This window comes from Manis javanica, chromosome 8 (genome assembly GCF_040802235.1).
Source record: "Manis javanica isolate MJ-LG chromosome 8, MJ_LKY, whole genome shotgun sequence".
NCBI lineage: Eukaryota > Metazoa > Chordata > Mammalia > Pholidota > Manidae > Manis > Manis javanica.
This window is the reverse complement of record NC_133163.1, coordinates 106387185-106927430: the sequence shown is the minus strand read 5'-3', so window position 1 is coordinate 106927430 and position 540246 is coordinate 106387185. Positions and strand designations below refer to the sequence as shown.

Sequence of the window (540246 nt, the reverse complement as noted above, 5' to 3'; positions counted from 1 at the left end):
CTAAGAATAAAAGAATATTGAGAGAACTGTGTGACCTATCCAAACGGAACAATATTCGCATTATAGGGATACCAGAAGAAGAAGAGAAAGAGAAAGGGATAAAAAGTGTCTTTGAGGAGGTAGTTGCTGAAAACTTCCCCAGTCTGGGGAAGGAGATAGTCTCTCAGGCCATGGAGATCCACAGATCTCCCAACATAAGGGACCCAAGGAAGACAACACCAAGACATACAGTAATAAAATCGGCAAAGATCAAGGAAAAGGACAGACTATTAAAAGCAGCCAGAGAAAGAAATAAGATCACATACAAAGGAAAGCCCATCAGGCTAACATCAGACTTCTCAGCAGAAACCTTACAGGCCAGAAGGGAGTGGCATGATGTATTTAATGCCATGAAGCAGAAGGGCCTGGAACTAAGATTACTTTATCCAGCAAGATTATCATTTAAATTTGAAGGAGGGATTAAACAATTTCCAGATAAGCAAAGCTGAGAGAATTTACCTCCCACAAACCATCTCTACAGTCTATTTTGGAGGGACTGCTATAGACGGAGGTGTTCCTAAGGTTTAATAACTGTCACCAGAGGAAATAAAACCACAGTAAAGAAAGTAGAACAACTAATTACTAAGCAAATGTAAAATTAAATTAACTATCCCCAAAGTCAATCAAAGGATAGACAAAGAATACAGGATATGTCTAATATGTAAAGAATGGAGGAGGAAGAAAAGGGAGAAAAAGAAAAGAACCTTAAGATTGTGTTTGTAAGAGCATATTAAGTGAGTTAAGTTAGACTATTAGATAGTAAAGAAATTAACCTTGAACCTTTGGTAACCATGAATCTAAAGCCTGCAATGGCAATAAGTACATACCTATCAATAATCACCCTAAATGTAAATGGACTGAATGCACCAATCAAAACACATAGAGTCACTGAATGGATAAAAAACAACACCCATCTACATGCTGCCTACAAGAGACTCACTTTAAACCCAAAGACATACACAGATTAAAAGTGAAGGGATGGAAAAAGATATTTCATGCAACTAACAGATAGAAAAAAGCAGGAGTTGCAATACTTGTATCAGACAAAATAGACTTCAAAACACAGGAAGTAACAAGAGATAAAGAAGGGCATTACATAATGACAAAGGGGTCAATCCAACAAGAAGATATAACCATTATAAATATCTATGCTCCCAACACATGAACACCCACATATGTGAGACAAATACTAACAGAATTAAAAGAGGAAATAGAATGCAATGCATTCATTCTAGGAGACTTCAACACTCCACTCACTCTGAAGGACAGTTTAACCAAACAGAAGGTAAGGAAGGAGACAGAGGCACTGAACAACACAATAGAACAGATGGACCTAACAGACACCTACAGAACTCTACACCCAAAAGCAACAGAATACACATTCTTCTCAAGTGCACATGGAACATTTTCAAGAATAGATCATATACTAGGCCACAAAAAGAGCTTCAGTAAATTAAAAAATATTTAAATTGTACCATTTTCTCAGATCACAAAGCTATGAAACTAGAAATAAATTATGCAAAGAAAATGAAAAATCCCACAAACACATGGAAGCTTCACAACATGCTCCTAAATAACCAATGGATCAATGACCAAATAAAAACAGAGATCAAGCAATATATGGAGACAAATGACAACAATAATTCAACACCGCAAAATCTGTGGGACACAGCCAAGGCTGTGCTAAGAGGAAAGTATATTGCAATACAGGCCTACCTCAAGAAAGAAGAACAATCCAATATAAGCAGTCTAAACTCACAATTAATGAAACTAGAAAAAGAACAACAAATGAGGCCCAAAGTCAGTAGAAGGAGGGACATAATAAAGATCAGAGCAGAAATAAATAAAATTGAGAAGAATAAAACAATAGAAAGAATCAATGAATGCAAGAGCTGGTTCTTCAAGAAAATAAAGAAAATAGATAAACCCCTAGCCAGACTTATCAAGAAAAAAAGAGAGTCTACACACATAAACAGAATCAGAAATGAGAAAGGAAAAATCACTACGGACACCACAGATATACAAAGAATTATTAGAGAATACTATGAAAAATTATATGCTAACAAACTGGATAACCTAGAAGAAATGGACAACCTTCTAGAAAAATACAACCTTCCAAGGCTGACCAAGGAAGAAACAGAAAATCTGAACACACCAATTACCAGCAACAAAATTGAACTGGTAATCAAAAACCTACCTAAGAACAAAATTCCTGGACCAGATGTCTTCACCACTGAATTTCATCAAACATTTAGTGAAGACCTAATACCCATTCTCCTTAAAGTTTTCCAAAAAACAGAAGAGGAGGGAATATTTCCAAACTCATTCTATGAGGCCAGCATCACTGTAATACCAAAACCAGGCAAAGACACCACAAAAAAAGAAAATTACAGACCAATATCCCTGATGAACATAGATGCAAAAATACTCAACAAAATATTAACAAACCAAATTCACTTCCATTTATAGCAGTCCCTCCAAAATAGACTGTAGAAATGGTTTGTGGGAGGTAAATTCTCTCAGCTTTTGCTTATCTGGAAATTGTTTAATCCCTCCTTCAAATTTAAATGATAAGTTCCAGGCCCTTCTGCTTCATCATGATCAAGGTGGATTTATGCCAGGGATGCAAGGATGGTACAGCATTCAAAAATCCATCAGCATCATCTACCACATCAACAAAAAGAAGGACAAAAACCACGTGATCATCTCCATAGATGCTGAAAAAGCATTTGACAAAATTCAACATCCATTCATGATAAAAACTCTCAACAGAATGGGTATAGAGGGCAAGTACCTCAACATAATAAAGGCCATATATGACAAACCCACACACAACATTATATTGAACAGTGAGAAGCTGAAAGCTTTTCCTTTAAGATCAGGAACAAGACAAGGATGCCCACTCTCCCCACTTCTATTCAACATAGTACTGGAGGTCCTGGTGTTGGTAATCAGACAACACAAAGAAATAAAAGTCACCCAGATTGGCAAGGAAGAAGTTAAATTGTCCCTGTTTGCAGATGACATGATATTGTACATAAAAAACCCTAAAGAATCCACTCCAAAACTACCAGATCTAATATCTGAATTCAGCAAAGTTGCAGGATACAAAATTAATACACAGAAATCTGTGGCATTCATATACACTAACAATGAACTAGCAGAGAGAGAAATCAGGAAAACAATTCCATTCACAATTGCATCAAAAAGAATAAAATACCTAGGAATAAACCTAACCAAAGAAGTGAAAGACCTATTCTCTGAAAACTACAAGACACTCGTGAGAAATTAAAGAAGATACCAATAAGTGGAAACACATCCCATGATCATAGATAGGAAGAATTAATATTGTCAAAATGGCCATCCTGCTTAAAGCAATCTATAGATTCAATGCAATTCCTATCAAAATACCAACAGCATTCTTCAATGAACTAGAGAAAATCATCCTAAAATTCATATGGAACTACAAAAGACCTCAAATAGCCAAAGCAATCCTGAGAAGGAAGAATAAAGCAGGGGGAATTACGCTCCCCAACTTCAAGCTCTACTACAAAGCCACAGTAATCAAGACAATTTGGTACTGGCACAAGAACAGACCCATAGACCAGTGGAACAGACTAGAGAGCCCTGATATAAACCCAACCATATATGGTCAATTAATATATGATAAAGGAGCCATGGACATACAATGGGGAAATGACAGCCTCTTCAACAGCTGGTGTTGGCAAAACTGGACAGCTACATGCAAGAGAATGAAACTGGATTATTGTCTAACCCCATAAACAAAAGTAAACTCGAAATGGATTAAAGACTTGAATGTAAGTCACGAAACCATAAAACTCTTAGAAGACAACATAGGCAAACATCTTCTGAATATAACCATGAGTAACTTCTTCCTGAACCCATCTCCTAGAGAAAGGGAAACAAAAGCAAAAATGAACTCATGGGACTACATCAAACTAAAAAAGTTTTTGTACAGCAAAGGACATCATCAACAAAACAAAAAGGCATCCTATGGTATGGGAGAATATATTTGTACATGGCATATCCAACAAGGGGTTAACATCTAAAATATATAAAGAACTTACACACCTCAACACCCAAAAAGCAAATAACCTAATTAACAAATAGGCAGAAGATATGAAGAGACAGTTCTCCAAAGAAGAAATTCAGATGGCCAACAGACACCTAAACAGATGCTCCACATCACTAATCATCAGGGAAATGCAAATTAAAACCACAATGACATATCACCTCACACTAGTAAGGTTGGCCAGCATAGAAAAGACTAAGAACAATAAATGTTGATGAGGATGCGGAGAAATGGGAACCCTCCTACACTGCTGGTGGGAATGTAAGCTAGTTCAACCATTGTGGAAAGCAGTATGGAGGTTCCTCAAAAAACTAAAAATAGAAATACCATTTGGCCCTGCAATCCCACTTCTTGGAATATACCCAAAGAATACAACTTCTCAGATTCAAAAAGACATATGCACCCCTATGTTCATCGCAGCACTATTTACAATAGCCAAGATATGGAAGCAACCTAAGTGTCCATCTGTAGATGAATGGATAAAGAAGATGTGGTCCATATATACAATGGAATACTATTCAGCCATAAGAAGAAAACAAATCCTACCATTTGCAACAACATGGATAGAGATGGAGGACATTATGCTCAGTGAAATAAGCCAGGCAGAGAAAGACAAATGCCAAATGATTTCCCTCATTTGTGGAGTATAACAATGAAACAAAACTGAAGGAACAAAATAGCAGCTGACTCAGAGACTCCAAGAAGGAACTAGTGGCTCCAAAGGGGAGGGGTGTGGGAGGGTGGGTGGGGAGGGAGGGAGAAGGGGACTGAGGGGTATTATGTTTAGTACACATGGTGTGGGGGGTCACGGGGAGAACAGTGTAGCACAGAGAAGGGACATAGTGGATCTGTGGCAACTTGCTGCACTGATGGACCGTGACTGCATTAGGGTATGGGTGGGGACTTGATAATATGGGTAAATGTAGTAACCACATTGTTTTTTCATGTGAAACCTTCATAAGAGTGTATATCAATAATACCTTAATAAAACATTTTTTAAAAAATAAGTGGAGGGGCATTCTGCACTGCTTCTGGGTGTGTCAGAGCCAGAGCTTGGCTGGAGAACCAGAGGACATCAGACTGGAAGGCGTGCAGGGCTGATTCACTCAAGCCATCCTTCCCTATTTCAGGCCGGAGTTACCCTCTCCTCTCCACCTCCCTGCCCCTGCCGGAAGCCACGGGGCCCTCAGCACCACAGCAGCCAAGGGGAATTTTGCGATGGGTGGCCTGCAGCATGTTTCCCCCGCATGCGATAGCCCCACAGCCAGCACCCCCAGGGGACCAGCTCCCCTGATCCCCGCCCTGTGCCCAAGGAACCCAGCATCTGTCTCTCTATGCCTGACTCCTCAGCTCTCCCAGCCCTGAGTCCCTCCGTGAAATTCAAGAACACGGAGAATAATGTTCATAAGGCTTCCTCTTGCCATGAGCATTCTGGACTTTGTGCCAATGTGATGCAGATGGCTTTTAAACTTTGGATATGGGTTTGGAAGAAGGAAAAGGGGCGGCAGAGGTTTGTGTAATTCAGCCTTAGGAACTCTGCGCACGGATGAGCCGGCAAGAGCCAGGCTGGGCATCAGGGGCAGGTAGAGCCAGACAGAGAGCCCTGTGTCGGCGGGGGCAGAGTCACCTTGGGCCTCTCGCTCAGGGCCAATGCTTCTCTTTCTGTGAGGCCTCCAGTCTGCCATGTTTCTGAAACTACAGGGACCAGGTCAGAAGCTTCGAATCAAATGTTTCATTGGATGTTTAGATAGACCAGTCACTCAAAAACACCTCTGAGGCTATAGGCAAAACAGAAAAACTTACAAGTAGCTCACTGGCATGGGGTAGAGACCACCCTGAACCATCTGTAGAGGACAGCACACGATAAAAGGGAATGCAGGCATCGTTATTGCCAATGCAAGGTGCAGACATCACTGATGTATTTCCGTATGCTGCCTTAATGTGAACACAGTAATTACTTGGGGCTGTTCAAAGACGTACCCTTACACTGGTCCCTTTAATACAGGGCTGCATTATGACTTCTGTGGGCTCTAGACACTTTTGCCTAGTGGGTCTCTTCTTCAATTAAAAAAAATATTAAAAATTCTATTTTATGAATACATTGGCATAAAGAAAAATATGTTAACATTAAATAGTAAAACCTGTTTTTCCACCTAAATATTCATTCTTTTCTTCTAATTTTAAAAGAAATAAACAGGTTTGTGCACTCCTGGAAGTATCATGGGCCTAGGCACTGTGCATGCTGTGGCTAACGGATGAGTCAGTCCTACTGATGTATGAGGGTTTCCACCCTCCCCTGAATCCCTGGGGAACTTTAATAGCTTTGATTGGAAATCCATCCCAGGCCAATTAAAGTCTCTAGGGGTGGGCCCAGGTACCCTAATTTAGGCAGTTTTAAAAGTTCCCCCAAGTGATTCTAATGTGCAGCCAGGATTGATCCTGGCTCCAAAAATATTTTTCTTATAGGACCTTAAGTTTCACAGTAGCAATTACTTTTATTGCTTTAAAAAATTTTTTAAGAGACTGCCCTTTGAGGCAGGAGAGGGACCACTATTCTACTGGTCAGTTTTCCCAGCAGAGAGCATAACTGTATTTTATTTCTATCAGAGATAATCCACTTCTTTATTATCACAGTAGGACGATGTTTTCGAAATAATGAAAAAATCCCCCCTTTCTGCTCTTTGTAGCTCTGCCTTCCCTTTTCAAGCGCCTGTTGTTTGCCTAATGCCTTGAGGGTGAGGTGTGATAGGGTGGACAGCAGAAAAGATAGGAACCTCAGAGTGGTCATGTCAGAGACCTTTGGACCTGGATGTTTCTAGGTCTAGACTAAAGGTTGGGAAATATGGGGCTTAGTGTGGGCTTTGCTCTGGAGGACCAGAGAATATTATTCTAGACTCAGGGGAAAGGAGACAAATAGGTGGTGGAGGCAGGCAGGGGTGCATGTGTGAAGAAACCATTCAAACAGGAATGAGAGAAGCATAGGTGTAAGGGTCACTGTGAGGGCACTGAGGGAGCACCACGGGAGCCAGGCAACGTACCTGCCAGCTTGCCCCCAGACGGTGCCTCCCTGGACTCCCTTCCCCCAAACCAGACCTTTGCTAGGAGGAAGATGCCCACTAATGCCAGAGCTGTCACACACTCCTCTCCTCCTGATCCTGGGGGCTCCATTCCCACCTTACAATATTCTAGAACATTCTTAGGCCACAAGAAGGAGGACAGAGCTCTGGACACCACACTCTAATAAGATGACTTGGCATATCTTCATAGGATTACAAAATTTTCAAAAATATGGAAGTGAAATTTAACTCCCACAAACACAGTTCGATTTGTGTTTCAGTGCCTTAATAACTCACACTTAATACCAGAAAAAGATCTATCCAGTCAGCAGTAAAATTCAAACATCTCAGAATTATAACTTCCTTAATGGATATAACAAAGGTTGAAAAAATGAAGAAAAGTCACCTACATTTGATATGCAGACAGCTAAGAAGGCTGATACTAAGAGACATATATATAGTATAATGTAACAAACTGAATTTGGCCAGAACTTTCTCTGGTAAGGAAGTGCTTAGCATCACACGCTATCTATCTTAATTATACACCTGTCCAAAAGATAGAACACAACAGGAAGAATGTAGTTTTAACAAGCTTGGAGGGCTATAAACTTTGGTTGTTATACACCAACAGGGGACAAACTATTTGTTTTCTGTTTTAAGTTTTGTTTTCACAAAGCAACATTACTATTGATTTGGAAGGAATTATAAGATGGGAAGAGATTTTTCAAAAAAAACAACACTATTATTTCTGAGTTACAGCAGCTTAGAGTGTCGACATTGCCAAGTCTACATTTCTTTCTTCAGCTGTTACTATCTGAATGAGGCGTGCTTAACAAAATAGATAGTTTACAAAACATTGTGTTTTGGTGAAAACTTTCTGGATGGATGGTGGTAATGGTTGAAAAAGAAGGTGAATGTACTGTCTGCCACTGAATTATACACTTAAAAATAGTGTACATGGCAAATTTTATGTTTTGTAGATCTTACCACAGTATTTTTAAAAATAATAATAAAGAACTCTGGCCCAGATCATAGGGGGGAAAAACACAAAGACATTGTGTTTGTGGTTTGATTTTGTGTGTGTGTGTAGATATATATATATATATATATATATATATATATATATATATATATATATATATATATATATATATATATATGACAAAAGGAAAAGGTAAGATAACTGTTCCTTACCATTCAAAGCACCCACAGCAGGAGAAAAAATCCACACAAACATATAATAAATTCATCTTAACGAAATCTCTAAAGTTACCAACATGTTTTGAAAACTTTTCTTATTCGAATGAACTAGGGGGCGAGGGGTAGCAACAAAGCACTGTTTAGATGTATGTGGTGATAAAGTTTTAGACAGACTTGGATATTATAACACAATTTGTTGAAACAGTATTTGTGATGATATAAGGCATTATTTTTTGCAAAGATATCCATTACCTAGTATTCCTATTGTTCTCCAACAGTTCTACCAGTAATAAAAATGCCTGATTCTGATGGCTGTTTGGAAAGGGGAAAACCTGGGAAGGTGGGGGTGGGAGTGGGAGGAGCTCCCATTCGTCAGGCTGTGCCCGACTTCACGTGCATTGTCTCACTCAGTCCAAAAAGCAATATTGTTATTGTCACTGTGCAAGGAAGAAAGTGGTACACAGAGGTTATATAATTTGCTCAAGATGGCACAACAAGCAAGTGGCAGGGCTAAGATTCAAATCTTGGTCTGTCTGACTCCCAAACCTGCCGCTTGATCATTGTGATACATCACATGCTTATAGATACAGCTCTTTTATACATACTGTTTACTTCAGAATGCATTTTTTTTTCTCATTATATGAGTAACTCAGACCTTCCAAGTCAGATGGCTGAGTAAGCACAGACTGAAACCACCACCTTCTGCCACATACAGAAATAAATGAAAGATGAATGTCCCCAGTAGATTGGAGACATGAAGCTATAGGGGCTGCCACTGGGAACTTATGGAGAGTTAAGGTCAGATCTGAGCTGAGGGCCAAGGCTTCTGTGCCTGCTTGAGAGTGGGAGAAACATTCACCTTACTCTGGGTGGTGGCAGATTGAACTGAGAGTCCTGGGTATGAAGCCAGAGCTTCAGATCATGCTCTCTGCTCATGAATAGGGACTAAAATCAATTGCTTAAATTTAGAACAAGAAATAGATCACAGCAGAACAAAGGCAGAGGCACTTGCATGATAGGAAACTAACTCACATCCAAAATCCAGAATTTAGGCTCTGTCCAGAGCAGGAACATTAGATCACTAACCTAAGGTCAAATTTAAAGAATGTGCAACCAGGAAATCACCCAACACAAAAGAGGAAAACTCCCCCAAAAGAGGAGCTCTCAAATACCTAGGAATAAACGTAACCAAGGAAGTGAAAGACCTATACCCTGAAAACTATAAGACACCTTTAAGAGAAATTAAAGAGGACACTAACAAATGGAAACTTATCCCATGCTCTTGGCTAGGAAGAATGAATATAATCAAAATGGCTATCCTGCCCAAAGCAATGTACAGATTTGATGCAATCCCTATCAAGTTACCAACAGCATTCTTCAACTAACTGGAACAAACAGTTCAAAAATTCATATGGAAACACCAAAGATCCTGAATAGCCAAAGCAATCCTGAGAAGGAAGAATAAAGTGGGGAGGGGGGTGGAATCTCACTTCCCAACATCAAGCTCTACTACAAAGCCACAGTAATCAAGATAATTTGGTACTGGCACAAAAACAGAGCCACAGACCAGTGGAACAGAATAGAGACTCCAGATATTAACCCAAACATATATGGTCAATTAATATATGATAAAGGAGCCATGCACATACAATGGGGGAAATGACAGTCTATTCAACAGATGGTGCTGGCAAAACTGGACAGCTACATGTAAGAGAATGAAACTGGATCACTGTCTAACCCCATACACAAAAGTAAATTCAAAATGGATCAAAGACCTGAATGTAAGTCATGAAACCATAAACTCTTAGAAAAAAACATAGGCAAAAATCTCTTGGACATAAGCATGAGTGATTTCTTCATGAACATATCTCCCCAGGCAAGGGAAACAAAAGCAAAAATGAACAAGTGGGACTATATCAAACTGAAAAGCTTCTGTACAGCAAAGGACACCATCAATAGAACAAAAAGGCAGCCTACAGTATGGGAGAATATATTCCTAAATGACAGATCCGATAAAGGGCTGACATCCAAAATATATAAAGAGCTCACGCACCTCAACAAACAGAAATCAAATAATCCAATTAAAAAATGGGCAGAAGAGCTGAACAGGCAGTTCTCTGAAGAAGAAATTCAGATGGCCAACAGACACATGAAAAGATGCTCCACATAGCTAGTCATCAGAGAAATGCAAATTAAAACCACAATGAGATATCATTTCACACCAGTAAGGATCGCCACCATCCAAAACATAAACAAGAACAAATGTTGGCAAGGTTGTGGAAAAAGGGGAACCCTCCTACACTGCTGGTGGGAATGTAAATTAGTTCAACCACTATGGAAAGCAGTATGGAGGTTCCTCAAAAAGCTCAAAAAAGAAATACCATTTAACCCAGGAATTCCACTTTTAGGAATTTATCCTAAGAATGCAGCAGCCCAGTTTGAAAAAACAGATGCACCCCTATGTTTATTGCAGCACTATTTACAATAGCCAAGAAATGGAAGGAACCTAAGTGTCCATCAGTAGATGAATGGATAAAGAAGATGTGGTACATACACAGAATGGAATGTTATTCAGCCATAAGAAGAAAACAAATCCTACCATTTGCAACAACATGGATGGAGCTAGAGGGTATTATGCTCAGTGAAATAAGCCAGGCAGAGAAAGACAAGTACCAAATGATTTCACTCATATGTGGAGTATAAGAACAAAGAAAAACTGAAGGAACAAAATAGCAGCGGAATTACAGAACCCAAGAATGGACTAACAGTTACCAAAGGGAAAGGGACTGGGGGTGGGTGGGTGGGAAAGGAGGGATAAGGTGCGGGATAAGAAAGGGGGCATTACGATTAGCATGTATAATGTGGGGGGGTGGGCATGGGAAGCACTGTGCAACACAGAGAAGACAAGTAGTGATTCTACAGCATCTTACTACGCTGATGGACAGTGACTATAATGGGGTATGTGGGGGGGACTCGGTGAAGGGGGGAGCCTAGTAAACATAATGTTCTTTGTGTAATTGTAGATTAATGATAACAAAAAAAAAGTAAGCAGAAAAAAAAAGAAGAGCTCTCAGACAAAATGATAAAATATATGAGTCAATTCAGTGCTATGAAAAACAGTAAACATTTGGCAGGAACCCAACAAATAAGATGATGCATGCTGGTAGAATTTTAATTCAGGAAAGAACTAAAATACATATACATAAGAATATGTGTTCTTAAGATCCTCAGAGAGAAAAATAAAAGATGGTATTCCTAAATCAAGAAGAGGACGCCATGAAAAAAGAACAGGTAAATGTTGAAAAGAACTAACTGGAAATGTTGAAACTTTAAAATAATCACTTAAATAAAAAGTTAAATAGAAGGGATAATCAGCAGTTTGGACACAGCTAAAACTACAGTTGATGAATTATAAAATATAATGGAGGCAACTACCCAGTATTCAGCCTAAATAGGTAAAGATGGAAAATAAGTTGAGACCTCTAATTGTAAGGAATAAGAGTTCTAGAAATGAAGAACAGAGAAGATAAGGGAGATGCAGTATTTAAATGCCTGAAAATATCCCAGAATTAAAGAAAGACATGAGTCCTCAAGTTTGAGAACATCAAGGAAAAAGAGAAAACATTAAAAGGCGCTAGGAAGAAAAGACTACTCGGATTGACAATAGACTTTTCCTCAACAAAATTAGATACCAAAGGAGAGTGGAATAATAGTCATGAATGGGCTCAGAGTAAATCCAAGAAATTTTTATAGATGAGAATTCTATACCTAAAGAAACTATTATTCAAGAGCAAAGCTAAAATAAAGACATTTTGAGATATACAAGGGCTTAGAGATTTTACTTTCTGTAGATACCTGCTGGGAGAAATATGTACATTTAATGAAGAAATTGAATGCCAGATGAAACAGTAAACAAAGAAATTAGTAAACACATATTGGAAATTTAAATAAATATTGACTATACCAATGATAGCAATTTTAAAAATTGGGATCCAGAAAATAGAAGCAAAGAGAATACTTCTTAACTCATTCTATGAGACCAGCATACTCTAATACCAAAAGCAGATAAAGATATTTCAAGAAAGGAAAATGATAGAACAATAACTCTTGTGAATAGAGATGCAAAAATCCTCAACAAAATAGCAAATCAAATCCAGCAAAGGAAATGAAATCAAGATCTTAAAGAGATCTTTGTACTCCCCTGCTCATTACAGCATTATTCAGAATAATCAAACCATGGAAACAACCTAAGCATCCATGGGTGGGCAACTGGATACAGAACATATGTTATATATTTACAATGGCATATTATTCAGCCACAAGAAGGAAATCCTGCCACTTGTGAGAAAATGAATGGAACTTGAGGGTATATCCTAAGTGATTGATATAAGTTAGGCAGAGAAAGAAAAATACTGTATGATTTCACTTAAATGTGGACTCTCAAGAAAACATAACTCATAGAAACAAAAACTAGAATACTGGTGCCAGGAGCTAGAGAGTGGGGGAAACGGGGAGATATTGGCCAAAGGGTACAAACTTCCAGCTAGAAGATGAAGTTCTGGGAATCTAATGCACAGCATTGTGATTATAGATAACAATATTGGACTAAATACTTGAAAGTTATTAAGAGAGTAAATCTTAAATGTCTCACTACAAATGAACAAAGGTAGTTATGCGATATGATGGAGGTGTTGACTAACACTTGATGGTAATCATTTTGTAATATTTAAGTATATCAAATCAACACATTGTGTACCTTAAGCTTACACACTATTATACTTCAGTTAAATCTCAACAAATTTAGGAAGAAGAAAATAATTCCTATAATCCTTTACCCAAATCTTCCAAATGTTAGCAACTTACATCACCCATGGTACAATGATAAAAAATCAGGAAATTAATATGGATGCAATGATACTATATAATCTACAAACCATATTAAATTTTCACTATTGTCTGTCTAATTATTTAACATCCTTTTTCTTCTCCGGCACCTCAATGCGTTTAGTTATTGTGTTTTCTTGGCCTCTTCTGATCTATGACGGTTCTTCAGTCTTCCCTTGCCCTTCTGATCTTGTAACTTTTAAAGAGTATTGGTCAATTATTGTGAAAATGTCCTCCATTTTGGATTTCACGGGTGTTTTCTCATGATAGATTGAGGTTATGCATCTTTGCCTAAAACAGCACAAAGGTAACAAGCCCTCAGTGCATCATGTCAGGGGGATATGATGTTGCTGCATTTTACTACTGGTTATCACTTGGTTAACCTTTATCACTTGGTTAAGGCTGTGTCTGCTGGATTTCCCACTCTTAAGTTACTATTTTTCCTTTCCTAGTTAATAAGTATCCTGGGGGAGCTACTTGAAGGTTATGCAAATGATTCTGCGTCACCTAATATTTTGCCCACCAATTTTAATATCCATGGGTGAACTGTGCCTGCAATAACTTTTACTGTGATGTTTGTCTTTTGGTGTCCTTATATTCCCCTCATTGATTACTTACTTACTTATTATTTTTATGCAATTTCCTCATATGTTAATTATATAAATAATTGACATTTTCTGTAAAGAAAAGCTGTCCTTTCTCATCCATTTGCTTGTTTTTATGAGTATGAACTCATGGATATTTTATTTTATTCTGTGGGCTATAATCTAATTCTATCATTATTTATTTTCTTGCTCAAATTTGTTCCAGCTTTGGCCATTGGGAGCTCTTTCAGGTTGGTTCCTGTACCTTTGAACATGCTATTATCCTTTCTAGAGCCCTTCCTTGCTTCTGGCACCTGAAGATCCTCCAGGTCCTTCTCATATTTTCTCTGCCCAGGGCCAGGAATCAACCCCTCTCCAAGGAGCCCTGGTTCCTTTTACTAAGGAAAGAAGATCTGGGCACTAGGTGTCCTTACTGTCACTGGGTGTCCTTGCTCATAGGCCCTCTCAGAGGACAGAATATACGTATGTGTATGTGTGTGTGTGTGTGTGTGTGTGTGTGTGTGTGTGTGTGTATGAACATACCAACCCAGGCATGCACACACATCTGTATTTACCTGTTACATATGATATATATGACATGTGTGATGCACATATAAAAACATATTCATACTGATATCTCCAATTCCAGGCCAACACCACAGGGTTCATCCTAGCCTTCCCCTTTTCCTGTTTGAACTTGTTTCTTTGACAGTGAGAAACTTGGCTCTCAACATCAGCCGTATATTTACTTACCTGTTCAGCCCTAATCTGCACAGACAGGAGTTTCAGCACCGCTAACCCATATGCCTGTGAGAAGCAGGTTTACGGGGAGTACAGTATTGGCATACATTTTCTTTGTCTTTGGCTACCCAGCGTCTAGGAGAAATCCTATTTTCTGAAGGCACTTAGGTTAATTCCTCTCTTCCCCACCTGCTTCAGTGTGGCTCAGTTACTCATCTGTATTGGGTTCATCTATAACAAGTTGTGCTCTATTTGGGGACACACATCCTGGTGAATTTTTAAAAATTTACATACAATAAAGTCCACTCTTTGTGTTTGCAGTAAGTCACATGTACCACCACAAGCATGAAACTCACAGATGCATCACCCCAAAATTCCATTGTCCTGCCCCTCTGTGCTGACCCCTCCCCACAGCCCCTATTTCTGGCCACCACCGATCTGTTTCCCATCTCTGTGCTTTCGCCTTTTCCAGAACATCACGTAAGCGGATTTGTGCAACATTCAGCTCTGGGGATCTGGCTGCTTTCACTTACCAAATACATTCATTTTATTCTACGAATCATGACTTGCTGTTATAGATATCTATTTGCAGCTCACCTGCCCCGGGTTTGGCTGTTGAGAGCCCTTTCAAATTGGCTCCTGTGATCTTCTGACATGGCCCCCTCATGCTTTGAGTATTGCCTTACTTTTTTGGTACCACAAACTGGTACTGGCATATTTTGTACTTTCCCTTTCTTGGGTCCGAAATCCAAGTGCACTTTTCCAGGGAGACCCGTGTACCCGGAGAATCTACTCCAGTGGCCCAGACAGCCTCTGCTCCCAGAAGAGGGCCTGGGGGGAGACACACTCACCTCTGCGGTGCCCGAGAGAAGAGAGGATTTTTCTCTTCAGAAGGTACTGATGGGGCAGAACAGAGGGGCCAAGTGCCCACGTGGGTGTCTATGTAAGTCAGGGTGGAGGAGGCTCACACCAGTGTGGGCATCACCCTGCATCTTTGGCTTCTATGAGTCCTGGCAACATTTCCAAACAGCATCGTCCCTGGAGGTCTGTCCAAGGTTTTCAAATACTATTCGAAACCCGGGATGTTCCCCTTCGCCATGGAAAGCTGTCTGGCTGCCTTAATGTCAATGTCCTCTCCCGCCACTGACGGTCACATCAGAGTAGTTGTTCACTAAATGAGCCCATTACCTCAGCTGAGGAACCCGTTGATGTCTACCAAAAGACTATGTTTAAAACTTTTTTAAATGTTTGATTCTTTTGAAACCTCTCTCTAACGCAGTTTGTATGAGGAGCAGGCTGTGACCGTCCCCTCGAGTTGCTATGGGCACTGGTGTCTACGAATTCCAAGTGACACCTGCTTAGCAGCTGGCTGTTATTAGCTCTTTGGAAGGAGGTATGTTTCTCTCTTCTTTGAAGGTGGAACATTTCTTGCTTCTGGTTGTGAAAAATTAGCCACGTGGCTTTTTACTCAGGAAAGAGGGGACGCGGCGTGGCTGGACTCCTGCTCGCTTGCTGTGGCCGCCTGGAGGGGGGAGGGGAGCCGGTGGGAACTGGCTGGGACTTGCTTTTGGCTGCGGACATACCGGCTGAGGCTGCCCCTCACCACTGGAGGCTGAAGTGTCTGCTTGGGGCAGGGAGGCCATGTGCAGCCCGCAGGGTAAATGACCATTTGGGGGCGGGGGCAGTGAGGGGAAACTGTAGGTAGCAGCAACTACATTGGTGCAACAGTGCCTGTTGGGGTCCCCTCCCTGCCCTGGTGCCAGCACCAGAGACCCAGTCCTGACCCTCCCTCTTAGACCCTGGGCTGCAGCCCCAGTGCCTGTCCCTAGTGCCCCTGGGGGCATTAGTAATCACTTCCGACGAGCTGCATTGGTTGGCTCAGCTGATCCCAGCATGTTCTTACGTTCCAGGTGTGACCCTGAAGCCCTTGCTCCCGTGAGCCTAGTCCCAGGTGGTCAGAGCTGGTCCAGATGTGAGGCCCCGTGGCTCCGGTCCTGGCTGGCTGTGCCCCGCACACTGAGGCTGGAGCAGTGAGCCCACAGCCGCTTCTGCAGGTACCAGTGTCCCTCGTGAGGGGGGAGGAGCGCCCAGTGAGTTTAAGAGCAGCCCCAGGAGCTGGGCCAGGGGTGTGCTCCAAAGGTCACAGGGGAGTGAGGTCCCCGGGAGGAGGCGGGTAAAGATTAGATGAACCAGGGCTGAAAAGCTGTGAGAGACGCATAGGTGGGGGTGGGGGGTTCAAGGAGGAAGTGGGGAGAGGGGTCAGAGGAGGGACAGCATAGAGAGAGCCAGTTCCCTGGCCCAGGGCCTGAGAGGCGCCGGTGTTGGGATGCCCCTTTCGGCTCTTAGAAGAGACACAGGTGAAGGAGTCCATCCGTGTCTCGTCCGCACACTTCCAGAGGATTTGGGGGCCGAGCTGACCAGAAGGCCCGGGGCTTGGATCCAGGACTGCCTGGGAGTGTCATCAGGCACTGAAAGACGGGATTCAGGGTCAGTCAGGACAAAGCGTTTTCTAGTAGAATAATCACAGGTACCTGGATATTGTTGCTTTTTAGAGTCACTGTTAAGTAAATTTGTTTTTGTAAATAACAAAGGGAAGAGCAAGAATAATTACTGTCATCTAAGGCAGTGGTTCCCAGCCCTGACTACACATCAGAATCACCTGGAAAAGCGGAGCCACTTTTTAAACCAAATGATTTCTAACCCAATGATTCAGTGGCTCTGGGGTGCAGCCTGGGCTTGGATTTTTGAACATCCCCTCAGTGATTCTAATGAGCGGCCAGAATAGAGAACTCCTGTTGTAAAAATATCTCTGAAAAGAACAGAGTCCATGTAGTGTGACAATTATTCCCGCCACATGGAGAAAGCATGCCACCGTTTGGTTCCGTTCTTTACTAGATGAAAACATGTCCTGCATGTTGAATCTGCCCTTGGACATATCATCACCCTCTGGAAACAAAAGAGCAGTGAGAAAACAGGCGTCAGCACAAACACCTCCCAGGCTTGTGACATACCTCTCACAGCAGATAGAACAAGAGCTTCATCTTGTCTTCCCGTTGACGCAGTGGTGTCCCTGATTACTGCAAAGGAAAGACGGCTCCGAGGCAACATGCTACCCTGAAAAATGCAGGACTCAAGTTCAAAACTCTCCTGAAAGCAGCTTCACGGGGGCGGTGGGGGGGGGTTGTCCAGGCTCTGACTCTAAGCAAAGTGGTGAAGCAGGAGCCTCTGCCGCACACATGTGGCTGCAAACCAGCGGGGAGTTTCCCAGGGTTTGGAGCAGGGGGCTCTGGGCAGCAATCCTGACTGTGGCCCCTAAATTGAACCTGTGGGCAAGGGGCCCATGAGGGACAAGGAAGCCCAGAGGCCCCCAAAAGGTAGTGAAAACAGAGTTGGTGAAGGCCCCTGGCACTAATAACCTTGGCTTTGAGAACAATAGTGTTAGGCTTAATGCCTGAGACCAGTTGAAGGAAAGAGGTCATCCAGTGGTGGCTGCTGGGAGAGAAAAGGAAGTGAGGGGACACTCCCTGAGTCATTTCAAAAGTCATCTCAATGTTGGAGGCCATCAGGCCTGCCTTCCTTACTTAAAAGACATGGAAATTGAATCACTAGAAGATGAAGGGACTCACACCTGGTCACACAGCCAGACGAGGCCTGGGAAGATCAAATGCTCACTCTTTCATCTCACTCAGGCCTATGCATTCTGAAGACACTTTCTGAGCACTGGCATGTGCAACCCATGCTTGTGATGGAGATACCCTGTCCTCGAGGCCACTACTGGCCACCCATCATTTCCTGGATTCTTACTGTGCTGTAACAAATCATCACAAATCCAGTGGCTTAAAACAATACAAATTTATTTTCTTAGTTATCTTACTCTTCTTAAAGGTCAGCTGATCAGCAAACTTAATTCCCACATAAACACATTTGCAGGCCCTGGGGATCAGGGCATGGGCACCTCTGGGGGAATCGTCATACTGGCTGCCCCATTTCCCATGAGGCTGGGTGACAGTCTGGTTCGGGTGGTGGAAGGGCTGAACAAGATGTCAGGAGAACTCTCCCTGGGGATTGTCCCAGGGTGGAACCTTCGTGCAGCAAATGCAGGGCCACAGAAGCGAGGTTTGAGCCGTAAAGGATTTGTGCATGCCTCCCCCACCTAATCACTTACAGGGTGCATTTCCCAGAAAGTGGAATTGTTATGCAGGGTCAGGGAGGCCAAGTTCTCTCCCAGGGCCAGAGGCGTTATGTCTGGAATGAGCCAGAAGTTTAAAAGCTAACCTGCTATGAAGTTGGCCAAGAGCAGAGAAGGACAAAGCTTCCGGGCCTGCCCCCACCCACACCCTGGCTTGCATAATTCTGAACACACAACCAAGAGGGTACAGACACTCCAGGGAATCTCCCTCCCCCATCTCAGCTGGCAGGTGGATGGTGATAGAAACTTTAACCTGAAAAGAAGTATTTGGAATGGAAGTAGTCTCCCAGTCTTCAGCTCCCTCTCCACCTCCCAGCGGCCCCAGAGATCTTTCCAGAAGGCAAACCTGAGCACATGAACCCTGCTCAAGCCTCCAGTGGCCACTTGGATCCCCCAAAATGAAGTCCCCGCTCCACTGAAGGGCTGAGAAGGTTCTTCATGACGGGGGACCTGCCCTTCCCTTCAAGCAGCTCATATTCCTGAAAACATAACCATCTTTCATCCTCCAGGACTCTGGGATAAACACCCTTCCTTCTCCTAGAAACTCTAACTCACCTCTCAAGACCATATCACCTCCCCGGGGATTCCCGCAGGAGCCGAGTGGCCATCTCTTCTGCCTTGCCTCCCCCCTTGCAGCCTGATTCTCCTGCTGTGCTGAGCACCTGGAGGCCAGGAAAGTTGCCATTTTCCTATAATTCCCCAGGACCTACTGAGCAAGGGGCCTGGCCCAGTGGAAATATTTGTCACGTGAAGAAAGATTATGGAAGATTGGTATGCTCCGCTTTCCCAGTTCCCTGGGGGTTAGGAATTTGGAATAGAATCTGAGTAAATTTCATTAATGTATGAAATTGGACTAAGTCTACAATGAAAAGAAAAGTCATATTGGCAATTCTGATAGGTGGTATTCATGGCTCCCCTGCACCCCCACCCTTGGGTTTATGATTTGCAACTCCTGCTGTTGAGAGACAGGGTGTGTTTTTTCACCCCTTGAATCAGAGCTGGCCTTGTGACTTTCTTTGGCCAACAGAATCTAACAGAGGTGGTGGTATGCCATTTCAGGTCAAGGCCTCAGGAAGCCTTGAATGTTTCTGCTTTTCCTTAGGACCCCGCCTTGGCCATGGAGACAAGCCTTGCCCAGCCTGCTGGGGGAAGAGCAGACAAGCACGGGCCTGTCTGTGGGGTAGAGGAGATTCATCCCACCTGAGGCCCAGCTAGATCCCCCAGTCCCCAGCTCAGCCACCCACCGCCCATAGTCAGCCCAGCCGAACCCAGCCACACCCAGGCTAAACCACCAGAACTGCCCTTCCAACCTGTAGACACATGAATGATAATGAACAGTTGTTGTCTTAGCTACAGAATTGGGGCATGTTTTGTTACACAGCATGATTGTGGCATAGGTAACTGATACAGCACAGCTGATGGCTGAGGAACAAATGAGAAATGAGAGCTTGGCTGTTGTGGGAGTGGACAGGAGGTAGTTGAGGAGATCCTTCATCTGTGTTATTTGACTTACCAAGTTTCATTATAGGGAAAATGAGGTCCTTTCCTCCTTTGATCTTCATTCACTAAGACTGCTTTTCAATTGCTTCTCCCTGGAGTTCATTTGGGGACTAGGAGCAGGAATGGACTCCAACATAACACTTTCCTGAGTGGAAATAATTAATTCAATGGTTCCTGAAATGAGGAAGCCATCAGAGACCTATTTTCTGAACCTGCCTAATGGATCTGGTATTTGCTTTCTGGATGCTGGTTTCAGGAAAAGTTGAAGGCCTGGTGGAAAAGATCACTTGAGGAAGGCTGTGTTTGGAACATCAAAAATAAAAACAAAGATAAGAGTCAATCTGCCTCTGCAATTCTGACAACAGTGAACGTGAGAACTCAGGTCAGGTCTTGAGGGGCTGGAACCTGAAGGGACGTGGGGTGGTAACGGTCAGCTGGAGGCACCCAAAAGCTTGGAGGCATGGTTATCAACTCCCCACGTCCTGAGCACATTGTGTCATCTTGGAGGGGTTTGGCCTTGCTGCTAAAACTGCCTCATAAGCCACTGGACCTCACTCAGGGCTAATCAGGGAATCTCCCGGAAGCACCCTTCAGAAATTTTCCTAACAAAGACGGATGAGAAAGGAGGACTGTGAGGTCGCTCTGCCGCTGAAAAGGATTCACCACTCCAAGCCCAGCTCATATCTCACTGCTCCCCTGGCCGTCTAACTGGAAGGCCTCCCTCCCTCCTCTGAATCCCACTAACAATTCCTGAAGCCTTTGGGCACACATCTCAGTGTGCCTGACATAACGTAAATGTTAGCTGACTTACCAGACCCTTAAATTTGTCTTAGCTACTTCAGGTGCAAATGCCCAGCATTGAAAATTGCTAAATAAACTTTTAAGGAAGAACTTGGAAACCTCACACTGTGTATGACATGGTCTCTGTGGGAAAGATGTCCTCTGTTCTAAAACGGCCAGTCTACAAATGACCCTCTGCAGGTGCCAGCTGTTTCCAAGTTGGATCATCTTTGAGCAAGAGGGAAGTGCAGATCTCCCTGCAGAGCTTTCCAATTTTAATTAAGAAATGCCTTCAAAATGTTGTGCATGATTTATCTGTCACTCTAGCTCAGAATGTCCCCCAAGCTCTGATGCTGACATCACCTCCCCCTTTCCTAGGCTGCAGTGAGCTCCCCGCCAGGGCTTCCTCACCTCAACTCTTTGCTATGTACAGGGCTCTGGCTGTGGGGGGGCCGTAGTTTAGAATTCTTGTTTTGCAATGCGGTGGCCCCACATGATCATCCACTCCTGCTCCTTGGTCCACAGAAGCCAACCTTCTCCCTCTGGAAACCCCTGCGAGGCCAGGCCCAGCTGGCCACAGCCACTGAGCACAGTCCCTCCCAGAAGCACCCCTGGGCCAGGCAGGGAGGGGCAAGGGTGCAGCACGCCTGTGGGTCAGTACCAATGGGTGTTGGCTGATGCCCACCTCAACAATGATTTTGCCCATAATTTTTCTTTTCGATTCTTCTTTTCTTATTTATTTTTAAATTATAAAAAAGTATGGAAATATAGAACATTTCAAACATCCAAAAGTAGGAACATATAATGAACCTCCATGTACCTGTTACCCAGCTTCAGTAATTGTCTACTTACTGCCTGTCTCATTTTATCTATACTGCCACTCATTTCCTTCTCTTCTGATTACTTGGAAATAAAGTCCCAGGCATCATATAATTTTTTCTGTAAATATTACAGTAATTCTAAAAGAGAAGGACTCTTTGAAAAACATAATACTCTCAGTGCTGTATAAGGGTGCCATTTCTCCACATTCTTGCGGGACTTGTCATTGTCACCTTTCTGATTATAGCCCTCCTAGCAGGTGCGAGGTGCCCATGGGTTCTGAATCACCCGCTACCCAGGCTTGGACTGTGCACACCATGTAGCTCAGCTCAAACATACTGTATTTTCAAGGCGGGCAGGCGGCTCTGGCTCCCGAAACACACCACCGGCCATGTTCCTGTGGGCTGTGCTGCAGGGAACAAAAGCACAGCAGGGCGCAATCTCTGCCCTTGAGGCTCTCAAGGTCCAGCCAAGGAGAAGGGAGCCAGCTCTTCTCTTGGCCTGTGCCAGGAACCAAGGCCCCTGCCCTGGGCTTCAGTCAGGGGAAGGTTTGCTTCAAGGCCTCCCCGTGGGTCCTGGATGAGGACCAGACCCACATGTCCTCAGAACAGGGGCTCTCCGCCTCCCCCTCCTCCTTACCTTCCCTCCCTCTCTCTCTCTCTCTCTCTCTCTCTCTCTGCCCCCACTCATCCTCCTCACCCTCCCATCTCACAATGTGCAGCAACAAGTGGCTCCCGATCCACGTGGCCTTTCTGCCCCAGCACCAGCCACAGGCCCACGAGGGCACAGTATCTAGTCTCAGTCCACCTTCTCCAGCAGCCACATGCTTCTGCACCAGGCCATGGAGGGCCTGAGGAGAGCCCCCTGGTCCAGACCAGGGAGAGGAGCCAGGGCCTGCTGAATGGGAGGGAGCCCTCCGGCCCTGAGAGCCAGAGGACACAGGCCTCCCAGTCCAGACGCGGGGTGTTCTCAGGGCCCAGCGGGTGAGCAGGTTAGGAGAGAGGGAGAAAAGAGAAAAAGAGAGAGGCGGCCCTTGTTGCATCCATCTGGGTAGTGACTGTTAGGCTAGAAAGCACAGATCCTGTTGTTTCTAACTGATTTTTAGCCACAGAAACTTTTCCATATCAAATATTACCCAGAAGCTTCTTGCATGAATCAGAGGAAAGCAGGGCCACTCTGGTCAAAGCAAAGGGGAGAAGAAAGTGACCCCTGCATCCCCTCTGTCCACTCATCCTCACCTCCAAGGTCCCTTTGCCAATCCTTGGAGCTCTGCGAAAATGGGACAACCTGTGGTGGGTGCTGGAGAGCCACAGAAGAGTTTCGGAGAGCATGGCAGGGCCATTTGGAAAGAGAGTGGAGTGAGCAGGCTTAGGAGAGGGCTGGGGAGCCTTGGAGGCCGGCGCTGAGGAAGATGGAGGGGTGAGCACAGAGGCGGCGGCTCTGAGGAGGAGGTGGAGCAGGACTTGGCAGGGTTTGAGGATAAAGCGAGAAGCCTTTTTAAGGGCAGAGCTGAGCCTGGGAGCCTGACAGATGGATCCCATGAGGAAGGTGACAAGCTTTTTAGACATGTTGCAATAGCAGTAATGGCAAGTGAAAACAAACAAACAAACAGAAAAACAGGTTCCGCCATAAGCAGCTGAGCAAGAGCAGGGTCCCCACCGCTGTCCAGAGAGGCAGGTGAGGCAGGCCCTCCGAGGGGCCCCACCGGCTGGCCCGTGCCGGGGCCAAGCCATTTGCTGAGGGCTTCTTGACTGGGGCAGGGGTGAACCCCGACACAAAGTTAGAGTTAATTAAATCATACCAAATTACAGGAAAACCTCATACTTCAATGTTGGTTAATTAAAAATAGTGACTACTTCAAAGCCACTGCCAGTCCCCAACTAACATGTTGCCTTTATTACTGTTTAATAAAAGTGCTGAGATGAGCTGAACCTGGTAAATGCAAAGTCCAGTGGGGGTTGGAGGATTTTTCCTTTTGCTCTTTGGATTTCAAATTAATAAGGTTTTATTATAGAAAAAGTTCAGGTACCTGTATACAGCAGCGCCCCCAGAACACTTACAGCCAAGTAATAGAGCTCTAAAATAATTAATTTGTCTCTTTGGCCTGGCAAAGTAATACACCTAGAGCTATAGATTTTAGAGGGTTTTTTTTCCCAAAAAAGTTCCTTTGTGTGTTAGGAGAAGGTAGCCTATCTACACAAAACCAGTTTTTGAAAAAAAGCACTATTCAGTCCATCAACTATTTATTTTAAAAACAGTTAGTAGTTAGCTATTGTCTCTAAAATAGGGCACTGGCCGAGCTGGCCCAGCCCCTGGTCCAGTTCTGAGAGGGAGACCCTGGCAGGGAACAGGCCCTCCTGCACAGCCTGTCCTATTGACCGGCGTGGGCATTTGTTCTGCCCACAGGGGTCTCCCACCCAGCCCCTGCTCAGGGTCCTCGCCAGGGTTAGTGTGGCTGCCCTCAGGGCCCCAGACACGACCCTGCCAGCTTGGCCAGCCCTGCCCGAGTCCCAGGGCTACCCGGACTGGTCCCCACCGCCTGCATTAGAGCTCAGCTGCAGCCCAGGGACCCCGTGAGCCTGCTCATTTATCTTCCCCAACTGGAGTCTGTGCCTGGGCACAGCTCTGGTTAGCACAGGCCATTACTCTCTAGGGCACAGGAGACTCTCTCAGAAGGATGACTGTCACTTTTAGGCAACATAGAGTTGCATGGAAACAAATGGACGTGTTTGAAATTTGAAAAGTCATTATTTTCTCTTCTGGTGCAAATAGCTACTTTAAGAAGACAGGTACAAATTATTCTGGGAAAAGGGATTTATCATGGAAGGATGCTCTCTGAGGCCTCTTTCTTATTAGCATGTATAACTCAGTGCATTCATTTGCTAGATCTGTCAGAACAAAGGACCACAGGGTGGGTGGCTTAAGCAACAGAAATTAATTTTCTCACAGTTTGGAGGCTAGAAGTTGGAGATCAAGGAGTTGGTGGGCTCGGTTCCTCCTGAGGACTGTTTCCGTGGCTTACAGATGGTCCTTTGCTCCTTGTGTGCTCGCATGGTCCCCACTCTGTGTGACTGTCCAAATTCCCTCATTTTATAAGGACACCAGTCTTTTGGATTGGGGTCCACCCTAGGGACCTCATTTTAATTTAACTACCTCTTTAAAGAACCCTTCTCCAAATACAGTCACATTCGGAAGCCCTGGAGGTTAGGACTTCAACATATAAATTTGGGGTAGGGGACACTATTCAGCCCATAACACTTAGAAGCCTGCGTCATCTCTACACAGACTAGAATTTAGATTTAATAGCTTCAAAGACCTTCAAGTTTTGGTGATATGCAAAACTCATAAAAATATTCAAAACCCTTTCAATCTTAATCATTAATTTAAAAAATAAGTATTTTTATAGAGTATAAAGATTACGCTGCATTTATTAGTCTTATTTGTTGAAAATCCATGTTTTTATTTTCTCACAGAACTGTTTATGATATTTTACATTTCCACATAAGAGGTTGTACAGAAGGAAAATTTTTCTGAGTTACATAGCCATGAAGCTTGAATACAAAGGCTATTATGAACTTCCTTTATGACTATATTTAAGTAAGCCACAACAATTATTTTATATGACATTTTAAAATACTCATTGGTCATTTTTAACAGATTTTGTGCAGTAGTTAAAAAGTAATTGGATACCTGTCCTCTTAAGACAATAAGTTAGTGAAAAAAAAAAAAAAGCACCTTTATTACACAAAGTTTGTCACACACTTCATACTTTCTCCCAACACACCTTAGACTCTCTCCAGCATTCCTACTCCATTATTGACTATTCATTGTATGAAGACTACGCTAAAGTTTCAGAGAAAATAAAAGCTAGAAAACACTGTAGGAAAGCTCTCCCTTACTGAGGTGATTTCTTCTCAACGGGGCAGTCAGAGCTCAGCACTCGGAGCTCAGTACCCAGCACTCTAAGGTGGGGCCCGAGGTCCTGCCGGCCCCTCGCTAGGAAGCCATTCTCCATCTTGCCTTCTCTTCTCTTGGGTGACAGGCTGCCTGCACTGCCATACAGATGGTGCTTGGGGTCCTGAGAGGCTCTGCTCCTTTCCTGCCCCCTTGTCCTATTTCTGAGTTTCTCAGGTTACGGGAAGCAAGTGTCTAGGAGGTTGTTAAGCCAAGGAGCTCCTACTTCACCTGCTCTGTGAAGGTAATCCCGGGCATGTCACTCCCAGGGCTCTGTGTTCCTAGTGTGGGCATCACCAGCCCGGCTCTGGCTACCAGTTATTTCCCTCCATCAGGAAAGACCCATCTCTTCGTGTTTCAGTGCCTGGGGCCTCCACTTGGCCTCCCTGTCTCTCCTTCCCAGGGGAGGGTCCCTGCATTCGCAGAGTAACAGGCACCCTTAAGGCCAGGGCAGAGCCAGCCTCCTGAGTCCCGCCACGCCCTTCCTAGGAACTTCCCAAATCCAAGAATCAGTTTAGCAGTGGGAAGGACTCTGTCTGAAGACAGTGTGAGAAGTGTTGTGTAGTCCCTACTCTCTCCCGTCGCGTCTCTCCTATTCCAAAGCTTCCCAAATTCCGGACTCCACACAGAGGCAAAGGGTAGATTATGCAAAGCTGCTGCCTGGATATCCAAATGCAGGGTCAAACCCCACCACTGCCCTTGTAAGACCTCTGATCCCTTCACTTTCAACCCAAAGCACCCGTTCTGCCACACCCTCAGGCCAAGGAAGGACTTCACTAAAGAATTCCTCCTGCTCCCATACCTCCAGACAAGGGAAGCACATTTTCAGAGACAGGCCGGTTTTATTAAAAGATCTAACAAGGTCAAAATATTTTTAAATAGCTACTAGGCACAAAGGATATCTTTGCTAAATAGATGTATTCGTAAATGTGCAGGAACTTATTTAGACAGAAGCCCTTTCACCAGGGGAGCCTGAGCAATGGCCAGGCGTGGACACAGCTCCTTAGACGTACCAGAAATTCAGAACTACTTTAGAAGAGCAGGCCCTTCCCTGGGCAGCATTTTCCCCGCCAGGCCTCGCTCGAGCCACGGAATATGCAGCTGCTGTGCGACGGTGCCACCTGGTGGTCCTTTGTAGAATAACCACTACAGCAGCATCTATAGTTACTGAGGAGTTGGAAATTTCTGATTGCTTTTCCTGTTGTCTCTCGTCTGCCTGCGTATCACCACAAATGAAAGGAGCTGCCATCCGCCTCTCTTGCTTTTGTCTCTCTAAAACAACGAAATTGCCCAGTTATGCCCACTGATATATTAAGCACAGGAGACTTAAAAATAGGAGATTCAGGTTCAGATCTCACTTTGGCAACCTACTAGTTACAGCACTTGGGAAAATTACGCCCTTAGCACCCATTTCCTTATCTGGGAATGAAAATAAGAGCAGAATTCTTGTGAGGGTACGTGAGATAACATATGTACAACACCGCGAGCAGGGTGCCTGGTCCAGGAGAGGAGTTCCAAGTCACGCATGCGCGTTGTGGTATCCGAATCCACGGGAGGCAGTCCCTGAGGGATGGCTTGACCAGTCCTGCCTCTGGTGGCGGCGACGTACTGGTCATTTGGTCAAGTCCCACCCCTTCCCCAGCAGGGGCTAAGATCATGACAGAGGCCGGGTCTCAGCAGGCAGGTCCCTGCTTGGAGCTCTGTGGCCACAGCACCACTGCCATGCTCAGGACCGTGCCTGACCCTGGTCCCACTGAGTGGGTAACGGGGTTGGGCGGGGGTGGGGGCAGGATCTCAGCACGCTGGAACCCAGGGCCAAGTGGCAGCCCAAGGAACCTGTCTAAGCCTTGCTTTCTTTGTAAAATTAGGCTGGGGTTGGGGAAGGAAGTGAAGGGGAAAGTGTCATTCAGCCAAAGCTTTCGCTCTGGATTCCCAAAGAAGAAAGCATCATCTTCCCTGTCTGCTCTCCCCATTATGGGATCAGAGGCCACTCTCTGTTTCTCACCTACCACCCAACTCCACAAGTGAGCCTCTCTTAGGTTTAAGACCCATGGGGAGGGAGAGAGGGAGTAGGCTGGGTGGTCCCGGAGGGGAAGTGGTGTAAGATGGTTACTTTGAGTTGACAATGGGGAGTTGACCGTGTCAGAAGAGACTGGTGGCCAGGGTGGTGGCCCCAGCAAATAAGGAGAAGTAGGGCCGGGGGTGCTTGTAGGGATGGGGCATGAATACCCAGTGGCTGAGCCTGACTCAGTGGTATCACTGCCCCTGGGGCCAAGATGACAAAGAGCCAACCTCTCTGCAGTGCCTGTGGGGTCCTGAGGCCCAGAGCACCCTTCTCAGGTCCACAGGACCCCAGGGGGCAGAAAGTGCCCCAAACACAGCAGGTGGGGTTTTCTTCCAAGCCTGATAATGGGAGCTAGAAAACTAAAGGGAACGGGTGACTTCCATGTCTGAGTGTCACAGAGCAGATGCACACACAGTCCCCTGACACTCCAAGCTGGGAGGGCTGCAGGGGGACACGATGGCCCTGTACTGCTTCCATGCTGCTGGCCCGTCCCTTTCTGGCCATCATGATTCCTTCCTCTAGACTGAACAGAGAGGCCCCACGCAAGGAGAGAGGGGCTCGAAAAGGACTTTTATGCTCCACTTCCTAAGGCACCGCCTGCAGGAAATGCTTTTTCACACCAAGAAATTCTGGCTCCAGGGCCCACATCTTTAGTGGGAACATGGCCAGTGAACATGCATCCTCTGGGCCGGCTGTTTACCAGATGCTGAGGAGAAAACCATCCACTGAGCTGGCAGAGAAAGCTGGGGCCACCTTGGGCAGCTCAGCTCCTGACAGGGGTGCCTGATTTCAGATAGAAGGGCACTGGGACGCCTGCCCCTATAAGGCTTGAGGGAAGGGTGGAGATGGCCCCACCCCCGCTGCAGTCCCCACCTGTGCAGGAGGGCTGACTTGGCAGCTAGCTGGTGTTGCCAGCCAGCCCCCGTCCTTTTATTCTCAGACCCCAGTCCCCCCAGCCTGGCACTCTCTGAACCCCCCCACTTCAGTCATGTGTGCAGCATGGGGGAGGGGTGGAGCCCCTAACATCCCACCTAATGTCCCACTGAGTGGCTAGATGTCTCAGGAGGAAAATGGACTCTACCTCAGAAACACTGAAAAAATCACCGAAGAACATGAATCACCTTCATAATTTGGGGAACAAACAGTTCTGTTCTGAAGCACATTGTTCACAATGAGGAACTGAAAGCAAAGCAAAGCTCTGAGAATCACATTATGGTGACCCCAGGGATCTTGGTCAGCCTGGGCCTCATGTGCAGATCACCCCCAACACAGGCAGGTCTCCCCTCGGGCAGCTGAGCCTCCAGGAGGGGCGGCCTCACTCCTTGCTCTGAGCTACAGGAAGCGGCGGCCCTGGAGACCCGGCGGTCTCAGTCACTCAGGGCCCTGGAGCTGGTCACGCACGAGAAAGGCGTGGGCCTGGGCGGCCTGGGCGTCTGCCCTCCTCCAAGAAAGCGGGGTGGGGACAGGGCCTGGTGGCACAGGGCCTGTGCAGGGCCTTCTGCTCCCTCCCTCTGGTCTGGTGAGGGGAGGGCCAAGGTCCAAAGCCCTTTCTCACAGTGTCCCTCCCTGAGGGCTTCCGAGCTACTTCCCGTTACCTCCTGACTCACAGACCCCACCTGTGAAAGAGACCGTGAAAGAGATCTACCTTTTGAAGGTACTGAAGAACAGAGAGGTTATGGGACTTGAGCCAAATCACACAGCAAGTCAGCGGCAGAGCCAGGACTTCCTCTGCACCAAGGCCAGTGTTTGTGCTAGCTTTGGAGAGCCAGTTCTCACTCCTGCAGCCTGTTACAGTCAGCTGGGGAGGTTTGACTTCCCCTGCCCAGGCCCTGACAATTAAATCAGACACTCTGGGGGCGGCAACCAGAGGTTGGTAGTTGTAAAAGTTTCCCCCAGGGATTGATTCCCTGCGCAGCCAGAGTGAAGAACCCCTCTATAGTTAGGCATGGAGGCTCTGCCTGGTCCCCCTGTGGATCTTAAAAATGTCACTTAACCTTTCTGAGTTCCATTTGCCAGCTGCAGGCTAATGACGCCCGTCTTCCTGATAAAGAGTAAACAGAAGGTTCTGGACACTGGAGCTCCTCCAGAGATCAAAGAGCATCACAGATGCGCTCAAACATGGAAAGATTTTTATAAGCTTGGCGGACTGTGGTTATTACAGTCAAGAGAATGTTTTTCTGTTTCTACAAGTAATTATTTAAAAAATAGTGATGGCCCTTCTTTAGCAGAAGCCTCTTCCTGCAGGGACCACTTTCAAGCAGTCAGGCCGCAGCCCCCGGGGCTGCGCTGGAAAACCCTCAGGAGGTGCGGCTGCGGGATGGGGTGGGAGGCCCTCACTCCTTGAACGCATTCGCTGTGTTAAGAGGCCCCGTGCAGCTTGCCAGTTGGCCACTGGGCAGGCTGTTGAGTCCAGGCCAGACCAGTGAGCGTGGCTGCCACCAATAGGTTCAGCTGGTCTCTGAGCCCACAGCAGCCCGTAGGACTGTGTGGCACTCTCGAAGTGACAAGAAAGCCAAGGTAGAGAAAAGGGCAGAAGGGACATTTTCTTGGGGAAAATATTCAATAAAATAGGTCTTTCCCTTTTGGCAAAAAATAAGTAATTTCCTCCAGCAATCTTAGCCAAGCTTCTTTTGGCACATACCCACTGGACAGGGAGCCCTGAGGGGCATGAGAGCTCACTGTGGTGGAGGGTCAGCTGGAGAACAAAACAACAGGCCATAGGGAGCCACTGTGGGTTGCTGGGCAGAGGAGGGGCATGACAAGCCCGGGGCTGGAGGGCAGATGGGAGAGGACAGCAGGGCAGAACACCAGCCAGCTGCTGGGGTCTCAGCTCCCCAGTCGCAGGAAACGGCTGAGTCCTGTGGTCAGCTGGGCCTCCTGTCTCTCTGATAGCCCCAAACTCCCACCTCCAGAAACCACCCAGTCCGTGTGGCTCTCTGTACGACTGCTCTCAGGACTTCCCTCTCGGACTGATCAGCACAGGCACTGTGTGCCTCTCCAGCCTTGGACTGCCCCAAATTATCTCTCCCCAGGCCTTGAGGTCAGAGGCCCCTCCTTGGCGGATCCTGTGAATGGTGGCAGTGGCCATCTTTGGAGGAAAGCTGTGGTTTTCTGGAGCACCAGTGATGATAATGATGCCCGTGACTGCCTGTTGTGCAGATGCCTGTGTGACTGAATCCATCCGGGTCCTCACCCCAACACTGAGGCTCCCCGACCTCCCCCTCGGTCACCCTCCCCTCCTCATTCGACCCCAGCACACTGGCTTGATGCTGCCGTTGAACTGAGAGGTATACTCCCACCCCAGGACATTCGCACATGCTGTTGCAGCTCTCTGGGATGCTCTTCCCCTCCGTGGCTGCAGGGATGCCCCCTACCCTGACTTCATCAAGGCCCCTGCTGAAATGTCACCTTCTCTCTAACTCAGCTCCCATCCAAAAATCCCCGTAGATTTTTCTTTTCACCAATCACACATGGCATACAGATTTGTTTCTTTGCCTTTTGCCTGCTGTCTGTCTCCAGCCACCCGACTCTTGTTTACTTCTGGGTTTGTGTCATCACCACTATTTCACCAGAGCTTATAGCTGGCGAGACTATCACAGGCGCTCTGACAACCTTCTGTGGAGTAAACGCCCCCTAGGGGCCGCGCACAGGAGAGTCAGCCTGTCCACATCAGGACCCACGAACACCAGGCTTCTGACACCTGGAGGTGGAGCGGGTGACCAGGGGTCCTTGCAGCTCCAGGACTAACGGCTCACTCAGGAGTAAGGGCAGGAGCGCCTTCCTCATTCATGGCACGGCCTTGGCACCTCCCCACCGGGAGGACACCCCGTCCCTGACACCTGTGTCCGCCTCCTCAGTGCTCCACCTGCACTGCCTTCTTCCCAGCACTTTTCTCTATTTGCAATCACCCTTCTTCTGTATTTGTTTACTGGTTTTGAGTCTCTTTCCATCTAGAGCTGTGCTGTCCCTTAGAAATATAACTAGCCACATATATCATTTTGCATGTTTCAGAGGCCACATTAAAAAAAAACAGAAAATCATCATTTTTTATAACATTTTTTTCTTTAACTCAATATATACAAAAGATACATCATTTCAACATGTCTCAATAGAAAGGACAGGCGATTTTACATTCTTTTTCTCTTATTAAGTCTTGGAAATTCGGTGTATTTTACACTCTGAGTACATCTCAGTTGGGATTTAACTTTATTTCTGGTGCTCAGTGGCCACCGCACGGGGCAGTGTCCACCTGGAGGGCAGGGTCCCCAGGCCCCGAGAGGAGCATGCGGACCCAGAGCTCAGAACGCATCTGTGGTGGAGGAAGGTAACATGCCAGCGTGTGGGCAGTCACCGGTAGCCCGGAGCAGGGCCACAGTTCAGATGCGTGTGCCAGCGGTATGAGTGCCCATGGGAGTGTGCCTGTGAGAGACTCTGGAATCAGACCCACCTGTGTCAGCACCGCCTTCGCCACTTCCTTGGGCCTTAACTTTCTTTTCCGAGATGAGACGGAGGATGGAAGCACCTTCCTACCACATGCAGGCGGGAAGATTAAGTAGATAATGCATGCGAAGCAGAGGGCGTGGGCCAAATAGAAGCTTCCTTCCCTTCTTCCCTCCTTCTTTCTTTCTTTCCTGCCTTCCTAACTCCCTTCCCAGCACACGGGGCAGTTGTGAAATTCAAATGAGATAGTGCTGTGATAGAGCACAGAAAACAGCCGTGTGTGGCCGCTGTGTCACTCCCTCATTTGGTCATTGCCTGTGGACCGAGCACCCATGATGTGTCAGGCTCCGTGAGCGCGTGTTAACCGCTGCATGCCCTGCTCCTAGGTCGGTGCCGCTACAGACATGTAACAGGTGCTCTGTGTAAATACTAAGTGAAGGAATAAATGAACGGGTGGGTGTCAGGGAGACTGTAGCCTCTGCAGATATCAGCGCTTCCAGAAGCCACAGGAAGGCTTCCACCTGTGGGAGAAGCAGGGCAGGGAGAGGGAAGGGTCTGCCCTGCATGACTGCACCGCTCGAAGGCGTGGGCATCCCATCTGCGCTGCGCAGTTTGCAGCAGCGGCGGGTTGCTGGGGGCGGGGAACAGTCCCAAAGGGCTCACCCTCCCTGCTCAAAGGGGAGTGGGTTCCTCTGAAGGGCAGATCCCATTCCTTCATTCTCAGCACATTTTTGCCACAGAGAGAAGCCTCGGGCATCGGTTGTTTGTCTTTAGAAATGGGTAAAAGGTTCCACCCAGATTTGTTTCTGAAATGGGCCTGGAAAATGTTCAGGGAAAGGTTTATTTTTGCAAGTGGGCTTCTGCCAGACACAGATTGTATCTTCTGGGAAAATTCTAGGTCCTGGCTGAGGGGAGAGGGCCACGAAGCAAGGCTGGATGTTTAAGTCCAGGCCATTGCTAAGCAGGGCTGGGGTCTGTGAGAGCACCTCGGAGGCGCAGGAGGGGCTTTGAACTTCCGGTGGAGGCTGATCGTGGCTGCCAAGGGTGGGCCTGAGCACGAGGAGCCCCCGCCCCATCACCAGCTGCTCCCACAGGGGTCCCGACAGCTCCGCCAGGACGGCAGGTGGCAGGACGCCGAGTCCCATCCCAGCTCACCCAGAAAGTCGCTGTTGCAGGAGGTCACGGTCACCCACCATCTAAGGCCGAGCTCCGCGATGCCCCTGCTTTCCCAAGGGACGCCAATGGGGCCGCCCAGCCAAGAGAGACCCCTTGGGCAGACGTTCTTTCTTCAGGGTGGGCGTGAGCCACCCACAGAAGAGAAGGTGGATACCCCAGGGGCCCTCAAGCCTTCAAGGGCCCATCAGTACCCAAAACCCCAGTTCAACTCCCTCACCGCCCATTAGCCCCTGATGAAAACTATACCCGCGAGGTCTGGGGGAGGAGCCTGCCCTGCTCCCCTGCACCCTGTCCTCCTCCCCAGCTCTCCTCTGGGGGTGTGGGTGCAGGGGCTCCACAACGGGGAGACACCACTTCCAGGTTCTTGCCCATATTTGGGGAGCCGCATGCGTGTGCTGCTGGCCATGGCTTCGCATCTGTTCACCGGGACCGACTCCCTAATCCCCGGACCCTTGGGCTTCACGGGGGCTGTAGTGACTTAGCCCCTCACTGTTCACACCGAGTGTGGGACCCTCGATAGCCATTCCCCCACCTTCCTCCGACCACGGGGCCCTCCTTGAGTTTCCACACGCAGCCCTGCTCCCCACCCACCCTGCACTCTGTGAAGGCAGTGACGGGGGTCTGCAAGTTATTTTCAAGAGCTCAAAAAGCCCAAAGAAAATCAATGAAGTTCCCAGACTAAATAAAACATTATGTTTATTTGCTCTGGGCTGGAGTCATATCAGCTCAGTGCGGTGACAATGGTTATCTTGACGGATCAGAAGCCCTAATTGGCAGTTATGTGTCTTTGATGAATAAAAACTCAAAGAAACAAATTATTATTCAATAAAATGTAGTTGGTTGGGTAGATAAAAGCTTTCAAAACATGGAACCCCTTGAGGAAAGAACTAAAAAGGCTCGTTAGTGGTAAAAGGGGTGGGAGCCTCTGATCTACACAAATGTCCTATTTTCATTAAAGCAAAGCACACACATTTTTCCAGAGGCCTTTGAGGCCAAGTTGCTCATTAGTGAATCTGACTTCACAGCATTCCTGCAGAGAATGCACTGCTCACGCCAGCTTCTCCCAGAGTGGATTCACCAAGCCCTGCTCGTAGGCGTTCCTTGGAGTTTACAGGAAAAGCGCCCGTCATCAAAACAGTTTTGGAAAAAGCTAGCTAAGCAAAATTAAGCCATTTACTCTGAGATTTTTCAGAGCTTTAAATTCATGATATGAATCGAGATCTGCCAAGAAGGAGATGGAATGTGAGGCCCTTCTGCAGGTGGCCTCGGGACCCATTTTTGAGGTGTGTGATCAGGTGACAGAGCCCCGCAGAGTTCACTGTGGGGCACCGGAGCTCAGGATGACCACGGCAAGCTGACATTCCGACGGCGGCCACAGGCACAGACAGAACACAGAGGAGAAAGAGGGACGAAGGCGCAGCAGAGTGGCATGAGGTGGGGAGGCAGGCCGGGCAGTGGGCGCAGATGCCAGGCGAGCCAGCTCTCCCGGAGCTGGTGCTTGGTGCTCCTCCTGCTCCCGGGAGGTGAGGACAGGTGGAAAGTGGGGCCCTGTGATCCCCGAGATCTGGATTCAGAAGGAGCAGATCTGGGAAACCACTGCTTCATTTATTTCTAGCCCCTCGTCTGTGCCTCCTGGGACGACAGCAGGAAGTGGGGGTTTATGAGAAGTGTGTAAACAGCGTCTAGTGAAACCCACTTAATAAGATCTTCACTGACTCCGCACTCCTTCTGGTGCCCAGAGTACCCCCGCCTTCCTCTGGGGCCTCCCCCGCCCCCACAGCTCACAGCACACCCACCCGAGTCTTCCTTGTGGCGTGCCAGCAGCACGGACGAGACCATCCTCGGTGTGCATGTGCGGCTGTGGCATGTGACACGTCCAGAGGCAATGTGAAGAAGGGACACATCCAGATGTCTTCCCCACACAACTCTGAGTGTGAGGGCTCTGGAGGGCTGCACAGGCCAGTGGGGGGGGGGTCTTGTGAGGGCGTCTCCAGGCGGATGCACGGACATGTGGCTGAGCCTGCTTTCTGGGCCTCCTCTGCAAAGGGAGAAAATGGAGTGCTCAGCAGGAGAGAGGAGACAGCCTTGCAAGCAGCTGAGTTGGGGAGGGATGGGGAACGGAGGACGCGGGAGAAGGGCACATATTCAGCTCCTGCAGCATGCCAGGCCTGTCACCCGTATTCTTCCGTTTCACCCTCTTACACACCCGGTAAGGTAGATTTATTACCTCAATTTTACAGATGAGAAAACCAAGGCCCAGCAAGGCCCGCGGATGATCAGACTGTGATCTGTCTGGCCCTGAGTCCCAGAAGCTGCCCCCATGCTCTGCTGCATCTAGGAATTCAGGAGGCCTCACTTTCCGTGTAAGGGAAGTTGCTGCCCAGCCATGAATTCTGAGAGAAAAGCCCCCTCCCAAGGCTGAGCTGAGACGCTGATCATCTGGGGCGCGACCTTCGCACTAGCACAGGCTGGACAGCAAGGCCGTGTTTAACAAGTCCCTAAAACTGCGATCGGTAGTGTGTGAGAAGCTTCATCCGAAAGAACCTAGAAATGGCTTCCACTGGGACTTTCTATTTGTGTAGAACTTTGAACTTTGTATGGCAATTTCCTATCTATATTCTCATCTTATTCATGGTAGCTGTCCTGTGAAGTAATTAGTGTTTCCACCTGCTGGATAAGGGAACTAGGGCCTCAAGAAGCAGGGGGAAGAGGCCGTCCTTTATGCTTGACAACTGGTGATTGACAGAATTCCTTACTTTTCTACACTTCTCAGTACAGTACAATATCTTATCTAGAAACACTTCTAAGATGAGCCATCCAGGGACTTGAACTGTTAAGCCCAGTTACCACGTGCGGCAGAACTTGAGTCCCAGGGCACACAAGTCACGGTTTCTTCCTCCTATTGCTGTCCCCTTTCTAGACTTACAGACAAAGTCGTCTTCCATGATTTCAAAGGCTTTACATACCCGAACGGCGTCTCGTCTCTGGAAATAGCTTAGGGTGTACTGAGAGATGGTCACAAAAAGTGGCACTGACCACGATTCCGTGACTTCATGTGCAGGCTCCCTCCAGCCCAGCAGTCTCTGGGATTTACCCAGAGGTCTTCTGGAACCACAGACAGATCGACTGTTTAGTAAATTGGTCCTGGCATTGAAGGTAAATTTAATGCCAGCGCTTCTTCCCAGTGACCTCATTTGTTACACCAGACTTAATTCTATCCCAATCCCCTGAGCTCAAGGATCCAAGTCATTGGGTGGAGAGTCTCTGAGGCTCTCAGACTGGGCACTACACTTGATCGCCTTAAGGGATGGGAAAAAATTCTGTCAGTCAACAGTTGCTGGGTTTCAGTGATGTATCAGTTTGGCTGCCTTTCTTTTTTCAGTGAATTCAACCAAGTGGTTTGGAATGCAGACATTAATTCATCCTTAATTTTCAGTTAATGCAGTCATCAAATATTGGTAGCAGTGAGTGAAATTGAAATATTCTGAGAAAACCATTCTAAAATCTCTGCTAGGGACAAGCAGCCAATTTAGGGTTGTTGGACTAAGGGGCTCTGCACTGTCAGCCTGTTGTTGACACGGCTTCCATTCCGCAGGAATAGAAATGGGCTAATTATAAAGTTGGTTATTATGTTACCTCAGTGACAGAGACAAGAGCTTTTTAAGACAGCCGAACAGAGAGTTATAGAGTCCTCAAGTCACCCAGTAAGATAAGGAAAAATGAAGCAAGAAGGTAAGTTAAAATAAATAAGCACTTTGGAGCCGCATCAGGTAAACAATTCTTTTTAATTAAGGAAGAAATTTTAAGCACAACAGGAGAGAAAAAGGGCTTACAGACAATTTCAGTCAGTGTGAGAATTTCCAGGAAAGAATTAGGGCAACTGAGGATTATTATTTTCTTAAGCTTTGACTGCAATCTCTGACTTTCATCCATTCTGCAGTTAGAAAATCGAGACACAGTGCACAACCTCCAGAGAAGGGAAACTGAAGGCCAAAAATAACCTGGGGCTGTTGAAATTCCTGGGGGAAAGCCAGTGGGAAGGAGGTGGCTCTTCAGCCAATCCTTTGAATAACCCCACTTTTTCCCACTTAGCTTCCTGTCTTGGCCACACAGTATCAGATAATTTCTGACCTCCCTGCTTCTTCCCGGAGTTTTCCCCTCAGGGCTGCCCTCCCGATTTCCCTGGAGCCTTGCATCGGGCAGGCACACCTTCAGCCCTCCTTCCTACTGTGAACAGCCACATGGTCTCAGCTACTTGGCCGGAGAGCAGACGCCCTGGGGCAGATCATTGCTTTGTCTTTACCAAGAAACCCACGTCTTGAACCATTACAGGTAGTTTAGCTCCCTGCAGGTAGAAAGAATTCACTAAAACATAAAGCTTTAAAAAAAAATCTATTTCAATTTTGCCACCAGGAAAAAAAATCTCTTAGCTGGAAGTACTGGTGGGCAAGGAGCTGATGTCACGCAGGACCCCAAGTGGAACCTGTATCTCAGGCGCTCAGCTGGGACCCCCGCAGCCTCTTGGCCCTCCCACAGGTAGAGGCCACGGTGGGTGGGGAGCAGAGCTTGGCAGGTGGCCAGCGCCCCTCCCTGCCGCCTGGAGGGGGGATTGGAGGAAGGCCCAGAGGCAGCAAGAGAGGAGCCGATGGGCCCGAGCCCATCCAAGGGCCAGGACCCCCAGCAGGTGGTAGAGGCACAACACACGGCTGTTTAGAAAGAGCCACTTCTGAGGCACAGAGTAACAGCACCAAGTGGTCCCAGGGCGCTGGCAGGTGTGACGGGGCTCCTACCTGCCTCGGGGTCTGCGGGCACCTCAGAGCAGGAAAATGAACACGGGACCCGGCTGCAAGCGGCGCCAGACTGGCCCCAGGCAGTGTGCGCCTTCCCTGATGTGAGGCAAATAAACCCGGCAATCAACTCCCTCGGATCCCTCGGGGAGGGTTTGCAAAGTTTCGGAAAATCTGCCCGCGTTCCTTTCTTCCAGCCATCTGATGCAGGAGATACTGGGCTTGGAGTTGGGGGAATCAGGTCCTAGGCCTGTTTTTTTGGGGGGTGACAAATTTTGTGACCTCGTATTGCATTGCAGGAGGAAGCGGGAGGCCCTAGCCCTTGGGCCCCCACAGCGGTGGAAGGTTCTTGGCTGTGAGCCAGGTGGTGTGTAAGGCACATTTATTAAAGGTACAGCTTAGACAGCAAAACAGAGCCCGCTACTTCCACAGACAGAGAACAGTCACCCAGCCCTTCACTCTTTTGTTGGAAGTATATAACCAGTATGTGAAGCAGTGGGTGGAAGAGCCATGATTTCTCTGGGAAGATTCTCAGGAGGGGGAGTGAGGGGTGGGGGCGGGGCGCGGAGATGAGGAGGCGTGCTTTGCAGGTAGAGGGTATGAACAAAGGTGGAGAGGCTGAGGGGATGGAACAATATCCACAAGAAGCAGAAAATGGGGATCAGACTGAAAGATCAGCTGTCTGTAAGACAAATTCCAGCCGAAATAAGCAGGCAAAGAGGGGCAACAAAGGGCCAGGTAATTTATTTAAATACCCCCAGGTGAGGTTCTGCGGCCTTATTGCCAGAGGCCAGAGAAGTCACACCCGGTCAGGGAGGTGGGGAGCTTATAAGGGATTAGGAGGGGGAGGAGTGGGCAAGCTATCCTGGGGGGTGTTGAGAGGTATGATTGGCTAAAGGTGACATAATAGTCAACTAGAAACTTTTTTCTTTCCAAGAGGGAGGAGGCTGACATCCGGGTCTTAGTTGGCACATCAGGATGGAATTAAGGGAGAGCTGTCCCCTTTCCATATACGGCACGGACTTTGGGGTCTGGTCTGTTCTCCCCCTATGGCATCTCTCTGTTCTGTTCGCCTGTCCTTGTTGTTTCTTTCTCCAGCCTAACAGTGACCACATCACACAGAGCCTACTGTGGGCCACAGGGAATCCTCAAACACTAATTTTAGCATGGAGAGACCCTCCCTAGTATTTCCAGTGCTGGTGTGATATTCAAGCATGTCATGACTGGAAGGAATCAGAGCTTATTAGAGCTCAGCATGTTCATTTGGCAGGGAAGAGAGCTGAGGCCCAGAAACAGAGAGTGGCTTCCCAAGGTCACTTAGCTGACTTCTAGTAACAGTGCTCTTATCATAGGAAAGAAGGATCATCTCAATCAGCTGTTGATTTTAATTAATCTAAAAATTTTTAATAACAATAAAAATTAATCTAATTTTAATCCTTCATCATTTCTTTTTGTCGCTTCCACCAGCCAAATTCTTTTTTTTTTTTTGCCCATTATTAGAAAATATGTTTGCTTATGAAAGTATTACTCCTGACTTCTGCACTGCTGACCACAGCTGCTTAGAAGCCCTGGCTTCTGGACCCAGCTCTGGAACTTACATACCGTGGTGCTTTGGGTCAGTACCTCCCCTCTGTGGACCTGTTTCCAGTCTGTACTGCTAACCCCAGGCTTTCGAGAGAGTCAAAGTAGGGAAAACCCTCTACCCAGCCTGTCACAATGCACAAATGTGCAAAAGTCCTGTGGCACTCTCAGGCTAATAATTTCATCCAGCCACCTAGGTCCAGAAGTGGCCATAAAGACCCTTTCCGGGACTCTGACAGTGACTCTCTGAGTTGCCTAGCTATAAATTTCTAAAATTTTTAACACCTGCCTTCAGATGTTGCAAAGAGGCACAGGAGGTGTCAGGCATCAACTCTAACTGTGCAGAATGAGGCTCTGAGCTGCTGATGGGACCAAGCATGTGGAGGATTGAAGAGGAAAATATACAAGCTGAAGCCACTCACTGTTCCTTTTTTAAACCCTATTACATCATATCATCTCCAGGGATTGACTCCTCCTGAAAGAACTTGTGAATCACTCTCTTTTTTCTGGAAGTGTTACTCTACAAATGAAGGGATCCCCATAGCAACCGTTTTATGTCCCTGGAGCCTGAAGTACAGTCATAGCCCTCCACGTCTTCCTAGGATCTGAGGCCCTCGTTTACATTAAGTCTGAGAGACAAAGAAATTGGCCTAATAGTCTTCAGATTCCAGCTGAAGTGGAAAATAAATGGAGCATCTGAAAGGAAACAACAACAAGGGGTATCTGTTAGAGCCAAGTTTGTGCATCTTCTGCAGAAACACGCAGGAAGCGCAGGGGAGGACTGGGCCGCTATGGACTGCAGACGGCAGAAGGGCCGTCTGGTCTCCCCACGCAGCGGCTGGGCCTTGGCTGTGGCCCAGGCCATTTCCCAAACTGCTCTGGGGGGGCCTCTTTCCCTTCTCATTCCTCCTTTTTCTCTTATCCTTCCCTCTGTGACAGAATGGGTAAAGAATTTTTAAAAAACCTTCAGGTCAGTCTGGGCCTCAAACAGTCATTTCACAGCAGAGAAATCAGGCTGGGTGCCTGTGGGGGCCCGGCCTACAGCCGAGGCTGAGCCCCACTCTAGCTGAACAACGCCCTAAAGATGGCACCCATTTCCTGCTCACCACCCTTTCCCCTCTTCCCTGTTGGGGATTGGCCCAGCAGACTTCCGTACCCGTGCACAGCTCGTGCTGCCCCTTAGAGTGGCGCGTGACACCTATCCGCTTAAAGGTCACGCATGATACTGTCCCGGATTGGTTGGGTGACTGAATATAAGGGAGCCCGCTGGGAGGGAGAAGAGCTGCCCGACAACTGCTGTAACCGCCACGAGAGATTAGGCAATAAAGCCTAGAGAAGAATCAAGACCTTGGGCGTGTTGCCTCGGCCCCTGAAGGGTCGCGACAGGTGCCCCCTTCCAGGCAAGCAGGAATGCACGGGACTGCTGGGCCCAGCAGCAGAGTGGCACCCACGGTGTGTGTGTGTTCCCCGCACAGTGGTGCCTGCAAGCTCCCAGCTCTCTGGAGCGCAGTCTGTCTTCCTCACACCCGCAGTGCCGCTCCTCAGTTCCTCCCTGTCCGTCGGGGGTTCTGCAGGAATGAGCTTGGATAAGCACCTACTTATAGCTGCAGGGACTTCCATGGTGCCCCTGCCAAGCAGGTGGCCATGGTGGGGTCACCTCCTGACTCAGGGACTGTCAACACTTACCCCCACCCCCAGGCCCACAAGGCACACAGAGGTAAGAGTCCTGGGCAGTGGGAGAGCCAAGCACCCAGCTGGAAACCGTGGTGCTTCTCCAAGGGCAGCACCCTTCTCCTGCCTCCTAGTCCCTGGGATGCTTCCCTGCCTCCCTCTCTCTTGCTCTTTCCTGTTTGGCTCAGACCCTAGGGCTGCCCACTGTGTGCACACCCTCCACCTCAGTGTCTGTGTGGGCCTGCCCTGCTTACCACTGTCCAAGACTCCAGAGCATTCTCTGTCCTCGCCCCAGAACAGTCACAACCCCTTTACCTCAGAGCTTCTCATTAAGAACATGATGCAACAGAAAGGCATGGTGGCAGGCTGTTTGGGACATGGGCCGCCCCCCACAGTCATCTAAGCCTCCCTGTCACAGTGCAAGGGGCCACCCCTGCCACCTTAGCCAGGGCCAGCTTCCCCCTCTCCCCTCACCCAGCCAGATGGTACCCCTGGGGGGCTTCGTTTGTCCACCCCTGGGGTTTCTGGGGAGAGTGGGGAGGAGAGCAGGAGGGAGCAAGGGGAAGCACAACTATCCCCAGGGGAGGGATAAAGCCAGCAGCTCTGTTTCCTGCTGGGACCACGCAGCTCCATGGGGCTGGGGGCACTGTGAGCAGGTCAGCAGCTCAGCTGTGCACTGCTCCCAGGCGCTCGGTCTCTGGAGTTTGTTTCTGAGGCATGCAGTGTTCTCTGCTCACCATCCTAAAGAGAAATGAGGCACCCTGCACCCCATCCATACGTTAAGGAAAAATACCGTGTAAATGTCTTCTCCTGTGTCTCCATTTCAAGCGCTACGATCCCTGCCCTTCCTCCTCCCCGAACTGCAGCGTCCCTTTCAGAGCATTTATCTACCCCTCACTTCCGGGCACCCACTTTGTGCCAGGCCGTGTTTGTTCCTGGGAAAGAGACGGGGAAGCACAATCCTGTCCTCGGGTCTGAGTAAGGACTGCTGCAGGGAGCGTGGTGAGCCACTCCAGGAGGGCCTCGGGGTCCAGACGGGGTGGCATGCACTGCCCTCTGCTCCCTCCTGCAGCTGCCTGGCTTTGTTTTCCTGATGAGGGTTTCACCATAAGGATTTTCACCTGGTGAATGTCCTTTGGGTGATGTTTGCCTGGGTTATGACATAAATTGTTGTTCATATGTGTTCAAACTTCTGCAGAAACGGGGCTCTTCTCTCAGCCTGAGCATGAGATTAGCCCCAAGACTGACACAGAGTCAGCTCTCAGTAGAGCTGACCTGATGGGCAGAGGCAGCTCAGAGATGAGGGGCAGGGCTGGTCCCAGAGGTGCCCAGGAGCAGAGCCGGGCCTTCCACTTCCTGCTGGGCTGGGCTCAGTCCCGAGTGTCCTCATCCGCAGAACAGGAATAGCAATGCCCACTGTGACGCTGCAGGGAGGGCCGGTCACAGGATGTGCAGACACACTGGAACACTGAATGGCAAGGCGTCCGCTCAGAAATGGTTTTCTAAAGAACCTCTTAGGTATGGAGTTGACATTTCCAAGACAGGTTCTTCAGTCAACAAAGTTTTTGAGCACCTCAGTGCCAGGTTGGGGCACCTTGGAGTACCTGAGAGCAAGAAGCCATGGTAGGTGGGCAGGGAAGTAGGGGAGCAGAAATGGGCGGCCTGAGCCAGGCAGACCATCTCAAGGGGCCAGAAGACAGTCGGGGATGTGACCCCCCCAGCCAGGATTCGCCCCACCCAGGCCCGGAAGTCACAGAGGGCCGTCTTCTCTGGGCTGTCAGGTGGGAATGGAGCTGGGACAGAGGGCCTTGTGGAGAGTCACTGATGGGCTGAGGCTGGGAGGACATGGTTCAGCCAGGACATCCTGTGTCTGCTGGAAAGGTGGCTTTGGCTTCAAGCCAAGGAAGGCGGCTCTAGAGGGAAAAGACTACCATCGGCACCCCGGGAGGATGGTGGAAAGGGGAGCTGAACCAGGGCTTGGGGCAGCAAGAAGTCCCCATCCTCAAGCTGGTTCCCTGGAGCAGAGTCCCCCTGCTCCCTGTAGCAGCACGCAGCACCCCTGTCTCTCCGAAATGGGCCTGAGCAGGGAAAGGCTGTGCCAAGGCCACCCTGGCATGCAGATGGTGCAGGACGGTGAGGGACAAACTTGAAGTGCCACTCTCAGGTCCAGGAAGGCTGGTGGGCACTGGACTTCCAGTTGAGCAGGAGCCCCTCCTAGGATGAAAATTCATGGTATGTCCCACCCACACAGCGAGCCTGGAGGCTTTTCCTGCTTCCAATTGAGGGAAAGTCATCTTTTTGAAGATCAAGAACTTCCACTTTGAACCTGAGTTCTTTTTAGAAAAGATGACATGCAACAGTTCAAATATCTGTCAATAGATGGATGGATAAACCAAATGCAGTGTCTCCATCTGATGGGGCACCAGCCAGCCACTGAAAGGAGCGAAATATTGACACGTGCCACGACATGGATGAAGCGTGAAAGTCTTACACTAGTGAAGCCTGGCACAGAAGGACACAAAGTAAATGATTCCATATATACGAAATGCCCAAAATAGGTAAATCCAGAGAGCCAGAAAGCAGATCGGTGTTTGCCCGGGGCTGGGGGCATTGACTGATGAATAGGTAGGGGTTTCCTTCGGGATGATGAACATATTTGAAACTTGATAGAGTCGGTGGTTGCACACACTGAACGTACTAAATGCCACTGAGCTATATACTTTAAAATTGTTTTTTTTATGATTTTATGTTATATGAATCTCGTCTCAATTAAAAAATAAAATTGCAGACGCTGGAAGATGGAGCGCCGTCACCCGTGCGGGGATGCGGTCGGGTCCCACTCCGGGAAGGAAGGGCTCACGCCGCCAGCTGCTGGGATGCTGCCCGCAGACAGGCCTGGCTGTCAGCCCCCCACAGGGCGCCTCACCCCAGCCACACCCTCTCCCGGGGTGGCCACACCGAAGCCTGACTGAAGGGAGTAAGAGGCCAGACGCCCTTGTCCCCGAGCAGCAGAGGGACGCCCAGTAGAGACGGCAGCCTCCGCACACGCCTGCCCCCCGCTTCGCGGGGTCTTCCCTTCCCTCTCCTGGTCAGATCCCAAGACCTCCCTGCCCACCACCCTCGGCTTCAGGCTGCTCCCCCACCGCTGCCGTGGAATCCCGCATGGGGAAGCTCGGGGTACCCAGACAGGAAGTGGGGCGGAGGTGCTGACCACGTGGGGCGCCGAGGCCTGAGCTACAGTGTCGTTCGGTGGGTGGAGGGACAGACTTCAAAGTGCCTCTGGGGTCCCCACCAGCTGAGGGGCAGGTCTGCAGAGCGGGGCCTGTCCTGGCCTTTTGGCTTCACGGCTGCTTTAGGACGCCTGCCAGGACAGGGCCTTTTGCACGAAGAGCTCTGGAAACAATTCACCCCAACCACCCCGATCCCCCAGGTTACTCGTTTCCAAGGCTTTCAAAAATAGATGTGTGAAAACCACTGAATTGCCAAGAAGCCGTGGGTTTCTGTGCTTCTGTGGCCAGGTCAGGCTGGAATGCAGCCTTGGAGATGGGAGGAAAACAAGTCCCTGTTTTCCCCCCTGCCTGAGGGCAGACACACTCGGCGAACTCATCTCGTGCCAGGCCCGGAGTCACGCGCTGAGCGGCAATGACTGGACAGGCCAGTGCTTGTGCTATAATTACACGGGGCTGTGGAAGTTTCCGGAGCAGCTCCCCTTCCACCCTGGCCTTTCCTTCCAGCCCTGGGCTGTGATCAGAGGGGATTATTGCCCAGGAACCGAGGTTGAGATGGGAGGTGGGGAGCCTGGGAACTCGGGCAAGTAACGAATCACGGCATTTCTGCGACTTATCTTCAAAAAGAAAATATTAGAACCGCTTGTTTCCACAGGTCCCAGTAAGTTTCTTTATAAAGTGGTTTAAGAGTCTGGGATAAAGCAGGATAAGGTATCAAGAATTTACTTAAATGCAGCAATTTTTGAAATGGGTGAGAATCTGCAGAATCAGGGTTGATGTTTACTCTGGTGGAAATTATGAGGGCAGAGTCAGTTGAGCAAATGATGGTGTAAACAAGATGTCATTGCGGTGGAGAAAAAGCAGGCATTCCCAGAACTATAAAAATCTTCCATTTCCATATAGAAACTAATAAACTAATGATAAAACCATTTTCGGGTCCTTGTGAAAGATCCTTAAGTTTTCCTGCCTGAAATTTGTCTCACCTAATTTCTACATGTGCTGGAAGCAATAACACATGGTAAGTTTAAAAGATGTAATTCAGTTTTATTTTACTGATTTGGTGAGGCTTCCCCCACTTAAGTGATGTAGGAGTTGGTAAAACACTGTACCAATTATTGGAAACACTGAAACATTGATGATTTTGAAAAATAATATAAAATCTTATATATTATTTTAGATAAGGGGCATTTTGTCAGTAAATTCAGTCCCAACAGTGGGATTGGCCATATATTTGGAGAGTCACACTTCGTGGTGTCACCCGTGTCAGTATGTGAACACATGGCTATTGTGCCCAGCCCTTGCCAAAGAGAAATTACGGTTGTCTGCCAGGAGGATGATGGAGACCAACAAGCTATCTGCCTCCCTGACACCATCCATCTGGGGGGTTTGGACCTGAATCTCAAAGGAGTTGGACCCGGGAACTATTTGCTCTTTTTATAGGTTACCGTGGGTGTGTTTCCTGGACTTGTGATTTGGAGATAGCTGTTTTCTTCCTCTCTTCCCGGTTCCTACTGGAAGCCTCCAGGCTGAGCTGACATTTTCACACCTTGAAAATGCCTTTCACATGGCAGTATGGTTCTAATTAGGGACATGTACTCCAGTTTCTCATGTTTGGCTTTGAAAAATGCTAAAAAAAAAGAAAGAAAACAAAATCAACCTCTGATTTAAGGAAACAGGGAGCAGTTCTTCCTTGGTGACTCTGAAAAATAGCTTCTTCCACTCTTCTAGAGGAGTGACAGGCTGTGTGACCTGTGCAGCCCCTCGGGTCCTTGTGCGCAGAAGGGTCCCACACTTGGTTTGACACTCTGCTGTCACATAGACAAACCTGGAGGACATTCTGCTCAGTGGACTAAGCCAGACACGAAAGGACAAATGCTGTGTTGAGTCCGCTTCCACGAGGAACCTAAGGAGCCAAAACCATAGAGACAGGAAGGAGAACTGTGGTCGCCAGGCGCTGGGGCAACGGCAGTGGGGAGGTGTTGTTTAAGGGGTACAGAGCTTCAGTTTGGGAAGATGGAAAAGTTCTGGAGATGGATGAAGACAATGGTTGTGTGACAGTGTGAATGTACTTAGTGCCTCTGAATTGTACACTCAAAAAGGGTTAAAACGGCAAATTTGATGTTATGTATATTTTACCACACACACAAAAAGAACCCCAAACCAGAATTGTGCTGCTGCTGTTTTGAAATTGTTGATTTTTTAACGAGGGGACCCACCTTCTTGTTCTGCACTGGGCCCAGTAAATTATGTAGCTGGAACCGAATGGTGCTTCTCAGTAGCACTTCCATGAATACGAATCCCCCAGGCGTCAGAAGATACAGGGTCTGGGTCACTCTCTGGGGTAAGGCCTGAGAGGCTGCGCTCCTGAACGGCTCCCAGGAGCAGCGGATGCCCTGGAGTGCAGGCCACACTTCACAGCAAGGATGTGGAGCGGTGGGATCTGCCCTAGATCCTGGAGAAGTTGCAGGCTGTTTTGGAGAAAGTGTGGACTTTTGAGGTCCTTTGGGTGGCCCCAGGGTTCACTGAACTTGGAGCAAACCATTTTGCACCTTGCTCCACAATGAGCAGCAAACTCACCAAGTCTTTTTGTCCTCTGGGCCCTCTGCCTGCTTGGTCAATAGCACCCGTTACACTTGCATCTCAAATCCTGTTCTTTTGTCAATGCCCCTGACAAAACAGGGAACTGCCCCCAGAGGGTTAGGTGTGAGGGCTGCCTCAGCAAACTCTAGAAGCTCCTGGGTCTTTTGCAGCCCCTGTGTCCCCCCCGGAAACTAGGCCTCCAGAAACATCCGTAGCCCTGGAGCTTGGCTGGAACAGCACCTCTTGCCCAATGCTAATGCTCCCACCGGTCTTGTGGACACTGAAGCTCCTCCAGCACCTCTCCAGGCCGTGTTTCCTTGGAGCCGCCGACCAGCGCAGTCCACGCCTGGGCCCCTCAAGCCCTGAAGCCAGCGTGGTGAAGCTGAGGGTTCCTCCAGGTTTCCTTCAATGGTCTCTCTGTCCCCCAAGAGAGAGTATGTACACAAAACACTGCACATCAGTAAAAGAATAACAGCGTCTGTGACAGTTATTGACCTACTGCCTCTCAGCTTCAAATTCATCCCTTTTGCCTGCTCTGTGAGACTGGACCTGGCCCTTTAAATATCTTCCTCTGGCTGCAGGTGCCGGGCAGAGCAGAGGCACTGGAACACAGGGATGGGGAAGGGGCTGTTCTGGCTGGCTTACCGGGCCCTCCTGCCGCCAGGCCAGGTGTCTGCTCTTGCAGGCTGGTGGCTCCAGTGTAGGGCTCTCGCAGTGCACAGCTACCCACAGCACCCAGAAGCTCCCACAGACCCCTCCCCACGTGGGTGAGACGCCAACCTGAACAGCTTTCCCCAGCACCCCAGAGAGCACATTTCTGGCAAGTTCCGTAGGACAGATCTGCAGCAGGGTCCCCAGCTGTGATACCACAGTGACTGTTCTGCCATCAGCTAGCCTTGCCCTGGCTCTGCAACAAGGCCTGGCTCTCAGAGCTGGTGGGGGGGGCTCTTCCTGGGATCTAAGTGACTGGTCCTTTCGTCTGCTAGCCCTGTATTCTTTAGTGTTACTCCAGTCCTCTGTTACAGTTGCTAAGTTGGTAGTGTTAAATTTTCCCTGTTCAAATTATTGTGGGGTTTTTCTCTTCAAATTGGACCCAGACTGACCGACTAACATACTAACATTATTTTATGTAGCACTTACTATGTACCAGGCATGGTTTTAGGCAATATTTCATGAATTTAAGATATATAGCCATTTACTCCTCCAATGCAACAGGTACTCTTTTTTTTTTTTTGAGAGGGCATCTCTCATATTTATTGATCAAATGGTTGTTAACAACAATAAAATTCAGTATAGGGGGGTCAATGCTCAATGTACAATAATTAATCCATCTCAAGTCTAATTCTCATCAGTCTCCAATCTTCTGAAGCATAACGAACAAGTTCTTACATGGTGAACGAATTCTTACATAGTGAATAAATTCTTACATGGTGAACAGTACAAGGACAGTCATCACAGAAACTTTCAGTTTTGATCACGCATTATGACCTATAAACAATCAGGTCAAATATGAATATTCGTTTGATTTTTGTACTTGATTTATATGTTGATCCCACATTTCTCCCTTTATTATTATTATTATTTTTATTTTTAATAAAATGCTGAAGTAGGTAGATGCAAGATAAAGGTAGAAAACATAGTTTAGTGCTGTAAGAGGGCAAATGTAGATGATCAGGTGTGTGCCTATGGACTAAGTATTAATCCAGGCTAGACAAGGGCAGCAAAACATTCACGGATGCAGAAGATTTCTCTCAAAGCAGGGGGGGTGAGGTTCTGAGCCTCACCTCTGTTGATCCCCAATTTCTCACCTGATGGCCCCCCTGCGACTGTGCCTGTCTTAGGTTGTTCCTCCCTTGAGGAATCTTACCCGTCTCTGGCTAACCAGTCATCTTCCGGGGCCATACAGGGAAATGTAAAGTTGGTAAGTGAGAGAGAAGCCATATTGTTTGAAAAGGTTAGCTTTTTACTTCTTTGCAGATTTATGCCCTGCGGCTTCTATGCCCAGCACTTGTCTCGAGGTATCTTTACCACCTGGAGGAATTATGATACTCAGTAAATTCGATATGAGGCACGAATTCTATTTAAGGGTTGTAATTAGGAAGAAAGAATAAAAGCTACAGATGTAGCATATGGAAGGAAACATGGGAGGATTGATTATTTCTTTGACATATCTTCTTGTAGAGTACCTTAAGTATGTATAGGTTTTAAACTACTAACTAATTTGCACACACATATTAACATAATAGGAATACGGTGACATAAACAAAGCAAATCTATAATTACCATCCATCTCCAGTGGAGCCAAGAAAACCATTTAGGCACCCTAGGCATTTGTGAAAATTTGTCTATGATATGATGGATATTGTCCAACTGTACTTGAACAGTCTGAGAGAAATCAGACAAATTAAAGCAGCCCGTTTCTGGGATCTGTTCACATCCCATATGTTCTTTTAACCATAGATAGTCTATAGTCATAAGATTTTGGAGTGCTACACCTTGCACCCCTCCCAACTCCTGGTTGAGTTCCAACAGTACAGATCTGGTCAAATTCATTGTCTCACTGTATGCACATGCCAGCCTAGACATCTCCCTCCTTATTCCAATGGCAAGTCCAGGAGACGGTGGGCTGGATGCAGCCACAACCGCAGCATCGTCCGGATCTCTGTGGAGGCTTTTTGATGATCATCCCCCGGCACAAGTCCTCCAGAGAGTGCTGATGCCGGAAGCTCCTCCTCATATCGTATCTTAGTTCATTTTCTGGGTATCCAAGCTAGGCCTTGATCTTCTGCATAGAAACAAACAGACCCTTTGCCCACACTTTGACATGCCCTCTATACCACTGTGCAGAACTCATTGGAGGTCAGCACACAGGAACTGCTTTTTTTTTTTTTTTTAATTAAGAGAAAGGAATATTATCAGAAAAGAGTACCTCCATAGCTGATCATCTGACACCCTTTAAGTGATCAACATTAAGGATATTTAAAGCATGCGTTGATCTTTGATTTACCAATAGTTTTATCCTATCAAGGAGTAATCCCAATCCCCCTTTTCTTTCTTTCTTTCTTTCTTTTTTTTTTTTTTTAATTTTTAATCTATACTTACATGAAGAATACTATGTTTACTATGCTCTCCCCTATATCAGGTCCCCCCTAACAACCACATTATGGTTACTGTCCATCAGCTTAGCAAAATGTTGTAGAATCACTACTTGTCCTCTCTGTGTTGTGCAGCCCACCCTCCCCTTTCTCCCTCCCCCCCATGCATCCTAATCTTAATACCCCCCTTCTTCTTCCCCCACCCTTATCCCTCCCTGCCCACCCATCCTCCCCAGTTCCTTTCCCTTTGGTACCTGTTAGTCCATTTTTGGGTTCTGTAATTCCGCTGCTGTTTTGTTCCTTCAGTTTTTCCTTTGTTCCTATGTTCCTTTGTTCCTACTCCTCAGATGAGTGAAATCATTTGGTATTTCTCTTTCTCCGCTTGGCTTATTTCACTGAGCATAATACTCTCCAGCTCCATCCATGTTGCTGCAAATGGTTGGATTTTTCCACTTCTTATGGCCGAGTAGTATTCCATTGTGTATATGTACCACATCTTCTTTATCCATTCATCTACCGATGGACATTTAGGTTGCTTCCAATTCTTGGCTATTGTAAATAGTGCTGCGATAAACATAGGGGTGCATCTGTCTTTCTCAAACTTGATTGCTGCGTTCTTAGGGTAAATTCCTAGGAGTAGAATTCCTGGGTCAAATGGTAGGTCTGTTTTGAGCATTTTGATGCACCTCCATACTGCTTTCCACAATGGTTGAACTAATTTACATTCCCACCAGCAGTGTAGGAGGGTTCCCCTTTCTCCACAGCCTCGCCAACATTTGTTGTTGTTTGTCTTTTGGATGGCAGCTATCCTTACTGGTGTGAGGTGATACCTCATTGTAGTTTTAATTTGCATTTCTCTGATAATTAGCGATGTGGAGCATCTTTTCATGTGTCTCTTGGCCATCTGTATTTCTTTTTTAGAGAACTGTCTGTTCAGTTCCTCTGCCCATTTTTTAATTGGGTTATTTGTTTTTTGTTTGTTGAGGCGTGTGAGCTCTTTATATATTCTGGACATCAAGCCTTTATCGGATCTGTCATTTTCAAATATATTCTCCCATACTGTAGGGTTCCTTTTTGTTCTATTGATGGTGTCTTTCGCTGTACAGAAGCTTTTCAGCTTAATGTAGTCCCACTTGCTCATTTTTGCTGTTGTTTTCCTTGCCCGGGGAGATATGTTCAAGAAGAGGTCACTCATGTTTATGTCTAAGAGGTTTTTGCCTATGTTTTTTTCCAAGAGTTTAATGGTTTCATGACTTACATTCAGGTCTTTGATCCATTTTGAGTTTACCTTTGTATATGGGGTTAGACAATGGTCCAGTTTCATTCTCCTACATGTAGCTGTCCAGTTTTGCCAGCACCATCTGTTGAAGAGACTGTCATTTTGCCATTGTATGTCCATGGCTCCTTTATCAAATATTAATTGACCATATATGTTTGGGTTAATGTCTGGAGTCTCTAATCTGTTCCACTGGTCTGTGGCTCTGTTCTTGTGCCAGTACCAAATTGCAACAGGTACTCTTATCCCATTTTACATATGGAGAGACTGAGGCCCAGAGGGATGAAGGTTGGCAGTAAGCTGATCTTTCCAGGGTCTCTTCCTCCTGGTGTCAAACAAACCCACACCGTGTCTGGTTTCATTATATGAGGTATTGGCAAACCCTTTGTCATATGCCTGAGGGCCTGACATGGTGCCAGGCCCATCAGAGAGCTCCAGAATTATTCATTACTGTTAGCATCACTCCCTCTTTGGCGACCAAAGGCTCGGCTCGGCTACATCCTAAGCAGTCTCCCTCACTGGCTGCAAGCTGGCAGAGGTGAGGAGGACCTGGCGGAGGGTGCTGGCTCGGAGTCGGGCTGTCAGCTGCAAAGGTCCCTCCAGCTTCAAGATTTCCTGACTCACTGGGTTACAATAGGGCATTCTGGGGGCTCTCCATAGCAATCCCTGAGCTGTCAAACCATGAAAAACCCAGGCCAGTGTCAACTTACCACTAGGAGCCACGGTGTGGCACTGGACAGCAGGACCACCAGAGATGAGAAGGGCTGCAGGCAGAGACCCCAACTGCAGCCGGTGGAGCCCTGCTGAGCCTAGTCCCGGGTTCCAGGCATGGCTGCATCTGTGACTCTGTGGACTAGCAGCTTCCAGCCCTAGTAGCATTAGCCACCTTGCATGGGGAAGGAGGAAGCAAGAAGTGTGTTTCAGGTAAAGGTGGCTGGGAACGAAGATGGGAGATCGGGGGTGTGACAGCACAGTGTGGGGCCTGTTCCCCACCTCCTCCAGGAGCAAAGTCTGTCCCCTGTACAGATTTGCACACAGGGCTTTATGGGGCACAGAGCACCAGTAAAGGCTCCAGGGTCAGGGTGAGGCCGAGACACGGCCCAGGAGAGAGCCCAGGGCCCCCCACCATGCAGAGATGTGTGGCTCCAGCCTGGCACAGGGGGAGGCTCAGCACCATCTGGCTGCTCAAGGGTGCTGCTCTGAAGAAGTGCAGGCCCCCCAGTAGCGCCTCACTGAGGGTGGCCATGGGGTGGGGATGGCGCTTTCAGTGTTTCCCCATCAACACAGCACCCGGGGCCCCAGCAAGAGGACTGTGAGTGGGCCCAGGTGGGACAGCATCTGGAGGCTCCCAGACAGGCCTGGGAGATATTTATGGGGAGCCTCTGAGGTCCTGAGTTGGGCAGAGTAAGGTGAATGAGCACAGGAAATGCGAGCGTTTATGCCAATGCACCTGCAAGGATATGAAGGCCTGAACTGCCCTGGGTCTGGTGGGGAGGAGAAGGGCCCTTGAGCTTGGGGAGGTGAGCCTGTCAGGAGAGCGGCACAGAGGCAGCTCTTGGGAATCTCTTACAGAAGTTCCCAGAAAGGCTTCCTGTTTGTTCTAGGTGCTTCCCAGGAAGTGGACCGGCAGCAGCGGAGGCTGTGATTCATTTTGTTAGCACAGGCGGCAGCAAAGAGCGCAGCCCACTCTGAGTGGAAGCTCTGGCCAGGGTCGTTCAGGGGCTTTGTTTTTCTGCACAAGTGACCGCGGGCCGAGTGGCCATCGGGATGGGATTTAGTGTTCTTCCGGAGCCTGCTCAGCGTCTGGAGGCCTAAGCAGAGAGGTTTGCTTTGAAGGGGTGACACAGCTGTGTATCCTGGTCTTCCAGCCCCAGGAAAAATGTGGGCAGGGTTAAGGAAGGATCAGGGAGGATTCCTGCCCAAACGGGAAAGATTAAAAAGTGATCCTCCAGATCTTTCTTATTTTACTAGCAAGAGAATCAACTGGCTAAGAACAGAGACCTGGAACTGTGATGACGGAGAGCAACACTAGCGTGCAAAATGCCAAAGTGTTTAACCATTAAAATAGTTCTTAAAATTTGCATTTGACTTTGGAGTACAGGGAATAATTCTTTTTTGAAAAAACTAACCTTCCTCACTTTACTCCCGGCTTTCGGAATGAACTTGGCCCCTCTGAGCATGCAGCAGCCAGAGGGGCAGGGCAGGAAATTGGGAGGTGGGCATGGGGAGTCATCAGTGAGGCCCTTCAGACATTCGCATCTTTCCAAGAATGTTTTACCCAAGGACTGGATGATAAGCATAAACTAGGTTTGAGAAAGATTCTCCTATCATGAAGAATCCTCTGGGAGGACTTCATAAACTCAATTCATGAATCTGGAGCTGTAGCCATCAAATAATTATTGGAACAAGGATCAGACCTTTTGGTTGAAAAGGCGGGTAATGTCTGGGTGGGGGCACTGTGGGCTAGGCAGGCCTCGGGGAGGGTTGCTTTCTATTGTAAACCTGGAGTAGAAAGAGTACCACCAAGAGGCACTGCATGCTTCCCACTGATAAGAACTACATTACAAGGGGCAAGAGGCAGTCTTCTCAATGGCTGGGCTAGTGGGCCCATCCATGGAGACTCCCCCTGTCCCCTAGGCAAATGCCTGGCAGGCCTCAGTAGTACTTTGCCTGTGAGCAGCCCTGGTTCCTGTCATTCTGGCTTGAAACCCTCAAAGCTGTTTGTCTTGCTTGGTACCTACCAGATTGTCACCCTTCACAAACTTGCATTCTGTAGTTTTGGCAGCCATTTCTGTGCATGCAGATGGAGTGGTGGTGGATGTTATGGGATCAATTGTGTCCCCCCCCAAAATCCCTATTTTGAAGTGCTAACCCTCAGAACCACAGATTGTGTATTTGGAGATTGGGCCTTTAAAGACGTAATTCAGTTAAAATGAGGTCACTGGGGGTTTGACCAATGATTAATTAGACCAATGATTTGTGTCTAAGGAGAAATCAGTGCACAGATGCACAGAGGGAAGGCGTGTGAACACACGGGATGATGGCCACGGGATGATGAAGCCAGGAGAGATGCCTCAGAAGACTCCAACCCGCCAGCCCTTGATGTGGGATCTCGAGCCCCCAGAGTTGGGCAAGAATAAAGTTCTGTTGTTTAGCCAATCAGTCCGTAGTGCTTCGTTACCGCAGCCTGAGCAGACTAAGACGGTGAGGGAGGTTAACAAAAGCAAAGCAGAAGATGTTGCTAGAACCGCTGAGAAGGCCAGGGCTGAGGACACTTAGGGGGTGAGGGGTGTCCTGTAGAAAGAAGGCCGGCTGCTGGTGCGTGGAACTGGGAGTCCTCGGACTGCCTTGGGGCAGGTCTGGGAACCCGGGCAGGACCCGCTGGAAGGCAAAGCAGGGATTCCAGAGAGAGCAACTGAGGGGAGGGCAGGTGGAGGGGACTGCCTGCCGTCTCCACCCACCGCGGTCCTGACACACCGCCCCTCCATCCAAAGGGGGCTGAACCTCTCACTGCCAGGAACATGAAGAAACAGCCAAAAGTACATGAGACCCATTTCCTCACAAGCCAAGGTCTGTTTGTTCTCTGACAATGTAAACATTACGCATTTTTATTAAGAGAGAAAATACAAAGCAAAGAAACCACATGAGGCTCTCTAGAGAGAATCCTATCGCTGGCACATGCACAGAGTCTGGCCTCCACCAGCATGCAGCCCTGCCAGCCCTTGGATGGCTGCCCAGGAGGGTGGCCGCATCCAGGGGCCATTAGGACTGGGGGGCTCTGTACATTTGTGCCTTCATGGGGCCCTTTTATCCATCAAAATAATATTTAAGGTTATGTTTTACAACTCTGTTGGTATAAAGGTGAACATGTTAATATTAAAAACATTTTTCTTCAATGTAAAAGTTTATTTCTTCCTTCTGATTTTAAAAGAAATTGAAATATTATGGTGGTCCCCTGGGATGTGGTGGGTCTGGGCATGGAGCCCACTGGGCCTCACAGGGGAGTCAGCCCTGGTCCTGGGCAGGAGGGCTGGAGAGAGTGGGCTCTGGCCCTGTGGAGACAGAAGAGCAGCCCGGGTTCTCAGTGGGATGAGGGCAGAGAGTGGGGCACAAAGGCTCCAGCCAGCACCCAGTCACGGGAGAGCAAGTGGACGCTGGAAGGAAAGCCTAGTGATGCCAGGGTTCTTGTTCATGGGGTTGAGGAATGAACTTCGCAAGCATTTAAGGTAGGAGAGCAAGGCAGAGGCTTTTGTTTAGAGAGAGTGCGAGAGGACAGAGCTCCTGGCTCAAGCCAGGAAGGGACAAGGGAGCCCCAGGGGGTGCGTTGTCTGGGGGTTTTATAGGCAGTTGAGAGACAAGGGCTAGGGATGTACACCTGTTAAGTGGTCCCAAAATGTTTATCTTTGAAGAGACATTAAGTGTCTTATTAGTCTTCCTGGTTATTTATAAGAATTTTACTGCTCTGATTTCCTCCCAGGATAGCGGCTTCCTGGTTTGGGAGCATATCACTCAAGACTGCCTGCTTTGCTCCCAAGGTGGGGTGAGTTACTGTCTTTTTGTTAAGAAACTTACTTTTTAACTAATTGGGTTTTAAGATATAATCTTATTTTCAAGATGGAATCCTTCTTGTTTTTACTAGTTTACTAGGCTAAAGCAAATCCCACAATGGATTATCTTGCTTTGTTTTTTTCCAGAGGCCCTCACCCTACTCTGTCTAAGCCCAGGGTCCCTGTCTCACTAGCAGGACCTGCTGGGCAGGCACCTTGATGCTGCCTCCCCTACCCTTCTCCTAGGGACTTTTGAATTTCCCTTCAGAGGGGAAAGGCTGGCCCAGAGCCTGGGGGCTGGCTGGAAGGTGGTCAGGCAGTGGTGCGTGGCATGGAGCTTCCAGGCAGGGAGGCTACATGTGGCCCGGGGGTGGCATTGCTGTGTCCCCCTTGGCTGTTGCCTGGCAGAGCTGGTCTGTCTTACCCTGTTTTCTCTGCAGCACACAGCAGGTTGCTGGCCTGTGGTCAGCTGGAAGTTCTCTTTGATTCATTGCTTGTCGTGAAGTTTGTGCCCACACGATGATGTGAACCCACCCAAGCCCCCAAACTGATCCCTTTGCCCAGTGGTCATGACAATTCCAGGCAGCAGGGGGTGCCCCAGCGCTGTACATTACAGGTGGGCTGGGCCAGGTGTGCGAGCCTGGGGCTTGGGTGACGAGGAGGAGGGCGGTGCCCTGAAACTGGCGAGTGAGGGCAAAGTCAGAGGGCTCTGAAGCTGGGATGCACCAAGACGCTCAGGCAGGCAACAGAGGCAGCTAATGCCTAGAAAGAGCCCTCCTGGGAAGGAGAGGTCTAGTTTGAAAAATCAAGCAAATGTTAAAAATAATTCATCGGCCATCTCCCCTGAATCCCACCTCTGAAAAGCCCTTTCTTGTCTCATGGGCTCCGGGCCCAGATTCCACGCTTCCTTCCTGAAGGGCAGAGGGAACAGCTCTGCTCTGGTGTCCCGTGTGTGACACATTAAGGTCACTGAGCACTTGGGGTGAGAGCCTAAGCTGGCTGTCCCCTGAAGGGCATGATTCCAAGTGTCCTTCTGATCACTTGTCTTTGTCTAAAAATAAACACAAACTTAGGATCTGCCCTTCAGAGAGGCTGGCAGGCCACGTCTGGGGACTGCACCAGGTTGTCTCTACCTCACTCCAAGGAGTGCACTCAATGGTCTTACTTGTACTTAAAACAAATGTGGTCCTTTCAGCAGCAGAGGACAAACATGAGATGAGAACCATTAGGGTAGACAAGGAGCACATGCCAGAAGCCCGGAGCACACAGGCAGGGCAGGTATTACGACGGCCTTTGGTGCAAACTCTGGAAGGATGTGAGGTGCCCCGGTTCTTTGATAAGCCCCAAGATGGCCACATGTGCTTTGATAGCGTGCTGTCCCTATCAGAGCCCGTAACCACATGTAGAATGCCGGTTACGTCCGGCAGTCAGGCTGGGTCATGAGAAGTGGGGTGCCAGAGTGTGGGTAAAATCATAACATTTCCAGAGTATCTCGCCTGGCTTTGGTGCATTTGCATATCCTCAGGGGTGGAGAGAAGTTCATCTCCATGTCAATGGTAATTACCTGGGCAACCCAGGGCATGTCTGAATCTGAGAGTTTAAAGGGAGCCGCTTGCTTGCTTGCTTCTTCTGGAGCAGAGGAGAGAGAGACAGCCCTGGACTGCAGTTTGTAAGTAATAAATGGGTTTTAAACTTTATTTCTCCCTTTGACTTATTTCGATTTTTAGAGGGGTTTTGCCCTGGGATTTCCTTTCCCCGGACTTACATCTGGCGGCAGTTGGCAGGGTGCCTGTGAACCTAAAATCTGTCATAATGGGTGTGACCTTTGGGAGGGCTGCTCCTGTGGATGGTGGGGAGGCCCCAGTGAATGAAGCAGCAGAGGGTGCTGCTTCACCTGTTATTATCCCCCCAGCTGCGGGGCTTCCAAGTTGGCAACCCCTAGTGGGGAACTGGTCTAGGGTAATGTACCTCCTAGAGGGGTGGGGCCTTCCCCAGAAGTGGGGAAGGGTGGAAACACTGGGAACTTCAGAATTAGCCCTCCATAAGTTGGAAGACTGCTTGGAGACCTTTTGCGGGCCATGTAGCAGCTGGCATTGTAGGGTGTCTTTTCATCGAGACAGTGGAAAATGTTATACAGGAGAAAGAGGATTATTGAGAGGGTTATCAAGGAGAGAGAGGGGCTTAGGCAGGGGAGAGAGACACACTTCAGCATCGCTTGGAGGAGCTGGGTGATAACCTATGGGATACTATTAAAGAAGAGAGACAGTTACTGAAAAGACAGGTCACACTCCTAGAAGACTCCTTAGCGCAAGGGGGGAGGGGGCAGGAAAAGCTGCGGTGCAGGAGGCTGTGGGGGAGGGGGAGAAGGCGTAGTGCCTTCAGCCCCAGAAATGGAGAAGGAGCTGCTGGTGGAGGAGCCCAAGGGAGAAGAGGAGGAGGCGGAGCTATTGGCAGATCTGCTCCCCAGGCCACCACCAGAGGTACAATCTGCTCCTATATTATAGGCCCGCCCAGCTGTAATTAAGAAAATGAAAATGAAACAACTGCAGGCTCCTCCGGGGAGAAGCAGCTCCCTCCCCAAGTTGTGCAGCACTCCATGCTCCGCCCCTACACCCAGGATGAGCTGGTGGACATGAGCATCTGGTATAGGCAGAGGCCATCGGAATCTCTGCCTACATGGCGTTGACGTCTCTGGGATATGGGAGTGGAAAACATTGTTGTGTCGGGTACTGAGACCGAGTAGAATGGCTTCCCTGAGGACTCACTCTTCCCTCCAGCAGCAGTGGCAAGATGTTTGTCATGCCTCAGGGAATCAGACCCTCCTGGAATGGCTGACAGCTGCCATCAGGAGAGTTTGGCCTAATCAGGGTGATTTACCATATTTTCCCAGTAGTTGGAGAACGTATGCAGAGCTCCAACAGGTACTGTGGGAATTGGGCATGAAAAACATCATCTATAATATGGACCCCCAGGGCCCTGATAGGGAGGTGTTCACTGTAAGAATGAGAAACCTGGTGCTGCAATCTGCTCCCATGTCTTTCTTTGGGTCCCTAGTGAATACCCTTGCCCCACACCAAGGGTAACCCATAAGTGAGGCTACTCGTACTTTAGCACATCTGGGGGAGGTTGAAACAATAAGGGCACGGAGGGAAGTTCGGGCCACGACTGAAAGGAGAAGTGCAAAAGGCCCCGTGAAGGTCTCGAGGACCCAGATAAGGGTTGATTTGATAAAGGCTGGGGTAGTGAAAGAAAAACTCTATGGGCAGTGCAATAGAATCTTGTTAAAACTGTGGCACCAATTAAAGCCAGAGCAGCAGTTCCAGACATGGAGCTCCAGGACACGGAAATTGGAATCAAGGCCTCAGGCCCGGCCTGTGTCCCTGCAAAACTTCCTGGGAGACAGTGCTCAGGATTTGCCCGAGCCCTCACCCCCACAGGAGGATGATTGGGCATCACGCTTAGACTGAGGGGGTGTCAAAGTCCCCACCTTGGGGGACATGGTGGGGACCAGAGGCCACATGTAGAATTAGCAATTCATTGGTCCCCTGTGAATGTACAATGTGGTGGACACAGGAGCTGAGTGTTGTTTGATTCATGGCAACCCTGTGCGTTTTCCTGGGACCCCTGCTGTGATAGATAGCTATGGGGGTAAGGCAATTAGAGTAATGAAAGCCCAAATCCCATTGGTGATGGGGCGTTTACCCCCAAAGGGAGTATACTGTGTACATTTCACCCATCCCTGAATATATTTTGGGGGTAGATATCCTGCAGGGCCTGTGATTACAGACCACTGCAGGGGAGTGCAGACTAAGGGTATGTGTGGTGAAGGTAGTTCTGAGGGGACATGCTAAGCACCCACCTGTAGCTCTGCCTGTACCTTGGTGGGTGTCAAATACTAAGCAGTATAAATTGCCTGGGGGGCACAAGGAAATTGGAGAAACTCTACAGGAGTTGGAGAGGGTGGGCATCATAAAGCCCACTCATAGTCCTTTTAATTCCCCAGTGTGGCCAGTGAAAAGGCCAGACGGCTCCTGGCATATGACTATGGACTACAGAGAATTGAATAAAGTCACACCCCCTTTGCATGCTGCTGTCACCTCTACAGCAGACATTCTGGACACCCTCAGCCATGAACTGGGAATGTATCATTATGTTGCAGACCTTGCTAATGCTTTCTTCTCTGTTGACGTAGCACAGGAAAGCCAGGAACAGTTTGCCTTCACATGGGAAAGCCAGTAATGGACATTAGCCGTCCTTCCACAGGGATACCTCCACAGTCCTACCATCTGTCATGGACTTGTAGCCCAGGACTTGGCCACCTGGAAGAAACTGCAAACAGTGCGGTTGTATCACTACATTGATGATATTATGCTCACATCTGATTCTCTTTCAGATTTAGAAGGGGCTGTTCCTAGGACAAGGTCCAGGCTTTCCCCACCCCTACCACTGTGGCAGTATTATAAGAGTTTTTGGATCTTTTGGGCTACTGGAGAGTGTTTATCCCACACTTGGCACAAATTCTGAAGCCCTTATACCAGTTGGTATGAAAGAGCATCACGTGGGACTGGGATGAGATGTGCAGCTGCTTTTACTGCTGCCAAGCGGGCAGTCAAGTCCGTACAGGCCTTGAGTGTAATGGACTCATCAAGGCCCTGTGAGCTAGATGTTCATGTAACCGAAGATGGTTATGGATGGGGTCTTTGGCAGCGGCTTGAATGGACATGCCAACCTATTGGATTTTGGTCACAACCATGGAAAGGAGCAGTACGCTTTGATAGAGAAGTAATTGGCTGCTGTGTACCACACCTTGCTGGCTACGGAGCCCATTGCTGGAACACCTCCAACCAAGGTGATAACCACATGTCCCATTGTGGGATGGGTGCAAGACTGGACCCAAAGGCCACGAAGTGGCGTGGCATAGATGCCTACACTGGCCAAATGGGGCACATATTTACAGCAGCACAGCACCCTCTCAACTAGCCCCTTAAGTGGAGAACTCCAACACTTAGTGGGGCCAGTGACCTATACCAGTGGGAAGCAGGAAGAACTTGCTTTTCAGCCCTTGGTAGACGAGACTCCTTATCAGGAGGGAAAAGCCCATATACCTGAAGATGCTTGGTACACAGACAGCTCCAGTCGTGGGCAGCCCCCCAAGTGGAGGGCTGTGGCTTTCCATCTTAAGACTGCGACAATATGTATGAAGGATGGAGACGGGAAGAGCAGTCAATGGGCTGAGTTGTGGGCAATATGGCTCATTATCACCCAGGAGCTTTGCCCCCAGTTGTCTGCACTGACAGCTAAGCTGTCTATCAGGGCTTGACCCTGTGGCTACTGACGTGGTATCATGCCAACTGGATGGTTGGTCACCAGCCCCTTTGGGGGCAAGAGTTGTGGCAAGACGTATGGCATCTGGTCCGACTAAGACTGTTAACTGTATATCATGTGACTGGCCACTTGCCTTTGGCATCCCCAGGGAATAATGAAGCAGATGCATTGACCCAGGTGCCCTGACTAGAAGGAAAGCCTGCCTCTGATGTAGCCCAATGGCTGTACCATTGTTTGTTACACATGGGGCAAAAGACAATATAGGCTTAGCTCGTTGGTGGGGCTTGCCATTGACCTTTGAAGAAGTCAGCAGAGCTCAGAAGGAGTGCCTTGTGTGCTCTGGGAGGGACTTACGCCGAGTCCTGCAGCAACATGGGAAATTAGTAAGGGGGCCAATACCCCTTGTCAGGTGGCAAATAGACTATATTGGGCCTCTGCCCATGTCAGAAGGATATCGGTATGCCATGACTTATGTGGACACAGCTACTGGACTATTCATTTCTTTTCCTGCACGTTCTGCAGATCAGCAAACCACCAAGAGGGGCCTGGAGCTTCTCTTTGCAGCCTATGGCCGGACGCAAGTGATTGAGAGTGAAGAAGGCACCCACTTTACTAGACATGCATTACAAGAATGGGTGCGATTAGGAATAAAGTGGAAAAAATCATGTACCATATAATCCTACCAGGGCAGGCAAGATAGAGAGGTACAACGGTTTGTTGAAATCTGGCCTGAAGTCGGACATCAGTAGTTTAAGGGGGTGGTCAGTTCACCTATGGACAGTGCTGCAGTGTTTGAATGAGAAGCCACGTAAAGGAGCTTTGAGCCCCGTGGATATGCTCACACACCTTGCTGTCTCTCCTACATAACTGTACGTCCAAACCAAAGAAGGGCTATTGAAGCCAGGATATGGCCAGCAGAGCAACATCCTGCTGCCAGCCCCTACTGCATTAAGCCCTGGGGACACTGTTGAGTGGACCTGGCCCTGGACATTTCAACACATGGACCAGCAATGGCTGGCCCTTCTGGCACCTTTGGGGAAAGGTCTGGAAGCTGGCCTCCTGTGTATTCCTGGAATAACAACTGAGTGGTGCCCAAAGGTCACAGTAGTGTTCCCCAAACATCCAGGAGGTAAGAGCATCTTGTGGGGAAGTTTTGTTTAATCTTTATGGCCAGTGCATGTACCTCCCGTAGCCCTATATATTGACCCATCTGTAACTCCCACAAGGAGGTGGGTGAAAGTCTGGTATCCTAGACCAGGACGAGATCCCATTCCTGCCACTGTTCTATCACAGGACCATTCTCTTGCCTGTATCCTACCTGATGGACAAGATTTGCCTATGCTGGTGTCATTAAAACACGTATCTTACTGCCCTTAAGGTTATTTTCTCCTACAGCCCTTGCAGCCTCAATGCACCCCCTGGCTGCAGCTGCCGCATGATGATTACTCTGAACCCTCAGCCACTGCCTGCCTATGGAATGGACCAGCTCTGGACTTAATCTGCATAAGACTTTGAACCTAGCTGAATCTTCCGACTTGAGGATTGTCATAATTTTATTGCTGTTGCTATTGTTATGTCATTAGTCTGGTCACAATGCTCCAGTTTTCTAGCCCAGGGACCACTGCGGAAGAAAGGGAATAGGTAGATTGTAAGGAGAGATTTCTGGAGTGGTGGCCTGTGGGTAAAATTGTAACATTTCCAGAGTATCTCACCTGGCTTTAGTGCATTTGCATATCCTTGGGGGGTGGAGAGAAGTTCATCTCCATGTCAATGTGGCTTTCCAAGGGTGTGTCTGAACCTGAGAATTTAAGGGGAGGGAGCTGGCTTGCTTGCTTGCTTCCTTGCGGAGTAGGGGAGAGAGACGGTGCTGGACTGCAGTTTGTAAGCAATAAACGGGTTTTAAACTTAATTTCTCTCTTTGACTGATTTCAGTTTTTGGAGGTATTTTGCCATGGAATTTCCTTTCCCGGGACTTACACAGAGACAGAAGTGGGGCTCCAGGCCTTGCCTCCCAAGGTCAGGACCTGGTTCCCATCTCTCCTCAACTTACAATTTACATAGATGGATAATGAAGCCCCAACAAGTTAAGTAAGTTGCTCAGGGTCACAGTGAGTTGGCAGAAAAATCTGGAAGGCAAGACCCAAATAACTGGACTCCCTGTCCTGTGTTCTTTTTTGGGCTCATTAAGCCACTCAACCACTGAATAGCTAGTGGGAGCTCCTGGGGGCTGGGTGCCAGGCAGGCCCCTCAGGTGTTTGGCTCTCATAGCCTCTTTATCATCTTCCCAGAAAACCGACCCACACACCACACCTCAGCCCAGATCCTCTGTGGTTCTCCCCAACTTTGCTCTTTGCCTGCGGCGCTGGGCTTCAAGGCCTCCCTGGTAGTCTGTCTACAGGCCTCCCTGGTAGTCTGTCTACAGGCCTCCCTTGCAGTCTGCAGGGCTCACAGGAGGAGGAAAAAGCAGGCCAACCCAGCCTGGCCCCAGATGGCTCCTCTCAGGGGCCTTCACCTCTTGGGTCTGAGGAGACCAGCACCCACAGCTGCACAATTAATCATCATAAGGGATGAAATTCCCTTTTAAAACTGTTTGGGGTCTCTTGCTGCCTAAGTCACCTAATTCCTAAAGGGGCTTTGCCTCCCCACTGCTTCCACTGTGTCTCACTGAGCAGGTAGGAGGCGAGCTTGGCTGTGAGTTCTTCCTCATTCAGTGGGGGCTGCGATGGCTGCATCCCACTTTTTACAACATGGAGGGGCATACACAGACACCCCCTTCCTCAGTCCATGCACACCCCGAAGCTGGGACAATCAAAGGGCAGTCAGTCAAGGAATGTAAAGTCTCCGAGCATGACAACACCAGGGCGGTGTGCTTCCAGGAGGGGGTGTTGGTTGTGGTCTGGTTATTTATGCTCCACCTGCAGGCTCTACTGGCCCCTTTCCCTGCGTCCACCCAGCATGATGCTGAATGACTGAGAAGCTCTGATCTGGCGAGAAGAAGAGGCAGGACCCAGGGGAGGAGGAGGAGGTAGAGAAGAGTGAGTGGAAAAGGGGGCAGGTGTCCATTACCAGGCACCCTGGTAGACAAGTCATTGATCAGCTCTTCGGGCTGAGTTCACAGGACCTTAGGCATTGTGGAGCTGAGAAAGGGGTATGAGCGGCACATAGTGGGGGGCTCACCTCAATACACTCACCTTGCCCTGCACTGTGCAACCTGCATGCGCTGTAAGGTTTGATTTGAATTAGGAGTAAAGTACCAAACTACGTTCTCTGTAGTCTGTGTGTGCTTGGCTGGCGGACACAGGAGTATTATTTAGCAAAGCACCGTTTCATCTACTAGGAAGGAGTCACACCTGTGAAGGCTGCTGATTTGAAGATTTCTCATGTAGTGCAGTAGCTTTGTGTTAACCTCCCTGCCTCGCCAGCTAGACTGCGAGCTCCTCGAGGGTACGATGACCTCACCAGTGCCCTGTGGAACCAGCTGCTTGGCTGAGCACTTCTGGATTCCTGACCTCCAGAACTGTAAGAAATGAAAAATTAATTGTAGCTGAATGAATGAGGGAATGGACATGGAACTGAGGTCTGCCTGGGAGACTGATGTATGTCCACCGAGAGGACCCAGGCCAGCGGCTGCAGTGAACTCTTGTCCTGTCCATTCAGTGGATATCCAACTGTCTCAGGAGATGCTGAGTGGGCTAAATTAGAATTAGCAAGTGTAAGAATCCGTGGGTATTGTGGGCGGCGCCTCCAGCCCCATGTTTGCTGCTGTTATTACTCTGTCCCTGTGGCCCGTTCTCCCCAACACCCTGTCTCGTCCACGTCAGCTGCTTCCTCAAGTTCCAGGGGAGCACTTGTTGAATTGTGCTGGAATTTCTCATTAATTTCTTGGCCTCTCCTGCTGGTCTATGTTCTGGTCTCCTTTGTGTCTCCTTCAGATCCCTGCATGGTATCTGTCACTTCAGGAGACCCCAGACATTGGAGGGAGAGGCAGGAAGCCCCATCGCCTCAGCTTCAGCTCCACAAAGGCAGGGAACTGGAGCTACAAGACACTGAAATTTATTCTTGTGACTTTCATGTTTTATTATGAAAAATGTCAAGTAGACACACAAGTAGGGAAAAATATATGTGTATATATGTAATCATATATATTATAAGATAATAAATCTTCATGTATCTTCACCCAGTTTCAGGAGTTATCAATATTCTGACATTCTTCTTTCATCTACTCCATACATTTTTTTGCTAGAATATTCTAAAGCAAATCCCAGATATCACTTGATTATATGCATAGACACTTCAAAATGTGAGATTGAGATGTAGAATCACTGAATCTGGGGGTTAAACGAACCTTAGAAGTCTTCCTGTGTCCCAACAGGCCAGCCTGAGCTGGCAGGCTGTGCAGCAGAGGACCGGCCGACAGCCCTGGCCCAGGAGGGTGTAGCGTGTACAGGGACACTGTGAGCAGGTCTCCACCAGGGCCTATCCAGAGAATCCTCTTGCTTCCTTTACTCCAACTCCCCTCCCCACTGACACCGCACCTCTGTGATTTAGGTATTACCGTGTCCACTTTACAAGCAAGGGAGTGATGCTCAGAGAGGCTACGCGACTTGCCTGGGGTTACCCAGCCAGTGAAGGCAGAAGCAGGTTCTCACTCAGTCTCGTTGACCGCCAAAGCCCCTGCTTGCTCCCTGTGCCCGGCAGCCGCCTGGCATCCTCCTGTCGGTTTATCTGGAGGACGGAGCATCTGTGAACAGTCCTTCCCAGGGTGGGCCCCTGTGTTTCTCCCGGTTGGTGGTAAACACTGCTTTTGAAAAGCGGCTTTGGGAGGTTAAACCTTAATCTGAGAGTTAGGTTTTTAGGAAGTGTGTTACATGAATGGGAGAGAATTTTACTAGGGGGGCTTCACAGCAGTCCACTCTTAGGACCTCCCCGCACCCCCCCAGGCCTACTGGAGTCCCGCTCACCCTCGCTGCCCATGGGCTCACTCTGCATCCTATCTCCTGCCCTTTGATGTCAGATAAACCCAATCCATCTCTTTCATATCACTACAAAGGAGCTTCCTAATTACTCTGTTTAGACAGCTTCTTTTCCAAATATTAAACATTTGGTCTACCCAGGCCCCCAAGCACTTAACATCATCCAGGTTATTGCAAAATCCACTTTTCCCCAAATTAGTTGGCAGATCTGGACATGTCACCCCCACACATTTTTTTCCTCCCATGCAGGCTGTTCTAGGACGCTGTCCTTCTTCTGGGAGAGAGTAAATGCAGCAGGGGTCTCCCTCTGGAGAAGCTTCAGGGACCTGGGCCCGCTCCAGTCCCACAAGGCCTGGGGGCTGAGGGTGGTGGTCTGTCACCCGGGAGGCAGACATGTCCAGGAAGCTTTGCCCTGGCCAGTGGCATGCCCAGCACTCACACCAGGGCTACCTGCTGGCTGGTGGGGGAACAGACACTTCCACTTTCCAGACCATAAACTGCCTTGGGTGGCCTGTGTCTACCCAGATACCACCTGGTTGGTACCTGGGGGCACAGCAGGCCCTCTTTCTCCTTCAAAAAGAATACTCCTGGAGTGCCCTCCTGCTGCCACCCTTTCCTTAGGTAGGGAAGTCGGCTCACATTGCTTCCTCCTCACAGCTATCCACCGTGCCCCTCTATTGCCCCCTCCAGGTCCTATAATCCTTCAGCACCGAGGTTGTGTACCACAGCCTGTGCTAGGCCCCTCCACTGTCACCTGTTCTACCGTCTCTCCAAGCTGTGGGCTGGTTCCCAGAGGGACTTCACAACCTGGTTACCCCCTGGTCATCCCTCCCATCTCTCCCAGTGGGCCTCATTGTTCTGGCTGAGCAGAAAACAGCCAGCTTTTCCCCTGCCAAAGTGAGGATCAAGGAAGGTTTCAGGACACTTGAGCTGAATCTTTTTCCTTCTTTACTTCCCTCTCTTTCTCCCTCCCTCCCTTCCTTCCTGTCCTTCTTTCAACTTTTTACTATGAAAAATTTCGAACATCTACAAAAGTAAAGGCTTCGAGGCACCCTATCATTCCCTCTGTAAACACTTCAGTATGTACCTCTAAGAAATAAGGACTTTTAGTAAACTCGAAATGGATCAAAGACTTGAATGTAAGTCATGAAGCCATAAAACTCTTAGAAGAAAACATAGGCAAAACTCTCTTGAATATAAACATGAGCTACTTTTTCATGAACATATCTCCTCGGGCAAGGGAAACAAAAGCAAAAAATGAACAAGTGAAACTATATCAAACTAAAAAGCTTCTGTACAGCAAAGGGCACCATCAGTAGATCAAAAAGGCATCCTACAGAATGGGAGAATATATTCATAAATGACAGATCCGATAAAGGGTTGACATCCAAATTATATAAAGAGCTCATGCACCTCAACACACAAAAAATAAGCCAATTAAAAAATGGGCTTAGGAGCTGAACAAACACTTCTCCAAAGAAGAAATTCAGATGGCCAACAGACACATGAAAAGATGCTTCACATTGCTAATCATCAGAAAAATGCAAATTAAAACCACAATGAGATATCTCCTCACACCAGTTAGGATGGCCAACATCCAAAAGACAAACAACAAATGCTGGCGAGGATGTGGAGAAAGGAGAACCCTCTTACACTGCCGGTGGGAACGTAAATCAGTTCAACCATTGTGGAAAACAGTATGGAGGTTACTCAAAAAACTAAAAATAGAAATACCATTGACCCAGGAATTCACAAGATTGCAGATTAAAAAAGACATATGCACCTCTATGTTTATAGCAGCACTGTTTACAACAGCCAAAAAATGGAAGCGACCTAAGTGTCCATCAGTAGATGAATGGATAAAGAAGATGTGGTACATATACACCATGGAATATTTTTCAGCCATAAGAAGAAAACAAATCCTACCATTTGCAACAACATGGATGGAGCTAGAGGGTATTATGTTCAGTGAAATAAGCTGGGCAGAAAAAGACAAGTATCAAATGATTTCACTCATCTGTGGATTATAAGAACAATGAAAAAAACTGAAGGAACAAAACAGCAGCAGACTCACAGAACCCAAGAATGGACTAACAATTACCAAAGGGAAAGGGACTGGGGAGGATGGGTGGGAAGGGAGGGATAAGGGGAAAAAGGGGCACTACAATCAGCACATATAATGTAGGGGGTGGGGCACGGGAAGGCAGTGTAGCACAGAGAAGACAAGTAGTGCCTCTTTAGCATCGTACTACACTGATGGACAGTGACTGTAATGGGGTATGTGGTGGGGACTTGATAATAGGGGGAATGTAGTAACCACAATGTTGCTCATGTGAAACGTGAGCATAAGATTGTATATCAATGATACCTTAATAAAGAAAAAAGACAAGGACTTTTAGAAAAACAACCATAATATCAGTATCATATCTGAAAATATAAACAATTATTTTCTTAATAGCACCAAGTGTCCAGTCAACATCCAGATTTGCCCATGGGTCTCACTGCTGTTCTTTGGTAGTTGGTTTGGATTAGGATCCAAACAAAGGTCACGTGTAGAGAAACCTGAAGGGGCTGATGGGAACCATGTTTGGTGTGGATGTGGGCTGGGTGATGGGGACGAGGCAGGGCATTCTACCCCTTCCTGCTCTGTGGGTGGCAAAGACCCCTGTGTGTTACTAAGCCTCCTGAGCACATCGTTAGCTATCTATCAGACTCTCGTTTCCCAGGCAGGCTCAGGGCTGTGCCACTTCTTCCCGACAGCCTTCTTTGACTCCTCGCCCTGGCAGTCAACCCTGGCCAGGGTCCTTGTCTTTCTGTACCCGAGTCCGCTGCCTTTCCCTGGTTGCTCTCTGCAACCCCCCATTTCTCCTCTGTCTTCCATGCTCCTGTGATCTCGGTGATGGCAGGGTCAGTATATCTAATAAAGATGGCTTTTGAATGAAAATGAGGTGTGCGAGCAGTTTTTGATTTGCTGCCCCCTTGCCTTGTTTTCATTAAGGGAATTAGGTAACGCCTCTGTGCCATGTGCCTCTAAATTCAATTAATTTCCATAACCATCATGTGAGCTAGTATAATTTCAGTTTTCCCCACTTTACAGAAAAGGAAACTGAAGCTCAGAGTGTTTAAATTTAGTCAAATCTCATGGCTGCTAAGTCTCAGGTTCCTCCTACCTCCTGTGGCCCTCCCCATCATCACTGAAGTGCCATTTGTGCTGTGGGTCCTGGCTGGAAAGTTCTAAAAAATGCCAGTAAGAGTAAGATGGCTCCTGCTACCCAGCTGCAGGAAATAGTTCCTTTCTCTATTTCTGCTCAGGTCCCAGGGTGATTACCCTCTCCTCACCCAGCCTTTCCCCCCAGCCCAATGGAGCTGAAGTCTCTGCTGGCATTCTCAGCCCCCGGTGGCAGAGCAAGCCCAGAGCAGGTACTTCAAAGCCTCCTACTTAATTGCGCCTTTCTGTGCATCATTAGGCAGGGAGAGTAAAGAAATCAAACGCACGTTTTCATGTGAGATCCTTGCAGGAAGGCACCTCCTCCTCACGTCTGGGCTCCGGGCTGGTGGCCCTGGGTTCGGACCAGGCAGGAGCCACTCGGGTGCCAGGACTTGCTCACCTGCTTCTGCTGGGTTTCCTGCTCCTCTGCCTCCACCCCCGGACAGGAGGTGGTTCTTGGGGAAGAATAGTTCCTTTGTGTTCTTTCCTTTCTTCCTGAGCTTAATTAGGAATTATGCTTGGGAATCAAGCTAATTAATCTCTGGCAGTTGGGTGAGATCAAGATCCTCACACTATCAGTGTTGATCAGGAACTCCCTGCTGAAGGAGTCTGAAAAACAACCCTGCCCCTTTCAGCACTGGCTTTAATGAGGTTGAGGCGGGTGGCCTGGAATGAGTGGGTGTGGTGGCCCAGCCTGACAGGATGGAGGTGTGCGCCTGTGTGTGTGTGTTGGGGGGTGGGCGGGGGCAGGTGTGTGTGCGTGTGGATTCTCTAGCCAGCCTCTCCTGAGCCTGGTGGCCTCTCACAAGGCAGGGCTCTCAAATGCCCAAGGCCCCACGGGGCAAGGGCTGGAGTTCCATTCCTGTGCTGCTTTGGGCCACCATCTGCCTTCTCTGAGTGGAGGGCAGTCAGTGCTCCAGGAAGAGAAACCACCTCAGCAACTGACTGGGTTGTTTCAGGTCAAGGTGATCCCTCCTGTTTGCTGACCAGAGGCCTTGCCACAGCCTGCTGTCAGCATTGGGCTGCTTCCTAGGCCCAAAAAGAACAAACTGTCCAGGAGAAAAGACTCAGGCTTGCAGGGAAGTGGGAGAAAGCAAAATGTCTTACAGGGCTGCAAGGGGCTGAGGAAGGAAAGTGCTCACCCTGGAAGCAGGGGGAAAGTGGTCTGTTCAGAGCTTCTAAAAAATCCATGCTGTCTCTGGAGGGCCTCATGGCCTCGGCCATTTGATAAGATCTTCAGAGATACAGAGATAGTCCTTGCCTCCAGAGAGGAAGACACAGTTGTATTTCTTCAGGAAGAAAGCAGAGAGAAAAAAGTGGTAACTGGAAGAGACTGTGGAATTGAAGCAACCAGCTTTGGATGGTTTCAAGACCTTTGCAAATCCTAGCCTCCATCATATCAAATATATTAAGATGAGCTCAAATCCCACATTAAGTGGTCATTTTATTATGAAAATGAGATGAATTTTATAATTATTTTTGAAATAATTTCATTTTTGCAGTTTTTTGTCTTTTGGGACCATAGTATTTTTTTCAGGTTGCAAATATTTTCAGTCTTTGAAAGGCTCAGAGGCCTTGGGCATTGTGCTTACTGTCTGAAAGAATAAACGGCTCAGTGTGCCTGGAGACCAGCCAGAGACCCTGTCTAGGGGAGCACTGACCCTCGAGTGAGAAAGGAGAACCTGGTAGCGCATGACAGTACCCCTTATCAGTGTGGGAAAGACACTGAAGGCTTAGACCAAAGGGAATAGCAACACTCTTTCAGGTGGTCTTCTGGAATAGTTGATTGAACAGGCAAAGAAGACAAGAGATTCCTACTGGCATGCACATGCCCCTGGACAGGGCAGAGGTAAGCTCCTGGGGCTGGGAGCACTCGCAGGGAAAAAGCCCCAAATGGCCTTCCAAACTCAGGTGGCCACAAAGACTCGGTGGACTGTCCACTGACCTAGTAGGTAGGGGCTATCACAATGTCCTGTGTACACCAGAATACTACACACCTAAAGGACCTGGATCCAGATGGTACCAGGCCACATCATCTGAGATGGAGAAGGAATGGGACTCACCCTTCTCAGTAACGTCTGCAGGTTTACTTATCTGCGGGCCTGGGAAGAATTGCCATTTTTGAAATACTGACCATCCTGTTGAGGTCAGTTACGGTCTCTGTGACTGCAGAATATGCTCTGGTTTGTTCTCCCCTTTCATACCAGGTAGCAATGAGGTGTTGTAGAAGCCAAGGAGGTACACCTCCATCTCCCATCAAGGGATGTAACCTGTCGGAGGAGGGCCAGTTAGCTGTCAGCCTCCACGTACAGCACCTCTGCTGCAGTGTTCAGAGACCTGGCTCCCTAGCCAATGAGTGACTGTAGCAGGGATGTTACTATCTTACCATTTCTGCCAAAATCAAGACTTAGTGTACCATCTTCTTGGACCCCACTGTACTGCACAGGACTTGCTCAGCATTACAAGGCAGCCTGAGGCTCTTCCTACCTAATCCATTTTCCTTCTTCCCTTCTTTCACAGATGTCAGACATGCATCATGGTCTTAAGGAGATCTTGACTACTGATTCCTTTCCTTTTTGTTTTTATAGGTATTACCTCCAATAAATCCATCTTGGAATCTGCATCCTGAGGACTCAGACTGACACAGCTGCCAACCCAGTGTGACTGGGCAAAGCCTACTGGCTGACTCTGAGATATGAAGGTTTAAAAAAAAAGCCCTCATAAAATGGAGCCGTTGGCAGGCGCTGAGAATGTTTCATTGGATTGCCCCAAAGAACGCGACTCCTGCAAGATGGGCAGGATGCAACAACATCTTAGAGTTGATTCTACCATTTACCTCTCACAGGATGACTGAGGAGGAATCATCCTGGGAGCTGGTTACTAGGAAAGCTATTGTTTATTTAAAAATATTGACCATTTATTGAGTACTTATGTGACAGGAACCATGGTAAGAGCTTTCCATACATTGTTTCATTCAATACTTACACAATTCTAATATGTACCTCCACTTTTCAGAAAAGGAAATGGAGCTATTCAGGTGATGAGCTTGGATTTGAATCAAGGACTATTTGATGCCAACGTTAATACTCTTTAACCTTTAACACACACATACACACATGCAAATGTGATGTATGAGTTTCCATGGAAGCAAAAATATATGAATCAGAAAAAGAAAAAAATGTAGCAGAGGAGACAAAGAATAAAGTCACTGAATAGAATTGGTATAAAAACCTGTAAAAAGAAAATAAAGACAGGGAGAATTTGTAGGAAAAACTTTAAGTGTCTTGATCTGTTCTTAGTTATGTGTTCCTAAAAAGAGACCTACCACCTCTCTGGGCCACAGTTTTTATAAATCTATTAATGGGGTGGTTGACAAGATGCACTTGTAGATTTCATTTCAGCTCAACAATCTGTTTTCTTAGATGGAAATTTTCATTTACTTGATCATCTTGTATAAAGAGAAATCAAACTTTGTTTTCACCAAATCCTATAATTAGTAAAATGATCTATTGGGCCTCCAACATGAACAGTGAATTTTATAAGACAGGCAATTTTGTCCAGGATCCCAAGGTTTAATAATGACCATGGGTATCTCCCAGGCCTTATGGAAAGTTTGTCCATTTTTTTGTCAGGTCCTTGCTTGACAAGAAGTCCTCATGGATAATCACTGTACACATTTTTGGTGGTGGTGGTGGGTGGTGGGTGGTGGATTGGGTGAAGGTATATGCAACAACTAGGCTGAAAACAACTTTTTATCTGAAAACAGTAAATAATGCCATTTCCCTAATTATGACATAGGCATTTTTATCTCATAGAAAAGGGATACAAAAGATGGGAAAGTGCTTTGAAGAATGTTAATTTGCAAAGCCTTATTTGAGTCTTTTTCCATCTTCTTTATTTTTCTCCAGATATGCAAAGGAGTAGATTTGAACTACTAATCTACTGTGTATGTGGCTGAAAAGGTTTATCATCTGGTCAACCCTCTGGAAAAGGCTCACAGGCCACCATCAGTAGAGAGGGCAAGAGAAGAAATACACAAACCAGAGAAGCTACAGAGTAAGTAGATTACCAACTTAGTTCTAAAAGCCCGATTCAGTCCTGAGGGGTTTCCCAGATAGTGTCACAGGTAACATAGACATGAAAAGCAGTGTGGGCCTTAAAAATTATCACCACACAAAAAAGCAACTATGGGAGATGATGGGGGTGATAACTAATGATACTGTGGTAATCATTTTGCAATATATACATATATCAAATCATTATGTGGTACACCTCAAACTTACACAATGTTATATGGCTATTATATCTTAATAAAGCTGGGGGATAAAAAGAAAAGTATTTCTGGGATGGATGAGATGGAGGAAAGACAACAAAATGCATTATTCTTTGAAAGAGGAATGTAAAAAACTCACTAGTTTACTATGATAAAAAAAAAGATGGCACATTTATTGCTACATAAATGTTATATACATATTGTGTTTTCTGTTACAGTGACAGAAAAAATTTTGAACTTCTTGCTGCTGGTTGAAAAGGTTTATCAGTAATACCTTGAATTTGACACAGGATACAAATCTGCAATAAACCAACAATGGAAACTGGAGAACAAGATGAGAAGCAATTCATCTCGGACAATTAGCTCTTACAATACTCAACAGGTACTACACGGTATGCTAGAATCCTACTATGGTCTTAAAATGCTATTGTAAATTTCTGATATTAATGAACAGGTTATGGTAAATAACCCTACATTTTTACTACCTAATATAATAAAATAAAGTAAGAAACTTTTTACTGAAAACTTTTCGATTTCAAAAATCTAGAAAGAGTAATATTTAGAATTCAAGAAAATTTCTTACAAGATTATTGTATAAAAGACTAGCTACAGTGAAAAATAAGCCAAATGTTTTTTTTTTTCTATTTTATGAAGGAAAGCTTCTGGGCATACTGCAAAGTCTAACATAGCGAAAAAGACAACAAGCTCTGAAGAAAAAAGGCCAGGCAGTGGCGTATGTTCACTCACACATCATAAGCAACAACTTCTGTTTAGCTGATTAACACTGAAATGACGAACAAGGCCACGGAGTCTGATGTAACTGGAGAATATATGCGAATTAAAGTAACCAAAAAGTCCACTAAGTTCTTCACAAATTAACAGAAATCTGTAAATTACATAGTGATTTGGGTCCTTTCTTCTGTGTGCTGACTGCCTTTGTTGATACTGGCTATAAGGAATTATTAAGCCAAGACAACCTTGTTTAGCATATTTTTCTCTCCCAGGGTTGTTGTGGAAGACAGATTTCATGGAAGTTCAAAGTGATTATGATGTTAAATAATAAATCCTAAGGATTAGAGACAGAGGGGTGCCTGAATGCACAGCATTAAGACGGACAGACAGGTACTGGTTTAATGCTAATCTGGCTCATCTTCTTGGGACAGGGGCAGATGGTTTACAGTTGGTCAAATCACTCACTGAATTCCTCCCCACTGACCAGCCAACCAAATGACAGAGAAATAAAGGCTAGGATAAGGAAACACAGGTGACCATTGCTCTTGTATTCCATTAGGTGATTAGCCTCAGAGTGGTGTGTTCATTTATCACACTACCTGCCTTGGTGACTGCCAGGTTTTGTTATGTTCACCATAATCACAGCCTGAAAATCTTTGTATTTTAAATCCATTTTGTGCTTACTTATAGCTAACACTTTACAAGTACTATATGTAGTACTTACTGCTTAGAAAACAAAGCAATTTCTAAAAAGTAGATTCTTCCCTTGTAGTTTACATTTCTTGCTAATACAAGCTTTACTATGAAACCTAGAAGCTTGAAAAGTCCTGGTTATTCTCAGAAATAAAACAATGTTTACTTTGGGGAAAATCTAGGGGACAAAATTTCCCCTTTTAGAATCTAGGCTATGGTCACAGATGGTCTCTCCTTATCGTTGCAAGGTAAATATGCAAAGCACATAGGGCTATAGGATTCTGGATTGTGACCATAAACTATTCAGATTCAGAGACCAAATATAACACCCACAAAGAGAAAATAAAAATGAATTAAAAAATGAGAGTGAGAGAAATGCTATAAATATTTTCCTATTTCATGGAAAACACTATTAATATGGCAAAAGGGTAGGAGAGGGCAATAGAAGACTTTTCCCTTCCTTTTTAAGACACTAATAGGTATGCCGGGAATGCTAAGGGCCAATGGTTGTCATTGCTTTGTTCTCTGCACGTGAACAGCTTTTAACGAATGCTGGCATCAGCTGAGTGTAGATCAGCTTTCCACATGAACTTTTTCCCTTTATATGTAGACCTTACAGTTCCATAACAATAAATAAAATTTGTAGTTACAATGCATTTGTCAATTCAGTTTAGGCACAAGGCAACTTCCACGGTGAGTGGAGAGATCGAGACAGTCTCTGATTGTGCAGAAGCGACACACTCTTTGCAACAAAATAATAGGTTGCAAACATCTCATGGGCTGACGTTCTTTCTGATGAGCTTCCTGTCTTCACTTCTGACGGAAGCGTTGACCAGTTGCTTTGATCGCAGGATTACATTTGAGTTTCTTGCTTCAAGTGTTTTGTTTTCCTTCTCCCTATCAGGTTTGTGTCTTCAGATAATCTGAGTTGTCCAGGTCCTTCCGAGGAGAGGTCACCTTCTATCTAGCCTACTGGGAACTCTGGGAACTGCGGCAGGAAGAGCCACGGGAGAGAACAGACCCAATGAGGACATCATTGTTAAAAATAAACACCTTCCCACAAAACAAAACAAGATGGAATTCCTCATTTATACCCAGATTGTCACTAAATTTGCAGACTGCTAAAAAGACTTACAAAAGAGCTTCTTTCTAAGGTGTGACTGAAATGTTTTTTCTGGATGTATGTGGTAATTTTTTAAAAAGATAATCAAAAGATACAGGATTATACAACAGCTGTGGCAATTATTCAAACCTTAATTTCACCAACACTCAAGCTGGCAATACTTGAGCTCTGAAGTTCTACTCAGCCATTTCTCAGTGGACAACGTTAAAGCACACATTTACTGCTATATCCAGGCTACCACGCTGTGCTAAGTTTACATCGACTTCCTCTAACCTGCAAGTTTCTGAATCCAGGGACCACTTTGTATTCATTTTCACACTGGTCCCAGTTCCTGGTCCATTAGGAGGTCCTCAATATATGTTTGTTCAATGAATTTATTAAGAAAATTTTACTCCATTAGTACAAATTTCATACATATTAATTTTCTCAATATAATAATAAAAATGCTGAAATTTTCCATTTTAGTCATTTTTGATGGAAATAGCTATAGGAAGAATCATACCATTCACTTATTTATTAAACGATCACAGTATTGTAAACAGAGTGAGTGACAGGAATAGATAATTGAGATATTCAAAGCTACGTGGCCTTACATTACATGGTGGCAAATTCTCGTGCTTATTTATCAGCTGCCCACTCTCTTGCTGGCTTTAATCTGCTATCCAGTTCTATAAAGAACTGAAGGCTATCAGGTAAAACCAGATAACCACCTTTATGAAATTAGCTACCTTTAAGACATATTTTAAGGTAATAAACACTAGCCTATAAAATCTTATGGAACAATATGCATTTACTACATTTCTCATAACCTTTAAGTCTTTAAAAAAATATATTCTTGAGTTCTTTTTGATAGGTGCGAATGCTCAAAGATTAATTTTAAACCTAACAGGGGAACTTCCTTTTTACAGAGATAAGGGTAGAGATACGAAAGCTGCATGGATATAGAAGCAGTACAGGAACAGAAGGTAAACAGAAGGGAAGAAGGGAGGCAGTTGAAAGAGAAAGAGCTAGAAGAGAGATTGGAGAGAACATAGTAAGAGGAAATGGGTACAACAGACTAGAACAAGACAAAAAAATATGACAAGGGCTCTGAGATAAATGTGACAGGTAAATACAAAGTACTCTTTTCACAGCCTGGTGGTTACCTGGGACCTGAGCATAAGAAGTTACCTCTCATTACTCTTCGCCCAAATGATCTGCCAATTTAGAAAGTCACTTTTTCATTGAGAAACTGCAGGATGTTTTTATCTTAAAACCTCAAAGTTCATTTTTGAAGAAAAGTATTTATTTTTTCATGATATTCTGTATTTTGCACAAACATGAAACAATGGCTTGGGTTTTAGAGGACCTGTCAGTTAACTACCTCTTGCCTGGTCTCTGACATGTATATTCTGATGAACTGCTGGATATTTTTTATGGGGGAGATGGTTTAGTTTTCTGCAGTATATTAATGTCAATTATAATTGACACGTAAATACATTAGACCTTCCTCCTGTCCCCAAATGAAATTTCAGTTTCAGTTCAGTCTGATACTAGGAAGGCTATATGTTGAGATGGCAGGAACCAAATTCTTCAGGAAAAGGTGAGTTATTGACTGAAGTTTACAATTTATTCTATCAAATGTAGACTTTCAGCTTAGAATGAGAGGGCCACGAAGCTGACCAAATGGAGCTGCAGTTACCAGTTGTATTCCTAACCCATGCTGCTAGCTGGAAATGCTATTGCCCTAAATGTTTAATTTCTGCCACCTAAATATTAATTTTACCACTTAGACTGTAGAAAATGTGAATGTACAGTTAACAAAAAGATGATTCTCATTATCTAATACTTGGCCAACAATATTACTTAAATCACTTTGTTAGAAAAAAGATCAGAAGGAAGCGAATTGTGTTTAGCCCATGAAGAGGAAGACGAAAGGACAGTTTTTTAGCAAGTGCAATTCTAGAGAAGGACACTGTGTTCCTATTATGTACAATACCTTTACATCCATTAATTCCAGAAGATGTAACTGATATGCTTCCAAGGGGAAGGGAGATGCATATTAGAAACTTGCATTAATGATTCAAATGGAAGCAAGCAGTAACTCTTGTGTATAAAGATTTCATGACAAAGAAGGGGTAGGTGGTTCACAGAAGTAGTTGATGATACAGCCAAGTATTTCTGAATAGAGGAATGAGGGGTAAAGTGGGAGCAGAAGTACTTTCTGATGAGTCATTGCATTATATTTTTCTTGGATCAGGATGATATTCATGTAAGAGAATATCCATGATGACCCAGAACAGGAGAACCCAAAATTCTTTATGAAACACAGGATGTTATCATAGTTTGAAGAGAACAGTAAACTTGGTATAAAGTGACACTGGCTGTCTAAGTACAATTATATAACAGAATGGCAAACTGCTAAGGTTTCAAATTACAGATGATCTTTACCATGACCAGTGCCACCAGAGAATCCTGTTCCAAGATTCCACCTTAGTTGAAGATAAATCAGGAGATTTCCCTTTGCCTTCTTTTCATACCCATACTTACCTGGCTGATGTTTACATATGACCCATAGGGTTGGTAGTTTCACTAAGCCCAGGATGGGTTCCTGGCAGCGTGGATGGTGGCTCTGCCGATACGGCAGAAACTTTTTCTTCTTCCCTTCTCTTAAGGCAGGCTGCTTTGGGGTTAAGGTTCCTCTCTGCAACAGGGGAAAATAAATGTTACCATTACAGTTAAAAATTATGAATCAGAACTTCAGCTCTTAGGTCTTACGCTGAACAGCTGTCCTTCTGTGGGGATTATCAATCTCTGTGTATTTCATTTCCATACTGAATACCCATCACAAAGAGGCAACTGTGTTATGCTCACATAAAGCCTCAGTGTTACATGAGCCTCCAGATAACACTTTCTAGTGACCATTTGGGTTTTCTTCTGCTTTGATTTCGTCTTCCAGGATTTGATTTAATGTACATCAACGTCTCAAAGCAGTTCTTTTCTGCGTCAAACGTTCTGGCAAGCACTGTTGTCAGTCTACCAAGTCTCCTCAGTGTCCTCTTAGGACACAGTACACGAGGCCAATGTGAATGCTGACATTCTCTAGGTACCTGGATGGAGAGAGACATCTGTACTTTATCTAGAATTTTACTAGTTCAGAAAACGATAAAATAAGAGATAATCTCAGCCATTCCTCTAGGAAATATGCCAACTCATCGAGAGAGGTAGCTGGTGCATATCCTGATTTTGTACTTTGATGTGTATAGAGAACAACATGATTGACTTGTTCTTCCTATTGCTGGAGATGTGATTAAGAGAGTGATAAAAACTTTCTTTACTGCTTTGTATAGAAGACAGCAAAGAACACTGGATGGAACTTTTGATGGGCATTTTCAAAAGGTGTTAAAGTATGGGGTATTACCAAGTGAAATAGGCAGAAAGAAAATCCATTGGATTGAAGACCCACTAGTAGATCAATATCCACTTAGGAATTACTGTTCCTGTTATATTTTCTTTAAGTGAGGTTTAAACACAAGACATCCAATCCAAGATAGCTTCTGGCTAGTCTTTTGTTTCTGATTATAATATACAGTGTAAGTTACAACTTGTTACACATATTTTTGCAGACTGATTTAAAATGTTCTGATGAGTGTAATATAAAAGGATCACTTAAAATTAGTCTGTAATGAAGACAATATTCTGTAGAAGTTTTGATTTTTTACCTTAGATATTCTTGAAATGAAGGCCCAGCTGAATGCAAGAGCAAAGCTCTTCTTAAGCAAAGTAAAAATGTACTTGAATGTGCATATTTCAGTACACTTATAGTTCACTTTTGAGTTTAAAAATGTAGACAAAAGACTTTATAATAAATAGCCAAGTTTACCATAGCTCATGCATGCTCATGCATAATGATAAAATTTCATTTTAGAGTTCTAATTTTCTAAGCCCCTGCATTTAGGAAAAGACATGAAAGCCTATACAACTATGGGGAGACTCAATGAGGGAAGAACTCTACTTAATTTGTTAGGATAACTAGTAGCAGAAAATGATAGGCTAATTATTATGTAAAAATATCAGGACCTACTTCTTAACAAGTAATTGTGCACCTCTGACTAATAAAAGGAGTTTGTCTTTTATTACATGTCATGTCCCTTTACTGTGTAGGGAACAGTCTCATATAATGACCAGAGAGATGGAAAAGAGGGCATTATTAACATGTAAAATCTAAAGAGGAAAAAATGAGATTTGAAAGTTTTCCAACTGAAACAGGCTCACATTTCTCTTATAATGGAATAGTGTTCTTAGTAATCATGACTCTACATCACACCAGAATGTAGAAGCCATGATCACAATCTGCTAGAAAGGAGCAGAACCAAAAATTCAACTTAGCAAGATTTTGCAACATTCCTACAGTCAAAGACTATTCAGGGCTGGAAGAACCAAGAGAATATTATAGTAAACTCTAGGAAATGTGAAGTGAAATGAGTTTTAATTCAAAAAATACAAAGGCTAGTGCTACTGTTTTTAATACCTCTGTTTAATACCTCCTGGTGTGTGTGAGCAGCCTATGGCAAATGTGAAGTAGTCAGAAAGACATGTACAGGAAAGCAGAAGTCAGACATTACCTCCAGGGCATGAAAAGTGATTTTCTTTCCCACATTTTCATTAGGGGAATTCTATCTATGGGCTTCTGGTATGTAGCTCAGAACTTGGCTCTCTTATAATGCCACCTTCTCAACATGTTTATAGCGCATTTTTTGGCTAACTCAATAGTCACTTTATATATTATTAGGACTAGTTAAATGTTTCTTATTGCATATGTGGACATACTTGCTAGTCAAGAATTTTACATGGATTGTTTCCTTGGTCATATGACTGTTTTTTCTATAGTTAATAGTTGCCTTGCTTTTTTTCATTTGCTTACAATGCTAATTTTGCCCCCAGCCTGCAGTGTTCCAACAGATCTAGCAAATGCCTATCCACATTTTTTCCTAATTTCAAACATACCATCGTGTCATCTATTAACTCCATTTTCTTTTTGCAGAAACCTTTCTTCTGCAGCTAAAAGTCCTATTTTCAATGTGGACTGGTTGTTTTCTAGGCCTAGTAGTTCTTGTCATGGGATTTTCCTTTTTATGTTCTTCTGTGTTAGACCTTTTGTTTCTTGGATCCCATGCCTTTGTCTTTATTGATTATGTCCTTATTTAGCTAAAGTATATGCTCCAGATGCTTTCTGAGAAAGTATATACAGGAGGTAAAATTTTAAAGTCTTCACATATCTAAAATATCTTTATTTTATCTTCACCCTTTGATTAATGGCTTGGCTAGATATAAAATTCTAGGTGGAAAATTATTATTCTTCAGAGTTTTAAAGGTATTACTCTGCTGTCTGCTGGAATCAAGCATTAATTGTCCAGAACTCTCATGAAATTTTGTCTCTTGTTCCTTTGCCTATGACTATTTATATTTTATGTCTAGAAGCTTTAGGATATTCTTTTTAACCCTGATACTCTGATATTTCATGAGTATGCACTTCAGTTTGGGGTTATTTTTTAAATCCTTATTCTTAGCTCAAGATTAGATTCTACCAATCCTGAGATGTTTTCTTCAGTGCTGGTCAATTTCCTGTATTTTGTTATGATAATCTGCTTCTGTCCCTTCTGCTCTAACTCTACAAGTCCTTTTGATCAAATGTTGGACTTCTAGATTAATTATTTCTAATCTTATTAGTTCTCTCTTATTTTCCATCTCTGTATTCTTACAGACTTTTCACAGCTTCATCAGTTAATTTCTACATATTTTCTGCTACCATATTATCTGAATATTTCTTTTTCCTGGTTTCTTTCTCTTTTATACATCTATTTTCTCTTATTAGAAGATACTAATCTTAGCTTTTAAAAAGTTTTCTTTTTGCATGTTTCTGTTTTCCTGAGTGTCTTTTTTTGTTTGGTTTGATCTTAATTTCTTTCACAGAGGCTTTTAAATCTTTGGTTGCCCTTTCATACTTAAAGACAATCAATTGGTGCTCCACATATCATTGCCATTGCTAGCAACAAAATACATTGACCCTCCCTATTTTTAAGGAAATTGGAGAATTCTTCTCTAGAGCTACTAAATACTCCAGAGTAGCAATTCCTGAGTAATAATGTCTCACTTTTGGATTACCATAGAGTAAAACCCACCAATTGATTGTCTTACACCATACTGTATTAACTACTACTGTATGTTTTCCTGGAAGTGTATTCAAGTTCTCTAACTTTTTCTCATAAACTTCTGTGGTTTCTTAGAAAGAGTACTCTCTCTGCAATCATAGCTGAGGGTCCATGGTTATAGTTGTTAAGCATCTGTCCATGCCTATTCTTTTTTTCTTTTCCAACTTGCTTTAAATAAAACTGTATAAATATCCAATAAATAAAAAATAATTGTTCTTAATGAAGAGAGGTCTAGAACCCAAGGCCACATCTATAAATGATTTGCAAAAAGGCTTAGAATGAAACATTATAACTTTGGATAAAAAGATATATAGGCAAATGCAAAACAGCAAGTTTGATGATAAAACATCTCAAGGGTAGGAAGCTTGTATTAAGTGATAACCCAGGGTCTAGCACACAGCTGGTTGGGACAGAAGAGGTGTGCAATAAATGCTTGTCCAAAAATGAAATTTCAAAGCTTCTTCAAACCTCTTAAAAATTAAGTTTGGAGAGTTTTCTGAATTAGCAGATGAGCAGGTATAAACCACACTTTTGCCCTCAGAGGAACAAGCAAGCCGGTGCATATTAGCTTAAGAAGTTCATGCCATTCCTGAACAGGGATCAACAAAGAAGCCTTGAGCTTTATTGACAAGGGCATAAAAGACAAATATATGAAGCAAAGCCAGGAGGAGCCATGACCAGGCATCCTATCAACCAGCAGGGCCTAATAGATGCCCCAGGGTAAAGTAGACAAGAAACTGAGTACAGAGAAGCTAGAAGACAGAAAGGAACAGGCAGAAGGCCAGGTCTAGGCAGGTAAATTCAAATATGAGAGACAAGAATCAATAAGAACAAAGGGGCATAAAGCACTAATGCTGAAAAGCAGACAGAGGCTGGCTCTTCTCCGTGCTGTTTCACAGGATTGCTCTCTACTGGTTTGTGGGAAGCACTGAGCCAAAGATATTGACCAATACAGTGAGACAGAGGTGAGAGAACTGCAGAGAAAACCTGATTCAGACGACGCAGTGGCAGAACTAGCAGCTGACCCCATGAAAAACCTGCCCAAGCAGAAGAGCAAGTGGGAACAGAAATGTCTGCCCACCTGAGGCAAATAGCTGATTATCTCTGCTGAACCTACTTACCTCTGACTTGCTGTTCTAGACTAAGGATGACTGCCACGGCCTGATGAAGAATAAGGAGCTTTGTTTGGGGTTTTTCACTCTTTAAATGAAGCTGACACATTCGACCAAGCTCTTTGAAAGCCTCATTAATATCCCGCACACGTAAGCGTTCTCTGGCATTATTAGCCATCCGCCTTTCTTTCTCCCTTTCTATCTTCTGTTCTGGGTTCAAATCCTCATCTTCATTAGTACTGCTGGAAAACAAAATAACAATAAGGTCTATTAGGTTCCTTATAAAATAAGATATGATTATTGCACAAAATTATAAAGACAAATGAAAATTACCTATATTACCAAATCAGTTAACATGACTGTATCTCTTCAATGCACATATATAATTACACAGTTGAAATTATACCACATACCTTTTTTTTTTAAGGTATCATTGATATACAACCTTATGAAGGTTTCACATGAGCAACATTGTGGCTTCAACATTCACCTATATTTTCAAGTCCCTGCCCACAGCCCATTGCAATCACTGTCCATCAGCATATTAAGATGCTATAGAGCCATTACTTGTCTTCTCAGTGCTGTACTGCCTTCCCTGTGACCTACCTATAGTGTGCTAATTATAATGCCCCTTAATCCCCTTCTCCCTCCCTCCCTACACACCCCCTTCACCCTCTTCCCTTTGGTAACCGCTAGTCCCTTCTCGGAGTCTATGATTCTGTTGCTGTTTTGTTCCCTCAGTTTTGCTTCGTTGTTATACTCCACAAATGAGGGAAATCATTTGGTACTTGTCTTTCTCCGCCAGGCTTATTTCACTGAGCATAATACCCTCTAGCTCCATCCATGTTGTTGCAAATGGCAGGATTTCTTTTCTTCTTACGGCTGAATAATATTCCATTGTGTATATGTACCACATCTTTATCCATTCATCTACTGATGGACGCTTAGGTTGCTTCCATTTCTTGGCTATTGTAAATAGTGCTGTAATAAACATAGGAGTTTATATCTTTCTGAATTAGAGATCTTGTTTTCTTTCAGTAAATTTCGAGGAGTGGAATTCCTGGGTCAAATGGTATTTCTATTTTTAGTTTTTTGAGGAACCTCCATACTGCTTTCCACAATGGATGAACAAATTTACATTCCCACCAACAGTGAAGGAGGGTTTCCCTTTCTCTGCGATTATTGTTGTCCCTTGTTTTTTGGATTTTGGCCATCCTAATTAGTGTGAGGTGTTATCTCATTGTGGTTTTAATTTGCATTTCCCTGATAATTAGTGATGTGGAACATCCTTTCATGTGCCTGTTGGCCATCTGAATTTCTTCTTTATACCACATACATTTTTAAATTGCATTTTACATTGCACATTACAGCATAAAGACTTCTCCATGCTGGTGAAATGCTTCATAAATATAATGCAAATGACTACATAATATTCTAACACCTTGCTACTCAAAATGTGACGAGTAGCATCAGCATTACTGGATGCCCATTAAAAACATAAAATTTCAGGTTACTGCAAACCTACTGAATTGGAAGCAGCATTTTAACAAGATCTCCAGCTGATGCATATATACATTTAAGTTTGAGAGGCACTGTCCTAATACACTACTGTATTATAATTGCTTAACCTATGCCCTTAAACAGAGCAGTCACCCGGTGAAAAGGAGGAAGAAAAGCTTAAGGTACAGAGAGAGAAGTATCCTACAAAATGATTACTTTTCACTTCAGATAGAAATATTATCACTGGTGATGATTTTACAACATGGGTGAAGTGGAACAATTTTTTTTTTAAGAATATATTTTAATTTTATTATAAATTGTTGCTTATATTGATTTTTTTTGAGAGGGCATCTCTCATATTTATTGATCAAATGGTTGTTAACAACAATAAAATTCAGTATAGGGGGGTCAATGCTCAATGTACAATCATTAATCCATCTCAAGCCTAATTCTCGTCAGTCTCTAATCTTCTGAAGCATAACGAACAAGTTCTTACATGGTGAACGAATTCTTACATAGTGAATAAATTCTTACATGGTGAACAGTACAAGGGCATTCATCACAGAAACTTTCGGTTTTGATCACGCATTATGACCTATAAACAATCAGGTCAAATATGAATATTCGTTTAATTTTTGTACTTGATTTATATGTTGATCCCACATTTCTCCCTTTATTATTATTATTATTTTTATTTTTAATAAAATGCTGAAGTGGTAGGTAGATGCAAGATAAAGGTAGAAAACATAGTTTAGTGCTGTAAGAGGGCAAATGTAGATGATCAGATGATCAGGTGTGTGCCTATGTACTAAGTATTAATCCAGGCTAGACAAGGGCAGCAAGACATCCACGGATGCAGAAGATTTCTCTCAAAACAGAGGGGGTGAGGTTCTGAGCCTCACCTCTGTTGATCCCCAAATTCTCACCTGATGGCCCCCCTGCGACTGTGCCTGTCTTAGGTTGTTCCTCCCTTGAGGAATCTTACCCGTCTCTGGCTAACCAGTCATCTTCCGGGGCCATACAGGGAAATGTAAAGTTGGTAAGTGAGAGAGAAGCCATATTGTTTGAAAAGGTTAGCTCTTTACTTCTTTGCAGATTTATGCCCTGTGGCTTCTATGTCCAGCACTTGTCTCGAGGTATCTTTACCACCTGGAGGAATTATGATACTCGGTAAATTCGATATGAGTCACAGAACAATTTTTTTGAAGGACAATTTGGCAAATGAATCCAAAGCCTTAACATTTCATTACTTCTTGTTCAACAATTCCTACTTTAGAAATTCATCCTGAGGATACAATTAGAGATGTACACAGAAATTTATGTAAAGGAAGTTGACCACAGAATTGTTTACATTAGCAAGAAATCTGAGTCCAATAATAGGAGACAGGTTAAATAAATCAGTATATCGACAATGGTCTACTATGTAGTGTCTAAAAATCAAGCCTCAGATTATGCAACGTAAGATTGCATCAGTCACACACAGAAGACTACATACTGTGATTTACATGAATTTCTGTTGAAGACAAAACTATGGTAATAAAAAGATGAGTGGTTGCTAGGTAATGGGAGAGGGTACTGATTAGAAAGGGGCATGGAGAAACTTTCTGGGGTGGTAGAAATACTCTTCATAATTAGTGTGTACATTTGTCAAAGGACAAATGCTGTACACTTAAAATTGGTAATTTAATTATATGTGAATTAAACCTCAATAAGACTGACTAAAAACAAAAACAGAAAAAAAAATTTTTAGAGAACTCAGGGATAGATGAAAATGTTAAAAATAAATTGTTATAAGTGAAAAAAGCTAAAGTTCCCAAACTATCCAGTTTAATCCAAATGTAGTTCTGGAAAAAGAGGAATTCCTTGAAAAGTATAAATGGTTAATTCTGGATAGTGGAATTTCTTGTGATTTTGTGTGTACTCTTCTATAATTTTCCATATTTCTATAATGAAAACAGACTAAGAAATCAGAAAAAACCATTTGAGGGAGATGCCTTGGAATAACTTTTAGAAAATATTATACTTCAGAAATAAATTAGTGAACAGGGCCTCTAAAAACCTTGAAATAATGTGCAAAGATCAGATGTTTTTATCTCCTAATACTGAGTACTCACAATAGAGTCTTACTAGCTGATTGTCAAGAATTACATAAAAGTATTCTTTTAATGGGGAATCTCTAGCCCTTTGGCTTCAAAGGACCCTTTACAAACCATCTTGCCCAAAGGTTTCCAAATGTGGCCACTCATCAAAATCATCAGAAGCACTTGAAAAATTCAGCTTTTGAAGATCCCACTACCAGCAATGTTGATTTAGTGAGCCTGGGTTGAAGCCTAGGCAACTGTATTTCTAAAATGTTTCAGGAGACTGTTTCAGCAGGAGGCTTAAGAACTACTATAGGATCCAGAGAAATCAGTGACCTCTCTAGGATGGCAAAACTTATTAGTGGTAGTATAATGCCAAGAACCCAGGTTAGGGCCCAATGGAAGCAAATTTATACCACATACCTAAAATTACCATCATTGTAACGGTAACTATAGTACCTTTGTTGAGTGTTTAATGCATGTAAGACAGTGTGTGAAGGGCTTTATTTGCATCATTTTCAGTATACTCCCACAAGAATTGTATAATACAATAGTGACAATGTCAAGGGCAGGACACCTTTTTAAGTATGTGATAAACAGAAAGGACCATGCTGGCTCTTTTAGTTGTAACTACCATACTTGTAATTTTCTTTGCATCTTAATTTAATGTAAATAACAATGTTTTAAATATAAATATCTATATGATATATACATTATTGATAAATGGATACATATACCAAGAAATAGGATATACCACAAATAGACCAAACCATCTAATTTAAATGTAGAACTAGAAGAAAAATCTGATGTAAGAATCTGGAAATCATATGTACTATGTGTCAATATCCATACTTCAAAGTGAGGTCAAGTCCAATTTTGAGACAACCTTCCCGGACAACATCAGTCCATCTGGAGTACTTCCTTTTCCATACTCTTCTCAAATTATTGTTTAAACCAGGAGTGGGCAAACTTCTTCTATAAAGCGCCAGATAGTAAATATTTTCAGCTTTGTGGGCCATCCAGTCTCTGCTGCAGTTACTCAAATCTGCCATTGCATTGTGAAAGCAGCCACAGATGATATATAAATGAATGGGGCATGCCACAGTTCCAACAAAACTTTATAAAAACAGGTAGTGGGCTGGAATTGGCCCATGGGCTGCAATTTCCCAAACCCTGGTTTAAATCATACAGTAGAGTCTTACTATATATTAGCCTTAAAATAGTATATTCAAATAGTTATTGATGGATGTATCTGAATGTCTATACTGGACAATTTTAACTTATTTTAGCTATTTTGTCCTCTAATTATCTTATAGACTTGTAAGCACTGAAGCAAAAGATGAAATTCATTTTTATATGTAGACCCTAAAATAGTGTAGTATAATTGAAAATATAATTTTGGAGTCAGCTTCATATGCTTCCCTTTGAGGGATGCTGTGAGGATTAAATGAGGTAAGATACATAACAGTCCCAACAGTACCTAGAACATAGCTGATACTTAATACACGACATCCTTCAATTTTCCAAGTGTTTCCACCCATGGCAAATGAGTGAATTTAATACGTGGATGCTAACAAATACCTGGTTCTGCCTCTAGATGAAACCTTGATATCTTTTTGGGAGGATTCATCATCTGATTTCATGTCATCTGATGAAGGAGGTTCATGAAGGTTTTCATCTTTCTCTTTGTTTTCAGTCTTGATTTCTGCTGGAACAACAGTTCCAGACTGACTTTGCAAACCACCTAAAAAAGAGGCAAAGAAACAAAATAAATGTCCAGACTCATTTATGAAATAGAACTAAGACAGTAAAAAACTTTCTACATGGTGACTATCCTTAGTTGTTACAGGGCTATGATGTAAATATAAAGGTGTAGGAAAAGTATACTATTTAGAGCTGGAAAGAACCTGTCCACAAACCTTAGAGAAAATGATTTTTAAAGCAATTCTATTTAAAAGAAAAAGGCTGACCTTGGTAGTCAGTCTCACTTTAAGACACTATTTAGTAACTGCACAAAGGTGTGACAAACTTGGTATGTTTTAAGTCAGTTTTAGAAACTGACTTAAAAAACGCTGCCAAAGTAAAGGAAACAAACTTTAACATTCTCCTAGGTAAACACAAACAGGTGTCATGTTTAAACTCAACTGGGAAAACTTACGTTGGTGGTCTTCATATTAGCCATATATTTATAAGTTATTTAAGATCTCTATTATAACATTTATTGTACTTTGCTTTTTATCAGAATTACCTGTCTTCTCCAAATAAATTATAATCTAAAAAACAGCTACTATCATTCAGAGCCCTTAACATACCCAGAAGTATCTTTCTCACTGCCACTAGGGACCATGAAGACTCAGTCATGAAGGGAAGTGATTAAAGAAGAGAGACATAACAGAACAGAAGCAGCTAAGATGACCAGTAAATACCAGTAAACACCAGTTTCTGCGTGATTCCACCAATCAGTAAGTATCTATAATTGGCCCAGCCATACCGGCCATTTGGAACCCTAAATATCTGCCCTCTAACATTCATGCAGTAGTACTACTATGTGACAATCCCCCACCTAAGATGACTTTTGATTCACAGATGTCAATCTGCCTGTGAGAGAGGTGGTAATGCTCTAAATGATTCTGCTGCCTCCATTACTAAGAACCAACAACACAGTTACCTCTGTAATTCTCTTGTGTTTTATGGTTCAAGTCTGTGCTTGAAGCAGTGACTGTACTAGACAGAACTGAATGATTGCCATTGAGACTGACAGAATCTTCACGATGAGTTCCAACCTAAAAAAAAAAAGTCAGGATACTTCAGTGGCAATAATTGTGCAAATTCTTTTATTGGGTTTAATAGAGAAATACTCATCTGAACTTGGCCACTTTTTTTGGATGATACTTTTCTGCTTTTAGACTTTAAAACACTTGACAGTAGTAGTAGCTTTTGAATTAAAATATAAAAAAAACCCCAAATTCTAACTTTCAATTCTATATCCTACAGAAGGTTGTTGCGGAGGGCCATAAAGCACTTCACATTACAGGATGTATTAATGATCCTATTTCAATCAATCTGAAAACCTATTCCATATACTACCTAAATACATTCAAGTATGCATGAATTTGCATAACAAAATATTGCTACATTCCAAGTAAGCAGAGTATTATCAATACTTTGGTTTAGCCTTTCCTCACACACACATATATAGTGTCTTACTTTTTTCTTCCTCAACTGCCTCCTCTCAAAAATTTTCAAAGAGCTTATTTTGCTAAAGCAACACAAAATGGAAGTAACTTAAAATGAAAGTTCTTCATTGCCAGGCAACAAAAATGCCATTATATTTTTATTCTATTTTATATATAAATATATAGCATATAAATATATTTTATATTTGAATCAAACTTACACAAATCATAATTAACCTGAAATGGAAAATTAAGGCATGCTAACACCACTAAGTGTTTTAGCTATTGCAATATTTTTAGAAAAACTGGTTACAAATGAAGCTTTTTACTAGAACAGCACACTTCAATTACAAGATTAAGCCTTTAATTAAATAGGTTTATTGCCTGGAGCTATACATAAGAACCACTGTTTTTCAATAAATCCTTCAGCCCAGTAAACTGCTGTGCTTTGAATCCCTATTGAGTAATTAATACAGCTTTTATCTTTTCATGACTTTGTATGGATTTTACTCTATGAGGTATAAATACCCCTAAGCAAGTTCATGCTTTGTAGCTAAACAAAAGGAACCAAAGCAAAGTTTTAGGTAATGCAGGCTATTTGGCAGTGGACTTGATCAGTAGAATGTATCAGGTTTTCAACCACATTTTTTAAGAAATGTCTGTCTTCCACCCTTATTCTAATCTTCAATGCAGTTTTAAAAAATGCATTTGATGTATTCCACAGCTACTTTTGAAATCATTTGAGGATTAGTCATTGTTGAGGATTAGCTGTGTCACCACTCCCTTGGATCATCAGGCATTGACTATACCTTTTTCTTAAACCACACAATTTCACCATGCATTAGAATCATACATTCTTAAAGTTAGGACAGTACCACAGAAGCTACAGACTTCTATTCCCTTCTCACACCTAAAATCTGCCCTAAATCTTTAGGTCCTACCCCCAAAACTTGAGAAATTACTGAAGACTAAACTTAATAACCAGTGAAGAAATGGACTTAGAAAATTATACTCAGGAAAGAAAATTATTTAAAAAATGTTTCATGAAATCCTGTCTCCTGGGCATCCTGGTTATGTTTATTCTCGTCACATAGGATGGTGCTTTCTCAATGATCAAAAAGGAGGTTCAGTTCAAAAATCCTATTTTATAAAAACAGATATAAGTACAATATGTACTGGCAAATTCTTTGGGACCTTAGGCGCCTAGGCTTATTCTAAAATTAAAATATTACTAGAACAATTTTGACCAGATTGCAGGCTAAAGTAAAAGCCAAGATTCCTGTTTATGTTTATAATGGCGTGGATTTAAAACAAAATTTCCTGTGATCTTTGGTAATATGTACTAATTCTGCTCTTACCTTAGTATTCTGAGCTATCATGCCAGGTAATTAAAAGGAAACAGCCTTTTAAAATTTAATATGTATATTTACTATATATTATTTGTGTGAAACTCATAGCTCTGTAAGACAATACCATTGAACAATAACAAACTGAATTTTCACTCATTTTAAGTGGTGATGCATCTGCTAAATTCTTATTTCTTTAGTATAAATAGTTCTTTGATTTTCTAAATGTCAAAAATAAAAATGTTCTATTACCTCCTTTCTGATGAAAGGTATGGCAGACAATGTATTATCTAAACAGTAAATCAGGGATTTTGCCTTTCCTTTAAGGAAAATCAGAAAGGTTGCTCAATTTATTTTGATATAAATGCCAGCAAATATTTTTGTCTATGGAATACTACAAATGATGTATCTTATCACATCAACCTGTATCATTTTCTTCCAAAAGAAAAAAACTAAACCTCTTAATATATGGCTTCAGACTAGCAAAAAGCTTTTAGTCTGGAGTTTTTCATGCTAATGTAGTTAGTTGGAATTTTTTTTGGTAACTTGATTCCCGTTACAAATGGATCTCATATATTTTCTGGAGAATTTGACTTTCACAGTTCTTAGTTTCCTTTAACTCTTGCTCACACTGGCTCCCATGTCCTCCCTTTAATCTGCAGCTACCCATTCAAATGGCTCTATCCGAACACACAACAGGTGTATAAACAGTTCTTTGTCTGAGCTCCGAGCCTGTAGGCCAGCCAGATAGGGCCCTACGTTTAATTGTTCATCTCGTTAGCATACAGCTGACAGTCCGCTGCTATTGCAGGAGTAGCAGGGGAAGGCAAACCCCTAGGCCTGCTATGCTTTAAATTTCAATTATTATGAAGAGCTGCATTTCAGAATACAAGGCCCATCCCATTTAATCCCATCATCTTGCATTCTGAATCTTCACAATCTGTGTATAGCTTTACTTTTGTGGAAGCACCCAACAAGTGACCTGTTTTCATTTAATTGGGCCAATGGCTTTAGAACCCACAATGGAAAAATGTTAAATCGAATTAGCTGATGAATAAGGGGTCTTGTGAATTAAGGGACAGACTGAAAAGTATTCAGTATGAATTCTTCTCTGATTTTGAATTCTATTCTAATAATTTGTTCAATTTGTACTATTCACTGAATGCAAATGGTTTAAATTAATTAGTATTAATCTACAGACTGATTAAAGGATCTTATGCACTTGTATTTATTTTGTTTTACCTGAATAGGGGTTTTATGCTAGAAACTTAGTATAATTCCATTGCTACGGTTCCTCTTTAATGTTACTTCCATAAATACATAAGCTGTATGGGTTTCAAAGTTTTAAAAAATTGCCATTTTGGGGACTCTCTTGTCCCCTCCTGGTGCAAGCTGGGACCTCTGTCCTTTCACTTTACCTCTAAATAAAAGCCTGTATGTTGCTCTCCTAAAAAAAAAAAAAAATTGCCATTTTGAACAATTTTGAATTTAAAAAACAGTATCAAAACCCTTAAAAGGCACTATTATGTGGTCTTAAGGAAAACTAAACATTTTTTAATTGCCCATTTAGAAAGAAATTGGTTAGATAAAGCAAAATACAGTTGAAAATAAACTCTCAATTCAGCTGAAACCAAGACACAGAATTTCTACAGTATACAAACCTACACTAATGAAACTAAATATTGTCTAAATATAAGGTTAAAATGATCCCAAATTTATTTTGGTGACAAAAGTGCTAATTCTGAATAAAATAGTACCCTATTTGCCTGTTAGTTCTATAATAATTTAATCTTAAGTCTCTTAGAACTAAGAAAAATATAGCTTCTCCGCTATATGATTTATAAAACAGACATGATTTACATTTTTAAATCATTTTATAAGGTAGTTTAAAATTCTACAATTTAACATTATTTATTCTTCTTTCACACAAGAACATCAAACATCTCCAACTACAGCTTTAACAAAAGTCCAAGCAATACCATTAAAAAAATAAATAAAATACAAATGTCTGCATTAAATTTCCTCAGGACCTGTAACAAAGAAATGAAAAGACCTCATGGATGGAATTTCTTTCATCCTCTATCATAAATAAGGAACAATTTAAGATTTGCATCAAGCTTCCATTAATCTAAAAGCTTATAATCTTAGTTTGGTTTGAAGCTGGCATCACTGTCTAAGGAAAAACGGCAGTTTTTGTTAAAAGTGCTATCATGGAGCTATGTCAGTGGGCCTCTATTTTAGTTATTACAGCCATTATCAGATATGATGTATAATATTGTTGAGACCTCTTTGTAATGCCCAATGAAATTAATGATACTATTCCTTTTCAGTTTTCCACTTAATACCAGTAGTCTTCCCTGTCAGCAATTTATTCCAAAAGCTTATTCTTACACTAAATAAATGGGAGCAAAACTAAAGTCTAATGTTGACACTTCAATGATTCTAAAAACCCTGATTTTGTGTTTGAAAATTTAAATGATACATTAATCATATCCTAATGAGAATGTCTGACAAAAAGTCTTAAGTTTTATATTTGTATTAAACAATATGGGGAAATAGTAAAAAATACTGAAAGTAGGAAATTAAGTAAATGAAAATGTTAACCTCATTAAAAAATAAGAGCAAATATTAAAACTGTTCCAGGCAAGCTACCTTAATTATATAAAAAGAAATAGGAACTACCTATTTCTTAGTTTCTTTTTCCAATATAATAATCTTTCACAAAATGTAATTTTTTTGTGTGCTTATTAGGTAGCTAAAATATGTTAAAAACTTTCTGTGGTTGGAGCCTCACTTAGTTCTATGCTTTGATGCTAATCAAGCCTGTTCAATAGTCAAAAATTAAGTTTTTTGTATTGACTCCTATTAACATGTTTTTGACAGGTGGTAGGTAGTCTTATTCTCCTTGGTGTGAAACATAAAAATCTTTCTAGAACAACTAAAAAATACTAAGTTATTTATCTACAATACAAGATGGTTTTACAAGTCAATACTATCAGCTGTGGTTAACTTCACTGGCATCTGAAAGTAATGTAAAGACTCTCAGCAAAAAGTTCTTTCCTTGACCGAGGACACTATTTTGGCTAACCTGTTCATGAAGATAGTACATCACAAGTAATCGTGATAGTACTGCAGGCTGGGAGATGAGCTCTCTGTACCACTTTTATCCTGCCATCAACTTATAAATATATCTAACCAATTCAATTCAAAACTCTCAAACTACTCATTAAAACAAAATAAGCAAAAGTTATAGGCTCCAAGAAAAAGAAAAAAAAATTGCTAACCCTTGTTTCCTGCATTGGGAAGCTAATTTATGTCCTAAATCAGGGATTGGCCAAGTATGGCCTATGGGCCAAATCTAGTCCTTTTTTTTCCCCCAAATAAAGGGAGTCCTTTTTTGTAAATAAAGTTTTATTGGAACACAGCCACACCCATTTGTTTTTATAATGTCTATGGCTACTTTCATGTTACAATGCCAGAGTTAAGTAATTGTGACAGAGACCATATATAGCCTGCAAAGACTAAAAATATTTACTATCTGGCCTTTTACAGAAAAAGTATGCTGACCCCTCTTCTAAACGCTAGGAGAGAAAGCAGTATTACAATTAAAACCTGCAATTAGGATGGTAACATATACAGCAAATGCCTATTAGAAAAATGCATTACAACAAAAATTTTATTTGATGGTTCTGCAGAGTTCCTGAAATGGTATTTGTTTATCAGAATAATTCTACTCTGCAGAAATAAATGGAATGGTGAAAATTAAATACTTTTTGGGAGATGCTGACCTCACAAAATCAACATGGTGATACAGAATTGCTGATAACCTGGCATTTTCTGTGGTTACTTTGTAATTTTGGCCATATGACCTCTATTTTTAGGAGAGTGAAACAAACACCATTTAGGTGTTTTTTTTAGGAGAGTGAAACAAACACCATTTAAACACAGAGGAGAAGTGTATAAACTACCGCTCAGACTACGCCAGATTCACCTCACATTTTAGAAGATTCTTTTTTCTAGACTATGAATATTTTTCCTTTTTAAAAAGACTATCTCTGACAGCCCTTTTGTTGATGCTCTCAAGTAGGCAGCATATTTCTAGAGGATATAATGAGAGCTACTTTTTAAATTAAAAGCTTAAGGGCAGCATCTAATAAGACAATTTTTTCTTCTACAAATCCTTTCAAAATACACTGGATTTCTACATGGCTTTAGAGCATTTTATTTTGAAAAATCTCTTTTCTACATTCTACACTCTAAATATATTTGTAACAAATTTTATCTTATCATACATTAAAATTATTTTATTATTACTACTAATAGTGATGAAAATACTCCCTTAAATTTCTGTGAGCTTAATAATTTATAAATGTTTTCACATTTATTAGCTTATCAATAACATAAACTAATTTAAAAGGAGCCTGAATTTCAAGATTTTCTGACATTAAAAAAAACACTAAAAAATGGTTAAGATGTGCAAGCATCTATTATCACCCATGTTGGTGAAAACACTATTCTCAGGAAACCAGGCAGCCTGTCTGATGTTTACACTTCAGATGCTCCAAAATGAATATAAATGGCTGTCATACATGTGAATGCAAAAATCTGGAACCAATCCTATTTTATAGAACACAGGCTTCATTCAGCATTTGGGCATCTAATTATTTTGATGATAGGTGAGTTTTACCCTTGATCACCTGGCTCTGGCTTACAGCTAGAAATCTGTTTCATAGGAGAATATTTCACAACATGCAATCAATCTTAAAAACCATGCCATAAACATACAAACACATGGTATTAGTTAAATAGCAGGTACAAAAGAGCTTCATTCCTTTAAAAGACAATTTGGATAAAAAGTTATGTAAGACATTCAACACAGAATTTTTGATGTGCATGGCTGTAAAATTTTACTTTTTCCTCTCTAAAGAATTACTTTGTTTTTAAAAAGATGGATTGAATTATTTTATTCTCTTTGGGGATTAATCTAAAATTGTTTCCTTTCATTATTACTTAAATTACAGCCATTCTGAAAACTATTCCACATTTTTTCCTCATTTGGGAATCAAGCTTAAATTTGGACCTGTACAAATAATTTCACATTCTTCCTGCTATTAAAGGCAAGATGGTAATAAACAGCTTTTCTAGACCGGAAACCCTGGAAATTGAGTCTTGCTTTACTGCTTTTGCTATTCAGACTTCCTACACACTATTTTAAGGCAAAAACTGTTCTGGCAATTATTATACATCTGGAAAAAAATTACAAGTTTAAGCTAAAATGATCTATGTAGAAAGTTTAAGGGCAAAATTTTAAGGGCCAATGAATGCTCAGCTGGTTACTCTGCCCAATACTGGGCAGGTCTTTTCTCTGAAAAGGCCTGTTTCTCCCAAAGATTTCATGAAAAAAATTTAGGACAGTAGACTTTTTGTTACAAAAAAGTTGAGCATTATTTTACCATTGAGGCAGATCGACTGCTCGTTACAAGGCTTGATCCACCATAGTTTGAATTGAGGCTTCCAATTGGTGCATTATGGGATGGTCCCAATAAACTATGTATATCACTGTGACCAGCAGGCAAACTGGTAGAAGGTCCCACAGCATGGTTCCGCAGCACATGGATAGCATCATCCAGTCTGTCTAAACGATCCTCCATCCGAGATTGCTGTAGGGATTGAAAAAAGACATGAAGGTTACTGCGGTATCTGTTTAAGTCATTAAACTGCTCTACTCTTACTTTGGGATATATGGAAGATAGCAGGTGAAATGCAATATCAAGTAGCTTCAAATGCAGCTACCTGCACTACAGATCAACAATCAAAGAAAGGCTATCTGTAAGATTATGCTAAATTAATGAAGCTTCAGAAACAAATCCCTGCTTCATAAAATAAATTTATTTTAGCTTCTACAAAAGATGAAAGCTATTCTACTGTGTCTGGTACTCAAAGTATAAATGATAAAAAAAGATGACCTGTATTTTATACTGATCTTTGAAATGAGGGCAATGTGGGGAAGGGTCTCAAGTCCATCAAGTGTAAGTTGTAATTTCGTTTTAAGTGAATAAAGCATACCTATCTGAAGTGGTGAACACATCCAAATATGCTCTTTCACAAAACTGAGGAAATGACATTTGTCTGTGGATACACACATGCCCCATACACAAACATATTAGAATTTTTAAAATCAAAAGCACATGCCAGTAGAGCTCTTTTAAAAAGAATTATTCTCAACAACATAAGAGAACAGAAGTCTACCCTTACATAATCGTTACAAAAGCAGAAATGATCATTGTTTGATTGTAAAAACAAGACTGGAGTCTGTACAGGCTTGAAGATTTTAAATGGATAATAGGAAGTATAATTAACTGAAACACAAAAAGGCACCATCTAAAAGAAATAGTACCTCACAGACATCCTTTAAGAAGGACATTGCATCTTGCAAATGTTCGTGAAGTTGCTGCTCAACTCGATTTTTCTGGCAAAGTCAAGACAGAACAGGAGGCAAAGCACAGGTTAAGATTAACTCCAAAAGAAATGAGGAAATAGCTGATGTGCACGTCAGCACAATATGTTAGTAAAGTTAACGCGGAGACCTGCAAGATCTACTTGTATTAAGGTATGAGAAGACTGAGATTTAACAGCAAAGTTATAAGGTTAGCATCTAAATAGCACACAGTGCTTATATTTGCTGGCAAAATATGTGAGAAGAAATTTTCCTTTAATTTATAAAATGATCTGTCACAGAAAAAAGAACTTTTCTATTTGCAACCTGGAATTACTGCATGAGAGCATAATCTACCACTCTATTAATTCATCCTTACTTTGTTCTTATAATACTTTGTAATTCTGTGGTAAGCATTGAAAAGTAACAGTAGTCAACATTTCACCACAAATTCTTCACACGCAATACCTGTATACAACAGGCTCCTTTATTCTACTACTTTATTTGTTAAATAACATTTTTGCTGGTACAATTTACACAATACATTCTTTTATAAAAAGAAAACCTGGGAAATAACATTCTGCATGACAAAAATAGTTGATAGTACATTTTAAACTTTTAATGGAAATATAAGAAACTATACATGGTATCGTATGACACAGAGTAAAATGAATATAAATGGCTGTCATACATGTGAATGCAAAAATCTGGAACCAATCCTATTTTATAGAACACATTTTGCATTGCTGGACTAATTTCCTTGGTTTTATTTGGTCTTTGTGTTTAAAAAAAAATATTCTTATACATAAACATAAAAGTATAGGAAAATTAAGCTCTAGATTTATTAAAGAAACAAAAAAATTCCATAACACTACTTTAAAGCCAGCTGTCCTGAGACCAGAAGCCTGATGCCCCAAAGAACAGATGGTAAAAGGCACACCCAATGTGTTTTATATCATTCAACTGTATCAGGCCATGTGTTAGCAAAGAATGTGTGTAATGCTATCCTACTGTTTTTTTCATTATTACTCAAGATTAATTGGAGAAAAAAACCAAAAACGAACTCCACACTATCAGATAAAAACAACCTGTATGTTTCTAAAAGGCTCTTACCAGGGAGTGGAGCGAGTTTTCATAGCTTGGGGATGAAGGGGCTTGTCCTCCAGGTCTGGGCCACTGACTGGTACCTGTTAAAACCAAAAAGCAGTCCCACATACTTTGATTAGGTCAGAGATCCTGATTATGTTCTAAAGGGTAAAGATATTCAGTAAATGTACTTATATTTATGTGAACATTTTTGTTCAGCCTTCAGCATAGCACTGGCTACTTATATGCCCAAGACACTTAAAAAATATTTTTTTATTCGTAGTAGAACAGTATAGGGAGTTTAGAAAACAGACAGAAAAAAATATACTTTCATGTTTGCGTATTCTTCAGACTTTGTCCATATGCCCACATATTTTGAGAAAATGTACTTAAAATATACATAACTTAAAATTTTGTCCCTCTCTCATAGTTTTACATAGTCTTTATGATAATGCTGTTATGATTACATTAATATTCACCTGATTCTCTGGATGATAATTTGCTTAACCACCATTACTTCACTGCTGGACATTTTGGTTGCTTTCAATTGCTTTGATGAATGGTAACTGAATATTACTATTTTATGAATGTTGAATATTGTTATTTTTTTCTTTTTGGGAACATGTCTTGAGGATAACTAACATTTCTGAATTAAAAGGCATGAACATATTTATGATCCTTTATTTGTAAGGCCAAATTATTTTCTGAAGAGTCATATTAACTTGTCCCTTTAGTAATACACAAATACACCAATATTCAACTGCAAATGCATTTAGAATTATCTGTTAAAAATTGCTCCAACATAATTTATACCAAAACACATTATTTAATTTGGAAAATATCATTACAAAAATTTTGTTAAATGTTTATTCTTCAACTTAAAAAAAGTAGCAATAAAACAAAGATAGAAAAAGAAAGGATACGAGTTCAGAGTAGAATGGAATAAAAGAAAAGGATTAATTAATCCAAATTTTGGAGAGAATGCAGTTTTAATGGTCTTGCCAAAATAGCGTTAAAAGGAAAAAGTCAAAACAACTGATCAAAAATCTTTATTATTTCATGATGTGCATTTGAAAATAAGTTATTTACAGAAAATAACAAAGACCATTCAATTAAATATATTTTATTGTTCCTAATAAAGGCTTTAGTGCTAACCTGAGTTACATTTGAAATCTGAAGTTGCAGAAGTTGAAGGTTTACTTAATTTGTTTCATTTACTGCTGAATTATTTTAAACTATGTTTCATCAGAGCCTGTTATTGCAGGTTAATTTGCCACATTTAGGAAACTAAAAACGTACGGTAAGTTGGAACTATTTAGTCTACTTCAGCTCAATAACCTAGTAATTGTAAAGAAAGGCAGAACATGATTTTGCTTGTCTGCTTTCCAAGTTTCCTTAGTAAACACATTCTCTCTTAAATACTCAAGTCTTCTATCAAATGACAACTCTGTATTTCCATCAATCATACACATTTTGCAAACTGAAAAGTTGGATACTTAGATCCTTAATAATCTGATTATATTTTACAATGAATTATATGCATACTGTTGTGATTATATAGAAAAATTTTAATTACTAAAATTGTAAGGAAAAATGTTGTTCTTTATCAGCCAACAATTTTTTACTTGTAAGCAAATTATAATTTATTTCGAGGACTCCTAAGGCTTCCTGATAGACATAAGAATGTAATCATAATTCAACTACAAAACAAATTGTGGACAATCTAAAATTGCTCATTGAAAGGGAAACCTGTGGGCTAACTTATAATTAACAAGTGGAATTTAACAACCAGGAAAATCCAATAAATGACTATATAAAGAATATAAAAATAACCAGCTAACCCTTTACCACTGTGAACATCGTACAAATGCTGTTATATTTCATGGAGGGAGCTCCTTGACCCCACTTATTATTTTAAAAATTCAAGCTATTCATCACAGAAGAGATGGGTGGATAGTTCAAGTTAGTTCAGTAGAAGTCAATCTGATGGCTGATTAAAACCCAAAGGGAGGCATGGATATTCAGTGAATACTAGGAGTTACTGGACCTGCATTCTGGTTGATCTGCACTTTCAATTAATTTTGAGAGCCCTGACTATAAAACAGGCATACATAGATTTTGGTTTTAGTTTTTAATCTGCCTTATAAACCCAATCAGTGAGGTAAAAGATATGAAGTCTGTCCTGAGTACACTAGTTTAGAGTGCATTGTGATGGTTCTATTTTCATGTGTTTATATCTTTTCTCAACTAAATGGAAAATTTGTAGAATTCAGGTAATTGCTTTAACACCAGGTACACTGACAGATGATAAAAATAAGTATCTCACTGATTAAACCAGCCACAACTGAGGAATTCTTTCTTCTCTATTTTTATTGTAGATGTACTGAAGATTGACACTGAGTATTGCAATTATTAAACTTTTATTCATTTATATTCCAGAAAGAGGTAAAGAAAGGCAAAACATGATTTTGCTTGTCTGCTTTCCAAGTTTCCTTAGTAAACACATTCTCTCTTAAATACTCAAGTCTTCTATCAAATGACAACTCTATAATAGACACAGCCATTCTTTTCTTCTACCTTGCTGCCAGAGCTTTCCTTGATTTTGCTTAGAAGAGGGGTGTCTACATTTTCCTAGCGTGAACCAGAAAAGAGTAATCCTATTCTTAGCTCTTGGGATAACCCCAGAATAACATGGTGGTACCATTTCTGTTGTGAGCAACTGTGTCAGTCCTAGTGCTGGCCAATGAGTCAGGAGTTCAGGAGTGGAAATCTGTTACCAGGTTTCTGGAAAAAGATTCTTAAAAGACAAGGAAAAGATGGTTCCTTTTTTTCTTGTGGACATTGTTATGTAGTAACTTGAACTGCTCTCTGAGAAAGAATTGCAAAGAAGTAGAGTAGGATCCCTGACATACTGATCCAGGAACTTGCCCTGCTATGGGCTTCTTGTCATATCCAAGCAATTCCTTTATTATTTATGCCAGCTGAGACAAGAGTTTCTTCTTCTTTCAGCCAAAAGAATCCTAGCTGATACAGTATCCTCAATTCAGAAACTTCCTCATAAGCATGCTCTTGAGAAATGTACGTTCTTGGCCTTAAAAGTTCCCAAGGAAGACAAGCAGTATTTTAAAAAGAATGATGACTGTCTTAGAAGCTGCCTATGTGGCTCTGCACTGTGCACATATCCTTACACAAGGCCTGTGACTAATCTGACTGACACTCAGGTATAAAGAATAGGCAAGTGTAGAGACAGGGAACATATAGTGGGTAGGATTTCTTATTTTAGGTAACTGGCCACTGCCATGCAAGGAATAAAATAATTTTTACATATTACCCAGAGCTTTGGTTTGCTCCATCTTTTTCAGTTTTCCTTCAACTGTACATACTTTATCACATAGTGCTTTCTACTTTTCCTCCTCCCTTTACATCTCTGCCAATCTGGGGTGCAGGTGTGTGTGTGTGTGTGTATGTGATAAGAAGGGAATATTAGATACAGGAGATGGGAGAGAGATGCACTTGCAAAAAAATCAGTCATTGATGTGCTGTTTCAGCATAAGTGTATAAAAGTATATTTCCTTGATAATGACTGCTGAATTGAAAAAGAAGCCTATAGATACCTTCATTACACATTTAAAAGTCCACAGATTTTCATTAATCAGCTGAATTAAAGGGGAAAACATCAAAGACAGAAGAGGTAATGTGAGCTTTTCCTTTGGACAATGATGTTTTGAAAATGTGTAAGTCTCTGATTCTTTATTTTACTAATGTCCCTTCACAGACAGGAGCTGAGCTCCTCTGCCACCTGCCTTCCAACCCAGTGCTAATGAAAACCAAAGGATCCTTTTCTAGTTATCTTACTGGGTAGAGGAGGAGAGGCATTGGGGACATATAGAGAGGGCTGCTATATATACCTCAGATGAGAGAGTGAAACAGGCAAAATGACACTGATAATTTTAGTAAAACTGTGCCAAGAGGGTGCGTAGGGTTAAAGTTACATCATTCTTCCTGTAATTTCAGCTCTCTGTTAAACAACAACTTTAAGTCAATGGGTCTTTCATAGTCCTGTCTATGTGGGGAACAGCTGTTCGACTTTTACTAGACAGCTGAAGCCATGGTGTCTGAGAAAGTGGCAGAGAACCTACTAATAGTTGAAAGCAGCTGCCAGCAGTTCATCATCCCCACACCGGAATGCCTCTCAGCAGAATCACAAGGCTAATACACAAAGCACAGGTGAGAGCAAAGCCCCAAAAACACCAGAGCCCTGATTTTCAGAATCCCTGAACAATGCAAAAAGGCTTAAAAACAACAATACAAAGCCACAGGGACTTAACTAATTACTTGATCATGAAAAGAAAATAATTTCTGAGGCCAACTGTTAAGAGGAATATGGCAGTATTTGTCCGGATGCCTAATATTTTTTCCTCAGAACTAACACATTTCTTGTTTAGCCATGTTTTTTCTCCAAACATTGCTCAGAAAAATATAGTTCAAGTTTTAAAATTGTTTAACAGAAATTAAGCATTTTCCTATAATTTTACTTATTCCTAATTAATCTGAAAATAGTTACAGTATAACAACAATTGTATTTCAACAAATTCATATTGTAACAGTATCTGGAACTTGTTTAAGCTAATGTGAAAAAACAGGAAAAAGTAGAACAAATTTGAACACTTATTTAACTCCACTCACAATATTCAGCCACATCCAGAGTTCTTTTCCTTAGCAAAAAAAAAAAAACTACATTATCCTTAAGAACTTATTATATATGAAATAACTTAATAGACCTAAAAATAAACTATCTAACAGAAAGCTATTCATCTGAGCCCTACAGGGAAAATGCAGAGAACAAGGAAGAAAGAAGTTACAGGTACTTCTAAATAATTATTTCATTTATTTCCTATGCTATCTCATCAAAAATTTTGATTTATCTCCTTCTCTATATTTTACCTTCACCCCAACTGCCTAGCCTTATTTTGTCATAACAATTGTTCTTAGACATTATCACAAATTATTTCAAGAATTAGAGAACACATGAACAAATAATTTAAAACCAGAAAATTCAATACTCTCCAAAGTGAACTCAAGAGGAAGACTGTTTTACACGCTCTCTCAAAACTTAGATTTATTTCATGTATTTTTATTGGATTTTATTGAAAAATAAATAAACTTTAAGTGTCTTCAACTAGTCCCATACACGTTTTTAAATAGTTAAATAAAACAAAAGCTTACCTGTGAGGGGTGAGGGTGATCCAACTGGTGTTGACGGATTTGATGGAAAACTACTGCTGGTATGGTCAGGAGAATAAATCTAACCAGAAAGCAAAAGATATAAATGTATCAGTATGTGAGAACAACAAAAATATAAATCCACTAGCACAGAGTTATTTTTACAATCTAAGTTGCCACCCTAAGATTCAGAGTGAAAAATTTTTTCAGCAATTTTGGGACTATTCCATTACAGAAAGGCTATAGAAGCCTTAGTTTTAAAACACTAGGATCAAAAAGTATCATGTATATTCTATATATATGCAAGTGATATATTTGACAAGGGGTTAATATCCAAAATGTATGAAGAACTCATACAACTCAATAACAAAACCCCCACCAAATAATCTGATTAAAAAATGGGCAGAGGATGTGGACATTTTCCAAAGACGACATATGGATGGCCAATAGATACATGAAAGTCAGTATCACTAATCATCAGAGAAATGCAAATCAAAGCTGCATGAGATATCATCACACACCAGTCAGAATGGCTAGTATTAAAAAGACATTAAAAAGACAAGAAATGACAAGTGTTGGTGAGGATGCGGAGAAGTGGGAATCCTCCTACACTGTTGGTGTGAATGTAAATCGGTGCAGCCACTGTGGAAAGTAGTATGGAGGTTCCTCAAAAAATTAATAATAGGAATGCCATATGATCTATCAATTCCACTTATGGGAATTTGCCCAAAGAAAACAAAAACACTAATTCAAAAATATATATGCACCCCTATGTTTATTACAGCATTATTTACAATAGCCAAGATATGGAAGCAACCTAAATGTCCATCAATAAATGAATGGACACACACACACAAATAAGAATATTACTCAGCATAAAAAAGAATGAAATCCTGCCATTTTCAACAACACGGATAGTCCTGGAGGATATTATGCTAAGTAAAAAAAGTCAGCTAGAGAAAGACAAATATCTATGATTTTATTTATATGTGAAATCTAGAAAAATAAAAAAATGGACAAACAAAACAGGAATAGGCTCATAAATACAGAGAACTGGTGGTTCCCATAAGGCACTGGGGGGAGGGAGATAGGTGAAGGGGATAAAGAGGTACAAACTTGCAATTGTAAAATAAATAAGTGATGGGGATAGAAAGTACAGCATAGAGAATACAGTCAGTAATACTGCAATAACTTTGGTGACAGATGGTAACTACATTTATCACATTGAACATTTTGTAATATGCAGAACTGTTGAGTCACTGTTGCACATTTGAAACTGATATATTGCATGTCAATTATACTTCAATAAAAAGTATCATACATATTCTAGTATGAGAATAAAACAGATCATATCTGTTAGAACAAAAAAGAGAAGGGACTGTAAGTCTGACAACTTTTCTGTATAAAGAATCTATTCTTTAGAATATACTATCTGAATAAGTGATATCCATTAAAAATAATTATCTCAGGAAACGATTATCTTTTGAAGAGAACAGCTTTTAAAGTTTTAGATGTGAGACAAAGAATTAAAAAAAAGTTATCTCTTATTTATCATTTAAAAAGTTCTCAGTTTGATCAACTACATTTTTGCAAAACTGAACCCCCAAATGATGCAAGAGTGTTACATAAAAATCAAACTTGCCCTTAAAGGATATTTTGTCACCCTTGAGGAAAGTGAAAAAACCCAGAAAGTCCTTCAAAAAATGTTACCAAAATGATTTGTGGGCTTTACCTCCTAGGACTAAGGAGGATAACGTATCTGGATACATCAATTTTGGTATTTTGGTTAAAAGATTTTGTTTTAATACTTTATTTTGTATTTCTAAAAACAGTGACAGAGATTCACTCAAGTTTATCTAATTTACCATTAAATATTTAAAGTCTCCTTACTCCAGGCATGGTCCCTGGGAGTCTCCTCCAGGACAACCCTATTGCTATAACGGGCATAATAAATCATCTTCATATCTCAGCACTTAACTCAGGGCAGACAAATCAACTTACGTGGATAAACTATGGTCAAATATTTAAAAAAGGAAAACTACTTGTGGGTTCAAAGAGTCATCCCAATAGAAATAACCTTGCTCTGGATAAACTCAGAGCTCTAAATTTAAAGAGGCCCATATAATGGGTCTCAGCATTGGTTTTGAAGGCAGCATAATATGCTGAAAATGCCAGGTACTGGGACAGGCTCATGTAAATCAAAATTCCGCAAGTCATAATCACCGGTTTTCATTTTTTAGAAAGAATTCACTATTTGAATTGCAAGCAGTCAGAAAATCTATTTTCCCTTGACTACAAATGAATATATCTACCTTGAATAAGCTATACTACTTTGTATGGTGTTACAGTTAAATTTTAACTGTAAATGCCTTTAAACACCAACTCTTTTCAACTGGCCAAATCTGGAAGTTATATCTTCAAGTTAGAAAGCCATTTTGGAAAAGGAAAGCTACCAGAGACTGCATGGGAAGACTTAGTAACAGGGAAGTAGTGTGTTAGAAGATCAATACTGTTGGTCTTAAAGTTATTACCTTTTAGAAAATTCAGGCGACACATATGAAAATTAGCTAAAGGTCACATTTTGGTTGCCAGTGGTCCACATACATTCAGTAATTTACTTAAAAAATTTAAGTAAATTAGGTAAGGTTGCTAAACTTCAACAAAAACCTATCTCGACATACCCCTTTACTTTTGTAAATAACTATTTCTCATTCTTCAAATAGTTAATATTTCTTATGAACAAATGATGCTAGCTTTTATAAAATCTCTTGACCATAATACTTTTAAGGGCAGAAAGGGTTGACAACATTGATGGTGGGTGGATGAGGAGTGCAGAAAGTTTCAATTCTATCTAAAACTTTGATTCTCATAAAATTGACCAGCTCTCTGATTTTTGACTTACTCATTAACAGCATGAGAGCACTGGTGAAATAGCATTCCCTCTCTGTCACAGCTTCCTGCCTTTTTCTTGATTTAACATTCATTAATCCCTAGTTGTTTAAATCTGCTTATGTATTTATTATCTGTCTCTTACCCATTCCTCCTAAATGTATACTCTAGAAGAGCAAAGGTTTTGTCTTATTCAGACAAAATCTGAATTATACAGCATCTGCAATAACTTCTACAACAGTGCTGGTAAATATGTAGTTATTGGAAGAATGAATGATATCATCCTTGCGATAAGTTACCACGAGTTTTTCTTTTAAATCCTTGGATGTATTTACCTAGGCTCACTCTCTTTTTTACTCTTTCAGTTCCCTTAATGTAGGTTTCTCTACAACTCTAGTCTCAGTTTTCTTTTCTCTTTACCTGTGTTTTATATCTTGGTAATAACATTCTTTGCAAAGTATCAGTTATGACATCCCTGTAAATGACTCTTAAGTTGACATCTCTGTCATCATACTGGTTTGCTGCACTTTTTGATCTGGCCATATTCTTCTTTCATCTCATGCTCAGTTTGTCCAAACACAAACTCTGCATCACTGTGCCTTCCCATTTCTACTTCTCTGTTTTCTCTACCTCAATTAGAACCACTATTATCATGGTTACCAAAACCACTCTCTCCTCCTTTCCCTTTGTCCCTGCAGTCCCTCGACACCAATATCCACAATTATGTTTCTGGGATAGGTACATGTCATTCTTGCTGGCATGACACTACTTTAAACTTTTACTAGAACTTGTGGCTGGGCTATTTTAAGTCTTTACATATATTTCTAGTTACTCCCTGCTACTTCCATCCCATACATAATTGCTTGAGCTATTGACCTCAGCCAGTTTTGATGAGTCACATCCCATGCAGAACTTCCTGTTGTCTACTAACTAAAACAGACATCTGACATCTTCCATAAAGCTGGTCACAAACATATCTTTCTACCTTATAACCTATTTATAACACTATGTACCCTACTGTCCAAGTGGTTTTCTTTTTTCATTTTCTGAACATAGCTTGTCCTTTCAAGATGACTGTTTCTTATTCTCTCTGACAGCATTTTACACCACCTTAAACAGCCCAGCTCAAATGTCACTCCCCACTTTCACTCATTTTTACCTCCCTTATACTCTATATTTCTCTTAGGTCTTTTACTTCACACTATGCTCTACATTATCCTTTTTTTGTACACCTGCCTTATCTTTTCTCCTTGACATGTAAGCTCTTTGAAGCCAGGGGCCTTATATTGTTCAACATAGAATCCATTGTCTGCCATTTGTTCTGTATAACTAGGTGCTCAGTATTTTCCTTTAAAACTTGACATTTTCTATAAATACTTTTCAATAAAAAGCAGGAGTCAGTAAATGGTATTACCTTAGTATTTATGTAATGGGGTTTAGAAATACCAAAGGGGGGGAATATCTTATAGAAATGAATTCATTTACAAATCAGCTTATGGTATAAGCTTTGAGAACAATGACATAGTGAGGTTCCACTATTTCTGGGAACTACTGTTGATGCACTAAACTGTCCATAGCACATTGTTAGGCAGGTATGGGCTTTTCAGAGTGTAAGGAGACTATCAACCCTTTTATTCCCTGATAATGCTGCCTTTACAGTTAAACAATCCCCTAAGCACCAAGAACCCTGGCAGCTTCATCTCAAAGAATGCAGAGCCTGTGCTTTTAGAGTCACATCACTACCTTGAAATGACTCAGCAAAATGCTCTGATCCTATATAGAAAACAGGGAATTTTAAAAAATCACTGTGAATATAGAAGCAGTAGTACCAGAAATGTATCAAATATAAAAACATAACTTACGGTGTTTTCCAAAAGCAGCTTCTACATTTATATAATGCAAACCATTTATCCATACACCCAGCACATTCCCTAGTTTTACTTTGCCTTACATTAATGTGATGACAGACAGAATTGCAATTAACACTTTTCCTCAACTGACAGGTAGCCTGGCTTTTTCTTGTCCCTTTTACTTTTGTAAAAAGTGAGTGAGGAGAAGCAGCATAACATTAAACAAGCAGGGTTAAGAGAGCCTTTTAGATCACAGATCATTTAATTAAACTTCACCTCTGTATGTTTATTCTATTACCAAGTCACATAAAATTAGACTTATTCTATAGAAACTGTTATGCTACTTCAAGAAATTCTAAACATAAGGCTTTATTTGACAAAGAGCATTCTAAATCAGGACTCCACTACTTTTTGTACTTTTCACCTTAAAGAACTCCTACATTGATGTTTGAAAGAAGAAAAAAGTCACTTAAAAAAATGGAGATTGGAGTGATTTACGATCTAGAGCATAAACACAAAGTAAGAACTCATTCTGCATGCAGTGCATGGTCCTCATACTGTTAAATGACCAATGATGAATAACTCCCAATACCTTCTGCCAGGCCTTAACGGTAATATGCCTCATTTTACTGCAACAAATGAGGCTCCTCCTCCTATCAGTCATGGTCCATTCCAATCAGCAGGGTGCCAATAAGCCAGAGGCTAATGAAAAGAGCCTCGGACAAAAAAGAAACAATGGACAGCTCCCAAGCCCAACCTTGACACTGTGAGCCCAATTTTTTTAAACACTACAGTGCACATTTCGGTTAATCTTTATTATGCTAATGTTATTGAGTCTAAGGAACAAAGAAACCTATTTCATGAATTACTTTTAAACATCAACTTCCCTGGATTTTCTTTCCTTTTGTTAGAGACTACTGACCATTTAACTATCCAGATTAAAACACACAGGCACACATACACTCTCCCTCCCTCTCTCCCCTTTGCTCTGAGGTAGAAATCAAAACATAAATTATCACAAAGAAGTCTGATATAATCAACAAAGTTAAACAGTCCTCTTGTTTGATCTCCTCTAAATTAAAGACCAAGTGTTTTGATATGGTATTAGGCACTGAAATAAACCAGATGTTTCTTCCTCTATATAACTCTCCATGGGCACAATCTTAAAGGGTTATTGTCTGGCAAATGTTCAGGGAAACACATTAGAAACGGCATGAATACCCAGATTTCCCTTTCCTTCTATCTATCCTACTTTATTATCTAAACTAATGCATAATCCATAGGGCTTTGGGAACTTTGTGTAAATACTTTCATGTACAATTCTCTTTCTAGCTATCCTAAGATTAAGACCACAATTATCCAGGCTTAAACCTAAAATAAAGGAACCTTTTCAAATGTATTATCTGGCCTTACATGTTTAATCACACAATATTCTGTGTGCTCTTTAATACCTAAACTGAAGAACAAAGGTTGTACCCTCTGATTCTTTACACATGAAAGATCTTCTAAGACATACATCAGACAACTGGGTAACTAGAAATAACTTCTAATGACAGCAGCATGGTTTCTCCATCTAAAACTAGATGCTGTATGAAAAACGTCACATTCTAAAGAACTTCCATAATACTCATGGTTCTCATGATTACCGTTTTCAAATATCTGTAATACCTGACATAAAAATTCTGATATGTATGTCAGATTCTCAAAAGTACCCCTCTTAAAATTCCTTCTTATTTCTTCTAATCCTTCCTATAGCCAATGTAATGTTTTTGTGTTTTTGTAAATTCTGAAAGGGCTAAAGTGAATATGGGTCTGTAATGAAAGTCAGAGAAAGAGTGTGTCTGGGGGAGTTGTCTGCCGGGGAACAGCAGATGGATTGAAGGAAGGGACTGAAGTGTGCTGACTATGGCATGCAGTGACGGAGCAGATGGAATGCATCACCGTCAGCTATGACAGAAATGATTTATGGAATGACCTGGCTGCTCCTGCCTAGTAACAACATAGGATGACAGAACTGAAGGTTTCCATGACAACCAAAGCCCACCCACTAACTAGATTAAACATTCTTTCCCAACTTTCATTCACAGTGAATTTGGTTTTTCTTTTCCAAATGCCAACTGGTTTGGCTAGTATGTTGGTCATAATATGGGAAAACAGTCAAGGACTTGAAGGGTAACTGAAAAGAAGCTTGAAAGGCCACCAGAAAGTCACAAATTCTTGTCTACCTATTTGCCAAGGTTCCTTTAGAAAAATTTTCCTTGAATAAAATAAACAAAAGACTTTGGAGAAAAAAGCCCCTGAAATGTAGGTTATATTTTAAAAAGTTGCCCAGTAGTGAAAGTCCAAATGTTATTTCTCCTCTTAACATGTGAAATATCTGCTACTGGATTCTTTCAGAAGCAGCGGTGGAACACACCAAGTCCATCAAACACCTGGGAAGCACTTAGATTTAATATCATACCATAGTTTTCTTCCTAAGTAGGCAGGTTCTTATTAGGTGGAAATAAGACCAAAAAAACTAGGAGAGAGCTCGGCAGATCAGGGTTCTACTTCAATATATGTGGATTTTACCCTTCCTAGCTTGGTGATCTCTAGAGCAAGCTACTTAATCTTTCTGAACTGAAGTTGCTTGACCTTTTAAACCTTAGTTCCTCATCTGTAATATGGGGATAACAATACCAACCTCACAGGATCTTAAGGACGAAATGACACAAAGCATGTAAATGCTTAGTATAGAACCTAATACCTACTCAGCTTTCAAATTAAAGCTCATATTTTTGTGGATTTTATTATCATCACTGGTTTTGTCATATAATGCAAAACTGAATTCAACAAACATTTATTGAGCTCTATTTTGTGCAGGATTCTATGTGGTAGATGAATTTGACTTGGCTTCCTTTCTCAAGAAACTTGTACTCAGCTACAGAGAAAAGTTTATTTACAGAAACCATTACCAGGAGGTTTATCTCCTTAAATGTTTAACAGTTGCTTCCTACTACTCACACATTAAATGGTCTGCTTTCCCCATGAACAGCAGCAAATGTGTTTGACAGAGTTAACTGCACTTCACAGAAAATGTAGACAACTCTGTGGGGATTCTGAGAGGCATACCACTCAGGAGGAAAAAAAGAAAGAAAGAAAAAGCCTAAGGAGAAAATTCTAAAGTAAAAAGCAGAAGTGCCTCTTTTAAGTAATTAAATTTGGAATCTCTGTCATTACTACTGGTAAGTGTTTTTCCAAAAGAATTCCAAAAGAAGACATTTCAGTTTTAATGTTTTATGGATCAGTTATTAAAACACAATCATTGCTTTTATTAAAGCAAATCATGAGTTAGTTATTTTAAGGGCAGAATGAATCAGTACAAACCAAGAATAGCTCTAAATGAGTAAGTAATGAAGTCGATCCTGTTCTAACTATATATACCCTTTAACTATGACACATACTGCCCACAAAATCTACTCACTGCATTCAGCAGTGTAGGATGCATTCCCCAGAACATGGAAAGCCAGTACTCACAGATGCCAAAGCCTTTCCCAGTGCGTCGCCCGTCTGCGAGCTTCCAGCAGCATTCCCTCTGGTTCCTGAATATTTCACGTTGGAAAATAAATCAAGAATTTAGCAGGCAGGCATGCTTTTTTAAGCACTAAACCATTTCAAGGGTATTCTCTATTGTTATCTCACATCTGTCACAATAAAACAGCAAATACTCTGCATGTGCTGTACTTAATAAACTAAGGTAAAGATGGGTTCTTTACCAGTTTCTACATTAATGAAAATCAAGTTTCTTTTTTTTCCTTTCATTCATTTTTAAACTCAATATTGAAAAATATATTCACTGAAAATCCCCAAATTAGGTTTGATGGAATTTTGTCACCCTAAAAAAGCTCACCGAGAATGCTGTCTGATCCATTGATGGGAGGAGTGTGAGAAGCAGCAACGTAAGGTGAACTGCTGGTACTGCTGCGATGGAAGCTGGACATTGGTGGAAGACTTGTGTTTATGTCTGTTGGTGAAACTGAGTGTGGAGGATAACTCTAGAGAAAGGGGGAGAAGATATGCTCTATTAAATACACTTTCTGAATGATATGCACATATAACTGGACAATTACTATAACAGGTCAAAAAAGAGCATAAGTTGGCAGCGAGAAGTGTTAATACTGTCATTTACTTTTTTAAAAAAACATGCTAAGTCTAATAAGTCTGGAACTATTTCAGACTTTAGAAGTTTTGGCAGAATCAAATCATACACTTGTAACCCAAAAAGAAACACAAATGAGGACAAAGTATAGCTGCACCCCCACTGTGTGTTATAGCCTACCAAGCGGTCATGTGAATGAAGGCTGCCATAACTACTGGACTGAGACATGTGGGAAGTGGAGGTCCCCAGAATTCCACCAAAACCAGGCTGGCTCATCCCATTTGATGAACTCCAAAGGTCAGAAGAATTGTGGGTCCCATCTAAGATAAAAAGAAAAATATAAAATTTTCCTTAGCTAAATTTTATCTTATATTTTGATGATACTATAAAAATTCAAATGGTATCTTTTTCTACTCTTTCCAATCTAGTCTTCTGTCTAGTTTTCTTTCTTCTAAACTGTATAATTACTATTTTGAACAAGGCAATAAAGCTCTATAGTTAGAGGGGAAAGATAGTAATCCAAACTGTTGTAGGTAGATCATTATAAAAATCCTCAGAAGATCTAAATTCTTATCAAGGAAGATAATAAAATTTCCAGGTTTGGGAATATGTTGGATTTAATATTTGGTTAAATGGGGTTTCTACAAATACACAAAAAAAGTTCTTCATGTAAAACAAGCAATATACATTATTATCAAACATTCTGAAACTACAGAATAAAGTTGCTGTAATCGAAAGCGTAAGGAATTGATAATGCCTATCTACAGTCAGCCTTTAATTGAAATGTGTTAGCAATGATTTCACTCACAAATGTAAAGAAAGCATTTATGTAGTAATTTATTGCTCCCATAGTATATGCTCCCCAGAGTCCAAAACCACAGGAGACCAAATAAAAATGATTTGCAAGATAAAAATGAAAGGAAATGCAATACTTTTTCTCTTTTAACACCTCTTACTGTTCTACGATACTCATCTTCATTTATACTGATGTTTCTAGGAGTGATGTGAATCTGTAATTTAAGTAAGAACCCAGAATTGCTAATAGCTTTCATATATTTAAATTCTAAAATGAGAAAGAGCAGCTCTACTCATTTTTCTCAACTGCTAGATTGGCTGGATAATACTACTACACTGCAGTCAGCAACACTAAACACTTTAAATTTAAATTTACTTCAGGCAAAAATACCTCAATAAATAATGTTTGAATTCCTATTTAGGTATTCTCTTTCCTCACAACTTTACAACATTAGACAATATACTAAGTAACTGTTGTAGAATTTGACAACCATTTGGCAATACTTACCTTGCATAAAAAAAGTGCTAGCAAACATACTGGTTGGTGGCTTGGGAGATGGATAACTAGGAGATTCACGAGTGAAATCATCTGAATTGGGGGATGGTGCATATACCTTAAAATTAAACAGGAAATTTAATTAAAATACAAATGACTATCATAACACATAGAAAATGAGTGTTACATTTCATAAACAACCTACAAAGGCCTACCACAAATCCAACCCAGGAGCCTAAATCCATGTAAATAATGTCTAATTTGGTTACTATTAATGTGTTTGTTTAAGCTGATTACTAGAGAAAAATGCTACTCCAAATACCCCTGTAATGCACCTTTTGTGACAATTACACCACATGATTAAATAAAGTCATAAATGTTGATTTTGCTTATAAGACAAAATTTCATATAAAGCTCATGATTCAAAATGTGATGGTAGAAACATGTCTTTTGAATACAACATGAAATAAAATTTGAGTACATAAATTTCATTCTTTTCACTGTTACAAGATTCATCAAAATCAAAATGAGTTAGATTAAATGTTACTACTCTTTGATACTACTAAAAGATAATCAAGAAAGGCACAACACAATTTGTTCAGAAACTTCCTTCACTTAGTAGCATTAGAAAAATTAAAACCAAATTCTGCTGAGGGATTTTTAATTCTTTAATTTTAAGTAAACTTTCAAGTCTGGTACAGCTTTAAGAACAGTCTCATTTAATTTGTTACAGCATAATTAACTTCCTTTGGTAAACCTTTGCTTCAGATAAAGTATGAATATTTTGAATTTGCCAATAGTCCACATTATCATTTTTCTTGAAAACTAAATGGACAGCCAAGTAACTTCAATGATCAAAACATGATCAAACCATTCCTGTGATGACTATTGAAACCAAGAAGAAAAATGAAATTAAGGTGATGTGTGATCTGTAAAATTAAAAGTAAACCATGAGTCAGGAAGAATGGAAATATGTCCTATTGCGAGCAGCATATAAAACACTTAGTTTGATAAGGGGACATCCATTAAATTTCACCCCAATAAAAATGTTATGTGCTCACTTAAGTGGCAGAAAGTAATTACCTTATTAAAATTATGGGGGCATGTGTAAAAAAATCATACACATTTTTTTTGTATAAGCACAGAATATTTCTAGCATTACACAAAAACTTAATGGTTACACCTCTGGATTTAGAGTTGGGAAGCGAGATGTTTACTTTTTGTCTTTCCACAGTTTGATACTTTTACCATGAGCATGTATTTCTATCCACTAATAAAAAAGCTGAGGAAGCACACACTGAGATTAAAATGGGAGCCCAATTTTTTATTTACATAAACTATCATTTATATTCATTTATTCTTTCTCTGAGGCATCAACTAATTGTAAAGACTTCTGGCAAATTACCTAACCTTCCCCAGGCTTTTCTCATTTATAAGACAGTGCTAATAGTACCTACATCAGGGGGTTGATGGGAAGATCAGATAATGCGTATAAAATATTTAGCACATTGAACACTAAGTATTAGCTAATATTATCATCTTTCTATCCTCCTTAGAGCAGTTATATAGCTAAATATTGCCCGTGCCATTCTTGAATGCTGTTTCTTACAGTTTCTGTCTGCTATAATCCTACTTACATATACAATTTATCCTAAATAGAAGGTTATAAAGTCCATTTTTACTCCTCTTGCTAGTAGTCATGCTGACACTAGCACAGGTGTGTCTTTTAATGACTTGGCATTCAGGCTAGTTTCCGACCTCTCACACCCCAGAGGTAAAAACACACCTCTTGGTACCTGAGAAGTGTGGGACAAAACATATTCCTAAGAATTGTCTAGAAGGATCCTAGATAGAGAAATATGGCAGATAAAATCTTTTTTTTCATTATACATATTAAACCTGTTTTTCTAGGTTAGTGCTATTCCATACAGTGTAGAATGAAATAACTGGTATACACAAACGTGTTTGGAATAGTATTTATTATATAGGCTGATAGGTAGGAAAAAGTTTTCAGGGAAGGAATGTTGTGCTTTTTTCTTTTTATCAAGTTTCAGAGTCTAAGCTTACTAGCAGCTACATGTCCATTGTCTCCCTTACACAGAAATTTCCCCAAACTAGGCTGAAACCACAATGAAAAATAGAGTAAATTGACATAGCAAGAAATTACAAATGAGAATAAACTTTAGAAGATAAAACTTAGAACATATGCGTTTTGTCACAAAATACTTATTTACCATCACTGATCTGAATGTATGAAATATAAACTTCTCTAATTTCATCCAAATTAGAGACTGAAACAGTAAGCCTCACTCTGGTAGTGATGAAAAACTAATTTTGATGTGTCATTTTCTACAAAAAAATCTGCATAATTGTCAATTTGTATTTCTTTATCCTTATTTCAACTCACTGTATTCCATACATGATATATTTAATATTTAAAAATTTTTTTGAATGTTTGCAGTTACAAAAGCAAATAAAGGGATAAACCCAACTTTAGCTTTACAAATCGCTGTCAAATAAAGAAAATGCTGATCAGATAATGGTAATGGCTGTCAAAGATAACCAAGATAAACCACACAAAGCAGAATAGTCTTGTCCATTCTTATGTAAAAATTTTGAAGCTCTATGGAGAAAACAGGGCTCATTTTATAGGTAAAGTTGTTTTCAGTGTTAGTCTTTATAAGTAAATTTTGAAAAAATAAATGGACTTTTAAAGGATAGATCTTATAAATGAAAATGGTAAAAACTCCAAGCTACTCTAAGTTTAACATTTATTTACTAATGCAAGTTAAAAGTTTTCATCATAATAAAAACTGTTTTGAAAAACATAGTTCTCAAAGAGGACTATCTAACAGTTCTTTAAGCACAGGCCGAAAAACTTGACTTTTGGTATCTTAAGCATAGCTTGCAAAAACAGAGATACAACGTTATGAAGCAGCAGTTGTGCCAGTCTCGATTTTTCAGATCAAAGAGTTCTTGCGGCAAAGCACAACTGATGTGGTCTCAAAGACTTTTATTAACTCCAGATGTAGGGAAATAGTCAGCCAATTCCACAAAAAGAGCAAATCTCTTTTAGTTACAATCAGTGCTGGCCACAAATTAAAACCAGACTGCTTATGTCATCTGATCACCTGCACATAGATGCCAATTTTTTTTTAGTTAATGATCTAATCATATGTTTAAATCTTAAATATGATTTTGAATCACAACAAACAATCTTAACATTAAGAGAAAGGAATATGTATGCTTTAAGATGATTAAAATCTACCAGGAGTCAAACTATTTTAAAGAGAAACAGAAAAAGGCACAATTAAGTAATTTATGATGTTCTATTAAAATGTGGTAAATAATCAAGCAATTTTCCTTAGAATCCTAGCCTTCATTTCAGCTTGTCAGGTTCACAGTAGCTATCAAGGGACTGTCTTTCTTTCTTAAGTACTTTTATTTTCTCCTCCAGGAATGATGATGAGAGAAATTTTGAGTGTCTGGTGAATAGAACTGTAACATTTCTTCCAACTTGAATATAACTGAAAATCTAACAGATACCTTCCCTTCACTGTTAAGCCTGGATGAAAAGAACAAATCCACATTAGTATCTTTAATGTCCTCATACCATCCACCCAAACTTACTTTTAAGAGTGATAGAGTACTTCAGGGATGAATATATACAATTACTCTTTACAGTGATTACACAATTATCCTTGGAATGTTTTAGCTCATACAACCAGTTGAAGTCAAGTTAGCAAAAACAGATTCCTTTTTTCCTGCTTGAATGATTCAGTTTAGTCATATGAATAACTCCAAATTCAGGGCAGACCACTCTCTGTTTAGCTCTAGAGGCTGGGGCTGGGTACATTGTGCTTTTGATTTCAATGCATCCTTCCTGTAATTAATATTGGAAATAACCCCATGAGGCAGGGAGGCATAATGATTTTCTGATAGCTATTGAGAAAAGATGCAAAGTAGTAGAAGATTTTCCTGAAAAGATTTTTTCTTCAATCTTGTTATATCATGTGATGAGTCAAAAGATGATGTCAACTATGCTTATAAAAACAGATTCATAGCTTATGTAGTAGCTGGTCTTTAAATGTCCTGAATGATGAGAAGATGAGCTGGGAATTTCCTTTAGTATGTGAAAACAGCTATATACCTTAATTAAGATACCCTTCCACAGAAAATGAGAGAAATACTTTAGATGAGCCCGGTGTGACAGAGGTTTCTGTGAGATGGATACGCTTTATATCAGTGCTGTACAATACAGGAGCTACTAGTTACAGATGATGATTTAACACTTGAAATGTGGATAGTACAACTGAAGAACTGAATTTTTAATTTAATTTTAATTAATTTAAATAGTCATACATGACTAGTGGTTACTAACAACACAGGTTTAGATCGCTTTTACTTACCCCACAGTATACAATTACATAAATTACTTTGTAAGAAATATTCTAGGAGTCTCATAAGCTCCAAGGCCTATGAAAACCAAAGTCAGCCTGAACTGTCACTTTGGGAATACCTTCACCTAATTTAGAAACAAGAGAAGCTTATCCATTTTCCTGAACATGCTCTAACAGAAATTATTACCAAGAATTCATTATGTTTTAGGTTTCTAGTAAGCTCTTTTGTCAAGATGAAGAGCAATTCTCTTTAAGTTCCAGTATGTGAAGTATCATTAAACATGGACCTCCAATATGTGAAAAGTTTATGCTAATATCAGAAATCATCTTCAGCACAATCTTCATCAACCTATCAAAATAACAAACAAAACAAAATCACTTGGCTAATTTACCCTACCATCATCATTTTAAAATAAAAATGTGAAACTATATTCAGGCACACTCATTTGATTTACCTGATATCTACATTAAACAGTAAAAACTTTACAAGCTCTAGCTGAGCATCTAAAACCTGAAAAAAAAAAAGCCTGGGTCTCTGGAAAAAAAGAAAATCCCAACCCAAGTCAAATCCTATTTTAAAAACTGTAATTAAACCTCCTGGCCAATAATATAAAAAAACACGCACACTGAAGGGTCAACACTCAATAATTTAGAAAAACTAGGTGATTACTACAAGAACTTATTTTTTATTTATTAACCTATGTAAGTTCCACACCCTATAATACACATAAACAATAGTTTCTTACTATTTCTGAACTTTGTGGAATCTAAACTTGGTAAAAAGAGGCTAAATTAGTAGAAAGAAGTTTAAAAAGGAGTAAAAAGACATTTAAATATTACATTCATTCAGATAAGAGTGTTAGATGTCAGACGAAGTTCAAGAAATTTCCTGTAAACTATTACCTATTGATTTTTCAGATCATTTTGGACCCACTGTTGTCTATAAATACTGATCTTATGTATTCAAATAAATCGTATTTTTCATTCAAATAAAAATCATATTTTTGACCTAAATGGCAACATTTTAAACTTTCTGAAATTTAAGTTTCAGTTTTCTTGCTCCTTATCATAATTAAAACAAACATAACTTCCCAAAACAGACATTATAAAATTTAAGTTCATCTACGAGACAGCAATCTAATTTAAGAATTTCCCCATTTCTAAAAATACTTAGAACACAGGTTTGATAAATATCTCAATGCTTTCAGTATTTTAATATTACTTAAAAACAGCAAATTTTGCCATCAAGTCCAATCTACAACTGGAGTTTTTATTTTAATTCCAAGCCTAAGAGAAGATGTATTTAGATAGTTCCAGTACTAAATACCACAAGAACTGAAAACAAAAGACATCATAAAGCACAATGCTTGAAGTATAAAACTAACTAGGGACATAACAAGCCATCTCTATAGAAGATTCTTTTCACCTAATTAGCTTGCTAAGAACACTACTGAATTTCTGGAAAAGGGATAAATATATGTTTATATATTCAACAGTTTCACATATAAAAGGACCAAAATCTTTTCTCAAGAATTTTCAGAGACTTGTTTAGGGGTGAAATAAAGTGAAATTTTCTTCTAAGAACAGTAAGAATTCCAGCTTTCAGTACAGAGTAGCTTAAAATCAATGACTACTTCTGCTCACAGGCATAGTTGAATATTACTTTGGTTTTCAATTGTGAGACGTATTTTTTCTTAGGTACCAAGCACATTTTTATCACTCTTAAGTTCTTGTCACTGGGCATATTTCACCAGCTCCTTATTGTAACTGCCATTATTGTTATAAAAACCACAATTTTTTCCCCTGAGAGATAAACTATGGAATTTTTAAGGAACTGGGTTTGAAACTTGTATGCTAGGATAATATACTTAACAAATCAATGACTGTTACTTCTTAGTTACCTACATTTTAAGGTAATTTAGATCCAACAACACAGCACCCGATCTCTTTCTTCAACACATTCACGAACTAGTGCAAAGGCACATACATTTTTCTTCTAAAAATATGAATAAAGCTGACCAGTGACAACACATTCTTACGGCAGGGGCTACAGTTTTGACTCACTGGTATTTGTGCCCACTTGAAATAAAGAAAAAAAGATCGTGGATTCATAGTGGAATACAGTCTCAGATATTTTTGGTAAAGGGGAAAAAATCAAAGTAGATTTAAGCCTAAGTTCTTGTCCTTCAATGTCTTTAGTACTGTACCTTCAGAGAATTCTTAACTTCGTGTTTTCCTCATCATACAAATGTTAGACTTAACTCTATTGGGCCCAAAGACAGCCTGGAAATATGAATTAATTTACTTTTACTTTTCCTCCTCAAGTTAATTAACAATAAATCTCCAATGTAACAGAAATGTAGCTCTACACTCTAACAATGCTTTCTGTACCTTTTATTAACTGAAAATGTTTATATGAAAAATAAGTCTTAGAAGTATTTACAATGCAATTTTAGCTATCTGGTACTCTAATTCTTATGAAAACATATTTTGTGGGCAGGCAGGTAACAAAACCATGGCTAAACCAATTTCCAGTATTAATGAGTTCTATCAGAGGAGGGGATCATGCTAGTCTAATTTCCTGGGCTGTCTAACATATCTAAGACATTTTTTAAGTTCTTCATCTTAAATAGAAAGTAACAGAAATTTGCTTGACTGACCATATCAATTAGCATTCATAAAAGCTCAATCTGACCATAAAATTCTTAATCAGACTATACATGCAAAATATATTTATTTGTACAAATGGCCTAGTATTTTTCTTAATTACATTTTCTTTCCAATGTAATATATTTTGATACAAATAGTAGTAAGGATCAATTAAGTTTGGCTTTTTGCTATGGAGACATGCCCTCAGATAATATAAAAGAGAAAACCTACTCTTGGGAGAGAGACCTGGGTTCAATTCTGACTTTAGTACTAACCAGAGCAAGTTACTTCATTTCCTTAAACCTAAACCTCATTTTCCTTATTTATAAAAGGAGATGAGTGATAGCTAAATGACAGAATGGTTGTGAGAATTAAATTAGTAAACATATAGTACCCAGCATAGCTCCTGACAGAGTAATCCTGTCTCTTCTTTCCCAGATTCCATCCAAAGAAACTCAATATTAAAAATGTGTTTCTAAGCTTGAGTTTTAAAACTTGGATTACTGTGTTGTCTCTAATAAGATTAAAATATAATCCCCTGATACAATTAGAAGAGTATGTCTGTACTTGCTGCAATTTTTATACCTGGAACACTCTGTAGCATCTTCAGTTCAAGGCCTAGAAAATGGAGGCTGATCAGATCAGAGGAAGGCCGAAACTCCAGAATCCTCAAGGTGAAGAAAACAGGAATCCTCTCCTCCCAAAACTTTCCTTCCTTTACCTCTAAGACTTTCTACCTTTCTGCATAAAGGACACAATTTAGTCATATCAATGAGAAAACTGATGCAGGCCAAGTTCTTTTCTTTATACATAAGGAACCTCAGAAACCCATTATTCCTTGCTATTTTTTAAATCTCAAAAAAAAAAGATAATCTTCAAAATGGTTCTAAGTCCCCTATTCATCATAAACACATTCATATTCTACAGTATGGTCCAGAATATAGCTATACAAAACCTACATAATGATACAGAACATTAACCCCTTCTCTTTTCAAACAGTGGGAAAAGTAGGGTTAACATTTTTAGCTTTTCTTATCTGCATATAGATGTTGTATTTCCAAGCCTGTGATAGTTCCAATATTTCCAACAATATAATACGGCCACATAATCTTAAATAATAAAATATGAGAAGTTCTTTTCTGAGTAATTTGTTCTTTTTTAGAGTTCGTTCAGTCTTATTATTAGTACCCCCCAAATCCTCAAATATATGGTATTAACTTGCAAATTTAAAAATAAGACCTGGAAAAAAGGAAAGCATTTGTTTGAGACCAGTACCACTTAAGATTTCTCACTCTCATAATACTGTAATAGGGTCTTAAAAATGAAATCAATGTGAATTTATCAGCATTTCAAAATATTAATCTGCCCTACATCTAATTTAAATTGATAAAATGGGATTAAAGAGTGAGCTAAAATTTAACCTATTCACTATGAGAATTATATAAAAATTTCATAACTCAAGTGAGGAAGTATATTTCACCTAGAGCCTGGAAATATTAACTTAAATTGCTAATTTTTACTTTAAAAGATTGATGAGTATACATTTCCTAGTATATATTAAGATGTGGTACTTACATAGTCTTTGGATAATATAATTATATACTACATGATTTTCCTATTGAAGTGTTATAAAAGAATAATAATAAAAAACTAGAGGTGGTAAAAATGAAAACATACAAGAAAATACATGTAAGACTAGGGCCTTATGATACAGAGGACTAAGATATGTATCATCTCTTAATGCATTTTTTAAGAATACAGAAGTCACTTCTGACCTATATAAGGCACAGGCTATCAATTTTCAGGCTACACTTCTCTACCATACCAGCTATGCCATCTATGGTAAGCCTGGAAATACTTAATACGATGAGAGCCCCTCCACCTCAACCTAGAACAAAGAGAAATGTTGTAATAGAGTGATCTGTGCTCTCTAAAGAGTGAAATCTAAAGTCAATTTGAGTTATAGTCTCTGCTTCAGAGGCCTTATATAATTAATTTACTGAACTCATACCCACACAATCTTCACATAGACTAATTTACTTAGAATTGGACATAAAAGAGAAATATTTTCACAGTTTTAAAGACAGTTGTCAAGGAAATTATAGAGATCAAGTAATTGTCACTTATATTACCCATCCAAATCTACCTTTCACATTCTCCAAAGCTCTGCTTATATGGGTAGAATGAACACACACTTTTTAGTGAGTATAAGGACATGATGGCTTGATCATCGTGTATTAAGAAAGTTTACTCTAAAGTTAACAACTAAATGCTAACAGTGTCCAAGGAGGCCTTACCAAAGCAGTCAGAGAATGAGACAGTGCTTCCATTAGTTCTCATGTACCCTGGTTAGGGCCATCTACTACTTTAAAATTTCTGAGTGGTAAAAAGAGAAGGGGCAAATGTATCTGATTTTATATCTGTTTTAGGAAAATGTAAATTTTCTTTATAATTCATACCTAAACATTAAAAATGCCCCCAGCAAACTGACCAAAAAAAAAAATCACTTAAGTCATATATGTATTTGATAAGAAATCTGAGCAAAAATACTAAATTCCTGACATAAACCCGATTGTTATTCATTAGTATAACATTTTAATAATGGTTATCAAATATCTTAACAAAGATGACTCCTACCAAATCTTTCACAGAAGTTCATTTTCTTAAATATACAAAATCCTCTGACTTAAAAGATATTTTCACAGAAAAATACTAATTAATTAATACTAAATAATTCAAAGAATAGTAAAGTTTTACTTAGCAACACAGAAAGGTAACATCTAACCATGTGCCATAAATTGACCAGAAATACATTCTTTGGAAAATACATAAATGCATTCTTTGAAAAATAGTGATTTATTTTATGAATCTGTATAGGGTCAAAATTCTAGTTTGATTGGAAACAGATGGTATCCCAGTAAAGTCAGGCTCTGGACTTGAAACTCCAAACAGGAAATACGGCCCTCACTAGCTGACTGCTTCCCTAATCATTCCCAGAGCTTCATACTTGTTATTTTTATGAATACCCAAAATGACTTTCATCTTTCCTTTCTATCTACAAAGCACAAAATAATCCTCTCTATATGCATATTTTATATACAGATTATGTTTATAATATAAGAAAACATTAAAACAAATAAATACACTTTCAAGCACACAGCTAGTAAAGACATCAAGGCATTAAAAATAAAAACTCATAAATTTAAGCTTATTTTCTACTATTTAAAAAATAGAAACCAACCATAAAGTCGTGTCAAGATACAACTTTACTAACACTACTTACGAAGAAATACACAATTTAAATGTATTGCAGAAAATGATAAAACCTGACAGGTTTTAGTAAAAAGCAGTTAATCTACACTGCTTTCCATTAAACAAGCCAGTTAGAAACTATATGAACAAAGAAAAAGACTTACCGTTTTCCCATTGTAGTAATACATCAAAGAATTGCTGCCCATTCCAGGGACAGGATAAGCACAGTACATGTTGATTTTGAAAATATTACTGTTTGCAGCTAATGCAAACAGCTTCTCTTCAAGACACACATGAATACAGCCAAACAGAGTTAAGTCTTCAGCACTATGCATCCACACATGGATCTACTCAAACGGTACTTATGCAAAATAGGACTGAACCAACTCACAGGGTAGAGAGGGAGGGTTTATAGCTGTAAGTAATCTCTTTCAATTTCTATCAAGTCTTTGCACTGGTGGAGGATACCAATGAGAGGAACTCCGGGGTATTAAAAAAAATACAAGACACTTACAAATGCTAAATAATGAAGAGAGATATGCAGATGAATATCCCAAGGAATCATTGTTTTTATTATACATAGGATTTCTCTCTGTCTCAGAGAAAAGCAAACTTTACAGAGCTGTTAAGTTTTAATTAGAGCATTTGTGGCTGGGAAACCTAGCTTGTTATACACCTCTAGCTACATTACCATCTGGTGTGGTCTAAAGTTGCTTCTAACTTTGATAAACACATGATCAAGCAATCAGGAATTGGAAACACTGAATCATGTGCAACAAGAAGGATCTAGACAGTTAAACCTTGTACAAAATCACTTCCTGGAGAAAATGGATCTGACATGTAAGTACCTCTTAACTAACTAGAACAAACCATGATTTTTTTCTAAGTTATCAAATGATGTTTTTTCTAAGTTATAAAAATCTCATTGAAAAAATTTGGAAAGGAACACATTTTATGAAAAAGTTCAGTCCAAAAAATTAAAAAATGATCTTGAAAATGGATATTTTTTAAAAACAAAAAATAGGTTTTCACTTATAAATCTCCTTAAACTCCTCATGCACAACACCAATCAAAAGTTTATAATGGACTGCACTTTTCTAGAACATCTAGTATGTATTAAGCAATTAATTAAATAGAAAAACAAACAAGGTTTTGTTTTCCTTATATAAAAGTATGAAAGGCTGGTGTAACAGACAAGACGTGCACTATAGGTGATAAACTAAAAAAGGTTTCTTAAAAGTCTTTCCTCCCTCTAAGCTCATTATTTATACATACACACACACATACTTTATATATACCTATTTTTATGTATGTATACATATATACACACACATACATATTTTTATGTTAATAGTCAAATTTCTCAAAACAGAAAAATAACGGAATAGATGTCTTACAGATTTAAAAAATTCATTACACTTATAAGTCAAAAGGCTCTTAGACATTATCTACAAATAATGTTTTTTTTTTCCACACAAACACATTTTGTTATTTAGAAATATTTCGATTTGTCTTTTGGTAAGGATTCTAATCCAGAAAAACAGAACAGCAACTTTTCTATCATTTTCCCCCACCACTATCTCTTTTCCTATCTCTTGTTGGTTCTAACAGTATTGTGTCAATAGAGGAGAGCTCACAAGCTGCAAAAAGGGGCACACCACTTTTTTTAAAGGCACCTTCCATAAAGCAGAACTCCTCTAAAAAATATTGCAGGGTTATTTTATAAGGGACCACCCCCCATTCTTACAAAACACACTGATCAAATTATAGTAATAAAACCAATTAGACAATAAGGCCAGCTAACTTCACAATGTTTTAAAAGCTGATGGTATCACAGTAACAATAAAACCTCCCCACACTCTCCAGATAAAAAAAGGGCTCAGCAGCAGCTGCAAAAGAACATCACTGTACAGGAGACTATTAAAATGCCAGTCTGCAGAGTGGTTGTAACTTCCTCCCTCCTGAGAGACCACAAAGACCCATTTCAGTGCTCAGAGAACTGTGTAAAAAGCTTTGATTTACAATTAACAATGCTATGTCTTAAAAGTATTCAAGTAAATTTTTGTCTTTCATAGACACAGTCTTTCTCTGACAGAACAGCTACTCTTTAAAAAAAAAGGAAGGAATATCGACCACCTAAAATAAAATTTTCTTTTTCTCTTAATGATTAAAAATTTTAAGAAATTACTTTTGAGTAGAAATTGAGGAAGAATGGGAAGTGGGGAGCCATAAAAGCAATGACAGTATTTCAACATTTTCTTCCTACCATCGTTGCTGCAACCTGAGAAAACTTTTATATATTGGTTAAGAAAACAACACTCCACCTACAGTAGTTAGGCTCCTTTCTCTGGGGCTTGCCAGGAGAGAGAGTAATGTGTTGTCTGATAAAACAAGCAGCATGATGTAAATCCTACTATGCAATCTTGGCTATTAAAGCAAAACAAAAATTTTAATTCCTTAGTTCTTTATTTTAGAGGCAACTTATGAGATTCTGAATGGAATAAATAGGAGTAGAAAATAAGTTCAGTGTAAAGCCAGATAATATAATCTTTAACTGTCCTAAAGCAGTTTATTAAGCAAATGGGTAAGATTTGCTGTTAAACCTGAAACCTGAATGTGAAACATAATAGTTTCTAAAATAGAGCTGAGTAACTAAAAGCTTTTGCTTCTACTTTTCCTCTCAAAAACACAGATATAAAATCCATACATCTGTATTTAAGGGACACCTCCCACCCCTTCCACCCTACCCCACAACATACAATACATTCACTAGCTATACACTGCTTTCTAAACTGCTAGTGGATGGAGAGACACCTACACATATATGACATTAAATTCATCATTATATGATGAATTTGAAAACTGGTAATAATTATATATGAAATTATATATGAAAAGTGGTAATAATTATATAAACTGTTCCCATATTGCATATTCTACTTGTATGCTAAGGCAAGGTCTTTTAAGTTTGTTACTCCAAAATATCATCTTTTTAAAGTCAGCCTTACCCAAAAGAAACTACAGCTGATTGATGCAGGCATTTTCTTTATCATAATTACAAATTACCTTCCATGATAAAATCTTTTCTCTTCCTCAAAAATATTTTGAAAAAATCTATTAAATCTATGTAACAGCTGCAGCACAATTTTTTTTCTTAAGGAGAATCATATTACAAGGAAAAAATGCATATAGGTGGATCAAGTGCTGCTCTAGTCAATGCAGTTGTTTAATCTTTGCCTTTTTTTTAAAGGAACATGTCAAGGGTTAATCCTGTGACTCAGTATGACAAAACGAGTCAGCTGGAGACAGGGCCACTTTTTAAACCTGATTTCAGACAGACGTGCAGTTCTGCACAGGAGCTCTGACCCATCATTCACTTTTTATTCTGAATTGTTTCCCCCTACAATTCTATGTAATCACTTATGTGTTATTCTAAGATTATGTGATAGGACTTTAATATTCATGCTACCTATTACAACAATCTAAAAAAAGCACCAAGTTCTGTAACAAAATAAGCATTACTGTAAACACTGGCAATATGATTAATGAAAATGTCAGAGAACCCAGAAAAAAAAAACAAAAACTTGGAGCCATGTATCTCTACTAGCAAACTGATGATTTCTTGTTTGAATATTATTGCATTTCTCCGATTTTCAAATATGTTTCCCTTCCCCTCTGTAGTTCAGGATTTCATGTTTATTGCCGTCACAATAGTCATCAAACACAGAACTAAACTAGATAAGAAAAAGCTACTATGTGCTTTGCCTGAGCAATTCACTTCCTTATTGAAGACTTAGGAAAAGATGTTTTAAAAAGTCTAGTAGGTAGGGACTTCCTGGCAACTTCAGTTTAAATTTCAAGCCCCATGCAAAAATTTCCTTCTTCCCTCTTATTTTTTTGTTGATTGAGAAATAGAGCTTCCTTAGGGAGCTATGCAAAACTTTTTTGGATTACCCACGCTGTATTTTATTAGCTCTTCTTTATTTGGATCACTTTATTCTTATATCTGTCTTTTAAAGTATCCTTAAGTAAGCATGTTTCAAGAGCAACTGAAAATTCTAAAAATGTTTTTTCAAAAGAAAGTTTGAACTGAATTACCCACCTTGAATTAATTAATTAAGGCCAGTTAATGGCTAATCTTAATATAAATTTTTCTGAAACAAGCAGGCAATACTCCAGTGTCCTAAACGGCCAGAAGACCTGGCTGGAAAAGAAAATCTAAACCTTCTCACAGGATTCCTCATAAAAAGTTTCAACATTATTTTTAAGTGAATCAATTCCTGGAAAACAAGACTTTCAGAATAACAAACGAAGTCAAACAAAGTTCACATGTAAATAATTCCACAAATAAACTACACTTTCCTAAAGAATGAAACAGTAAATAACTAATAAATTATTGGTTGCAAGGAAGGTGGGGGTGAAAATAAATTTAAGAGGGACAGAAAGTAGAGAATTCACAAGTGGGTGGATTCAAAGCCAAAGACCCTCCTCGATGCCTCCTCTTCCTGATTTAGCTTTTAGAGATGGCTCGTGAGTGGGAGCTTGTCTGACTGTACAGGGGTTAACTACCCTGGCCGACTAAACCAGACACCGACTCAGACACCAAAATTCCAGATTTTATATCTGAACATTGTATGCCAGACTTTTCTAGTATATGCGGCTTTGTAAATGAAGTAATTCCTTAGTGTTCAGGAAGTTGGTTTTCTGGTCTTTTTCTACTGTTGTCACAATTTAGAAAATTTACTTTTGCAAAAGAAAATAGGAATATAAAACTCTAACAAAACAGTGTATCCCTCACAAACCAATCCCATAACATTCAGTGAGTAAAGATAACAATGCTATTGATGTGAAATCATACAGTGTATCTTCTAATTCAGTAATATCACTCTCATTTGCTAATAACAATCAATCAGTAACAAGGCTTCCAAATACTGTCTTTCCACTGTATGAAAATCTTAAAAAATCAAAGACCCGATTTCGTGATCTTTACTTAGGTGATAGATACTCTGAAAAAAAGGACTGTTACAATTACACCTTAATTGTGAGCACCTAACTCTCAGCCAAACCGATAATCAGACTTACAATGGATGATCGTATAGATTGGTTTGAGTAGTGGTACACAGTTTATTTGAATACTGGTTGGAAATGAGAAACATCAACACATACATAAACATACACTTCTAAGAGCAGAGTAAAAACACATGCTGAAGTTCACAGATCACATCATCAGTCTCAGGCACAGGACATCAGATTTCTTAGTGTCTACAAAATCTCAAGTCTTGAATTTTAGAAATATTAAAAAAAAATGCCTATCTGTATAAACAATGGAAACAGTCAGCTATATAAATTGCATTTATAGGGCAAAAGCACACGTGTCTAATTCCCCTTTTGACAACCATATGACTATGATAAGGATGTGTAAAAACAGCCATACCTCTTGAAGAAGAAAGCAAATAAATCTCTTTCTTAGGTAAATAAAATAATATCTCTCTGACATCAACACCAACAGAATTGACATGTCATACAAAGCTTTTAAAAGGCAATCATTAGACACCCCTCCAATTGAGATAGACCTATAATCACCGAGAATATGTAAAACCTGAAGCAAACTGCCTGTATCTTTTGGTCACAACTATGACAAAGTAGTTTTCTTTGAAAAATTAAAGCATGGGGGAGTCCCCCTTTCTAGTAATTCCTGCATGTCTTGGCCTTGTTTCTTTCCCCATATGAATTGCAGTTTGTCACTTCCCATTTACCACTTGAAATAACATGGTAAGAGAATCATTAACTATGCTGCAACTTAGTAATTTTCCTGCAGATGGCTCTGCAATCACAGGACATCCTGATGGTGTGTGCATGAAAAAAGAAAAACGAGGGCACCCATCTTTAAATTTCTCAATAAACTAGTACTTCTGAAGAACTGTCAATACTGGGACAAAGCTTTGCACTATTGACTTATGAGGCAACTGAACAACAAAACAAAACTGTAAGCAAACAAAGCTATCATTTTAAATCATCTGTAGAAGGGAAACAATTGGTCTTGGGTTGAGTTAGCTCTCATTTAAGGAAAGTACCACTCTTTTTGTTTGTTTCTTCTTCTGTGAAATCTTTTTCTTCTAAGCTGGAACTTGCCAAATCCCTTCCATTTATGAGAAATAGAACAGCACCAAGATATCCTATTCCATTTCAAATTTATTTTTAAAGAGACCAAAAGTAAACATCTGAATCTTAGCCCAGAACCAAGGATCTGCAATCCAAAACTCTAAATAACTTATACATTATAAGTTACACATTTCTGGCCCCAGTCTATGTTTTCTTTCAGTAAAAATTCTTGTTAGTGGTAGTAATTTTTTCATACTTCACACATCTAATTAATTAATAAGAGGCTACCAAATCATCCTGCCTCATATTTTACTGATCAAGTAACAAAGCAGAGTTAATTTTAGCTATACTCACTGAAACAAATCATTCAGATACTGTTTTTATGAAAATAACCTTTCTTAAAAAGAATAGTTTTTTACTACTAAATTCTGGTGGCCAATCTTGACAAAAGCCAAATACTACTTTATTTTGAAAACACATCTGAAGAGGCTATAATAAGTGGGGGAGGAGATGTGAGGTAGTCTGGTATCAGTTCAACACAGAACAAAGTTTGACTAAGGTTTAGCGTGCTTCATGGGTAAAGGCAATATGCCACTCGAGTAACAAGCCAGATAGACTGGGAAACAGACAGAAAATGTTGAAAGAGGAAATTTGTTAAGCTACTCATTCCATGTATCTATATCACATACAGTATGGCAGAAGTATCCTCCCTACCACTCATTATTATTCTGTAATGTGAGATAGACTGTGATGTTATGTAAGATCCAGACACTATGGAGTTGTATCATATAATGAAAAAGAGCACTGTACTCGGAGTCAGAGATAGGGATCCAGGTTTTACCTCTGCATCTTAGAGTTTAGACTAGGTCATTGATCTTCCCTAAGTCCAAGTTTCCAATTCTGCAAAATGCAGGCACTAAACTAAGCCAAAGATTTTCTAGCCATTTCATTACTAATAAAAACTTTTACTAGTTACTCTACCCCAAAACAATGAATTCCTATTTTGAAACATTTTGTCTCCCACATTCTTTTTTATTGAATTAAAATGAACATTTTTTCTTTTTTTAAGCCATGTGAGTTCCATTCAGAACTGTGGTTAACAGGGATATGAAGCATTGCCATGCCGAGCTGAAATAATTCTAGTGAAAGAAATGTGATGTTTTAGATAGCATGGATAATTTTATTTCCACAAACTGTACAATGTTAGGTTTTCTGAAATATTTTATATCTTGTCGTATTACTGTATTTGAAGACCCAGGACTGTAACTTACTGGCACAGATGATACCTAGTGTCCACACTAACCTTAAACTGTATTTAAAAAATTTTATCTCTAAGTGGCATAATTAAAAGCCTAAAGCCTCACATGAAATGAAAATTTGATCCAAAAGAGGATCCAAAAACATAATTACTACTTAATCAGTTTTAAGCTAAGTATGCAAATGCTTTGTATTCCAGTATTTGTTAGTAGAAGTATGTTTTTAAGGGTTTACTTGTATCTTTCCATTGCCTAGTAATATTTTCATTTAAAAGTAACATCTTTATAAAAATCTATGTAGTGTTGAGAACAAAATGATAAAAAAAAAAAGAAAAAACAACCAGGCTCACATCTTACCAATAGGAAACAACTCTTACCTGTGAGTGTTCAATTAGCTCTGTAACCATTTTGATTTCTTAAATCAAAGACCTCAACTAAATGCACTCCCCACAACCAGAGTAAAGGGGGACAAAACAGGCATAGGCAGCGGGCTGAGGGATGGGGTGGGGGATGAATGGCAGCCTGGCAAACCCTGCCTAGATGTGGGGGCTGTGGACTAAGCACAGGCTTAAAGGCTACCCACCCCTTCCCCACCAGATTGGCATAAGCTAAGGGTGTACTGGGGGTGTCTCAGCTCCTTTACTTGCTGTGAACCAGGCTCCACCATTATATTGGCCCTCCCTACAGTAAGTGTTGACAAAATAAGAATTCACACTGACAATGAAAATAAACTAAGACAGAGTGGTGGGGGCATTAAGGAAATAGGGTCTGTACACCTCCTCTTCTCTGAAACTGTTTTCAGAAGAATGTTGACTTTGTATTTGGTCAACCTTTAAACATCCTGGACAAACATCTACTGCCTGCAATATGGTGGACTTTTTGCCTAGTGAATAGCCTTAGCAACCAATTATGTACAGCCAAATGTAGGTTACGACAGCCAAAGCCTATGGTAATTCTTTCAAAATGACTCATGTAAGCCCCCTTGGAGTTCCCCTTTTTGCTTTTAAAAACCCTAAGCTCTTTCCCCTTTTGGAGAATTCATTAAGATTTCCTCTTGAATCCATGTTCCCAGATTGCAATTCCTAAGACCTCAACTAAATGCAACTGTTTCACAGCTTTGCTTTTTCTGGGGTTGACATTTTATGGTGTCAGAAATAGGATCCAGAGTGACTGACCTCTGATTCTGGAGCCACAGTGGACATGTGCAAAGTACCTGCAAGAGACCATTGTTCTCTACTGTCTCCTCCAGTTGCCCTGGCTCCTGGCAGTATGTTCTCCTGAACCTGAACTTCCTTCCTTGGTTGAGGCTTAGCCCTTTATTTGGGTGTCCTCTGTTGCTGGCTTCTGTCCTCCCTCATTTCTGAGGAGAAGACTTTATCTTCACTCATTTTTGAAAGGTTAGGCTTTCACAGTGTTACTTTTCTGGTGAGTCCTCAATTATGAGAAATAATTCTTCTAAGAGAACCTCTAATAACCAGGCCCCTACTGGTCCTCTTGATGGATTCATGTTTAAAGAATGTGGTCCTTACTGTTATAAATTCATTACCCAGAATGACCTAAGACTCCACTGGCCAAGATGGGGCTCATTTGAATTTCCTAAATTGGTATATTTGCATTTGGCAAAAAGGTGGCGTCCATAGAGGCAGCTGATTCATATTTAAGAGGCTTCTCCAAATTAGAAAAATCAACTGAAACTTCATAGATTCTTTCTCTTCACCTCTTCCCACTGTTTCGTCCACTTCTTTCTATCTCCTCCTATCCTTCTTTTTAAAAAATTTAATTAGTTTTATTAAGGTATTATTGATATACTATTATGAAGGTTTCATATGAGAAAACAATGTGGTAACGACATTAACCAGTTATCGTGTCCCCCCCATACCCCATTGCAGTCACTGCCCATCAGTGTAGTACAATGCCACACAGTCACTATTTAACTTCTCTGTGCTACACGGCCTTTCCTGATCCCCCCCCACATCATGTGTGCCAATCATAATATCCCTGAATCTTGTTATCCTTCCCTCCCCACCTGTCTTCCCCCATCCCTCCCCTTTGGTAACCACGAGTCCCTTCTCGGAGTCTGTGAGTCTGTTGCTGTTTTGTTCCTTCAATTTTGCTTTGTTGCTATACTCCACAAATGAGAGAAATCATTTGGTACTTGTCTTTCTCCACCTGGCTTATTTCACCAAGCACAATATCCTCCAGCTCCATCTATGATGTTACAAATTGCAGAATTTGTTTCTTTATTATGGCTGAGTAGTATTCCATTGTGTATATGTACCACTTCTTCTTTATCCATTCATCTATTGATTGACACTTAGGTCACTTCCATTTCTTAGCTATTGTAAATACTGCTGTGATAAACATAGGGGTGCATATGTTTTAAAATATGAGAAATTATATTCTTTGGGTAAATTCCTAGGAGTGGAATTCCCAGGTCAAATGGTATTTCTATTTTTACTTTTGTGAAGAACCTCCACATTGCTTTCCACAATGGTTGAACAAGCTTACATTCCCACCAGCAGTGTAGGAGGGTTCCCCTTTCTCCACATCCTCACCAGCATTTGTTGTTCCTAGTCTTATCGATACTGGCCATCCTAACTGGTGTGAGTTGATATCTCATTCTGGTTTATATTTGCATTTCCCTGATGATTAGTGATGTGGAGCACCTTTCCATGTGTCTGTGGGCCATCTGAATTTCTTCTTTGGAGAAATGTTTGTTCATATCCTCCACCCATTTTTTAACCAGATTATTGCTTTTTGGGTGTTGAGGCGTGTGAGTTCTTTATATATTTTGGATGTTAACCCCTTGTCAGATATGTCACTTACAAATATAAAAAATTATATTTACAAATATAAATCATTACAAATGGTGTACTTTGCTGTACAGAAGCTTTTAAGTTTGATGTAGTCCCATGTGTTCATTTTTGCTTTTGTTTCCTTTGCTCAAGGAGATGCATTTAGAAAAAAGTTGCTAATGTTTATATTCAGGAGATTTTTGCCTATGTTATCTTCTAAGAGTTTTATGGTTTCATGACTTACATTTAGGTCTTTAATCCATTTTGAGTTTACTTTTGTGTATGAGGTAGACAATAATTCAGTTTCATTCTCTTGCATGTAGCTGTCCAGTTTTGCCAACACCAGTTGTTGAAGAGGCTGTCATTTCTCCATTGCATATCCATAGCTTCTTTATTGTATATTAATTGACCATGTATACTTGGGTTTATATCTGGGTTATCTAGTCTGTTCCATTGGTCTATGGGTCTGTTCTTGTGACAGTACCAAATTGTCTTAATTACTGCAGGTTTGTAGTAGAGCTTGAAGTCAGGGAGCATAAACCCTCAGCTTTGTTCTTCCTTCTCAGGATTACTTTGGTCATTTGGGGTTTTTTCTCGTTCCATATGAATTTTAGAATTATTTGCTATAGTTCATTGAAGAATGCTGTTGGTATTTTGATAGGGATTGCATAGAATCTGTAGATTGCTTTAGGCAGGATGGCCATTTTGACAATATTAATTCTTCCTATCCATGAACACGGAATGTGTTTCCATTTATTGGTTTCTTCTTTTATTTCTCTCATGAGTGTCTTGTAGTTTTCAGTGTATAGGTCTTTCACTTCCTTTGTTAGGTTTATTTCTGGGTATTTTATTCTTTTTGATGCAACTGTGAATGGAATTATTATCTTGATTCCTTTCTGTTAGTTCATCATTAGTGTATAGGAATGCAACAGAATGCAACAGACTTCTGTGTATAAATTTTGTGTCCTCCAACATTGCTGAATTCAGATATTAGATCTAGTAGTTCTGGAGTGGATTGTTTGGCATTTTTATGTACAATATCATGTCATTTGCAAACAGGGACAGTTTAACTTCTTCTTTACCAATCTGGATGCCTTTTATTTCTTTGTGTTGTCTGATTGCCATGGCTAGGACCTACCTCCAGTACGATGTTGAATAGAAGTGGGGAGAGTGGGCACCCTTGTCTTGTTCCCGATCTTAAAGGAAAGGCTTTCAGCTTCTCGCTGTTAAGTAGAATGTTGACTGTGGGTTTCTCATATATGGCCTTTATTATGTTGAGGTACTTGCCCTCTATACCCATTTTGTTGAGAGTTTTTATTATGAATGGATATTTAATTTTGTCAAATGCTTTTTCAGCATCTATGGAGATTATCATGTGGTTTTTGTTATTCTTTTTGTTGATGTGGTAGATGATGTTGATGGATTTTCGAATGTTGTACCATCCTTACATCCCTGAGATGAATTCCACTTGATCATGGTGTATGACCCTCTTGATGTATTTTTGAACTCTGTTTGCTAATATATTGTTGAGTATTTTTGCATCTGTGTTCATCAGGGATATTGGTCTGTAATTTTCTTTTCTTGTGGTATCTGCCTGGTTTTGATATTAGGGTGATGTTGGCCTCATAGAATGAGTTTGGAAGTATTCCTTCCTCTTCTACTTTTTGAGAAACTTTAAGGACAATGGGTATTAAATCTTCACTAAATGTTTGATAAAATTCAGCGGTGAAGCCATCTGGTTCAGTGGTTTTATTCTTAGGTAGTTTTTTGATTACCAATTCAATTTCCTTGCTGATAATTGGTCTATTCAGATTTTCGGTTTCTTCCTGGGTCAGCCTTGGAAGGCTGTATTTTTCTAGAAAGTTGTCCATTTCCTCTAGGTTATCCAGTTTGTTAGCATATAATTTTTCATAGTATTCTCTAATAATTCTTTGTATTTCTGTGGTGTCCGTAGTGATTTATCCTTTCTCATTTCTGATTCTGTTTATGTGTGCAGACGCTCTTTTTCTTGATAAGTCTGGCTAGGGGTTTATGTATTTTTTTTATTTTCTCAAAGAACCAGCTCCTGCTTTCATTGATTCTTTCTATTGTTTCATTCTTCTCGATTTTATTTATTTATGCTCTAATCTTTAGTATGGCTCTCCTTCTACTGACTTTAAGTCTCATTTGTTGTTCTTTTTCTAGTTTTGTTAATTGTGAGTTTAGACTGTTCATATGGGATTGTTCTTTCCGGAGGTAGGCCTGTATTGCAATATACTTCCCTCTTAGCACTGCCTTCGCTGTATCCCACAGATTTTGCATTGTTGAATTACTGTTGTCATTTGTCTCCGTATATTGTTTAATCTCTGTTTTTATTTGGTCATTGATCCATTGGTTATTTAAGAGTATGTTGTGAAGCCTCCATGTGTTTGTAGGCTTTTTAGTTTCATACCTTTGTGGTCTGAGAAGCTTGTTGGTACAATTTCAATCTTTGTGAATTTTGTGGCCTAGTATACGATCTATTCTTGAAAATGTTCCATGTGCACTTGAGAAGAATGTGTATACTGCTGCTTTGGGGTGGAGAGTTCTGTAGATGTCTATTAGGTCCATCTGTTCTAATGTGTTGTTCAATGCCTCTGTCTCCTTACTTATTTTCTGTCTGGTTGATCGGTCCTTTGGAGTGAGTGGTGTGTTGAAATCTCCTAGAATAAATGCATTGCATTCTAATTCTCCTTTTAATTCTGTTAGTATTTGTTTCACATATGTAGGTGCTCCTGTGTTGGGTGCATAGATATTTATAATGGTTATATTGTCTTGTTGGAGTGACCCCTTTATCATTATATAATGTCCGTCTTTGTCTCTTGTGACTTTCTTTGTTTTAAAGTCTGTTTCGTCTGATACAAGTACTGCAACACCTGCTTTTTTCTCCTTATTAGTTGCATGAAATATCTTTATCCATCCCTTTACTTTTAGTCTATGTATGTCTTTGGGTTTGACGTCTCTTGTAGGCAGCATGTAGTTGTGTCGTTTTCTTATTTATTCAGTGACTCTATGTCTTTTGATTGGTGCATTCAGACCACTTACATTTAGGGTGATTATCGGTAGGTATTTACTTATTGCCATTGCAGGCTTTACATTCGTGGTTACCAAAGGTTCAAGGGCAACCTCCTCACCATTCAAGAGTCCAACTTAACTCACTTCAAATGCCATTACAAACACAATCTAAAGGTTCTTTTTTATTTCCCCTCCTTTTTTTCCTCCTCCATTCTTTATATATTAGGTATCATATTCTGTACTCTTTGTCTATCCCTTTTTATTATCTCTGGTGACAGCTGTTTAACCTGAGGAACACTTCCATCTATAGCAGTACCTCCAAAATACACTTTGGAGATGTGTTTGTGGGAGGAAAAATGGCAGACATGGAGGAAATCTTTCAATAATCAACCTAAATGTAAATGGACTGAATGCACCAATCAAAAGACACAGAGTAATAGAATGGATAAAAAAGCAAGATCCATCTATATGCTGCTTATAAGAAACTCACCTCAAACCCAAAGACATGCACAGACTAAAAGTCAAGGGATGGAAAAACATATTTCAGGCAAACAACAGCGAGAAGAAAGCAGGGGTTGCAGTACTAATATCAGACAAAATAGACTTCAAAACAAAGAAAGTAACAAGAGATAAAGAAGGACACTACATAATGATAAAGGGCTCAGTCCAACAAGAGGATATAACCATTCTAAATATATATGCACCCAACACAGGATCACCAGCATTTGTGAAACAGATACTAACAGAACTAAAGGGGGAAATAGACTGCAATGCATTCATTTTAGGAGAATTGAACACACCATTCACCCCAAAGGATAGATCCACTGGGCAGAAAATAAGTAAGAACACAGAGGCACTGAATAACAACAGTAGAACAGATGGACCTAATAGACATCTATAGAACTCTTCATCCAAAAGCAACAGGATATACATTCTTCTCAAGTGCACATGGATCATTCTCCAGAATAGACCACATACTAGCCCACAAAAAGAGCCTCAGTAAATTCCAAAACACTGAAATTCTACCAACTAATTTTTCAGACCACAAAGGTATAAAACTAGAAATAAATTCTACAAAGAAAACAAAAAGGCTCACAAACACATGGAGGCTTAACAACATGCTACTAAATAATCAATGGATCAATGAACAAATCAAAATAGAGATCAAGGAATATATAGAAACAAATGACAACAACAATACTAAGCCCCAACTTCTGTGGGATGCAGCAAAAGCAGTCTTAAGAGGTAAGTATATAGCGATCCAGGCACACTTGAAGAAGGAAGAACAATCCCAAATGAATAGTCTAACATCACAATTATTGAAACTGGAAAAAGAAGAACAAATGAGGCCTAAAGTCAGCAGAAGGAGGGACATAATAAAGATCAGAGAAGAAATAAACAAAATTGAGAAGAATAAAACAATAGCAAAAATCAATGAAACCAAGAGCTGGTTCTATGAGAAAATAAACAAAATAGATAAGCCTCTAGCCAAACTTATTAAGAGAAAAAACAGAATCAACACAAATCAACAGAATCAGAAACGAGAACGGAAAAATCATGACAGACTCCACAGAAATACAAAGAATTATTAAAGACTACTATGAAAACCTATATGCCAACAAGCTGGAAAACCTAGAAGAAACGGACAATTTCCTAGGAAAATACAACCTCCCAAGACTGACCAAAGAAGAAACACAAAAGTTAAACAAACCAATTACGAGCAAAGAAATTGAAACGGTAATCAAAAAACTACCCAAGAACAAAACCCGTGAGCTGGACGGATTTACCTTGGAATTTTATCAGACACACAGAGAAGACATAATAACCCATTCTCCTTAAAGTTTTCCAAAAAGTAGAAGAGGAGGGAATACTCCCAAACTCATTCTATGAAGCCAACATCACCCTAATAACAAAACCAGGCAAAGACCCCACCAAAAAAGAAAATTACAGACCAATATCCCTGATGAATGTAGATGCAAAAATACTCAATAAAATATCAGCAAACAGAATTCAACAGTATATCGAAAGGACCATACACCATGACCAAGTGGGATTCATCCCAGGGATGAAAGGATGGTACAACATTCGAAAATCCATCAACATCATCCACCACATCAACAAAAAGAAAGACAAAAACCACATGATCATCTCCATAGATGCTGAAAAAGCATTTGACAAATTCAATATCCATTCATGATAAAAACTCTCAGCAAAATGGGAATAGAGGGCAAATACCTCAACATAATAAAGGCCATATATGATAAACCCACAGCCAACATTATACTGAACAGAGAGAATCTGAAACCTTTTCCTCTGAGATCAGGAACTAGACAGGGATGCCCCCTCTCCCCACTGTGTTATTTAACATAGTACTGGAGGTCCTAGCCATGGCAATCAGGTAAAACAAAGAAATACAAGGAATCCAGATTGGTAAAGAAGAAGTTAAACTGTCACTATTTGCAGATGATATGATACTGTACATAAAACACCCTAAAGACTCCACTCCAAAACTACTAGAACTGATATCGGAATACAGCAAAGTTGCAGGATACAAAATTAACACACAGAAATCTGTAGCTTTCCTATACACTAACAATGAACCAATAGAAAGAGAAATCAGGAAAACAATTCCATTTACAATTACATCCAAAAGAATAAAATACCTAGGAATAAACCTAACCAAAGAAGTGTAAGACCTATACCCTGAAAACTACAAGTCACTCTTAAGAGAAATTAAAGGGAACACTAACAAATGGAAACTCATCCCATGCTCGTGGCTAGGAAGAATTAATATTGTCAAAATGGCCATCCTGCCCAAAGCAATATACAGATTTGATGCAATCCCTCTCAAATTACCAGCAACATTCTTCAATGAACTGGAGCAAATAATTCAAAAATTCATATGGAAACACCAAGACCCCCAATAGCCAAAGCAATCCTGGGAAAGAAGAATAAAGTATGGGGGATCTCACTCCCCAACTTCAAGCTCTACTACAAAGCCATAGTAATCAAGACAATTTGGTACTGGCACAAGAACAGAGCCACAGACCACTGGAACAGATTAGAGACTCCAGACATTAACCCAAACATATATGGTCAATTAATATTTGATAAAGGAGCCATGGACATACAATGGTGAAATGACAGTCTCTTCAACAGATGGTGCTGGCAAAACTGGACAGCTACATGTAGGAGAATGAAACTGGACCATTGTCTAACCCCATACACATAAGTAAATTCAAAATGGATCAGAGACCTGAATGTAAGTCATGAAACCATAGAACTCTTAGAAAAAAACATAGGCAAAACCTTTTAGACATAAACATGAGTGACCTCTTCTTGAACACATCTCCCCTGGTAAGGAAAACAACAGCAAAAATGAACAAGTGGGACTAATATTAAGCTGAAAAGCTTCTGTACAGCAAAAGACACCATCAATAGAACAAAAAGGAACCCTATAGTATGGGAGAATATATTTGAAAATGACAGATTCGATAAAGGCTTGATGTCCAAAATATATAAAGAGCTCACCCACCTCAACAAACAAAAAACAAACAATCCACTTAAAAAATGGGCAGAGGAACTGAGCAGTTCTCCAAAAAAGAAATACAGATGGCCAACAGACACATGAAAAGATGTTCCACATCATTAATTATCAGAGAAATGCAAATTAAAACTGCAATGAGATATCACCTCACACCAGTAAGGATGGCTATCATCCAAAAGACAAACAACAACAAATGTTGGCGAGGCTGTGGAGAAAGGGGAACCCTCCTACACTGCTGGTGGGAATGTAAGTTAGTTCAACCATTGTGGAAAGCAGTATGGAGGTGCCTCAAAATGCTCAAAATAAACTTACCATTTGACCCAGGAATTCTACTCATAGGAATTGACCCTAAGAACGCAGCACTCAAGTTTGAAAAAGACAGACGCACCCCTATGTTTATCGCAGCACTATTTACAATAGCCAAGAATTGGAAGCAACCTAAGTGTCCATCAGTAGATGATTGGATAAAGAAAATGTGGTACATATACACAGTGGAATATTATTCAGCCATAAGAAGAAAACAAATCCTACCATTTGCAGCAACATGGATGGAGCTAGAGGGTATTATGCTCAGTGAAATAAGCCAAGCGGAGAAAGAGAAATACCAAATGATTTCACTCATCTGCTGAGTATAAGAACAAAGAAAAAACTGAAAGAAGAAAACCGCAGCAGAATCACAGAACCCAAGAATGGACTAACAGGTACCAAAGGGAAAGGGACTGGGGAGGATGGGTGGGTAGGGAGGGATAAGGGGAGGAGACAAAGGGGGTATTAAGATTAGCATGCATAAAGGGGGGGTGGTGGGAGAAAGGGGAGGACTGTACAACACAGAGAAGACAAGTAGTGATTCTACAGCATTTTGCTATGCTGATGGACAGTGACTGTAAAGGGGTTTATAGGGGGGACCTGGTACAGGGGAGAGCCAGTAAACATAATGTTCTTCATGTAATTGTAGATTAATGATAACAAAAAAAAAAAAAAAGAAACGGGGATTACTCCCTGATAGGATAAAACTAACTGTAAATCAATGATTAATGCATGCTTTAAATATCCTCACTTTTGATCATTTAAAGGGTGTCAGATGATTAGGTATGTAAGTACATTTTTCTGATAATATTCCTTTCTTTTATTAAAAAAAAAAAAAAGCAGTTCCTGTGTGGTGACCTCCAATAAGTTCTTCACATGATGTGATAAAGGGCATATCAAAGTGTGGGCAAAGGGTCTGTCTGTGTTTATACAGAGGATCAAAGTCCAATTTGGCTACCCAGAAAACGAAATAAGATACGATATAAAGTAGTTCCAACGTCAACATACTCTGGAAGAGTCATTCCAGAAGATGATCATCAAAAAACTTCAACAAAGATCCTGGTGCTGTTGCAGTTGTATCTGCAGTCATCCCACTGGTTCGTGGACTTGCCATTGGAATGAAGAAGGAGATATGTAAGCTAGCCTGTGCATACAGTAAAACAACAAATTTGACTGGATCTATACTGTTGGAACTCAACCAAGAATTAGGAGAAGTGCAAGTTGCAGCGCTCCAAAATCTTGAGACTACAGACTATCTACTGTTAAAAGAACATATGGGATGTGAACAGTTTCCAGGAATGTGTTGTTTTAAATTGTCTGATTTTTCTCAAACCATTCAAATTCAGTTAGACAATATCCATCATATCGTAGATAAGTTTTCACAAATGCTTAGGGTGCCTAACTGGTTTTCTTGGTTTCACTGGAGATGGCTGGTAATTGTAGGTCTGCTTTGGTTATGTAGCTGTATTCCTATTATGTTAATGTGTGTGTGCAATTTAATTAGTAGTTTAAAACCTATACATGCTTAAGTTACTCTACAAGAAGATATGTCAAAGAAATAACCAATCTTCCCATGTTTTCTTCCGTCTGCTACTTCTATAGCTTTTCTTCTTCCTTCCTAATTACAACCCTTAAATAGAATTCATGCCTCATATCGAATTTACTGAGTATCATAATTCTTCCAAGTGGTAAAGATACCTCAAGACAAATGCTGGGCATAAAACCCACAGGGCATAAATCTGCAAAGAAGTAAAAAGCTATCCTTTTCAAACAATATGGCTCCTCTCTCACTTACCAACTTAACATTTCCCTGTATGGCCCCGGAAGATGACTGGTTAGCCAGAGATGGGTAAGATTCCTCAAGGGAGGAACAACCTAAGACAGGCACAGTCACAGGGGGGCCATCAGGTGAGAAATTGGGGATCAACAGAGGTGAGGCTTAGAACCTCACCCCCCCTGTTTTGAGAGAAATCTTCTGCATCCGTGGATGTTTTGTTGCCCTTGTCTAGCTTGGATTAATACTTAGCCTATAGGCACACACCTGATCATCTACATTTGCTTTCTTACAGCACTAAACTATGTTTTCTACCTTTATCTTGCATCTACCTACCACTTCAGCATTTTATTAAAAATAATAATAATAATAAGGGAGAAATGTGGGATTCACATATAAATCAAGTATAAAAATCAAACGAATATTCATATCTGACCTGATTGTTTATAGTTCATAATGCGTGATGAAAACCGAAAGTTTCTGTGATGACTGCCCTTGTACCATTCACTATGTAAGAACTTACTCAGTATGCAAGAATTTGTTCACCATGTAAGAACTTGTTCGCTGTGCTTCAGAAGATCGGAGACTGATGAGAATTAGGCTTGGGGTGGATTGATGATTGTGCATTGACTCCCCTGTACAGAATTTTATTGTTGTTAACTGTTAACAACCATTTGATCAATAAATATGAGAGATGTCCTCTCAAAAAAAAAAAAAAAAAAAAAAAGGCTCCAACATCCAATCAGACTATTAAATCAATTGGAGACCTCAAACCAACCATATCACAGAAAATAGAAGCAGACAATATGAATAGATTGTTTTCTCAAGAGTCAGGACCAGGCCAGTATAATTCCTTTGTAACTGTCAAAACTTAATGGAAACTCTAAAGCTTACTGAAATCTTTGGATAATTATTTCTCTGTGTAGAAATCCTTAGTATTTGTTTTACACTGTAGAATTTCTTTGTTCATGATAAGCAAGATCTACAGATTTCCTAGGAAGAGTAGTCCTTGATAACAGAATAGCTTTAGATTAGTTGCTTGCAGCCCAAGGAGGAGCTTGTGCCATAGGTAACACCTCTTAACAATACTTGGATAAACACCTCACAGCAAGTAGAATTAGAAACCATCAAGTTATTTAAATTAGCCAAATCTTCAAAAGGGCAGTCAAATTTTACCCCAGGTTGGTTAATTTTCAAATTTTCTGTTATTTTCAGCTGGCTTCCTTCTGGGCTTGGGCACTTTTTATGTTCAGGCCTACAAATAATTCTAATTATCATACTAATTTGTTCACTATTCATTATATTCAAAACTACTGATGTTTTGTGTGTCTTGCTGTTGCATGCAGATTTAGAATGTGAAAATTATGACAGCTGAAAGGATCGAAACAATCTACCAGACCTATCTACTGATGACTTTGAAAATTCAAATACAGACCTTATTCATTCCCCAAATACCTCTTTTGTTGGCTCAAATGCAGGTCACATAAAATACATTTGCCTGATGCTAAATAGCAATACTTTTTCTCCCCTTCCAAGGGACGTGATGGACCTGGAACAGACCACAGGTCACTCTGGTACTATGATGGATCTATGATCATAAAAGATTGATCACTGATGCTTTCCAGAAAGAAAGATCTCTATCAAAAGGGGGAAATGTAAATGTAGACAACATGGAGTTAGTATTGACAAAATAAAATAAAATACAATCGGGGCTTATTAAGGAAATAGGGTCTATGCCCTTCCTATTCTCTGAAACTGTTCTCAGAAGAATGTTAAACTTTGTATTTGGTCAACCTTTAAATATCCTGGACAAACATCTGCTGCCTGCAACACGGTGAAATTTTTGCCTAGTGAATAGCCTTACAAGTTATGTACAGCCGAATGTAGGTTATGATAGCTAAAGCCTATGGTAATTCTTTCAAAATGACTCATGAAAGCCCCCTTGGAGTTCCCCTTTTTTGCCTTTAAAAACCCTAAGCTCTTTCCCCTTTTTGGAGCATACATTTATATTCCCTTTTAAATCCACGTTCCCAGATTGCAATCCCTAAGACCCCAAATAAATTCAATTAACTGTTTTACAGCTTTGCTGGTTTTGGTTGACACCACTCAGGATTCCTTGCAGACCCTTGACAGAGGACAAGCAGCTAGTGTCTGGGGCCCTGGCCAGGATGGCAGGGTGGAAGTGGTGCCTATGAGGGAACAGCTTGAAGCCTTGGTAACCCTAGGTCCCGGGGTAAGTCCCCAAGGAACAACTAAGATTCCCATGGAAGTCCCTGGGCCAGCTAATTTGATCTACAAGTCTGATGGTTTTATGTTCAATATAGCATCATTTGGATAATAAAAGATTCTTGGCCATGTCCTTCAAATTAACATATATGCTTCTACAAAGATGGCTTTGTTATCATTTTAATTTCATAATTACAGCAAGCAACAAAGAGTTAAGGAGTCAATAGGGAACCATCTTAAAACTAAGGAGGCTGTGGCTCCTTCACTATTCTGTAATGAAGAAGTGGGGCCTATGATTTGCTTCTTTGTGCCTTTTGGTTGATAAATTCAGTAGATTAGTAAAATAGATTATTTTGTGGATTATAAACAAAAGTGGGTATAATGACTATAATGGTTGGAAAGCTTACAGGGTACATTAGGAGAATGAAGGGTAGAAAGCAGATAGTAATACCACAGTACCTTTACAGGTACTTGAGGATCTTGTACCTGTTTGTCTGCCCTAACAGTGGTTATTTCAGATTAAAATGACTCATATATAAGAAAGGTTCAAACTGTGTTACTACTGTTAAAATTGGAATAAAGATCATATGAACATAAGAATACAACCATCAAATGTAATATCTCACATGGAAAACCAAGCGCAGATCTTCCTAGTTCTAACCTAACAGAAAGACTATGTCTTTGTAGTGGGAAGAATTTTAGTGATCTTCGCCACTTTTGCTTTTCTAATGAAAAACTGGAGCTTTTCCCCCTTCCTGAAAAGCTTTTATTAAGTGTAAGCATGTTAAACGTTTTATTATATAGATGATTAAGATATACTTGTAGTTCTCTGTGAAGGATATGTTAATTTCAGACTATCCAGTATGTGGTTTACTCCTTCTCCGAGTCAAATGAGCATGGTCCACAAAGAAGAGCTATGGCTCTACTGCTAGTCATTTGAGTTTGTTCAGTTATTCAACAATTATTCACCAAACATCTGCTAGGCACCTACATTCTGCAGATAAAGCAATAAACAACATAAAGAAAACCCCTGACTTCTCAAATTTCTCCAGGGTAACTTAAAGACAGATAAAGAATAAGCAAGTTATAATATATCAGATAGTAATGTGTCACAGAGAAAAATACAGCAGGTTAAGGAGCAGGGGAGATGGAGACATGCTGGTATTTTATATAGGATGGTCACAAATGATCCCCAGTGCTAAAGTGGTAAGTAACCAAAGAGAAAAGTACATGAGAAAACTAGCATGTGGATACTAAGGAAGAAGAGAAAATTCAGGTCCTGAGGCAGGACAATGTTTGATATTTTTAAGGAGCAGTAAAGGGATCTGGCTAGAGGGGTAAATTATTAGAAGATAGAGACTAGGAGGTAGCAGGGACAGCAGGTCTTCAAAGCCATTTTAAGGACTTCGGTTTTACAGTTGTAAGAGATGCTGTTGGAGGATTCTGAGAAGAAGTACAGTATCATCTGACTGAGATTTTAAAAGGATATTCCTGTTTTTTTTTTTTTTAAAGAAGGGAAGGCAAACTGGAAGACCAGTTGGGAAGATGTTACCGTAACTGGGAAACAGCTAATGGGGCTTGGATAATGATGATAGAAATAGGTGGTGACAAATGGTCAAACACTTATTAAAGATAATTTTAGTATGGTAAGGTAACTACTATTTCACTTCTATGTCAATGAAAGTACAACATTTTTCCATTATGGAAAGGTTTACTGTATTCTAGTTTTCCATACTCTTTTGTCTTGGGACAAGCAGGACCCTACATTGTGAAACAGGTCAATCCTACTACACTGTAGAGTAATGGCTAAACTACCTGTAACTTACCATTTTTTGTAAATTTACTCTTATTATTGTGTGTATCTAGGAGTTAACTGCATAACTGAGGGGGGAAAATGGACAAGTAATTCAGTTTCTTATATAAAGAAATCAAGTTAACATATTTTTGATGATCTAACAGCAAGGTAGGAGGAAACTGAAGAGTGCTGCATGAAGCAGGGACTCATCAACAGATGATGTTCCCTATTATAGATAATATAAAATAATGGCTTCATGGTACTTACTTTTATAGTTTTAATTCAAAAAACATTTCCTGGATACTCTCCACTATGTGTCCAGAGGGCAACAATTACTCAACAGAAAAACATTTTAAAGTTATTTCTTTCCAAAGGTCTAAGTTATCTTTTAACTAGTAGCATCTTGAAGAGCGGGTACAAGTGTCCATGCTTTATTCATACTTAAAATCCCTAAAGCCTAAAAACTATCTTCATTCACAATAAGCACTTAATATATATTTACTTAATTTTAACAGAATGGATTCATATTTCTCTCACTAGAGATCTACTAGATGGAGCTCATTCTAGTAGGAAGGAGTTTCTAATTTTAATTCAAATTATTGGTTTTGAAATTTATAAATATCTTTGGTGATGTTGGAAAAGATAGTGATAACTTGATTTTAAATAATGTCAAGTTTTATGGTTTAAAAAATTTTTGAGCACAAGTCAGAAAACTTGGTAAGAGTTTTACTATTATTTCTTATTAAACAGATACCATAAAGCTAAAAAACAACTAAATAAGAACTATATTCACTTATATTTATATAGAGATGAACATTAAAAAAAACAATTTTCTAATCATGTGATGTAAGATTCTCTTAAATTTTATATGAGGCTTTTGTGTTTAGAGAGAGACAAGTCACATGTTTCAACATAATCTATTTCACAAGTCAGACTTGGGTGGGAACTGACTCTCAAACTGCTAGGAACTACCCTTTGCTTTGGGTTCTATGTGAAAAGTTGGACCAGAACAAAGGATAATGACTGGGTAAAAATTTACAAGTAAAAAATTATAGTAGGGCTGTTTATATTAAAGCCAGATTATTTAAATACTTTAAACCCACCTATTTCAAATAAACATCTATTCATGGGCTTACTTATGACATCATAAACTATACTACAGATTATTACCCAATGTGACATTAAATCCTAGAAAAATTATGACTCTGTAGCACCCACTTTAGATACTGAAGCTCTTCTGCTATTATAACTGGAACAAATCAAATAACAGTCCTGTTAAGTTTCTGTAAATATGATAAACTCTCGCCGTGCCTGGGCCTTAAGGAAATGATGAAGGAACTAATGAATATCATGAATATCAGGTAATGAATCTTAAAAAAAAAAACAGCAGGTAACAGGCCTGAAAATATTTCTTTCTCTGTTTTTCATAGGAAATACATTTATAAAGAAGGGGTAAGTGTAGTTTATCTCCTATAGGCATATACTTTTTTATTTTTTAAGCCTAATGTAGTGGTTGGCAAATTATGGCTGTGGGCCAAATCTGACCCACCACCTGATGTTACAAATAAAGTTTTATTGGAACACAGCCATGCTCATTCACTCTTTATCATCTGTACAGAAGTGACTGCTTTCACAATCCAATAGAGTTGAGTAATTGTGTGCTGAGTAGTTTTATGTCCCACAAAGCTGAACATATTTACTATATAACCCTTTACACCAAAGTTTGCTGACTCCTGGTCTAGCACATTGAGGAAGAACAGAAATCTAGGCTACAACAAAATAAGCAGGCTCTAGCAAATTTCCCAGAACTTAATTTCTAGAACCAAATCATTTTTTAGAACAAGTAGGATATTATAAATACATGAGATTATATATTTAAACAGTCACAGACAATGAAAAGACAAAAACTTTGAATGGTCAACACTTTAAACTTTATTTAAAATCTATTCAATGAATATAACATTGAATGTAAACATTGGAGAGAAAGAAATTATCCTGGGACTATCCTGGGACTAAATGCTTAGAAGTCTAACTATGAACTTATCTATATAGCCTTCATTATAGTCTTTGAAAAGTAGACATTATACAAGTACAATAAATGGCTTTTCAAATAAAATCATTACTAGTAAAAACAAAGGGAGTATCAGTGATGGCATATCTCATGTCAGCAAATTACTTAGGATGTCAATGCCTTCCCTAACTTAGAATGAAATTGAGTGCCCCAAATATCCTCATTGATAAATTTTGAATTTCTTGATTTATTTCTTCTTTCCTATAGTAGAAAAAATAATCCTCAATTGTATTAGAGAAAAAACAAAACAAAAAACCTTCACGGTTCTACTGATGCTGAATACCCTGTCAGTGGACTCGCACACAGTCTTTTACATCTGATTTGTAAAGCCCCCCAAACCTGAAATACCAGCAGCTGAAGAGCTGAGTTAAACCTTAAAAGTCAGCTCTGAAATTCAGCCAGGTTCTTTCTTCTTTAAAAAGAAAGAAAAGTCAGAAAATAACAAATATCACTATTGGTTGTATAACCATATCAGTACAAACAGTTGGATACACAGGACTCACTGGTTACTTTTCCTTCTGCTTTGTGACTTGAAATAAGACCAAAGACATTACTGGCTTGTCACAAAAATGAACATTTTAGAACTATGCATTAAAAAGTTTATTATCTACACTGATACAATTCTGACAGTGTTCTGAACAGTATTTACTGTCAGCAGAAACACAGTGGCTATTTATTCTTTTTAATGTATGAAGAAAATCTTTTATTTAATGACCAAACTGCTTATAAGTATGGAATGGATTATAGAACCACTCCCTTTATATACTAATATATTTCTGCTAATCTGACCTATACAAGGTCAGAGAAAGTATCCACCACTTTGGAAAATTTTATGGATGTAGCCTTCAAATAGGTACAGCTTATCTAATAGCCAGAAATAAGGAACTCTTTTAAGTACCTAGAGTTGTTGTGTGCCTTCTATGCTTGTCTGACAAAGGAGTTAAGCAAATAACCTATTCCAACTCATGTCTAAGAACAGGAGAGTTCATACATGAAGTTCAGCTGAAGGTGGTACTGTGTGTAAATACTGTTTCTTCCAGAATCACTAGGATTCTTGCTAGTCTTAAAGGCCTTGGATAATTGTCTATACACTCTGTTACCTTAGTTTCCTAGTGACTTCTGAAGGACACTTGGAGAGTTTTTTATTTGTTGCTAATCTTGCTATATTCATGGATAAACTGGAGGTAACAGTTTCTCTGTAGTTTTAACACTGGACCTTTTTCTCACTGGTTCAGACAGCCAGTAATCTTTTAAATGGGAGTTTTCCAAGTTAATTCATTTCTACCAGTCCCAGAAAGTTGTATTTGTCCTTTCCTATTAAAAAAAAATCTTCAGTTCATGCACCTCAGGATTTAGTATTCTGACTTCTTCTATTTAATATTCTAACTAATTCTTAGTGTGTACATAAAAATGCTAGATCACTGAAGATGGTTTAGTGGTCTTTGTGGTTTGGGAATACCTCAGAATATTTCCAATCACCTCGAGGTGACCCTCAAATTTCAAATTTAGTAGTAAAAATAATTTGAAAAAAATTCACATTAATTTAAAAAGGGACATTCCCAACAAACTAAAATCCCATAAAATTTTGGGGAGAAAGTGAAGCACCATTTCCTAGTCAATTACCAATTCAAAGGCTAGAAAACATTTCACCTGTTTGTATCAAAGCAAGAAAAGGTGGAATCTAAGCTGCTTTGGTTCACATCAGAAACTGTAGAGTTCTTTATGGGAGGAAGAGTTAGAAAAAAAATTTTCCTTGATGGCTGGGGTGGTAAAATACACTTTGAGAGTTTAACTAAAAAACAAACAAATTATCTGACAAACTGTAATAGCTTTTGTACTTAAATATATATATATATATATATATATATATATATATACTCAAAACAGAGGACAAAGTATAACAAGGTATTTGATTAAGAAATAAGTATATTGTCACCACCCTATATACAGAACTGTAAATCTGTTATATTCAAAACAAGTAAGATATACCATTTTGATACCATATAAAGAACTGATGTTCAGAAGATGTTTTCAAATGCTGCTGAACAAGAACATAACTAGGAATTTAAGTCGAAAGGGTATCTGGAATTTGTCTAGGTGGTTGGTTTCTGGTGATAAAAATCTTTATAAAGTGTCTTATGGGCTCAAAATTTCATGACTCAACTGTTCTTCTCTATTAATCAGTGATGTGTGCCTTGAGGAATGTGACGTGTTCCTTAAATGAATGTTGTGTCTTAACCAAGGCCAGTTCCCGCAACATAGTTATCTCCCCTATTGTGTTGTGCTGGGGAACGTTGCAGAAAGAGTTGTGCACTGAGATCACAATGAGCCAATGGTTGTATGCGTGAGATCACCAACTGTCCTTGGATGTATTTGTGTGACTAATAAACACAAGAGGTGCCCTCTCAGCACCACTCTTGAGCTGGTTATGCCTTGAGTCCCCTGGCCGGCCTACTAAGATCTTGGCAACTCATCGCGTCGCCTCCTCTATCTGTGGGTCGGAGACAGGGAGGAGGCCGACTGTGTTTTACTTCAGAATTCTGCATCTCTGTCATATTAAAAAAAAGGATCTATGTTTGAAAATACTAACACCAAGTTAAGAAATAAAGAATAAGAAAAAATAAACTTCCCTCCATATGAGATATACTTCAGAGGACCATAAAGATGTTCAATTGATGAAATTAAAAAAAAAAAGCATAGACTCTTGATAGTTTAAAAGACAAAAATAATTAGTATGAATTCTAGGCAGCAGAATTTGATTCAACAAAATTTCCTTCCTTTTTTTGGTAGGTTCATTTTCTGAAAAGGAGGCTTTCTGAACAGTAGCAGCTATCATTAATCACTATGACATTATACACCCAAGTGTATGAAACACAACTTTTTCTTTGATTATATTTGTCCTTATGTTTTCAAACTTTTCTTTGTTTTTCAGTGAAATTTGATGAAAATGAAACGCTTAAGTTCCTTTAAATTTCAGGCTGTAATGGTAGGAACTAAAAAAAAAAAAGCACGAAGATTTACTGAGTGTCTGTTATACACCAGGCACAGATGCCCTTACACTACTGACATTTGAGATAGGCATTATCATCTCCTTTAACAAATAGAAACTTGGCATTTAGAAAACTTAAAAGCAGTTTTTTCAAGGTTATAAATAAAAAGCAGCTGAGGCCAGATAAAAACCATCATCTGCTTGACTGGGAAGTCTGTGCTTTTCTACATCATCCTTTCAGATGGTCGTCGCCCCATGAAAAACAAAGCCATTTAAAAATAAACTTGATTAACAGAGATATAACATCCAGAATATATTGTTTTAAATTTAATATACTAAGTAAGATATTTTATGAGTAAACCAACATACATAACATGTTTTAACATTCAAAATAAATAGGTTGTAATCTTGCCTCTATGTGTGATTTTGGGTAAGTTACTTAGTATCTCTGAGTCTCAATTTCCTTAGTTGTAAGTAGAGGATATTAGTTATCTTACAGAGTTGTGTGGCAAATATTAAGATGATACAGATAATGGTTAATGCAGATTCTCACACATTCAAGTCCTGTGTCTCTAACAGAGTGACATTTAAGCTGTAAAGGATGTTAATAAATATACTGCAAATGTTTCCATTTTTTTCACAAATTACCAGGAAAAAAACTGCCCCTGATCCCTATCTAGTTCTTCAAACTTTCCTTTAATGTTGTATCTTAGTAAAAATCTCATATAGATGAAAAACAGCTGGTGTACATTCAAAGAACAAAAACTAAAGTTGGTAATTAGAGAAGGGAAAGGGAGGTTCAGGAACCCTAAAAAGGAATGAAAACACCTCGCAAAGTCAACGTATACCACCCATGCCTTGACAAAGACTCCAAGATAACCTTAACAATTAAATGCCTCCTATTACCTACTGGCCAGGATAATTTAGACCTTTTTCCTGGGTAGACCACTACGACAGTTTATCCCTTTTTATATCTGGACTGGTCTTATGTGTTTCCTAACCTTCCTCTGGAGTGGAAGAATGGGTCTGCTATAGGAAAAGTACAAAGGTTGTATTTGGCAAAGAATTGAGTAACGCTGTATTTTCTAGATGTGGCCTGAGCACATGTTTATTTTTTCACACGTCTATGCTTTTTACCTATCTGGTCTATTCTCTCTCTGCTCTAACAGAAGAACTGTTAGTCATCTTTCCAGACACAGCCCAGATGTAAACTTCTGAGGACACTACTATTTCCCAATGCAGGGTTATTAGTTCTACCTACCCTGTTTCCAGAGCACTTGGTATATACACCTTTAGTTGCCTTACTGCAATGTAATTAATTCATTGAATCCATGTTCATCTAAGTTCCCTGAGGCAATGATAGTGTGTATGTATGTCTGGATTCTCTCAGTGTTCATGCATCACTCTATTGTTGTTGCTATGTTTTGTCCAATATTTCAACTTGTCTAGAGAAGCAAGTGGAAAATTAAATGTACTTAAGAATACTACTTCTTCATCAGCAGGAAGAAAACTATGTCAACTATGCTTTCTGGTTATATATTGAGCACATCCGTTTTAAAACCATAGTATTTAGCATTGTAGACCCAAAAGGAACTTCAGATTTCCTACTCAAAAATTCTGAGGGGCTAACGGTCAAGTCTGGGGCAGTACAACCAACCAACCAATCAGTAAGTGAATCCAGGAGATATGAGCAGATCATTCTCAGGCCATCCTGGCCATACTGCTTTAATGATGTCAACACACCCATACTGGATCCACATCCACAGACAGACAAGTTAGCATTCATTTCCTGCATAGAGTACCAGTCTCTATTTCTGAGGAACAGAGGAGCTGAGGTTTGTAGTTATGATACCTAAATATGTATTATGCAAAAACCACATGATCATCTCCATAGATGTGGAAAAATCATTCGACAAAATTCAACATCCATTCATGATAAAAACTCTCAACAAAATGGGTATAGAGGCAAGTACTTCAACATAATAAAGGCCATATATGATAAACCCACAGCCAACATCATACTGAACAGCGAGAAGCTAAAAGCTTTTCCGCTAATATTGGGAACAAGACAAGGATACCCATTCTCCCCACTTTTATTCAACATAGTTCTGGAGGTCCTAGCCACGGCAATCAGACAACACAAAGAAATACAAGGCATCCAGATTGATAAGGAAGAAGCCAAACTGTCACTGTTTGCAGATGACATGATATTGTACATAAAAAACCCTAAAGAATCCACTCCAAAACTACTAGAACTAATATCTGAATTCAGCAATGTTGCAGGATACAAAATTAATACACAGAAATCTGTTGCATTCCTATACACTAATGACGAACTAGCAGAAAGAGAAATCAGGAAAACAATTCCATTCACAATTGCATCAAAAAGAATAAAATACCTAGGAATAAACCTAACCAAGGAAGTGAAAGACCTATACCCTGAAAACTACAGACTCTTAAGAGAAATTAAAGAAGACACTAATAAATGGATATTCATCCCATGCTCTTGGGTAGGAAGAATAAATATTGTCAAAATGGCCATCCTGCCTAAAGCAATCTATAGATTCAATGCAATCCCTATCAAAATACCAACAGCATTCTTCAACAAACTGGAACAAATAGTTCTAAAATTCATTTTGAACCAGAAAAGACCCTGAATAGCCAAAGCAATCCTGAAAAGGAAGAATAAAGCAGGGGGGATCTTGCTCCCCAACTTCAAGCTCTACTACAAAGCTACAGTAATTAAGACAATTTGGTACTGGCACAAGAACAGACCAACAGACCAGTGGAACAGAATAGAGTCCAGATGTTAACCCAAGCATATATAGTCAATTAATATATGATAAAGGAGCCATGGGTATACAAAGGGGAAATGACAACTGGTGTTGGCAAAACTGGACAGCTACATGTAAGAGAATGAAACTGGATTATTGTCTAACCCCATACACAAAAGTAAACTCAGAATGGATCAAAGACCTGAATGTAAGTCATGAAACCATAAAACTCTCAGAAAAAAACATAGGCAAAAATCTCTTGGACATAAACATGAGCAACTTCTTCATGAACATATCTCCCAGGCAAGGGAAACAAAAGCAAAAATGAACAAGTGGGATATATCAAACGAAAAAGCTTCTGTACAGCAAAGGACACCACCAATAGAACAAAAATGCATCCTACAGTATGGGAGAATATATTCATAAATTACATATCCAATAAGGGGTTGACATCCAAAATATATAAAGAACTCATGCACCTCAACAAACAAAAAGCACAGAAACAAAATGGGCAGAGGATCTGAACAGACACTTCTCAAAGAAGAAATTCAGATGGCCAACAGACACATGAAAAGATGCTCCACATCGCTAATCATCAGACAAATGCAAATTAAAACCACAATGAGATATCACCTCACACCAGTTAGGATGGCTACCATCCAAAAGACAAACAACAACAAATGTTGGTGAGGATGTGGAGAAAGGGGAACCCTCCTACACTGCTGGTGGGAATGTAAATTAGTTCAACCACTGTGGAAAGCAGTATGGACTTCCTCAAAAAACTAAAAATAGAAATACCATTTGACCCAGGAATTCCGTCCTAGGAATTTACTCTAAGAATGCAGGAGCCCAGTTTTAAAAAGACATATGCACCCCTATGTTTATGCACCAATATGTTTAGCACTATTTACAATAGCCAAGAAATGGAAGAATGTAAGTGTCTATTAGTAGATGAATGGATAAAGAAGATGTGGTACATATGCACAATGGAATATTATTCGGCCATAAGAAGAAAACAAATCCTACCATTTGCAACAACATGGATGGAGCTAGAGGGTTTTATGCTCAGTGAAACAAGCCAGGCGAAGAAAGACAAGTATCAAATGATTTCACTCATCTGCAGAGTCTAATAAGAAAGCAAAAACTGAAGGAACAAAACAGCAGCAGACTCACAGAACCCAAGAATGGACTAACAAGGGAAAGGGACTGGGGAGGATTGGTGGGAAGGGAGGGATAAGGGGGTAAAAGGAGCATTATGATTAGCACATATAATGTGTGTGTGGGGGGCACAGGGAAGACAGTATAACACAGAGAAGACAAGTAGTGATTCTATAGCATCTAACTATGCTGATGGACAGTGATGGGGTATGTGGTGGGGACTTGATAATGGGCAGAGTCTGGTAACCATAATGTTGGTCATGTAATTATACGTTAATGGTAGCAAAAAATAATTATCATAATAATGACTTTCAAAAAATATGTATTACGGTTCACAAAAAGAAAAGGCCTCTAAACAATGCTCTCTGGTCAGATTATGTAAACTACCAATGCTCTGCATGTTAAGTAATTCTGCCGCTTTGTTTTTGGTGGTGGTAGGATACTGGCATACTCTGTATTTCTGAATACAGGTAGGAAACCTAGCTTTCACTGTTGATTTAGTAAAGGTAACATGTATTTTATAGGTGATTAAAGACAGGTTGGACTAAGCAGCAAACTGAAATCTGAGATGTTACCATCAAGTTTCTACTTTAGTTTGACAAGTGTGATATTCAAGTGATCGTGAAATAAAATATAGTCCATTTTCATTCTTATACCATTAAAAAAAATTCACATTTTTAAGGGTCTATAAATTACATATATTTTATTAAGTAAAAGCATTCAAATAGAAAAACATAACTTTAAATTTCCATTTGTTTTAGACACTAAAAACATAAATGGTCTAACCCAGAAGTGTTCTTGGAAGTTTATTATTTTGGCATTATTTATCAAAGTATCTGTTTTTAAAGGTAAAAAATTTTTTCTTTAAAAAACTTGATATTTCAAAATAGCATTTCATCTAAAACATAATTAAACTGCATTATTTACATCTTTAATATACAGTATGTTTAAATACTATTTTCAGCACAGTTTCAAAGTAATACAATCATGTTTGATGCTGAAATACAGAATTGAAAATACTGAATTCCACTCTGTTCTGTACAAAAATCTAATAAATCTCAAATTAGACAGCTGGTAATATAATATATAAGTGGGGTTGGCTTGTGAAATTTCCTAAAGGTTCTCAAAGAATTCGGTGGCTTTCCCATGCTGTGAGTCTTGTGCTAAACAACTGAGCCGATAGAGAACTACCTCCAAGCAGGGAATGCTGTTATGCCTAGGACTGTAAGGGGCACTGGTGACCTTCAGTGTCTATTCTTTTTCCAGGTTCTTCTGTCCACTTTGCCCTTTTGTTTTAAAAAATCAAAGAACTATGAAGCACTGAAAATACATTATTAAAATTAATGTCAGTCTAAGAAGAAATGACATGAATTTTTCATTTACTAATGTGTTTTTTTCCACCTGTGTAGTTGTGCTAAGTATTAATATGTAATTTAACTTCTATTACACTTATAGAATTAGAGCAATAAATTAAAAGAAATTTGCTGTTACATGTTTTAGCAGTTCTGTCAGTTTTAAATATGATTTCTGTTAATCTAGCAAAAATCATCTGATATACTGAACCACCTACCCTTGCACAGCACACAACTGTTAAAATGTAAATTGCCCAACTATTTTTAGCTGCTGCTGAAAAAAAATTCCTGTCTTCGGGAATAATGATTTGTGGCATTGTGTTCATTTTGTTTATCAAGCAGCTATTCAGCCTCCAGTGGGTCCAAGTGCTTATGCAAGCAAAAGCTTTTAAGAATGCCTGCAGCTGCAATCCAACCTTCCAGGTAGGTAGGCTGCAGGTTCCGAGCACAGCTGCCCTAGGCTGCATAAAATTGAGACCCATCTGGAACTGCGTGTCACAGAGGATTTCAGATGTGAGTTTTCATGTATCACATGGAAGAGAAGGCAGGGGAAGAACATAGGAAAGAAGGCAGGCAAACAACCAAAAAGATGGTATCTCTTCTTCAGCCTTAACAAGAAATAAAAGCCCAGAACATGCTGCTCCTTCTGGATTACGACTTGCCAAACAGGATATTCCATTCAGTGTATACTTCGATGAGCTGTGACTCACCCGGCAGCACCTGCGCCCCTGTGTTAAGTACTGCCAAATAAAAGCCCAACATTCATTTACACAACAAAGAGATGTACCCTACAAGGGGCCTCAATCCAAAAGCCCCACTCCCCATTTGTTCTAAGGAAAGGGAAGAGGAAAAGTTTTCCCTTCTCACACCAAGGATTTTTAAATTGCAGGTGGATTTATGATGTAGGTTCATGTATAAATACTTTTACTGTTTTAAAGAATAAAGTATGTTTAACAGCACAAACACCCCTACAGCATTAGATTATCATGGCTCTTAATGACTATTCACCAAACCCTTCCAACCTCCTTCATGAGAGCTCTATTCTCAAAGGATACATTTTTGAGCAAAGAGGGATCAACAAACTAGTTGCTTGAAAGCTTTCCTGATGCTAGGCTGAAGTTAGGAAAAGCTTAATGAAGGCTTTAAAATCCCCAAGGGCTTTACAATGAACATCTGACTTGGTGATTTATGCATATTAATAACCTCAGACCTACTGAGGCAAGCTGAGCTGAACATGTCCTTCGAATCTTAATGTCTTTAGCTCCACTGGGATTATTACAAATGTAAATTTCTAAGATTCTCAGCTATTAATCTCTGTCTGTCCTCCTGCTCAGGAACATAATGACTAATTAAACATCAAAAGACCTGTACAGGAGATCTTTTTTGACAGCTACTGGCCTACTCTTCTTCCCAAGAGGGGAATTCAAATGACAGGGACAGGGAGTAAGAGCATATGAGTAAGCTACAAATCACTGCAGAGAAATCTAAAAACCTAACATTAAATGAGGATTTATCTCAATCAATGACTCCATTAAGCAGTGAACAGTTACTATGTGAAGTGAGCCTACTGACACCAATCGAATATATCCTTTTAGCCAGCAAATACTGAATACTTGAAATGGGTTTATTTACCACGAAGACAAAAAAAATGGGTACTTACAGAAGAAGGCAAACCAGGGGGCACCTTCCTGACTTTCTTTGCTTGCAAAGTATCTGCACATAGAAAATGTGTATTTCATCAGCATTTAAATTAGAAAAGACCAGACTTCAAATGAACAATGAAGAATTTTTTCCTCCTATGCCTTTCTCATTTTCCAGTATTTAGGAGTAAGGGAATATAGGAATAGGGGTCTCATTCTTTCTAAATGGTTCCAGTACAAAACATGTTCTCCTAATGAAGTGATACATCCTGAAATACATTTTTCAGAAGCAATGTTTATGGAGAGTAAAACGAATAAAAAGTAAGGAAAACAAGAAAGAAAATAACACAGCAATAAGCATGTGTGAAGAAAGGGAATTAACATTTTCAAGTAACTATTATGGGCGAAGCTCCCGTTGAGGCATTTTATATCATTTATCTCGGTTTCATTTGCGAAGGGGCAACAGGTGCAACACGTCATTTAAATAACAGGACTCCTTAGAGACTCAAATTTAGTGTCCACATCAGATGAAGAGTTGGACTTAAAAGTATGGTAAAAACTAATGCCATGCTACAACTCAGTGTATTAAAAACTTAAAATAAAACTTAACAAATGAAAAGTTAAGATTATAATGTCAGACAGATGCTACATTAACTATTATATATAGGCACTGTCATATACAATGTCATCCAATATTCTACAAGGACATTTACTTTAAAAACATGGATAAAACTCTAACGTTAGCACTAATTATTGTACGATTTATCTTTGGATGTTAATATTTATTTCCAAGAAATAACTAGATGAAGTCTATTTCTTCTTAAGATAAGTTTTTTATTATTGTATAGAACATGAGGATTTTCATATGCCTATACAGCCTCACTTGGTAATTTAACTTTACTTATCTGTAAAATTTAAAATTTAAAGCTCTTTGACTTATTTATTGTGAAAAAAAAAAAGGTAGTAGGTGCACCTTTCCAATCTTACACTAACCATGGATCAAATTCAGGTTTTTTCAGAGTTCACTAGTAAGAAGAAAGAACAGGTAAGGTGATGTAAAGTACAATATTTTAAACTGTAAAAATGACAAGTATGGTATTCTCCTGGGTCACAAATGATACAACATAGTAAGACATGCAGTTTAAGAAAAAATTTAGATTTCCCCCCCCCATTTAGATTGGGGTTGGGAATCTTTACAGTGAATATCACAGAAGGCTGTAAAACTAAAAAAGCAACTTTCTAAGTACCAAGTGGAAAAATTTCATACAATGAAAAGGGGAAAAACATTCATTAGTACAAGTCCCTACCCCAATAGGCACACTATATTTCCTTAAAACAAAAGTGCCAGAGATAATAATATATATATTTCCTTAAAACAAAAGTGCCAGCATCTGGCACATTGTATTTCTGAAACTTAGAGGCAAAATTTTTGTTCTTTGTGAAGCTTTTCTAGAACCCAGCTCTTCACAACTAGTAACAGTATCCCTTAGCAAAAGCTACATACATGCTATGCCAAGAGAGTCGATTAAATTGCCTATCAGTTTGGAGTCCATCACTATTCTGTGACAATACTCATAGAAGATGTTGCTATTTAGAGTTTAGGACAGCTCTTCCCTGCCATGTGAATAGAAATTTTTCTTTTTTCTTTTTAGCTCAACATTAGCTGCCAGTATACAATTACAAGGTAATGTCAGATTTAAAATCATGATTTTAGAAGTCACAGTTCACTTTTGGGATAAAGCGTAATAGTTATCCTGAGTAAGCTGGCTGGATTAAAATTTCAGCTCATCATACAGCAGTTGTGTGAGCTTAGGCAAGTTACTTAACCTCTTTGAGCTTCAGTTACCTAAGATGTAAAATGGGAATAATACCTCCTGGAGTTACTGCAATAAAGATAATACATGAAAGATGCTCAGGGTAGTGCCTAACACAGAGTGACACTTAATAAATTTTAGCCATCATTATTAGGTTTACATTAAAATCTGTGACAAATTGATTTTAAATTGATAGATACTGTTTTGCAGAATGTTGATTTCCTAAAGCATCTAAATAGCTTGAGAAGATGCTGAGACTGGCACACATGATATCTGAAGTCCTTCAACTCGAAGATTTTATGAATAATTACAATGTCAAGAAACAATGGCCATGACTGAAAAATAACAATGAGAAATGGAATAATAATCCACTAAATGGTATTTAACCAGGATACTGCCCAGATACTAAGCTTCGGCTAAGTTACTTAGCTTCTGGGTTCTTGATTCCTCAGTTGTAACATGAGGTTAATATTACAACCTCAAGAAGTTTTTGTAAAGATGCAGTATGTACAGCACACTACCTGGCATGGAGGAGATAGTTAATATCATCTATCATTACAATCAAAATAAAAATGAAGATATAAGCTTTAATTTTTTAGAAAACTTGAGTTTTTATCAAATCTATCTCTACCTTCTGTAGTTATTTCAATAGCTCATTTTCTCCTTGAACTTAACAGTATATTGTATATTAGTAATAGTACATTGGTCTACATTAGTGCTTTTTATCACAGTAAGTGCACATACACTAACAATATTTTTCTAGAGTGACACTGATACATCTAGACTCAAATGAATCTTCCTATTCTGATCAACTCATTTGGTGGGAAAGTGGAGATGGAGAAAAGACACTTTACAATTTATCATTTCTTAAATAACAAAAAGTATACTGGTCTAAATCACCTGGGCTCTAACACTATATATACTACATCACCCATTATAATGAGAGGTGAGCACATCTAATCAGAGCTCTTTATGCTAACTAAATGTGAACATTCATTGTTGTGTCATTTTATACCTTCAAGCATACTCTAGATCGAGAGACTAGGGCTATTTCACCAAAATAGTAGTTTGACAGAAGGTAGATATATAAATTGCAGACAGTCAACAAATATTTGTGAAGTAAGTAACTATGAAATATTTTCTTTTGGTGGACTGTATTTATTTTAGAAGCTGGCCTATTGTTAATATAAACATGCTACAACTTTGATTTTCTTGTGCAAAAGATTCTTTGGTAGGAATCACCAAAAATCCCCACATTTACACACTGATTGGGTAAGGTGTCAGAGTACACCTGAAGGTTGCTGTAAGCAGCAATAACAATATGGACTGACCTGGTTAGGCTATGTATGAGACATAAAAGAAGGAAGATAAAGAAAATAAGGGTTGAGTGCTTAATAGGCAATGAATTTCCTTCTAAGGCAATGTTTTGGAATAGATAGAGATGATGGTTGCAGAGCACTGTGAATGTAGTAAATGTCACTGAATTGTACTGTAATATGGTTAATTTTATTAGTTATATTAATTTTACCTGTTTTTTAAAAAGTGGGGAGTAGAAGCAATTAATATGCAAATATTGACCTTGGGAGTCAACAAGTCTTTCATCTTTTCCTAGGTAAACTACCTACTAATTATATGAATGCATCCTCTTTTGAGCCTCAGTTTTATGTTAAATCTAGTATTAAGCCACAGACTAGCAGGGCTGCTATACTGATGAGGTAAGAATGTATACAAAACCCCTCTGTAAACCATTAAGCATCATATAGACTTCAGTAAAAAGTTAGATGTTAGTATTAGCACACCACATTTTAACTTTGAGAGGAAGAACTGGTCCCATTTCCCATTATTTAATTCTTCTTATACTGATGACTAGAGTATTAAATTATTTATTAACTATCCAATAGATATATTTTATGCATATGCTAAAAAATCAACATGACACCAAAGAAAGCAAATTTCTTCTAATTAAAAGAACAGTCAGAAGTATAGACTAAGAGGAAGAAAAAGAAACATTTGCAGGATGGGACTGGTTGTGCAATAAACTTACCAAGTGCTGCAGAGTCATGGAGTGGCCTTCGTCGGGAACTGCTGGCAGAGAATGAGTAGTATGGTGTCCCGGGTTTTCCTGAAGATGATAGCTGTGCTGGGCTTCCAAGCCCTAGATCTTGCCTCAGAAGACTAGACTGTAAACCAAGGCCAAAGAAACAAGTTATCTTCCCACTGATACCAATCAAACCTGAGAATGTCATCACTTCTGAGTTATAATACCTTCACCAATGCCTTGAATTTAGGGAGTATCCAAAAAGTATTTATTTGATTTCTATGTTCTCTTTTTCCTCACCCTCGTGTTCCTGGCTTCCTAGTAATCATGTAAATCCATATAATTTAAGGGTTGAAAAGACACTTTAATTACTATATGGTTCCATTCTTTAATCATCAAGAATACTTCTACAAAATGGCTTGAATGCTTTCATACCACACAATTCTGTTTTTCTTCTTTCTTTTTTTGGATAGCTCTCACTGTTTGAAGAATGCCAATATTTTCAAGACTAGCCATTCCTGTTTTCTTCAACTGTGTCTCATGACATGGGTTTCAATGTCCTCCTCCTCATCCCTGACATAGAACTCTGGATTTATTTTCAGTTTTGTCAAAGTTTCTTGTAAAATGGAATGGAAGACAATGTCCCAGATGTGGCCTGATTAGTGCAGTTGTTTTCAACAGTACATTTAAACAACCCATTTGTGCTAGCTTAGACTAAAAGGATCAGAGTGAACACACCCTGTTACTCTACTGCATATGCGCCAGTGTACTGTATATTTTACACTTATGCATAAGAGTCACTTATGCATGACTCTACTGCATAAGTCATGGCCCTCCAGAGGTGCCCTTGTTCAGTTTGTGTTTTTTGGTCACAAGTATACAAGTTAATTACCATTTATCTCTGATAAAATTAATATTGTTATTTTGATCCATAATGATTACCCTATTCCTATTTTTTATAGATTCTGTCAACAAATGCATTTTGCTAGCCTTTCTAGTATCTGGGCATTTAAAGTGTGATTTTAAAAAACAAAACCTCAGAATGACATGGCTGAGAGCCAAAGGTATGCTATTTACAAGATTGTGTCAATTGTTTTCACTGAAATCCAGTGTTTCAGCAGGCCTAACCTACCAACCCAGTGACCTCATCGTAAAACACATGACATTATTTTGTTTCCAAACTTTCTGGTAGCTGAGGGAAAAAAGATCTGAACTGGAAAGGGTGTTGGATACACTTGAGAGGATGCTCTCAAGTGAAAAGAGCTGTGACTGTCCTGATACATTAACATCTTCCTAATCAGTATTTAATACCATTTTTGCCATCCACCTACTCTTAGTTGTTCTTTCAGCCACTTACTATCATAAAGGTGCTGAGAAATAAACTTCAGCTCTGGTCAGAAAGAATCAGTAAAACTTTGTAACAGTAGTCTTGCCTCCATTCTAATAATCAAGAAAAACTGACTCAGTTTATTATGCTATTTACTGATTTTTGAATAATTTTTGTTATGTCTCAGGTTAAACAAAAAATGAGGTAGAATTCACATAAACCATTTAAAGTTTCCTATTAGTGACATTTAGTACATTCATAATAGTATGTAATAATCACCATCTAATTCCAGAAACTGTTCATCACTTCAAAAGGAAATCCTGAACCCATTAAAAAGCCACTTCCAGTCCTCCCCTACTCCAGCATCTGACAACCGCTAGTTTGCTTTTGTCTCTACAGATTTACCTATTCTGAATATTTCATATAAATGGAATCATACAATATGTGACCTTTTGTGTCTGGTTTCTTTCACTTAGCATGATGTTTTATGATGAACTTAGCATAAAGTTCATCTGCATTGTCACATGTATCAGTACTTTATTCCTTTTTCAGGCTAATAATTTTCCCTTATATGGCTATATACTTGACCCTTGAACAGAAACAGGTTTGAGTCACATGGGTCCACTTAAATTTGAAATTTTTTCAATAAATATATTGGAAACTATTTCAGAGATTTACAACAATTTGAAAAAACATTTTCCTCTCTCAGGCTTAGTTTATTGTAAGAATACAGTATATAATACATATACAAAATAAATGTAATCAATTGTTTATATTATTGGTAAGGCTTCTGGCCAATAGTAGGCTATCAGTTGCTAAGTTTTTGGGGAGTCAAAAGTTATATGATTTTCAACCGTATGGGGGGTTGGACCTCTAACCCCCTCCATTGTTTGAAGGTCAAATGTTCTATTAATTTGTTTATCCATTCATTCATTGATGGCGCACTTTGGTTGTTCCCAGCTTTGAACTAATGTGAACAGTGTTGCTATGGACATTCACATACAAGTATGTGTGTAGTTGTTTTAAAGTCTTCGGGGTATATACTTAGAGGTAGAATTACTGGGCTACGTGGTAATTCTGTGTTTAACTTTTTGAGGAACTGCCGAACTGTATTCCACACATGCTGCAACATTTTACATTCTGACCAGCAAATTATGAGAAATACAATTTCTCTGCATCCGTGTCAACACTTGTTACTTTCTGTTCAGTTAGAGCCTCATGGGTATGAAGTGGTATCTTATTGTGGTTTTGATTTACATTTCCCTAATGACAAATGATGTTGAGTACTTTTCAAAGGCTTGATGGCCTTTTGTAAATCTTCTTTGGAAAAATGTCTACTCAAGTCTTTGCCCATTTTTGAATTGGGTTATCATTCTGCAGTTGTATTTTAAAGAATTCTTATATGTTGTGTGTTGGATAACAGACTATTATGTACTGTATATTTTACATATATATATAAATATACACACACTATATATGATACATCTGATTTACAAATATTTTCTCCCATTTTAAAGGTTGTATTTTCACTCCTTGACAATGCCCTGAGTCACAGTTTTTTGATGAAATCTAATTTTTATATATTTTTCTTTTGTTTCTCATGCTTTTATGGTCATATCTAAGAATCCATTGCCAAATCCAAGGTAATGAAGATTTAATCCTACATTTTCTTCTACAAGTTTACAGTTTTAGCTCTTATACTTAGATCACAGATCCACTCTGAGTTAACTATTCTATATGGTTTAAGAATGGGTCCAACTTCATTCTTTTGAAGGTGGATATTCAGTTGCCCTAGAACTGTTTGTTGAGAATAGTATTTCTTTATTCAGTAGTGTTGGCACCCTTACTGAAAAGCAACTTGTCATAGATGTTTGGGTTCATTTCTGGACTCTTAATTCTATCTTACTGGTCTGCATATCTACCTTATGTCAGTTTCATACTATGATTATTATAGCTTTATAGTAAATTTTGAAATTAGAAAGTGCTTACTCTAACTTTATTCTTCTTTTTCAATATCGTTTTGGCTATTTGGGGTACCTTGACATTACATTTAAATTTGAGGATCAGCTTTTCCATTCTGCAAAAAATATGCCATTGGAATTTTGACACATTGCACTGAATCTGTAGACTGCTTTGGGGAGTATTGCCATCTTGACAGCATTAAGTCCTCTGGGTTGATGAACACTGAATATTTTCCCATTTATGTAGGTCTTCTTTAATTTCTTTCAGCGGTGCTTTGTAGCTTCCAGTGTACAGGTCTTATGCCTGGTAGTTAAGTTTATTACTGGGTTCTTTTTTGAATGCTACTGTAAATGAAGTTTTCTTAATTTTATTTTTGGTTTGCTCACTGTTATTATATAAAAATACAACTAACTTTTGTGTGTTAATCTTCAATCTTTGCTAAATTTCATTCATTTTACTAGCTCTAACAGTTTTATTTTGGATTCCCTTTATATATGTAAGTATATATCATCTACAAATAAGGATAGTTTTCCTTTCTCCTTTCCAATTTCGATGCCTTTTATTTCTCTTTCTTGCCTAACTGCTCTTAGAACTTCCAGTAAAATGATGAATATAAGTGGTGAATGTGGATATCCTTGTGTTGTTCTGGATCTTAGCAGGGAAGGTTTTCGAACTTTTACTATCAAGCATAATATTAGGGATAGGTTTTTCTTAAATGATCTTCATTAAGTTGAGGAAATTCCATTCTGTTCCTAGTTTGTTAAGTTTATTTTGTGTGTGTCATTAATCTACAATTACATGAGTAGCATTATGTTTACTAGACTCCTCCCATCATCAAGCCTCCCCACATACCCCATTACAGTCACTGTCCATCAGCGTAGTAAGATGCTATAGAATCACTACATGTCTTCTCTGTGTTACACAGCCCTCCCGGTGCCCACCCCCTACATTATGTCTGCTAATAGTAATGCCCCTTTTTTCCCCCCTATTCCTCCCTTCCCAACCATCCTCCCCAGTCCATTTCCCTTTGGTAACTGTTAGTCCATTCTTAGGTTTTGTAAGTCTGCTGCCGTTTTATTCCTTCAGTTTTTTTTCTTTGTTCTTATACTCCACAGATGAATGAAATCACTTGATTCTTGTCTTTTTCCACCTGGCTTACTTCACTGAGCATAATACCCTCTAGCTCCATCCATGTTGTTGCAAATAGTTGGATTTGTTTTCTTCTTACAGCTGAATAATATTCCATTGTGTATATGTACCACATCTTTATCCATTCATCTACTGATGGACACAGGTTGCTTCCATTTCTTGGCTATTGTAAATAGTGCTGCGATAAACATAGAGGTGCATATGTCTTTTTCAAACTGGGCTGCTGTGTTCTTAGGGTAAATTCCTAGGAGTGGAATTTCTGGTCAAATGATACTTCTATTTTGACTTTTTTGAGGAACCTCCATACTGCTTTCCACCATGGTTGAACTAATTTACGTTCCCACCAGCAGTGGAGGAGGGTTCCTCTTTCTCCACATCCTCGCCAACATTTGTTGTTGTCTGTCTTTTGGGTGGTGGCGATCCTTACTGGTGTGAGGTGATATCTCATTGTTCTTTTAATTTGAATTTCTCTGATGATTAACGATGAGGAGCATCTTTTCATGTGCCTCTTGGCCATCTGAATTTCTTCTTTGAGAAGTGTCTGTTCAGTTCCTCTGCCCATTATTTAATTGGATTATTTGCTTTTTGTTTGTTGAGGTGTGCAAGCTCTTTATATATTTTGGATGTCAACCCTTTATCAGATATGTCATTTATGAATATATTCTCCCATAATGTAGGATGTCTCTTTGCTCTATTGATGGTGTCCTTTGCTGTACAGAAGCTTTTTAGTTTGATATAGTCCCACCTGTTCATTTTTGCTTTTGTTTCCCTTGCCCGGGGAGATATGTTCATGAAGAAGTCACTCATGCTTATGTCCAAGAGATTTTTGCCTATGCTTTTTTCTAAGAGTTTTATGGTTTCATGACTTACATTCAGGTCTTTGATCCATTTCGAATTTACTTTTGTATATGGGGTTAGGCAATGATCCAGTTTCATTCTCTTACATGTAGCTGTCCAATTTTGCCAACACCAGCTGTAGAGGAGGCTGTCATTTCCCCATTATATATCCATGGCTTCTTAATCATATATTAATTGACTGTATATGTTTGGGTTAGTATCTGGACTCTCTATTCTGTTCCACTGGTCTGTCGGTCTGTTCTTGTGCCAGTACCAAATTGTCTTGATTACTGTGGCTTTGTAGTAGAGCTGGAAGTTGGGAAGTGAGATCCCCCTGCTTTATTCTTCCTTCTCAGGACTGCTATGGCTATTTGGGGTCTTTTGTGGTTCCATATGAATTTTAGAACTATTTGTTCCAGTTTGTTGAACAATGCTGTTGGTATTTTTATAGGAATTGCATAAAATCTGTAGATTGCTTTACGCAGGAAGGCCATTTTGACAATATTAATTCTTCTTAGCCAAGAGCATGGGATGAGATTCCATTTGTTCGTGTCCTCTTCAATTTCTTTTATGAGTGTAGTATAGTTTTCAGGGTATAGGTCCTTCATTTTCTTGGTTAGGTTTATTCCTAGATATTTTATTCTTTTTGATGCAATTGTGAATGGAATTGTTTTCCTGATTTGTCTTTCTGCTAGTTCATCATTAGTGTATAGGAATGCAACAGATTTCTGTGTATTAATTTTGTATCCTGAAACATTGCTGAATTCAGGTATTAGTTCTGGTATTTTTGGAGTGGAGTCTTTAAGGTTTTTATGTACAGTATTATATCATCTGCATACAGTGACAGTTTGGCTTCTTCCTTACCAATCTGGATGCCTTGTATTTCTTTGTTTTGTCTGACTGCTGTACTATGGACTTCCAGTACTATGTTGAATAACAGTGTGAAGAGTTGGCATACCTGTCTTGTTCCCGATCTTAAGTGAAATGCTTTCAGCTTTTTGCTGTTCAGTATGATGTTGGCTGTGGGTTTATCATATATGGCCTTTATTATGTTAAGGTACTTGCCCTCTATACCCATTTTGTTGAGAGATTTTATCATGAATGGATGTTGAATTTTGTCAAATGCTTTTTCAGCATCTATGGAGATTATCATGTGGTTTTAGTCCTTGTTTTTGTTGAAGTGGTGGATGATGCTGATGGATTTTTGAATGTTGTACCATTCTTGCATCCCTGAAATGAATTCCACTTGATCATGGTATATGATTCTCTTGATGTATTTTTGAATTTGGTTTGCTAATATGTTGTTGAGTATTTTTGCATCTGTGTTTATCAGGGATATTGGTCTGTAATTTTTTTGTGTGTGTGGGGTCTTTGCCTGGTTTTGGTATTAGAGTGATGCTGGCTTCATAGAATGAGTTTGGAAATATTCCCTCCTCTTCTACTTTTTTGGAAAACTTTAAGGAGAACGGGTATTATTCAACGGTTAATCCATCTGGACTGGGGGTTTTTTCTTGGGTAGTTTTTTGATTACCGATTCAATTTCATTGCTGGCAATTGGTCTGTTTAGATTTTCTGTTTGTTCCTGGGTCAGTCTTGGAAGATTGTATTTTTCTAGGAAGTTGTCCATCTCTTCTTGGTTATCCAGTTTGTTAGCATATAGATTTTCATAGTATTCTCTCATAATTCTTTGTATTTCTGTGGTGTCTGTGGTGATTTTTCCTTTCTCATTTCTGATTCTGTTTATGTGTGTTGATTCTTTTTTTCTTAGTAAGTCTGGCTAGGGGTTTATCGATTTTGTTTATTTTCTCAAAGAACCAGCTCTTGGTTTTGTTGATATTTTCTGTTGTTTTATTCTTCTCAGTTTTATTTATTACTTCTCTGATCTTTATTTATTATGTCCCTCCTTCTACTGACTTTGGGCCTCATTTGTTCTTCTTTTCCAGTTTCAATAACTGTGACTTTAGACTATTCATCTGGGATTGTTTTTCCTTCTTTAAAATACTGGATTGGTATATATTTTCCTCTTAGAACTGCCTTCGCTGCATCCCACAGAAGTTGGGGCGTTGTGCTTTAGTTGTCATCTGTCTCCAGATATTGCTTCATCTGTTTTAATCTGGTCATTGATCCACTGATTAATTTAGGAGCATGTTCTTAAGCGTCCATGTGTTTGTGAGCCTTTTTTTTTCTTTGTACATTTTATTTCCAGTTTTATACCTCTGTGATCTGAGAAGCTGGTGGATACAATTTCAATCTTTTTATATTTATTGAGGCTGTTTTTGTGGCCTAGTATGTGGTCTATTCTGGAAAATGTTCCATGTGCACTTGAGAAGAATGTGTATCCTGCTGCTTTTGGGTGTAGAGTTCTGTAGATGTCTGTTAGGTCCATCTTATCTAGTGTGTTGTTCAGTGCCTGTGTGTCTTTACTTATTTTGTTTGGTGGATCTGTCCTTTGTTGTGACTGGTGTGTTAAAGTCTCCTAGAATGAATGCATTGCATTCTATTTTGTCCATTAATTCTGTTAGTATTTGTTTCACATATGTCGGTGCTCCTGTGTTGGGTGCTTATATAGTTATAATGGTTATATCCTCTTGTTGGACTGCCCCTTGTTAAGTGTTTTTATCATGAAAGGGTATTAGACTTTGTCAGATGGTTTTTCTGCATTGATTGAGATAATCAAATTGTTTCTCCCTGTGTCATTTTATTAATGAATTATCATGATTTTCACATGTTGAACTATCTTTGCATTTCTGAGATAAAACCCACTTGGTCATGGTGTATAATCCTTTTAATATGCTGCTTAAATTAAGCTTACTTGTATTTTGTTGAGGATTTTTATGCTAGTATGTAGAAAGGATATTGCTCTGTAGTTGCCTTTTTCCTATGATCTCTCTGTTAGGCTTTGTGTTACTGTAAATGCTAGCCTCATAGAATGAGTGAATAAGTGAGAAGGATTGGTGTTAATTCTTTAAATGACTGGTAGAATTCATTAGTGAACCCATTTAGTCAGTCTAAGGCTTTTCTCTTTTCAGTGGACTTTTTTTTTTTTTGAGAGGGCATCTCTCATATTTATTGATCATATGGTTGTTAACAACAATAAAATTCTGTATAGGGGACTCAATGCACAATCATTAATCAACCCCAAGCCTAATTCTCAACAGTCTCCAATCTTCTGAAGCATAACAAACAAGTTCCTACATGGTGAACGGTGCAAGGGCAGTCATCACAGAAACTTTTGGTTTTCATCACGCATCATGAACTATAAAGTCAGGTCAAATATGATTATTCATTTGATTTTTATACTTGATTTATATGTGAATCCCACATTTCTCCCTTATTATTATTATTATTATTATTATTATTATTATTATTATTAATAAAATGCTGAAGTGGTAGGTAGATGCAAGATAAAGGTAGAAAACATAGTTTAGTTGTGTAAGAGGACAAATGTTGATGATCAGGTGTGTGTCAGTGGACTTTTATTACTGATTCTCCCTCTATTTGTTTTAGCTCTGTTCAGAATTTCTATTTCTTCTTGAGTCAGTTTTGGTAGTCTATGTATTTCAAAGAATTTGTCCATTTCATAAAGACCAATTTGTTAGTCTACAATTCGTCATAATATTGTTTCATAGCCCTTTTTGTTTTTCTAAGGTCAGTAGTAATGGTCCCTCTTTTCATTTCTGATTTTAGGAATTAGACTTTGCTTTTTTCTTAGTCTAGTCAAAGCTCTGTCAATTTTCTTGATATTTTCAAAGAACTGACTTTTGTTTTTATTAATTCTGTAGTTTTTACCCCTCTCTATTTAAAAAATTTCTACTCTAATTTTATCACATTCTTCTGGCTTTGGGTTTGGCTTGCTCTTCTTTTTCAAGGTTATTATGGTATAAAGTCAGGTATTGATTGGAGCTCTTACTTCTTTTTTAATGTAGGCATAACATTTAAATTTCCCTCTAATCACTGTGTTCATTGCATCTCATGTGTTTTGCTATATTGTCTTTTCATTTTCACTTGATATTTCATTTTTTTTAAAGCCTCTTCAATAATGCTGGAGCATCATTATTGAATAGGATTGAGTGATCAATATATGAAATCAGCCAAGGATCATTACATTTTTCTGAAATGCTTGTTATTAAAACAAGTTCCTCAGACTCCTCAAAACATAAATCCTTCTTTGCGCAGAGTTGATTTCTTCCTTTATAAAGGAGAAAAGTGAGAAGAGGACTTCAATCACCAGACAATATGATCCGTAAATGAAAAGACTGTAATATCAATGTAATTATTTAGCCTTAATTGCACAAATTCCAACAGACACAAGGTTTAACAGATTGGGAAAGGGAAGTGTGATTATCAGACAGAAGGGGGAACCAGTCCTCCTTAAGATTAATGATCTCCAGGAGAAATTAGAAAATTGAGAAAACAATGATTCTAAATAACACATGTATTCTTTTTATGTCTACAAATCATTAGTGACGGATCTCCTGATTGTGTGATTTGTGTGAAAGTAGTATGACCTAGGAATCATCAAGTCTCCCACGTACTTATACTGAAATTTCTATTTTCACATCTTCTCCTCCCTTCCTTCCTTTCTTTCTTTGCCCATGCTAGGCACATTGAGCATTCCTCAAATAGTGATCAGAATATGGGTTACAGTATGGTAGATGGAACATATTACCACCACATGTTTGAGGGCATGGTCATACCTTGAACCTTTCCTTTAAACATCAGTGATCTTTTAATAGGATGTTCCTACTCAGCACAAAAACTGACTTTCATGATACCACATTTTGAGGCACCTGTTGTACTTATTATCCTCATCTGTGTTTTCTTGTGCGAAAGCACATATGAAACTGGTCATTGTACACAAACACATGAGAGACAGGCATTCACATGTTTTTTAACAATGCTCCTTAAAACATCTCCATAGCATATAAATTGTCATGGACATATAAGATGATGATTTATACTATAGGTCAACAAACCGTGGCCTGCAGGTCAAATTAGGCCTATTTTTGAAAATACTTTTATGGAAACCCAGTCTCAACCATTCATTTATATATTGGCTGTGGCTGTTTTCGTGCTACAATGGAAGAGTTGAGTAGCTGCAACAGATAATGTATAATCTACAAAGCCTAAAAGATTTACTATGTAGCCCTTTTAGAAAATGTTTATTGCAGCTTTGATGGAGGGACAAAGGACTGAGTTTAGAGGATGGTGAAGAAGTCTGCTTATATAAGATAAATCTTCAGATGAGTAAAATGCAGCCAATGAGTTATTTCTTCAAATAAGCCAAATAATAGTCGTAATAGACTAACAGAAACATAAAATCATCTAAAATGGTGAATAGGAAAGGGCATTTCTTATATTCTTAAAAGCAGGTGGAATGTCTACAAAACTTTTGATGTCCTGCAAACAGGATGGGCTTTGGAGTTAGTAAACCTGAGTTCAAATCCTGACTGATCCTAGGCAAACATTAATACATCTGTTTCCTCTTCTAAAACAGATGTATTACTAATTAGCTCACAGAGTTACTGGGAGAAAGTAAAAAAGGCTAAGTAAAAGTGAATAGTATGGTTGTAGGCAAATTTCACTGTTTCTTTCTTCATAGACTACCATATTCTAAGTATCACAAAAGAATGAAAGTATGATGAATGACATTTTTAAATTGTTTCCTGGGCACAAACTCTTTGTCTAAAATAAGGAGACCTCACAAACTGGTTGAGTTCAGTTCCCAATGGCTCTGGTAAGATAGGATGTTGGAAATAGAAAAGAGTATAGACCCCTAGAGAAAGGGTCAACAGTTAGTGGCTAAATCCTAAGAGAAGTATGACAGACTCAAACTGTATTAATCTAGGTTAAGAAAAAATATGAAAATGTCAACTTATTCTTAAAATGATTCAGATGTATATAAACCCACATACAGCCTACAGACAAACATACATACACTTACATATAGTGGAAGAGAAAGGAGTGTCTGTGCACAAATGTGAAATGATAACTGCTGGAATTTAAAAGCACATGGATGCTCATACTGCTCAACTTTCTGGTGAGTTTCTAACTTTTAATAATGAAAAGTTGGAGAAAATGAGTATGAACAGACAGGATCCACCAGCATACTTTCAGATGTAGCCTATCTGTAATATTTACTGCCATCTTATTATTGTATAGATTTTATATTATACCAGAAGTAGAACCCTTATTTGAATACAGGTCTGTTTAAGAGGCTCTTTCCTCAAAGAATAAGGCTTCTACAATAGTCTAGGAACTTAATTACCATTTACAAGATTTTTAACTTGAAAAAATGTATGACCTATAAGTGAATTTCTGGATTACATTTCTAAAGCTGAGTTACCTTTACAAAACATATTGGCAGATTTTGCACAAATACATGCAATAACGAAGAAAAAGAAAGAAAACAAATTCTTTTCAGAAAAAAAAAATTCACCTGTTACTACTAATTTTAGTGTTGCTAAACCTTTCTCCTTACAATAGACAAATATGGAAATGTGGTTAGGAAATACGCTGTCTTCTTGTTTTACAGTGAATATTAATGCCAAAAAGGATATAGAAGGTATTCTTCACTTAGCTGTCTTAATCACAGGAATAATCACTTCCCCTTTTAAACCTGCATCATGATTGATACAATTAGGCAAAGTAAATGTAGGAAAAATTGTTTCTTTTTAAAAACACAAGGTGACATTTTATCCTGTTAACTAAAATGAATTGTTTAATACTGTAAGAAATACAAAAGAAATTTAAGAAAAGGTTTTCTCCAAAAGGACTTGATAATCATCTTAATACCCATGAAATTAATAGAAAATATGACTAAAAAAATCAAGGGCTAAACTATATAAGCCTAACATTTTGATGATCTACCATTAACAAAATCATTTATTTTTCCTTTATTTGATTCTTCAAACATTTTGGTAACACTAAAGCACACATAATGAACTAATTTTTTCCCTATTATTATATATCATTTTATTGATTTTTTTGCCTGCTGAAACAAATAAGAAGCATTATTGATTACCACTGATCTTGTCCTGGAGGTATCTCAAGCAAAAAGAAATCACAAGTATCCCGGAGGATACAGAACTAGGCAAAGCAGTTTTATTCTGCCAATCTGTCTTCTCCAAGACAGAATTAGTATTCCAAAATGACACAGCACTAAACTTAGTACATACTCAGAAAAGAATACTTTTAATAGTCATCTAGAACTTCATCTGTGAAAAATATATCTAATTAATGAAGAATAATCAATGAAGTTATCTGTGAAACACTAATATAGCCTAGATTATTATTAAAACCTACAGTATCACTTTGAATTACATATGATGAACCTCAAGCCTATAAAAATCCCCATTTATTTGTATGAAATTTTAATAGCCTATGTAATAAACTTAAGTTCTCTCTCCCTCCATGTGCTTGAGAACCCTCGCTTTAAAAAGTGAATTCAGAAAGGCTATTCAGAATTCAAGACGGCAGCGTGAGACAGAGAATTCCTCCCCAAACCACAAATACTATGCAAATATAGTTAACTGCTACAACTAACACTAAAACAGCAACAAGAAAGAAGGCTGAACCAGACTGCATGCAGACCTCATGAACAGATCAGACCTCATGAACACAGGGTAATGTAAGAAAGCCTTAATCTGGAGGGATCCAAGCCCTTTCCCCACCCCAGCTCACCAGCGGGAGGAAGAGAAACTGAGCAGGAGAGGGGGTGGAGGCCTGGGGCTGCTGAATACCCGGCCCTGGAGCTTTGCTTTGGGAGCAGAAACCTACACTGTGTGGTGCTCTGGATGTTGGGGAGCTCAGACAGGCGGAGTGCTTGAGAGACAGACTGCAGCCATTTGTGGAGGAGGGGATGCACAGCCGGCCGCTCTGGAACAAAGGAAAGGCAGGTGGTTTGGGAGGCTTTCTAGCAGCGAGAGGGTGCTGAAGGAATGGGGTTTGTACAGAGCTTACTGCGCTGGGGAGGGGAGAGCTGGACAAGGTTGTCTGGGCGCTCTCGGCCCAGCTGGTTGGGAACTTTGAGGGGTTTCAGGTGCCCCAACCCCCGGCTGACTACTCAGCTGCAAGGCCCCGCACTGTGACACGCAGCCTGCTGTGTCCTCCTCCAAGCCTGCCGGCACCAGTTCACAAACCAGCAATCACTGCGCTGGCATCAGGCCAGCCAGAAGGAGGCTCAGCCTACAACAGCTATAAAAGCAAAGCACAGAGGCTTACACCTGGTTGCTTGGCCCACTGGCTCTGACACTTGAGAAGGTACTGCAGATGGGAATCAGGAAACAGATCTTTCCTCCCACTAGGGATCATCTCCACTCCCCTATGACCCCCATCATCACTCTAGGGGCTGAGCACCTCCAGAGATTGGAGCTTCTGGGCACTAGTGGGCAAAACACAGAAATATGAAATGTCAAAAGAACATAGCTCAGACCAAAATCTCACAAAACCCAGAAAAAGGGCCTAATGAAACTGAACTCACCAATCTGCCTGAGAGCTCAAAATGAAACTCAAAAACATGCTATGGAGGTACAGAAAAATATTCAAGAACTCAGGAATGAATTTAAGTTGGTGACTCAATCATTAAGAGATTCCATATTTGAAATGAAACATACAATGAAGGGATTTAAAAGCAGATTAGATGTAGTAGAATAGATGGTAAATGGAATAGAAATTAGAGAAGAGGAATACAAAGAAGCTGAGGAACAAAGAGAAAAAAGAATCTCTAAGAATGAAAGAATATTGAGAGAACTGTGTGACTAATCCAAACAGAACAATATTCATATAATAGGGGTACCAGAAAAAGAAGAGAGAAAAAAAGGGTAGAAAGTGTCATTGAGGAGGTAATTACTGAAAACTTCCCCAATCTGGGGAAGGAGACAGTCTTTCAGGCCATGGAGGTGCACAGACCTCTCAACAGAAGGGACACAAGGAAGACAACATCAAGACATAATTAAAATGGCAAAGATCAAGGATAAGACAGACTTTTAAAAGCAGCTAGAGAGAGAAAAAAGATCACATACAAAGGAAAACCCATCAAGCTATCATGAGACTTCTCAACAGAAACCTTACAGGACAGAAGGGAGTGGCATGATGTATTTAATGCAATGAAGCAGAAGGGCCTTAAACCAAGAATACTATCCCCAGCAACGTTATCATTTAAATTTGAAGGAGAGATTAAACAATTTTCAGATAAGAAAAAGTTGAGAGAGTTTACCTCCCACAAACCACCTCTACAGTGCACTTTGGAGGGACTCCTACGGATGGAAGTATTCCTAAGGCTAAATAGATGTCACCCAAGGGATGGACAAAGAGTACAGAATATGATTCAGAACATACAAAGAATGGAGGAGGAATAAAAAAGAGAGAGAAAAAAAAGAACTTTTAAGTTGTGTTTGTAATAGCACATGAAGTGAGTTTAATTTAAATTAGACTGTTAGATAGTAAGGAAATTACCTTTGAACCTATGGTAACCACGAATCTAAAGCCTGCAATGGCAATAAGTACATACCTGTTGATAACCACCCTAAATGTAAATGGTCTGAATGCACCAATCAAAAGACAGAGAGTCACTGAATGGATTAAAAAACAAGACCCTTCTATATGCTGCCTACAAGAGACTCACTTCAAACTGAAAGACATACACAGACTGAAAGTAAAGGAATGAAAAAAAGATATTTCATGCAACTAACAGGGAGAAAAAAGCAGGTGTTGCAGTACTAGTACCAGACAAAATAGACTTCAAAACAAAGAAAGTCATAAGAGACAAACAAGGACATTACATAATGATAAAGGGGTCAGTCCAACAAGAGGATATAACTATTATAAATATCTATGCACCCAACACAGGATCACTGACATATGTGAAACAGATACTAATAGAATTAAAGGGGGAAATAGAATGCAATGCATTCATTTTAGGAGACTTCACCAGACCACTCACTCCAAAGGACAGATCAACTAGACAGAAAATAAGTAAAGAGACAGAGACACTGAACAATGTATTAGAAGAGATGGACCTAACCGACACATACAGAACACTCGATCCAAAAGCAACAGGATACATATTGTTCTCAAGTGCACATGGAATATTTTCAAGAATAGATCACATACAAGGCCACAAAAAGAGCCTCAGTAAATTCAAAAAGATTGAAATTGTACCAGCCAGCTTCTCAGATCACAAAGGTATGAAACTAGAAATAAATTGCACAATGAAAATGAAAAAGCCCACGAACACATGGAGGCTTAATAACATGCTCCTAAATAATCAATGGATCAATGACCAAATAAAAACAGAGATCAAGCAATATATGGAGACAAATGACATCAATAATTCAAGAACAAAATCTGTAGGACGCAGCTAAGGCCGTGCTAAGAGGGGAATATACTGACATACAGGCGTACCTCAGGAAAGAAGAACAATCCGTATGAACAGTCTAAACTTACAATTAATGAAACTAGAAAAGGAAGAAGAAATGAGACCCAAAGTCAGCAGAAGGAGAGACATAATAAATATTACAGCAGAAATAAATAAAATTGAGAAGAATAAAACAATAGAATCATTGAAAATAGGAACTGGTTCTTTGAGAAAATAAACAAAATAGATAAACTGCTAGCCAGACTAATCAAGAAAAAAAGAGAGTCTACACACATAAACAGAATCAGAAATGAGAAAGGAAAAATCACCCTGGACACCACAGAAATACAAAGAATTATTAGAGAATACTATGAAAATATATGGTAACAAACTGGATAACCTAGAAGAGATGGACAACTTTCCAGAAAAATACAAGCTTCCAAAGCTGACCCAAGAAGAAACAGAAAATCTGAATAGACCAATAACCAGCAAAGAAATTGAATTGGTAATCAAAAAACCACCTAAGAACAAAACTCCTGGACGAGGTGGTTTCACTGCTGAATTTCAGCAAACATTTAGTGAGGACGTAATACCCATGCTCCTTAAAGTTTTCCAAAAAGTAGAAGAGGAAGGAATACTAACAAACTTATTCTATGAGGCCAACATCACTCTAATACCAAAACCAGGCAAAGAAACCAGAAAAAAAGAAAATTATAGACCAATATCCCTGATGAATATAGATGCAAAAATACTCAATAACATATCAGCAAACCAAATTCAAAAATACATCAAAAAGATCATCCATCATGATCAAGTGGGATTCATCCCAGGGATGCAAGGATGGTACAACATTAAAAAAAAATCCATCAACATCATCCACCACATCAACAAAAAGAAGGACAAAAACCACATGATCATCTCCATAGATGCTGAACAAGCATTTGACAAAATTCCACATCCATTCATGATAAAAACTCTCAACAAAATGGGTATAGAGGGCAAGTACCTCAACATAATAAAGGCCATATATAACAAACCCATAGCCAACATTATACTTAACAGTGACAAGCCGAAAGCTTTTCCTTTAAGATCGGGAACAAGACGGGGATGCCCACTCTCCCCACTTTTATTCAACATAGTTCTGGAGGTCCTAGCCATGGCAATCAGACAACACAAAGAAATACAAGGCATCCAGATTGGCAAGGAAGAAGTCAAACTGTCCCTGTTTGCAGATGACATGATATTGTACATAAAAAAAACCTTAAAGAATCCACACCAAAACTACTAGATCCAATATCTGAACTCAGCAAAGTTGCGGGATACAAAATTAATACACAGAAATCTGTTGCATTCCTATACACTAATGACGAACTAGCAGAAAGAGAAATCAGGAAAACAATTCCATTCACAATTGCATCAAAAAGAATACAATACCTAGGAATAAACCTAACCAAGGAAGTGAAAGACCTATACCCTGAAAACTATAGGACACTCTTAAAAGAAATTGAAGAGGGCACCAGTAAATGGAAATTCGTCCCACGCTCTTGGCTAGGAAGAATTAATATTGTCAAATTGGCCATCCTGCCTAAAGCATTCTACAGATTCAATGCAATCCCTATCAAAATACCTACAGCATTCTTCAGTGAACTAGAGCAAATAGTTCTAAAATTCATATGGAACCACAAAAGACCCTGAATAGTCAAAGCAATCCTGAGAAGGAAAAACAAAGCAGGGGGAATTACGCTCCCTGACTTCAAGCCCTACTACAAAGCGACAGTAATCAAGACTATTTGGTATTGGCACAAGAACAGACCCATAACCAGTGGAACAGACTACGGAGTCCAGATATAAACCCAAGTATATATGGTCAATTAATATACGACAAAGGAGCCATGGATATAGAATGGGGAAATGACAGCCTCTTCAACAGCTGTGTTGGCAAAACTGGACAGCTACATGTAAGAGAATGAAACAGGATTATTGTCTAACCCCGTACACAAAAGTAAACTCAGAATGGATCAAAGACCTGAATGTAAGTCATGAAACCATAAAACTCTTAGAAAAAAATACAGGCAAAAATCTATTGGACATAAACATGAGCAACTTCTTCATGAACATATCTCCCCGGGCAAGGGAAACAAAAGCAAAAATGAACAAGTGGGACTATATCAAACTAAAAAGCTTCTGTACAGCAAAGGACACCATCAGTAGATCAAAAAGACATCCTACGGTATGGGAGAACATATTCATGAAAGACAGATCCAAAATATATAAAGAGCTCACACACCTCAACAAACAAAAAGCAAGTACTCCAATTAAAAAATGGGCACAGTATCTGAACAGACACTTCTCCAAAGAAGAAATTCAGATGGCCAACAGACACATGAAAAGATGCTCCATATCCCTAATCTTCAGTGAAATGCAAATCAAAACCACTATGAGATATCACCTCACACCAGTTAGGATGGCCAACATCCAAAAGACAAAAAACAACAAATGTTGGCATTGATGTGGAGAAAGGGGTACCCTCTTACACTGATGGTGGGAATGTAAACTAGTTCAACCATTGTGGAAAGCAGTATGGAGGTTCCTCAAAAAACTCAAAATAGAAATACCATTTGACCCAGGAATTCCACTTCTAAGAATTTATCCTAAGAATGCAGCAGCCCAGTTTGAAGAAGACATATGCACTCCTATGTTTATCGCAGCACTATTTACAATAGCCAAGAAATGGAAGCAACCTAAGTGTCCATCAGTAGATGAATGGATAAAGAAGATCTGGTACATATACACAATGGAATATTATTCAGCCATAAGAAGAAAACATATCCTACAATTTGCAACAACATGGATGGAGCTAGAGGGTATTATGCTCAGTAAAATAAGCCAGGCAGAGAAAGACAAGTATCAAATGATTTCACTCATCTGTGGAGTATAACAACAAAGAAAAAACTGAAGGAACAAAACAGCAGCAGACTCACAGAACCCAAGAATGGACTAACAGTTACCGAAGGGAAAGGGACTGGGGAGGATAGGTGGGAAGGGAGGGATAAGGGGAATATGGGGCATTATGATTAGCATACATAATGTAGGGGGATGGATACACGGGGAAGGCAGTATATACAGAGAAGACAAGTAATGATTCTATATCATCTTACTAAGCTGATGGACAGTGACTGTAATGGGGCATGTGGAGGGGACTTGATAAGAGGGGGAGTCTAGTCACCATAATGTTGTTCAAGTAATTGTACATTAACGGTATGAAAAAAAAAAAGGCTATTCCATATAACTCTTCATGGTGATATGACCAAAAAGTAAAGGAGAGGATTAAAGCAGTGGCTTAGCCAACATCATTTATTAATGCAACTTCTTATTAGTTATATTGAAAGATAGTCTAAGTGTGATTTTATAGAAATGCAGAAGAATATCCTAAGTAAAAGCAGGGATGCTCAGCAGCCAGGAGGATTCAGAATCACAATGCAGTAATTTGGATATTCTTTATCCTTACAAGAGAAAGTGTTTGAAATCCTCATAAACATATGCTTGCTTCCTTAGAACTGCTTTTTACTATTAAATGGCTTGGCCCAAACAGTGTACTAAATATATTTTGATATCCATTCATAACTTAAGATTAAGTTAAGGACCAAATTAACCCTATGTTAAAAATTACTGGCCTCATTCTATGATTAAAATTTTGAAGCACTAACTCATCATTAATTTGTTCTCTAGAAAAGTAAGATGGAAAGCACCTAATATTATACTCCTATATCTCAAAAATTTTAAATATTTAAAATGGACTCAAGGAAGCTCTGCTCTGTGTACAGTCTATAGAATTCCTTAATTTTATGCCTGTATTATACCCCCAAAATGATATGCAGTTTAAAATACAAAGAAAGCAGCTGTTCCCAGATCTGCCTTTTTGAGTGAGGAATGTACAAATTAGACATAAAGGTATACAAGTCAATCATGATAAAATATAGGACACGAATTGTTATGATTCCTCAGTTGAATTCTTCATACTGTACCAAGTGTTTGTCACTGAGAGATGAAGAAAAAAATTGTCCGAAGAGCAAAATTAGTATAGTATTATATTAGTTGCTATTTTTCTTTTAAATTTAGAAACATCACTACTGTACTGTTTAGCTGTGAGTCCATTTGAAGTTTCAGTGTTTATGACAGGGGAACTTAAAAAGTGACAGAGAAGCCTCTTACTCCAAATTACAATCAAATAAAAACCTTGGAGGGTGAAGGAGAACTCAGGGCAAAACATAAATGCTGGGACTTACTAATATACCCATCTTCTGTTAAATTTTCTACAAATGATTAAAAAACAAGAGTTTAATAAATTTGAACATGGAAAACACTGACATTTGTGAAATAATTGTATTATGATTCAAATTCATTTACACTGAAATTTCAGGGATATGTTAGCAATTATCAGCAAGTTGTTAAAGTATTCTATCCTGGGCATCTCATTAGATAGTGATGCAAACTACAGTTGTTATGATTCTGAGAACAAAGGGATCTTGAATGAGTAATCAATAGCAACTGGCAGAAAATGAGACATTAATTATGATCCTCTCTTGTGTTTTGTCTAAGACAAGATTTCATTAAATGCTTTGTGCAACCTGAACAGTTCCAAGCCATTACCAACACTTTGGACAATATATTAATTGGGGGGCAGAGGTGATGTACGGGGAAACAAAGTAAAAGAAAACCTGAGATGTGTCTATTCCTTTCTGGAGTCAATAAAAACATACCAGCCACCACTAGCCAACTGTTATGCTTGTTCTTTTACAAGTCCCAAATCTTATAATCTCAACATGGTCTCTTGAAAATTTAATTATCATTTTCTATACTTAAAGTGTCATGCAGGTTTGAGAAGATAATGACAGTCATCCATCAAATGCATCCTGCCAACTCAATCAGCCCAATCTTTCTGGCTTAAAAAAGAAAAGAGAAAGGACAGAGAAGAAACTACCTATGTACTATTAAATTACAAAAACATGGTAATCTTGTCAGTTTAAGCTTCCCAATCTTCTTTATTAGTAGCAGAGGAAAATTTACCATCTTAATATTCATTTCCACTAATTTTTTTTCTCTGAATGTTTATCCTGAATCTTGCATCACTTCTTGGGTGGGGGGGGGACGACGACACACTATCAAGAGAATCAGCAGAAAGCCATTTTAATATATCCAGTATTTTAATAATTACAAATAGATATTAAGAATGACTTTCTTTCAGGATTTTATAGGCTTCCATAAAGAGAGTCCCCACTTCCAAAAATGTTAGAAGGGATTTCTTAAAGGCAGATTCTCATGAGGTCGGCATGAGCATACTCTAAGTATGATTCTAAGCGAGCAGCTTTTTTGAATGTCTGAATTTAGAACCTTCCTAGTTAAACAGGGCCCTCTGAAAGTTTTTCCTACAAAGTTACCAGTATACCTTTGAGCCTTTTCTTTTATGAACACAAAGGAGCCAGCTATGTAAGGTGCTAACCAACATTAGAAGAAGAGCAGGAGATAAAGAATGTCACTTTTCTTTTGCTTTTGTGGAAATGGTGTTATGTAGTCCTAAGATTTTTCAGTAGAGTTCTAATACTTTGAAACCATTCCCTTTCCCTTTAATGCTAGCTTTTGCATCTAGTAAATGAGTACCTTCTCTTCCCAATACCTTGCATTCTCAAGAATACAACTGAGAGTTAACAAAAAAACCCAATGAAGTACTGTTTATGACTAGGCATTCAGTACTTGAACTGAAAATTTCTATACTGGATAACTTTAAAAAATTAACCATTTTATTTTGGGTACATATAAAAACAGTAAAATGAACTTCCATGTACCTTTCACCCAGCTTCAACAAGCATCAGCATTCTGTTACCCCTGCTTCATTTATTCTGCCATCTCTCAGCTCTTGTTATACTCTCCTCAAATGACAACAATCCCTTATTGTCATGTTTTAGTCGATGGTCACCTCTTTTTCATTATTTTTTCTGAGACAATGTCTAATCTCTATTATTTATAGACTCTTTTCTCCTGAAATAAGTTTGCAAAAGGATAAGCTTTGAAAAAAATGTTCCTAAAGGACACTGAGTATCATCAGAAGTATAATTAACAAGTTTTATAGAAAACAGAAACAAAGAAACAATGAAGTTTTTTCCCTGCCAAGAACCCTGCCTAATCTAACTATCCTTGGCCTTTTAACAGATGCAGGAAATTAAAATTGCCTATTGCCTGATACTTCAAGATGAGGCTTTCCTCCTGCAAAACAATTTATTTTACTTATGTTTCAAACAGCTCCCAAAGCCTAGATGCTCACTCTGTAGGCAGCTGAGAGCTTGTTGTTTTCTTTCCTAGATCACAGGACTCAGATTTAAACATTTTCTGAATGCCCTCTGTGTGCCAGCAACTGTGCATAGATGGCCCTTTACGCATTATACTTCATGAATGAATCATCTCTTAGCTTCAACACTCACCAACAGCCAGATTTATGTCTTCTTTACATTCCTGATTCCAACAGTCCTCTAATCACCATCAAATAACTTACTCTTAAAAGGATGTTGTTAGTACTGGTGCAACTGGACTCCTGGAATTTTGAAGTCAGATACTCAGCTCTGACATACTATTCTTAGAGCATGATTGTGCCCTTACTTACTGCACTTTTTCTTCTGTCTCAAGACAGCCGATGTCTTGACCTTTTTTCTTTTAGTCCCAAAGCTGCATCATGGCTTTGTTTGCTTCCTTCGAAAACTAGAACACATAGTCTTATTTTTAGGTAGAGAGAAAAACTTGAGCAGCCGGGGGAAAGGGAAGATGAAGTTCAAAGAAAAAACTGCCCAAACTGCCCAGGTCTCAGGTGAAGATGAAAAGCTTTGCAGGGTGAGAACTTCTTTGCCTGTTGGGACCAGGCCAAACCGGTCCCACCCTGATCCCAACATGGGTGCCATGGAACAAAACTAAGAACTGCCCAAAACATGCCTCATTATAGGAGAGGACATGTGCACTGAGAGGGATGGCTATGTAGATGGACCTGTCAATCAAAGAGGTGCCTCCTAACCAGAAAGTAACATACAGGCTCCGTCTAACAATCGGGGGCCTTTGTCTACCTTGGCTCTGGCCTGGCCCTACCCTGGAGGGCATTCAAATAAAGATTCCACTCTGCTTTAATATTGTGTCTTGGCCTTTCAGTTCTTTGTTGCGGTGGGGATGAGAACTGAAGAGAACAAACTCAACCCGTAACATTATCATTTTAACTGTTACCTCATCACTACCTCAATTTTATCCTCTGCCACTTGTCAAGCTATGAAACCTTGGATATATTACATAATCCTTGAGGCTTTAGGCTCCTCAGTTGTCAAACAGAAGGAAAAATAGTAAGAGCAACAGCAGGGGAGGCAGCACGTCCCTCAGAATAACGCGGGGACCAAAGAATGTGCCTGGTGCCAGCCAGCAGCCATGCATTATAATCAGCCTATCAGAGTGGCCTGTAGAGCTGGTCACAGGCCATCAATTACATTTGTTGTATAGGCTTCTACATTTAGTCCGCTGAGTACTATTGGAATAAAAATTTAAACAGATATAAAACCATATAGGTTAATGTCAAAAGTAATTCCAGGTCTCCAACCTCAGATGGATCATCAATGCCTCTTGGAAAGCCTTCTACTTGTCACTAGGGAGCTTGTGGAACTGAGGAACATCTGATTATCTTTTCATTTCAGTCAAAGAACAGATGCTCTAATCCTTCTATTATAAAAATCCCAGTAAAGTGCATGCCTAGCCTCTACTTGAATACATCCAATGAGAAGGAAGGCACTATCTACAAAGGTTGAATATTCAATCCTCTCTACTATGAAACATCCCTTCATATATAAGATCAGGATTAATTCCAACTCACTGTCCAAAGTTTTAACTTTAAAAGTTACTGCACAAGCCAAATTATGGCTCAAATATTTGAAGAAGCTTCTCATATTACAGGAGTCCTCTCTTCTGAAAACTGAACAGCTCTTAGTCCTTTAACCATTCTCCATATGCTAGAGTTGAAAGTTACTTTACTATTTGCAAGTTCTCCAAATGAATTTTAGGTTATTTATGCCTGTTTTTAAATGTATTTGCTCAGAATGGCATAAAATATAAACTTCTAGGTTCTAAATATTATGTTTCTAACAATTCAGCCTAATAATGTCCCTACTATTAGGACTATTGTTATGTAGAAAAATATCAAATTGCTCTTTAAAACAACTGGCTTTAATTAACCCCGTTGGGGAAACAGTAGGCCAGTCTAGGATTGTCTACATATGAAAGCCCGATACGCTTAACTGTCAGAAACATATGCCTGTAAGAAAAAATTGTGCTTCAATAGAAAATTATACATTATCTGTAGAGTAAGGGTGGTTCTGTTAACGGGGAAGGTAGGAAACAATGAAGCCTTGTGGGTCATACTGTCTCTGTTGTTAACTACTCAACTCCATCTTTGAACAAGAAAGGAGTCACTTCAATATGCAAATGAATGGACTTGGCTATGTTCTAATTAAACCATTTACCAAAAAAAGGAAAGAGGTTGAGGTATTTGGCTGGTAAATATAGTTTGCTGACCTCCAGTCTACAGCACATTTTTCCAGGTTATGTGACCCTCATTCTATGGGACCTATTTTACAACTCTGTAAGTTGTACATAACCAACAGCAAAGCAAAATATCCTTATCTATTCATCTGCAAAAAAATGTCAGGTGAAGAGATGAACAACCCTCCCCCACTGTCAATACCTCTACTACCCTTCTCCAAAGGAAAAATAAAATAGTTTTCTTCCATTTGAACATTAGTATCCAAAATTTTGATCATGAATGTGTCTGTACTTGGATTCTCCTTTGAACTATTCTAACACCTTATAAATTCCTTCACTAATGAGATATAATCTATACACATGTCCATTTTTGTATCTGTAGTGAAGTCCTGATTTTACTTGGTTTTCTTTTAACACCTGCAATGTACTGTTTTATGATATCTAAGATCTGTCTGAACTACCTCCATGGTTCTTCATATGTAGCCTAGAGCAATACGATCTCAAATAATTTCCTTGTTTCCATCATGCTGTATGTCCAATCCCAAACCCTTTCAAGATAAAATACAAATTCTTTGGTGAGGCATTAAAGCATCATTCTTACAATTCAAACAGCTCACACTGTTCCCTTAAATATTAATTCAAGCCAAACTAAAATGCTACTATTCTTAGAATACACATTCACTTCTCTTTTTCATTGTGGGTAAAATTGCAGTATTTCCAGAATCTCCCGCCTGGCTTTAGTGCATCTCCATACATTAGGTATTTCCAGGGGTTGGAGAGTAGTGGTCCACTTTCATATGAATAGGTAATTACAAGGGGGAGTGAGGGCTTATCTGTACCAGAGAGGTTGGGTGGGGTCTCTTCTTCTGCAGCCTGGTTGCAAGAGACATGGGGAAGAAGTGGACAACTGCTTGTAAGAAATAAACTTTATTTCTCCTTTTGACTGATTTCGGTTTCAAAGGTATTTGCCCGGGATTTCTCCCTGAGTTACATCTGGCAGTAGTTGGGAGGATCTCTGAACCAGAAATCCATCTACATGGGTGTGACCCTTGGGCATGCTGCCTTTAGAGATGGTGGGGAGATGCCTGGAACCCCCACTGTGGAGCTTCCAATTGGGGAGCTCTTAGTGGGGAACTGGGCTAGGGTAAAGCACCTCCTAGAGGGGTGGGGCCTTCCCCAGAATTGGGGAAGGGTGGAGACAACGGAAGCTGCAGAATTAGCCCTCCATGAGATAGAAGACTGCTTAGAGGTCCTTAGTGGCCAACTAGCAGCTGGGATTGTAAGAACTCTTTTCCTTGAGATAGTGGAAAATGTTATTGAGAACAGAGAGGGACTAGGGCAGAGAGAGACACACTTTAGCATCACTGGGAGGAGCTGGGTGATGACCTATGTGATGCCCTTAAGGAAGAAAGACAGTTATTGAGAAGATGGGTCACACTTCTGGAAGATTCCTTAGCATCAGTGAGGGAGGAGACGGCTGGGGAATCCACGTGGGGGAAGGGGAGAAAAGAGCAGTGCCTTAAGCCCCAGAGAAGGTAGAGGAGGTGTCAGTAGAGAATGAGGGGGTGGGACCAATGGCAGATCTATTGCTGAGGCCAGTGCCTGAGGCACCAGACTCTTCTGTATTAAAGGCCGACCTGGTTGTAATTAAAAAATAAAAACATAAAAACCGCGGGGTGCTCAGGGGGAGGAGTCACTCCCTTTCCAGGTTGTGGAGCACTCCACGCCCCGCCCCTAAACCCGGGATGAGATGGTGGACATGAGCATCCAGTATAGGCAGAAGCCATTGGAATCTCTGCCTATATGGCTTTTACATCTTGGGAATATGGGGTGGAAAACGTTGTTATGTCAGGTTCTGAAATGAGGAGACTGGCTTCCCTGACGACTACTCACCCTTCACTCTCGCAGCAGATGCAAAGTGCACGTTATACCTCAGGGAATCAGGTGCTTCTGGACTGGCTGACAGCAGCCATCAGGGCAGTTTGGCCTAAACAGGGTGATTTACCATTCTTACCCACTGCTAGAAAATGTATGCAGAGCTCCAGCAGGTATTATGGGAATTGGGCTTGAAAAATATCTCTACTACGGACCCCTAAGGCCCCAATTGAGAAGCTGTTCACCGTAGGAATGAGAAATCTGGTGCACCATACAACAACCCCATCTCTCTTTGGGTCCCTAGTGACTATTCTTACCTCCTTCATAGGGCAACCCATAAGTGAGGTTACTGGTACTTTAGTAGATCCAAGGGAGGTTCAAACAGTAAGAGCACAGAAGGAAGTACGGGCTACAACTGAAAGGAGAGGTGGCAAAGGGCCCCATGAAGGTCTTGAGGACCCAGAAGTGGGTTCATTTGAGAAAGACCAGGGTGGTAAAAAAAAAACTGATGGGAAGCCCAACAGGATCTTGTTAGAACTGTGGCACCAACTAAAGCTAGAGCAGTAGTTTCAGCTGCTCGGGTCCCAGACACAGAAGCCAGAGTTAAATACCATGTCCGGACTGTGTCTCTGCAAGACTTCCTGTGGGACAGTACTCAGCCTCTGTCTGAGCCTTCACCCCTACAGGATGGTCATTGGACACCCCAGTTCAATTAGGGGGGTGGGGGAGTCAAGGTCTTCACCTTGGGGGACATGGTGGGGACTGGAGACCACATGTAGAATTAACAATTCATTGGTCCCCTGTGAATGTACAACATGTCCTGGCGCTGGTGGACACAGGAGCTTTATGTTCTCTGATTTATGACAATCCTGAATGTTTTCCCAGTACCCCTGCTGTGTAAGATGGCCATGGGGGTAAGGCAATTAGAGTGAAGAAAGCCCAAATCCCACTGGGGATAGGGCATTTATCCCCAAAGGAGTATACTGTGTACATTTCTCCCATCCCTGAATATATTTTGGGGGTAGATAACCTGCAGGGCCTGTGATTACAGACCACTGCAGGGGAGTGCAGACTGAGGGTATATGTAGTAAAGGCAGTAGTGCAGCTCTGCCTGTACCTAGGCGAGTGACAAATACTAAGCAGTATAAATTGCCTGGGGGGCACATGGAAATTGGAGAAATGCTATAGGAGTTGGAGAAAGTGGGCATCATAAAGCCCACTCATAGTCCTTTTAATTCCCCACTGTGGTGAGTGAGAAAGCCAGATGGCTCCTGGCATATGACTGTAGACTACAGGGAATTGAATAAAGTCCCACCCTCTTTGCATGCTGCTGTTGCCTCTATAGTAACCATTCTGGACTCCCGCAGGCACGAACTGGAAATGTATCATTATGTTGTAGACCTTCCTAATGCTTTCTTCCTACTGACATAGCACAGGAAAGTCAGGAACAGTTTGCCTTCACATGGGAAAGCCAGCAATGGACATTAGCTGTCCTTACACAGGGATACCTCCACAGTCCTACAATCTGTCACAGCTTGTAGCCCAGGACTTGGCTACCTGGAAGAAACTGCAAACAGTGCGGTTGTATCACTACATTGATGATGTTTTGCTCACATCTGATTCTCTTTCAGATTTAGAAGGGGCAGTTCCTAGGATGCTCCAACATCTACAGGAGAAAGGATGTGCTGTGAACAGCACCAAGGTTCAGGGACCAGGTTTGTCTGTAAAATTCTTAGGAGCTGTCTGGCTGGTTAAAACTAAAGTTATTCTTGAAGCAGTCATAGACAAGGTCCAGGTTTTCCCTACTCCTACTACTGTGGAAATATTTCAAGAGTTTTGGGTCTTTTGGGCTACTGGAGAGTGTTTATCCCACACTGGGCACAAATTCTGAAGCCCTTATACAGGTTGGTACAAAAGGGCATCAGGTGGCACTGGGATGAGACATGTACAGCTGCTTTTACTGCTGCTAAGCAAGCAGTCAAGGCCGTACAGGCCGTGAGTGTAATGGACTCATCAAGGCTCTGTGAGCTAGATGTTTATGTAACTGAAAATGCTTATGGATGGGGTCTTTGGCAGTGGCTTGAATGGACATGCCAAACTATTGGATTCTGGTCACAACTACGGAAAGGAGCAGAGGTCCAGTACACATTGATAGAGAAGCAACTGGCTGCTGTGTACTATGCCTCGCTAGGTAGGGAGCCCATCGCCAGAACAGCTCTGACCAAGGTAATAACCACCTATCCCATCACAGGGTGGGTGCGAGACTGGCCCCAAAGGCCATGGAGTGGCGTGGCACAGATGCCTAGACTGGCCAAATGGGGCACATTTTTACAGCACCATAGTGTCCTCTCTATCAGCCCCTTAAGTGGAGAACTCCACGCTTATTGGGGCCAGTGACCTATACCAGTGGAAAGCAGGAAGAACTTGCTTTAGAGCCATCGGTACCAAGAGTCTTTATCAGGAGGGAAAAGCCCCTATACCTTAAGATGCTTGTATACAGACGGCTCCAGTAGTGAGCAGCCCCCAAGTGGAGGGCTGTGGCTTTCCATCTTAAGACTGAGACAACATGGATGGAGGATGGAGAAGGGAAGAGCAGCCAATGGGCTGAGTTGCGAGCAGTATGGCTCAGGACCTCCCACAGTTGTCTGCACTGACAGCTGGGCTGTCTATTGGGACTTGACCCTGTGGCTATGAACGTGGTACCATGCCTACTGGATGGTTGGCCCTTTGGGGGCAAGAGTTGTGGCAAGATCTATGGGCCTCTGGTCAGACTAAGACTATTATGTATATCATGTGACTGGCCATTTGCCATCATTCCCAGGGAATGATGAAGCAGACACATTGGCTAGAAGGAAAGCCTGCCTCTGATGTAGGCCAATGGTTAGAGCAGCATTTGTTGTATGCAGGGCAAAGGACAATGTGGGCTGTAGCTCTTCAGTGGGGCTTGCTGTTGACCTTTGAAGAAGTCAGCAGAGCCCAGAAGGAGTGCCTTGTGTGCTCTGGGAGGAACTTACACTGAGTTCCACAGCAACATGAGACGATAGCAAATGGGCCGATACCCCTTATCTGATACCAGATAGACTATATTGAGCCTCTGCTCATATCAGAAGGGTATTGGTATGCTATGACTTGTAAGGACATAGCTACTGGCCTGTTGGTTGCTTTTCCTGCACATCATGCAGATCAGCAAACTACCAAAAGGGGCTTAGAGTGTCTCTGCAGCATATGGCTGGCTGCAGGTAATGGAGAGCGATCAAGTCACCCACTTTACTGGATATGTGTTACAAGGCTGGGTGCAGCAATTAGGAATAAAGTGGAAGTTTCATGTACCATATAACCCTACTGGGGTGGCATCATAGAGAGATACAATGATTTGTTGAAATCTGGCCTGAAGTTGGACACCAATAGTCTATGGGGCTGGTCAGTTTGCTTATGGACAGTGCTACGGTGTTTGAATGAGAAGCCCCAAAAAGGAGCCTTGAGCCCAGTGGATATGCTAACACACATTGCTGCCTCTCCTATACAACTTTAAGTGCAAACCAAAGATGAGTTATTGAAGCCACAATATGGCCAGCAGAGCAACATCCTGCTGCCAGGCCCAACTGCATTAAACCCTGGAGACACTGTTGAATGGATGTGGCCCTGGATATTTCAACACTTGGACCAGCGATGGCTGGCCCTTCTGTCACCTTGGGGAAAAGGCCTGGAAGCTGGCCTTATGTATATTTCTGCAGTTAAGAGCAGAGTGGCCCCAAAGATCATGGTAGTGTACCCAAAATGTCCAGGAAGGAAGAGTGTCTTACAGGGAAGTTTTGTTTTATCTTCATGGCCAGTGCATGTACCTCCCATAGCACTATATATTGACCCATCTGTAACTCCCACAGGGCGGGGTGTGAAAAGTCTGGTATCCTAGACCAGAACGAGATCCCATTACTACCACTGACCTATCACAGGACCGTTCTCTTGCATGTATCCTACCTGATGGACAAGATTTGCCTATGCTGGTGTCATTAAAACATATATCTTACCTTCCTTAAGATTATTTTCTTCTACAGTCCCTATGGCCTGGAAGTGCCCCCTGGCTGTAGCTGCTGTGTGATGATTGCTCTGAACTTCCTACCTATTCAGCTACTGACTGCCTGTGGAATGGGTGAGCTATGGACTGAATCTGCAAAGGACTTTGAACCTAGGTGAATCCTCTGGCTTGAGGAGTATCATGATTTTATGTTATTAGTCTGGTTACAGTGCTCCAGTTTTCTCACACAGGGACCACTGTGGAAGATAGGGAATGAGTAGATCGTGAGGCAAGCTTTCTGGAGGGATGGCCTGTTAGTAAAACTGCAATATTTCCAGAATCGTTTGCCTGGCTTTAGTGCACATACTATAGGTATTTCCAGGGGTTGGAGAGGAGTAGTCCATCTTCATATGACCAGGTAATTATAAGGGCTAGTCAGACTTTATCTGGACCAGAGATGTTGGGTGGGTGGTGGTCTCTTCTTCTGCAGCCTGGTTGCTAGAGACACTGGGGAGCAGAAGTGGATGACTGCTTGTAAGAAATAAACTTTATCCTTCCCTTTGACTGATTTTGGTTTCAAAGGTATTTGCCTGGGATTCTTCCCCCCAAGTTACAGCCATTCAAATACATCCATTTAAAAGATATTCATTGATACCATGTATTTGTCAGGCAGAGAGTGAGGTGTTCGAAATATAACAAATAAGCAGCCACTGACCCTGCCCTCCAAAGTTTATAGTTTTGGTGGGAGAAAATTAAGGAAGCAGCTCCAAAATATGTTGAATATTACTGCTTCTATTTCACTAGTCATATGTTCTCTCTCCCCAAGATGTCCTCCTCTCACTCTGTCAAACTTTACCCATTCTCTTAGATCTTAGTCTTCTATAGTTCTTTTCAAAATCTCTGTATCAAATCACATTCATTTCTCCTACATTCTAATTTACATCTGTGCTACTTGAGATTTATTATGTATCATCTTCCCATTTTATTTAATTTTCTGTATGTACAGAGCTGGTTTCCTCCAGCTATATAATGTAAGCCTCTTGAGGACTGATACTAATTCTTTTATTCTGCTGCCTGGCCCATTTCCTTTACAGAGTAAAACAAGCAAATACTTGTTGATTTGATTCTCTATCTTTTAAGCAAGTCCTGTAATGTGTGAAGTTTGTTTTCTTTACGTTTTTCACCCAGTAAAAAGCATGAAAGAAAAGATGAAGCATTTAAATTGTGAATGAATTTAGCTTAAAATGGAAGTTGTAACAAATTTTTGTGAATTGGGTATGCTATAATTATTAAGGACACAATAGTCCTTCAGGAATAAGGGATTCTTTTTATTAAAAATAACACTAAAATTGCTAAAATCTGGCCCACAAAGTGTTAAAATATACTGAACACATTATGCTGTCGGTACAGATATGTGTAATTAATCCTATGAAACCAGCGCACAATTCTCTTATATAAAGTTGTAAAAGAACAACCTCAAACTAAACTATATCTAAGACTAAACAATTTGAGTTACTGAAATAATCTAAAATTCATGAACAATTCTGTCTTAATAACTTAAAACCTTACTTTTAAGAGTAAAAGCAATGATGTGGTTCAGGATATACCACCCCAAAATAATGGTACTTTGGCACACTGAGTTTTTGAAACTGAGGATTTTGAAAAACCAGCAGAAGCAGGAAGGTCACTCTGACCACAACCCCCAGTCCTCACCCCAAGCCCTTCTCGCCTGAAGCAGGCTTTCAACATCCTCCTGTGAGAGATGCACTTCCTGTATACAGAGGAAAGGAGCATCCTTACTTCCAAAGACAAAGCATGAACAAGAATCCTACGAAAACAGGTCTTACTAAGTTTCTTCCCGTTTACTACAATTACCTCATATTCCTTAATCTATTCATATTCCTCCATAAGTGTCCACTCTTCATCAAACCTAGCATAGACATACATAGGTCTAAACCCTTTCTTTAGGTCATTTCCTTATTCCTGTGTCATGTAATATTTGTATTAAATACATTTTTATGTTTTTTCTCCCTGTTAATCTGTCTATGACAGTTTGCATTTCAGACCCAGCCAAGAACCCTAAGAGGTTGAGGAAAAATTTCCTCCCCTATAGTAATAAGACTCTATTATATTCTTATGGGTATCTTAGGATTGATATTTATTCCTTCCATTAATTTCATCTTTTAGAGTTTTCCCTAAATATACTGTTAGAAATCACTCCCATCAAGTAAAAAGTTTAAACTCTAAAACTGTCAATTCTCACTGGCTAAGGAAAAATGACCTCCTTACAAAAAAAGCCTTATTGGGGGAGGAAGAAGGAGAAGAAGGAAAAAGAGAAGTAGCTACACTACAGGTTATCTTTTATGTAGCAGCTTTTAATCATTTAACCAAATAGTAATGATTCTGTCCTTGAAATTAACAAGAGAATCATGCCTAGAAGGGAATGGAAATTTGTTCATCCACTGCATTTAAACTTCCTGTCATGAAGACAAAAACCATGGAAGCCTTAGGTAACCTTATTACACAACGGTAGGACTTTCTTTATCTATCTCGGACAACAGTCCTCTGTCAGATGTTTTGCAAATATTGATTCCCAAATTACAGCTTGTCTAGTCATTCTTTTTTAACCTATGCCTTTGGATAAACAGAAGCCTTTAATTTTGATGGAGTCTTATTTATCACTTTTTTCTTTTGGGGGTTTTTCTCTCTGTATGCTCTAAGAAAGCTTTGCTTACCTCCAAACTGGAGAGGTATTCTCCTGTTTTCTTCTTAAAGCTTTGTTGTTTTAGCTTTTACATTTAGGCCTAGTATCCACCTTGTCTTTAGTGTGAGAGGACTGACATTCTTATTTGTCCATATGAATATCCTTTTGTTACTCTGCATCTTTTAGTAAAAACGACTTCCTCTTTTGGACTACTCTGGCAAGCACTCTTAAAAATAAAATGAACTACATAAGTGGGGGTGTACTTCTGGGCTCTATTCTGTTCCAAAGTCATATTGCTTGATCATGCCCATTCTGTGCTGCTTTATTACTACTAGAGCTTTATATGGTGTCTTAAGAGTCAGGTGGCAAAATTCTCCAATTTTGTGCTTCACTTTTTAAGACTGCTTTGGATTTCCAAAGAAAATTTGAAATGAACTTGTAAATTTCTACTCACACAAAAAAATCCAAGTGGGGTTATAACAGATTGCATTTAATCTACAGATCAATTTGGGAAGAACTGACATTTAAAAAATATTCTGATAGAAGGTTGAAGGAGAGAGAATTCAGTTTCATAAAAAACTTTCTAACCGTCAGAACTACCCAAGACTTTCTGCTTTGGTCAACAGGGCAGAGCCAGGATGGCGGCGTGAGTAGAGCATTGGAAATCTCCTCCCCAAAACACATAGAGCTATGAAAATATAACAAAGAAAACTCTTCCTAAAATAGAGACCAGAGGACACAGGACAACATTCAGACCACATCCACACCTGCAAAAACCCAGCGCCTTGTGAAGGGGGTAAGATACAAGCCCTGGCCCGGCGGGACCCGAGCACCCCTCCCCCCGGCTCCCGGCGGGTGGAAAGAAACCGGAGCGGTATTTTTTTTTGGCGAGTGCTTTTTGGAAGCCTTAAAGGGAGAGGGACCCCGTTGCTAGGGAGGCAGGGCGGTGGGACCGGTGAGCGGGTGCCTGGGACCGGCGCCTGAGGACAAAGAATATCGCGCGTTTTTCCCTATGGGACGGTGGGCGGGTGCCTGGGACTGGCGCCTGAGGATGGAGGAAATCGCGCGTTTTTCCCCTTTTTTTTTCTCTTTTTGGTGAGTGCTTTTTGGAAGCCTTAAAGGGACAAGGACCCCAGTGCTAGGGAGGCAGAGCAGCAGGACCGGTGAGCAGGTGCCTGGGACCGGCACCTGAGGACAAAGAATATCGCGCGTTTTTCCCTGTGGGAACGGTGGGCGGGTGCCTGAGACTGGCGCCTGAGGACGGAGGAAATCGCGCATTTTTCCCCTTTTTTTTACCTCTTTTTGGCGAGTGCTTTTTGGAAGCCTTAAAGGGACAAGGACCCCGGTGCTAGGGAGGCAGGGCGGCGGGACCGGTGAGCGGGTGCCTGGGACTGGCGCCTGAGGACAAAGAATATCCCGCGTTTCTTCCTGCAGGACCGGAGGGCGGGTGCCTGAGACCGGCGCCTGAGGATGGAGGAAATCGCGCGTTTTTCCCCTTTTTTTCTCTTTTTGGCGAGTGCTTTTTGGAAGCCTTAAAGGGACAGGGACCCTGGTGCTAGGGAGGCAGAGCAGCAGGACCGGTGAGCAGGTGCCTGGGACCGGCACCTGAGGACAAAGAATATCGCGCGTTTTTCCCTGTGGGAACGGTGGGCGGGTGCCTGAGACTGGCGCCTGAGGACGGAGGAAATCGCGCATTTTTCCCCTTTTTTTTACCTCTTTTTGGCGAGTGCTTTTTGGAAGCCTTAAAGGGACAAGGACCCCAGTGCTAGGGAGGCAGAGCAGCAGGACCGGTGAGCGGGTGCCTGGGACCGGCACCTGAGGACAAAGAATACTGCGCGTTTTTCCCTGCGGGACCGGTGGGTGGGGTCATTTTGGAAGTCTTGAAGGAACAGGGACCCTGGTGCTAGGGAGGCAGGGCAGCAGGACCAGTGAGCAGGTGCCTGGGACCGGCGCCTGAGGACAAAAAAAATCGCGTGGTTTTTCTTTTTCTTTTTTTTTTCTTTTCCCTCTCTCATTGTTGCTGTTGTTGTTTTGGTTTGGAGAGTGCTTTTTGAAAATCTTAAAGGGGCAGAACAGGACACTTAGACCAGAGGCAGGGAATCTGGGGATCTCTGGGCACTCTAACCCCCTGGGCAACAGGGAGCACAGAGGCCGCTTACGGAGATAAATAGCCTCCTGGCCGCCAACCTCTCCAACGGGGCTCCACCACTTTGGAGAAGCAGCCCCAGCCAGGCCACACCCACAGAACAGTGGAGATAAACTCCATACCAAATGGGCAGGTAGCAGAAGCCCTGTCTGCGCACCGCTGACAAGCAAAAGCCACTAGAGGTCGCTATTCTCCCAGGAGAGGAAGGCCACAAACCAACAAGAAGGGAAGCTCTTCCAGCGGTCACTCGTACCAGCTCTGCAAACTATTTCTATCACCATGAAAAGGCAAAACTACAGGCAGACAAAGATCACAGAGACAACACCTGAGAAAGAGACAGACCTAACCAGTCCTCCTGAAAAAGAATTCAAAATAAAAATCATGAACATGCTGACAGAGATGCAGAGAAAAATGCAAGAGCAATGGGATGAGATGCAGAGAAAAATGCAAGAGCAATGGGATAAAGTCCGGAGGGAGATCACAGATGTCAGGAAGGAGATCACAGAAGTGAAACATTCCCTGGAAGGATTTATAAGCAGAATGGATGAGATGTAAGAGGCCATTGAAGGAATAGAAGCCAGAAAACAGGAACGTATAGAAGCTGACATAGAGAGAGATAAAAGGATCTCCAGGAATGAAACAACACTAAGAGAACTATGTGACCAAACCAAAAGGAGTAATATTCATATTATAGGAGTACCAGAAGAAGAGGAAAAGGGATAGAAAGTCTCTTTGAAGAAATAATTGCTGAAAACTTCCCCAAACTGGGGGAGGAAATAATCGAACAGACCATGGAATTACACAGAACCCCCAACAGAAAGGATCCAAGGAGGACAACACTAAGACACATAGGAATTAAAATGGCAAGGATCAAGGACAAGGAAAGAGTTTTAAAGGCAGCTAGAGGAGAAAAAGGTCACCTATAAAGGAAAACCCATCACGCTAACATCAGACTTCGACAGAAACCTTACAGGCCAGAAGAGAAAGGCATGATATACGTAATGCAATGAAATAGAAGGGCCTTGAACCAAGGATACTGTATCCAGCACGACTATCATTTAAATGTGATGGCGGGATGAAACAATTCCCAGACAAGCAAAAGCTGAGGGAATTTGCATCCCACAAACCACCTCTACAGGGCATCTTACAGGGAATGCTCTAGATGGGAGCACTCCTAAAAAGAGCACAGAACAAAACACACATATGAAGAATGGAGGAGGACGAATAAGAAGGGAGAGAAGACAAGAATCTCCAGACAGTGTATATAACAGCTCAATAAATGAGCTAAGTTAGGCAGTAAGATACTAAAGAAGCTAACCTTGAACCTTTCGTAACCACGAATCTAAAGCCTGCAATGGCAATAAGTACATATCTCTCAATAGTCACCCTAAATGTAAATGGACTTAATGCACCAATCAAAAGACACAGAGTAATAGAATGGATAAAAAAGCAAGACCCATCTATATGCTGCTTACAAGAAACTCACCTTAAACCCAAAGACAAGCATAGACAAAAAGTCAAGGGATGGAAAAACATATTTCAGGCAAACAACAGTGAGAAGAAAGCAGGGGTTGCAGTACTAATATCAGACAAAATAGACTTCAAAACAAAGTAAGTAACAAGAGATAAAGAAGGACACTACATAATGATAAAGGGCTCAGTCCAACAAGAGGATATAACCCTTCTAAATATATATGCACCCAACACAGGAGCACCAGCATATGTGAAGCAAATACTAACAGAACTAAAGAGGGAAATAGACTGCAATGCATTCATTTTAGGAGACTTCAACACACCACTCACCCCAAAGGATAGATCCACCAGGCAGAAACTAAGTAAGGACACACAGGCACTGAACAACACACTAGAACAGATGGACCTAATAGACATCTATAGAACTCTACATCCAAAAGCAACAGGATGTACATTCTTCTCAAGTGCACATGGAACATTCCCCAGAATAGACCACATAATAGCTCACAAAAAGAGCCTCAGTAAATTCCAAAATATTGAAATTCTACCAACCAATTTTTCAGACCACAAAGGTATAAAACTAGAAATAAATTCTACAAAGAAAACAAAAAGGCTCACAAACACATGGAGGCTTAACAACATGCTCCTAAATAATCAATGGATCAATAAACAAATCAAAATAGAGATCAAGGAATATATAGAAACAAATGACAACAACGACACTAAGCCCCAACTTCTGTGGGATGCAGCGAAAGCAGTCTTAAGAGGAAAGTATATAGAAATCCAGGCACACTTGAAGAAGTAAGAACAATCCCAAATGAATAGTCTAACATCACAATTATCGAAACTGGAAAAAGAAGAACAAATGAGGCCTAAAGTCAGCAGAAGGAGGGACATAATAAAGATCAGAGAAGAAATAAACAAAATTGAGAAGAACAAAACAATAGCAAAAATCAATGAAACCAAGAGCTGGTTCTTTGAGAAAATAAACAAAATAGATAAGCCTCTGGCCAAACTTATTAAGAGAAAAAGAGAATCAACACAAATCAACAGAATCAGAAACGAGAAGGGAAAAATCACGACAGACTCCACAGAAACACAAAGAATTATTAAAGACTACTATGAAAACCTATATGCCAACAAGCTGGAAAACCTCGAAGAAATGGACAACTTCCTAGAAAAATACAACCTCCCTAGACTGACCAAGGAAGAAACACAAAAGTTAAATCAACCAACTACGAGCAAAGAAATTGAAACGGTAATCAAAAAACTACCCAAGAACAAAACCCCGGGGCCGGACAGATTTACCATGGAATTTTATGAGGCACACAGAGAAGACATAATACCCATTCTCCTTAAAGTGTTCCAAAAAAATAGAAGAAGAGGGAATACTCCCAAACTCATTCTATGAAGCCAACATCACCCTAATACCAAAACCAGGCAAAGACCACATCAAAAAAGAAAATTACAGACCAATATCCCTGATGAATGTAGATGCAAAAATACTCAATAAAATATTAGCAAACAGAATCCAACAGTATATCAAAAGGATCATACACCATGACCAAGTGGGATTCATCCCAGGGATGCAAGGACGGTACAACATTCGAAAATCCATCAACATCATCCAGCACATCAACAAAAAGAAAGACAAAAACCACATGATCATCTCCATAGATGCTGAAAAAGCATTTGACAAAATTCAACATCCATTCATGATAAAAACTAAGCAAAATGGGAATAGAGGGCAAGTACCTCAACATAATAAAGGCCATATATGATAAACCCACAGCCAGCATTATACTGAACAGCGAGAAGCTGAAAGCATTTCCTCTGAGATCGGGAACAAGACAGGGATGCCCACTCTCCCCACTGTTATTTAACAAAGTACTGGAGGTCCTAGCCACGGCAATCAGACAAAACAAAGAAACACAAGGAATCCAGATTGGTAAAGAAGAAGTTAAACTGTCACTATTTGCAGATGATATGATACTGTACATAAAACACCCTAAAGACTCCACTCCAAAACTACTAGAACTGATATCGGAATACAGCAAAGTTGCAGGATACAAAATTAACACACAGAAATCTGTAGCCTTCCTATAAACTAACAATGAATCAATAGAAAGAGAAATCAGGAAAACAATTCCATTCACCATTGCATCAAAAAGAATAAAATACCTAGGAATAAACCTAACCAAAGAAGTGAAAGACTTATACTCTGAAAACTACAAGTCACTCTTAAGAGAAATTAAAGGGGACACTAATAAATGGAAACTCATCCCATGCTCATGGCTAGGAAGAATTAATATCATCAAAATGGCCATCCTGCCCAAAGCAATATACAGATTTCATGCAATCCCTCTCAAATTACCAGCAACATTCTTCACTGAATTGGAACAAATAATTCAAAAATTCATATGCAAACACCAAAGACCCCGAATAGCCAAAGCGATCCTGAAAAAGAAGAATAAAGTAGGGGGGACCTCACTCCCCAACTTCAAGCTCTACTACAAAGCCATAGTAATCAAGACAATTTGGTACTGGCACAAGAACAGAGCCACAGACCAGTGGAACAGATTAGAAACTCCAGAAATTAACCCTAATAAATGTAGTCAATTAATATTTGATAAAAGAGCCATGGACATACAATGGCAAAATGACAGTCTCTTCAACAGATGGTGCTGGAGAATGAAACTGGACCATTGTCTAACCCCATATACAAAGGTAAACTCAAAATGGATCAAAGACCTGAATGTAAGTCATGAAACCATTAAACTCTTGGAAAAAAACATAGGCAAAAACCTCTTAGACATAAACATGAGTGACCTCTTCTTGAACATATCTCCCCGGGCAAGGAAAACAACAGCAAAAATGAGCAAGTGGGACTACATTAAGCTGAAAAGCTTCTGCACAGCGAAAGACACCATCAATAGAACAAAAAGGAACCCTACAGTATGGGAGAATATATTTGAAAATGACAGATCCGATAAAGGCTTGACGTCCAGAATATATAAAGAGCTCACACGCCTCAACAAACAAAAAACAAATCCAATTAAAAAATGGGCAGAGAAACTGAACAGACAGTTCTCTAAAAAAGAAATAGAGATGGCCAACAGACACATGAAAAGATGCTCCACATTGCTAATTATCAGAGAAATGCAAATTAAAACTACAATGAGGTATCACCTCACACCAGTAAGGATGGCTGCCATCCAAAAGGCAAACAACAACAAATGTTGGTGAGGCTGTGGACAAAGGGGAACCCTCCTACACTGCTGGTGGGAATGTAAGTTAGTTCAACCATTGTGGAAAGCAGTATGGAGGTTCATCAAAATGCTCAAAAGAGACCTACCATTTGACCCAGGAATTCCTCTCCTAGGAATTTACCCTAAGAATGCAGCAATCAAGTTTGAGAAAGACAGATGCACCCCTATGTTTATCGCATCACTATTTACAATAGCCAAGAATTGGAAGCAACCTAAATGTCCATCGGTAGATGAATGGATAAAGAAGATGTGGTACATATACACAATGGAATACTACTCAGCCATAAGAAGTGGAAAAATCCAACCATTTGCAGCAACATGGATGGAGCTGGAGAGTATTATGCTCAGTGAAATAAGCCAAGTGGAGAAAGAGAAATACCAAATGATTTCACTCATCTGAGGAGTATAAGAACAAAGGAAAAACTGAAGGAACTAAACAGCAGCGGAATAACAGAACCCAAAAATGGGCTAACAGGTCCCAAAGGGAAAGGAACTTGGGAGGACGGGTGGGCAGGGAAGGATAAGGGGTGGGGGAGAAGGGAGGTATTAAAATTAGCATGCATGGCGGGGGATGGAGAAAGGGGAGGGTGGGCTGCACAACACAGAGAGGACAAGTAGTGATTCTACAACATTTTGCTAAGCTGATGGATAGTAACCGTAATGTGGTTGTTAGGGGGGACCTGATATAGGGGAGAGCATAGTAAACATAGTATTCTTCATGTAAGTGTAGATTAAAGATTAAAAAAAAGAAAGAAGAAAGAAAAGGGGGATTACTCCTTGATAGGATAAAACTATCGGTAAATCAAAGATCAACGCATGCTTTAAATATCCTTAATGTTGATCACTTAAAGGGTGTCAGATGACCAGCTATGGAGGTACTGTTTTCTGATAATATTCCTTTCTCTGAATAAAAAAAAAAAAAGCAGTTCCTGTGTGCTGACTTCCAATGAGTCCTGCACAGTGGTACACAGGGCATGTCAAAGTGTGGGCAAAGGGTCTGTTTGTTTCTATGCAGAAGATCAAGGCCTAGCTTGGATACCCAGAAAATGAACTAAGATACGATATGAGGAGGAGCTTCCGGCATCAGCACTATCTGGAGGACTTGTGCCGGGGGATGATCATCAAAAAGCCTCCACAGAGATCCGGACGATGCTGCGGTTGTGGCTGCATCCACCCCACTGTTTCCTGGACTTGCCATTGGAATGAGGAGGGAGATGTCTAGGCTGGCATGTGCATACAGTGAGACAACGAATTTGACCGGATCTGTACTGTTGGAACTCAACCAGGAGTTGGGAGGGGTGCAAGTTGTAGCACTCTAAAATCTTATGACTATAGACTATCTACAGTTAAAAGAACATATGGGATGTGAACAGATCCCAGAAATGGGCTGCTTTAATTTGTCTGATTTCTCTCAGACTGTTCAAGTACAGTTGGACAATATCCATCATATCATAGACAAATTTTCACAAATGCCTAGGGTGCCTAAATGGTTTTCTTGGCTTCACTGGAGATGGCTGGTAATTATAGATTTGCTTTGTTTATGTCACCGTATTCCTATTATGTTAATATGTGTGTGCAAATTAGTTAGTAGTTTAAAACCTATACATACTTAAGGTACTCTACAAGAAGATATGTCAAAGAAATAATCAATCCTCCCATGTTTCCTTCCATATGCTACATCTGTAGCTTTTCTTCTTTCTTCCTAATTACAACCCTTAAATAGAATTCGTGCCTCATATCGAATTTACCGAGTATCATAATTCCTCCAGGTGGTAAAGATACCTCGAGACAAGTGCTGGGCATAGAAGCCACAGGGCATAAATCTGCAAAGAAGTAAAAAGCTAACCTTTTCAAACAATATGGCTTCTCTCTCACTTACCAACTTTACATTTCCCTGTATGGCCCCGGAAGATGACTGGTTAGCCAGAGACGGGTAAGATTCCTCAAGGGAGGAACAACCTAAGACAGGCACAGTTGCAGGGGGGGCCATCAGGTGAGAAATTGGGGATCAACAGAGGTGAGGCTCAGAACCTCACCCCCCCTGCTTTGAGAGAAATCTTCTGCATCCGTGGATATTTTGCTGCCCTTGTCTAGCTTGGATTAATACTTAGTCCATAGGCACACACCTGATCATCTACATTTGCCCTCTTACAGCACTAAACTATGTTTTCTACCTTTATATTGCATCTACCTACCACTTCAGCATTTTATTAAAAATAAAAATAATAATAATAATAAAGGGAGAAATGTGGGATCAACATATAAATCAAGTATAAAAATCAAACGAATATTCATATTTGACCTGATTGTTTATAGTTCATAATGCGTGATCAAAACCGAAAGTTTCTGTGATGACTGCCCCTGTACTGTTCACCATGTAAGAATTTATTCACTATGTAAGAATTCATTCACCATGTAAGAACTTGTTCGTTATGCTTCAGAAGATTGGAGACTGACGAGAATTAGGCTTGAGATGGATTAATGATTGTACATTGAGCATTGACCCCCCTATACTGAATTTTATTGTTGTTAACAACCATTTGATCAATAAATATGAGAGATGGTCTCTCAAAAAAAAAAATAGGTCAACATAAAGATGAAACAGAATCTAAATAGGAATATAATTTGAAACAAGATTTAGAGAACCATGAGTGTGCCTTGGTGAGCACACCAAAGCATTACCTATTTTTTCAGATTTGGGCATTTGGCTCTCATGGAATCTGGTTCACTTTTATTTTTGTTTGTATTCAACATTTGAATCCTTGTTTTTTGTCCTTTTAGTATATGTTCTGTTCTCCCAGCTTTGTTGCTTGCCTTTTCAGGATATAGATCTGTTTCATCTCTGCTTACATGTCCTTCCTTGCCTGACACACACATTACTCAATAAATGTTAATTATGATGGTAATTAATCACCAAAAAAAATAATCTTTCTATTCATAAACATGGTACATATTTACATTTGCTGAGATCTTTTTAAATTCCTCTAAGCAATGTTTGTAGCTTAGTAGTTTTCACTGTTGGAAGTCTTGCATTGTCTTTTGTGAAAACTTATTCCTAAGTATTTTAAGTTTTCTTAGATGCTACTGTAATGGCATTTTTTTTTGTTTCATTAAAAAAAAATCAAGCTGTTCTTTACATCAATGTTCAGATCTTAAGTGTACTCCCAGTCAGGTCTGATGAATGCATACAAGACAAAGGACATTTCTATCACCTCAAAAATGGGGTCCCGTCACAGGAGAACTCATCTTCCTTTTGGCCATTGATTTGATTTTTATCAACACAGTATAGTTTTGCCTGTTACAGATGTTCATATAAATGGAGCTATACAGTATTTTTGAGATCTGGCCTCTCTCACTCAACATAAAATTACTGCGATCATTAGATCATTCCATTTTACTGCTGAAGAGCATTTGATGTAAGAACATGACACAGGTCATTTATCTACTCTCCTGTTGATGAATTTATGGGTTATTTCCAGTTTTAGGCAATAATGAATAAAGCTGCTACGAACACCTGGTGAAAGCTTTTTGTGAACGTTTTCACTTCTCTTGGATAAAACCTGGGAGTAAAACTGCTGCATCATGGGATAGACACATATTTAATTTAATAAGAAATGGCCAGTTTTGTAAAGTCCCTGTACCATTTTACAGTCCCATTAAAAATGTTATCTTCTTTTTATTTTTAGCTATTGTCATAGTCCTGTACTGGTATGTCACTGTGGTTTTAGTTTTCATGTGCCTGATAACTAATGGCATGGGGTATTTTTTTACGTGCTGATTGTTCATTTGTCTATTTTCTTTTATGAAGTGTCTGTTCAAGTGTTTTGCCATTTAAAAAATTGGGTTGCTTGTTTAGTATTATTGAGTTGTCAGGGATCATTACATATTCTACATAGAAGTCCTTTGTCAATACATGTGTTGCAAATACCTTCTCCAAGTCTGTGACTTCTTTCGTTTTCTTGATGATGTTTTCTGATGAACACAAGTTTTTAATTTTGACTTAAGCTCAATTCATTAATTTTTCATTCATGTTTTATGCTTTGTTTTCCCTAAGAAATTTTTGTTTATCTTGGAGTGGCAAAGACAGTCTTCTATTTTTTCCTTAGCACCTTTATTATTTTAGCTTCCATATTTACGTCCATGTTCCATGTAGAATGTTTGTATATAGTGTAAGGTAAGGGTTGAAGTTCTGTTCTTTTCATACTGATATACAGTTTTTCCAGCAGTATATATTAAAGAGTTGTTTCTTTTCTCACTGAACTGCTGGGGTTCCCTTACCAAACATCATTTGCCTTATAGGTATGGGTCACTTTCTCAACTATATTTTGTTTCATGATCTGTTTGTCAACCTTTATATGAATACGACACACTGTCTTGATTAGTATTGCTTTACAGTACGTTTTGAAGTCAGGTAAACTAAGTCCTTCCTCTTTTATTCCTTTTTAAGATTGTTTTGACTCTTAATCCTGGGCCTTTTCAAAAGAACTTCTAAATAATTAGTCAATGTCTATAAAAAGCCTGCTGGAATTCTGATTGGGACTATATTAAATCTATAGCCCAACAGAACAAGGCATATCTATTTATTTAGATCTTCTTTGATTGCTCTCAGCAGTATTTTATAGTTTTCATTGTTAAATCTTACAATCTTTTGTTAAATTTACCCCTTGGTATTTTATGCTTTTTTGATGTGACAATGAACAGTACTGTTTTATTAATTTCATTTCTAATTGATCATGGCTAGTGTACAGAAATACAATTGATTTTTTAGATTGGCTTTGTATTATCCTGTGACATAGCTAAAAGTATTTTCTAGCTCTATAAGTTTTCTAGATGATTCCTTAGGATTTCCCATGTACACAAAAATGTTATCTCCAAATTCAGCTTAATTTATTCCTTTCTAATTTTTATGCCTTTTTTCTTGCCTTATTACACTGGCAAGGACATAACATTCAAGTGATAAGAATGGAAATTCTTGCCTGTTTCCTAATATTAGGAGGAAAACACTTAGTCTTTCACCATTAAGGATGCTGTTAGCTATAGATCTTTCATGCAAGTCTTTAATCAAACTGAGGAAAATGCTTTCTATGTTTAGTTTAAGAGGTTTTATAATGAATATTTAGTTTTGACAAATACCTTTTCTACACCTATGGAAATGACCGTAGTGTTTTTCTCCTTAATTTTGTTAATGTGTTGAACTAAACTGATTTGATTTTGAAATGTTACCCTTTCGTTTTTGGTACAAACCATACATGCAGCTTGAGTAGCAGGGTGTCTATCACTTCATAAAAAGAACTGAAATGTGTTCCCTCCTTTTCCATTTTCTAAAATAGTTTGTGTAGGATTGGAGATACTTTTTACCCAAGCATTTGAAATAATTCACCAATGAATCCATATGACCCTTCAGCTTTCTTTGTGGGAAAACTGTTTTGATAAAGTTACTTTTAGTAGATACAGGGCTATTCAGACTTCCTGTCTCATCTTTCCCCTTTTGGTAAGTATTTTTCAAGATGTATTTCACCTCAGTTGTCAAATTTACTGAATTTATTCACAACATTTCCTTGTTATCTTTTTAATGTATATGTGATGTATAATAACTTCCATTCCAGATATTAGTGATTTGTGTTCTTTCCCTTCCTTCTGTCTCCTTCTTTGTCTTAAATCAGTCTAGCAAGGAGTTATTAATTTTATGGGACTTTTTAAGCAGCTAAATCTTGGCTTTGTTAGTTTTTCCTATTATTTGTTCTTATTTTTAATATTTCTTCCCCACTACTTTTTTGTGCTGCTATTTCTAGATTCATAGGGCAGAACCTCAGGTCATGCACTATAGATCTTATTTTTTGAATACAAGCATTTAAAGCTCTACCTTTTCTTCTCAGCACAGCTTTAGCTGCACCAACAAGTTTTGTTGTATCAGATTTCATCATAATTCATCTTGAAATACTTTCTAAATTCCCCTAGGACTTCTTAAAACCATGGATTGTTTAGACGTGGATTAATTTCCAAATATTTAATGTTTTTCTAGGTACCTTACTGACTTCTAATTTAACTCTTTTGTGGTCAGAGAATATACTCTGTATGATTTCAAATGTTTCAACTTATTGACACTAGTTTTAAGGATCAACTTTTGATCGTGACATGTGTCCTTGCAAGGAATTTATATTCTTCATTTGTTCAGAATAGGGTTTTTTAAATAATAGGTCAAAGTAATTGACAGTTCATTAGTTCTGAGTCTTCACTAAGTTTTTGTCTAGTTATTTTGTCAATTTCTAGGAGGTATTTGAATTTTCAACTATGACTGTAAATTTATTTCTTTAATTCTATAAGTTTTTGTTTCATATATTTTGAAGCTCTGCTATTAGGTATATATATACATTTATCATTGCTCTATACCTTCTTGATGTATAGTGACAATTTTATCACTTTATCATTATCAAAATATCTGTATATAATGAGATTGGTTATAATGGAAAATGAAGCAAATGGTAAGGGTAAATTTCCAAACAACTAAGTGCTAACTTAGCTTTTAAAGTTAATCATTTTCTAAAGGTTATAATATCTGAATTCTGATAAAACTTAAATCACTTTGGAAAACACTAGCTACCACTTCTAGGTCTGAACACCTGAGAAAAACACAAACTATTTGAATAAATGGTTTTTTAAAGAGGCATCAATAGAAAATGTTGTAATGATAAAAGGATTTTTCACATCATGGTAGCAGTTTTTAAAGTATTATATCTATTGTTAATAAAGATGCTAGGTTCTATGCTCTGTGTTGAATCAATTAAAAAACATTCAATTACAGAATGATGTACCAATGTTTCCAGTAATACTGCTACACCATTTCCTTTAAATGGCTCATCAGTTATGCGGCTGCCATGAAGGTAATATGAGGAGACTCATTTAGCAACATATTATTATATCATCTTAACATGAAATAGGGCCCATCAGGCATTATTAAATTAGCCTGAATTTTGCAGTATGTCAGCAGCATTTTATGTACATTAATAGCAGAGTTAATGTTCCTTGGGAGATTCTGCTGAAGACAAATGATTTCAAAGTGGCATTTGGATTATGATTTTGTAGTCACTATTTACATTTCCTTCTAATATTATTGTGGTTAAGATTTTTATGTTGCCTGTGAATAGGTAAAATGAAATGTCAACCAATTAGTTATTTTACTGTATTTTTTCTTCTCCAATCCATTATAATAAATACTGTTCGGAATACAGGTTTTTCTTTGAATGGAAGTAATACTTTTTTTTTAAACTCTTGAATTTCCTGAGTTTCCTACTTGGGCCTCAGATCAGCTATTGCCATCCATCATAATTCTCCTAACATAGTCAGAGCTAAGTAACAATAAAAATAGCAAAGCCATTGTTCCTTTCACAGTGAAGAATTCTTTTACTTGTTTTAAGAGCCCTCCTGTTTTTATTGATGCTATTGTCTTTGCCACAGTATAATCTTCTCTCCTCTGAGCTCAATTTTGGGTTTTCTATTAGGGGCCCATGCACTGATTCTGTGAATTCTTCACAGAAACAAATATTTGTCTCACTTAATACCTTTAAGTCTTCTTGTATATAGCAATAGTGTTATTTCACATTTCATACATTCCAGTAACCTTGTTCTTTTCCATAGGCCTGCCTGATCTCTTCAAGAAGTTATAGATACTTATTCAACAGTGATCTTATAGGTTCTTCTTTTATATTCTATATATGCTTATATTTGGTGTATAACAGAAGAAAGAACTGAGTTTCCCAAAGCATAATTCTCAGTCCACGTGAATTAAAATCACCCGGGGCATTAGTTAGAAATATAAATTCCTAGGCCCATCCTCAACCAAATTAAAGTGGGAGGGAGGCAAGGGTGTACACTAGGAATCTGAGGGAGTCTTATGATGCAGTACAGTTCTCATAGTTCAGAACATCAAGCATGAGTTTGGAAGGTTTACCACTTGCTAAGATGTACATGCTAGAGTAGATTACCTAATACCCCTGGAGAACATCCATTTTCTAATCTGAAAAATGGGTACTGGTTAAAAGAATTAAATGTGATCATGTTTAATTCAATGCCTGGCTCAGTTAGTGCTCAGTAAATGGTAGCAACTACGCTATCTAAATTTTTAAAAATGAGTTTTGATATGAGAATTGAGTCTGGTATAAATACATACTAATCCTTGGCAAAAATCTTTTAAGATTCATCTTTGCAATATTGGAGCATTATATAAAAAGAGCTTACCACTGATTCTAACTAAATAGCAATACCTTTGTCAAGGGAGTATTAAAAAAGTAAGTGAAAATTCATTACTATAAGCATTAACTATGATTTATTAGATGTAGCTGTAGTTTCAAAGAGCTTATAATAGTTTTCTTCCTCAAGTTTAGCAGTGGTGTTAACATTAGATCAGTGGCTCTCAGACCTTTTGGTCTCTTAAAAATAACATTAAGGAATCAAAAGAGCTTTTGCTTTGTGAGCTATATAAATTAAAACATTTTTAAGAATATGGATGGATGTCTGTTGCAAAATGCTTCCTCAGTAAATGGAGTTTAACCTTCAGAGACCTATAAAGCAGGTGGAAGCAATATGGTGAATTCTATTTTTGAAATGAGGAAATCATTGCAGAAATGGGATTTAAGGTTAAGTGACTTGTTTTAATATCACAGGTCAGTAACTTGTAGAGGTGGGATTTGAACCTATGTCTTCTGACTCTGGATAGTACAATTATGGAATATGCATTAAATGGAGTACTACTGTTAGTATGACAGAACTGGCTCACATGTCTGAAATTAGGGTGGATCTCATGAAACGGATGCAGACAGCAGAAAACAAGTTTAATATATGCTCCCTGTCTATTCTTTTTGGCTTAATTCTGATGGGAATCTGCAGGTTAACTGAGTGTTCAGAATTCTATCTATCCATATATTTATGGGGAAAAAAGCAGAGAAAATGACCATTAGTACAAATGTAGTATGCTTAGAAATATGGAAGAATTGAAACAAAGTTTCCAAGTCAAAGATACCATAGGATGCCTAAAAATTGGTTGGATGTAGGACTGAAATGAAAATTATTTCCAACTTTCGTAAGTTTAACATAAAAGGACAGTCAAACACAGAGCAACTGAATGTTAACTCTTCAACTGAATGTATCAGCAACTCTGTTCTTTTTATAATGAAATATGCAAAAATCATTTTCAGAAATAAGCATTTTAGAAGGGGGTAGAAAGATAACTGCTACTTTGCTTCTAGCTAAAATGGAGGTGTTATGAAAATCTTTGATGACAGAGAAAGGTGAACTGGGGAAGGGAAACCATTTTAAGCAGAGGAAGTTAGAGAAAAGAAAGTTATGTTTAACTGCTAAAATCCTACTACATTTAGTCACAAATAATGGTGAGATCAATTGGACACATTTCTACCTCTTCTATTAAAACCTTTACTTATGTGTTTTAAATGGTCTCACTTTTGTATTTATTAAACTTACCTGACAGCCTGGTAATCCACTGTCTCTGCTGTACAGGGAAAATGAGCCTCTTTCTGATGTTTTCCCTATAAAACAAAGAAAATAACTTCATGTAGAAATTTTCATTGGTTGACAATCAGTTCAACTTCTAAACCATTCATGGTGATTTTAATAGAGTTTGGAAGTATAGGAAAAATTAGATATAAGATGATAAAACCCAATAAATAAAATCTGAAAAGCTTAGATCATTGCAGTCAGTTTAACAGTCAAATTCTGACTTTCTACATAAAATAGCATGTATTTTATTATTTTCTCTTTTCATTGTAAAACAATGGAAAAATTTCAAAAGCATGTAAAAGAATGGACCATCCATATAGCCAACAGTATGATCCATGTTCCCACTTGTGAGAATGACATTTTCCTATATTTGCTTCAAACTGGGTATTTCTCCCTCTCTCATTCTCTCTCTCAGAAATTAAAATAGTGTAGACAGAGTTCAAATGTCACCGCAGGCCCCAAGATAACCATTATCATAAAGTCTGTGTATGATTCCCATGTATATTTTGAATCTTTTAATATATATTCATACTTAAATACACACTACTTTTAATATATTTGTATTCAATACACACTACCGACTGTTTAATAATTGAAGCAAATGGGATTACATGGTACTTATCCTTGTGAAATTTGCATTATCACACAATATTGTTTTTGAGATATATGTTGACAATAGACAACTAGTTCATTCATTTTTACTGTTATAAAATATCCCATTAAACAAATAAAACCACAGTTGATCTGTTCCCCTTCTGAAAAAAAAGGTATATTATTTCTATTTTTTTTGTTATTAAGATTACTGAAATAAATATCCTTGCACATGTCTTATACACAGTTTTCCCAGGATAGACGCAAAGAATTGCAACTGCTTGATTAAAGGATAAGGATGCACACTTTTAACTTTATAGGTTATTACCTTACTATTCTGTGAAGTCAACATGCCAATTTATACTCTTTTCAGAAATGTTTAAGTATTCCTGTTGGGACTATAACTGCAGTTCAAAAGTTGGATTTCTAAATGTTAGGAATGGTACTGGCCAGACCTAGAAGGAGAGCAGATGTCCCACAGTGCTGATAATTGACAGCAGTGTTCTTATTCATTTGCTTTTCAATACACTAGAGTTTATGTTCAGTAAAGTGAATTTACAAATGTTATATAGTTTTTAACTAAACGACCCCTCTTAAAGAGACACGTTGCTTAAAAAGATTTCTGTGAAGATCAAAATTTGATGTTATTATCAAAGATGGAGACACCAATAAATGACAATGGCAGAGCTAATTCTTTTTCTCCATGCCAAGATAAAACAATAATAAAATCTGACAAGTTACCCCGAATATTTAAAATTGTTGAGGCAATGTAACTTCACCATAACTATATGCCATATATTGAGTTATTAGCTTGTGATTGTATAAAAATGTATAGTTCAATAATTTTAAAAACTCCACACATAGATGGGATGCTCAAAATTATTAATAAAGTGCACAATTTTTTTTTAAACTTGGAGACATTATGTACTAATATTTTATCATTTCCACTGATGCATATATGCCACACTGGCCAACTGATGTAGAAATTTGACAACTCTAAATCTGGCATTTACAGACACCTTACACAAAATAATCCTTGTAATAACAAAGCTAGTTATAATAATAATTAGGGGTATAATTTCTGTGCACATTAGGACATTATAGCAGTCTTAAGAAGCACATACTGGCTACTACTGATGAAACATATTTCAGGTTAAGTAATGTCAACACATAAAAATTCAGATTTATGACAACAGGTTAATTACGTGGTATATTTGCCTCACATTCTTACCCTAACATAGTATGTTCTGCATAAAGAACTTTAATTTGCAAAATATATGTAAAAACTAAAAAGAAGTAATTATAACTCTTTAAGGATGTATCTTTTACACATAAGACTGCTTCTAAGAGTCATAATGGTATCTTGGGGTTTTGGATGTTACTTTTCACTCTTGGAATCTGACCTCATAAAACCATGAAAAGGTTTGTACATTTGTAATTCTGACACATGCCTCATCAAAATGGATCAGAAACCCAGCTGGAACAAGAGGATGGCAGAGTCTGAAGGGAAATGCCAACTCAGACTGACTGGCAGAGAGATACTTTGAAAAAATAATTAACAGTCCAACACCTATGGTGTGGAGGTATCATTTTATTAATCAAATACACAAGTTTATGAAATATTAAAAGTCATTCTCAATACATGTTTTTAATTTTAAGAAAATGCTGCCTTTAAAAACAAACCATGTCTCATATACTTGGCAGGACAGAACTAGGAGACAATGTTAACATTTTAAACAAATACCATAAAAAAAAAAAGACTGTACCAATGGCTTGTCATGCACGATACACTATCAACTTCTTATTGGTTGAAATATTCACTAAGTCTTCTTCCTACCTTGTGAATTACTCTTCCAGAAACATTTCAAACAATTAGTAAAGACTTAAAGCTAAGCAACAACTTAAGGTTCACTCAAATGTACTAGAAAATAATTCTCTTTTTTTATTGTTTATGTGGAAAAGGCAACAAAGTAAGAGATCCATAGTAGCTCTGCTCTGTTTTTAGTGAAGTACAACTTTCAAATATAATCTTAGCTTCGTTATCTGTGTGGATGCTACCAATTGGGTAGATTAAGAAATGTAAAGTTTTTAAACTTACTTTCTTGTGCCTCTTAAAAGTTCTAAACTTCTCCTTTAACAAAGGATATTCAAAGCAGAGAAATGGAAACCTAATTTCACATAAGCTAAAAACCTAACAAAATAAGAGTTTCTTTTAAATTGGAAAGTTGGTATCTTGTTTTAAAATAATACCTTATTCAAATGAGATGTTGAAATGTAAATACATGTTAATTTCCACCTTTCATTACTTAGGAAATAAGTTATTTTTTAGGGACCTAGAGGTTTGGGTACTCCTGAAATATAGTAATGCATATACCATCTGAAATTTATAAGATATTCACCTTCAATGTTTCAAAACTACTTTTCACATGAACTATTTTCATTTATTAAAATAAATTATGTAAGTATTTTATCTCACGTATTTGACAAATACCTTCTAGCTACTGTAATTATGGGTTTCTGCTAAATTTTATATAAATATTACATATAGATGTAGTATGTGGACAATTTTAACAGTAAATCACCTGGACAGAGTTTAAGAACTATTAATAATAACATATATCTAATTTCCCTTGAAACAGCTATGAAAAATTATTACAAAAAATATACTGGGATATTCTAGTAGAAGGGTTTTATTTGTGTGTGGGTGTGTGTGCACTGTGGACTTCTTTGGCAGTCTTTTCAGAATGATGTTTTTAAGTGTACAAAATACACAGTGCTATAAAATAAACCAACATGTTACATCAAAATGTTAAAAGACAAATGTGCTGCATGGTAGTACATATGCTTTTATTAACACATAAATAAGTAAGATCTAAAAGCAGACCTATTAACAATGGTAATTTCAAATCATAAAGTTTAAGGTATCTGCAACAACTATATTGTACTATGAAAATAAAATACCAGTTCCGTTGTTGCCAAAATCATAGATACTTACTGTTAGGACTGTTTTGCTATCCTCATATAAAACGAAGGGCATGCTAAGTTTCACTCAGAGGTTCGTAAAAAAATTAAGTCACATCTTCCCTGTCCATGTTCACTGATTCTCATTCTGTTCTGGCAGTCTGTGGATGGAGTTCAGACTGAGAACCTCAACTACAACAGAATATGAATGTATTTTTGGAGATATACATTCATATACAGATATGGATATCAAGATACCAGACACATATTTTATAGGTGTTATGTGTGCAAAAGTATTGTAAGTAGTTAGACTTACATAGTTTATATTAACCTGAGAACTGCTCAAGAAATGACAGATGACTTTGACAGATTTGGACAATGTTTAAAACAATTGTTCAAAAAACAGCAAATTTCTGAAGTTCAAGAAATTATTTAATTCAGTTGTTTGTGTGTAAGATGCATAAACTATTAGAGGCAATTAGAGTAACAAATTTTCTCAGACTTAAAAAAAAAAATTCCAAGTCATCTTGTTTGCTACCAGTAACATACATGCTGCAACAAGAAGTTGTAACTTTCCAATGCTTGCCTAAGCTCCTAAAATACAAACTAATGTTAATATTAGTCTATAAAGAACTCCTTAAAAAGTAATTCCTACATTATTTTGGCATAGGACATAGTCAGCAGCCAACTTGAGGCTGGGAGTGGAGACACAGTTCTACATTCCCATTCCTCCCCAACCCAATTACAAATATTCAGAAGTTGACCAACTAGACACAAGAATCTGAGTTCAAAACATTTCATCTAACATGTATAGGCTAGTCATTCTGACAGATGGTATAGGGTTCTAAGATGAAGACTCAAGCCTCTGCCCTCAATAGGTGCCAACTAGTGGAAAAGCTTACAGCCTACTTGGATGAAAAACAAGTTTCACAATTAAGGTCAGGTGCCTTGAGGTCCAGATCCAAAATGAATTGTGGGTGGTTCTAGAGGAGTGGACAGGGAATAGCCAGGGGCTTGGGCAATCCATAAGGCCCACTGAATCAGGAAGGCACCTTTTGGTCATATTAAATGTGGAGATTAAACTACCCACCATTCACAGAAGAAGGGTCTTCTAAGTAGGTGGCCTATGTGAGAACAGTTACGTATGGCCTTTCAGGAAACTGATTTTCCAACAAAACTGGTCATGCACATAAGTGGTACTGTGCCATACAGAGAGTTTTAGAATTATCAAAGTGTTTTTCAGTTAGGCCTAGGTCATGCTGTCCCGAGGCAAGAAAAACAGTCTGTTTCTGGGATAAAAACGATATGTACAGACTGAGACAAGGTGATCAACACCAGAGTAAATAGTGGTAAGGGCAAAGCTGAATATTCTTCCTTTGCCTGAGGATGAGGATCTAGCTAGTCTTGGGAGTTTCTAGTGTGGTGAGAATCAAATACAAAAGCGATCCCATCTCACACCCTAAGAGAGATAAAATTTTTTTTCCTCAAAAGCATTAAATGTTTTTTTTTCTGATCAGCATAAGAAAAAGAAGGGAATAGAAAGATATGGACTGAAACAGAACAGCAAAGAGAAAAGGAAATGTAAAAAACACAAAAGAAGAGAAATATGAAAACCTGCCTTTGTCTGCAACTGTTTGAATTTTATTACTCCATAAATACAGTAAAAAATACACTGGCTTTTTAAACAGTCATATATACTACCTTGAAGGCACAAGTTAGACTTTTTTTTAAACTTAAACCAATGTTAAACCAAGTAACCCTATCCTATATGTATGCAAGTGGTTTTTCTAAACATAAATGCAGGACTTCATGTCTTTAAAAAAATTATTTTAAATTTCATCTTTGATTCCTATCTGAGTTTACGCTGAATACTTGGAAGCCCCAGAAAAGACAGGTATGAAGAACATGACTAGAAATTGCTAACATTTATTTCACGCTAAGAACTGAAGGCATGCCGACCCCCAAGAGAGTGGAACAAAGAGTTGCAATGAGAGGAATCCTCTTGGCAGGTTATTTAAGAGGATGGAATGTGCCACACCCAATTTTGGGAATCCTGGTTTTAAGGATTCAGATTTTAAACAGGGTAAAAATAAAGCCCAATTTTGGCAACTCCTTGTGAGTGAAACCAGCTTAACTATGTTCTCTATTCAGAGCCACACTTTGGGATAGTTAGATTTTGTTGCTAATCATTTTGAGGAAGGGCAGGTGAATTAATGAACTCCTGTATCATTTCTGAATAATCAGAATTGCCAGTGAAAACAAATGACCTTCCCCAGGATCACAGATTATTTTCACTGGGACTTCAGAGGCTACCTAGTCCAACTCCCACCAGTGAAGTACTACTACTCCGAACATGAACAGTCACACCAAAAAAAGTCAACTGATGATTACTTTCCCCTTTGTATTATCCACATTTTAAGAATAACAATAAAAAACCAAAGGACATGGATAGTGAGGGATCTGGAAACAAGATCAGCTAAAAGAACTGAGATGTTAGTCTAAGAAGAGAAGATCTAGGAGAACTTGGCTTTCTGTACTTTTTAATACTTGCAGAGCTATCATGCCAAGGGAGGAATCAGACTATACTCTTTGGTCCCAGGGAAAAGACCTATGATTAAATAAAGGATAAAAGTAAAGAAGTGCATTATTTTAGCTTATTATGAGGAAAAACTCTCAGAATTTCCAATGGTAAAATTAACTGTGCAGAAAATGATGTAATATTCCAGTTACTCTTTTGTTGTGAATTTATTTATTAATGAAGTGGAAGACAGATTTTTTTAACAGCCAAGTTACTACTGGTAAATCATACTGAGTTCATGTTTATTGGACATTCAGGTATAGTGAAATGTCCAAGTTTTTGCCTACTTTTATCCTATTGGATCAGCTGTCATTCACTTGCTGATTTGTAGGAATTCTTCACATATTTTTGATACAAATACCTTTCACTGTTTCTACTGGAATTTTCTATAGGTTGCCTTTTCATTTTCATAATGCTACCTTTTGATAAACAGAAATTCTTCATTTTATCATAGGCCAACTTGTCCATTTTTTTCTCTACAGTTAGCATTTTTTGGTGTGTGTACTGTTTAAGAAATCTTTGCTTATTCTAAGGTTACAAATCTATTTTAATATGTTTGCTTTTGAGAGCTTTACTATACGTCTTTCACATTTAAATCTGAATTTCATTTTTGTGTATATTGGTAGGGGATTAAGGTACATGTTTTTTTCCATAGGGATATTCAATTGACTTCAATACTGTTTATTAGAAGAATAACCTACGTCTTAAAAGCATCATTGTGGCTGCTGTGCAGAGAATAAATATAGGGGAACAAGGATGGAAGCAGGCAGACCAATTAAAAGACTACTGAAATAATCTAGATGAAAGCTAATGGTGGCTTTAATTCTTTCAACTGAAGAGGCAGGTACTATTAAATCTCTACTTTACTAATGAGGAGAAATAATTTGCCCAAGGTCATGGAATTAATAAGTAGTTGAAAGAACTAGAATGCAGGCTTGACACCAAATGCTTAATAGTACACTATACTGCATTGTTTTCCAATGGAGGTTTAAGACACATTCCCACAGTCTGATCATATATGTAGACATTTGGTGGACCCCAAACAGCCTAAGAATTTTTCTCAAGCAGATGACCAATCAACTGTTTGGGCACTGTACAATAAACCTATTCCTGCTGAAAAGAGGGACTGATAACAAATCATCCTCAAAATGATTAGCAACAAAATCTAACTATCCCAAAGTGTGGCTCTGAATAGAGAACATAGTTAAGCTGGTTTCACTCACAAGTAATTGCTACTCTTTTCAGTTCTCACAAAGGGCACGTGATGATGTTACTCTTCCTTCAAGTGCCTGATAGAAAAATATTTATTCTAATCTTGTCAGTTTAACCTGTAAAAATGAACAAATTTTGGACAGATCAGAGGTTGTATAATAGCATCCTGAGAGATTGTTTTGTGTGGCTGATGCAGGGACTTGTTTGTGTAAATTTACAATTAAAAAAAAATGCTGTCACAGCAATGATAATGCATCTTGCAGAAGACCTACTTCAGAGAACATACCGACTGAGAGCTCCAGCTGCTGTGCTCAGAAATCCATGACTGCTTTTGCCCTGAGGCCCACTTGCTTCCAACAAACTTCAACAGAGAATGGTGGGAAAATGAAAGTGCACCCCTTCCTAGGAGACATGGCATTCCTTGTTGACCAGCTAGACTCCAGAACTCCCCAACTTACTTGCTGAGCCTTCCTTAGAGTGCACAGCAGTCTAGGACTCTTCCATTCTCAAAGTCTTAAGATAACTTGGGCCATAGTTACAGTAACTAGCATTTGAAGACTAGCCATTATGTGCAAGGCACTATGAAATGTGCTTTACTTAGCTTGCTCGTACCACTACTAGTTGTATTCTTTTTCCTACTAGAAATCCTGTTAATACCAAGGAATAATCGAAGGAATGGGGTAACATCTGAGATATAACAGTAAATTTTCAAGATCCCTTGTAGATCTCAACCTACTGGCTAGAAAAACCAATCTGGTAATACTCTCCTGACTGTACATGTTCTTTTCCTACCAATTCAAAATAATTTTATGAGGAAATGGACAGAGACAAAGATATTATAGAGGGTACAGTTGGCTCAACATTTATTTCTACAGCAGTCTTGTGATTACCTGAACTAAGGTAATCACAAGTGATTTTCAGCCAACTAAGGTTTACTAATGTCAATGAATAGATACTACTCAGTGAATAGTTATTGACCTCCCAAGTAACAGCATAAATTAGAGCAAGGGGTTTTCTTATTTGTCCAAAAGCCATATTATTTCAATGTTCATCTTTGTAAGGCATACTGCATTCATAAATTAAAATTCTCCATTAAGTAGAAAACTCCATGTGCTATATTTTAAATTGGTAGCATTAGATTTGTTTTTCATAAAAGATAAAGGCTTAACCTAGAAAAACATTTCCCAGATGTTTCAGAAAAGTTACCTAGATCAACATTAATGATTCAAAATAAGATATTTCAATATATAAATCGTAGGAGCTTTTCCACATTAAGCTTTCAGAGAAACAGTACAAAATCCTTACACAGGCAAATTAAATATTTGGGCACAAATCTAAATTTGATCACAGTTTTATGAGCAGACCATTCTCCTCCCCCTTGAGTAATCTCTGAAAACTCATTATTTACCTCTTTTCTCATGGAAAAGCTTTTCCCTTCCCTTTTGCATGTGAACACTATCAAAAGTTTCACACAACCTGAAGCGCATTAACCACCTAGAAAAATAAAAACATACTATGCTACAGAACGGGTAAATCTTTAATGCTGTTGTGTAGAGCAGAGCAGACACCTAGGAATCCTGATCACTCGATTCATCTCTTGGTACTTGCTTCTCTCTCGCTGAGTGAACGGGGCATTACAAGTCACTTAACATCAATGGCCCCACTTACTCTTTTAGGAAAATCAGTTCAGTAACATGAACCTCATACAGGCTTGCACAGTTTAATTAATGCTTATAAAGTACTTGGAAATTCTTGTCTGAAAGAATTTACACTAATACTGTTAGAACTAGAGACTTCATTTTGATAGCATTGGCTCAAACTGATAGGAAAAAATATAAAAGATCTCAAACCAACAGATTTTTTTTTTAAAGAAAGAAAAGAGAAAGAGGGTTTCAACATAAATGCCTATTTTCTTCACAACAATTTGTTTAAGTATTACTGGCTAACGTTTGTGCCAAGCACACTACTGACTACATTGAAGATATTTAAATATCTAGTGCCAACAAGCACAGCTGCCGGACTCTCTAGCCCTCCTCTTGCTCACTCCATGCCAAATTACTCACACAGCTATGAATGATGAGGCAGCAGCACAGAAAAATGCCAAGTACGAATGAGATTAGTGATAAACCGGAGGATCCCTACAGAGGTTAGTGATTAGTAAGTGTCCAGTGTAATCACTTTTCCAACCTAGCCTTTATCTTATCAATTACTCCATCTTAACTGCACCAACTTCCTGTGATAGGCATCAACTGTAAGCAACTTCCCTATCAGTAATTCTTGCAGAACTGCTAAGGCACCAATACAGTATCTCATTATCCTTGACAAGAGCACAAAGTCAGACCTGGGCAATTCTTGAAACTAAAATCTAAGATGAACTAGTCCAGGATTCAGATATTCACCAATCCATCTACCCTTCCCCGGAAACTCACACATTAAACTTAAACAAATAGATGAGGATGAAAAGGTTTATACAAAACAGTTTGCCATCAGAATGTCCAGAGAGAACATTAAAATGTTAAGATTCAATATTGAGGGAATGAGATGAGTAGGGAGTTAGAAATTAGAAATGAATGACAGAATAGAATAAGATAAATACATTATGATCCACTTTAGTCATTTACCAAACATTTCTGGACTATGGTCCTGTTGTACCATATATAGAATACATAATAAGGTATTCATTATTGGTAGCTCAATCTAAACTCCACTTCCCCGAGACGTTTTACTTAGTAGTTGCATTTTCTAAATTGTCCCTGAAAACATATTTACACCTATATTGCACTTTTGCTTTTCCTAAGGTTCAGTATTTGTGTTTTCTCACTTCATGTCTGCATACTTTCCCAACCATGTTTAGAACTTAGAAACAAAGACATTTCATTTTTATAGCAATACAACAAATTATAGAACTAGAAGTTCTCTCTTCATCTTTGGCTGCATTTCAGGAGAAAATATGGTGAATGGGGATATTCTCTAAAATAATCAAGTAATTTTTGTATCTTAATGTTTATCCTATTCCCAAATAAAGGATCTGAAATAATTCAATTGATACAACTTCCTAGGGACTAAGTAAACTAAGCCAAACCTTCAACACCTTAATTTTGTTTACTCCCCTTGACCCAAAAGAAAAAAGAAAATCAGATAAAAGTCACACTGTCAAATATTTGGCTGGGGGAAAAGAGGGAGCATTATTTTCAAGTTACCCTGGTAATCACAAACATAATAACCTACATGTTCTGACATACAGACTCTTTTTCCACCAATTTTTGTATGAATGCTTCTCTCAGAAATTTTTCACATACATACATGAAAAACAGAACATGAAGCTCATTATTGTTAATTCCCATAATTGTCTCACATATTTTGGTATTTGGCTGTTTAATTTAAACCATGACCTTACCAGGCAAGGTCAGTGTTTGAGTTGTTTTTTATGGCACCCAGGGACCAGGAGGCAGATGCCACTTGTTCAAGGAACACTGGTCTGGAATCCTAGACTTGTTTTGTTTGCATGCCAGGGACAGATTCTATTCCAAGACTCTATCTATGGCATACAGCCATGTGGAAGCAGAGTAACAGTTTAGAGGCCTGTGCTCTAAAATAGTGTATAATAAATGATTGTTAAATAGCTAGTTTCCTTTGACAGCAAGAACTGGAATAGAAATAACAGAACTGGCCAATGGATCTGCTACCATTCACTAACTATGTGGTCAGAAACAAGAGCAGTGGAGTAAAACAGGCCTGGAAATGAGTCAGAGGGTCTATTCCTGTCTCTGCTGTGGACTAGCTGAGTGACATGGGTAAGCTCTTAAACCTCCCCAGACCTGAGTTCCTTTACCTAGAATATGGGTTGGGGTGGGGCAACTTTGGACTGGATGACATCTTTAAGTCTATGAAATAAACATCCTCATCTATTTAGCTATTAAATCAGGCATCCCCTTCTGACAGAAAGCAAATTTTGACATTGCCAGTGGTAAAAGGAAGATAAGCTGCTAAAATATACAGGGACTTTTACAATGATGGTGATGTACAGTTATAAAAATGAAGTGTATAAGTAGTTTATCATATATTTAATACATTTTGAGATACTTAACCACTAATATGATATGTTGAATATAACAAATTGAAGTCAATATACTTAGAGTTACCAAGACTTCATTCTACTCAGATTAAGAAAAATCTGAAATGTTAATGTAGTCTACCACCTATGTAATGCTGAAAGGTAGTACTTCATACACCACAAAAAATATACAAACACAGAGCAACTGAAAGGAAACTATTCTATGTTGTTGAACCAGAAAGAGTAAACCCAATAGTCTTAAATCCCCTCTGTGGTCTTCTGGGATTTAAATAAGGTTCTTGCTACATGATGGGTACTCTAAAGGTAAAATATGAGACATGCAATTTTCACTGAGTGGCCTCCAGTATTGCAATTTACTGCCATCCTATCGCTACAGTTTGAAAATAGGTAAAGGCTAGCCTCAAGTGCTCAATGGGTTATAATCCAAAGTTCATTTGTGAGTTAGACATAACTCAAAGTAAGTTTCTTACACACCAACTCATTATTAATGACTATACAAATCAATTTAAGCCACAGTACATCTGTGTAAAATCTTTATTGAAGGAAGGAATGAAGGAAGAAAAAAATATAATAAAATAGGGAGGAGCCATGGGAGAGTGGTTATAAACAGACTCTGGATATCGAATAAACAGGTGTGAACTCCCACTCTGCTTCTTACAAACATTACTTTTTAACCTCTCTGTCTCTTAGTTGCCTCAACTGTGAAATGGGTAACCATTTCACCTCATTGGTTTTTTGTAAGGATGAAAACTATCAACGGATAAAGTGCATAGAACAGTGAAAAACACAAACACTAGTTAAATATCAGTAATTATTTAAGAACAAATACATTGATTAGAAAATCCAGACATGTGGATTTTGAATATGAGTGCTTGAGGAAAAAGTCCTTAAACAGAGGAGAAAAATGGTAGATTCCAGGGAAACAGTTTAATGGGAACTTTTGAATACTTTTATAGGTTTTAAAATTCTTTATGCCTTTCATTTAATTAAATGTCACTAAAAGCTAATGGCTTCACTCTTAGCATTACTGAATGGGTATATCTTATACTTAGCACACTGCTTGTATACTTAGCCACAATCAATTCAGTTTCTGTTCACAACTGAAATAAAGAGAGAAAAGATTTACCAAAGAAAGCATGCAATATCTGTACAAGGTGGTGAGGGATTTGAGGAGAAATGAAGGTATAAAAGGACAATCTAAAGTGAATTTTAACAGAATTGTAGGCTCTGTAACAGAGAAGAAACAGAATAGATTGGTTTGGATGTAATTCTTAACCTGCTTATTCCCTTCTTCCCAGGAGTTAGGGTGATGATTAATGTTGGGTCTGACAGTTCTAAGCTACTGGTTCAAGATAGCTTGGTTGTTGTCTGAAGCTCATGGTGGGGTAGACTATCCTTATTAGGTAAAAGGAGGGGTTAGCAATGTTATACTGTGAGGTGGTGTTACATAGTGTTAGCATGAAAACGGATGTGTGATGTTCATTATTTAAACGTTATCTAGGGAAAAAGCAATTCTTAAAAATATGTGCAAAACCACTACTTACAATAGCCAAGAAATGGAAGCAACCTAAGTGTCCATCAGTAGATGAATGGATAAAGAAGATGTGGTACATATACACAATGGAATACTACTCAGCCATAAGAAGAAAACAAATCCTACCATTTGCAACAACATGGATGGAGCTAAAGGGTATTATGCTCAGTGAAATAAGCCAGACGGAGAAAGACAAATACCAAATGATTTCACTCATATGTGGAGTATAAGAACAAAGAAAAACTGAAGGAACAAAACAGCAGCAGAATCACAGAACCCAAGAATGGACTAACAGTTACCAAAGGGAAAGGGACTGTGGAGGGAAGGGAAGGGAGGGAGAAGGGCAGGGGAAAAAGAAGGGGTATTACAATTAGGATGTATAATATGGGGGGGGCATGGGGAGGGCTGTGCAACACAGAGAAGACAAGTAGTGATTCTACAACAACATCTTACTACACTGATGGACAGTGACTGTAATGGGGTTTGTGGGGGGGACTTGGTGAAGGGGGGTCCCTAGTAAACATAATGTTCTTCATGTACTTGTAGATTAATGATAACAACAACAAAAAAGAGTGAAAAAAACCCACACATAATTAATTTGACATTAAAACTATACTATACACACACAAAAAATGTGCAAAATCCAATGGAAAATAGAGAATAAAAAATAAAAAACTTTCTTCCCCTGATATTGTTTCTTTGTGTGCTTCATTTTGACTAATAACATTAAATGTGATCACTAATACGGCTGGATTTAAATCTATCATTGTCTTAGATGTTATCAATTTGTCTCATTTGTTACTTCTTTTTCAGTCTACTTTTGGATTATTTCATTTAGTCTTTACTACTGGCTTTGAGTGTTTGTTCTCAATTTATAATATATGTATCTTTAGTTAACAGGGTCTACTTTCAAGTGACAAATAGTGTGAGAACTTTGTAACACCAGACTTCCAAAATCCTTTCTCCCATCCTTTGGGTTATTGTTGTCAAACACATTTTACTTACATTTTACATACCCACATGCAGCGTTATTATTTTTGCTTAAACATTTATTTTATAGTGTAATTAAAAATGAGGAAAAATGTCTTTTATATTTATTCTGACTTTCACCATTTCTGGAGGTCTTATTTCTTTGTATAGATCAGGGATTGGTAATACCATAAATCATGAACCAAAGCTGGCCTCTCCCTCTCTTTTTGTAGATAAAGTTTCTCTGCAACACAGTCACACCAATTTGTTTACGTATGGTCTATGGTTTATTTTATGCTACAATGGCAGAGTCAAGTAGTTGTGACAGAGACTGAACCACAGAGCCTAAAATATATACCTGGCACAGTACAGAGAAAAAGTTGCTGGGTCCTGGAGTAGATCCAAGCTTCTATCTGGTATTACATTCCCTCTGCCTAAATAAATTTAACAGTTACTATAGCTCAAGTCTGCTGGGAATTGATTCTTTCAGCTCTTCATGTATCTGAATAAGTCTACTTTGCCCTCATTAAAGAAATTTTTTTCAATGGATATATAATTCTGGGTTGACAGTTTCTTATTTTAATACTTAAAGATATCACTCCATCATCCTCTTGCTTAAAAGTTTTTTTTTTTTTGAGAGGGCATCTCTCATATTTATTGATCAAATGGTTGTTAACAACAATAAAATTCTGTATACGGGAGTCAATGCTCAATGCACAATCATTAATCCATCTCAAGCCTAATTCTCATCAGTCTCCAATCTTCTGAAGCATAACGAACAAGTTCTTATATGGTGAACAAATTCTTACATAGTGAATAAGTTCTTACATGGTGAACAGTGCAAGGGCAGTCATCAAAGAAACTTTCAGTTTTGATCACACATTATGAACTATAAACAATCAGGTCAAATATGAATATTCATTTGATTTTTATACTTGATTTATATGTGGATCCCACATTTATCCCTTTATTATTATTATTATTTTTATTTTTAATAAAATGCTGAAGTGGTAGGTAGATGCAAGATACAGGTAGAAAACATAGTTTAGTGTTGTAAGAGTGCAATTGTAGGTGTGTGCCTGTAGACTATGTGTTAATCCAAGCTAGACAAGGGCAGCAAAACATCCATGGATGCAGAAGATTTCTTTCAAAACAGGGGGGGGGTGAGGTTCTAAGATTCACCACTGTTGATCCCCAATTTCTCACCTGATGGTCCCCCTGCGACTGTGCCTGTCTTAGGTTGTTCCTCCCTTGAGGAATCTTACCTGTCTCTGGCAAACCAGTCATCTTCCGGGGCCATACAGGGAGATGTAAAGTTGGTAAGTGAGAGAGAGGCCATATTGTTTGAAAAGGTTAGCTTTTTACTTCTTTGCAGATTTATGCCCTGTGGCTTCTATGCCCAGCATTTGCCTTGAGGTATCTTTACCACTTGGAGGAATTATGATACTCGGTAAATTAGATATGAGGCACGAATTCTATTTAAGGGTTGTAATTAGGAAGGAAGAAGAAAAGCTATAGAGGTAGCAGATTGAAGAAAACATGGGAGGATTGATTATTTCTTTGACATATCTTCTTGTAGAGTAACTTAAGCATGTATAGGTTTTAAACTACTAACTAAATTGCACAGAAACATTAACATAATACAAATACAGTTACATAACCAAAGCAGATCTATAATTACCAGCCATCTCCAGTGAAGCCAAGAAAACCAGTTAGGCACCCTAGGCATTTGTGAAAATTTGCCTATGATATGATGGATATTGTCCAACTGTACTTGAACAGTCTGAGAGAAATCAGACAAATTAAAACAACCCATTCCTGGGAACTGTTCACATCCCAAATGTTCTTTTAACCATAGATAGTTTGTAGTCATAAGATTTTGGAGTGCTAAAACTTGCACTTCTCCTAATTCTTGGTTGAGTTCCCACAGTATGGATCCAGTCAAATTTGTTTTACTGTATGCACAGGCCAGCTTAGATATCTCCTTCTTCATTCCAATGGCAAGTCCAGGAAATGGTGGGATGGATACAGCTACAACTGCAGCATCGCCTAGATCTTTGTGGAGGTTTTTTGATGATCATCTTCTGTTATGAGTCTTCCAGAGAGTGCTGATGTTGGAAGTTCTTCTTCATATCGTATCTTAGTGCATTTTCTGGGTAGCCAAATTAGGCTTTGATCTTCTGTGTAAACACAAACAGACGCTTTGCCCACACTTTGAAATGCCCTTTATACCATTGTGTAGAACTCCTTGGAGGTCACCACACAGGAACTGCTTTTTTTCTTTTTTTAAGAGAAAGGAATATTATCAGAAAAGTGTACCTCCATAGCCGATCATCTGACACATTTTAAGTGATCAAAATTAAGGATATCTAAAGCATGCGTTAATTGTTGATTTACCATAAGTTTTATCCTATCAAGGAGTAATCCCCATTTTCTTTCTTTCTTTCTTTTTTTTAATCTTTAATCTACACTTACATGAAGAATATTATGTTTACTGGGCACTCCCCTATACCAGGTGCCCCCTATAAACCACTTTACAGTCACTGTCCATCAGCTTAGCAAAATGTTGTAGAATCACTACTTGTCTTCTCTGTGTTGTACAGCCTTCCCCTTTCTCCCCCCATAAATACTAATCTTAATAGCCCCTTTCTTCTTCCCCCCCCCTTATTCCTCCCTACCCACCCATCCTCCCCAGTTCTTTTCCCTTTGGGACCTGTTAGCCCATTTTTGGGTTCTGTTATTCCGCTGCTGTTTTGTTCCTTCAGTTTTTCCTTTGTTCTTATACTCCACAGATGAGTGAAATCATTTGGTATTTCTCTTTCTCCACTTGGCTTATTTCACTGAGCATAATACCCTCTAGCTCCATCCATGTTGCTGCAAATGGTAGGATTTTCCCTCTTCTTATGGCTGAGTAGTATTCCGTTGTGTATATGTACCACATCTTCTTTATCCATTCATCTACTCATGGACATATAGGTTGCTTCCAATTCTTGGCTATTGTAAATAGTGATGCGATAAACATAGGGGTGCATCTGTCTTTCTCAAACTTGATTGCTGCGTTCTTAGGGTAAATTCCTAGGAATGGAATTCCTGGGTCAAACGGTAGGTCTGTTTTGAGCATTTTGATGAACCTCCATACTGCTTTCCACAATGGCTGAACTAATTTACATTCCCACCAGCAGTGTAGGAGGGTTCCCTTTTCTCCACAGCCTCGCCAACATTTGTTGTTGTTTGTCTTTTGGATGGCAGCCATCCTTACTGGTGTGAGGTGATACCTCATTGTAGTCTTAATTTGCATTTCTCCGATAATTAGCGATGTGGAGCATCTTTTCATGTGTCTGTTGGCCATCTATATTTCTTTTTGGAGAACTGTCTGTTCAGTTCCTCTGCCCATTTTTTAATTGGATTGTTTTTTGTTTGTTGAGGTGTGTGAGCTCTTTATATATTTTGGATGTCAAGCCTTTATCGGATCTGTCATTTACAAATATATTCTCCCATACTGTAGAGTTCCTTGTTGTTCTGCTGATGGTGTCTTTTGCTGTACAGAAGCTTTCCAGCTTCGTATAGTCCCACTTCTTCATTTTTGCTGTTCTTTTCCTTGCCCGGGGAGATATGTTCAAGAAGAGGTCACTCATGTTTATGTTTAAAAGGTTTTTGCCCAGGTTTTTTTCTAAGAGTTTTATGCTTTCATGACTTACATTCAGGACTTTGATCCACTTTGAATTTACTTTTGTGTATGGGGTTAGACAATGTTCCAGTTTCATTCTCCTACATGTAACTGTCCAGTTTTGCCAGCACCATCTGTTGAAGAGACTGTCATTTTGCCATTGTATGTCCATGGCTCCTTTATCAAATATTAATTGACTATATATGTTTGGGTTAATTTCTGGAGTCTCTAATCTGTTCCACTGGTCTGTGGCTCTGTTCTTGTGCCAGTACCAAATTGTCTTGATTACTATGACTTTATAGTAGAGCTTGAAGTTGGGGAGTGAGATCCCTCTTACTTTATTCTTCTTTTTTAGGACCGCTTTGGCTATTCGGGGTCTTTGGTGTTTCCATATGAATGTTTGAATTATTTGTTCCAGTTCATTAAAGAATGTTGCTGGTAATTTGACAGGTATTGCATCAAATCTGTATATTGCTTTGGGCGGAATCGCCATTTTGACGATATTAATTCTTCCTAGTCACGAGCATGGGATGAGTTTCCATTTGTTAGTGTCCCCTTTAATTTCTCTTAAGAGTGACTTGTAGTTTTCAGGGTATAGGTCTTTCACTTCTTTGGTTAGGTTTATTCCTAGGTATTTTATTCTTTTGGATGTAATTGTGAATGGAATTGTTTTCCTGATTTCTCTTTCTATTGGTTCATTGTTAGTGTATAGGAAAGCTACAGATTTCTGTGTGTTAATTTTGTATCCTGCAACTTTGCTGTATTCCGATATCAGTTCTAGTAGTTTTGGAGTGGAGTCTTTAGGGTTTTTTATGTACAATATCATATCATCTGCAAATAGTGACAGTTTAACCTCTTCTTTACCAATCTGGATTCCTTGTATTTCTATGTTTTGTCTGATTGCCGTGGCTAGGACCTCTAGTACTATGTTAAATAACAGTGGGGAGAGTGGGCATCCCTGTCTAGTTCCCGATCTCAGAGGAAAAGCTTTCAGCTTCTTGCTGTTCAGTATAATGTTGGCTGTGGGTTTATCATATATGGCCTTTATTATGTTGAGGTACTTGCCCTCTATTCCCATTTTGCTGAGAGTTTTTATCATGAATGGATGTTGAATTTTGTCAAATGCTTTTTCAGCATCTATGGAGATGATCATGTGGTTTTTGTCTTTCTTTTTGTTGATGTGCTGGATGATGTTGATGGATTTTCGAATGTTGTACCATCCTTTCATCCCTGAGACGAATCCCACTTGGTCATGGTGTATGGTCCTTTCGATATACTGTTGAATTCTGTTTGCTAATATTTTATTGAGTATCTTTGCATCTACATTCATCAGGGATATTGGTCTGTAATTTTCTTTTTTGGTGGGGTCTTTGCCTGGTTTTGGTATTAGGGTGATGTTGGCTTCATAGAATGAGGTTGGGAGTATTTCCTCCTCTTCTATTTTTTGGAACACTTTAAGGAGAATGGGTATTATGTCTTCTCTGTGTGTCTGATAAAATTCCATGGTAAACCCATCGGGCCCGGGGGTTTTGTTTTTGGGTAGCTTTTTGATTACCGTTTCAATTTCTTTGCTCGTAATTGGTTTGTTTAACTTTTGTGTTTCTTCCTTGGTCAGTCTTGGATGGTTGTATTTTTCTAGGAGGTTGTCCATTTCTTCTAGGTTTTCCAGCTTGTTGGCATATAGGTTTTCATAGTAGTCTTTAATAATTGTTTGTATTTCTGTGGAGTCTGTCGTGATTTTTCCATTCTCATTTCTGATTCTGTTGATTTGTGTTGATTCTCTTTTTCTCTTAATAAGTTCAGCTAGAGGTGTATCTATTTTGTTTATTTTCTCAAAGAACCAGCTCTTGGTTTCGTTGATTTTTGCTATTGTTTTATTCTCCTCAATTTTGTTTATTTCTTCTCTGATCTTTATTATGTCCCTCCTTCTGCTGACTTTAGGCCTCATTTGTTCTTCTTTTTCCAGTTTCGATAATTGTGATGTTAGACTATTCATTTGGGATTGGTCTTCCTTCTTCAAGTGTGCCTGGATCGCTGTATACTTTCCTCTTAAGACGGCTTTCGCTGTGTCCCATAGAAGTTGGGGCTTTGTGTTGTTGTTGTCATTTGTTTCTACGTATTCCTTGATCTCTATTTTGATTTGTTCATTGATCCATTGATTATTTAGAAGCATATTGTTAAGCCTCCATGTGTTTGTGAGCCTTTTTGTTTTCTTTGTAGAATTTATTTCTAGTTTTATACCTTTGTGGTCTGAAAAATTGGTTGGTAGAATTTCAATATTTTGGAATTTACTGAGGCTCTAGTATGTGGTCTATTCTGGAGAATGCTCCATGTGCACTTGCGAAGAATGTACATCCTGTTGCTTTTGGATGTAGAGTTCTATAGATAACTATTAGGTCCATCTGTTCTACTGTGTTGTTCAGTGCCTATGTGTCATTACTTATTTTCTGCCCGGTGGATCTATCCTTTGGGGTGAGTGGTGTGTTGAAGTCTCCTAAAATGAATGCATTGCAGTCTGTTTCCCCCTTTAGTTCTGTTAGTATTTGTTTCACATATGCTGGTGCTCCTGTGTTGGGTGCATATATATTTAGAATGGTTATATCCTCTTGTTGGACTGAGCCCTTTATCATTATGTAGTGGCCTTCTTTATCTCGTTACTTACTTTGTTTTGAAGTCTATTTTGTCTGATATTAGTACTGCAACCCCTGCTTTCTTCTCACTGTTGTTTGCCTGAAATATGTTTTTCCATCCCTTGACTTTTAGTCTGTGCATGTCTTTGGGTTTGAGGTGAGTTTCTTATAAGCAGCATATAGATAGGTCTTGCTTTTTTATCCATTCTATTACTCTGTGTCTTTTGATTGGTGCATTAAGTCCATTTACATTTAGGGTGACTATTGAGAGATATGTACTTATTGCCATTGCAGGCTTTAGATTCGTGGTTACCAAAGGTTCAAGGTTAGCCTCTTTAGTATCTTACTGCCTAACTTAGCTCGCTTATTGAGCTGTTATATACACTGTCTGGAGATTCTTTTCTTCTCTCCCTTCTTATTCGTCCTCCTCCATTCTTCATATGTTGTGTGTTTTGTTCTGTGCTCTTTTTAGGAGTGCTCCCATCTAGAGCATTCCCTGTAAGATGCCCTGTAGAGGTGGTTTGTGGGATGCAAATTCCCTCAGCTTTTGCTTGTCTGGGAATTGTTTAATCCCGCCATCATATTTAAATGATAGTCGTGCTGGATACAGTATCCTTGGTTCATGGCCCTTCTGCTTCATTGCATTAAATATATCATGCCATTCTCTTCTGGCCTGTAGGGTTTCTGTTGAGAAGTCTGATGTTAGCCTGATGGGTTTTCCTTTATAGGTGACCTTTTTCTCTCTAGCTGCCTTTAAAACTCTTTCTTTGTCCTTGATCTTTGCCATTTTAATTATTATGTGTTTTGGTGTTGTCCTCCTTGGATCCTTTCTGTTGGGGGTTCTGTGAATTTCTGTGGTCTGTTCGATTATTTCCTCCCCCAGTTTGGGGAAGTTTTCAGCAATTATTACTTCAAAGAGACTTTCTATCCCTTTTCCTCTCTCTTCTTCTTCTGGTACACCTATAATCCGGATATTGTACCTTTTGGATTGGTCACATAGTTCTCTTAGTATTGTTTCGTTCCTGGAGATCCTTTTTCTCTGTGTCAGCTTCTATATGTTCCTGTTCTCTGGTTTCTATTCCTTCAATGGCCTCTTGCTTCTTATCCATTCTGCTTATAAATCCTTCCAGGGATTGTTTCACTTCTGTGATCTCCTTCCTGACATCTGTGATCTCCCTCTGGACTTCATCCCATTGCTCTTGCATTTTTCTCTGCATCTCATCCCATTGCTCTTGCATTTTCTCTGCATCTCCGTCAGCATGTTCATAATTTTTATTTTGAATTCTTTTTCAGGAAGACTTGTTAGGTTTGTCTCCTTCTCAGGTGTTGTCTCTGTGATCTTTGTCTGCCTGTAGTTTTGCCTTTTCATGGTGATAGAGATAGTTTACAGAGCTGGTACGAGTGACAGCTGGAAGAGCTTTCCTTCTTGCTGGTTTGTGGCCTTCATCTCCTGGGAGAAGAGCGACTTCTAGTGGCTTGTGCTGGGCAGCTGTGCTCAGACAGGGCTTCTGCTTCCTGCCAGGCTGCTATGGAGTTTATCTCTGCTGTTGCTGTGGGCGTGGCCTGGCTTGGGCTGCTCCTCCAAAATGGTGGAACCCTGTTGGAGGGGAAGCAGCTGGGAGGCTATTTATCTCCGTACGGGGTCTCTGTGCTCCCTGCTGCCCAGGGGGTTAGAGTGCACAGAGATCCCCAGATTCCCTGCCTCTGGACTAAGTGTCCTGCCCTGCCCCTTTAAGACTTCCAAAAAGCCCTCTCCAAACCAAAAGAACAACAGCAACAACAAAAGAAATTTAAAAAAAAAATAAATAATTTAAAAAGAAAAAGAAAAGAAAAACACACGATTTTCTTTGTCCTCAGGCGCTGGTCTCAGGCATCCGCTCACTGGTCTTGCTTCCCTGTTTCCCTAGTATTAGGATCCCTGTCCCTTTAAGACTTCCAAAAAGCACTCACCAAAAAAAAAAAAAGGCCGCTGCCATTTCTTTGTTCTCCGGCGTCGGCCTCAGGCACCCGCTCACCAGTCCTTCCACCCTGTTTTCCTAGTATCCAGGACCCCACGCATGCACTGTGTCTGTGCTCTGGTCCGGATTCCTGGGACTGGGTGTTCAGCAGTCCTGGGCTCCCTCTCCCTCCTTGCTGACTCCTGTCCACCCACCGGGAGCTGGGGGGAGGGGCGCTCAGGTCCCGCTGGGCCAGGGCTTGTATCTTACCCCCTTCGTGAGGCGCTGGGTTCTCGCACGTGTGGATGTGGTCTGGACGTTGTCCTGTGTCCTCTGGTCTCTATTTTAGGGAGAGTTGTCTTTGTTATATTTTCATAGATAAATGTGGTTTGGGAGGAGATTTCTGCTGCTCTACTCACGCCGCCATCTTGGCCTTGCCTCCTCGAAAAGTTTTTAATGAGAAGTCTGCGGTAGTTTATTTTTATTACTCCATACATACGTTTTCTTTGCCTCTGGCTACCTTCAAGATTTTTCTCTTTATTGCTGGTTTTCAGTAGTCTGACTATGTCTTTTGTGTGTGTGTGTGTGTTTTGTTTTAAAATCTTGAATCTAGGATTTTTTCTCTCTCCCTCTCTGAGACTTCAGTCACACATATATTAGACTGACATTGTCCCACAGTTCTTTTATCACTTCTTTTTCTCTGTGTTTTAAGTTTGGACTTCTACTGACCTACAATTTATATGTATTGAGTTCTTCTGCAACTGTGTTGTCCACTGATGATCCCAAGGGAATTCTTCATCTCTGATACCATGTATTTTACTTCTAGCATTTCAATATGACTCTTACTATTTCCATCTGCTAAGAATTTCCCATCTATCTGTGCATGTAGTCCTCTGTTTCCACTAGATCCTTTAATATGTTACTTTAAAATTCCAGTCTGATAGTGCCAATCTGAGTCATCTTTGAGTCTTGTTCTTTTGATTATTTTGCCTCCTGACATTATTCTTTCTTACTTAGGTGTGAGCTTGGATGTTGTGTATAGAAGAGTAGAGACTGAGGTAAACAGTATTTAGGTCTGGAAATGAGCATGCCTCTTCCTGTATAAGGCCCTTTAGTGTGGGTGGGGAAATGAGTTCATCTAATCAGGAGTTCAACTGGGTGTGACTTTGTTGCTGTGGTTACCTTTAGTTGAGCAGAGACTTCAACTCCCTCTAGGACTGGCAGCTTTTGCCTAGTGATTAGCATATGGATGGGGTGCTATAGGATTTTTCTCAGTGTACGTTTTTCATCCTCTGCTTTCAACAGATCCTATAAACCTGTGTCCTAGAGTGGGTCTCTCTCCATGCTCTTGCCTTCCCAAGTGGTAGACTGCTGTTGCTTTACTTTACCATGTCATTTCCTCTCTTTAAGAGTGAAACTTGCTTTTCATATCTAAAGTTGATCTTGGTTTGGAGTTTTCACTCCTCCTTGACACATAGGAGACTTGCACTTAGCATCAGCATAGGATCTAAGGTTGAAGATGACTTTCCTGTCCTCCTCCAGTCACAATGTGTTCTAGTTTGTGTCCTTTGAGCAAGAGGCTTTGCTGCCCCTCCTAAAGCAGTTTAAGTCTTTCATTACCAAGATCCAGGGAAGTTGGCATGCTTTTCTGAAGCCTTTCCCACAATGACAGATCAGCTCTTGCATGCTTGCACCATCAACAGGAATCCTCTTCACTCCCTGCTCTACTCCTAATGTTTCCTGTGAGTACGTAGTGGAAGTTTGAGGGGAAAACTTGAGAATGAGTGTTAAATTCCATTCTGAACTGTTCTTTTCCTAGATGCCCCCAGCTATTTCACACTGATGTGCTGCTGGCCCACAATTGGCCTTCTGTTTAAAGTTTTAACTAATTTCTTTTACCTGTTTGTATTGTAGCTGGTGCAATACCTTATTCTCCAATGGTCTGCCATAGGTAAGACAGTTCATGTGTCCAATTTCTCCTTGGACTTCAGGCCACATTGATTGCCTTGAGATGTGAGCTCTTTGATGGGTTCAAAAAAATTTTGTACTTTTTCAGGCAAAAAAAGACATTGTTTGCAGCTTTTTACACCCTAAATAGAAGCTAGCTGTCCTCTGATCTTCATTTTTGATAATTTGTTTCCAGGTCTGAATATTCACTGATTTTTAATTTTGGAGTGAATAATCTCCTATTAATCTCATCAAGAGTATTTTGCATTTCAGATATTATACTTTTCATCCCTAGAAATTTCATTTGGTTTTTCTTTTTTATGTCTTTCATTTCTCCTCTCATCATATTCATGTTTTCCTCTACATTTTTCTGCTATAGTGCATATTTATAACAACCATTCTAATACCCTTGTTTGCTAATTCCCCCATATCTGTAATTTATTGCTCTATCGTTTCTACTGATAACTTTTACCCCTAGGTACAGAGTAGTTTCCTGCTTCTATCATGCTTATTAATAATTTTTGATTTGGTGCTGGACATTATGAAGTTCACATTTTTGGATGCTAGATTTTGTTGTATTCCCTTAACAAATATTGGAATTTATTCAGGTAAGCAATTAAGTTACTTGGAATCAATCTGATCCTTTTTCAGGATTGCCTTTGAACTTTCTTAAACAGGTCCAGAACAGCCTTTATTTAGTCCAGAGCTAAATCAGTCTCACCAACACAGTACCATTCTGAGGACTCTACATAATGCCACTTATTATGAGATATTTTCACTTGGTTGTTTGGAAGAACCATTCCCAGTTTTATGTACTTTGGTTGGCTTCAAGAACTATTAGCAGCTTTGTCTTAGTTTCAGGAATTTTTCATATTATTCCTTTCAAGTGATTCTTTCCTGAATTCAAGTTAAATTTCCTCTCATGCATGCATCGATCAATATTCAGTCAAAGATTTAAGAGAATATCTCAACAGATCTCAAGCTCTTTCTCTGTGCTCCTTTCTTTTTGCCTAGAAAATTTTACCTACCTTGGCTTCTCTGAATTTTCTTCCTTGTCTCCTTAACTTGGTAAGACTGTTGCACTCTGTCTGATTTCCTCTTCCATTGCTGTGGCCCAGAATCTTCCTCCGGGCAGTAAGTCGGAGAATTGCAGGACTCACCTTGTTTATTTCCCTTCTCTCATGTACCACCTATTTTCCAATGTCTGAAAATTTATGGTTTATTAGGACTCCCATGAAACTTCCTGAACTTTTTACACTTCTTGGAAACTTGATCTTTCCCAGCAAAAAGAAAAAAAAAGCATTTTCTAAGTCTCTCTCTAGTAAACCCAATTTTATAGGTCAGGAAGCTAGAATATAACAAAACTTGATTCCTATCAATAATCAGACATTTTGACAAAAAAAAAACTCCTCAGAGGAGTGAACATGGTAGAATACAAGATAACACAACAGATTCCAAATTTGATTCTATTTTTACATTTTGGAGTATCCTAAATTAAATACACCCTACTTAGCTAGACTTTACCATAATAGAAAATGGGCTTGAAAACCTCTTGGGAGATCTAAAAACTTTTGTTCAATTACTTTTGTTTTTATGACATTGTAAAGAGGTTCTCTTATGTCTAACCTCAGAGGTTTTATTTCTAAAATACTCTGAATTCCATTAAATATGCTGACATATTTGAGTTTGGAACAAACTGCTCTAAGAATATGATCTCCTGAATTAATTACACACACTGTTATTTCTAAAAGGTTAAAAACTTGGCAGTTTTCCAGTTCTTTCTCATCATTTCCGTTATGGAATACAATGTCCAGTTCACAGCTTTTCTCCTAGTTTTTTTTGGCTTGTTGACTAGCTGTCTAAATCCAGTCTCATGTATTTGTTATGAAGGTCTTCAATTCCTGGTCCCACTGTATATAATACGATACATTATACATATACACACACATGTATATGCTCTAAATAATAGAGCACTAAAAACATTTGTGAAAATCAGTTATTAAACTATACTGTTAGAGTCATTCAGTATCTGTTTCTGACTACGTAAGTGAAATCATATTTACATTTAGTTTTGACACTTTTTTTGGAATTGCTTCTTGCCTTCATTAGACTATATTCAATAATAAAAACCACTGGTTCATTAAAATATTTTAAAAAACAGTACTAAAAAAACACTAAAACACACACTTAAAATTTTTATTTTGAAATAATCCTATTCTTCCTATGAGAGATCGCTACATCTGGCAACCTAAACTCTGATTTCAAACTCTAACCCTGGACATGTCTCACGTAAGAAAACTGACCTTGTTCTAGTTAATCATATTGCTTTCAAGTTCATTTACGCATTGTTTATTTCACCCTTGTTCATAAACTTGTATTTTGTTATTTTCCTTAAACATTCCAAGTTTAATTCCACTGAAGGCTACTGGAGTTGTTAGCCTCTCTACATGAAATGTTTTTTTGCCAGGGCACTCAGGTCTCTGCTCACATGTTACTTCCTCAGAGAAGCTTTCTCTGACTATCCTATCTAAAAGGGTCCACTCTAACCTTTCTTTCTCTATCATCTTTTATGAAGACATAAAAATTTGTCTTGTTTTCCTTGAAGATATGTAGCTGGTAACCTTTGGTAAAACCATATCATTTCTCCCTTTTCTTAATATAAAGTTGAGAAACTCTAATTTGTTTACCATTTTATCTGTATTTTCTTATAATTTCCTATATTTATATTTGGTTCAGTCACATTTGCTATAATTGAAACCAAAATTCTTTTGCATTTTCTATTCCTGTGATGTCATTTTCCACTCACAACATGTGTAAGGATTCACTCGAATCTTTACGGTAGTTTTTAAATTTTTGTATTTTCTGTGCCCTCCCACCAACTATTCAATCATCTTTGTGTTTCAGTAAGTTTCTTATTCAGGGGAAAGTTTTTTTTCTCCCAAATATAAAATGCTTTAAAACATTCCAAATGAAAGATTACAGCAGATAAGTAGTATGTATGAAAAAAAAAAAACTGCAGGGATAAGAAGCAACTGTTCAATAGGATTAAATTTAGAGTTCCTAATAGATAAGATTAAGGAGGAAGTATAAAAAGAGCTCTTAAAGGGTTGAAAACTATCATATTGATGTTAAACAAATACAATACTCACTGGAATTCAACTTTCTACAACAAATAATAAGCTTAATAACTGAATATGCAGTTATAGCCTTAGTATTGAGAATAGAAGTGACCCAGAAATGATGGTATTTATTCCACATTTACTTCAAATTTTGGAATATATTCAGCCTATATCTATTTTAGGAACTGCTTTGGAAGGTTCTTATGTTTTATGCAAGAAACTGCTATTTTCCCAGATGAACAGAATATCCATTCTCTGGCTCTAAGTTTCCATGACAATAAAAACAAAACATTCATCAGCACCAACTTAGTATTTGATGGCAAATGCAGCTGCAGCTTGTAACAGTTCAATCTTTATCCCAAATCTTTTCTGCAGAACAGAGGCACTGTATTTCTCCAAAGAAACTGAACTGTTTTTACAGTGAATTCCCCCCACCACAGACCTAAACACTAACAATTAAATGTGTTATACCATCTCCAATCTTAACATCATCCACTCTTCTCAAACTCATGCCAAATACAATGAAAAGTTTCTGAATTTTGCTAAAAGCACATTTGATTTGTTTCTCTGAAAACTTAGTGGGTCTAAGTATTATAGCTTTAGGGGAACGTGTGATATTTATGCTTTCATGATTACTAGCGAGAAGAAGGAATTTTTAGAAGAGATTCACTTACAGTAAACAAAAGCTGTTAAATTCAACTGGATTATGGTAAAACAGCGCCCCCTTGTGTTTGGTATTTCTGCTTTACTAAATCCCACATTAATTTCCTTGGAGTACTATGGTATAGACTTGAATAATTTTTGTATCACAGAAATAAACAAGGATTGATAACAACCAGTTCTCCTAAGATAAAATTCTTAATTTATCAGAATGTAAATACATTTGCTATTCAATATCAGTGGTTTTAACATGCATAATCTGCAATATGAGGAAAGCTTAATGAATTTGGATGGATTTAATGTTATTTTTATTTTAAATTTCGTATTTAATTTACTATTAGTAAGAGAATTTGGCAAAGTTTTAAAAATGAAAAGAAAAAATTCACCATCATCAGTTACATTTTCCTCTGATGGCGGTTCTCCTCCACTTTATGCTAGTATTGGTTACCTTCATTATCACCTAGGACACCAAGTGAATTCCAAGCTTTACTCAGCAGTTTGTACGAAATGGAGGAAACTAATATGAAAGTTTAAAAGGTATCTGTAATGACGACATGAACAATTCTCTAAGTTACATACACTTTTTGAAATGAAACATACAGAAAAACATCATCCATGTTTTAACCCCCCTCAAAATGTAATACTCACATAGAGGCCTACGCATTACATTTTTATAAATCAGATCCTCAGGTTCCATCCCAGATGATCTGAATAGAACTTGCATTTTATTTTAGTGAGATGATTCTTATGAGCATTAAAGCTTGAGAAACACCTCCCTGAATTCCCTGACCTTCTTTTCCCAACTATCACAGGGGGGAAAGGGGAGAAAGAGAGATTGATTGACTGACTAGAGACCAGGCAGTTTCAAATGGAGGAAGAGAATCAGAAACACCTTTAGGAAAATAACCCCAAGTATATTACTAGGTCGGCCTGCTTCCCAAAGTGACTCCTACTACTTGTTTTTCTACTGTCTGATATCACTTAAAAACAAAACAAAACAAAACAAAAGTGCCAATGAAGAGTTGAATTTGGATGATCAAGAAATAAACTTTTCAAAATTCAAGTAATCATGTAAGAATTATAAGTCATTATCACTCATCAGTGATGCCTATATATTTTTTACATGTTACAACCTACACTTATATATTATCTCATTTGACACCACAACCCTAATAAGTGAGTGTTGTTATTCTCATTTTACGAGGTGACTGAGAATCACTGAGATCAACTAAACTACCCAAGACCACATAACTTGTGAAGGTTGCTAAAATACAGGTTCTGATTTGAAATCCTAGGTTCTTTGCACTGTACCACGCTACCACTACTCACTAAGGTGAATGAGTTTAATTAGATTGCCCTTCTCTCAGTAGTACCTGTGGTTAATGTACTGATGATCTGGCAAAGCACTGGAGAAAAAAGGAGGTAACTCTGGACAGAGCTCTCAGAAACTTACAGCTGAAGACTAATGCAGTGTAACAGCACTAGGCATGTGGAAACTTGGAGTAAGGGACTCTGGAAGGGGGTAGCAGGCAAGAAGGTGGGAATATTCTAAAGATACTTTATATCAAGGAAACAGGTATATATTTATGCCTGACACTGTGAGGGATAAAAAAGGGAAGAACTCTTTTTTTTTTTTTTTTTAGGAACTCCTTTTGTTCTTTGTCCTGTACAGTAACAATCCTCTTTCTGGATACAAACTCAGCCAGATTATGTGTCACTTTCTTGTAGAACAATTTGAATACCGACTTCTATTACTTCTAACACTGTATTTATGTGAAAAGATGTACAAGTTTCAAACAACTAGTAAACTAGCTTTTAGAATATATAACATATTTATGTGTCAATAAAGAATCGTATCTTCTAGCCAGTCAGGAGATACCTAGCAGTAAAAGGAACTTTATCCCTGTTGAACCATTTTTTGAGAGTAAGTTACAGACACAATGCCTCCTCATCCCCCAATACTTCAATATATCTTACTGTGTATTGAACAAGTAATTACAATATAACCACCAAAAATCATCAAATTAACATTTATATATTACTACTTTCTAATCTTCTGATCCCATTTGAATTTTGCCAAACATCTCAATAATGCCTCAGCAAAATGATCAAGCTCAGGAATCATGACTGCCTTTATTTGTCTCGTCTTTTCTTAACCTTCATGTCCTTCACATCATTATAGGTCAGCTTGTCCCTCATTCTGAATTTTTTGTTTGTTGTTTTCTCAAGATTAGATTCACATCATGCATCTTTGGCAGGAATATCACAGAATTGAAGCTGTGTTCTTCCCAATGCATCCTATCAGGTGGCACATGAATTAAATTATTCCATTACTGATACTGTTTACTCTGATTGCTCATTAAGGTGGTATCTATCCAGGCTTCTCAACTGAGAAGTTACTTGTTCCCACTGTAATTACTAAGTATTTTGTGGGAAAGTACTTTGAGAATAGGCAAAAATCCTGTTCTTCACAAAACTTTCTATTTATATCAGCACAGACTCATGGTTTCTTATTTTATTCAATGGGTTACAATTCAATACTATCATGATTTATTTTGTTCAAATTGTCCCAGATTTGGCCAGAGTGAGCTTCTTCAAACTGGTTTCTGTGACCTTCTGATAAGCCCTCATCATTCTTTAAGTACATCCTTACTTTCTGGCATAGTAAGATGTTCCAGGCTCATCTTGTACTTTCCTTGCCCTAACACTACAGTCAGTCATTTATTCAAGGAGTCCTGGCTTCTTTTGGTGGAGAATAATATTTAGATACCAAATTTTGGACACTAGGGATGGTCACTGGTACTAGGGTTCTGCTACTCCCAGGCTCTCTTAGTGGACAAAGAAGAGGGAATATACGCATACATACACACACACATATACTTAACACACATATATTTCTCTTATTATATATATTGAAAATTATGAGTTCACACTAATATCTCCAATTCCCATCCAATATCACAGAATTCATTCTAGTTTTCTACCTTTCCTTATTTGTAACTTCCTTCTCCAGCAGTGACAAATCTCCTTATCTATATTTACGTATTTAATCAATCCCCCTGTATACAAGCAATTTCCAGTTGCTGCTGCTTCAAGCAAGCATACTCTACACTTCTGTGTGGAAGTCCTCCTGCACAGAAATTCCTCTCTCCTCTGTTTGCTGTGACCACTGGCTTCCAGAAGGGCTACTATACAAAACCAAGTAGGACCATGCCTGTGTCCTCTCTGCTTCAAACTATCACACCCAAACTATCTCTCTGGTCTGTGCTTCTTCCCTTTATGATTTTCAATCATGAGTTCCAAAATCTTTTCCCAAAGTTTCCATACCTATCAATCTTCCCATTCCCTGCAATTAGAGATGTACCTACTTTGATTAATTTCTGGTATTTGAGTACAGAATTATAAGGCCCATACAGTATAAAAGAAAGATGGTTCTTTCCTGACCTATAAATATCTCAGATTTTTTAAATAAAATAATTACTAAATAAATAGAGGATCTCTAAGAAAAAGGAGTGAGGAATGGCGAGCTAATGCCTGCTTTTACCACTTTAGTTGGGAGGGTTTGCTATCTTTTCTCTACATCTGGAGATAATGCAACAAATTTTGGGTCCACAGTGAGAAAATTCCAAGCAATCTAAAACTTGTTCATAGACAGTGATTGTTACAGTAATGACATCTGAAATCATGGGATGTGAATGGAGAAATAATTCTGGAGAAGAAAAGGTGATAGTTTGCTTTAAGTATCTGAAAGGCTGTCATGGTTTGGTATGATCCCAAGAACATATCTAAGGCCAGAATAGGAAAATTCTAGGGAGACAGATTTTGATTTTTAAGTATATCATGAAGCAGACCTTTCTAATAGAGATATCCAAAGATTAGATAGCTATCTTGGGGGAGTCTAAGTACTACATTATTGAAGATATTCAAAGCAGAGGTTGGACAACAGCTTGATGGAGATGTAAAGACAGGCAAAAGAATAAAAAAGGAGAGTACTGGACTTGGAGTCAGAAATCATGATATACTGGTTAAAAAAGACAGACCAGTGTTTGCAATGTAAGTTGTCGATACTGTGCAAGTTAATTACCTCAGTTTCCTCATATGTAAAATGAGTTGTATCTATCACATGGAATTGTGTGAACTTAATGCAAACTAATATATATGAAAGGCTTAGCTTAGTGTCAGTCACAAATAAATGCTTAATAAATGTTTTGTTATAAATATATAGGACTTTGTAATCAACAAACCCTAAGTTATGGAAGGCTTTATTATTAGGCACTAGATCTATGAATGCAGACACTTTATTAATCTTGTTCCCTGTTTACCTAGTCTTTAGCACAATGCCTGACATTAGCGCATGATCTACAAATACCTGTTGAATAAAAGGATATTAGAATACTGACAAGTTGTTGGATTATGAACCTTTTAAGATCCCTTCCAATGTTGATAATCTATGACTCAGCCAGGTGGTATTAGTAAAAGACTATCCTTATATTAATATCCATAATCTTTGGCAATCTTCTCTTTGGTCCATCTAGAGTGATCAACTCAATGAGTATCTTTTGTGGGCTTAACACATTTGCCTCCAACCAAGTTGATACAACAAAACACACACATTTGGCATAAAGCATTTAACACTAGAGTGTAAGCTCCACGAAGGTGGGACCAAAGAGTTTTGCTCATTGCTGTTTTCTCAGCACCTAGTACTGCTGATTGACTTCATTTCAAAAAGCTGGAAAAGAGAGAGCTGGGTACATGAAGACTGTTATATAAGATTTCACAGAACAGGTCAATTAAATTTGGGAAGAGTAGTAAAGAATAGGGGGTGAGAGGAGCAAATAGCATTGCATGAGTAAGAGAGATTACCCAAAGCAATTACAAAAAAGGAAATGAACATTGTGTGTGTATATGGACCTGCCTATCTAAAAAGAAAAGGAAAAGCCTGCTAAGATCTAGTGGAAAAGAGCATCGTGTACATTCAACACATCTACTTAGGACTCACTGCATAAATTACACAGTAGGTTCTCTCCAATAATGGTGACTGAATATACATTTATACATTTTATCCTCATTTTAATAAACTGTGTGTTTTAAATTTTGGTAAAACACACAAAACATAATATTTATCATTTTAAGTGTACAATTCAGTAATGTTAAATATATTTACAATGTTGTACAACCAATCTCTAGAGTTTATTTTATCTTGTAAGAAAAAAATTCCATAGCCATTAAATAATTCTCCATTTTCTGCTTCTTCCAAATGCTAGCAACGCCAATTTTTTGTCTCTATGAATTTTACTATTCAAGATACTTCATGTAAGTGGAATTATACAGCATTTGTCTTTTTGTGACTGTCTCAATTCATTTAGCATGATGTCAAGGTTCATCTATGTTGTAACAAGTGTCAGAATTTCCTAAGACTTAATATTACACTGTATGTATAATGCAACAATTTTTTATCCATTCATTAGTCAATGGATTGTGGATTACTTCTACTTTTTGATTATTGTGCATAATACTACCATGAACATGGATGTACAATATCTCTTTGGAACTCTGACTTTAATTTTGTGAGGTATATACCCAGAAGTGGAACTGCTGGATCATATGGTAATTTTTTTAAATTGTTTGAGAAATGAACTGTTTTTAATTAAATGACAAACTACCTGTTGAATTCCTGCATGAAAGAAGACTTCTATATTCCAAATGTTAACAGTCATTGATTAGATGATGCATTATGAGTGAATGAAGTTTACTATCTCTCTTTTGGCTAGCTATAATTTCCAAATTTTCTGTAGTGAGATTATGGTACCTAAACAATGAAAACAATGTTTTTTACTGCTATTACTTTTTCTTCTGAGTATATCACAAGACAGACCTGAAAATTCCTGGTTCCTAAATATTAGGGCAAGTGCTGTAGTCTGAATGTCTGTGTCACCCCATTTATCTGTTGAAATCCAACCATCAAGATCATGGTATTGGAGGTTGGGCCTTTGGGAGATGATTAGGTCATAAGGTCAGAGTCCTCATAAATGGGAGTGATGCCCTTATAAAGAGGCCAAACACAGCTCCAGAGCTCCCCTTCACCACATGCAAATACAATGAAAAGTCTGCAACCTGGAAGAGGATCCTCATTTGACCAGACTTGTAGCCTGATCACCTAGCTTCCAGAACTGTAAGGAATAAATGTTTATAAGCCAACCACTTTGTGGTATTTTGTTATGGCAGCTCATATGGACTAAGACAGCAAGTATGCTTTCCTCTATAAGTACAGGCCAAAGCTGTAATCTACTAACCTGTTTTTGGTTTTAATTTTAAAGATATAAACATAATAGATTTCTTAGTGATTACAAAAAAAGATGATGGCTAGGTACACAGAAGATTTCTCTAGTGGTTTGGCTATGATACAGGAGGCAAACCTCTGTATGATGAGTAATACCACTAATTTTTCCAGGGAAAAGTACTCAGATTAACAAAAGTATGTCTGCCTAGTTCAGAGAATCTATCTTATACCCCTGATTATCAGAATCACTGCTAATACCCTTTAACTATATGAGGACTCATAAAGATAGACAGTTAAAATTTAGTTATATTTATTAAGATTTCCAAAAATATCCATATGATAGGACATTAGGCTCTGCTTTTGATATTTAGTATATGTAATTAATGGCCATAAAATGGTATATCCAAAATGATTCTTTGTGGTGCATATAAATAAGACATTTGAAAGCAGAAGGGAGTACCCAAGGGAAGAAAATACTAAAGCAAGAGGAAACGATATTGGGGAGGCAGGGGTAGCTAAAGAGAGGGGAAGGAAGAGATGGGAAAGGATAGAAAGATGTATTGAGACAGACAGAGAGAGAAAGACCGACAGGCTAAACATGATCTTAGCTACAGGCCCTCTCAAGGTCCTAATGGAAACTGGAGTTCTGTATAAAACTTGTATTTCAAGTCAAGTTCTCAACTGAAATGGGGTAAATGACCCCAGGTACTGGTTAGTATTATCATAAATTCACTTACTTAAAACTTCCCAAATTTCAGAAATATTAGTTACAATACTCTAAATCTAAAACTTTCATTATTTAATAATGGCAGATGTCTTAGTAATCTAATAGATCAACTTGTAGCAGGCACATGAAAAAGGAACTATTATAATGGCTTGTAATTTGTTTATACATAATTATAACAGTCACTTTCTTTTTCTCTTTTAACCCAAATACAGTTAGGTTTCTTCTAATTCCATCCCTTCTTGTCTATTCCTATGTCCCAATTCTAATTTATTCCTTTAATTTTAAGTCATTTCTCAAATAAACAGCTGCCTTTTTCTTAGAACTCCTAGAATGGTTTGTAAGGTAGCACACGAGTATAACCCCCACAAAGTTTTACCGTTTTGGCACGGTTTAAGTGTGAAATAGATCTGGTTATTTGTGCTGTACATGTTGTCTGGGTAACAGCTGCAGTTGTCTGAACTTCCACTAGGGCGGCAGACTCCCCAAGCAATCCCTAGTGCACCAGACTTTACAAAGAATTTTTTAAGCCAGGAATGGTTAAGACAGTATAAGAGAAAAAGGCTTTAAATTAAGGCCCATTCCAAGCTTAGGGAAAGACTCTTCCTAAATCTGATTTAAGTACTGAGAGCCAGTTTCAACTGCAGAGAAAGTGTTAAAAGAAAAAGCATGAAAAAAGAAATCCTCAGATAGTGCTCAAGTATTTAGATATAAGCATCACTGTTGAATCTTGTGAAATATTTAGCTATCCAGTGATGCTAATAAGAAAAATGAAAATGGAAGAATTTTAAGTCCTTTTCCTTTTTCTGTCTCTCTTCTCTTTGATATAGTGCTACCAAGGACAGAGAGAAGTTGAAACAGAGGCTGTTGAAAAGAGAAAAAAACTAGAATTGATGTTAATCTTTAAATCATCTTTATGATGAATACTTTACTGTCACTGGAGAAAAGCACAGTGCCTTAGAACTGTAACCTCCACCAATATAGAAACAAAAACTTTTGCAGAACTATTGCATTCTACAAGTTATATCTACACAGTAGTTTGCAGTGCTGCTGTTATTACAGAGGCACCGTGTCACCACTGAATATCAATGGTTGGAATGTATAAATTCTACAACTGTCCCAATGTTCCCAGTTGATCCTACAGTATTTTTATAAATAGTATTTTTAGACAGATAATTTGATCAGCAACGTTAAAAAGAATTATTTTCTTTGACTACTGGGGACTATATTTTCAAAGTAATGTAATAATAGTTCTTCATATCTATCTGTTAAACTTTTACCAAAGTGGAAAAAAGAACATTTTTTCACTTCATTCACATACCCTTTGTAAAGCACATTTAAAAATTATTAGGAAGATGTGTTTTATTTATAAGCATATGCTAAGCATCACATTAAGAAAATGCTACCATACAATGGAAGAAGGGGAGCCCTTAAATCTAAAATTATTTTGACATCCCTGAAAATTTTAGTATTTTTTAAGGTAAAGTTCACATATTTCTTCTCTATGTATGCTTTAGTGTGAGATAATAATGCACTAGAAACTGATATCCATTTTTTGTACTTTGGAATGCAGAGGTAAGAAATACCTATTGATCTCTTAAAAGATGTGACATAATTATACCATGAGGATATTGTTTTATGTTCAAATATTCAACTCATGGTTCTGATAGACCGCTATGACTTCATAAAGGTCATAAAGAGAAAATGTTTCCACAAAGCAAAAAACAAACCCTCCCCCCACCCTACATACTATACTATCAACATGATCTCCCAGCTTAGCTTCCTTCCAACTTCTAGTGTTTTCTGAGAGCAAAATGGTTAAAATCTCAGCCTTTGATGTTTATGTATGTCTCAGGTACTCAAAGTAAACTTTCAAAAAAGCAGAGCTCTTACTTGAACAATACAGATTTGAACTGTGTGGGTCCACTTAGGCTTGTGTTTTTTTCAATACATATATTGGAAACATTTTTGAGATTTGTGACAATTTGAAAAACACTTTTTCTCTAGCTTACTTTAAGAATATAGTAAGTAATACATATACAAAATATCCATTAACTGACTTTTATGTTATTGGTAAGATTTCTAATCAACAGTGGACTATCAGTATTTAAGTTTAAGGGCAGTCAAAAGTTGTATGTGGATTTTTTACTACATGGGGGGTGTCAGCATACCTAACTCCCATGTTGTTCAAGGGTCACCTCTAATTTGAGGCCTAGAGTTTAGAGTGTGCAAGAAATAAATTTCTTTACCCTCTGTGCTCAGAGAGGGCACATAACCTAATGTATCAAGATGACTATAGTTCAAAATTACATAATCATTGATTTTATTTAGACAGAAAAATGTAGAACTCCACATAATTTAATTGATGACATTGGTTCTACCTTTCACCTGAACACAGAGTGGAAAATAAAAAAAAGATCTGAATGGTTTCAAAAGAAACTGAAAATAAGCAAGCCAGTTTCTTAGCACAGGACTATTTCATGAAAAATGTTCTAAATTTTTTTCTCTCTGAGCATCACTCGGTAAATGTCGCTTAAAAAAACTGCATTTAAATATTCTATAGGTAAATAACCATTGGTTACACTGATCATTTTGCCAAAGTGGCTTTCAGATTTCCTATTCTAACCAGATAAACTGAAGTATTACAGGGATACATATAGAACCAAGGAGCCTGAAGTCAGCAATTTTGTTTTATTACTGTTTAACAAAACAAACATTATCCTCTATTACATATATTTCAGTTAAAAAACAAGATGCATTTTAAAAGAGGTTTTCCTATCATAAATCTCACAAATCCAATTCATCTCAGAGAGGAAGGCTGCTTAAGCATTACTAAAATAATTTCAGAAATGACACTGCTTGCTCCTTTAGGTTTACAAGGTAAAATACTGGGATATAAGAAGGTTGGTATAATTTTCTAATCTTAAGGAAAATTCATTTTAGACATTGCTCTAAAAAGAATAAATGATAGAAGCTTATGTAAACCATGATTTTAAAGTAATGTGCTTTATATATAGAAAAGTCTCTTCTACAGCATTTTGCAAAAAGACTGCACAGAACGTATTTTTCTTTTTTGAACAATCTTTCCTTCTTTGTTTACCTCTTTATATTTTGCTTCTTATAAAAAAATGTTCTTTTTCCAATTACAGAGAGGAAATAAAAAGAAATGCAACTCTTTTATGTAAAGTAAATCCATCTGGATGTTTGCTGCATCCCATACTATAAACCTGTGATCCCCAACCAGAATGAGTTATAGTAAAGCTGCAGGCAAAATTGTCTCCATATACCACAATCCATTATCCCTGTCAAGTTAATGTTCCATGTTGAGCCATATGGCACGGGTACACATTCAACAAAGGAAATTCCTTAAACTTGTTATAATCAGCACTTGCAGTCATCCAAAAAACTGACATAAACAGCTTTATTGTGTTTAGTGCATTTCAGTTACTATCCATGAGAAAAACAGGAAACAGTACAGGAAAAGGAGGAGGAATGTGGGGGCGTAGTTATTAAAAAAAAAAACAACTACATTTTATAATTAGTTTTTTTCCTAAGCAAGTGATTTTCAATTACAGTAAGCTCCAATCTCTTGACAGTGATCCACTGGGCCATATTTAAGAAAAAACAGAATTTCATGATATATTTTCCACTGTATGAACAAACCTAAATCTTAAAGTCTTACAGTATCTGATTCATAAAAGGAAGTTTTGGCAAAATAATGAATGATTTAAATTTTCATGTTTGTTTTCTTTCTACAGTTGTCTCATAATTGCTAAAATCTAACAGTGCTTCATTAAAAAATAAGGCAATTTAAATGAAGTATCTTTATATGCATTAAGTGTAGGTCACAGACAAATCAAGGGCTCCCAGAAGCCTTTGGTACCTGGCACAGCCCAGCACATCAAACTGTAGTCAAGGTACAAGTAGAGCATAACTTCATTTCAGCCTCCACAGTGACAACAATAAAACGCTGAGAAAACACACTATCAAATACTGAACTCAGCATCAATTTCTGTTAATTACAGCCTTGTCAGCAACGTGATTATTCAAACAACTCATGCAAATGTTAATGAGGCCTTATTTGCATATTTATTTTTTCCTTTGTTGAAATGTCATTGATTATTACATTCTACTATGATGAATGTGGCTGATGATGTGCTCTGATATGTAATTAGTCATTAGGTAGAATGAATAGATCAATTATGAAAAAAGGCTAAGATTAAGAAATATCAAACAAGACCGCCCAATATAACTATAGAATCTATTTAAAAAAAGAACCTAATAAATAATTTCTTGACATTTAAACTGCAACATCAGTAGTTTTCAATAAATAAACCACTACTTTTGGGAGGTTAAATGAAGGCTTAAAAATACATCGGTACTGTGGTAATCCAATTATGATCACAGAAACCACCTTTTATAAAATGGCAAACTAACTCAAGTGGCATGTCAGAACAAACAGCAAAGAACAAATTCTGCTTTAGACCTGCACAAATTGGAAATAAAGTAAATTTTAATCTACTATGAGGAGAAAAAGGTGGAAACAGGTTAAAAAAGAAAGGAGTATAACATCCTGGAGAGAAGGGGTAGGAACCTGATGGAGAAATGACAATCTTCATAAAAATAAGGTGACCAAAAACAAACTCGTTCGAATCCTAGTTTGTTCTTAGAGGAAAAGGATTCTTTAGCCTCTGAAACTGTTTGCTGTAACTATCCAGCCAGCACTTGCTATTCACAAATGAAGAAAAAAAATCCCACATTACTGCAGACCAGATGGGAACATTCCACATGACCACACCAATCAATCACCTCGGTGGGGCGCAGGTGCAGCACAGCCGTGTGGTAACACACCATTTCACAGTCTATTGGGCACAAACACATGGCCACCAATCAACGGCACCCCGAGGACCCCAGAGGGCGCAGGCTCTCTGGAGTCCTACTGGTCCATGCCTGATGACTTCATAATCACACATCATTTCATTCACTAGAGGATACAAACTAGCATTCTAATAACCTTCCACAGAAAATGGTCATGTTGTGCATATTAATACAGTGCTGTTTGGAATGAAGCAACTGACTTTACATGGCAGGCTAGGCAAGGCATGCAGGGCTGAAACAACCTGAAGCTAAAACTTCCTAGTTGAAGATGGCTGTTCTGTTCAGGCTGAGATCAATGGCAACATGATTCATTCTGCCACATCAGAGTTGGCATGAGAGGCTCGTATCTTATACAAAGCAACTGTTAAACAATAGAATGCTTGAAGAGATAAAGGCCAAAGGAAGATGAACAAAAAAGGGAAGTTGGAATTCGTGTATGAAGGACAAAAGGCTCTACATCTTTATAAAATAAGCTAACTAAAAGTGAACTGCAGATAAAAATTAAGTGACCACGAATAAAACTTAAATGCAATGGCTTTATTTTCCTCTTTTTCCCAGCGCTTGAGGGGTGACTCTGTATAGTGCATAATTACAGAAGAAGATAAGAGTCATTTCCAGAAAACATTGCTATAATTCCACCACGACAGAGCTCCATGCTCTGTTAAGTAGCATTCACAAAGCTCCTGTTGGCTACTTTTCAGAGAGATTGTAGGCAGGGATATCCGGGATAACTAAGTATTCTGAATAACTGATTCACCATATACCACATAGAAATGACCTAATTTAAAAAGAAAAACCAGGAAAAATTTGTTTCATCCTAAAAAAGCAAACCAGTCAATTCAAATTCTTAGTGGAACAAGGCCAGGCGTACATCTGTTTTTAAACAGAAGATTTCGTTGATTATATAAGAGGGCAGTTTGGGAACTTACAGGTCCTTAGATCTCATTAAGAACATCAATCATCAGAGCCAGAGTTCATGTGGAAGCCACTTCAAGACATGTAACAGAGTCTAAAATAACCCTTTGACAACACTAAAAGTTGGCTTGGGTGATTAATTTTTGACGCTAATATTCTTATTATTTTGGCTCTCATAAAAACAACATACAGAAAATCTACTTACATTTCTGATTTGTTGGATACTTGATACATAGTTGTTTACTTATTTATAGACATTATTATCATCCTTTACCCACATAAGGCTAATAGTGATTATTATCTTCTACAGTCTCAAGAAAGAATGTACTAATCTATGAAAATACACCCTCCCTTATAGGAGTCCCTTTGGGAAAGAAATCTAGTGATTAGTCAAAGGAAGATACTAATAGTCCACAAAGAGATAACTGGCAAGATAATCTCACTAGTGGTTTATTACATATCATTTACTTAAAAAAGCATGCCTAACTTCTTTCTAAGTGGAAATACCATAAACAAGAAGAGGATACAAGATTCAAGTCAGAAGAGTAGCATTCTGGTTCAAGCTCTTACTGACTAGTTGTGCAGCCTTCATCAAATAACACTGATAACTTCAACTTTTTCATTTGAATTATGACTGGGGTAGAGAAGATCTTGAAGTTTCTGGTAGTTTATGAAATCCTTTTGTGGCCTGACATCGTTAAAGTTTCTCTCTAGTAGTTTTCAGAGTATCACATAGGATGAACAGATAATCAGGTGTGCCAATTCCAAAAGGCTAGGAGAGAATAAAACATGCTTAGTGTTGGGATTAGGAGCCAAGATGGCGGCGTGAGTAGAGCAGCGGAAATCTCCTCCCAAAACCATGTATATTTTTGAAAATACAACAAATACAACTATTCCAAAAAGAGAGACCAGAAGATACAGGAAAACAGCCAGACAACATCCACACCCGCAAGAACCCAGCGCCTCGTGAAGGGGGTAAGATACAAGCCATGGCTCAGTGGGACCCGAGTGCCCCATACCTCAGCTCCCGGCAGGAGGAGAGGAGTCAGAGCGGGGAGGGAGAGGAGCCCAGGACTGCTAAACACCCAGCCCTAGCCATCCACACCAGAGCACAGACACAGTGCGTGCATGGGGTGCTGGAAACTAGGGAAAGAGGACAGTAAGACCTATGAGCAGGTCCCGCAGCCGGTGCCCCTGGGAAAAGAAAAGTGAGTGCTGTTTGAAAGTCTTAAAAGGACAGGGGCCCACAGCTGAACGGAAGTATCTCGGGACACTTGGCCCAGCAACTGGGAATCCCAGGGAACTCCGGGTGCCCTAGACCCCTGGGCAGCATTGCAGCTTGGAGGCCCCTCATGGAGATAAACAGCCTCCCGGCCGTTTACCCTCCAATGCGGCTCGCCATATAGGAGTAGCAGCCTGAGGCAGGCCACACCCATAGCAACCACAGAGCTCAACTCCACAGCAGCCGGGCAAGAATCAGAAGACCCATCTGGCACAGCTGCCCAGCACAAGCCGTTAGAGGTCGCTGTTCTCCCAGGAGAGGAAGGGCACAAACCAGCCAGAAGGGACGTTCTACCAGCTGTCACACATGCCAGCTCTGCAAACTATCTCTATCGCCATGACAAGGCAGAAGAATTTGATACAAACCAAAATCACAGAGCAAACCCCTGAGAAGGAAATAGACCTAACCAAGTCTTCCTGAAAAAGAATTCAAAATAAAGGTCATAACTATGCTGACAGAGCTGCAGAGAAATATACAAGAGCTAAGGGATAACATCCAGAGGGAGATTACAGAGATGAAACAGTCTCTAGAAGGATTTATAAGTAGAATGGATAAGATGCAAGAGGCCACTGATGGAACAGAAAACAGAGAACAGGAACACATAGAAGCTGACGCAGAGAGAGATAAAAGGATCTCCAGGAATGAAATAATATTGAGAGAACTGTGTGACCAATCCAAAAGGAACAATATCCACATTATAGGGGTACCAGAAAAGAAGAGAGATAAAAAGGGACAGAAAGTGTATTTGAAGAAATAATTGCTGAAAACTTCCTCAAACTGGGGGAGGAAACAATCGATCAGACCACAGAAGTTCACAGAACTCCCAACAGAAGGGACCCAAAGAGGACAACACCACGACACATAATAATTAAAATGGCAAAGAACAAGGATAAGGAAAGAGTTTTAAAGGCAGCTAGAGAGAGGACAAAGGTCACCTACAAAGGAAAACCCATCAGGCTATCATCAGAGTTCTCAACAGAAACCGTACAGGCCAGAAGTGAATGGCATGATATATTTAACGCAATGAAACAGAAGGGCCTTGAACCAAGAATACTGTATCCAGAACGATTATCATTTAAATATGAAGGAGGGATTAAACAATTCCCAGACAAGCAAAAGTTGAGGGAATTTGACTCTCACAAACCACCTCTACAGGGTATTTTAGAGGGACTGCTCTAGATAGGAGCACTCCTAAGGCTAAACAGATGTCACCAGAGAAAATAAAATCACAGCAAAGAAAGCAGACCAACCAAATACTAACTAAAGGCAAAAAATAAAATTAACTACCCACAAAAGCAGTTAAAGGAAACACAAAAGAGCACAGAATAAAACAACCAACATATAAAGAATGGAGGAGGAAGAATAAGAAGGGAGAGAAATAAAGAATCACCAGCCAGTGTTTATAACAGCTTAATAAGTAAGTTAAGTTAGACAGTAAGACACTAAAGAATCTAACCTTGAACCTTTCGTAACCACGAATCTAAAGCCTGCAAAGGCAATAAGTACATATCTTTCAGTAGTCACCCTAAATGTAAATGGACTGAAGGCACCAATCAAAAGACACAGAGTAATAGAATGGATAAAAAAGCAAGACGCATCCATATGCTGCTTACAAGAAACTCACCTCAAATCCAAAGATATGCAAAGACTAAAAGTCAAGGGATTGAAAAAGATATATCATGCAAACAACAGTGAGAAAAAAGCAGGTGTTGCAGTACTAGTATCAGACAAAATAGACTTCAAAACGAAGAAAGTAACAAGAAATAAAGAAGGACATTACATAATGATAAAGGGCTCAGTCCAACAAGAGGATATAACCATTCTAAATATATATGCACCCAACACAGGAGCACAAGCATATGTGAAACAAACACTAACAGAACTAAAGGAGGAAATAGAATGCAATGCATTCATTTTGGGAGACTTAAACATGCCACTCACTCCAATGGATAGATCCACCGGACAGAAAATAAGTAAGGACACGGAGGCCCTGAACAACACACTAGAACAGATGGACCTAATAGACATCTATAGAACTCTACATACAAAAGCAACAGGATACAAATTCTTCTCAAGTGCACATGGAACATTCTCCAGAATAGACCACATACAAGGCCACAAAAAGAGCCTCAGTAAATTCCAAAAGACTGAAATCCTACCAACCAACTTTTCAGACCACAAAGCTATAAAACTAGAAATAAATTGTACAAAGAAAACAAAAAGGCTCACAAACACATGGAGGCTCAACAACATGCTTCTAAATAATCAATGGATCAAAGAACAAATTAAAATAGAGATCAAGGAATATATGGAAACAAATGACAACAAAAACACAAAGCCCCAACTTCTGTGGAATGCAACAAAAGCAGTCTTAAGAAGAAAGTATATAACAATCCAGGCATACTTAAAGAAGGAAGAACAATCCCAAATGAATAGTCAAGCATTACAATTATCGAAACTGGAAAAAGAAGAATAAATGAGGCCTAAAGTCAGCAGAAGGAGGGACATAATAAAGATTAGAGAAGAATTAAACAAAATTGAGAAGAATAAAACAGTAGAAAAAATCAATGAAACCAAGAGCTGGTTCTTTGAGAAAATAAACAAAATAGATAAGTCTCTAGCCAGACTTATTAAGAGAAAAAGAGAATCAACACACATCAACAGAATCAGAAACGAGAATGGAAAAATCACGACAGACTCCACAGAAATACAAAGAATTATTAAAGACTACTATGAAAACATATATGCTAACAAGCTGGAAAACCTCGAAGAAATGGACAACTTCCTAGAAAAATACAACCTCCCAAGACTGACCAAGGAAGAAACACAAAAGTTAAACAAACCAATTTTGAGCAAAGAAATTGAAGCGGTAATAAAAAAACTACCCAAGAACAAAACCCCCGGGGCAGATGGATTTACTTTGGAATTTTATCAGACATACAGAGAAGACATAATACCCATTCTCCTTAAAGTTTTCCAAAAACAGAAGAGGAGGGAATACTCCCAAACTCATTCTATGAAGCCAGCATCACCCTAATACCAAAACCAGGCAAAAATCCCACCAAAAAAGAAAATTACAGACCAATATCCCTGATGAACATAGATGCAAAAATACTCAATAAAATATTAGCAAACCGAATTCAAAAATATATCAAAAGGATCATACACCAGGACCAAGTGGGATTCATCCCAGGGATGCAAGAATGGTACAACATTTGAAAATCCATCAACATCATGCACCACATAAACAAAAAGAAGAACAAAAACCACATGATCATCTCCATAGATGCTGAAAAAGCATTTGACAAAATTCAACATCCATTCATGATAAAAACTCTCAACAAAATGGGTATAGAGGGCAAATACCGCAACATAATAAAGGCCATATATGATAAACCCACAGCTAACATCATACTGAACAGCGAGAAGCTGAAAGCTTTTCCTCTGAGATCGGGAACAAGACAGGGATGCCCACTCTCCCCACTGTTATTTAACATAGTACTGGAGGACCTAGCCATGGCAATTAGACAAAACAAAGAAATACAAGGAATCCAGATTGGTAAAGAAGAAGTTAAACTGTCACTATTGCAGATGACATGATATTGTACATAAAAAACCCTAAAGACTCCACTCCGAAACTACTAGAAATGATATCTGAATATAGCAAAGTTGCAGGATACAAAATTAACACACAGAAATCTGTGGCTTTCCTATACACTAACAATGAACCAATAGCAAGAGAAATTAGGAAAACAATTCCATTCACAATTACATCAAAAAGAATAAAATACCTAAGAATAAACCTAACTAAGGAAGTGAAAGACCTATACCCTGAAAACTATAAGACACTCTTAAGAGAAATTAAAGAGGACACTAACAAATGGAAACTCATCCCATGCTCTTGGGAAGGAAGAATTAATATCGTCAAAATGGCCATCCTGCCTAAAGCAATATACAGATTTGATGCAATCCCTATCAAATTACCAGCAACATTCTTCAATGAACTGGAGCAAACAATTCAAAAATTCATATGGAAACACCAAAGACCCCAACTAGCCAAAGCAATCCTGAGAAAGAAGAATAAAGTGTGGGGGGGCGATCTCACTCCCCAACTTCAAGCTTCACTACAAAGCCATAGTAATCAAGACAATTTGGTACTGGCACAAGAACAGAGCCACAGATCAGTGGAACAGAATAGAGACTCCATACATTAACCCAAACATATATGGTCAATTAATATATGATAAAGGAGCCATGGACATACAATGGGGAAATGACAGTCTCTTCAACAGATGGTACTGGCAAAACTGGACAGCTACATGTAAGAGAATGAAACTGGATCTGTCTAACCCCATACACAAAAGTAAATTCAAAATGGATCAAAGACCTGAATGTAAGTCATGAAACCATAAAACTCTTAGAAAAAAACATAGGCAAAAATCTCTTGGACATAAACATTAGAGACTTCTTCATGAACATATCTCCCCAGGCAAGGAAAACAAAAGCAAAAATGAACAAGTGGGACTACATCAAGCTGAAAAGCTTCTGTACAGCAAAGGACACCATCAGTAGAACAAAAAGGTACCTTACAGTATGGGAGAATATATTCGTGAATAACAGATCTGATAAAGGATTGACATCCAAACTATACAGAGCTCACACACCTCAACAAACAAAAAGCAAATAATCCAGTTAAAAAATGGACAGAGGAGCTCAACAGATAGCTCTCCAAAGAAGAAATTCAGATGGCCAACAGACACATGAAAAGATGCTCCACATCGCTAATTATCAGAGAAATGCAAATTAAAACCACAATGAGATATCATCTCACACCAGTAAGGATGGGCCCTACCATCCAAAAGACAAACAACAACAAATGTTGGCGAGGTTGTGGAGAAAGGGGAACCCTCCTACACTGCTGGTGGGAATGTAAATTAGTTCAACCATTGTGGAAAGCAGTATGAAGGTTCCCCAAAATCCTCAAAATAGACTTATCATTTGACCCAGTAATTCCACTTCTAGGAATTTACCCTAAGAATGCAGCAGCCCAGTTTGAAAAAGACAGCTGCACCCCTATGTTTATCACAGCACTATTTACAATAGCCAAGAAATGGAAGTAACCTAAGTGTCCATCAGTAGATGAATGGATAAAGAAGATGTGGTACATATACACAATGGAATATTATTCAGCCATTAGAAGAAAACAAATCCTACAATTTGCAACAACATGGATGGAGCTAGAGGGTATTGTGCTCAGGGAAATAAGCCAAGCGGAGAAAGACAAGTACCAAATGATCTCACTCATCTGTGGAGTATAAGAACAAAGGAAAAACTGAAGGAACAAAATGGCAGCAGAATCACAGAACCCAAGAATGGACTAACAGTTACCAAAGGGAAAGGGACTGGGGAGAATGGGAGGGTAGGGAGTGATAAGGGAGGGGAAGAAGAAAGGGTGTATTATGATTAGCATGTATAATGTGGGGTGTGGGCGAAAGGGGAGGGCTGTGTAACACAGAGAAGACAAGTAGTGATTCTACAACATCTTACTACGCTGATGGACAGTGACTGTAATGGGGTTTGTGGAGGAGACTTGGTGAAGGGGTGAGCCTAGTAAACATAATGTTCTTCATGTAATTGTAGATTAATGATAACAAAAAAAAACATGCTTAGTGTTGTAACAGACAGGCTGTCATTTTAAAGGTATGATGTCACTCTTATAAAGAAACAAAGACAACTATTGCTTTGGTTTATAGAGGTATGAGTAAAAATAATCAGTATTTGAGTTGAAGTTTGCTTATGCCCTAACAGAATAACAAAACTAAAATTATATCATTACCACTTACCATCTATCCTAAACAATACAACTAAAAAGGAGCATGAAACCTCTCCAAATAATCTTTGTGTGAGAGTTTTCTGAAGTGATTCATACAGAGGGTGAACTTTCCTTGAAATAGCTCTGTTGAAGCTAAAGATTGTGTGGATTTTATAGGAAAAGAAAAGCATGAAGGTAAGTGGTGACTGCCTCAGTAAATCAGCAGGAAGGGCTGAACAATATCCAAAGCTGTTACCACCAGGTGTATCTTGGGTTACCACTAAAACATGTTTTCTCTCCTCGTGATTCCATGTTCAATTCTAAGTGAAAGCACCTAAGTTTGAACCTTTTCCCCTAAAGACACAGAAAATCTATTATGAAAAACATGCCTGGTGATAATGCTTTGAAAAGCAAAGTAGGAAACTGCACTTTCACTTTTAACCACTGTAAACACAAAATGGTATTTAAAGGCAATATAAAGGTTAGGAGAGCAACAATGGAGTCAAACAATATTAGGTTTGAAGGCAAGTTCCACAACTTGCTAATTTTGTGACTTTTGTATTAGTTACTGTCTCACCTGAGGATTTCCACCCTGCGCAAGTTCACTCTGGATTTGTGAAACTGAAAAATGGCAATGGAATGTTGTGGTAAAACCTAGTTTTCTTCTCGTGATGGCAGGTTGAGCACTAGAATTCTGTCCACCTCCAGGGCAGTCTACGTGCAGCAAGGTAGTCTCTGCCTCCGGGCCTCTCTGCTGCCTCACAGCCATAGAGCACTTGGCGGGGCTCTTTTATAGAGTCAATAGTAGCTCACTGCCCACACGTGTGCAAGCCTGTGCCTGTGAGCACTGCATGTGCACAGTGGGCAAGCAGACCAGGGTCAGGTGAGGATCCTGGCCATGGAAGTTCCATTGTCCCTATAGCTACCTAAACTCTCTAAATCTCAATTTCTTGATTTGAAAAAGATAAGTAATAATACAGTTAGTGCCTACATCTCAGGAGTTGTGAAGATTTATGAATTAATACAAGTAATACTTGGCAAAGTGACTAACACATAGCAAGCAATTTTTTATTAATTAATGTTAATAAAAACACTGACTTTAAAGTATCAAAAAAGTTAATCTCTCTCTAATGTTCTGTTCTCAGTTCATAAACAGTATTGACCCCAACTCTGTTGTTTAAAAATATAATACTTCACAAGAAAAACTGAAGGTTCCCTATGGTAACCAAAAATTAATTGCATGTGTTGATCACTGTATTCCTCAGCTGGCCCCCTGATAATACACACTAAAGAACCTGAATTGGGAAAATCTACTGAAAGAGTAGGGGCTTCTGCTTTTGTAAAGAAAAATCTCTCCCTTTTCTTTTTCTAGAGTTAGCTGCACATAAAAAAAAATAGTTGGTCAATTTGCACAAAACTGTAGATGTTGCTTCTCTAGAAAACAAAAAAATCAAAATAGTCAATAAAATGCCAGCTATCTTGCTCACTAGAAACCACACTTAAAAGCAGACTAGTTTAAGGTAACACCATCATCTGGAAACCAGAGTTCCTCAAATATTTTAGCAGAATTATCATTTTGTGGTCACACATCGGCATTCATCCAAAATTGAGTCTTTCACCTATTAGTGTCATGTTATCCTAGAGAAGACAAAGTGTAAGAAGAGAGTTCTAGTATTTACTTAGGTATGGCACATTTTAAATTGATCCAAAGAAAGAGTCGATTAAATTCCTTGAAAAGTTTTTTAAAAAAATCAGTTATATTTGCTTTTATAGTGAAGAGGAGTATGGTGTTGAATCAGAAAGACCCGGATCTGAACCCACTGTGTGCTGTCTGGACGCCAAGTGAACTCTGGGGACAGTTATTTGCTCTCTCTCTCTCTCTGCCTCAGTTTCTTTATCTGTGAGTTGGAGATAAAGTGGGAAAGGAAAAACGACATTTATAAAAAGGGTCTTTTAGTGGTTAGGCCTTGTGCTGGGAATTAGATACATCCTTCCATTATGTTATCCTCAAAGATACAATAAGGCAAGAATTACTATCTCCATTTCAGAGATTAAAGTACTAACCCTTAAATAGACATTTCTTCAAAGAAAATATACAAGTAGTCAATAAGCATATGAAATGATGCTCAATATCATTACTCATTAGGGAAATGAAAATCAAAACTTCAATGAGCTTTTCATATCCACTAGGGGGGGCTAAAAAAAGACAGACAAATGCTGGCAAGGATATGAAGAAACTGAAACCCTGTACATTGCTGTAGAATTGTAAAACGGTGCAGTGTTTGGCAATTCCTCAAATAATAAAACATAAAGATATATTACTCAGCAATTCCACTCCTAAGTATATACTTAAGAGAACTGAAAACATGTCCATACAACTTGAATACCACTGTTCAGGTCAACATTATTCTTAACAGCCAGAAAGTAGAAACATTCCAAATTTCAATTAGTTGATAAATGGATAAATAAATTATGGTATATCCATACAATAGAATATTATTCAGTATAAAAACAAATACTGATATATGCTACAACATGGGCAAACATTAAAAATATTATGCTAAGTGAAAAAAGCCAGTCTCAAAAGAACACATATTGTAATTATGTGCAATGTTCAGAATAGCAAATCCATAGTGACAAAAAGTAGATTAGTGGTTGCCAGGGGGTGGGTGATAGGAAGAATGAAAACTGAGTTCCAACAGGTATAGGGTTTCTTTATGGAGTGATGAAAATGTTCTAAAATTAGAGAGTGGTGATGGCTGCACAATGCTGGGAATATGCTAAAAACCACTACATTCTATACTTTTAAAAGGTGAACTTTTCATGGTGTGAATTTTTTTTCTTTTTTTAATTAAAGTATCATTGGTATAGAATCTTATGATGGTTTCGCATAAACACAGGGCTTCAACATTCACCTGTACTACCAAGTCCTCACCCCTCCTATTGCAGTCACTGTCTATCAGCACAGTAAGATGTTACAGAGTCACTAATTATCTTCTCCATGCTGTGCTGCCTTCCCCATGACTACCTATATTATGACTGCACATTATAGTGCCCCTCAATCCCCCTCTCCCTCCCCACCCACCCACCTCTAACCCCTCCCCTTTGGTAAACACTACTCCCTTCTCAGTCTCTGAGTCTACTGCTATTTTGTTGCTTCAGTTTTGCTTTGTTTTTATACTTCACAAATGAGTGAAATCATTTGGTATTTGTCTTTCTCTGCCCGGTTTACTTCACCCTCTAGATCCATCCATGCTGTTGCAAATGGAAGGATTTGTTTTCTTTTTATGACTTAATAATATTCCATTGTGTATATGTACCAAATCTTTATCCATTCAACTGTTGATGGACACTTCAGTTGCTTATCTTGGCTATTGTAAATAGTGCAGTGATAAACATAGGGGTGCGTATGTTTTTTCAAATCAGGGATCTTGTTTTCTTTGGGTAAGTTCCTATGAGTGGAATTACTTGGGTCAAATGGTATTTCTATTCTTAGTTTTTTGAGGAACCTCCATATTGCTTTCCACAATGGTTGAGCCAATTTACATTCCCACCAACAGTGTAGGAGGGTTTCCCTTTCTCTGCATCCTTGCCAGCATTTGTTGGTTTTTTTGTCTTTTGGATATTGGCCATCCTAACTGGTGTGATGTGATGTGACATGGTTTCAATTTGCATTTCCCTTATGATTAGCAAAATGGAGCATCTTTTCATGTGCCTGTTGGCCATCCACATTTCTTCTTTGGAGAAGTGTCTGTTCAGATCCTCCACCCATTTTTTAATCACATTATTTGTTTATTAGGTGTTGAGGTATATGGGCCCTTTATATATTTTGGATGTTAACTCCCTTATCACATAAACTGTTTACTGTAGGATACCTTTCTATTTTGCTGATGGTGTCCTTTGCTGTATAGAAGCTTTTTAGTTTGATGTAGCCCACTTACTCCTTTTGGTGTGTGAATTTTATCTCAACAAAGCTGTCATTAAAAAATACTGAGTTTCAAGGAACTAGTGGTTACCAAAGGAGAGGGTGGGTGGGTAGGGAGGGAGAAGGGGATTGACAGGTAGTACACATGGTGTGTGTGGGGGTCACGGGGAAGACAGTGTAGCACAGAGAAGACAAGTAGTGACTCTGGCATCTTATTAACGCTGATGGACAGTGACTGCAATGGGGTATGGGAAGAACTTGATAATATGGGTAAATGTAGTAACCACAATGTTTTTCATGTAAAACCTTCATAAGAGTGTGTATCAATGATACCTTAAAAAAATAAAAAAAAATACTGAGTTTCAAAGGTTTAAAAATAACAACAAAACCACTCTCACAGGTCTATGAATATTAAATAAACTAAGCCAAAGTACTCTGCATGATGCCTGGGACACACTGAAGGTACTTAATGAAACGCAACTTCCTTTACCCTTTGTCAAATGCATGATAGCTTAACTAAGTGACCCAATTCCTGTCATCTGATTAGTAAAGAAGGAGCACAACTACATGTTTATAGGGACACAGTACAATTAGGAAAATTGGTGCATATTTACTATTATTATAAAAGAAAATGGACTTACTAACTAGCCCACATCTAGGCTTCACCTCAGCATAATGAAAATATACTGAAGACAACCTAATTAGTTATATACAGCTCCAAAGAATCCCTCCCAAATCTTTCAGCAATCATGTCAGGAACAATGGAGTTGGAGCCATGAACCACTTCCTTTTTAAAAAAGAATACTATTGTTCAAATGAATTTGGTAAGCTCTACTTTAATCTAACTTCATAATTATGTACTCTGATGTTCAACTAAGTACTTATTTTTAAATCTCAAACAAGAAATTTGTGTCCCCTCCTATTAGGTGGCTCTCCTGAGAACTGGTAACGCTGATCAAAACAATACAACAGTTAGGTCCTTATCTGCCAATTAATTTCTCACTGCAGGTAATAGTAAAGAATAGATAGGGAGACCTCTCCCCATGGGGCACCATTACCTCTAGGAAGAGTTCTCCACATTTATTCTTATACCTTCACTGAGTGAGAGTGCCCTCCGAATTACTTGGCAAATAATTTTATTACTCATTACTACATTCTCACATTTACTCATTCAGGATTTCACAAATGCTTCTCCAACTCAGTAAGGGTTGCCACTTTTTTAAAATCAATGTCGGAAGCAAGGGGAAGATACCCGTAAGGAGTCTGGAACCAAAGGGAACCAAAAATTCTCTACACAAATGGTGATGGCATTTATGTAAGTGCAACTCTCCCCCGTTACAGCCTCCTTTTACTTGTGTGACTTGTGGATGACCAAAAACTACAAACACTGAATATGTTCCTTAATCATCTTGGTTTCCTCCAAGTTTGGCAGAACATTATAGGTGTTTTATAAATGTTTACAGAATGCATGGATAAAAAAAGAGAAGGGAGAGTAAAGATAAGAAATAATAAATTTATTGTGTGGATTTGTTTACATGAAAAGGACTCTACTCTCCCCTTTACCCCAACAAACAAAAGAGATCCATGCTGGACTGCTATAATTACAGCCAGTAACAAAGAATCCTGATGATCTACAGCTATCCTGTGCTGCCTTATCACAGGAAAGTTTCATTAAACATTAACTATGTGGAAGAAAGATTCCCACTGTGACCTTTTTGAATACACTGGAGGGACTAGATGATCAAATAATAAAGCAAATTTGGTAGATGCCGTCTGGTTTAGGGCACATTAATGAAAAAGACAAGATCTGACCAAGAAGCCAAGGACCAATATTATCAGAGAAACATTTTCACGCAACTGAGGTCTTTCCAATAAGTAGATATGGGGGCGGGTGAGGGGGACAGCTTTGGTTTTTTTTTTTTTACAGCACTGTACATGAGCAATGATTCTCCAATATTAGTGAGATAGAGCATATTACATTGAAGGAGAAGGAGACAGAGATATAAAATTTGCTAAAATATTTGAGCACAGTTTTTTGGTTTTACAAATGAGCAGAACAGAAAGCCCAACCAAATTTTTGTCAGTAAGATTATAAAATGATACCACAAGGAGGCATTTCTGGAAAAAAACTGCACTGAAGACAAATTACAATGGATCATTAAGGTCTCAGTTTTTAAAAATCATATTCTTTGTACATGAAATATAAGTATGATAAGCTTAAAAAGTATAAAGCTTTGTATAATTGTACTAACTGGAATTATTTGTTGCTTTTACATCTTTTCTCCAATTTTGGTTTTCCATATGTGAAGGAAACAAGCTAAGAATAGCTTCTATTTACAGCCATCCTATAAAGACATATATCTGCTACATAAAGGATTATAGAAGAATTTTAAACTATATAAACAATGAACAGAAAATAATTTTTTAAAGTATACCACAGCTCAAGTACTGAATTCCCAAAACATCACAAATATTAAATTCATCACTGTAAAGGGAGAATTTCTTGCTTTTGAGAAATGAGCTGAGTTTAAAAGTGATCAAGTAAAACTTAGTTTTACTTAACTAGTTGTGGAGCCACAGCTGCTCAGAAATTCACTGTTAATTAGTCTGGTATTTTTGAGTTAAAACACCAATGCATAATGATTTTCTATTACTTATTTCATGAGTACCACTGGTCATTCTACCTATGCGTTTGCCCAGTGAGATACTAATCAGTTTATAGCTTAAGTTAACCGGGTATATCATATTACTAATCACAGCAGTTATATGATTTTATTTAGGCTCATCAGCTGGATCCACTACACAAAATTTAAAGAATATTATAAAATGTATTTAGCTTCTGTTTTATTTTAGGGTCTTCCACTGGAGAAAGAAGAGCAAGACCAGTTACCTTCAGGCCTCAAATCTCACTTAGTATTCTCAGGTTTCCCTGCACACAAAGGCCCCAGATAATTTTCCACAGAGACCTGGCTAGGCACTGCCTGCTAGATCTTGGCATAGCGGCTGAACCTGGGCATGCAAGCTCAGTTATCTGTCCCTGCTGATATCTGCATCATTACCCCATTAGATTTTCCCATCAGGTTGGTGATTTCCTCCTGCTGAGGCAGTGTTTAGCCGTAAGAGAGAAAAAAAGAAGTATAACCAGGATGGTGTGGCTAATCTGAGAAAAAAATTAATAGTCTAACACCTAAGACATTGTCTCTGGTGAAAATGTCAGTGCACAGATATTAGCAGTGGGAGACCAGCACAGGGGACTTCCTGGCACATGGCCACTGGTGTTTCCTCAATTTTTGTGGAGGAAATGCAGCTGTCACCTGTAACACCTGGGAAGTCTGGGAACACCCATGTTATCAATCTGACCTGCTACATGAAGAGGACACCAATCATGCTAGCCAAGAGGAAGTCCGATGGGTCACCTGGATTACAGGAAGGATGACAATATGGTGGAAGACACCTAAACCACATTGGCGTCCATATTCCCCAGCCAGGCTCAGACCATGTTCAGTATTATTCGCCATAGCTTTACTAATTAGTAGTTTTTTCACAGCTAGTTCTTTTTGCTTAAGTCAACTCACTGAAAAAGAAATCAGTAAATCTTTGTGGAACAAAGTGTAAGTAGAAATATGGAAACTAAAGTATGGGAGATGCTCCAATAGAACATAATGAAAAATAGGCAGCACTTGAAATAAACAGAAACCCTTTCTGCCCTAGTCTTCCAGCATGAGGCCTGTTTCTCTTTCTTTGAAAGGGAAACTTACAGGAATTAGAGAGGTGATGTAGATATGCTAGCATCAAATAGAGACTGTCTACCTAATCATAAGAAATAAAAGATTGAAAGAAGATTTAAAAGAAATCTCATCACGGCATTCAAAGTTACGCAACTTTAACAGTATTCCAAATAAATGATTGAAAGAAATTTTAGAAAGAAGTATTTAGCAGTGGTTTCATCTTCAAAATAAAACTCATTATTAAAAATTATGCTTTATTTCAAAAGCCTCAGATTTTCACTCGAGACACCTCATTCATGTTAGCTGACTTCATTTACATTGTCCTGTAAATTTAAAAGCTTTCTGACACAGCAAAGATCTAAAATTTAAATTCAACAATAAAGAAATGCACATAAAGGCTGGTTTTAGAAATAATTTTATCTTTTATAGTTATAAATCACACCTTTTTTTTGCTTTAATACTCCTGGTTTCCATGTCATTTTTTGCTTTAAAATATCCTTTTTTGGCTTTAGTATCTGTTTGATATTCTTATCCATTCAACCTCACCTCCACAATAGTTTAAGATTCCTTTCCATTAAATCATTTAAAACAGATATTTCTTGAAGTCTGTCTTGCTTAACTTACACAATATAACAAAATTATCTCCTTTGTTCACCTGGAAATTCTTCCAAATAACCATTTTATATAGACAGAATAAATTGCCTTTAAGATATCTATGTTTTTCCTAGAGTTAATGAGTACATCCTCAAATTTATGAGCCAGACTTTCATGAGGTTTAGTTTATGACCAGTTATAAGAGATCACTGACTATACATTCTCCTGAAATTGCATACCAAATTTAATTTTACTTAAATGATACATTCCAAAGGTCCTAATGAAAATGAAAACAGGAAAAAATGATACAGTGAAACAGTTCTTTGGGTGGTTCTATTTGAAGCTGAGCAACTGTAGCAGCAGTTTAGCATTGTATTTAAGAGTAGGGATGTTAGAGTTATAAACAGCTGAGTTCTACTTACCAATTCACAATTGAATAGCTGTTGAGGAAAGTTTAGCTGATTTCTCAAATTTGTTCCTTTACCCATAAAACAACACTGTTGTAGGAATTATGAAATGATTACTCTTCTCACAATGTCTGGCCCACAAGTATGTCCTGAACAAATTATAATTACTGTTATAATAATCATTATTATGAGAAGTACATTTTTTTCCTTTGTTCTTGGTTTTTGGTATTGACACAAATATAACCAAAGCTCTGTTCAGGAAACCAAATATGTGCCTCTACTCTAACTGCTTAAGGTTTGATGAAGAAGACTGGAAAGTATAATGCAAGGCAAATTTCTCATTTCCTTAAAGGTGTCATGGGAAAGATAAAAATGAGGGAAAAAAATCAAGCAAGGCTTTTCAAAGGAAATGACATTTGAGTAGGACTAAGAAATACGTATAGGTTTTTTTTTTTTTGTAGAAGAGGGAAATGAGAAGCAGGACAAGTGTAAACATTTTAGATTGAGTAACATATCGTAGACAGTAAATGTTGGTTAAATATATAAGGTATGAATAAAAATATCTATTTTATTCCGAACTCACCCATAGACATATTGTGTTCACTCATCATAATGAAAATAAACTGATAACCAAATTAGTCATATGCACCTTCACAAAGCTCCAAAGTATCCCTTCCAAATCATTCTAGGCACAATGGAACTGTATCCATCAACATTACCCTTTTTAAGTAAAAATACTGTTCAAATGAATCTGGGAAGCTCAATTAGAAACTGTTCTAATTTCAGAATTTATATTTATCTACTTTTACCAGAAATGTATTCGTTCTGTTACATACAGACAAAGTATGGATCTACCCATCAGTAAAATCACACTTCATATTTTGTCCTCAACTAGCAGAAGGACATCAGTTTCTCTGTCATCATGTAACCTCACTGAAAGACATCATCATTTATACAGCCTCTGGACCTCATGTCAGTTCCAGATCACACGTTAAAGAACACCAAGAACGCCACTTCTTTCAGTTTCAAAAACTGACATCCTTAAAACTCCCATTCCAGATTACCTTTCAGTATCAGCTCATTTGTAGAGCAGAGACAATAGGTATTTTCTGAGACCACTTAAAAGCCATACTCTTCCAGTTTCTCACTGAAGAAGTTAACTGATGTCCAAAGACACTGATGACTCACTCAGGTGACTCTCACAGGAGTCAACCTTTAGCAAAAACATTCTTAAGGAAAAGGTCACTCTCTCAGCAACCATGTGTAGGCATTAGGTATGGTGGGGCATACCAATATCAATGTACTAGCACTGTATTCTTCAAGAAGCCAGCAATTTTTGTGGAAGAGATACATATGCATGCAAATAATCACAACACAAACCCAAACACAGAGCGCTACAGATGGTGAGAATTCATCAATGGCAAGGATCATGTAATTTATATACAATCTAAAAATAAGTCAACAAACAATTATTGAGCATCTGCTATATATCGGGTATTGGACAGGGCCAGAGAGTGAGCAAGATGAATCAATCAAAATATTCTATCCTCAAGAAACTTCCAGTCTAAAGCAAGTGCACACAAATAGCATATTTCAGTATAACATGTATAGGATACCACAGACAAACAGAAAAGGAGAACTGACTCCAAGATGGGAATTTAGGCAAGACTTCCTGGAAAGGCTGAAGTATAAGTTGAAAATTCCAGGAGGTAAGGGTCATAATTGATTTCCTTAAAAATGTATACCCAAGTAGCTATCATAGTACCCAACAAGTGGCAGAAATGCAATACATTTTAAAATGAAGTGGTGGAATTAGTCAAAGAGAAGAGCGGAGGGCATTTCATTTATAGGAAATAATGTTGACAAAAAGCATGTAAGCATGAAACAGTTCAAACCAAGTGGGTATAAGAAGGTAAGTAGTAGAACTTAAAACTCGAGGCAAAAAGTGACTAGAATTAAGGATGAGATACTGAATGGTCTAGATTTCACTGAGGTTTTGAAACGGAAACAAGGCTGGTAGTAAAAAAATACTTCTTTTTCAAGAGATTCCCTTTACCCATAAAGGAAAGGGGACGAGAAAGAGATTAACTCCTGTTTAATACTGCCAACGGAGCACATGGCATTTACTAAATGTTTTCTAAATCAATGACATTGCAATCACACTGCCCATTCCTCTATGAGTTAAAATATTCCCAAATCCAAAGTATAAAGACCCACATGGAGTGAGGGTTGTTGGATAAAGAGGAAGGAAGAAAAGGTAATCTATTTCTTGATTTTTTTGGTCAAAATAATACAAATAGGAACTTTAATTATGTTAGTTCACAATTATTTGACTACAGTCTCAAAAACACCTATATAATGCAGTGTCTAGTTTATAGAAGATACTAAAACAAATCTGTGAAGCTATGCGTGAACACCCCTCATTGACTACAAATTCATGAATAATCCATCACAATACAAACAGAACAAATCAGTTTTTCTAAGAAACTGGTAGGCAACAGTCCTATCTCCTAAAACAAGGAAAAATTAATAGCTTTGAAAATTGGATGATTTTTTTTAAGTATACCTTAAGGAAAAGTAAAATACTTTCAAGTAAGAATATACATACAGATATGCAAGACTATATATATAGATATGCAAATTCAACTTTTGGCTAGTTGAAGAAGTATTTTAAATGAATTTTTAAAAATTTAACAACTTTCAAGGCACATAAGGCTGCATTAGCACTACTAGTTAATGAGCAAGAGAAGAAAAACTGGAAAGGAAATGGAAAACCCATTAGACACAAAAATCGGAAAATACATTGGCTACTTAGCTGTCCGCCTGGTAAAACTGCTGTGATAGAATGACCAGTGGTTGACTCAGGGTGGGTCTGTGGTAGTAACGCACACACGTACACAACTCAACAACTAACTGAAAGATGCACACTGAAGACTCGAAGTTCAGAAGGTTTTGACAACTGCTCTGCAAATTAAGGTTTATATCACTGTCTGATGCTGATCAAACTGGCCAGATGTCAAAGTATAACTAAAAAAGAAAGGGAAATGTTTGAGACAAACAGCACATATGCCAGATCCAAAGCTAAAAGGAAGATAGGCCCTTCATCTGTGTGGTTTCTAGTTCAATGCCTCTAAAGACTCAAGAGACAGTGATTCTTTAACATGGGTTAGCAGAAAGATGAGTTAATTTCCTCAGACAAAATTCTTTCCTAATGATTCACTGCCCTTCAATTTACTCTTCTATTTAACATTTACAAAGGTTGTTATTGACGTTTTCTGTATGGCACTGCCAAGGGACCAATCTGTGTCTGTATTTAGAAAGAACACAATGGAGACGAGGAAGAGTTACAATCAACATTGAAGCTTTGCCTTCCTCATACTGCCAAATACATCCTGGCCTAGCAGCCTCATCCTAAATACTGCAAAGCCAATTAAATTGATCATTGTACTGAATACAAGATAAGCTTTCTGTATTGCAAGAACTGATTGAACAAAGATAACAGACAAAAATAAATCAATAAAATTATCAAAAGAACTTTATTTAATATGCCTCCCTGTTATTTTTCAGTGGACAGATTAGTGAATATGATCTATTAACAAAATAAAAACAATTTTTAAAAATATCTACAAGCTTTCCATTGCTTTTTACAAATCCATAAAACCACTTCTGAAATTATAATAGTTTTGGCAATATTCTCTCTCATATTAAGAGTGGCAGGATTCTAACTGAAATAAAATAATCTTCTTCTAAAATTGAGGGAAATGTTACCACAAATTCTAATATATCAGTAACACGGAATATTTATTACTGTCAATGTACCAGGTACTATGTTAAGTTATTTGCATTGAATATGTCCTTTAATTCTCAAACCAGTCCTATAACTTAAGTACAACTACTATCTTCAATTATATATAAAGAAACTAAAGAAACCAGAGCCAGAATTTGAAACCAGGTGGTCTGACATCAGACATGCTGCAGGAAAGTAGCTTTTACCTCCAGTAAAGAATAAGTTTTGCTCATTCAAGGTCTTAAAGTTACAGTCATGTGAGAGGTCATTGTCTATCACAGTCAATAATATCTAGTTACAGACCTGAGTTTTACTCTAAAGAAGTTCTTATGCTTTTTTCCCACCTTTTTTATTAGATTGCAAAGATGCTAGCAGTTGAATTTCAGCATAAGTTGTAATTAGAAGAATAAACTTACATGGTTAGTGGTTTGACACTGATGCCAAAGAATGATGAAATCTGGAAATTTAGTACTCAGATTAACTCACATGTGGGAAATGAGTCAATAAAAGTTCTTAGTCAATCACATCGTCACCCTCCTCAATTACTCTGTCACAGATAAACAGAATACCTACTTCCCAGCCATTAAATTATGCAGGAAAAATAAAATAATGTAGTAGTCTAAATGAGAATGCCAACTATTATATAAAGTATACTAAAGTGAAACCGCTCAGAGGGCAATATCTTATAGCTCTCATAAGTCATCTAAATAAAGAATTCTTAAAGGAAACCCCATATTTAGAAAATACTATGCAACAGTATCTACCAGAGTAAAAAATAATACATAACTTATGAAGTCCCATAATCTAACTTATTAGTCAGCTACATTGGCAACCCGGAATTTACTGGTACATGAGAAAATGTTCATATATCGAATTCAGGGTTAGTATAGTATGATGGTTAAAAAGCATAAGCTTTGGAGTTAAGTAGACCAATATCTCCTTATCACTACTAACAGTATTAAGTAAGAAAACACTTAAACTTGTGTATCAGTTTCCTCATCTGTAAAACGGGCATAATAATTATCTATCTCACATGTTTTTGCCAAGGATTAAATAAGACCATGTTGTAGAAACAATTAGAACAAAATCCAAAATAGTAAGGTCCTATGTAAATGGTAGTCTGGGAATTGGACAAAAGAGAGAAGGAAAATGGCACTTCTTTCCTTCTTTTCTGAGTCCTGGTGAGAGGAATGTATCTTTGTTTTCTTCTTTCCTCTCACTGTATAATCCTCTCCTACTGCCTCACACCCCTCTGCTCACCTGGTGCCCAGGATGCTCACCTTTACTGTAGAGCCTGTAGTGAGCTGTCACCCACAGTACATCACACTCCAAAATGACTGAATTACCTTCCTCTGCAATTAACACTTTTTTCTTGGGAATTATGAAATCTAATTTGACTAAGTTTTAATAACATATTAACATTCTGACAGATTATGCTAATTAACCCAAGCCAATCACTTGACAGAATATAAAGCACTGAAGCAAAATTAAAATTGAGGCAAAAATAGACCAGCCTTTCCTAAGAATATGCTTAGAGACCTGCATCTTTAAATCATTTCTACTAGTCACAGACCTGCCTCTTTAAATCACATCTACTATCCACATCTCCACCAGGTTCTCAATATTTTCAAAATAGATTTCATGGCAGTATATAGGTAAGAACAGCCAGTTTCCGATAGGCTGTCAATGCCACCAGTGTCACTAACAATTTCACAATAACTACAAAACCATATACTTTGATGATGAAATTTAAATTTAATTTACCTTGATCAGATGCTAAAATCTAGAATAAATATAATTCTCTTTCATTTATTTGTGTATGTAGCTCATTCCATAAATACCCAAATGAAATGCATTATAGTGAATATCAAGAGGGACAAAACTGTAATTTTTAATAAAACTTTGAAACTTTGACTGTCTTTAATTTTTCTAGTTAAAGAAAAAGTGGAAAACTTTCACCTACCCTATGAAATAAATGGATCCCCAAAGAATCTTTATTTTCTTAAACTACAGAAATAAAACATATCTGAAGGCTCAAAATATTCTCAGCCCAAACCAAAGCTGCAACAGACATTTAATTCTATTTGATAAGTGTTTTATTTCACTGTCATTTAACATAAACAGCACAAAAAGATGCTTTACGTTAATTCACAATTTTCTTTCCTCTTTGCATTAAAAACCCCCTCAAGTTAGTTTTCAGTTTGATAAGAAATCACTTTCATTCATTCATTTACTCAATAGTATTTATTAGTGCAAGGCATAAAGGTACCAAAATATGTAAAACAACTTACAAGTCAACGAACTATACTATGAAACCAAGGACATAAAGGATGGGTGGCAAGGATCAACCTTGAGATTTTTGTCAAACTAGAACCAATTTTGAGAGAAATTCATGCATCCTAAAAAGGCTTACAAAAGCCAACTCTCTATCCCACCCAATTCCACAACCTTCATTTAAAATACTAATTGTTTATGTAAACATTATAGTAAGTTAAACAGCCTGTAATTTTTCACTGACTGAAATGCACCTTCGAATGACTGCCAAACATAACCACTTCTCAATGTACCAAGCTCCTGATGGAGTAATAAATGAATCATCATGTAGTATGTTTATGTGTCAAGGAGCAAAAAATAATACTTATGTTACTGAGATAAACATGCTTTCAAAAGAGATCACCATAAATTTAGTTGTTAGGCTTAAATATGGTTCCCAAAATTTATCCCTACTGAGAAGGTTATTGTTAAAGCCCAAGACTCTATTTCAAGGTGAGGACCACAGCCAGGTTTCACGTCTAAATTTACTTTTCAAAGGTTGTTCTGTATCTTCTAACAGACGAGACCCTCAACTACAGTACTCCTTTCTTGAAAGGTAAGGGACAGCCACTCAAGAAATACAACCTTAATTATTTAGGTGGTATTATAATTATTCTAAGTCACATTATAGAAAATATAAACTATTCATTCCAGGAATATGAGTACCATTACGTTTCAGGAATATACTAAAAGATATGGATACAAGATAAACAATACAGAGACCTGCACTCAAGGAATTTACATTTCAGAAAAATACAGGTGTACAAACTATAACAAAAGGTGATAAAAAAATTATGCTATTCCACAAGTTGTACAAAACCTTAAGGAAGTACAGAAGAGGCAATGATTGCCTCTATCTCCTCTATCTGAAGTCACAGAAGTCAAATGTGAGTTGATTCTTGATTAATTTTTTAAAAATTGATCTCATTAAGCAAAGGCAAAAAACTATGAAAGTGAATAATAGTTCTAGAAATAAGAAGTCACTGGGATATGGCTGGAATGAACAGCATCTGAAAGAAATGAGGATCAAAAAATAAAGCTTGCACCAGAAAATTAAGGTCCTTAAGTGCCATGTTGAGGAACCTAAACTTTATCCTGTAGGTAGGGCACAAAGGACAGTGATATGGGAGAGATCTATGATAACTTATAAAAAAGTGAAGTTCATAATTGAAAAATTAAAAAGAAATTCAAACTGAAAATCATGTTTATGTTAATTGAGTCTGAATTTTATTTTTCTTTTCCCACATAAATCAAATGCATTCTGTTCCCATAGCTCATTTTGGAATTTAATGTAAAAACAAATTGTTTTTATATACCTTATAAAGCTTATTAAGAACAAAGTCTTATACTCTCACAAAGAAAGGACTCTTAGTTAAAAAAATGAGAAAAGAAAAGAACAAAGTCTGAGTCCTCAGTAGTTATTTTGAAGATAACATTGTCCTTCTTATCTTGGTATTTCCCATACTCTCAAGCACAGTGTTTAACAGAAGGCACTCAATAGCATATGAAGAACAGAAAATGTATTAAAACTCTTACAGGGAAAATGATTAAAATTTGTGCTATACCAAATCAGTTTCATGAAAATGAAGTACCTGTCCACTGGTTTTCTGCAGAAAGCCAAGGCCACCAATGCCTTGCTGAAGGATGGAACCTCATGTAGCACTCCAAGAACACAGCCATAAAGAGGCGCTAGTGCAGCTCCTCTGTATCTGAACACTTGTTGAGATAAAGTTGCAGCTTGGCCATGCACACTACTCACGGTTAGCAGATAGGTGAGGGCATTTCAAGAGGTAGTGTTCCTTTCTCCAGCTTATCTGCCAAAGTAGTCATCCATCTTCAGGCACAGAGTTAACTGAGCGCCTATCCCTGAAAACACTACCTGAGGCTTGGCTCCTTTGTGCTAATGGTGTCAGATCACTGGGAAGTCAGACTGCCTGAAAACTCAAGTGGGGTCAAGCCACAGGGCCAATCTGGCGTGGAAGATACTCCCAGCCCCAGGGCTTCCTACTCAAATCTAGGGAGCGAGAGTCCTCAGCTGTCAGAAGGCTCATGTTTCTGGACTGAAACATTTCCAGTACAATTCCTCATTTCCACCTTCTCAATATTTGAGGAGGGGCAAATGATTTCTCTTCTTTCTAAGTCACATTATAAAAAATACAAACTATATATTCCAGGAATACTCCTTTCATCATCCTGAAGGTTTTGTTCTTTCTTCTGGTATTTTAAAGAAGTTGGGGAGAAAGGGTCTTGGCAACTTGTTCATATGCCGCTGTTTGGTAGCTCTCCTCTTACAGCCCTTTCCCCACTTACAAAGTGTTTATTCTTTTCAAGATACATAAACCAAACCTACCATTTCTTTTACGCCACACAGGCAAACTATGAAATCTTACCAAGGTCTGCTCATCAGTTCTCTGTGTCATCTTCCCTCAATAAGCATACACCAAGGAACTCAGTTTAAATGACCTCTTCCCTTAGGTCTTAGGAAGGGATAAGCAATTGATACAGTAAATCCAAATTTTCTTTTTTACGCCTGCAACAAATCTCTAAGAAAAGCCATAGCTACTGTGTTTTCACAGTAGGATGAAGTAACAACCAAGACAACAACCAGACAAGTCAGTAAATTCAGCCCTAGCCAGTTCTGCCATAGGTGAGCTCATTGAAAAGGAAGAGAAGAGGGCTGGGGGAAGAGGGAAGAGAAAGATAAGGAGGAGAAAGGAGAGGAGTAAAATGGAAAAACCAGAATGGGATCAGAGCAAGCCAGTAAAGAAAGGGCATTCAACTACGCCTTCATCTCAAGACCTTATGCATGGGACTAACATCAGGCACAATGCATCTGGAACAGGATATAAATGTTCTTCACTCACTGCAATTCCACATTTCTGTTCACAATTGTAGCTCAGTAACCAACACACAGCAATGTGAATCTCCTATTATCACATCAACTCTTTTTTCCTCTTCTCTTAAAAACTCAATAAATGTTGCAAATATTCTGAAATTGAGGCTTTCAAGTACCTTAATTTTAACATCTCAGTTTCTTCATTTGTAAAAGATGAACCAAGTCCATTTTTAGCCTTCAACAGTCAATGCATTCATTCTGTCTGGGCCCAGCCCAACCATGTATAAAGAGAGACTGAGCCAATTAAAAGGGTCTTGTGGAACAGGACAGAAGGCAGCAACCTGCACTACTGCTCTTACGCCTTTTCTTTCCTATACACAAAGTCTCATTTTCCCTAATTAAAAACAAACATTAAAACAAATTCTTACGAGCCGAGTCACTGAAGAAATCAGTAACGGGCACTGGAAAGATAGCTTCAGTTCTCATGTGCATGGCATTGGTTTAGTTTCTGTGTTAAAATTTAAAATCTCATACCAATTGGATCAGAGACTATTAAAAAACCAAGATTCAGGGTCTTAAAAGTTTCACACTATCTGTGACACTATTCAGCTGGTGCTTTCAAAAGCAAAAGCATGGCCCTCTTCCTTATGATACACTTAAAATGTTTTAAAACATAATTCTTCAAAAAAAATCTTAACAATCAGATGAACATAAAATCTTGTTTTTTTAAACCAAGACTGATCATGTTAATTAAATCTTTCAGACTGTGTGCTTTATTGACCCTTGTGTAAGGATGGGGGTACCGGAGAGAGAAGGGTGAGGACAACGCAGGCAGAGCAGAGGCAGCACCAAGTAGCTCTGTGCCATATGGGGAAGGAACTGACAGCTCTTCCTGGATTCCAGTCCTATGACGTGGGGACAAACCCCAGATGCAGACCCCCTCCATCCGGAAGGAGAGACCTCTGGCTGTCCATCACCTGACCCTGAACCAATAAAAATTCCCCACATACCGGGGCCCACTTCTCCCTCCCTTCCCTGTTCTCTTAAAAACTCCCTGCCTCCCCTCCTGGGGGCGACTTTCCCAGCCTGCGTCCTCGCAGACTGGTGAACTTCGCCAGGGAATTGCGCTCAAATAAACTGCCTGGCCCTTTGTTGCCTCTCGTCGCCTGCTTATTTCGGCTAGAATTTATCTTACACCTTGGAACCACTATCTTTCAAGGCAATCACATTATTACACATTATTATGCTAGCATAGCTGCTGAGAAAGCTCTATTTTTATAATTTTCTGGGTAATTTTGGGGTCATTTTTATTTTTTCCAAATTTCCATAGTCTAGTTTCCAATGACACTAAATAATATACATATTTTCTCACAAGAAATATCAGGGGCCATTTGGATCTCGACTTAAAATATTATTTCATCCATTACATACTGCTTGATGGTCATTCTAACCTCTTTAATTTTGATCCTTCACAAATTACTGCTTTCTGATACATGTGCATTTGCACTAAGTAGGAATTCTTTTGGTTGACTTAAGTATAATTGTGATGTACAGTAATGTATAAATAACTTAAATAAGAATAATGACATTAAATGAATCTTACAATTTTGAACCAACATTTTTTAAGAAAGGTAGAAAGCCCAGTTAAGCTGCCTTTGATAATTTCTATTCATTTGTATAGTATATAATAGTATTCAGTATTCATTTCAAAAAACCTAAAACAAGTAACTACAATGTTGCTCATGTGATTGTATATTAATGATACCATAATAAAAAAATAAAAACTTAAAAAAAAATTTTAAAAACCCTAAAACACTATATATGATAACAGGTTAAGATAAATAATCTGAAATGATAAATAACTCTTAACTAATTAAGAATATAGGTCAGGTTCAAATTAATTAATTGTAGGAGTAAGTTAAAATATTTGATGTAAAGACAAGCAAAAGAGAAATTCTAATACTCTTAAAGGAAAGCATAAGCTAAGTACAAAGAATTACAGAATTATTATCTAAACACCAAAGAATTTAACAGGTTATTATATTCACAATACTAACTATTATAATTGTGTATGCTTCCAACTAACTGTTTCAGAGGAAATAAACTTTTTTTAAAGATCAGATGTCTCATTCTCTTCCTAAGATTAGGACCTCAGTACCTTGATAACAGCTGACATCTCAGCCCCAGCTGACCCCACACACTGAAGCACAGCTACAAATGCCGGAGAAAAGAAGACCCATGGGGAAAATTGTATTCTGTTCAGCTTTATATGCATCAGTGGCTTCACAGTAGATGAATATACCTCAACGTCAAATTAACTGACATACTAAAGTAAAAAGGGAAATTTGAGATTTAGCCATTTCGTCTTAAACCTCTTTTTAAGTAAGGGGTGCTTTGTTTTTACTTTAACTTTTGTACATGCAAAAAAATCTGCCTGTAAGGACTCGTTCACATTTCTAATATTAATCATTCAAAAGATATTTCTAACAAATTAACTTTATAAGGTACCATATTTATTGTGATTTTTAAAATATTCACAATTATAGCCTTTGTTTTTCACAAATCCAATGAAATTTTTGACAACACAGAGGCAAATACATTTTTATTTATTTTTGGCTCTTTGTACACATATTTAAAAGCAGGACTTTTTAAAAAAGCTTAGGAAACGTTTGGCATATTAGATAGAATCTTTCAAAATCCAAAGGGAAGTTATGAATTAGACTTTAGATGTTTTTCTCAACTCCATTTCCAAGAACCCTCTTACTCTCCCTTCAATTACTACAAAAGACTCCAAGCAGAACTCCCTCTGAGTTGTTTGCCTAAAATACCTACCACCAGGGACCCACGATAATAGCCTTACCTAGATTCTCAAACTCTTCCTCTACATCCAGCTTCCTATGACTGCTGAGAAACTGAAAAGTGCAGAAGAGTTACTCTAAGTAGGATTAGCATTTTAGGGAAGAGAAAGGAATTTTTCATATCTAATGGAGATGATAAATGGCAGTCAACCTGATCCTTAAACCTCATTTCTTGATCAAGTAAAAGGACAGGCCCAGACAAAAGTTGCTGTTGCATCTTTCTACTTTGCCTCTGTGAGGAAAGAAGGTGACAAGGATCAGCCCAAGGTAAAGTTTATCACTAGGGAATTAACATTGGAACCTCCCAATATTTTTCTCTGACACGGTTACTCTCCTTCCCTCACCCCAAGGTGTTTGCATGCTGCCCTCTTCCTATATTTTTCCACGTAAATATTCAATTCTGAAATACAGATTATCTTGCTTTCTGGATGTCCTCAAGAACACACAAAAGGCTTTTTCATCTTTGATATTTCCCACTACCTATTACCCAAAGATACAATAGTATACAAAGCAAAGGACAAATGTGACAAAACAATGATTCTTCTAACTTGCTAGTATCACTCATTAGAGTTGAATAGTTTCCTAAAAATAAAAGTACCAGAGTCATTCTTGCTGTAGAAATACATGGATTTTTCAGTGATTTAATAGGCCACAAGGGTGACTATTTTGGTCTAGATTTCCATTAGAAATGTTTCTAGAAAAACAATCTGCACATCACTAACTCTTCCCTCCTGTATTTCCTAACCTATATTCTCACAGCTTATTTCCTTCAATTAATTTACTTATATATTCAACTATCTAGCTGTATACATACTTTCTATTAAACTTTTCTTTTGAGATAACCATAGAATTACATACTCTTGTAAGAAATAATGGAGAGATTCTGTATAAACTTTACATAATTTCCCCCATCTTGCATTATCACAATCAGGAAACTGAAATGTATGCGATCTACTGATCTTATTCAGATTTCCCTAATTTTTTTGATTTGTGTGCATGAGCATGCATGTATTTAATTCTGTACTATTTTATCATGTGTAGGTTCATGTTTCCATCATCACAATCAAAACACAGCAGCAGTCTGATCAGTACAAGAATCTGTGGTATTGACCTTTTTTAACTATATCTACCTGAATGCTTACCCATGGTAACCAATCATCTTTCTTGATTCAAAAATTTTGCCATTACAAGAGTAGTAGATAGATTGAATCATATAGTATTTCATCTTTACAGAGTGGCTTTTTTTTCACTCAGCCTACTTCACTCAACATCAATCTAAATTGTTCCACTGATTAATAGTCTACTCCTTTTTATCACTGAGTAGTATTCCATGCTATCACAGTTTGGCCATTTACCTAGGGAAGGACATTTGGACTGTTTCCAGTTTTTGGCTCTTAGAAATACAGGTGCTATGAACCTTCATATTCAAGTTTAATGGGAATGTAACTTTTCCTTTACCTGAGATAAATATTCAAGAGAGCAACTGCATATTTAATTTTATAACAAACTGCCAAAATGTTTCCTATAATGGCTGTACCATTTTACATTCCTAATATACATTTTCAATTACTTCCTTAGGTTAAATTCCTTACTGATGGAGTTAAGTAAAGACAAAATGAATTTTTTTTAATGGGTATATAAATTCTTCTCTGGAAGTGTTTGGGGCACTGTTTTTCCTTCCAAGTGTACTATAGTAAACTGGAAAGTTAAAAGCGTATTATAAAGAAATCAGTTGGGAAGTTAACATGAGCTACAATGTCCTGAAACTGTTCTGCAAAAAGCAGACTCAAGGAATCAGGGATACATCAGTAGAAAGACATAAAAAGAAGAGGATATGTATAACAACATAAAAATTATGAATGCTTATATAAATGCATAGATCCCTCTAATATCTCTAGGGAGAAATCACAATCAGATTACCTGCTACTATGCCAGTATCTGAAGGTATGTTTCCTAGTAACTCTATAAAACACTTAAAGATAATACTTACAATTTGCTTAAAAAGACACCTGATTGAAATCTTACCACAGAATGAAATAAAACAAAAACCTATACTTAACATGCTATCATGTCTAAACACACACACACACACACACACACACACACACACACACACACACACACACACACACACACACACACACCCCAAGAGTAAAAATGCTCTTCTGCACTTATGTTCTTACTAGAGGACTGCATAATTTAATTTCCTTGAAATTCATTACCCTTTATGAAAGGAAAATAAAAAGCAGATGAAACTTCTTCAATGTGAGCATATTACATTCTCGTAAACCTCAGCAAAAATTTATAAATATTATCATATAGCAAATATAGCACTATATTTTCTCTTAAAATTTTTCAGATAGAATAGAGCCTTTAAGTTGAAGATGAATAGCATATCAAATCAGAAAATTTCTCAAATACAAAACCTTAAGCTCTAAATATGAAAAAATTTACATATATATTCTACGAACTTTAACAAATCTTGAGTTTATGTTTATCTTAGGCAACTATTCAAATACAAGCCTAGAAAATGTTATGTTTCCTGCATACACCCTTTGGGGAGATTCCCAAGATGGGCATGCAGACTCACATAAAGCAACAGTATATTTTACTGATGATTGTGCCATTCTCACACTGTCATCTCATCACTGATTCTTCTTAATGACTCTTGTCCACAGCAATTCTCTTAAGATTTTTCTCTGAAGAGTTGCCCCAATGCCACATCTCCACCTACTAGCTTAATTTTCACCTTCTCTCCTAATGTGGTAGTTCAACTTATTACAGATGTAATTTTATATTGCAATTTTGAGAAGCAGATTTTTAAAAAATTACAGATTATTCAATATTAAGGAAATAACAGGATTTCAGATAAAGGAGATCTGACATTTGCCTTAAAAACCATCTCCCAATATCATATTTAAACACAAAAACAACAGGAAAACAATTCATCTAATAAGTAACTTACCATTCTGTAGAGAGATAATTTAGCCCTGGAAATTTTAGAAATGATTCACCATCACTATAACCACCAATCACTATATCTGGATATTTAAAACACAATACACACAGAGAAAACAACATTGGTATATTCCACAGAATTTCACATATATGATTTATGACCTTTTCAACAAATTGACAGGGTTGCTATTGTTTAAACTATCTTTGTTCAATTATCTAGAGCAAGATTGGCAAACTACAGCCTGTAGAGCAAAATCCAGGCCACTAACTGTTATTATTTTGTAGCCCGCAAACTAATAGCTTTTTATACTTTTAACTGCTTATATAAATACCTACATAATATAAAAGATTTTGCCTCCTGGGCTGAAAACGATAAACTACTTACTATCTGGCTTTTTGCAAAAAAGTTTGCTACCCCCTGATTTTAGGGACCAGTGTAGAAAGTATGCAACAGAAATTATTAAAACTTTTAACTGTAAATAAACTAACTGATTTAATTTGCTGCAAAGTGTCCTTGTATTTTACTCCCATTTAATTGTCACTACCTAGAAATTTAATGTAATTTGAGGAGTCTGACAATCCTCCAGAGACATTCTCCAAGTGAAGAACAAGGACTTCACTTACATACTATGTAAGGATGACTGTCATGCACTTCACGACCATGCTGATCAGAAAACTCTTTTAAAAGGGAGGAATCATGTAAAAACTCAGACATATACATATATACAAACACACACACAGGCATCCTTGGGAGATATTGTAGGTTCAGTTCCAAACCACCACAATAAAGCACATGGTGCAATAAGGCGAGTTGTTTTATTTTTTGATTGAACTTGATTGAACTGAATTTTTTGGTTTCTCAGTGCCTACAGAAGTTACATTTACATTACTCTATACTCTGTTATACTCCATAGTCTGTTAATTGTGCAATAGCATTATGTCTAAAAAAAAAAACCAGCCAATGTACAAACTTTAATTAAGAAGTATTTTACTGCTAAAAAATGCTAACCCATCACTTATCTGAGTTTTCAGCGAGTCCGAATCTTTTTGCTAGTGGAGGGTCTTGCCTTCAGGTGATGGATGCTGATGGCTGAAGGCTGAGTTGGCTATGCAAGTTCTTAAAACAGGACAGCACTGAAGTTTGCCACATCAATTGTTTCACCAACAATTTCTCTGCAGCATGCGGTGATGTTTGGTAACATTTTACCCACAGCATAACTTCCTTTAAAATTAAAGTCAATCCCCTCAAACCCTGTCACTGCTGTTATCAACTGTTTATGCAGTATTCTCAATCCTCTTATGTAATTACATAATATTCTAAATAGTCATTTCAACAATCTTCACAGCATCATCAACAGGAGTAGATTCCATCGCAAGAAACCACTCCTGTAGCTCATCCATAAGAAGCAATTGTTAATTCAATCAAGTTTTCATGTGGTTGCAGCAATTCAGTCACATCTTCAGGCTCCACTTCTAATTTCAGTTCTCTTGCTATTTTCACCACATCTGCAGTTACTTCCTCCACTGAAGTCCTGAACTCCCCAAAGTCATCCATGAGGATTGGAACCAACTTCTTCCAAACTGCCGTTAATATTTTCACCTCTTCCCTTGAATCATGAATGGTCTTAATGGCATCTAGGATGGAGAATCCTTTCAAGAAGATTTTTGACTAATTTGCCCAGATCCATCAGAGGAATCATTATCTATGGCAGCTACATCCTTACAGAATGTTATTTCTTCAATAATAAGACTTGAAAGTCAAAATGACTCCTTGATCCATGGGCTATAGGGTGGGTACTGATTTAGCAGGCACGAAAACAACATTAATCTCATTGCCCATCTCCGTCAGAGCTCTTGGGTGACCACGTGCATTTTCAATGAGCAGGAATGTTTTGAAAGGAATCTTCTCTTCTGAGCAGTAGGTCTCAACAGTGGGTTTAAAATAGTCAGTAAACCATGTTATAAACAGAAGTGCTGCCATCCAGGTTTTGTTGTTCCATTTGTAGAGCATAGGCAGAGTAGATTTAGCATAATGCACAATGCTTAAGGGCCCTAGGATTTTCAGAATGGTCCGCGGTTAGTGAGTCCTGGAGACTTCAACTTAGAGTCTCCAGCTGCATTAGAGTCAGCCTGTCCTCTGAAGCTCTGAAGCCAGGCAGGCATTGACTTCTCTAGCTATGAAAGTCCTCGATGGCATCTTCTTCCAACAGAAGGCTGTTCTGTCTGCACTGAAAATCTGTTGTTTAGTGTAGTCACCTTTCTTAATTACCAGATCTTCTGGATAACATGTTGTAGCCTCTACATCAGCTCTTGCTGCTTCTCCTTGCAGTTTTGTATTATGGAGACAGCTTCTTTCCTTAAGCCTCATGAGCCAACCCCTGTCAGCTTCAAACCTTTCTTCTGTAGCTTCCTCACGGCTCTCAGCCTTCATAAAATTGAGGTGGAGTCCTATTGGGTGATACACTGGATTGGGCTTTGGTTTCAGAGAATGTTGTGGTTGTTTTGATCTTCTATCCAGACCACTGAACTTTCTCCTTATCAGCAATAAGGCTGTTTTGCTTTCTTATCATTTGTGTGTTTGCTGAGCAGCACTTTTACTTTCCTTCAAGAAGTTCCCCTTTCCATTCACAACCTGGCTAACTTTCTGGCGCCAGTGGCCTGGCTAGTTTTTCAGTCTCCGGCTTTCAACATGCCTTCCTCACTAAGTGTAATCATGTCTAGCTTTTGATTTAAGTGAGAGATGTGAGGCTCCTCCTTTCACCTGAACACGTAGAGGCCACTGTAGGGTTATTAATTGGCCTGATTTCAATATTGCTGTGTCTCAGGGAAGAGGGAGGCCTTAGGCAAAGGAGACAGATGTGAGAACGGCTGTTCTGTGGAGCAGTCAGAACACATATGACATTCATCCATTAAATTCACCATCCGTTTTATATGGGTAGAGTTTGTGGTGCCCCAAAACAATCTTCAAAGAGCACCGATCACGGATCACCATTAACAAATACAATAATGAATAGGTTGGAAAATTGTGAGAATTACCAAAATATGACACACAGACATGAGGTAAGCAAATGCTGTTCGAAAAATGGTGTTGATTAGACTTGGCCTGATACACACTTGCTACAAACCTTCAATTTGTAAAATGCAGTGTCTGCAAAGTGCAATAAAATGAGGTATGACTATAGATATAGATGTATCAGAAAGCCCTAAAATATAGGTGGGATGGTAAGTTCTACTGTTCATAAAAACCTGAAATCCCAAATAACAACTACACAAAATAAACTCAACTTTGAAGTCACAGAAAACATGAGTTATGAAAACCAAAAGCTGAATTTTGTAAGAATAAAAGAAACTGAGATGTGAAGGAGATTACAAAAATGGTCTGCTGATACTCAAAATAAGCAATAGTCTTTTGAGAGGCTTCCCTTAAAATGTGAAGCTTATTACGTAGTACAAAACCTATACAACTGAAGGGATCAGAATGCCATGAACACCCACAAACAAGAACATTTCTGCAATTTAAACCAAAGCAATTAAGGATATGCTTTCAAATTTTTAAAAATTCACTTTTATTTGGTGGCTAATTAAAATCTGCATAAACACTGACACTAACCACATTAATAGTAACTCTTCACTTGAAAGAGGTCACAGAGTTTCCAGGGTTTGGGAAAAAAGTTACACTTCTCCCTGCTTCCAGTCTTTATGACAGTCATAAATTTCTCAACATTCGCAATTGAGAACCACTGAGCTAGATAACCTGTATACATTCCAATTCATACATTCTGTGAGAATTTTGACAACGTAGGCAATGAAACACTCAGAAAACCTATAGCAAATGATAAAAGGTATCATTATGACTATAAGTAGCAAATCTAAAATGTTACCACAAAGAAGGCTTGATCTGATAGTGTTGCTTTAGGAGTTTTCTTAATCAAAACAGTGCCCCAAATTATCAACTATGTCTCATGGTATGGTTCTGAGATTGTACACAGGCAGGAGAACTATGAAATATACAAAAGTTCCTTAAAAATCTCATTCTTTGTTCTCTAGAAACCAATCAGGGAGAGTTCCTGTCATTCACCTCCACTAGAGGCATAAGTGAGAATATCTTTTTGTCCATGTTCACTTGGCTAGGATTAGATACAAACAATAGAAGATTCAAGGAAGAAACCATTTTTCAGACCTGTGCCCCTGATTCATTATAAAATTGTGCATATCAGTGAGGATTACTACTGATTACAGAGAATGTAAACACAAGTAGCGATGAGTAAGTAGACTGGGTAAGTAAACAAATAAAAATAAAGGTGGTCCTCCTCATGACTCCCTAGAGTTACGAGCTGGCAAGGTTGCAGAGTTAAGTGAATGTGTGACCTTGTAAAAATATTCACCAATGACAAGGTTAACTTAAAAAAATCCTTGTGGAATATCCTTTACAGATAGTGTGGCTATCTCAGGCCGGATCAATGGCATTGCTGGTCAATCCTTTGCTGAATATCCCACAATATAAAGCAAACACAAAAGAAATCCACTAAAATCTGAACATCATGCAACAGACTCAAAATATCATGCATTGAAAATGATGTTAAAGAACCATTTAATTAAACATAAAAGTCACTGGTAGATTAGGACCTAGCTTAGAGTCAGTTAATAACCAAAGAGGAAATCAACAAAGGAGGCAAAAGACTTTTCTTATTACCAATTCTCTGAAAAAAAAAAGACCACCAAAAAACTCAACAATTCATTCCTTGTTCACTCAAGACCTAGTGGATAATGTAAATTACTGTTCATATATTGCTAACTACTTTACAATTTTAGCTTTAGTTTTCAAAATAAAGCCTCAATCAAACTTCTTTTTCTATGTTCTGAAATTCTGGCATCTCTTTTAAGTAATTCTAAGAAATTTACTCCAAGATTAATTATTCTTGGATAAAAGGGACCTGAGTCTATATAGGAGTACCTCTGACTCTGGAACCTCTTTCAAAGGGAGGTGTTAGTACTAGTTTAGTCTCTCCCAGAATGAGTAGGAAAAAAGCCATTAGTTCATCTGTGGCTCCTAGGAATGGCTTTAGAAAAAGTGGCTATCAAAAGTCATTTAACTAGGAAATAGGCTGCTTTTCAGGCTGTGGAGGCGGTGTAGGAGCATGGAAAGAGATGTTGCCAACACAAGAGTATTATAAATAAAATGCATATTTGTATTGAAAGAAAAAAATTCCAAACAACTAAGGAATAAGGTATGCTGTAATATGGTCGCCAGAAAGAACAATTTAGAGCAATTTGGAAAAATCAGACTAAAAGATCTAGAAGTAGAGAGAAATAGGCAAGGACATTGCACCCCTATCCTTACCTACTTTTCAGATTTCCTCTCGGCCCAATTTGTTTCCTCAGTTTTATCTCATTCTCTAACCAAACACTTTGAGGGGAAAGAAGGAGAACTGATGACATTGTTTGGACCCCTGGATCTACTATACCTAAAATCAGTCTACTTCTAGCCATCTAGGATATGTGAGTCCATAAATACCAATTTTGAACACAGTTTAGATTGATTTCTGTTATTGGTAAGAGAAAGAGTCCTGAGTAATACACTGGATTAAATGCTACTTCACATAAAACTTTTCCTGATCACTTCTGGCTATGCTTTATCTTCATTTCTAGTGAGTTTCTGTAAAAATTTCTTCATATCCCTTACATTCTACCATATATAATTATTGAACTTACTTTCCATACCACACTAAAATAGACAGACTAGATTTTATTCACTTTTATATTCTGCCATACAATATATTTTCACATAGTTACAGGCAGAATAAAGAGATAAAGGGGTACATGATTGGGAATGAGAAAGGTATTCAATAATTCACAATGGTTAACAAGGGTCTAAGAGGAGAAAGAAAACATTTAAAAGCTATAATGTACAAAAAGGAGCAAAATGGACAAATGGTTGCACGCAAAAGGTTATAAAGAAAAAAAGGAGTGTAGTAGAAAGGGCTGTGAGCTAAATTAGAATCAAGAGGGTTGGGTCTATGTTTCCTAAAATTCACCCTTTCTTGAGACTTGGGGTTAATAAAACATTGGAGAAAGAAAGTCTCATCCATATGAAATACTGTCAAAACCAGATTCTAAATAAGCCATGTTGTTTTCCTGAAGCACAATTATAATCATTTTCATTATCTCATTTAATGAAGAAATTTCATGTACACCAAAGTTAGAGATCTTCTGAGGGTTGAGTTCTTTTGCAATATTCTGAAAATGATGATCCTACTTTTTTTGTAACTCTAAGAGACTTCTGGATTAATCATCAATTATAGTGCAGGCAGGATCAAGTATATAAAAGTTTTCTTTGAAATTTGGTTTTTTGATATCGAATATAGGAAAAAAGTGTACTTGGGTTTAAATTCCCCTATAAGCCTAATGAAACTTATTTAATTCATGATGAAATGAAAATAAAGCATAGTAACTGCTGCCAGAGCTTTGGGCCCTTTAAACTCTGAGATAGAGAAGGGTAGGGCTAGCACAAATAGACTCCAACAGCAATGAAAGTTTGGTTTGTTTATATGTAAATAAACAGAGGTTTAATAATAATGTACTTGAACAACTGGACCCAACTGGTTAAACTGGCTAAGATGCCTAAAATGAGTTATAAAAATATATATAGCAATAGTTAACACTGTTCTAGTTCACATTTCAGAGAACTTTCATGTATTATTTTTATTACCTGTATTATGTTCTATAATATGTAATAATTATATTATGATATATAGTATCTAATTATGTTCCCTTAAAACAACCTTCAAGCATTTCCCAGTATGTGCTCCATTGGAGACTAGTTCCTCAGAGGTTAAAGATGCTTTTTATAAAAAGGTTCCCATGTGTCATCTGAATCTAGGATGCAATGGGAAGAAAAAAGTTAAACAAGCTTTTTCCTCCCTTTCTTCCAGAGTCTTTAATATCCCTAATTACAATCTCAATTTCTAAGAGGACGATATGCAATGCTTTCAAAGTTATGTCTCTATGGAATCTTTTTTTCATGGCCATCTCTAAAAACCAGTGTCTATTTATTAGAGTTTAGGAAAATGCTAAGCTAGTAAAAACCTAGGAGCTTTATATACAAAGAACAAGTACCTTAGATGCCCAATGTGCATAATGGAAAGAACATTCTACTGGGAGTGAGGAGACATGGGTTCTACATTGTGTTGCCATTTATTGGCTCTGTGACCTAAGGAGAAAACACTTAATTTGCCTGTGCCTCAGTTTTATCATTTGCAAAACAGTAATTATAATTCTAGCTGCAGCCTTTTGGGGGGTTGAAAAAAAGATGAGATACATGAGATTAAAGAATTATAAAATTCTAGAGCTGCAGAAGACCTCTAAGACCACCTGCAAGTACCCTATCAGAAAGGTAATTTTCAGGACCTGGAGTAAAATCCAAATCTCCTAACTCTCAGCCTTGCATTTTTTCCTATATCATCACATGTTCCTTTTACTCTTTAGAAGATAAAATATCAACACAACTTCTCTAAAAGCAAAATAGGTCCCAAAAAAGAACACAATTGAAGGGCTCAGAAAAAAGAAAAACAGAAGATAATATCTCATCTTATTTCCTATAAACACATGCACTCAGACTAAAATAAATAAAACTTTTACATACATGGAGGGGTAGAATGATAAGAGTAGTTCATTCTATAACCATTTTGAATCAAAAGTAGGCAATTCTATGAAACAACTTGTTTCTGTCCATGGCCTACCATCATCAAAAATATATCTAATCAACAACAGATAAAGGAAAGCAAGTATTACTGAAATTAATAAAGAGACCAAGGGTGAAGAAAGACCAAAGCTGGAAGAGGCCAAAAATAAATAAGACTATTTAGAGATACTACTGTAATTCATTGCTACTGTCAAAGCTTTGGAGTTTCAGTATAATCAGAGTACAGAACTGTTTGATGCTAATTACTTAGTGATGTGCCAGAAGGATGTATTTATTTCACTTGAAACATAAGAAAACCCTTTTCTTCCATACTGACAAATCAACAGGATAATTCTGGAATTCATTAAAAAGAAATATTAACTGATCCAACATAATAGCTTTACTTCCTGTGTAAAACACTTCAAAATATCTAAATGAATATAGAAATGCATGTTTCTGTGGCAAATTGTTCATTACTGGATCATTATCAACCCTTGTTAGACAAAACTTATTTTTGCAATGTACAAAATCATTAAAGTGTTTGAGAGCTCTATTATGAAAGATAGTGGCATTTTATAATCCACCATTTCTTCAGGCAAATGTGCTTATGGCTAAACATAATATGAAAAATAACAACATTCCCTAAACATAAGATCCTCCCCCTTCATGGTGGTTTTACATGTTGACAGAAATGACGAAACACGTTAGTGCTTTCTTTCCTATTAGCTTTAAATGTTTCCAAGCATTTATCATTTACAGCACCATTCTGAAATAATACCTGTTGATGATCAGGTATCAACAGTTTCAAATGCTTCTAATTCTGCCATCACATATCAGTTGAACTTTAACAATGTAGATTTTTAACCTGAACTCCTTTGAACCATTAAATGGCTAGAAAAGTCAATCTATCCACTGTAACTCTAAAAAGTGCTATAAACCCACATATTTGGTATCTAACAGTTCAATTACTTCAACTCACATTAAGGGGGATTGCCTGTTGCTATACAGAACTACTCTACAATTTAAGAGATTCATTTCCAAAAGCAAGCTATTGTCATGCAGATTGCTTAGACTAAATTATTAGATACCTCATTTGATCATTTTTATTGAAAGGAAAAGGGAAGAAGTGTAGTAAATCAGATATAGCCAAAGACCAGTAAAATCCATTTGAACAACATCTGCCTAAGATTTTCAGGGTTATGTTCCCCGTTCTTATAGGCAAATTAACATTTTTTAAGATTAGGTAGTTAAAACTTTCAATGAAAATGTATAGCTGCACCTGATTAACTGTACAATGTAGTTCAGATGAACACAGATGTTTTCATTTGTACTGCGAAGGGATCAATCTACTTATAAATCTGAGTTTTTCATCTCAAGACTTATTTTAGATGCTGATTTTATACAGAGGGGATGGATGACTATTAAAAGTATTCTAATAATTATCTGTACACTGAAAAAATGAAAAAGCACATGCTCATAATTGTTCCAACCAAGAAAATGTTATGTCAAACTGAATTACAGAAATATTTTTATTCAACAACTGCTTGGAACAAGTGACTGACATGCATACTTCTTAGAATTCTTTAATTTCCACACTTACCCCCATAATTTTAAAAGTCACCTTGGCTCAAAACTGTGCTAATGATGCAATTCTACTGGGAGAAAGAGTCATTCCTATGAGCTAAGAGTAAAGCTTAGAACATAAATATAAAAAAGGGCAATTTCTGGTTTTTCACAATTCAGAGACATAGCTTCAATTAAGAAAGCTTAGTTTGATCTGAAATTACAAAAACATTGGCTACAGCTTGCACTACCACATTTACAATAAATGCTACTTGGGGAAAGGTATACTATGTAAGTAAATTATCTGGGGCATCACATCTATTTTACTTTGACAGTAAGCTCAATAGAAATTAAAAAGATAAATTAAGAAGTTTTCCCTGGCCAAATACAAAGATAATTATTTTGTTCTAAATTTAACTCTGACTTTTACCTATAATGATAATATATGAAATACCAGGACTTTCATTTGCATTTATGTTGAAACAAATTGTCATTTTAAACAAGTTTTATTGCTTATTAGATTTTTTACTCTATTATCTTAATGATTCTGGCTTTAAACTGGTAAATGCCTTAGGCAAAATCTACACTAGAATATTAGAGAATGTCTTTGTAACACTTTATAAAGGATAGGAAAATAAACTAAGAATGTGCAAAGCAAAACCATTTAAAAATGTATTGCAGACCACCAGGATTTTGGATTTGGGTAATCCACTTAGATTAGCACGGCTGTGTCTTACAAGGACAATTCTGAGATCACAATGTAGGTCAGCTCGTTAAAAGAGTAAGTAATGAAATCAATGTCAATTACACCAACCTTCCGTATTTACATGATGCCAACAATAACCAGTAAGACAGATTAAATAAAGCATTTGTAATGTGTTCAGCCCCAGAATAAGATAGAAGGAAAAAAAACGTCACAAAACAGATTCTTTTGACTCAGGTTCTGCAAAAAGGTAAATTTAGCATCACAAATAAAAAAAAGAGAAGCATCCAAACTAGGGGGAAAAAAAAGCTTGGGCTTATTTCAGATTGAACAGCTATACATTTTCATGTGAGAAAGAGGAAGGGGAGGTGGAGGGAAGGAGGGTGTTTTGCAGGGGGTAGGGCAGATATAGACAAGATACAGAAAATGGCTAACCTTAATAACCAGTTGTAAGTGGTAGGTAATAGCCCTCAAAGTACAATGTTAGTATTGCAGAACAAAATTAAAAATACCCAATATGAACCCAAGTGCTTAAAACAAATGCTGCAACATCGAATTGTACCAGTAAATTTTAATCAAATAGTGCTAAAAGAAAATACTGTGTGCAACATGAGTAAAATCTGCCTAAAATCACTGCTGTTATATTTTTAATTACCACATATATACAACTGTTAAGACAAACAGTAAATTGCAAATGTCTCTGAAATGCTTCTCTGCCCAGAAAGCAGAAAACATGTAATGTGTGATGTGATAAAGACACTGCTAAAACTGACAGTCAAAACACCAGTATTTCATTTTTTGGTATCAATGAAAATAATGCTCTAGGAGAAGGACCCACATTTCTCTTGTTCCTCAAACTGAGCGGAACATGGAAAGTCCCAATGACCCCAGAAACTCAAGAACTTTCTTCTAGATATTTATGTGTCCTTCATGGACAAGGAGATTAAAAATGCCTCTGACCAAAGAGGCTTTGTGAATCCTTCTTGCAGAGAATTACTAACTTACCCATCAGATTTGAGTTCATGAAAGGTGTTGGGGACAAGCCTTCATGGGCTCCTAATCGACTGTCATTCAAATGATCACTGTAATGAGGGCTGTCTGTAAAACCCTAGGAAAAAAAAAACCAGAGTATTAGAGAGATTATTTGTCAGTCCTGCTAACTGAGCATAATGACCCTTACCTAATTAATATACAGACTTACAAATGGTCATTCCTAACCAAGCTCCTTGTTTATTACTTGGAAAAACTAAACAGAAGTGCTCCTCTTATTCCTTCCTTAAAAGGTTTTAAAGTATTTTTAAAAAGTTTCTTTATTGATCTTAAAGAAAATTAGCCATACATCCAATCTCCGTTACCAAATCATCTACAATTTTTAGATCTAAAAGGGAAGTTCTACAAATCATTTTTTTAAAAGGTTGAACTAAGAAAATATATTTGAGTTGTAGTAAATAGGAAATACTCCATTCTCCACCTAGAAACCCTGCCAATAAAGGGTTAGGCAATTGAAAGTTTTACCTAAAATACTAAAAATAATCCACAACCAATATATTAGAAGTGAATTCTTTCCTAAATGGCAAACAAATATGTAGCAAAAAAGATCTGTTTATACCCCTTTTAATATTAGTATAACAGGATAGATTCCTACAGGAACTAAGCCATGTAAGAAGGAAGACACTTATTAAAAAGAGTTGATTTATTTCTGACTCTTAAGAGTCTGAAAAAACAAACTGTAAATACTATGAAAACAATAAAGCTGATGCTATTATTTCACAATAGCTAGTATTAATAAATTTCTCCTTATAACTTAAACATTTTTTTTAAAGCAAAGGAAGGAAAAAGATACCAAAGTTTACAAATAAAGTGTTACAAAAGTTCTGTGGGTTAAAAACTGTTCTGGTTCTCAGATTCTTATACACACTGAGTCATCATCTCTAAAATCATGTTGTTCTAAACAAGCCTTTGAACCCTACCTAATTAATTAAAACTGCAGGTGATACCTACCCTTCTGCCAACTTAAAACAATTTTAATAATTATCAGAAGAGCTTACAAAAGCCCAAACAAGAAAGAAAACTGCCCTGGCTCACAGAGACCAGAAATCACCCACAGTACCCTGGGACTACAAAAATCATCAATCACTGAACATTTATCATTACACAGACTGCAGGCTAACATTCAAGAAGACATTAATGGGGCTGAAACAGGCCTCACTATCTTTGCAGGCATGCTGTTAGTTCAACCAAAGGGCTAGGAATTGAGGGAAAAATAACTGTCAAATCGTTACAAGTGCTTATGGATTCATGCCACAACTCCTTCTGCTGTTCTGTTTTAAAACTGATCTTCTGGGAATGTTAACTCCCAAATGAATCTTTGTTTCATTTTAATCTACTTTAGAATCACTGATAAACATGTGATAGACATTCAAGGAAGAATCTTGGTGACATTTACAACTTGGTTATGACCACAAGGGTATCCTGTCATAGCCACATGCAGCAGAAGCTCTTTATGAAATAAAATGGCTCCTGGCTAAACTCACTCCTTGGAGTTTACTTTTGCTGCTTAAAACTTAACACTGCAAGTGCTAAAGTGACATCTCACATATACCTGGGTGCTTCTCTCTGCTACTCCATACTATCATTGTTAGGTATATATATATATATAGTCAATATGAGGCATTAAAATCTATAAAAGACTCACTGAAATATTTATCATTACTTAATTATTTATTCTAGAAACAGAATAAATATTTGTCATTATTAAACAATGACATTACTCTAGAAAAATGCCAAAAGATAATGCATTTGTAGATCAGTCACATTGCTGATACTTCATTTGTATGCTAGAGGATAATGAGGATTCTCTTCATTCTTGAAGTACAATAAAAAGAACATTTTTTCCTTCATGGTATAAAAATTAAAACAATGAAGTTTTTTTTTGAACTATCTCCTAAAGCACACATGTACGAATGAATCTAAGTTTTAGGTTATCATCAAATTACTATACACACATAGCATATTAACTTCAGAGATTACCCACTTACATGTGCTAAGAGAACACAATTACTTTATCATCAAGCATTCAAAAACAGTATTAAGTACTATCCCGTATCTATGTGCATCCACATACTACAGGCATAGTATAGAACTTCACACAGTATTTCCCAGTCCACTCATAAAATCTAGGATTGTCATACTGCACCCACAGAGGAGAATATAAGCTTTTTTAAATCACTGAAAACAAGATTTGAATATAGGCCCCAAATATTTGTCTATTTGTTATAAATTGCATATTTATACTTTTGAAACATACCAAATTTCAGTAAGGCATAATTTTGTTCATGTAAGATACAAACTAAAAAGAAATTTGAATATTTTCCCCTATACATCAAAGGCTCATCTTAATGCATACAATTTAATTGAAATGCTACAGTGCAAGAAGCAAAAGAGGACAGTTCTTCATCCACTGATACAAACTGATGCTGAAGGAAAGAATAAAGAAACTGGACTTATATAAATGTTTGCCATAATTTAAATCTAATATATACCAAAACCTCACTTACTAAGACTGGGACGGGCTAATGTTTGAGATTATTCCTTGATTGTTTACACATAGTAGTAGTGATATCCACCCAGAATGTAATTTTTGGTGAACAAAGAGGAATAATTAATGCAGGTCACATATTTAAGATCAGTTCTGTAAAAGTACATAGATGTCTATCAGTCAGCATGTTAATGTGTCAACTGGCTGGATGAAATCCTAACACAGTGCTTTGTAACTTCAATGTTCTTATCAATTGACTAGAGATGTTGCTAAAACATAGATTAAGAAATGTAAGGTCCTGAGTGAGGCCTGAGATTCTGCATTTCTAACAGATGATATTGATGTTATTGGTCCATGGACCACACTGCTAGTATCAAGAACTTAGAAAATCTGAATAATAAAAATATTTTTCATATGTAAAGAGGAAAAACTCAAGACTAGAAAGGTGACTAGTCAGGTACTCCCAGACCAGAACATTAAAACAGCTGAATTTTCCAGGTAAGTAGAAATTAGGGAGGAATCCCGCAGTTAAGTTCTACACACACACACGCACACGCACACGCACACGCACACGCACATGCACACACACACACACACACACACCTAAAATAATTAGAATAAAATATTTTTAGGTATGAAGGTATATATTAATCCATGTAGTTTTAAGCAGAAGATAGATATGAAGTAGAAAGGAAAGAGATGGGTTAGTTCACCCAAAGTTTAAGTAGGAGACTCCTTTAGTGCCACATAGTTAGGCAGATGAGTATGGATGCCCCTAAGTAGAAAAGGTGAAAGAAAAGAATGCCATAACTTAGTGCAGTGACCATACAGAATATCAAAGGGTTGGAGAAAATAAGGTGACTGGCCTGAGGGAGGGGTTGGAGTGACAAGAAAGGAATAAAACTTAAGCCACTGTTAATAAGGAGCCAAGATATGTGATACTAATAAATGAATGCTATCTCAATTATGGAATATAAAGGAATTAAACCAGTGAGATCATTAAATATAGAACTATTATGGTACATATTTTAAACTGGAAAGACTGTTACTATGCTAATAAAAGAATCAAACCTGACTCCCTGTGCTAAAATCTTAAATTCTCTAAAACTTTTAAAATAAAAATAACCATTAATAAAACCAGAACTGTTATACATGAAATGACAAACACTATGAAGAATAGAGCAAGACTACCAGAATCATCTATCATAGTTTTTTTTAGCAACAGTATCCTACTAACCACAAAAATATTTCTAAATACAACCTAAAAAACTGCTGTTCCTGTCTTATGATAAAATGGAACACATGCAAAAGATTTAATAATTGATAAGATCACTTGATAGACTACAAAACTGTTCTATACTTAAAATCTGTTGAAATTATGGTTTAATATGTGGAACTTAAATAATCTCAACACTTCATAGGAACTTTCATATTATGAAATGTGTTCTATAAAATGCATTTCATGCTTTCTTTCATGTTTATTTTACAGTACAAAACTCCGAAACATTAATCCCCTGCTACAATTGACAACAGATCCAAAGAAAATGATCAGAGCTGCTATCATTTTGAAACTAATCTGAACTGCACATAAGCAATTAAATATTTTGTTTTATGGAAAACAAAAGAAAAGCACCTAGTATTGTTTACATAATAGTACTCTCATTTGTCACCTCAAAAATACAACTTTCTTTTGCGATTTTTAAAATAGCACAAGTAAAAAGTTAGTTCACTCAACCAATAAATATGGTAAAAATCACCAGAGAACCTTCCCCAAGTTGAGGACAGACTCATGGTTTTTCTAACCTATGTTGCTATTTCTTTGTATCTAATTTTACTTTAAATGTTCTTTCCAATTCTTTTCAATAGTTAAAAAGAGAGGAAAGAAAAGGTTCTTCCAATGAAGATTTACTTTCTCAGAAAAGCTTTTCCTGACCCTAACAAGACTAAACTGGGTGAACTCATTTTGAGCTCTCACAGCAGCTAGCTTTTCCATATCACTATTCATACTTATTAAAATTACCTATTTAATTATCCATTTAAATTATACCATAATTATGTTATAATTACATAGTACAGTGTAGTGGATAAATGTGGAAATTTTGGAGCTAGACTGGCAGGTCTGAATTTGCTGCATACTAGCTGTGTGACATGGGGCAAAGTATTTTTTTTGCCTCAGTTTCCATATCTATAAAACAGAGATAATAATAATAATAATAATAGTAATAATAATAATAATAATAATAATAATAATACTATCTTCACCTCACAGGTTGTTGTAAGGATTAAATGAGTTAATGTATGAAGCTACTGAAAAGTACTGGCACATAGTAAGCACACAATAAATGTTAGCCATTATTATCATCTCAATTAGAGATGATTATGTCTTACACATACTGAGAAGGCAGTGACTGTGAATGTTCTTTTCATAATTACATCTTCAAAACAATGGTCAGCATATACATAACATGTGCTCAATAAATGACAGATGGGAAGATTCAGCTGCTAAATGTTTTTAAAATGCTGCAGGTCTTAAGATACTATCAAGGTTCATCAGTTTTTCCATAGAAACCCAATAACCAGCAGCAAGAAGAACAATAATACTAGCTTATCTAAATGGATTGAACAAGTAACCAGAGACTTTTGGTATTCAAAGAGCCACAGATTTCACACCAACTACTGAAATCCTATAACTTCTAAATAGTCAAAGCCAGCAGCATCAGCCAAGAGCCAGAAGCCACCAGAAAGCTCTGGATGAGGCTTGGATAGAAATGAGTACTCACTCCTCAAAAGAAAAGTAAAATGGAAGTAAAAATAAGTACAAACAAATGAAATTTTAAGAGGAAAAAAAGTGTCCTTATTATATTTCTTTATTTACTCCTATGACAAATTACCAAAATGTCTAGATAAATAAGGTTATACTCTTTAAACAAATCCTTGCATGTAATTGTCTCACTCAGTTATATACACCTATGAAAAAGACAAGTGGATTGACTTGATCAGTGTTATCTGAGAACACAGACTGGGTCTGTATCACTTGTTACTTTACCGATAGTGACGAGCACATTAATAGGCATACAGTATATGACTAATATAATTTGAAGACTTAGTAAAAGAATGAAAAAAGAACATAGAAAAAGTACTAACTCAATTATTACACTAATTACATTAATATAATTAATATATAATATTAATCAGACTATGTTATGATTCTGTTATCTTTAAACAGGATAGGTGCTAAAATATAATAAATTTTCTTGATACAGAAGTGGATTTTGTCATCCAGATCCATAAATTCGTAAAGGGTAAGAACACTTTATTCCTCTTTATGACCCCAAAAGAGACCATCACAGAACTTGGCATGTATTAAGTACGTGAAGTTTTTTTTTACAAGATGAATAATCCCTCCAGGTAACTTATTTATTAATGTTTAACAAATGTTTAAAAACTAGTTTCAGAGACATTGATTGAAGATGGCAGTGTGACAGGTGAGACAGAGAAATCCTCCCCAAACCACATATAATACGAAAATATACTTAATACAACTAATCCTAAAACAGCAACAGGAAAGAAGGCAGCACCAAACTGCATACACCTGGAGAACAGAGTAGAGCTCACCAAACAGGGTAATAACGTACAAAAGCCTTGATCCAACAGGACTGAAGCCCTTCCCCCACCCCAGCTCACTGGTGGGAGGAAGAGAAAGGGACCATGGAGGAGCTGGAAGCCTAGAACTGCTGAACACCCAGCCATGGATATCTGCTTTGGGAGGATAAACCTACATTAAATGGTGCTCTGGAGATTAGTAGGGTTGGAAAGCTAAGACAGGAGGAATACAGGGACAGACAGATCCCAGCACAGGGATCCACATCCTGCTGCTCTGGGACAAAGGAAAGGTTGACAGTCTGAGAGGCTTCCTAGTAGAGAAAGGGGCTGCTGAAGGGGCAGGGTTTGCACAGAACTTGCTGAGTGGGAAAAGGGATACGTGGACAAGGTTGTCTGGGAGCGCACTGCCCAGCAGGTTGGAAACTTGCAGTAGCTTCAGGCACTCAATCCGCCTGGCTGGGTACTCAGCTCCAAGGATCCCCACTGTGATACGCAGCCTGCTGTGCCTTCCTCCTGGCCAACCAGCTCTCGATCACAAACCAGGAGCCCCTGCCCTGGTGTCAGGCCAGCCAGACGGAGGCCCCACCTACAACAGCTACAGATGCAAAGCACAGAGGCTTACACCTTTGAGCTCAGCCCACTGGCTCTGACACTGGAGACAGACACTGCAGACACGAGGCAGGAAACAGCGTTTCCCCCCAGCAGGAACCAGCACTGCTCCCCTGAGACCTTCAACCTCATTCCAGGGGCTGAGCTGCTCCAGAGACTAAGGCTTCTGGGCACTAGAGGGCACCACATAGAAATATGAAATGTCAAAAGAACCTGGTTCAGACCAAAATTTCACAAAATCCAGAAAAATGGCCAAATGAAACTGAACTCACTAATCTTCCTGAGAGATTGAAATAAAAATCAAAAACATGCTCATGGAGGTACAGGAAAATATTCAAGAACTCAAGGATGAAAATAGGACAGAGATTCAATAAGTAAGAAATTCCGTATCTGAAATGCAACATACAATGGAGGGATTTAGAAGCAAATTAGATGTAGTAGAGGAGACAGAAAATGAAACAGAAATTAGAGAAGAGGAATACAAAGAAGCTGAGGAACAGAGAGAAAAAAGAATCTCTAAGAATGAAAGAATCCTGAGAGAACTGTGGGACAAATCCAAACAGAACAATATTTGCATTAGAGGGGTACCAGAAGAAGAAGAGAGAGGAAAAGGGATAGAAAGTGCACTGAGGAGCCAATTGCTGAAAAGGAGATAGTCTCTCAGGCCATGGATGTACACAAATCTCCCAACACAAGGGACCCAAGGAGGAAAACACCAAGACATATAATAATTAAAATGGCAATGATCAACAACAAGGAGAGACATTTAAAAGCAGCTAGCGAGAGAAAAAAGATCACTTACAAAGGAAAACACATCAGGCTGTCATCAGATTTCCCAAAAGAAACCTTTCAGGAAAGAAAAGGGAGTGGCATGATATATTTAATGCAATGAAGCAGAAGTGCCTCGAACCAAGAATACTCTATCCAGCAAGATTATCATTTAAATTTGAAGGAGAGATTAAACAATTTTTAGATAAGCAAAAGCTGAGAGAATTTATATCTCACAAACCACCTACACAGTACATTTTAGAGGGACTGCTATAGATGGAAATATTCCTAAGACTAAACAGCTGTCACTAGGGGAAATAAAATGATAGCAAAGTAGAACAGTTAATTACTAAGCAGATGCAAACTCAAATTAACAACCCCCAAAGTCAAACAAGGGATAGATAAAGAGTACAGAATATGATACCTAATATATAAAGAATGGAGAAGGAAGAAAAATAAGGAAAGAAAAAAAAAGAACCTGCAGGTTGTGTTTGAAATTGCATACTAACTGAGTTAAATTAGACTGTTAGATAGCAAGGGACTTGCCACTGAAGGTTTGGTAACCAAGAATCTAAAGCCTGCAATGGGACTAAGAATATATCTATTGATAACCACGCTAAATGTAGGTGGTCTGACTGCACCAATCAAAAGACACAGAGTCACTGAATGGAAAAAAAAACAAGACCCATCTATATGCTACTACAGGAGATTCACTGCAAACCCAAAGACATACACAGACTGAAAGTAAAGGTCTGGAAAAAGATGTTCATGCAACTAATGAGAAAAAAGCAGCAGTTACAGCACTTGTATCAGAGAAAATAGACTTCAAAACAAAGAAAGTAAGACGCAAAGAAGGATATTACATAATGATAAAGAGGTCAGTCAAACAAGAGGAAATAACTATTATAAATATCTATGCACCCAACACAGGATCACCTACATATGTCAACCAAACACTAACAGAATTAAAGGGGGAAATAGAATGCAATTCGTTCATTTTAGGAGACTTCAACACACCACTCATTCCAAAGGACAGATCACCCAGACAAAAATAAGTAAGGACACAGAGGCACTGAAAAACAGGAGAACAGATAAAACTAACCGACATCTACAGAATACTGAATCCAAAAAGCAACAGGATACACATTCTTCTCAAGTGCACATGGAATATTTTCAAGAATAGATCATATAGTAGGCCACAAAAAGAGCCTCAGTAAATTCAAAAAGATTGAAATTATACCAACCAGCTTCTGAGATCAATTATGCAAAGAAATTATGCAAAGAAAACCAAAAAGCCCACAAACACATGGAGGCTTAATAACATGCTACTAAATAATCAATGGATCAATGACAAATAAAAACAGAGATCAAGCAATATATAGAGACAAATGACAACAATAATTCAACACCGCAAAATCTGTCAGACGCAGCCAAGGCCATGCTAAGAGGAAAGTGTATTGAAATACAGGCCTACCTCAGGACAGAAGAACAATCCCATATAAGCATTCTAAATTCACAATTAATGAAACAAGAAAAAGAATAACAAATGAGGCCCAAAGACATAATATATATTAGAGCATAAATAAATAAAATCAAGAAGAATAAAACAATAGAAAGAATCAATGAAAGCTAGAGCTGGTTCTTCGAAAAAATAATTAGATAAACCCCCAGCCAGACTTTTCAAGAAACAAAGAGAGTCTACACACATAAACAGAATCAGAAATGAGAAAGGAAAAATCACTATGGACACCACAGAAATACAAAGAATTATTAGAGAATACTATGAAAAATTATATGCTAACAAACAGGATAACCTGGAAGAAATGGACAATTTTCTAGAAAAATACAACCTTCCAAGGTTGACCAAGGAAGAAACAGAAAATCTGAATAGACCAATTGCCAGCAAGGAAATTGAATTGGTAATCAAAAAACTATCTAAGAACGAAACGCATGGACCAGAAGGTTTCACTGCTGAATTTTATCAAACATTTAGTGAAGTTCTAATACCCATCCTCCTTAAAGTTTTTCAAAGAGTAGAAGAAAAGGGAATACTCCCAAAGTCATTCTACAAGACTAGCATCACTCTAACACCAAAACCAGGCAAACACACCACAAAAAAAGAAACTTATAGACCAATATCCCTGGTGAACATAGATGCAAAAATACTCAAGAAAATATTAGCAAACAGAATTGAAAGATACATCAAAAAGATCATCTATCATGTTCAAGTAGGATTTATTCCAGGGATGCAAGGATAGTACAATGGAAAACCCATCAACATCCACCACATCAACAAAAAGGACAAAAACCACATGACCATCTCTATAGATGCTAAAAAAAGCATTTGACAAATTTCAACATCCATTCATGATAAAAACTCTCAACAAAATAGATATAGAGGGCAAGTACCTCAACATAATAAAGGCCATATACGACAAACCTACAGCCAACATTATACTTAACAGCAAGAAGCTGAAAGCTTTTCCTTTAAGATTGGGAACAAGACAAGGATGCCCACTCTCCCCACTTTTATCAAACATAGTTCTGGAGGTCCTAGCCACGGCAATCAGACAACACAAAGAAATAAAAGGCATTCAGATTGGCAAGGAAGAAGTTAAACTGTCCCTGTTTGCAGATGACATGATACTGTACATAAAAAATCCTAAAGAATCCACTCCAAAATTACTACATCTAATACCTGAAATTCAGCAAAGTTGCAGGATACAAAATTAATACACAGAAATCTGTTGCATTCCTATACATTATCAATGATCTAGCAGAATTACATCAAAAGAAAAAAATACCTAGGAATAAACCTAACCAAGGAAGTGAAAGACCTATAATACACAAGACACTCATGAGAGAAATTAAAGAAGATACCAATAAATGGAAACACATCCCATGCTCACGGATAGGAAGAATTAATATTGTCAAAATGGCCATCCTGCCTAAAGCAATCTGCAGATTCAATGCAAGCCCTATCAAAACACCAACAGCATTCTTCAACGAACTAGAGAAAATAGTGCTAAAATTCATATGGAACCACAAAAGACCCCAAATAGCCAAAGCAATCCTGAGAAGGCAGAACAAAGCAGGGAGGATTATGCTCCCCAACTTCAAGCTCTACTACAAAGCCACAGTAATCAAGACAATTTGGTACTGGCACAAGAATACACCCATAGACCAATGGAACAGACTAGATAGCCCAGATATAAACCCAAACATATATGGTCCATTAATATACAATAAAGGAGCCATGGATATACAATGGGGAAATGACAGCCTCTCAACAGCTGGTGTTGGCAAAACTGTACAGCTACATGCAAGAGAATGAAACTGGATTACTGTCTAACCCCATACACAAAAGCAATCTCAAAATGGATCAAACACCTGAATGTAAGTCATGAGACCATAAAACTCTTAGAGGAAAACATAGGCAAAAATCTCTTGAATATAAACATGAGCTACTTTTTCCTGAACGCATCTCCTTGGGCAAGGGAAACAAAATAAAAAATGAACAAATGGGACTACATCATGCTAAAATGCTTATGTACAGCAAAGGACACCATCAGCAGAACAAAAAGGCATCCTACAGTATGGCAGAATATATTTGTAAATGACATATCCGACAAGAGGTTAACATCCAAAATATATAAAGAACTCACACACCTCAACACCCAAAAAACAAGTAACCTGATTAAAAAATGGGCAGAGGATACGAACAGACACTCTCCAAAGAAGAAATTCAGATGGCTAACAGACACATGAAAAGATGCTGCACCTCGCTAATTATCAGGGAAATGCAAATTAAAAACACAATGATATTACCTCACACCAGTTAGGATGGCCATCACAGAAAAGACTAGGAACAACAAATGCTGGCAAGGATGCGGAGAAAGGGGAACCCTCCTACACTGCTGGTGGGAATGTAAACTAGTTCAACCATTGTAGAAAGCAGTATGGAGGTTCCTCAAAAAACTCAAAATAGAAATACTATTTTGACCCAGGAATTCCACTCCTAGGAATTTACTCCAAGAATGCAGGATCCCAGTTTCAAAAAGACATATGCACCCCTATGCTTATCGCAGCACTATTTACAATAGCCAAGAATTGGAAGCAACATAAATGTCCATCAGTAGATGAATGGATAAAGAAGATGTGGTACATATACACAATGGAATATGACAAATCCTACCATTTGCAACAACATGGATTGAGCTAGAAGGTATTATGCTCAGTGAAATAAGGTATGCGGAGAACAACAAGTACCAAATGATTTCAGTCATCGGTGGAGCAAAACAAAGCAAAAACTGAAGGAAGAAAACAGCAGCAGACTCACAGAACACAAGAATGGACTAACCGTTGCCAAAGCAAAACGGACTGGTGGAGGGGTGGGTGTGAAGGGAGGGAGAAGGGGACTAACGGGCATTACAATGAGCACACATAACATGGAGTGGGGCACTGGGAAGGCAGTGTAGCACAGAGAATATTGACTGTGTAGCATCTTACTATGCTGATAGACAGTGATTGTAATTGGGTATGTGGTGGGGACTTGATAATGGGGGGGAGTCTAGTAACCACAATGTTACTCATGTGATTGTATATTAATGATACCAAAACAAAGGAAAAAAAATAAGTAGTAGTTTCATAGAATTACTATAACCCCAGGCTGAAGAGCAAGTCTTAAACTGTCATAGGTGGGAAGAGAGGGAGAATCAAATCTTTTAGAGGTAGAAAGAATCCTCAGAAAATATGATGGATCAGTATAAGTAAAATAGTGCACAGCACAAGGGCATGAAATAGGTTTTTGAACATGAAATCCCAGGGGATCACCTAAAAGTTCACAGAGGTTCAGTTCTAAGTTGAGCCCATTCATGTTGTCATATTTATCCAAGTAACTGCTAATGCCACCTATTAAAACGAATCAGAGCTGATGCTCTCTTGCTCTGGCCTGTAGCTTTAATGTATTTGAAAGTTTATAAGCAGAAAAATATGTATATTTTATATGTTTAAAGTTCATTATCTATGTGGAGATAACAAAACACCTCTAGGCATTACAGGAACAAGTATATTGAGATAGGAAACATAAAAATATGTTACTGAATCCAGATGTTACATAGCATTTTAGAACCCTGGACACCATATTGTTCACACTCATTTTACCTACCATACAGATAAAGAGACACTACTTAAGAGTCTTGCTAAAGATCTGGAAGTGAGGTATTGGCAGAGCTGCAGTTAATAATGCCATATACCTCATATCAATTCCCAGGGGATTCTACAACTAACACTATGAGGGAAATGTAAGAAAGACTGGTCTCATTTTACACATTAAAAAGTTAAAGCTCCCAGTGACCAAGATTACAAAAAAAAGTAAACTATCACCTGCTAGCAAGAAGCTTCCCACTATTCTACACCATTATGTTGATAAATAATTCTGGCTCCTAAACTTCTTGTTAGCTTCTTTGTTATTAAGTTCAATAAGGATAAACAAAGGTCTTTTTGGTGCTTCCAAGAGACTTATTCCTGACAAACGTTATCTGTATTGCAGGTCTCCATCTTCTTCTAGACTGTTCAATTGTAAATTATCTTTATGTTTAAATATCTGCAAGCAGAGTATGTCTTAGAGATTCAACTACCATCTTCCTTTCAGATTCTGAAAGTTAATTTCTCCAGTAATGACTACATCAAAATCATAAATCCATCAACACATTATACGGTGAAGAAGATTCTACTACATGTATACAAGGAATATCATTCAGTTATAAAAAGGAAATCTTGCCATTTCAACAACATGGATGGACCTTGAGGGCATTATGCCAAGTGAATTAAGCCATACAGAGAAAGACAAACTCCAGTATCAACACACTGGTATGTGGAATTGTAAAAAAAAAAAGATAAATAAAGTATCTTTGACATACAATCATATATTGGTTTCACAAGTACAACACAGTGGTTCAACAGTTATCCACCCATATTATTAAATCCTCACCACCTTTAGTGCAGTTGCTATCTGTCAACATAGAAAAATGTTACAGAATCATTGGCTATATTTTCCCCACTGAACTACCCTCGCTGTGACCAACTTATGTCTGAGAACTTCTGAGCACCTTTAACCCCATCACCCTCCCCACCTACCCACTCCAACTCCTACCCGCTGGTAATCAGTAATCACTTCTCAGTGTCTATGAGTCTACTGCTATTTTGTTCATTCTGCTTTGTTTTGTTTTTATATTCTACAAATAAGTGAAATCATACGGTATTTGTCTCCACCTGGCTTATTTCACTGAGCCTAATATCCTCAATGTTGGTTCAAATGGCAGGATTTCTTTTCTTTTTATTGCTGAATAATATTCAGTTGTATTTATGTACAACCTCTTTTTTATCCATTCATCTATTAATGGATGAATTATTCATCTATTAAGGGACCCTTAGGTTGCTTCCATATCTCAGCTACTGTAAATAATGTGTTGATAAACATAGTAGTGTATATATCTTTTTGAATCAGGGGTTTTGCTTTCTTCAAGTAAATTTCTAGAAGTGGAATTCCTGCATTGAATGCTATTTATTTCTCTTTTTAGTTTTTTGAGGAACCTCCATTCTGCTTTCCACAATATTGTAACCTACAATATGGGAGACTATATTCACAAATCACTCATCTGATAAGGAGTTAACATCCAAAATATATATAGAACTCATATGCCTCAACATCCAAAAAACAAGTAACCCATTAAAAAATGGATTGCACCAAGTGACATACCCACCAACACCACAGAAGGGTTCCCATTTTCCACATCCTCACCAACACTTTCTATTTCTTGTCTTTTGGATAGCGTCCGTTCTAACTGGTGTGAGGTGATACCTCATTTTTGTTTTGATTTGCATTTCCCTAATGATTAGTGATGTGGAGCATCTTTTCCTGTGCCTGTTGGACATCTGTATTTCTTTATTTGAGAAATGTCTGTTCAGATCCTCCACCCATTTTTTAATTGGGTTACTTGTTTTTTAGATGTTGAGGTGTATGAGTTCTATATATATTTTGGATGTTAACTCTTTATCAGATGAGTGATTTATGAATATATTCTCCCATATTGTAGGTTATTTTGTTCTGCTGATGGTGTCCTTTGCTGTACAGCTTTTCAGTTTGATGTAGTACCACTTGTTCATTTTTTGTTTCCCTTGCCCGAGGAGATACGTCTAGAAAAACATTGTTCATTTTTATCTTCAAGAGATTTTTGCCTATGTTTTCTTCTAAGAGTTTTATGATTTCATGACTTATACTCAGATCAAGAATATATCTATGGGTCTGTTCTTGTGCCAGTACCACATTGTTTTGATTACTGTAGCTTTGCAGTAGCACTTGAAGTCAGGGAGCATAATCCACCCCCCCACCCCGTTTTGTTCTTCCTCATAATTGCTTTGGGTATTTGGGACCTTTTGGTTCCATATGAATTTTAGAATGATTTGTTCTAGTTCATTGAAGAATGATACCGGCATTTTGATAGGGATTGATTAAATTGATTTAATTGCTTTGGGCAGGATGGTCATTTTTTTTTTTTTTTAGGAGAGCAAGGTACAGGCTTTTATTTAAAAATAAAGTGAGAGGACAGAGCTCCCAGCTCATGCCAGGAGGGGACGAGAGAGTCCCCAGATGGTCATTTTGACAATATTAATCCTTCCTACCCATGAGAACAGGATAGATTTCCATATATTGCTGTCTTCTTTAATTGTTCTCATGAGTGTCTTATAGTTTTCAGAGTAAAGGTCTTTCACCTCCTTGGTAGGTTTATTCCTAGATATTTTATTATTTTTGATGTAAGTGTAGATGGAGTTGTTTTCCTGATTTCTCTTTTGGCTAGTTCATTGTTAAGTCTATAGGAATGCAACAGATTTCTGTGTATTAATTTTGTATCCTGCAACTTTGCTGAATCCAGTTAAGAGTTCTAATAGTTTTTTGGTGGGATCTTTAGTGTTTTCTATGTATATCATGTCATCTGCAAATAGTGACAGTTTAACTTCCTCCTTTCCAATTTGGATGCCTTTTATCTCTGTTTTATCTGCTTGCCATGGCTAGGACTTCTAGTACTATGTTAAATACAAGTGGTGAGAATGGACACCTTGTCTTGTACCTGGTCTTAGAGAGAAAAGCTTATTAAATATAATGTTGGCTGTCGGTCTGTCATATATGGACTTTATTATATTGAGCTATGAACCCTCTACACCCATTTTGTTGAGAGATTTTATCATGAATGGATGTTGAATTTTATAAAATGCTTTTTCAACATCTATTGAGATGATCATGTGGTTTTTGTCTTCCTTTTTGTTAATGTGGTGTATGATATTGGTTCATTTATGAATACTGTAACATCCTTGCATCCATGTAATAAATGCCATCGTTGTGATGGACAATCTTTTTGATGTATGTTTTAATTCAATTTGCTAATATTTTGTTGATTTTTACATCTATGTTCATCAGAGATACTGGTCTACAATTTTCTTTTTTTGTGGTTCCTTTGTCTGGCTTTGATATTAGAGTGACGCTGGCCTTAAAGAGTGAGTTTGGAAGTATTCTTTCCTCTTCTACTTTTTAGAATACTTTAAGAAGGATGAGTATTAGCTCTTCTTTAAATGTTTGTTAGAATTAAGCTGTGAAGTCATCAAGCCCTGGTATTTTGCTTTTTGGGAGTTTTTTGATTACCAAATTGATTTCATTGCTGGTGACTGGTCTATTCAGATTTTCTGTTTCTTCCTGGGTTAATCTTAAAAAGGTTGTATTTTTCTAGCAATCTGTCCATTTCTTGTAGTTGTCCAATTTATTGGAATATAACTTTTCATAGCATTCTTTAGTAAATCTTTGTATTTCTGTGGTGTCCTTTCTGACTATTCTCTCTTCATTTCTGATTTTGTTTATGTGTGTACACTTTCTTTTTTTCTTGGTAAGTGTGGCTAGAGATTTATCTATTTTGTTTATTTTCTCAAAGAACCAGCTCCTGATTTCATTAATTTTTTTCTATTGTTTTATTTTTCTCTATTTTATTTATTTCTACTCTGATCTTTATTATCTCCCTCCTTCTACTAACTTTGGGTTTCATTTGTTCTTCTTTTTCAAGTTTCTTTAATTGTGAGTTTAGACTGTTTATTTGAGATTGTTCTTTTCTTGAGGTAGGCCTATATTGTTATGTAGTTTCCTTACAACTTCGTTTGTGGTGTCCCACAGATTTTGGGTTGTTGGATTTTTGTTTACATTTGTCTCTATATATTGCTTCATTTGTTTTAATTTGTTCACTGATTATTTAGAAGAATGGTGTTTAGCCTCCAGGTGTTAATAGGCTTTTGTTTTCCTTTGTAATTTATTTCTAGTTTCCTACCACTGTGGTCTGAGAAGTTGCTTGATACAATTTCAAACTTTCTGAATTTATTGAGGCTCTTTTTGTGGCCTATTATGTGATCTATTATGGAGAACGTTCCATGTACACTTCAAAAAAATGTGTATCCTGCTATTTTTGGGTGGAATGTTATGTAGGTATCTGTTAAGTCCATTTGATATGATGTATTGTTCAAAATGCCTGTTTCCTTATTTATTTTCTGTGTGGTTCATCTACTGATGTGCATGGGGTGTTAAAGTCTCCTAAAATGCAGGTGTTACAATCAATTTCCTGCTTTAATTCTGTTACTATTTGTTTTACATATTTAGGTGATCCTGTGTTTGGTGCATAGATATTTATAATGGTTACATCTTGTTGGACTGAGCCCTTTATCATTATGGAATGTCCTTCTTTGTCTCTGTTTCTTTCTTTTGAAATCTATTTTGTCTGATATAAATTCTGCTTCTCCTGCTTTTTTCTCCCCACTGTTTGCATGAAACATCTTAACCCTTCCCTTCACTTTTAGTATGTTTGTGTCTTTGGGTCTGAGTCTCCTGTAGGTAGCATATAGATGGGTCTTGTTTCTTTATCCATTTGCCACTCTATGTGTTTTGATTGGTGCATTCAGTCCATTTACATTTATGGTAATTATTGATAGGTATGTACTTACCATCATTTTACTAATTGTTTTCTGGTCATTTGTATAGTTCCTCTCTGTTCCGTTACTCTTTTATATTCTTCTCTTGTTATTTTGGTGTTCTTTAGTTTTGTGATTTGAATCCTCTTTTTAATTTTTTTCTGTATCATTACAGGAGTTTTCTAGTTACTAAAAGTTCAAGGATAGCTCCCTTACTATATAACAGTCTATATTAAGTTGCTAATTACTCTATTTCAAACACAATCTTAAAGTGCCTTTTACTTCTTCTTCCTCCATTTTATTTACTAGATGTCATAATCTGCACATTTTGTGTAATCCTTGATTAATTTTGTATAGAGTTGATTTTGCTTCTTTTGCTTTAATCTTGTACTTGCTTGGTAATTAATTGGTCTACTGAATTTATTGGGTTTACTTTCACTGGAGAAAGCTACTTTAGCCTTAGGAACATTTCTGTCTACAGCAGTCCCTTTGATGTCCTGAAATGCTGGTTTAGTTGTTATAAATTCTTTGAGCCTCCATTTATCCGGTAAATGTTTAATTCCTGCTTCAAATTTAAGTGATAATCTTTCTGGGTAGAGGATTCTTGGTTGAATATCCTTCTGTTTCAGTACATTGAATATTTCATGCCACTCCCTTCTGGCCTATAAAGTTTCTGCTGAGAAATCTGCTAATAACCTGATGGGGTTTCCTTTATAAGTAATCTCTCTGGCTGCTTTATGTACTCTCTCCTTATCCTTAATCTTTGCCATTTTAATTACTATTTACCTCAGTGTTGCCCTCCTGGGGTTAGGGGATCTCTGAGCTTCCATGACCTACCTGAGTGTCTATTTCCTTCCGCACACTGGGGAAGGAGGAAGAATTATTTTCTCAAAGAAACTTTTCTATCCATTTGTCTCTCTCTTCTCCTTCTAGTATCCCTATTATGTGAATACTATGTCATTTGGATTGATCACACAGCTCTCTTATCATTCTTTCATTTCTAGAGATATTTTTCTCTCTGTTTCTCAGCTTCATTGTGTTCCTGGTCTCTAATTTCCATCTCATTGACTGTTTCCTCTACTTGCAGCAATCTACTATTCATTCCCTCCATTGCATGTTTCATTTGTTACTGTATTCTTCAGCTCTGAGTGACTCTTTTTCAGTGCTTGTGTCTTTTCTGAAGTTGTCCCTGAGATCTTCAACACTTTTCTGCAAATCAGTGAGCATATTTATGACTTTTACTTGAAACAATGTTCTTTTGATAACTGATTCATGTGGGTACTGAATGCCTGGCCTGGATATATTTCCTTGAAGGTAAAAGTAAATCAGCCATGGTTGAAGGATTGGTGATTCCTTCTACGAATACACACCAAGTGTTCATTCTATCTAACTTTAGGTTATCTATGCCAACATCAAAAAGAGTAGCATCATATATTTGGTGATAAGTTTTGCCAGAAGTTGAGGGGTTTACTCACTTTATTCCTAAAATCCCATGAAGTCAATGAACCCTCACAACCCCATATATTCTCAAAATCCCATGAAATATTATTCTCATTCCATTCATATGGTAATAGACTCAGATAATTCATATCTAACTTATATCTAACAGTAACTAGCAGGACAGGTATTTGAACTCAGGCAGCCTGACTCCAAAGCCTACCATGAAATGTTCCTTCTCTAATAATAACTGTTCCTCCCTGGAATTACTGTGAATTAAATGGCTCAATGGCAAGCTGGAGTCACACAAAATAAAGGGCATATTTCTTCAAACAGTAATTCACAAGTGACAAAGGAATAAAGCCAGGAAAATGCAACAACATAATAAAAAAAATTTGAACGACCCAACCTTGCAAATGGTACCCAAAATAGTGGAGGCAGTGGAACTTTGATAAAATGTTTTTGAAACTGTGGATTCTGACGGGCAAAAAGGAAACAAAAATGGGAAATGAAAAAATCTCCTTTGGTAAGTAGATATTAAGTACAGACATTCATTCCTATTGCAGAACATTCCCCTTGCCGAAGGTAAGAACAAACTGTAGCAAGCTTCTGTGACGGAAATGCAAACAGAAGCCCCAACAAACCTAGAATCAAATTTGTATACCATTAGGATTAGTAGTTAACTGCTTCCCTGTGACACAGAGCTCATGATACCTTCACAATTATAGTTGAGAATATTCATTCTCACAAAATGGGTGAAAACACTCTAGAGAAAGGCTTTGTAACTCCATTTCAATGAATTAAAGGAGGCACATCTGAAGAGCTTATTGGTAATGAACTGAACACTGCAAAAAACTTTTATTCTCACAGAAATATAAATATTTATGGTCAAAGCACGAAACCCACACATTCAACTTGAGTCTCAAAAAAGAGAAACATGATCAGAGGAGGGAGGCCTCTAGTTTTCCTTAGGGAATCCATGATTTGTTCTGCAGCACTGAAACTACCCAAAGCCACTGAAAGCAAAAGGACTTGTAGGAGACACACCCACCATTTATTCAGTTCCTGTATCTCTGAAACCTCATGAAATCATCTGGCTACAGGATCACAGGTTGCCATACAGACATTCCAACAAAATAAGGGCAGAGAAAGCAATCGCCATTTCTATCCAATGACCACATTACCTGTGTTTTCTGTTACATAGAGTTTGTCTTGCACAATCTCAGAAGTTGAAATGTTAGGACTTCTTTTGAAAGGTGGAAAGGTATCAACACCAGATATGAGAGGTGCAAGTAACTACTCTGTAAATAAATTTGACATTTAAAACCTAACTTTCACAAATCACATTTTCATGATAAACAGACTTCTGAAAACTAATAGTCTTTCAGCAGAGACTTCTACACTAAACTGGGAGCTCAGTGAAAGAAGTCATCAAGTTTTTCTTGAATTTTGAACAATTCCTCATTTTCATTTTTGTAATTTCTCTTGACAAAGCATTTAAGATACTTTTAAGAAAGCTTCCACTTACGTTTTTTAGTTCAAGAAAGCTTTTTTAAAAAAGTTGTATTTAACTTTAAGTATTCCCACAACTGCAACTATACAACCAGTTTACAATCAATACGTCACTATTTCAAAGGTATATTTAAGGAACCTTTTCTCTTCTAGGTTAGCCTTTATTCCTATGAAGATCAAATGAACTAAATTCTAAATACAATATTCTCCCATTTTTATGGCACTTTTGTACCTAAAACCATTACTCAATTTTGAATGTTTGCCAGCCTTCTTTTTTTTAACTATCAGTAAGAAAAACTATCTTCTTCTCCATCAGTTGCCTAACCATGAAGGCCTCTAAGGAACTCCAACATACTGCTGAGGAGCCCCCCTGGGAGGAGTACTCATTCACCAGTCTGACAAACATACATAGGCATATCTTATTTAATGGTGCACAGCAGATACTGAATCTTTTTTCTTAACCAATTGAAGGTTTGTAGCAACCGTGCATCAGGCCAAGTCTAATCAGCACCACTTTTCGAACAGCATTTGCTCACCTCATGTCTGTGTGTCATATTTTGGTAATTCTCACAAATTTCCAACCTTTTCATTATTATTATATTTGTTAATGGTGATCCATGATCGGTGCTCTTTGAAGATTGTTTTGGGGCACCACAAACTCTGCCCATATAAAACGGATGGTGAATTTAATGGATGAATGTCGTGTGTGTTCTGACTGCTCCACAGAACAGCCGTTCTCGCATCTGTCTCCCTTGCCTAAGGCCTCCCTCTTCCCTGAGACACAACAATATTGAAATCAGGCCAATTAATAACCCTACAGCGGCCTCTACGTGTTCAGGTGAAAGGAGGAGCCTCACATCTCTCACTTAAATCAAAAGCTAGACATGATTACACTTAGTGAGGAAGGCATGTTGAAAGCCGGAGACTGAAAAGCTAGCCAGGCCACTGGCGCCAGAAAGTTAGCCAGGTTGTGAATGGAAAGGGGAACTTCTTGAAGGAAAGTAAAAGTGCTGCTCAGCAAACACACAAATGATAAGAAAGCAAAACAGCCTTATTGCTGATAAGGAGAAAGTTCAGTGGTCTGGATAGAAGATCAAAACAACCACAACATTCTCTGAAACCAAAGCCCAATCCAGTGTATCACCCAATAGGACTCCACCTCAATTTTATGAAGGCTGAGAGCCGTGAGGAAGCTACAGAAGAAAGGTTTGAAGCTGACAGGGGTTGGCTCATGAGGCTTAAGGAAAGAAGCTGTCTCCATAATACAAAACTGCAAGGAGAAGCAGCAAGAGCTGATGTAGAGGCTACAACATGTTATCCAGAAGATCTGGTAATTAAGAAAGGCGACTACACTAAACAACAGATTTTTAGTGCAGACAGAACAGCCTTCTGTTGGAAGAAGATGCCATCGAGGACTTTCATAGCTAGAGAAGTCAATGCCTGCCTGGCTTCAGAGCTTCAGAGGACAGGCTGACTCTAATGCAGCTGGAGACTCTAAGTTGAAGTCTCCAGGACTCACTAACCGCGGACCATTCTGAAAATCCTAGGGCCCTTAAGCATTGTGCATTATGCTAAATCTACTCTGCCTATGCTCTACAAATGGAACAACAAAACCTGGATGGCAGCACTTCTGTTTATAACATGGTTTACTGACTATTTTAAACCCACTGTTGAGACCTATTGCTCAGAAGAAAAGATTCCTTTCAAAACATTCCTGCTCACTGACAATGCACGTGGTCACCCAAGAGCTCTGACGGAGATGGGCAATGAGATTAATGTTGTTTTCGTGCCTGCTAAATCAGTACCCACCCTATAGCCCATGGATCAAGGAGTCATTTTGACTTTCAAGTCTTATTATTGAAGAAATAACATTCTGTAAGGATGTAGCTGGATCTGGGCAAATTAGTCAAAAATCTTCTTGAAAGGATTCTCCATCCTAGATACCATTAAGATCATTCATGATTCAAGGGAAAACGTGAAAATATTAACGGCAGTTTGGAAGAACTTGGTTCCAACCCTCATGGATGACTTTGGAGTGTTCAAGACTTCGGTGACATGAAAACAGTTTTACCTTGCAAACCCTAGAACTGGGTCTCAGGAATAACAAGAGGTCTCTGAAACACACTAGATAAACTGCTGGATTAGATTATTTAGTATATTTTCAAATCAATTTGAACCTTCATTTCCATTATCTTGTCAGAATCTGGAAACCCTGGTTGAAAACTATTTAATTTATACAGAGGCATCTTTAACAGAGAAAGTAGAAAGATTCAAGGAAGTAAACGTGCATACCTAAGTTCACAAAGCTTGTCAGTGTAAGATATCTAATCATATTGCTATATTAAAGAACAGATTTTTTGTCTTCTGATTACAGAATATTAGTAGATACATGTCTATGGACAGCTAGTAATAAAGAAAGCAACTGCACAATACTGAATACGGTAGGAAAATTCTAAGGATCTCTTGAATAAGCCAGTACTTTCAGTCTTGTGCGAATAAGGTAATAGAGCAGGCTTCACTTCTCCATTCACTCATATGCTGCTCCTACGGTTTCTACTGATGAAGCAATCCTAGGTCCTATCCGATTAGCCTAACTAAAACAGAATAGATTAATCAATAGCTCTAAGACACTGGACGTGGGTGGTACAGGACATTGATCCCTGAGAGAGTGAAAACAAAGTAAATTTTTTAACTGCTGGGAGAAGGAGAGAGAGATATCTCGACTGAGAACTTTTTCCTAATTTAAAATAGTAATAATAATAATAATAATATTATTTAAAACACATGGAGGATGAAAAACTTCATCAGCAACTGGCCTACACAATGAAGAATATTAAAGGAGTCCTTCAATCAAAAGGAAAATAATATCAGATAGAAATATGGATCTAGAGGGAGAAGCCAAGATGGCGGCATGAGTAGAGCAGTGGAAATCTCCTCCCAAATCCATGTATATTTATGAAAATACAACAAATACAACTATTCCTAAAAGAGAGACCAGAAGATACAGGACAACAGCCAGACTACATATACACCTGCGAGAACCCTGCACCTCATGAAGTGGGTAAGATACAAGCCAAGGCCGGGCGGGACCCAAGCAACACCCCTATCCCAGCTCCCTCGTGGGAGGAGAGGAGTCAGAACGGGGAGGGAGAGGGAGCCAAGGACTGCTAAATAACCAGCCCTACCCATCTGCACCAGAGTGCAGACACACAGTGCGTGGGGTGCTGGATACTAGGGAAAATGGGACAGTAAGACCTGTGAGCAGGACCCCGCAGCCGGCGCCCCTGGGACAAAGTAAAGCGAGTGCTTTTAAAAAGTCTTAAAGGGATGGGGACCCCACAGCTGGATGGAGGCGTCCTGGCACACTCAGCCCAGCAACTAGGAATCCCGGGGAACTCCAGGCGCCCTAATCCCGTGAGCAGCAGCGCAGCTCTGAGGCTCCTCACAGTGATAAACAGCCTCCCGCCTGTTCCCCCTTCGGTGCGGCCCTGCCATAGTGGAGCAGCAGCCTGAGGCCAGCCACGCCCACAGCAACCATACACGGAGCTTCCTTCACAGCAGTGGGGCAAGAATCAGAGACCCTGTCTGCACACAGCTGCCCAGCACAAGTCGCTAGGAGTTGCCGTTCTCCCAGGAGAGAAAGGCCACAAACTAGCAAGAAGGGATGTTCTCCCAGTGGAAACATGTGCCAACTCCCCACAACTACCTCTATTGCCATGAAAAGGCAGAAGAATTTGATCCAGACCAGAATCACACAGACATCTTCCTCTGACAAGGAATCTGTGGAGATAGACCTGATCAATCTTCCCGAAAAAGAATTCAAAATAAAGGTCATAACCATGCTGATAGAGCTGCAGAGAAATATGCAAGAGCTAAATGACACTGTAGGGAGGGAGACTACAGAAATAAAACAATCTCTGGAAGGACGTAAAAGCAGAATGGACGAGATGTGAGAGGCCACTAATGGAACAGAAAACAGAGAACAGAAACGCAGAGAAGCTGACGCAGAGAGAGATAAAAGGTTCTCCAGAAATAAAACAGTATTAAGAGAACTGTGTGACCAATCCAAAAGGAACAATATCCACATTACAGGGGTAACAGAAGAAAAAGAGAGAAAAAGGGAAAGTGTATTTGAAGAAATAATTACTGAAAACTTCCCCAAACTGGGGGAGAAAATAGTTACTCAGATCACGGAAGCACACAGAACTCCAAACAGAAGGAACCCAAGGAGGACAACACCAAGGCACATAATAATTAAAATGGAAAAGATCAAGGACAAGAACAGAGTATTAAAGGTACCTAGAGAGGAAAAAGGTCACCTACAAAGGAAATCATCAGACTTCTCAACAGAAACCTTAAAGGCCAGAAGAGAATGGCATGATATGTTCAATGCAATGAAACAGAAGGGCCTTGAACCAAGGTTACTGTATCCAGCATAATTATCATTTAAATATGAAGGACAGATTAAACAATTCCCAGACAAGCAAAAGTTGAGGGAATTTGCCCCCCACAAACCACCTCTACAGGGTATTTTAAGGGACTGCTCTAAATGGAAGTACTTTTTAGGCTAAATAGATCTTACCAGAGAAAATAATATCACAACAAAGAAAGCAGACCAACCAAATACTAACTAAAGGCAAAAAATGAAATCAACTACTCACAAAAGCAGTCAAAGGAAACACAAAAGAGCACAGAATAAAACAGCCAATATATAAAGAATGGAGGAGGAGGAATAAGAAGGGAGAGAAATACAGAAACATCAGACAGTGTTTATAATAACTAAATAGGCGAGTTAAGTTAGTAAATAAGTTAACCTTGAACCTTTGGTAACCACAAATCTAAAGCCTGCAATGGCAATAAGTACATATCTTTCAATAATCACGCTAAATGTAAATGGACTGAATGCACCAACCAAAAGACACAGAGTAATAGAATGGATAAAAAAGCAAGACCTATTTACATGCTGCTTACAAGAAACTCACCTCAAACTCAAAGACATGCACACACTAAAAGTCAAGGATGGAAAAAGATACTTCATGGAAACAACAGTGAGAAAAAAGCAGGTGTTGCAGTACTAGTATCAGACAAAACAGACTTCAAGGAAAGTAACAAGAAATAAAGAAGAATATTACATAATGATAAAGGGCTCACTCCAACAAGAGGATATAACCATTATAAATATATATGCACCCAATACAAGAGCACCGACATATGCGAAACAAATACTAACAGAATTAAAGGAGGAAACAGAATGCAATGCATTCATTTTAGGAGACTTCAACACACCACTCACTCCAAAGAATAGATCCACCAGTAAGTAAGGACAGAGGCACTGAACAACACACACTAGAACAGATGGACCTAATAGACATCTACAGAACTCTACATCCAAAAGCAACAGGATGCACATTCTTCTCAAGTGCACATGGAACATTCTCCAGAATAGACCACATACTAGGCCACAAAAAGAGCCTCAGTAAATTCCAAAATATTGAAATTCTACCAACCAACTTTTCAGACTACAAAGGTATAAAACTAGAAATAAACTGTACAAAGAAAACAAAAAGGCTCACAAACACATGGAGGCTTAACAATATGCTTCTAAATGGATCAATGAACAAATCAAAGTAGAGATCAAGGAACATATAGAAACAAATGACAACAACAACACAAAGCCCCAACTTCTGTGGGATGCAGTGAAAGCAGTCTTAAGAGGAAAGTATATAGCAATCCAGGCACACTTGAAGAAGGAAGAACAATCCCAATAGTCTAACATCACAATTATCGAGTTTGGAAAAAGAAGAGCAAGGGAGGCCTAAAGTCAGCAGAAGGAGGGACATAATAAAGATCAGAGAAGAAATAAATAAAAGTGAGAAGAATAAACAATAGAAAAAATCAATGAAACCAAGAGCTGGTTCTTTGAGAAAATAAACAAAATAGATAAGCCTCTAGCCAGACTTAATAAGAGAAAAAGAGAATGAACACACATAAAGAGAATCAAAATTGAGAAAGGAAAAATCATAACAGACCCCACAGAAATACAAAGAATTATTAGAGACTACTATGAAAACCTATAAGCTGGAAAACCTAGAAGAAATGGACAACTTCCTAGAAAAATACAACCTTCCAAGACGGACCAAGGAAGAAACAGAAAATCTAAACAAACCAGTTATCAGCAATGAAATTGAAGCAGTAATCAAAAAACTACCCAAGAACAAAAACCCTATATCAGATGGAGTTACCTTGGAATTTTATCAGAAATACAGAGAAGACATAATACCCATTGTCCTTAAAGTTTTCCAGAAAATAGAATAGGGCGGAATACTCCCAAACTCATTCTATGAAGCCAACATCACCCTAATAACAAAACCAGGCAAAGACCCCACCAAAAAAGAAAATTACAGACCAATATCCCTGATGAATGTGGATGCACAGATACTCAACAAAATATTAGCAAACCGTATTGAAAAATACATCAAAAGGGTCATACACCATGACCAAGTGGTATTCATCTCAGGGATGCAAGGATGGTACGACATTCGAAAATCCGTCAACATCATCCACCACATCAACAAAGAAAGGACAAAAACCATATGATCATCTCCACTGATGCTGAAAAGGCATTCGACAAATTCAACATCCATCATGATAACAACTCTCAACAAAATGGGTATAGAGGGCATATACCTCAACATAATAAAGGCCACATATGATGAACCCACAGCCAACATCATACTGAATAGCGAGAAGCTGAAAGCTTTTCCTCTGAGATCGGGAACAAGACAGGGATGCCCACTCTCCCCACTGTTATTCAACATAGTACTGGAGGTCCTAGCCACAGTAATTAGGCAAAACAAAGAAATACAAGGAATCCAGATTGGTAAGAAGTTAAACTGTCACTATTTGCAGATGACATGATATTGCATATAAAAAACCCTAAAGATTCCACTCTAAAACTACTAGAACTAATATCTGAATTCAGCAAAATTGCAGGATACAAAATTAATACACAGAAATCTGTGGCTTTCCTATACACTAACAATGAACTAATAGAGAAATCAGGAAAACAATTCCATTCACAATGGCATCAAAAAGAATAAAATACCTGGGAATAAACCTAACCAAGGAAATGAAAGACCTATACCCTGAAAACTATGGGACACTCTTAAGAGAAATTAAAGAAGACAATAACAAATGGAAACTCATCCCATGCTCTTGGCCTGGAAGAATTAATAATCAAAATGGCCACCTTGCCCAAAGCAATATACAGATTCAATGCAATCCCTATCAAATTACCAACAGCTTTCTTCAACAAACTGGAATAGTTCAAAAATTCATACGGAAACACCAAAGACCATGAATAGCCAAAGCAATCCTTAGAAGGAAGAATAAAGTTGGGGGGATCTCGCTCCCCTACTTCAAGCTCTACTACAAAGCCACAGTAATCAAGACAATTTGGTACTGGCACAAGAACAGAGCCACAGACCAGTGGAAAAGAATAGAGACTCCAGATATTAACCCAAACATATGTGGTCAATTAATATATGATAAAGGATCCATGCACATACAATGGGGAAATGGCAGCCTCTTCAACAGTTGGTGTTGGCAAAACTGGACAGCTACATGTAAGAGAATGAAACTGAATCACTGTCTAACCCCATACACAAAAGTAAATTCAAAATGGATCAAAGACCTGAATGTAAGTCATGAAACCATAAAACTCTTAGAAAAAAACAAAGGCAAAAATCTCTTGGACATAAACATGATTGACTTCTTCATGAACATATCTCCCGGGCAAGGGAAACAAAAACAAAAATGAACAAGTGGGACTATATCAAGTTGAAAAGCTTCTGTACAGCAAAGGACACCATCAATAGAACAAAAAGGTACCCTACAGTATGGGAGAATATATTTATAAATGACAGATCTGATAAAGGGTTGACATTCAAAATATATAAAGAGCTCCAGCACCTCAACAAATTGAAAGCAAATAATCCAATTAAGAAATGGGCAGAGTAGCTGAACAGACAGTTCTCTGAAGAAGAAATTCAGATGGCCAAAGACACATGAGAAGATGCTCCACATCGCTTGTTATCAGAGAAATGCAAATTAAAACCACAATGAGATATCACCTCACACCAGTAAGGATGGCTACCATCCAAAAGGCAAACAACAACAAATGTTGGCGAGGTTGTTGAGAAAGGGGAACCCTCCTACACTGTTGTTGGGAATGTAAATTAGTCCAACCATTGTGGAAAGCAATATGAAGGTTCCTCAAAAAGCTCAAAATAGAAATACCATTTGACCCAGGAATTCTACTTCTAGGAATTTACCCTAAAAATACAGCAGCCCAGTTTGAAAAAGACAGATGCACCCCTATGTTTATCGTGGCACTGTTTTCAATAGCCAAGATATGGAAGCAACCTAAGTGTCTATTAGTAGATGAATGGATAAAGAAGATATGGTACATATACACAGTGGAATATTATTCAGCCACAGGAAGAAAACAAATCCTACCATTTGCAACAACATGGATGGAGCTAGAGGGTATTATGCTCAGGGAAATAAGCCAGGCAGAGAAAGACAAGTACCAAATGATTTCACTCATATGTGGAGTATAAGAACAAAGAAAAACTGAAGGAACAAAACAGCAGCAGAATCACAGAACCCAAGAATGGACTAACAGTTACCAAACAGATAGGGACTGTGGAGGATGTGTGGGAAGGGAGGGATAAGGGTGCGGAAAAAGAAAGGGGGCATTACTATTAGCATGTATAATGTGTGGGAGGGGGGCATGGGGAGGGCTGTGCAACACAGAGAAGACAACGCTGATGGACAGTGACTGTAATGGGATTTGTGTGGCGACTTGGTGAAGGGGGGAGCCTAGTAAACATAATGTTCTTTATGTAATTGTAGATTAATGATACCAAAATTTAAAAAAAAAGAAATATGGATCTATACAAAGAACTAAAGCATGCTGTCTGATCACAATGGAATTCATTAATTTAATAAATTAAAATTCATTTTATTTACTAATTAAAAATATTCTTTACTTAATAAAAATACTTGAGAATCCCCAAATATTTCAAAATTAAACAATATCCTTCTACATAATCCATGCATCACAGAAGAAATCAATAGGAAAATTATAAAATATTTTCAAGTGAAGGAAATGAAAACACAATAGCAAAATTTGTGGGAAGCAGGTAACACCATGGTTAGAGGAAAATTTATAGTACCATAATGACTATTAGGAAAGATGAAAGGTCTCAAAGCAATTACCTCAACTTCTACCTTAAGAAACTAGGAAACAAAGTGCAAATTATCAGAGTAAAGGTAAATTTGGAAGTCAGAGATACTTTAAAGAAAACAAGAATAAAAACAAGAGAGAAAACCAGTGAAAGAAAAAACTAGTTATTTGAGAATATCAGTAAAATAAAATCAGTAAATACAGAGTATATGAAAACAAAAGTAGATCACAAAGGGGGAACTAACATTAATTGACTATGCTAAGCCTTTGACATAAAGCAGCTCATTTTAGATCTCTTAACTATTTTATGAAATAGATATCCTTTCAAACAAATTTGATGAACTGAAGTCTCCTCTTTAGAATCTATATGCTGTCAAAAGAATGTAGATTAGTAAGAATCTACAATGGTAAGCATCTAGGTTGCCTAGTTTCCCCCCCCCCAATAATGTTTAAATCCCAACATCTGTAATGCAATGAAGTTTCCCAATAGTTTCAATTTTGTAAATATAATTTACTTTTTCTGAGTTATAGAACCTCTTGGTGGTCATTTAAAAACTGTAAGAAGTTCCTCATCTTTCAGGACATACCCCAGGAATTCAAAACAGCTGCCTCTCCAAGGAACATCCAAGATTTGTAAAATTCCTAACATGGTTTTGTATCAGAATAGAGCTGTAACTTTTCATGAGACTGGATGTAAATAGACTACTAAATAAATTCCAGATACTGTGCCTAAATACTTTTATAAAACATCCTGTACTTAATTCTCACCCACTTCTTATGAGATAAATCCTTTTGCAGATGAGAAATATGAGAGCTCAGAAATTGTGTACCTTACCTTTTCCAAGGTCAAATATAGTGGCGAAATCAGGAAGTAGGCTTATCTGATTGATTCGTTCCATGAATTACATTTTGTTAAGATTAAAATGTCAATATTTCTTATAAGAAATAACAGAAACATCATCTGCCAATTTTTCTAGAGTAGCTGTCTTTGGAGTCTTGGACAAGCTAAAATAACAGCTGCTTTGGGGTCTCATACTTTTGACAGGTGTGATATGGTACAGTCTTCGATGTTCGATATGTGGTTAGTTATCTACCTTCTCTGAGCCTCAATTTCCTAAATGCATTTTTTAAATGGCTTTTTGGTATTAAGCTTAAAATATGCAACACGTGAAAAGTTTCAAACTATGACAAATGCTAATTATGATCATTGTTAATAAAAATAAGCTATGTGGGCCTAAAAATGTATTCAGCCAGAATCCACCCCCCATTATATTTTCATGAATAAGAAATATTTAAATGTATAGAAAATGAAAAAAAATGCTGTCAGAATGTAAGAACTCAACAATTACAAAAAGGGACATAAGAGAGATTCAAAGAGTAATAAAGTTTTCACTTCCACTTGTAACTTTAAAGACTGAACAATGAGATTAAGCAAGAGAATTGTAAAGGTTGATCCTGATAAAAATTTCATAGGCATAGAAAGTTTAGTGCAACTCATAGTGAGGAGAGAAAATGACATAAAGGCTTTTTCCAAAAGATTATGTTAAAGCATTTCAACAGGGATTGTCCCTGAAGAATGGCTACACTGAAAAAAATAGAAGGTTTGACTGGTAAAATGGAAAAGTGAACAATTAGATAGCTATGTGATTCCTTTGATTTTAAATATCTATTGTCAAGAGATTTAAAGGAGCCTACATAATCTTAACCCAATTTTTTCTTATCCAAGAATCTTATTCAAGATTACGATTCACAAGCAGTTGCTGTTTTGAAATCAACCAAGAGTAACAAACAACATTTTTTCTCATATGTTTATTTAAACCTAACTTTGAAATACACCCTTTTCTTACCAATAGCTTTCTTTACATTCAGAACATTCAGAAGGAGCAGTTACATAACAAAACAGAGGTTAATGGGAACATAGATGCAATAGATAGAAAACACTTACTTTAATTCTCTGTCCCTCCTGTCTTGCTTTGCTATTTAACTGCTTCATCTCGTGTTTTGTACCTGAGATCAAGAGGCATAAAATACTATTTCAAAATTTGTGTGTCCTTTCTAATTACTGCATTTGAATTCCTACTAGCTACAAAACCTCTGCCATTTTTCACCAGCAAAGAGTAAACAATCTAGAGAAAGCATCTAGAATAAGTGATACTAAACTTTCTTACCCATAAAATACGAGTAAAAACGATTTTATTTTTTATTCACACAACTAGATTTTTCCATTTATAAGGGAAACTATTTACCAAAATCAAATGATCTGGTATTTATATATATAATACAACAACAGCTAACTTGTCATGGAGTTAATTGAGGTATCATGATTCTGTGGGGGAATGAGTCTATATGATTTTATATCTTCCTTAGTCACCAAGTATGCCCGTTTTTTTCCCCCTTTCCAACATCCCTCCTCTTTCCAGTACTTTGTGATCTTGATTCTGTCATCCTAATCTAAGTCTTATTTTATCACAAGTGGGCCTATGTATTTCCATCTTACCAGATCATCTTATTTTTCATCACTCTTTCACTTTTGACCCATCCTTCATATTACAATATACAGATCTTCTTAAGCCCTTTATGTCCTTCCCAGCATAAAAGTCTATTTCTAACCGGCTCTCTACTTTCTGCCCCCCTGCCCCACCCTGGCCCACCCTGCCCTATAAAAGGATAGACTATATTTCTTCTACAGAAGGGTTACTTGCTTTACTCACCTACAAGGCAAGCTGATTTACTATTTACTGAATTCTGTGATTTGGTGGGCCTCTGTGATTACGGTCTTAATACATTCCACATTACCAGAAACTTTTCCTTCTTTCAATCTATTCATATAAATACTGTCTATCTTCTAATATTGTACTGAAACACTTCCTTTTCTATTGTCTTTCCTATGTACCAACAGTAATCTCTCCCTTTTCTGTAATCCCATGGTAATCAATGAAATTAATTTAGTAATTAATTATTTGTTGCCTAATTACAGCTTTTCCATTTCTGCTTTAAAAGAGTTTTATAATTTAAGTCTTTAAGTAAATGTAACTTTACTTCTAACCATATTTCCTGAACTCTAAGATATACATGTATTCACTTTAGATATTTCAGAAACTGAGTGCACATCTCAGCATCTCAAAACTGGGGGACCACAGTAAGCACAATTTCCTCAAAAGCAGGCAGAGAACATTATCATACTTTTTTACAAAACTAGCTCCCATGCAATTGTGATCTACTGGGAGAAGAAAACAACAGGTTGTCTCTACCCCTAGACATTTCTAAGGCTTCTCCTGTCAAATGTAAATGAACTACACTCAGGCTCTCCCAAAATTCCAACCAGAATAACCTTTCTTGAGGTCAGAACGACCTCTGTCTTTTTTCTATAAATAGCACATGAGGGGAACTAATGCTCTATATTATCCCATCTCCAATTCACTATCCATCAAACTATCCAGTGGCTCTCAGTCAAGCTCTTCCACATGAATGAAAAGATCCTCAATATCTGCTAAGAATGGAAAAAGCACTAAGCAAAATTCAAGCTCCCTTTAGCATATCTGGAAGAAATGGTCCAGAAGTTGCTAGAGAAGTAACATTAAACTTATCCAGATAATTTATTAACTCATTTTAGTCCCCACTGAATCTGAAAATGTTTGCGCTAGTTAAATTATTTACTTTTGTTTTCCTTATCCCAAGTACCTGATCTGTACCATTCTGTGTGTCCTTAGAAGGTTAGAGAAACTCCTGAATCTTCAAACCCTCATATTTTCATTTTCTACCTGACTTGGTCTACCAGGCTTGCTGTCCATATGTACTCCTGACAACTGATCTGAGAAATGAATGCCGCTGGTCTGTTTTAAATAAACCAAAACCTCACATCCCTTCATTGTGACAGCTAGCAGAAGTCACAGAATGTATTAAAATGAAAGACCACAAAACATATCTACTATTTATTCCTTAACAAAAGTCCCTGAAATTATTCTGTGTTGAGTCATATATAGCAGCAAAACCAAGAATTTTAAAGCCAACTCATCACCGCATAACTGGTTTTCCCCTTCTCCACTAATAAGCCTATGTCCGGAACTTTAGTAAGGTAGCTATTGTTAGTAACTACCACCCACTTCTCAGTGAAAAAAGGAAAAGGGAAAAAAAAAAAAACTTCAAGGGAAAGAGAATGTGCCCAGAGTAAAACAGCTAGGAAGGAGGAATGTCAGAAATAGAACCCAGACAGCCTGATTTCAATGTTCAAGCTTCTAAATTCTATGCTATTTTGCCTCATAATACACTATATACTTGCCAGGCAAAATTTTTTTTTATCATATTGTCCTGTGTCCTCTTTTGGAATATTAATTGCAGACCCTCTTCTCTTTTCACCTTTCTCCCCTCTCTTTCTCCCATTCCCTCAGCATATGGCAGAAAATTCAAGACAGTTTTTTGAGATGGGGAATACTAAGGTAGAGGGGTTAAAATGTGCTAGCATAGAATTCAGAATATCTGAGTTCTAGGCCAGAGTCCGTCATTAACTAGGCAAACTGCCTAACCAAATTTCATGTGCATTTTATACCAAGAGTACACATCTCAACCTACCTAGCCAAATGTCAAACTCTCCAGTTTGACATTAGTTTGCTCACCTATGAAATAAAGGACTAGATTTAAAAAACTAACATACCTTCTAGTTCTGAAAATTCTATACTTCAAACTGGAAAGGGAAGGAATAGTAACATGGACATAATCATTTCTTTCTGCAAGCCATATTAAAAAAAAACCATGGTGGAAATTTAACAATTAGAATGTTGCTTCTTTCCCAAAAATAACTATAATAATAAATTATACAGAACCTGAAAAATGCTCGTGACTAAAAGGCCAACTCTTGGCAACTGGTGGTACCTATAAATATAATTTCTCTTAGTGGTTACCTACCAGTGAACTCATTTACCTTTTAAATTAAAGAATGAGAATTTCTGTATCTGAGGGAAGAGTATCAACATGAAGACTTTTCTCTCCTGTGGGCCCTGTAATAACCCCTAGCCCAGGGTGCAAACCCCAATGGTACTTTAGCATTTTGAATTTGGCCTAGGTTGGCAGAGCTTTAAGGGGCCAGGAAACCAAGATGACATGGCCACTTGGAATTTTCACAAACTAAAATTCATACACATTTCAGAAATAGAATCTGTACATCAGGAAATATAACCATCAAAATGCACGATGAAATATTAGTTATATGGAGATAATGACAATATTAAGAGTAATACTAGCTTTAATTTACTGTATCAATAAATGAAATTAAGCATGTCATAGTTATTATTACATTTCATCTCTAAACTCTGCAGAGGTATATATAAAATTATCATAATTTTAGAGATGAGAATTCTGAGGCACAAAGAGGCTAAGTAACTTGTCCAAGGTCACAGAGTATAACTCCCCAGAGGTTGGGATCTTAAATAAAATGCTACACTAGGTAACCAATCAGGACAATAATTTGTAAGCATAGAAGAAAGGCCTATCTTCATTAACACTGCTACCGTCTGCCTCAAGCTTCACCATCTTAAATCATCTTTGATTCTTTCTTCCCTCAATCCCCAAACACAATTAACCTAGTAAATCTAAGGATTCTTCCCCAATCTGATTATATTTGGCAAACACGTAGAGCATCCTTATGTCAAAAGCATTGTACTAGACAGACTAAAACATTTATTTCAAAGTTTGTAGAAGACTTATGCTTTCCCGAGAAACATACAACTGGAGGGGAAAGGAAATCAATTTTATTTATATCCTTTACAAATCTGAAAGAAGTATATTAAGCATGACTGAATCAGCACATAGCTCTTATTCATTACACTTAGAATGCAGCACCACTTGCAAATGTATTCATTCAAATTTGTTTAATTGTTACATACAGATGTAGTTATTGAATTTTGAAATACACAGGATAGAGGCCAACATTTACATAGCACTCACTACATACTAAACACTGATCTAAGCACTTTATATATATTATCTCATTTACTCCTCACAACAACCTTATGTAGTAGTTTTTTTCCCATTTCACAGATGAGTAAACTGTGATAAAATGAACTTAAGCAACTTGTCCAGAATCACACAAGTATTAAGTGGCAGAACTGGGATCATTCCTAAGCAGTCTGGCTCCAAAGTCTGTGCTCTTAATCACTGTCTTGTAAAGTGGAAAAAAATCTGAAACTAGAATAAATCATTAACACTGTAGTAAATAAGAAAAATCATGTTACTCTTGGGCCTTTATGCCTGGTATAATATCAAATATAGTAAACATTAATTTGTAAGAACAGATAAAAAAATAAGGGAGGGAAAGGACAAACTCATTAACTATATAACACATGCCCATGTCTAAACTATCTGAGATTTTATCTCCCCTTTGAATTGCTGGTTCTTTAACTTCAATCACCAGTTTCACATATTTCTGAAAACAGAAGTGCTATTCACACCACTCTGATGCTTCTATCTGTTCTGGGGTTTTTGTTCTGCACAGGTGGGCAGGAGGTCAACAGTGCAGAAACCAGGACTCTCACAAAGATAGGTCTGCCACCTTCCTATATAAATACATGCCACAAAGTCTGTTACTTTCCTCAGTGTCTCCAACATGTTCTGTGTCATCTCCACATTTCTTAAGAAGGCTGACTGTGCCTACCATTCTTCCATAACTACAATGAGGCACAGTGTTCACTTCCGTTGTCTGCCTAACAAACACTGTACTGAATGCTGTTATGACCAGAAGAAACTCAACCACCCACCTGTGCACCATGAGGTTACTTTCCTGGTGGATCTGTGAAAAACAGGGCAGACACACCAGATTGGAGCTCTACTGGAGTTACTTTTCCTACTTCTGAGAGAACTAGTATTAAAACTTAACACAACGGTGGGAAGTTTGTGGCCTCTTCACCATACAACTCTGGTGAAGCTCACTTATGTATCATGGTAACCAGAGCAGAATGGTATTTTCATTAGAATTAAAGTCAGGATACAGGCAAAAATTGAATATAGCAAAAATTCCCCTTGAAGAGCTATTAAATAAATACTAAATTCAACCTACATAATTTTGTGTAGCCAATCTTATTAAGTAAAATATATAGTAATCTACAGTATTAATAAAGTTAACATGCCAAATATGGTTATACAGTACTACAAAAGTATTCTTTCTCCCTTACAGTTTTGAGTGAGGACAGGAGGGAGGAGTACAGCAACTCAGATAGGTGAATTCATCTAAATGCACAGTATTATTCAAAGAACCAAAAACTTCTAAAGGCAGAAGGGAAGGTGGACATCAACCAGTTTAACTATCCCCAAGATTAATGGCAAGTTCATAGTAGAGTCAATAGTAAATTCAAGTCTTGTGATACCCAGAACTGTGCTCTGTACACTACAACCCGGGTTTCTTGGCACTCTCTACTTTTTTGATTCCACATGAATATCCCTGTCCTTCCCAAAATATTTAAAATAAAATGAACATGGGCTACAGCCAAATATAGCAAAATCACATTATCTTAGTAAGTAGTTTATTTGGCATTCTTCAATGCAAAACAGTATAACCCATATGAAGACTATGAAGTTTAATCACCTACTCAAGTTTTCCTTCCACTTAAGCCAATATGCTTCTAGAGTTAAGTCCCTATAAATTTTATGCTTTTCTATCTTCCCTCAGTTAATTCTGAGAGAGATAAATAGTTAACTATTCATTTAAAGTATGACCTTTTGAAAAAGGTATAGGTATCTCTTAACCTCACGAATTTAGTCTGAGTGCACAGATTCAATCTACCGTTTAATCTTCAGTCTCTCTGTCTCATTTTTTTAAAAGTTTTGGGTTTTTTTTGTTTGTTTATTGCTGGAAAAGTCACTAACCTGTTGCCCTCTTGGTGTGTAGAACATTAGCTTGGTCCTATTTTCTCTTAACTGTCAATAAGAAATGTCATCTGTTGTGTCTGTTTTGATATGCTTTCAAGAGACAGGGCTATAGAGTCCCTGATATAAACAGCTGATGACTACTGGAGCAAGAATGGGACAGGGGAGACTAGAAGCTAGTACTCTGAAAGCCAGTGCCATTTCTCAAAGTAAACAAATAATTCACGAAGAAAAATTGCTACATATGGGGAATACGTAATGAGGTATCCCAACTCTTTCTAAAGAGTATTGCAGGTAGTCCAGATGTAGAAATAACACTAAGAATATTTCCTTTACTGTAGAAGACAAAATAAATTCCCCAAGTATTACAGTAAATAGAATTAAATCTACTATGGCAGTACTGAGTATTCTACTACATTCCCATGAAAATAAGTTAATCCTCATTTCTCTTTAAAAATGGAGTTCATATATGAAAGAACTTACTTATTCAGCCAAATTATCTTTACAATTTTAGTCAAAGGCTGATGAACAAACTTACTCTAGATGAGTCATAAGAGGGGCTTGGTTGACCACTTGTTCCCCAAGATGTTGTACCTCCTCGTTCATCCATACCTAAGGAAAGAAGAAAGTGAAAGATATAAATCCCAAAGGATACTGTCATGGATTTTTTTGTGTCTGGCTGAGCAGAGAGTACAATTCAACGAGTGGTATTTGCATTTGAGGGGAACTGGCTGTTCAGAAACCTGCAGAAAATAAATAAGTTACTTCAGAGTAACTTTGCCACTACTCCATATAATGCCCTATATATACTGCAGAATTTCAGAAACAAAATATGTCTTTGGAGACTTTAGAATACGGGATAATCCCCATCCATTGCTACTGCTAAGAGTAGATGACCACCTTCTTCAATTTTTTATAGTTCACTACTGCCTATATGAAAAGACAAAGAATTCAGCTCTTATGCAAGAATAGAAAATGAAACAAGTCATACAACTCTTCAAGTTAATAAAACAGGTTTCTTTCAGAGCACTGATCAGATATTAACCAAAGACATCAAACTAAATCAAACTATATCAAACCAACATCATTATATCAAAACTAATCAAAATGATGTGACAATTCATCCTAGTAAAAATCCCCTCTGAAATCTGATTCCTAATGAGTAGATTCACTGTTACGAAAATTGCAAATGAAAACTCAAAGTGAGGGGATCAGTAACCATTAACAAAGCAAGTAATTGCCCTTCTTAATGTTCCTTCTGAAGCTTTGTCTCCATTATTTCACTTTCCAACCAGGCCCTAGAAAAAAAACTGAAAGAGTTGGGAGATGTATCCATCCAGCCACTTCTCCTTCTATTTTTAAGACCACTCTTTTTCACCCTTGATTCCTACCAGGGTACACTTTCCCAAAGCCTTCTGAGCTTCTTTCTATGAAGAAATACAAATAGTTGACTTCATTTTTTTCATTCTTACATAAGAAAACTCTAAATGTTACAAAGACAGAACTCTGCTAAGTTTAGAACTTTTCCTTCAAAGAAGTTCCTTGAACTCCTCTGTGATTTAAATAAGAATGTGTTCTGTAATAAGTTAATACCACAAATTCTCCAATAAGTAGCCATGATTCCCAAAGCTCTTTCACGGGGACAAAATTGTCAGCTGAAGGGATAGGTGACAAAATAGGAAAGGGGAGTCAGTTTCCGAAATAGGATTTACTAATTACTAATTTAGTTAGTAGGACCCTGATTTATTCTTTTTTACAAATCTGTACTTCCTATATCAAGTGATTAATGTACATTTTTAAAGTTTTAAAGCAATGTACAGAAAACATGGCTACCTACTACAGACAAGTGTATAATTTCAAGTGAGCCACAAGCTTTGAAAAGAGAGTATTTTGTTCACTCTTGGATAATTCTTATTAAAATTCTTGATTTAATAAAGATTCTACAAGTTTGAGAACTATCATGTAAAAACACACTTTATAATCTCCCTAGCATTACCAGTAACCTGTGGGTGATTTTCCAAGCATTTTCTTTGCAATCAACACTATGGAAGAGCAGATAGGATTCCTATAAGACCCAATCCAAGACAAATGCTGTATTAACCTACAAAATTCACTAATATAGAACTCCTTATGAAACTGCAAATAATTTTATGAAAAGTTTTCTTTTTTTTTAAAATCATACTTTCCATTTTCTAGCTATTTTTCTATGTTAGTTAAGATTTTTTAAAATATTATAAGCCCAGGTAAAATGCAAACATAAATGGCTACTGAGAGCAGGGTCTCAAGTATTTATATACCCATTGTTCACAGCAGCATTATTTACAATAGCCAAACGGTGGAAGCAAATCAATTGTCCATCAACAGATAAATGAATGGATAAATAAAATGTGGTATATTCATACAATGGAATATTATTCAGCATTAAAAAAGGAAATTCTTACACATGCTACAACATGGATGAACTTGAGGACATTATGTTAAGAGAAATAAGCCAGTCACAAAAGTACAAATACTTTATGATTCCACTTACATATGGTACCCAGAGTAGTCAAATTCATAGAGACAGAAAGTAGAATAGTGGGACAGGGGGGAAGATGAAAATCATACTGTCTTTGAATATTTAGAACATATAATGGGGACTTATTTTGATGATCTATCCTAATGAAAATAATAAGACCATAATTTATCTACTTTATGACTCTGAATTGTCTTATAACAAATGATTACTAAATATGAGGCCTATGTGTTATTTTTTAAATACTTCTATAAAAGTGAATATAGAAAAGATGGGTGCCTGCTACAGAAAACATCTCAGACAAAATTTAAAAGAGATATATGAAATTCTGTGAAAACACATACTCAATTTTTATCAAGTGACACTAATTACTTCTACAGCATGATGGAAAAGCAAATATTAATTAAATAAAATGGTAATAAATTAATATGCCAGCTAAAGAGCACTACATACCAATGATATTGGACATATAGCAGGAGATTCAGAGGATGCTAGAGAATAACAAAGATCTAGGCTAAGTTTTCATCTCAGAGCTCTATACTTTCATTTTTAACATATCCAGACTCTGAGTAGAAGGTCGTGGCTGGCACTGACAAAGGCACAAGTCATCTCTTAGCATCAGTGACTCCTTTCTGCTGAAGACAATGGCTGTACAAACACAGAAAAATAACAGCAATAATAAACTTTCCCCAGCTTCAGCCATAAGACCAAGGAAAGCAGAAAAAAAGAAACTACACACAGAAAATAAACAATCTAGAAATTATGCAAATTGATCAAAACCTGAAAATGTATTTTATCAACAAGAAAATACATCATAGTTGCAATACAGTGATTGGGGGGAAAACATTTATATTGAGATATGACTGAACCATCATTTCCATGTATTTTCCTTCCTTTCATTTCTAGTCTATGCACACCAACTCAACATTAAAGGTTAGTTCCTCAACTGACAGACTGATACGGTAGTTTTAAGTGAAATTTTAGTGATAATTAAGTGGTATAAACACTATGAGTCTCCCTTAACTATCTATTCAACAAGATGAAAAGGATTAATCAATTCAATAATACAGAGGTTTAAATGATCCTTTTCTTTTTAAATCTTTTATATACAGAAACTCTTAACTGCTTTTCTGAATGGAACCAGTAAAATAAAATTCAATATATAGTCTGATGCCATGTGCCCCAATTTAAAAAGCATCCTATTTTTATTTAATATTCTCCAGTAAGGAACAAACATTAAATTTTAGGCCTTATATCTAAAAACAATGGTTTGTGCCATAGCCTTTGGTAACAATGAAATCAAGCCTTTTATTTTGGCAAGTAAAATGTTCTTTGAAAATATCAAATCCCAACACTGTTATAAATAAGGGAAAGGTTAATATACTTTGCAGGATTGCCATCTGCTATAAGGTGATCCAATAAATGATTTGATGAAAGAAATCTGACTGGCAATAGATATGTCAGAAAACCAAAGCTATGTATGTGTCTCTTCAATTTTTTTTATTCAGTTTTACTTGTGGAGTAATGACATTCCTTTAGACGAGACTCAAAGGCTGCAGTCATTGTAAAATAATATACATCTAAAAACCCACCATTTTTATTGTATTTTTAAGATTTTAAATACTCATGAAATAAATCTACAAATGCTTTTTTCCAAAAATTCACAGTGAAATAGGGTCAATTAGAACATAACAGCAAATCCTTTGTTGTTATGCTACACATTAATGGAAAACAAAATAGAAAAGTTATGGAAATATTAAAATTGTAAGGGGAATTTAAGAGAGAACAGGGTACTTCATATGAAGAATGTAACACTGTTTATAGAGGATTTTTACTTATAAAAAAATTGAGATTATGAACTGTCAAAACAGTTTAACTTTTTAAAGTATATAAGAAAATAAGATGGGCAAAAAATATAAGAAGGAATTGCCTCCTGAGTTATCTTTTCAAATTCAATCACAATTTCTGTATGGTATTGTTGAGGTCAAAGATATACAAAGTAGCAATATTCCAGTTCCAAAGTACACTAGAATAAGGTAGTAAACACAGGGCTAATTTCAAGAAAATGACAAATTTTGAAAATGACTTTCAAAACACCATTATTTTGCTATGTAATCATTATTAGCCACATCACTCTTTATAAATGCCTGCAATGATACAATTATACAGGACATTAGAGTGTTTTAATCAAAGAAGAGTAGAGGAACAAAAGCAAATGGCAGGTTTATATCTTTCAGAAAAACAGAAACTGCCTGACGGCAAGGGATTGAAAACAAATTCCTAGAGGGCCAGCGAGTATTTTGTACCACCTTGGGAATTGTCTAGTGACCTGGGATCTTGAGGGTTTGCTCTATCTGAAGAGACAAACCTTCAGCTGTCTCCAAACCTTCCCTAACTAGTTGTCAACTTTCTGAAAATAAGGAAACCCCTCCCACTGCACCTAAGAGGCAACTGCAATACAGATTTCCTCTGCTATCCAAAGCAGAGTGTTCCTATGAAACCTCTCCTAAGCTGAAATGGTATAAACTGAAGAAGCAATCACCATTTTGTAAAACAAAAATAAATCTGCATTTCTCTGGTTAGAGAAACCAAGTACTAACATAGGTGTTTCATTAAAACAAAGTGACAGTCTTTCAGATGGCATGGTTAAGTTGTACTCCTCTCCAATATAAATATAAAGCCCTGTACCTAAACATTGCCAGGTGTTTTCTTCCATAGATGCCCTAAAGACAATCAACTCTTGTTTTTCAAAAGGTTTAATTGCCTCTCTCAGGCTCTGGATAAGTCTCAGCAAAAAGGTATTCCTATTCAGTCTCTTAATAGTTCAATATAGTTCCAATACCTACCTATGACTCACTGTTTTAAACATGATCATTGTAGTCCAAGTAACCATAACCTCTGACCTCTATTATTACAATAGCTTCCTCAAGGGTCTCCTTTTTTCTTTTTTTTATGGAAGTATCATTGATATACAATCTTACATTGGTTTCAAATGTATACAACACAGTAGTGCAACAGTTACCCATATTATTAAATCTTCACCTCAACTAGTGCAGATACTATCTGTCAACATAGGAAGATGTTAAGATGTTACAGAATCATTGGCTATATTCTCCATGATGTACTACTATCCCCATGATCAACTAATATTATGAATTTTTGTGCCCTTTTATACCCCTCATTCTCCCCACCCAGAGCCAACCCCTCCCCCATGATAACCACCAATTACTTCTCAGTGTCTGAGTCTACTGCTATTTTGTTCATTTTGTTTTGCTTTGTTTTTATATTCCACAAATAAGTGAAATCATATGTATTTGTCTTTTCTCTGCCCAGCTTATTTCACTGAGCATAATATTCTCTAGATCCATCTATGTTGTTGCACATGGCAGGATTTTTTTATGGCTGAATAATATTCCATTGTATAAGTACCACCTCTTCTTAGTAATGGACCTGGACCCTCGGGTTGCATCCATATCTTGGCTATTGTAAATAAGTGTCAATAAACATAGCAGGGCATATATCTTTTCTAATCAGGAATTTTGTTTTCTTTCGGTAATTCCTAGAAGTGGAATTCCTGCATCGAATGCTATTTATTTCTCTTTTTAGCTTTTTGAGGAACCTCCATTCTGCTTTCCACAGTGGCTACACCAAGTGACATACCCCACAACAGTACAGGAGGGTTTCCATTTCCCACATCCTTGCCAATACTTTCTATTTCTTGTCTTTGGATAGTGTTCATTCTAACTGGTGTGAGGCGGTATCTCCTTGTGGTTTTGATATGCATTTCCCTAGTGATTAGTGATTTGGAGCATCTTTTCCTGTACCTGTTGGCCATCTGTATTTCTTCTTTGGAGATGTCTGTTCAGGTCCTCTGCCCATATTTTTAATTGGGTCATTTGTTTTTTTGGTGTTGAGGTGCATAAGTTCTTTGTTATACATTTTGGATGTTCACCCCTTATCAGATGAGTTGTTTATGAACATATTCTCCCACATTTTAAGTTGCCTTTTTGTCCTGATGATGGTGCCCTTTGCTTTTTAGTTTGATGTAGTCCCACTTGTCCATTTTTTATTTTGTTTCCCTTGACAGAGGAGATGTGTCCAAGAAAAAACTGCTTATGATATCGAAGAATTTCTCCATTGTATATTCATGGCTCTTTTACAGTATATTAATTGAATGGTCCTTTTTTCTTTCCCTTCCTACAGTCTGTATTCTCTACAGAACTAGAAAGAACTTTTAAAAATAAATCATGTCAGTTCTATGCTCAAAATCTATGAATGGCTTCCCATCTCATTCAGAATTATATACACTGGTCTGCAATATTTTACAGGTTTGACTACCTCTCTGATCTGATCTCCTACTACTCATTCTTTTCGATCACTCTATTTCAACAACATGGCCCCCTGCTTTTGTTCAATCACACCAAGCACGTTTCCTTCACAGGGCCTCTCCATTTGTTCTTTCCTCTTCATAAAATGCTTCACCCCAAGATATCTAAATTATCTTTTCCTTAATTTCCTTCAGTTCTCCATTCAAATGTCATCCATATATTATCTGCCTTTTCTCAATAAACTGAAAGATCCATAAAAACAAGGATATAGTCTGTTTAATTTAGTGTCAATCATTTGGTGCCTAGATAAGTGCCTAACACACAGTGAGTACTAATAAACATTTGTGTAAGTAATGAATGTGTAGAGAAGAACTAATGCAATCAGCTGGTTAAAAGTGGTGCTGAAACGGTTTCCCTATTTGTAAGCTTATTTCTCTTTGGATAATAATCAAAACCAATATTCTAAATAACTGATTGGTATTTTGAAATTTCCACTTTTAAGCAGACTATATATGACTATGAACTAGACAAGTAACTAGTTTTGCCCCAAAGACCAAAAATTATTAAAAACTTTTGGAGAAACCTAAATCCTCACTAGGCTTCATAGCTAAACCCACACAAACCTTAAGTACCATGATTCTGAAATGGTCTTATCACATTTCCTAAGAAAATCACTTTGTGTTCACTATAGTATAGTCTAAAGTACACTGCTATGAAAGGAATTTTAAGTCAACAATGTTTCCAAAAGTCTGGTGGACTCAGCATGATGCTGGGACATTTACATATGTGTTTTAAAACGTAATGATTCTCTTGGATTTTGTAACACTCTTCTTTCATATTTCTTCAGACAGTCACTTACTCTTAGCATTAATTTCTACCTGAGCAATATTTCAAGTAACTATCCCAATGGTTCTCTTCACATACTGGTTCACTTCAACCAGACTGCTTCAAGTCCTGTGCATTGCTTATTCTTTTATTATGTTCGCATTCAAGTCCACAGTTAAAATTGCCAGCACACTTATCTTACCATAAACAGAAGTTGGATCACATCCATTCACTCCTCAAATATGATCCTCTGCTGCTTTAGAAATAACATTTACACTCCTCTCAGTGTGGCATTTTCAAGGTGGCCTCAATCTACCTTTTCAGCTTCCACACTTACTATATCCCTCCAAAAACTCAATGCTCCAGGCCCATCAAGACATTAATCACTCCACAAATATGCCAGGACTATCACACATTCATATTCTATTCCTTTTGTTTCCTAGCCTTAAAACACCCACCCTCCTCTTCCCCCCACTTGCTGAATTCCTAATTTTGAATCAGCCTAAGATCAAATCTCACTTCTTCAGAAGTTAATTTGCACATATTTGTCTTGAACACTCATGGCTGCTTTTCTGTATAAACTACAAATAAAACTGTGTATTAGGGAGCATACTTTGTTCATCTCTGTGTTCTTCTGGCCCTAGCAGATGTGCAGCATTCTCTATTATAATGTTTACTTAACAGTTAAGAACATATATAGTAAGGACATTCACATAACAGTCTATCATTAAGAATTCACTACTAAAGATGGGTTAAACAGAAGAAATCCCAAAGTAGATAGTGATGTCTAGCAATCAAAATAGATATTAAAAAATCACTAATGTAATAATCATTTTTTAAAGGGAGTATTATTTTTAAAAGCAGATTGCAAAAATGGAGAAAATCTCAAAACTGGCCTCATGAACAAAGCTTCCAATAAGATGATGCAGTAGTGGGGATTAAAGATGGTGGCGTGAGAGGAGAGCTAGAGGCTTCCTCCTAAAACTGAATACTATTAGAAAATATAGTTAGCACAACTAATCCTGAAAGAGCAACAAAAAAGAGGATGGCGCCAGACTACATACACCTGGAAAAAAGAGGAGACCTCATGGAAAAGGGTAACATACCAAAGTTGTGACTCGGCGGGACCCAAGCCCTTCCCCCATCCCAGCTCAACGGTGGGAGGAAGAGCAACAGAGTGGGGAGGGAGTGGAAGGCCTGGGACTGCTGAATACCTAGCTCCAGAGATCTGCTCTGGGAACACAAACCTACATTTCATGGTGTTTTCATAATACTCGTATGACTACCGGGTTGGAAAGTTAATACAGGCAGAATTCCTGGAGAGAATAAGATTCCACTCACTTGTGGAAAGCAGGGATCCATATCCAGCTGCTCTGGGACAAAAACTTATACCTGTGTGCTTGACCCACTGGTTAAGGCAGTCAAGAAAGGCACAGTGGCAAGAAAGCAGGGAACAGCTCTTTCCTCCTCAAAGGCACCAATACCGCTACCCTGTGACCACTGACATTGCTTCAAGGGCTGAGCAGCTCTGGAGTAGAGGTTCTGGACACTAGAGGGCGCCATATACAAATATAAACCGCCAATAGAACGTGGTCCAGAGTAAAATTAATATAACTCTGGAGAAAGATTTAAATGACAAGGACCTTACGACTGTTCCTGAAAGGGAGTTCAAAATAAAAATCATCAACATGCTAATGGAGGTACGGAAAGATATCCAAGAACTCAGGAATAAATTCAGGTCGGAGATCCAATTGCTGAAGGGCATGATGGCGGGCACTAAAAGCAGGTTGGATACAGTGGAGGAGACGATAAATGAAATAGAAACTAGAGAACAGGAATACAAAGAAGCTGAGACACAGAGAGAAAAAAGGATCTCTAAGAATAAAAGAATATTTGGAGAACTGTGTGAGCAATCCAAACGGAACAATATTCACATTATAGGGATACCAGAAGAAGAAAAGAAAGAGAAAGGGATAGAAAGTGTCTTTGAGGAGGTAGCTGCTGAAAACTTCCCCAGTCTGGGGAAGGAGATACTCTCTCAGGCCACGGAGATCCACAGATCTCCCAACACAAGAGACCCAAGGAAGACAACACCAAGACATATAGTAATAAAACTAGCAAAGATCAAGGAAAAGGACAGACTATTAAAAGCAGCCAGAGAAGGAAATAAGATCACATAGAAAGGAAAGCCCATTAGGCTAACATCAGACTTCTCAGCAGAAACCTTACAGACCAGAAGGGAGTGGCATGACGTATGCAATGCCATGAAGCAGAATGGCCTGTACCAAGATTACTTTATCAGGCAAGATTATCACTTAAATTTGAAGGAGGGATTAAACAACCTCCAGATAACCAAAGGTTAGAGAATTTACCTCCCACAAACCATCTCTACAATGTATTTTGGAGGGACTGCTATAGAAGGAAGTGTTCCTAAGGTTTAATTGCTGTCACGAGAGGAAATAAACCACAGTAAAGAAAGTAGAACAGCTAATTACTAAGCAAATGCAAAATTAAATGAACTATCCCCAAAGTCAATCAAGGCATAGACAAAGAATACAGAATGATACCTAATATATAAAAAATGGAGGAGGAAGAAAAACGAGGAGAAAAAGAAGAGAACCTTTAGATTGTATTTGTAACAGCATATTAGGTGAGTTAAGTTAGACTCTTAGATAGTAAGGAAATTAACCTTCAACCTTTGTTAACTACAAATCTAAAGCCTGCAATGGCAATAAGAACATACTTACCGATAATCACCTTAATGTAAATGGACTAAATGCACCAACCAAAAGACACACAGTCACTAAATGGATAAAAAGAAAAGACCCATCTATATGCTGCCTGCAAGAGACACACTTTAAACCCAGAGACATAAACAGACTAAAAGTGAAGGGATGAAAAAAGATATTTCATGCAACTAACAGAGACTAAACAGCAGGAGTTGCAATACTACTATCAGACAAAATAGACTTCAAAACACAGAAAGTAACAAGAGACAAAGAACATTACATAATGATAAAGGGGTCAATCCAACAAGAAGATATAACCATTATAAATATCCATGCTCCCAACACAAGAGCACCCACATATGTGAAACAAATACTAACAGAATTAAAAGGGGAAATAGAATGCAATGCATTCATTCTAGGAGACTTCAACACTCCACTCACTCTGAAGGACAGATCAACCAGACAGAAAGTAAGTAAGGAGACAGAGTCACTGAACAACACAATAGAACAGACAGACCTAACAGACATCTACAGAACTCTACACCCAAAAGCAAAAAAATACACTTTCTTCTCAAGTGCACAAGGAACATTTTCAAGAATAGAACACACACTAGGACACAAAAGAGCATCAGTAAACTCAAAAATATTGAAATTGTACCAACCAGTTTCTCAGATCACAAAGCTATGAAACTAGAAATAAATTACACAAAGAAAATGAAAAATCCCTCAAAAACATGGAGGCTTCATAACATGCTCCTAAATAACCAATGGATCAATGACAAAATAAAAACAGAGATCAAGCAATATATGGAGACAAATGACAACAATAATTCAACACTGCAAAATCTGTGGTATGCAGTGAAGGCTGTGCTAAGAGGAAAGTATATACCAATACAGGCCTACCTCAAAAAAGAAGAACAATCCCATTGAAGATGTCTAAACTCACAATTAATGAAACTAGAAAAAGAACAAAAAATGAGGCCCAAAGTCAGTAAAAGGAGGGAGATAATAAAGATTAGAGAAGAAATAAATAAAAACAGACAAGAATAAAACAACAGAAAGGATCAATGAAAGCAAGAGCTGGTTCCTTGAGAAAATAAAGAAAATAGATAAACCCCTAGCCAGATTTATCAAGAAAAAAGAGTCTACACACATAAACAGAATCAGAAATGAGAAAGGAAAAATCACTATGGACACCACAGAAATACAAAGAATTATTAGAGAATACTATAAAAAATTATATGCTAACAAACTGGATAACCTAGAAGAAATGGACAACTTTCTAGAAAAATACAACCTTCCAAGGCTGACCAAGGAAGAAACAGAAAATCTGAACAAACCAATTACCAGCAACAAAATTGAACTGGTAATCAAAAACCAACTAAGAACAAAATTCCTGGACCAGATGGCTTCACCGCTGAATTTTATCAAACATTTAGTGAAGACCTAATACCCACTCTCCTTAAAGTTTTTTAAAAAATAGAAGAGGGAATACTTCCAAACTCATTCTATGAGGCCAGCATCACTCTACTACCAAAACCAGGCAGACACCACAAAAAGAGAAAATTACAGACCAATATCCCTGATGAACATAGAAGCAAAAATACTCAACAAAATATTTGCAAACCTAATTCAAAAATACATCAAAAAGATCACCCATCATGATCAAGTAGGATTTATTCCAGGGATGCAAGGATGGTACAACATTCGAAAATCCATCAACATCATCTACTACATAAACAAAAAGGACAAAAACCACATAATCATCTCCATAGATGCTGAAAAAGCATTCAACAAAATTCAACATCCAATCATGATAAAAACTCTCAGCAAAATGAGTATAGGGGCACAAGCCAGGATGGTGGCGTGAGTAGAGCAGTGGAAATCTCCTCCTAAAACCACAACTATCTATGAAAATATAACAAACACAACTCTTCCTAAAATAGAGACCAGAGGACACAGGACAAAATCCAGACCATATCCACACCTGCGAGAATGCAGCGCCTTGCGAACAGGGTAAGATACAAGCCCCGGCCCAGCGGAACCCAAGCACCCCTCCCCCCGGCCCATGGTGCGTGGAGAGGAGTCAACAGGGAGGGAGAGAAGGCCCAGGACTGCTGAACACCCAGCCCCAGGATTCCGGACCAGAGCGCAGACACAGTGCATGCGTGGGGTCTTGGATACTAGGGAAACAGGGCAGCAGGACTGGTGAACGGGTGCCTGATGCTGATTCCGGAGAACAAAGAAACAGGAGTGTTTTTCTTTTTTTTGGCGAGTGCTTTTTGGAAGCCTTAAAGGGACAGGGACCCCAATACTATGGAAACAGGGCAGCAAGACAGGGGAGGTGTGCCTGAGACCTGCGCCTGAGGATGAAGAAAATCGCGAGTTTTTCCCTCTTTTTTTTGGCGAGTGCTTTTTGGAAGCCTTAAAGGGACATGGACCTCAATACTAGGGAAACAGGGCAGCAAGACCGGTGAGCAGGTGCCTGAGAGCGGCACATGATGACAAAGACAATCGTGCGTTTTCCCCACTGTTTTTTTCTCTGTCGTTGTTGTTGTTGTTGTTTTGGTTTGGAGAGTGCTTTTTGGAAGTCTTAAAGGGGCAGGACAGGATACTTAGCCCAGAGGCAGGGAATCTGGGGATCTCTGGGAACTCTAACCAGAGTTAGAGCAACAGGGAGCACAGAGGCCCATTACGGAGATAAATAGCCTGCCGGCCGCTCCCGTTCCAACGGGGCTCCACGATTTTGGAGGAGCAGCCCCAGCCAGGCCACGCCCACAGCAACAGCGCAGATAAACTCCAAGCCAACCAGGCAAGTAGCTGAAGCCCGGCCTGTGCAGAGCTTCCAAGCATAAGCCACTAGAGGCCGCTATTCTCCCAGGAGAGGAAATCCACAAACAAACAAGAAGGAAATCTCTCCCAGCTGTCACTCGTACCAGCTTTGCAAACTATCTCTATCACCATGAAAAGGCAAAACTACAGGCAGACAAAGATCACAGAGACAACACCTGAGGAGACAGACCTAACCAGTCTTCCTGAAAAAGAATTCAAAATAAAAATCATGAACATGCTGACAGAGATGCAGAGAAAAATGCAAGAGCAATGGGATGAGATGCAGAGAAAAATGCAAGAACAATGGGATGAAGTCCGTAGGGAGATCACAGATGTCTGGAAGGAGATCACGGAAGTGAAACAAACCCTGGAAGGACTTAAAGGCAGAATGGATAAGATGCAAGAGGACATTGAAGGAATAGAAACCAGAGAACAGGAACATATAGAAGCTGACATAGAGAGAGATAAAAGGATCTCCAGGAATGAAACAACACTAAGAGAACTATGTGACCAATCCAAAAGGAATAATATTCATATTATAGGGGTACCAGAAGAAGAAAAAAGAGGAAAAGGGATAGAAAGTCTCTTTGAAGCAATAATTGCTGAAAACTTCCCCAAACTGGGGGAGGAAATAATCGAACAGACCACGGAAATACACAGAACCCCCAACAGAAAGGATCCAAGGAGGACCACACCAAGACACATGATAATTAAAATGGCAAGGATCAAGGACAAGGAAAGAGTTTTAAAGGCAGCTAGAGAGAAAAAGGTCACCTATAAGGGAAAACCCATCAGGCTAACATCAGACTTCTCGACAGAAACCCTACAGGCCAGAAGAGAATGGCATGATATCTTTAATGCAATGAAACAGAAGGGCCTTGAACCAAGCATACTGTATCCAGCACGACTATCATTTAATATGAAGGAGGGATTAAACAATTCCCAGAAAAGCAAAAGCTGAGGGAATTTGCTTCCCACAAACCACCTCTAAAGGGCATCTTACAGGGACTGCTCTAGATGGGAACACTCCTAAAAAGAGCACAGAACAAAACACACAACATATGAAGAATGGAGGAGGAGGAATAAGAAGGGAGAGAAGAAAAGAATCTCCAGACAGTGTATATAACAGCTCAATAAGCGAGCTAAGTTGGGCAGTAACATACTAAAGAGGCTAACCTTGAACCTTTGGTAACCACGAATTTAAAGCCTGAAATGGCAATAAGTACATATCTCTCAAGTCACCCTAAATGTAAATGGACTTAATGCACCAATCAAAAGACACAGAGTAATAGAATGGATAAAAAAGCAAGACCATTCTATATGCTGCTTACAAGAAACTCACCTCAAGCCCAAAGACAGGCACAGACTAAAAGTCAAGGGATGGAAAAACATATTTCAGGCAAACAACAGCGAGAAGAAAGCAGGGGTTGCAGTACTAATATCAGACAAAATAGACTTCAAAACAAAGAAAGTAACAAGAGATAAAGAAGGACACTACATAATGACAAAGGGCTGAGTCCAACAACAGGATATAACCATTCTAAATATATATGCACCCAATACAGGAGCACCAGCATTTGTGAAACAAATACTAACAGAACTAAAGAGGGAAATAGACTGCAATGTATTCATTTTAGGAGACTTCAACACACGACTCACCCCAAAGGATAGATCTAACGGGCAGAAAATAATTAAGGACACACAGGCACTGAACAACACACTAGAACAGATGGACCTAATAGACATCTATAGAACTCTACATCCAAAAGCAACAGGATATACATTCATCTAAAGAGCACATGGAACATTCTCCAGAATAGACCACATACTAGCCCACAAAAAGAGCCTCAGTAAACTCCAAAACATTGAAACTCTACCAACCAATTTATAAGACCACAAAGGTATAAACTAGAAATAAACTGTACAAAGAAAACAAAAAGGCTCACAAACACATGGAGGCTTAACAACATGCTCCTAAATAATCAATGGATCAACGAACAAATCAAAATAGAGATCAAGGAATCTATAGAAACAAATGACAACAACAACACAAAGCCCCAACTTCTGTGGGATGCAGCGAAAGCAGTCTTAAGACGAAAGTACATAGCGATCCAGGCACACTTGAAGAAGGAAGAACAATCCCAAATGAATAGTCTAACAACACAATTATCGAAACTGGAAAAAAAAGAACAAACGAGGCCTAAAGTCAGTAGAAGGAGGGACATAATAAAGATCAGAGAAGAAATAAACAAAATTGAGAAGAATAAAACAATAGCAAAAATAAACGAAACCAAGAGCTGGTTCTTTGAGAAAATAAACAAAATAGATAAGCCTCTAGTAAAACTTATGAAGAGAAAAAGAGAATCAACACAAATCAACAGCATCAGAAATGAGAACGGAATAATCACGACAGACTCCACAGAAATACAAAGAATTATTAAAGACTACTATGAAAACCTATATGCCAACAAACTGGAAAACCTAGAAGAAATGGACAACTTCCTAGAAAAATACAACCTCCCAAGACTGACCAAGGAAGAAACACAAAAGTTAAATCAACCAACTACGAGCAAAGAAATTGAAACGGTAATCAAAAAACTACCCAAAAACAAAACCCCGGGGCAGGACGGATTTACCTCGGAATTTTATCAGACACACAGAGAAGACATAATACCCATTCTCCTTAAAGTGTTCCAAAAACTAGAAAAGGAGGGAATACTCCCAAACTCATTCTATGAAGCCAACATCTCCCTAATACCAAAACCAGGTAAAGACCCCACCAAAAGAGAAAATTACAGACCAATATCCCTGATGAATGTAGATGCAAAAATACTCAATAAAATATTAGCAAACCGAATTCAACAGTATATCAAAAGGATCATACACCATGACCAAGTGTGATTCATCCCAGGGATGCAAGGATGGTACAACATTCGAAAATCCATCAACATCATCCACCACATCAACAAAAAGAAAGACAAAAACCACATGATCATCTCCATAGATGCTGAAAAAGCATTTGACAAAATTCAACATCCGTTCATGATAAAAACTCTCAGAAAAATGGGAATAGAGGGCAAGTACCTCAACATAATAAAGGCCATATATGATAAACCCACAGCCAACATCATACTGAAGAGCGAGAAGCTGAAAGCTTTTCCTCTGAGATAGGGAACCAGACAAGGATGCCCACTCTCCCACTGTTATTTAACATAGTACTGGAGGTCCTAGCCACAGCAATCAGACAAAACAAAGAAATACAAGGAATCCAGATTGGTAAAGAAGAAGTTAAACCGTCGCTATTTGCAGATGACATGATACTGGACATGAAAAACCCTAAAGACTCCACTCCAAAACTACTAGAACTGATATCGGAATACCGCAACGTTGCAGGATACAAAATTAACTGTTTCCTATACACTAACAATGAACCAATAGAAAGAGAAATCAGGAAAACAATTCCAGTCATAATTGAATCCAAAAGAATAAAATACCTAGGAATAAACCTAAGCGAAGAAGTGAAAGAACTATACCCTGAAAACTACAAGTCACTCTTAAGAGAAATTAAAGGGGACACTAACAAATGGAAACCCATCCCATGCTCATGGCCAGGAAGAATTAATATCGTCACAATGGCCATCCTGCCTAAAGCAATATACAGATTTGATGCAATCCCTATCAAATTACCAGCAACATTCTTCAATGAACTGGAACAAATAATTCAAAAATTCATATGGAAACACCAAAGACCCCGAATAGCCAAAGCAATCCTGAAAAAGAAGAGGGGGGGATGTCACTCCCCAACTTCAGGCTCTACTACAAAGCCATAGTAATCAAGACAATTTGGTACTGGCACAAGAACAGAGCCACAGACCAGTGGAACAGATTAGAGACTCCAGACATTGACCCAAACATATATGGTCAATTAATATTTGATAAAGGAGCCATGGACATACAATGGCAAAATGACAGTCTCTTCAACAGATGGTGCTGGCAAAACTGGACAGCTACATGTAGGAGAATGAAACTGGACCATTGTCTAACCCCATATACAAAGGTAAACTCAAAATGGATCAAAGACCTGAATGTAAGTCATGAAACCATTAAACTCTTGGAAAAAAACATAGGCAAAAACCTCTTAGACATAAACATGAGTGACCTCTTCTTGAACATATCTCCCGGACAAGGAAAACAACAGCAAAAATGAGCAAGTGGGACTACATTAAGCTGAAAAGCTTCTGTACAGCGAAAGACACCATCAATAGAACAAAAAGGAACCCTACAGTATGGGAGAATATATTTGAAAATGACACATCCGATAAAGGCTTGACGTCCAGAATATATAAAGAGCACACACACCTCAACAAACAAAAAACAAATCCAATTAAAAAATGGGCAGAGAAACTGAACAGACAGTTCTCTAAAAAAGAAATAGATGGCCAACCGACACATGAAAAGATGCTCCACATCACTAATTATCAGAGAAATGCAAATTAAAACTACAATGAGGTATCACCTCACACCAGTAAGGATGGCTGCCATCCAAAAGACAAACAACAACAAATGTTGGCGAGGCTGTGGAGAAAGGGGATCCCTCCTACACTGCTGGTGGGAATGTAAATTAGTTCAACCATTGTGGAAAGCAGTATGGAGGTTCCTCAAAATGCTCAAAACAGACCTACCATTTGACCCAGGAATTCCACTCCTAGGAATTTACCCTAAGAATGCAGCAATCAAGTTTGAGAAAGACAGATGCACCCCTATGTTTATCACAGCACTATTTACAATAGCCAAGAATTGGAAGCAACCTAAGTGTCCATCGGTAGATGAATGGATAAAGATGTGGTACATATACACAATGGAATACTACTCAGCCATAAGAAGAGGGAAAATCCTACCATTTGCGGCAACATGGATGGAGCTGGAGACTATTATGCTCAGTGAAATAAGCCAAGCAGAGAAAGAGAAATACCAAATGATTTCACTCATCTGAGGAGTATAAGAACAAGGGAAAAACTGAAGGAACAAAACAGCAGCAGAATTACAGAATCCAAAAGTGGACTAACAGGTACCAAAGGGAAAGGAACTGGGGAGGATGGGTGGGCAGGGAGGGATAAGGGGGGGAAGAAGAAAGGCGGTATTAAGATTAGCATGCATGGGGGGGAGGGAGAAAGGGGAGGGAGGACTGTACAACACAGGGAGGACAAGTAGTGATTCTACAACATTTTGCTATGCTGATGGATAGTGACTGTAATGTGGTTTTTAGGGGGCACCTGGTATAGGGGAGAGCATAGTAAACATAGTATTCTTCATGTAAGTGTAGATTAAAGATTAAAAAAAAAGAAAGAAAGAAAGAAAAGGGTGATTACTCCTTGATAGGATAAAACTATTGGTAAATCAAAGATTAACGCATGCTTTAAATATCCTTAATTTTGATCACTTAAAGTGTGTCAGATGATTGGCTATGGAGGTACTCTTTGCTGATAATATCCCTTTCTCTTAATAATAAAAAAAAAAGCAGTTCCTGTGTGCTGACCTCCAATGAGTTCTACACAGTGGTATAGAGGGCATGTCAAAGTGTGGGCAAAGGGTCTGTTTGTTTTTATGCAGAAGATCAAGGACTAGCTTGGCTACCCAGAAAATGAACTAAGATACGATATGAGGAGGAGCTTCCAGCATCAGCACTCTCTGGAGGACTCGTGCCGGGTGATGATCATCAAAAAGCCTCCACAGGGATCCGGGCAATGCTGCGGTTGTGGCTGCGTCCATCCCACCGTTTCCTGGACTTGCCACTGGAATGAGGAGGGAGATGTCTAGGCAGGCATGTGCATACAGTGAGACAACGAATTTGAGTGGACCTGTACTGTTGGAACTCAACCACGAGTTGGGAGGGGTGCAAGTTGTAGCGCTCCAAAATATTACGACTATAGACTATCTACGGTTAAAAGAACATACGGGATTTGAACAGATCCCAGAAATGGGTTGCTTTAATTTGTCTGATTTCTCTCAGACTGTTCAAGTACAGTTGGACAATATCCATCATACCATAGACAAATTCTCACAAATGCCTAGGGTGCCTAACTTGTTTTCTTGGCTTCACTGGAGATGGCTGGTAATTATAGATTTGCTTAGTTTATGTCACCGTATTCCTATTATGTTAATATGTGTGCGCAAGTTAGTTCGTAGTTTAAAACCTATACATACTTGAGGTACTCTACAAGAAGATATGGCAAAGAAATAATCAATCCTCCCATGTTTTCTTCCATATGCTACCTCTATAGCTTTTCTTCTTCCTTCCTAATTACAACCCTTAAATAGAATTTGTGCCTCATATTGAATTTACCAAGCATCATTATTCCTCCAGGTGGTAAAGATACCTCGAGACAAGTGCTGGGCATAGAAGCCACAGGGCATAAATTTGCAAAGAAGTAAAAAGCTAACCTTTTCAAACAATATGCCTTGTCTCTCACTTACCAACTTTACATCTCCCTGTACGGCCCCGGAAGATGACTGGTTAGCCAGAGATGGGTAAGATTCCTCAAGGGAGGAACAACCTAAGACAGGCACAGTTGCAGGGGGGCCATCAGGTGAGAAATTGGGGATCAACAGTGGTGAGGCTTAGAACCTCACCCCCCCCCGTTTTGAGAGAAATCTTCTGCATCCGTGGATGTTTTAATGCCCTTGTCTAGCTTGGATTAACACATAGTCTACAGGCACACACCTGATCATCTACAATTGCTTTTTTACAACACTAAACTATGTTTTCTACCTTTATCTTGCATCTACCTACCACTTCAGCATTTTATTAAAAATAAAAATAATAATAATAATAATAATAAAGGGAGAAATGTGGGATCCACATATAAATCAAGTATATAAATCAAACGAATATTCATATTTGACCTGATTGTTTATAATTCATAATGAATGATCAAAACCGAAAGTTTCTGTGATGAATGCCCTTGTACTGTTCACCATGTAAGAACTTATTCACTATGTCAGAATTCGTTTTCCATGTAAGAAATTGTTTGTTATGCTTCAGAAGATTGGAGACTCACGAGAATTAGGCTTGAGATGGATTAATGATTGTGCACTGAGCATTGACCGCCCTATACAGAATTTTATTGTTGTTAACCATTTGACCAATAAATATGAGAGATGCCCTCTAAAACAAAAAAATTTGTAAAGGAAAGGAAGTAATTTATGAGTTAAGCAAGAATGCTGTAAAAATGTCAGTATAAGATTAAAATGTGAATATGAGAAAAATAAATTAATTACTTTAAAAAAATGAGTATAGAGGGCAAGTATCTCAACATAATAAAGGCCATATATGACAAACCCACAGCCAACATTACACTTAACAGCAAGAAGGTGAAAACTTTTCCTTTAAGATCAGGAACAAGACAAGGATGCCCACTCTCCCCATTTTTATTGAACATAGTTCTGGAGACCCTAGCCATGGCAATAAAACAGAAAAAAATAAAAGGCATCCAGATAGGCAAGAAAGAAGTTAAACTGTCCCTCTTTGCAGATGACATGATATTGTACATTAAAAACCCTAAAGAATCCACTCCAAAACTACTAGAACTGATATCGGAATATAGCAAAGTTGAAGGATACAAAATTAACACACAGAAATCTGTGGCTTTCCTATACACTAATGATGAACTAGCAGAATGAGAATTCAGGAAAAAAATTCCATTCACAATTGCGTCAAGAAGAATAAAATACCTAGGAATAAGCCTAACCAAGGAAGTGAAAGACCTACACCATGAAAACTACAAGACACCTTTAAGAGAAATTAAAGAAGATACCAATAAATGGAAACACATCCCGTGCTCATGGATAGGAAAAATTAATATTGTCAAAATGGCCATCCTGCCTAAAGCAATCTACAGATTCAATGCAATCCCTATCAAAATACCAACAGCATTCTTCAACAAACTAGAGAAAATCATTCTAAAATTCATATGGAACCACAAAAGACCCCAAATAGCCAAAGCAATCCTGAGAAGGAAGAATAAAGCTGGGGTAAATATCGCTTCCCAATGTCAAGCTCTACTACAAAGCCACAGTAATCAAGACAATTTGGTACTGGCACAAGAACAGACCCATAGACCAGTGGAACAGAATAAAAATTCCAGATATTAACCCAAATATATATGGTCAATTAATATACGATAAAGGAGCCATGGATATACAATGGGGAAATGACAGCCTCTTCAACAACTGGTGTTGGCACAACTGTACAGATACATGTAAGAGAGTGAAACTGAATCATTGTCTAACCCCATACACAAAAGTAAATTCAAAATGGATCAAAGACCTGAATGTAAGTCATGAAACCATAAAAGTCTTTTAAGAAAACATAGACAAATATGTCTTGAATATAAACATGAGCATCTTTTTCCAGAACACATCTCATCAGGCAAGGGAAACAAAATAAAAAATGAACAATGAGATACATCATGATAAAAAGCTTCTGTACAGCAAAGGACACCATCATCAGGACAAAAAGCAATGCTACAGTATGGGAGAATATATTGTAAATGACATATCTGACAAGGGGTTAACATCCAAAATATATAAAGAACTCACAGGCCTCAATACCCAAAAAGCAAATAACCCAATTAAAAAAAGGGCAGGGGATATGAACAGACACTTCTCCAAAGAAGAAATTCAGATGATGGCCAACAGGTACATGAAAAGATACTGCACATCGCTAATTATCAGGGAAATCCAAATTAAAACCACAATGAGATATCACCTCACCCCAGTTAGGATGGCCATCACAGAAAAGACAAGAAACAACAAATGCTGGTGAGGATGCAGAGAAAGGGGAACCCTCCTACACTGCTGGTGGGAATGTAGAATAGTTCAACCATTGTGGAAAGCAGTATGGAGGTTCCTCAAAAACCTAAAAATAGAAATACCATTTGACCCAGGAATTCCACTTTTAGGAATTTACCCTAAGAACTTAGGATCCCAGTTTCAAAAAGACATATATGCCCCTATGTTTATTGCAGCACTATTTATAATAGCCATGAAATGGAAGCAACCTAAGTGTCCATCAGTAGATGAATGGATAAAGATGTGGTACATATACACATTGGAATATTATTCAGCCATAAGAAGAAAACAAATCCTACCACTTGCAACAACATGGATGGAGCTAGAGGGTATTATGCTCAGTGAAATAAGCCAGGTGGAGAAAGATAAGTACTAAAGGATTTCACTCATCTGTGGAGCATAAGAACAAAGCAAGAACTGAAGGAAGAAAACAGCAGCAGACTCACAGAACCCAAGAATGGACTATCAATTACCAAAGGGAATGGGACTGGCGAGGGTGGATGGGAAGGGAGGGAGAAGGGGTAAGGAGCATTATGATTAGCACACATAACATAAGTGGGGGTGGGCGGGCACAGAGAAGCAGTATAGCACAGAGAAGCCAACTATTGACTGTGTAGCATTTTACTACACTGATGGACAGTAACTGAATGGGATATGTGGTGGGGAACTTGATAATGGGGGGAATCTAGTAACCACAACGTTGCTCATACGGTACCAAAATTAAAAAAAAAAACAAAGGAAAAAAACCCCACTGCTTGTCTGGCTTGAAGAAAGAAGACAGAGCTAGGACAACCTTAGTCACCAGAAAGTAAGGACAGAATCCCAAATAAGGAGAAAGGCAGAAAAGAGGAGTCCCAAATTTTGGGTGCACTTATGCCCAGGCGTTTGGCTACGTCCTGAAGCGCCATTCATAGGACAGGCTAAGGTAGTTTGCAGCTGATGCTAAAAGGGTCAAACTGAGATTTGAGCAGCTGCTAACCACAGGCAAGAAAGTTTTCACTTTAAGTCTAATCTAATTAAAGTTTTGTCGAACAAACAAATCAAAACTTTTCGGATGAATATGAAAGAAACCAAAATTTTCACAAATAACATTCATAATATCCATAATACAATCCAAAATTCTTTGACAATGAGATGTGACCTAATCTAAATAGAAAAGAAAATCAAGGGAGGCCAACCTCAAGAAGAGCCAGATACTGAGATTTTAAGATAAGGACATTAAATACTATAACTATGCTCACTGATGAAAAGGACATATGCTCACAATGAATGAAAAGACTGGAAATTTCACAGAGAAAAAGAAAATATTAAAAAATAAATGGAATTTTTTGAAAGATTAAAATACCTGAAATCTTAAAAAAAGATAAATTCTGAATCGTTTTAAGAGAAGAATGGAGATGATGGAGGAAAGAGTGAATTTGATGACAGATCAATAGAAATAAATTTGATAATAAGAAAAGAAAGATTAAAAGGAAATGAACAGGGCCTTAGAGACTTAAGGGAGAATATTAAAAACTCTAATGTACATATAATGAGAGAACAAAGAGAATAGGGTAGAAAAAATAATTGAAGAAATAATGGCCAAAAAAATTCACAAATTTGCTAAGAGGCATAAATTTACCAATTAAAGACATTCAGTGAACGCAAACAGGATAAATATGAAGAAAACCATACATGCCTAGGCACATCATGGTCTAACTTCTGACAAACAGAAATACAGAGAAAACCTTGAAAGTAGACAGAGAGATACACTCCATACAGAGGAACAATTCAAATTATTGCAGATTAGTCTTCACAAACTATGGGTATCAGCAAAAGGAAAGGTGGAAACGCATCTTTGAAGTATTGGTGGTGGGGAGGGTGAAGATCAGCCAGAATAAAAATATCCTTCAAGAATGGAGTGAAATACATTTTCAAATAAAAGAAAATTACAAATTTGTGGCCAGCAAAACTACAGTGCAATAAATACTAAAGTAAGTTCTTCAAGCTGAAGGAAATGTTATCAGAGAGAAACTTGGTTTTGACGCAGGAAAAAGGAGCATCAAAAAATAGTAAATGTGGAAGATTTTTTCCTATTTAACTTTTTGAAAAAATTATTTATATAAAAAATATAACAATCATAATCTCTCACAGGAGTACAGAATATTTAGATGTATTATGTATTACAAATACATCATAAAGGAAAGCAGGAGTGGGGGTAAACAGACCTATAAGGTCACAAGATTTCTGCATTTTATGTGACATGGTATATAACATGAACTCTATAAACAGACTGTGATAAGTTAATGACGTATATTAACATACTTTAAGAAACTTCAAAAAAAAGCACAAAGGCATAGCTAAAAAGTCAACCAATAAATTAAAATGCAGTCCTAAGAAACAGCCCAATCCAAAAGAAAGAAGTACAGTAAAAAAAAGACTAGATAGAAGAAAAAACAAAAAGCCAATCAATTAGTAGACAAATACATCCACACAATACAACATTCCACTTTTGTCTAGGGAGGAAGACAGAGGAGCTATCAAATAGATACTACTCCTTTCAATGAGAATACACCTCTTTGCTCTGTGAACTCATAAAGTTCATGCTGCTACTTGTCTTGCACAAGACAATTATATTTGGGTATGGTGCTGGGAAGAGTAAGATGAAAACATTACACAACTGCACTGCACATTAAACAAAAACATACAGTACCATACCAGTGTGAAAACTGCATACAAAGGTTTTTTGTTTTTATAGCACCCATTAGGATCATAAGTCAGTACCAATAAAGCAGCTTCTGCATAACTATCAAGTACATTTTAGTGGATTTTTGCTGATTACCTAACACAATTTGCTATTTAAAAACAGCTGTGTGAGCAATTACCATTCTTAACTTAATTCCACAAACAATTCTATTCATTTCCTGTAATGAGGCCTATGTATTCCCTGCATTCAAGTCTTAGACCATTAATTCCCATAATGGCAACACACACTGCCCATCTCAGAGGAATTCCATAAGAATTTTTTCTTTATATTTAAAAATCTCATCTTCATATACTCTTCAAACTACTACTCATTTCTTTCTAGACTCATAAAACAAAAATTTATACTGACCACCTTCACTCCTTACAATTTATTCACACATTCATTAATGAATTTCTTGCTAGATTCCAGCCCCCTCCTAGACCATACCAGCAAAACTGAATGCCGGACACACAGAAGGCTCCCAGTAAATATTTGTTAATAGGATAAAACTGAACTCTTTCAGGTCATTGGAGACTGTCCTAATCATAAAATATAAAGACACCCTCCCTCTTGGTCTTCATTTCTTAGATATCCATAGCAGAGTAAACTTCTTCTGTAAACAGCCAGACAAGTAATTATTTTAGGCTTTGTGGGCCATATACTCTCCTTACCAACTATTCAACTCTACTACTGTAGCACAAAAGCAGCCACAGGTAATATGTAAACAAATAAAGACTGACTTTGTTGCAATAAAATTTTATTTACAAAAATAGGTGATGGACCATGACCCATATTTTGTCCACCCCTATTCTACGGCACCAATCCTTTAACCACCCTGACTCTCTGGGCTTGCTGATACTAACCTTTGAGCCTCTATTTCTATATATTATTACTTTCCCTTGTGTGTGTATAACTAACTAAAAGTACCTGCTCTTCATCCATGTCCTTCTCCTTTTAAGCTCTACCCCTTGGACTGCTTGTGTACTTTTATTATTTTGACTGGATTGGCCCCTCCATATGATTAGTTTCCAAATGAACATTCCCAGCCTTAACCTCTATGTTGTAGCTTGGATATAAATCACCAAATTTCTTCTAGAAGCCTTCATTTGGTTGTCCTGCCATTAACTAAAACCCGACTCTTCATATATCCTTCATCTATTCTTCATATGCCTTTGGACACTAATTATTAATATTTCTAATACTTTAGGGTAGTGCTATAATAGTTCAGGTTGACAAGACTTGTTAACTGCTATCGTCTTTGATCCCTTATCTTCTCCCTCCACTATCCCTATATTGAGTGTTCCTGATGAATGCCTCCCGAGGCAGCTTTTCCACTCCTACTGCTACCTTTTTATTCTAGGCTTTCATGATACTCTACTTAGACTCTTTCGCTAGTCTCTCTCTGAATCTTGCTAAAACATCATTTCTTCATACTGCACCTGCCTGTAATATTCTGCCCATATAACCCTCCTAAACAATCCCTCAAAACACACTGCTCCCAGATTTAATCATCTATTTCTAGTTCCTCGCTGCAAACAGAATAAATCCTAAATTCTTCAACCTGAAATGGAGTATTTACTCATCTAGTCTACAAATGTTTACTGTCAATTGTGCTTGGTTGTGTGCCTCCTATGTTTAAAAATTTTGAAAACCCAGTTACAAACACCTCTTTTCCAATCCTACTGGTCAAAAACACTAATTTCCTACTATGGTATACATACTGTCATGATCTAGGGAAGATTCTAGACACTGGTGATACAGAAATGCACAAGACACAAAGATTCTGCTTTCAAGGAGGATCTGCTTCCAGTGTCTTACCATTCCAACTCTCACCTGTGACTATGAGGTTCTTCATTGTACATAGTACCATTCACAATTCATTGTTCTTATCACTTCTCTTAGTACCTCTACCTCCTCTACACTTAAGTCTTACTGGTTTAATGCTCACTTTAAACTCAGTTTCTGCTGTACAACTTGCCTAACCTTCCTAATCCTTACTAGGTTCTCTTTAATACTCGTATCATACTTAAAATCTATGTCACACAGCATAGAAGTTACACTGTTCTTATGTGAACACGATTCAACATGTGGTCTCAAATTAAGAGCAAAGATTACATTCAGCCCTTATTCAGTACCTACAGTGCTGAATATGTAGAAGAAGCTTAATTTAAGAAGTTCTTATATACAAAATGACACTGTTAATTAATATAAGGACAGATTTTCTACAAGCAGCTAGGACATTTTACTTCTCTGCTTACATATGCTCCCCCAGTCCCACTGGTGACAGCATGAGTTTGCAAGGGAGCCTTCATAAAGGATATAGCTGACTGGCCAAAGCACAGAACAAAAGTAATCACACCAAGAAGATATTCAAGTGAGACCCCTGACACCAGCACAGTGCTTTAACACAATGAACTAAAAATCTCTGGTTCACATTCACATAAAATTATTATAGTAGTATGTAAGCAAAAGTTATTGCCATGTACATATTTCTAAATTTTGAACTCCTATAATTAGTGTTTAATCCATGAAAAAATGAGTTTAAGTCATTTAGAAACATTACTCAACTTATAAAGATGAGTAATCACATCAAAAAGCTACCCCAGCATGCAACTTTTGGAGCTGTTAAAACTAGCTAGAAAAGTTGTTCATTGCCTATATAAATAAAGCAGATCGTTCTTGAAATTTCCAACTCAGAATGTTTTTAGTTTGAAAATAGAGGACTGTTGCTTATCAAAATTATTTACCAGGAATTTAAAATGCACATTAAAAATGGCCTCTATTGTCAGAATATAACTTTGACATACAATAACACCTGCATCCAAAATGTTATGTGGCCTGTGAGCATGTAAAATGACACATTTTAGAAAACTGGTGGTTTCATAAAAGATAAAAACACATGTTCTATGACACAACAATACTATCCTTGGGTATTTACCCAAGATAAAAGTGAGAAAAAAGCATACCTACAAAGTGTCTTTTATACAAATACAGAGGACACCATAAATAATGTAAAGTAAAATGTCCTAGCTGCTTGTAGAAAATCTGTCCTTATATTAATTAGCAGTGTCATTTTATATATAAGAACTTTTTAAATTATGCTTCTTCTACATATTCAGCTAAAACTGGAAAAAATCCAGGTGACCATCAATAAAAAAGATAAAGGAACTGTGGTTTATTCATTCAATGCATTACTGGCTTAGCAATACAAAGAAATGGACTAGTAGTACATGTAACAACATGCATAAATCTCAAAAACATTGTGCTTAATGAAAGAAGATGCAAAAGATTGATTCCATTTACATATTGATCTAGAAGAGAAAAAAAATCATAGAGATAAAAATAAATACACTGGTTTCTTCTCAGGTAGACCTGACTAGGTAGTAGTACTCAGGTAGGGTTGACTAGGAAGTAGTACAAGGGATCTCTAAAAGGTGAGAAAACTGTTTTATAAAACAACAAAATGTTTCAGTAACAAGTTTCCTGAGGTTAATCAATTGAAAATAACAATTCTAAATTTTAACAAAATTTTTGAAATAACTATTTGAAGGCAAGGAAAAAGGAACAAAAGTGGGCAGAAACTGGAAAGAATCTGACCAGTGAAAACAGCAAAACCAGACTCACTGGGTAAGGTCCCAGTCTACATAGTTTGTCAGATGAGTGCACCCCGCAGTGTCAGCACAACAGGTGGTGGCTGAATGAACAGAAAGCTACTGCCTTCTTTGCTTAAGATGCCAGAAAACAGAGTCTGGGAATGATAGTGTGACTGGAAAGCTAGGAGGGGAAAGAGAAAGGAAAAAGCCACAGTTGGGGAAGGTCCAAAAGTTTATATTTAAATTCCTCTCAAATCCCTTGCTGATCTCTAACAACAGAAATGTGGGGGAGAATACAAGGAACCCAATGACAATAACAGCTGGAAGGCTAAAATAACTGAGCATAGATTTCAGATGCTGGGTTCCACAGAGGAAACTAATTAGAGGCTTGGTAAATAATTTGGGCTTTCCACAGACCTGCTTTAATAAAGCGTAAAACCAAGTCTCAAGATAATTAACCAACAGTGTAACTACTTACTAGAGCACAAACAAAAATCTGTAGATAAGAAACCAAAATCTCTACAACATTATCTTCTATAGTTTCCAATATGAAATTTAAAAACTAATAGATGTCTCAAGAAGTAAATATGTGATCTATAGTCTAAGGAAAACACTCCGTACAAACAAATCTGAAGAAGAGAGAGAGATTGTAATAAGCAGGGAAGGATTTTTAAAGCAGCTATGGATAAACACTCAAGGACGTTTTTAAAAAGCTGTTCAAAATGAATGAACAGATGGGAGACTCAGCAGAAAAAAAACATGAGAACGGAAATTTTTAAATTGAAAATGGTAATATCTGAAATAAAAAAATTCACTGAATAAAGTTTAACAATGAACTGGGGTCAGAAGAAGAAATGGTAAGTGAAACTGAATGGAGAACAATAAAAAAATTGCTCAATATAAAGTTGGAAAAATATTTGAAAAAAAGAATAGAGACTTAGCTACATGTTAGACAACATTAAATGGCCTAAAATACATGTAACTAGAGTATCAGAAGTAGATAAGACGGAAAATGAGGAAGAATATGTAGCTGGGAAAAACACTGCAGAAATCTTCCCAAACCAGTGAAAAACATCCAATTACATGCAGAGCCAATAAACTCATCAATCTCTTAAGCAGGAGAAACACAAAGCAAATCTGATTTTGACTGGATTGAAAAAGACAAATTACATTAAGGGAAAATCATAAAATAAAGGCTGGCTTCTCATTAGAAACAATGGAGGCCAGAGACAATGGAATACCATCCTTAAAGTTCTAAGAGGGAAAAAATAATGTCATCTTAAAATAATTTTAATTCATTAAAAAAATAAATTAAAAGAAACAGTAACTAAAGTTTTCAGGCTGAAGAAAAATGACACCAGCTGAAATCTGGATCCACAAGAAAGAAAGAAGTACAGAAATGGCAAATATGTGAATAAGGATAAAGAAGCATTTTTCCTCTATTCTTTTTAAAGCACACATGACTGCTTAAAGCAGAAACCATAAAGTTGCTTTGAAAGCTTTATAACATTTTTATGACAAAGTATAAAAAAGGGTAAATGGAATAATACTTTAAAGATCCCTAATTTTATGATATGTCAAAATATAAACTTCCTGTTGACTGTGTAAGTTAAGAGTATATATTGTAATTCCTAGAGCAACCCTTAAAAATAACTGAAACAGGAACAGCTAAAAAGTCATGAGAAAAATCAACACTGAATATCAAAATGATTTGATTTCATAAAAAATAATTTAAAAAGGGATGAACCTAGGCACAAATACTTAATGGCACAGAAGAAAAAAACAATATAATGGAACTAAATATAATGAATCAATAAGTACTCAGTGTTGGAGAGAATATAGAGCAACTAGAACTCTCAGACATTGTTGGTAGGAGTAAAAAAATAGGGAAATCACTTTGAAAAACTCTGGCAATTTTTCAGAAAGTTAAACATGCTTCTACATTATGACCTAGAAATTCCACTTTCATTTTTAGCCAGGAAAAAATGAAAACATATATATTCACAAACAATTACACAAGACTGTTCATAACAGCATTATTCATAATAGCCAAAAACTTAAAACAGCCTTAATGCCTGCAGACATATAAATGGAGAAATATGATGATTTATTATACACTGACATATTACTATTAAGCAATAAGAGTGAACTGCCATACGCAACAGTTGGGCTTAATCTTTCCAGTAAAAGAAGCCAGACAGAAAAGAGGCCATACTACACAATTCCGTTTATATTAAGTTCTAGACATGGCAAAACTAATCTAAGGTGATAAAATCAAAATGATGGTTGTTTTGTGGTGATTTGAAGGGTGCATGAAGGAACTTTCTGTAGTGTTGCAGGTTAGGTTTACCAGGAAGTAGACTCTGAGATGGATATTAGTGTTCAAGAAGTCCAATGGAAAGTGTTCTGATGTTCAACACCTATGATGAGTTGAAGGAAGCACAAATGCGTAGACAGAGAAGTTAAACTATATAATACAACAGCAACGAGTGCCTTACTTCTTCACAGTTGGGATGGTCCTTGGGAACTGTTCCAAATTACAGCAAGTGAACCAAGATCTCTATAACTCTCCCCCTACGCTACCGCTGCATTGGCCAGTCACAGGATATACGCTGCCCAAGAAAATGGGTGTGACAAAGTCCAAATGGCTCTCCAGCAGAGGGCAACTCTTGAAGAGGGACTTTAGTTAGAGTTGTCCACCAACACTCACAGCAGCTTGAAAATAAGTGGTCCTGGAAGTACTCCACTATATCTACTACACAGCAAAAGAGAAATGTTTTGTACCTTAACTGGAGCATTGGTTACATGGTATATATACATGTATTAAGCTCAGTGAATTGTACACTTATGATCCATTTATTTCACTGTATGTAAATTTTACTCCTAAATAGTCTCCACCCCACCCGAACCCATGTTCCTTAAAAAACTGTTATACCTTTATTTTGGAACCTCACCACTAAAAGAAAAAAGAAAAAGAACCACCACACACACAAAATTTAAATACTATCAAAGTACAAGTTGGAATGAAGAGAGGCAGAAGGCTGAATTTTAAAAACAAGGAACAGTACCATAATCAAGTTACAGCTTTGGCAATAGTAATAGGTACCTATAGAAACTGGCCCCCAGTAGTAAAGACCATAAGAGAAAGAGACACTTTTAGAGATACTCGTTTGACATTCAAGTAGAAGTCCACACCCATGTGGCAGGGATGACATGGTGTTCTGATAGAAAACAGTAGCCTAGTCTTTATTGAAGCAATGGAAGGAAATAACTGAAAGAATTTTTTCAATAAAAAGAAAAGTACAAAACCAATGCCTTGCCTTTCAAATATTCTCTGTTCCTACAACAAATATCCCTTTTTCCCAATTTTAGGCCTAGCAAAATGAAATAAAATGATTATTACCAATGCCAACATCACAATGCTATCATATATTTATAATAATTATGCTTTGAAGAACTATACAAAGAGCCTAAGGAAAGATTACTCAGATGATTAATTCTTTTAGAGGCTTCCAAAGAATTAATGCATAAAGGTTCTTTATACTGTGAAAAGCAAAATACTATTTTAAATCAGTATCAAATTAAAAGTGGATTTTATTATATTATATTTGGTTCCATGCACAAATAACTGTAAATCTGTGTGTTCCCAGGGACTATGGGGTACACACATAAGCCAAACAAACAGCAGCAAATTATGTGCATTAATAATGATAAGTTGGTATAAACCAAAATTAAATATTGAAAAAAAGCTACCTAAATGACAGAGAGTGAGTGCCTTTTGCAAAACAGTAAAGAGGGCTTGGTCTTTTAGCATGGTTACAACTTCAGTGGAAGAATATGAGTGTGGCTTACGGTTGGTAAACCTACCCATTCACAACCAGAAGATCAATTAAATTTAAAGGGTGGAAGATAAATGCAATTTTATTTTTGAAAATGTAATGCACATCAAAGGTAGAAAAATGCATGTTGTAAATATGTCACTTACACTCAATATTCAAGAAGAAACAATTTTTCAGAGAATACTTATGTAATATATTTGTGCTACTACAGGAAGATACTACCTTATAACACCTAAAAGTTGATCTTCAATTCTTACACAAGGTGGAGATCTCCATAATCCAATCACTTTGTGGTCACTCACCTTCATCACAAGTTCTTATATTAGGCATTTCCATTAAACTACTCAATTTATTCTTTTTGAATAGTTTTAAGTATATGAAATCATCTTGTTCAGTCTTTCTGAAAATAAGAGGGTATTCAAAACACAAATAGAAGACAGCCTAACCTAACAGTAACCTAACTCACTTCTCTGCTAACCTTGAAATACAGGTGAAAGGCTAGAACCTCACAATGTTTTCCTATGAACATGTATGATGAAATAATCTCTTCATACTCCTGACCATCACTAAAAATGTTTTCTAAGTAGCATTCAGAATATCTTTCAACTATTTTAAATGCTATATAAAAAGCAGTACCAATCTGGCAGTGGTAAAAGCAACATCAAAAGTAAAACACTTTTAGCTGGCAACATTTCCTAAAGTACAAACCCATTCATTCTGACTTCACTCTGTGCCCTTCGGCTGAGTAGCCGTCACCTTCCCCTTAAAACCAGTAAAAACATCAATCCAAAGAATTTGTAAAGATGAAACAGATAGTTTAAATGGATCTCTGCCTATGAGCAACGAACTAGACTTGGATTTTCGATTATGTTATTAATAAGATATGGGGAAAATGGAAAAAATATGATTTCATACTAAAAATTGCTCAGAGCTGCTTTAGGAGAATAGAGGAAGAGAAAATCACTACAGTAATCAAAAGCAGATCTGTGTCTTCCACCAACTCAACAAGTAAACACACACTCAATTCTAAATGGTATATCCTGTTTTCAGTCTCAAAGTGGAAAGGCTTGAACTACATTGATTTACTCAATTCTATATCCATATATAATAGCAAATATCTTAGTTGTTTAATAGTCTCCCTACATCTTTTCAGTATGTGAACTACTACTCTAGTTTTCACCCCTCGACTTTCTTCAAAACAGCATTCCTATCTTTGATCATGTTGGATTCTAAATGTCCTACTATCCCAGGAAAACCTCTCAATTTCTCCCATAGTATGCATTCAGTGAGAGAAAGATATATTTGATACTATGAATAAAATCTGACATATTCTAAACATTTAATATATTTACTCTAGAACTTTAAGAGGGCCAGAAAAATGGATCTAGCTGATTTTGTTCCTCATGCAACTCCTGTAATTAGTCTCTGACTGTCCTTGTAGCTCAACAAAGCAGAAAAAATAAACTGTGCAACTACCAAAGTCACATCAGGAAAACATGCACTACAGTCAGCTGGACCCAAGCGTGATCCTAAGGTTTTCTGTTTACTAGGTATGTGATAAATCTTAAGCTTCTTTCATTCTTTATAAAATGGAGGTTGAACTCCAATACCAGGGAAACACAGCAGCAAGACCCGTGAGCGGATGCCTGAGGCTGGCACCGGAGAACAAAGAAATGCGAGGGGTGATTTTTTGTTGTTGTTGTTGTTGTTGTTTTGTTTTGGCGAGTGCTTTTTGGAAGTCTTAAAGGGACAGGGACCCCAATATTAGGGAAACAGGGCAGCAAGACCGGTGAGCGGGTGCCTGAGGCCGCAGCCAGAAAACAAAGAAAAGCGAGCGGCCATTTTTTTTCTTTTTTCTTTTTTTGGAGAGTGCTTTTTGGAAGTCTTAAAGGGACAGGGACCCCAATACTAGGGAAACAGGGCAGCAAGACCGGTGAGCTGATGCCTGAGGCTGGCGCCTGAGGACAAAGAAAAGTGAGCGGTTTTTTTCCTAATTATTTAAATTTTTTTGTTTCTTTGTTTTTTTGTTGTTGTTTTGTATTGGTGAGTGCTTTCTGGAAGTCTTAAAGGGGCAGGGCGGGACAATTAGTCCAGGGGTAGGGAAACTGGGGATCTCTGGGCAATCTAACCCACTGGGCAGCAGGGAAAACGGAGGCCCCTTACCGAGATAAATAGCCTCCCTCGATGCTCCTCATCCAACGGGGCTCCACCATTTTGGAGCAGCGCCCAGAGCCAGGCCACGCCCATGGCAACAGCGGAGATAAACTCCATAGCAGCCAGGCAGGAAGCAAAAGCCCTGTCTGCGCACAGCGGCCCAGCAAAAGCCACTAGAGGTCGCTGTTCTCCCAGGAGAGGAAGGTCACAAACCAACAAGAAGGGAAGATCTTCCAGCTGTCATTCGTTCCAGCTCTGCAAACTATTTCTACCACCATGAAAAGGCAAAATTACAAATAGCACTAGAGAAAGAGACAGAACTAACCAGTCTCCCTGAAAAAGAATTCAAAATAAAAATCATAAACATGCTGATGGAGATGGAGAGAAAAATGCAAAAGCAATGAGATGAAGACCGTAGGGAGATCACAGATGCCAGGAAGGAAATTACAGAAGTGAAACAAACTCTGGAAGGGTTTATAAGCAGAATGGATAAGATGCAAGAGGCCATTGAAGGAATAGAAAACAGAGAACACGAACGTATAGAAGCTGACATAGAGAGAGATAAAAGGATCTCCAGGAATGAAACAATATTAAGAGAACTGTGTGACCAATCCAAAAGGAACAATATCCGCATTATAGGGGTACGAGAAGAAGAGAGAGGAAAAGGAACAGAAAGTGTCTTTGAAGAAATAATTGCTGAAAACTTCCCCAAACTGGGAGAGGAAATAATCAAACAGACCACAAAATACACAGAACCCTCAATAGAAAGGATCAAAGGAGGACAACACCAAGACACATAATAATTGAAATGGCAAAGATCAAGGACAAGGAAAGAGTCTTAAAGGCAGCTAGAGAGAAAAAGGTCACCTATAAAGGAAAACCCATCAGGCTATCATCAGACTTCTCGACAGAAACCCTACAGGCCAGAAGAGAATGGCATGATATCTTTAATGCAATGAAACAGAAGGGCCTTGAACCAAGGAAACTGTATCCAGCACGACTTTCATTTAAATATGATGGCGGGATTAAACAATTCCCAGACAAGCAAAAGTTGAGGTAATTTGCTTCCCACAAACCACCTTCACAGGGCATCTAGCAGGGACTGCTCTAGATGGGAGCACTCCTAAAAAGAGCACAGAACAAAACACACAACATATGAAGAATGGAGGAGGAGGAATAAGAAGGGAGAGAAGAAAAGAATCTTCAGACAGTGTATATAACAGCTCAATAAGCGAGCTAAGTTGGGCAGTAACATACTAAAGAGGCTAACCTTGAACCTTTGGTAACCACGAATTTAAAGCCTGCAATGGCAATAAGTACATATTTCTCAATAATCACCCTAAATGTAAATGGACTTAACGCACCAATCAAAAGACACAGAGAAATAGAATGGATAAAAAAGCAAGACCCAACGATATGCTGCTTATAAGAAACTCACCTCAAACACAAAGACATGCACACACTAAAAGTCAAGGGATGGAAAAACATATTTCAGGCAAACAACAGTGAGAAGAAAGCAGGGGTTGCAATACTAATATCAGACAAAATAGACTTCAAAACAAAGAAAGTAACAAGAGATAACGACAGACACTACATAATGATAAAGGGCTCAGTCCAACAAGAGGATATAACCATTCTAAATATATATGCACCCAACACAGGAGCACCACCATATGTGAAACAAATACTAAATGAACGAAAGGGGGAAATAGACTGCAATGCATTCACCTAAGGAGACTTCAACACACTACTCACCCCAAAGGATAGATCCACCAGGCAGAAAATAAGTAAGGACACACAGGCACTGAACAACACACTAGAACAGATAGACCTAATAGATATCTATAGAACTCTACATCCAAAAGCAACAGGATATACATTCTTCTCAAGTGCACATGGAACATTCTCCAGAATAGACCACATACTAGTGCACAAAAAGAACCTCAGTAAACTCCAAAATATTGATACTCTACCAACCAATTTTTCAGACCACAAAGGTATAAAACTAGAAATAAACTGTACAAAGAAAACAAAAAGGCTCACAAACACATGGAGGCTTAACAACATGCTCCTAAATAATCAATGGATCAACGAACAAATCAAAATAGAGATCAAGGAATCTATAGAAACAAATGACAACAACAACACTAAGCCCCAACTTCTGTGGGACGCAGCGAAAGCAGTCTTAAGACGAAAGTATATAGCGATCCAGGCACACTTGAAGAAGGTAGAACAATCCCAAATGAATAGTCTAATATCACAATTATCGAAACTGGAAAAAAAAGAACAAATGAGGGCTCAAGTCAGCAGAAGGAGGGACATACTAAAGATCAGACAAGAATTAAACAAAATTGAGAAGAATAAAACAATAGCAAAAATCAATGAAAACCAAGAGCTGGATCTTTGAGAAAATAAACAAAATAGATAAGCCTCTAGCAAATCTTATTAAAAGAAAAAGAGAATCAACACAAATGAACAGAATCAGAAATGAGAACGGAAAAATCATGACAGACTCCACAGAAATACAAAGAATTATTAAAGACTACTATGAAAACCTATATGCCAACAAGCTGGAAAACCTAGAAGAAATGGACAACTTCCTAGAAAAATACAACCTCCCAAGACTGACCAAGGAAGAAACACAAAAGATAAACAAACCAATTACGAGCAAAGAAATTGAAACGGTAATCAAAAAACTACCCAAAAACAAAACCCCGGGCAGGACGGATTTACCATGGAATTTTATCAGACACAAAGAGAAGACTTAATACCCATTCTCCTTAAAGATTTCCAAAAAAACAGAAGAGAAGGGAATACTCCCAAACTCATTCTATGAAGCCAACATCACCCTAATACCAAAACCAGGCAAAGACCCCACCAAAAAAGAAAATTACAGACCAATATCCCTGATGAATGTAGATGCAAAAATACTCAATAAAATATTAGCAAACCGAATTCAACAGTATATCAAAAAGAGCATACACCATGACCAAGTGGGGTTCATCCCAGGGATGCAAGGATGGTACAACATTCGAAAATCCATCAACATCATCCACCACATCAACAAAAAGAAAGACAAAAACCACATGATCATCTCCATAGATGCTGAAAAAGCATTTGACAAAATTCAACATCCGTTCATGATAAAAACTCTCAGCAAAATGGAAATAGAGGGCAAGTACCTCAACATAATAAAGGCCATATATGATAAACTCACAGCCAACATCATACTGAACAGCGAGAAGCTGAAAGCTTTTCCTCTGAGATCAGGAACCAGACAAGGATGCCCACTCTCCCCACTGTTATTTAACATAGTACTGGAGGTCCTAGCCACAGCAATCAGACAAAACAAAGAAATACAAGGAATCCAGATTGGTAAAGAAGAAGTTAAACCGTCGCTATTTGCAGATGACATGATATTGTACATGAAAAACCCTAAAGACTCCACTCCAAAACTACTAGAACTGATATCGGAATACCGCAAAGTTGCGGGATACAAAATTAACACACAGAAATCTGTGGCTTTCCTATACACTAACAATGAACCAATAGAAAGAGAAATCAGGATAACAATTCCATTCACAATTGCATCAAAAAGAATAAAATACCTAGGAATAAACCAAACCAAAGAAGTGAAAGACCTATACCCTGAAAACTACAAGTCACTTTTAAGAGAAATTAAAGGGGACACTAACAAATGGAAACTCATCCCATGCTCAGGGCTAGGAAGAATTAATATCGTCAAAATGGCCATCCTGCCTAAAGCAATATACAGATTTGATGCAATCCCTCTCAAATTACCAGCAACATTCTTCAATGAACAGGAACAAATAATACAAATATTCATATGGAAACACCAAAGACCCCGAATAGCCAAAGCAATCCTGAGAAAGAAGAATAAAGTAGAGAGGATCTCACTTCCCAACTTCAAGCTCTACTACAAAGCCATAGTAATCAAGACAATTTGGTTCTGGCACAAGAACAGAGCCACAGACCAGTGGAACAGATTAGAGACTCCAGACATTGACCCAAACATATATGGTCAATTAATATTTGATAAAGGAGCCATGGACATACAATGGCAAAATGACAGTCTCTTCAACAGATGGTGCTGGCAAAACTGGACAGTTACATGTAGGAGAATGAAACTGGACCACTGTCTAACCCCATACACAAAAGTAAATTCAAAATGGATCAAAGACCTGAATGTAAGTCATGAAAGCATAAAACTCTTAGAAAAAAACCTGGGCAAAAACCTTTTAGACATAAACATGAGTGACCTCTTCTTGAACATATCTCCCTGGGCAAGGAAAACAAAAGCAAAAATGAACAAGTGGGACTATACGAAGCTGGAAAGCTCTGTACAGCAAAAGACACCATCAACAGAACAAAAAGGAGCTCTACAGTATGGGAGAATATATTTGAAAATGACAGATCTGATAAAGGCTTGACGTCCAAAATATATAAAGAGCTCACCCACCTCAACAAACAAAAAACAAACAATCCAGTTAAAAAATGAGCAGAGGAACTGAACAGACAGTTGTCCAGAAAAGAAATACAGATGGCCAACAGACACTTGAAAAGATGTTCCACATCGCTAATTATCAGAGAAATGTAAATTAAAACTACAATGAGGTATCACCTCACACCAGTAAGGATGGCTACCACCCAAAAGACAAACAACAACAAATGTTGGCGAGGCTGTAGAGAAAGGGGAACCCTCCTACACTGCTGGTGGGAATGTAAATTAGATCAACCATTGTGGAAAGCAGTATGGAGGTTACTCAAAATGCTCAAAATAAACTTACCATATTTGACCCAGGAATTCCACTCCTAGGAATTTACCCTAAGAACGCAGCACTCAAGTTTAAAAAAGACAGATGCACCCCTATGTTTATCACAGCACTATTTACAATAGCCAAGAATTAGAAGCAACCTAAGTGTCCATCGGTAGATGAATGGATAAAGAAGATGTGGTACATATACACAATGGAATACTACTCAGCCATAAGAAGAGGGAAAATCCTACCATTTGCAGCAACATGGATGGAGCTGGAGACTATTATGCTCAGTGAAATAAGCCAAGTGGAGAAAGAGAAATACCAAATGATTTCACTCATCTGTGGAGTATAAGAACAAAGGAAAAACTGAAGGAACAAAACAGCAGCAGAATCACAGAACCCAAGAATGGACTAACAGGTACTAAAGGTAAAGGGACTAGGGAGGATGGGTGGGTAGGAAGGGATAAGTGGGGGGAGACGAAGGGGGTTATTAAGATTAGCATGCATAAAGGGGGGTGGTGGGAGAAAGGGGAGGGCTGTGCAACACAGAGAAGACAAGTAGTGATTCTACAGTATTTTGCTATGCTGATGGGCAGTGACTGTAAAGGAGTTTACAGGGGGGACCTGGTATAGGGGAGAGCCTAGTAAACATAATATTCTTCATGTAATTGTGGATTAATGACAACAAAATAAGCAAAAAACAAAAGAAAGGGGGATTGTTCCCTGATAGGATAAAACTAACTGTAAATCAATGATTAATGCATGCTTTAAATATCCTTAATTTTGATCATTTAAAGGGTGTCAGATTATCAGCTATGGAAGTACATTTTTCTGATAATATTCCTTTCTCTTAAAAAAAAAAAGCAGTTCCTGTGTGGTGATCTCTAATAAGTTCTTCACAATGGTATAAAGGGCATATCAAAGTGTTGGCAAAGGTTTGTTCGTGTTTATACAGAGGATCAAAGCCTAATTTGGCTATCCAGAAAATGAACTAAGATATGATATGAAGAAGAAGTTCCAACATCAACATGCTCTGGAAGAGTCATTACAGAAGATGATCATCAAAAAACATCAACAAAGATCCTGGCACTGTTGCACACGTAGCTGCATTCATCCCACTGGTTCCTGGAATTGCCATTGGAATGAAGAAGGAGATATCTAAGCTGGCCTGTGCATACAGTAAAACAAATTTGACTAGATCTATACTGTTGGAACTCAACCAAGAATTAGGAGAAGTGCAAGTTGCAGCGCTCCAAAATCTTGAGACTACAGACTATCTACTGTTAAAAGAACATATGGGATGTGAACAGTTCCCAGAAATGTGCTGTTTTAAATTGTCTGATTTTTCTCAAACCATTCAAATTCAGTTAGACAATATCCATCATAGATAAGTTTTCACAAATGCTTAGGGTGCACCTAACTGGTTTTCTTGGTTTCACTGGAGATGGCTGGTAATTGTAGGTCTGCTTTGGTTATGTAACTCTATTCCTATTATGTTAATGTGTGTGCACCATTTAATTAGTAGTTTAAAACCTATACATGGTTAAGTTACTCTACAAGAAGATATGTCAAAGAAATAACCAATCTTCCATGTTTTCTTCCATTTGCTATTTCTATAGCTTTTTTTCTACCTTCCTAATTACAACCCTTAAATAGAATTCGTGCCTCATATCGAATTTACCGAGTATCATAATTCTTCCAAGTGGTAAAGATACCTCAAGACAAATGCTGGGCATAAAACCCACAGGGCATAAATCTGCAAAGAAGTAAAAAGCTAACCTCTTCAAACAATATTGCTTCTCTCTCACTTACCAACTTCACGTTTCCCTGTATGGCCCCGGAAGATGACTGGTTAGCCAGAGACGGGTAAGATTCCTCAAGGGAGGAAAAACCTAAGACAGACACAGTTGCAGGGGGGCCATCAGGTGAGAAATTGGGGATCAACAGAGGTGAGGCTCAGAACCTCACCACCACCCCCGTTTTGAGAGAAATCTTCTGCATCCGTGGATGTTTTGTTGCCCTTGTCTAGTTTGGATTAATACTTAGCTTATAGGCACACACCTGATCATCTACATTTGCTTTCTTACAGCCTTAAACTATGTTTTCTACCTTTATCTTGCATCTACCTACCACTTCAGCATTTTATTAAAAAATAATAATAATAATAATAATAAGGGAGAAGTGTGGGATTCACATATAAATCAAGTATAAAAATCAAACGAATATTCATATTTGACCTGATTGTTTATAGTTCATAATGCGTGATTAAAACTGAAAGTTTCTGTGACGACTGTCCTTGTACTGTTCACCATGTAAGATCTTATTCACTACGTAAGAACTTGTACACCATGTAAGCAGTTGTTCGTTGTGCTTCAGAAGATCTGAGACTGATGAGAATTAGACTTGGGGTGGATTAATGGTTGTGCATTGAGTCCCCTGTACAGAATTTTATTTTTGTTAACTGTTAACAACCATTTGATCAATAAATATGAGAGATGCCCTCTCAAAAAAAAAAAATTTTAAGCATCTAGTAATGAAAAAATAAAATTTTAAATGTAATAAAAAAATAAAATAAAATAAAATAAAATGGAGGTTGATAATAGTACCTAGTTCACAGAAAAGAATGAGATTTAAAAGAATGATACTTACAAGGTATTTTGTACAGTGTCCATCACACAGTAAATGCTCAATAAATGTAAGCTGTCTGAAAGGCCTTTTCAATCTCATTGCTAGGAACTCATTTAGGAATCCCACCTCTGAGAAAAAAAATGTGGGAGGTGGGTATCTGCTGCTCAAGTTGGATTTGCAATTTTTTTTTTTTTTACTATTTCTTCAAATATCAGTTCCTCTCTGACTGGAATATTGATAACTTGCAGGAGCAATTATTTTCTGTGTTTAAACCACCTCAACATGAATGACTGATTATCTGCAGTCAGTTGCCTTTCAAAGTCTGACCACAAAGAACAATAACACAATCTGGCCAACTGTAAAGGTACTCAGGTTGAGACATTCAAATTCACACCAAATCAACTTCATTTTTTTCTGCTTTTATGAGAACAAAAACATAAAAAATAAAAAAGAAATAGTATCTTCATATTATGAGGAAAAAATGGACTCAAGGTAGTAGGCCAAACATAGTTCAGATTGTATGACTTGAACATCACATCTTTTTCTATGTTTCCTCATTTGTGAAAATGAGCTCTGCCTAGTTGAATGAGACAGCATATAAAGCACCTGGAAAGCATCTTGCAATGTGGTGGTTCCAAAGTGTTTCCAACTCTACTCCAATGTTTCAGTGGGCTGTTTTAAAAAGATTAAGGTCATATAATAGAAAATATTATCATTACGTCAGTGTTTTCTACAATTTAGTTTTATGTTTCCTCAATTTAACAATTTCTGTTCAAAAACCACTTACTGAAGATCTATGAGTTGGGAACAATACTTTGTCATTCACCCAGCTACCAAAAAGTTTCTCTTATTTGCTTTTTATATCTTCTGTGTGGTAGGCCATCAGTACTACAAATGATCAAGCAAGTCAAAGTCAATTTAAACAGATGAAGTTTTCCCCTCTATATGCTCCTTTACACTATATATCCACTGACCTCAAGACACATATTTGTGTGGAAAATGTAACAAATCTATGAGCTTTTGACAATACTGAATTATTTCTTAGCAGAAGATCCCACCCTAAAAAGTCCCATGAGAAACTAACCTAAAAAATCACGTGACCGAAAATCAGAATGAAAATGTTTAATTCTAACAAAGTAGTTAAAGATGCATCTAATTTTGGCCAGAAGATGTCTTAAAGCAAGAGTGATAAAAAATTAGAATAGCTAGAAAAGAAGAAAAATTAATGAAGTGAATCAGTCACAAATCTGAAACTCTTTGAGCATTATGTTTCATTCAACAAGTAGAATGCATGCCCTGGAAGAGTTTCTCTAATTAACAGAAAGTTCACTGAAACAAAAACAATTAACTGACCATGCAAAAAGTGTTAAACTGCACTTCATTTTTTTTAAACCCACAGGTAAATTCTTAAATAATATAAAAATTAAAACTCAGTAGAGTCATGTGGCTCATTATTGTATACATTTAATATAACATGCTCTGACTCACACCTATTTTTCTAAGATTCTATAAATGCACTAATGCAATTACTATTTCCCACTTTCTCCTAGTTTAAAGATTTGCAGTAACCCTGTAATTTGTTTTTTCATCTTTTCCCATTTACTTTAAAAACTTTTTCTTTCTGTTTTCAATTTGAAGGTAGCCAATCTGAATGTACAAAATCATTCTTATTTTTCTCTTGTATCTGTAAGGCTACTTTCAATAAGCATTTTCTTTCCATTATAGCTTTAAATAAAAAAAAGAAACAAATTGCATATTTACTATGGTAAATATTTTAAAATAAAGCCTAAAGAAAAGTGGAAGGAAATACAAAAAGTGCTAACAGTTTCATTTGAAAAGATGTATTGCTACTGTCTTTCTTCCTTTTCAGTGTTGAAATGAGTTTATATTATTTGAAAGTTTTAAAATGAGTTTATATAATTTAAAAATAAGTGTTTTAAAAAATCATAAGTTAAACCAAAAGCAATCAGTGAGCAAATACAGAACTACTTCTAGTCTAACATAATTACCATTTAAACATTTATACAGTTAAATATTTTTCTCTTAAATATAATTTAAATGCAATCACAAAGACTTCAAGAAACTCAGTCTTTTACTTTACTTACATTTTCCCTGACTTAAATATTGCTTTAAATGAATTAATATCTAATTTCTCCAAAGAATGTCCAGTAAGTGCATGAAAAGATTCTCAACATCATTAATTATCAAAGAAATGCAAATCAAAACCACAATCAGATACCACCTCACATTTATTAGGATGGCCATTATAGAAAACAAATAAAACAAAAACCACTAAGTAAGTTATTAGTGGGAATGTGGAAAAACTGGAACCCTGTACCTTGGTGGGAATATAAAGTGGTACATCTGCTATGGGAAACAGTATGGAGGTTTCCTCAAAAAACAAAAAATGGAACTATCATATGATCCAGAAATTTCACTTCTGGGTATTTATCCAAAAGAACATAAGACAGGATCTAGAAGAGGCATTTGCACTCTCATGCTCACAGTAGCATTATCCACAATAGCGAAGAAATGGAAACAACATAAATAACCATTTATGGATGAACGGGTAAAGAAACTGCAGCATATTCATACAATGGACTACTTTCCAGCTTTTAAAAAAAAATCACAAATCCTAACATGTTACAACATAGACAAGCCTTGAGAATATTATGCTAACTGAAATAAGCCAATCACAGAAGGATAAACACTCATGGTTCCACCTATATGAGATATCTAAAGTAGTCAAATTCATAGAAGCAGAAAGTAGAATGGTGGGTGCCAGTGGCTAGGGTAAGGAGAATTGGGGAATTGTTCAATGGATATAGAGTTTTAGTCATGTAAGATGACAAAGTTCTAGAGATCTGCTGTACAACAATGTGTACACAGTTATACTGTACACTTAAAATTTTAAGAGGATATTCTGTTAATGTTTTTAAACCACAATTAAATGGAAAAAAGAACACCTAATAATTCATCAGAAAGAATATTCATATGTAAATAATAGCATCCAGTGGAAGTGGGAAAATCTGTTTTGTGAACATATGGAAAAGTGATACCCATTTCCTGTATCTTTTTATTTCTATAACAATAATTCATTTTCACTCTGTGACTTTATCTTCAAAAAAACCTTCCTACTTTTGTTTCCCTTCACCATGGCCATCTGATGAGCCACAATGGACTAGGGATTCATTTTATTTTACTCTCTGCTATAAAATAAAGTAAAAGACATTTTTGTAATTACATCAAGTAAATGCTACACAGGCTAGGGCTGGAAAATGGCAGTTACACTCACAATATAAAATATGCTGCAAATATACCAAGAAAAGATTCTAACTATAGGCCCCAATCCAAGGCTTTAAAAAAATGTGTTCAGTAAATTTTTGATGTAATGGTCATGTCTTCTTATGTTACCCAAAATAACTTTCATGAATATGAAGAAAGACAGTACACTAGTAATGGGATTAAGTAAATGAATGGGTTTTAACAAAAGTGAAAGGCAGCATTCTTCATACAAACTAAATGGCTACTATAAATTTCGAAAGACCATTTTTCCTTAAAAAAAAAAAAGGCAACCTCAATTACTTTTGCTTTTGTATAAGTGATGTCTTTTGTATTTTAGCTCCAACAATTGCCAAAATAAGCCCAATTTACATGTGAAGCCTGTCAGCTAGCAAATTTACATTTGGGTTTTGTTGGCTTTGGACCCTACATTCTGTTCTCTTCTTTGTGCCACTGTTGTTCTTAGGTTTGGCAGTAGCTCTAGATCTTCATTTAACTTAGTTCCTTTGTCTAACTTGTGCAGTATATACACATTATAAAATTAGCATGAAAACAACATTTTAGCTTCCTTTGCCACAATTAATTCCCACCATGACAAAATCTTGCAAATTAAGCTTATATGGACCCAACAGGAAAAAATACAAAGACACAACACCTATTTCTACACCTAAAGATATAGAAAATAAGTTGAGAAATAACTACTTGGTTCAATAGTATACACAGAAGATTCATCATGACAATCATATCCAATTTTAATGAATTAAATAAAAGCTGTCTGGGTATTCAGAGATGAGTCCAGCAGTCATTGTACTTGTTTTGCTGCCAAAAGGCCCATTTTTCTCTTCATCTCTATTTTCCTCCAATGTATTTTTAGTTTTATCTCATACAGAAGTATGATGTCAGGTAGCATCTCCTACCTCAAATTCTTCAGGTAGCTATGAAAACAATAGCTTAATTTTATTGAAGTTAATAATTGAGAGCCTCAATATAGTTTCCCATAAGTGGATTATGCAATGGATCAATAATTTTAAAGGGATTTATATACTATGAAATTTGATCTTCAGTCCTTATTGTGAAACTTAAAAATGTGGAAGGATACCCTATGTGCACATAAGCAGACTCTGACTGTAGTAACTTTCATAACATCCATCTATATAATCATGAATAAACTCAGTTGCCTTCATATTCATATAATTACCCTAAATGCAATTTTTCACCCTAATCAAGGCAGCAATATCATTAGGAAAATACACAAGAATTTTATTGGCTCTGAACTGTTTTTTGTATTTATACCTAATTTATGAGATATTCTCAATGTTCTTAGAATTCACAGCCTTTCAAAAATAAATAAATCATAGGGTTAAGACCTTAATTTGAAAGGGCTTTTATCTCTTCTTACTGAATACCAGCCAAAAAACAGCTATTCCTTCACTTGAAGGTTGAGCTCTTCTTCATACAACCTCTGGAGGACCGGAAAGCCAGTGAAGTTATTTTCCAGAAAGTCAAACTCCTACTATTCAGCCAATTCTTATGGAATTACTTTCCATCTGTTCTCTGACATTTCAGTCAGGTTATGTATTTGCCAAAAGAGCTTTCTTTAGATACTGAATCCACTGATGAAAACAAATGAAAAAAAATAAATTTACCTTTTGCTAAATATCATTAATTTTAAGTATGAAAAGTCATCATGAATTATGTCAAGACAAGCTCTACAATCAAATATACAGTCCATGTTATAAACAAAATCAGGAATCTAGACTGAGTAAGAAATTAATGGTTCAGAAATTTTTGCTGCTTGCTTGCATTAAAAACTTATTCTATCATAGATAATAAATAAGAACCAATATAATCATGTTTTCATGAAGAGAGGATAGCTTCTTAAAAGAAATAAATATGCCCCTGAAAAGGAGTTTGGGAATCATTTTGCAAGTTACTGCAAAGTATTTTAACAGTAAAATAGGGAGAGAATCAAGTGAGACAAAAAGGACACTCATGGATTCCATGCTTCAGTATTTACTGCAGTAGCTGATCAGAAAGATAGTTTTTGCAACAAAAGTTAAACATATTGAATCAACAAGTAATAATTGATATAAAGATTATTGATAAAAAGAAAACACTAAGTTCAGGTAACAACCTACCATGACTTCTGACAATCTCAAAGAACAATGACTACTAAGTGATTAGTAGTCACTGAGTCAGAGCACACATATTAGTGATTCTTCTTATCCTTATGTGGGTCCAGAAGAAAGCCTGAACTATTCAAATAAATTGGTCTTACGATTCTTTTAAAGCTGGTCTGGAACAAGGAGAAGGTCTACTGACTCAGTAACCAAGCATAACCCACTGAGATCTAGGAACAAAGTTTACTGAAGTGGGGTTGCAGAAGGGTAGGAAGGGAGGGAGAATGACACAGATCAATGTCTCTTAGACTTTCCCTTGAGAGGATGTGAAAATATAATGTCAAAAGTAACCCTTAGGTATAATTTATCCTTTTTAAAAACTTTTAAAAGATTCTATAATACGAACTATTCAAAGTAACAAAAGCCTAAATTATGATAGAACTAAGGATTTTTTTTGTCCTGCTTAAAAGTTTGATAAACAAACCCAAAGGCATGAAAACATTTACTGAAATACATGAAGAAGAGTAAATGGATCCCATAAATGATCAGAAAAGATAAATAACCTGGATAGAGAAACCGCTGCCTATAGCACTCAAATTATATTCTTAGTACTGCTCAACCTTGATTTACTACCTTAAATAATATTAACAAAAACAACCCAGCACTAGACCCCCTTAGCCTCCAATTAAAATTGCAAGTGTTGCTATAGCTATCATTAAGTTTATGTTAATTGTAGGTAAAATTTGGCATAGGATTGAGATGGGTGAGTTGGCTTGAAGTTGAGAAAGCTACAACTTTTTTTATGTCGTTTAGGGTGAGGGCATGGTAATGTGTAGTATTCCATACCCTCCGAGTTTCAGTAGGATTGCTGCAAGTACTATGGATCCCGCAATGGGGACTTTGACGTGGGCTTTGGGCAATCTCATTTAGCCATTCATACTGGTCCTTATTTAGAGAACAAGTGATTAGGCTACCTTTGCACAGTCAGGAGATGTGCTGATCCTAATAGGGTCAAATCCACACTCATAAGGGGTCACTTTTTCTGAGTATGCATTTAGTTGTGGGAGTAAGTTAAGTGGCTGGGTGGGCAAAATGATAATGACAATGAAGTAACTCTGGCTACCAAAATGCTAAGACTGCTGTTGGAATATTGCATAGGGCATCATAAATGGGGTGAAATAGCAGATGAGTCAATATGGGCAAATATGTAAGAAAAAACAACCCAAGCTCTATTTATGTGTTATTAATCATTAATGAACTCTTAATAAATCATCAATTACCCAGAGAGGTGAACTGAATGGATCCACTCATGCATAATATCCTAGTAGTAGAAGACTGCATACAATTAATTCAGACATATTAATTAAAATAAAAAGTAAAAAAGTACTAGAAGACATCAGGTAAACTCTTGTGAATGAAAGGTCCAGAATGAGCCTAAAAGCGTGCCAAGCAGTCTGGCAAAACACTGAACTGGTTATATGTGTGCCAGGAGAAAAGGAGGGTTAATGAAATCATCTAACCAAAGCTAGGCAAGGTACTCTACCACAGAAATCGTAAAATATGGAGTACCTTTGTTCACACATGAAAGAACATGTCAGAAAAGCAATGCCATCTTTCCAATGCCCTAACTCTCAACCAACTATGATACAGAAGACATGCACACACTTGCATGAGCCCATAGAACCACTGAACTTTGACGTAATTTTAAATTTTACCTCTGTCTTCAATATACTTGAACAAGGACTAGCTAAAGAAAAATACACAATCTTCCTAATCTTCTTTTCCCCTGTTCCTAAAGTAACAGTTTCCTATTCAAGATAACACACTTAAAAAAAAAATTTAAGATGAATTCCATGGCTTCTTTGTCTTTTTTATTTCTATGTAAGTTCTATTTTAATTGTCCTTTCCTAATTAAGGGAAGAACATCCTTAGGCAAGAAGGCAGACATGAGAGTAGATTTTCATGCACATGATTCATCTCTAGAAACCTGAAGCAGGAAATCCCAAAAACCCAATCTGTGAGTACGACAAAACAGTACCCACTTTGCTATGATTAACAGCTTTCCTGAGCCCAGCTTCCTAATCAGACATTATGAGTTAACAGCTATTCACCCCTTTTCAATGAAATTAAAAGAATTTTTTACTAATGTTTTGCTCAAATGCGTAAAAGCATTAGTTTATTTTGAAGACTATTTCATTTGGTAATTAAAACTCCTTTTCCTTAGAAATCCATCAAACTGTTTTTAAATATGGCTTATATCATACTATAGTGCTGACTATGGTAAACCACATGATTTAATTCAATAAATACACATGTTTAACACTAGACATAAAAATCCTTTCTGAATAGGGAATATTGACTTGCTGCCATGTCTAATGAAATTACACGTGTTCATGTGTGCACATGCACATGATATCAACTACATATTCATAAGAATGGGGGAGACACAAATCAATCCAAAAATGGGTTTTACCTTTCAGGTCAATTTGCCCATTAAAAGCAAGGGTACTTCTTGCAGCAGCAGAAAATCAAAGAAATGCAACACATGCACTTAAGAAATTGAACGTTTTGCTAAGGCAGTCAAAATTGCTACCAGGACCCAACATGATCATAAGAAAATGACAGCCTGTCATCTTTATCTCTCTCTCTCTCCTCTACCCTATTCCCACAATGGACCCCTTTCTGCCCACTTGAACTGCCCACTCATCCCACCTTATAGTTAGGTAGGCAGCTTGTACTAGTCTTTAAAGTCTGAAGAAGAGGAAGTCATTTTCCAAACTATTCTGGCTATATTACTTCATATTTTATCACCTCACAACCATCAATTCAAAAAAAGTGATCATGTTTTAAATTTTTACTTCTTTGTTTAGGGCAAAAAAAATGACCTCCCTGCTTAACTGAACTAACCACATCATCCCAATATGCTAGTTATTTGCAGCTGCCCAGATCCTATGATTCACTATAAGGAGAGCCTCAAAAAAATTCTTTCATGAGGAGAAATGATATAGGACTTGTTTCTTTCTTTCCTCTACTCCATATAAAAGTCTCTCTGACATGTGACACCAAGAACACAAGCAATAAATGAAAAGGTAGGTAAACTGGACATCATGAAAATGAAAAGAAATTGAAAAGACAACAGACATATCTGATAAGGGACTTATATCTAGAATATATAAAGAATTATGACAACTCAATAATAAAAAAAATAATTTTAAAATGGGCAAACGATCTGAACAGACAGTTCTCCAAAGATACACAAATAGCCAATAAGCACATGAAAAGACATTCTACATCATTATTAGCCATCAAGGAATGTAAATCACAAAAAAATGAAGTACACCTCATACCCAATAGGATGGCTATAACAAGGAAAAAAAAAAAAGACATAATCATGATTGCTGGCCAGGATTTGGAGAAACTGGGACCCTCATACACTGCAGGTGAGAATGTAAAATGGTACCGCCACTTTGGAAAACAGTATGACAGTTCCTCAAAATATTAGACATGGAATTACCATATGATCCGGAAATTCCACTCTAAGTTATATACCAGGACTGGGTAAATATCATATTACAAAAAGTATACAGACAACCTGCCCTCCCTATAAAATAGTTTCTCTCCAATTTTTTTATTCCATTCCTATTATTTCCCTAATCCAGGTCTTTACTTACATCAAGATGCCTTCACTACCCTCTTAACTGGTATTCTATTAAATCCATTCTACACCACACTGAGTGAAAACCTCCCAAACACCTCTTCAAAATATTTTCAAGAGTCCCTCAAAGCCCTAAACTGTTCAGTTTGTCAGTCAAGGCTTCTCCCAATCTGATCCTGATCCACTTTTCTAATAATATTCCATGAGACTCCAATTAGAGTCTTCTAATCTTGCCAGGCCAGGATCTCTGGTGCTTTTATTTTCTCCAGAATATAAACAAAGAGCAAAATTTAGAAAATTATAACCTCTCTATGCCACCCTTCAGAGTCCATCAAAAACATCTTGCAATATGACTTGACTAAAAACACTTTTTATGTTATTTGAATAAAACTGTTCTTTCAGTAAACACTGTATCATTTTAACAGTTTGAAATCAAATCCCCAATATATCATTGTACATACATAACCTTGCACAATTTACTTAGATATCAAAGACTATGCATGTTTCTTCATCTGGCAAATAAGGACAGTAATTGTACCTTATCTCATTGGGGGAGGAAGATTTTAAGGATAAAATAAAATAATCATGTTAGGTACAAAGAGAAAGCACTAAGTAAATGTTAATTGGTATTATCATCATTATTTCCTAACCCAAGTGCAACAGTCTGGAAACATATACACTGAGGGAAATACCTTATGTGTTAATCCTGTTTCTCCTATGGTACCCACACAAGAGGTATTTTATGTCCCTGAACACAGTGGAAATAACAGCAAACAATTTTAAGTGACAACATCCCCTTTTCAAGTAGTAACTTACAGATTCTCACTGTTTTTTAAAAGGCAGTATCGTGAAATGGAAATAATGTTGACCTGGGAGTTGATGTCCTAGTTTTGTGCTCAAGTACTGTTAATTAACTATTATGGCTTTGGAAAAGTCATTTAAATTCTCTAAGTCTTGGTCCCTTATACGTTAGAGATAACAGCACTATTAAATTCACTGTGTTATTGTGTATATGAAGTGAAAAAATAAATATACATGAGAAAATGCCTTGTGAACTACTTACATATACTTATAAATCCATACATATGCATATATGTATACTCTTATTTTAAAATGTCCTCTGTTAGATTAGTTGTCATAAAATTTATGAACCTACTCATATCCATAACAAAGAGTATATGAAGTCTGTAAATTATCTTAAAATTATAATTATAAATTTCATTTCTGCCTCTACAACATTACAATCTCTTTCACAAATGGCAACATTTTATTGAACTGAGCTCCAAAACCTCTTCTTGCCCACCTAGAAATGGTCAGTTGTAGTGACAAAACACCTAACAAAATTAGAAAAAATGGCAATGTTCAAGGATAACCAGTCAATCAGCTTGATCACCCTGAGTTTCAGTAGCTCCCAGCTCAAGTCCACTAACCATCTGACAGCTGGACATCAACAAACAAGAAAAGCAGAAAACTAAAGAGTTTTCCATTCACAGTCTAATCACCAAAAAGCAAGTAAAATCTGAAAATCTGATCAGTTTCAATACACACCACTTACTTAATTCAAGCACCCCACACACACAAGGAAAGAGCAGTCAGCCAGTTGCTTAAAGAACTGTTAATTGCATCTAAATCCAAATAGGTACTGCCAAAACTAACATGCTGATCAACCATGCAAAGTAGCTCACTCTTACACTTAAATTGAAATATATACTATTTATGCCTAAATTTCATCACCACCGTCTCACCATATAATTTCAGGATAAATAGCTTTAGTTAAGCATTCTTTCAAAGAACAAACAGCACTTATATGGATTCTTAATGTGTCAATTCATGGCATCTATTTTCTGAACCATTTCCAATCCTTTTCCCTTTTAACAGGCACTCTGGTGTTTCTTTTTAAAACCTGTACAATCCCTGCCAAATGTCCACAGAGCTGGTAAAGGGGGATATTTTCTTAATGGCATATTTTTAGAATTAAAAAAGCAGAGCTATCAATTTTTACTAATGTTCCATAAAATTCTCTAAGTAGAGAAATAAGAACTTTCTCAAGACTGTTCCTTGCAGTTCCTTATAAGTACAAAACTTTCAGAGTTTACAAAACAGTACATAGGCCATATATACCAAGAGTTGAGCTAAGAAGAAGAAAAAGAAACTAAACATTTAAGCTACCACTATTCATAACAAATTATTAATTTACTTCAGCTACTAAGATGGGAAAGAAGGAAAAAGACTAAAACATTCCTCATCACCAACTTGAAACCAGGAAATCCCAAGGTCAAAGGAGTCAGGATTTACCACTACTAAATAAAAATTTCAAATTACCACCACAATACAATACCACCTCCTTTCAAAATTTTTTTATTTTTAAAATTCTCATACAGTATAATTGACTTCCCCCTCCTTTTAGTGTATAGTTCTATGAATTTTAACACAATTATAGTTTTCACACAGTATTTAATCAAGTTTTTTCTCCATCATACTATTTCCCCTTTCCTTCCGGGATTCCAATTACACAAATGTTACTCTTCATGTTACTAGCCCCCAGTTCTCTGAAGTGCTTATCATTTTTTCCCCCTATCATTGTTCAGATTGGGAAATTTCTATTGACTATCAAATTGTGAGACTTTCTCCTTTCATCTCCATTCTGTTTTGGAATCCACTTGGTGAGTTTATTTTAATTACTGTATTTTTCAGTTTCAAATTGTTATCTGGTTCCATTTTATACCTTTTATTTCTTTGATAATACTTTTAGCTTAACACTTTGCAGGCATATTTGCAATGGCTTCTTCACATGTTTTTTAAGGTTTGGTTTAAAGTCTTTTTCAAATAATTTCAACATCTATAATATTTTGTCTGTAGTGTCTCTTACTGCCTTTTCCAATATGAGTTATTTGTGGTTCTTTGCATACTGAGTAATTCTGGATTATGTCCTTGATAATTTGAGTAATATGCTGGGAAACTCAGAATCTTCCTAAAGCCTATGGAATATTTGATGTTTTTGTTTTGACAGACAACTGATCTGATTAGGTTCAAGCTGCAAATTCCAATATGCTTTTTATGGGCTGTGGTTCCACTGTCACTTCAGTTTTCAAAGCATTTGTGATACTCTTTGGATTTTTCCCATGGGTGCTCTATCCAGTGGTCAGTCTGCAGTCTACATGAAGTTTTACCTCACATCTGTTTTCCAGGTCTTTGAAACGGTAATTAGGATCAGATCCTTGCACGTGCACAGGCTGACAGTGTTGCCCAGATGTTTGTACACAATTTCATGGATCTCTTTTCCTAGTTCTTTCCTCTTCATTCTCTCCCTGGCACTTACCAATTTGCTGAGAATATCCTTTTCTGTTCTCCAAGCAGAACAGTCTACTTCTACAATCATACCTGTCAAAGCCAAACATTGGGAGGACAGACTAAAAGAAAGCAATGGAGTTTGCCTCTGCCCTTTCGGAACCACAGCTGCCATCAAACAGAGAATAAGGCAGTCCTCTCTCAGAATTTGTCTCCTGCAGACACCCACTGCAAACTGCCATACTATGTGACTGCTTGGAACCAGGTTATAAGAAAACAGAGGAAAGAGAAAGAAAAAATCAGAGGATGACCCCAAACCTCTGAGCTTTTCACCCTTTCTCACTCTTCAAGCCAGAATTGGTTTATGGATCTCATTCTGTCTATACCGAAGTGCTCAATTCAGGTTTCTGGGTGCAATTTAGGTCAAGAGATCCTGGAGGTTTGGTAGTATTTTGAAATCTGATGTTCTCCAATTTGCCTGCTGCTATTTATCACATATTCTGTCCAGGTTTCACAGTTACATTCAGTTTTAAAGGAAGGGTATTTATTCCATATTATTAGGAACCAGATACTACCCTTTTTTAGATAAGTAAAAGAACCTGACATTTCCTGATTTCTAAATTCAGAGCTATAGGGTCTATTAGGTTAACAGCATTCTTTAACATGCAACTACACAGAGAATCCAGGTCAGAAAGACTTAGAAGATTGATGTACTCCCCCCAATGACCTCAAACCAAACAATCCTTTTAGCCCAGCTCTTGACTGCAAAGGTGACAGAAACATCACTGACTAGCATTTCAGTCAAATGTAAAGAAAGGAGTGTTTACCTGACAAGAGCCAACATTCTGAAAAGTAAAGGTAGGAAGAGATCACGGGAAGATGGCGGTGTGAGTAGTTCAGAGGAAATCTCCTCCCCAAAACATATATACTTATGAAAACACAATAAATACAACTATTCCTAAAAGAGACACCAGTGGATGCAGTAAAACAGCCAGGATACATCTACATCTGTGAGAACTCAACATCACACGAACAGGGTAAGATACAAGCCACGGCCAGGAAAGACCCAAACACTCTCCACCCCAGAACCCGGTGGGAAGAAAGGAGTCAGAACGGGGAGGGAGTGAAAGCCCAGAACTGTTAAACAACCAGCTCTAGAAATCTTCACCCGGAGTGCAGATACAACGTGCACAGCGTGCTGGATATTAGAGAAACGGAAAAGCAAAACCTCTGGGAAGGTCCCCGCAACTGGCACCCCCGAGACAAAAGAAAAGCGAGTGCTTTCTGCAAGTCTTACAGAGACAGGGACCCCACAGCTGGATGAAGTCATCCCGGCACACTTAGCCAGCAGCTGGGAATCCTGGGGAAACTTAGGCACCACCCCAGGGAGGCAGCGCAGCTCTGAAGCCCCTCACAGCACTAAGCAGCCTGCCAGTCGTTCCTCCAACTGGCGCAGATCCCAACACAATGGCCCAGTAGCGGGAGAGTGGTAGCGCATGCTGGGGGCGGCTGCGCCGGAAGGGACCAGGAGCAGATCACATGCGCCAACAGCGCCAGAGGAAACCAGGAGAGGCTTATGCGAGCCCACAGCGGCAGCAACAGAACAGCCCAGAGACGGCTTGAGTGCTCCCGCAGCAGTGGAGCCAGAGGAGCCTGATAGAGTCCTGTGCGGGAGAGACCCACGCGCACCCGCAGCAGAGCCAGAGGGAGCAGGCGCACTCCCAGCAGCTGACCGGAATCCCAGCCCAACGCACAGCCACCCGGGCCAGACCCAAAGGCTGCTGTTGGTACACAGCTTCCCGGCAGGGGCGCCGATATCACAGAAGAGTGCACCTGGTGTGCCTGCCACTACCCGCAGGGCTCCATGCTGCTCTGACGGAGACCCCACCCACAGCAGCTTATGGGACTAACCCAGTGGCTGCTCCAGGAGTGCAGGTAACCAACACAGGCAGCGGAGAAGGGCAATGCATCCAGCAAGCAGGAAAGGACTTTCTTCTCCTAGCTGACACACCCGCAACCTGCCTATAGCCACCTCTATCACCATGAAAAGGCAAAAAAAATTAAGTCCAGTCCAAGATAGTTCAAAAAACACCTGAGAGACAAGCTGCAGAGACAGACCTAACCAGTCTCCCTGAAAAAGAATTCAAAATAAAAATCATAAACAGGCTGACAGAGCTGCAGAGAAACATGCAAGAGCTAAGGGATGAAGTCCAGAGAGAGATTACAGACGTCCGGAGGGAGATTACAGAAGTGAAACAAACTCTGGAAGGAGTTATAAGCAGATTGGATAAGATACAAAAGGCCATTGACGGAATAGAAACCAGAGAACAGGAATGCAGAGAAGCTGACATAAAGAGAGATATAAGGATCTCCAGGAATGAAACAATATTAAGAGAACTGTGTGACCAATCCAAATGGAACAATATCCGCATTATAGGGGTACCAGAAGAAGACGAGAGAGAAAAAGGGATAGAAAGTGTCTTTGAAGAAGTAATTGCTGAAAACTTCCCCAAACCGGGGGAGGAAATAGTTGCTCAGACTAGGGAACCACACAGAATTCCCAAGAGACGGGACCCAAAGAGGACAACACCAAGACACATAATAATTAAAATGGCAAAGATCAAGGACAACGACAGAGAATTAAAGGCAGCCAGAGAGAGAAAAAAAGGTCACCTACAAAGAAAAACCCATTAGGCTATCATCAGACTTCTCAACAGAAACCTTACAGGCCAGAAGATAATGGCATGATACATTTAATGCAATGAAACAGAAGGGCCTTGAACGAAGGATACTGTATCCAGCACGATTATCATTTAAATATGAAGGAGGGATTAAACAATTCCAAGACAAGCAAAAGTTGAGGTAATTTGCCTCCCACAAACCACCTATACAGGGTATCTTAGAGGAACTGCTCTATATGGGAGCACTCCTAAAAAGAGCACAGAAAAAAACACCCAACATATGAAGAATGGAGGAGGAGGAATAAGATGGGAGAGAAATAATCATCAGACTGTGTTTATAATAGCACACTAAGCGAGTTAAATTACTCAATTAAATTAGTAGTAAACAAGCTAACCTAGAACCTTTGGTAACCACAAATCTAAAGCCTGCAATGGCAATAAGTACATATCTTTCAATAATCACCCTAAATGTAAATGGACTGAATGCAACAACCAAAAGACACAGAGTAACAGAATGGATGAAAAAGCAAGACCCATCTACATGATGCTTACAAGAGACTGACCTCAAAACCAAAGACATGCACAGATTAAAAGTCAAGGGATGGAGAAAGATATTTCATGCAAACAACAGAGAGAAAAAAGCAGATGTTGCAATACTAGTATCAGACAAAATACACTTCAAAATAAAGAAAGTAACAAGATGTTGGCAGCCGCGCTCAGAAAATAGCGCCCAATGCAGGGCAGCCGGAAGGCCCCGAACTTCCTAATGACAAATCATCCCACACCACTAAACTACATGCTAATTGCGCCTTGGCATAAGGACCAATGAGACCCACCAAATGGTTATGCTAATAAGGCATATGGAGCTGCACCAACCAGGTCAGAGCATGAGAACTATATAAGCAAGCCTCTCCTTCCCCTCTGGGTCCTGCCCAACTCATTTGTTTCACAAAGAGCTGAAGAATAAAGCTTTCTGCAGAAGAATCCTGCTGTTGTTGCATGCTGTTCTTGCCGGCGAGGACAGGGCACGCGACAAGTGGTGCCGAATCCCGGGAACCAGAACATCACCGGCACAGGGAGGACCCTTCAGACATCTAGAGAGGATTCAGAACTGCAGGTCAGAAGAAAGCCCGGAGGGGTAAGTTCCGAGAAGCCCCTGCTTTTTAGGATGATGGTTGATGGTTCTCTGTAAATAAGGAGGCACCATGGGGAATGCACCGTCATTAGTCACGGCGCTGCAGACAGCTCTCAAAGAGCGAAACTTGAAGGTCTCCAGCAAAGTCTTAAGATCTTTTGTGAAGGAGATAGACCGTGTGGCCCCCTAGTTCATTTGTTCAGGGTCCCTCTCAATCCCGAGCTGGGACAAACTGGGGAAAGATCTTGATAGAGAGGAGGAGGAGGGTAGCCTGAGGGGAGGCACCAGGCCCCTCTGGAAACTGATTAGAGCTTGTCTGCAAGATGAGAGATGTGAAAAGGTAATAAAAGAAGGTCAGAGAGCATTGACAGATATCCAAGAGAGCATGTCAGAAACGGAACGGGAAACAGAGAGCGCGCGCGGCCGAAAAAAGGCCACAAAAACGAAGGTAAAGAAACCTCAGAGTGAGGGAGAAAGCCCGCCTAGGGCAAAAGCGAAAGAGCCCCGAGAAGCGAGTGACAATCGCCTCGGAGAAAATAGTAAATACCCCTAGAAAGAGTTGAGGGACCTCCAACTCTCCAATAGGGAATCTGAAGAGGAATTAACGTCCGCAGAGGAAGGGGAAGAAAATAAAACCGCAGAGTGTAGAAGTAAGGGAACCAGCAAAGTTGAAAAGCGGACCAAGGAAAAAATGAAAGCAGGGTGTCCCCCGACGCCCTTTGCCCCGCCACCTTACGTGAGTGGCGCACTCTCCTTTTGCCACCCAGATACTCTTCAGGCAATTAGACAAATGTTTCCTGTATTTGAGGATAACGGTGTACGCTCTCACCAGCCCCTGAGCCATAAACAAGTTAAGGAGTTAGCAGAATCCGTTCGGGCTTATGAAGTCAGTGCCAACTACACCATAGCACAAGTTGAGAGATTAACAGAGACAGCCATGACACCCGCAGACTGGCAATATGTAACTAAGGCATGCCTTTCTAGTATGGGGCAATACATAGAATGGAAGGCATTGTGGCATGATATCAGCATGACCCAGGCACGCGCAAACGCAGCCGAAGGACAGCCTGCATGGTCATATGATATGCTGACGGGCCAAGGACAGTAGGTAGCCGACCAGACCGCCTTCCCCTTACAGGTATATGCACAAATAAACACGTGTGCCACCAAGGCATGGAAAGCCCTCACCAACAAAGGAGAAGTGTCAGGCAATTTAACAAAAATTATTCAAGGGCTGAGCGAGCCATTTTCTGACTTTGTCGCTCGTATGATGGAGGCTGCAGGCAGAATATTTGGAGATCAGGAACAAGCAATGCCCCTAGTAGAGCAATTAGTGTTTGAACAATGTACCAAAGAATGCAGACAGGCGATAACACCCTAGAAACAAAAAGAGATACACGCTTGGTTGAAAGCCTGTAGAGAAATAGGAGGGCCACTCACCAATGCGGGCCTAGCCGCGGCCATATTACAGAGCCACAAACAAGCCAGGATCACTAACAGAAGTATCAAATGCTTTCAATGCGAGAAATTAGGACATATAAAGAGAGAGTGTAGGAGCCCAGCTTCAGAACAAACAACCCAAAAGACCCCTGAGTTGTGCCCTAAGTGTAAGAAAGGCAGGCATTGGGCTAATGAGTGCCGGTCTATTAAAGATATAGAAGGGAAACCCTTAGAGTTGCCAAAAAACGCCCAGAGGGGCCCCCGTCACCAGGGCCCGCAAATATATGGGGCAACCAGCACGCAAGTGTCATTCGGGAACAACCAGGCCCCCCAAGGAGAGCCACTTCAGGTTCCGCGGGATTGGACATCCGTGCCACCACCAGAATAGTGTTGACTCCACAGATGGGAGTTCAGCCTATCCCTTCAGACTTTAAAGGCCCCCTACCACCAAATACCATTGGGTTACTCCTAGGGCGCTCTTCTGCTGCATTGAAAGGCCTGGTAGTTCATCCCGGAGTCATAGATCAAGATTATGAAGGACAGGTAAAAATCATGTGTTCGGCTCCCAGAGGAATCTATCCTATATCCCCGGGAGACCGCATAGCCCAGCTCTTAGTTTTACCTAGTCTCCACGCCAATTATCCTGCTACCAACACGGAGAGGGGAGAAAGGGGCTTCGGCTCCTCTGACTGGGATTCAGCCTTCATAGTATTAGATTTAGCAGACAGACCAAAATTAACTCTTCAAATAGAGGGAAAGAGCTTTGAGAGAATCCTAGACACTGGAGCAGATAAAAGTATTATCTCTGCAACCTGGTGGCCCTCCAAGTGGCCTGTGACCCAATCCTCACATTCATTACAAGGTTTAGGATATGAGTCAAACCCTTCAATTAGTGCCAAACCATTGAAATGGCGAGCCCCTGAAGGACAAGAGGGTACAGTCACCCCTTATGTACTCCCTCTACCGGTCAATTTATGGGGGAGGGATGTCATGAGAGACTTAGGCCTCAAACTCATTAATGAATACTCCACCCCCGCCCAAGGCATGATGATGGACATGGGATACATCCCTGGCAAGGGGCTGGGGAAACACCAACAGGGACACATAGAGCCCATCCTGCCCAAAGTAAAGAATGACCGTCACGGCCTGGGTTTTTCATAAGGGCCATTGAAGATGCCATGCCCATACCTTGGCTCACAGAGGAGGCCGTATGGGTTCCTCAGTGGCCCCTATCCTCTGAAAAATTAGAAGCAGCTCATTGCTTAGTGCAAGAGCAGCTCCAAGTGGGACACCTAGAACCCTCTGTGTCCCCATGGAACACACCCATATTTGTAATCAGGAAAAAGTCAGGATCATGGAGGTTGCTTCATGATCTGAGAGCAGTAAATGCTCAAATGAGAATGCTTAGACCCGTACAACGGGGACTGCCACTCCTCTCTGCCTTACCCAAAGAATGGAAAGTGCTCATAATAGATATTAAAGATTGTTTCTTTTCTATACCTCTAAGCTCCAAGGACAGGGAAAGATTTGCTTTTACTTTGCCAGCTATTAACCATGAACAACCCGATGCCAGATTTCAGTGGAAGGTCCTCCCTCAAGGAATGGCAAATAGCCCCACCATATGTCAACTGTACGTTCAGCGAGCGCTAGACCCAATTCGTAAGACCTATCCCACGCTAAAGATCATCCATTACATGGATGACATCCTTCTTTGCTCCCCACAACCAGCGGAAATAGAAGAAGCATATATAGATCTCACTAGATCCCTAGAAAATTGGAGACTGAATATAGCAAGCGAGAAGGTCCAAAAATCTAGTGTTAGCAAATTCCTAGGAGCAACCATTTACACAGATGTAATTTGCCCCCAAAAGCTTGAGATAAGACATAATCAATTGCGAAATTTGAATGACTTCCAAAAACTCCTAGGGGATATTAATTGGTTGCGCCCATACTTAAAGATACCCACCACTGAATTGACTCCACTATTTAAAACCCTAGAAGGAGACCCACAACTAACGTCACCGCGCTCCCTCACACCTGAGGCATTACAAGCCATTCGCAAAGTAGAACAGGCTTTGATGACAGCACAATTAAATAGAGTGCAATCGAATGAACCCTTTGAGTTGTGTGTCCTTCCCACCCCAGAGCTGCCAACAGCAGTCTTATGGCAGCACGGCCCACTGATCTGGATTCATCCCCAAGCCTCTCAGGCTAGGACAATAGAGTACTATCCAGCAGCCGTGGCCAAACTTGCTTTGAGAGGAGTAAAAACCTCCATGACACATTTCGGAGAGGCTCCAGCTAAAATTATAACCCCTTACAGCGTAGAACAGATACAAGTATTATGTGCTATGAACGATGATTAGGCCATACTTGCTTACAGTTTCTCAGGAACCTTTGATAATCATTTCCCTAAACATCCCCTCATCAACTTCGCCAAAAATCATCTCCTAGTATTTCCTCGGGTCACTAGCCTAACCCCGCTGCCTCATGGAAAAACAGTTTACACGGACGGGTCTAAGACAGGCACAGGTGCCTATGTCCATGATGGCAAAGTTGTGACAAAAGGCTACACGCCTGACACTCCACAAATAGTGGAATGTCGCATAGTCTTAGAGGTCCTACAAATCTTTCCTGAACCTTTAAATATTGTGTCTGACTCCTGTTATGTAGTTAATGCAGTCAAATCTCTAGAAGTGGCCGGGCTAATCAAAGCGTCCAGCCCAGTAGCCACTTTGTTCAAACAGATACAATCAGCACTACTTCATAGGCAATCTCCTTTGTATATAACTCATATCAGAGCACATTCAGGCCTTCCCGGGCCTATGACCCAAGGCAACCACCTGGCAGACCTCGCAACCAGAAATATAGCTTTTCCCCTGCTAGACCCTATCACCACAGCTTCAAAATTCCATACACAATTTCATGTCACTGCCGAAACACTGCGCAAGCGGTTTAGCATAACCAGGGCCGAAGCTAGGAACATTGTCCTTAGCTGCCAACATTGCTGCAGCTTCCTTCCCACACCTCATGTTGGGATCAACCCCAGAGGTATTAGGCCTTTACAAGTTTGGCAAATGGATGTGACGCATATTTCGTCTTTTGGGAAACTGAAATATGTACATGTATCCGTGGATACTTGTTCAGGAGTCATCTTTGCCTCCCCATTGTCAGGAGAGAAAGCTTCCCATGTCATCCAGCACTGCCTTGAGGCTTGGAGCGCATGGGGGTTACCACAGATTCTGAAAACAGACAATGGCCCAGCCTATACCTCTACAAAATTTGCTCAATTTTGTCATCACATGGAGATAAAACATATCACTGGCCTTCCCTACAACCCACAGGGTCAAGGGATTGTGGAACGCGCGAACCGCACGCTCAAATCCTATTTACTTAAACAAAAAGGGGGAATTGAAGATATACCCCCCACACCAAAAACTGCCATAGCCCTAGCACTTTTCACTATAAATTTTTTGAATCTGGATGCTCAAAGCCATACAGCAGCGGATCGCCATAATCAGTGGCCAAAAGACCCACAAGAACTAGTAAAATGGAAGGACGTGTTATCTAACCAATGGAAGGGCCCGGATCCAATCATAATCAGATCCAGGGGAGCTGTGTGTGTTTTCCCCCAGGGTGAAGAAAATCCCTTCTGGATCCCGGAGCGCCTAACGAGGAAAGTCCTAAACAAAGGAGATGACTTCGCTGTACCTCCTGACCCTGCTCCTGACACTGGAGACCCCGACTCAGGGAGTATTGAGATGGGGAATCCTGTCTGCCTTTCCTAAGCCTATGCCTGTCCATTTCAATGCAGCCGTTTTTCCCCGCTTTTTCACCACCAACTCTAGTATGAACTTGCCCTACCTAGTTAAAGACACCCTAGTAGCTCCCCTGGGAGAAAACCGATCCTTCGTAACTAATGGGTCATTATACTTCACCACTCAGAATCTAGCTGGCTGTATCTCCCTGAAACGGAGGAAATACGGATGGTTCAGTGACATAATTCTAGAGGCCAGTAGCCTCCCCGTTATGTCAGCTAAATTTGAAGGGCCTAATAAGGAAGGGAGCCCGTCCTATAAGAACATGACTATCCACCAGATGGTTCTCTGGATCAATGGCACATTTGTACACTCTCCCAGGAACAATTCCACCGAAAGGCCTCGTCAACCCAAATATGCCTCCCATTGTGTGGGCGACTATGAGGGAGAGCTGTGGCCCTGGACTGACTGTCAGTCAACTGTAGTAACGTGGGCAACTGAGAGGCAGGAGTTTACCATCTCCCCAGATATGGAGGGACGGCCAGCCAATGAGGCTTGGTGGCCAGTAAAGGTGCTCGAAGGCGAGTTTCGTCAGCAGCTGAGCATGAACCCCTTCCATAAATAGATGCTGTGTGGAGTCAATGGCTCGTGTACCGACCTCTCCCCCTTTTCCGCCCTCCAGGGTGGGGGAATCGGTGTAAAAAATATCACCTTTTGGTGCGAGAATAACCACATGCGCGCACACTGGAACATGATCATGACCCATAACAACGAGAACTACACGTGTTCAGCAAAATCAGGTCCAGAGTCACCTAATTCCCTTTTTCCACCTTCTCCAGTATGCGTATACCCCCCATTTCTGTTTATCTTATCCAATAGTAGCTTTGACTCCTGCTCCAATGAAACCTGCTTTCTGTCTCAGTGTTGGGATGCGCGTAACTTTACCAATGCTTTGGTAGTCCGCATCCCCCGTTGGGTCCCTGTTCCCGTAGACGCCCCTAACACCATGACTCTGTTTCGAGAAAGGCGCGATTTCGGTGTTACAGCTGCCATAGTGCTCCTGATCTCCGCGACCGCGGTCGCAGCCACCGCCGCTGGTATAGCTTTAGACACCTCCATCAAATCGGCTACAGAGCTCAATAACCTTGCAGCCTCAGTAGCTTCTGCCCTGGACCAACAGTCCACACTTGATGGCAAACTGAAAGGAGGAATAATGATCCTCAATCAACGCATAGATCTTGTGGAAGAACAAATGGAGGTGCTCTGGCAAATGGCCCAATTGGGATGTGAGCGGAAATATCGTGCCCTCTGCATCACTAGCATTCAATATAAAAATTTTACATGGGCAGCTAATCTGTCACGAGACCTGTCCCAGTATCTTTCAGGAAACTGGTCCCAAGACTTCGATGGGACACTAGAAGAGCTGCGGCGAGAAATTATCCACATCAACTCCACCCGTCTAGATATCTCCGTAGCGGAAGGTCTCTCTTCCTGGTTCCTCAGAGCTCTCTCCCACGTCAAGGAGTGGGCGGGCATGGCTGGGATGGGCGTGTTCCTGCTTGGAGGTCTCATGCTCTTACTCTGGTTGTTATGCAGACTCCGCAACCAACACAAGCAGGACAAGGTGATCCTTGCTCAAGCCCTAATGGCGATAGACATTGGCGCCTCTCCCCAAGTGTGGCTCAACATGCTTAAGAAGGAAGCTCGGCTTTAGCTTGAGGTAGCTCTTGCACCCTGAGCCCATGTGGCACTGCACCAGGCCCGAGTACCTCAATGCTTAATCACAGCTTTCTTTAAGAAGCTCATGGTGCAAGAGGGTTGAGAAAAAGGGTCCAAACCCTTTGTACCAAGCGGTCCCAACGCCAGCCAGAGGATGCGAGGCAAAGCACTGCAAGAGGTCTTGGACCCCTCTGAGAGGCATGCCTGACTGCATAGGGGTAGATGCCCAAAACCCCTCTCCAAAAAGGGGGCATCAGGAAGTATGATGGAGGTCAGGCCTCTGTCTCCACCTCTGCTGGCAAGTTCCGCCTTGAGCTTCTGTTAGACAAAAAAGGGGGAGATGTTGGCAGCCGCGCTCAGAAAATAGCGCCCAATGCAGGGCAGCCGGAAGGCCCCGAACTTCCTAATGACAAATCATCCCACACCACTAAACTACATGCTAATTGCGCCTTGGCATAAGGACCAATGAGACCCACCAAATGGTTATGCTAATAAGGCATATGGAGCCGCACCAACCAGGTCAGAGCATGAGAACTATATAAGCAAGCCTCTCCTTCCCCTCTGGGTCCTGCCCAACTCATTTGTTTCACAAAGAGCTGAAGAATAAAGCTTTCTGCAGAAGAATCCTGCTGTTGTTGCATGCTGTTCTTGCCGGCGAGGACAGGGCACGCGACAACAAGAGATAAAGAAGGACATTACATAATGATAAAGGGTTCAGTCCAACAAGAGGATACAACCATTATAAACATATATGCACGCAATACAGGAGCACCAATATACGGGAAACAAATACCAACAGAATTAAAGGAGGAAATAGAATGCAATTTATTCATTTTGGGAGACTTTAACATACCACTCACTCCAAAGGACAGATCCACCAGACAGAAAATAAGTAAGGACACGGAGGCACTGAACAACACACTAGAACAGATGGACCTAACAGACATCTATAGAACTCTACATCCAAAAGCAAAAGGATACACATTCTTCTCAAGTGCACATGGAACATTCTCGAGAATAGACCACATACTAGGCCACAAAAAGAGCCCCAGTAAATTCCAAAAGATTGAAATCCTATCAACCAACCTTACAGAACACAAAGCTATAAAACTAGAAATAAATTGTACAAAGAAAGGAAAAAGGCTCACAAACACATGGAGGCTTAACAACATGCTCCTAAATAATTAATGGACCAATGACCAAATTAAAATGGAGATCCAGCAATATACGGAAACAAATGACAACAACACAAAGCCCCAACTTCTGTAGGACGCAGCAAACGCAGTCTTAAGAGGAAAGTATATAGCAATCCAGGCATATTTAAAGAAGGAAGAACAATCCCAAATGAATAGTCTAATGTTACAATTATCAAAATTGGAAAAAGAAGAACAAATGAGGCCTATGGTCAGCAGGAGGGACATAATAAAGATCAGAGAAGAAATAAATAAAATTGAAAAGAATAAAACACTAGAAAAAAATCAATAAACCAAGAGCTGGTTCTTCGAGAAAATAAACAGAATAGATAAGCCTCTAGCCAGACTTATTAAGAGAAAAAGAGAGTCAACACACAACAACAGAATCAGAAATGAGAAAGGAAAAATCAAAACGGACCCCACAGAAATACAAAGAATTATTAGACAATACTATGAAAACCTACATGCTAACAAGCTGGAAAACCTAGGACAAATGGACAACTTCTAGAAAAACAAAACCTTCCAAGACTGACCCAAAAAGAAACAGAAAATCTAAACAGACCAATTACCAGCAGCAAAATTGAATCAGAAATCAAAAAACTACCCAAGAACAAAACCCCCGGGTCAGATGGATTTACCTCAGAATTTTATCACACATACAGAGAAGACATAATACCCATTCTCCTGAAAGTTTTCCAAAAAACAGAAGAGAAGGGAATACTCCCAAACTCATTCTATGAAGCCAACATCACCCTAATACCAAAACCAGGCAAAGACCCCACCAAAAAAGAAAATTACAGACCAATATCCCGATGAATGTAGATGCAAAAATACTCAATAAAATATTAGCAAACAGAATTCAAAAGTATATCAAAAGGATCATACACCATGACCAAGTGGGATTCATCCCAGGGATGCAAGGATGGTACAACATTCGAAAATCCATCAACATCATCCACCACATAAACAAAAAGAAGGACAAAAAACACACAATCATCTCCATAGATGCTGAAAAAGCATTCGACAAAATTCAACATCCATTCATGTTAAAAACTCTCAGCAAAATGGGAATAAAGGTCAAGTACCTCAACATAATAAAGGCCATATATGATAAACCCACAGCTAACATCATACTGAACACCAAGAGGCTAAAAGCTTTTCCTCTAAGATCGGGAACAAGACAGGGATGCCCACTCTCCCCACTGTTATTCAACACAGTACTGGAGGTCCTAGCCACGACAATCAGACAAAAACAAAGAAATACAAGGAATCCAGATTGGTAAAGAAGAAGTCAAACTCTCACTATATGCAGATGGCCTGATAATGTACATAAAAAACCCTAAAGACTCCACTGCAAAACTACTAGAACTAATAACGGAATACAGCAAAGTTGCAGGATATAAAATTAACACACAGAAATCTGTGGCTTTCCTATACACTAACAATGAACTAATAGAAAGAGAAATCAGGAAAAGAATTTCATTCACAATAGCATCAAAAAGAATAAAATACCTAGGAATAAACCTAACCAAGGAAGTGAAAGACCTATACCCTGAAAACTACAAGACACTCAAGAGAAATTAAAGAGGTCACTAACAAATAGAAACTCATCCCATGCTCCTGGCTAGGTAGAATTAATATCGTCAAAATGGCCATCCTACCCAAAGCAATAGAGAGATTCGATGCAATCCCTATCAAATTACCAACAACATTCTTCAATGAACTGGAACAAATAGTTCAAAAATTCATATGGAACTGCCAAAGACCCCGAATAGCCAAAGCAATCAGGAGAAGAAAGAATAAAGTGGGGGAGATCTCGCTCCCCTACTTCAAGCTCTACTACAAAGCCACAGTAATCAAGACAATTTGGTACTGGCACAAGAACAGAGCCACAGACCAGTGGAACAGAATAGAGACTCCAGACATTAACCCAAACATATATGGTCAATTAATATACGATAAAGGAGCCATGGACATACAATGGGGAAATGACAGTCTCTTCAACAGATGGTGCTGGCAAAACTGGACAGCTACATGTAAGAGAATGAAACTGGATCGCTGTCCAACCCCATACACAAAAGGAAATTCAAAATGGATCAAAGACCTGAATGTAAGTCATGAAACCATAAAACTCTTAGAAAAAAACATATGCAAAAATCTCAGGGACATAAACATGAGTGACTTCTTCAGGAACGTATCTCCCCAGGCAAGGAAAACAAAGGCAAAAATGAACAAGTGGGACTATATCAAGCTAAAGAGCTTCTGTACAGCAAAGGACACCATCAATAGAACAAAAAGGTACCCTACAGTATGGGAGAATATATTTATAAATGACAGATCCGATAAAGGATTGACATTCAAAATATATAAAGCGCTCACACACCTCAACAAACAAAAAGCAAATAATCCAATTAAAAAATGGGCAGAGTAGCTGAATAGACAGTTGTCTAAAGAAGAAATTCAGATGGCTAACAGGCACATGAAAAGATGCTCTACATCGCTAGTCATCAGAGAAACGCAAATTAAAACCACAATGAGATATCACCTCAGACCAGTAAGGATCGCCATCATCGAATAGACAAACAACAACAAATGTTGGCGAGGTTGTGGAGAAAGGGGAACCCTCCTACACTGCTGGTGGGAATGTAAATTAGTTCAACCACTGTGGAAAGCAGTATGGAGGTTCCTCAGAATGCTCAAAATAGAAATACCATTTGACCCAGGAATTCCACTTCTAGGAATTTATCCTAAGAATGCACTCCAGTTTGAAAAAGACAGATGCACCCCTATGTTTATTGCTGCACTATTTACAATAGCCAAGATATGGAAGCAACCTAAATGTCCATCAGCAGATGAATGGATAAAGAAGATGTGGTACATATACACAATGGAATATTACTCAGCCATAAGAAAAAAACAGATCCTACCATTTGCAACAACATGGATAGAGGGTATTATGCTCAGTGAAATAAGCCAGGTGGAGAAAGACAAGTACCAAATGATTTCACTCATATGTGGAGTATAAGAACAAAGGAAAACTGAAGGAACAAAACAGCAGCAGAATCACAGAACCCAAGAATGGACTAACAGTTACCAAAGGGAAAGGGACTGGGGACGATGGGTGGGAAGAGAGGGATAAGTGCAGGAAAAAAGAAAGAGGGCATTACGATTAGCATGTATAGTGTATGGGGGACACAGAGAGGGCTGTGCAACACAGAGAAGACAAGTAGTGATTTTACAGCATCTTACTACGCAGATGGACAGTGACTGTGAAGGGGTATGTCGCGGGGACTTGGTGAAAGGGGGAGCCTAGTAAACATAATGTTCTTCATGTAATTGTAGATTAATGATACCAAAGTAAAATAAAATAAAATAAAAAAGTTAACGTAAGAAGTAGAGTGGAACTACCAACATGTGGTTTCTAAGACCTCATGGAAACATTTGCACATTGTATGCTTCATGCATACAAATAATATTATTCTATTTAAGCATAAGTTAAAAGTCTACTCTACACCAGAAACAATCACTCACACAATAAACAATGGCAGATATGTAGCTGCCTTAAGGCTCTATTCAGTCCCAGTGGCAAGGCAAGTTGTTGAAATCAACCACATCATTCCCAAGACCAGGCAATTGGAGTCCATAGTCACCTGAACAGCAGGATTTGATGAGTGAAGAAACAGGTTGATCAATCCAAAATATCTAATATTAGCCAGCCACATTACCTGAAATGCCACCACAACATAACTCACTTCTACAAATGTGTAGTGTGGTTATATACACGTTAGATACTGTGCCATATGCTAATTAGGGGAAATTATTATCTGTTGAATAATAATTGTAAATAATGCAACTAAGAGAAAGAAATTGGATTTTAAGTATATTTTCAATATGACTATTGCTAGTAAAAACAGAAAAGGAAGCGGGAGATGAAGAAGACGACAGAGGAGTAGAAAAGGGGAGGAGATGGGGGAGGAGGAAGAACAAAAGGAAACATCTGAAATGTTTACAATGTTTGGGTTTCAGCACAGACCATGGACAATATTTTTCCTGTTTTTTCTTCCTACCCACACTTTCTGAATTTACACTAATGAATGACTCCTTCAGAAATAAGAAACAAACATTTATTAAAAACAAACTGAACTGCATATAATTACTGTACAACCCAGAAGTCTCACTCCCGGGTATTTACCCCACAGAAATGAAAACTTACATTCACGCAAAAACTGGTACACAAATGTTCATAGCCATTCTAATCATATTCTCCGAAAACTGTAAACCACACAAATGTCCTTTAACGTGAAGTTCTCAAAAAAGATAAAGCTATGATAACAGAACAGGTCAATGGTTGCCAGGAATTAAGAGGTGGGGAATGGGGAAAGGAATAGCATGACCTAGTTTTTTGTGGTAATAAAATTTTGTATCTTGACTGTGGTAGGACTCACATGAATCTTATACATGTGTTAAAATTCATGGAACTGTACACCAAAAGAAGTCACCTATGCTGTATGTTAATTTTAAATATAAAACTCACATAGAATGTTACAAAATACACTTCTCTTCAAACTACAAAGATTACAGGGTAACAAAAATAAAATTCCAATGAATTTTCCATCACTGAAATTCAATGAAATCCCAATCAAATTTCTAGCAAGCTTATTTGGAATAAATGCATATGGAAATACAAAGGCCCAGAATAACAAATCATTTCTAACAAGAGAAACAAAGTTGGATGGACTTACAATGTCTGGTCTCAAGATTTACTATAAACCTACAGCAGTCAAGACATTGTGAGACAAGCATAAATTACAACAGACATACTGATCAATGCAAGTGAATAAAGTCTAGAAATGGAACCAAACATATGTGGTCAAAGTATTTTCAACTGAAATTTAGTGAAGAAAGGAGTCTCAAATAAATGGTGCTGGAACAACTGAGCATCTTATGGACGAAAGAAAAAGAACTTAACCCCTATTTCACACTGTCACAAAATTTGACACAAATATGACACAAAAATTTGAAATGGTTCAGACCAAAACATAAAATCCAACACTATAAAACTTCTGAAGAAAACTCAAGAAAACATCTTTTCAATTCTGGAGTAGGCAAAGATTTTTTTAGCCAAGACAGGGAAAGCTTTAATAACAAAAAGGAAATACAATAAATATGATTTCAGCAAAATTAAAACCTATTGCCCTTCAAAAGTGTTAAGAAAATGAAAAGGCAAGATAAAGACTGAGAGAAAATATCTGTCATACTCATATCTAATGAAGATCTTATGTCCAAAATTATGAGGAGCCCCTAAAATTCAATACAAAGCTGGTAACTCAATTTAAAAATCGGCAGAGAAGATACATGAAAGGACAATTAAGTATATGAAAAGATAGTCAACATCATCAATCACAGGGAAATACAAACTAAAAACCCACTGAGATATTACAACATCCCTACATGAATCTCTAAACTGAAATAGACTGATGATAGTGTTATAGTGGAAGCAACTGGAACAATCATGCATTGCTTATGGGAATGTAAAATGATACAATCACTCTGAAAAGCAGTTAGGTAGAATGTTAGCATATGGGTGGGATATTAACCATATACTTACAATATGACCCAGAAACTCTACTCCTAGGTATTTACTTGTGAGTAAATAAATATTGATTATTAAAATAAATAAAAAAACAAATGTCCATAAAAAAGACCATAGTAATTTCACAATAGCTTTAGTCATAATAGCCAAAAAACTGTACACAATCCAAATATCCATCAACAGATGAATGGATAAACAAACACTGATATATGGAAAACTATTATTCAGCAATAAAAAACTAATTTCTGATGCAAGCAACAACTTGGACATATCTCAAAAACATCATTTTGAGTCAAAGAAGTTAGATGTGAGAGTTTATTCTATATTATTCCATTGTTATAAAGTTATTTGTAGAACAGACTAAAACTAATTTACAGAGGGAAGAACCAAATGGGTAGTTCCAAGGGACAGGTGTTGAGGAAAATGCAAAGGAGTATAAGGCAACTTTCTGCAATAATGGACACATTATCTACATCTGTCAAAATAAATCTCAAAACTATTGAATTATATACTTTAAATATGTGTATTTTGTTGTTAAAATATACACACATATATATATAGACTAAAATATACACAAAACTTAAGTGTGTAATTCAATGAAGTATATAATTTAATATATATAAAATACATTTTACATTGTATTACATGCAATAAAATGTATACATACAATAAAATAAATACATAAAATAAAATGCTATGTTGAATTAAATTCAAAATATGAAATTCAACAAACTCTTAACCATGCAAAGTTTAATAGAGACTTATTTCCTGGGCCAAATCTTTTCCCATTGAACTGTAAGTATTCAAATGACTACATCAGAGAACTGTTATCTGATGAAAACTGGTAGGGAAAAATTGGCAGAAGTCTTAGGAGTCATCTGGTTTTCCCTAGTTGGGTGAAAGGGGCATGCTAGGCTGATGGCTATAATAAATACATTAAGGGGATGCTCAGATCTGTAGAGACAGTCTTTCCACTGCTGAAACCCATAATATCTTGGAAAATTCTCTTAAATTGAGATGAAAACTGTGCTCTTCTAGAGCAGGAATTGGTCTGTGGGTAAAATCCAGCCTACTGTCTGTTTTTACAAACAAAGTTTTGTTGGAATACAGTCATGCTCATTTATTTCCCACATATTGTCTACAGCTACTTTCATGTCACAATAGCAGAATTACGTGGTTACAAGACAAAACCTAAAATATTTATCTGGCACTTTACAAAAACAGTTTTCCTACCACTATTCTAGAGGAACACCAGAGAAGTCTATACCCTCTTTTACATAGCAATATTAAAAAACCTGAAGCATTAGTCCTATTTCGTCTCAGTCTTTCTTTTCCATTTGACAATTATTCCTATGTATTATCAGCAAGCTCAATCCTAAACTTACCCTTCTTGATGCTACAGCTGATTAGTGATCCTCTTAAAGTATGAAAATTAATTCATCACACCATCCAAGATGACAGTGGAAAGATTAGCATCTATGATTCTAACATCACATTTCTAATAATGCAGTTTGAGGTTTCACTTTCACTTCTTGTTCCATCACATTGCTGATTCACATTTCTTTCAGTAATAACTTTAAAAAAAACAATGTACATGTATTACTTTTGTAAAGAAAAACAGTGAGTATAAGGTGATATCTATAAATTCTTACAATATAATTTGTCTGGATATGGAGAACAGACATTATTTTAGGTATTTAAAGCTCTTAAGTGATCATTTTCTCTTCCTCTTCATTTATCGGAGGCTACAATTCTGTTCTATTATGTTGTTTGATACAAGCTTTTGCATTTGCTCTTTCCCTGAATGAAACAAAACAGGCTCTGTAGTCAAAGTCCCAAGGGGAAAATTCAAGGAACTGGTACATAAATAGAGAGATGAAAAAGGGAGCAGGAGGGATGCCCAGAAGAAACCTCAACAAGTGTGATTTAGTAAAAAGCACGAAGGATTATAGATCAGACAGGACTAGGCTTCATTTAGGCTCTGTTCCTTTTGGGCTATATAACACAGGATCATAATTTCAAAAGGAGATTAAACTAAAGATAAAATGAATGAGCCATTCATTATATTGGTATAAGGCAGAAATTCTGGGTATATTCTTTGCTGTCTTGGCAAGCCCATTTGGTAGCAGCAACTCTAAAGTCATGAACTCTAATCACTGTTTCATTAATAAAGCTGACACTGTAATATTTATATGCTACTCTCTTACATCTTATTTTGCATTTGGTTCCAAATTAAGGAACAGGACCCTTTTTTTTTTGAGTATGAGACCTCTGATTAGTATTTCTGCGAAAAGTGTTTTACATTGCCCTTCTTGCATAAGACACACTTTCAATGCACTCTCCACAATATTTAGCTTGTTTAAAAGTACAGCAAAAACTAATGCATTTGCAAAGGGAAAAATTCAGACTCCCCCTGATTTATTTTTCCTCCAGTTTATTAATGGTATCTCATTTATATCTAATTCAACAGCAAGTATTTTACCTTGTTGTCATTGAACCTTCCAAATATCCAACTAAGCTTTCATAAAACAACCTTCTTTATGAATTCATTGGTTTAATTTTAAATAATTATTAATAGGTTTAGAAACAAATACAATTGACTCTTGGCAAGGATATAATTCATATGGAAGCATACCAGAGCACAACTCATCAGACACAAGGGACCAACAGAGTCATCCTCATCAGTCAGTATATTTTCTTGGTGGAATGGGGAGGACTGTTTAATATAGTTGGGAAAGAAAGATTCAAATAGGCGGAATTAAAGATGGTGGCGTGAGAGGTAAGACAGAGGCTTCCTCCTAAAACCGTATATAATATGAAAATATAATTAATACAACTAACCCTGAGAGAGCAACAGGAAACAGGACTGTGCCAGACTGCACACACCTGGAGAAAAGAGCAGACCTCATGGAACACGGTAACGTACCAACGCTGTGGCCCGGCGGGACCCAAGCACTTCCCCCACCCCAGCTCACTGGCAGGAGCAAGAGAAACTGAGCAGGGAGGGAGTGGAAGCCTAGGACTACTGAATACGAAGCTCTGGAAATCTGGTCTGGGAGTACAAAACCTACATTTCATGGTGCTTTCATCATACTCTCGCAATTATGGGGTTGGAAAGCTGGGACAGGTGGAATTCCTGGGGAGACTGGGATTCTGGCTTCTTGTGGAAAGCAGGGATCCATATCCGGCTGCTCTGGGACAAAAGTTAATACCTATGTGCTTGGCCCACTGGTTCGGGCAGTGGAGGCAGGCATACCAGCCAGGAAGCAGTAAACAGCTCTTTCCTCCCCCCAGGCACCAATACCACTCCCCTGTGACCCCTGACATTGCTTCAAGGGCTGAGCTCCAGAGAGTAGAGCTTCTGGACACTAGAGGGCGCCATATACAAATATGAAATGCCAAAGAAACCTGGTCCAGAGTAAAATTAAGACAACTCCTTAGAAAGATTTAAATGACATGGACCTCAATGTTCTTCCTGAAAGGGAGTTCAAAGTAAAAATCATTAACATGCTAAAGGAGGTACGGAAAGATATCCAAGAACTCAGGAATGAAATCCGGTCGGAGATACAATAATTGAAGAGCTCAATGGAGGGTATTAAAAGCATATTCGATAAAGTGGAGATGATAAATAAAATAGAAACTAGAGAAGAGGAATACAAAGAAGCTGAGGCACAGAGAGAAAAAAAGATCTCTAAGAATGAAAGAATATTGAGAGTACTGTGAGACCAATCCAAATGGAACAATATTCTCATTATAGGGATACTAGAAATACAAGAGACGAGAAAGGGACAGAAAGTGTCTTTGAGGAGGTAATTGCTGAAAACTTCTGCAGTCTTGAGTAGGAGATAGTCTCTCAGGCCATGGAGAACCACAGATCTCCCAACACAAGGGACGCAAGGAAGACAACACCAAGACATATAGTAATTAAAATGGCAAAGATCAAGGATATAGACAGACTATTAAAAGCAGGCAGAGAGAGAAATAAGATCACATACAAAGGAAAGCCCATTAGGGGAACATCAGACTTCTCAGCAGAAACCTTACAGGCCAGAAGGGAGTGGCATGACATATTTAATGCAATGAAACAGAAGGGCCTCATACCAAGATTACATTATCTGGCAAGATTATCATTTAAATTTAAAGGAGGGATTAAACAATTTTTAGATAAGCAAAAGCTGAGAGAATTTACCTCCCACAAACCATCTCTACAGTCTATTTGGAGGGACTTCTATAGATGAAAGTGTTCCTTAGGTTTAATAGCTGTCACCAGAGGAAAGAAAACCACAGTAAAGAAAGCAGAACAGCTAATTACTAGGCAAATGTAAAATTAAATTAACTATCTCCAAAGTCAATCAAGGGACAGACAAACAGTACAGAATATACCTAATATATAAAGAATGGAGGAGGAAGAAAAACGAGGAGAAAAAGAAAAGAACCTTTAGACTGTGTTTGTAATAACATATTAAGTGAGTTAAGTTAGACTCTTAGAGAGTAGGGAAGTTAACCTTGAACCTTTGGTAACCATGAATCTAAGGTCTGCAGTGGCAATAAGTACATACATATCGATAATCACACTAAATGCAAATGGACTGAATGCACCAATCAAAAGACACAGAGTCACTAAATGGATAAAAAAACAAGACCCATCTATAGGCTGCCTGCAAGAGACTCACTTTAAACCCAAAGACATACACAGACTGAAAGTGAATGGATGGAAAAAGATATTTCATGCAACTAATAGAAAAAAGCAGGAATTGCAGTACTTGTATCAGACAAAAGACTTCAAAACAAAGAAAGTCACAAGAGACAAAGAAGGACATTACATAATGATAAAGGGGTCAATCCAAGAAGAAGACATAACCATTATAAATATGTATGCTCCCAACACAGGAGCACCTACATATGTGAAACAAATACTGACTGAATTAAAAGGGGCAATAGAATGCAATGCATTCATTCTAGGAGACTTCAACAATCCACTTACTCTGAAGGACAGATCAACCACACAGAAAATAAGTAAGGACACAGAGGCACTGAACAACACATTAGAACAGATGGACCTAACAGACATCTACAGAACTACACCCAAACGCAGCAGAATACACATTCTTCTCAAGTGCACATGGAACATTTTCAAGAACACATCGTATACGAGGCCACAAAAAGAGACTCAGTAAATACAAAAAGATTGAAATTGTTCCAACCAGTTTCTCAAATCACAAAGCTATGAAACTAGAAATAAACTATGCAAAGAAAATGAAAAATCCAACAAAAACATGAAGGCTTCACAACATGCTCCTAAACAACCAATGGACCAACAACCAAATAAGTACAGAGATCAAGCAATATATGGAGACAAATGACAACAATAATTCAACACTGCAAAATCTGTGGGACACAGCCAAGGCCATGTTAAGAGGAAAGTGTATTGCAATACATGCCTACCTCAGGACAGAGAACAATCCCATATAAGCAGTCAAAACTCCCAATTAATGAAACTAGAAAAAGAACAACAAATGAGGCCCAAAGACATAATAAAGATTAGAGCAGAAATAAATAAAATTGAGAAGACTTTAACAATAGAAAGAATCAATAAAAGCTAGAGCTGGTTCTTTGAAAAAATTTAAAAATTAGATAAACCCCCAACCAGACTTATCAAGAAAAAAAGAGAGTCTACACACATAAACAGAATCAGAAATGAGAGAGGAAAAATCACTATGGACACCACAGAAATACAAAGAATAATGAGAGAATACTATGAAAAATTACCTGCTAACAAACAGGATAACATGGAAGAAATAGACAACTTTCTAGAAAAATACAACCTTCCAAGGCTGACCAAGGAAAAAACATAAAATCTGAAAAGACCAACTACCAGCAACGAAAACAAACTGGTAATCAAAAAAACTACCTAAGAACAAAAACCCTAAACCATATGGCTTTACCGCTGAATTTTATCAAACATTTAGTGAAGACTTAATACCCATCCTCCTTAAAGTTTTCCAAAGAGTAGAAGAGGGAATACTTCCAAACTCATTCTATGAAGCCAGCATCACTCTAATACCAAAACCAGGCAGACACCACAAAAAAAGAAAATCACAGACCAATATTGCTGATAAACATAGAAGCAAAAATAACAAAATATTAGCAAACCGAATTCAAAAATACATCAAAAAGATCATCCATCATGATCAAGTAGGGTTTATTCCAGGGATGCAAGGACGGTACAACATTAGAAAATCCATCAACATCATCCACCACATCAACAAAAAGAAGGACAGAAATCACATAATCATCTCCATAGGTGCTGAAAAAGCATTTGACAAAATTCAACATCCATTCATGATAAAAACTCTCAACAAAACGGGTATAGAGGGCAAGTACTATACATAATAAAGGCCACATATGACAAACCCACAGCCAACATTACACTTAACAGCGAGAAGCTGAAAGCTTTTCCTCTAAGATTGGGAACAAGACAGGGACGCCCAGTCTTCTCACTTCTATTCAACATAGTACTGGAGGTCCCAGCCACGGCAATCAGACAACACAAAGAAATAAAAGGCATCCAGATTGGTAAGGAAGAAGTTAAACTGTCCCTGTTTGCAGATGACATGATATTATTGTACATTAAAAACCCCAAAGAATCCACTCCAAAACTATTAGGTCTAATATCTGAATTCAGCAAAGTTGCAGGATACAAAATTAATACACTAATCTGTTGCTTTCCTATACACTAACAATGAACTAGCAGAAAGAGAAATCTGGAAAACAATTACATCCACAATTGCATCAAAAAGAATAAAATATCTAGGAATAAACCTGACCAAGGAAGTAAAAGACCTATACCCTGAAAACTAAAAGACACTCATTAGAGAAATTAAAGAAGATACCAATAAATGGAAACACATCCCATGCTCATGGATAGGAAGAATTAATATTGTCAAAATGGCCATCTTGCCTAAAGCAATCCATAGATTCAATTTCTATCAAAATACCAACAGCATTCTTCAATGAACTAGAGAAAATCATTCTAAAATTCATATGGAACCACAAAAGACCTTGAATAGCCAGAGCAATTCTGAGAAGGAAGAATAAAGCTAGGGAAATTATGCTCCCCAAATATAAGCTCTAGTACAAAGCCACAGTAATCAAGACAATTTGGTACTGGCACAAGAACAGACCCATAGACCAATGGAACAGACTACAGTGCCCTGATATAAACCCAACCATATATGGTAATTTAATATATGATAAAGGAGCCATGGATATACAACGGGTAAATGATAGCCTCTTCAACAGCTGGTGTCAGCAAAACTGGACAGCTACATGCACAAGAATGAAACTGGATTATTGTGTAACTCCATGCACAAAAGTAAACTAGAAATGCATCAAAAAGTTGAATATAAGTCATGAAACCATAAAACTCTTAGAAGACAACATAGGCAAACATCTCCTGAATATAAGTATAAGCAACTTCTTCCTGAACCCACCTCCTCGAGCAAGGGAAACAAGAGCAAAAATGAACTCTTGGGACTACATCAAAGTAAAGAGTTTCTGTAAAGCAAAGGATACCATCAACAGAACAAAAAGGCATCCTACAATATGGGAGAATATATTTTTAAATAACATATCCGACAAGGGATTAACACCCAAAATATATAAAGAACTCACATGCCTCAACACCCAAAAAGCAAATAACCCGATTAACAAATGGGCAGAGGATATGAAGAGACAGTTCTCCAAAGAAAAAATTCAGGTGGCCAACAAACACCTGAAAAGATGCTCATCATCACTAACTGATGGGATGCATCACTAACTAAATGAGGGAAATGCAAATTAAAACCACAATGAGATATCCCCTCACACCAGTAAGGACCGCCAGCACTGAAAAAACTAAAAACAACAAATGTTGGAGAGGATGCCGAGAAAATGGAACCCTCCTACACTGCTGGTGGGAATGTAAGCTAGTTCAACCATTGTGGAAAGCAATATGGAGGTTCCTCAAAAAACTAAACAGAAATATCACTTGACCCGGGATTCCCACTCCTTGGAATTTACCCAAAGAATACAACTTCTCAGATTCAAAAAGACATATGCACCCCTATGTTTATCGCAGCACTTTTTACAGTAGCCAAGTTATGGAAGCAACCTAAGTGTCCATCAGTAGATGAATGGATAAAGAAGATGTGGTACATATACATAATGGAATACTATTTGGCCATAAGAAAGAAACAAATTCTACCATTTGCAAAAACATGGATGGAGCTGGAGGACATTATGCTCAGTGAAATAAGCCAGGCAGAGAAAAACAAATGCCAAATGATTTCCCTCATTTGTGGAGTATAACAATGAAGCAAAACTGAAGGAACAAAATAGCAGCAGACTCGGAGACTCCAAGAAGGAATTAGTGGTTACCAAAGGGGAGGGGTGTGGGAGGGCAGGTGCGGAGGGAGGGAGAAGGGGATTGAGGGGTACTATGTTTAGTATACATGGTGTGGGAGATCACAGGAAGAACAGTGTAGCACAGAGAAGACACATAGTGGACCTGTGGCATCTTTCTACACTGATGGACAGTGACTGCATTGGGGTATAGGTTGGGGACTTGATAATAAGGGTAAATGTAGTAACCACATTGTTTTTTCATGTGAAACCTTCATAAGAGTGTATGTCAATTGTACCTTAATATAAATAAATAAATAAATAAATATAAAGACAGATTCAAATATATTAACTTTATAAATGGGAAACACTATCCTTCTTTTAAGGTTCCTCTAAGGATTAAATGAAATAATAGCTATACGGTGCCTAGAAGTATCAGATGATCATGAAACCACCCCTGAATGGAACCAAGCCTCATATCTAAACAGAATTGCTATTAACATAAGTTAATCGCTATCTGAATAATGTACTTGAAGTAAAAACTGGTTATATTGTTGCGGATTATTTCTCACAATCCCAGCTAACCTTTCAGTTGGGAAATAATTTTTCCCGTGGCAACCAAAATAATTTTTTTAAATTTGTCTATAGCATAAACATATAGCCTGTATTTATCAATAGAGGAAAAGTCTCAATATACTAAAAGAGAGGGAATAACACCTGGTACTGTTGCACACTGCTGCCCTCCCACCTGTGTGAGCCAAAAATAGTAAACTGTTCTTTCTGCTCAGAAATCCCATAAAATCAAGATAATACTATTTCCTTCTACCAGTCCCAGAGGCCTGACAAGAGCAGATAGATCCATCCAAAAAATGTGATCACCAGGGTCTAAGATTATTAAAAGAGAAAAAGAAACTTAAAAGTATTCAGAATCACACTTCCTATCATTATAAGTCTAACATAAACCTAAACCTAACCCAAAAAATACACTATACTAAATGTGAGAGTTCATATCTAGAAATAGCTACAGAAAAGAGACTAATGGTAACCATGCGGGAAGGGTTAGGATGGGTGGGTAATATGGGCAAAGGGGAAAAAGAGACACAAAATCTCAATTATAGTATGAATTAGTCATGGGTATAGCATAGAGAAAATAGTCAAGAATACTGAAGTATCTTTCTGTGTTGACAGATAACTACACTTATTGGGGTGATCTACATTTAATAATATAGATAACTGTCAAATCACTAAAGTTGTATACATAAAACCAATATAATACTATTTATCAACTACACGTCAATAAAAAAAGTGTACTTCCAAAAAAGAAGAGTTCTGATCTGCTAGGTTTCAGTCACTGCAATAAAGTAATATAAAGACCAAAGAAATCACTTCTTTGCAAAGAATAAAGACTTTTACCCTGGTTTCTATTCTATATGAACATGTTTTCCTATTACATGTTCTGACACATTTACCTTATTCTGAAAAGCATTCCCAAATTGTTTCTTCGTGATTCACAAGAATCCTGATCCACACTTGTATACTAAGCCACTGTTTCCTGTCCCACCACTAGTCCAACCTGCTACACTCAGGAGCTTACTCCTGGGTCTTCTACTTTCAGCATGACACTCTGACCTAAGGTGGCCTGCAAAGCTAGAAATGCTATAAAGGTTCTGCCCCAGTTCTTGGTCTCAAGTCCTTTCTTTATTCACAGATTCTGCCCGATAGCTAACAAAATGCTCAAGCCTTAAAAAAAGAAAAGAAAAACACTGAAATTTTTGTTAGCATGAGTCTATAATTTTGCTATATATGGGACATAAAAGAAGCAGAAAAGATAATTCCCTCCCTCAGAATGCTCTTAATCTCATTAAAGAGAGAATACATAGTGAAAGAAATAAACATGAAAAAATTAGTATAACATACATTTCAAATCTAAAAAAACTATAAAGGTGAAATGTGTTTTTTACCTCCTCCATTCTATGTAATACTAAATTTAAGCTTATTATCCTTAATTTCAGAAATGATAGATTGCTCCTCTTGATTTTGAAGCACTTCCCAAAGATAGACCCTCAGCTTATCACACTTATTCATCCTCTTCCAGTCTTCCCTGATAGAAAACTAAGCATGGTTCCACCTACAAATAGTCCCAAAATTCTTCCACGCCTTCCACCTGAAATAACATGCTTACCTAACTGCCCATATAGAAAAATAAACCACTTAAACAATCTATTTATTTAGTTGAGCACATTTCCCAAGTGATCTAATTCAGCTAGCTAGCTATGTTAGCTTTGGGTAGGATATAATGGTTCTCTACTTCCTTGTTTACCTTAAGATGCTTGATTTGGAAATTTAATGTTTGAGGCAAAATATAACCTGTGGAAATTAGGCAACATGCTAAATAATATGTCTACCCATACTACTCCATTTTTTTAAAAAGGAAAAAAAAGCACATTTTAAAAGACATCCGTACCAATATGTGTCAAGCTTTGCCATGTAAGAGAGTACTTCTCTAGCTCCACATTTGAAGAAATATAAACACAGGGTTTATAAAATACTGAATCTTCTGCAAGAGGACCTCAAAATACACTCAATACATCTGCCTCTGCTGCTACTCCAATTACCAATAGGTTTGCCACTTATCTCCTGACCGCAATCTGTCAACACTGGGCCACATAAACATGGCACATATGGCCTTATTTTCTGGGACAATCCCTATCTCATACACCCACTTTTTACCCAAGAGGATGTCAAATGTAGAATTAAATATAATTGAATTTTATAGGATCTTAAGACTGTGAATAATCTTAATTCCTTTGCCTAACAAAGGAATTTAATAACACTGATTAGTTGTTCAAAACACAAAGCCATTACATTTATATTAAAAGGCAGTGAGCAAAATACTTCTGGAAACATCATCAGTACTGACTGCTAAAACGTTGCATTTGGGCCAATGCTGGCCACCACAATATTAGAACTTTGCCTTCTTTCTGCTTAGATGGATTCCTAAAATTTAATGTGGTACCAGGCTACTAAACTCCAAAACATGTTGGTCTTGATTTCCTCACTAAAGACTCATTAAAGTTAAAGTCAATCCTTCTAAGCCTCAGTCAGCACAGGCCTTCTACTTCATTTAAGGTTTTCATCCTCATATCTGACTGTACAATCAGAGGGCCTCTCTCTTTACCTGAAAAGAATCTGTAGTTAGTGTGGCTTATCAACACCAAAAACAGTACTTTCGTTATTGCTATCGTTTCAATTTCTCTGTTTTACTTTGTTTTCCCAATGACTGCCTCTTGACTGGCTTTCAAAAATCTTTGGACTAAAATGCAAAATGAACAGCAATACTTCCGCCTCTTACCGGGTGATCCTTGCACTCCCTGGAGCTTGCAATATGCAGAGGCTTGACAATTAATCTGGTGTCCCTTGCCTTCTCTCCCAGACTGTATTATCTGACAATCCCTTATCCTGGGTGAAGAAGAAAATTGGGTGAAGAATAGAATTCTGTTTCATGTATATTTAAGTCCAAGTATGTAATACGGTGTCTGAGACTCATTAAAAGATAAAAGAGTTCAGTCCAAGATATGACTTGTGGAAAATCTGCAGAACAAGTCAATGTTCAGGCAATAAATCTAGTCTTCACAATCCCTTAAGCTGTTTCCAGTTGGTTTTTTTACTATTATCAACAATCCTGCAGTGAACATCTTTTTACATCTATCCTGACACACTTTTGCAAGTGTATTTAAAAGAAATATGTTGGGCTAAACAAAAATCCTAGAGAAGGACTCTATACAAACTTTTTCTTAAACACAGCAACTGTTTTTTTTACTGGCCATATAGTTTCTATCTCACAAAGCAACTCTGCCTTGTAGTGCAAAAGGAACCATTGACAATACAAATACAGATGGGCATGACTGTATTATAGTAAAACTTTATTTACAAGAAAAGGGAGCCAGAATTGGCCCCAAGGGATAGAGCAGTAGTTTGAGACTCTGTATGAATGGTAATATACATTAAAATGGCAATGCCAGGCTGAAAGCTGCATGCATTTGACATTTTTACTGATACTAAAATGGACCATTTTTAACATAGAGATGCGGGGCCCCCAAATGGACACTCCAGAGAAAGCACCCATAATCTCAGCATCAAGAACTACGAAGATCTGAGATTTTACCCTACTTAAAAACTAAGAAGACAAAATGTCAGTTTCTTGGATGAAGGCAGAAGACATGAGACTCCTGAGTCAGAAACAAACTACTTTATTAGTCACATTCCAGCACAGAGCTTGAGCATCAGCATATTTACATTAGTTCTTACTCCAACATCCTGTGGCGCAACATGGATGAGCCCAAATGGGTATCTGCACAAACACTGGATTTATAGGAGAGGAAGTCTTGAATTTACAGAGCCCAAATCTTTTACAGTGAGCCATAGCATGCATGACCTTTGCTTTGTTGAGAGATGTTATCACTATTATACTGAACAGTAAACATACCTGCCCTCTACTCTTGAGAGAGACTCTATGTCTCTTTTCCAAGGCTGTTTACTATACAAGCATACTTGAAAGGATAGTCCAAAACAAATGCAGTCAGTGTCTCTGCTTGCAAAACATATGGAAACGTAAGAGGTCCGTGGAAAATTACCTCCAACGCTATGTATCCCCTGGTTTCTACACTGTCCCAGAAAATTTTTCCAAAGCATTCCACTGTATTGACCAAGCTGATTAACCTGACTGACAAAGGGAGGCCCAAATCTATTCAACTTGTCTTAAGTATCATGTAATTTAAGCTACTATAAATAGGACTCTAAGCAACAAAATGAGACTAACTTGCAGTATTGACTACCACCAGGTCCTCCAGGTGGCTTATTACATTCATCCTATAAACTATCAGTCTTAAGAAATCCAAATGGCTTTCTCCTTACGTGTCTGAATTGACCTTTCCACTTAGACTGAAACCATTAATGTAGGTGTAGGAAATATATTAGCAATCACACAGAATCTGCCTTGTAATTCCCCTGGGCTACAAGGAAATCTAAGGCAACTGTGTCATCCATAACAACTCTGGCCAGTGATGTGAGGCTTGAGGCTGACCTGAACACCTTCTAGAGACAAGATAGTATCATTACTCACTTCAGGTGTGATAACACCTAACTTAACTGGACAACTTCATCCTAAAGATAACTGTCTGAAGAATACATGCAAATAATCGGTCATCCTTACAACAAGTTCCCCCAAGTAATCAGGGTTTGCCTAATTTTGGAGAGATCTCCACTATCATTTGAAAACTCCATGATATTTCATTAAATTCCTGAAAGGTTCTTACAGCACAAGTCACTATGTTTTTGTTAAGAAGGTAAGTTAATGGCTGGCTTCCATACAAGAAATACAATGCTAGGAGTGCTTAAGGTGCCTAAAGAAAGAGTGTTGTTTACAATTCTTGGGGGTCCACAAGTGGGACATAAATCAGTCGGGGGCACAAGCTGACAGTACATGAAATGTGGCTTTTTAACAGGCTTACCCAAGGGCTCCCTGTTTAGTTTGAATAGTTGAGTCTAGCACTTATTTTTTAGAAAGACCACCTAAGAAAAGTCAGTCCAACCTGTCCCATTTGTCTAAATATCAGCCATGTGACATTCTTCCACTTCACAGAATGACAGAGCAATGGCTACTGGAATGGGAGCTGGGAAGGCACCCAGAATGTTGACAGGTGTTTTGTGCATAGGAGGTACAGGAGCTGGGACTATCCCCTGCTGTATCCAACAGACTTCTCAGTAAGGTGAAGAGAAATGACAATCAAATTAGGGTCAGAATCATCTGGGAGTGGACAGTAGGCCCAGTACTCAGTTAAACTTAAGGCACTTGAAATGTTTGGCAGTGCTACACACGAGTTTTCCTTCCTAAGCAAGGCTCTGGGGATGGTTCTGAAAGACAAAGATCAGGTATGATTCACCTCCTCTGACTTCCCAGGGCCTGTGGTATCCCTTCCCTAGGAGCCACAGAAAAACTAATGTGTCCCATTCTAGTTGCCATAAATTCCACTTTTATCTAATAATTTCTTAGATAAATTATTTTTGTCAATGATTTCCTCCTCAGAATGACTCTTTATCTAAAAGAGTCAAGTGCAAGGGAAACAGGCACTTTTAAAAATAGAAATTCCATAGAACCATTATGCTTCTCCCACTCTGACCCACATGAACCACTGCAGGGAGACTGGGTAATCAGTGTATTTGACCAAACTGCCATTATCCTTATGATCTAGCACCACAGAATCCGACAAAGGACCAAGATGGCTGAATAAGAATAAAGTTTGAATTCCCATAGTCCCTCTTTGGTAGGCTGCTACCTGGAGGGTGTCACCAACCAAGCTGCTCTGGAGCTACCTTTAGGTTACTTTAAAAAAAGACCCATTGTGCCCAGGAATTTTCAAGATGAGTTTGTGAATGCCCTACCCCTTTCTTCCCGATCACTACCCAGAGAGCAGCCAAAAAGAGGTGAGGTGTTCCTTTTCTGGGGATATCCTCTCTACAGTGACCAAAAAACATACAAAGGTGTATGGACCAGAGAGAAGTGAGGAGAAAGACAGAAAATTTTTGAGTCAGTTTTTAAACCATTCCAATACTCAATAATATTGTATGCCCATGGATGACTAGGAATGTGAAAGGTTCACTGAACTGAATAACAACTATCAGCCAGTCAATTGTTGCCTGGCTTTGAGGACTAAAGGCATACCATCATCAGGATGCACATGATCTGATAAGCTGAACACATGACAAAGACTCGTTTCAAAAGCAACAATGGTGTGGTAAGAGTTGGCTGATCAGACTGGTGTCAACAGCAGTGAGGTACTACCAATAGCTCCAAGTGGGAGTCAAAGGTTTAATGTCAATCTGCCAACAGCAGGGAGGGAAAGCAACCCACTCAATGCGGTCTCCATCACTGCAAGGATCAATTTTTGGAAGGAGCCCCAGCACAGAATACAGCAGTGGCCTCTACCCCAGAACACAGAGGGCTTTACTGGTGCCCAACACAAGCCTCTTGCACCTAACCATTTTCAAAAGAGATGATGATAAGTATTGAATTGCTATGGCATTTAGATTCCACTGAATACATTTAAAGAGCAATGGAACCACTCTATTATAAAATGTCAATACCAAAAACCCAAATTGTATCCTCTACTATTATTAAGCTTATAATTAAAAAGTGTAAATGTCAACTTCAAAATGTACAAAGAGTTTCTTCAGATTAAAAAAAAATCTAAAGAACTTCTCTATACTTGGGAAGAAACCCTATAATTTTAGTATGCTTCAGGCTTGGTCCTTGACAAAACATAGGACCTTAGAAATGACTCCTCTTACTAAAAACACCAAGTTGTAAATGCCCGTTTTCTTGCTACAAAATTCTATTAGCCCTAAAATCTGTAATGATGCCTGGTACATTATTTTTTTTTATTAAGGTATCATTGATACACACTCTTATGAAGGTTTCACAAGAAAAACAATGTGGTTATTACATTCATCCTTATTATAGAGTCCCTCCCCATACCCCATTGCAGTCACTGCCCATCAGTGTAATAAGATGCCACCGAGTCCCTATTTCTCTTCTCTGAGCTACACTGTCTTCCCCATGACCCCACACACAGGGAAGTGCACCAATCATGGTACTCCACAATCCCCTTCTCCCTCCTTCCTCACCAGCCCTTCCCCCTCTCCCCTTTGGTAACCACTAGTACTTCTTGGAGTCTGTGAGTCTGCTGCTGTTTTGTCCCTTCAGTTTTGCTTAGCTGTTATACTCCACAAATGAGGGAAAACATTTAGCATTTGTCGTTCTCTGCCTGACTTATTTCACTGAGCATAATACCCTCTAGCTCCATCCATGTTGCAAATGGTAGGATTTGTTTCTTTCTTACGGCTGAATAGTATTCCACTGCATATATGTACCACCTCTTCTTTATCCATTCATCTACTGATGGACACTTAGGTTGCTTCCACATCTTGGCTATTGTATATAGTGCTGCAATAAACATAGGGGTGCATATGTCTTTTTAATCTGAGTTGTTTTCTTTGGTTAAATTCCTAGGAGTGGAATTCCCGGGTCAAATGGTATTTCTATTGTTAGTTTTTTGAGGAACCTCTATATTGCTTTCCACAATGCTTGAACTAGTTTACATTCCCACCAGCAGTGTAGGAGGGTTCCCCTTTCTCTGCATCCTTGCCAGCATTTGCTGTTCCTATTCTTTTCTATGTTGGCCATCCTAAGTGGTGTGAGGTGGTATCTCATTGTGGTTTTAATTTGCATTTCTCTGATAATTAGAGATGTGGAGCATCTTTTCATGTGTCTATTGGCTATCTGAATTTCTTCTTTGGAATTAATACATTTTTTAAAATTAAAATCAGAAGTCACATTTTTTTTTTTATTATCTCCATCTTCCTAATACACTCTATCCTCAACCCATACTAAGCAGATTAAGTGCCTCAAGACAACCTGGGAGAAGATCTTGCGTATGGAGATGCAAAAGAGAGAAACACATTACCTTCCTTTTACTGATAATATTATACAGTTTTGCAAATAAATCTGTAGCATCTTATATATAATGATCTCAAAGCATTTTTTGAAGTAGTTATTCTTAGAGATGCTCAGTAATTTTTTATGCCAGTTAAAGTAAATCAAGTCTCTTTTACACTTTCTCAGGAGACAAAAAGTGATGTAACTTATCCAAACGGCACAAAGAAAAATTAAGCAAAAAAAATGAAGGAAGAAAGTACACAAGATTCAACAAAATATTCCTGTGGAGGATGCTGTGACATGCCACCTAGTCCCTCTTAATGAAGGACTCACTACCCCCAGCTGTTCAGAGTAGCTTTGCTCAGGATTAGTGCCCCTTCCCAGGTAGCCCATATCCAATGGCATCCATATAAAGCTATAAAGACCTAGTAATCTTATGGGCCCAAGTCAGGTCAACTCTGAAGGGACACTCTAGATACTGAATTCCCAGTAGGGTTAGTCAAGAATGTTACTGGGTCAGAATAACAACTCAAGTTTTCCCTCTGTCCAATCCTGTTTCCTTCTGCACCTTTTCACAGATGCTGGCTCCAACAGTATTCGATATATATCCTGTAAGTTAAACTCTATTTCAGGCTTCCCATGAAACTGAATTTGCAACATTCCCAAGAACCACACCTTAAGATGTATATAGTATACAACAGTTGAAATACCTATAATAGTTTCCACTTGCACTTTCTAACAGGTGGAGAAACAATATTGTAAAACGTAAAGGCCACTGTTTATTTCTGATCATCTTAATTGAATCAAAATATTTTCCTTAAAAAAAATCAATACACTGTAAGTTATAGACATGTTAAAAATCTTAATGTATCACCTATCAGCATTGTCTTCTAGGCTGGGACAACACTTCTTTACTTCTAAACCTAAGTAACAGAAATTGAACTTATTGATTTAGTATATTAAATGTCAGGTTACTCATTATCTTATGTTTTATGTAATTTTCATATTTTAATTTCAAATCTTAATACAAATTCCTCACGTAAGTATTCTATTTTTTCTAAGCAAACTAGAATTCAGAAGATATTCTTCCTGTTTAAGATCCCTGTTCAAGAGGAAGGAAATACTTTCCTGAAATGTAACATCAGAATACAAACATTTAGAAATAGCTTAGACATCGGATCACAAAAAGAATCATTTCATACTAAACTCATTCCAAGTAGCAAAGTTAGAACATTAATTAACTACATGGAGAAATTCAGGAAAACACTTTCTCAGTCTACTTCCATAGTTTGTTCTCAAAATACAACTGCTTCTTTTACAAGTCCATGAAATCATAAAATTCTTTAAAAACTGATAGAAAACCTTCAGGCAGTAAATATCTGAACTGAAGATTAGTTTTTGACAACACAAGAAATAAGGAAAGATTGATTATAGGAGATGAGGGAACATTTTTTGATAAAATATGGATGGTCTGTCTCTTTAACATTTAATCATTTCAAAAAGTTAAAATGATCATCATCATAAAATTTTTATCAAACATTTTATATAGTTCTATAGTTCTATATTGTTGATGTCAAGCTGATTCCAGCAGAAAGCCAGCACAAACTCAAAGTCCATCGCCCCTTAACCTCATGAAGTATCCTAGGCATTTTTCAACTCCCAAGATCCTTAAAAAGCACCAGCTCATGGCTCTCCCTGGCCAGCTCTCAGACCCACAAAAATATGACTAAAAAAAATGAGGCCACATAAACTTCCACAAATTCAATTTTAATACTTTAATCAACAAACTAGGCAGTAACTATTTTTCTTTCTTTTGCTTTAAAAAAGGAAGAAGACTTCTCTTACAAAAGAGATCAGCTTTGATCAACTATGAGCTAAAAACTCTTCTGCAAGTGAAAGCAAACTGATTCTACTCCATCTTTCCTCCCTCCTATTCTTTTGCTGCATCAGTGTTAAGGTGGGCTTGCTTAAAATCTTGCTTTTATGGAGAATTTACTGAAGATCTTCTTTTCTTTTTTTTTTAACTAAGAATTAGATTACATATCTGATATTTAAGTCCCAACCAACTATGTTGTCTCCCATTACCCTACTGCTGCTTCCCCATCAGTGAATAAAATGAATGTAACCAATGTACCCTATTTGGGTCCTAGTTTTAGACTTTGTACCATTATGGTCCTTCACTTACTGTCAAGGAGTTTTAAAAACTGCCCTTGTGTGGAAAGGCAGTTGGAGACTGGGGACAGGAGGAACAATGACATAAAAACAGATAATGCATGCAAAAGGAAATAAAATCAGATATACATAGGAAAGAGTCAGAACTTGTTAATACTCCTATGTCAAATATATAAACCCACACTGGGTAAAGACAGCATTATCTCTAAATCTGAGTTCCCTATAGAGTCCCTGTAATTTCCCTCACAGGCCACCTGAGGTATCTATAGAAGTCCAAATAGCTCTTCATTTAAAAAAGAAAACTGATTTTACACAGAAACACATGGGTTCATTTTATTTTCAAATTGTATGTGGAAAATTCTATGGAAGTATTTAACTTCAACTTGGGTTAAGTATTTGAGCCAGGCAGGGATGAAAAGAACATCTCTTTTTGGGACCTTAAACTTCACGTAGAATAAACAGGAGTTGAGAAATTTAAAGATGTCCCATCTTTTGCTAGTCTTTAACCCTGTTTTAAGTTTTCAGTGTTTCTTCTGTTCTCTCTCTGGAAAGAAATCAATTTAATACACTTAAAACACCCAACAAGATAGATATACAATAAATGTTTTATAACAGTGATATAAAAAATGGTGTTACATACCAAGAAACCCATCGTTCTTATCTTTGGCAATAAATCTAGAGAATTCTCAATACCCAAAGTAATTGGCACTAGATTAAAAAAAAAATCCACCTAGTGAAATCCTTGTAAAAACAGGACCAAATTTTCATAGTAACTAGTGAGAAGGAAAAAAAAAGGTTGATTAGTTCTTTAATTTCAAAATGGAAATTATTTTTGAGAGCTTATTTTATTTCATAAAATTTAGGTCATTATAACCATGTGCTTATTCTGATAAGAATGAACAAAAAATGAGAGGAGGTCTTCATTTTAACTGACACTATATAAAAGCATCCTTTACCTCCCAGTTGACTTTCAGAACATCGTCTAAAAAATAGGTGATTTTTCCACAAAGGTTCTTAATTCTTTGATGTCCAAACCACTCTTCACTGAAGCATCTACTGAGTCATTCTCTTGGCAAATTCCTACTCTACAACTTTTACCTAGTTCTGTCAGAACCTCACCTACCAGTGGCTTTGCATATGACTGGAATTGTTCTCCAATGGCCCTTTCATGAGAAATACTGTGTTTTGCATTATCTACAATTTTCTTTACACTCAGTTTGCACTATACTGTCATTAGAAAGCAACCAATATTGGCCCAATGGATATGGCTAGATAGTCTAGCTGGAGGCTGTGTATGAATGGAGATGATTTCTTAGGTGAATACTTAAGTCATGAAAACTTCTGCTTCCTTAATGCAATCTCTATCTGTGGAGACCAGAGATTATGAATACTGTATAACAAGGACTTCAATACAAAAATGACACATGAGGAATTTAAGACAACTAAAAAATAAACTTTTATTGGTCAAGACAGGTTGAAGGAAAAGTTGGTCAATAAAAATAGTTAATGTGACAGTTACTACATATATAATAAATTTTTTAAAATTAAAACATAAACTATATCCAAAAGAATATTACTTTTAAAATATTGTGTTTATATTATTTTCCCTGATAATTCAGAAGATAAATCTCAAGATTTATCTGTATCATCACCTTAGATTTATTTTTATGTAAGTCAGTTACCATTACAAATAAAACAACAAAATGACAGAGCTGGAAAGGACCTCAGAGATGACCTAATACTGTCTCATTTTACAAAGGAAGAAACTTAGGCCCAGAAAGATAGAAACTTGTCCAATATTAACAGTTCATGGCAAACTCCTTGCAAGGGATCTTAGTACATCACTCTTTCTCTTACTACAAAGCAGAGAATATTCAATGTACTCTACAAAACTCTCTTGGACAAATCCTGCATTTCATGTTTTTGACTGTGTCCTTCAAAAGAGCACAATGTGAGAAGAAATGAGTAACTCATATTTGACAAGTGGAATTATATGAATGCCTTTTTCTTGATCCAACTCAGATTAGGTTTGCTAGGAGTAACTTCCTACAAATAATTGTAGAGAAGAGAAAATGCTGACCCATTTTTACCTTTCTGAACGGATTTTAATGTTGGAAGATAATGAAGTAGCCTTATTTTGACCTATTTGGTTCATTGTTTCTTATAGAAAAATATTTTGTTATGAACTAGATACTTAGTTTTCTTCAAAAAGAAATTCAGAGGTAACATTTCACATAATTATAGGATGTGAATATCTATTCTTTGTAGAAAGCAATGTACAGACTCCAAAAGAGAAGCTAAAATCTTTCAGAGATTTCATTAACCTCATAACACAACTACTTTGCAGTAATTACCTAAAGTACTTAACCTAAAAAATCTACAGAACACAATGCCAAATGTCTTATCTAGTTTGTTAATTGACATAAACTCATTTTGTTTCTCATTTTTAAAAGGAATCTTATTTTAAGCTAATAGCAATCTTAAAACAAATCCAATATTGGCAAAGCCATAATTTTTGGCACAAAGACTACTCTCTGAGAATAAAAACCTTATCTAATCTCATTACAAAATTCCAACCTGGTCTCCTTGTACTTATTGTGGAGATAATATAATGGAATTGAAGTGATAAAAAGATTCATTTCAATTTACTAAATATTAACTAAGTGCATAGTACATGTATGGCACTATGCTAGACAGTGAAAGCAATAAACAAAAGGCATTCCTTGTAATAATAACCTTACAGTCTAATAAAGTTGGTACCAATATGTGCAATAAAATATCATAGGTTTGGCAAGAGGTCTAGAAATAAGCCTATCATAGGAATCCATTTAAGGGCAGAGGAAATTTTACCTGGAAAATAAAAATCTGAGGGTGATATTTAGTTTCTTCAAAATATTCAAGGGCTGTTATGTAGAAGAGGCAGTGCAGTACACTCACTTTGTTTTGCTACAACAGCAGAAATGAGATCTATGGAAGGCAGATGTAGGGAAGTTGTCAAACCCAGCATTTCCCCAAGTTTATTCCATAGACCACTGATCCCTCAAGCTACCTCTCAAAAAGAATTCCATGTTCACATAAATTTGGCAAACACATGCAGTGTATTTATGTAGTAGATGCAATACCAGCATCCCTCTGGGAGATAAAAATGTATATGAGTAGTACAAGTCCTACACTAAGGAAGCCTATTTAACTTTGTTTAATCAAGTGTCCTCCAAATATTTCACCATGAGTCTTGTTGCTGTACCTATTTTTGTTTATTTAAGGAACATCCAGAAATATGAAGAAGTGTCAATATACTAATGCTTTACTAAGGATGACATACTGATTATAAACCCCAGGAATAAGGATTTCCTAAAAAATTGTACAGATATATTTATACTATTTAGCTGGGATTTTCCCCTAAGCACAAAGTAGTAACCGCAAAACATTTTCAAAACAGACGAAAACAGTTCTCTAAACTAACATATAGTATAGCTAATACATTAAGGATCAGAATGAATTCCTAAATTTCTCTGAGAAGTTAAGAGAACTGAGTATAAACTCACAATGTGAAATTTTTTTAAATGAGTAAATAAGCTGAGAATAAATTTTAAGGCCTATTTTAAGTTTTAGTTGAATTTTTACTTATCAAAAATGAGGAAAAGATAGAGAAAACTATGTAACTACTCACATAATGTCAGAATTTTAGTTTATTACTTGAACTGAGAGCCAATCCTTAGAGGAATTTCACCAGTGACAATAAAAGCTATTTTCCTCAAGGAAGTTTAACAGTCCATCTATTTCTCAAAATGAAGGGAGACTGAAGCATTACAGCATGAGCAAACTGAACCAACAAGCCTCTGCCAAATGGAACCTCAGAAAAAGTTCCACTTGGTTCTAAGTCTGCTACTGAGATCAGCTAGGTAGGGAGTAGAAAAGAGGAAGATGAAAGTACAGAAGAGAAATAGGATTATTTAGCTTCCTTCCTTAGTCTGCACAGGAACCCATGGACCATTAGATCTAGTCGGTCCTAATTATTCAGATTCTACATTTGTAAATTTGCCTACTTGCCAAAATTTATTTGTATGCTGGTTGCGCTTTCCAGTCACTCATGGACATGTGCAGAATGGCAAGAAACTGAGAACACCTGACATGCACATTCCCAGCTGATGTCTTGTTGAACAACCTGTTTCATCTCATACTATAAATTGTCCTTCCTGCAGACTACTTAATGATATGTTTATTGGGGGTTTTTGTCCTTTTTACTAGTGATTTCACTGTTGAAAATGCTCGCAAACCATTAAAAGTGCTGTCCAGTGTTCCCGATCACAAGGAGGTCATGATGGGCTTTATGGGGAAAATATGTGTGTTAAATATGCTTAGTTTCAGGCATGTGTCATAGTGCTGCTGGCCATGAGTTCAATGTTAATAGGTCAGCAAAATACATTAAATAAGTCTTTAAACAGAAACACACATAGAACAGTTATGTACTGATAAGTTAGCAAAAATGTTGTGACCTGAGGTTTGCAGGAACCTAATAACCCTGTATTTGTACTAGGAGCAATGGTTCATTATTCATTAATTCAGTGTTTGTGGTAACTTTAGAGAATTTAACTACCTTAAATGAGAATTGACTATAGTTATCCATTACCTGATATACCACCTTCAGGTTACCTCAACCCATGGAAAGTGGGGATTTGCTGGAAAAGTTTTCAGAAATGAAAAAATGTTGGTTAAACTTTCATAGAAAAGCTCCCAGGAAAAAGCCATGTTCCTTGCGAAGATTCGATTTTTCTAAGTTTGTTGTTAAGTAATTACATATTCAGCAAGAAGTACACTACTTTTAAGTGGTTAATTTTCAGCTCATCCATAAATCCAATTCACCGTTTTTAGAACTGATCTCTTTTCTTAGATGCAGAGTTAATGTTATTTGTTGGTCTTCCAGGTGTGAACATGATAAAGGGTTAATTTGAATTAGCCATTACCCACAAACTGCTAAGTATTATGCATATGTAGTGCAACATGAGAGGATCTAATGACCACGTTGCTTTATCTGTTTAAACTTGAAGATTTTATGGAGACATACTGAATGGAAATTGAGTTTCCCTTTAGACTGACAGCTTATCAGTCAAAAGAAAAGCTTTTAAGAACTTCTACAGAATCAGTTTTCTTTTCAGGTTGGAATATATCTCTGTAGGACTCTAGAAATGACATGGTTGACTGGTAACTGTCTTTTATTAGTCATTGTACTCTGTGCTTAGAAAAAATACTCTGCATTAAAAAATGCATGAAGGAGTCAATTAATTATAGGCAATCAACATGGATGATTGTCTACACAAAAATCTCAGGTTTATGAATACAAATTATATGTATTAGATGGATTATATTTCTGTTTTAATAAACTTGACATATTAACTAATCTAAACATTAGTGGTGACTGAATACGATTTTAAAGGTGCTTACCTAGGGGAGTAAAAGAGAATGTTATTTCTCTGAAGGCATATTTGGCTAATCCTCTGTGTTCCTGGAGATTGCAAAGTGGAAGAAGTGTTTGTTTTCCCATGGGGCAAACTCCCTGCTCCCTACCTTCCCAACACCATCACCACCATGAGGTGGTGCCAGTTCCCAGTTTCTCTTTTCTGGAGCAATAGTAGAGGTTACTTGTGCCACAGGACTGACTTCTGAATATGGACAAAGAAAACTGTACAGAAAAACTAGGGGAAGAGATATGCTCCTCAACTTTAAAATACTCATACCCCAAATTCAAGGCACACTGATCCCTCTCTTTCTTATAGAAAGTTTCATGTTTTCCTTCAGTCCATATTTGTGCCAGGGTAATTATAAAACCTTCCATACCTGGACCCACTCTTTCACAAATGACTTTCTAGGGAGAATGGCAATCCTTCCCTGTGTCTTTTCCCTTGAACTTACAAAAAAGATAATCCCCTAAACAAACTATGGAAGCAGGTTAAATTAAGAACCAGTCATTAAATATTATGTGCCTCTTGATGTTGTAATATACACAGCACCAAAAGGTAAAATTCATGACTAGTAAAAAATATGGCTACAAGAGTATATTAAATGTACACCTGCAAAATAAAGCACTAAGGCAGAATTTCAGCTGTTTAAGACTAAAATGAAGAAATAGAAGCCAAGCCCTGGTCAAGGTAAATATTACATAGATGATACCTCAGTGGAGAAAATAATCAGGCTTAATGTACAGAACTAAAAGCCATAAATTGTAAGATACAGATATTGCGAACAAACTAAACTCTGAAAAGCAGCACTGGAAGAGCAGCACCAGGCTCATCACCACATATTTTATTTACTTGAAGAACCAGCTTTGGTTTCACTGATTTTCTCTATTTCCTGTTTTCAATTCCATAGAGTTCTGTTCTACTTTTTATTATTTATTTCTTCTGTTTACTTTGGATTTAATTTGTTCTTCTTTTTCTAGTTTCCTAAAGTAGAAGTTTACATTACTAATTTTCTTTTTTCTAATATATGCATTCAATGCTATACATTTCTAAGGACTGTTTTCACTGTGTCCCACAAATGTTTTCCTTTTCATTTTGTTCAAAATATTTTTTAATTACTCTTGAGATTTCTTCTTTGACTCACATGTTATTTAAAAGTGTATTAGTATTCCTTATTATATACATTAAAAAGAAGAAAAAAACAACAGATCTGAATATGTGAAATAGCTTACAAAAAGGTCAAAAAGAAAATTGGTCATAGAATTTATATATCTAAAATTTGTTTTGTCTTTCAAATTTTACTCTGAATCAAAATTAGAAACAAAAGAAAAATGAGAAAATTTAGCAAAGATTATGAAAAGAAACATTTTAAAATATATTTGTTAAAATAACCTGACTTTTACCTACTGTGTAGAAAACACTCTCATCAAAACTAATGCTTTTTTATTTTCAATCAAAAACAAATTCCTGAATTTTGGTGCAATTTTGGTCTCTATCACCACCTTTCCTGTATATTGCCCCTAATATCTATTTTTAATTCTTTTACAAATTACATTTCATAAATCATCATAAAGTAAAATTAACTTTTTTAAGTTGAGGTGTTCTTATCTATGAATTGTAACACATGTTCTTGAAGCCAGCATCAAATCACAATACAGAACAGTTACACTACACAAAAACACTCCCTCATGACTTTATAGCCACATGCTTCCTCTAAAGCTAACTCCTTACAAGGACTGATGCGTTCTCTATCCCTATAGCTTTGCTTTTTTAAAAATGTTGTGTAACACACAGAATTGAATCTTGGAAGTGGTTTCCTTTACTCTATATAATGCATTTGAGATTCATTCAATTTGTTCCATGTATAAATAGATTTCCCCTTTAACTTAATAAGTACTATTTCATTGTATGGGTAGCCCACATTTTGTGAAACCATTTATTTACCTTGCTGAAGGATTGTTATGTTGTTTCCAGTTCTTTCCAACTATGAATACAGCTTCTATAAATATCTGTATATGGGTTTTTGTGCAAACATAAATTTTCATTTCTCTAGGGTAAACACTGAGAACTGAAATTGTTGGATCATAAGGTAAGTGTATGGTTTAATCTCTAAGAAATTGTCAAACTCATCCCCACCAACAAAGTATGAGCAAGTTCCACTGACCTGCATCCTCAATAGTACTCAGTACTGTCAATTTTTTCTTAATTTTAGCTGTTGTAATAGCTATGGAGGGGTATTTATTTCATCATGGTTTTAACTTGCATTTCTCTAATGCTAATGATGTTGAATGTCTTTTTTGATGTGTATTTGCCATCCTTGTATTGTCTTTGGTAAACTGTCTGTTCAAACATGCCCATTTTTAATTTCAGTTTTTGTTATACTGTTGAGTTTTGAATTATTTATATATTCTGAATACAAGTTCTTTGTGAGATATTTATTTGCAGATATCATCGCCTAATCTCTAATGTGTCTTTTAGTTTAACATTGTCTCTTGCAGGGCAAATTTTTAATTTTAATGAAGTCCAATTTATCAACTTATCCTTTTATGGATCCTGTTCTTTATGTCATATCTAAGACCTGTTTGCCTAAGCCCAGATTGGAAACACTTTCTCTCACGTTTTCTAAAAGTTTAATAGTTTAACATTTTACATTTAGGTCTATGATGGATTGTGAGTTAATTTCTATAGAAGATGCAAATTTAAAACAAGGTTCTTTGCAAATGAATGTCCAATTACTACAAATTTGGCTTTTTTGCCTTTAAAAGTGTGATTTTTTTTAAAAATCATTTGATGATATGACTATCCTTTATCCACGGAATTGCTTTTACACTGTTGCCATAGTTGTGTGACTGTTCCTCAGTACTCTATTATGTCCCTATCCCTTCACTAATACAGCAGTTGGGTTCCCCAACACCAATCTGGGTTACTGTAGATTTCTAGTACCAATCAGGGAGGGTAATTCCTCAAATTTTACTTGTCTTTTGCAGAATTATTTTAGCTATTCTCATTACTTTACATTTCCATTTAAGTTTTAAAGTCAGACTGTCTATACCTACAAAATATACTGTTGGGAGTTTTGATTGGAATCATGTTAAATCTACAAATCAAACCGAAAACAATTGACATTTTTACTATTTGAGATTATCAATCCATGAACACAGTAAGCCTCTACATTTACTTAGGTCTTCTACCACTTCTTTTATCAATGTTTAGTAGTTTTGAGCACACAAATCATGTACACATATATATTACACCAAAGTATTTCATTCCTTTGGTTATGTTTTCCATAGGGGTAAAATCTAGTAACCACCAGTAAAACCATTTGGGTCTGGCTATTCCTTTTTTTGGAAATGTTTTCCATTCCTTTCCTATTATAAATAGTATTTATAATTTCATTTTCCCACTGTACATTGCTAGTATATAGAAATATAACTTAATGTGTGTATGCATATACCTTACTAAGTCACTTACTCTAGGTCCTTGAAGATTCTTTGGTATTTCCTATGTACAAACCATGTTTTCTGTGAATAGGGACAGTTTCAGTTCTTCCTTTCCAATTTGCATGCCTTTTATTTCCTTTTGTTGCCATATGGATAGTGACCAGGACTTCAAGAACAATACTGAATAGAAGAGGTAAGAATAGACATCCTTGATCGTTCTTGTTCATGGAGGAAAGCATCCAGTCCCTTACCATGAAATCTGATGTTAGTTGCAGATTTTTTGTAGGTTATTTTTGGTCATGGTATATTATTCTTTTTATGGGTAGTGGGATTCAGTTTTTCAATATTTTGTTGAGGATCTCTGCAACTACGTTCATGTGGTATACAGGTCCATAGTTTTCTCTTTCCTCCTTTCTTTTTTTCTTCTTCCCTTCTTTTCTTTCTTTGTTACTTACTATCTTCGTCTACTTTTGGTATCAGGTTAATTCTGGCTTCATCAAGAGAGTTGGAAGTGTTCTCTCCTTTTCTATTTTTTGGAAGAAATGATAGAACAATAATGTTATTTCTTCTCTAAGTATTTGGTAACACCAGTAAAACCATTTGGGTCTGGCTATTTCTTTTCTGGAAAGTTCTTAACTATGAATTAATTCTATTTAGTAGTTACAGGACCATTCAAACAATCTTTTTCTTCTTGGGTGAGTTTATGTACTTTGGTAAAGAATTTGTCTTCTGCCTTGGGGTACGGGTGGGGACTTGATAATAGGGGTAAAATGTAGTAACCACATTGTTTTTTCATGTGAAACCTTCATGAAAGAGTACATCAATAATACCTTAATAAAAAATAAATAACTACCTAAAAAAAAGAAAAAAAAAAGATCCACTTCAAGGAACTGGTCTATTACACCTAATGTGCCAAACTATGTGCAGAGTTGTTCTTCATATTTCTATTGTCCTTTGGATTCCTGTGGGGTCTGTAGTGATATCCTCTCTTCCACTAATGATACTGGTTCTACATGTCTTCTCTTTTTGTTAGTTTTGCTAGAAATTATCAATTTTATTTATTTACACAAAAAACTTTTGACTTTATTGATTTTTGCTATTGTGTTTCTGCTTTGAATTTCATTAATTTCTCCTCTTATTTGGGATGTGTTTTGTTTTCCTTTGTCTAGTTCCTTGAGATGGAAACAAATTATTGATTTAAGGGCTTTCCTTTTTTCTAACAAAAGAATTGAATGCAGTATGTTTTCTTGTAAACACTGGCTGGGCTGTACAAATTTTGACATGCTGTATTTTTATTTCTTGTTCAGTTCAAAATATTTTTTAATTTCCCCTGAGGTTTCCCCTTTTACCCAATAGATTATTTAGTAGAAGTCTGCTATTTAATTTCCAAGAGCTTAGAGATTTTCTATTTATCCCTCTGTTACTTATTTCTATGTCATTTCCATTATGGTCTGAGAACATACTGAGTTCAATTCTTTTGAGTTTGTTAAGATTTGTATTATGACCAAAATATGTTCTTAGTAATGTTCTATGTGTACTTAAAAAGTATTCAATCAGATTGGATTTAATCAATCCAATCAGATCTAGTTGTTAAGTAGTGTTGTTTAGGCATTCTGTACATTAGTGATTTCTATCTACTACTTTTATCTATTCTTAAGAAAGGTATTTTGAAGTCTTCAACTATAATTGTTAAATTCTCTATTTCTCCTTTAAGTTCTGTCAGATTTTGCTTCATGGATTTACATTCTGTTGTCAGGCATGCACACATTCAGATTGGTAAATTAATCCTTTTCTCAGTATGCAATGTTCCTCTTTATCCTAGGCAATTATCTTTGCTCTGATGTCTACTTCGTTTGCTATTAATATAGCCACTAGAGTTTCCTTTGTATTTCCAAGGTGTATCTCTCCCATTACTTTACTTTTAACCTACCTATATTATATTTGAGCTAAATGACCCATTTTATGCTATTAGAAATATTTCATGTACTCTGACAATCTATTAATTGGTATGTTTACACCATTTAAAAATTTAATAACTGATATATAAGGATTTACATCTACCATTTTATGTTTTCTGCTTATTTCCACTATTTTCCCTTTTCTTCCCTCTTTTGAGTTGAGCATTTTTTTAATATTCCATTTTAATTTATACACTGTGGTTCTAACATATCTATTTTTATAAGCAGTGATTCTAGGAATTACAACATACATACTTGACTTTTCAGAGTCCACTTAGAATCAATATTCTACCACTTCAAGTGGATCACTGCTACATCACACCCTAAAACACATCAGACACTCTTGAAACTTTTTCCTTCAACTGTCAAATATATTTTAAGGAACTCAATAGCTCACGATATTTCCACAGATTTTTACACCATTTCTGTTGATTTTCTTTCATTCCTGATGTCCAAGTTTCTGGTATCATTTTTCCTTCTGTCTTAAGAATATTCTTTACCAATTTTTAGATCTGGTCTTCTGGCAATGAATATTCTTAGTTTTCCTTCATCTGAGTACGTCCTTATGTCACTTTCATCCCTAAAAAATATTGTTGCTGCTTATGGACAGTTCTTTTCTCTCAGCACTTAAAGAATGTTTTGCCTCTTCTTGCCTCCTTGGTTTCTGATAAGAAATCCTTAATCATTCAAATCAGTGCTCTGTTACAAGTAATACGTCATTTTTTCTGGTTGCTTTCAAGATTTGTTTTTAGTTTTTTCAAATTTATTATGACTTGCTTAAGTATGGATTTCTTTGGGGTTCTCCTGTTTCAGATTCTCTGAATCTGTACACTTACGTCTTTCACTAAATGTGTGTTGTTTTAGGCCGTTATTTCTTCAAATGTTTTTTAGCACCATATTCTTTCTCAAAATGTCTAACATTTTGTTATTTTCCCATAGTTTCCTGAGGTTCTGTTCAACTTTCCACTCTACTATTGAGTCACCCAGTGCGGTTTTTTTTCATTTATTGTATTTTTCAACTCTTAATTCCTTGTCTTTTTTACCTTCTGTCTCTTTTTTTATCTTTTTATCTTTTTATCTTTTTTGTCTTCTCTGTCTCTGCTGAGATTTTTTACTTACCCAGTTATTTCAAGAGCATTCACTATTGCTCACTGGAACATCTGTATGATACCTATTATAAAGTCTCTATCATATAGTTCTAATATCTATATCATGAGGGCATATATTGATCAACTCTTTCTATGTGAATTGAAATTTTCCTGGTTCTTTGTATGCTAGTTTTGGATTGTAATATGCACATTTTAAATATTATATTATGAAACTCTGGTCCTTGTTTAAATCCTGTGGATAATGCCAACATTTTTGTTTCAACAGGTGATCAACATGGTTTGGTTCAGGCAACAAGTTCTAACATGGCTTCTATGGGCATGGCTCTAATAGTTCAATTTTCAAAGTCTTTGCTATGCTATTTGAATCTGTCTCAACTTGTATCGTCAAATAATCAGTATAAGACTTAGGCATTAGTCTGTTATTTCCATGTATACACAGCTCACAGGAGAGCCCAGGAATTCAGAAACAACTTTTTGGTATCATTTCCCCAAGTTTTTCCCTCTCTACATGATCTCAGTACTTTCCAATTAATCCCCAGGGGCATCCCTTTCATTTCTTCAGCCAGAATGCTGGGGCTTTAGGTAACCTCTTTGTTCATACACTTCTGCTACTACTGTACCTGGCTCTGAGGCTAGACAGTGGATGGAAAGAGAGGAAAAGAATATAATGGGGGTTTGTCAATTGCACAGGAAGGTTTCCATCCCTCAGCATTTTGCCTGCAGGCTACTGCTACAGTCTCTGCCGCCGTTACAACAGGGTTACTTGGGACTACAGCATGAGACAACAGAGAAAAGAAAAAGATGGAATTTCCACATTCCAACTGATCACTAGGAACTACTGGCCCCATTCCTTGAGTCAGAACTATAGGTTTTTTTGGAGCTCTCTCTGGGATATATTGGAAGGAAAAAAATTATAAACTCACAGCCGGTTTGATGGTACTATGGGTTTCTAATCTTCTTTCCCAATTCACTTGTTATTATTTATTCTTATGAGTCCTCAAATAGTTGTTCCATCCATTCTGTCCAGGTTTTACAGATGCATTCACTGGGAGAAACAGGGTATGTGTGCTTAATCTATCATACCCAAAAATGAAATTATCCTCTAACTTCTCTGTTACTCAATTCTAACACATGAAATCCTCAAATATTCTTATCAGAAGACATCAAAACTAATATAAGAAAATATTCCTATGAAGTCTCCTTCCATTTACCATAAAAGCCCTAATTTTAGTTAGTAACTAACTCATGGAAAGATAGTCACAACACTACTATGAAAACCTGATCATGTTTTGGCTGAAGAGCTTTTATGATTACAGATTATCAATGCAATGTCCTCAAAATTTTAAACAGTACTATCAGAAAATAAGGACTCTGCTTAGGACACAAATAAGTGGAAAGGCATCCCATGTCCAAAGATTGGAAGAATTAATATATTGTTATAATGTCCCTATTACCCAAAACTATCCATAGATTTGATACAATCTCTATCAAGATTCTAATGGCAGATTTTACAGAAGTAGAAAAAATAATCCTAAAATTTATGTGGAACCTCAAAAGACAAAAATCATCTGATAATATGATTTGCAAAACATATATCTGATAAGAGGTTAATATCCAAAATATAGAAAGAAATCATACAACTTAAAAGCAGAAAAGCAAATAATTCAATTAAAAATTGGGCAAAGGGCCTGAATAGATATTTTTCCAAAGATAATGAAATGGCCAACAAGTACATGAAAAGGTGCTCAACATCACTAACCATTAGGGACTATAAATCAAAACCACAATGAAATATGATCCCATGCCTGCTATAATGGTTATTATCAAAAAGACAAGAGATAACAAATGCTGGCAAGAATATGGAGAAAAGGAAACCCCTGTGCACTGTTGGTGGGACCGTAAATTGACACAGAGGCACTATGGAAAACAAAATGGAAGTTTCTCAAAAAATTAAAATTAAAACTGTCATATGACACAGAAATTCCACTTCTGAGTATGTATCTGAAGAAAATAAAATCACTATGTTGAAGAGTTATCTGCACCCCCATGTTCACTGCATTATTTACAATAGCCAAGACGTGGAAACAATCTAAGTATCCATCAACAGATGAATGGATAAAGAAAATGTGTCATATATACAAAATGGAACATTATTCAGCCATATTAAAAGACATACTGCCATTTGCAACAACATGGACTTTGAAGGCCTTATGCTAAGAGAAGTCAGACAGAGAAAGACAAATACTATATGATCTCACTTATATGTGAAAGCTAATAAACAGAACCCAAACTCAGCAAAAGCAATCAATCATATTTGTGATTACCAGAGGCAGGGGAAGGGGTGGGGGAGGTATGACAAACACAGTCAAAGGTAATGACTTTCAGTTATAGATAAATAAGTACTGGGAATATAATATAATGCATAATGACTACAGTTAACATTGCTGTATGGCATATTTGAAAGTAGCTAAGCGAGTAAATCCAAAAGTTCTTATCACAAAGGGAAACATATTTTTTTCCTTTTGTCTTCTGGTATCTGGATAATATACTGGATGTTAACTAAACTTACTCTGGTGATGATTTCACAATAATATGTAAGTCAAATCATTATGCTGTACACCTTAAACTTACATAATACTGTATATCAATTATATCTCCATAAAACTTTTAAAATATTTTAAATAAAAATGTTTAAATGTTATGATGTCTGAAATGTTAAAATATAATGAAACTATAATTATAAAATTACTAAAATAATTAAAATGATAAAAATATAATTTGATACTTGTAATTAAGTGATGCATCCAACTTTATATCTTCTTGTAACCTTTCCTATTTGGGGGAAATTTTTCAACATGAGATTTTATTTTTTTTAAAGGTCCTTGTTTTCTCACTTCGTGGAAATCACAATGACATGATGTGTACATCACTGGGTATTTACGTGGTTGATCCATTTATAGGCTAACTAGTTGAAAAATCCCTATTCAAGGAAATGCCAAATGACTTTCAATAACAGACTCAAATTAAAATCATGAAGGATATATTTTCTTTCAAAAGAGTGGCCCTTAAACTTTTTCAAACTCTAGGTGCTGAGAAATACATTTTAAAATTTAGTTTTAGAAAAAAAGCAAAAAAGATCAAAAACATAAAGAGTATACAGCAAGTTTATGAGGGCTTGGATTTGACAATAAAACACATTTTTTTACATTATTTATAACAGCCAAGACATGGAAACAATCAAGAGATCAATTTTTAGAAAAATGTAAGCAACTGAGCAACAAAGGTATTTTTAATAAACTAAGAACTTCTTCATTGGCTTGTTTTAATCAACTTTTTCTATACTCTGAATGTTTTAAGACATTTAACCATTACACAATGTATTAGTTGAAAGAAAGGAACACTGTAATACAATTATTTATATGAGATTCAATTTCATGGTTCTAACAAGAGCATTTCAAAAGGATTATGGCTCACAAAAATGAGTACTGATTATCATTTCTTTAAAAAATATGTGTTGCCATGAAAATTATTAACCCTAAATGTCTTTCTCTATTGTTAACCAATTAAAAGTCTGAACTAAGTTAAGACATACTGTAGCAACTAAAATTACATGGAAGATACTTAAGGTCACAAGTTTAATCCCTTTCTATGCAATTCAGTATTCAGCTTTTTTCTATACCCCTAGATCTGGTCAACCATTTTATCTCGCCAGTGTGGGACACTAGTAACTGGGTGGGAAGGGAGAGTTGATGAGGGAAGAGGAGAGAAAAAAAAAAAAAATGAACGGATGAATAATTCAGCACAAATCCTTTACTATTAGTGGAAAAACAACTTAGTGAATAATATGGTTGCTCAGGAATATCACCTTTCATTAAATGACCTAGTTCCACATAAGGGTCTTGGGAAATTAAAACAAACACCTGAGAAGTTAGTTAACAAATCTGAAGAGTGATACGGTCATTTAAATTTAGGTGTTCTGGTCAAAGTTAAGAAATTCTTAATAGTTAAGCAGTATTCAAAACATACTCCAGTAGTTAAGCAGTATTCAAACACACTCCACTGGCCCACCAAAACATACACTACCTCTCTTTGCTCCAAGTTCTGCAGAAAGTATGCTACAGGCCAACAGACATTTAGAGCAGTATTAGTAACAGCAAATCTGCCCACATTAGGAACTAAGTATTACCCCCTCCTTATTAAAATATATATTTATAGTAATATAGACAACACAGGCTATGAGATGCAATCTAGAATCTACAACTCATACGTCTGGTTCCAATGTTTTTAAACTGCTGATAAGAAGGGCAAAGATAAAGACAAACCACATGTTCCTCTAAATGTTCCTGTGAAACACATGCACCATAAGGGAAAAAAGCATCTAATAATCAGACCTTTGTCTGAATAAATATAACTATCTAATAACTATCTATAAGTGTATGTAAATCTAACCCAAAAAAGGAGGCAGAACACTTTGACATTGGTACCATATCATTAGGGATACAACTTGAAATAACAGTATGAAATCTTATTTTAAATCTATTCTGCACCAAACACATTATCTTTCACTGAAGACATCATAAACAGGAACAAAAAGAGAAGAATTAACAGGAAAAGGTTTGCACATAAACTGAGAATGGGAACTGTAATACACATGCACAAAAACTATACTTAACAATAAACAGTATCATTGCGATACCAAAGCCAGAGCAGTTTTTCCCTGCATAATTTAAGACATAATTTTATCCTAAGAAAAATGTTTTTTTGACATTAATTTTTGGCTACGTTATTTTTTCTATCTTTTCTGAAGGGTCCCCACCAGTAAGATGGCAAACTTCCGGCTTCTCTTCGGGGGTCCTCAATTCCCGCCGGCGCCACCTGAAGCCCAATCACCTCTCGCCCCCCTCCCAATCCCAGCACCTAGCCAACACCCACCAGCCCCGTAGAAGTGACACCTCAATCAATTCATGCCCCTTCCTATATAACCCAGCACCTTTCCCTAATAAAGGGGAACTCTCCGGTGAATTGCTATGTGTCGCTCCTTTCCTTTCATTGGTGCCGAAACCCGGGAGACGGGACACCCCAACTGGGCCCGATCTTCCCCCCCGACACCAGCAGCAGCTTGCCCTCGTCCTCTTTTTGCAGCGCTGGCTCATCACACTCACCACTCCTCTCTGGCCTTAGGTAAGTTTTCCCCCTGGAGTGGGCCACTCTTCTCCGAGCTATAGCAGTGCTATTGACCGTGATCGTCCGGCAAGGCCCTGACGCTCGGGGATGAGGAGGGAACTCTCCCCGACTCAGGCCTTCACGGCTGCGGCGGACAAACAGGCCCCTCTTCCAACAGCCATAAATCCCCGCCTCAAGCCTTTACGGCTGCGGCGGACGCTCAGGGCCCTCCTCCGACAGTCATAAATCCCCGCCTCAGGCCTTCACGGCTGCGGCCGACTCTCAGGCACACCCCCTCCAACAGCCATAAACGAGGTGACTCCTTTGTGGATGAGAACGCTCCCTTTTCCCCCCCTCCTCCTTCTGCTCCTGCCGAAAATGCCTAGCGCTAGGTACCTCGTGACTCCGGCACTCTGCCTTCTTAGGGAAGTCTGGGTGACGATCCACACTTCCTAAGAAATTCCGACTCTTATACGAGTTTCCGCAGACCACCAAGGATCATCGGGGATGCCCTTTGTCTCCTTGTGGTCTGCTTCCAGTCCGAGGATCTCTGTTCGTCTTCCACTGTTTGTCTCCTTCTCTGTCCTTTAGCCATGGGAGCCTCCTCATCCCTCCCTGAAAGTTCACCTCTTGAATGCCTGCTTAAGCATCTGGCTACCCTCTCCCTGACGCCTGATATAAAACCAAAACTTCTCCGTAAATATTGCTCCCAAGATTAGCCGACATACCCCCTAGACAATAACAACCAATGGCCCGCAGGGGGAACTCTTGATCCTAACATCACTCGCGATCTTTTTAACTACTGCCAGCGCCTGAAAAAATGGAAGGAGATTCCCTATATCGAAGCTTTCTGCCTCCTCCTCCCACAGCCCCCTCCGAAGTTCTCCTAGCCTGCAAGCCGCCGCCCCCGCAGAAGCCTCCCGTTCACTCCCTTCCCCTTCTTCTCCTACAACAGCCCTTCTCCCTTCCTTCCCCACCATCTCCTCCCCCATCTCACCTCCTCCGCCTTCCTCCCCCGCAGATTAAGCCTGAGCCTTTCAGCCCCTCCTTTAACTAAGTCCCAAGGGCCTCCTCCGTCTTTGCCCTCATCACCTGTTTATCCCCTGTTAGTGACCGCCTTTGTCTTCTCACATGTTTGGAGGGAGAATGGGAAAGCACCTTCCCCCATGTCTGAACGCAGCATGGGAAAGCACAAGCTAGAGAACAACGGGTGCAGTCCTTAGAAGTTATCTGTCCACAAAAACATATCTTGCCAAGACTCCTCACTCTGAAAATAGAGAGACCTTGAAGATGTGTAGAAACACCGCCCCTGCTTCTAAATATGCCCTTCCCCCACTTGCCAATGTGGCAAGAATAGAGAACAAAGACATTCCATAAGCAATTAACTGGAGCCCTGCTGTAGCTTAGTTAGTAGAGCATGGGACTCTTAACCTCAGAGTAATGAGTTCAAGCCCAACTAAAGCAGCAGAGGCAAGCAGCTAGGCTGCAGGCTGGCAACACATGGGTCTGATTCTATCTTTCTTTATTTTCTTTGCCCCCCTTCTGCACTTCAGGACCTGCTCGACTAGGCACGGCTAGACCGCGTCACTCCCCCACAGACTGAGCCAGAACCCCTCAGTCCCCCTCAGACTCAGTCCCGAGAGCCTCCCAAAATTATCGCCCCCCTCCGGGAGGTAGCAGAATCCAAAGGCATCATGTGCATTCACATCCCTTTCTCCTTAGGAGATTTAGCCCAACTAGAGAAACGCCTAAGTTCCTTTTCCACTGATCCCATGACATACATCAGAGAGTTTCAATGGACCCTCCAGTCTTACAGCCTCACACATCATGACATTTTCATGCTCCTGGCCAACACTCTCCTCCCTGAAGAGTGTAGACGAGTTTGAGACTTCGCCCAAACGCACGCTACCGAAACCCACAGGACTGACCCCACCTATCCCCCTGGCCCCACTGCTGTCCCGGAACAAGACCCACACTGAGATTATAACACCGCCATGGGTCTCTGCTCTCGAGATATTTTTGCCTCCTGCTTAATAGCAAGTCTGAAAAAGGCAGCTCGTAAAGTAGTCAATTTTCAAAAGCTCCAAGACATAATTCAAAAGAGAGACGAAACCCCTCCGAGTTCTTAGACAGACTCACTCAAACCCTATTACACTATACCAGCCTGGACCCAGAAACACCTGAAAGAAGACATGTCCTTATGACATACTTCCTAGCTCAAAGCTACCCCGACATTAAAGCTAAACTCAAAAAGTTGGAACAGGGCCTCACTACCCCACAGACTGAGATCCTAACAGTGGCCTTTAAAGTCTTCCATAACCGGGAGGAGGAGAAAGAACGCCGTAAACAAAAGGCTGATCAGGCCAATTTCCAGATGTTAGCCCAGCTGATAAAACCACAACCTGGGTGCCCCTCTACAAACAAGCCCCCCCAGGAGCTTGATTCAAGTGCGGAAAAGAGGGACATTGGTCAAGGGCGTGCCCCTCCCCCAGATCTCCTACCACCCCATGCCCCAGATGCCACAAAAAGAGCCACTGGGGGTCTGATTGCCCAACCACCCGAAGGGGAGGCTGGACAAACAACCCCCATCCTAAGCCCGCCGTAGTGGGGCTGGCAGAAGAAGACTGACGGGACCCAGGGGCTTCTCGCCCGACCATTTCCATCACCAAACAGGAGCCCAGGGTTACTTTAACAGTAGACGGTCACCCCATCTCCTTCCTCCTAGACACAGGAGCCACCTTCTCAGTCTTGCGAGAATACCAGGGCCCTACCACGCCAGCCATTACTCCTATAGTCGGGGTAAGAGGTAAACAGATTTTCCCATTAAACACCCCCCCTTTTATGCACAATCCTAGACAATCCCATACCTTTCTCCCACTCCTTCCTAGTTATGCCCCAGTGTCCCATCCCTTTACTAGGACGAGACATCCTTTCCCTCCTCCACGTTTCCATAACTATATCCACTCCCACAGCCCCCAGTACTCCCTTTCTGATGGCCCTCATAGGTGACGACCCCCCTCTACCCAATGAAAGCTCCGGTTCTGCCCTCATACACCCTGTAAATCCCAAAGTTTGGGACATTACAAGCCCCTCCGTGGCCCTATGTCCCTCTGATTCTATCAAATTATGTGACCCCTCTCAGTATATCTGTCAGGCCCAATATCCCCTAACAACTTCAGCCCTCATAGGCCTCCAACCCATCATTCAAGCAGACCCACTCACTCCCCATTTAATACCCCCATATTAGCTGTTAAAAAAACCAACGGATCTTTCCGCCTTGTCCAAGACTTTCACCTCATCAACATAGCCGTTGTCCTTATCCATCCCTTAGTTCCAAATCCATACAGCCTTTTATCGCAGATCCCTGCCTCAGCATCCCACCTCTCAGTCCCAGATCTCAAAGACCCATTTTTCTATCCCTCTAGACCCCTGCTCCCATGATTTTTTCATCTTCACCTGGACGGACCCATACACAAGACATTCTAAACAACTCACTTGGACAGTTTTGCCACAAAGCTTCCGAGATAGTCCCCATATTTTTAGACAGGTCCTAGCTCAGGACCTCAAACAGTTTCATCGTGATCACTCCAAGTCCACCTTATAATACATAGACAATCTTCTACTCTGCAGTCTCTCGTGGGAACAGTCTCAACTTGACACTGCCTCCCTACTTAACCTTCTAGCTTCCAGAAGTTACCGAGTATCCCCCATCAAAGCTCAAATCTCTTCCCCTTCTGTCACTTACCTCAGATTCCTTCTATCTCAACAAAGAAAGTCCATTACCTTAGACAGAAAATAGCTCCTCTCTGACCTGCCCATTCCCAAAACCAAGACAGAAATCCTTTCCTTTCTAAGCCTGGCTAGATATTTTAGAACGTAGATCCCTAACTTCTCCCTGCTCCCTGTTGGCTATACAACCTCAGCAAGAGCCCCCCTAAAAAACCATTATCCTCCTCACCCCGACATTCCTTCATTAAGCTCCGTCAAGCCCTTGTAGAAGCCCCAGCTCTCCATCTTCCTGATTTGTCGAAGCCCTTCTCATTATACATTCATGAGAGATCCAGTCAAGCTCTAAGAGTCCTAGGCCAATATTATGGCCCATCCTTTGCCCCAGTAGCTTATCTCTCCAAGCAATTAGACCCCACAGTTCGGAGATGGGCCCCCTGCCTACGAGCATTAGCCGCTAGACAGCTCTTGCAGAAAGAAGCTCATAAACTGACATTCAGGGCGCCCCTTACCATTCTGTCCCCACATCACCTAAAAGATCTCTTAACCTACAAAAGTTTACAGACTCTCCCTCCCTCCAGACTCCTCACCTTACTGTCCTCTTTCCTCCAAAATCCCATTCACCCCCTTTGCCATCCATACCCGAATCATGACTTTTTCCTCCTTTACTGCTCTCTTGCTTTTTTCCTCATTCTTATTGTCTTCCCCGCCACCCCAGCCTCCTTTGTATGGCGATTCAAAGTCAGACAGACTTACACACAGCATCAAACAAAAGTTACTGCCCTCATTGCCACACCAGACTGCCCTCTGAAAAGCTGCTCTGAGCCTTTATACCTCCACTTTCCTCCCTCCACCGAAGTGTTCACTAGCAGCTACCCTTATTCTCCCTACCTCTGCTTCCTCTATGACCAAAAACAAGCCTATTGCAGGCGATGACCAGACACCTACAAGAGATGTCCCTACTGGTCTTGCGCCATTCACTACATGAGTAACTTCCAGTACCCACAGTATTACTCCTCCAACCATTTCATGAAATATCCCAACAGCTCATTCTCCTTATCAATCCCAGATCCCTGGAACTCTTGATGGGCTGCCAGAGTCACAGCCTCAGTTTACTACGGGGAGTTCCTCGACCCCCCACGGTACCCTTCATATCTCTCAAAAGTATGTTCCCTCTCATTCCTAGATCTCTCAAGTTGCATCAGATATCAGACATTCTGAAAAAGTCATTATCCAAACTCTTGATAGTGCCTCTTCATCTTCTTATCTCCTCCCCTCTTCCCGTTTCTCCTACTCTTCGTTACAGCTCATTCAGGACACCACCATCTTTCTCAACCACACCCTAACACCGCCAATTGTTTCTTGTGTGCATCACTACAGCGCCCACTGCTGGCCGCCTTGCCCCTTAATATTTCCAACTACTCCTTCCATGCAGAAAGACAACCCCTCTGCCCCCTGGCAGACATACCCCTATGGGAACCAGAATACGCAGATAATCTCACCATCCACTGTGTAGGCCCAACTCCAGCCCCCTCCAGTGCACTTCACTGCCTCTCTATCTACACCCCTACCTCCGGCTCTGAGACTTTTATGCAACCGGGACACTTCTTTTAGTGTAATGGCAGTCTTTTCAACTCACTGCCTCTCAACTCCGATACACCCTGCATTCTCGTCACCCTAATCCCACAGTTAACACTTTACAGCATGGCAGAATATCTTGAGCTCCAACCTCCCTTGCCCTCACGCACAAAAAGAGCTGCTTCCCTTCCCATCATGGTCAGTAGCTCTTTGATCACCTCAGCCATTGGGGCAGGGTTTTCGGGAGAAGCCTTGGGTCACTCTCTATGGGCAGTTAGACATCTCAACGCCAAACTTGAGGGAGCCCTGACATCCACTGCCGATTCCCTAGCCTCTCTCCAAAGACAGGTCACTTCGCTAGCTAAAGTCACCCTTCAAAACTGGCGGGCCCTAGATCTGCTTACAGCCGAGAAGGGTGGCACCTGCGTCTTCCTCTGGGAAGAGTGCTGCTATTCCGGCATTGTAGAAACTAACATTACCAAACTCACCGACCTTGCCTCCAGTCTCCACTCTGCTTCCAATTCCAACCCATTCTCTTCAATACTAACAAACCCCCTCCTCACCTAGCTCTGGCCCATTGCAGGGCCCATAATAATCATTCTTCTCGCCTGTCTCTTCTTACCCTGTATAATAAAGTTCATCAAATCCCAAGTCGGAAAAATCTCTAATCAAGCTTTCAACCAGCTTTTACTCAGGAACTACCAGCTTCTGGCCACAGAAGATCCCTCACCCTCAGGTGACCTCCTCACCACACGCTGAGATGGACCCCTCTCTCCACTGGAAACTGTTCCTGGAAACAATGAAACAATGACCGCAGACGCCTGGCTCCTGACACCCATATCCTCTTGGCACCATTGGAATCAACAGGTCCTCAACCTATGGTTACAGGGAACCTTCATTGATTTCCAAACCTGAAGAAGTCCACATCTACTCGTCCTTACTGCGGGGAGTCCTATCGACCCTTTCCTCCCAATCCTCAAGCCCTCACTCCCTTCTCCGCCCCTGTTCAGCAGGAAGCAGCCAGAGAGAAAGCAACGTCCACAAACCCATAGAGGAGAAAGGGGGGAATGAAGGGTCCCCACCAGTAAGATGGCAAACTTCCGGCTTCTCTTCGGGGTCCTCAGTTCCCGCCGGCGCCAACTGAAGCGCAATCACCTCTCGCCCCCCTCCCAATCCCAGCACCTAGCCAACAGCCACCAGCCCCATAGAAGTGACACCTCAATCAATTCATGCCCCTTCCTATATAACCCAGCACCTTTCCCTAATAAAGGGGAACTCTCCGGTGAATTGCTGCTATGTGTCGCTCCTTTCCTTTCATTTTCCATCTTTGCCCCTTTACCTTCATATACAATAATAAAGTCTATTAATTAGGTCCATCTCTGAAGTAAGAAAAATGAATACTACAAAGGCAATAGAGCCAGGTCAAGGAAAACTAGATTTGGATTGGTGGCCTTGACGTTTCAAGGCTAAACAATACTTTTCAGGTAAGTCTAACACCCTCTGCACAGTATCCTCATTTTCTAGCATCCCATCCAAGTACACTTTCCTGTTTGCTATAAAGGCTAAATTATGTTCACTTAATAACTCAGTTCTTTTACTGGGAAGATAGTAAGTACCAAATTTTACTAAATCAAGGTCAACCATCCCTGTAGGAGCCAGCATTGATTCCAGTAGCAGTTAAGAGTAGAATTACATTGTGTCCCTCGAATTTAACATATAGGCTGGCTCTGGGCCTTTGAGGTAGTAATATCAAGAACTGTTAGACACACACACACACACACACACACACACACAAACACTGAAATATACATAAACTCTATTCAAATAATCTCCTAAAGCTGAGGTTGGCAAACTGCAGTTGATGAGCCAAATCTAGCCAGTCTGTTTTTTAAATTCCCACAGTTTAGAATGGTTTTACTTTTTTTTTTAATGGTTACAGTTTCAATGCTTATGAGAACCTATATTATATCCTGAATTTTACCTCTTGGCCTCCAAAGACTAAAATATTTTACTATATGGCTATTTCATAAAAAGCTTGCTAACCTCTCTCTAAAGCGAACGATATGTTCCCTTATAAATTCTAGCTATAGTATGTAAATATGATTATAAAGAGCAACCAATATTTGTAATGCTAAAATCTAATACTGTTACAGAAGCAGTATGATTCAAATTTAAATGCTGGTATAAACATGCATAACATACAACATATACACATGAAAAAGGGCAGGAAGGAAATCAACATTAAACTGTCAATGTATAGTTAACATCTTCACCTTTGCATCCTCTGTTCTTTACAAATCTTAAACAAGCATTATCATTATTATAATCAGGAAATAATTTTGAAAGATTACAGTGCATTTTTATCAGAAAATACAGACCAAAAATATTAAGGACTTGAATTGTACTTACGTGGTTACCTACATACAGGTTCAGTAACATTTTGGTATTCACCATTATCTATAAATCAAACTGTTAAGAATTAAAATGGTATTTCTACATCTTTCACCATACATAGAAAACAGAAGGCCCTCTGTTTTGATTATCAAGTCAGACTTGTTGATCTGGATTCTTAAGGTCAGTACTTTGGAATTAATGTTCAGGCACACTACAAGATACTTAACACAATGTAAAGTTCAATTCAAATACTAATTGACTACTATGTTTACGTTGGAATCAATGTTTGTTTCAAAACATAGTAAAAAAAAACCCTGAATATATTCTATGCACACTTCACATGATCCTTTTAACTGTAGCATTAATATTTAGTCATGCTATAGAGTACAATTTCTTAGGTCACTTAACAGCTCAAAAACCTACTTTTACTGACAGAAAATAAAATGTTATATTAAAAAAATTATAGGTATTCTGCTAATACTAAGGTACAATGAAACAATCTGGGTTATTTTCATGAAGAATAATTTCAATTTTCTTATTCAATAATTATTGCTTATATGTTTTAGTTGTTATTTTGAAGCACATTGTAAACTTTGTAAACATAAGACAACATACTAATATAATATTATATGCTATATCATTATAACCAATTTAACTCCAACTCAACAACTGAGAGGTTTACTTTGAATGGTTAAAAAGGCATTTTAAAAGTCACATTTTCACTAAACACTTCTGTATTCTAAAACAAAAGCCAGTCTTTGCTTTATGGTTTATTTCCTGAGTTTATCTTGAAAATGCACCTAAGTCTTAACTTTGAATGATGTTAAAGCCCAAGTTTAATTCTCCCAAAGCACGAATTTAAATTTGAATACTGCATATCAGACTACAAACAACAGCTTTTCTTTCCAAGTGCCACTCACATTTCTGTTCCCTTTATAGTACAATGTTAATTGGTAAAAACTTTAATCTCATTGAAGTGTAAAATACCAACTTTTTAAAAGTAAAACTTACTGATCACACCATGTAGCAAAACTAATGCAAAGTAATAATTTTTCCATAGCTACTTAACACTGACTAAAGTCTTAACTTTGTATAAAATATCACCTTCAAGAGTTTTCCTCCTCTCTCTTGTCTCTTGATAGAAGCACAGAGAGAAAATGAAAATATTTATTCAAAAGACACAAGCCACACTCTACTTGTGTATTCTCTTTTGTTATCAAAGATAGTCAAATATCCTCAAAAAATCCAAAGATGGGTTATTTAACAGAAAACAAATTTTGAAGCCTTTTTGTTTCATCCAGAATACATCTACCCTGTGACATGTTACTTAAAAAAAAGTCTTGTCAGAATTGTAGTTAATCAGCATATTTCACAGATTAACAACATCTCTCACAGATACACTAAACAGAGACAATCTGTCACTTACTTCAGGATAGGGTTTCCTTTTTAAAAAAAACTATATACATGTTTTTAGCAAATTAAGTAAAAAAGACCTTTTGTGTATAAGGATATACAAAGTAACCACTTAGTTCTATAGAAACAGCCTCTTTAAGAAACATTTAAAACTAATTTACTCCAAAACATATGCAGCAATTCAATAGATTACAAAATTGCTGGTAGATTTCTATTTCTGGTTTCTGCCATAATGAATACTAGGGGTTTAAGCTGAGCTGCTTTTTTGACTTAAAAGATTTTTCCACAGTCAGCAACTTACAACAGGACATACTGTAATACCAAAATGGAAACTACTTAATCAACATTTCCTCATGGAAACACAGTTCATACATAACAATCTATAAGGGTAAAGTTTTATTTTAAAAAGTTTCATTTACATTTTTTTTAGTAAAATAAGCTCAATTTTCTCCCCTCTGGTTCCTGTCAACATAACTCAGTTAATTTAAGTCAATACTGATAATATACCCTTGAAAGTTAAGCAGTAATACAAGGCAATTTATTTATAATTTTGAATAAAACTACAGTTTCATCTTTTTAAAACATAGGTCATTAGTCTTCAAGTACTATAGCATAAATAGCCTGTTCTCATGCTATTTTTGTCTAAAATTGTTTCTACAAAAAATTTAAGACATGTGGAAAACCTAACACTATGTGAATCATCCAGTAAACAAATCTTTCAGATTTTAAGTTTCAAGTCATTTATAGTATCACAAAAGGCTGACAAGACTGAAAATTGTTCAGCATAACTTTAAAACGTTCCTCTTCCCTTTCTACCCACTCTCTAAAACATACAGTTTAAATTAATTAAAAATAAAAAGTTCATAACTGAAATCTCTTAGCCTCATAATTGGTCCTGTTGGTTTTATCATATATAACTTCTAAATTCTATCATTTAAGAAAAACTTCAGGAAATTACTTTTGGGTCATTGAGCTCCTCATTTAAATAGGAAAAACAATTATTCAGAATTAAACAAGTTATAGCAGTAGAATTCATAAGCCTTGATATCCTAAAAGGAGTCAGAAAAAACAGATTTCATTAAGTAGGCATCATGGGGTAAAGACACACCGTAAGGACAAAGTTTTCTTTACTAAATGCCATCTATTTTATAACTTTAAATTACATGTCTCAAGTTTATCAGTATATTTTTTATGGAGACAAGAACTACAGTTGTAATTATATTTATTTAGCTTTTCACTATGAAAAAGAAAATTTGATAATGCCAATTTGCTACCATCTTCATATCTGCGTACACTAACCAGTAAGCCAAAATAAACCATGATAAACATATGAAGAAGATTGGTAGACCCAAGGGAAGTGATATTAATTTGGCTTCTGACTCATACTTTTAAATAATCCTCTGCAATACTCCTAGGTCAATTGCCTCATTCTTTGTGCTTCCTCTTCACAATGTATAAGCTCACTTCCTAAGAGTTTCTTCTTGCAGGAATCAGCATTTATTGACCTCACAAAGTACAAACTCTTGCTGTTGTCAGCTAAAAACACAGAGGTTGGGCCAAAAGCATCACAGAATCATTAGAAGGTTATGAAAGTGTATCTTCTCAAGCAGTAATGTTTGTAAAGATCTGGGGCTTTTAATGTAGGAAATATTGAAGATTCTGATACATAAAAAGAAATAGAGCATTCCAACCCGAGTTCATTTCACCTGACTGATTCAGGGCCTGACATTTAGTGGATACAACTAAGTGGAAAGAAAGGTAATTTCTACCACATTTACTAATTCTTACACAGTTAAGCTATATTGAAGCCTAAGCATTTTTCATAATGTCTTTTAACAATCTTATAAAAGTTCTTACAAACAAAAGGGCAAGCCTCTTGAGACCATCTGAGATCTCATGGGACTTTTCATAATGGGAGGGTGTTAATCCCCAATGTCTTGGCCTATTTCCAATTTGGATCATTAGTTTCTGCTTACCTAAATTTCTACTACTATTTGAATTGTCTCAGGTATTCTTCATTTCCTGTCTTGAACCACAGTCCGGACACTAATTATCTAACAGGCAAACTGAAATGGCTTCTCTGGATGTCTATCTACCACCAAAACCATCTCACACTCTTTTAGGATTAGTGAAACAGAAGCTTAAGCCATACTATGTTATGACTGTTAAAATTTTTTACTATTGTTTTGCATGGCACACAGCACAATGTTCTGACTGTAATTTTACACAGAATTTCTAGGTTTTATTTCTGTCAAGAATATTTCTTAGTGATGAGCTTAAGGGCTAACTAACAAAGCTGTGAAACTGCAAATAAGGTTTCATTTCACACCATATTAGCAACCAAACCTGAGCTTGCACAAGGATGAAAGAGCTAAATGGACCCAATTCACCACTCCCCATCCCTACCATCCGGACACTCACACACACACACACACACACACACACACACACATGCACACGCACACCTCTTTCACTCTCTCTTGCTCCCTCACCCTCTCAAACACACGCAACACAACATGCAATGCTTCCCTAAATTTGCATATATGTATATGTACATGTATGTATACTATATAAATCTGTTTCTATTATCCACACATCAACTCAATCAGACAAACATATGGCTCATGAAGATCAAACATAAGAACACTGTATCTTCCTCTTTTCACAGTAATATTTTCTACAAATCCCTGGGAACATTAAAACAAAGAGGGGAGAGGCCTATAACCCCTTCTCCAAAAATTCTAAAATCCAAAAAGTTCTGAAAGTCAGTTTTAATTTATTTAGTGGAAATACCTGACCTGAACTGAAAGGAGGATAATTACAGACCTTATTAATACCACTCAATGTGCAAGTTAATATGTTTCAATTCAGAAGTAACTGATGTATTTGATCACAGGGTTCTGCCACAGATCCTTCTGGGGAATGTTACATAATATATGCAGTACATACCACTAATTCAGCTTTTAAAATTCAATAAATTCTGAATTCTAAAACAAATCCAATCTCAAGATTTCAGGCTATGGAATTGTAGAATGATACTTTTTTATTTAAAAAATAAAGTTTATGTATGTAATTGCTTTCTCTCTACAGCTTTCACTAATTGCAATCTTCTATAAATTTGGAAGGAAGGCTGGAAAGAGGAAGGGAGCCACACAATCTCTCTAATGCTTACTAATCCTCTCCTTTGCCAAGCAAGGTTTATCCTGGGTTGCAGGTAGCAGCAGCAACCAGGGGCAGACTAGGGGAGATACAGGTAACAGAATAGGGCTGAACACATATTAAGGTTCAGAAAATATTCAAGCCAAGAATTCTGAATCTTAAGAATTTCCCACATTCTCAATGCTACCACTATTCGTAATAATAATTATGCATTAATAACACTGTTTATTTTTTTCCAATTTGCTTTCAAATGTCACCTGACCTTCATAACCTACACAACAGTCACCCTACATAGTCATTTTATGTAATAATTCCGTTGAAGAATTACTACAGATTTAGTCCCAGACTATCTAAAATCTGCAACATATCCACTATTTACCCCAATACCTACCCCAGTGATAACTCAGAATACATGTACCTAGTACAAGGAAATCAGATACTGTATTATAAGACAGAACGTAAATTACTTTCCAGTTAGTTATTTTTTGCATTAAATGAGCAACTGTTTACCTCCCAGAGACAGAATTTTTTATGAATTAAGTCAATTTAAATCACTAGTCAAGATCTCATTTCATCTGTTTTCTATAAAGAAAGCATTCTTCTTCCCTGAAACATTAAAGTATGTTTTACATAATCAAGCTGCAGACATAGGGTTTTTTTCCTTTTAAAATGTAATAATATACCATTTAAAGCAACAATGCATTTTAATATTTACTGCGGTTAATTTTGTGCAAATTAGTCTAAAACTGAATGACTTGGCTGTTTTAGTCACAAAGGTAAATGAAGCAGATGGTTATTAAGTCATTGCAAAGTAAACCAGCTCCACTACAACAAACTAGTTATAGATTTTGTGGAAATGTTTAAATACATCTGTACTAGATGTAATCACCATCAAAATAAACAGAAATTTTGAATTTACTTATTTTTTTAAAGCATAAGGATTATAAACCTTGCTTATAGCATTTTAACTAAATTAGACATATAATACCTGATCATCTATATTTAGTTGATTTAGTTATATCAACCAAAGATGCTTAAAAATGTATTCAGCGTTTTCATGCTTTATCTCCCTTATACTTATTTTTTAATAAGTTCTATGAACTTATATGTGCCTTCCTCACCACTGTATCTCCAAAGCCTATCTGAGTGCCTGGAGCTTAGTAAACATTAATAAATATTTGCTAAATGAACTAATAAATTACATCTAAATTTAGAATTCATAAAAACTATATATACATATATATATATATAAACTTTCTATTTAAAAAATCTGTTTAAAGTTTATTATTCCAGTAAACTCTGATGAATTTAGTGTCTTATCAAATGACTTTTATAAGTTCATGTTGTTGGATGAATCACTGTTAGCCCTGAAATTCCTTATTACTGACAGTACAGAAAGATGAGGACTTGTAGTTCTAAACGTAAATAAATCTATAGAAGTGATGACCACACCACAGCCTAATCTTCCACAAATGTCAAAAACCAACCTCTGTTTCTGAGTAATGAGAATTTAGGTAATTCAATAATTTATCCAACAATTATATACTATGCATCCAGTATTATGTAGGCATCCCAAATACATACATAAATAATATGTACCCTCAAGAATAGCACAAATGTGAGAAAGGAGAGTCATGTGCACAAATAACCAAACATGAGTGGCAGGATGAATAAACTCCTTCAGGAAAGACAAGACTGAAATTGGAGTTCATGTACATAGGAGAGATGACAACTGATCTGTCACAGGAAAGTGAAATAGGATGTGGGGGTTGAGAGGGTGCTAAGCTCAGCATGTCTGAGAAAGGCATTATGAACAAGGGGCTCAGCATGAGCAAAGGTGCAGAAGAGTACACACACACACACACATACAGGAAAGATAATAAAACTTATTTTTAAAAGCTAAATAACAACATTATTTTAAGATGGACATCCCTTTTTCTAAAATATTCTTACAAGAAAAAGAAGTTTAACAAAATAATTTTAACCAACTGTTATTCTCTTTGGAACCTAAAATTCTAGAATTGGCATATAATTTACAAGTTCCAGAAAAGTAATTCAAACCGTTGTTATTAAAATACATAAACAAATCTTACACCATTTCCTTTGATATTTAAGCCAAAGTCAAAACCACATAAGCATTAGCTTCAACTCCTTACCTTTCATTTTTACCATTCTCATGGATTTCACATCTGTTATTCTGAAACTCATGAATTTAAATTTAATTTTGTCTCTCAAAAAGAACTACAGTGTCTTCAAAAGCAAAAACTATATCTTAATAGTCTTTGGGTCTACAGACATAAAAATATAATAGATATTCAATTAAATAGTTACTGGCTACTTATTTATTGAGATTAGGGTTTTTGCTTTTTTAAAGAACACATGCTACTTTAAAATATACTTGGTATTATAAAACCTTGCAGTTTTCCATTCTAGTTGATCACATTTAATAAGAAAACCAGAAAAGTTAGTCTTTTCAGAATTTTTAATCTGTACCCCACCATTATAACCTGGCATCACGTTTGATTACAACCTCAGTCCTTCAGAGATAATTCTATTAGTCAAGCAGTGCACTTAAAGCAACCACAGGAGACACCCTCAGAATAGGGTTTGCAGCCCTGAGTTTATACATGAAGCCAACATCCTAAAAAATACAACTGTAAAAAAGAAAAATGTAAGATGTGAAAAGATCTTTACCTTTTCTGTAGGAAGGCATAAATAGAAGACATCCCAAAATATTTACTGAAGGAGTAAATAAAATTAATATAACTGGAATTAAAAGTGACTTTAGGCTATTTTGATATAAATGATCAGTTTAAAATATTGAGGGATGGGGAGAGAACACGTGGTGAGAATCAGCAGTAAAAGGAACTTCTACTATTCTTTTTGTGACTAAAGGATAAATACATAATTGTAAAGGTGATTGTGTTTAGAATACTGGGTAGTAGTCCTTAAGTATTTTGAGAAAGGCACAGTCTGAGGTAAACACATGTTAAGAATATGTGCAAAATAATAGACAGTACCATAAATTTGAAAAGTATAAAACTAAGGTTCTTTCCCATATGAGGAAAGAAATGAACTCATTTACTAAAAAGCTTAGATTATATTTCATGTATATTTTACTTTCAGAAATAAAGATACTCCTTGGAACTGCCTATAAAGTGATTTAATAATGGCAATCAATTCTCATTAAATTTAACAACTTTATGTGAAATCTGTGAAAATGGAGGTTTTCTAATGATATTTAGACTTTTAATCTTGGTATGTATTAACAGAATTTGATTCTAATCCTTTCATTTTACTGATGGCTCCAACCTAAGATCTTCCTTAAAAAAAAAAACTTAAAGCTTTTAGTTTCTTGAGCAGTTTATTTCAACTAATTTATTTACACAATAGCACTGGCTATACAGCCAGCTGAATCAGAACTGAAGTCTGATTTGTTTTGGCTTTGTCATTTTTCTTATCCTTTGAAAATTCTAAAATAGGGCCTACTATTACCTGGGTAAAAGGAAAGTATCTTCAAAGAAGGATTATATAATTTACACAATAATATAAGCATGAGGTTTTGAAAACAGAGCTAGCTACAAGTAGTGTCCCCACCAGTCTGTTTCCACTCAATTTGCACCATCATCTATGGAAGGAATATCTTTACAGGGAAATAAAACTGACCTGGATCTATTCAGCTAGCATTTCTTCTTTTCATTCTCCAACAAGCCCAAATAGTTGCCATATAATTACTGTATCAAAAGCAGTAATGTCTGTTTTTTTAAGCTGTCAGTCTCAGAAACACAAAAGCTTCAAATTTCATTCAGATGCTATAGAATAAAAGTGCATGAATCAACTTTTATTTTTACTAAACATCCTCTAATCCCTCAACCTTGTTAACTTTTGAGACCTCAACAAATACCAGTGTTTAATTTAAATGGTGACTAAAATCTATCAGAAAACTCACTTTGATCCTGAAAACTCTACTTCATCATGGTTATCATGAATTGTAACCTACAGCTGTTTCACTTTGGGGCTATTTTAAAACATTTAATATGATCTGTAGCAAGGTCAATTCTTTTCTAAATAAGCATGTCAACACTTAAACCAAAACTATGTGTTCTTCAAAATTGTCTCCTTGTAAAGCTTAATACTTACTTAATTTATGCTGCCACTTTTCAAATAATTTCAGAACTTTCTTTTCAGAGATCTCCATGATAGAATATTTACTAATGACATAAAGATCACTCCCATTACTGTGTAAACACTGAGTTAAGAATGTTGGCCTGGTTTTTCCAGCTTTCCTTCCCACCAGCCCGTATAATTCCTACATTCTCTTAATCCTGTCCCCTGCCCTTTTCTTTCTTTTGGTTTTTTGAGAATTGAACCTTGGGAGTGAGAGCAAACCTTGAAGAGACCCAGGAGAATGGACAGTGGAACAAGAGAAAAAGATCTCAAAGTAGATGACCATTTTCATGCTTCTTGCTTACTTGTATGAGAGTTTTGTAAAAAGGTGCTAAAGCCATGAAAGAGTATTCAAAAGAAAAAAAAACATAATTTGTGTAATGTCCACACTTTCTCTTAAAATAAGTACCTTTCAAGCCGTTTTCAAGTCAACATTCAGGGGGATTAGAAGAGGTATGTTTCTAAAATATTAACTGAAATCAGCATATTCTGAGATCTGCCCATTTGGGGGTGACTTACACCTTAACTGCTTTCCTGCTGACACTCCATATTCCCTCTTGCTCTATGCCAATCATGCCCTGCACTAAGATTAACTTCCACAACAGTTAATATTCTAACTTGAGGCTGACACAAACCACTGAGTGCTCAAATACAAATTAGTAGTACTCCATAAATATTTCTTGACTTGGTTAGGTGGAAGGTCTATGAAATATCCAGAATTTTTTGTAGACTAGAAAACCTTCCATCACAGGCTGCTCCTAATACAGGTGTTCTTTTCATCCTCTACTTTCTAAAATGCTAGTGCACTTTAAGGATGTGCAGAGTCAATAGCCAGAATAGATGAGGGCAGTTTGGCCCATTATTGAGCAGTATAACTGGGTAATTCATTGAAATCATGAGTATTAAGAAAAATATACATTTCTTAAGAAAATGGTTAAAATACCATTTTAAATAAACAAAGGTATGCTGTTTAATTTAGTAAGATTAAGTTGTATAGGACAACTTTTCCTTTTGTTTTGTTCCTGTAATACTGTTTTTGTAACTTGTAAAATCAAGATCACCTTTTACACTTCAATATATTAATATGGCATATATATATACATATTCTTTCAACACCATGAACTTTTCTTATCTGCTAATGCACATTAATTCATTATATTCATGCCGATTCACTTCTGATTGCATTCCTCAATGAGATTTACCTAAGAAATTCAAAATCAGTTTTTCAAGTGAAGCATATTTAGAAAATGAGGTATCTAAAGATTGTTTAGAAATATACATGAGAAAAAGTGGACAATCAAGCAGGTACAGAGATTTTTATAATTCAGGCTTAGGAAAGAAAATTAAAACCAGGCCTTAGAAATAGGACTCCAATGTCTGATGTAGAAGGGAATTTAGATTTAGAAAGGATACCTTGATCAATGTCAGAGAGCTGATCTATGCTCCTGCCTTAGATTTTGAAAAGCATAGCAAAGGATCAGAAATAATCACTGAGTAAGTGATGATATTCCAAAGCTTTTTCCTTGCTTACACATCCAAGTCTGTCTCTGGGTCCATAGTGGAAAAGAAAAATTATCAATTACTCTTGAGTTACAAAAATCATAAAGGTACTGAGTACCTGAATGAAAAAAAAAGATATAAACTACTCAATTTGCATGAGAAAAAAATGAATATAAACACTATTGAAACTTTGGGGGAGTTCTGAAATGCTTTTAGTCATCAAGGTCAATAAGCAGAAATTAACTGCAAGATGCTCATCTAATTTAAAATGTGTTAAGGTTTTCATAGAAATATTTGTTTAGAGTTTTATTATTTTGAGTTAAGATAAAAAATATATGAGGAATTGTGTGTGTTTGCAATTTTAGTCCCCAAACCTGTTTTACCCACAAAGTCAAATTCTGCAACTGTAAGATCATCGAGATTTTCAGAAAGATAAGCTTCAAGGTTTATACTTTGTACTTCATATGTTTTTAGATAGGTCTATTCATATTTCCATGTTTTAGTGGTTTGTGGATGGAGACACCTGCATTTTGAAGTCTAGTGTGACAGTTCTGTTGGCACTTTTCCCAATTACAAGGAAAAGTAAGGAGTAGAATCCAAATAATATGTCAAAATGTCAAATCTCTCAGGAATCAATTTTATTAATCATTAAAACATTTTGCACTAAGCAATATGCATTTCCCAAAACTGAAACATATGATGCCAATTAGAAGACTTGATCCTTTCATTAAAACTTCCTAACTTGATCAATAATGGTTATATTAATATAAGGTAAGGAATGCAAAGATGGAGCATTGCATCTAGTTCACATCATTTTATTTTTTAAAGAAAACAGTAATTTAAATGTTTTGCTAAATATTTTAAAAGAAAACCCTAAAGCTAACTTGGATTTACACTCAAGTAGATTATCAAAGACTGGAGACAATAGTATTAATGGGCATAAATGAATCTGTATTTCTTCTTTTTATCATTTATCCTAAATTAAGAAATGTGTATATAAATAATTCATTAAAACTCATCTTTGTTTTCTAGTCTCTGAACTAGAAAAATGAAGAAGAGGACTAAAACCATTCAGTATTTATAGTTACCATACTGATCTGGTTGAAAGATTAATTAGCAAAAGACATATTTTTGCTGTATTTAAAATTATATACTTATTTAAAATTCAAGCTACAGCTGGGAGAAAAGATACAAGATACAGAGTTATAAGCTAAATGGCACCAACAGGAAACAACCACACAGGCTCCCCCCAAATCCCCAAAAAACATACAACAAAAGGCACGTCAGTGCCATGAAAGGGGGGATGAGGGAACTGTGCTAGATTTAAAAAGACTCAAGGGGTAATAATTATCAAATACAATCAGTCATCCTAGACTGGACCTGGCCTGGACAGATCAACTTCAAATAATACTGTTCAGGAAACTGAAATAAGGGAGTATGGATTAGGTTTTAAGTAAGATGAAAATTGTCAACTGAAAAAAACATATACTAAATAGTATGATATAATTTTAGTAAAGAAATGCATTTGTATGTATATACAATAAGAAAACATCTGGACAAACATACAGTAGAGTATTAATGGTGTCATCTGTAGGTAGCGGGAATATGGTGCTTTTATTTTGTTATTTTTGCTTATTTATATTTTTAACTTTATGTGTGTACTGCTTTTGCAATGCTGGAAATGTAATTTGAAAAGAAAAATTAATATATATGCTCTCTTCTAAATCATATGAATGCCATTTTTAAAATTCCAAAATCCATAACTATACTGTATAATTCATTACACAAGACACACAAACTAAATAAGTATATACTTGTGAGATAATTTTTTAAGCTAACTTTGGTGATAGCCAAATAGTGGTGATAGTCACTATCTAATGTAAGGTGCCAACAGGAAAATTAAGTGGACTACTCGTTCATCCACTAATGTAGTCAACTAAATGTGAATGAATATTTTGTTTAATGGTACATGACTTACAATCACTGGCATTATACCTGCCTCTACCCATCTTTATAGCGCCATAACCATCTTTATAATTGGTACTCAAAAAGTCTGTTAACAAACATGCATGAAAGTAATCAAAGTAACCTATTACAGAGAATGTATCTACCTCAACAGAGAAACAAAATAGTATCAGTTTCAGAATTCCCAACAGAATAAACTTGAGAAAATAATATTACAGCATACAATGTCTGGCTTATGAACAGTAAAACTGGTAATTGAGTTGGGGGAAAAAAATACATAGCTTCATGAATACACAAGTACCAAGTGCCTTTATTCCAGACTAATCATTTATAATGATATATCAATATAAATTTGAGTTAACATGAAACAATACCAAAAAATAAAAATAAAGCAACTTAGTAGAAATTAAGTCCATACAAAGAAGGCACATGCATAAAATTATAGCTTCAAATATTTGTATGAAAGTTCAAATGTTAAATTCAAAGAGCAAAGTAAAAAAATACAGGAAGACAAGTGAATACACAGGAAATAACCTAACAAAATGTCAAAGAACCTATTAGAAGAATTAAAAGAGCAATAAATAAGATAAAAAGGACAATACAGTTACAAATCACAGCCAAATTTATGTCTACATGGAAGGAAAGCAAAAGTCAAGCCTAAAGATGATACATCCACATAGGCTGGAAATAGTAGGCAAAATTAGTCTTTCAAAAATTAAGAACACACTAGAATCGAAGAAAATGAAATATTTTTATCATACTTCACACTTTTACACTACACTTTAATGTACATTGTATCATCTGGGATGACACAATGAAGCTGCACATCACTCTCATTTGAAAGACTGGTTTTTTAAGAAACTTACTAAGTGCTACACTGCCTTAGGGATAGAAATCAAATTCTGAGTCTTTATTTGGTATGACTACAAGTAGTCAGCTTGTATTAGAATTATTTGCTTATTATGACTGTATTACTCTATTGTTTGTGTCACTCCCGCTAAGACTATACAGCTCTTCGGGGGGCAAGGACTATACCTGCCTCTGCCCATCTATTTGTAGCATTACCACCTGACACCATAATAGGTACTCAAAAAATGTGTTAATAAACATGTATAAAAGTAAACTATTACATGGAGAATTTATTTCATTACTTTTTTAACACAGATAAGTACAACCCCACTCACAGCTCCAGTAAAACGGGCAGTCTTAGGCAGCCATCTTTGTATCAGTTAACAATCATGTCCCGAACCCCAAGTACCTGGAAGACACATGGGCAGCCAATTCAAGAGTAGTCAATCCATTGGTTTATTAATCACCAAATGTTGTCTCTTGCAAACTGGACCCGAGAGACAAACACAAAGATAGTGCATAAGCTGGAGGTTTGGTGAATCTAGGCAAAGCAATAAATGAGTAAACGAAGCTGGTCTGTGAAAGCAACTGAAGCAAAAAAAGACATCCACCTGGGAACATGAATCAAGAGACACTACGGCCCCTAAAGGAGAGAGAAATCAGACTCTATTCCTATTTTTAAATACCTGCAAGACCTAACTGTATTTGTTTTCATGATGGACTCTTGAGATCTAAATATCTTTATTTGACCCAGCCTAAGTGGGTCCGTTTTTTGCAACCACAATTATATACTCCCACAGCTATTTTCATTCTCTACAAAGTACAACTCTTAAGGTTTCAGTGAGCATCTACACACAGATAACTCTTCTAAAAATGCTCTTCTAGGCACTGCATGACAGGTTTCAGACATTTGGGGAACACCCACTACAATAAACTATCAACCTAGGATGAAGAACAATGCCATAACATCACTAATTAGTGTATTAAAATTAAACAGGTAAAGTCAGTAACTATCACCTAGGTAGCAGGTGAAGTCAGTAACTATCACCTAGGTTGCAGAAAGAATACGAGAATCATTAGGATAAAGAAGTTTCATGTAGATGGACTCACACAGTATTGCAAGTGTATTATTTCACTTGGCATGATGCTTTTGAGATTCAACCATAAAGTGTATCAGTATTTTTTTTGTTCCTTTGTATTGTTGAGTAGTTTTCCTTTATATGGATGTGATAAGTCCATACGGTGGCATAATTTTCAAAAATCTATTCACCAGTTGACAAAATATCCGGGTTGTTTCCCATTTGGTATTATTATGAATAAGGCTACTATGAACATTTCTCAAAACAAATTGTGTTCATTTTTCTTGGATAAATTCCAAGGAGTGGGAACATTGAGTCATATGGTACATGTATGTTGACTTTATAAGAAAATGCCACACCGTTTTCCAGAGTGGCTACATCATTTTTCATTTCTACTTGTAACATGAGAGTTCCAACTGCTCCAAATCCTCAGCAACACTTGGAATTATCATTTCTTGTTATTTTTTTAATTTAGCCATTCTAATCAGTGTGCAGTGTATCTCACTGTGGGTTTAATTAGCATTTCTCTGACAACAGTGTTAATGACACTGAACATGTTTACAAGCATTATTGGCTGTCTATGTATCTTGATACAGTGCCTGTTTAAGGTCCTTTGTCCTTTTTAAAAATATATATATATTAGGTTTTTTTGTTGTTTAGTAAGTTCTTTGTATATTATAGGTACAAGTCCTTTTTCAAGTATATACTTTACAAATAAATAAAGAAGTTCAAACATTGGGATAATAACAGGAACACTATGAAGAACTCTGATACACAATCTCCATTACCATCAAGTGACAAAGTAACAAAGCAGAAATATAAACATTTTTGATTGGTCCCTCCAAGTCATATACTTACTTGCTCTCATTCCTCCAGTTATTATATGACTATTCAATGTATTTCTCTCAGGCATATTCTGCTTCCTAAAAATACTTCCAAATAAGCTCAACATCAAAAGCCAAGAGTCTGTTTCCTCTATCCGCCATTCCCCAGGAATGCAGTTCACAATGAGCAATACTTATTGATAAAAGACTCAAGGTATAAACTAAATAAAAAGAACTAAAATAATTTTATTTAGGAGTTTAGAAAAGTTAATGGTGGGAGAGATATTTTAAATAAAATCAATAGAAAACCAAAGTAATAAACTCTGACATACAAAAAAGGCATAAATTTTATGAAAATTTTAAATAACATTATGAGTAAAATATTACCAAGTAGCTTCTGATTTGAAACCCTCAAATTTTAGGCATATAAAGCACAAGAAAATAAGTCAAACTGCTACCACTGAACACAAGAAGCAGATGCAGAGCCACAGCACAAAGATAACAGTCAAAACCAGTGACTTATGCAAAATGTCAGCAAACTAAACACTGCATGTTCTGTAGGACAATTATTAATAGACAAATGATTCAAGGGATAACCCATGTTCTCAACTGACTAGAATTGTACTGTCCAATATGGTACACCCCAGACACAAACACCTATTTAAATGTTTTGAAAATTAAAATTCACAGTCCAGTTACCCAGTTGCACTAGCCATATTTCAAGTGCTTAATAGTCCTATCTGACAGCACAAGTAAAAAACTTTCATCAGTACACAAACTCAGTCAGATAGTCCCAGAGTTTTCACAGGCCCAGCAAGAGTCTAGAGGAAGTTTATTCTTTGTAAGACTTTTTTCTATGAAGAAAATGGAGCTTTTTGTTTTAGTATTTAATTATTCTTACTGAATATTAAAAAGAGAGGAATATTTATATCACATATATAATGAAGAGACAAACAATGGAATATAAATACTTGCCCCTGAGAGGTAACCACAATACTGAATTGAGCCTTATCATTCCCATGTCTTTTAAAATACTTTACAAAATATTTCCTTAAAAATATATGCTTAATTTATGTTAACAGAATCATACTTTTTCTTTACATCGTTTGTTCTTTTCACTATCTGCATTTACTGAAGTTCACTCTGACCCATCTAAATAACGTTGCTACTTAATACACTACAAAACGCCCACTATTGTTCAGAAAAAGATAGACCTAAACCACCTATGGATCAAAGCTGTGCAAGTTACAAACCTAAGTCTTAGGGTTCCAAATGATTCTCTATAAAAAGAATTTATTTTCATATACATTAAATTGGTCATAAACCAAAATGAGAATAACTTCCTTATGCATCAGAGACAGATCTTAGTTGCTATACATACATGTATTTTTTTCTTTTCTTTTAATTGTATAGCAGCAGTTAATCAAGTGTGGTCCCTCAACCTGCAGCATCAGATCACAGGGAAACTTTTTAGAAATGCAAATCCTCTGCCCCATCCCAAACCCACTGAATCAAAAACTCTGGGGATGGGGTCAAGCAGTCTGTTTTAACATGCCCTCTAGATGATTCTGATGTATGACAAAATTTAAGAACCTGTAGAGAAGTATTTAAACAATCAGTATACATAAGAGCTAAACACACATACAAATTTCTAAGAGTTAACCAATAAACTCAATTGCCATAGATTATACCCCTTTACCATGTTGAATTTTACAAACTTAAGCTTGCTATACTCAAAATGACTTAGTAAGCCAAACTACACACAAAAAAACAACAAAGCTACAAACTTAATTGTCTATAATTAAAATTTATTCTCTCTCTCTAGTTAGTATTTTTTTAGTTTTTATCCTGAGTGTCCAGTTTTTTAATTAAGTACCTTCTGATTATAGTGTCTTTTTTTTTAACCATTTTTCTCATATGCCCCTTAGTCAGCTGCCTTTCTTTGGCAAATACCACATATGTCCTTTTCTATTTCTAAAGGAGATTTTTTTCCTTGATGATTTACAAAGGCTACATGTGTATTATGGCTCTCAATCCATTGTTATACATTGCAAATACTTTCTCTAACATGTAGTTTGCCCTTATATGTTTTACTCAGATTTATAACATAATAGGGTAAGGCTTTTTTTAATTAAAAATACACAAAAAGAAACATGTATCCACAATTCAAATTTAACAAATGTGAACACCTTACCACATTCATTTCAGACCTTTAAGAAATAAATATTATAAATGATAGAATTTTTATAGAGTAGAATCATTTCACATTTTCTTTTGAGTTTATTTTTAAGCTTACTTCTTTCGTACTCTAAAATCAGGCAGTCAACTATTATTTTTCAGAAAGTTTAATGTATTATGGAAAATTTCAAACACATATAAAAGGAAACAGCTTTAACTTTTATCAATTCATGGTCTACCTTGTTTCATTTGTCCCAGGAACCAACAAATTTTTTCAGTAAAATACAACACAAAGTATTTCCAGCTTTTGTAGGCCCATGGGTCACCATTCCAATTACTCAATTCTGCCTCTGCCTGGCAAAAGTAGCCGTAGGTGATATGTAAATGAATGGGTGTGGCTGTGTTCCAATAAAAACTGTTTTTTTTACAAAAAACAGGCTGCAAACTAAATGGGCTGTAGCTTGCAGCAGCCCCTGATCTATACCCCTACCCACTTCCTCATTTCTCTATTATTTTGAAGAACCTCCAATATATCATTTCATCTCAACTGTAAATATTGATCAACCTTTAAAAAATAAAGGGTCTTTCTTTAAACATACTTACACTACTATTATCATATATAAATGAGTTAAAAATTCTCTAATGTAAATGTTCAGTGTTCAAATGTGCACTTACCTCATAATTTTTAATTTTATCATCTGTTTGCATCAGGATCCAAACAAAATCCAGACATGGCAACTGCTTGATATGTCTCTTAAAGCCCTTTTAATTTTCCATATCACTTCTGTGCGTTAAAATAGTGTCTCCCAAAAAAATACGTCCAAGAGCTAACACCCAGCACCTGGGACTGTGACCTTATTTGGAAATAGGGTCTTTAAGATGTAATTAAGAATCTCAGGACAAAATAATCCTGGATTTAGAATAGACCCTAAATCCAATGACTGGCCTCCTTATGAGACAAAGGAGTGAAAAATTTGAGACACAGGAGAAAAGACGAGGGAGGCAGAGATTAGAGGTTGCTACCACAAACCAAAAAACATCAGGGTGCCATCAGCAGCTGGAAGAGGCAAGGAAGGATACTCCCCTAGAGCCTTCAGAGGGAATGTGGCCCTGCCAAAGCCTTCATTTTGAACTTCCGGCTTCCAGAACTGTCAGGAAGTAAATTTCTATTATTTTAAGCCACCCAGTCTGTGCTAATATGTTATAGAAGCCCCAAGAAACTAATGTATCTACTTAGCCAACAGTTTTCTTCAGTGATAGAAATGTTCTGTATCTGCGGTGTCCGATATGGTAGCCACTAGCCACATACAGCTGTTGAGCACTTCAAGTGTGGCTACTGAAAGTGAAGATTTGAATTGACAATTTTTTAATTTTAAAATGTATCCCCTTGTGTTTTTACTGAGATTTTGTGAGGAAAGGGAAGAAACTAGTAGGTCGTTCTGTAGTTTACACCACAGACTGGATTTTTCTGATTTTTGTCTCTTTGCTGTTACTTAACATTTTCCTCCTCTGTATTTTCTTTAAGTCTGTATTTGAATTTAGATACTTGATCAGATTGAGATTTAATTATGGTTTTCTGGGGGCTGAGAGTTAAGACTACTTCATGGGTAGTATTTTATCTTATATCAGAGGCAAATGTTTTGACTGTCTTTCTCTGGTAGTGTTGGTATCCATGATACTCAATGTTTACATTTATTAATTTTTTAGGGCTTACAAAAGGATGATATTATAACTTGATAATTATTTTCCTATTTGCTGTCTAGAATAGTTTTATAAAAAGAAGATTTGCTCATATACTATTTAGTTTAGTTGCCCAATGGTAGAGTTCTTACAGGAAAGGCAGAATAAAAATGCTCAGTTCTCTCCATTTTCCTCTTTTAAAAATAATTGCTTCGAGAAAAGAGCCAAGATGTCAGCATGAGTAGGGCAGCGGAAATCTCCTCCCAAAAGCAAACATATTTTTGAAAATACAACAAATGCAACTGTTCTTAAAAGAGAGACCAGTGGAAACAGTACAACAGTGTTGACTTATATGTTCTTTTTCTCCTTTACATTTACAGAAAGCATTCTTCACCCTAGGACAGACTAGAAGATATTCAAAAGATGCTCCTTATCAAGACATACTAGAGTTTAATGCAGTTAATCACTACCCATAATTATACATTCAAATCAACTTTAACCCATTTTGTGTCCAAAAAACCCTCCATTATTTAATAAATGCTTGATATACCTTTAATTCACAATTAGTTGACATTAATGTTAATGCTCAAACATTTAATATGTATAAAACATTTACTTTATTTCCTCAAATAAATTTTGCTATTACACTGAGAAAAAGCAAGTTTATAAAAATTTTAATATCAAGGTCACCTGAAGGAGAAATGACAAGAGTCTATAAATCTCAATCACACATCAAGTGACTTGAAACTATACCCAGAGCAAACAGAGAAATAAGCTAGAAAGAAGCTTAAACAAAGCCCATGTACTTTTCTCCATAAGAGAGGTAAAAATCACTCTCAGGCCCATTTTCATAATCAGCACACTCTCTGATTTTAACAAGGCTTACCTACCTCGTGAACCCTGGAAATCAGTGTTTAGCAGGTTAGATTACACAGCAGAATAAAGATTATACAACATAATTAAAGAAAAATATTGGTTACTACTGCTAAAACTTGACAAAGAAATTACTATAACTAACAAGGAAATGAAAAATTTTAATGCCCATATAAATGCCCAGTAATCAGGAAAGAATTCACATAGAATCAAACGATCCTAGCAACCTTCATCATAATATAATCATTTCATCATAATACTTATATCTATATTAGGGCAAAGTACAACAAATATTCATGACTGTAATTCTGATAAAGCTAGTTATTTGGTAAGATTTAAGAGAATGAAATTTACAAAACATTTTACAGTCTAAAAAAAATGACTAAATGTATTACTTGTTCACAAAAACTTACCTAAATATAACTTATACTATCAGAAACAGTAGAGCTGTGTGTAAATCATTAACCATCAAATCATTTCCATTATGGTTAACTGCAAGAGCTTCTTTATCCCCCTTGCATTAAGGGAATAGTAACTATCCTGTGAATGGATAATGTTCCTAAAGTTTTATCTGACCCAAAAAACCCTGGCACTCCCCTAAGACCATAGGCATGTCCCCTAGACCTGCTCAGTAAACAAAAGCAAAGAGCTAAATGTGAATTTTGAACTTAATTACGTACATTACATATTTCTTCACTGAAAAATTACTTTTAAAAATAAAGGATGAAGTTTAACATTTCTAGGTATATGAATGTAAATAACTATGGGATTCTTTTATACACAGGATAATAAACCTAAAACATTTGATTCAGCAGTTAGCTTTTACCTTCCTCTTCATAAATTAGAGGGGGATTTCCCTATTTTTTCACTGAACTAGTCTAAAAAGTGAGAACTGTATTTTATATCTACAGACAGTGGTGTTGTTTAAAACTGGATTATCATTTCAATAGCTTCAAATAAATCAAAACAGCAAAATTCCCACATGGTCCCTTGAATGACTTTCTTTAGAAGTTTTACCAGCACTTATTGCTTGGAAAAGAAATAAGAAAATAACAGAAGTACATGAACAACTTCTTCATGAACTTATCTCCACTGGCAAGGGAAACAGAAGCAAAAATGAAAAAGTGGGACTATATCAAACTAAAAAGCTTCTGTATAGCAAAGAACACCATCAGTAGAACAAAAAAATCATCCTACAATATGGGAGAATATATTCATAAATGACAGAACTGATAAGGGTTAACATACAAAATAAACAAAGAGCTGAAGCACCTCAACAAACAAAAAGCAAATAATCTAATTAAGAAATAGGCAGAAGATCTGGACAGACACTTCTCAAAAGAAGAAATTCAGATGTCCAACAGGCACATGAAAAGATGCTTCACATCGCTAATCATCAGAGAAATGCAAATTAACACCACAATGAGATATCACCTCACACCAGTTAGGATGGCCACCATCCAAAAGACAAACAACAATAAATGTTGGCAAGGATGTGGAGAAAGGGGAACCCTCCTACACTGCTGGTGGGAATGTAAATTAGTTCAAACACTGTGGAAAGCAGTATGGAGGTTCCTCAGAATGCTCAAAATAGAAATACCATTTTACCCAGGAATTCCACTTCTAGGAATATACCCTAAGAATGCAGCACTCCAGTTTGAAAAAGACATATGTTTATGACAGCACTATTTACAATAGCCAAGAAATGGAAGCAACCTAGGTGTCCATCAGTAGATGAATAGATAAAGATGTGGTACATATACACAATGGAATATTATTCAGCCATAACAAGAAAACAAATCCTACCATTTGCAACAACATGGATGGAGCTAGAGGGTATTATGCTCAGTGAAATAAGCCAAGCGGAGAAAGACAAGTACCAAAAGATTTCACTCATCTGTGGAGTATAAGAACAAAGAAAAAAATTGAAGGAACAAAACAGCAGCAGACTCACAGAACCTAAGAATGCACTAACAGTTACCAAAGGGAAAGGGACTGGGGAGGATGGATGGGAAGGGAGGGATAAGGGAAATAAGGGGCATTACGATTAGGACACACAATGTAGGGAGGGGCATGGGGAAGGCAGTATAGCACAAAGAAGACAAATAGTGACTCTATCGCACTTACTACACTGATGGACAGTGACTGTAATGGGGTATGTGGTGGGGACTTCATAATAAGGGAAATATAGTAACCACAATGTTGCTCATGTGATTGTATATTAATGATACCAAAAGAAAAAAAAAAGTAATAGAAGTAACACATGGAAAGATTTAAGGAAGTCACTCATGCAAGAAGAAATTGAGTATAATACAGAAATGACATATACTGCCATTTTTGACTGTGGTTCCACATAAGAATTAAGCCCTAGTACCCTAAGTCATTCATTGTATGTACTGAATTAACTTCTCTTCTAGACATCCAGAATGATGTATCATTCTTGGGAGAAATAAGAAAACAGTCACACAACTCATTTTCTGGGTTCTTCAGTTTAGATGCAGAGTTGTGGTTGGGAAAAGGAGCTATACAAATTATTATTAGTCCTGGGATCAAGCATTAAAACACAGTATCCTCAAGATAGTACATTGTCTATGGTGACTACATATACAACTTATTAAAAAGCTAAATAAAGAAACTATTATTTGAATATGACTTTTTATCATTAACATATTTCAAGCTAAAACCATTAATTATTTAGCTTTTACTAAGTCCTAATCTTATATCTGGTCCTTTACTGTAAGACACAAGAGTAGAGGCAGAATTCCTGACCACAAAAAGCTTATAACTAAGAAAATAAGTCCAACATACAACATTAAATACATGAGCAAAAAATGTGTAAAATCATATTAAGATCTGAATGATTCAATATGTAAATTATAATCAACTACTTGGGAAGGAAAAGTTTCCTGGAGGTTATAGTAGTCAGGGAAAGCTTAATAACAAAGGTAAAAACTGAGAAGGAAATTCTGAGATGAGAGGCACAAAAATGAGAAGGCATCCTGTGCAGGAGGCGCAACTGGAGTGAGGACCCAGAAGCAGGCATGAACAGCCACAAGAGCAAAACCCTGAAGGCTGAAATTCAGAGTGGAGAGTAGAGAAAATTGGATAGATCTCAAAAACAGTAGGCAGATCTTGGAGTCTGATGATTCATTTTGTTGTTCACTAATTTTTAAACAATACCAAATTCTGAACTGAATAATCTGTATTCATCTTTATCTACTCTGATTTTAACATCAGAACCCATTAATATCAGAACTCATTACACCACACTGATTTTACCAAAAATCAGACAATTTTAGGCCAGCACGTTTGGAAAATTTTCTTGAAATAACATACATATGAAAAGAAAAGTTTCATATGTAAGTATTTATTTTAAAGGAAGATTAGCATTGAGGGAGAAACTCAAAATAAATTTGCCCTCAAGTAAAAGCTAAAAACCAAGTGTTTATTTTCCTTGACTGGTGGCCTACAGTTGTGTGCTTATTGCTGACTGGATCTTTTCCTATCAACACACCCAGCACTTCAAAAGACCCAACCACTCTGCCAAGATTTCTGCCTTCAAAAGAGCTCTTGTTGCCATGGCGATCTCATGTTCTCCGGCAACCTAGTTAGTTAGTGGCACTCTGTAACACATACATGAACAATGTTTAAACTGCCCAATTGCTCCTTGAGAAACAGGGCATATCCTGTCAAAACCTTACCAGTTCTCTAATACAAGATATCAACAGTATGTGACAGTTCATAAAGAACCATAGTTACTTCCAATAAACAGCTGCATCCAGAAGGGAAGGAGAGTTATGGGTGGGAACCCCCTTTCATATTATAAAACAGATGTACTAAAGTATAAAAGCCAATGAAGTCCAACTCAAATTCAATCAAGGATTTCTCCCTTTTCAAATATCTCAAAACACTTTCCAAAAGTAATAAACAAAAGATAACAGTACCGGCATGGTAGTTCTTTGCTTAAGAATGCCCCCTTACCCTGACTGAAGATGTAACACCTTATCAAAACCACAAAGCTAAATTCTGCCTAGAATTAAAGCTGCCTAGAATTAAAGCTTCCTTAGGAAGAGTACATGCTCTGAAACCATTTCTACAGTACACTTGGTCATAATTCCATAAAGAATACATTGCTAATAAATAGCACATGTGGAAAACCCACAGGGAGAGTTCAAAGGTATGTTTCCAGATGCAAAATACTTCCGACCTAAAGAAATTGTTTTATCATCTCTATTTGATTATACTGCCCCATATTCCCCAAACGAGTCTGTGCTTTCTATGCGTAAGTCATGCTCAACTTAAGAGTAAACACCATGACAATCAAATCCAAAATCAAGTACTTCAAGACAGCAATAAAGAAAATGAATGACCTGTTAAGATTCTGAAAGTAACCTCGTTTTAATAACTATGTATCCCAAAAAATAAAAGTTGGATAAAGAGTATTTATATGCTGAATTGTATTTTCTGTTATTAAGGTATCATTGATATACACTCTTATGAAGGTTTCACATGAAAAACAATGTGGTTACTACTCCATTCACCCTATTATCAAGTCCCCCCCATACCCCATTGCAGTTACTGTTCATCAGTGTAGTAAGATACCACAAGTCACCACTTGTTTTCTCTGTGCTACACTGTCTTCCCGGTGATCCCCCCACACCCTGTGTACTAATCATAATACACCTCAATCCCTTTCTCCCTCCCTCCCCACCCACCCTCCCCCACCCCTCCCCCACCCCTCCCCTTTGTTAACCACTACTCCCTTGTTGGAGTCTGTGAGTCTGCTGCTGTTTTTTTTCCTTCAGTTTTGCTTCATTGTTATGCTCCATAAATGAGGGAAATCAGTTGGTATTTTTCTTTCTCTGCCTGACTTACTTCACTGAGCAAAATACCCTCTAACTCCATCTATGTTTTTGCTAATGGTAGGATTTGTTTTCTTCTTATGGCTGCATAATATTCCATTGTGTATATGTACCACATCCTCTTTATCCATTCATCTACTGATGGACACTTAGGCTGCTTCCTCATATTGTCTATTGTAAATAGTGTTGCAGTAAACATAGGGGTACATATGTCTTTCTGCATCTGAGAAGTTGTTTTCTTTGCTTAAATTCCTAAGAGTGGAATTCCCAGGTCACATGGTATTTCTATTTTGAGCTTTTTTGAAGAACTTCCATACTGCTTTCCACAATGGTTGAACTAGCTTACATTCCCACCAGCAGTGTAGGATGGTTCCTCTTTCTCTGCATCCTTGCCAGCATTAAATGCTGAATTATCTTTTGCAATTGATTTCCATTACAGAAAGTGATCCTACAGAAGGTAAAAAAATGTGGCCTCATCACAAATGAAATCTACTTCAAAGAAACATTCATTTTAAGGAAAGTTCTAAGATACTTTTCCAATATGCAGGCTATGAGCATTTAAAACTATCCAAACACAAACCCTTATAAAGTCGTTTAAATGCACACTTAATAACCAAAATTCATTCCCAATACATTAGGGATTCTGAATTCCTCAGAGTAAGCTGTTGGTATTATCATTCCAAATTTTGGTAGAATTCCAGGGTTAAAAGACAGAGACAGGTGTCTCAAGAGTTCTACATGTGTACATGAGAGACCAAGTAACAGCCTCCTTTTTCTTTTCAAACTGAGGCACAGACAGGTTACATCATCAACTGGAAGATCTCTCCTGTTTGAAACTATGTTTTTGTTTTTGTTTTTACATAATTATATTCCAGTCTCTCTCTTCATGTTTCAGGAATATTTCCTTAATATATATTGAAATGTCAATTGTTTCCAGTGCCAAGAACCCTACCTTCTTTCTTTTAAGGAAGCTAACGTAAGTTAAAGGTCACTGACCTGAAAGACTAAAGACTACTACGAACAAAAAAAGTTGTAAAAGACCTTTTATCTAGCACAGGAAAATCTGGAGTGGAGTTTAAACCACAGTGTCTAGCATTTTGCTGAACAGCATTATTAATAAGGACCAAACCCATCACATATCAGATATGCAAATCCAATCATTTTCACACCTTACAAAACTATTAGTAGAGAAACTGGTACTTTAAGAACAGTTAAAAGTAACTACTAAAGCAGTGACTTTTGCTGATTTTTTTTTACCACAGTCCACTGTTAAATGTATTTTATATCACCACCTAGTGTACACAAATGTATATTTATATAACAAACTAAAATTTTATAAAAACAATCCTCTAAGTATGTGTGATGTATTCTCATAGCTTCTATTCTGTTCCATTTCGTTATCATGGTGTTGGAAATCCAGTAAGGGTTTTTTCACCCAGTAATGGGTAATGGCCTACAGTTTGAAAATGTTGGAAAGTACATGTTAGCTATTACTGATAAAAAGCCTCAAAAAGAACAATTTTCATAGTCATTCATTCCCCAAATATTTATTAACACTTCTTTTGTGCGTAACACTATGTGTTTGACTACACTGTGCTAGATATTGTACTATAAGATTTTGAGATTGCTTATACAAACATAACTATAGAGTCTCATACTATAGTGGTTTTCATTTTATTTAAAGTTAGATAAATAAGAAGGAAAAGTCAGACATGTTAACCCATTTGCTCAGTTTTCTCATAGATATTTTTTCTAACATGTCTACAAGAATCTAAATTGTAGTACACAATCTCTCCTCTGTTAGATGTACCACACTACACTGACCATATCCAACATATCTTTATTATCCTCATAGCACTTAGCAGTGACTAGCATACAGTAGGCACTTATTTACTGTACTAATGGTTTTATCAAATCTCAAAGATTAGTTTATATCTCAAAGAATTTGGATAAGACACAATAAAATTGCTTTGGGTTAGCAAAAGTACTTTTGGACACAGCTATCAAAATACCTCAAATATAAATGCAAATCTCTGAAAGCCTAAATTTTGGTCCATTCACTTTAAAACTTTTGAAATCACTTAAAATAGAACTTCATTAAACAGGGCATTATGATTAGCACACATAATGTAGCAGAGTGGGGACCAGGAAAGGCAGTATATACAGAGAAGACAAGTAATGATTCTATAGCATCTTACTATGCTGGTGGACAGTGACTGTAATGGGGTATCTGGGGTGGACTTGATAACAGGGGGAGTCTAGTAACCATAATGTTGTTCAAATAATTGTGCAGTAAGAATATAAAAAAATAGAACTTAATTGCAAAAATGACTCAGACCAAATTCCATAATCCAGTTATTATTAATAAAATCACTATTAACAAGAAGAAATATATATGCTAATAAGGAAATTTTAATTTAATTGTTTCTTTTCCACAGCAAATGACTATGTCCACCTCAACTTCTGTTTGGGGTAGTCAGGATACAAATAAATTATATACTTGACAAATTCATTTTCAAGCTTTGCAATTCAGACACACAGTAATTTCATTTGTAAAAGATACTATATTTTACAGCAACTACTGAGTTTGATTTTTCAGATTAATTCATTTAAAATTGAGTAATTTTGCTATTTATTTTTAAGACCAAAGTTAATTGAAACAGGTGCCTCTGAATTTGTAATTCAGATTTGCTTGCACCATTACTGAAGTATGATCTATCTGAAACAATTTTATTAACTAGTAAACAACATAACCATTTTAATAACATAAGCATTTAATACTTAACTGAGAAATTTTTTCTCAACAATTAAATAGGTTAAATAGCCAAGTCAAAGCAAGAAAATAAAATACTGATTCAATTGTTCCCAATTCCTCAATTTACAATGGATTACATTTTCAGAAAAAAAAAAAAATGGTTTACTGTGTGTGGAAGCTGTTTCTCCTATAAAAACTAGATTCTTGGTTCCATTTTTCATGAACCCAGGTGGTTAACTAACATTCATAGCTCGTCAACAGTTCTCATGAAACCATTAGAGACTTTGTTCTCTACATGAAATAGCTCTGACAGTCACTAAGGATAAGAGAATACTATTTTTCAGTAGACTGTAAGGCAGCTCAGCTATGCAATTCCACATCTCACCTGCAAAAGTGACTGGAAATTTAGTTAGTATTTAGGGTATAGGTTCATTCTACTTAGAGAATTCTTCCATAGGGAGTATTGTAGGCCTCTATGGAACAATGGATACTCACAGTCTACTGGGTTTGCAACAGAAATTAGTTTTTTGCCCATATATTCCAGAGAGTATGCCAGGCTTATACAGAAAGTGCACAAATATTTTTTGAATAAACAAGTACTTAAGCACCTACTACATACCAGGCACTATCTTGGTAATATAAAAGGTCCAGAACATTATCATTAAAAATTGTATTTGCCACAAAACAAATGAACAAAAATTTAAAATAAGACATGACCCCACAAGCCAGAGATTTCCCAACTTACTATAGGGAGAAAGAATATAGAGAAGAGAGCACTGAAGTGGAAACCCATTTCCAGTTTCAAATCCAATAAACAAGTAATATAAACTTGATAAATCAAAATTTTAAATTTTTCTTTGTGTAAACAGGAAAACATAAATCTAATTGCACTTTTGTGTGACCTTTTATTATACACATGAGCACAGTGTATACAATAATACTTAGCCTATGGAGCACAGTCCAACAGAACTTCTATAAAGATGGAAAAGTTCTATATTTGCACTCTCCAGTATGGTAGCCACTAGATACATCTGGCTATTAAGCACTTAAAGTGTGGCTGGTGGTACTGAGGAAATGAATTTCCACAGTTAGAGGGCACAGTAAATTATCTGAAGAAATAATTTCCAAAATGTTTCCAAATTACATGAAAACTATAAACTTATAAATTCAAGAACCTCAACAACACCAAGTAAAAGAAAAATGATATGTCTACATCATATTACATCATAATCAAATTGCTCAAGACCAGTAATCTTCTTTTTTAAATCTTAAAAACAGATAAGGAAAAAAGATACATATTACATAGGAACAAAGATAAGAATGACATTAGATTCCTCATTGAAATGATACAACAAGATGACACTGGAGCAAATCTTTAAAATACCAAAAGAAAACATTGCCAATCTAGAATTCCATACCTAGAAAAAATATTTTCCAAAAAACAATGACAAAATTAATATACAGAAATCTGTGACTTTCCTATACACTAACAATGAACTAACAGAAAAAGAAATCAGGAAAACAATTCCATTCACAATTGCATCAAAAAGAATAAAATACCTAAGAATAAACCTAACCAAGGAAGTGAAAGACCATAACCTGAAAACTCTAAGACACCCTGAAGAGAAATTAAAGAGGACACTAACAAATGGAAACTCATCCCATGCTCTTGGCTAGGAAGAATTAATATCGTCAAAATGGCCATACTGCCCAAAGCAATCTACAGATTCAAGGCAATCCCTATAAAATGACCAACAGCATTCTTCGACGAACTGGAACAAGTAGTTCAAAAATTCATATGCAACCACCAAAGACCCCAAATAGCCAAAGCAATCCTGAGAAGGAAGAGCCAAGTGGGTGGGTGGGGGATTCCTCGCTCCCCAACTTCAAGATCTACTACAAAGCCACAGTAATCAAGACAATTTGGTACTGGCAAGTACCAAACCACAAGAACAGAGCCACAGACCAGTGCAACAGAATAGAGACTCCAGACATTAACCCAAACATACATGACCAATTAATATACAATACAGGAGCCATGGACATACAATGAGGAAATGACAGCCTCTTCAACAGTTGGTGGTGGCAAAACTGCACAGCTACATGTAAGACAATGAAACTGGATCATTGTCTAACCCCATACACAAAAGTAAATTCGAAATGGATCAAAGACCTGAATGTAAGTCATGAAACCATAAAACTCTTAGAAAAAAACATAAGGCAAAAATCTCTTGGACATAAACATGAACGACTTCATGAATGTATCTCCACAGGCAAGGGAAACAAAAGCAAAAATGAACAAGTGGGACTATATCAAGCTGAAAAGCTTCTGTACAGCAAAGGACACCACCAATAGAACAAAAAGACATCCTACAGTATGGGAGATTATATTCATAAATGACAGATCTGATAAAGGGTTGACATCCAAATTATATAAACAGCTCACGCACCTCAACAAACAAAAAACAAATAATCCAAATAAAAAATGGGCAGAGGAGCTGAACAGACACTTCTCCAAAGAAGAAATTCGGATGGCAACAGACACTTGAAAAGATACTCCATATAGCTAGTCATCAGAGAAATGCAAGTGCAAACTACAGTGAGATATCACTTCACACCAGTAAGGATCACCACCATCCAAAAGAAACAACAACAAATGTTGGTGAGGTTGTGGAGAAACAGGAACTCTCCTACACTGCTGGTGGGAATGTAAACTACTTCAACCATTGTGGAAAGCAGTATGGAGGTTTCTCAAAATGCTCAAAATAAAAATACCATTTGACCCAGGAATTCCACTCCTAGGAATCTGCCCTAAGAATGCAGCAGCCCAGTTTGAAAAAGACATATGCATCCATGTTTATCACAGCACTATTTACAATAGCCCAGAAATGGAAGTAACCTAAGTGTCCATCAGTAGATGAATGGATAAAGAAGATATGGTACATATACACAATGGAATATTATTCAGCCATAAGAAGAAAACAAATCCTACCATTTGCAACAACAAGGATGGAGCTAGAGGGTACTATGCTCAGTGAAATAAGCCGGGCAGAGAAAGACAAGTATCAAATGATTTCACTTATCTGTGTAGTATAACAACAAAGCAAAAAATGAAGGAACAGAACAGCAGCAGAATCACAGAACCCAAGAATGGACTAACAGTTACCAAAGGGAAGGGACTGGAGAGGATGGGTGGGAAGGGAGGGATAAGTGGGAAAATGGGGCATTATGATTAGCACACATAATGTAGTGGGGGTGGGGGGACACAGGAAAGGCAGTATATACAGAGAAGACAAGTAATGATTCTATAGCATCTGACTACGCTGATGGACAGTCACTGTAATGGTGTATTTCGGGGGGACCTGATAATGGGGGAGTCTGGTAACCATAATGTTTTTCAAGTAATTGTACATTAATGATATCAAAATAAAAAAATTATTTTAAAAAAAAGTCAGCAACAGATATGAAGATATTTCACCAAACAAGATAAAAGATAGCAAGTAAGCACATGAAAAGATGCCCAACACAATGAGAAATTAGGAAAATGCAAATTAAAACCACAAGAGATACCACTACACACCTATTAGAATGGCTAAAATTAAAACTAATGGTCCTACGAAATGTTGGCAAGGATGTATAGGAACTGAAACACCCATACACACCAAGTGGGAATGTAAAATTATACAATCACTGTGTAAAAGTAGTTTGGCAGTTTCTCAAGAAGTTTAAGAAGTATAGTTATCTACCCAAACTGATCTACAGAAAATTTAAAGCAATCCTAACCAAAATTCCAGTAAGTTTTTCTTTTGTAGAATGTCCACACAAACACTTGTCAAAGAATGGTCATACAGGTTTGTTTTTAATACTAAAAAATTGAAAATAACCTAAATCTCCATCAACAGAAAAAGGGATAAACAAACTGTGTTATAGGTTATATTACTCAGCAATGAAAAAGGGTAACTACTGATACATGGATAAATCTCAAAATTATGCTGAGTGAAAAAGCCAGTCATAAAAGAACATTCTGTGAAATTTCACGTACTTTAAAACTCTAGAAAATGCAAACTAATCTACAGTAACCAAAAACAAACAGATTAGTAGTTAACTGGGTGTGAGGATGGGGTGTGAAGGTAGGCAAAAGGAATAAATGGTTATGAGAAAACTTGAGACTGATGTATTTGTTCATGATTTTGATTGTCGTGATGGCTTCACATTCCATTTTACACTTTAAATATGTGCCTTTATTGTAGATAGCTGCTAGGAATTTAAATACTCACATGTTGCTAGTGGCTTCTAAACTGGAGAGCACAGGCCTGCTGTAAAGTTCATCTGCAGAGAGCCTTTCCCTTTTCCTGTCTTCCCCAATCACCATGCTTTCACCTAGCACAATAGCAAAGGATGCACTAACTCTCTGGAAAGATGTGCCTATTTTAACCTTTTAGGCCCATGATACTTTAATTACTGCTGTTAAAAGCACTTGCCAGTCATACTGTTATTTTTCTGTTCACATGGTCGTCTTCTCCAATAAATTACAAGCTCTTCTAGGAGGAGAATCATATCCATGTATCACCTTTATATCCCAGACACCAATCACAGAGCCTGATACAAAGTATATGTTGAATGAATGCATACAGCTCATGTTTTTCATAAGCTAGTCTTCTTACATAGTTTTGTGTACCAAGAAACACTGACAATTAGAAACACATATCTGATAAGGAAATTGCTAAATCACCTTGCCTAAAGGAAATCCTTTTAATTCATTCATGACTGAGCTTCAAGGATTTTTTTTTTTTGGCAGACTTTTACATCTGTAATTTTTCATCCAATAAAATTACTGAAGTCCTATTATTGAACAATATTCTGTGTACTTGGAATAAATTATTAAAACAGTAAAACAACAGACTTTACATTTTAGGGAAATAATTAGAAGACAGTTAAGATGCTTTTGGTAGGTACTTTTTAAAAATTATCAAGATAATAAAACTGTATATTAATCAGTATTCAAAACAATATTAACAAATACAGAAATAAAAAACTGCGTATAATTAGGGTACAGAGTAATGCAATGAGATAAATAGTCCAAACATTTAAAAACATAAAATAGACATCTAAAATAATTTAATGGAATGAATAAAGATAAAATCAAGGATTTCAACTATATTTCTGAAAGTTAACAACTTTTGCCTTTTCAGAATGCCGTGAAAATGACCTTTTCTGGAAGTCATGAAACTGGACATTTTCTCTCAGTCACCAACAAAATAAGGCTGGAATCAAGAGAAATCAAGCAGAGAAAATCAATTCACTTAAATATAATAGTATTTGGGCCTTGTCCATTTCTGACAGGTTATGATTTCTCCGGGGAAAGAGTGGGACTTCTCCTTACCATGGAAAAGTGTAAGCCTTCTCTTCTCTGATATAGGAAGTTAGGTTCAAGTGGGATATATAGGAAGGTGAGTGGAGTGGTAATGTTTGTAATAACAGAACATGATATTCTATGGAGGCTTTAGTAACTGCTGTTACTTTTTTACTTTTGGTTATGACCTCTGAGCAGATCCTGTCATAAACTTCAGTTCCCACCTTCATTCTGAGGTGATTGCACCATTGAAAACAATGTTTTATCTTCGTTGACTTGCACAAAATGTCACTGGTATTTACTACTCCACTGGTATTTGCTCCAGTTTGTCTTAGTAGTCTCTTTTGGAGTCAGGGTTCATTTTTTTTTAAGAGCTGTCTTATATAGATTACACTGAAGCTAAGAAACTCTATTATAGCTAAATTCTTCAACAAGGAGAAGAAAACTCCCTGGATATGAGTTCTGATGTTTTGGAGTTTCAGTAACTTTTCTAGGTCATTATGACACCAAGGCAACATTGTGTAGGTTTTTCTATACATATCCAGAGGATAGAATTAAGCAGTAAGCAATACTGCAAATTGTATATTGCTGTGCTATTCCAAAGCATTTTCTCATGCATGATCTCATTTAAACCTCAAGAAATCCTTGTGAACAGGGTGAACTCACCTCCACAGTGATAAATTACACAAAATAAAAACCCTGAAATCATCTTGGATGACCCACTCTGCCTCACACTAACTCAATTAAGACAAGGTCTTATCAATTCCGTATGTACAAGCTCTAAGCTCTCACTTATGTCCTCACCCAATTCTGCCCCACACAAAGCTATCATTTAAGCTGTGCACCACACACCTCCAAGTGCATCACTCACAGTGCAGTGTAACACATATGAAATTGTCCTGGCCTCATGAATACTGCCCTCATTCAAGAACGCTGCTTCCACTCTCCCTAATATACATTTTCTAGTAGCCAAACTTACCGTCCTAAAAAGGGAAGGGGACATCTGATTTTAGCCATGATGTAATAACTAGGACTAAATTTAACTTCCCACCACAAACAATTGAAAAATTGGAAAATAACTGTCAAGTGACTGCTTTCAAACATTGGAAAAGAAATAGCATAAGACTATGATCCATGAAAAGAGAGAGAAAAATTACATGAAACCACTATCCTAGATTCCTGCCTAGATACAGTTTGTAGATCACTGTGCAGGCAAGAAATCTCAAGCACAGCAGAGTGTATTATTGAGTTGAGAGGACAGAGAATAGAGTTCAAGAAGGCAAAAGCAACTGGAATTTGTGGGGAAAGATCCAGCAGAGAAAGCTATAAAGAGGAAGAGCTCCACAGTAGGTTTGCCTTGAGTATATTACAGTATCCCTTTAAGTACATTACTACCAAGAAATCACAGATGCATATGATAAAACTCCAAAGGCAATCAAAAAATGACCAAGGATTTTAAGTTCAACGATTTCCAGAGCTTAAACAAGACTAGAAAATGTTTTATGTTGGAAGTAGTTAGAGCGGAGAATAAACACTGAAAACTCAAGGCATTCAGTAAAGCTCTCCAAAGGTTTATGACTTAGTAATAAAGTAAACTATTCATAGCATTAAAGTTTCTCTAGACACACTCTAAACTTAAAAACAAGACTTGAAGCCAGAGACGGGTAAGATCCCTCAAGGGAGGAACAACGTAAGACAGCCACAGTCGCAGGGGGGCCATCAGGTGAGAAATTGGGGATCAACAGAGGTGAGGCTTAGAACCTCACCGCCCGTTTTGAGAGAAATCTTCTGCATCCGTGGATGTTTTGTTGCCCTTGTCTAGCTTGGATTAATACTTAGTCTATAGGCACACACCTGATCATCTACATTTGCCCTCTTACAGCACTAAATTATGTTTTCTAAATTTATCTTGAATCTACCTACCACTTCAGCATTTTATTAAAAATAATAATAATAAGGGAGAAATGTGGGATTCACATATAAATCAAGTATAAAAATCAAACGAATGATCATATCTGACTTGATTGTTTATAGTTCATGATGCGTGATCAAAACCGAAAGTTTCTGTGATGACTGCCCTTTCACTGTTCACCATGTAAGAACTTATTCACTATGTAAGAACTTGTTCACCATGTAAGAACTTGTTCGTTATGCTTCAGAAGATTGGAGACTCTTGAGAATGAGGCCTGGGGTTGATTAATGATTGTGCATTGAGTCCCCTATACAGAATTTTATTGTTGTTAACAACCATTTGATCAATAAATATGAGAGATGAGGCGGAGCCAAGATGGCGGCGTGAGTAGAGCAGTGGAAATCTCCTCCCAAAAACACATAGAGCTATGAAAATACAACAAAGAAAATCTTCCGAAAATAGAGACCACAGGACACAGGACAACATCCAGACCACATCCACACCTGCAAGAACCCAGTGCCTTGCGAAGGGGGTAAGATACAAGCCCCGGCCCAGTGGGACCCGAGCGCCCCTCCCCCCGGCTCCCGGCGGGTGGAAAGAAACCGGAGCGGTTTTTTTGTTTTTTTTTTGGTGAGTGCTTTTTGGAAGCCTTAAAGGGACAGGGATCCCGTTGCTAGGGAGGCAGGGTGGCGGGACCGGTGAGCGGGTGCCTGGGACCGGCACTTGAGGATGGAGGAAATCGGGCGTTTTTCCCCTTTTTTTTTCTCTTTTTGGCGAGTGCTTTTTGGAAGACTTAAAAGGACAGGGACCCCGGTGCTAGGGAGGCAGGGCGGCGGGACTGGTGAGCGGGTGCCTGGGACCGGCGCCTGAGGACAAACAATATCGCGCGTTTTTCCCTGCGGGACCATAGGGCGGGTGCCTGAGACCGGCACTTGAGGACGGAGGAAATAGCGCGTTTTTCCCTTTTTTCCTCTTTTTGGCGAGTGCTTTTTGGAAGCCTTAAAGGGACAGGGACACCGGTGCTAGGGAGGCAGGGCGGTGGGACTGGTGAGAGGGTGCCTGGGACCGGCGCCTGAGGACAAAGAATATCCCGCGTTTTTCCCTGTGGGACCGATGGGTGGATGCCTGAGACCGGCACCTGAGGACGAAGGAAATCGCGCGTTTTTCCCCTTTTTTTTTCCCTTTTTCGCGAGTGCTTTTTGGAAGCCTTAAAGGGAAAGGGACCCTGCTGCTAGGGAGGCAGGGCGGCAGGACTGGTGAGCGGGTGCCTGGGACCGGTGCCTGAGGACAAAGAATATCGCGCGATTTTCCCTGCGGGACCAGTGGGTGGGTGCTTTTTGGAAGCCTTGAAGGGACAGGGACCCTGGTGCTAAGGAGGCAGGGCAGCAGGACCACTGAGTGGGTGCCTGGGACCGGGGCCTGAGAACAAAAAAAAAAATCAAGTGTTTTTTCCTGCTTTTTTTTTTTTTCTCTTCCCTCTCTTAATGTTGCTGTTGCTGTTTTGGTTTGGAGAGTGCTTTTTGGAAGTTTTAAAGGGGCAGGACAGGTCACTTAGACCAGAGGCAGGGAATATGGGGATCTCTGGGCACTCTAGCCCCCTGGGCAGCAGGGAGCACAGAGGCCCCTTACAGAGATAAATACCCTCCCGGCCGCTCCCCCTCCAACGGGGCTCCACCATTTTGGAGGAGCAGCCCCAGCCAGGCTACGCGCACAGCAACAGCGGAGATAAACCCCATAGCAACCGGGCAGGAAGCAGAAGCCCTGTCTGCACACAGCTGCCCAACACAAGCCACTAGAGGTCGCTATTCTCCCAGGTGAGGAAGGCCACAAACCAACAAGAAGGGAAGCTCTTCCAGCGGTAACTTGTACCAGCTCTGCACACTATCTCTATCACCATGAAAAGACAAAACTACAGGCAGACAAAGATCACAGAGACAACGCCTGAGAAGGAGACAGACCTAACCAGTCCTCTTGAAAAAGGATGCAAAATAAAAATCATGAACATGCTGACAGAGATGCAGAGAAAAATGCAAGAGCAATGGGATGAGATGCAGAGAAAAATGCAAGAGCAGTGGGATGAAGTCCGGAGGGAGATCACAGATGTCAGGAAGGAGATCACAGAAGTGAAACAATCCCTGGAAGGATTTATAACCAGAATGGATAAGATGCAAGAGGCTATTGAAGGAATAGAAGCCAGAGAACAGGAACGTATAGAAGCTGACATAGAGAGAGATAAAAGGATCTCCAGGAATGAAACAACACTAAGAGAACTATGTGACTAAGCCAAAAGGAATAATATTCGTATTATAGGGACACCAGAAGAAGAAGAAAGAGGAAAAGGGATAGAAAGTCTCTTTGAAGAAATAATTGCTGAAAACTTCCCCAAACTGGGGGAGGAAATAATCAAACAGACCATGGAATTACACAGAACCCCCAACAGAAAGGATCCAAGGAGGACAACACCAAGACACATAGTAATTAAAATGGCAAGGATCAAGGACAAGGAAAGAGTTTTAAAGGCAGCTAGAGAGAAAAAGTTCACCTATAAAGGAAAACCCATCAGTCTAACATCAGACTTCTCGACAGAAAACCTACAGGCCAGAAGAGAATGGCATGATATACTTAATGCAATGAAACAGAAGGGCCTTCAACCAAGGATACTCTATCCAGCACGACTATCATTTAAATATGATGGCGGGATTAAACAATTCCCAGACAAGCAAAAGCTGAGGGAATTTGCTTCCCACAAACCACCTCTACAGGGCATCCTACAGGGAATGCTCTAGATGGGAGCACCCCTAAAAAGAGCACAGAACAAAACACACAACATATTAAGAATGGAGGAGGAGGAAAAAGAAGGGAGAGAAGAAAAGAATCTCCAGACAGTGTATATAACAGCTCAATAAGCGATCTAAGTTAGGCAGTAAGATACTACAGAAGCTAACCTTGAACCTTTGGTAACCACGAATCTAAAGCCTGCAATGGCAATAAGTACATATCTCTCAATAGTCACCCTAAATGTAAATGGACTTAATGCACCAATCAAAAGACACAGAGTAATAGAATGGATAAAAAAGCAAGAACCATCTATATGCTGCTTACAAGAAACTCACCTTAAACCCAAAGATAAGCATAGACTAAAAGTCAAGGGATGAAAAAACATACTTCAGGCAAACAACAGTGAGAAGAAAGCTGGGGTTGCAGTACTAATATCAGACAAAATAGACGTCAAAACAAAGAAAGTAACAAGAGATAAAGAAAGACACTACATAATGATAAAGGGCTCACTCCAACAAGAGGATATAACCATTCTAAATATATATGCACCCAATACAGGAGCACCAGCATATGTGAAGCAAATACTAACAGAACTAAAGAGGGAAATAGACTGCAACGCATTCATTTTAGGAGACTTCAACACACCACTCACCCCGAAGTATAGATCCACCGGGCAGAAAATAAGTAAGGACACAGAGTCACTGAACAACACCCTAGAACAGATGGACCTAATAGACATCTATAGAACTCTACATCCAAAAGCAACAGGATATACATTCTTCTCAAGCGCACATGGAACATTCTCCAGAATAGACCACATACTAGCTCACAAAAAGAGCCTCAGTAAACTCCAAAATATTGAAATTCTACCAACCAATTTTTCAGACCACAAAGGTATGAAAGTAGAAATAAATTGTACAAAGAAAACAAAAAGGCTCACAAACACATGGAGGCTTAACAACATGCTACTAAATAATCAATGGATCAATGAACAAATCAAAATAGAGATCAAGGAATATATAGAAACAAATGACAACAACAACACTAAGCCCCAACTTCTGTGGGACGCAGCGAAAGCAGTCTTAACAGGAAAGTATATAGCAATCCAGGCCCACTTGAACAAGGAAGAACAATCCCAAATGAATAGTCTAACATCACAATTATCAAAACTGGAAAAAGAAGAACAAATGAGGCCTAAAGTCAGCAGAAGGAGGGACATAATAAAGATCAGAAAAGAAATAAACAAAATTGGTAAGAATAAAACAGTAGCAAAAATCAACGAAACCAAGAGCTGGTTCTTTGAGAAAATAAACAAAATAGATAAGCCTCTAGCCCAACTTATTAAGAGAAAAATAGAATCAACACAAATCAACATAATCAGAAATGAGAATGGAAAAATCACGACAGACTCCACAGAAATACAAAGAATTATTAAAGACTACTATGAAAACCTATATGCCAGCAAGCTGGAAAACCTAGAAGAAATGGACAACTTCCTAGAAAAATACAACCTCCCAAGACTGACCAAGGAAGAAACAAAAAAGTTAAACAAACCAATTACGAGCAAAGAAATTGAAACGGTAATCAAAAAACTACCCAAGAACAAAACCCCGGGGCCGGACGGATTTACCTCGGAATTTTATCAGACACACAGAGAAGACATAATACCCATTCTCCTTAAAGTGTTCCAAAAAATAGAAGAAGAGGGAATACTCCCAAACTCATTCTATCAGGCCAACATCACCCTAATACCAAAACCAGGCAAAGACCCCACCAAAAAAGAAAATTACAGACCAATATCCCTGATGAATGTAGATGCAAAAATACTCAATAAAATATTAGCAAACAGAATTCAACAGTATATCAAAAGGATCATACACCATGACCAAGTGGGGTTCATCACAGGGATGCAAGGATGGTACAACATTCGAAAATCCATCAACATCATCCACCACATCAACAAAAAGAAAGACAAAAACCACATGATCATCTCCATAGATGCTGAAAAAGCATTTGACAAAATTCAACATCCATTCATGATAAAAACTCTCAGCAAAATGGGAATAGAGGGCAAGTACCTCAACATAATAAAGGCCATATATGATAAACCCACAGCCAGCATTATACTGAACAGCGAGAAGCTGAAAGCATTTCCTCTGAGATCGGGAACCAGACAGGGATGCCCACTCCCCCCCCTGTTATTTAACATAGTACTGGAGGTCCTAGCCACGGCAATCAGACAAAACAAAGAAATACAAGGAATCCAGATTGGTAAAGAAGAAGTTAAACTGTCACTATTTGCAGATGATATGATACTGTACATAAAAAACCCTAAAGACTCCACTCCAAAACTACTAGAACTGATATCGGAATACAGCAAAGTTGCAGGATACAAAATTAACACACAGAAATCTGTAGCTTTCCTATACACTAACAACGAATCAATAGAAAGAGAAATCAGGAAAACAATTCCATTCACCATTGCATCAAAAAGAATAAAATACCTAGGAATAAACCTAACCAAAGAAGTGAAAGACTTATACTCTGAAAACTACAAGTCACTCTTAAGAGAAATTAAAGGGGACACTAATAAATGGAAACTCATCCCATGCTCATGGCTAGGAAGAATTAATATCGTCAAAATGGCCATCCTGCCCAAAGCAATATACAGATTTGATCCAATCCCTCTCAAATTACCAGCAACATTCTTCAATGAATTGGAACAAATAATTCAAAAATTCATATGGAAACAACAAAGACCCCGAATAGCCAAAGCAATCCTGAAAAAGAAGAATAAAGTAGGGGGGATCTCACTCCCCAACTTCAAGCTCTACTACAAAGCCATAGTAATCAAGACAATTTGGTACTGGCACAAGAACAGAGCCACAGACCAGTGGAACAGATTAGAGACTCCAGACATTAACCCAAACATATATGGTCAATTAATATTTGATAAAGGAGCCATGGACATACAATGGCAAAATGACAGTCTCTTCAACAGATGGTGCTGGCAAAACTGGACAGCTACATGTAGGAGAATGAAACTCGACCATTGTCTAACCTCATATACAAAGGTAAACTCAAAATGGATCAAAGACCTAAATGTAAGTCATGAAACCATTAAACTCTTGGAAAAAAACATAGGCAAAAACCTCTTAGACATAAACATGAGTGACCTCTTCTTGAACATATCTCTCCGGGCAAGAAAAACAACAGCAAAAATGAGCAAGTGGGACTACATTAAGCTGAAAAGCTTCTGTACAGCGAAAGACACCATCAATAGAACAAAAAGGAACCCTACAGTATGGGAGAATATATTTGAAAATGACACATCCGATAAAGGCTTGACGTCCAGAATATATAAAGAGCTGACACGCCTCAACAAACAAAAAACAATAACCCAATTAAAAAATGGGCAGAGGAACTGAACAGACAGTTCTCTAAAAAAGAAATACAGATGGCCAAGAGACACATGAAAAGATGCTCCACATTGCTAATTATCAGAGAAATGCAAATTAAAACTACAATGAGGTATCACCTCACACCAGTAAGGATAGCTGCCATCCAAAAGACAAACAACAACAAATGTTGGCGAGGCTGTGGAGAAAGGGGAACCCTCCTACACTGCTGGTGGGAATGTAAATTAGTTCAACCATTGTGGAAAGCAGTATGGAGGTTCATCAAAATGCTCAAAACAGACCTACCATTTGACCCAGGAATTCCACTCCTAGGAATTTACCCTAAGAACGCAGCAATCAAGTTTGAGAAAGACAGATGCACCCCTATGTTTATCGCAGCACTATTTACAATAGCCAAGAATTGGAAGCAACCTAAATGTCCATCGGTAGATGAATGGATAAAGAAAATGTGGTACATATACACAATGGAATACTACTCAGCCATAAGAAGTGGAAAAATCCAATCATTTGCAGCAACATGGATGGAGCTGGAGACTATGCTTAGTGAAATAAGCCAAGCGGAGAAAGAGAAATACCAAATGATTTCACTCATCTGAGGAGTATAGGAACAAAGGAAAAACTGAAGGAACAAAACAGCAGCGGAATTACAGAACCCAAAAATGGACTAACAGGTACCAAAGGGAAAGGAACTGGGGAGGATGGGTGGGCAGGGAGGGATAAGGGTGGAGGAAGAAGAAGGGGGGTATTAAGATTAGCATGCATGGGGGGAGGGAGAAAGGGGAGGGTGGGCTGCACAACACAGAGAGGACAAGTAGTGACTCTACAACATTTGGCTAAGCTGATGGACAGTAACCGTAATGTGGTTGTTAGGGGGGACCTGATATAGGGGAGAGCATAGTAAACATAGTATTCTTCATGTAAGTGTAGATTAAAAATTAAAAAAAAAAAAAAAAGAAAGAAAGAAAGAAAGAAAAAAAGAAAAGGGGGATTACTCCTTAACAGGATAAAACTATTGGTAAATCAAAGATCAACACATGCTTTAAATATCCTTAATGTTGATCACTTAAAGGGTGTCAGATGATCAGCTATGGAGGTACTCTTTTCTGATAATATTCCTTTCTCTTAATTAAAAAAAAAAAGCAGTTACTGTGTGCTGACCTCCAGTGAGTTCTGCACAGTGGTATAGAGGGCATGTCAAAGTGTGGGCAAAGGGTCTGTTTGTTTCTATGCAGAAGATCAAGGCCTAGCTTGGATACCCAGAAAATGAACTAAGATACGATATGAGGAGGAGCTTCCGGCATCAGCACTCTCTGGAGGACTTGTGCCGGGGGATGATCATCAAAAAGCCTCCACAGGGATCCGGACGATGCTGCGGTTGTGGCTGCATCCAGCCCACCGTCTCCTGGACTTGCCATGGGAATGAGGAGGGAGATGTCTAGGCTGGCATGTGCATACAGTGAGACAACGAATTTGACCGGATCTGTACTGTTGGAACTCAACCAGGAGTTGGGAGGGGTGCAAGTTGTAGCACTCCAAAATCTCATGACTATAGACTATCTATGGTTAAAAGAACATATGGGATGTGAACAGATCCCAGAAATGGGCTGCTTTTATTTGTCTGATGGTTCAAGTACAGTTGGACAATATCCATCATATCATAGAAAATTTTTCACAAATGCCTAGGGTGCCTAAATGGTTTTCTTGGCTTCACTGGAGATGGATGGTAATTATAGATTTGCTTTGTTTATGTCACCGTATTCCTATTATGTTAATATGTGTGTGCAAATTAGTTAGTAGTTTAAAACCTATACATACTTAAGGTACTATACAAGAAGATATGTCAAAGAAATAATCAATCCTCCCATGTTTCCTTCATATGCTACATCTATAGCTTTTCTTCTTCCTTCCTAATTACAACCCTTAAATAGAATTCGTGCCTCATATCGAATTTACCGAGTATCATAATTCCTCCAGGTGGTAAAGATACCTCGAGACAAGTGCTGGGCATAGAAGCCACAGGGCATAAATCTGCAAAGAAGTAAAAAGCTAACCTTTGCAAACAATATGGCTTCTCTCTCACTTACCAACTTTACATTTCCCTGTATGGCCCCGGAAGATGACTGGTTAGCCAGAGACGGGTAAGATTCCTCAAGGGAGGAACAACCTAAGACAGGCACAGTCGCAGGGGGGCCACCAGGTCAGAATTTGGGGATCAACAGAGGTGAGGCTCAGAACCTCAACCCCCCTGCTTTGAGAGAAATCTTCTGCATCCGTGGATGTCTTGCTGCCCTTGTCTAGCCTGGATTAATACTTAGTCCATAGGCACACACCTGATCATCTGATCATCTACATTTGCCTTCTTACAGCACTAAACTATGTTTTCTACCTTTATCTTGCATCTACCTACCACTTCAGCATTTTATTAAAAATAAAAATAATAATAATAATAGGAGAAATGTGGGATCAACATATAAATCAAGTACAAAAATCAAACGAATATTCATATTTGACCTGATTGTTTATAGGTCATAATGCATGATCAAAACCGAAAGGTTCTGTGATGAATGCCCTTGTACGGTTCACCATGTAAGAATTTATTCACTACGTAAGAATTCGTTCACCATGTAAGAACTTGTTTGTTATGCTTCAGAAGATTGGAGACTGACGAGAATTAGGATTGAGATGGATTAATGATTGTACATTGAGCGTTGTCCCCCCTATACTGAATTTTATTGTTGTTAACAACCATTTGATCAATAAATATGAGAGATGCCCTCTCAAAAAAAAAAAAAAAAAAAAGAAAGTATACAATTTTATCACTCTGCCTAGAAATACAGCATTACTAGTATTATTGAAGGTTGCTTCATAGTTCTCAGTGCATCTTTTTTCTCCCCCCAGTACACAGGTATTGTTTCCTACCATTGCTATTTTAGTACATACATATGTATCTGTAAACAAAGTGTTTGGTTTTATGTCATTGGACTTTAAGCAAATCATTCATTTTCAGTATTGCACTGTGTGCCATTATGTGTATATGTGTTTGAATTCTCATATATATATATATAATTTTATGCAAAAAAAAAAAACTAAAAAACTTATTTTGAGGTACATACAATAAAATGCACTAATCTTAGTGTAAAGATCAATTTTTGACATGTGTAATACACTCTTGTAGCCATCACCTAGGTCAAGTCAGCAAATATTCTTGCTGATTTTTTTCCCTTCACTTATTTCACCTTTTGGTTTGATATAATTCCATTTGTTTATTTTTCCTTTGGTTCTCTTGCCTGGGAGATGTATCCAGAAAAAATTTCTAATGCTGCCTATGTTTTCTTCTAGGAGTTTTATGGTTTCAGGTTTTATATTTAGGTCTTTAATCCATGTTGAGTTTATTTTTGTGTATGGTGTGAGACAGGGATCCAGTATTTTTTTTTCATGTTGTTGTTCTCTTTTTGCAGCAACATTTATTAAAAGACCATCCTTTCCCCATTAAAAAAAAACTTGTCTCAGATGCACATGAAGAAATCAAGAATGGATGGAAATGGAAAATATATGGAAATATATAAATTTTCTCCTAAGACTGATAAAGAAAAAAAGAGAAATAAAAAAATTACCAATATCAAGAGGGAAAGATGAATATGACTTATAGCCTATACACAATAAAAGGATAATTGAATATTACAAATAATTCCAGGCCAATAAATTTAGTAACAAATGAAATAAATTCCTTGAAAGACGCAAATTACAAAAACTGATTTAAGAAAGAGAAAACCTGAATAGCCTTGAATCAACCAATGAAACTGAGTTTACAATTTAAGACTTTCTTAAAAAGAAAACAGTAAGCTTGGAAGGCCTCACTGGTGAATCCTGTTATATATCTAAGGAAGGTGTAACACCACTTCTACACAAAACTCTCAGAAAAAAAAAAAGAAGAGGGGCAAGGGAACACATCCCAATTCATTTGATGAGGCCAGTATGACCTTAATGCCAAAACAAGACAAACACAGTACAAAAACAAGAAAAAAAAACTACAGATCAATATCCATCCTGAATACAAATATAAAAATCCTTAATGACATATTAACAAATTAAGTTCAGAAATATAAAAATAATACATTGTAACCAGGTGGATTCATTCCAGGAACACAAAGCTGATTTAGCATTAAAAAGCAATGTTTTTCTCTACATGAAGGAAGAAGTCCATCTTGATGATCTCCATGGATTCAGAAAATACATTTGACAAAATTTCAATGCATTCATGACAAAACCACATTTAGCAAGCTGGGATCAGAAGGGTATTTTCTTATCATTAGGCATCTACAGTAAGGGCAACCACAGAAAGCCTACACTTCATATTATACTTACTAGTGAAAAACTGAATGCTAAGAATGACAACAAGGCAAAGATGTCCACTCCACCACTTGTACTTAACATTTTAGGTTCACTATGATAGCCAGTAGCCTCATTCAGTAAAAGAAATAAAACATTAGGATGGAAAAAACATGTCTTAATTTGCAGACAGACAACTGTATACACAGTAAATACTAAGGCATCCATTAAATAAAAGCTTTATATCTAATAAGTGAATTTAACTTAGCAAGATCACAAGGCATTAAGCCAATATATAAAAATCAGTCATATTTCTATATAACAGCAACAACTGGAAAAAAATTTTAATACCATGTATAATAGAATTAAAGAACATGAAATACTTATGAATAAATTTAATGAAAAATGTGCAAGACTTCTACACCGAACCTACAAAATAAGGCCAAGGAAAATTTACAGGAGATCCAAATAAGTAGAGAAATACACCATATTCATATATTGGAAAACTCAGTATTGTTAAGATTTCAACATTCCCCAAACTGAAAAGAGTCATGTACACTCCAAACAAAATCTATCTAAGCAGGCTTTTTTTTTTTTAATTGAATTTAACAAGCTGATTACAATCTGTATGGGAGTGCATAGAATCTAGAACAGCCACACACACATACTTAATCAGATTAAACCATTCACTATTCTTGGAACACAACACCCATTTTCTAGTTGAGACACTGCTTAAGTCCTCCTCCTAGAAAGTCTTTTCCCCAATCTCCATACCCTATGATAATTTTCCATTAAATTTCATCTCCTCCACAGTCTCCCTTAATATATCAAATGGAAGAATTAATCCCTTCTTCTAACACTCATATTTACCACTTTTCATACATACTTCATTACAGTCATCTATTTCCACATTATTTGGCAATTAATGTAACTCAGTGAGTAGTGTTTGAATTTAATACAACTTGCTAACTTCATTGTTCCTGTAGTAGGAAAACACACAAGACAGACAAGATTTTAAGAAAGTATTTTATGCACTAAAAGCTAACAATGCCAGAAAAACTGTCAATCTTTCTTCTTTGGCTCCCCACAATAATTTCTAAAAGAACCAAGAGAATTTTTCACTTCTTATATCCAGGCTTACCAAAATGCAGACAAATATGTGAAAAATAAAAGCCACAAAGTACATAGTAATCTAGGCTCAACATCTAAAGCAATTAGAAGGCAAGAGTATTTCTTCAATAAATTATTTCTTTGGATAACCATTATTCTGCCCTCAACTGAAAATGAAACTGACAATCTTTTTCTAGAGCACTTTGAGCCTTAATCCCTTAGTTTTGTTTCCAGTCCATGCATTTCAAAAGATGTATTTACAAAATGTTTCCACAGAGCTTGCCTCTGCAAGCAACAAGATAAAGGCTTCAGTTTAACTTACCTAATATTATAGTGTGGTCCTATGAAAAAAAATAAATCCTATGGTATAATATAACATAGCTCAACAAGATGAAGTTTTGTACTGTTTTGGTTTTTTTTAACACATTAAATAAACTTACAAAGTTTTACACGTTTGTTTCTACAAAGGAATGGTAGGTTATCTTCAGAGAGAAAATAAGTGGAGAGCTAAAACCTCATATTCATAGTATTTGAAATGAAGATACACTTCAGGGGTTCTAACCTGAAGCCAGGCTGGTTGCTTAAGGATTAAGTATTAGAAGGTTGTTAAAAATTCAGATTCCTTAAGCAATATCTCAGATCCATACAATCAGAATACCTGGGAGTGGGGATCTAGGAACAGGTATTTGTTAAAAGCTCCCCAAGGTGATGCTAGTCATGCAATGCTAGGTTTGGGATCAGAGAAAAGCTAACCCTCTCTCAAACATATTGTAACAATGATTACTTCACTAAATTTTGATATAAGTAACTGTGATATTTGATAACAGGATATTAGACAACTGGCTATAAGACTAGTCTTTTTTTAAAACAATCTGAGTAACTAGCTAATGCTGCATGATTGTATGGTTCAGCTTTGAAACCATAGTAATTGTCTTAACCAACTGAAACCTGTTTTCTCCTCTGTAAAAATGGGAGTAAAACTTATTTCCCTCAAAGAGTTATTATGAAGATTATGTTAAATAATTCATGCAAATATTTGCCCTGTGCACATGGTCTATATATTATTAGGAACTAGTATCTTATCGGATGCTTTCTATTACCATAAAATTCATTTTATGTGTTTGTTTTCTAAAGAGAACAATTATTTAAGTGGATAAAACTGAAACCTTAAGCCTGCCAACAAGTGCTAATATTTTGAGGTCCTTTAGCTTCACTAAGCCATATGTATAGTAAAATTATGTCACTTTCTACAACAGGTCAAATCATTATACTAGGAAATAAAGTATCATAGTAAAATCAGCATGGGCTCAAGAATGCGCTCTATGTAGTGATCCCCTACCTTACCTCTCTTGTTCAGTTAAATGGTTAAGCTGAAGAACCACTGTTCCCTATTACATAAAAACAAAAGCAACGCATCCTTTGAATACACATGAAAAACTTTAAGAAACCGAAGAGTGAAAATATTTGCCAAGGTAATGGGAATGGGAAATAGGAAGGAATGACTAGAAGAACTTTTACTTTTGACCAGATGCCTTTCTATGTTTAGTTATTTTTTAGCTTTGCTTGTGTTTTTATAATTTCTCAGAAGTAGTTCATAAAAGAAATCATTTTCAGTCACTTATGTACAGGCTTTTTCAAAACTATTTTAAAATTTAACACTTTCCTCCCATGACACCTGGGAGGTTAGTGAAAATCGCTACAAATTCATTATATATAATATGAATTCTACTTCCTCTGGAAGGAATACTTCCATATCTAAACAGACCTCATTTAAAAAGCCAACAAAAGTTTTAAAAGAATAAGGGACTGGAGAATAATATAAAATAAGCCACTTTATTTTACAAAATCTGAAGCCTCATTCTGGATTTTGCCTGAATACTTATTTTTAATATTGAGGTACATACAATAAAATGCACAAAACTTAGTAAATAGCTCAATGAATTCTGACATGTAACCACTGCCCAGATTAAAATATCAAACATTCTCAGTAATTTTTCTCCCTTTACCTATTTCACCCATCCACACTTATTAAATCTAAACCAATTGAGCCATACCAAAATATTCCTGTTATTGGTCCAATACCACAGCAACTCATTCATCTTACAACAAAGCACTAAACACATGCTTTCCTAGAGCTCCCCAAGACTATTTTTACATTGAAATACACCATTTATGATACTTTCTTCTAAGCCAAGACCATAGTTGAAAACTCCGAACTAGTACAGGAATACTGGATACCAAAAAACTATTTCCCTACCACAACCCAGTTTGAGGATTATTTTCAATACAAAAAGTTCTAAAAATCAGGTACTCTTTAAACATCAATGAGATAGTCAATGAAAACAGTTACGTTATTATTAAATGTTAACAAAAGCTCTTTTTTCTTACTATTTCTTTCTTACTATTCAGTGAACATCTTCACCAAAAAGTGTCATTTATATTTTTGAATTGTGTTTACAAACACAGCTTTGTTTCACAAAATTCAAAAATACAAAGCCTCCATTCAAATCATAAAAATACCAATTATCTCATCTCAGACTCACTGAATAAAGCAAACCTACTCCTTTCACAGAAAGCAAATGGGTACTTTCAGGAAACTAAAAACCAACTGTAGGTCTGTAAAAGGTGGCATCTCAGAAATCTGCAGGTTTTACAAGCGATGAAAAGTTACTGTCTGAAATAACAATCCACTCCATCAGACTGTGCAAGAAAATACATTCTACACATTTCAGAGGCAAGCTATATGAGAACTATGACATGTAAGAGTATTTTAGCAGCAAATATCTCAGATTAAATGGTCTTAAATTGGTGAGAAGCACACACACAATGGAGAATTTTTTTTCTGAAGTAGAAACCTACCACACATTCCCAAACCTAAAAACAGTCACTTACCAGGTATTTACTGACCTCAAACCAGAGTACTTCACAAAAGTAAAGATATAAAATACTATGTTTGCTTTTAGGGATCTTATAATCTGGCTAATATATGTATAATTTTTTAAGAGAGGAGAGCATTCTAAAGAATTTTAGGGTTAAAAATAACTCAGAGTCACTGAGTCCAAGTTCTACAAACAATCCTATGTTCAATATATATCAGGCTTCAGTCTTCTTTTAAACTTAGAGCTAAGACTCATGAAGCTGTCCAGCTACAGTAACCAGTTGGACTCAAAAAATCTACTGACCATAATTGGCATTTAGCTTTGTCTTCAGAAGCAAACAAGAGGTAGTATGTACTTTCCTTTTCCCAAGAGACCTTAAAATTTACAGAAGCCAGATTTTTACAAAATTATGACTTGAAATAGCTGAAAAAGATATCATAAGGGAAAGAGAGTTCAAATGGAAATATTCCAATTTGGAAGAATAAATAACTAGAGGCAGGAGGTCAGGTAGGGAGACAAGTGTGACTCAACCATACAATTCAGACTGGGAAGCAATAACAGTAAAACTGGCTAAGGTAAGTTCCTATCAGATTATTAAAGAACTTAAATGCCAAGTTGAGGCTTTTGTTTAGATAGCCAATAGGGAACTAATGTAGTCTCTGAGACAATTTTAACAGGAGGAAATGTTTCAAAAATATGAGGATTATGTTATGAACTAAATATTTGTGTCCCCCAAAATTCATCGACTGAAGCTGTTATTTGGACATGAAGTCTTTGGAAGATAATTAGGGTTAGATGGGGTCATGAGCATATGGCCCCAAGATGGAATTAGTGCCCTTATGAAAAGAGACACCAGAGGTTTTTCTCTCCCCTCACACACTCTCCCAACACACTGAGGAAAGGCTATGTGAGAACATAGCAAGAAGGCAGCCATCTGCAAGCCAAGCAAAGTCAACAACCAGAACTGAACCATACTGGTACCCTGATCTCAGACTGCCATCCTCCAACACTGTTAGAAAATAAATCACTGATATTTAAGTCACCCAGTCTGGGGTACTTTGTGATGGCAGCCTAGCAGACTACGACAGAATGGAAAAGAGAACAGCTGGAAGCAAGGAGCCCAAATAAAGAGACTACTGCAATGTTCAGTAGTGAAGTGACACATTATAGAGGCGGCAGCAGGAATACTGATGCCATCAATTACCTATGAAAGAAAGACAAGCTACATCACCCGGAAGTTATATCTAGGAACCCTCACTAACCATTCCCCAGGTCTTCAGCTTTGCTGTTTCACCTACCATCCACTCACATCACTGCAATTTAATATAGATCTTTCAAGAAAGCATTAGCAATTATTGCAATGGGAAATGTAGAGACAGAAGATGTCAGACCGTTCCTGACTCCAGTCAAGTGATTGTCAAATCATGCTATTAACCCTTCTTGTCCAAACCCAGTCACTGTCTTTTCCTGGAAAACAATCAGCAAATAGCTCCTATGGAGCCAACAAAACCACAGGCTTCCCTCAAAACCATCCCAAAACCCCTACTGGTTTTGGATTCCATGGGAAGTTTGCATTTGCTTATTTTCTTCTTCAAAATAAAAAGTTCTAAACGATACAGTTCTTCCATATACATACAAACAGGGAAAACCCCAGTATTTCCCAATAAAAGGTGAACCAGGTATTTTATATACCCAGACAGGCACACTAAATGGGAAGAGGCAGTATTAAGACTTGAGGAAGTACTCATTTTCCCTAATCACAAAGAATCCAGCAGATAGTCCCAAACTCTCATCATTTACGGTTAACCAAGTCAGCTCTTCCTGCATCAAGCATAGGCATACAACAGGTAACAAACGCCACTTGCATTTCCCAACTTAATCTTCCCACCCTCTTGTCCTTACCCAGGAACATTCCAAGGCCACCAGATCTTTATATAATCTTTAAAAGGTTAACGCTCATTGACACTAAAATTTTGTTCAGATTACTGCTCATCAAACAAAGCAAAAGCATACAATTCGAATTACTTAGCTGTCAACCCTACTTATGCTTAGGGTTAACATGATGATAACAGATCCTCAACAAGCATTTAAAACAACTAAGCTGAGAATAAAGGACTCAACCATACTAATTTTGGGGCTCTATGTTTTGGACTATAATTAACAAAATTCTAACAAATAATATGTAAGAATTTATTTTACCTTACTGCTTTAACTTCCCCCATCTAGCCAAACAGAGAAAGAACTTATCTGAAGAATTCTTAGATTTTGAGAGTTACCTGCTACAAGGAGTTCCTTAGGCTATCATCTCTCTCTATCACCTGATTAAGCCTTTTTTTTTAACTTATTGAAGTATCATTGATATACAATCTTATGTTGGTTTCAAATGTGCAACATAGTGGTCAACAGTTACCTACCTATATTATTAAATCCTCACCCCTTTTAGTGTCATTACTATCTGTCAACATAGAACAATGTTACAAAATTATTGATTATGTTCTCCATGCTATACTGCCATCTCCATGACCAACTTATGATTGTGAATTATTGCGCCCCTTAATGCCTTGGTAACCACTAGTCAATTCTCAGTGTCTATGAGTCTACTGCTATTTTGCTTTGTTTTTATATTCCATGAATAAGTGAAATCATATGGTATTTGTCTTTCTCTACCTGGCTTATTTCACTGAGCATAAGACCCTCTAGATCTATCCATGTTGTTATAAATGGTATGATTTGTTTTCTTTTTATGGCTGAATAATATCCCATTGTGTATATGTACTACCTCTTCTTTACCCTTTCATCTACTGATGGACACTTAGGTTGCTTCCATTTCTTGGCTATTGCAAATAGTGCAGTGATAAACATAGGTGGGCATATATCTTTTCACCTGATTTATTCTTCAGTAACTGAATGTCTGAAATCTGTGAGTTTTGCATGAACAATTACTATCTTCATAAATACTCATAAGCTTGGAATCCCTTCAAGATTTACTTTGCCACCTAACATAATAAGACAATATTGACAAGCCTCCACATTTTAGGAAGAATTTCCTTAAAAATTACTTAACTTGACTACTATATCACAACCTCTTAAAGCAGTTTAGTCTCCTCACTTTAGACCTAAATAGACTCAAATAAGTTAATATATTGCCCTACGATCACAAATCTAGTAAATGATAAAGTCAACACTGCGCCAGAACTCTGACTCCAAATCCCTCCTCTTTCCAGTATACCACAATTTATCTATCTTTTCACCACCTTCAACCATTCTACAGAGACCAATAAAAAAACCAATGGTGCATTAGTAGGTGCTCTCTCAAATATCTATGAATGGTTTTCAACAAAATGAAAGCCAGTCTACTTTTAAGTAAGTGAAAATAAAAACTGGACAAATAAACACCCTTTAATACTATAAAAGTTACCGGAATACTATAAAAGTTAGCACTTTAATGTACTGAAAAGTCTGTTGCCAAAATAAAAATTTAACAACTTCCATTAAAATCTCTTCTGTATGTTTAATAACACTTTTAAACTACCCTTAGAATAACAATTTTCCATTTGCTTTTACTTGCCTTTATAACTAAACAAACACTAAATCTTTGAAAAGGGGAAGTGAAAATAAAGAATTTTCCACACTACAAAGCAACCAATCACTCTTTCCTATGGCTTCAACTAAATAATAGCTGTGAATATTCCAATGTCTTAACATCTACCAAGTTTCATCCTCCCAAGGCACAAAGTCTGATGACAGCTAAACAGTAAAGGAAGACCACACACAAAAGAATTACACTCTTCCTAAAGACATTTCATTTTGGTAGTTGTTTACATTAAATATCTTGCAATACTAAAAAAAGTTTTTTTATGGACGCTTTTGATTATTCTTTCTTTTTAATAAAAATAAATCAATCTTGAAGCACTTTCTTTTGGAGAGTATCAACATTACACCACTTATGCCTCTAGTTACTACTACAAATTTTAAAGATTTCTAGAGACATTAAATTCCTTCTCAAGACAAACAGTGCCCTGGTGTAGATCGGTATCAGTGCAGGTGCGACTACAACTGATCAGTTTGCTACTTCTGAGGGGCCATAAGAAACCACAGGCAAATGTTTATCACTGCTGATTTCTCTATTTCCTCTGTAAAATAAACAGTTACCAAGTTCCTACAAGAATTATAAACTAAAACACATATCAGTAAATATTTATGAAATGCTTTTATCATTATTGATTTTTTTAAACAGTAAGACTCCTCCCCTTCCTCCAATCATTCACTGGGCAAAGTCCTACTGCTATATAACTTGTTCAGCAAGCTTCCAGAGTCAAACTCAGAATCTGCTTACTGTGGCACTGTTGTTAAGCTTGACAAGAGAGGCTATATAAATATGAAGGCAAAAGGCACCCTAGCTGCATGGCCTGTGTTTGTTCCTATACTAGAGCATCTCAAAATCTACAAACTTTTAAGTGGATTTAATTACTGCATCATCTTTCTTAGGACAGTGACTCTGAGGACACTACAGAGAACAAGCTTACAAGGTGACCAGAAAATTGAGAATGGACGACTGACCTGCCTCTCAAAACAGATACACAAAAAGACTAGTTCATTATATACTCACTTCACTGCTACCTCATAGTTTATATTAAAAAGTAGGAGGACTGAGCCAATGACAGGCTCTTGAGGAAAATGTCATACATTCATTAGAATCACAATTTGTTTTTAATAAAGATACCTTAATGAGTATTTGCAGGAATAAACATCATTCTACTAATCTATAAAACTTTTAATTAATAAAAAAGGAAATTCTACAATTACCAAAGACTTGTTTTGCTGTCTGTCCCACATGAAACTGTATCTTAGATCCTCCTTTTCTTCATGATGATCACTTGAAGATTCTCTGCACTGCTTGCTCTCAAACAACAGTTAAAATTGGTGAAAATTAAAATTGTTATGGTTGGGGTTGAGGCATCCTTTTAGAGATGATCATACAATGCTAGTTATATTATTTTGTTCATTTGTGTGTGTGTACATGTATGTGTGTATAAATGTATCTTTCGCTAGTACCCTGAAAATGTCCATGCAAACTGACCAGGGAAATATCAGTACACTCCAAAATAAGAAAAAGCTTATCCCTCCTCCAAAAAGGAACTGACTCCCTAAATCAACGTACTGGGAAAACCACTCAAAGCACAAGCTCAGCCTGAAAAGCCTATATTCCAAGAAGAATTTCTGTTATCTTGACAAGTGCACTGCAGTTTTTTTTTTTTTCAGTATCAGAAAAGCCTCCAATCTAGACTTTTAGTACAAAAAATAAATTTTTATTTTGAGTTGAAAAGAATACCTGAGAGATACACACAGACACACACACACACACACAGACACACACACACACACATATGTGGGTGTGCACACACACACATGAATCTATACCTTTTGGACATCCATAAGCAGGGTAGGTTTTAGAATTTAGTTTTTCAGATTTCAGAAAATAAATATAATATACATACCATATGTTACAAATCACTCCCAGCACCTGGTAACCAAACAGCAACTAGGAAAATAGAGTGTAATGGCCTTCTTTCAGATAAGATCAGATTTTGTCACAAAAATAATTTATACTGAATTTAAAGGAAAGATTTTGATTCTGACCTTTTTAAATTTCAAAATTGCACATCAGGGACTATGGATCTTTGGCAGGCAGTCTTGACATATAATAAACTATTCTATTACCTAGAATAAGAACCAGCCGATGCTTAGGTAGGAGACATTCAGAATACTTAGTATAGTCTTGAAATGGCTCTAATGACTTGCCTAGATGTAAAGGCATAATGAATTCAAACTTTCAGTTCCCACCAAGAGATGTGACATGAAACAACTTTCTTAACTTTCTTCCAAATTGGGACCAAAACTTCAACATGTCAATGCCAAGCAGATAGGCAATGGGCTTTGAGCACATAAACAAGTTAGCTGGATACAGTAGGCTTTTCCAAATAACAAAGACCTAAGAGGACCTGCTAACTCAGAATTCATCTCTGGTCTATCAGTGACCATACAAACTCACATTTTCAAAACTAACTTCGGCCAAATCATGCTTCTAGTATTTTTTCCTCTCTAGTGGCCTAGCAAACCTTTTATTTATCTGCAACAACCTCAGAACTACATAAGCCACAAGGACCAAGAAACCTGATGACTGTAATTCCCTCCCAGCAGGGATCCCTGCAGTGCCCTCCACGACTGACAACTCTTGCTGAGAAGAGCTGCACATTTGCTCATTGATTGGAATGGCATGATCATATTCAGTTCAACCTGTGTCTCTACATTAACCACCAAAGAAATAGCAGAGTAATAATCATGAGTTGATTTTGCTCATTTTAAACCCTCGCAACAGCTCAATGGGAAAACCACCAGAAAAAATAAACCAACAGCTTTTGTGGGAGGCTGTCTCCAAGGAGACTTACTTTGGGTCACTGGAATAATCTTTCAGATCTAGAGAACTCCCTCAGATCAAATTCAGGCACTTTCCTAACACCCTAAATAGATCTGACAAAATGACATCTTAGGCAATCTTTCTCCATTTTTAATAACCAAAACTATGGTTAAGTAATAGTAGTGGTTGTTTAAAAATAAAAAAGTAATTATTTTCTGTCCTGTACCCTATCTCAAGTTGTTTTATTATTTCATATTTGAAGGTTTCATCCCTGAGTCACTAAACTAATATAATAAAAATTCATAACCAATCATTAATGTTTTCATTTCTGAGTGATCTTTAAGTCCCCAATCAGCTTATAGTAGCTTGGATGACTCACCATGATCTTTATGAGAGTACATTTTTAACCTGGAACATGTGAGAGCACATTTTAAACATGGGGGGGAAAAAGCTCTCTCTATAAAAATACACATTTTCTTCCCAAGACACTGGTATGTTAAGAAACTACAGAGTAATCTGGCTGGAAATAGAAAACAGGTTCAAATGACAGTTACCTTACTAACAAATCTCTCGGTGCTTCAGTTTATAGAATAATGATTTCCTCCCAACCAAAACCATTTCTCCCCTAATGTAATAGTCCTTTTTCATAGACTTCTGTGGGAGCAAGAAAAGATCCAGGAGGTAAAGAATATGCTCTAGAGCTAGGCTTCTCACTGCATCCCACTCCACCCTGGCCCCTAACCCAAAAGATACAAAGCAAAACATGAGGAAGGTAATGTCATAAGCTGAACACAATGACTCTTCCCAGAACTTGTTTTACTTAATGGTTAATTAAAACATATTTATATTACAACACATGTATTTGTGCTAGGGAGCAGAAAGCACCTGAATTTTTAAGATAAGATTTCTTCTGCTCACTTGCAATGTGTTGCTTCAGGCTACCAGGGGAGTTTATGTTCCTTCTCCTCTACTATTAAGAAAAAAGTAGAAAAGCTCTACCCTAGAGACTCTTAACGTTTTCTCCAACCTGTCTCCCAGCTAGTCTATCCTCTCAGGTCACGTAATTTTTATTTTATATATTTATTTAGGCTACTTCTCATCCCAGAAAGAATTCAAAGAGCTGGCAAGAAAATATGGAAAGAACATTCTGTCCAAATGATGATGCCTAAACAGAGGGTTCCAAAGGTGTACGTACTTCTGTTCACCATTCTGCACTATACAACATCTATCCTACAAAATAACAATATTAAGAACTCCACTTCTTAATAAAATTATGATTATTAAGTACCTGATAACATTTCAAAACTGCTCTTCCACCTGATTCCTTCTCAGACTTTTGACTGTATGTATAATTTTATGGCACTATGAAAGAAACTTTGATATATTTCCCTTATGAGGCATTTCATCACTCCCACCACTACTACCATGAAACATCTCAATGAGATAATGACCATAAATTGCTTAGCATAGTGCCTAGCATATAATAACAGTCAATAAACAGTGGCTATAATACTGGTTAAAATTATTAATATCAATATTATCATTAGTATTACTTAAGAAGGTGGCACAATAATAATGGAAGCTTCTACTTTTGAAGCTGCTGTGTAGCAGGCAATATACAGAGATAATCTTATTTGATTCTCACAAGGATTTTGAAGGTAGGCATTTTCATTCACTTTTCACAAAGGAGGAAATTATACTCAGATCATTTAAATAACTTGCCTAGCGGCCAATCCAGTTAGTAAATTGCAAAACACTGATTCCAATCCAACTGTCTGACTCCTGAGCCTAACCCTTCTGACTACATTACACTGCCTCTTATTAAAAAACAAGAATTCAAGGGCTCTCTCACTGATAAACACCATTTAGAATCCCCTCCATCTCAATTAGCACAAGTCAAAGAATGACAGGAATTCTCTCCCATCACCTCACAATCCATTCATACACAAGTACAAATCTGCACCAAATGTCAGCAAATGCTCCATTCTTATACTTCTGAACTTGTGTTTGTGCAATAAATAATCAGCCAGTCTCTAATTTTATACATCTAACTCCACCACTAACATCAGTTGTTGTCTTAATCATTTATCTCCCTCTGAGTTCATTTCCCTAAGGGTATTCATTCATTTACTTAGCTTTAATTATAACTTGTAGGCACAAAAAACAGAATCTACATCTCCTATCCAAAGAAAATCGAAGTGTGAATAAAAACATGTATGTACAAAACAGTGTTCACTATCACATCTTTTATAATAACAAAGAGCAAATTAGCAAATGATATCCCTAAATCTCAAACAGTAAGAGAACTAATTTGTTAAGATACGCCATATTCATTCCACGCAGGATCATACAAATTTAAACGAAGTTTATAAAGAATCTCTAAGAACAGGAGAAAATACACCATATGAAGTGAAATAAAAAAGCAGGGTATAAAATGAAATCATCATTAAGCTCTCAACTTTGCAAACATAGAACTAACAGGAAAAAAAACTAAAGGAAATAAAACAACAATTTTCTCTGGATGGTGAAATAACGGGTAGGTTTTTCGCCTTGTTGCTTTTACTGTTCTCCAATTTTCTTTCCAATGATGACTGACTATGTATTAATTTTATAGGTAGAAAAGAGCTTTGCTGTTTAATTTTTTTTAATCAACATCTTAAACTCTTCTCCTAGCACTCTTTGCTAATAAATCCCCAAATTACCCAGTAGAGTCCCAAGTCATGTGAAAAAATGCTCAAAACAATTCAGCATCCTTATTTCCTCCATCACTACCATTTCCAATTATGACAGAACTTCAACCTTAAATCATTTTTCTCACCCACAGAAATCCAGTTCCTTCAAATTCTGTCAATCCTTTTCTTCTGGTATTTTTCCTTCCTAATTGCTATATGAATATAAAGCCCAAACCTTCACCAGTTCATCCCTAGATAAGCACAATGGCCTCCTGAACAAATAAATGCTTTACTTATTCTATTGCCTCACCACTAATAATTCATTCCACCACAGTTCACTATACACCAGGCATTGTTCTTGCAGCTTTACCTGTATTAACATTCATAACAACCCTATGAGTATAGCTCCTACTATTAGTCCTATTTTACTGATTAAGAAACAGAAGGAGAAGTTAAGGAATTTACCCAGATCACCCAGCTAATAAGTGGCAATGACTGGATTTGAACCCAGGCCATGTAGCTCCAGATACTGGTATGTAAATATGAGTTCCTCCAGGAGTGCAATGAGTGGTGAAAAATAAAAAGATTATCATTGCCGTAACTATTTAGACTGTTGGAGCAAGCCAAATTCCCATTTCCAGGTCTCTTTCCACATTCAGGAGGCCAGTTTTCTTCCCTAATTCGTTTCCCATATCTCCTTCAAAATTCAACTCTAAATTCAACATCTCTTGAGTCTTCCTTAAACCAGTTCCCTTACTCCTCAGCACATCCATATTCTCATGGACTCAACATGAGCTACATTAATGTGCAGTTGTTCACATTTTTAATGTTCCAGAAGTTTATCAACCTCACAATTTAATATTTTATCTTCTTAACCAGATAGATGCCTCCACTTTTTTTGATCTATGTCCCTCTCAGTTTCCCACCTTCCCAGAAGCTACCAGAAGAATAAGCTACACAAACAAGATACTAAATAAACATGCAATTAACTGTTAAGTTGCAGATAAATATGGCTCAACTATTTAACAAATCAGAAAATCATTCATTAGTCTTCTGAACTCATACTGAAATGTTTCTCTTTCATTCCCTAAATGCAAAAGTATTAATTTGTAATTTCAATGTTCCCAACCAAAAATATATATTCAAGTGATACCCAAAAGCAGTCCTATTAAGTGAATTAAAAAAAAAAAAAAAAAGGTATCCCACACAATGTCCAGAAGTAGCCCTTCCTTTTTTTTTTTTTTTAGGAGACCCTTTCTAATAGTTTTACTTTACACTTATTGCAAGAGTTATCCAAATCTTTGACAACACTAATCAGGCAGTGACATTCCAAGCATGACTGCCAATTGTTCAAGAACAGAAAAAAACTACCTGGCTTCAATAAGAAATTATTCTAAATGGCCCCATTAAATCTAAAATGAAAACAACTGTGTTTATACTGTAAAAGTTGAATATCTTCATCTACCTATTCAAAGAGATAGCAAAAGATACACCAAACTATAGCCTAAAAGATAGAAAGTCAAATTTGTTTTTAAGTTGTTAATGAAAACAGGTAAAAGTAGTAATTACAGGCATGCCTCATTATATACAGTAAGTCTCTAAAATATTGTGACATAGTGAAATTGTTTTTTCAGATCCATTATAAGCCATGATTAAAGGAATACCACAGGACATGTTTTGAAAAGCACGAAATACTCATAGTTGTAACCCTGTCTCTAATTTTTCTGTTTTCCAAGTTTGTATTTTCATATACTGATTTTCTCTAAGACTCCCTTGCTACTTAGCTTTTCCCTTAAATGAGCCACTTTTAAAAACAGATCATATTTATACTAAATGTTATATTTTTCCTCTTATGCCTGCTGACTCTGCAGTAACTATCATTCAGCATTACATCTTGCCAAAAGCAAATGAACAACGTGGTTCAGTTATCAAAGTAACAATACTACATTTGACCAGGTGTGTTTTTACTGCACATTATATTTACTATAAATTTCAACACTGATAGGTATATAACATGAACCACACCCTACTCATAACCTTAAGTAAAAAGGCCAAACCTAGTTTCCCCTAATAGACTACCATTCCCACTTACATTATAGTTGAATCAAAAAACACACAGGTTAAACTTTGGTTTTCCCATTCCAATTTGTTTGTTTGTTTGTTTGGTATGTTTTGGTATTTTTCTTGGTATGTTCAAATAACATTATGGCAATTTGAAAACCCTACTTTATGCTTAGTAAGGTGAGTAGGTGTTTACTAATATTACCATGGACTTTTTTTTTAATTACTTGAGAAATAGATGTAGTTATAAAATGGAAACACCAGGAATCCCTGTGGTGATGTAACTGTTTTTGTATCTTGTCAATAACCTAGTTTTGATATTGTACTACAGTTTGTAAGATATTATCATTGTGGGCAACTTGGTAAAGCATAGGTGGGAATCTCCATATTGTTTCTTACAACTGCACATGGATCTACAGTTATGAAGAAATGAAAAATTTAATTTAAAAAATTACTGAAGAGCAATTTAGTGAGAATTCATTTTTCTGGCCCTTACCAGTGCTTTCAAAAAGCCTCTATGTGTTTATGAAAAATTTCTCTTCCTGAAAACTGATCAGTAACTTAAGAATGAAAAACTGTATTCCTTTAAAAACGAGCTAGAAAATAGTTCTTACAATTATTTCCAAAAATCTTGGACAAGAAGATATCTATAAAAATCTCTTACAAGATATACAGATAGACACAGATAGACAGACACAGTACATATGGACAGATTACAAAACCATTATCCCACTCCCTTTCAACATCTCTTAATACTTGGATTCAAAACCTAACAAAGGAAAAGTTTCAGATTATCATGTAAACATTTAAGCTACTAAAAATTAAACCCAGTATCACAATTTAGTTATACATACTCAAACCCTGAAGTTGGAGGTGGATTTAAAGACCTGAATTTATTCCATTTTGTCGAACCTTTGAACCTTTCTCCTTATACACTGCCCTAACACAGAGCCTCACCTTTAATCTACAGGGAGAAACACCTCTCTCAAGGTCACTGTAAGAATACCTTGCATTATCTATAATACCAAGTAAGTGGACAAATTCAGTCTTCCCATAATGCAAACACATTTGAAAAAATGGCATAACTCCTCAAGAAAAATAAAAATATATGGTATGCTTGCAGCTAAAAAAAATTCTAGGAGTGTTATTATTACCTCTCAAGAAAACCCTGCTGTGAAATTAAGTTATCCTCAAAAAGGACAAATAAGAAAAGGGATTATATTGGACAATTATAGTGTTCATGAGGCAAAAGGCTTTGGGTTTTACAAATATTACTTCAAAAAGACGACAAAACTAATCTTTAAGTAAGCTTTGCAGAGAAAGAAAGTTAAATCTTTACCTCCTTATATGCTGCAAATAAATAAGCATTAGGATGTATTACATACCCTTTGGAATCAGGACACATTATTTAAATATCAATAAAGTATGCAAATAAAATAATATATACCAATTTATTTTAGACATTTCCTTTAAGAAATGCCTATAGGGAAACGGTATCTACCAATATCCTTTGACATAAAATCATCATTTTTGCCATTTTCCCTTCCCTAAAATACAAATCCACTCACTAATTACTAAAGATCACAGCTTTTTTATTGTAATTCTTTTCTGGAATTAAAAAAAAAAAACAGATAAAGATTAATATATCCACTGAATACAAGAGTTTAAATTCAAACTTTCAACACATAAATAACAAGTCTAACAGTTTTAAAACTAAAATTTCCTATGCCAAAGAAGCTAACACCATTACCATGTCTACCATGCAGAAAATATTTTTCCTTGTATAAAGCAAGCTACAGAAATTAGGGCCCACAACTACTCCAATGCTATGCTTGGAATACACACCAACTTCACACATACTTTTTAATTTCACAGACTACATAAATCATACCTTAAATTTTTTTAAGTGAAAAAAATATAACCACCCTTATTCTAAAAACAGAAGTATTTCTAAAAGCAAGTTTCTGAAGTTCACAACCTTGATGGCAATGAAAGTCAGCGAAATGTATTTTCCACAATTCAAGCTGGAATTAACAAACTAAAACAGCAGGATCACTACTAATTTAATGAAACATACTAAGCATCTACTATGTATTGGGCAAAGTAAACTTGGAGGTTCCTGAGGATGAATCACAAGTAGCAAAAATTGAGTTGTACTCAAAATAGTATAAATAAAGGGAAAACTGCCTTCTTTATCAACTCAGAATTTTCTTCCCTTTCTCCAAAGAAGTGTCAATTTTCAAATGATTACAGGTAAATAGAAGGAAGTGGGAGAGGAGTTGGGGTTTGACTCACATTTTATGAAATCCTTTTGATTAAGAAAAATATTAACCATTAGCATATTTAAAACCCAAAATGCTTTTATGGTACTTACTTGAGATGTTAAACGACATGCTTTATTTTCCCCACAAGTTGTAATTTCATCATTAAAAGTTATTTTTAGAAATTAAGTTAGTATGATGGTTTTTAAATGGGAATATTTTTAAATGGGAATATTTTTAAATGGGTATAAAGTGTTAAATTCGTTATAAAACTAATTTTCTTTTCCAATGTTTTGCTCTCACAGTACCTTAAGAAATCATCTACCATTTTAACCAGGGGAAATAAAAAAACATTGGTCAAGGAGAAATTACTGAGTTTCATACCAGATTTGACACCTGGTTTTCTTAAGATGGTGCTGCCATGGCTTTAACTATTATTTTCTTCATCTCTGAGCACTAAGGAATTAATTTAAGTTAAACAAAAATGTATAGCCTTCATACACTAGAACAGACCTTGGTTCTGAAATGTTTATTTTTTTGAAGTCATGAGCCTAAGTAAGTCAGCAAAGCAAAAAATGCAAACTTGTGAAACACAGGATAAACTTTAAAAATGGACCATAGTAGTTATAAATACACAGAAAGTAAATTTAAAGATGACAGCACTGGTGTAGAAATAGGAATCTAATTTATCCTAACCTAAACATTATCCCAATGTAATCTGAATGTAGGACAGAATTCAGTCAATTAGTAATTGTCATTTAGAAAGAAATTAACTTACCATTCATTTATTTGTAAGATTTATTCCATTACCATTTTAAATAATTATCCACAAAATTGTTAATTTGCTGCAGACTTCCAGGGGAATGGCCATCTTTTAAAATAAGTAAGTCTTAGTATTAACTCAATTCTATTTTTCATAAGCATATATTAAATAACATTATTTTACCAATTCTTTAGAACCCAAAGGTTTAATAATGCTAATGGGCTGAAATTTTAGCAAAATTTTAGAATACACATATTTAAATAAACATTCAAAAAAAAAAAGACCAAATATGTATCACAGAACATTTGCTTCTGTACTCTTCTAAACACAGGAGCATAACATCCCTTGTTTTCAAACAATAAAATTTTCAATTTACAATTTTACAGAAGAGGACAATTTTAAATCCACATATAGGCTTGCTCCTTTTTGTTTATAATTTTAATTGGACACTAAAGAATGAAGTACTGATATTCTTTGAAGAAAGATACTAGACTACTTTGTTTTTCTGCTAAAATTTATCACAACACCAAAATACAAATTTCTGATTTTAGACATCTTACCTGATCCACTGAATTGACTGCTTCCCAGTGTCGTTGGTCTGGTTTTCCCACTATTAACAGGTGGGGAAAACATCTACAAAAGTAACCCAAATGGATGTATTAGTCGTGAAATTTTTCTAGACTCCTTACAAACAGAAGTCCAACAAGAGTCATCAACTAGTTACTGTATTTCAGAGGGAAGTTAAAATAAACTGGGAAATATATACACTGAGTGGTGACTATTTCATAATCCTACTTGGAATTACATTCTCTTCTATTATATTGTCCTGAAAACTCAGTGACTTTCATGATATATTCTAAGACTATTAACTTTAAATGGTAAATTTTTGTCCATGATCCTCACTTTGCAACTGGCTGAAATTTATTTATACTACAATTTAAAATATACACTCAGAATCATGGCCAAACTACTACACGTGGTAATGATCCATTATAACCCAGTTACATAAAGTAGGTGTTGCCTCCTAAGAACATTTAATAAAGGAATTCAACCCAGTAGAAGGGCAGGCAGTGGGCATAGCTTTCAGCTGGTATTTTTGAACCACTTCATTAGTTTCCACGTTAAAATCTTAATATATATATATATACACACATACACACACATATACACACATATATATACACAACATATGCACTTGACATACACATAATATCTATCTTAAACAGTTCAGCCCAAAAGACTGGAGATTCTAACCCTTGATTGGCTTGTAACTGACATCCTTCAGGTACCGTAAAATATATCGCATCCTGGGGAGGCAAACGCTTAGGACTGTTAAAGAAAAATGATTTTTTTTTTCATATTAACTTCAAAATCCCTAATAATCATCAGGGTCAGAGGGTGACTCAACCAAAGCTCAAGATTACATTGTTCTTCTTTTAACTGGTTAAATCAAACGACCCCTCTGGCACCAAAGTTTTAAATCTGCAAGTCTAGACATTACATCAAAGTTCAGGTGTCCAACTTGGGGGAGCTGGACTCCAGCCCTGAGAACTACTGCTCAAAGCAGATGGAGTTCATGCTGCCTAGTCTCCACGTCGCTTCCCCCACCCCCTCCTTTCTTTCTTTTTCTTTCTTTTTTTGTAAACCTCAGCAGAACCCCAAGATGCCGCGGAAAGCTCTCATACCGCACTGAAGTCCAGCAGGTCGCTCAGCTCCTTGTCGGTCCCTATAGCGGCCATGCGTTGCTGCTGGGGATTCATCTTCGGCCACTTCTAGTAGGTCCTAAGGCAGAGCAAACAGGCTCAGCGACAGACTATCGAGGCCCGGAGTGTGAGGCGGTAGAGAGAGGCGTAGGGCAAGAGGAACAGCGCAGGGCTGACTTCCAATACCCCACTCGCTTCCAGCGCCGAGGCAGGAGAGCTTGGCGCCCGCGCCGGGTCCGTGAATCCACGCGCTCCTCGGCGCGGCCCAGGAGCTACCAGGAGGTTCCCGCAACTCGCCGTCTCTCTCCCAAGTTTCGGAACCCGACCCTGCCCCCTCTCCGGCGCCCCCAACCCCACGCCGCCGCCGGGTGCTCGGCGGAAGGAGCCCGGCCGGCGCGGGGGTCTCCAGGGGCGGGGTGAGGGGCGATTGGGCGTCCGGCGAACGGAGGGGCGACCAGCCGAGATGCGAAGTGACTCACTGGCTCCGCAACAATAGAACTGACAAGTTGTAGGGAACGCGCCGGCCGCAGGCCCGCGTCTGCGGCCGCCGCCGCCCGACGTCCCCGGCGGGGTCGGGGGAGGGGGGGTAGGGAAGCAACCCCCCCGCGCGTCGGAGAAGCGTTTAGAAAAAGAAAACAGAAACACCGACAACTAGTCCCGCTCTCGTTCGACATCCTCCTCCCGGGCTCGGCCTCCTCCCACTTTCGCTGCCCTGCCTGCGGCCGGCCAGCCCCGGACCTGCGGAACAATGAGCCTTGCTCGGCGGCCAGAGAAGCCCACTCGCGCGCGTCTCGGAGCCCGAGCTGAGCTCCAAGCCGGGCGCACAGGCCGAGCGCGCCGCCCGCGGGCCTGGCCGCTCGCGACTCTCGCCTCCGCCCCCACTCCGCTCCCCAAGTTCGAGGGAACCCCGGGTTCGTCTCTACAGAGCGGCGCGGACCGGGGGCGCCGCCGCTCCAGCAGATACCCCGCAGCGCTCCTCAGCCCCTCGTCCCCCAACGGCACTCCCCTCCCGCTCGCCTGTCCGCAATTACCTGCCGCCCCGTCTCCGCATCCAACCACCCCGATTAAAGTTCACTTTGGCGGGGAGAGCGGGCTCAGGCTTCCCCTTGCACCGGCCGGCAGCTCGGCCCACTTTACCCCGCGCGAGCTCTGGGATCCGGGCGGAGGAGGCAGCTCGCGGGCCTGGCGGCCCCTTCCTCCGGGGGCAGGCTGGCGGTCCCCCAGAATAGAACTTGTGGGTCTCCTCAGGCGGACATTTTTTTCGCTGAGGCCGCCTCAGCACCCCGCTCGGATCAGCTTCGGATCCCTCCGCGCCGGGAAGAGCCCCGGGTTAACCCCTTCGTCCCCGGCCCGCTCCCGCCTCCCGCGCCGAGGAAGTGGGGCCTGCGGAGGGGCGGGGTGGAGCCGGAGGGAACGGGGCGGGGTCGCCGTGCGGCCGGTGGACAAAGCCCGTGGCGGGGTGAGGCGGGACGTAGTCGGGGCCGACGGGGAGGGGCAGGGGACGCGCGCAGGCTCCCCGCGAAGCTGGGCCGCGCCGCCCGCGAGGTCGCCTAGTCGCTGCCTCCGGGAGCGAGGCGGCGGGCACCCTGGCGCCGCCTCCGGCTTGTCGCGCTCCTGCCTCGGGCCGCGAAGCGCAGCGGCGGAGACGCAGCTGCGCTGTGGCTGGAACCGCTGCCCAGGCCACCGAGCCAGAGGCCGTGAAGCCCTGAAGGCTGCCGTGCGGGGGCAAGCAGCGCTCGGTTGGGCCCGCAGGTTCCAGCCCTGGGAGGCCGCGCAGCGCTCGGCGAGGAAGGATAAGAGCGTTGGGAAGGAAGACCCGGCCACCTCGGTGGGCTCCTGGAGTAGGTGCTGTTGGTCGAATTCGTTGCTGAGAGGGAAGCAGAAGGGTCAAAAGCTCCTTCCAACCACGCAGAGCTGCGTGGGCTTCAAGTCCCAAACACTCCACTAACTCTAGCGTCCCCTCTCTAATGTCTGGAGTCACCTCCTCTCACCCAAATCCCTAGTGGGGCACCGCAGCCGGACGAGTTCTTGGAAATGGATCGAGCCAGTGTCTTTGTTTTGTAGAGATGGCCCAGGGAGGTTCTGTCACACAGCCACTGTCCTGGCAGAAGTTCTCAACTTGGGCTGAATAAGCCCCTAACGGAGCACGAAGAACACTAAACCGTAGTTCCTTCAGTTCGGTGATAGAAGTAAGGCTTTCTTGAATGGCAGCTAGTGTTGACATTTGGGGGTCAGTAAGTGCAGTAAAGACCAGCAAGGGGCAGACAGAAGAAATACTGAAGAAAGAAGACACATCCAAAGTAACAAATTGAAGGAAGCAGCCAATGCCTTGAGGACAAAAACATGGCAAGAAGGAACCATCGGAGCCCAGACTTCCATGGAAACAAGAAGGTAGATTGAGCCCGCAAATAATGCAGTTGTACTTTTAGTACAACCAGAACTGTCCAGAGGGAGAATACACTTGTTGCTTGGGGGTAGGGCTTTCTGTGACATTGTCAGTGGCCACACCCTGGACCTTGTGCCAGATGCTGTGGTAGCCTCCCCGGTATCCACTCTCCTTATCTAGTTAAACATCCCCCTTTTCTTGTGTCACATTCCTGCCCTGGCTGCTTACTGGAGCATGTGGTTCCAATATAAGCAAATTAGAATAATTCCAACCTAAATTAAATCAGCATAGTCCCATTCTCTGCTATGGTTATTGGATGACAATGGGCTGGACATAATTTGGGCCAATGAAAGCAGCAATTTGCTTTGGAAAATTTTTTGTTTAATATTCCAAGAGAGCTTCAGATGCACCCTCCTCTTTCTGTGTATAGTCAGAAAATCAAGGAGTATAAAAACAACCAAAAAAACTGAAAGAATATCACCAGCATGTTGTATAGGAAAAAAAATCAGGGAGTCTCTGGACTGTGGGCAGCCACACTCCAACTACAAGTTCCAGCCAGGTTAAAATAAACATGGAGAAAGCCTAGGCAGAAAGAGATGTGATCTGAGAGGATGTTTTTGAGCCTTTGATCAAACAGTGTCTGAACCCAGGTCTACCTTCATTGATTAAACCAACAGTATTAGAGTTTTCTGCTATTTATAATCTAGTGTGTTCTAAGTGATACAGGCCCAATGACCATTTTTTGTAGCAAAGGCTCAAACATCGGATAGGAAGTCTGACTAGAACTTTTAAGGCTCCATTCCAGTGGTAAGATTCTGTGGCTCAGCGGTAAAACTGAAGAGAAATCTTGAGGAAAGGAGAGGCCATGTAATCCCATCTGAAGGATTTATACTGTTTTCAAGAGAAAAGGAGAGCTTGTTTCTTCTCGTTCTTCTCATAAAACTAATTCAAAAAGAATATAGCTGTGTGCCCAAACCCTCAGTCATAGACTCCCTCACTCATTTCTAAGAGCCCCCGTCTCTACACTCACAAACACATGGATGCAATTTTATCAAGGAGACCTAAGTTGCCCAGAGAAACCTTTACAGTCAAAAGGAAAAGCAGACAAAGCAATGGGCTTTGCTAGCTTGGGAAATTACCTTGATCTTGACCTTTTGTTTAGAAAACAAACAAAAAGCTTCTCTAGAAAGCTCTGAGAAGGAGGAAGAAGAGAGAGAACAGAAGAACTCAAGTGGCAAGTTGCTATATAGATGGAATGACTGGCATCCTAGCATTATCCACTTGGAACCAATGTTGATGGGTAATGCACTCCCTTGTAGTTCCCTGCTCCGTAGAGAACAGCTAGGAGTCTGCTTTTTTGCCCCACAGCTATCCCTTTGGGACTAAAGGGAACAATTTTTATGTAACAATTAATCTAATAAAGATTCTCCCATCACTGATGAACTTAAAGCAAAAATTTTCTGCTCTGTCATAAGCCGGACTCTACTAGTCATCAACATTGTACTCTCATTCTCTTCTATTTGCCAGCAAGAATACCTCATCTTTGTGGGATTTTCTGGTACAGATTTTGCCTTTCTTCTCTCTTTATAAAAAGAGTTCTTTACTCCTTGCTAGTATCATTTATTATTGAAGCTATTAAATAGCTTATATGAATGCTATTTTCAGATTTGAAAAGATAGGCCCTAATGGTTCATCTTTCATTCAATGTATTTTTCCTCTTTAGGATTCTTTCTTTCATATTTTGTGAAACACCAAAATCAAGACAAAATTAGAGGTCAGAAAAAGAAGAAGAAAAACAGATTTTTCTCCCTCCTAAAATCCCACTAAGACAACAGTAAAAGGATTTTTTTAAAAAATATTTTTATTTATAGATAATTTCAAACCTATGCAAAAGTAGAATAGTATTAAGAATGTCCATGCACTTAATCACCCATCTTTAATAATTATGCACTCTTCATCTGTCACTCCTCCCACTTTTCCACCTGTGTTAAAGTAAATCCAGTACATCATGGCATGTCATAAAATGACTTTTGAAGATTAAAAGCATTAGGAACCAAAGAGAAGATCATGGCAACAAAATCTAAGAAGGCTATTAGCTGGAAAAGTTGAAGAGAGATGAAAGATGTGGTAGACTAACCAGACTGAAGGCAGCAATGACAAAGATCAATAATCAAACCCATGTATACTTCAGCATCACTAGAAGATTCATAACTAGCCAGCTCCATGTTCCTCATAAAGGGAAGTGAGGACAGGGGGAAATACTACAAGGAGGATCGGTTGTAAATCTGTTTAAGAGGCAACCAGATCCTCAAATTCCCCTCCCAAATCCTCGCAGTCAGGCAAACAAATGCCTCTTTCCTACACAGGCAAAATACTACATACTTACTCTCTGCAGATTGTGAGGCAGGAGGTTTCTAAGGGGTAAGGGAATTAAGTGTACATTTGTATATTGAATGTTGAAGCCCCAGAAAGCTTTACCAACTTGGATCCCAGATTCTGGCAGCCAAGCTTTCAACTTCCAAGAAGATGAGAAGATCCTTCTATGTGGAATCTGACACAAGAGGGAAGACCTGAAGATTCTGACATGAGAGGTTCCCCAACAATAAGCCCAAACAAATCACTCTCAGCTTCTGGAAAACTAAACCTGTGATGGCAGGAAGGTATGATTTATTAAAAAATGGGAATCCCAAACCAATCTAAACCTCTAAAAATAGCAGCGGTGATGAAAATTATATTTCTTTCATAGAGTGAGATATTATGCAGATATTAAAAATATAAAAATTCAGTAACACAAGACATTTAAAAATATGCAGCAAAATGGGAAAAAATGTATGAAGCACCCTGATTTGTGATATTTTTAAATGCATAATTTTTCTACATAGAACAAATGAGATAAAACGCCACCCAAATTTTAATGCTGGCTACTTCCAAACAGAGGTACTCTACTTCCCTCTGTTTTTTGTTCTTTTTTTTTTTTTTTTGGTATCATTAATCTACAACTACATGAGGAACATTATGTTTACTAGACTCCCCCCATCACCAAGTCCCCCCCACATACCCCATTACAGTCACTGTCCAACAGCATAGTAAGATGCTGTAGAATCACTAGTCTTCCCTGTTTTATAAGTTTTTTACAAGAGGCATGAATATTACTTTAATAAATAAGAAAATTTATATGACACAAAGACATGTCCAAATACTTTTTTGACTTTGTCTTTTCCCACAAACTTAAGCCTCCTCCTGCCTTCCCTCGTAAATGGTACCATGCCTAAAAAAAAACAACCCACCCATTCACTTAGAATTTCCCGTCAGTATTTTATTACCCTATTCTCAAATATGAGCAGATAACCAAGGATTATCAGATATTTGAGGGAAGTCACTATCATGTGAGATATTTAGAGCATTTAGAATTGAAGACAGGAGAGTACAAATACAGGAAAAAACTTGATAATGGTATTGGAAGAGAAAATTAAAGAAACTTCCTGGAAAGCAGAGCACAAAGACAGAAAGGCAGTTTAGGAAAATCAAAGGTTCCAAATGAGAGATGGGGGAGGGGGGGAAATGAGGAAAATCATCGATGAATAAGAAAAATTTCCAGAACTGGAGTACATGAGTTGCAAATTAAATGGATTCACCAAGTGCCTCCATAACAGATAAAAGTCGGCTTGTTACTAAAGCACGCGAGCAGGAAATCTGAGCACACAGCAAAGAGAAAACCTTCAAACTTCCATAGCCAACACAAAACAAGGCAAATACAAAGGACTAAAAGTCAAAATGGCATCCACTGTTCAAGAGCAACACTGGAAGTTAGAGGGCAATGGAACAAGACCTTTACACATTCTGAAGAAAAAATAGTTGTTTAAATGAATGGATTAGTGAGAAGTATTTTTTAAATGACTCTATATATCATTTTTAAATCAAATATTGATTTTCTCTGGTTTGTTTTAATGTGAGTTAGGGTTACAGAGATACCCCTGTCTCCCAAATAGAACACACAGTGCCATCGCCTGCCAGTACATGTACAGTGTTTGTCCTCTATTTTCTCAGCATCTCTAAAGCATTTTGAAAATATTAGTGTCCTCTAAACTTTTGGCAAACAGAATCCTTGTTTAATTATTGTATTCTTTTGTGAACATAGTATAATTCAGTATATATATTTCTTATAGTCAGATCTCATTTATGAACTACATCCCAAACAGCAAATACCTTTTTGAAATATATCTTTGCCATGTATTTTAAGATGCAGGTGCCTAGAAACTAGAACAAGTAATAGAACTGTCTTGAAAAAGCTGACAAACACCAGACTGCTCATTCTGCTCTGCCCATTTAATTTGACTTATTGGGAATAAAAGTTTGAAAGGTGATGTGAACTACCAAGAGGGACTGAAGGCATCCCACTAGAACATAAGCCCATGGGGGTAGAAATTTTTTTCAGTTCTGCTCATTACTATAGTCTAAGCCCCTAGAAGACGGTTCCAGGTGCATAGTACATGCTTAATAAATACTTGTTGGTTTATGTAAAACTGAAACAGTAAATGAATGACATAAGGCAATTTTGTGTCCAAGATGGCAACTGAATTTCCAGATAAGTAGCCAGGCTTTTGAAAAATGAAAGTTAAATTTGCATCCATATTCTCCAGCTGACCATCATTACAATAAAACCTGCAAAGGAATGGTAGTGGACATTTGTCATAGTCATGAACATCCACCATCCTTCAAACAGCCTTTCTGTATTAAAGGACATTCCCATGATATGACTCTTGCCTCTCTAACATAAGACAAAACCAAAAATTTCCAAGACCCTTTGCAGCCAGGACAAAGACTAGTGATGTAGGCACCTGCTCAAGACTGATTCCAAAGTGAGCCAAAGTGATTGGAGATGCCATTTTATCAGACCTAGCCCTCTTTCTATGATATTAGTTGCAAATATTCTCACTTGTAATTTGTCTTTATTTTTTACATGCAAAATTTTTTTAATGTCTTATGTAATACAATGTATTCATCCTGTACAGACATCTGAGTTGTATGTCATATTTAGGAACGTCTATCTCCCCTTGAAATTATAAAAAGAGAAAATTCACCCATAATTTTTTCTAGAACTTTTGTACTTTGATTTTTGTGTGTGTGTGTTTAAGTCTTTAAATTGTGTGGAATTTATTTTGGTGTAAAGAATGAGGTAGGGGTCCAATTATTTTTTTTCCAGTTGGCTATACAGTTATCCTCAGTCATTTGAATACAATATTCTGGATTAGTTATTTATCCTAAATTACTTAATCCTTTTATTCAACTCACAGTGTTAAACTGTGTGCTCAATTATCAAGAAAGAAAAGTGGGAAAGAAAATAAAAGGAGGATAATCAGGAGAACTCAAAGTTTAGAGGTTAGGATTTTATAAGATTCCTGTTACTGTCAGTGACAACCTCCTTCTTCATTACCAGAAAAGACAACTTGGTGTCTGAAGGTGATAACACTTTCAACAATTATCTTAAGAAAAACCATGCTTACAATTAGCACACATAATGTAGGGGGTGAACATGGGAAAGGCAATATATACAGAGAAGATAAGTAATGATTCTATAGCATCTTACTATGCTGATGGACAGTGACTGTAATAGGGTATGTGGGGGAGAACTTGATAATGGGGGGAGTCTAGTAACCATAATGTTGTTCAAGTAATTGTACATTAATGATATCAAAACTAAAAAATTTTTTTAAAAAAGAAAAACCATGCTTTCCCTATTCTGGTCATATACCAGCTAGTATATACAAGTACTTGGGGTTTTACTGTATGGAAGTTTTACACTGTTGAAGTAAAGAAGCACTTATTGCATGTACTTTAATATGGTAAGGATTCTCTTGTTCTTTGTTTTTTATCTTACTATCTAATTTGGAAATAATTAATCCTCAATCTATGGTTGTAGCTTGTACATTTCTCTAAATATGTAAGCTGACATATCATTCCATTAGGAGCACATGTGTGTTTGGAGCTGCCTATCTTAAAGAGACACTCAATACTGGAATACAACAGAAAGGAAGAGATTGGCCTTAAATACACGAACAAAGTCAGATCTGAGATTTTCATGGGAGGTAGAAAATTATTTCTTGGCTTCCTCATCTCCGCTTGTAATCTTACCTCTCTTACTTCTGAGAATAAGCAAATAGATATCACTTAGAATTTTGGTCCCTGGACCAGTAGCATCAGTTTCTGGAAACTGATTAAAAATGTAAATTCATGGGCTCCATTCTAGACCTACTCTGTGAGTGGAGTTCCATCTCAGCAACTCTCAGGCAGGGGCTAGCAATCGATTTTTTTAACAAGTCTTCCCCATGATTCTGTTACAGTATACTAAACAGAAAGTGCCTTAGAATGGTGGCCCTGTTAAGTCCTTAATACCTCAGGATAATGAAGATGAACACTCAGTGGGCTGTCAGAGTATATTTACCTTGAATAGATAAGGACCATTGAAGAAATGTACTTAACAAGGTAGAGTAATGCTGAAAGGAATAAATGCATAGAAATTAACCATCTTTAAATGGTTGCTAAAAGCAAAACGTATTGCTTGTGAAATGTCCAGAAACAAGACACTAGGTGACTCCAAGTTCAGCTCTCACCACATGTCAGATCTTATAAATCACTTATTATGGATCATTGCTATCTTAAGCAAATTCAGTCTCTAATAGTCAATTTATTGTTCACTTTAATATTTATGAAAAATCAGAAGAATATATGGTCAATATTCTCAAGTTCTTAGGTGCATATGGCCAGTTTCTCTCAACTAGAATGTCTTCAGGGGTAAAGGCTGCATTTTTCTTTTTTTATTAATAACCATATCTTCTTACTAACATCAACAATCCCTTAGTAAATGGTTATTAATTAAATGAGAAATTATATTTTCAGTGAAAATTTCCTTGAGTTCCTTCCCCTGGGTGATGTGATAAAATGAATTGATTGACTTGGATTGGATGATTTAGATTATACTTAATTATCCACACTTTCATTTGAGAGGTGTTAAGGAACAATTGTTCTCATATAGTGCAGAAATGTTTTATTTTGGGACCATCTGTTGAAATTCTAATTTCACTGCACCAGCATTTTTATGCAATTACACATTAAGTTTTGGTGATTGGCATATTCTTCTCTAAATCCAAAATATCTTACTATAATTTTTCTTGTTTCATTTGCATTATTAGGTACACATTTTTTAAATTATTTCTAATCTTTAAAAATATCACCTTAAGCTTTTACATTACATTCTGTAATATGATGCCATTGAATGACTATTGACATCCTTTGGAATTAAGAATAAAACCTGAGAAAAATACTAAATGGGACTAGCTCATTATTTCCGAGGTCTTTGGCTAACCTCTTGCACTCTATTTCTAATGGTCTGATGATGTTCCACCTTGATGTTACTCAATTTTATATAAAATATGCTTGATGGGATTAAAATTGGCAAAGATATAAATATTCTTTGCTTTCTAAATCTCTCAGGTTGCATTTAATCTTTAGATATGACTTGAGCTAGGATTAAGGAACATGAAAATAAAGTATTAATAATCACCTAGAATATATTTCCATTTTCTTCAGTAACATTTTACTTGAAAAGCAATTTATATATCTCTCTTCTAACCCAATAATGCAGTTTTCTCAGAAATGAAGCTTCATTACATTCATTTGTTGAATCAATAGTGCTCTGATTTGTTTTCTGATGAGCTCTGTAAGAACAGAAGCACTAATCTATAAGAAAAAAACTCTCTAACTTAGCTTTCCCAAAGTGCTCCATATTGACTTGTGTGACTGTCAGTCACACTTGAATGGAGCTCACAATGCTAATGAGATCGACATCACAGGCTTATCCCCAAAGGACCCGTTAACTTCTCTCAGAGAAGCAAGGGTCTCTTTACTACAGATCAGTCAGTCTTCTATTCCTGACCATCTCAAAAAGTATTGGTCCCAGAAGAACAGAGCACAAGAATGCAACTGGGCCATCAATAACATCATTTGCGTGATGTTTTTTGCTCCATCTATAGAACTGAACTGATTTACAGGTAGGTACACATAGAGAATTTAAAGAAAAGAACTATTTGAAACATTAGAATGATTGAATAATAGGTAAGAAAGTGCGGGTGGGAAGAGGACATACGCTCAAGTGGGAACCAATTCTCTGCATTTGTATTACAAACTTAAAATTGAGATCATACTCTAAACACAATTTTAAAACCTAATTATTTTATGGAAAAATTTCAAACACATACAAAAGTAGAAGGAATAGTATAATCAATGCGTTCGAACCTACCAACCAGCTTCAACATTAATTTAAGCATCCCCATCTCCAGATTAATTGGAAGCAAACATCAAACCATTTCTTCTACAAATAGTTTAGCACTTACATCTAAAAGATAAGATGCTTCTAAAAAAAATATAATGGTAATAACATTATCACATCTACAGTATTTATAAAATGCTTTAATATCAATTATTCAGAAAGTAATTGAATGTAGAGGGATACTGTGAATAATGCTATGATGAACATAGGAACACAGATACAGCTTCAAGATAGTGATTTCAAATCAGATTTCCCAGAATTTTCTCACAAAAATTTTTTAGGCATTAAGTCTGTTAATCTATGACTCCCCACTCCTTCTCTTTGAATCAGTGTTTTAAAGCTAAACTCTGTTCTTTGTCCTGTGGGATTTTCCATGGTCTGGATTTTCTGATCATAGCTCTCCTGGTGGTGTTAAATATGCTCCTCTATCACCTGTATTTTCTGTAAATTATTATTTGGATATATATAGGCTTGATCAAATTTTAGTTTTATTTTTGGCAAGAATATTTCATGTATGATGTTTTATACAGGAGGCAAGTAATGTCTTCTTGTCTGTCATTTTGTGAAGTTAGCCATCATTGATAATCATTTTGTAGTGGCATTATTTCATTAGGGATTACAATATGATGATATTCTATCATTTCTGCATTGATTATTAGCTGGAACTCTGAAAAGAGAAACTTCCTCTCATTAACGATTAGATTATCCTGAGGTACAATTTCTATTTGAGAAGGTAGCTGCTACCTGCCTGTTTCACTCTCTTTATGAGTTTTCAAAATAATGAGTTGGTTTCTTTGAATTTTCCAAGGATAGTAATACAGGTTTTGTTTTAGAGTATCAATTTCAGCTAATACGCTTCATTTAATACGCTTCAATCTATTATCATTATCCTAAATCATAATCAAATTGTCTCCTGTTGGACCAATGGTAGCACCTTCAAGTTGGCTCCTTGGACATGACCCAGAAGTCTTTGATACTCACCTTCTGGTATGACAAGATGTTCCAGGTCATCTTGTAATTTCCTGCTCCAATTGTAGAATCATCCACTTCTCCAAGGAGATCTGGGAAAGATGATTTGTAATGGTTGGATCTTACACATTTATCATTATTTATTGAACCAGTCCACTATTGGGGAGGAAAAGGCTTTAGGTAGTTTTATAAATTGTTTAGCTATTTTATAGAAATACATCATGTAAAAGTGACTGATGTTGTACGTATAAATCTTTTTTCTATTATCTAATGTTTAAAGAAAAGCTAGCCGATCAGCCCATTTACAGCCTGGTCTATAAACCAGGGTACATCATTCACCTATTACAGACAACTGCCTGTAGGGTGAAGCTTGCAAACAATTAATTAAAAGGTGGCAGCAAATATAATATAAACCTCTGGTGGTAAGGAGACGATACATGTTTAGTTGCTAATACTTATCAGCCCCTGAGGATATTCTGCTTCTTAGAACTGCAATCCCTCTGGACATTTCCTTGCCAGCCAAGAGGGTAAGATTAGGTTTGGTGGGAGTATGCATTAATGGAAGATTTTTTTTATAAACTATATTGGAGGAGGCTCACTGACAACTATGCAAAAGGTTATAAAAGGAAAGTCACCATCTCCCACCCACCCTAAATTCCCTGTTTGGCTGATTAGAAACATTTGGACTGCCTAAAATGTTAAAGTGAATCAAGCCATCTTCCCAATACATGCAAATGGTATACATTTTGGAGTACTTAAAGTTTTCTTTACTTTTTGAATGTGATGCTACTAATTCCATTTGATACATACAATCTGCCTCTTGCCCAGACAGAATGTTTGAAAGCTATTTTTCTAAAACACCTGGGCTTAGGCAGCAACCCTTTGTTTTAGGAAGAAAGTGAAATCGTAATAGCAGTCTCCAAAAGGAAGACGACAGTGATTATCATAGTTGCTCCCTTTCTTTACTCAGCTCATGTGGTCAGGTTCTGTGGGATAAAGGTGCTATGGTCAAAACTCATTAAACGAAGTCATTTACAATTCCTAGGTATATTAAAAATGAACTATTCTCCTAAGGAACAGTTAACCTTCAGGGTCAACAGACTATTCACCCTTCATATTACAGGGACCTCAAACAGTAAATGCTTGAGCAGAACTCAGAGTTGTCATGAAACTGTAGAGTTTCCATATTCTGATCTCATGACACTTATAGTCTACCATGCCAAAACTGAAAACTGGAATAAATGCCTTCTGGTAGTCAGTTATGTTACCTTTCCTTTTTTGTTCATTTCTGTTCATTATGGCGAGAGTGTTGTAGATGAGTATGATTGCCAGATTAAATACTGGAAACCCAGTTAAATTTGAATTTCCGATACACAAGGAAAAATTTTTGTCCCAAATACTTCATGGAACATATTTATTCTAAAAATTATCTGTTCTTAATCTAAAGTTCAAATTTAATTGGACGTCCTGCATTAAATTTAGCAACCCTTGAATGAATAGAGTCTAATGGTGACTGATCTTTGAAAATTAAAAAGAAGTACATGTTGTACAATGTAGAGCAACACTTCTAAAACTCTGGTGTGCATACAAATCTCTGCTACTTATTAGAAAGCAGATTCCGATTCTGCAGATCTGGAAAAAGACCTGAGATTCTATCTGTCTAACAAGTTTATGCTTGATCTTAATGCCGCTGCTCCATGAACCACTGTCTGTGCATGACTGTAATGGACATACTTTGTTGTTATTTTGTGCTCCAGCATCTGAACTCTCTGAGCTTGGAGAATTCACTGACATGTGAATTTTGGAAGAAAATATAGCCTGATTCCCATGTCTTGATAGAAACTGTTAGAAGTTGACAAATGCTTTACCATCCTCCTTTGCAGCCTGATTCAGGCTCAATGACCTGCCCTCAGCCAATCAGAAGCACCTGCACGATCTTGAGTAACAGAACTAGTAGCACAAAGAAGCAAGGATAGGAACAAGTATAGGCAGTTCTTTTCTTGCAGCAGTGCAGTTGTGGCCAAATTAAGTGCCCAGGGCAGTGGTGGCGGTGGACGAAGGACAGAGTTCAGAGCTCTGAACAGCATCAGTAGTGGCAGTCTTCTCACCAGGCTGTTTCTGGAGCATGATTTGGGGCTTCATTCTTGGCTGCACAGCCCTGAGCTTGGTTCTCAATCCTCGTAATGATTCTGTGAGCTGCCCACTTCCTTTCCTACTAAATCAGTCAGAATTTATTTTTGTTGCTTGAAACTGAGAACCCCGATGAAGCCAAAAGGTTTGCTGGAAGATTGCTGGCTTGCACAGCCTATTGGCTGGCACTACATGTATGGGATGCCACCTAGGACACCACTCAGATGACCTCTGCTTTACAGGGTCTGAAGACTCTGAGAAAGGTGTAACCTCTATTTTACTTGGTGGGAGGGTATCTATTTCCTGGCATGCATCTTTTGTTTGCTCTGGCAATGAGGTTTCCGACAATGACTTGTCTTGCTTGGTTTAATAGAACTGGATTTATATGCTAAGCCCGTCATTAACTAGTTATGTGACTTGGGGCAATTCGCTTAATCTCTGTGACCATTTCCTTGGCTGTTAAAGGGGTTTAAGACTGCATGGTTTTTAAAATTATGTTTGTTCATGTTATAATTATTTCTTGTTTTACAACTTTGTTGGGGATACTTTGCGTATACAATTTCACCAATTTCAAGTGTCTGATTCAAAATTTTTTGGTAAATTTGTCAGTTGTGCAGCCATTACCACAATCGATCTAATTTTTAAAATATTTTCATCACCCCAATAAATCCTTAATGACCGTTTATAGTTAATCCCTATTGCCTCCCCTGTCAGAGGCAACTACCAATCTACTGTCTCTATAGATGTCCCTTTTCTGGATGTATAAATAGAATCATATAAATGGAATCACACATTCATAATTATTTGTTACACTAGTTTTTTTCTACTATATAGTGAGTTTCTGTGGGTAAAATTGCGGTATTTCCAGAATCTCTCTTCTGGCCTTAGTTCATTTCCATATCAATAGGTGTTTCCAAGGGGTGGAGAGAAGTAGTTCTGTACCATATCAATAGGTAATTACATGGGGGGCTGGGCATGTCTAGACTGAAGAGGTTAGGTGGGGTCCCTTTTTGCAGCTGGGTCATGAGAGACAGGGGTGAGCAGAGGTGGACAACTGCTTGTAAGCAATAAACAGATTTCTCCCACTTTATTTCTCCCTTTGACTGATTTTGGTTTCAAAGGTCTTTTGCCCTGGGCTGGGAAAATATCTCGCCCCCAGAGTTACTGTTTGCAAAAGGCCAATGTCTAAATGTTTATCTACAATGTATAGCACAGTGCTTTGTACAGAGTAAATAGTCAAAAAAATAAAATTAAAAACACTGATACTTATTAAAGTTGTTGTGAGGATTAAATGAGTTTATTAGATTCTTGCTCCTCATTGTCTGATCCCCAGACCAGCAGCTCAATATCATGGAGGAGCTGGTTAGAAATGTAGTTTGGGGCCCCACCTTAGATTTAGAACCTGCATTTTCATAAGATCCTCAGGTGATTCACAGTCTCATGAAAGTTTGAGAAATACTACTCTAGACTATAAGATCCATGAGAGCAGGGATTTTGTGTGGCACATAATAGGTATTCAATACTATTTGTTGTATGGTTAAATGGACAGTGATACATATGGAAGCATTTTGTAAACTGGTTAAGTCCTATATAAACAGGATTACCAAAGAATAGAAGTATGGATTTTTAGCTTAACTAAAATTTGTTAGAGAAACAGTTTGGTCTGACATTTTATAATGCCAGTTTATATACTGAAGCAAATATATTTATTTTATTTACATTTGAATGACAATTCCTTGAGGCTATGAAACCCAGTTTTAGATTTAAAAAATTTAGTCTCTTAACTGAAATGGAATTTATAGTGAGTTTATTAGCATGACAGTTATAGAACTTATTTCTAAGGATTGACAAAGAAAATTTATTACAGTTCCATTTTCTGTGAGGTAAGAATTTGATCAACAGCTAAGAAGCCAATGTCAGACTTTAAGAGACAGGGTTGGTATATGTTGTATAGTTAGCATCAACCACTAACAAGGAAAACCCATCTAGATTTCCACTTACAGTCTGGCTCAGAATGGTTTAATTTATTAATTTAATCATTTTAAAAATCATCAAACATTTATTAATTTGTCACTATTTGACAAGTGCTGTACCAAGGCTTTCTGATGGATTATCAGGTACAATATTCTTGAGTTCCATATCAATACAATGATGATAGCTTTTTAACTACATAGGCTAGCAAAAGACTTTTTATGATTTATGAATTCATGAATGTTAAACTCTTAAATACTTAAAAATTAAGCCACATTAATTATATATTTAACAAATTTATTGTAAAATGTAAAATTATATTTTTCTGGTAAATCTAGGCTATATGGTTAACACTTACAGGATAGTAATTGTTTTTATGTACGGTTGCTCTAAGGAATATAACAGGTATGTTCTGGGTATTTTCCATTTACTCCTCCAGATCTATTTTTCATTCCATTTGCCTTGCACTATACTGGAGGCCAATCTCTACAGAAGTACCCTCCAAGCCTTCTAGCATCTGGTTGGGTTTGGCTAATGGGAAGCACCAACAGAAGTTTGCAGAATAGGAGAAAAAGAGGACAAGTGTTTATTCCCCAATTCTCTGCTGGGCCACATTTGGCAGTGACTGCATATTTCTATTTATAGACACAGCCTACGTCAGGTGTCTTCTTCCAAACTACAGCTCTTTTTTGGGTTCCATTAAAAGCGTTTATCCCCTGTTCCTTCAGGCTTAAGGCTCTCCATTGTTACCAGGCCTTAAGTGCTTTAACACTGCTAGGTGATTCCCTTAACCCTTCCCACACCTCTGTTAATTGTCCTTTCATTAACCTCTTTTTACCCTCTTAAGTGTGATCTTCAATGGTACAAGAAGAGGTAATCAATCAGCTAGTATCTTAGGACTATCTGATGGGCTGGCACTGTGAAGACGTATAATACATGATCCCGCTCTGGAGATATTTACAGTCCAGTGAAGGAGATAAACCAACACTCGTGAAGCAATTGGTATCTAATGAGAGACATTTATTTTTTTGCCACTCAGCATCCATTCATTCTTCTGATAACTATACTCTGATTTTCCTATTCTATTACTCCCATTAACATCTTTTAAGTGGAGTGGACTCTACTCTCAACAACATGAGTAACCATTCCTCTGGTCACATGTCCTAATCAGAGCTAATAAGATATAAAGAGATTATTGCTGGCACTTCTGGGAAAGAAGCATGCACTCTTCCACTGAGATCGCTAACAGTAAGGATTATGTGAACTGGAGCTGCCAAGAGCCACCATATGGAGCCTGAGAATGAAGCCAACACAGAAGACAGAGCCAAGAGATGAAGCAGAATAGAATTCTAATGACATTGTTTAAGCCCTTGAGTCAAGCTATGCCTTGAGCTAAATATATCACTAATTCTTTACTTACATGAACTAATAGCCAATATTTTCTCTTTTTTGTATAAGTCAATTTGAGTTGTTTTTTATTTTGTTACCTGCAACTAAAATAGCTCTAAGAATTCATAAGTTAGTACCAGGACTGGGGATTAGTAAGAGGAAGACCTTAAAATGTTGAATCACTTGATTCAGATGAGGCTCCATCTATACTGGGCTGGGAATTTCAATAGCAAAGTAGTTCATTAAACTGGTACCCCCTGTATACTAGGATTCAGAACATGTGCCTATCAAGTACAAAATGCCAAAGGATATAGGGGAAAATGAAAGTTCTTATGGCCAGGATCCTCACCTGACCCTTAATGACTTGATGATGTAATTGGCCTACTGCTAAACTTGTGCTTATACACCCATTGGCAATGAGCTATTATTGTCAGTGTTACTATATAAAGAGATCTGCTCAGTGCTCTCCCCAGAGGTAGAGACTGAGATGGGCTTGCTGCATGCAGACTGCCCCACAGGCAGTCGTGATTCCAGCACTCAGCCTGCCACTGTGAGAATAAAGCTTTGTATAAAACATTTTACTCCTAATGTTCTATTGTTGTTATTTGGTCTGACTGAATCCAGAGTGAACTTGCCCAGGACCTTAAACCCTCAGGCAAAACTTGGCATCATTAGCAGGATTCATTGTGGATCGAAAAATGGGACAGCTTGCCCTTTTGGGAGTGGTGCTTCACTGGGCTGCCCTTATGGCTAGGGAAATACTGCAGGAATCTCTTACAGATGAGGAGGAATTTAGGTGTTCCCCCTGGGCATGTAGACCAAGGTGGTGGCTTGCTTTCTAAAGAAGTGGGCTCCTCCCTGGGACTGGGGGGGAGGTGAAGGTGATGCCTGCTGATAGAGGCCCTCCACGAGATTCGGAGATCCTTAGCCAAGCAGAGTGCCTGTGAGGTGGTGGGAACCATGGGTTGACTATTCATCACAGTATTAAAAATGGTCATGGAGGAGAAGGATGAACTCCTGTGAGGAGCATGAGAAGAGGCAGCATGAGAATGTAAGCTGCAAGGTGCTGTGGAGGAAAAAGATTTGTTGGAGAATGAGAAGGCATTGCAGCAAAGCACTGAGGAAAGGGTAAAGGCCATGCAGGAGGAGGACGTGCTCCTGTGAGAAGCATGAGAAGAGGCAGCACAAGAATGCCAGGTGCGAGGTACTGAAAAAAAGGTAACAGAACTGTTGAAGACAAACAATATTGCTGCGAGGAACTGCAGAAAGGGTAAAGGATGTAGTAGAGGAGGCACTTGGGGTAGTCACGAGAAAGCTGCCGTCAGCTCCAGAAGTGGTACAGAATACATCAGAGAAGGACAAGGAGGTGGTACCAGAGGCACCAACATCTCCTTCATTGAAAACCTGCCCAATTGTAGTCAAGAAAATAAAAGCAAAACTGCAGATTCCTCTGGGAGAGGTGCAGTCCCCTCCCAGGTCATGGACCACTCTATACTCTACTCCTATACACAACCTGAACTGGTGGATTTAGGCTCCCAGTTTTGGCAGAAGCCTTTAGAGTAAATATCAGCTTAGCTCCTGTGTCTTTGGGACATAGGGGTGGATGGATTATTCTGTCTGAATCAGAGATGAGAAAACTGGCTTCCCTGACAGTTCATCCTACCTTGTGGCAACAACTACAAAATGCACATCAGACTCCAGAAAAATCACTTCTCCTTGATTGTCTTATAGCCACGCATCATGCTGTATGGCCCAACCAGGGTGATTTACCATCTTCCCTTGCTAGATGGTAGATGTATGCCGAGTTCCAACAGACGTTACGGGGCTTAGGCATGAAAAATGCTATTTATAGCCCAGTGAATTATGGCCTGGATTAGGATCCATTTACTGTGGGGATGAGGAATGTGGTGCTTCAAATGGCTTCCCATCCCTCTTTGGGCCCCTTGTGGCCATTCTTGTCCCTCACTTAGAGCAGTCCATAAGTGAGGTTACCCATACAGTAGCAGATTTGGGAGAGCCTGAAGAATGAAAACATGGAAGGAAATATGGTCTGCTATTCAGAGGAAGAATTTAAAGGACCCCGTGAAGGGCACAAGGACCCAGATGTATGTTGATTTAATAGGAGCAGGAGCAGACAAAGAGACGTTAAATGGGAAATCAAATAGAATCTTTCTGGAGCTGTGGTAACAGCTGAAACTGGAGCAGCAGTTCCAGCCACTGAGGACCAACAAGCAGAGGCTGGAGACAGAGCCACAAGTCTGGCCTATCTGTTTGCAAGACGCCCTGCTGGAGAGTAATTCAACCTCACGTGAACCCACACAGGAAGATGATTGGGGGAAACAGTTTGACTGAGGGAAGGGTAAAGGCACCCTCTTGGGGATCCAGAGGCCAAATGTTGAAATATCAATTCATTGGCCCCCAGTGAATATACAATGTGTTCTGGCTCTGAGACACAAGAGATGAATGCTCACTGATTTATGATAACCCTGAACAGTTTCTGGGGACCCCTGCTGTTATAGATGGATATGAGGGTAAGGCTATCAGAGTGAAAGAAGCCTGAATCCTGATAGGAATTGTGCATCTAACCCCCAAAGGAGTAGCTGTGTATATCTGTCCCATCCCCAGATATATTTGGGGGATAGATATCCTGCAGGGCCTATGGTTGCAGACCACTGCAGGTGAGTTCAGACTGAGGATACATGTGGTGAAGGCAGTTCTGAGGGGACATGCTAAGCACCCACTCATAGCTTTGCCTGTGCCTTGGTTGGTGACTAATACTAAGCAATACAAATTACCTGGAGGGCATAGAGAAATTGGAGAAACCATCCAGGAACTGGAGAAGGTGGGTATTACAAAGCTCGCCCATAGTCCTTTTAATTCCCCAGCATGGCCAGTGAAAATAGCTCCTGGCATATGATTGTGGATTACAGAGAACTGAATAAAGTCATACCCCCTCTGCATGCTGCCATCCCCTCTACTGCAGGCCTATGGACATGTCATTATGTGGTAGATCTTACTAATGCCTTCTTTTCCACTGACATACAACAGGAAAGTTAGGAGCAGTTTGTCTTCATGTGGGAAGGATGGCAATGAACTTCAACTGTCCTTCCACAGAGATACCTCCACAGCCCTGCCATCTGTCACAGACTTGTAGCCCAGGACTTGGCAGCTTGGGAGAAACCGCCAAAAGTGTGGATATACCATTCTGTTGATATCATGCTCATGTCAGATTCTCTTGCAAATCTAGAAGGTGCAGCACCTAGACTGATGAAACATCTATAGGAGAAAAGGATGGGCTGTGAACAGCACCAGGCTTCAGGAACCTGGTTTGTCAGTTAAATTCTTGGGGGTTGTCAGTCATGTAAGACTAAAGTTATGCCAGAAGCAGTCATAGATAAAGTCCAGGCTTTCCCTATCCCTGCAATTGTGGCACTGTTACAAGAGTTTTGGGCTCTTTAAGGCTACTGGAGAGTTTTTATCCCACACTTGGAACAAATTCTGAAACCCTTATACCATTTGGTACAAAAGGGCATCAGGTGATACTGGGATGAGACATGTGCATCTGCTTTTACTGCTGCAAAATGGGCAGTCAAGGCTGTGTAGTCCTTGAGTGTGATAGACCCATTAAGGCCCTTTGAGCTGGATTTTCATGTACCTGAAGACAGTTATGGCTGGGGTCTCTGGCAGCAGCTTGAATGAACTCATCAACCTATTAGACTCTGGTCACAACTACAGAAAAGAGCAGAGGTATGCTATACCTTCATAGAGAAACAATTGGCTGCTGTGTATCAAATCTTGCTGGCTACAGAACCCACCACCAGAATGGCCCTGATAAAGGTAATAACCACCTATCTGATTGCAAGGTGGGTACAAGACTGGACCCAAAAGCCACAGAGTACTGTGGCACAGATGCCTACACTGGTCACGTGGGTGCATACCTACAGCAGTGTAGCACCCTCTCTACTAGCTCCTTGAGTGAAGAACTCCAACACTTACTGGGATCAGTGACATATACCAGTGGAAGGCAGGAAAAATTTGTTTTAGAGCCATTAGTAGTAGAGAGCCCTAATCGGGAGGGAAGAGCCCCTATACCTGAAGATGCTTGGTATACAGACAGCTCCAGCCATGGGCAGCCCCCAAAATGGAGGACTGTGGCTTTCCCTTCTAAGACTGAGACAATATGGATGGAAGATGGTGAGGGGAAGCGCAGCCAATGGGCAGAGTTGCGGGCAGTGTGGCCTGTAATCACCCAGGAGTCTTCCCCAGTAATTGTCTGCACTGACAGCTGGGTCATCTATTGACGCTTGACTGTGGCTACTGACATGGTACAATGCCAACTGGTTGGTTGGTCACCAACCCCTTTAGGGTCAAAAGTTGTGGCAAGACTCATGGGCCTATGGTCAGACTAAAACAATTACAGTATACCATGTGACAGGTCATTTGCCTCTGGCATCCCCAGGAAACAATGAAGCAGATGAATTGGCCCAGAAAGCCTACGTCTGATGTGGCTCAATGGTTACATCATAATTTGTTGCATGCAAGGCAAAAGACAATGTGGGCTGTAGCCTGTTGGTGGGGCCTGCCATTGACCTTTGAAGAAGTTAGTAGAGCCCAGCAGGAGTGCATCATATGCTGTAAAAGAGACTTACACCAAGTTCCACAGCAACATGGGATAATAACTAAGAGGCCAATGCCCCTCATCAGGTGGCAGATAGACTATATTGGCCCTCTGCCTGTGTCAGAGAGGTATCAGTATGTTGTGACTGGTGTGGACACAGCTATTGGATTCCTAGTTGCTTTTCCTGTGTGTCGGCAGACCAGCAAATGACCAAAAGAGACCTAGAGTGTCTCTGCATTCTATGCTGACTGCAGGTATTTGAGAGTAATTAAGGCACCCACTTTACTGGACATGTACTACAAGAATGGGTGCAAAAATCAGGGATAAACTGGAAGTTTCATGTACTATATAATCCTACTGGGGTAGGCATGATAGAAAGGTACAATTGTTTGTTAAAATCTGGCCTGATGTCAGACACCAGTAGTCTATGGAGATGGTCAGTCTGCTTATGGACAGTGCTATGGCATTTAAATGAAAAGCCCCAGAAAGAGGCATTAAGCCCTGCAGATGTGCTAACATACACTGCTGCCTCTCCTATACAACCACAAGTAGAAATCAAGGAGAAATTGTTAAAGCTGGGGTTTGGCCACCAGAAAAATACCTTGCTGCCAGCACCAACTGCACTAAACCCTGGAGACTCCATTGAGTGGATGTGGCCTTGGACATTTCGACACATGGACCAGCAATGGCTGGCCCTCCTGGCACCTTGGGGACAAGGCCTGGAGGCTGGGCTCCGATGTACTCCTGGAGTAACAGCAGAGTAGCCACCAAAGATCACAGTAGTACCCTAAACATCAGGAAGGTAAGAGCATCTTACCAGGGAGTTTTATTTTATCTTTATGGCCAGTGCATGCACCTCCAGTAGCACTATATATAGACCCCTCAGTAAACCCCACAGGGAGAAGGTCAAGGTATGGTATACTAGACCTGGATGGGTCCCCCTTCCTACCACAGTCCTATCACAGGACCACTAATGCATGCTACCTGATGGACAAAATTTGCCTACATTAGTGTCATTAAAATATGTGTCTTATTGCCCTTCTGGCTAATATCTTCTAATGTTTTTGCGGATTGAGTACACACGCTTGTAAAAACTGGCTACTTCCTTGGTGTGCACAGAGTTCCCTATCAGTACCACTATTGGACTCCCATGGAAAGTGTGAATCATGAACTGGGACTGGTTTCAATACAGCTGGAATGAACACTTGGTGGCACTCATTTTCTTCAGGCTTGAGGATTATTATAATTTATGTTGTTATCTGTATTGTAATTTTCATTGTTATACTTATGTTGTTGCTATCCTCTGTTGCAGTTGTGGATTCTGGTTATAAAGCTCCAGTGTTCTTACACAGGAACCATCACAGAATATTGACGGTGGGTAGATTGTGAGGAGAGAATCCTGGAGGAGGGCAGTGTAGGGAAAATAAAAATTCCTATGGCCAGGATCCTCACCTGACCCTTAACTACTTGATGATGTAATTGGCTTACTGCTAGGCTTATGCTTCCACACCCGTTGGCAATCAGCTATTATTGTTAGTGTTACTAGATAAAGAGCTTGACCCAGTGCTCTCCCTGGAAGCAAAGACAGAGATGGGCTTGCTGCATGCAGACTGCCCCAGAGGCAGGTGTAATTCTAGCACTCAACCTGCCACCATGAGAATAAAGCTGGGTATAAACACTTTTACCCCTAATGTTCTATTGTTGTCATTTGGTCTCACCAAATCCAGCATGAACTTGCCAGGGGGCAATCCCCTTCAGGCGAGACAAAAGCCCTGTTATTGAAAGGTCAGATACTAAAATACACCAACTATTACATGTTGGCTTTTAGTTAGGTCTTACAAGAAAGACTCAAGTTTAGAATTGAGCTTGATTTATCTAAGTTAAAGAAAAAAATACTGCTTTGTTATGAATGACCATTTTTGCTTATGGGCTACACTGAAATATGACAGAAACTTCAATAATCTGGGGCTACTAAGTGTTGGAAAAGCCCCCAAGAGAATGTTAATGGCAAATAAAGGAAAAGACTGGCACTTGGGAGAAATCTGAACACACCCAGCCCTCTCTCAAGGAAGGCCTCTTTCTGCCTGATTAGAAAGGTAATAATTATCACATTCTGCTCTCCAGCAGCACTGCGCCATCTCCCCGAACCCCCACGCCCTTGTAAAATCAGTAGCTATTGTTTCGAGGCAGAAACCAAATGGAGGCCATTAAGTAAGGAGAATATCAAGGCCTATTACTAAAAGACGAAAATATCCATACTGGAATCTAGATGCATGACTGCAGCTTACGATGACCTCTGGTTTTGGAGTTTTTCCCCCCATGGAATTGGCTAGATGCAAATAGGCTGAATGAAGCTTACAAAGAAATAAGGAAATTGAATTGTGAGAGAAACCCTAAATCTGGAGAACAAAGGCTAGGTTACCTAGCCTTAGCACTAACTGGTGTAGCAGGTAATGCATAAGTTTGGGTGGTTTAACACAACAGCTGTTTTTCATTTTTGTATGGTTCATGTCAGTTTTCCTGATCAACAGGTGGTCTTCTACAAGGCCATTTTGCTACCCAGACCCCATCCATTTCATGGCTCTCCCATGACTATTCTCCAGGGTCTTAGATTCCTTTCAGTACAGCTAGAAGAGAAGAAAGAGACCAGAAGAGGCATATCTAGTTTTTAACCACACTGGCAAGAAGTGATTCACATCACTTCCACTCATATTCCAATGGAGATAATTAGTCAGATGACTTTACCAAGATTAACAGGGAAGTCGGGGGGAACACAGTCCTTGGCTATACAGCTACTTCCTAGCAACAACTCTACCTAACAGAAGAGGATCACATCTATTTTGTGGTAAAAGCTAGTTATACCTGCCATAGCAAATGATTTTTCTATCCCTGCTATATCAGGAAGCAGAATGCTGAAGAAGAGTAGTCCCTAGAAAGATGATCCTCACTATTGTCTATTACACATATAGCATGGAGGAACAATGGCTGGATTCTCCAAATGTAGAACATATAGCACCCAGATGGGTTGATCAAAGAACTTTCTCCTCTCATGGTAGAAAGCCCTAGCTATGCCTGTCCAGCAAGATACAATGTGTATTATGAACTGTGTGTTTGCCATTAGTAATTTTTCCAGTTATGTTTTCATTACAGTGGTCTTTTTTTCTGTCATTATATATTAAGTATTCTGTAGCTAATTTTATCCCGCAGCCTTAGGTTACTAGACCACAAAGAACTATATTGCTGCATGTTGGAGAAACGTGCTTAATGCCCTGCTATCCTGGAATTGGAGTTATCTGCTATAGCTAGATGAGAGTTTGGATCTTCTGTCTTTGGGGAGGAAGTGAGTATATTTTTGGTGGTAAAGAATATTGTTGCACTGACTTGATATAAACATTTTTGAAGGCATATGTTTGGGGACATCAAATGAAGAACAGGTATTTGTGGTACGTCTGCTGTTTCCATTACCCAGGATATATCCCCCTTTCCTCTGATAACCATACTCCTATTTTCCTAAGTGAAATCACCTTCTTCTGCCATTCATGTGTTACTGATAGGCTCAGCTCCTGGGATGGGCTTGTGAATTAGTCCAGGCCAATCTGAGCATCTCTTGGCAATAGTGATTTGTTTACAGATGGGTGATTTTTATGGGTAGTGAGGACAATGTGGGCTTAGAGCTACTAGTTGTTCATTTGTAGACACTGAGAATGAAGCCAACAGCAAAGGACATAACTAACATATCAGGGAGAATCCAAATCTTGAAGACATAAATTGAACTCTTCATCCATTTTTAACAAAAATATCTCAAACTTTTCAGTTATGTGAGTCAATAAATTCCCTTCTCTGTTTAAGCTAATTTGAGTTGGATTTTATGTGACTTGCAAACACAGATCCTTACTGAATCAGTCCTAAGTTGCGTGAGGGTAGATCCATAAACAAAGATACATATGAATAAATGAACATGAATATAGTTGAAGGACACAACTAACTAGAATTGACGGGGTGGACTGAGGAGTAGTTCACAGGGTAAGAGGGAACTAAATTGGAACAAGAGTTTGAAAATCAGTCAGCAGTTTAAATTTAATGGAATAGAAAATAAAGCCATGAAACAATTGAAGCAGGAAGAAATGTGTTAAAAGTGAAGATTTACAATATTACTCTGGCAAGTTGGACACTGGCCTCCTTGCTTCTTACTAATTCAAACTTACCAAACATTCTTGGGCCTCAGAACCATTGCACCTGCTCTTGTCTCTGCCCGGGTAGTTCCTCCCCAAGACATCTACTTGGCTTTCTCCCTCATTTCATTCAGACCACTTCATCAAAGAGGCGTTTCTAGGTTAATTCACCTAAAATGTAAAATAACACATTACTCCCACCTGCATCGTTGTCTGTCCTACTCCACCTGCCTTCATGGCACTTATCAATACATGACATTATATTGTTTATCTATCTGTGAATGTATTGTCTGCTGCCCCACTGGAGGAACTGTAATGAGATTCCACGAGTGCAGGGGCTTGTGTTATTCAATGATGTGTCTCTGTAAGTACAACAGCGCATAAAAAGCCCCCAGTAAAAGCTTGTCGGATGGTGAATGTGTGAAAAGCAGCAAATGAGATGAAAAAAGAAATCACAAGAGGGTTGAGCTAGTCACTTAAATTCCTAGAACGTTCCTATCATTTTTACCAAAAACTCTGCTTAAGGGTCCCACTTCTGCTCCATCTCCTTAAGGAAGAGAGAATTTGGGGAAGTTCGTTACTGCTAAAGCAAGGACTTGATGATTCTGGCAGGATTGCTAGCTTCTCCTTAGTTACCTCGTTAAGAGGAGAGATCTCCAATCCCAGATTTGACAGGGTTCTTTCTCCATCTCAGCTCCAAGTGGAGCTCAGAGAAAAAAAGAAGTACCTGTGTCTGAAAGACTCAAACGACCCAAGTATTTTTCTCGGGCATCAGTAACCAGGTGGATTTCAGAATGATGACAGCTAGGAAGGCAGAAAAGGGCACCAGGGGCAACCTCCGGTGATCCTTCTTTACCACCTAGCTTTCTACTGCGGCCTGTACGGAAACAAGCACTCCAGCACTTCAGGGAATATTGACGCTTTCACCAAGTTTCCCTCTCGGGCGTCTGCTGCTGCCCGACCCCTCCTCTTCTCTCCACCCGCCTCTCCCAAACTGCAGGCTCAGC

General features: G+C 38.2%; 2 protein-coding genes across 13 annotated transcripts; one reads left to right on the top strand and one right to left on the bottom strand.

Moving 5' to 3' along the window:
- Positions 1–74215: 74215 nt before the first annotated feature.
- On the bottom strand, positions 74216–514554 carry TCF12 (transcription factor 12). Of its 12 annotated transcripts, none has more exons than XM_073211898.1 (22): positions 513261–513303; positions 512136–512208; positions 416179–416285; positions 333320–333393; positions 326873–326934; positions 295214–295316; positions 213049–213113; positions 163908–164043; positions 160070–160122; positions 114943–115048; positions 113820–113959; positions 113391–113535; positions 113018–113082; positions 104766–104844; positions 99567–99640; positions 98415–98486; positions 97471–97677; positions 90164–90278; positions 89077–89239; positions 83924–84156; positions 79141–79294; positions 74216–76476 (listed from the first exon to the last, which is right to left on the bottom strand). In XM_073211898.1, the coding sequence occupies exons 5-21, from the start codon at positions 326918–326920 to the stop codon at positions 79152–79154; spliced, it is 1947 nt and encodes a 648-aa protein (XP_073067999.1). In that variant the 5' UTR covers positions 326921–326934; positions 333320–333393; positions 416179–416285; positions 512136–512208; positions 513261–513303; the 3' UTR covers positions 74216–76476; positions 79141–79151. The 12 variants fall into 12 exon arrangements, with proteins under 12 accessions (XP_073067999.1, XP_073068000.1, XP_036876852.2 ...); XM_073211899.1 differs by lacking the exon at positions 416179–416285 and adding an exon at positions 461705–461778 and having other exon boundaries at positions 513261–513301; XM_037020957.2 differs by lacking the exons at positions 326873–326934; positions 416179–416285 and adding an exon at positions 514310–514554 and having other exon boundaries at positions 513261–513357.
- Positions 514027–530925, top strand: LOC140850658 (uncharacterized). Its single transcript, XM_073241710.1, has 2 exons — positions 514027–515669; positions 529908–530925. The coding sequence occupies exon 1, from the start codon at positions 514027–514029 to the stop codon at positions 515224–515226; it is 1200 nt and encodes a 399-aa protein (XP_073097811.1). The 3' UTR covers positions 515227–515669; positions 529908–530925.
- Positions 530926–540246: the final 9321 nt, after the last annotated feature.

Bases quoted from the DNA above. Each gene is read 5' to 3' on its own strand.
- TCF12 (XM_037020957.2), bottom strand. From the start codon at position 513,335: ATGAATCCCCAGCAGCAACGCATGGCCGCTATAGGGACCGACAAGGAG. The intron at 295,317-333,319 runs GTAAGTTTGTTC...TTTTTTTCCTAG, and splicing joins CCTCTTATGACTCATCTAGA to GGTTTTACAGACAGCCCTCA. The intron at 97,678-98,414 runs GTACTATTTCTT...CAATCCCTACAG, and splicing joins TCTTAAAGGATGTCTGTGAG to CAATCTCGGATGGAGGATCG.
- LOC140850658 (XM_073241710.1), top strand. From the start codon at position 514,027: ATGAGCCTTGCTCGGCGGCCAGAGAAGCCCACTCGCGCGCGTCTCGGA.